The 576,716-nt window shown below is 40.2% G+C and overlaps 15 protein-coding genes and 3 long non-coding RNA genes across 30 annotated transcripts; 6 read left to right on the forward strand and 12 right to left on the reverse strand.

The window, feature by feature from the left end:
* The first annotated feature begins 4,062 nt into the window (after positions 1–4,062).
* tmco1 (transmembrane and coiled-coil domains 1) lies at positions 4,063–11,348 on the forward strand. Its single transcript, XM_088927627.1, has 7 exons — positions 4,063–4,262; positions 6,488–6,565; positions 6,783–6,842; positions 7,233–7,279; positions 8,173–8,240; positions 8,970–9,114; positions 10,180–11,348. The coding sequence occupies exons 1-7, from the start codon at positions 4,193–4,195 to the stop codon at positions 10,276–10,278; spliced, it is 567 nt and encodes a 188-aa protein (XP_088783753.1). The 5' UTR covers positions 4,063–4,192; the 3' UTR covers positions 10,279–11,348.
* Positions 11,349–13,883: 2,535 nt separating this feature from the next.
* On the forward strand, positions 13,884–30,371 carry aldh9a1a.1 (aldehyde dehydrogenase 9 family, member A1a, tandem duplicate 1). The gene is made up of 12 exons (XM_088927626.1): positions 13,884–14,010; positions 14,538–14,770; positions 15,874–16,019; positions 17,119–17,248; positions 18,189–18,323; positions 19,537–19,733; positions 20,188–20,328; positions 20,562–20,750; positions 22,050–22,137; positions 26,664–26,805; positions 27,466–27,578; positions 28,954–30,371. Exons 2-12 carry the CDS (start codon positions 14,572–14,574, stop codon positions 29,046–29,048), a joined length of 1,575 nt encoding a protein of 524 aa, XP_088783752.1. The 5' UTR covers positions 13,884–14,010; positions 14,538–14,571; the 3' UTR covers positions 29,049–30,371.
* A 185-nt stretch (positions 30,372–30,556) lies between these two features.
* LOC148823609 (uncharacterized) lies at positions 30,557–34,515 on the reverse strand. The gene is made up of 4 exons (XM_088928260.1): positions 34,436–34,515; positions 33,639–33,833; positions 32,153–32,287; positions 30,557–31,673 (listed from the first exon to the last, which is right to left on the reverse strand). The coding sequence occupies exons 2-4, from the start codon at positions 33,817–33,819 to the stop codon at positions 31,591–31,593; spliced, it is 399 nt and encodes a 132-aa protein (XP_088784386.1). The 5' UTR covers positions 33,820–33,833; positions 34,436–34,515; the 3' UTR covers positions 30,557–31,590.
* A 1,323-nt stretch (positions 34,516–35,838) lies between these two features.
* On the reverse strand, positions 35,839–38,066 carry LOC148823610 (uncharacterized). The gene is made up of 2 exons (XR_016093747.1): positions 37,953–38,066; positions 35,839–37,468 (listed from the first exon to the last, which is right to left on the reverse strand). It is a non-coding gene; the product is annotated as an uncharacterized LOC148823610 (long non-coding RNA).
* An 11,892-nt stretch (positions 38,067–49,958) lies between these two features.
* Positions 49,959–56,819, reverse strand: LOC148823611 (uncharacterized). The gene is made up of 4 exons (XR_016093796.1): positions 56,447–56,819; positions 54,908–54,944; positions 53,773–53,904; positions 49,959–51,904 (listed from the first exon to the last, which is right to left on the reverse strand). It is a non-coding gene; the product is annotated as an uncharacterized LOC148823611 (long non-coding RNA).
* An 8,027-nt stretch (positions 56,820–64,846) lies between these two features.
* On the reverse strand, positions 64,847–72,454 carry zte38 (zebrafish testis-expressed 38). Its single transcript, XM_088928225.1, has 13 exons — positions 72,448–72,454; positions 72,296–72,351; positions 71,526–71,670; positions 71,371–71,434; positions 71,248–71,284; positions 71,133–71,153; positions 70,499–70,525; positions 70,185–70,252; positions 69,951–70,099; positions 68,780–69,003; positions 66,563–66,602; positions 65,482–65,522; positions 64,847–64,900 (listed from the first exon to the last, which is right to left on the reverse strand). Exons 1-13 carry the CDS (start codon positions 72,452–72,454, stop codon positions 64,847–64,849), a joined length of 933 nt encoding a protein of 310 aa, XP_088784351.1.
* A 2,080-nt stretch (positions 72,455–74,534) lies between these two features.
* prdx1 (peroxiredoxin 1) lies at positions 74,535–81,824 on the reverse strand. Its single transcript, XM_088927628.1, has 6 exons — positions 81,739–81,824; positions 79,357–79,473; positions 77,889–78,042; positions 77,395–77,517; positions 75,722–75,852; positions 74,535–75,081 (listed from the first exon to the last, which is right to left on the reverse strand). Exons 2-6 carry the CDS (start codon positions 79,460–79,462, stop codon positions 74,996–74,998), a joined length of 600 nt encoding a protein of 199 aa, XP_088783754.1. The 5' UTR covers positions 79,463–79,473; positions 81,739–81,824; the 3' UTR covers positions 74,535–74,995.
* Positions 81,825–81,862: 38 nt separating this feature from the next.
* Positions 81,863–93,579, forward strand: akr1a1b (aldo-keto reductase family 1, member A1b (aldehyde reductase)). 3 transcript variants are annotated; one of them, XM_088927142.1, is made up of 10 exons: positions 81,890–82,032; positions 82,971–83,095; positions 84,755–84,856; positions 86,679–86,798; positions 87,379–87,530; positions 89,558–89,753; positions 90,590–90,789; positions 91,555–91,627; positions 92,022–92,108; positions 93,410–93,579. In XM_088927142.1, the coding sequence occupies exons 2-10, from the start codon at positions 82,997–82,999 to the stop codon at positions 93,473–93,475; spliced, it is 1,095 nt and encodes a 364-aa protein (XP_088783268.1). In that variant the 5' UTR covers positions 81,890–82,032; positions 82,971–82,996; the 3' UTR covers positions 93,476–93,579. The 3 variants fall into 3 exon arrangements, with proteins under 3 accessions (XP_088783269.1, XP_088783267.1, XP_088783268.1); XM_088927143.1 differs by lacking the exon at positions 82,971–83,095 and having other exon boundaries at positions 81,863–82,911; XM_088927141.1 differs by having other exon boundaries at positions 81,869–83,095.
* Positions 93,580–95,335: 1,756 nt separating this feature from the next.
* On the forward strand, positions 95,336–106,072 carry nasp (nuclear autoantigenic sperm protein (histone-binding)). The gene is made up of 15 exons (XM_088927611.1): positions 95,336–95,501; positions 96,326–96,367; positions 96,961–97,077; positions 98,880–98,960; positions 100,510–100,619; positions 101,011–101,391; positions 102,097–102,155; positions 102,317–102,393; positions 102,883–102,956; positions 103,324–103,512; positions 104,132–104,304; positions 104,400–104,459; positions 104,706–104,780; positions 105,210–105,341; positions 105,870–106,072. Exons 1-15 carry the CDS (start codon positions 95,464–95,466, stop codon positions 105,906–105,908), a joined length of 1,647 nt encoding a protein of 548 aa, XP_088783737.1. The 5' UTR covers positions 95,336–95,463; the 3' UTR covers positions 105,909–106,072.
* ccdc17 (coiled-coil domain containing 17) lies at positions 106,012–132,343 on the reverse strand. The gene is made up of 30 exons (XM_088927612.1): positions 132,122–132,343; positions 131,065–131,181; positions 129,372–129,597; positions 128,408–128,561; positions 127,937–128,065; positions 127,608–127,741; positions 127,346–127,465; positions 126,291–126,499; positions 125,686–125,771; positions 125,343–125,558; positions 124,548–124,770; positions 123,259–123,369; positions 122,196–122,338; positions 118,093–118,219; positions 117,075–117,167; positions 116,511–116,712; positions 115,832–115,935; positions 115,307–115,447; positions 114,091–114,245; positions 112,441–112,561; positions 111,847–111,963; positions 111,441–111,538; positions 110,952–111,164; positions 110,508–110,688; positions 110,069–110,251; positions 109,539–109,733; positions 108,334–108,402; positions 107,308–107,391; positions 106,762–106,902; positions 106,012–106,390 (listed from the first exon to the last, which is right to left on the reverse strand). Exons 1-30 carry the CDS (start codon positions 132,341–132,343, stop codon positions 106,283–106,285), a joined length of 4,422 nt encoding a protein of 1,473 aa, XP_088783738.1. The 3' UTR covers positions 106,012–106,282.
* A 1,942-nt stretch (positions 132,344–134,285) lies between these two features.
* On the reverse strand, positions 134,286–153,182 carry gpbp1l1 (GC-rich promoter binding protein 1-like 1). Of its 2 annotated transcripts, none has more exons than XM_088927629.1 (12): positions 152,967–153,182; positions 146,599–147,960; positions 145,736–145,850; positions 143,102–143,231; positions 141,586–141,932; positions 140,960–141,035; positions 140,382–140,578; positions 140,059–140,199; positions 138,401–138,556; positions 137,954–138,081; positions 136,500–136,602; positions 134,286–136,184 (listed from the first exon to the last, which is right to left on the reverse strand). In XM_088927629.1, exons 3-12 carry the CDS (start codon positions 145,793–145,795, stop codon positions 136,026–136,028), a joined length of 1,497 nt encoding a protein of 498 aa, XP_088783755.1. In that variant the 5' UTR covers positions 145,796–145,850; positions 146,599–147,960; positions 152,967–153,182; the 3' UTR covers positions 134,286–136,025. The 2 variants fall into 2 exon arrangements, with proteins under 2 accessions (XP_088783755.1, XP_088783756.1); XM_088927630.1 differs by having other exon boundaries at positions 134,656–134,842.
* Positions 153,183–154,103: 921 nt separating this feature from the next.
* Positions 154,104–157,934, forward strand: tmem69 (transmembrane protein 69). 2 transcript variants are annotated; one of them, XM_088927518.1, is made up of 3 exons: positions 154,110–154,200; positions 154,432–154,541; positions 155,129–157,934. In XM_088927518.1, exons 2-3 carry the CDS (start codon positions 154,497–154,499, stop codon positions 155,843–155,845), a joined length of 762 nt encoding a protein of 253 aa, XP_088783644.1. In that variant the 5' UTR covers positions 154,110–154,200; positions 154,432–154,496; the 3' UTR covers positions 155,846–157,934. The 2 variants fall into 2 exon arrangements, with proteins under 2 accessions (XP_088783643.1, XP_088783644.1); XM_088927517.1 differs by having other exon boundaries at positions 154,104–154,541.
* Positions 157,935–157,990: 56 nt separating this feature from the next.
* On the reverse strand, positions 157,991–170,135 carry ipp (intracisternal A particle-promoted polypeptide). 5 transcript variants are annotated; one of them, XM_088927511.1, is made up of 11 exons: positions 168,960–170,135; positions 167,658–168,036; positions 167,016–167,227; positions 166,238–166,457; positions 164,930–165,085; positions 164,345–164,422; positions 163,293–163,460; positions 162,016–162,153; positions 161,242–161,364; positions 160,748–160,968; positions 157,991–159,933 (listed from the first exon to the last, which is right to left on the reverse strand). In XM_088927511.1, exons 2-11 carry the CDS (start codon positions 167,956–167,958, stop codon positions 159,709–159,711), a joined length of 1,842 nt encoding a protein of 613 aa, XP_088783637.1. In that variant the 5' UTR covers positions 167,959–168,036; positions 168,960–170,135; the 3' UTR covers positions 157,991–159,708. The 5 variants fall into 5 exon arrangements, with proteins under 5 accessions (XP_088783637.1, XP_088783635.1, XP_088783639.1 ...); XM_088927509.1 differs by having other exon boundaries at positions 167,016–167,233; XM_088927513.1 differs by lacking the exon at positions 164,345–164,422.
* Positions 170,136–170,230: 95 nt separating this feature from the next.
* On the reverse strand, positions 170,231–177,813 carry LOC148823620 (riboflavin-binding protein-like). Of its 2 annotated transcripts, none has more exons than XM_088927516.1 (7): positions 177,711–177,813; positions 176,702–176,876; positions 176,032–176,128; positions 175,161–175,289; positions 173,869–173,980; positions 172,180–172,435; positions 170,231–170,429 (listed from the first exon to the last, which is right to left on the reverse strand). In XM_088927516.1, exons 2-7 carry the CDS (start codon positions 176,844–176,846, stop codon positions 170,422–170,424), a joined length of 747 nt encoding a protein of 248 aa, XP_088783642.1. In that variant the 5' UTR covers positions 176,847–176,876; positions 177,711–177,813; the 3' UTR covers positions 170,231–170,421. The 2 variants fall into 2 exon arrangements, with proteins under 2 accessions (XP_088783642.1, XP_088783641.1); XM_088927515.1 differs by having other exon boundaries at positions 172,173–172,435.
* A 2,378-nt stretch (positions 177,814–180,191) lies between these two features.
* mast2 (microtubule associated serine/threonine kinase 2) lies at positions 180,192–352,458 on the forward strand. 4 transcript variants are annotated; one of them, XM_088927342.1, is made up of 30 exons: positions 180,192–181,186; positions 215,102–215,249; positions 216,664–216,806; positions 278,249–278,280; positions 308,044–308,135; positions 316,905–316,980; positions 319,168–319,188; positions 321,234–321,312; positions 323,186–323,340; positions 331,408–331,483; positions 331,963–332,172; positions 334,604–334,705; positions 335,875–336,007; positions 336,544–336,611; positions 337,713–337,798; positions 338,385–338,593; positions 338,989–339,127; positions 339,533–339,665; positions 340,025–340,190; positions 340,624–340,725; positions 341,197–341,319; positions 341,756–341,865; positions 342,264–342,418; positions 342,883–343,196; positions 343,604–343,819; positions 344,386–344,612; positions 344,913–345,035; positions 345,412–345,548; positions 346,201–346,391; positions 346,670–352,458. In XM_088927342.1, exons 1-30 carry the CDS (start codon positions 181,100–181,102, stop codon positions 348,784–348,786), a joined length of 5,970 nt encoding a protein of 1,989 aa, XP_088783468.1. In that variant the 5' UTR covers positions 180,192–181,099; the 3' UTR covers positions 348,787–352,458. The 4 variants fall into 4 exon arrangements, with proteins under 4 accessions (XP_088783468.1, XP_088783469.1, XP_088783470.1 ...); XM_088927343.1 differs by having other exon boundaries at positions 346,204–346,391; XM_088927344.1 differs by lacking the exon at positions 319,168–319,188.
* Positions 352,459–404,031: 51,573 nt separating this feature from the next.
* LOC148823622 (phosphatidylinositol 3-kinase regulatory subunit gamma) lies at positions 404,032–424,644 on the reverse strand. Its single transcript, XM_088927145.1, has 10 exons — positions 423,942–424,644; positions 414,082–414,193; positions 410,691–410,789; positions 410,274–410,454; positions 409,917–410,042; positions 409,391–409,533; positions 408,703–408,879; positions 407,880–407,954; positions 407,219–407,389; positions 404,032–405,542 (listed from the first exon to the last, which is right to left on the reverse strand). Exons 1-10 carry the CDS (start codon positions 424,048–424,050, stop codon positions 405,344–405,346), a joined length of 1,392 nt encoding a protein of 463 aa, XP_088783271.1. The 5' UTR covers positions 424,051–424,644; the 3' UTR covers positions 404,032–405,343.
* A 60,045-nt stretch (positions 424,645–484,689) lies between these two features.
* LOC148823623 (phosphatidylinositol 3-kinase regulatory subunit alpha-like) lies at positions 484,690–494,415 on the reverse strand. Its single transcript, XM_088927229.1, has 4 exons — positions 494,397–494,415; positions 493,672–493,803; positions 488,014–488,215; positions 484,690–485,892 (listed from the first exon to the last, which is right to left on the reverse strand). Exons 1-4 carry the CDS (start codon positions 494,413–494,415, stop codon positions 485,793–485,795), a joined length of 453 nt encoding a protein of 150 aa, XP_088783355.1. The 3' UTR covers positions 484,690–485,792.
* A 64,323-nt stretch (positions 494,416–558,738) lies between these two features.
* On the reverse strand, positions 558,739–560,693 carry LOC148823624 (uncharacterized). Its single transcript, XR_016093735.1, has 2 exons — positions 559,706–560,693; positions 558,739–559,597 (listed from the first exon to the last, which is right to left on the reverse strand). It is a non-coding gene; the product is annotated as an uncharacterized LOC148823624 (long non-coding RNA).
* Positions 560,694–576,716: the final 16,023 nt, after the last annotated feature.

A 576,716-nucleotide genomic window follows, 5' to 3' on the forward strand; every position in this document is an offset into this window, starting at 1 on the left:
AAATGCAAATGTTTGCTTTTTGATGGCGGGATACTACTACATATTTGTAATTCAAAATAATTTAAATATCATAATTACATCTTAATCATAAACAGAATAAGTACTAAGCCTTCCACAAATCCATGCAAATGCTGTATATAGAAGCTTTAGCATCTAAAAAAATCACAGATTTTCTTGTTGTCTATTTACTGCAATATCTTCATATGTTTCCGTGTTTTAACATTGGGCTTTATTGAAGGAAAAATATCAGGAAAGACAAAAATGACTGATCTTTTCATGTTTGCACCAAAGTGAAAACCATTATTATGAACATAAAAACCGTTTAATTCGAAGTACTGTTGGTTTATACTCTCAGGGGTGAAATATATAATTGTTGTACAAAAATAAATGGAGTGATTTTTCACAGATGGGACACCTTTTGTTTCGCCTCTGCTGTGTAAAACTGCAGAAATTGGCCATGCTGTGAAATTGCAGCCAGGCCTTTCCTACATCTGCCCATTGCTCACTCAGACTGAACAGCTCTGGCTTGTCCTGTCGTACACTGAATCCTCAGACAGCTGAGTGTCTCAGAACAGAGATGCTGAGCCCAGAGAGTCAGAAATGGGCAGCCAGGGAAACTACCAGAACTTTCTCATCTGAATCACAACTGCAATAAAACAAAAATCACTTGAGCTGTAAGACTGCTTACTGTGAAAAGAGTTCATAAATGTTTTCTCCAATATGTGTGGGTTCTTCAGACAACAGACCTCTTTAACCCTCCCACAGTTATCTAATCTATATTTATCTTCATCATCTTTAGCATCTAGATACAAAATAAACATTTTAAGTAAATGGACTCAGATGACATTTTCCTGTTGTGAACTGACACTAAAGAATTAGATAACTAATGTTATATCATTGTGCTGTACAGCGCACAGATAAGTTATTAACAAAGGGTTTGTAAATAGTGGATATTTTTTCCAAAATTATTCACTCCAGGTTGTATCAGTACATGTTCCATTTATTGAAAACATAAGAACAACATAAAATTAGAATGCAGTACTTGTAATGCAATCACTCAAAAGCACAAAGACTGACTCTTATGTGCATTTTAAGTTACATAGAATATGAAATGGAGATTCACTGTAATAATGTCTTATGTTTGATACAGTGTTTGGTGCTCTAATGTTCCATAATGGAGTTATATGTTTGTAATACATATTTGTAATTCAAAATAATTTAAATATCATAATTACATCTTAATCATAAACAGAATAAGTACTAAGCCTTCCACAAATCCATGCAAATGCTGTATATAGAAGCTTTAGCATCTAAAAAAATCACAGATTTTCTTGTTGTCTATTTACTGCAATATCTTCAGTTTTTCCTTGGGCTCAATATCAGCGTTATCACTTTGTTGCCTGATCTTGTCAGATCTCAGAAGCCAAGCAAGACTGGATCTGGCCAGAACACTTAGCAGTGTAGGTGGACCAGGAGGTGGCACTGTGGAACATCCATTCATCCATCCATTTTCAAACTGCTTCATAGATAGATACTTTATTGATCCCGTGAGGGAATTGCAGTGCAACAGCAGCTTAACACAGACAACACAGTCACAGTGTAACAAATGATACAATAATAATAATAATACAATACAGTACAATCAGTACAGTGAGGGGTGCACTAAAAGAGTCACTCAAAGTCCAGGACACACAAAGAACAAACTAGAACAGAACAGTACACAGAAAAATCATATTGCACATATGAATATAAATATAGATGTAAATATAGATATATAATATAAATATAAATGTATTGCACGGGTCCCTGGCATATATTGCACAAAAAACGGTTGTAAACGGGAAAAGAAAAAGAACAGATGTAGCAGTAGATGTGTAGATGTGTTCAGTCCAGAAACAGGTCACTGTCAATGTTGCCTCTGCCCAGACGCAAGGTGGATGTGTTGTACAGTCTAATGGCAGAAGGCAAGAATGACCTCCTGTAGCGCTCCCTGTCGCGCCGTGGATGAATCATTCTATTGCTGAACATGCTCTTCATGTCTACAAGCCTGTCATAGAGGGAATGGGAGATGTTGTCCATGATGGCCTCTAGTTTGGACACAATTCTCCTCTCAACCACTACCTCCAAGGGGTCCCGGTCAGACCCAATGACAGAGCTTGCTCTCCTGATGAGCTTGTTCAGCCTTTTAGAATCCACTGCTCTAATCCCAGGGCCCCAGCATACCACTGCGTAGAAAATGGCGCTCGCTACCACCGACTGATAGAACGTATGAAGCATCTTACTACATACATTGAAGGACCTGAGCCTCCTCAAGAAGTAAAGTTGGCTCTGTCCCTTCTTATAGATGGCCTCGATGTTCTTAGACCATTCCAGTCTATCGTCGATGTGCACTCCCAGGTACTTGTACGAGTCCACCATCTCCACGCCACTCCCATGGATGCAGACAGGAGTAGGTCTGACCTTTTTCCTCCAATTCAGGGTCGCTGGGGAGCCGGACCCTAGCCCAGTAAGCAACGGGCACAAGGTGGGATGCAACTAGAATGGAATGCCAGGCACGCACAGATATAAATTTTCCCAGAAAAAAATATTAGGATGTTTTTGGATTCTGGGAGGAAACCAGAGCGCCCAGAGGAAATCCATGTGAAAACATACCAACTCCACGTAGAACCTCAGGGTTCAATCCCACAGCAGAGGCATCACAGCACAATTTTTTAAAACAATGCTCCAGTGTTGAAGGAGGTGTCATCATTCCAAGGAGAACTAACCTAAGGTTATGACTATTTAGTTGTTAAAGATTCCACAGCAGTTTTAGTAAACATGGGGTGATAATATTTGCACAAAATGGCCTCCCAGAAGTGTTCATTTAACTCAATTGCTGGAGTAATTTCTCCACCTAGTATGCTGCGTGTTGGATCTGTATGTGTAAGGCTGTTTGTAAATTGCTGTGAGATGCTTTGAGATCAAAAGCACAATATAAATTAAAGGAATTGGTTATTATTCACTCTGTCAAAGAATTGTTGACAGTACAGGGTGTACATTCCACAGAGAGACAACCTTGTGTTTCTTATGGCTATGTTGATGGTGCAGTGCAAGAAATCACCCACAAATGTAAAACAAACTGTGATTAGGTGGCTACTACTGGTCTTCTGTAGCTCAGCCGGCAAAACCTCTGTTGAGCAACACAGGAGACCTAGGTTTGAGACCATGCGGTGAAGGATGAACCTGGACAGGAGCAGCGAAGGCACAAGCCCAAGAACCCACATTTGTTAAAATATTATTAATAATATATACTACTGAGTAACACGCAACAATAACTTCATTTATTCTCCAAATACTCTCCTCCAGCCACCACCCTTTTCTTTTCTCCACCTAATGATATCAAACTTATAGGTTTTGTTTATGTATCATATAATATTTAATGGTGAAAAAATGTAGTTTAGCACAATATAGTTTATGTGTAGCATAGCTAAATGTCATGAGATTACCTAAAGAACTTAATTATCCATCATTGTTTAATACTGGTTAGGAGCATAGTTATCTATAGCTTTGTAAAGAAACTAGTTTAATGCTTCCACTGACTTCTTTGTGCTTGATGACATTTCCAGTGGTATAATTTTTCAAATGCCACAGGAAAGCCCAGAAGGATTTTTGGATGGTTTCTCAAATTAGAGCAGAGTTTCCCATTACTTTTCACTTTGATATCCTTCCAAGCTTTTATTTATTCGGGGCGTTTTGTATTTACTTAGTTATACACTTGCAGAGTACTCAGACGGGAAGAACGAGATATCCAAACATCGCCAGGAACTAACAGAGACATAATATGATATCCTGTAATGCTTTAAAAAAGCACCGATAAAAGCTGTAAAAATAACACAAAAAAAACAATTGTACTATAGAGTATATTTCTCTTAGATTTTACTCGATACTGTACTCAAACCCTCCTACACCTTCACCTAGCCAAAGGACCAAATGGCAAACCCCAGCTACGTGTCTAATGCTATCCCACAATACACCTCTCCCAGCCAATCTACTTTTTTACGCTTAGACTCTGTAGTAGGTTTTCAGTGCTGACGAATCAATTTCAGATCTTTCTGCTTTAATCACCTGAGGTCGAGGCGGTGATCATAAAATATATTACTGAGTACATTTGATCTAAATCAGATATAAGTATATCAATACATATCTATCAAACATGAGTACTATGTTTGCTGACACGATTTTGATCGTGTTTATATCCGTTTGTACTGCTCTGTTAGCAGAAGGTGAGTAAAAAAATCTTTTTTTTTGTACTTGGCTAATTCTTGTTCAGAAAGTCACCTTAGTTACATGTTCTCCACCTTATTTTTGTGATATGTTACTTTTGTTTCATGTCGTGTCTTTTTCTTGAATGTGTTAGTTTGAGATTATTATCGTTCTACCACCGAGATACGTTTATTTTTAGCATAAATTTAAAAACGTGTTTATATTTCGACCAGTCTGGTACTTGGAGCTTTGCGATTGGTTAAACCTATTCCCAGACTGAAGCATTAGATTGCCGATATCTTCTTAGTCTGGTGGCTGCAACAATACTTACTGTCTTCAAGGGCCTTTATTTATAGTATTTCGGTATAATATACTAGATTTTCAGTATCATTGTCGTCTGAAAATCTGGGACACGGGGACCACATCGAAAGTTCTTGTGTGCTCAGAAGAACTATTGCTGTGGAGTAGTGTGGTTTTAGAAGTGGTTTTAATGTTGGCATGTGAGAAGAGCACATCCTTGTGCAGATACAGACAAAAACATCGAAAACAGTAAATAAACTAGCGGTATCAGTCAAAAGGTCCGAACTGCTAAAACCGAAAAGAGTTGAGTATCTGAGTTGAGTACTTATGTCAAATGCATTTCACATTCATTTGCTCTTGTAATCATTCTCATCATCTCTCCGAAACCTTGCTGAGTTTAATTGAAATGGAACAACAAATCTGCCATAAAAGGAATAAAGTGGGTCAAATTCAGTTTAAAATGATAAAAATATATTAAAGGTGGAAATGAGATTTGCCTATTGCCTGAGCAATATTGTGACTATAGATAGAGAAAAGAGGGATCCAGGACAGACTTTGTGGGAGTCTCTTAACAAATAGGAGCTTGTGAAACAAATCTTTATGCCGTTTTGAAACCACGCCAGGATTTGTATCAGTATTTTATTTGGAAACTTTTTCAGAAATATTTAATGCTCCATGATCCTAAAATGCTTTTATAGCTAAATCCTTAAAAATAGCTACACACATGATTTTTATTGAAAGACATAACAATGACCCATAAACCAATCTATGCCCACAACAAAAAAAAAAGACTAATTAGTAAGCAAAGGAACAAGTAATAGGTTTATTCCGTGCTGAAAAGAGAAGAAAGAAAACACAATGTTTAGCCCGTGGAGCCTTCTTCAGGTGTGAGGAGCCATGGAGCTTGATGCAGCTACCCACCTTACTTATTAGTAGATGACTGTAGTTTTCTGTCTAAAAAACGAGCTTACATTCTTATGATTTTTTCCCCATTATCTTAGAAAGTAAGATTAAGTGGATATGGATTTGTAGAAGTTGGAGTCTGATTTATAACACCCAAAATATTGACCTATCAAGCACATAATCAGCATCAAATTATGAGTCTCCAAGCCTCTATAGCTGCATTTGTGGAAGCTGTTGCAATGTTTTAGACCTGGCCAAAAGGTCAGACCACAGACCGGTATTCTAGGATTCTAGCTAACAAAGCTATTCAGGATAACGATTGGAGGTACTGAAACATGTCCAAGTGCATTGTTGTCATTCCAGTGCTGATAGAAACTACATTACATTTAAAAACTACAAATGTCTTTTAGTAAGTGCTAACTGCCGGGGTGTCTGGACATTCTATTTCTGTGTTCTCCAAAGAAAGGCAAAGTGAGTTGCATAGGTGGGTGCCATTGGATTTATTTAGGAGTATTTGCTTAACTAAATAAGTGTTTTGCTGAAGTTTAGTTGCTACTGCAATGTTATGAACATTGTCCGAGTGTTGTGAAGTGTTATTTACAGTGAAAAAGAATTTAAATGTGAGTGGAAACATACCAAAGTACAGATAAGCGTTTGTCTTATGTTTGTGGTGTATAGCTGAAGTTAAAATCTAGAAAGCTGAGGTAATCTCATTCTTTATTGTCCATTTTTATCTTTTTATTTTTCCCACATTGACAGCAACAAAGCGGTTGTTGTGAATTGAGAAACATGTAGCGGGTCTGGTAATTCAATAATCTGTACTCTAGGTAGATTAGTTTTGAGTTAAAATAAAGGCAGGCTTGTCGTCTCCTGGAGAGTGCTATGCTGTCAGTGGTAAGGTACTAGATGCTCCATTAGGACACAATTGGGAACATTTTTTCCAGAGACACAAAGTTTTGGCTGTGGAGCCTTCTTCTGGTGTTTCACCTTTTTTATTGTTTTTTCAAAATGTTTCAGGTGTCATTTTTCTTACCATCTGCAGGCATAACATGGGTGCTGGTCTATAGGACGGACAAGTACAAGAGACTGAAGGCAGAAGTGGAAAAACAGAGTAAAAAGTGTGAGTGGTGTTCCACTAAATGTTTCTTTCCTTTTAGTTGTTCCTCTATGTTGATGAAGATGGATGCCTTTGTCTTGGGGCATGTTAGGTGCTTATTTTGGTGAACGCCACTGTGTCTTGTTTTGCACATCAGTGGGAAGTGTGCGCATTGACATGAAGTTCCATAAAGTGTATTAAACACGTTTATCAAACTTTAGTTGATCCCCTGTCGTTGCAGTGGAGAAGAAGAAGGAGACTATCACAGAGTCTGCTGGGCGACAACAGAAGAAGAAAATAGGTAAAACCAGGTCTTGTACTTCCTGACACAACTCCTAACACACAGTTGGCTGTGAGCTTTTTGTTAGCGGAAAGAAGAAGGCATTTAAGGTTGCTGCAAAAGAGTGTGGTGTTGCTAGTTTGGTGTTAATGTAAGCCTATGGAAAGTTAGTGGAATTTTGTTTCCATCTATTAAGTTTCAGCCAATAGTTTGAGAGAGGGGAATGAAGTAACAAACACAACAAACTGTAACAAAGCACAACATTAGGTACAATGATATCATGCCTTCTTGCGCTCTAGATCACACTTGTTTCACATTTCTCTGCATCAATTCTCAAGACTCCCATGTTATAACGTAGTATGTGTAATTAGTTTTCTGTAATTATTTTTTTTGTTTGGCATGTTTCTGCAGAGAGACAGGAGGAGAAACTGAAGAACAACAATAGGGACTTGTCCATGGTAAAAGCTCTTTCTGCTGATCCCATTGTTACTGAGTGGTTTCTCCAGTCTTTCCATGGATGATTCTGTATAAACCTCTGTGTTCCTCCTCAGAACATTGAGAAAATGCAGTTCAGCTTCATTTTTAAGGCCATTAACCAACTCTTTACCTAGTATCTTGGTAGAAGAATACATAGTTTTGTATTCTTCATTTTATACGCACCTGCTTTGGAATTGCCAATTGCTTCAATGTCTTGGCTCCCATCTGCAACCCCCGTGAGACCGAGGGTAGGCAAACACCATACCCACCCCTCGAGACTTCATTCATTCGACAGATTGCAGAGCTCTTCTTATTGCCAATAAGAAGAGCTGTGTGTCTCTCGCTAATATCACTGCAAGCATATCAGTGGTTTGTCCCAAAACCGATACCAACGCTATCCCTGGCCAGTAAATCTGAACCCTACCCCCCTCCGCAGCTCTCGGCCAGCTGGAGGAATCCAGACAAGAGACGATCCAGGCTAGAGTGTCCTACACCTGGGCCAGAGAATTCAAGCTGCACTCAATGGAAGAGCCTTTGTCTGTTGAGCTATTTGTTCCTGCGCTCTTTTCTGAACACATGGACTGTTTGGTGCTCCAAGTGGTAGTGTCACCTCTGGTCATCCCTATTTTGTGCTACTTGCACTAAAGAGAATTTTACACTTTAGGCTATTTTTGTAGGACTGGCAACCAAACTGCTACATTTGTCTACGTTTTCCTAAAAAAACTAAAGGGAAGCCTTAGGGCAGTGTAGTGGTAAAATATACCATGATATATTAGAAAACTATTCCTTTTCAGATGTTTTAAGATGGCTTTTGTTTCTTCTTTCCAAAAGATTGTGAATGAGTGGTGCATTAATCTTTTGTCTTCGGTTGCAGGTACGAATGAAGTCCATGTTTGCTATTGGCTTCTGCTTTACCGCTCTGATGGGCATGTTTAACTCCATGTAAGTAACACACGTTAGCCACTTTTTAAATGACTAGAGTAGATAAAATAATGAAGTTCAAGTAGGTATCTGCATCTGCATGCATCAGCTGCAAAGGAACAGATAAAGATTCATTTCATGCTGAAAGGAAAAGAAGAGAGACACGTTTCGAGGCCAAAAGACACTTGTGTGATAGGAGGGTATCCTGCTTTGTCACTTCTCATTTTCCAGGGAAGTTCCTTTCTGGGGTGATGGGAGTTCACCTGTTCCCGTTTTCTTTTTTGTAAGCGATGGCCATCTGTTGGTACCCTTGTGTATTTTATAAAGGCTGGGACAGTATATTGAGCTGCAGATGCCATGCCTGACAAAAAATTCAAAGTCAAACATGATTTATTCCCATTCGCTACCATTTTAGATGCAGTCTCGCAGCCTTGGGCTCAACCTCTTCCTCTGTCCGATATTTTTTCCAAGAAGATCTCACTTTGTCTGGATATGGATAATGGCTTTGAGATGAGTGAATCTTCTGCCATCTTGGAGTGCGGCCACCTGCTCAGCTCCACATTTCTATACATTATTGCTTTAGACAGCTGAAACCCTGTTGGTTCAAAAATAACATGTTCCATCTTTCCTCTACTTTGTATTGTCTCTGCATTTCAACCTAAAGACTGATATCGTGGTTACAGTGTTGCAGTTTTTCAGCTTCATTTACTGCTGTCACAGGTATTATTTGCTGCAATTATTTCTTTGCAGATTTGATGGGCGAGTAGTAGCCAAGTTGCCCTTTGTCCCCCTGTCCTACATCCAAGGTCTGTCTCACCGCAACCTGCTGGGTGAAGACTACACTGACTGTTCCTTCATCTTCCTGTACATTCTGTGCACCATGTCCATCAGGCAGGTAAGCACAGCAGCCAGGTGCCCCTGGAATTTCATTGTCCAGGCCTGGCTCCGGGGCTGTAGTGTCTTGAAGTCGGGTGTGGCAGATTCCAATACTGAAAGGTTTTCATTCAATCTTAAACGTTCAGTATCTGAGAGACCCAGAGTTTGTTAGGTAATCAGATATTTGGTCCCATTTCGTAACCTTTGATTTCAGAAGGGATGGAAACCAGAAAGAGCTGTGATCTTCCAGGAATTCAGATTGATATCCATTCCTTACATCGATGTTAAAACAGTCATTAATGATCATTTGCAAGTTTAGTGCAACCTTTGTCAATGGTTAATTTTTGAATGTGTCATGTCGAATATACAATAGAGGAGATTGTGGTATGGACTTGCGGGTTATACTTAAAGCAAGCGCATCATGCTTTTTGTTTTAAGTCTTCCCAGATTACAATTAAGGGATAAGGATTCCTTTATGAAACCTAGAGAAAACAAGATATCCATTTCTGATTTCTTACAGAAACACAGTTTCCAGACCCAGAAAATGCACTTATCTTGCTCAATGTTCTTAGCATTTTCCCCTTAGACAAAGGGAAATTTCCTACTTTGCTTCATAACTGTTGTGAGGAATCCATCTGCACTTGACCAAAGCCTGTGACCAGAGGGAAAGTGCTGTGCCGGGCTGATCTTTGTTTGTGAAAGGCAGGAGGACCAGCCCCTTGTACCGAAAAGGGGAAAGAGCTTTTTTTTTCCACACAGTCAGACACTGGTCTCTCAAAAGGAAATCCCGTTAATCCTGTCCCTGCTTCCTCAAGGCCTTCAAGCACTTACAAACATGCGCTAACTTAAGAGCACAGTTAAATTATTATGGAGCCTCCTTCTCTCATTCGAAATACGATTAGCTCAATGCTGCCTTGCCTGTTGAGTCTTTGTTCAAATGGCCTAGAACATGCGGACTTCATTGAGGGAAGGGTCATCTGGGGCAGCCACTCTAACTTGTATCATTTCAGCTCAAATACATCGCCCAGACCATTCGTCTTCTTTGTAGTGTCGATTTGCTGCAGGTGTCTGCTTTCTTTCACAGAACATCCAGAAGATGCTGGGTCTGGCTCCGTCAAGGGCTGCCACCAAACAGGCAGGGGGCTTCCTGGGACCCCCTCCGCAGGCGGCTAAGTTCTCTTAAACTCCCCCCTTGCTTCCAAGCCTGGCTGTGAACTGCCAGTCCAGAGAGCAGGGACTTCCATCTGAAGTGTACAACACCACGCTCTCCGGCTGGTCACCAACCCACAATTCAGTGTCTCCAGCTTTTATAAGGACGATCAGCTATTTTTTGGAATGACTTTTATCACTTTGTCAATATTTACCTCAGTGTGTTACCTGCAGAAAGTCTAAACCCTTCAGGTGTTGTTTGTATTACAAATATGAATGTTTTGTCTTTTCAATGCTAAATCTGGTGAGTTGTCAAAACTGTGTAGTATAATTCACTAACTTTTTGACATTTCTGGAGAAATGGTAGTTTTTCAGAAAGCTGAATTACTTTGATTCACACCATAGAGAAACCTACTCCAGGGTCTGTGTGACAGATGCAAAAGTGAACAGAGAAATATTTTTTACAGTTCCCACAGAGTGCAGCTTTGAGTTTTGATGATTGTTTTTTGCTTTCCTAAGTATAATTTATTAATGTCACTTCTACCATGAGAGAAGCCACTCTTAATTGTTTCATAAAGCTGGAAATTTTAGTAAAAAATGATATGCTTAGTATGTTTGTGTGTACATCCTGTGTCAAAAGTCTCATACTGTGTAGAGAGTGGTCTATATTGTTATATACTGTATGTAGAAAACAGGTTTTACATCATTTTTATTAAACTAAGATTTGTTAATTCCTAACAGTATTGGAATGTTCTGATTTGTTTTTAAATTGCTCAGTATTAAAATATTCTAAGAAATTTCATAAGATATTTTAGTTACGTAGGAAGCTTCAGGAACCACATACATTATGTAAGAAAGCCATATACACTGAAATGGGAATACGAGCCAGAACCCACCTTGTCTGGATCTGCTGGTGGTCACAGACTGAAGGGAGATTTAAACCAGCTTCCAGGAGAGCTGCTAGCTTATACATAGCAGAGAGGCAGGCTGCTGAGGGTGATGACTGGCACAACAGGCTGGGGAGAGGTGAAGATAAGACTTTTTTAGTTATTTTGGGTTCATAAGATATTCACTTAAAATGTTAATAAAGATCATTTAATTTTACTCCATCCTCCTTTGTCTCTTCTGTCAGCTCCTAATGCCAATCCCCATATATGCCAACCTAACAATTTATCCCAAACCTGCATCCGGCACAGATAAATCTGTTGACTTTTCATTCTGTGTCTGTGTACCACATTTGTTTTTAGATAGATACTTTATTGATCCCGTGAGGGAAATTGCAGTGCAACAGCAGCTTAACACAGACAACACAACCACAGTGTAACGAATGATACAATAATAATAATAATAATAATAATAATAATAATACAATACGTACAATACAATCAGTACAGTGAGGGGTGCACTAAAAGAGTTACAGTCCGGACACACAAAGAACAAACTAGAACAGAACAGTACGCAGAAAAAGTCGTATCGCACATATGAATATAAATATAGATATAGATATAAATGTATTGCACAGGTCCCTGGCATATATTGCACAAAACACAGTTGTAAATGGGAAAAGAAAAGAAAGAGAACAGATGTAGCAGTAGATGTGTAGATGCATTCAGTCCAGAAACAGGTCACTGTCGATGTTGCCTCTGCCAAGATGCAAGGTGGATGCGTTGTACAGTCTTATGGCAGAAGGCAAGAATGACCTCCTGTAGCGCTCCCTCTCGCACCGTGGATGAATCAGTTTATTGCTGAACGTGTTCTTCATTTCTGCAAGCCTGTCATAGAGGGAATGGGAGATGTTGTCCATGATGGCCTCTAGTTTGGACACAATTCTCCTCTCAACCACTACCTCCAAGGGGTCCCGGTCAGACCCAATGACAGAGCTTGCTCTCCTGATGAGCTTGTTCAGCCTTTTAGAATCCACTGCTCTAATCCCAGGGCCCCAGCATACCACTGCGTAGAAAATGGCGCTCGCTACCACCGACTGATAGAACATATGAAGCATCTTACTACATACATTAAAGGACCTGAGCCTCCTCAAGAATTAAAGTCGGCTCTGTCCCTTCTTATAGATGGCTTCGATGTTCTTAGACCATTCCAGTCTATCGTCGATGTGCACTCCCAGGTACTTGTACGAGTCCACCATCTCCACGCCACTCCCATGGATGTAGACAGGAGTAGGTTTGACTTTTTTCCTCCTGAAATCTACCACCAGTTCCTTTGTCTTTGTTACATTCAGTTCCAAGTGGTTCATGCATGGTTTCATGCGAGACATGACAGGCATGTCTCACGGATGATGTTAATGTGGTTGCATATTTCTATCAAGCAAAACCGATGTCTTTGAGTGTACAGCGTCAGAGGTTTTTAAGAGTTTTGGCTGGAATGCACCTTACAAAGGCACCCTTCTCAATCCACAACCTAAATTTAAAAACACAGATTCAACTTAGGAGGCCAACGGATCACGTGTAAACTCTTTAAGAACAGATTCACTGTGGAAGTGCTGAATTTCTACACTATTGCACACTAACACCTCTAAAATCCTGCCAGACTCCAGCACCAGGTGTGCACTCTGTAGTGTGTTTTAGTGCTATTACACACTCTTCCAATATAGCAGTTGTCCCTATCTGCCGTTAAGTAGGCCAGATGCACAGCAGGTGCATACAAGCGATACAAGTAAAACAACTCCTATGGGTTATGTTCCATTACTTAAATTACTTAAATGTTTCCCATTAGAAATCCTTCTTGTACTTGTTGGAGGATTTAACCAGGGCATCTGTAGAACACCTGGGGGAAAAATGACACTTTGAACCCAATGTCTAGCAGTGCATGTAATGAACACATACAATGGATCTACCGTTGGAAGTACTGTACTTCTGATGCATTAACTGTAGAAAAAATAAATGCTTATATATGTATTTAAATGAAAGGTCTTGGTTGTAAATAATTTCTATAGAAGTCTTTTTGCAGATGAAGCTGAAAGCCATAAGTTTACGTAGTTTTTGAACAGCGGTTCTGTGCACTCTTGTCAAGAGATATAAACTGTAGACCATAAGGTCAATAATGCGACACATTAATAAAAGCGGGTTTGTGTATTTTAAACACCCAAAAAAGATCTCGTTTCTGGCAGACGTTCAGAGACACTGACACCGACAAGTTGCCCGTAATTTAATGTAGTACAGTAAGTGCATTTGATTTGCCAATACACTAAAATAGTGGTTAAAATAAAATGCGTATTCCTGAACGCACATGTGCGGCTGATTTTAAACTTTTAGACTATTGTACATTAGTAATGACCATGCAGAAGAGATGTTGTGAAAGAACAGTTTTAAGAAATGGAATTTTATTTCGAAATAGTCCATTGAAAGTCAAACGTGGAAAACTGTGGGCGTTATCAAAACGCATACTCTGATAAGTGTGGGGAATAACGTCAAATGCATAGGTTTTTTGAAGAACGTGTAACTTTTACAATAAACTCTAAACTGGGTTTTATGTTTGCGTAAATATAATACACCGATACATCGCAGGATGTATTTAGTCGAGCGCAAACATGCTTACATTTTAATAATGCATATGAAGTGACCTGCTTTGTTTTACATTTTTCTCCCAAAGCAATAAAATTATGCAAGTCTCACTATAGAGTTCAGAGTTTCCCCACCCAATCTCTCTACTGAGCCTTATGTAAGAGAAAGAGGGAGCAAAGTGCAATTGTTTTTCCCTTATATAGACAGAAAGTACTGGGGTACTAAATTTAATCTGGAAGAACCAGAAGGTAAAAATATTTAATGCTTTACTACAGTACGTGCAATTGGAATAATCTGCAAATGAGTGTAATTTGCCTGCCGTTAGATAGCGCCACAAGTTCAACTCGTGAAGTTTCTGTACGTGTCGGAACGAAGAAATGGCTGCAGTTATGCGGATTCTGGCTTTTCGTACCATGAATTAAGTGTTATTTTGGATTTAGAAGTCATTTTATTTTGACAAATATTCTTTATCTTTTAACCTGTGCATAGAATGTGCACGCAGTGAGGTTTTATTTCCGGAACCGTCGCTTAATTTTCTACATTGCTAGTTAGAAACATAACATGGAACATTGTCGACAGTACCATGAATAATCTGTGCAGAAACGTTTTTGAGTTGCTTTTAAGTGACTGCGTACAATTATTTAGCCCTTGGGAACGGAAACGATCGACTTTTGTGTTTTTTAACATAAAACTAGAAATGCATTGCTTCATACGACTAATGCAATTGATATTTATATTTTATATTCTTATAGTACGTGTTGTGGTTTCTTTACAGGAGCTCTTTGACTTGTACTTTTACGCTACCGAAGATGATGCAACAGTGCAGTTCCACGGCCCAGGCTGGCCTTGAAATTCTCCGAACTGGGCTTCTGCCTTCTGCCGTGATCCGGAGCGCCTCAACGGGCACGCTGGAGTTGAAGGAGCCGCTAAATTTCTGGTGCGGAGGCAGAGTGAAGTCTTCAACCAAGGACGCAAAATCCAGAGAGCCGGTGTATGAGCCCGCAACTGGTAATGTGGTCTAAACCTCTGAACATTTGTGTAAATTTGAAAAAAGTTATCTCCAAATCAGCAACAAATACCACAAAACTGGTTAAGCTACAGTATGTGTAAAAATTGCAAAGTAGGTACTGCAGGTTTAGCGTTCTCATAATGAATAGTTTTCTTAATTGTAATTTATTTTCTCAAACCCAGGCATTTTAAAACGTTCTCTGAATACAACATAAGCATAGAACAGTTGTACTTTTATTACTTTTAAAGACATAGCCTGATAAGGCAGGCATAAAGCAGATTTACAATATGAATAAAAATGTCACCTTGAGAACAAACTGCGAAGGGCACCTGGGACTGTTGTTTGTTAAATTTATTATTAGAACTTTAAATGTTTTGATTTTAATGCAACCTTACTGTGTCGCACTCAGCAGTTACCAGGGAAACTTTGTGCAGTACTTGTTTTTAACTGTGGTAGAAACAAAGATAATCTTTGTTCTAGCAACTAGCACTGTCACACTCACAATAAATGAAGTATGACTTCTTCATGTTATAAAATGCAGATACCGGATATTAAACAACTACATGTGAAACTCGGGAAGTACATCAGTAAAGTGTTGTCCACTGATATCTGTCAGTATTAACAACCAGAGAACAGGTGTTCCTCCCATTTTTTCAATTAGAATTGTTTAATCAGGCAAGAGAGAACATTTAAGTATAATGAAGTATCTATGGAAGGAATTGATTTGGCTTGGTCCCAGGCTTAGTTCTGGATTCCTGATTTGGTCTCGATTCAGTGATTGCATTGTATTTTGAATGCTGTTCAAAAGCTGCTATGTTTTAATTTCTCCCGATCTAAATGGGAGAGCAAGTGCGTGATGTGACCTAATTTACATTCAGGACATGGTGGTAGCATGCAAGAGGTTCTCTGCATTTTGCATCTATAATTTCCCACGCATGTGATAGCTGATATTGTATGTGTCTTTGGTGTATTCTTTGCACAGTCTGTGCCCTGTGCAGTGTCTGTGTGCTGACAGTTGTAAATGGAGGCAGCTGGTGTTTTGTCTCCTGCAGTGAGCCCCTGTATGGATGCCTTGCTCCTGTTAATGGGGTCTTTCTTGCAGGCCGTGTGCTGTGTGAGATGGTGCCCTGTGGAGCTCAGGAGGTCGACCAGGCAGTGCAGAGTGCCCAGGCTGCCTTTCTCAAGTGGAGCAAACTGTCTGGAATGGAGAGGGGCCGGATCATGCTGGAGGCTGCCAGGATCATCAGGGTAAGAGGGGGGTGGGTGGAGTTCACTTCTGCTGAAATCAGCATGATGGCTGTCTTCCTCTTTAAGGTGGACTTATGACTATATTTGTAAATCAAGTTGTATTGTTTGCTTCTCTTCTCATATTTCACACTTGACTGCTCATTAGCTTGTCTTATTTTTTTTGCAATGGGGTGTTAAAGGGTTCAATTTGTAATGTATTAATTTTACTGCAAACTGTATTTTTAAATAGGCATTTAATTGCTAAAGTAAAGAGATGTTGTAAGGTTGCTCTTTATGTTGCCATCCGCTCAGCTCAAGGTTGGGAAGATTTTGCACAGCCCAGTCCGATTTAAGAATAAATTGTAATAGGTGGACAGGTCTTACCTCGATAAATAGGGTTGGATGGTCTTAAAACTTTTTTAACAGTTTTCCAGTGCCTTAGAACTATGATCTGAAAACATCTGAGTTCCACGCAACCTGTTTTAAATTGAGCTCCCCCCCCAAGAAATTGAATAGTCAGGGCTTCCCAACATGTGTCCATGCGTAAAGTATAAATTATATAGAAGACCAGTAATCAGACTGTGATGCACAAGGCCAGGTTACCCTGTGCAGATAGGATTGTTCGCTCACTATGAGCTTGAGGCATAGTGTCTGTATCACTGATGCAAGGGCTCAAACACAACATTCAGGTGATGCTGCTACAGCAGTGGCTTGAGAGTCTCCAGAGGTGTCCTCCCTCTTCCCCCACCCCGAAGTGATCACTAACGAGCCACTCTTCCTGATGGTGTATGACTGGCCAGAGGTGTCCTCCCCCAACCCCCCGACTGATCTCTTCTGAGCCTCTTCTTGATGGTGTATCATTTACCAGAGGTGTCTCCCCCTGGCTGAATACTAACTTGCCTCTTCCTGATGGTGTATCACTGACCAGAGATGCCCCTCTGACTGTATATTAACAAGCCTTTTCGTGATGGTGTATGACTGGTCTGACTGATCTCTAATGACATACCAGTCTCGCCTTGACTGGTCGCTAACTGGTCTCTTCCTGATGCTATATCAGTGGCCAGAGGTGCTCCCCTGGCTGACCACCCTTCCTCTTCCTCTTCCTGTTGGTGTGTCACAGGAGCGGCGAGATGAGATTGCCAAGGTGGAGGTGATCAACAATGGCAAGTCCATCACTGAGGCACGGGTGGACATCGACATTGCCTGGCAGTGCATTGAGTACTACGCTGGCATCGCGGGCACACTGGCAGGTGAAGAAAGAGTGTGGGACGTGCCTGTGGAAGTTCTGGCAGTGCAGACCAGAACAAGAGTGTTGCTTTGACAGCAGAAATTTAAAGCAAAAGGATGTGATCAGAAATGTAGTGGCTTGGGCCCAGCATGTTTTAGGAAAATCAGCAGGTCATGAAATGAGAACAAAAAAAGGTGACATATCCACATTATAGCATGAACGTCTCCTGTTTCATTCTTCTTTTGGATTTGTCACACCATCCTTTTCAACAGTAACAGTATTACCCCAGAGAATGGCAATGTATTTATTGCCTGTTGCTCCTTGTCTGTATGTCTTTGTCTGTTTTGTGTTGTGGGCTTTTTGTATCCAGTCTGCTATTTCAGCAGATATTTATAAGCATTGAGCATATGACAAATGAACTGAACAGTGTTCCCCTTGTTCAGAAAACGACTGCGGCTATTAGAAAGTCAACATTTAGTTGCTTTTTAGTTAACTGTAGTTATACCACCACCTAGTGGAAGAACTGGGTATATCTGGTGTAATGGTGTTGGAAATTTAGTTTAATAATAATAATCGCTTACACTTATATGGCGCTTTTCTGGACACTCCACTCAAAGCGCTTTACAGGTAATGCGGACTCCCCTCCACCACCACCAATGTGCAGGATCCACCTGGATGATGCGACGGCAGCCATAGTGCTCCAGAACGCTCACCACACATCAGCTATCAGTGGGGAGGAGAGCAGAGTAAGGAAGCCAATTCATAGATGGGGATTATTAGGAGGCCATGATTGGTAAGGGCCAATGGGACATTTGGCCAGGACACCGGGGTTTGGTTGTTTTGTAGCGCAGATGTGCACTCTTTCTTTTTTTTAAGAAAAAGAAAATGGGCATTTCTAATATAAGCATCTTTTGGACTTGCACGAGTTTTGAGTGACCTCGTCTCTTTCTTCTTCCTGTCAGGCCAGCACGTACAGCTGCCAGGGGGAGCCTTTGCATACACGCGCCGGGAGCCCCTGGGGGTGTGCGTGGGGATCGGTGCCTGGAACTACCCTTTCCAGATCGCAGCCTGGAAGTCGGCCCCGGCCCTGGCCTGCGGTGCGTCCTGTGCTGCAGTGCACATCCCCCCCCCCCCCCCCAGCAGGGGGCGGGTTTGGTTAATTCTCTTCTGAACGTGGTGCAGTAGACCTCTGGGTTACTACATAAAATCCTGGGCTTAACTACTACGATAACCATAGTTCTGCTGTTAAAACGTGAAGAGGTGATTTATTGAAGCAATTGAGGTTTAGCTAGAGAAACCAGTATCCACTGAGTGTCCACCCCCAGTTTATCAGCTTGTGCTCTACAGCCCCAGCTTTTCAGATAGATAAGAAGGGATTCTAAGATTGCTCCTCTTAAATACAGGCTCTTTCATATTCATGGTCATCAATTTCTGATACGTTTTGAGAAAAATTAGTGAGTATATGAGAATCCTTTAGGCCTGTAATAATTTCTAGAAGCATTGAATCGAGCATGGTTCTGTTGTAGTGTAAGAGAAAATATCCAGCCCTAGTGATCTGTGTATCCAACGTTGGCCTGGATAAGACTGAGCACAAATTCTCATTTTTAAATGTGCTTGTGTTAGCACTTGTGTCCTCTGATTTGTGTATCGCTGTTGATCCTGAAACAGTCCAGTAGGTTGACTTGGTCCGTGACTTTTGAGTACTGTAAGTGGCTGAATGAGGGCTCCTTGTTGTCTTCTCTGTTCAGCTCTGAAACGATTCACTTCTTTTTGCCTGTCAGTGTCGGGACAGATTTCAGAGCACGAGTACATTTTTTTGTTTTTGCATGGTTTTAGCACAACATCCTTTGATTTAGAATCTGCAGTTAATAATAATTGCGTACACTTACTGTATATAGTGCTTTTCTGGCCACTCCAGTCAAAGTGCTTTACAGGTAATGGGGAGTCCCCTCCACCACCACCAATGTGCAGCCCCACCTGGATGATGTGCGACAGCAGCTACAGTGCGCCATTGCAGCACACATCAGTGTCTCACGTCTCAGTGGGGAGGAGAACAGAGTGATGAAGCCAGTTCATAGATAGGGATTATTAGGAGGCCGTGATTGTTAAAGGCTAATGGGAAATTTCGCCAGGACACCGGGGTAACACCCCTACTCTTTTAGAGAAACGCCCTGGGATTTTAAATGACCACAGAGAGTCACTCAGTTTACAAACAGTAAGTCGCAGTTAAAACTCTGTGACTTACTGTTGGGGTCTTTCCTTGCTCTCCTCTGTTTTGCTGACTCACTGCGTCTCATTTTTGTCCCCCAGGCAATGCCATGGTGTTTAAGCCTTCGCCTATGACGCCCATAACTGCTGTGGTGCTGGCAGAGATTTATGCCCAAGCCGGTGTCCCCGAGGGGCTCTTCAATGTGGTCCAGGGCGGCGCCGAGACTGGAACTCTGCTCTGCCATCACCCTGGGGTGGCGAAAGTCTCCTTCACGGGCAGCGTTCCCACTGGCAAGAAAGCAAGTGTCTGGCAGAGCTCTGCTCTGGTTTTGTCTGTGGTTATATTTGCATTTGGCGCTTTAGCTGTTGGAAATTGCCTTTCTTTTACAGCTGTTGACCTCGATACAGCAGGGTGTATCCCAGAACCTCCACCTTGGCTCTTTCCACATTGTTGCAATCTGTCTGTTCTTCTGATTTATCAATGGTTTTGTGGTTTCACGCTTGTTCATGGGTGTGTTCCAGAAGTGTAGAAAGCAGCATGACAGGGGTTACTTGAGGGCAGAAGTAGGTTTTGATGCCGTATGAAATCTGTTAAACTCTCAAGATGTGAAATTGCAGAAATGTGTGGCATGTGTGTTGTTTTTTCTCTGCTGACTGCGATTGTAGCACTGAATGAACTGGTCTACCATTGAGTCATGTTTTGTGGGGTTAAAGAGTTAGTGACTCATCTCTTTTTTTTTTTTTAACTCTTAGATCATGGAGATGTCCGCCAAGGGCGTCAAGCCAGTGACTCTGGAGCTGGGAGGGAAGTCTCCTCTAATCATCTTTGAGGACTGTGACCTAGAGAATGCAATAAAGGGGGCGCTCATGGCCAACTTCCTGTCCCAGGGAGAGGTGCGTGGGTAATCCAGGAGGCTATAGGGTACTTCCTATAACATTATGTTATGCATTCCTATGCATAACTTTATTTGCAGCAAATGTGCATGAATAAACCGAAAAACGTTTGCTATTTCCAGTGGGGTTTACACAGGAACAGCTGATCAATCAATGTGCACCTGCAATCATTTTCAGGCCCAGAGTGGTGCCCATTCCCCATGTGCTTTAACTGTTTGCTGTTTGTGTTGTAGGTGTGCTGTAACGGCACCAGGGTGTTTGTGCAGAGTAAGATCCTTCCCAAGTTTCTGGAGGAGGTGGTGAAGAGAACCAAAGCCATCCAAGTTGGGGATCCCCTGCTGGACGACACCAGGATGGGGGCGCTGATCAGCCGTCCACACCTGGACAGAGTGCTGGGCTTCGTCAACCAGGCGAAGAAGGAGGTGGGGCTGGAGTCACTGTGTGTGTTTGTGTGTGTTGAGAAGACAAAGGTGTTTGTGATGCAGAAATGGGTTGCAGAGTTCCCAGGCTGCTTGACCTATAAAGGCAGAACTGGTGACTTTTTAAAAAATACATGTTTTAATTTATATAGAATTGTTTGTTTTCTAATTATCGAAAGCTACTGATGGTGCTGCAATTCTAATTCTGCCTTAAAGTTCTGCAGATGTATTATTGTTTGGATGCTGCAGATGGTGTTTTGTGAATATTTGAATGCTAAATTAACTTAGTATTCTTATAGTATTCAACCAGTATTCTTATAGTATAAGAACATTGGTTGATTTGCTGTGTCATTTAATTTCTGCAAATTGCAATGCAGTATTTGTTTATATTCAGATCATTAGAAAGTGCAACAAAAACTCTGAAGCATACAGGATTTAAGTAGATCTTGGTTCTGTCACTTTTATAATGCAAAATAATTTAAATTAGATTACATTTAAATTTAGACTTTAGAATATGTTTATCTTTACCAGAAGGGGTGTGATAACTGCACAGAAACTCTTTCCTTTCTCTAGAACTGATTTTTGTTCTTTTTTCATTTATCCTCAGACAGGTACCGTCTATTTCTAGACATAATAATGATAATACAAATGTGACAAACTATTAGTTCTAATAAATACAATGTTATATTGGTAAATATTATCCTCAGGTTTTGTTCAGACAGTGATTTCTGAAACAGCTATATTATCCCTGCGTATATCAGGTCATGCACAATACCAGTGTTACACCAGATGTTCCAGTGTAAAGTCAGACTCTTTCAAGTACCAGATATTAAGTACACAAATGTACATGTTATATATGTTTTCACTTTCCTAATGCAAAGCATTAAATGCAGTGTTGTTGTCTTAAACACTGTTATGTTTTATTTACCCTTGGTAGGAGCTTAAGAAGGTTTCAACACATTTTCTGTGATAAAAATATCTAATGCTATTTCAGATATAATATTATATTAACTGGAAGGGCAGGTAGACTCCACTTGCATAAGGGTTGAAGCATATTGGGGTTTGCCGGTGTCTTAAATAAACCCGTCACCCTGTATCTGGCAATTCAACCATGTCCTCTTGTTCTTGGTAAACTTAGATATATGAGTGTAATATTCATTTTCCATTGTACAGTTTTTTATGAAAGACCCACCTTGTAAACCCCAGAAATATCACAGAATTCTACAAGACCAGTTTTTAAGTTTTTCGACTCTTGACCTCCACCTAAGTGATGCTGATCCTGTGACTGTCCTGTGTTCCTAGGGGGCCAGAGTTCTGTGCGGGGGAGAGCCATTTGTTCCTAAGGACCCCAAACTGAAGGGAGGGTATTTCATGTCCCCCTGTGTGCTAGGTGAGTGAGCCATTATTTGGTGTGCTGGACTTGTTCTTGTCTGTTTTCACCACATTGCGCCTTGCTCTGTGCACCCATTCCCCTGTGTACTTAAGGGTTTCATTCCTCGACTCTTAACATAAGCCGGACCTGACATAAGAAGGAAAGAACTCTTTCTTAGCCGTGGAATGAATGCATATAGAGAAATACCACTCATGATATTGCAGTGATTTATTTGTCCTAGCTGTGTCAGTGAGTGAAGCAAGGAGAGCACAGGTGCAGGCTCACCAGCGTTTATTGTCCTTTAACGGTTAATAGGTGTACGTATGTGCTGATCATGGAGGGAGGTAAAGAGCAAGAGAGAGAATGGAGCAGCAGCTAGTAGTCCATTTGGCAGATAAAAGAAAAATCCGCCATTTATATAGGAGGAGAGAAATAAAATAGGGTTTACAACCCTGTAATTAGAATAATTCAACACCAAATTTAGTATACAATACAGTAAATAAAAAATAAAAACCACACATATCATTACCCTACATGGTTCTTTTTTTATTTAAACACAAAATTAAATAAACAGACGAGAATAAAAACAAAGGAACAAGTAAAGGTTTATTCCATGCTGAAAAGAGAAGAAAGAAAACGCAACGTTTCAGCTGTGGAGCCTTCTTCGGGTGTAATCAGCCGAAACACTGTTTTTTCTTCTCTTTTCAGCATGGAATAAACCAGTGGTTCTCAAACTTTTTGGACCAAGTACCACCCCTGGTCAAACCAAAGCATCCAAATACCACCTACAAGTCATCTTCTCATAGGAACCCCAGAAAATCTCAATGACCAGCATGAGCACATGCACACACACTCACATGTTCATGGGTCACTTGCATATAATAAATAAAAGTAGCACTGAGCACTTACCATTTCAGTGAGATGGGTGAGCCTGTTTAGTCGAGCAAAGCAGATGTGAATTCTTTGGTTGAGCCTTGATACAATTCACAACTTTGACAGCAGAGTCTAACAGATTTTAAATCCTCAGGCATTTTCTTGACAGCCAAGGCCTGGCGGTGGATGCGGCAGTGCATCCACTTCATATCTGGAGCAACCTCTCTAATTAGTGCAACTACACCCACTGTTATCACTCTAGCACTGTTTGTACAAACTCCGACGCATTTTTTCCAGTCGATGCCATTCTCTTTGATAAATTCATTCAGAAGCTGAAATATGTGCTCTCCTGTAGTTCTTGTTGGTAGCGGCTTACAGTTCAAAAACTCCTCTGGGACATGCCCTCAAACTCCTAGGCATCTACAGACTCATCTAATTGCAGTGAAAAGCATCTGCATGTCTGCATGGCTCTATCAGCGTACTTTTGACATCATCCGCCATATCAATAATTCTACGAGTGACTGTGTCATTCGAAAGGGGCAGCAGGTTGAGCTGTTTAGCAGCTTTTTCTCCACACATAATACGTATCAGCTCTTTTGCCAACGGTAAACAAAGTTCTTCAGAAATAGTGTGGGGTTTACCTGCTTTAGGAATCCACAAGCTTGCATTTTTCCCCAGTTCCGTTTCTGGAGTCTGTCTCAGAAGCTAAAAAGTTTTTATTTCATGCGCATGGGAGCAAAACACAGAGACGCTCAGTGTATTTTTCTCAAATTAAACTAGAGCAGTTCTTAAATATTTGTCTGTTATCTATCACACTTCCCTGTGATTACAAGATGGACTGTTCCAAAATCACATACATTCTTCTACCTCCCTATTTGCTGGAGATAACTTTTTTAAATACAATTGGCCACTTACGTTTGTAGCATTCCTATACAATGGTATAGAATTACATAGTAGCTCTTGTGTCCACTCAAGTATTAGCGCGCTGTATTGTAGTACGTATTTGACACACAAACTCATTTTATTAAAATAGAAAATATGAAAACCCATCCCAATTTTTCAGTGCACACAACAAATTTCCAGGGTCACATGGTACGCATTCCATAGTTTGAGAACCACTTTGCAGCCTATGCATGCTGACGCAGCTGCCCACCAGAAAATAAAGTGGGTGCTTCCCTGACATGAGTACAATACGGATTACTCAGAATTTCTGGTGAAAGGCGCATGATAAAATGCAGAGATTGCTTGCTCTGTGCTGTTTGTCTGCAGAAGGACATTTCTGCACTTCTTGCTCTTCAAGCCTGTTACATCAACTCTCCTTACCTATTGTGGGACCCGCGGGAGGTTTAGATAGTTGAATTTACATAACCCGGGAAGAAAGTGTCCTTCTGTAGGTGACCTGTGTCCTGTCAAAACAGTTCTGCTGTAAATGTCGTAAATCCTTTTACTTTATATGTTGGTTATGCAGTTACACTGGTGTGAAAAAGTGTTTTGCCCCCTTCCTGATTTCTTATTTTTTTGCATGTTTGTCACACTGAAATGTTTCAGATCATCAAACAAATTGAAATATTAGACAAAGATAACACAAGTAAACACAAAATGCAGTTTTTAAATGAAGGTTTTTATTATTAAGGGAAAAAAAAAATCCGAACCTACATGGCCCTGTGTGAAAAAGTGATTGCCCCCTAAACCTAATAACTGGTTGGGCCACCGTTAGCAGCAACAACTGCAATCAAGCGTTTGCAATAACTGGCAATGAGTCTTTTACAGCGCTGTGGAGGAATTTTGGCCCACTCATCTTTGCAGAATTGTTGTAATTCAGCCACATTGGAGGGTTTTCGAGCCTTAACTGCTTTTTTTAAGGTCATGCCACAACATCTCAATCGGATTCAGGTCAGGACTTTGACTAGGCCACTCCAAAGTCTTCATTTTGTTTTTCTTAAGCCATTCAGAGGTGGACTTGCTGGTGTGTTTTGGATCATTGTCCTGCTGCAGAACCCAAGTCCGCTTCAGCTTGAGGTCACAAACAAATGGCCGGACATTCTCCTTCAGGATTTTTTGGTAGACAGCAGAATTCATGGTTCCATTTACCACAGCAAGTCTTCCAGGTCCTGAAGCAGCAAAACAGCCCCAGACCATCACACTACCACCACCATATTTTACTGTTGCTATGATGTTCCTTTTCTGAAATACTGTGTTACTTTTACGCCAGATGTAATGGGACACACACCTTCCAAAAAGTTCAACTTTTGTCTCGTCAGTCCACAGAGTATTTTCCCAAAAGTCTTGGGGATCATCAAGATGTTTTCTGGCAAAACTGAGACGAGCCTTTATGTTCTTTTTGCTCAGCAGTGGTTTTCGTCTTGGAACTCTGCCATGCAGGCCATTTTTGCCCAGTCTCTTTCTTATGGTGGAGTCATGAACACTGACCTTAACTGAGGCAAGTGAAGCCTGCAGTTCTTTGGATGTTGTTGTGGGGTTTTTTGTGACCTCTTGGATGAGTCATCGCTGTGCTCTTGGGGTAATTTTGGTCAGCCGACCACTCCTGGGAAGGTTCGCCACTGTTCCATGTTTTCGCCATTTGTGGATAATGGCTCTCACTGTGGTTCGCTGGAGTCCCAAAGCTTTAGAAATGGCTTTATAACGTTTCCAGACTGATAAATCTCAATTACTCTGTTTCTCATTTGTTCCTGAATTTGTTTGGATCGCAGCATGATGTCTAGCTTTTGAGGATCTTTTGGTCTACTTCACTTTGTCAGGCAGGTCCTATTTAAGTGATTTCTTGATTGAGAACAGGTGTGGCAGTAATCAAGCCTGGGTGTGGCTAGAGAAATTGAACTCAGCTTTCCAAAGATGTGATAAACCACAGTTGATTTATGTTTTAACAGGGGGGCAATCACTTTTTCACACAGGGCCATGTAGGTTTGGATTTCTTTTCCCTTAATAATAAAAACCTTCATTTAAAAACTGCATTTTGTGTTTACTTGTGTTATCTTTGTCTAATATTTCAATTTGTTTGATGATCTGAAACATTTCAGTGTGACAAACATGCAAAAAAATAAGAAATCAGGAAGGGCAAACACTTTTTCACACCACTGTATGTAGCACCTACAGTATTGGTTTAATTTTATATAGACTGCATCAAACCACAGGAAGGACAGTCTTCTGTGGAATGTAGTTCAGACAAGAGTTTCTATCTGTCCTGTCTATATTGTTCACCCGTAAGAAGCAGAAATTAAAACAAGATCTTAACCAAGTTACTTGTTGCGAGAGCAGTTTGAGATTCATAGTCCATATGTTGTGGTTTGAAAAATGTCTACGTACCTGAACACCACTTGTTCTAGTCATATGATTTGTTCAGTCCATGTTAATTGTGCTGCAGGCAGTGTGGCTTCTCAGCGTGAAAAATAGCTCTCACTTTTCCTATAAATCTCAACCCAACTGCCAGTGATACTTCCTGTAGATGATTGTTTTTAGTTTTCTGTCAGCAAAGACTCAGAATTTCTGTCCTGTTGAGAATATAAATAACGGAGAGTAGAAAATGGTAGAAAATAAATCTTTTTTTGCACAAAGAAACTTCAAACTTGCTCTTTTGTTAGCACACCAACAATTTTTAGTTAGTTCCCTTTGCACTTGTCCCAGTGTCGATACATGCTCTCTCCTGGTCACAGATAACTGCAGGGACGACTTTACTTGTGTGAAGGAGGAGATCTTTGGGCCAGTGATGTCGGTGCTGCCCTTTGAGACTGAGGAGGAAGTCCTGCAGAGAGCCAACAACACCACCTTCGGCCTGGCCTCCGGAGTCTTCACCAGGTACCACCTTCACGTGGAGATGCCACGGGGAACCATTGTAATCCCTCCTGGGAACTAAACAGCTGAGCTTCTGCTGCCTATTCCCAAATCTCTTCTCAGTGCACGGCTCTATCATCAGTGCCTTCGTTTGTATGAATAGATCCTGTGAGAACAGCTTTGCAGTAAACTGCAAATTGATTAACTTAAGGTCAGTTTTTTTCTCCCTGATTAAGTCCAGCTTCTGTAACAGTGCTGTACGGTGTGAGCTGACCCTTACCACTGTCTGTGTAGGTCTTGGCACTGACTTTTATTTTGGTTTTGAGGTGCCTGGGCACTTGCGCATTGGTGGTGGTGTGTTATATTGCCTTTGGGTCATCACAGATTAAATCAGTTGCCTGTCTGCTTCACCTTCGTTTGACAACACAGTTTATACACTGTATCAAAATTATCCTTCTGTGCTTATCAGTGATAAGGATGGGTGGGGGATCCAAAATGAGTTAACTTTGAGCATCTCTGTCTCCTGATGGGTTGGTCATTTCAGATCAGACACATTTGTGGAAGTTTTCATTAAAATCAAAAGGGTTGAGGTAAAAAAAAATGACCTGATTTCATGTGGAATGACCTCCTGTAGAAACTGCCTGTTGCTGTTGATTCTTAAGAAACCATGTTCTTCCTCCCCAGGGATGTGACTCGAGCTCACCGTGTGGCTGCAGAGCTGCAGGCTGGGACTTGCTTCATCAACAACTACAACATCAGCCCCGTGGAGGTGCCCTTTGGGGGGTACAAGATGTCAGGTAGGCCTTTTCGAAGGAAGCCGGTACAGGCATGCATGAGGTTATGCTACTGAAAGGCCATGTTTTGTCAGAATTGAACATAGTTCAAAACACAGACAACAAAATTCATCCGGTATTTGTTTTTCTTACAAAGTTCTGAATTTTGTTCCATTGTCTTCCGTTCTTGCAAGGTAAATGTGCTTTTCGAAGACCATTGCTAATGTAATGCAGGAGCATGGGCAGTTCTTGCCTTTGCTGTGCAGTGCTACTGGCAAAAATAAGTTGCGTCACTTTGGAGGAACCAGGTTGCCGTTGACAGACGTGTCATGAATGGTGGGGAGCAAACAGCTCTTTGCCTACAGTGGGTGAATGAAGCGCGATCTATTTTAAAAATTACTTAAAGGCCTCCCCAGTACCTCAGCCGGTAAATGCTTGGAGCCATGCGCAGCTTTAGCTCCGTGACCCAGGTGTCAAGGGTTCGAGACGGGGGCATGTCATTAGCCTGTCCGGCCCACTGTGACTGGAATGCCTCAAATGGTGGCACACAGTTGGCTGAGCAGCGCAGCGGGGAGGATGGGATTAGTCGGCCATCCTCTCTAGTGCTGCGAGAGAGGGATGTGTCTCTGCTCCAGTTGGTGCAGAACTGCTGGTGAGAGGCTGCGCTGCCTGAGGCGTGTTAAAAGTTGAGTGGTTCAAAGGCAGGCAGGTCTGCACTTCCGTGTTCTCCCGTGTGCGGTCACAGGATTTGTATATTTGAGATTAAATAAAAATAACACCATTTGAGACTTCAAACAGCATTTTATTTAAGTAAGTTTTTAACTCCAGCACCTCAGGGTAAAGGCTATTCATTGTAGCATTTCCTATTTTAAAAATCAGATTGAACTGTCTTGCATTTTTTTAGCTAAAATGTAGGTAAAGAATTTCCCGCAAAAAAGCAGATTCTATTTTTTTCAATCAAAAAAACATCCTACTCTCTGCCCTGTTAAACATTGGATCTCATCCTGATAGAGCTGCAGGACATAACATAAAGGAAAAAAAGGTTTGGGCATTTATGCCAAGGAGCTTTTTAGCTTGACATTAATATGGATACCTGAATCTTGAATTAGAAGTGACAAAAAACATGGCTTGTATTTGCTGTGTCTACTTCTGTATGCACTTCTCTCATATACTTCTTTTATCAAGCCAAAAAAGAGGTTATCTTTTATGAACAATCTGAAAGGCCTAAGAGTCATGTTAAAAATGTGTGAAAACATATTTTGCCAATATTGTTTTGCCTTTGGAACTACTGTGCGTCTGGGGCAGATGCAGAGTCACAAAGTGTGAGTCATGGAAAATGGAAGAGCCATTATCTTGTATTCTTCCCCACTAACAAACTGTTTGCTCTGTCTTGACCCAGGCTTTGGCAGAGAGAACGGCCTGGTGACCATAGAATACTACTCCCAGCTGAAGACTGTCGTCGTGGAGATGGGCGACGTAGAGAGCCTGTTCTAGACCATTCTAGATCCTTCCAGTACACTGGCCTAGGAAGACGATCCTGCTGCATCATGCTCCCTAAACGCCCCACACCTGGTGGAATTCTGCTCATTTAGTTTTCAGCCCAGCTCTTGACAGAAGTGGACATGGTGTCTGACATCACCACCAAATCTAATACAAGCAGATGGTAACATCTGCCACATCTTTGAAAACAAGTAGTACTGTTCTGAATAATGGTAGCTCAGTATGTTCGCACATATCGACCAGTGACTAATTTTGGGACAGGTTTTTGTGACATGCCACCATTTTAATGCAGAGCTTGACATAGCTTTTATTTAATTTAATCTGATTTTGAAGTGACTTCTGGCACCATATCTGTACCAGGTAGGAGGTGGCTCGAAGATGGTGAGCAGAATTCTGACAGTTACTAGCACTGTTCTTCCCCATGCTCTTTAACCGTCTCTGCACACCGGTGAACAAATGTCAGTATTACAACTTAGTGTGCATCTGCTGCACAGATACATTTCTTCATCACTCACCTGTCACACGTAATCAGTCATTGAAGTGACTCGGATTATAGGGTTTATTTCCAGGTCTTCTGTACCTTTCTATATATAATTATGTCTTTGTCTACAAGAGGATCAGAAGTATTTTCTCAGTCATGTTGCCCTAAATTCTTTATTCTCCAAACTTTTGGAAAATAATGGTGCACTTATTAATACTGATATTTGTCCAGGAAAACATCTTGGTAAAACCAGATGTTGGAACACAGTTTGAATTTTTAGTTTCAAAGGTGGTTTCACTGAAACCTTAAAGGAACCATTTCAAAGACAAACTGTTTCTATATCCTTTAATCCATAGCTCAGAATTAGTGTCAAGAATGAATCTTGATTTTCTCTTGAGCTCAAGTGTCATTGTAACACTGATCAAAGGAAATATATGTTTCTACATTTTGTGAAACGAAGCTGTGAAATATGCCTTTTGAGGCTCCATTACCTTCACTACACAACTACCTGCAAGTAGTGGCACCAGCCATCTTAGTCTGCATTGCTGGAATTGTTCTTTGTCGTTTGTCACTTTTGCTGTTGGTAGGATTTTTTCTATAACAATATTTGCTTAAAACTGTCTCAAATTTTGCCAGCATACACTGAGCATGGTTTTTCATTTTTAAATCTCTCGGTCCATATACATGTTATAGTGTAGATCATTCTTTGAAGCACTAAAAATCTTTCATCAAGATGGCCTTGGTGCACAACCTATGTGGTTGCTTTTTGTAATTTCATTGTTAACCTTTCAATTGGTCCTTTTTATTAATAAATACCAAGCTGCAGTTTAAGAATTGTGTATCTACATTTTTTGTTGAGTCCTCTGTGATTAGTGTTTCCACATGGTGATGGCATTTATTGACCCACACTACTAGTAACAGTTTGACACCAAGATTTCCAGATCTTACTATGAAACAATACAGTAATGACATAACTTAAAAAATCTACAAATAACAGCACAAGTTTATTAAAAGGCACAAATCGTACAAATTCTGACTTCTAACAAAAAGTGCTTTTAAAATTAACAATATTTGTTTCTCACTAAACTCGTTTAATCAGAAATGCAGTAAATATTGTATTTGTACATTAAAGAAACTACATTTTTACAGAAAATGTGGAAGAATTAGAAAAATCTCATTGGAAAACCTTTTAAAAAATTCAAAGAATATTTCTTCCACACAGCACCCTGCACATATTTAAAGTGCAGTTAACATTGGTATTGCAGTTGAGGTAGCATTGATCTGCTTTTCAAAGGCACAAATTTCATCCAGAAATTGGTATTGATTGTCACATGTGCTCTTTACCATTTCACCTCTCAACAAAAGTGTGTACAATCTGAACTCCTCAGTGTCTAATCTTATTCAATGCTGTATTAAAGGTCTGCTGAATCCTTTTGGAGACAGTGTTCTAAGGAATCTGTCGTGTAATGTCTTTAGGTTAACACTAACACTTAAAATCTTCACAAGTTTCCGTTGACAAGGATAATTCATTAATTTTCTTGAACACATTACACACTACATGTAAGGCTCACTGGCCTGGAATAGTTTATAATTGAAAATTAATTGAACAACTATGACCCTTCTGTTTAATAGTTTCTGTTCTTGCACATTTGGTGCTCTAAGTATAATTTTCACTGTTCATTAGTACCCCAGAGCATCCTGAGTTTTTACTTCTTATTGTTGTTTGTTTTATTGTTAATATAATAGTTTTAATATTATTGTTTTTATTTATTTGGCTCCATAAATGAGACTTGCCTTCTTGTCTTAAAGGTATGCATAAAAATACTTTAAAAGGTTCTTCATTAAAACTCTGTAGAAATATTTCTTATGATTCGTTTTTGGCAAGTGTAAAAAAACAATTGTTGAGCTACCCAAATAAATACAAGTAGTGTATTGCTTTGTCACAGATACTGGCTTCACTACAGCCAACATAAAAAAAAATAGCATTCATGTTGACCTGCAAAAATAGATGTGCAGCAACAGAAATGTAGAAATATGGCTTTTCATCTCCAAGGCTTAGGGCTCATACCAAGGCCTGACAGAGCTCCGTCTTGGCAGCGGCTGTGTTTCCAGGACAGCGATCATCCCCACAGCAGGTTCTGCAAAACACGGAAGCAATTTTGATGCTTTTTATGTCTTGATGCTTCGTTGAAAACTCATATATTGGTTTGCTCCCGCTCTCAAGTAAATACCTGAATATACTGCAGTGTAATTTAAACAAATTATCGTCTCTTTTATTCTTGTAACTCTGTAAACATTTGTAATTTTAGTTGGGGGGGGGGGGGAAATGTATTTACGGGGTTGCGAGTTTAAGTGAATTAAGGTGTGACTCGCACCTGAGGAAGGCTCGACAGCCGAAATGTTATGTTTTCTTCTCTTTTCAGCATGGAATAAACCTTAAGTTGATCCTTGCACCCTACGCATGCTGACGCAGCTACCCACCTGAACTTATTTTTACATAACTAAAAATGCATTTCATATATTTTCTCATATCATTAGGATGGTACATTAGCACCTATAAACCTTCAAGAACTGAATTGTATACTTTTCTCTGAGCCGACAGGCTTTGGAAAGTTACCTGTTGAAGTGTTTTTATTTTCAGCAGGCAACTGCGGTCCGTGTTCATGCCAGCTGCCTTCCCTAATGAGGCGGCAGATGCTGGAGAAAAATGAGGCACAGGTCCGGCTGACACAGTGGACGCAATTCCTGCTCTCTGTAAAATAATCGACCTTAATGGAGATACATGGCAAAAAATGTATTTTACTACAACTTAACCCCACCACACAGAAATAAGATGGAACAAATTATGCTCAGTGTTGTATTGCAACTCACAACTGGCAACTCACTGAAGCAGGTGTGAGCCTGGTCAGTACATGGAAGACCTCCTGGGAAAAACTAAGGTTGCTGCTGGAAGAGGTGTTAGTGGGGCCAGCAGGGGGCGCTCACCCTGCGGTCTGTGTGGGTCCTAATGCCCCAGAACAGTGACGGGGACACTACACTGTAAAAAGGTGCCATCCTTTGGATGAGATGTAAAACTGAGATCCTGGCTCTCTGTGGTCATTAAAAATCCCAGAGTGTTTCCTGAAAATAGGGGTTTACCCCAGTCTCCTGGCCAAATTTCCCATTGGCCCTTACCAATCATGTCCTCCTAATAATTTCCATCTATGAACTGGCTTCATCGCTCTGTTCTCCTCCCCACTGAGAGCTGATGTGTGTTGAGTGTTCTGGTGTACTTTGCCTGCCGTCGCATCATCCAGGTGGGGCTGCACATTGGTGGTGGTGGAGGGGAGTCCCCATTACCTGTAAAGCGCTTCGAGTGGAGTGTCCAGAAAAGCGCTATATAAGTGTAAGTAATTATTATTATCATTATTAAATTATTATAGAATGCGCATCAGCTTATATACAAGTATTTGGAACTAACTGAACAAAACTGAAACAAAACGATGTTAACAATAAACTGTATTTATCCATGTGGTGTCCCCTAGGCAAACTGTTGCTCTTCGCAATCCCTGGCAAAGCAAACCGTGATGACTAACGCGGAAAGAAAGTGGTTTTTCATTTTGACGGAGTTAAACGAAACAGGCGGCAGCGCTTTCTATGGCTGTAAATTAGCCGCACATCATAGAAACATCAAAGAAAACAAATCTACATCTAAATCCAAATATTAAATTTCAATGTAACAAATATACGTTTTAAAAAAATACGTTGTATTACACATTAGATCTGATTGCTTGGTTTTATTTTTAAAAATGTACTGGAATGTTGTACAAATGTTGATACTTTGTGCAGATCTGTTGTGAGGTGGTACTGAATTAGTCATCAGTATTAAGAGATGATATGATATACTGGAATCTCTGCAGCGTTATTATCTTTCTTGGCTAACTCTTTCATCCAAACAATTATTATTTCGCTTGTACCCATTTATACAGCTGGGAATTTTGCTGAATCAAGCCTCTTATCCACACCGCTGGCTGTCAACGTTTCTCAGTTAAAATTGTTTCATCTGCCGAACGGTTATACAGTATGTGCGCCGAACACGGATGCAAGCAGAGCCGATAACTCACCCCTCTCTGTGCTCTCTGGGAACCGCTCCGAGGAAATGTCAGGCGGCTCGAAGTGCTCGGTCAGTTTCTCTATCGCATCCTTAAAAGACGGTCCTGCTTCCAGAGTCGAAAAAACGCGCTGGCCCTCAAGACCCAAGCAGTTCAGTAGGATTTCTCTCTTTATGTTATCTGGCTGGTCCATCAGTCCCGTGGCATCTATGTAAGCGATAAGTCTGTCAGACCACTGTGACCAAGGCTCCACAGGTTCTCCCGGCTCCGTCAGAAACAGTCTCGGTGGCAAAATGTTATTACCTTCCGCCATTTAATCTTCCTTCAATTATTTTAGCTTTTGCTAAAAGTTAGTCTGATTGCAGCACCGGGTCCGCGTATCGGATATACGCGACGAAGAAACGTGCGCCTCGAAGCAATGTACTGTATGTGTTTCTTGCCGTCTCCTCTCACTATTTTGCCCCCCCCCTTCTGCAAGACGTAGAAAGCACAGCCAGAGCTGTGTACAGCGTGTGATAATACCTCACGAGTGTGTGCATTTAAATTAAGCAAGGAAGATCATTCATAAAGGCCGTCTACAGCTCTCTTAGATTAAATATGTATGTATGCTGTAAGGAATTACCGGTAGCCTTGTGTATATGCACTGTATAGTTAGCGTATGTGAAAATTCAGTAAGTATATTAAAGATATTAATATATTAAGAGGATTTTAGGAATACTAAATGCATTCATTGTGTAAATTAAAAAAACGACTCAAACTTTATTACAATTAAAATGTTTACAAACGGCACACACGGTTGGCCTTTCTACCTTCACAGTCACAGCTACTCGTACCACAGCGCCTGGATGAGCGCTCTCGGATCAGCTCTGCGTGACAGCTCCGCGGGAATCTGAGTTCCGATGCTGACTAGATTGTGATTGTGGAAGGGGAGAAATAAGGTGTCAAACGGGTGTCATGGGGGAGGTGGGGCTTGGTTGAACTCTGAATTCGCCACAATTCATTGAGATATCTCTGCCTCGCTTCAAAGACGGTGATGAGTGTGACAATATTTGTTACTCGCGCTAGGTTTGATTCCACAGTGGACGTGTAGAGTTTCATTCTCAGGACAGTGAAGAATACATACATATCTGTAATTATTCTTTATTTAAAACTATTGATTCCCCCAATTGTCATATATTAGGAGGTAATAGTAATAGAAGGTTACAATGTTTATTTTTTCTTTGTGTTATGGTTTTCTGAGTTTAGCCTACTCATCTTCCCTTAGTCTCTGGGTGGAGCAGGACTGAAGACGACAGAGACCACGTGACTAACTTGTATCATGGATGAGATCAGAGCGAATTCTGGAATCAAAGGCGCCTTGGGTTTGTGGATCTAGTGAAATTAGTTAGACTTTATGACTCTTTCTATTTGTACTTCAGTAATAGGTTTTCTTTTAATACCCTTAGAGAGTTCAGTAATGAGTACTAGACTGAGCTCCAAAGTATTCAGAAAACCAGAAAGTAAATTAATTTCAGGTTTATTTAATTAAAGATTTGTGTTTCAGCTATATAAAGGGAAATGTGTGTCTGAATGGGTGGATAATGTAAAATTTCACTCAACCCGTTCGAACAGCGATGTGTTGTCACTTCCTGTTGCAGTGGTGAGGTTCCCGATTTTACTTGGCTTACCTTACACCACTGCATAGAAGAATCTTGAAGTGAGCGATTTGCTCAGAAAATAATTTCAGACATTGACCAGGGACCATTAAGAACATAAGGACCACCTGAGATTTTGCCCAGCCATTACCACCCTCCATGAGCCCCAAAACTGGAAAATGTCTTTGCCCCCCTTTGCCCCATAAACTGGCATATTACCCACCCTGCTGACAAAACATGGCACTAGCATGGGCGTTTTCTTACTCTTGGAAAACTATGTTGTCCAAGATGTTTTTTACAAATTAAATGTAAACACAGACTGTTATTTTATCATGGTATGTCTTATAACTCATGGTGGCCCATAATTATCCATATAATTAATTTTAAATGATAGCAGCCCACGATGATCACAGTGCAGATCTGCAAGAGCAGCCATGTATGTCAAATGCTCACTCTTGCTCTATTTCCAAATGTGTAGGTGTTACTCCCTCCTAGACTACCTCTTCAATGCAGAGTTAGAAAGTGCAATTGAACACTCACTAAAAGTAGACTAAGGAAAAACAATGAAACATAAAATGTTTTATTTGCATTTTAAATAGCTGCATATTTTTATTGATGTAGAAAACGTTCATTTAGTATTAAAAATTGAAATTGCACAACAGCAGCAATCCTTTAGACATTCTTTTAGTAAAAACTAATTGACAAGGGACATGGCTGTGTTTTCTTACTTAGAATGTTAATACTTTACATGTAACAGAATAATTTCCATAATTTCTTAATGGTGAACTGAGTATTTACCATTTTAGAAAATAAAAGTGCAAAAATGTTAGCATATAACCACCTGCATGACAATTCAAGTAGGTACTGTAGCTGACTGCAAAGGAACAAGTAAAGGTTAATTCATGCTGAAAAGAGAAGAAAAGAAACATAATGTTTCAGCTGTGGAGCCCGAAGACATTCTTTTGAATGTCACACCTGAAGAAGGCTCCACAGCTGAAACGTGTTTCTTTTCTTCTCTATTCAGCATAGAATAAACCTTTACTTGTTCACCTGCATAACAACGTAGGCTATATCTGATAATACTACAGTGAAACCATTATAGTGCATGATACAGAACAACATCTCCTGTTTTCATGACACATTCAGTTCGTCTCATTAGAACAATGTCAAAATCTATTAACTCTAGCAGAGCCCACAGTGCTTTTCAAAGTTCTAAATTATTGCACAACTTAACAAATCATTGTTAAATCTAAAATACTTTAACAGGGGTAGGTTTAAAACTCTAAATCAAACATTTGGAAGCTTTTGATAGACTGCAAAAAGAAAGGTTGGTCATGTCTGTCTCATATGGCAAGCATTTTATGTTTTATATTTTGTTTGTAGTTTAAAATGCTTAAATTGGGGGCAAAGGCATATTTAATTTAATTACATAAGCTAGTCATAAGCTCCCACTGCAAATAAAAGGAATTATTTGAGATACTGACTTGATTGATGCTCACTCTATTCCTTTCTGTTGAATTGTTTTGCACTTAATTTTTGGATAATTTTAATATCAGGATAATTTATTTTATTTACACAATAGCATTATGTCCTTCAGAAGAAACAGGAGAGTATTGTTATTAATAACAATAAAGTGCAATGTACACTATAATTCTTTTTTCAGTTTCGTACTCTGTGTATTTTGTACAAACTCTCTGAAATAAATATTCTTGAGAAATACTGTAAACGTCAGTTCCCTGGGTGTCTTAATCAAGTCAGCTTATCGTTCCCTGTAACTGACCTTGTAAACCTTATTTCTGAATCTGTGCATTTTCTAATAAGAAAGATAAAGATTTTGGACCCTGAGTTTATGTTATGGCTGACACAAATAGATACACATAAAATTGGTTTAAAAAACATATATGATAAGATATCATTTTATGATATCAAGTTATAATCAAAATCATTTTCTGCAGGGGCTGTGTAAGGAGTGTTAAGTGGACAGTAGTTGAAATCCTTCAATAATTTTGGAAAACAGGCTCAGTCATCAGGATTTTCTGGAAAGCAGCATAAAACGTAGCACCGAATTAAAATATATACAACTGAAGTACAGAAATAAAAAAATAAATATAATCTAGTGTGTTGTTCACAGATCAAACCAAGGACGAACAGAGCTCTGGAATTGTACTGGCTCAGTCTCTTGAATGGGAGTTGAAAGATCCTCAGTTTCTATAAAAAGGAAGAGATTAACAACATAAGATTCTCTTTTTTTTACACAGCAATAGATTTTCTATATCAACAGCTGTTGAACGCGTAGTTAAAACACAGAGTTAAGTCATATCTAGAATTCACACAGTGGCGACTGAGTGCCTCTTACAGGGGACTGTAAGGATGTTATTTTGTATTAACCCGGCACAGGGCCTGTTTCTAGCAGCTAGTGGACTTTATTAGGAAACAAGAACTAACGTATCAGGACCTGTAAAAATGTTTCAGTGCTCAGCTGAAGAATCCAGCTGTCGCCAGGGAAGCATGTGGTAACAAAACTTCTAGATTTACCATGTATGTTAATAATATCGTATCATAGAAAAGCCTATCAGCCCAGAAGAAAAATAATGAAGCTTCATTGCAAGATTGCTTGAGACTTCAGAAATCAAAGACTGAGAATACCATAGATCCCTGAATCAGAACATGAAACACAGTGATGTGTCATTACCAGCTCTTTCAGTCTGGTTTCTGGATGTGAAGAAACGACATTTAAGCTTCTCGTAGATCCCAGAGAAACAGGACATACATCTTGCGCGAGTTCCAGCGCTTGATTGCAGCCGCTCTGTTAAAGAAAACTCTTTGGTTAAAGACTACACTGTGTAGAAATTATATATATATAAATGAAAACACCAGTGAAAATTTTACTTGAAAAATCACCACAGTATATACAATAATACACAACCATGATTTAATTTACTCTGCATAAACCATCTTATATAAAGACACTGCAGCAGCACAGTAAATAGCTGGCTACTATAATAACCTGTAGGAGCATTTTCTTAACACCTCTAGAGGGAAAACAGCTTTCATTTTTTTATTACTTAAATGCGTTGTTTTTTTAATATCGTGTCATTTCTCAAAACGCAACAATCGAAACAGGATGACATAAAATGAGAAAGTTCTCTATTTTTTAAGGACATTCTATAGATTGCTTTAAACATAACTTCTCTCCATTCCAGCTGCGTTTAGGTTTTTATCGGGAATCCAATTCTAGTGATGATGGTTTCTCGCCTAATCTGAAAATTAAAAATCTAATCTGAACACGAGCTAAAGTATTAGTAGTTAATACCGTCCCATTTAAAAAAATCTGAAACCGCTTCTCGTTACTATGAAACATAACGGCCTGAAATGTTTCCTTTTGTACATTTTGCAAACAAGCTGTGTATTGGACAGCACTGTTTTGACAAACAAGGTAATGGCTATTGAAAACAAGGAAGAGTAAACAACTGCAATTCCAATTTGAAATGTTTCGATTGATTCCGTCGCACATAGCCACCTTAACCCTTTAATGGGCAAGTACCAAAAAACTTAACTGAAAAATTTTTAATTGTTTTTTTTCTAGTGCATTTTGTCTCAAATAACACAATTACATAAGTTTTTTCAAAACTGTGTGTTTATTTTCCATTTTACAAACTGTATCCCACAGGATACGGTGCCCATTTGGGGTATACAACCGAACTGTTTTTGGCAACTGCTCACATGGACAAAAGAACCATAAAACCATTAAAACTCACTCCTTTTTCTGTATCTCATTAAAAAAATATAAAATCTTACCAAACATACAATACACCCTTGTCCCCACTTGCTAACACAGAGTTAAGTCATATCTAGAATTCACGCAGTTGCAACTGAGTGCCTCTTACAGGGGACTGTAAGGATGTCTTGGTGTTTAAAAAATTACAACTGGTGTTAAAACTTAAAACTTACAAGTTACTCTAGTGTTAAAAATGTAAAATCATACAAAAACCCCAATTCATTTGGGCCCAAAATTGCAACAGTTCATTGTTTGTTTAATACCGGTACTATGGACCTGTCCTTATATTCAACAGTATTTCATCGAAGATGGAAGCTGTGGAAGCAGTTGCGTGCATTTTGTCCAGTGACAATGCAAAACCTCACATTACACTTCTCACACATGATGGAGGTCTGTCCATCAGGGCACATCCTGCATCTCCCTTTCACAGACAGGATTGGGTAGTGGCTGTTTCCATCGTAGCGCATTTCATCTATGGGCCGTGGGACCTTTGACTGCTTGACAACCCTCACTGGTGCATCATTCTCATTTCCTAGGGAAGATCGGCCTCTTTTTTGTTTTTCTGGATAGATGAGACCTTTGGCAACATCTAGCCTGAAGGCCTTCAGTTTCCTCAGCTTTACTGGACCAACTGTTGTTGCGTCACGCCGATAGAGCAACCATGCATTATTGACAGCAATGTCCATCAGTTGCCAGAATATGCAAAGGTACCACCGATGGGACTTGGCTGGAGTGCGATATAATGCAATCATCATGTCAGCCAAGTCCATACCTCCCATGTGATGGTTGTATTCTGCCACGATCTGTGGACATGGGACAGATATCTTCCCTTCTTCTTTGAGAAGCGCTTCAGTTCACCCACTGGGATCACAGAAGCACATGTGCTCACCAAGGTGACTGTTTTGCCGTCAACCCATTTGACTATTGCAAGCTGTGCATCGTTGTCAACTCGGTAGTCAAAACCACCTCTTCCTCTTTTCAGTAGTTCTCGATTATCTTCCAGTTTGCAGCCCATCAAGCGATTCTTTCCAATGGTTCCCAAACTTCTGAGGCCCATGGAATCCTTCAAATAGGTTAGCAAGCTGAGAGATGTGAAGAAGTTGTCAAAGTAGACCACACAGTCAGGGGGGTTTCTGATGGTTTTGCAAAGATGCAAAACTACATTGGCCCCTAAACCAAACTCTTTGAGTGGAATTTGTGTAGCACCATCAAATGTAGACTTCCCCGTGTAGACAAAGAAGTTATACACAAAACCAGATACCCCAGCACGCACAAAGATCCTAAAACCCCATTTCTTGGGTTTGGCAGGTAGGTACTGGCGCAGACTTCCAGCTTTTAGACCTTTGTAAGGCACCATCATTTCATCAATCGAGAACTGATTTTCACTTTCAATTTGAGTGCATTTCTTTTTCATATGGTCCATCAAAGGCCTGATTTTCACCAGCTGGTCTTTGTGGGACTCAGGGACCAGGTTATTTTGAAAGTGAATGTTTCTGGACAAACATTTGAAGCGCTTAAGTGGCATGACATCTGCTATTTTGTCATATCTTGTATCACTGGCCCAGTAATCTTCCATTGCAGGCATTTTCACTACACCCATGAACAAATTGATTCCTATGAATGCTTTGATTTCACTGATGTTGGCATTTCCATCAATCAGTTAACATGAGTACAGATTGGTCTGATCAGCAATTAGTTCAAAAATCTCATTATCAAAGAATTTGGAAAAATAGGTTAGTGGAGAAAAGATTCCATCTGGTGCCATGAAATATGTTGGTGTTGCAGCTGACTGGTGTTCAAAACCTTTTTTTCCACCTAGAAAGGAATAAAATATATAATGGTTTATTGGAAACCACTCACACTCCCCTTTTCTGCTCACTATACATTCTATAAATAACTTGTATTAACTCCATGTACACATTCTCTGTGGTCATAGCAGTCTTGGACATAAAAGATTTATGTCTGGTTTCCAGTCCACATGCATACATTCATGTACAGTAAGTGCGCGCACACACACATGCACACACAGTATATAGTATTACTTTATCAACAATATCCTATTTATTGGTTTACATCACCTAAATTTCTTAATTTGTTTGGACGGATGTCCTCCTTCTGCTGCCTCATCACTACAGCTACTGTCACTACTGCTGTCCTCACTGCTGCTGCTGCTATCTTCTTAGGCCTTCTGCATATACTTAGGCTTCATCATCTTCCTCACTTGTCCCTTGCTCCGAATCTGAAGAGCCATCAGGTGGCAAGAATACTGGCTGAATCCCTCTCCTAGGCATACTATAAAATATCTTTGTGGAAATTCCTTGAAATAGTTAGTAAATTATATTAAAGTTAATCAATAATGCACCTTTATGTGATGAAAGAATAAAAAAAATAGCATTTCAGTTGTTGTTATTTAATATCTAATACTTATGGCCTTTAAAAGAACAGGCACCCATAGTACTAGTAATGACTGTTTTACACCCCCATTTAGGCAACATATCCCAGGGGATACAGATATTTAATGTCAGATTTGGAGAACAGTATAAATATAATTCACATTTTTTTCACATTAACATGTCATATCATGCTTAAAAATGAATAGCTTATAAAAATGTGCCCCCAAAATTTGCGTTATGTATAAAATAAATACAGGTACTTACCATATGGTCAGTGACGCCTTCTCCATCTTCCATCATGACAGATTCGGAAAGGAGTGGACAAGTCTATCCCAGAATGTTCAGATGACATAACATGACCTAAGGCCTTAACACGTAACTCCCTCGTATGTTTTAATTGGATAAAAAAACACGTTCCTAGCCCCTCCCTAAAAAAAGATGTGCTATACACCCGTAAATCAGAGGCATCCTGAACACACAGACTTACCGTCGGCATCTGCCGGCCTAAATCTCGGTTCAAAAAACTTGGCCAGTCTGTCCACGGCTTCCTCAAAAGACGGTCCTGCTCCCAGAGTTGTAAAAATGCGCTGTCCCTCCAATCCCAGACAGTTAATTAGAACTGCCCGCTTAATCTCATCCGAGTGGACCGGCAGACCGGCGGAAGAAAAGTAAGTCCTGAAGCTCTTGATCCACTGCGACCATCTCACCGGAGGATCACCTGGCCCCGCCAAGAACAACGGAGGTGGCAACAGATGGATACTCTCGGCCATTTATCTTGCATGCGTGTCGTTTTACAAACTTTCAAAAAACTTTTTGCTCGAAAAAGATGGAGCAGGAAACAACGTGCAGCGAGACGCGAGATCTTTTTTTTTCTCTCCTGCCCTACTGTCTTCCTTTCAACGTGACGTTTCATACAACATTGAACTTGAGACCGCCCAGATTCTCTGAGAGATCTGACGTCACGAATCTGGGCGGTCTCGAGTTCACGTACAATTACCATGTTATCTGCTGAATTTAACTCTGATTTACTAACCATTCTCTTGACCTGATAATGACCCTTTTCGACGTTGCGTTTGAAGCCTACAATAGATGTTGTGAGCTTTCAGAAAAATTAAGGTAATACGACATTTGTAGACAATCTGTGTAAATATAAACCACAGAAATTTCTTGTATTCTAATTACATGTGTATAGATAGCAATTGCTTGGAATTTCTCTTTAAATTGGAATATCAATTGTTTAGAATTGTTTCTCTTTAATAAATTACAATACAAAATGAAACATGCATAGCAAAAACACATCTTTACAAAACACTGGGATTTTTAGAATGGAAAATCATTTAATCCTTTTACATACAAAATAAAGAACAAGGATTAACATCAGTTAGATGGCGTGTATTGCCATGTCCCTTGTGTTAGGGTTAGGCTGCAGACCTGTTCAGCAAAAGGTGTGAGGTTTACAGAAGGAACCGAAATATCAGACTCATTCACTTAACTGCGTAAACCAGAACAATTTGTCAAATCATACTTACGTACTTAGGTACAGTGGTAAGAAAAAATCATCTTTTTTATCTAGCAGTTATTTATATTCTTATTCCTGCAGTAATTGCTACTAAAATGTGATCGGATCTTCATCCTGTCATAATAATAGATAAACCTGATGTGATTAAACAAATAACACACAAACAATTGTTTCACCATTAACTGTCAATGATAGAGAAAGTATATGAACCTTTAGATTTAGTAACTGCTGGATCCTAACATAACAATATAACATTTCCTGTAGCTGACCAGTCCTGCACTTTTGGTTTGATATTTTGGTGGAAAACAGCCACAACCTGTGATGTTCCCTCTACCATGCTTCATGGCTGGGATGAGGTTTTTGTGTTAGTATGCAGAGTTCTTTTTCCTCCAACCACAATGTTGCATATTTACACCAAATAGTTCCACTTTTGTTTCATCTGGCCACAGAACAATGTTTCAGCAGTGTGTGGAGAATCCAGATAGTCTTTGACAAACCTGACATGGGCTGTAATGATTGTTTTTGGAGAACTGTGGTTTCCTTCGTGGTATCCTCCCATACTCACCACTCTTGTTCAGTGTTGTTCTTATTGTGAACTGATGAACACAGACATCAGTCAGAGCAAGAGATGCCTGCAGATCCTTAGCTGTTAGCCTTGAGTTCTTTGTCACCTTGTTGAACACTGCACAGCTGGCTCTTGCAGTGATGTTTGTTTGACAACCACTACTAGGGGGAGTAGCAATTGTACTGCATTTCTTCCATTTGTACACTGTCTGCCCAACTGTGAACTGATGGAGGCCTTAGTATTTAGAAATGCTTTTGTAATCCTTAGTAGTCTTATGAGCATTGAAAACTCTTGTTATGAGGTCCTCTGAAACCTCTTTTGATTTGGGCATGTTTTACTTTGGCAAATTTGTGAAGAGCAGACTCTGTTGTTAGCAAAACTTTGTGGGTTTTTTTTAAAGAGTAGGGCACCTCAAACTCACACCTGAATGTCATCACATTGATTGGAACTCCTGACTCCAATTACCCCCTTTAGTAGAGGTCAATATCCTAAAGGTTCACATAGAGTACTTTCTCAAGCATAGACAGTGAATGGTTAGGCAATGTGTTCAATATAGACAAGAAAAAAGTATAATTGTTTGTGTATTGTTTAATCAGATTGTGTTGATCTATTATTATGATTTTGATGAAGATTAGATAACACTATAGGAGCAATTAATGCAGAAATATATCAATTGTACATATTAATTGCAACATTTCATTGTTTTACTCTCTTCTTCAATACATACACATACAATTCTACCTTATATACCACTGGATTTAATCAAAACACAAAAACTTCAACATTTCTGTCAATGCATCATTATTGAGAAGTTTCATTCCTAATGCTGCATATGGAGTTGTTACACAGACGTTTGGTAGGAGGTCAAATTGTAACCTCATACTTCCAATATCTTATGTATAAATACCATGCTGCTGTGCACACCTTACACACATCTTTTTTAGCACCCCTCCCTCCAGACTATCCTTACTATTACAGCTGCCTCCCTTGTTCATTCCTTGCAAGTGAGGGTGGTTTTGTCAGCCTTGACCTTAGCCAGACAATTTAACACAATACACAACACTCTTAAGTACAGTATCCCTTTATATTTGTTCTCTTGTTGCTTTAATTAGAATTTGCCTAAACACTAAAATGTCAGCAAGCAACACAAACGTGCTGAAATGAGAGAACAAGAGATTCCCTTCTGTGGGAAAATCACTGTCAGAAACCACACAAAGTCTAGGATATTTTGGCAGTTACAGTTTTGATTATCTTGAAAATGGGTAATATGCTGTAAATACAAATGTACCATATCATCAAATCAACAAAAGGTGCATGTACAGTAGTTCATACTAATTGATGCAAAATTCCTGTTAAAGTAGAACCTATTTCTTTTAAATGAAAAGGATTAAGCTTAAATGACTATTATGCAGTTTTATTGTGGCATTGTGGCTAGGTGTCAATGTGTTGTCCTTAAAAGGAAAATCACATAACTCGAAATGTAACTGATTTACCTTGTTCTGTCTCTTCCCAGAAGAAGGACTCGCTGTGCACCTGTCTCAGCCCGTGGGCCTGAAATGATGACACACCTGCAATTACTTGGAGAGTCCAAGGGAATTCCCTAAAACAGGCTTGTGTAAATATCCTTACTCCCAAAGCCTGGTACATGATATTCATTCTTTTTATTTCCCGTATTTAACATACGGTATAATTAACTCATTACCAGTGTTTATCCTTTTCTGAAATAAAGAGAGAAATTCAAAGAGATACACTATCCACAAAGAAAATGCTAAATGAAACATGACACTCAATGACCAGCTAGTCTGCAACTCTAGGTTAAATGACCAAAACCAATGAACAGAAAGTCATGATGGAATTGATTACATTAATCTTTCTGGACTTCAGTATTAGAGGCACTTGGATATGTACTGTACACTTCCCCCAGAAGGCTCATAAGCCATTGCACTAATCACTGCTAGCACCTTGGTCATCCTTCATTTCCTGTTGCACTGATGGTGAAAATAAAACATTGCTGCGCCCTGTTTTGGACAACACTGCCTTAGTTCCTCTTTTTAATAAGGGAAAATGTTATTTTTAAAATGTGGTTTTTAGAGCTCAAAGCCAAAAGAAAAAAATACAGAAAACGTATTTCTGTTAGAGATCACAAATGAGCTTGATATGGTAATGTTATGCTAGGAAAGAGGATTTAAGCTAGTTTTGGCTATTAAATGTTATTAAACAACTTTTCTTAGGTGTGTACATTACTACAATCTAAATGGAATAAAAGTGCTTTTGGACATTGGACAAACAGCTCACATCTGGTTAATGATGGTGGAAAACGTTTTCTTGGGAATTTTCAGAGCAGCTCATTAGTGCTCGATTGCGTTAAGATCAGGTGAGTGAGCGGGATCTATAATGCATGGATAGCATTGGCTTCACACTCATCAAACCAATGGGCACCCAATGATTGGTGGGGGCACTGTCAACCTGGAAGACACACTTCCTGGCAGGAAAGAAATACTGCAACATGGAGTGAAATTCATCACTAAGAAGAATTAATTAGCAATCAGTATTGATCTTGCTTTCTGAGGCAGTGAGTGCACCACGAACACTGCAGATCCTGGGAACCCTTCAATGTTGGAACCACGCACTAAGGGCTATGGCGTTCTTTAGGCTGACACCACATGTGCACGCATTAATTTCTTGAGAACCTAGAACATGCTGAAGGATGATTCATCTGACTATCAGATTCCTCCAGATCGCTCCGTATTCAACTGCCCATGCTCTTTGCTCCACCGGACTCACACACGTACACTGCCAGGAGCGATGAGTGGTTTGTGCACCATACTGTGGTATCACAGTCTGTCAAAACTCCACAAAACGTTTTTGATGACATTTGCTGCTCGGGCCCCAGATTGAAAGTTGCAGTCAATTGATCTGCAGTTGCTCATCTGTTTTGTCTTGCACTTTGAACAAATGCAAGGATATCACGATCCTAGAGTATTTTTCGTCCACTGTTCATCTTTGCTGATGATGTCAGTCCCTTGGCGTTCCATGCTGACCTCCCCTTAGCAAGTTGAGCTGTCTTGGTCACTGAAGTCCTACAAAATGTACCCCAAAAACCACCCCTCTTTTAAAGTCACTAAGGTCTCCTCTTGTATCCATGTGGCCATAATTACAACAGGCTGGTTTTATTGTTATATTGGACCCTAAGGATGCCAGGATATTTTTCTCATTAATGTATGCCAGAGCCACACCTGTATGGAAGTCCTTGCTTTTAATATAATCGGTATCTCTCATTTACCAGGTGTTTTCATGTTTTTTGCCCACTACCCAGAGGTTATTTCCAACTTACTTTTTTTAGATATTGTAGTTACCATCATTATTATGCATTATATATATATTATGCTGAAAAGAACTGTCGCTCTCGTTCAACAACTAGCGAAACTAATGCTCAACAACATACACAGTACATATAATTTGGTAAAATGCAAGACTGAAAACGGGCACTGGGGCTGTACTTGAGCGATAAATGAGACATACTGTAAGACACAGTGGCTGAGATATTAAGTTAGCTACAGCTGTCATTATTTTATAATTAACAGACTGTAGCGTTTTTAACTGGGAAACAAAATCAGACTAACTAGTTGTATGACCAATAATAAACTCCTAAAATAGAAGACCGAAATATTTGTTTAAACACATTAATTATATATTATATGTCTCTATGGATTTAATTAACTGATGTTTTAAAGATCCACATGAGCCAATAAAATATTGTTTATCGCATTTAGACGCTCCTCTTTCGGCGCGATTAAACAAAAGCAGACTACACTAACATTTTCTGCAAGGGACACACGATTCAGTCGGGACGCATTATTTTCCTTCTGACATAAGAACAACAGTGCTTTTCAAAGATATGAAGTACTCAGTTAAAGTTCAGTCGTGCCACCTTTAGAAGACATGACGTTTTATCTAAGTCTTGTGTTCATACTGCATGTATAAATCTATTAAAAATCTTACCGGATCATTCCTATGGGATGTCTGCATGCTGAGCTCCACTAAAGACTCTGGCAAAGTGCTGCTACCTGCACGACAAGCGATCGCTCTTTTTTTGTCTTTGGGATTTCCCAGTTTTCGGGGAATTTCCATTAATCACAACGCGGCACAAGAAAAGCCGCTATCCTTGGTCCTCTGTCATGAAACAAGATTTTTACGAACAGGAAGTCCTCCTGAACATGTCAGTTCACACACTTCCTTGGGTCTTTTGACTTGCAGTTTGCAGTCATGTAAAATCAATTCAAAACCTGTTCATCACGTAGCAGTTTTAAAGTTGCATCCATACGGTAGAAAATGCAGTGTTTTCTATTAATGTTAATACAAAATCTTTATTTTTTCTTTTAACGTCCTACATATGACCATGTCAAAAATGCTTCATTTGTTTGACGTGAGTGGAAGTTACTCAGACTCGCAAATTCGACGTTCGAAGGAACTGCTCGCCAACTCGCTTTGCGTTGTACAGAACTCCTTTTGTAAATAAATGTATCTGAGCTACAACGAAAACAGTACCTTTGTATTTTCATACATAATTTAACTTTAGCAGAGTTTCACTTTCAAAGGCATTTTGGGTCAGTGATGTGCTTCGTTTTTACGGTCACGCGAAATGCAAGTTATTAACTGGATTTCGGGAGGGATCACACCGACAAATCAATCTCACACAGCCGTTCCTGATCAACGTCATCACGGAAATTAGTACCATCGAACAGCTCCCTTCGCTCTCGTCTCAAGCTTGTCTTCTCCCCTGCAGCTAGCTCCTATTTCACTCGTCCTGTGGCCATTACATCAGACTTATCTCACCGAATATTCCAAATATTCACAAAGCATTCAGTATTTGGATGCTAATGTCCCTATTGAACTAATACATTTGTTTCTATAAATAATAACAACATATTGTAAAGGATTAAAATCATATGTGATATGTGATTATAATAATAGAATAAAAGGAGCCTTTTGTAAGGTGGTGGTGAGGTTTTCTTTGGTGGTGGCCATCTTAATTTGCATTTAGCAAATTAAAATCAAAGCCAGCTATTCTGAGCTAGCATGAGGTTTCCGAGTCTTGCGTAAAACATCTATAATCCTACAGCTAAACGCGGAACACGTTTACTATTTTGTTTTCTTGTAATATGTTGAGCAATCTGTCCGATCAGCTGACATCTCTTGAGCAGAAAGCAGCTGTTGAGCTCCGCTCTGCTTGGAATGGACATCACCTCCCTCCGATTCGCAGAGGCTCCGAGTGGAGCGAGGACGGCCAGACAAGTCCTACCCATATATACGATCCGGAGTCACATGGTTTCTTAGGGACATTCCGTGGTGTAAATAGTTCTGGCTTGAAGCCCCGAACTGGAAAACCCCTCAAAAAAGTCCCACCTGATGAACCTGATGGGAATTTCCCAGTGCTGTGCTGTGCATGTCCTGCTCGCTTTGCGCAAAAAAACAAATGAAAAATGATCACAAAAGTAACAAACCATCTCAAAGAAATTTCTTTAAATCTATACATTTAAAATGGATATCGACACTTTGTAAGGTAAATGCATCTAAGCATTTTTTTAATTTAAACGTAGGTTAGTGACGATATATAGGGCGCGTACGTTCAGAGCGGTTTAAAGATTTCTATAAACATAAGATAATGTGCCTACAGATATATAGGCAACGGGTAATCTTATGTTATGTATAGAACAATACATGATAGAGATTTTTGTGATTTCACAGTTTAGGAAAGTTAAACCTAGACTGAAGCAATCTTGATTACTATGAAGATCTTGACCAAAAGTTCAAGTTAAACATTTCACTGGGAGATAGGTCGCTTCTTTTAAAGGGGGCATCTGTATTGATTAAAATTGTAACCTTTTCTCCAGTGACATATTTATATGTATATCGACAAACCTGACCACTTTCACTGATTTAACGCCGTGCTCTGTAAACTAATCCCTTTTCCCAGTAACTGTACTAGAATCAAGTTCCCTGAAAGCTTTGTGACCGTGCGGAATACTTGGCGAGATACGTTTGGCTTAACCGTCTCAGTTAATGGGCAGACTGAGGGAACCGAGAGGAAGCTGCAAGGCGGAGGAGGAATTATTGAGACCAACGCGAAGGAGAGGGGTTTGAGTTCGGTATATACCTTCGTAATGATGGTGTTTACATACAGCCATGCAAGACTGACTTATCCCTCCCGAACTTCAGTTAATAACATCCATTTGTGATGTTAGTACTTGGTATTTCAACACAAGCTATTTTAGGAAGCTGGGAGGAGGGAGGGCTTTGATATATTCACTTGAAAGATAGTTGTAACATATGGGGGAATCGTTAGGTCCAATTTAAATCATCTGACATCGACCAGGTTTAGTTTTTCAGTCCATCAAGGTAAGGCATCAGCAGGTGAAAAACAGAGACAAATCGGTGTGTAAACACAATAGGTAACACTTTATTAAATATATATACAACTGAGTTAAATAAAGAAAATATTCTTATCATCCAGAAAAAGCACAGCTCAAGGATGATGTATTTCTATCATATATTACAATACTATGAGCAGCTCATATTTTACTTTTATGGACAGAAATTAAAGGCTACAACAGCTCTGCTGGGGAAAAAAGCACCACTAGATTTCGATATTTTTTCTTGATATCCAAGCTCAATACGATTGTTCCAATAACAAATTGCATACTCTGTGCTCTGGAAATAGAGTTTCTTTAAACCTTATGAACATTTGTCTTTGTTTAAAATGTGGTACATCATAACCACAAATTTACTAGGAATAACAACATCCAAGAATAACGGATTATGGAGTGTTTAGTGAAAATCTGGCTTAACCCGCTTGGGTGAGGGCTGAGCACCAGGCCACAGGATGAGGAGGCTGGGACCCCCATGCTGAGTGAGGAGTGACTAAGGGGCAGCTGCAGAGGTGGAGATGGGGTGGAGGTGGGATGCAAAATACATTTTATGAGGGAGAGAAGGGGATCATACAGTATTTGTAGTAAAGGAACAAGTAATAGGTTTATTCCATGCTGAAAAAAGAAGAAAGAAAACATAACGTTTTGGCCGTGGAGCCTTCTTCAGGTGTGAGGAAGAAGGCTCCACGGCCAAAACATGTTTTCTTTCTTCTTTTTTTCAGCATGGAATAAACCTATTACTTGTTCCTTTGCAGCCTACGCGTGCTGACACAGCTACCCACCTGAACTACTACAGTATTTATAGTGTTTTAGGAGAGGAAATGACGTCAGGAGTGATTGCTAAATACTGACAGCTCAGTCTGATTGAACTTGGCTGCTGTCATCCCTCCCGAACTCCATGTAAAATTGGACCTCAGCTCAATTTGAAAAAACAAAATTGGTCCATACATTAAAAGTTACAGGTGTTGCAGGCACTTGGGTAGATTCTTGCTAACATACTGGGGGCTGATTTTCTGAGCACCAGTAGTAGTTGCACAAGTAGTTCCTAGCAGATCAGCAGATATGGTCTGCACCAGAATTGTTTGCACCTGAGAGCTGTTTATTACAAACATAATGCTGATGATGTAAACTGTGATGCATCAGTTCGTGGTCAACAACCTAACTACCTTCCTGGTTGCTGGACAAACATTTTGCACTTCAAGTTTCTTGTTCTATAATTGATGACACAATCTGTCCCTAGAATGGTCAACCACACTTGTCAAACCAACTTCTTCAGGCATTTGTTTCATTAAATTGGTTCTCACTTGTTGTTTTTGTTGAGTGCCATTGAGTCGGTGTCAACTCATGGCGACCCTATGGATATTTCCTCTCTCACTATCCATAGAGTTTTCATGGCAAGATACGGAAGTGGATTTCCAGGCCTTTCTTCCACACACGTACCTCCAACACCACTCCCCCATACTGCTGCCGCCCAGTATAGATTGTTAAAGAATCTTGCACCCGATGTGGGACACGAACCCACTACCCTGAGATTACGAGTCTCATGCACTACCAACAGAGCTAGGTGGGGCCCTTCTCCCTTACTTAAGGGCTCATTAAATCCTTAAACTGGTCCTGAAAATGCCTGAGAATAGTAAATTCAAGAAATGTGGTTGAGAAGAGTGCGATCACTTCCAGGTGGAAGAACTGTGTGTCAGTTTTGGAGCCAACAGTTACTTGTTTTTGCATCTTTTGGCCTTCAAAAGAAATCTATGGCTCTGGATGTGAGATGAAGGATTGATTGGTTTGCGAAACCTCTCTTGTTTTGTCTTCACATCGTTGCCATCTTCCTGAGGAGAGTACCGGTGGTAACAGTGGTTCAGCTTCATGTCAGTCACTCTGTCCTTCTTACTCATAGGTGGCAACGTAGAGTCCAGCGTGTGGTTGCGTTTCCTCAATCGATAGAGGGGGCTCACTTGGTCCTGTGGGAGATAAATGTTAAGCATGTTACATTAAAGTGTTAACTGCAGAAAAATATAAGTCTGATGAAAAAAAAATGTCTGCTGTGTTTTACCCTTTTGGAGTTGCACACATTCATGTTTTTCTTATCAATTAGTTTCTGTGTTGATTTTGCCATTCTGCTGCCCATGCTTTAAATCTGGATATGGCAGTAATTTTTATTTGTTTAAAGAGGAACTGCAGTCCTAATTTCTCAGGCTGGTTATTAAATCTCGGTAACAAATTAAACTTATTGACATAAATTCATTTTTTTCTAACCCAGAAATATAAAAATAGCATTGCAGGTCCTCCTTTAGTATTGCCCCCAGTGTTGAACTGACAGTGGTCCATCAGCTGGGCTCATACCAGCAGAAGGAAAGAGTTACCATGCCTCTGAAAGGCACCCCTAGCAGAACAATCTCCACAGTGCCCACAGAAGCACTGGCACCTCATGGGAAACACGGGGCAATACTGCAGCCCTGACAAGTGTCAGGTAAGTCAGACGCGTACCCTGAAGCAGTGCTCGCTCAGTTACATGTAATCACTTGGGGGAATCCCAGTCTCAATGCAGAATTGAAATATCTGGAGAAGAGTGACTCTATTGACTGAGGCTTTCAAAAACATCACTGTCCATGATTAGTGTTTAGACCTTAACTACCTCCTGGCTTTACAGTTACAGTATCACTGATCAAGGAAGCAAAACTCTCTTGAGGACAAGACTCTCCAAGCAATACAAGGCTGAAATCAACAACTGACTGATCTTTGTGAGGCGAAGCATTGTGTCATTAAATAGTAAGAGTGGAAGGGTCCCATCTCTGCTTCTTTTTTCAGTCGTGCACTAAATTATTTCCTGGGTCAGGGGACACATGTGGATCTAAAGAATTTGTGTTCCACTAACAGAAATGTGTGGGATGGTGTGAGAAGTCATGATTCTGACCAGGTCTAGTGCACTGGCTTCCTGTCAAGTTTCGTGTCAACTTCAAAATCCTCATGCTCATGCTCACCTATAAGGCTCTGCATGGCTTGGCATCTCAGTACCTGTCTGAGCTATTATTGCCCTACTCCCCACCTCGCAATCTTCTCTCCTCTAATTCTGGTCTCCTATCTGTCCCCCAAGCCCGTCTACACTCTATGGGTGAAAGGGCCTTCTCCTGTTACGCCCCAAAACTGGAACTCCCAAGGATATCAGAGAGTTCTCTAAATTCCTTCAAATCCAGACTCAAAACCTTCTTCTTTAGAAGAGCCTTTACTTAACTGGTTCTGTTCTTTACCCCTCTGCTCCTGCTGTATTTAGTACCACCTTCTACTGTCTCCTCTGTGTATTCTCACTGTGTTTTTGTCTAGTGTTTTTATTTTTATTGTTGTTGTCATTCTGTAAATGAGAGGCCACCTTTAAAGGTGTTATATAAAAGTTTTATTATAATTTTATTATTATTATGGACCAATTAGCTCTATGTTTCCCTCTTTGGAGGGAGCCCCTTTATGAGCCTGGGAAGGATACACAGCCTTTACACTGGTCTCCCAGTTAACATCCCTTTGATAAGAAGGTGGAATCAGAGGACGCTCATTAGCCTTCAGTCCCCTGGGCTATCTAAGTGATGATACCAGAATTGGTCTTTCCCAACTGGGAAAACAATTGGAAAATAAGCTGACTAGAGAGATTCATTCAAGAAACAGAATACCTTCACCATATTGATATTGCTTCAGATGACATTAAGGTTGTAGGTCACAGATGCTGGAACACCATATTAAAAAGACGCCAAAATTGGTTTGAAACATGTTTTTTTTCTTTTCAATATTCAGCTACCAACTGACAAGTTTCTGTACATCCTTAACTATAAGAGCATGTTACCTCTTTTGCGCTGATGAATATTTGTCTCCCTGCTGGCTTGCACGCTGAATAGGAAGAAGCCCAGAATTATGACAAAGAGAAGAGCAGCCAAGAGATAGTAGTGTTCATCATGGCAGGTGGCGTCATTAGCACCTACCAGGCAGAGAAGAATAACGCATATTCTTCAGTGCAATAACTGTTAATAAACCTTGACCTTTACATCAGGGATTCCCAACTTTGGGCCTCGGGGTCCAGATTCCACTAGGCTTTCTATGTCTCTTTAAATCATCAACATCTTAAGGCTGTGGAGAAAGGATTAATTGGTGTGGTTTTACCTTAACTGGATCAATTTCTCCCAGGAGAAAAGATGTTGATAATTTATGGAGAGATGGAAAACCTGCTGGATTCTGGATTCCATGGACCAGAGTTGGGAACCCCTGGAACAGGCTGTTACATTACACATCTAAGGTGGGGCTGGGCTGTCAGGTTCTGGTTCTGGATATGTGGTGTGTCTGTAGTTTTTTTTTATCAATGGAGTTGTTAAACAGCAGTTCTGGAGGAGGGCAACTTGTAATCTCACACTTCTGCTTTCGTTTGCATAAATATCTCACCTGTTGAGCACCCTTTGGGTACATCTTTTCTACCTCCCTCCCTCCTTCCACCCCATCTTCACCTTTGCAGCTGCCTACCTGGTTTATTCCTTGCAAGGAGAGTGGAAGGGTATCGGAATTGAAGTTATGGCCAGGGCTGTCATTTCCTCACTCAGACAAGTTAAAGCAAAACACTAAAATATTAAGCACATCCTCGTGTGGCGTCATAATATGATCCAGCTACTGAAATAATAATTCCTTGCTTTTACAACATGGTTTTCATCCCAAAGTGCTTTATATGTAAAAAGGGGACAGACGTCAGTCACCACTGAAATGCAGCCCCACCTGGGTGACTCACGGCGGCTACTACACAGCAGGTCTCTTCAAAGAAGAGCCCATAAGGAGCTGAGAGAAACTACTAAATTGATTATTTAAGTACCCTAAGAGATGATTCAGCCTGTAAAAGAGCTGAGACAGAAAAACTACAGACAGACCAGATCTCCAGGACCAGGATTCGACAGTCCCGATATTACAAAATAATTTAAAAATCACAAAAAGGCTATTACCTGTTGTATTTCCATTTTGCAAGTGTAAGTGAAAATTCTGAAAAAAATAAAAACATATTAGTGAACATATTACATATTAGTTTATTATTCATAAATACATAGTTTTCTAATATTATTTTTGTCATTTGTTTTGACATCAAAATACACATATTACTAAACTGACTAAACTTATGTCATGGCAAACACTAAATTTTCTTTGCCACTAGATGACAGGAAAACCTAAGTTTTCTCGATGATTCACTGAAGAAACCCACAGAACACCTCCAATCAGAATTACCCGATTTGTGTTGCTAGGGTATGTGTGCAGGTCTGGGTCCCAGGACGCCATTATTGTTTGTTATTGTCAGGCTGTACACACAATAAACTGTTTTATTGTTGTTTTGGAATTTGAGACAAATGGCGTAATATTTACACATTTATTTTAAATAACTAATATATATTTTAATATATATAATAAACAATATATTTAAATGTAATGTACTTTTAAATAAAGCGGGTAAGTATATCCCAGAAACAATTTTTGATCACATTTGACATTAGGACCTGGAGTTTCCAAGCGAGAGCTTGACCATTCTTAGTTTATTGTAAGTTTCATGACTGGTTTCGTACCAGAGGAGCAAACGTACGCGTAACAAGGCTCAGTGCAAAACTGCACGCGTGACTTTACACATGGGAATACAGTATAGTTTTACTAAAGCAAATACCATTGAGGTACACGAGCAGGTTTTAACACTGCAGGTGGAAAAGACGGACCACTGTCTCTAAATGTAGTTTATAACTTACACGTTTTGCGTAAAATAATATATAGCATATCACCTAAAGTCCCGTCTGCTGTTCCGTTTTTAATCTTTGTAAAGAGGAAATCTTTCACATAACAGTAAAACGAGATAAGGTCAATTTGACCCTTCTGAAGATGCGGCGTCGAAATAAATTGAGAGGATGAATATGCAAAATGCAATTAAAGCACAAAACCGCCCGTTTATTACCTTTATCAGGGCAAAGACTTATTTTCCGCATCGGAATGCGTGTCAGTGGATGGTAAATTGGGCTTAATAATGAGGCTCCGTTCTCAACTGTTCGCAACAGCCTGGACCTGCTCATTCCTGCTCTGAAAATTACTACGAAAGCCGGAAACTACGATTCCGAATCAACAGAACACTTTCTAACCTTTTTTAAGGAGTATAAATATCCTGATATGAAAACAATTGAATTAACAGCTGAAATAATAGAATTTACTATATAATTTACCTTATATTTATTATTTATAGCCAAGGTCCAAAATATAAAGGTAAATGTATACGTTATTTTCATTAAGAGATTCCATTGGTCCTGTATGTTGATTGGTACATTGTAATATATGTTCTCAAGGAAACAATATCTTCGATTTTTATGACGAAAGATTAAAAACTCGTAAGGTGATGCTCGGTGTTGATTGTGTTGAGCGTCTTCATAAAAAAAAATGATGTTGCTAAATGAATTAAAATGGCCGCTATCGCCCTGTTTCTGTTTAGATCCTGATTTACAGCAGATTTCAATCACCGTCTGGTAGGGCTTGAACAGAGTCCTGTAGGAGTACACTCCCCTTGGAATCCAATTTCTGTGCGCTTGTAGCAGAAGAAGAGCAGCGGGGCCGCACACGGCGCTGGAGCAGCTGGCGGTACTTGAGGATGGCGCTGGGTGTCTTTCGGACCTCTGGGAGCAGACAGCCCACGCGTGGAAGTACTCAGGAGTGCATTGGTTGAACTGAAGATTGAAGTCAAGCAAGTTACAAATGTAACTTGTCTATTTGTATACGCTGTGTTTCGTTTTCGTGTTGCTAAGACTTTAAGTGAAATGACTCGTGGACGAAAGGGTTATTTGGCCATAATACGCAAGTATGATCCATAGTCTTTAGGCGTTTCCCTCAGATTCGTTGTAGCCGTAATTTTAATATAGAAAGTCTTAAATGTTACATTACCCGTCAATAATGAATACAATTATTCAACACATTTAGAAATCCATTCTTGCGCTCTGTGACCAGTTGTGGTAAATTTCGGTAATGTTATTTAAAAAAAAACATAATTTGGAATCTGCGTAAACCCTTATAAATATGGATCATTATCAGCTGATAAAAATATATTTGCAGTCGAGTACAGATTTAAGTGCGGTACGCTAATCCTCAATTGGCAGAATACAACATCGCGGGCGATGGTGTTTTCAAGACAGCATTGGGCCAGAAATTAAATTAAAAATATATCATTGTGGATACACTTGTGAGGGGGCGGTGAATATGCAAGGGTCCTTGTTTACACACAAAATATAACAAAATTGATAACTTTTATTGGACATTTGTCATTGTCTTGGGGTTCGTTTTTAATAAAGCTGGACTGAAAGCTAGTATCTTCATGCATCATTTAACACCTTTGGTGTGGACCTAAGATCCATGTGTCCTAACTTGTGGAAGTTTGGGTTTTGAAGGTATTTCTTTTAAGAACAAGTTAAACTTATTTCCTTTTGAATTCCCCAGTCATTTCGGGACATTCCAGTTACTTATTAACACAAATAATTAAAAAATATTAACTATAGAATTCTGTATACCCTTTATATAAAACGTCTATAACAACTGTAAATACTCTAAACTATTTAAAAGTATATAGTTTACTAATGTAAGATTACACTACACTTGATCTTATATAGTCGTGTTCACCTCATGTATTATGTAAACTGTACAAGTATTCATGTAACGAAAACTGTATCAATTTAATCCGATTATAATAAAAACATACCTCAGAGTCCTTAATTTGCAGTGCAGGCATCTTATAAGTAACGTCTTTCCTCTTCGATTATCCTGACTGAATGAGCAAGTTCTGCTTCAGCCTCCTCAATTTAAAATATTAACCCCGCCTTCTGGAAAGCACCTTGACTGGCTCATATAGAATAACTGTTTTTTCTACTTTGAGGGGTCTTTAGCAATGTGGGAATTTTCTTTATCTCATCGGCGAACGGAAGCATATCAGTGCTGTACTGCTGTACATAAAAACACCAACATTTTGAGATTTTGCTCGTGATGTACGCAGTACTCCACGAGGTGGCGCACGTTACCTATTAATGTCCACTTGATCGTTGGTTCCTTCTTAATGGTGAATAATATCCAAATACATAGGCCTTTGGCTGTTTGATGTTTTTGGCACTAACTTACATAAAACACAGTGACCGTTTTAATTTAAAATCGTGGATTAACGACGATGTATTTTTTCTTCTGAAATGCATCCATTCATAATGAGGGACAGCGCTAAAAATGCCCTTTTCGAGGTATTTAATGGCGCATGAGACAGCACAGTTGGTTGATGACATTTTATTGCTTACAGTACACTTGAGTGAAAAATATACATAAAACCTAATGTTGTGTAGTTTATTTATTAGGTACCATGATATCTGTCCCCGACTAACTTTATTACTTAAGTGGTGAAGCTGTATAGAAAAAATAACATCGACAATGTGGTCATATAATTTATTCACAAAGTAAAATTGTGTTAGTCATTCATTGATATGCAGTGTTTCCTACCACGAAAATAATTTGCAAATGTAACAATACTGACTGTTCCGTTTAGACCAGGCAGTTTTATGCCGAGTTATATACACAATATTCTGATGCAGGTGTAGCTTTGGAAATACTTTGCTCGACAATTCAAAATTCCGGATGCCAGGTGGCGACAATGGTATCTCTTTACCTTTGCCAGTGGGATACAGTCCGCTTCACAGATTCACTGAAAACTAGATTCTTTATGTTAAGAATTAATCTAGCTCGACAAAGAATGAAAAGCACATTCTATATTCAATGTTCATTCATTGAAACAAGCTTACCGCCACAAATATGTATGAATTAACCATATTGATGTTAGAAACATTCTAAAGCAATATCCTTAGTAGTAACAGTAGGTCAAGTATTATAATCAATGAAGACAGAATAGGTTAACAAAATGAAATTTATTGTGGATAATAAACACTTTAAAGCACCGTTTGTCTTGTTACAGTACATTATAGTCATATCTTAAACTACTAATATAATTACAGTAGTACAATAGTTTTTCTTCTGGGTTTACTTTTTTCTCCACTCAGATGTTTCGATAGTTATATAAAATTATTTATAATATTTGCGCAGTTACGTGGATACATCTTGTTTCATCCATTAAGTTTACCGAGTTTCACTTCGGTACTATAAAAATTCCTAAGCATTATAAAAAGAAATGATGCCATCTACAAATAAATATAAATTAATATGTATACATATAACTGCATCACTCTTACAAATACATACCTTTAACTTAACAAACGTGATCCTCCGCTCATTATTGTCTTCACAGTTATACTCGTTCTAGTTTGGAGGGTTACAGTACAGTTTATATACTAGTGTCTGTTGACGTGACATGTCCTCATTGGCAGAGGGGTCACATGGGTTTGAAACAGAAACAGGAAGTAGGTTTGTTCTGCGGTATTATCGCTACTGGTGAGTCTTGACAACTTTAGACTTGTGGATGGGAGACTCTTAAACAATTTACAAGTTTTCCATTACATTGTATCAAACATCATTTATTGAAGTAATAGAACGATTCACATCAACCATTATGTAGGGACTTGCTTGTTTCAGTAATTGTATTCACGACAACTGCTGGTTTAAAAGCTTATTTTTTAACTTTTCCCACTGTTTTTAATAATCGGTGTAATGCATTTAACAAATATTACACACAACTCATTATTGTTCTGAAAATTAGCGTGTTTAGTCACACAAATTTGTTTTCGAATCTCGAGAGTTAGAACTTAAATAGTGACACACATCATACATCACGGTTGATAATGTTAAGAGTTTAATACAGTTGATATATACAGCATTTTTTCTCTTTTGTCTGTTCCGAATCTATGTTGTAATTATTTCTGGGGCATTGTGACTTATGGAAATGCTTTAGACCTCGGTTTTGGAACCTTTTTTACACGCATGTTTTAAAGGTTTTCCAGTCTCTGTGTTGTCTGAATGTGTCGTGAATCTCATTGATCACGCTGGAGCTAAACTCTCAGTTTGTGAACATAGTGGATCAGAACCAGGATCAGATCGTGAAATAGTAAAGCATACGAAAGGCAGCACGGTAGAAAATGTGTTTTCAAACGGTGAAAGACGTGTTCATGTGTAAGATGTAAGATGGACGGCCAGCTACACTGAAAGACAAACATATACAGATAGGTGTTTATTCCATAGCCATGACCGATTTATCGTGTGTAGTTAAATCTTGTTAGCATTGTTGAATGATATGTCTTGAACATGATGTTTCTTTCATAGTTACTGTATATACACCCTGTCAAGAGTTAGATCGGGTTTCTAGTGAATGAACCAGTGAAAGATAGTGATTTATTTTCTTCCTGCATTCTCTATAGACGTCTGTGGAGTTGCAGAAATAATCATTAATAATTCCCTGGACGCAAAAAGCTTTTAATCTCACATGATTCCAAAGTACTGTGTACAGAAGAGGACCCACTTAATTTACTGCCTGAATACAGCACCCACCCGGGCTGTACAAAGGTTAAACAAGAAATTGTTTAACTAGTTGAATTAGGGAGATAATATGTGCATTATTGTACATACTGAGTACAGACACATACTGTATTTTATTTTCTATATATACCAATGCATACCGGTTTAAGTACCATACCGATAACATTTAGGTCACTGTCAAAACAGATACTCTGGATTTGTTTGGTGTCCTCGTATATGGTCACAGAAATCAGTGTTCAGTAATCTTTGGATACGTATGACTGATAAATATTTGTAGTTTTACAATCAATTTCTATTAAATTTAAAGGAATTAAAGTGTAACATTTTTCAAATAAAGGGTGTGGATACTTATGTCTGCAACCATATAATTAGAAATGACAGGATGAGAGAGATTGACTGCTACCTGCATACTGAACAATGTGGAAAAGACATTTGTTAGCTCATGTTATATCTCAGTTACATGAATCTTAGTTATAAATAGTACATTTTGGACAAAATCTTAAAATCTCAAAAAGACTGCACTATAAAAGTTTTCAACAGTTTCTCTCGACAGTTTTCAACGTTTTCTGTAGCCATTTTATAATGTGTCTGATCTTTATTTTTACTACTGTGTATATGAATTATTTCACTACATTTTTTTCTTGCAGCTCACAAAAAACCTTCCTAATGCATTATACCTATAATCTCACTAAAAGTATTTGGAAAACAAGTTTCTTTTTACTCATTTGTCTGAGATTTAGTTCAGTTGGATAATTTCTTTGTCTTATGTTTGCTCTATCCTGTTATTTTACTGGATTATAACATCTTCATTTATGTTGATGTGGGATAAGAACCAAAAATCGAAGTAGTTCATACAGGCTGTTGCCCTTTGCTGTATGTGTAACACATTTTCTAATATATGCACAATTTATTTGTAACTATGTTTTTTTTAATCTTTTTTTAACAAACACAGTAGCAAAGTTTGATTGTTACACACACACATGGTGAAAATTAAGTGGTGACCTAGATTCCTGCATACAGAAGACCAAATGATCAAGCCAACCTAATTTTTTTCCCCCTCATTCTCATTGTATCGCTGTATTTAGTCAACTCCAGGGAAAATTTATAATGGTTCCAACTGTCTCTTCCTCTGTTTTCTAAAATCATCATACAAGATTTCAATGGGGTTAATGCCGGTTTAAAAACATGTTGCTTTTAGTTTTTCTTTTGGTGATCTAGCTTTAAACTGATGGTTTATCAGCTCATGGGCTATGCTGAAAAACAATGACATTTGGGAATGAAGCGATTATATCTCATTCACTTGCTTACCTCATTTTATTTTGTGCTACAGTGTGTGACCAGCTCCTTATTGTGGATTTGTCTCATCTGTTTAACTTGTGCATAAACATTTCCCACTCATCTTTCAGTTTGTTTTCATGGTTAATTTCCACTTCATGGGAAGTTTTTGCATTTTCAGCTTCTCAGAATTCTCAGTTTGCAACTTCCCACAAAACATTAGCTGGGGGAAGATGGGACTTTAATGTGAAGTGATACAGAATTAACATCAAAGGCAGGAAATACTCAGCTGTGGGATTTTAAATAATCACTGAATTTTGTTGTACTTCTTATCCCCCTCTGCTTTGTCCAGTTTTATGTTGAGGTCTTTTTCTTCCTGCGTATAACATGCTTTTTACTTACAGCTTCATACAAACTGTAATACCTTCTGAACGGTATACAGGTTTGGCATATTTTATGCCCTCATTTGACTTAAGTCTCATGGCAACATAAATAGTTTAGTGTTGCTGCCACTGCATAAAAATATTTTAATTTGTAAATGTGCAGTGTCTTTCTAATTCTTTACAGCTATGTAAGTAGCATTTTAAAAGTGGTGCGCTTTTGGTGCAGCTAGCTGACCAGGTATTCTGTTCCAATTTAAAAAAAAAGCCATAAAAATACACATGCGCACTGTACTGTATAACAGCCTTAAGAATTAGGATTTATATTAAGAGATAGTTTCAAAGATGTCTCAAAGCATTCCTTTTTCAATCGGTCAGAAAGAAAATTGCATTATCAATCCATTGAAAGTTTTTTTTACATACCGCATTGTTTTAAAAAAAGGTATGAAAATCTTTGTAATATAAGAAGTTCCTTTATATTTAGCTATGGGACTTTCCACACATCCTGTGCTTTTTGGAAATTCCCAGCCACTGCTGCCTGCAGTCATGTGTTGAATCATCACTCAGCATACAAGGGTCACAGCACACACCTACTTCACCAGCTGACTGCACCTCTTCAAGAACAGCCTTTCTCAGGCCCTCTGTGCAGGCACTTACTGAAATATCTTTCCAATGTGAAACATTTAAACTTCTCTTTATATTAGGTACGAGTGTCAGGTTTTTGTTTCTTTTGCCTTATCAGGATTTTTGGTACTCTCTTTTGGATTACTGTCATGATATTTCATGTGCTGTTCTTTGAGCCTGGGTGAAACTGTTAATTTCTGGCACGACGGTTCTTTTTTCAAAACAGCTTTGTTGCTCTGCTTTCATTATTCTTACAGTATATATTAACCAGCCTGCTGTTAAGCATCAGTATAGGATACCCTGCTGATATTAGAACTAAGTTAAACTAATAATTTTGTCAGTGTGCTTGAACAAACATGACAGTCACTGACAAAATAGATTTCCTTAAAATATCTTTATTCCATTAGCTTTCTATGAAATTAACTTAAAATACAGGTAACTGGTATAAATTTACCCCGTAAGTTTCATTGCTAGCACATTTATAATTGGAATAGCGGAGTGTAGCTAGCGCAGCCTCTACAAACAGAAGGTAGGAAAGACAGCGAAGACTGTCATGGATGATGTGAGTCACCCCCATTGCCGTGGATTTACACTATCTCTTTGCCGCTCGCTGTAGCAGTGATAGACTCTTGCTGAGGGGATGAAATGTTTCAGTCTTAGTCTGTAAGGTATCTCTTATCTCCTGAAACACTGTTGTACTGTATTCTTTGTCAGTGATGTTTGTTTTTGTTGTGTTATTGTGTTGTATTGTGTTGTGTTTGTTTTGTTGTGTTGTACGAAAATTACCTCCATGGATAATAAAGCTTGAATTGAATTTTAGATTTGCTCTTTTCAGCTCTTTTTGATTTGTTATTGCCCTGCCTTTTCTTAAATATTAGTGGTTTATAAACACAAGAGGATATGCTGTAGGGCACAATAAATGTATTTCTAATTATGTTTTAACCATTCAAAACTTATTTTTGAAATATTTATTTCAAAACAAAATATATGGAAATGTAGTCCTCTACAGAGAAGAGTATTTTGACAAATGGTTGGCCCCAAAAGACTAAACGAAAATGACATAATCTCTACAATATATGGAGCTTTTATCACTACCAGGGAAGGAGTAAGAAATTTTTGTAGCAAATGTTGTTTTCTTTTGAGGCCAAAAAAAAAAATGTTGCATTGTTTTATTTTTTTCAGTAAGGTTGTGCTAATCATGATTGTGCATAATTCAGACTGCCAATATATATAATTATTATATTAATTTTGAAGTGTATCAAGTGACAGGATTTTAGAGAACTGTTAGTCATAACTTAGTGAGCCACTTTGCTTTCATTTGTTGGCAGTAAAATTAAAACTCTGCCTTCTGGGTTGGACTGCAGCCAGGGACTTTCCAACCTGGAAGGCCCCATTCTGTAAGAGTTAGGAAATTCCCTTTTAAAAACAGTACAATCAAGAGTCCATAATCAGATAAAAAATCAGTTATTCTAACCTTCTCTAACTGAAATTTTAAAAAGTTAAGAAATTTACCAGAAGTATTAGGTAGGTTTTTATTTTCATATTTCTTTCTCATTTAAGATCAGATCATAACAAACCTTTCATGTTTTTGACTGTAATCTTGGACCTTCAAAAAACAAGCAATAGTAAATTCTGGAAGTAAGAAAACAAAATGCACTTCATTTACAAAATATCCAATTCTTTATTTAAAGTAAACAAGAACTAAATAACAACAATCATGAACAGGATATTTTTTAGACATACAGTACACATTTCAAACCATGTTTATCTTCCACTATATTAAGAAGTTATGTGTATACAACAGCTGAGTTTACATATTCTATGGCACAAAAACCTTAGTGTTACAACTCAATATTAATAAAATAAACTCACTTTTTGAATATGTAATTCAGATCATCGTCTATTCTCGTGTAGTTGTTGGTCATTTGTTGTGATTATTTTAGCCTGGTTTAAGTAAAAGTATCTGGAAAGTGAGTTATAAAATACAGCATCATATCCATTGACTGACTTCAGTGAATACTAAAACATAGCTTTGTAGGAAAAACAAATACAATCTTTAAATTCCTAAACTGACAAATGTTCATGCCTTTGTCGTCTAATTAATGACCTCCTGCTGAACAAATGTAAAAGCTCCTTCTACTCTTCTCTTTTCCTCAGCTTCTTCTTGGTCATCGCAGTTGTTGTTTTCTTCTATGTAAAAATTGTGATGGATACAGCATTTCAGATAAGTTAATCTCTTGAAGACAACATATTGACCTATGTCATAATATCAAGATATCAAATATGTCACATACCTAGTCATAAAATCCATCAAACCCTCTTTGTTCTCTTTAATAGTTACATCTGTCAAACTGAAAAGCAACTTACATTTGTGTTACTAATGAATGATTTACTAATTCCTGTCATTCTATATGGAATGTATTCAGAAAACCTTTAGACAATGTTCTCTAGATAAATTAATAACACAGTACACATAATAAAACACAATATTTATACCACATACTGTATAAAGTAACTTTTAAAAATCGGTTTAATTCACTACCATTTTCTTTAAGACAGAAAAATATGAGTTTTAAAAACTAACTATTTATTGGTTAGTGAAAGTGAAAAGTTTTTAAATTCAATTTCTTGCTGTTTTACTAAACAGTTTGAAACTTTTCATTTTCTTGATCAATTGTGTTAAAGCACATCTTCTTAGTCCTTTAATCTGTCTTGTATAGGATTTCACAGAACACCACACTGTCTTGCCTACAGTTTAAAACATACCGTACCTTTCTTACAGTCTTGCGTGGTTGTTTGAAGTCTGCAGAGTCTGTAAAATTGCAGGATTAGTCAGACTTGTAACATGTGAGTTCCGTGTGTTTTGATAAATGTATTGCATGATACTGCTGGGTATATAGTACATTACTAACAAACTGTAATTAAGTTGCACAGGGAAAAAATGTGGCTGCTCATTTTCTAAAAATAAATGTTAATGTGAAAACACCAAAACAGGTACCAAAACAATAGTTGTAATAACATAAGGTATGATTTTGTTCACCTGGACTTGTCACATGTATCTTCACTCAAGTCAGTGATCTAATTAATAATAATACTTCCATATGCTTATATAGTGCTTTTCTGGACACTCCACTCAAAGCACTTTACAGGTAATGGGGACTCCCCTCCACCACCACCAATGTGTAGCCCCACCTGGATGATGAGAAAGCAGCCATAGTGCACCAGAACGCTCACCACACATCAGCTATTAGTGGGGAGCAGAACAGAGTGATGAAGCCAATTCATAGATGGGGATTACTAGGAGGCCATGACTGGCAAGGGCAAACTGGAAATTTGGCCATGACACCAGGGTTACACCCCTACTCTTTTCTAGAAACACCCTGGGATTTTTAATAACCACAGAGTCAGGACCTCGATTTTACGTTTCATCCGAAGCATGGCGCCTTTTTTTACAGTATAGTGTCTCCTTTACTATACTGGGGCATTAAGACCAACACAGACAACAGGGTGAGTGCCCCCTTCTGGCTCACTAACACCTCTTCCAGCAGCAACCTTAGTTTTTCCCAGGAGGTCTCCCATCCAGGTACTGACCAGGCTCACACCCATGCTGAGCTTCGATGGGCTGTCAGTGGTGAGCTATGCAGTGATCTATGCCACTGATTAATCTACTAAATTTTCTCTATTCACCTCCACACTATCTGTTCAAAATAAATGCATTATAATGATAACCACCTATAATATCACTTTAAATTTTATAGAACTAAATAATCTGTGATATTGCCTAGTAAATGAGGGATCACTGCATATAATCTAAGACAGAACAGCCATGAATGCAGAATTACAGAAGCCTACCATCCTCTGTTGATTGTTCTTCTCTACACAAAGCAGTGTCCTACAATATTGAAAAAAATACATACTGTAGTTAAGACTTTCAAGAATACATTTGAGCTAATGTCCTAATAAATAAAACATTTTCATTTAAGCATTTACATATAGAAAAAAACTGATTACATTGAGTAAGTGGTGTAATTACATTGAGTAAGTTAAGTGGTGTTGTTTTGAAAACAGTATTCTAAAATTTACCTGAATGTCCCACTGTTTTTACAAAGTAAGCTACAGTAATTATGAACACTATTCATCATCAATGCAGGGTGACAAAAAGGGAAAGGAAAAAGAAAAAACAAAAATGCTGGCTAACAAACATATTTTGGTCTGTTTTTTTTTTTAAACACATCATATAGAGGCTAGGTAAAGGTTTAGTCCATGCTGAAAAGAGAAGAAAAGAAACACAAGGTTTCGACGGTAGAGCCTTCTTTGGATGAACGTTGTTTCTTTTCTTCTCTTTTCAGCATGGAATAAACCTTTACTTGTTCCTTTGCAGCCTACGTATGCTGATACAGCTACCTACACATAGAGTGTATAGTACTCTGTATATACAGTGGTGTGAAAAAGTGTTTGCCCCCTTCCTGATTTCTTATTTTTTTGCATGTTTGTCACACTGAAATGTTTCAGATCATCAAACAAATTGAAATATTAGACAAAGATAACACAAGTAAACACAAAATGCAGTTTTTAAATGAAGGTTTTTATTATTAAGGGGAAAAAAAATCCAAACCTACATGGCCCTGTGTGAAAAAGTGATTGCCCCCCCTGTTAAAACATAAATCAACTGTGGTTTATCACATCTTTGGAAAGCTGAGTTCAATTTCTCTAGTCACACCCAGGCCTGATTACTGCCACACCTGTTCTCAATCAAGAAATCACTTAAATAGGACCTGCCTGACAAAGTGTAGTAGACCAAAAGATCCTCAAAAGCTAGACATCATGCTGCGATCCAAACCAATTCAGGAACAAATGAGAAACAGAGTAATTGAGATTTATCAGTCTGGAAAAGGTTATAAAGCCATTTTTAAAGCTTTGGGACTCCAGCGAACCACAGTGAGAGCCATTATCCACAAATGGCGAAAACATGGAACAGTGGTGAACATTCCCAGGAGTGGCCGGACGACCAAAATTACCCCAAGAGCACAGCGATAACTCATCCAAGAGGTCACAAAAAACCCCACAACAACATCCAAAGAACTGCAGGCTTCACTTGCCTCAGTTAAGGTCAGTGTTCATGACTCCACCATAAGAAAGAGACTGGGCAAAAATGGCCTGCATGGCAGAGTTCCAAGACGAAAACCACTGCTGAGCAAATAGAACATAAAGGCTCGTCTCAGTTTTGCCAGAAAACATCTTGATGATCCCCAAGACTTTTGGGAAAATACTCTGTGGACTGACGAGACAAAAGTTGAACTTTTTGGAAGGTGTGTGTCCCATTACATCTGGCGTAAAAGTAACACAGCATTTCAGAAAAGGAACATCATAGCAACAGTAAAATATGGTGGTGGTAGTGTGATGGTCTGGGGCTGTTTTGCTGCTTCAGGACCTGGAAGACTTGCTGTGGTAAATGGAACCATGAATTCTGCTATCTACCAAAAAATCCTGAAGGAGAATGTCCGGCCATCTGTTCGTGACCTCAAGCTGAAGCGGACTTGGGTTCTGCAGCAGGACAATGATCCAAAACACACCAGCAAGATCACCTCTGAATGGCTTAAGAAAAACAAAATGAAGACTTTGGAGTGGCCTAGTCAAAGTCCTGACCTGAATCCGATTGAGATGTTGTGGCATGACCTTAAAAAAGCGGTTAAGGCTCGAAAACCCTCCAATGTGGCTGAATTACAACAATTCTGTAAAGATGAGTGGGCCAAAATTCCTCCACAGCGCTTGATTGCAGTTGTTGCTGCTAACGGTGGCCCAACCAGTTATTAGGTTTAGGGGGCAATCACTTTTTCACACAGGGCCATGTAGGTTTGGATTTTTTTTCCCCCTTAATAATAAAAACCTTCATTTAAAAACTGCATTTTGTGTTTACTTGTGTTATCTTATATTTCAATTTGTTTGATGATCTGAAACATTTCAGTGTGACAAAAATGCAAAAAAATAAGAAATCAGGAAGGGGGCAAACACTTTTTCACACCACTGTAACTATGTAGCGGCTAATGCCTTTCTTTTTTTTCTGATTACCTGTTCTGCTTGCCTTCTTTTCTCTGAAACTTGAATGGATTCCTCAAGGATATTCTCTCTCTGAATCTGGGCTACTTTTCCGTGCTCTGCAGCGACCCGCACCTTCAGCACATGAAATGGGGTCTGCAGTTCTCCCATTTTGAGATTGACAAATCTCCCCTCAAACCACAGACTGTCACACTCCCCTTCTTTGAAGCCAGGGGGCTGATAGTCTGCAGGAGTCACTGGTGTAGGGAACAGAACACACATAGTAAACTGCCAGAAGTTTGTCTTGACAGATAAAAACAACAGTGTTCAAACCATTGAGGTGCAGTCACCAATCTCTCCTCTCAAAGAAAAGTGATGTGAGGGACTTCCAAAACACAAACACAGGGAATCAATAAAGAATGAGATAATGAACTCAACTAAGACAACAAACGTTTGTATGTTAAATATTGTGATAGTGATCACTAGGCCATCAAAACATTGTTTCCTTTTCAATAACTCAAAAACTGCTGGTTTTTGCTGGAAATTGTTTATTGCTCCCATTATCTTGTTATGATCATCATTATAATCATCTATGTGTACGACACAAAACAGTTACATCACGGATCTCCAACTCTGTTCCTGGAGATGCTAAATTGAGTAAGTCTTATTGGTTAGCCTAAATCACCTATTTCTAAACATTTCAAATAACTAAGGTATTGATCAATTAAGCAAAAAAGGTGTTAGTTTAAGAAAAGCATTAAACATATCCGCTAATTATATCTAATTTACTTTGTTACACAAACTGCATGTTTAATAGTCTCTGATAAAATTGTTTCAAGTCCTATAGGTGATTTAAAGGTTACTTATTTAGCTGCAGGAGTGGGACCATCCAGCACTTGGGAGTGGATACTCCTGATCTCCATTACTGTATATGGCGCCCCCTTGTGTTTAAGTGCATTCACCTTCTCATCAGGAACAAGCTCTTCAGCCTGGTGAACTCCAAAATTTGACATCTAAGGTGAACAATACAGTACTCTATAGGATAGCATGTTTTCATTTCATGATTACAGAAATGCCTGAATAAAATAAGATCAAGTAGATCTGGTACCGAGTATACAATGAGTTATAACTGTATGAGGAATATCCCTTTACTCAGTTCCAATAAAAAGTTATATTTAGTAGTTATCAAATATATCTATATTACCATCGTCATAATAATATAGCTTCATTGTGAGGGATACATTGTCCGGGAGCATGTCCAGATTCTGCATGAGGAGAAACAGCTTGCGAATAAGGAGGACTGATGCTTTCTTTGTGTCTTCCATGGTTATCCGCATTTCAGTGTTCTTGTTGCTTAAAACAGAATATAACAATAATAATTATAAGTAAGAGCATTTCAGGTCACTATATGTGAAGATGCATATCATGCAACGATTACCTCAGTATGTCCATTTGTGGCCCTTCCGGTGTGTATTTTATCTTAAACTGGTAAGACTCAATAATACTCTGTAGAGAACATGAGGTAAATGAAAGAAATGTCTCTTTTAAACATTTATATAACACAAAGGGTACTTCATCACCCTCTTAGTTTTTATTATTTACAATATATATCATAGGTGATTTGCATAAATAAAGACCAATTATTTTCATGACAATGCCATAGCCAGATGTAAATTATGTGACATAATACAATATTCATCTCAATATAGTAGCACCTTGAAAATCAATGAAAATATTTTAAAGAGAGCTTACATTTGGGTCATCTGGATTTCTGTGTACCTGGGAATTAAATTAAAGACCATAATGTAAAATTGTCTAGATAATACATGGTGCTTAGTAAATAAAATCATATTCTGATAAATATCTATCCATTTCAGTTCTGCGGGGCTTATTTCTCAACAAAACAGGGGGAAACTGCATTTAATCTCCCAAAAAACGGCATTGTATAATCACTGCACTGCACGATCTGACGTATTACAGGAAGCGCCTGGTGGCATACAAGTACATTAGCATTGTCAGGGGTTTCTTCTGCCATCTGCTGACCAAAACGTGATCATGGCTATAAACAATTTTCTCTTCCCTCCCTTATCAGTATGTTTAGCTAACAGGCCCATAAAACTGCAACAATAAAGGTTTCCAGGCGGATTATTGATTAATAATTCCTTTATTTATTGTGCAGAAACTATGGTATATTCAATTATCATCCATTAGACTTAAAAAGGATTCCTTCATTCCAGTAACAGAATTCCTATACTATTTTTATTTGAATTAGAATATATCTCTGAGAATAGCCATAAAATAGTGGTTAATGGTGTATTTCTAATCGAATATCACAGCTGTTACCTAAGTTCCTAAACGTATCCTATTGGTTTTTATAAATACTTACTCCAATGAACAGGATTTGTAGCTGTGAGGGGAAAAAAGCAAAGTATTTAAAACATATCCTTCAAATTGCTTCTATAATAAACATATGTAAAACTCAAATTGTAAAGTGTACTTACATATCCTTTTTCTAGTGCATCAAAGCATCCCATTATCCTTTGAAAAACAACAATGCCGTTTCACCTCATTGTGTTTGTAAAAGATAAAGATCAGAATGAGCTATTCCATGAATGTGCACGTACCATTTAACGAGTTTACAAGCTCCAGTGGAGGTGCTATTCTCTCGTAAGACTTTAATGCACAAACCTAGGAAAAGAAACAAATCACCTTCTTCGAACTTCAATTTGAACTCGTTTAAAGTGACAACATACTAGGCAGATCTTAAAAAAAACCGTACCTTCCAGGTAACGCGATCTGTATGCGTGCTCGGGGAATATTCCGCGGAGGTAGGTGATAGACGATAAAGCCACAACCATCATTCTCTTGACAAACACCAGGGACTGCGTCTGACACTCGATTTCATTTGGAAACAGGCTCGTCCACTGAGAAAGAGCGGAATGTGGGATTGGATTTCCATTCAAGTATAAGTCAATAAAATGGAAAGATGCATAATTTCAGTCACTGGGTTTAAGCATGGCATTGGCACGCCAGCTTCAGTCCACACTGGGGCGGCACGATGGCGCAGTGGTTAGCATTGCTGGGGCCCTTGGTACAGTTCCAGCCCTGGGGTACTGTCTGTGTGGAGACTGCATGTTCCGCTCGTGTTCACGTGGGTTTCCTCCTGCCTTCTGAGGAAACTGGCCCTGGTGTGTGTGTGTGTGTGTGTGTGTGTGTGTGTGTGTGTGTGTGTGTGTGTGTCCTGCCCTGCGCCCAGTGCGTGTCGGGATAGGCCCCGGGTCCAAACAGCGACTCTGAACTGAAAGAAGCGGTTGGATGAATTTCTACTCGCCCTGTTCAAACACACACCGGCCGGAACATAACCTACATACATATGGCCACAAGATGGCGCAAACAAGCCCAGCGAAAACCGTTGGTAAGGTGTGAGTGACCTAAACGTTGAATACGCTTCTTTCACAAATATGGTAAACGAACAGCTAAAGATTTTTTTTTTATTCTCTCTAATACGGGGAAAAAGCCGGTCGCATTTTTTGTTGATAAGTTTGTTACCTCAGACGTATCCTGCTTCGTTGGTCTTAACTTCTGAGCCGTTGTCATATTACCGTCTGGAGATAAAAAAATCTTTTGTGTGCCACAAAATATATTTCTTTTTTAGAACCTGAATAATATTTTCTTATTTTAAGCCTTAGATTTTTACTTACGACTCATCAATACTTAACAAGACAAGGTTTTATAAGGAAGTCGTCTTGTTTGACTCACAACCAGCGCTGCTGTGGGGACTCGAGGGGCACGCGAGAGATAGGCGTCCTTCCCCCACAGGGCGCGAGTCGCTTCCTAGCGCGCTCTGCCACAGTTCATCTTTTACGTGAACCTCTAACTTTAACAATCAGCTTGCTCTAACGAAATATCAAAACGAATGTGCATAGTGTACACACCTCAATTCATTAATACATGTATTTTAGTATAGAGTAAACGTTTAGCAGAAGGATAGAGTATAATTATACATATGGGACAAGCTAAAGTTTTTTTCCATGATGAAAAGAGAATAGAGAAAACACAACGTTTCGCCTATGGAGCCTTCTTCGGGGGGGTGGCTTTTAATACATATATCAGTGACAGGGCAGACTACAAAGAAGTTCACTCTTCGTGAGTTTCAGACGTTATTCTTAGAGGCACTTAACTGAGCTGTAAAGACAGTGTCCTTATAAATAAGGATACTGATAATAAACTAGGTTTACTTTGACATACAAGAAACGATATTACATTTACTAAACGGTTTCATCCGTTTTGTACAATGACAGCGAGCGCACAGCAGTTGAAGACTATCGACGGCCAGGGTCCTCTCATACGTTCTGAGATAACGGGTTTACAGTAAGGTACTTGAAAACGGTAGTCCTCATCTTTCGCTACGTCAAGCCCTCCGCTCGCTCCAATCTTCAGTCTCGTAATGTTTCCCTACACCGTCCTCCCTTGCGCCCTCTGTTCTCCCACTTCCACGGGCAGCTCATTGCCCACCGATATTTTAACATCTTGATCCCTGAACACCCTTCACTGCTCGAAACTCAGTTGTTTAGACAGCACCTGTGACCTCTTAGCCCTCATTTACATCCGAGTATATGGCAGATCTCCATTTATTAATATGCTTGGTTTATAGTTATCATTGCTGCTTGGTATCCAAGCCACATACTGTTTTTACAATTGCATTGCTCTTCCAGTTTGTAAAAACCTCGCCTATCATTGCAAGTTGTATTAACATGACAGTAAGTTATCTTCACTCTTGTATGTACGGAGTCAAAATAAACATCACAGTCCATGCACAGTAGGCTTTTTTTTCCAAATTTAAAGTTATGCATTTTGGATGGCGATTACATATTTTTAGCTTAATTTATAATGCATGTCTTACTTTCAAGAGACTTTGATGCAGAAAGCATTAAATCACCTCACTCATGAAGGTTGAATGAGCAGAGGTGATGTGATGATAGAGAGAAAAACCCAGAAATGAACCCGTTTGCATGTTTAAGAAAACACCTTTGCACCATCCATATGTTGAAGAGTGTTGCTTGGGCAGACGTTCACAGGCCACAAAATCTGAATACGATGTTACACCCACACAGCTTTATCACCCCACCACCTAATTTAGTCAGCTCTCAGAAGTGTTGCTGAACAGATGTTTGGGAGGAGGTCAAATTGCAATCTCACACTTCTGCTCTCCTACATTTCAAGATTTGCATGCTGTCCATTGTTCTGCTCTCATCTTCTCTACCCCACTCTCTCCACCCCAGCAGCCACCTCCCTGGTTCATTCCTTGCAAGTGAGGGAGGTTTTGTCAGCCTTGACCTTACAGCATGGTTGTCATTTCCTCAGTCAGGCAAGTTAACTCTCAACACTAATGTTGTCAGTATACTGTGCCTTAATTCATGACACTTCATCCCTTCATTCATTCATTGCCCCATTATGTCACAATTAGAATTTATGAAAGGGTAGTGGTGGAACAATGCTAAGCAGCATGGCAGTGGAGAATAAATTGTGCCCACTCCTACATGTAAAACACCACAGAAATGCAAATATCGTAAATTCGTATGAACCTGCATGATGAACTGCCCTGAAGAAAGGCATTTGATTAGCAAGTACTGTAAACCTCCAAAAGTTGAAGCATCTAATGCATCATTAAGATTCTACTTCACCACTGAAAAAAGGAAACAATGGGATCTACAGGGACCACAGGCCCCTTTCTTCATTTAGCAGATCTAGGGAAAACGAAAACAAGTACTTTATGAAGCAAAAAAAGTTGTTCTACATTTACAGTTCTTCTTTAATACAAATATCCACTTCTCCTTACAGTGTAGTAGCTGGTGACCTTACAGGATGGCTCTAGCTTTTATGAAGGACTACATTCAGGCTCCATGACCCTACATCTCCAATACTGGGTTTCATACTGCAACCGTCTTGCAAAATCTAGAGCTCGGCAGCACTAAGCTAGCATCTTCACAAGACGGCAGAAGCAGGAGGTACTAAAAGACTTATTCAGTTACTCAAGGAGTCTTTCACAAACATCAAGAGTCATGTGGGCTTTTATGATGACAAGGACTCTTCAAGTAACATTTCGTCTCAATTTTAACAGTAATAAAATATATAACAAGTACAGGTCACTAGAACATCATTACACCATTTTTCGGAAATTCACAACTTTGATCCCCTACACAGTGTAGAAATGGTAAGGCCTAGAAAACAGCGCACAGACGAGTCCGTTTATTTTTGCTTGGCGAAGAAGTCTTTGCTCTTCTGGACATCGGGCTTGATGGTGTCACTTCCTGGTTTCCAGCCTGCGGGGCACACTAGAAACCAACAAATACGGTTAACACACTTTGACTTTTAACCACCTCACCCAACATGGTATCGTTACTTATTTAGGACGTGCCAAAAAAAATTCAACCACAACACCCTTTACTTTATTATTTCAACAACGTAAAACTGAGAACTCCAGATGGATTGCTCTTGGCAGCATTAAATAAGACTTTGAAGACTTATCAATCCAGAGCAGGTGAGCATGCTGAGGAATATAATGAATGTGGCTTTGAAGTAAACAGCTTTGATGCTGTAATAGATTTGTTTTTTAAAAGGGTTTGCATTGAACTTCTCAACCAGCACAAGTGCACACTTGGGGTACAGGCCGAGCTACAGATAATTGCCAAAATAAAGGAGTAACAGAGATACAAAGTATATTGAAAGCAGGTGCTTTCACACAGGTGTGGTTCTCAAGTTCATTAAACAATTAACTTCCCATCATGCTTCGGTTCATGTATAAAACTGCCAGGCAGAGCCAGTTGCCCATTACTTTGGCTACCACAGCTGGAAGAGTGACTTCTCAGGGACCTTGAGAAAATTGGCGATTGTACTAGATTCCACAGTCAATAGACTTAAATCATGAAGGTAACTCTGGGGGGGGAAAAAAAAAAAAAAAAAAAAAAGTCTTACCTTCTCCATGCTTGTCTGTGAACTGAAAGGCCTGCACCAGGCGCAGGGTCTCGTCTACTGACCGGCCTACAGGGAGGTCATTGATGGTGATTTGCCTCAGGATCCCCTTGTCATCAATGATGAATAAACCTCTGAAACAGAAGGTAGTATTAAAAAAAAAAGTGGGTAAAAAAAATAGCCAGAACAATGGGAAAAAAAGAATCTGTCCAAGGCCTTTCCAACTAATTTGTCAAAACCTTGTTAAGCACTTCACATGATAAAATGAGACAGGAAGGCTGCACTGATTCAGTGCACTGCTGAACTTGCACATATCCTGTTTAGTTTATTCAGGAAATTTGTCAACATATTACAGGGTTCACATGAGACACAGGAGACTATGTTTCCCCAACATTTCTTCCTACAGTTCTCTGAAATCAGACAAATACATCTTACAGTATAAGATGATCAACCTACACTGCAGGACAACCATTTCTGAGGTAAGAATCTGGTGTGGCTGCCAACATAACATGGATTTCTTAAAGGCAGCAGAGCCTTAGCTTGTCATGCAACAAGTCATTGGGAGTTATGTTCTTGGGCTCTGCTTTAGGTTTACCAGTGGCAATTCCAAACGGCGTACAACATTAATGTACCCATTAAGAAAGGAGGTCACCTAGATAAAAGTACACCTTTTCCACTACAAGCAGTGATGTATAGTTCATTGCAACTATAACCCTCTGAATGTTCAGTAGGGGAGGGGGACTTCAACCACTGACAAATTCCCCGTCATATGATCAAAACTGTTTGAGTTACAGTATTTTCTGAAAAGAATCGCAGAAGCTTCAAGCACTTCCCAGTATATTTAGGGTCTCCTCTGCTAAAGCTGGTCTACTTTGTTCAAATTCAAATCCTTTCCTCCTCATATTGCTTTTTCCCCCCCAACTTCAAGCATCTCCCTGTGGTGCACAGCTTTGTTACAGAGCAATGGTAAAGGGAATTGCACAGATTGTAGACAAAGTCTATCTTTTAGCTGGTCTTGATGGACCAATCGAACTTTCATCCATCCATCTTCTACCTGCTTCTTCCAATTCAGTGTCACAGGGGAGTGGAAGCCCGTTCTGGCAAGCAACGGGCACAGAACAGAGTACACCCTAGACAGGATGTCAGTTCATCACAGGGCAGACACATGTACACAATCCCTCACACACGCACAGCTAGGGCCAATTTTACCAGAAGCTAATCTGAACTGTTAAGAGAGACCAGAGCACCCAGAGAAAACTCACAAGAACACAGGGAGAACTTTCAAACTGCAGACTGCACCCCAGGTCTGCAACCCAACCCAGGGCACCAGCAGTGAGAGGCAGCAATGCTAACCACTGCACCATGGTGCAGCCCCTCAATCAAGCAACATATTAAGTGTCATAGCAAAGGGGCTTTAAAAAAAACAAAAATAAACCTTTGATGTTGGGAGACAACAGACCAAGGGATCTGAATCCGTGATCCAGTACAGCCAAACAGCCTATTGGCCAAAGTATGAATAATTTATGAGCCCAATTACTTTAGGAGTAGGAGTAGGAGTAATGTGCATGTCTTCCAGACCTGTTTATTCACCACTTCAAAGTACCAGTAACTAAAAGGGTGGATCAGCAGACCCCTGCAACAGAGGAAGAGACTACTCAAACCTCACTGTTACTCACCTGAAAGCAATGCCCTCGTCCTCCTTCAGCACCCCATAATCTTTGGAGATTGAGCGCAGCGTGTCAGCCACCAAGGGAATTTTCATGTGGCCAAGACCTCCCTGTTTTCGAGGTGTGTTGATCCTACATCGGGCAAAAAAAAAAAAGTTCAGATTGTCAGTTGCAACACAAAGAAATCTGTAACCAATAGCAGATCTACTTTCTGAAAGTTTTTCTCCAGTGATAGATTTTTCATTTTACTAATTGTCAGATACAACCATGGAAGATTTTAACACCTAATAAGAATAAAACCACTTCTGTGCCCAATGAGGTCTACTTCTTTAAAGTGGGTTTGGAAAGGGAACAAACTAATGTCTATAGATCCCTTTCTGCATGAAGATCCTGGCAACACCAATTTGTTGCATGGATCTGGAGTAGTAGGGTGTATCCCCGTTAGGCCAGCAAACGGGATATTCCAAGGAATGAGGCTCTGAAGGGAAGTGTCTGCAACGTACCAGGCCAGGTGACAGAAGTGAGAATCCACCGAGGCACCAATGACCTCGCAGTCGATCTTTTTGAACTCGTCGGCGCTGTCACTGAAGGCAATGATCTCGGTGGGGCACACAAAGGTGAAGTCCAGAGGGTAGAAGAAGAACACGACGTACTTCCCTGCAGACAGACGACAGTCAGTAAGTTTGGTCTCGGCTAGAGCAGCCAATTGGAGTACACAGCGGGCGATTCCCCCCCCACAAAAGACCCCAATCCAAAGAAAGGCACTCTAACACTGATGCAGACAATAGGTGTTTTTTTTGTGTATAAAGTTAATGCAGTTAACTTTCTACAATTATACAGGCTTTACACAGCATTTAAAATAGCAGAATGCTTTCAATATAAGAAAAAAAATCTGAAAAAACTGAAGCGCACACTATTGAAGAAGCTTAAATTAGCTCGACGTTTCCACATAGAATTTACAGTCTACCATTTTCTCCATGATTTATCCTTTAAATAAGCTTTTCTAAAACTGGAAAATATCTTTTAACTTACCTGCATTATAATAGGAGATGTTATACACCTTATTACAGGATTATTTAATTCAGGTCATAAAAGACTGTTGTGTCTGTCTGATTAGCTTAAATTTAGTAGCTTCTCCCAGTACCTTCTGCTTGAAGTGAACTAGATAACCTACACGGGTTCTCTCCAGGGCGAGTGCAGGACTGCACGGCCACAGGACTTTGAACTCTGGTCTATCCACCCCATGACCTTGTGCTGGTCAAAAATGGAAACCAATCTATAACCACTTAATGCCTTCCATTAATGTATTCTTTGCTGGAAAATAGAGGTGTGTGCTCTATGCTTTCCTCAAATAATAATAATAATAATAATAATAATAATAAATTCATGTTGCAAGTCAAATGAAAACTCATTCTCACTTACTATGAGAACTTGGAAAGTACCTATTTCTACAGCGGAGCACTGTACCAGACTGAGCCCTGGGGAGCACTTTGCTCAAACCTACCCTCAACTGGGACCTGAACCCATAACTTGCTAGGCCCAAGTCCAGAGCCCTGACCACTTACCCTCTTCAGAACAAAACACTTACAAAATGTAATAAAAGCATATAGGGAAAAACAATTATACAAATAGTCTATTGAGATTCACAACTCAAAAATATTTTATGACTTGTGCTCTCCCCATGCCGATAAAACATTCTAAAGAAAGCCCTGAAACCAGTCACTTTGAGCAACCACTTGTGAGTAGCTGAATTGGGGAATCTGGATTTCTCAGAGCTCTGAATGGAGATCTTGGTCACATGAGCAGCTCTGAACTTTAGCCAACTCTTAATGCTTTCTCCTCCCACTGCACTTTGGTCCACAAAAGTGCAAACAGCCTGTGGGAGCAGGCAGGCGATCTGGCCCGCTTCTGGTTGTCCATTTATCGCAGCATCCCTCCGTCCTCCGAGTCAGAACAGCTTAGGTCTCTTACCTCTGTAATCGGAGAGCTTGATATCCTTGAACTGGCCGTCAGGCATCACTGCTGTGGCCTGGAAGTCAGGGGCAGGCTTCCCAATACGAGCATTTCCAGCCGACATCTTGAGCTTAGCTAGAAGAAAGAAGAAGAAAACAGACTGGGGTGATCACAGAAAGATGCACCCATCCCGCAAGTCATTTGTGCCTAAAATAAAAGTGTCTACTGGTCCTATATACAACAGACGTTTGTATGCAGGTACTGTTGACTATTCTACCCACTGAAACTCGGAAAGGCTGGGTGCAATTTGGGTTGTGATAAGATATATTGCAACATTTGCTTTCTCCCAGTAATAAGACCTTGATAAGTTATGAATAAAAACAAATATCTAGCAAATCAGCAAAGTTAAGGCACATGCAAGTCACACAAATACATTCCTACTTCTCCTAGAATATTTACTAAAAAAAGATTTCAAATAATGGTCTTAAAAATATATTCAAGCATTTTAAAAGACAGCAAAACGTGCTGCCAACGACTGTCCATACATTCATCAAGGACATCTAGAGCATTTGCAGGCTGATCGAGATCTATTTTTATGACCCCAAAACAGTCTCCTACACCTGTTGGAGCTGCATGTTGGAAGAATCTTGTTGCTGGTACCCTCATTGGCCGTTACCTAGCAACAAACCCACTTTTAAAATTTCACTCTTACTAGCCAATAGACCCACACTCCGCATATTAAACAAGCCAACGTAACTAATTCAGGGCTTCTGTAAAAAGAAATATGGCCCATTTGTACTTTGACCACAAAATACCTGTTTAGTTAATGAATGTAGACAGATTCATATGTTCAGAACTGCTGGAAATTATCAACCAAATCAATAAATACACTGATTGCTATACAAGTGTTAAGCGACAATTTTCCTCCACGATTTTAGGAACACGTACAAATATTTAGTCTACAATATTCGGAGTAAGTCTATACTCCGAATCAAGTCGGAGGATTCTACGATAAAGTTTGACAAAATTCAACTAAATGATTGTATGCACAACTGAACATGACAAAAGGCTACGACTATCATTTAGCGCTTATTATGTTAAAAATAAATCCTGCTTTTGAACATACTGTATGTAAAACGATTTTGGTTAAATTTACGGGGAAAAACGCAATCAATGTTTGCCAAACAACATTACTATATTTAGATGCAAATCAGATTTTTGAGCTGTCCAAGCTTTTATGCAATTGAATAAATAATGACAGAGTTTAAAGATGCTTTTTATAACAGTTCTCCTGTATTTCATAGAGAGCTTAAAACTACGTGCCCACTTTCGCAACGTTTTGTTGGTCAAGGACACTGATATAAATCTGTTGAAAATGCAGTTTATACTGTAGCTTTAAAGCAAGCCTGCCAAAGTTCAAATATGAATGCCGAAGGCAACTTGCACAGTCAGCCTTCAGTGAAAGAATTTTCAGATTCCTCTTTTTGCAGAAATAACAAAATGAATGGTATTTTTTTAGTATATCAATGCACAGCTTAGGTTAAGAGGAAACTCAAGTTCTCTAACCCACGAAACTATAGTCGTACAGAGATTATATTTTGCAAGTTTAACCGCAAAATTAGAAACACGGGCAGAGGTGGAACCTGTCATTCCAGTTCAGTTTACCCGACCGCAAAGTCAGAACCAGGTGAGAGGCGATTAAATTTAGGCTTCCTGCAGATGTGTAAGAAAGCCACTGTAAAATATGACAGATACAGAGGCTTTGTATAGTTACTGTATAAACATCGACTCCCACTACAGAATAATGTGAAATACAAACGAATTTTAAGCTTTTCTTAAAATGTTATAGTTACCAAACAAAATGACGTAAAGAGCATTTCAAGAGGATGTAAACCGTCTTTAGCCTAACCGTTTTCACAGATTAACAGAAGCTTGTGGGACTCAGTTTAACAGAGTCTGACAATGAACTTGAGAAACGGACTCCGTGCTGGAGGAATGTTAAATTAGATATACCTGCAGGTTACAGCAACAACCAGCTTTAGAAGAGACAATACTGGTCCCCAGTTCTCACACTAGCGAGATGAATGAATTTGCAAAGCTTTGCTACAATCTGTATATAAATACACCGAAAAACGTCCTTTGAAATACAAACTACCAGCATCAGAAATTGTGCCAAACGCTTTAATGTTTGACCAAGCACCTGTAAACGGCTGTACTTCATTAGTCACACTAAAATGTTCAAATTAATTCAGCCGTAAATGAATTACGACAGAATATAAAAACCTCAGATGGTGGATGGATAGATACCAATTCTGGAAAAGTAATATTTTAACTAAATAAACTTCCATAACGCTTTAGAAAATAGATGCATTCATTAAATCCAAATAAGAGAGTACTCACTGTAATACAGTAACCTTTCACCAGCACGGACCTTTCCACAGAAGGAAGCAGTTGTAGAAAGAGCTTGTACCGACGTTCAAGTTTTTATACCCGCCTAGATATCGCGATGGTACAAGTAACCCGCCTCTTTCCACCGGCCTCTGACATCTCTTTTTCACAGTCTGCTTCTTTGTGTGTGGTTCTAGCATGACTTTGCAGTTTTCCAAGTTTTTACAAAGATAATAAGCACGTCGATAGGACAGATAGAGCAAAGCATTTCTTCTGGCTCTTTCTGCAAAAAACGGGAAAAAAATCGTATGTTTCTTTTTTATCAGTAAAAGTATTGCTAATACTTTTATTGACAACTTCGTATGATAGTTTCTCTGCATTGTGCATTTCTCGGGTCACTTACAGATCGCAGGCATAGATTACATAAAATACTTTACGTTTTACGTAAATTACATAAAAGACTTTACGGATATTTCCCCCCTTAGGCTATTAACGGTGCTTAACTAGTATGTGTGTGAAAGGTCAGTCAAGGGATCTTCAGTTTAAGTGTTGCAGTGTGACTGTCCACATCTAATTAGTATGGTAATAAAATTATCTAAATTTTGAATCCCGGATTTCTCATTATAATGATGAATTTAAGAACCTTGTTTTTATTCCGCGAACTCACCAGTGGAATAAACAACGTGAACACGGGTTTCTATTGGAGACTCGATTTATTCAAAGGTGTTTCATAAACAGTATTCTCTATTTTGCTGCGACTTGACGGTTAATTATTCAGTGGTAAAGTATCATAAAGTTTACTACCCATCATGGAAAACAGTTAAAAATGCGTTTAATATTTGAGTGGTAGAATTTGATGTTTAAGAAACAGCGTCGGAATGCGAAACCATATGCATGTCATAACATTTTCCTGCTTTTTTACATCTATGTGAAATAAACCAAGCGGCCAGCAAAAGTAATTTCTTTTGTCACGAAGGCTGCTTTGCCATTTTCTGTAGCTGTCGCAGCTGAATGCGAAAAAACGAGGATTTTTAGGGGTAGAAAAGAAAACAGGACGCTGACTTCAAACCCCGGAAACGGAAATATCAAACAAAAGGAGACGGTCTCTGGAAAATGTAACATATTCAAATACACTGAGTAGTGAAGAAGAGCCGCAGTTATTTAACAGACGGCACCTGCAAACTCGTGAGTGACACATTTCTTATTGGGGTTAAACTAATTGCTTTACGTCTTAACATTTGCAGCACAGCGTTTAGCGTAGAAGTAGAGAATGCATCTTGTCTCATTTTGGTGCTCTGTCCTGAAACGTGTCCAGTCTTGTGTCAAGAGACCGGTGAGTAATTATTCCCAACTACAAGTCTTCCGAAAGGTAAGTGTGCATTATCGGGGTGAATATATTAGGTATGCGATCAGAAAATAGGCAGCCAAGTTTGGAAGTAGTTAGGATGTATGTGAAACTGGGACAGTGAGAAACTATGCGAGAAACAGGTGATTCTAAAACATTTTCCTCGGCGTAAATGTTGGCATAATTATGTTGCCAAAATGACAGGGTTGCAAAGAGAATTCACATACTGTACTTGCGTGGGGTACGGTAACGGATGGCCAACATCATATTCGCAATTTAAGATATAATCGCAAAAAACGACAGTAGAATATCTTTAATATTATGCAAGTGGAAAAAACAGCACTTAAATCTGCAAAAGGCAATTCAGAAAGCAAGGAAGAAGTGCTGACGGCAGCTGTCTGTCGGCATTGTGGGTATCTGTAGGAAATCGCCTGATCTACAGCAGATTTCACTTCACTTAACCCTCTGAAGTCCGTTTCCAGCGCCGTCACATGACTGGTTTCTCCCCGTGACACAGGCTAATAATTAAAGATAGCGAAGAGCGTTGAACATTGGGTGCCGATTTAATGTGCAATACGTAATGAGAATTCTTCTACTGACTTTTTTCCGTTTCTGAACACATTTTCCTCAAACCGGTGTGGTCGACTATTTAGTTCTGTTGATGTGCCTGTTTCCCATACTAATCAATTATTACAAAATAAAATATCTTCTTACATCAGCAGGAATTAGTTGGATCGATTTAGCTAATGTCCTTATCAAACTCAACTTACCCCCAAAACAAATAATGCACTGTAAAAATGATAACTTCTAACTATAAAAATTAACAGTACAAAAGGCAGGTATCGATGAGTGGTGTAACAGGGTTTGCAATTCAAATGAGTACAAATAAATTGTGGACCTGGCAGAACAATACATGATGCAGCTATTGAAAAGAGCTGTTTTTGTGATGCAAACTGGGAACCTGTTGACAAGTAGTGAAGGATTATGGAACAAATGGTGTGGTAGTATAAGGATTGCATTTGAATATGCAGTTTTCTTTTTCCTCAGCATGGTTAATGCCTTATGAGTTTGCCACTTCTGTTTGGATTTTCGTGCACCATTTTTCTTTTTTTCTAAAATCAAAACAAATCTGATTCAACAAAAATTTCCAACCACTATTTCTGTTCTTGCCCTGCTAACTGTATGTAAAAGTAAAATTGGAAGTCCAACAAAACATCAGATAGACTGCTCATTATAAGATATTCAATCTGTTACAGACACACAATTGGGAAAAGGAGAAAACGCGAGCCATTCTTGTGTCCTGAAAGGCCTGGATATTCTGGTCTCACATTAGGACCTGCAAAGATGGCTAGAAGTTATAAATACAATCTATGATGGCAACAGGGCACTTTCCCTTTAGAGTCACATATACAGATCAATATTAAAACTTACAATTTGTTTGAACACAACTGGTAATTACAGTGGGATTCTTTGAGTTATTTAAGTCATTTTAAGTTGTTTCAGCTAGGGAATTAACTGAGAAACCTGTTATTGAATAACCTGAAAGTCATTTTAAATATCTGCCTATTGGCCTTAGCTCTTTTACTTCCAGATTTGCTGGATGATGCTTGAGGAGATGTGATAGAACAGGTTTAGGTTCTGCTGCTGTCGACAGCTGGCCACCCATATTTTTTTTTTCTCCAGGTACATCAGACAGGTGCAGGCATGAATGACTTTGCTGTTCTCAGCACGGGGCGGAAGATGCCTCTCATTGGCCTGGGAACGTGGAAGAGTGATCCTGGAAAGGTGAGACTGTGTTCACCGACATCTCTCTTACTGTCTGTACCAGGTGTTTTCGAACTTTCAAGGCTGACTGTTCCCTTTTCAGGAAATCACACTCAATAGGTACTCTGCAGTTTACATTGAACCTAGACAGAAGAGTATAATTATTATCAGGAATGTCTTTATTAAATATTTACAATCTGTATTTGAATTAGATCCCTGACACCAGGGATAGCATGTTATGAAAAGAGAGACCTACTGTAGGTGTTTGATATCCATGTGATTATGGATAGGACCTTGGTTTAGTGTCTCAAAAAAAATTTGTCTCAAATTGAAAATAGTTTTGCATATGTGGCAAGAAGCAAAGGAAAGGTTTTGAAACATCAGTTTTAAAAGCTATGAACTGTTTATCTTGGCTTTGGAAGTTAAATAACAGCCTGGTGGCAGAGCAAATTGTATTGCAAAGCTAGGTGTGTCATTTAGAAGAAATACTGTTGTGAAACTGTTTAAATGAACCTTCTCTCAGTTGTATCTGACAAAGAAGATTGGATGTTTCTGCCAATAGCTGTAAAGAATAACATATGGTAATTAAATATTGTACTGTTGTGGTGCCACAATAATACATGTCCTTCTTTAACAGTGGCATTGTTACATTATTAGGTTTAGAATTTTGTTGCTGTTCTCTTTCAAATTTTCAAACAGTGTATTTCCATGAAGAATTTTTGTTGTTCGTAATTATTCTGTTGCTTGGTGTGCTTTGCATTTGTTTGTCATTTTTGTTTTACCTTTTTTTAATTTCCGGCGAGATATGTTTATCACTGAAGACTGTCCCTTCCACTTTCATCCCAGGCTGTATAGTGGCACTGGGCCTTTTGGTTTCGTTACCAAGGAAACCAGATGAAGTGCTGGATAAGAGACAGTGCAGACAATAAACTCTCATTAAAATGGCAGATGTGGGCCACGTATCAAAGAGCTCTTTTCTGTCCTTTTTTTCCTCTTTTCTCACATGGACAAGCCCTGGTCTCTTCAGAAACTATTACACTACCACTTCACATTTTCCCTCTAATTTGACTGTGTTTTTTTTCTTTGAGCTTGCAGAGCATTCTCATATACTCTAAACAACAATTATCAGGGATATTTTTAAAATCCCTAAAAACAAACCAGAGAAAATATAGAAGAAGAGATTGGAAGTTCCTTATTTCCTTTAAGACGCAAAGCAGAGTTAACGTGCACAGAGATTTATTCAGCTCTGTACAGGGAAACAAGGAACCGTTTATATATAAACAAGGAACTCAATATATTCCACTCCCCTCTTTTATCAGATTTTTTTTTGAAGTGCAGGAAATGACAAAGCAGTCTCTGCATTGCTTTGTCATTGTGCTACAATACAAATATTTCCCTGGATTTTCAAGTAAGCATGGATTTTCTGAAAAAAAATACTAGAAATACGTAATAAGAAATATTTAGACTTCAGCCGGATCTGTCTAGTCTCGTTGAGAAAGCGCTACTGTTACTGGGAGCTCTGTACCTGTTTATTGAGACTGTGTTGGTGCTTCATGTTCACTGAACCTGGAAAACCTGTATTTCCGTCATCAACAGTTGCAATTACACCAGGAAATCGCAGGAAAGGAAAACCATTCTCTGCCAACATAGTGAGAGCCGGATGCTTTTAATGTTGTCGCTGCCAGGATAAAGAGAATGCTTTCAAAAGTATCTGACACCTGATGCAGCCACTCTACTCAGTTACTAGTTGCAAAAGCTGGAGAAAATAGGTCTTTCTCTGTATTCATTGTGCTGTTATAGCGACCTCTCTGTACCCCCTCCCATTGCTGGTTTTGTGTTGCAGGTGAAGCAGGCTGTACAGTGGGCCCTTCAGGCTGGCTATCGGCACATTGACTGTGCTGCCATCTATGGCAACGAGTCCGAGATCGGCGAGGCTCTCCAGGAAATGCTAAAACCCGACAAGGTGAACTTTAAAACCAAGTTACAAGGGGAAACCAGTAATTAACAAGAATTCGCCTCCTACCTTTGTCCCTTCTATCAGTTTGTAATTTTTGTTAGTAACATGATTTTAATGACCTCCGTTGTTTGTCTGTGTGCTTGGAACTATAGCTGAACATTTTAATGCCTTAACAGTGCAGAAATAACAGACATATTTCAGCCTCTTTTTCTTCTACGTGAGATCCAGTGGTGAACTGAAACTGGACCAGACAATCCATTCTGGTTAGCAATAGCAGTCCAAAGTGTGCATTCTATTCTATTGGCTAGTTTAGAGCTTGCATTGTATATTGGCAATTCTAGAGTGTGCATTCTACAGTATATCAGCCATTCCAGAGCCTGTATTCTGTAAAGTATATCGGCCATTCCAGAGCCTGTATTTTGTATTGGCCATTCTATAGCAGTCTGTGTTAGACATTCTATAGCGTGCATTCTGAAGTGATCCTGGGCTTTACCTACATATATTGCAAGGGGAAGGGATAGGCGATAATTCTCAAAGTGCTGTGATGATGCCGCCAAGACAGTACAGTGTATGCCTGTCTGAACAGGGCCTGCGGCGCGAGGACGTGTTTGTAACATCCAAGCTGTGGAACACATGCCACCACCCTGAGGATGTGGAGCCCGCGCTGCTGAAGACACTGCGGGACCTGCAGCTGGAGTACCTGGACCTCTACCTCATCCACTGGCCATATGCCTTCCAGTAAGCTCCAGGCAGGGGTCAGCGGACATTGTTCAGAAAGAGTGCTGTGTACAGTCTAATAGTCTGAAACTCCAGTGCAATTATGCTTAGCTCAACTGCCAGTTCCAGGCTTGAACGAACTAGCCGCAAATTCAGGTGGACTATCAGGGTGATGTACTTTTGATTCAATTTTAGCGAAAGGTTTTGAATACTAGTATCAGGCTTGCTGGCGTGCATGTTTCATGAATGAGCATGAGAAAAGTTACATCTGTGATAAGGCCATCTAACTGGTTGGTAGTAACTAAGTGGTCCAAGGATCTCATGCAGCCTGTTATTGAAGGAAGCCTGTGTATCATCTTGGACAAGGTGGCTGGAGAGCGTTGTGTAAAAAAGCATTCTCAGTTTTAAGTCTGTTGGATTCAATACCCTTCAAGGCCCTTGAAGATTTTGGATTCCAGGATCAGAAATTCCCTTGTAGGTTTTCTTAGCCTGTCTATGAAGGACATTGCTTTAAGTCCATGGAGGTATCTGGTCCCTCTTCTACGGACTGAAGAGAAGCAGTATAGTTTGTAGTTTGTGTAATGCTCCTTGTTCAGGGTCTGTTGTGTGGGTAGCAGGGCTCTTACATAAATAGGTGCATACATACCGTATAAGGCCCTGATTGATCAAGAACAAGAGCATGGAGGAAGGAGGTGAATGGAGAAACAGATGGAGTAATTCCCAGTGGCAGGCTGTGGACTTACTTGACTATTGAAGCTATGGAGTGTAGGAGCTGTTGCGTACAGTCTTCGCATTATTGCTTCTAGATGATGCACAGAGACGGCTATTTGGATCCTTAATCAAGCACCAGAGGGTTTAAAATGTTTAGTAATTGTTCCCTAGTTTGTACTAAAGCCTTTGGAAGCTATAAAAAATGAGGGAGTCCTCACTGAAGAGTGAGCTGCACATCATGTCACACAGGCGCTTGTTTGTTTGCATGTCATGTCCAGACCTGTCTGGGGCTGTCAGCTGCACGATCTGTGAGTTAGCAGGCGATGTTTGTGCGCCCTCACAGCAGGGCCCTCGTTAAGCAGTCCGTCTTGGAGTTGCTAATCAAAGGCAAATTTCTCCAAGGACCATTTATTCAAGGTGTTAAGGCTGCACAGAGCAAGGAAGGGGCATATAGCTTTTCCATTTCCCTGGGTTACAAATATTGCCTTCCCAGCAGTCAGTTCCAGGGTTTGCTCAAGGTGAAGTGTTCCCTTTCCCCTCAGGGTCTGATGAGTGCACTGAGTTGAAGGATGTATTGTACCATTGGCTGGTGCAGATATTTGATTGAGCCTGAGCGAGAAATTAAGTTTTTTCAGGTTTAAACAATCCTTGGCCCTAATTAAGATAAGATAAGATCACTTTATTAGCCATATACAATTTCTTGTATTAGGAATTTCTTTTCGCATACTCCAGCTTGCTCTCCATGAGACACACAGACAGGGAGAAAAGCTTGTTGGTGGTTTACTGATTTAGTTTGTGAAAAGGGGCATTACTTCAGTTTTAGTTTTCTGGAATAAATATAATACGAAACACAAACAACTCTATTATTAATTTTATTATTTTGGGTGGAAATTATATCAGAGCTGTGCTGGTTTTCTTTGCAAACCTGTCTTGTATAGCAAACTGGAGAGGCAGCTCTAGTCTAGAGTAGTGTGTCCTGTGAGGTTTAGAGAGATTTTTCAGCTTGCATCTGATTGAGACCTGGAAAATAGCTGATTTGAACACTTTCTGTTCACTTTAGCGGTTCAGTTAAGTCATTAATGTCTGAGATCAAGTGCAAACCTGAAACAAATGCGACACAGGAACCTCTCCTCCATCTTCGCTTGCTCACAGAGCGCCATGGCCTGACCTGGCAAGACCTGCATCTGGCCGGGCAGGGGGCTGGCCAGACCCCTGCCGCCCTCTAGGGGGGATGGAAGATAAATTCTTCTGGGGGAGCGTCTAGCTTGCTCGGCGTGTTGGAAGCGCTGAGCAGCTCCGTGTGTTAACCCCGCTTTGTCTCGGCGGTTGGTCCGCAGGCGAGGCGGGGCGACCTTCCCGAAGAAGGAGGATGGCTCGCTGCTGTATGACGACATTGACTACAAGGAAACGTGGGCGTCCATGGAGCGGCTGGTGGGCAAGGGGCTGGTGCGGGCCATCGGCCTCTCCAACTTCAACCGGCGGCAGATCGACGACGTGCTCAGCGTAGCCAGCGTCAAGCCCGCCGTGCTACAGGTGGGGTGGAGGGGAGCGCGGCGGTAAACGCACACTGTTAGCGCAGAGCAGCAGCAGTTGTGCAATAATTCACTTAATATTAAACCAAGGCAAACTTGTGAAGGCCTCATTGAGAGAAGGAGGGAGGTGTGATCCTAGTTTCAGGATAATTTTGGTTGTGGATGTCTTTCTGCAATAGGAGTTCCGAAACCCCTCTGTAAGGACACAGACGGAGAGATCAGTGTGATCTTGGCTGTTAGAGGTGAAATGAGAAACCTTGGGCTTGGAGAGATCTTTGATCCTCACAGCCCTAACATGTTCCCTGAAACGGCCTCCAGTCTCCTTCCTGTCTTACCAACGTAGATAGCTGGGCATTTCCTGCAAGAGATGCTGTTAATAAGGTTGCTGGAGGTACAAGATGTCATCTGGGTAATCTGGAATTGTCCAGAGTGGCCTTGAATGGGCGTGTTATTGGATATATATTTACAGGTGATGCAGCAAGTTCTGTTGCAGGAGAAAGTGCCAGGTGTGGATGATTGCTGAGGGTGGTCAAGGGAGCTGTGAACAAGAAGTTTACACACCTTAGGTGGTCTTTTCTCCCTCACACCTGAAAAAGGCTCCACAGCTGAAATGTGTCTCTTTTCTTTTCAGCATGGAATAAACCTGTATTTGTTCTTTTGAAAACTGGAGAGGCAGCTCGGCTATCTGTTTGTAGCTGCATGCTGACACAGTTCCCTACTCGAACAGTTGCAGATATATTTAAGCTGCCCTAGTTCACCCTGCTGTATTTACAGTAATGCTCTTTATTTTACACAGCACACACGGGTATATTCTTCTTATGTCTGTGGTGCGCACAGGTGGAGTGCCACCCCTACCTGGCGCAGTCGGAGCTCCTGGCGCACTGCCGTGCCCGGGGGCTGGTGGTGACGGCGTACAGCCCGCTGGGCTCCCCGGACCGTGCCTGGAAACACCCGGACGAGCCGGTGCTGCTGGAGGAGGCTTCCATTGCCGCGCTGGCACAGAAATACAACAAGTCCCCTGCTCAGATCATCCTCAGGTAGGTGCCGCGTCTCTTGCTGGACTTGGGCGGGAGAACAGCGGGCTTCCCCTCTCCTCTCCCCTGTCACAGGGGTCGCTGTGTTGAGTCGAGTTTCTGCAGCTGAAGCATGGGTATACACTAACCCATCGCTATACGAGTTCTCCTTTCCATGAGAAGTAGTAACTCCTCCCCGGTTCTTCATATAAATAGCAGATTTTCACTCGTCCCAAGCTGGGCTCTTGTAAAGCATTGCCGTGATTCTTGTTTTCTCCCATCTTCCAGGACGAAGAATTTACTTTTTACTTTTTTATTACCTTTTAACTTTATGGTATAATAAAGGCTCGTTTGTGTTAAGTGCATATAGTAAGGCTAGAACCTAATGTTTATGTCTTTGCTAATGACTGTAACAAAGTAACTACAAAACTGTACCATAACAGAGCAGGAACGTTATTGTTTGTGCATCAGCCAGTGCCTTTCAGTATGTTACTCGAATAATTAACCAGGAATGTTAATGTTTTCATATGGCGATACCATTCTGTGCTGTCTTAAGGTAAAGGTGTAAATGTTTTTCTCCAGAGCTCAAAAAAGTTCCTTCAGATAAGAATTATAATATAGGAATTCAATTTCCGTTATGCGATCTTTCACATTATGAGCAGTTTTAAGGAGCGAATTATAAAGAGGGATTGCTGTACGTCTCAGTTTTTTGGAGTTGGCCCACTGGAGAGAGCTTGGTGCTACCTGTAGGCTGGGTCTATTTACAGGCGTCTCTCTCCCTCTGCCTAGGTGGCAGACCCAGCGAGGTGTGGTGACCATTCCCAAAAGCGTGACTGAGTCCCGGATAAAAGAAAACATCCAGGTGAGGACTGGCTCCAAGCAATAACTGAACACTTCCCTCTCTGGGGCACCTTCTTTCTTGTTCTCAGCCTAGAGGTGCCCACACTCCAGTTCGTAGCTAGTGATCCACAGGGCAGTTGGTGCCACTTCATATCATATACCTTGTTTCAACCCAGTTCTATGTTCTGCAAACACCCAGTAATCACCAGTCTTTTATGTGGTTTCTTTATCCGTCTGATTCAAGGCAGAACTTATTTTATTTATATATTATTTACTTAATAAATAATAATCACCGAGTTGTGTTGCCACCATTCTTGAAATCATAAAACATGGTAAAAGAGTAGTGGAAATGTCATGCCTCGGATTATCCAGTGTATTCAATGGGGTGTAAAACAGGCCTCCCTGTGTGTCTGCAGGTGTTTGACTTCACTCTCGAACCAGAGGAAATGAAAAGTATAACAGCGCTGAACAGGGGTTGGCGCTACATCGTTCCCACCATTACAGTGAGTGGCCCCTCCATGGGACGTCCCGTGACAGACCCTGGCACAGTAGTAGTTCTAATGCTACAGTCTTTTGGAAACAGTCTTTTGCAAATTTACTTTGTTGTGGAAAGAGCTGCACTGCAGTGGTTTATTACAGTAAACATCATAGAGTTCTTAGCAGGACGGATAGTGTTATGTTTTGTGAACAGAGGGCATAAGAACAGGTATGTTTACCTGTACCAGTTATTTAAATGTTGTGCTTTAGAATTTATTTTCTTGTGGCTGCTGTTGCTTTGTTAGCCCATAACTAGTATTTTGTGTTGTCTTTTCACTTTTAATTGTATTTCAATCTGCATTCAATTCTCTCTCTGGAAGAAGGATAGTGGCACAGTGTCCTGACAGCACTCCAGGTTCCATTCCAGGCTGAGGTGTCTTCTTTGTGGGGTTTGTGCCATGCCCACATGGGGTTTCTCAAGGCACTCTGTGTTCCTCAGAAAGAAACTGGCTGGGTTAACGGTGTCTCTAAATTGTGCTAGTGTGTGTAAATCCTGCAGTAGAGGGGTCCTGTGCGGGGTGTAGCCCAGACCTGAGTCCTGTGTTTCCAGGTTTGTTTCTGGGTTTCTGAGATCCTCACCAGGAATAAGTGACTTTCTGATAATGGATGGATAGATGGTGTCAATGAAGGAATTCAATAAAAATACAAATAAATACTGTTACTTTTGTAACATGCATCTGTTTTTTACCTAACAATTATTCCATTTCTATGGAAACTGTAGCTCATAACAGTTATAAATTGTTTTTTTTTACATTATGCCTGTGTGTTTTACTGTATTTCTTGTACAATATGTAATCATCTTTTCCAATACAGTTCGACTCTGCTGGACACTTTCATTTCAGCTTACACTATATTGTTTAGAACTAGTCAGTCCTTACCTTTGATGTGAAATACAAGAAAAAAATATTTTTTTTCTATGAAGAGCATTAATGAAAGTGCTGCCCTCTCCTGGCTTTTATGTGTATCTGTAGGTTTGTAACTTTTTGTGTAGATTTGTATTCACTATACCTGTGATGTTTGTTTTTAACATTATTCTTTGCGATTACTTGTGTTTATGCCACATTTAGAATAATACAGTAGTTTGACTGTGTTTATGGCTGGAATTCATCAAGCGTTTGGGGAAAAACAGCCCAGTTAGCAATCATGAATTTGAGATGGAAGTTGTTCACAAAAAAGAATCGTAGCTCAACGGTGAAACTAGCAGAAGTCTTCCTGCTGTGTTGTTTAAGATGATGAAACTCACATGTGTCATGGGTTCTGCCGGCAGGTTGATGGGAAGCCGGTTCCCAGGGATGCAGGACACCCTCATTATCCTTTCAGTGACCCCTACTGACCCCTCCAGGCCGCCACCCACATCGTGCCTCTGGACTTCCTCTCCTCTGACACTCCTTCCTGCCCTGCTCCTGCCCGTCTCAGAATAAAGGCCGCTTTTATTAATGTTGTGCGTTTTGCCTCCTTCCTGCTTGTCTTTATTGTCTCAGCAGCACTCCCCTGATCACGTGGAATTTGCATGTTTAGTGGGGACAGCACATGAAATAAACATGATTGTTATACACCTTGGTATGATGCTTTTTTTCGCCACACCAAAAGTATTTTACGTGTCCTAGAATTTTGCTCTGTAAAGCAGTCGGGGTTTTTATAAGCTGCGATGTTTTGAACAAAGGAGATAGGTGCTCCTGCCCAGTCCCCAGAAACTGAGGGAAACTTAGTGGTTTGCAAAAGTCAGAACTCTTTCATGGTGGTTCTGTGCTGAGAGTGCTTCCATGACCCTGTTTACCTAATGATCAGATCTCATTCTTTACACATTTCATTTTAACAAAGTATGGAAGTGAATTTCACATTTGAGACAGGATTCTTAATTGACGGTGATGTCTTAGAGGTTCTCGGGCAAAAGAGAAGAGGATCCTCCACTTTAATCTGTTCAATTCTGTTGTTTCACTGTATATTTTTTTAGAAAACACTTTTACTCAGCTGTATAGAAAACTTGGAACCCATTGATGGTTTATTGATGTTGGCTGAGTGGTCTTAATTGCTCAATCAAGCATGGGTTCAAATCGTGCTCCCAACTTTCTGACAGTTCAGTGTGTGTTCCCATCTGTGTTTCTAAAATTCAGAACAAGATGGACCTCTTAGTATTGTTGTTGCTCTCAGCACCTGCCTTTCTTCAAGATACAGATTGGTAAAACCCTTTGATCAATTAACTAATAACTGACTAGATAAACAAATGGCCTCCTCTTGTTTGTAGCCATGCTTATGTTCTTAATTACACGACAAAATATTAAATTCCATTATGGGACTGTATGTTGATAGTCTAAGGGTGTTACTTTTGAGGTAAAAGGTTGCATCATTTCATAAAACATAACTTTTTAAATGATTCCACTGGGTGGCAAGGTAGTGTACTGGTTAGATACCTCACAGCACTGGGGCCCAGGGTTCAGTTTCTGGAGTGCTATCTGTGTGGAGTTTGCCTGTTCTACCCGTGTTTCCTCTGGGTGTTCCAGAGACATACTGGTAGGTTACTTGGCTCCCAGTGTGTTGGGGTATTTGTGTGAATATGTTGCATATGAAAGGCAGTCGGGGATTAGTAAATCATAACCCGGACTTTATATCGTTAATAGTCTAAATAGGGAGCACATTTGGATCCAGTTCAACAAAGACAGGGGAATCGTGTACTTTAGACATGTATGTTACCTGAACAGAAATCACAAGACGTTTACAAAGAGAGGATAAAACTACAATAACCACTAGAAATAAGTTATGGAAGTAAAAAAAACAAAACATTTTACTCCGGATGTACAGAGATAAACCACATTTTAAAAATCTCACCCAGCCAAGCACTTCTATAGTCTTAGATAATGCTAAAATCCGTTATGCTTAATGACTGAGTTATTTTTCTCTATATTAAATCACCAGTACCTTAATGTAGATTAATTATTTAAATTATTTAACTAAAATGTATGTCATGATTTTTCCAACCTATTTTATGCCAATTTTACGCTTCAAACGACGCGATTTTAAATAAGCGTAAGAAGGAACGAAATGAATTCATTTTCACTCGCGAGCAACACTCCACATTTCAATTCCTTGCATGTTGTGCTGCCCCTTTAATTTTTCTCCCGCGGTTTTTCCTTTTCAGCGAGCAGGTTAAAGTTCAGCGGAAGTGAGGGTTTCTGTATTTAAAGGCGCCAACCAAAAAAAAACGGAGGGACAGAGAGACAAAACTGCCATCTTTTTACAGCTAGCACTACTGTATATATTTCAGTTTGGTATTTAATATTTAAGAACAAGTACTTTTTGCGTTACATTTTTATCTGTGCAATTATGCCAGAAGAAACGCCCGTTCCTTCGACCACGGAAAGGTGAGCCCTTCTTATTTTTACCGGGAAGGCGTGCAGAGGAACAGTTTTTAGCAAAAGCCAGAAATGAAGCCCGCATTGTAGCTCTGTAGCGAAAGACGTAGTTTCTCTTTCTTTCCAGGGCTCAGTTGTTCTCATTATGGCCGTGGTCTGCTTAGCAACTAGGGGGGGGGGGATACCGTTAGAAAATGGAACTGTTTTATTTCCAAGCATGGGATTTATCAACTTAGGCTGTTTTGTAGCATTTGTTGTCTGTTGTGGTTCCGGCAGGCAGTAAGCGTACCTGTGTGTTTGTTCCCGCGAGTTTGAAGCCGCGCGGCGGCTGCTGGCGGGCGCGCGGTGGAGCTGCTGGGTAGGATCGCGCGACTGCCTGTCTCCCGCCCCGGGCTGCACAAAGCCGAATTTCCATAGGTCCTACTTTCTTAGACAACTAAGCACTTTATTTTGTCTTCCCTGGGTTTATTGCGAAGAAACGTCAGTCTCGGAAGGCTTAGTCGTCTTCGGTTTGTTTCCCATTTTCATCCCATCAGTTTGAAATAATGGATATTTGATCTGTTCATGTTTGGGCTTCTTTTGGATGCATACTGGTCGGTAACATCCCCTTACTACAAAAACTAGGGAGTTTTGTAGTAATTAGGCTTGTGTTCACTTTTAATCGGTATTTGGAAGGCCTTATGTTTTCAAGTGCAACTCCTGTGCCCTATCATTTTGCAGTCGGTTAATTAGGCTTCGTGGGTGCTTCACTTGCGTGAATTTGAAGAAGAGTCGCGAGTCTCTAACTCTGCCGGAGTGTACAGTACAGTAATCGCGTTTATTTTTTATTTTAGAATGGAGGAAGGTCCGTCTGCTTCGTCTAGCGCTCCAGACAGGTAAGACTGCGAAACCGGTGCTACAGCCCCATCAGCTTTCATGTTTCTGTATTAGCTGTGAAGTTGTCTTTGGGAGATAAGAGATGAAGAGAAAGGGGACTGTTCGTTTTTTGGGAACCTACATCTCGTTACTTTGCTTGCATTTCGGGGGCTGCCGGGGCAGACCTCTGTCCTGCAGAAACAATGAACCACGTGAAAGAAACCGGCTGAGGCGCTTTTCGTCCGCGACCGGAGTTTGTCAACAGGACTCCCCAATTATAACTCCGGCGCCTTTCCTAAACTATACGTGTGTGTGTGCGCGTACGATCTCTGATTCAGGGGATTTCCCTGAGCTGTTTAAAGAATTCATCCATCAGGAATGGCAGAAGTAGCTTGTCGGGGTCGAACAGGCTTAAAGCCGTCAAGGTAAATTAGTTTTTATAAGGGTTTGCTGAACCACTCGTGTAAGCAGCGCGTTGGATGTGCCGTACTCTATACTTCTATTTAACTCGTCAGCATGGTGGATAACAGTAGTGCGCGATTGCTGTCCCTGCTGAATAACTCTTAAGGCTTGTTGGGCAGTTCTGATCTGGCGAACCGTGTCCTTTTCACAGCCCCGGCGGTGACGTCATGGAGGAGGCCAAGAAGCTGATTGGCACGGGGAACAGGCACTTGGTGATGGGGGACGTGATGTCCGCAGTGAATGCCTTCCAGGAAGCCTGTGCCATGCTGTGAGTACCCAGGAGGATCGCCTCATGCCCACACAGCAGGGCTGTGAGACCGACCTGCATGCCTAACTGCCCCTGGGCTTGGGGGGTAGACAGGGCTGTTGGACAGCTTTATGGTCCACTGTAACTTGTTGTAATTGAACATACAATGAATGTGTTCCCTTTATAGCAGATAAACATAACATCTGCAGTTTGTGACCACTTCACTGCCGTTGGTCATTTTGTTCACTAAGGTTTCCTTCCTGACCCATTGAGCTTTGAAAATGATCTAGACCAGTGGTTCTCAAACTGTAGTGGTACGTGGAGTGCCGCCAGGTGGTACGCCAAATGACCCTGGAACTGTGTTGTGTGCGCTGAAAAATCGGGACGGGTTTTCATATTTTGTGTTTTAATGGATGTCGAATACGCAGCCTACGTACTACGATACAGTGCACGCTAATACTTCAGTGGACACAAGAGATACTCTGTAATTCTATACCACTCTATAGGAATGCGTGCTATAGATGCAAGTGACCAATTGTATTTAAAAAAAGCTACTGTATCTCCAGCAAATAGGGAGGAAGGAGAATGTGCGTGATTTTGGAACAATGCCAACGTTGTAAACACAGGAATGCATAGAAATACGTGCTACGAACGCTGGTAAGCTTGTGAGCACAGGAAAGCGTGATAGATAACAGAAAAATATTTAAGAACTGTTCTAAGTTTGAGAAAAATACACCGAGCGTCTCTGTTTCGCTCCCATGCGCATGAAATAAAAACTTAAATACCGAAATAAAAACGGAAACGCGGAAAAATGCAAACTTGCGGATTGCTAAAGCAGGTGAGCCCCACACTATTAGGTGTGGAGAAAAAGGTACAGAACAGCTCGACCTGCTGCCCCCCCCCGAAAGACACAGTCATTCATAGAATTATTGGAATGAAGTATTATATCGAAAGTGTGCTGATAGAGCGCGTTAAGATGAGCAGATGTTTTTCACTGCAATTAGATGAGTCTGTAGTCGATTTGGCCAATTTGCTCGTTTACGTTAGATACGAGTTTGAGGGTACGTTCCGTGAGGACTTTCTGTTCTGTAAACCGCTACCAACAGGAACTACAGAAGAGCACATATTTCAGCTTCTGAATGAATTTATCGAAGAGAATGGCATCGACTGGATAAAACGTGTCGGAGTTTGTACAGAGTGTGCTAGAGCAATGATAAGCCGACACAGCGGTGCAGTTGCACGAATTAGAGAGGTTGCTGCAGAAATGAATGGGCGCACTGCAACATCCACCGCGAGACCTTTGGTGTCAAGAAAATTCCTGACGATTTAAAATCTGTTAGACTCTGCTGTGAATTGTATCAAGGCTCGAAAAATTTAATTCACATCTGCTTTGCTCAACTAAACAGGCTCACCCCTCTCCCTGAAATGGTGCTTTTTTATTAATTTTATTTGTTGTTGTTACTGTTTTTTTTCTGTAAAACACTTTGAGAAGCCACCTTTAAAGGCACTACGAAGTTTATTATTATAATATTTATTATATGTTTGTGTGAGTGTGTGTGCACTCGCGCTCATGTTGGTCATTGAGAATTTCTGGGGTTCCTATGAGATGATGACTTGTAGGTGGTACTTGGATGCTTTGGTTGGATTAGGGGTGGTACTTGGTCCAAAAAGTTTGAGAACCGCTGATCTAGACCATTTTGAACCCGTTTCTTATATTGCCTGCTATGAAAGAACATTTACCCAACACAACCCTGCTGTAAGTTCTACGAAGACACCCTGCGAAGCTGTGCTTGTATATTTTTGATTTTTTTTCTCTTTTATAGAGGAAAGAAGTATGGGGACACCGCTGACGAGTGTGCAGAAGCGTTTTTCCTCTGTGGGAAGTCTTTGATAGAATTGGCCAGGTAAGCAGACTTTTTTTGCTCCCCCCCCACTGTTTGAATAACATACCAAGGGTTTCATTCCGTTTTTGGTATCTGGTGAATTAACAAGTGCTCTTAACCCTAAATCTTTGCTGCTTTCGTAATAGCGTGTACCTGCAAAATGTTTTTCACTTACTCATAAATGTGAGTTAATTAAGCGAAAGCGTCTTAATCAGAAGGGTATTTCAGCAACTGTTGAAATAACCCCAGAGCTGGTTTGACACAGATGTGGGTATTGTTGTAAAGACTGCTTTTAAAAAACCTCATTAAATGGGCTCCAGTGGGGACTTGGCCAGCTGTTCAACTTACTGTTTAACATTGATGGTCCTTTCAGCTTTATCAAGCATCACATGATGTTCCTGTTGAGATCACAATTGCTTTATAGTGGAGGTCACTACCTTTTAGAAAGGGTATGCCAGGAGGTAGCTCTTGCACTTGTTTTTATGTCTTTGTATGTCTTTAATACTTTTTTTAATGTCTGTAATGGCCTTCCATACATTTAGAATAATAAAAATAAGTGCACAATTTAATGTGCACATATAAGAATTTAGTGTGATTGTTGCCCTGGCTTTCCCTCTCCAGTCTCGGGACTGTAGCTTGATGCCTTGAGTATTCACTGTCCTTCTCCTGAAGCAGTGAGAAATGGTCTGTGTGTCAGGACATATTGAGCAAGAAGATAATTGAGTATTTTCACCACAGTGATCATCATTGAGCTCATTATTTGAAATTGATATTTTTCTGATTAATAATACAATAAAACTTTACTAAGGGTTGGACAGTGTTTCACAATGATCTTTATGAATCCCTTCTGTTTTCCAGCCATTGCAGGACTACTGTCAAGTCATCAGAAAATATTTTCTTGATGTCAATTTCTTTCCTCAATATTATAAGGCTTAGTTGCGTCTTCCCCTGTAGTTGTGCCCTGCGTGGGTTTTAGTCAGAACATCTTTTCTGGAGTTCACAGTATTTATCAAGGACAACTGATTTCTTTGTCCACACACTTATCAAATACAACACTACTTTTACATCTTTTAATGCCAGACAATATCTGTTTAACATCTTTGACCATTTCACATGTGTGTCTCTTCACCGATCTAGCAGACCAGCAAGTTTGATAGCCTCTACCTCATCCTTGAAGTGTGTGTGTCTGAAAGTCTTTGTACACTTGATGTGTGACGGACCCATGCATTGGGCAACTACAGTCAAGCATAGTTTTATCATTGTTTTGTGGCTTATTAGACTTATTGCACATGCTATTATAAGACCCCCTGGGTGCTGATAAAGGCACTTGTGCTCCAGATTGCTTTAAAGTAGGACTTGGCATTGGAACTAGTATAATGGTCATGTGATGGCTTCAGGAGGCCTCTGAACTGTAGTGCTTGGGGTGTTCAGAACAGTGATGAATGGCATGCATTGAGTCACCCGTCCTTTCCGAGCTGCTGTATTGCTTCACAGGTGGCACTAAAGCTGAGCAGTATCCATATTCCATTAGTGTGAAAGAGGCTGGACTGATGTGACTTTTGTGTTGCAGGATGGAGAATACAGTCCTGGGTAATGCCCTAGAGGGGGTCCCTGAAGAAGAGGCGGAAGAAGGGGAGAAAGCAGATGACTCAAAAGTTGAGAGTGTGGACAATGTTGATGGTGAGTGTGAGAGTGGTGCAGACGGGCCTGGTTCTGGGTCTGAAGTAATCCTTCACTGTGCGCCACCTGCCCTCCATGCAGGACTGGATCAGTGAAGGGTACTGTGGCGGCTTTTTGGATTAAAAAAAACCGACGTCCTCGTTGGCTTGAGTTCAGATGGACAACGCAGGGATCAGTTTCCCTCAACAAAACTTAACTGCGCAGGACGACATCTTCTAATGACCAGCCTTGTGCTCTTCTGTTAGTGGTGTCTCAGGGGTCCGATGTTGCAGACTTAATTCAGCTGTGACCTAAGCCAGATGTTTAAAAGATCACCGATGCCACAGACCTTGACTTGTGCAGTGGGTTGTGTAATTCCTGGTTTTGTGCTCCCTGTCTCGTGGTTGTGTAGAGAAAACGAGGGACGAGCTTCGAGAGCAGGTCTACGATGCTATGGCAGAGAAGGAAGATGCCAAAACGGAGGATGAGGAGAGCAAGAACAAGCCAGCGGATGGTGAGAAGACAGAAGGAGAAGCTGCCACTGTTTCCAAAGAGGGTCAGACTGAGAGTCCTGCCAAGGAAGTAGAAGAGGTTAAAACCAAGTCCCCTGAAAAGGGTGAGGAAGAGACCACGGCTACCCCAAAGAAGCCAGGGGAGGAAGAGCCCGAGAAGAAGGCTGAAGAGAAGACATCGGAAGCGCAGGATGGGAAGGCGGTGGAAGAAAGTGCTGGAGGGAAAAAGGAAGAGCCCTCTGAAGTGGAAGAAGCCGAGGAGGAGATGGAGGAGGGTGAAGGTAAACGGAAGGGGGGGCGCTGGTGCAGTTGGGCACAGCAGGAACCGAGCACCTGGGAGAAGAACTGGGCGGCTGGGTTAAACTGGTCCTTCCAAACTGAAACGTGAGGGATAAGGAATTGCATGGGAATGACCACTTTTTCTATCCTTTAAGAATAAACCACACTGTACACTTCTGAGGGGGTTTGTACTTTGAACATCTGTTTTCTTTTCACGTGTACACGACCCTATGCAGCAGATCTTCCTGCTTTTCAATCTTTCCATAGTAGCTTCCTAATTTTAAGAGTTGTGACCTATGTACACTTGGAGGTTAGCAACCACCATCTTCAGATGTGGTTCAGTGATTTTAAGTATAGTTTACCAACTGCAGAAGGTTTTCCAGTACAGTTTGAGTGGATGTTCATTCTAGCAAGTGTAGATTAAACGTAATGCCTTATTTAGCAGTGTAAGCACTAAAATCCACAATTTTTAAACTAGTTTATCCATTTTAAACTGGACACTTTATTTACAAATTGTCTTCATTATTTTTACACATTTGAAGTGTCAAGTCCTGATGCTTTATTTTTTGCCTTGGATATGGTGCAAGTGCCATATCCTAATATTGTTAATTGTAGAGACTTTAAGCACTCAAGTTCTCTAAAACAGTGTAGATACATTCTTTAAAACAAAGACACTAGAGAGCTGTGAAATTCCCTTGTCATTTCAGGAGGTGAGGAGGAGGAAGATAATGATGATGACGATGGAGAAGGCACAGCAGAGGATAAGGTGAGTTATCCAGTAGAATGTGCAACCGCCTACCCCGATTCATACTCCACTACTCTGGAAAGGTTTGTCTGTTTTTGAGCATCCCTCTGATCCCGACAGAAGTGGCTCTGTCTCCAAGGCTTTAAGTGAGGCTTGTCTTGTGACCCTTTCCATCCCTGCAGGACAGTGAAGAGGAGGAGGTTGGCAACCTGCAGCTGGCCTGGGAGATGTTGGAGGTTGCCAAGGTCATCTACAAAAGGTAAGTGAGGTGCAGATGAGTAACACGGGCTCACAGACTGTAGGCAACTCTTACTGTTCCAGATACTGTGATGCCGTTAATTGACTTTGATGTATAAATCACCTTTTCTGGCACCTTATTGTGGAAGGCAAAGCTTACTTTTTAGAAATTTTAGAACACAAGCATCCAATGTGTTAAAACTTCTCTATGTAGTCTGTGTTTTAAAGTATAGCATTCCTAATGTGCCTGTTGTAATGAGAAGTAGTTTGTAAATACTGTATGATGTACATTGGCCCATCATAGTTGGAAACGGTGATCATTCATCTTTTTCCTTTTTGAAAGCATGGCTTTGTTGCTTCAGTTATTGCAGGTATAAACACTTCGATATGATCTCTGATGGGTCTTCAGAGTAATCAGATTACTTGTCAACTGCAGTGGATGGCATTTAGTTTTGTTGGTTAAATTGTACATTTTGGATATGTGATGCCATATGTGTTTTTTGCTTCGCAGGAAGGATAACAAAGACGATCAGTTGATGGCAGCCCAGGCACATCTGAAGCTGGGAGAAGTTAGTGTTGAATCGGGTATGTGCTGGGGATATTGCTGGTTCATGGAGTGTTATGGGTTCAGTTAAACAGTCTGTTGGATGATGTGCAGTGATATGCTGGAAGTCTGTTGGATGCATTTAGAAACATACTGAATTGACAAAGCTGTATTCTATAAGAAAATGCGTTTTAGTACAATTCAGCTAACCTTGGTCAACCATGTGTGGATTTCTGGGAAAATTACAAAAGGAAGAAGTTTTCAGCTACTAGACTGTCTGTATTTTAGTTAACTGTTGGAGAGGATTAAGGATTAGTTTGTGTGGTGTAATGTAAACTTGTCATATCCATGTCCTCATAATTTATGAGGAGCTCTGGGTATTCAGGTAGTGATGACTTTCTTCTGCAGGGAACTATGTCCAGGCACTGGAGGACTTTCAAGAGTGCTTGTCCATCCAGCTGAAGCACCTGCCGCCCCACAGCCGTCTGCTTGCGGAGACCCACTACCAGCTGGGACTCGCCTACGGTTATACCAACCAGTACGACCTCTCCATTCAGCACTTCACCAGCTCTGTCCAGGTCATTGAGAGCCGCCTGGGTAAGTCATGTTGAACTCCTCAGGGACCCCACAAACAAGCCTTTCACTACAAACTTGGAAATGTCTAAAATCAACACTTGTGCTCTGCATCTGCACTTTGTTTTAACAGCAGAACTACAGATCAGATCATCGTTTTCAGGTTTTGTTTAAACTGTTGGAATTTCAGTTTTTTAGGGTCTTTCAGACAAAATAGCTTCATATTTATTGGTTAATTTTAACATGGTCTCAAACTTGGAAACCTCCAAAATTTTTCATTGATTCTGTAAGGGGGATTTCTTTAAAGTGGGTAATTGGGAACATGATGTTCAGCAGGAATAATATTGGGTACTGGTACTCAGCACCCTCTCCCAAGCTTTGTTCTGATCTGTGTAACTGGTTGCTATGACTGTTGTATGTATTGGAGCTAGTGCTCTTTCCTCAATATATGTAGAGGAAGAGGAGGATCCCAAGAGACCTGTTTCTGAATAGGTAGAATATCTTAGGAAGCCCTTGGTCATGACCATGATGAAAACTGAACCAATAAATAAATGGTGTAAATGAGTGACCTGAAACTCGATGTAAATGCCAAAAATAGTTTTATTGGTCTGTGCAGTTCTATTATCTGGTTTTATATGTGCAGCCATGCTTCAGGAGGCCATTGATAAGGCAGAAGGTGCGGAAAGCCCCACCGATCAGCAGAAAGAGATGGAAGAATTGAAACAGCTTCTGCCTGACATCAGGGAGAAGATAGAGGATGCCAAGGAGAGCCAGAAGACTGCTAGTGTGGCATCAGAAGCTATCCAGCAGACCCTGGTAGGTTTTGGAGTTATTTTAAAGGTTAATGTATGAGGGAGTGGGGCAGGGGCATGATGAAGAAGTTAACTTTTCTTCCTCTCCCAACACTGTAGTCTGGAAGCTCCTCATCTTCTGGATTTGTGGGAGAAAATGGAGGACCCTCTGCATCCACAGTAAGTGTCTAAAGAAATTATCCCAGTGTATGTAATGGCACTAGCCTCCAGAGCAAGATTACCTCATGTATCATGAGATCTAGTAAGGAATAAAATTGGTATCCCTGTTGAGTTTAACTTCCAAGTTCTTAAGATTTCTGTAATCGGACCCAAGAGTGGACTGTATGTTGTGTGGTATATAAAACTTGCAGGTAAATCTATACTTTTAGTTTCCTCTAAAAGTTCTGCACTGTTTCACTTTTTCAGATCCCAGTGAAACCAGCTGATGGAGCCTCTTCTTCCAAGTCTGTCACTGACATCTCCCATCTGGTCAGGAAGAAGGTTTGTGTGTAGTTCGACTGACCTGTTGCCAGCATAGTGTTGCGGTAGTGCATGATGACAAACTGCAACTGGTGAAAGAACAGACCTGGAAATTCTTCCTGTGCTCTAACTTGTTGAGTTAATGTTTTAGATTATAAAGAATCCTTTGCTGGTAGTGTTGCAGTGTGACAGTGAACGGTCTTTGGGGAATTTGGACCATGAATGTGAAGAGCAGTGTACACTGGTTATTTCTTCCAGGTGTCTATGGCTATAAATGTGAAGGTTGTGTTGTGGGATGTTAGATGCCGTGTCCAGAGTACTTTTGTTTGCCAAGGTGTGGCAAGTTGTTTTGGCTTGATTGTGGCGATGTTGGCTTTAGTCGTGCGTCTTGTCCGCCCATAGGGAAACGGGCTTAATTAAACCAATTCTGTATTGCTTTGTCCTCCACAGAGGAAACCCGAGGAGGAGAGCCCATTAAAGAACAGTGACGCTAAAAAGCCCAAACAGGAGACCGCAGTTAATGGCAGTGGAGACTGTGCCAGCAACGACAATGGAGTCGAGGAGAAAATGGAGCAGGATGAGGCGAGTGATAGGCTTGATGTACATTCTCCGTAAGGATGGGATTAGCTTGCTGTGGAACCTAAACCCTGCAGTAGGTGTGGCTCTTGAAAAGGGGGCTTTGAGGTGCCATTTCAGTGTGGAACAGGCTGTGTTGATTGGGTAGGTTATGTGAGTGTTAAAATGGGTGGCTTTGGACTTTAAATTGGAAGGTTGTGAGTTTCATTCAAGTGTATCCTCAGGGAAGTTCCTTTTACTCCAGTTGCTCCGCTCCACCCGGTTGTATAAATGGGTTACTGGCATTGCTGGGTAGCCATGGGAAGTGGCCTAACTACAAGCAGTTAAAGTATGTGATGGACCTCTAGGCTAAAGTATGGGCTTCATCTCCCAGAATTGGTAGTCATTACCTAGTGATTTTTTTTTTTAAAATAAGTATATCGCAAGGCCCTGAAGCCAGCTGGCAGAGGTTGTTGGAGCCGTCTTCCGGTCTGTGGTGTGGCTGGCCGGAACCGAATGCCAGACGGTGGGCACTGAACTTTTCTTTCCCCTCAGCCTGTGAAGCCAGCGGCCCCAGTGGAGACGTCGGCGTGATGGAGCTTCCTGAAGATGGCAGTTCTCTCTCCCCACCAGCACGTCCACTCCCTCCTCCCCACCTTACAGCTGTGTGTCTTGTAAATAAAGTATTTTCAGCCCCTTTTTTAACTTTCATTTTGTAAAACTGTAGCAAATTTCAATAAAGCGTATTTGCAAAACTACTTTTTCTTGTAACTGGTCATTACAAAAAGTCCAAGGTATTTGTGAATGGGTTTAGTATGCAGATGTGGCAATACTAGTTGGACACTAGTCCTTTATTATTTAGTCCACTTAATTGGATCAAAAATAACTTGATTTTGCAGTTTCTTGGGTCCTTATGGTATTAATGGAAACGTGGGTTCCTGGGAGGTAGAAGAAGGGCTGATGTAGGATCAGGGTTTGTCCACGGAGCTGGCTTGATCGCTGCTCTCTTCCTGCCCCATATGAAGCTGCAGTGGACCAGTTTCTTTAGATCCAGTTTTCAGAGACTGGTAAATGAGCTACAAGGCAATTGGATAGGATGTTAATATTGATCAAACTGACAATTTTATAAGTGTTCAGCCATGTACACACCCTTGCATTAGTCTGATATTCAAGTTTAAAAATGACTGGAAGTCATTTAGTCTGCCAAGCACATGTAGGTAAAGAGATGTTTTGTAAATGGTGGGGGTTGAGTTTGTTTTTTTTAGCTGTGTTTTGTAATCCAATTTTCAGAAATGCACTATGTGATAGTTGCAACTATTTGGAAAGCTACCTTCCTCTATGGAGACTGGGAGTAGAACCCTTGAAGAGAATCCTGCCAGCATTCTCTTGCTGAATGTGTGCTGCGGGCTACGTGATCAAGTCTGTGTGGCCATGTTGGCGTGCTCACCTGTTTGAATCGGGCAGACAGCTGATTGGAGAACTGATCCCCCAGGTACGCAGGAGGAATCAGCTGGGAGAGGGGTGCTTTGCTGGGCTGGGGACTATAGAAGTCTCTCTGAGCAGAGGGCAGCTGGGATAGGTTGGTGTCCTACAACAAAGGAAACCTTTTAATAAATTCTTACAGCTGTACAAAAACTTGTGTATTCAACAGGAGTAAGTAATAGTCTCTCATATGCCAGTGCAGTGTACTGTGGCTTTCCAGAGTATAGCAAATGCAGTATGTTGTACTTAACATATCAAAACCATTTTTGCAGTGAGGAGTGGTTATTGTACACGCCACTGAACTGGAACAAGTAGAAGTTAATTTACATGCTGAAAATTTTAGCTATGGACCTTGTGTGACTTTCTTTTTATTTCTCAATGTGGCATTACATTGCATTCACTTCTTTGCATGACACACTGATGCAACCTAACCAATCCTCTAAACTGGGAAGTGTGCACTGAAGTCTGCAGATCCATCCAGCAGGTTCTGAGTGGCTGTTTGCTGCTGTACCTTGTCGCCACAGAGCGCCAGCTCCTCGTCTCTCCTTCCATCTGCGATCCGCACAAACACGGAAGCCCCCCTCAGCAGCTGCACCTGGAGGGGCCACAGACAGGTGTCTCACTGGACTGACTGCAGTGCTGCTGCTATGTTGGGTGAATTGCACTGATCGTTTGCAGCACAACTCCATTCAGATGATTTTAATCCAAGATTAAACACATTTCATTAGTTTTGTCAGAGAAAACTTCAGAATATCTCATCTTCACTGTTAGAGATATATAAGGGTAGGTCTTTTTGGTGTTATATCTTCATCCATCCATTAATTTTCTAACTGCTTTTTCCAGTTAGCAGGGAAGCTGGAGCCTATTCTGACAAGCAGGATACACACTCACACCAGTGAGTAGCCAGGTATCCTACCAGTATATCCTTGGTTTGTGGAAGGAAACCCACACAAACACAGGGAGAAGATAAGATCACTTTATTAGGAATTCGTCTTTTTGCTAATCCATCTTGCTCTCCATGAGACACACAGCCAGGGAGAGAAGCTTGGGGTCAGAGCGCAGGGTTAGCCATTTATACAGTGCCCCTGGAGCAGTTGGGGTTAAGGGCATTGCTCAGGGGCCCAAAGGAGTAGGATTCCTCTGCCGGCCGCGGGATACGAACCGGCAGCCTTCCAGCCACAGGCGCAGATCCTTAGCCACAGAGCCACCACACCATACAAACCCCACTCAGATAGCAGCCGAGGAATTAAACCCAGGGCCCCAGCACTGCCAGGCAGCAATGGCATCCACTGCGCCACCATGCTGCCTGTCATAGTGAGAGGATAAAGGACAAGAACAGCCCAATATGACAAGCTGGTTTTTCAAAAAAGCTATCCAATTTATCATTCAGAGTTATGCATGAGCGAAGTCCTGTTTACCTAACAGAGCGTTCTCAAAAACCCAGAGCAGAAAGCAACAGCAGGACAATTCAAGGAAATTAAATGAAATACTCCTGATGAAAACCCAGCGTTCATCAATGGTTATATTGAAGACCAACCTGATTCTTTTGTCTCAGGTCTTCAAGGACGCTGTGGCAGTCTCCCTCAGCCAGTGCTTTGAGCACATCCTGTGAGAAAAGAAAACAAAATCCTAAATTTGCAGAAATCTCTTGAATGTGCTTTAGACATGACACGTTTTTTTAAAAAAATAGTAATGTATTATTAATCATATGAATTGTTTGAGTGGTAGGTAGGTTTTTTTTTTTAACGTTTTAACATGTAAGACACATGATTTCTGAGCTACGATCCTATTTTTTTAAAGCCACAAAGTCATCTGAGCCCTGAGTGCCTTAGCAAGAAGAGGATATTAATTTTTAAATAAGTGCCAATGAATTCATTTTCCAGGCCTCTCCTCAATAAACTCTTCGAAACCTATGAATTGCAGGGCCACACAGCCAGAATTGTATACCTGTATAGTGGCGCTAGATAGGTTACAGGCAACCTCAAACTGTCCCTGCACCCATTCAACCTAGTCAATAAACCACCCCTGTTCTAAGCTCAATAGAGTCATTGAGGGAACATTTGAAGATGAGGCTCTCTGCACTTTAAGATACAATTTTATGTTGTTGCAGCTTTAGGTTACTGAAAAGTGTCTCTTAGATTTTAGATAAAGTTTGCAGCAGCATTGCAGTCACTGGTAACTGCGGAAAGGTGCCATTGATCAGAAACTGGAGACACAATCCTATTGCACAGATCTGTGCATCTCTGAAAAAGTTGCTATAGCTGCCAACCCATAGCCTCATGCAGTGGTCCAGTGGATTCTGCTGATTCACATATTTTAACATTTATACTTTTGTCTTAGACCAATATGGTCCTAACAAGTATAAGTACAAGCGATACACTTGCCCCTTGTAGAAATCAGCTCACTTTCGCTATTTTCTCATGAGTGTTGCGTTTGCAGATGCCAAACTGTAGAGCAAGGTTTGGAAGACACTTTGATGTCAGATAGCCAGCAGGATTATTACCAGTGTACCAATCCCTGAGATACGAGAACACTGGCACTGAAACAACAGGGAGCTTGAGAACAAATGAAAAGACAGGGAATGCCACCCTGCAATTCACATTTTCTATTAAGAACATTGTCATTGTTATTGATTTGTCACATATTAAAACCACTGTACCTGTGCTATACAGAACACCACTGATTACTAATAGGCACTGAGTTAATAACCTTCTCTGTATCAGCTCTACCCAATATCCTGACCTGTGATGGGGCGCCTTGGTAGAGGGGTATCTGATAGCGGTCAGTGTTGCAGTACCCCTGGGTAAAGACAGGCAGGGCTGCCCAGGCTTGGCCTCCCAGACTGTAGGTGAGGGTCTCACTCTGGACTTTCACAGACACCTCGTGCAGGTGGATAATCACTGTCAAGTGTGGGTGGTGCCTCCGCCTGGGGAAAGACTAGAGCACAGACAGGAAGTGAGAACATGAACAGAGGCAATTACTGTATGAGCACTGGTCTCTCCTGTATCACCTCCATTATGTCAAAATAACTTTCCTCCCAACCTCCTGAACGGTAAAGGAACAAGTAACAGTTTAATCCATGCTGAAAGGAAAAAAAAATAGACACAACAATTCGGCTGTGGACCCTTCTTCAGGTGTGGAACCATTTAAATGAAGTGTGCGGCAGTAGATGACGGTTCAGTTTTTTGTTTCCTTTTACGACCTCTTCTTTTGTTTAAGTCATTGCTCTTTTTATCAACGGTTTCCCCTCCATTAATGTTAAACTGTATTACCTTAAACCCATCAAGCCACTGGGGGGCACTCTGGCCACTGTTAAAGTCCAGCTCCTGGAAAACAGCAGGTTTATCGTATTTTACCCACGATGCTCCACGGTAAAATGCGCCTGGGGGGGTGAAGGAGCAGAGCGCTAGTGTGAAGGCTGACCAGGGCAGGTTCAGCCCCCTGTCCAGTGACACCTAGGAAACAGCACAGGACACAGAGTGAGAGACTCTCACAGGACAAGTGTAGCATCACAGCCCTGAGTGAAACCCTATAGTCCTGCCTGGCTCCCACCACTCACTGCTGTGAAAAATCACTTGCACAAACAGAAATGAAAGGGATTTGGTTTTTCAGTTCTGTATTACGAATAACAGACACAATGCCCCAGGATGGTGTGTTGACGTGCTGAACAATCATCCTAATGAGACAAGGCAGGGGGACGGGGGGACTCACCTTCACCCCAAAGGAGCTGAGATACCGTGACACCAAGCTCAGGTTAAAGGGCGAGGGTTTGCTGTCTATCATGCGGCTCAGTTTCTGTCTGATCCAACCATGGATCTCTGTATCAGACTTCAGTTCTGCTCCCTGGCTCCCAGCAATGAGGAAGACAATCTCTCGGACCAGGACAACAGATCTGCGAAGGGGAAGGACAAAGGAGATCATCCGGGTAGGAATAGAGACAGGGCTGGATTAGATAAGTAGAACAGGAAACTACTTGGGAAAGGCATACTGGAAAAGTATACATACTACTGGATACTAAAGATCCATAATACCACATACAAAGTCTCTCTGCAGTGGACTCTGCACGAAGTATTATGGTACAAGGTTGAGTGTGCAAACTGAGACAGTGTTACTACTGGCACTTTTCCCCTTATCAAATAAGACGCTACGTCTCACCTGTTGCTCATGGCTGAGAGCAGGCAGGCCTCTCCCTGGCTTGGTTTGGCAGAGTGGGAATAATACCCCCCATCGGAGTACCCTGGCCGGGGCAGGAACAGCCCCAGTCTCTCCCAGTCTGCCTCAGGCACAGTACTACGCATCAGGGTTTGTCCGTTATTGTCCACGGGGGCTCTCACCAGACGCACCAGCAGAGTCGCACAGGGCACATACCTGCAAAGAGGATGTGTGCTGCATACAGGACTTTCCAGTGCACTTCATTTATTGTATTGCATGCATGCTGTATCCCAGTCACACAAACTACTATGTGTTATATTATGTATGTGCTATGTATTGTCAAGACAAAGGAGAGTACTGAGTTATACAGTGTGTAAAACACAATACGCTCCTGTGTCTCGACAATGTTTTTATATATTAAGGTAACTGGAACATTTGTGAGATAATTTATCAAATCAATCAAATAAGTCAATAATCCTCATCATACAGTACCTGCCCTGCGTACTCAGTGCGCTGGTGGACAGGGGCTTGTCGGGGTCAGGGCCATTGTGGTACAGTCTGAGCTGATGTCCCCCTTCATTTAATGAGATCTGCAGAGCAAAAGCTTTGCAAAATGTAGATCCATGTCTGGAAAGCAGAGCTCTAGTTTATGAAAATCCTGTATAATACATAATTTAATCCAGGGTTTACATACACATGCTGTAAATCTCTTATTGATTTTTTTATTGTATTCCTTATTTTCATGCTAAATAATCTCCAGCCCCGACAGCTGTCATGCATGCCATATACATGACGGATCATTGTGTCTTTTTGTTCCACCAGGCTGAACAACGCGCAAGAGTGTTCATACGGTATGTTGGGCTCTGGTTCTGTGTGTTGAAGTAAAAGTCACTATTACCTGCAGTCCTGCAGTATCCAGGTTAGGCTGAGTCTCACTGCCGGACTCCACAAAGAGACCCAGAGCAGCCCAGCCGATCAGTACCAACTTCAGGGTGAACCGGTCAATAGTATAGACCTGAGGAAACATGCACGCAAAGCCTGAGCCCACCACACCCAGAGCACTCGCCCTGAGAACTGAGCGAGCTGGTCTGTTTTCATTATTCCCAGAAAAAACTCTCCGCTTCAAAAAGACATTCAGGCATCCATCTGTACACCATCAAAAAAGGAAAGAAAATTGTGTGCCCAGCCCTGACGGACTAAACTGAAGAAGAACATGCTTCTCTTTCTTTCCTGGGAAATAAATGTCCAATTTTATGCAACATAGACCTCTCTGTTCTCTCTGTTCTTTGATCTGTTGTTCGACATTAATTTTTAGAGAGTGTCTTGAAATACATGCTTTAAAATCATGTGAATAATTACAAGGGACGATAGTCAATAAAGACTCACTCATGACTCTCTGTCAGAGAAAGCTGACAACTGCCTGCGGTCATTCTGTGGACACTGATCATCACGGGTGATCAGGTACCATGGAGGCTCTCGGTCTCGGCCCTACCTTCAGTAAGAGAGTGGCTGAGGGGGGCAGGCTGGGGCTGCGAATTTCTACCCGTTCACCGTATACCGGTTCAAAGATGTTACTGTCTAAGTCAATCCCAGTGGAGATCTCAGGCCCCACTCTGCAAAAACAAAAGACCACACAGAAAGGGACCCCTTACACCATACAGTATTTCTACAATCAGTGCTGGAGATTGTGGGAGTTAGTACTAGTCAAGTTCACAGGTGATAGCAAAATAGGAGCATCTACAAACTCTGGAGACGCAGCAAAGGAAATTCAAAATACAACCGTATTGCATGCTGTAGAAAAAACAGATATTACAATTCTGAGATGGAATAACACCAAGCCTAAAGAAGCTATTTATGAGCAATGACTTGGAGTTTATGCTGACTCATCATTTTCATCTTTTGAATACTCCGAGGAAGCCGCAAGAAGGCCAACACAATTTTAGGATACAATTAAAATGTAGAATTTAAATCAAGGGGTGTTATGTTAAAATTGTACAATACATTAGCAAATCCTCATTTAGAATATTACATCATTTTGGTCACATTGTTACAAAAGAAGATACTGCTGTTCTGGAATAGGTTCAGAGAAGATACCCGTCGTTATTGAAAATGAGATTCTGGAAACACGTAGCTGCTAGCAACCAAAGAACCAATTCAATTCAATTTAGAAACTAATCTGAAATTCTTCTTAAAATGTTGGTGCTATTATAATAATAATAATTGCTTACACTTATATAGCGCTTTTCTGGACACTCAACTCAAAGCGCTTTACAGGTAATGGGGACTCTCCTCCACCACCACCAATGTGCAGCATACATCTGGATGATGCGACGGCAGCCATAGTGCACCAGAACACTCACCACACATCAGCTCTCAGTGGGGAGGAGAGCAGACTAATGAAGCCAATTCATAGACGGGGATTATTAGGAGGCCGTGATTGGTAAGGGCCAATGGGAAATTTGGCCAGGACGCCGGCCGGGGTTACACCCCTACTCTTTTCGAGAAACACCCTGGCATTTTTAATGACCACAGAGAGTCAGGACCTCGGTTTTACGTCTCATCCGAAGGACGGGAAGATATAAAATTATAAAAAGCAGGGTGGCAGGTCAACAGATTCACAGTAGATGATGTCAGAGTAGACCTACTGTGAAAGAGAGTTGACTTTACACACTGTAATTAAGGTAAAAACACAATATTCTCATTGTTTCTGGGGACCCTTACTTCAAAACTCCCATCATAGACAGGGAATATATTATACATGTTAGCAATCTGAAGGCAGCTCGTGTCTTGCATTCTATTTTAAAAAGTATCCTATTTACAGTACTGACAGAAAAGTTTCAGATATACCGTATACAGAACAGTGTTGAATTATGCAATGTTTGAAGTTGAAATGTTTTGGATTTTAACTTTTCAGTGCCCTACAGTCAATCGTTGCGCAGTTGGATTCCTATACATCACTGTAAGAAGGTAAGTCATAGAGGATCCCAGAGGCCTGTAAAGTATAGGTCATAGAACCCAGTACTGAAATATATTAAGATGTTCACTTTGCTGCAGGAATCGCTTGAAACTGCAGGCATTTCTTCATTGTTTTTCTTGTGTTTGTGTAGAAGTCTCCCTGGCCGTGCTCTGGCAGGTGACTCACTGGTTGTAGTGGCGGTCGAAGATGCGGCCGGTCACTCTGCTGATGGTCACGCCATCAGGCAGGAAGCGAGCCCCGTCGAGGTACAGGTCCAGCCCGTCCCCAGAGAGGAAGGGCCACGCGGGAGGAAGCTCTCTCTTGCAGTGGATGTAAGCCACCTGGCGGGCAGAGCAGAGGACCCTGAACGAAAGCCTAACACAGGGCGAACTGCAGCACCTGTCACTGTGCTGTAGTCTGAGTTTTCCTTACATTGCCAGAATTTCCAAAACTGGGGAAATTGTAATAATAATAATAAAAATAACAATAATAATAATAGGAACAAGTAATAGGTTTATTTCATGCTGATAAGAGAAGAGAGAAAACACAACGTTTCAGCTGTGAAGCCTTCTTCAGGTGTGAGAAAGACAGGGCTGACAGCAAAGGCAGGGGAGGCAGGAGGGGCAGAGAGACCACTCAGGAAGTGCAAAGTGGAGACGATTGAAGAAAGGTGTGAAGTCAAAACCTGCATGAGAATAGAGAAGATTACACGAAAATGTACCTGAACTATAATAATAATAGGCCAAAAAAGGCAATAGGAACAAGGTTAATTCCATGCTGAAAGAGAAGAAAGGAAACACAACGTTTCGGCTGTGGAGCCTTCTTCAAATGTGGAATAATAAGGCCACGACTGGTAAAGACCAGGGGGAAATGTGTCCAGGACGCCGGGGTAACACTCCTACTCTTTTCCACACCCCAGAGAAACACTCTGGGATTTTTATTGAGCACAGAGTCAGGGCCTTGGTTTCATCCGAAGGATGGCGCCTTTTTCTTTCTGGTCATGTGCCGCCAGGACAAAGAAAAAAGCCTTTTCTCCCAAAACACAAAAACCTGAATGTTTTCAGGAAAAAGTATGTACTCACACCTCAGAGCAACTGAAAATTAAAAACTACATTCTGTGTTCATATTAAAAATACTTATGTAACTTGGGTGTGCTTATACATTCTGCATTTAAATACAGTATATGCCTTGTGTCCTTCTCCTGAACAAGATATACAGTAGATGGTGACACATAAAGGTTTTCTGGTGTATAAATTAGCCTCGGAAATGCTTGTGTTCAGAGCACAGTAGGAAAAGACATGTTTGTATTCCTGCTTTGCTCTCTGGAGAGGCCTTCTGGCCTGCCAGTCATTTCCAGACTCCACTGAGCTGCGCTGCAGTGTCTTGCTGAGCTGACTCTGACCTGAGGCCAGTCCTGGGGGGCAGAGAGGTGGATGGGGGACTCGGGGGGGAAGGGAGACTGGGGTCGGTCTCGGCTGTAGATGTGCAGGCGAACCGACGCATCACCATAGGGCTCAAAGGGCTTCACGAGGCGTTCTGCGGGCTGCAAAACAGAGACACCGGGGTTACAACAGAGTCTGCAGACAGGGAGAACTTAAAAAGCCCCCAGCGACAGTGCTGACACACACAGAGCATCCTCTACTGCCAAAGCAGCATCGACAGATGGCCGAAAAAAGACAAGGAAACTTTGCAGGTCAAGAGAAAGAAACATCTTCAATAATTACATGATCCAGAAAAAAGTTGGGAAGCTGGATTAATGAATTTTTAGTCCTTCCTAATTTGTACACTTTTTTCATAGTTTTCACACAAATCTAAGTGACACTTCTTGTGAAACGCTCACTATTTTTTTCCCCCAGTTATTGCTTGTTTGACCCCGGTACTGGATTAATAGTAAATTAATTCTCTGTGTTGTGCTATGAGGCTGTACCAGTGCGTTGAGGGCGAGGGCCGGGGGTGCTGGCACATGGAAGAGGGGTACCGAGTGAGTGCCAGTGTTCCAGACCTCTTTCCCTCTTCCTGGACTCCTCTGCGCTGCCAGGGAGAGAGGGAGAGAGCACCAGACACTGAGACTGGGGAGATGGGAGGAGGAGCATCGGCTGCACACACCCCCCAGAGCCGCTTATTCCTGTAAAAGCACTGAACAAGACTGGGGTCAACCAATCAATTCAATCAACAGTGAATAGCACCACTCTGAAACTTTATTAGATTCAAATATTCCTATAGAAGAACTACAAGAAAACTTACGAGTATCTTACAAGTATGAAATAATTTTTGAAGAATTTTCACATTTTATTGGTATTTATTCTTAATTCTTAATTCTCTTTCGTAGTGGTAGTATTGTTGTTGTTCATGTTGTTGTTGATTTATTTGTCTGATGATTTTACCCAATTAAATTCCATTTACACAATGTCTTCTTTCATACAGATTTATACTGAATTGATGAGACATAGATGTGCTCATTGCACTGGAAATAAAACACCTTGAGAAAGGGTACAACAGCACCTGGGATTTAAATCTGACAGGCTACCGTTATGAGTCAGGAACCCTAATCACTACTCCAGACTGGTGAGCCCGGGCCGTGAAGGTGAAGCTCAGAGCAGACTCACGCCACGCCGCAGGGCGGGTTAGCCTCAGGACTCCCCAGGCCACGATGCACTCCTCTCGCTCAGCCAGGCTCCCCGACACCCCTCCCTCCTCCTTCTCCGGGCCCCTGGGGGCCTCTCCTGTCAGGGAGCTCCCACTGGGCCAGTGGTAGAAACGCACGAACAGAACCATGTCCGCCTCAGGCCGCAGGCTGGAGAAGATAATCTGAAGATGAAAGAAGAGAGTCTTAGATGCTCGCCGGCTCAGCTGCAGTACTGTAAGTCTTGGCGTTTTTATTTTCGCTTTGAAGTTTTAATTTCTGGAACACTCTGGTTTCACTAAGCCTTTCTTGTTCTTAGATGCTGATCATCTATGGAGCACACTTCTCTGCCAGCACTGTAGAATTTATTAAACTCTAGACTGCATAGAAAAGGTTTCTATCTCCCGGCGTGAGTAAATGTTCAAAACAGTATCGATGCACAAAAGAGGATTACAAATAAAGGACATGCTTTGTCATTAAGGCAATCTACAAGGCTGAAAGGCTGTGTTTACTCTCTCCTGTGGTGAGACAGTGGTGCCACATGTACCTCCTGTTCTCCGAAGATGAAGTCCCCATGTTTGATGGAAGAGCTGACAGTGGAGGTGAAACACAGTATCCCTCTGCTCCTGCATACAATCACCTGGGCGACAGGACAGCAAACAGGACACCTTCAGAACAGTTACAAACTGCAGAAGCTGTTTAGCTCGTCTCACTCTGTCCTCACAGCATTCCAGCCCTGTGAATTTTCATCAGCATCAGACACTCATGGCAAAGGCGTACTACATTTTTCTCCTTTGTGCTTTGTCACAGTTCTGCCCTCAGTATATCAGCCACTATGTCATAGCAGAGTACTGACTGAGGGACCTCATTAACCTGCACTGTCAGCAGTGTGGATTACTGGTTAGGGCTCTGGACATATAATGGGAAAGGTTGTGGGATCAAATGCCAGGTGAGACAGTGTTGTCATGCCCTAAAGATTACTTCATTAATATTACTTCATTAAGATGGATAAACATAAGACACTTTGGATAAAAGTGTTAACTGAATAAGCAAATAATACCAACAGAATCTGGCAGGCAAGGGGCATGAGCACTAGATTCCCATTCTGTCATGAACTCCATTGCAATATATACTGTAGATACAGAATAGTTAGCTACAGGAAAACCCCGCAAAACCTGTTTTTCTAGATGTGGTTCATCATTATTCAACAATTCAACAAACACTCCTCAACAAAACAAGGATCTTGATGTACTTTTCATTCAGGTCTTAATAAATTTTAAAAATTTGGAGAACTTAGAGCTCATCATCCTTCAGAGCTACTTACTTTTATGTTAATATACAGCATGAACTTTTTGAATCACATCATCATAAGCAGGTGTGGATGAGCTATGACTGCCCAAAGCAGCTAAAGAGAAGTTGCAAACACCTTAAGAGAGTAAACGTTGAGTTTAAAAGTTTGAGTAAAAGTTTCTTCCTGGGTTACGAGATAGTTTTATGATGTGATGAAGTCTGTGTTTGAACGAATGGACTGTTTAAGGAGCAGTACTCGACTCCTCTTCACTCACCTTGCCGGTTCTCTGGCTATACCCTGTCAGTCTCAGGCTGCCGAACCCCAGAGGAGCCCCTTTCACTCTGTCCACGATGAAGCCCACCCCACCTGAGGGTCCGGGACCTGCTGGCGTCTCTGCCACACTGCAAACCAACAAACACACCGTCAGTCCTGGCAAACAGCCAACTAGACCAGCGGTTTCCTGCCTGGCCCTGCAGGAATACTGCCAGTGACAGATTTCCCATTAGGCACTGTGGGTATGGCGCCTTGGGCCTACAAACTTTTTAGGGCCTGTGAAGGAGGAAAACACTAGTGACTAACAAAAAACATGAAAAATGAACCGAAACAACATGCTTGTGATCGATTCTAGGTGCTCCAAACCAAAGTGATGGTCGCTTAACTTGCTCCATCAACCACATGGGTTAGCATTAGAAGAGTTTATAGTGCATCATGTCAATCGACGTAATTTAATTGGCGTTTACCCCTCTTTTTTGGAGTGAAAGTGCCTAGGGCCTACGAACACCGAAATCCGGCCCTGAACACTGAGCATCTGCTGGCCTGGATTCCAGCTGAGCTCAAAATCTCCACTGCTGCCTGATGACCTGACTGATCTGCCGGCTTGCACTGACCCTGATTTAACTCGTTTCTTTGATCAGTCCTGATTGTCATAAATACCCTGATTCAAAAATACAGTTTCCAACAGCTTCAGCACACAAAAAAACAAGCTTGCTGTTATTTCAGACCAAACAGCTCGACACTAGTTGATCAACTGATGATGAGCAGACACAGGTGAAAATGACATCGGACACCAAAGTGAGCTTTTTTGCATTCTGCTGTCCACTTTGTTACATTTCAGACGGCACACCTGAAAGAGGGCAATTCTGAAACTCAGAAACTGGTACAGAGCTGATCACAAATTACAAATCCCATCTGACCTTAAGAGCTGAAATCAAATTTACAATTTACAAATACGCCCCAAAGAGAAAACCGAAATCGATGAGCTTGTGATTAATAGCTCAGTTAGAGCAATAACCAGAGGACAGTGTTCCTCCAGGAGAAGGGTTGGGAAACCACTGCACTGGACGACACAATGGTATGGAAAATTCTTACGTCCTGTGACAGAGCACTGAACCTAACTAATGTTAAAGTTTTACTGGAAACAATGTGTATTTTATTGTGCATTTCCAGTCCTCACAGCAGAAACCGAAAGAGCCGCTATAGTGAATTTTTTACTCACATTTGATCGTATCGGTTAAAAATATGTTGTGTTATACATTAAGGGGGCCCCCTGGTGGCCTCAGGGTTTGCCTATTCCCAGGGCTGGCCCTGCTCACACCGGTCTAACACTGTATACTTTAGGTCAACATCTGAATAAAGAGAGAATATTTGTGATCATTATTTCCTGCTGTGTGCTCCACATGACAATGAATTCTGAAAGACTGTGTGCACCGAAGGGACGGAGGAAGTACGCTGTGCTCTCTTTTCTATCCCCTGCATGACTCTGTAGAACGGCAGTGTAAGGGAGTTAATAAGCATTACCTGAAAGAAGCAGCTGTATTCAGGCAGCCATCTTACAGCCCATGGGAGCTTGTCTCATTGAGATGAATCAAAAGAGGAAAAGCGAGCACGGAACAGAGAGCACTGAGCAGAAAATCCCAGAGATCACTTACATATGCCAAGACAGAAATGTAGACTGCGATCATTGCGTGCAATATTCAGTAGCCAGAGGTAGTAATGAAAGAGTCATACAAAAGCAACTTCAGGTCACTCTAAATAAACTGGGGTAAACCCTATCTTTTTCCAGTATCTAAGAGGTGAACAGATCAGAAAGAGCATCAATCACTGATGCTGTAGAATTCTGATCATGCTGATCAAGAGTACTGGAGGATTCACAGATAAGCTACAATGAAAATAATAATAAACTTTATTTTATATAGCGCCTTTAAAGGTGGCTTCTCAAAACGCTTTACAGGATGACAACAACAATAAATAAAAAGAACACACAAGATAAAACACAATTACAATATATAGAGGAGACCGTGGATGGTGGTACTAAGAAAAGCAGAGGGGTGAAGAATGGAACCAGTTAAGTAAAGGCTTTTCTAAAAAAGAGGGTTTTGAGTCAGGATTTGAAGGAGTTTGGAGAAGGTGACTCTGTGATATCCTTGGGACGAGAGTTCCAGAGCTTGGGGGCATAACAGGAGAAGGCCCCGTCACCCATACAATGTAGACGGGCTTGGGGGACAGTAAGGAGAGCAGAATTAGAAGAGCAAAGGTTGCGAGGTGGAGAGAAAGACGATAATAGTTCAGACAGGTACTGAGGTGCCAAGCCATGCAGAGCCTTATAGGTAAGCATGAGGATTTTAAAGTCTACACGGAATTTTACCGGAAGCCAGTGCAAGGACTCCAGGATAGGAGTAATGTGAACACTTGCACTAGACCTGGTCAGGATTCTGGCTGCTGAATTTTGGACATACCAAATTTAGATTTAGATACCCTAGCAAGAAGAGCATTACAGTAGTCAATTCGAGAGAACACAAATGTGTTGATCAGATTTTCAGCCACAGTTAATGATAGCATAGGGCGTAGTCTAGCGATATTTCTAAGGTGAAAAAAAGATGTTTTGACAGTATGCTGTCATAGACATCTTCTCAAGGCTTATCAAAATGTCACACCAACCCAGAAACCTTTTAGCGAGGTGAAATAATTAAAAATGCCTCAAAATATTTTGAAATAATCAAATTCAAGATCAAGAAAAAATCACATTCAGATTTGTGGAAAAGATTGTTTTTTTTCCCCCGTCATACTGCCATTGTGTATTTGGTAAGAGCTAAACAATCATCCTCAATACATCATTCCAAAACTGAATGACATCTGGTATTTCAGACATTCCACAATCTTAAGGCTGAATAATTAAAACTCTCTAATGCCATTACTGATCAGTTCACACAATCAGGTCCGAGGTGAGAGAGAGATTCAGATATTCTCGACTGGGCAAACCTGCTAGAGCTCTGTCAGAATATTGATTATTAAAAAAGATTGTTCTTATTTCCAGGCGTCTCACCTTAAAGGATATATCTTTATGATCACGGAGCTAAAATGACTATGAAAAAGTAATGTACTATATTCTTGATTCCACTTCAAATATTTTAGGGAAGTATAACACAAATACGTTCTGCAAATGCTTTGTCTTTTATGACATTCTGGTCTAACCTTGTACCATGTGTCACTGAGGGAATGAGATTGATGCTGCTGTTTGGTCAGGTGTTCCCAAACTAAAGTGATAGAGTCCTCAAAAATGACAGCTTGCTGCAAAAACAGTAAATTTGTGCAGTGCTGAAATGATAGATAAGATGCATTACTATACTATTACAGGATACTATTTACTGTTTATTTGTTCTCTATTTTTTACCATTTATATATTGTCCATTTACACCCTCCTTTGGGTGGTTTTGTTTCCCAGTTGAAAAGACTAAAAATCTACTAAATATGAAATAAGGTAAGCTTCTTTTTGTCTAACATCATGGTCACTGTGTTTTCCTCATTATTTCCTCAAGCACAGTTTACAGGTGAAGGGATCCTTCATCCCAGAGCCCCTTTAACTCGCTTTTCAGTCCTACAGCTAACTGTTACATGCGCATAAGGTCACATATTTATTTTCTCTTTTGTTGAAAGAGACAACATTCCTCTCAAATGAATGGGAATGCATGCAGTGTATGCATAATACAACTATAATTCCTATAGACATGGGGCATTGAATGCATTTAGCAAATTCAGGATCTTGTATAGATACAATGACTGCTGATTGCTTTTTAAACGGTGCATATGTTTGTGTAAAATTGCCACAACAAACACAAAATGCTGTAAATGTTAGGTAGGATATTAGACCTGTGTTTGTACAGGTTTTGTGTAGGTTCTAGGTGAGGACTTTTTATTGCAAAAGGTTCAAATGATCAAACACCAGACATTTCCATCTATTCTAGTGCAGTTGTTAATGCAAACATTTAATTCTGTGAAGATATACCTAAATAAACTCTTGAAGAGCTGGTTTAGGTGAAATCCTGCAATAAAATGGATTCCAAGGTCCAGCATTTGATTACCTCTGGCTCTCTTTCTCACCTCTGACTGGACCCCTCCATGGGGGGAGGAGGGTCCACATGATCTGTGGGAGGAGGGAGGGAAAGGTAGTGATTGGCCGAAGGATGAAAGGAAGTGAGGACAGTGGGCAGGCTCTCCACGTGGGCCACTGGGCGGATAGCCACCTGCAATGGAAACCAGTGAAAATATGTTTTTGTTGTTTCTTTCTTTTAATTTGTGGTTGCATTTATTTTATATTTTTTAAATTGCCAGCTGTTCAAGAACAAGTTTATTGCTGCAGTTCCTATAGGAGTTAATGCGGATCGGATCATATATTTTCTGACACACTGTAAGCCCTACACTTCCTTACAGGAGAGTTAGCATGGACAGGAGAATCCATTAGCTGAAAGCGGCTTGTCCTGGTGAGGGTTCTGGAAGAACAGGGCGTGGATGGACAGGACAGGATGCCAGTCCATTGCAAGGACACAAAGCGACAATTCTGAATAGGATATCTAACCTTGCCAACATATCTTTGGAAGGTGGGAGGACCCCGAGCAAATCTACCTGGAAGTGGGAAAACACGCAAACTCCACCCGTAAGAATCCCTGGCCCAAAACAAAATACAGAACTCAAGAGCTGTGAAGCAGCTGAACTAACTGCCACCCTCTCCATCTATTTTCATAAAAAATCAATTAGACAAAAATGGAGGCCAGATAAAAAGCACTTTGAGGAAATTAGTTAAAATAATGTGCCTTTTTCCAGATTGGTTTAAATGCTGTCAAGAAGAATTTTCCATTAAAAAGAAAGGAAAGAGTCAAGCAAAAATAAAACAGATATGACTGACTAACTTTTACATTACTTTTTAGCTGCTTTGCATGATCATGTTCCATATTATTTTAAGGAGGAACTGAGCTATGATGTTTGACAGCCAGTGTATTAATGTATTCATTCCAGCTGAACACCTAATGATGCATTGGAGCAATTAACTGTGTAGTTAGTGGCACATTGCTGATTGCACTGCCTAAAGCTCTCTGTAAAACCTGCTGGCCCATGTCTGTCCATGACCAAAGCCGCAGCCCCTGCAGTGGCTGGGTATCTGACGTACCAGAGAAGGGTACTTGTACTGGCTGGCATAACCAGGGTCAACGCTGGCCAGGGCCTGCACATCTCCATCTCGGGCATTGACCACTCTCAGGTACAGCTCCGCCCCACCTAGCTGGGAAGCAAGAGTCATGGAGTCAGGTGCGTAATAAGAATAATAATAAGAAGACGACGAAATGTTATTTTATATAGCACCTTTAAAGGTGGCTTAGATGCAAGATGACAGTACAGTAGGAGCAGAGGGGTAAAGAACAGAACCAGTTAAGTAAAGGTTCTTATAAAGAAGAAGGTTTTGAGTCTAGATTTGAAGGAGTTTAAAGAAGATGACTCTCTGATAACCTTCCAGAGCTTTGCGGAATAACAGGAGAAGGCCTTATCACCCATAGAGTGTAGACGGGCTTGGGGGACAGATAGGAGACCAGAATTAGAAGAGTGAAGGTTGCGAGGTGGGGAGTAGGACGATAATAGCTTCGACAGGTACTGAGGTGGCAAGCCATGCAGAGCCTTATAGGAGAGCATGAGGATTTTGAATTTGATACGAAACTTGACAGGAAGCCAGTGCAAGGACTCCAGGATAGGAGTAATGTGATCACTTGCACTAAACCTGGTCAGGATTCTGGCTGCCAAATAATGGACATACTGGAGTTTGATCAATGTGGATTTAGAAACCCCAGCGAGTAGAGCGTTACAGTAGTCAATACGGGAGAAGACAAATGTGTTGATCAGCTTTTCAGCCACACTTAGTGATAACATAGGGCGTAGTCTAGCGATATTTCTGAGGTGAAAGAAAGATGTTTTGACAATACGCTGCATGTGTTGGTCGAATGTCAAGCCTGAATCAAGTAGTGATTACATCGTAGTGAGAGCAGCGGAGTGAGAACATCCCTTATATCAGTTAAATCTGCAGAACTGTGCAGTTTCTCCAACTTTCTTCCACACATTTGCCTTACTTTCCAATTGCTTCCGTCTTCTCCAGGGATAAACCTTATCATAACCTGAACTTCCATATGCTTTTACTATGTTTTAGTTTACTTTACAAAGATACCATCTTGACCAATCACAGTGAACACAGGCATCTTTCATTAATAAAAATAAAAATAAAAAATAAAATAAAAATGCCATGCCTGTTGTACAAATATCAAGCTCATGTGTAACAGTTTGCATGAGGCCCTGGCTGATATGATACAATGTTTGACTCAGGCAGTCCCGGGATTATATTCCCTGCCTGCTATTCTGTTGGAGTTGTGTCCTCTCAATGTCTATGATTTGGTAAGTGAATGTGTATCATCCTACCTGGGGAACTGTGTTGAGCTGTCCGGCGCTGAGGGCTGGCAGAACCGGCAGAGCTCGGAATGGAACCTTCCAGAAGCCGCTCAGGACCCGGTTGTGCTGGTCAAACAGGTCCAGTCGGGCCCAGCCCCTCGACAAAAGCCGCTGGACCTCCTGCCCATAGGCGTTGAAGCCTCCCGCAGCTTGAAGCTCTACCACTAGATTTAAAGAGGGCGATGGGCGCACCCTGTGGGAGAGCTGGTGGTGTCATTGAAGGGCTAAACTACAGGAATGCTGACAAAACCGAGGGCATCAACCATGGTGCGGAAAATGGCAACACTTTGTTTGTTAAAGGCTGGACAGTGGCCTGTATTTGAAAGGTTGTCACATATGCTTTAAAATATTCTTCTATTTAAAAGACCTGGGGGGAAGTTTGAAATCATAAGTAAGGAGAGGACCACAGTATTATGCACCCTGGCCTTTTAAAGCTGTAGCTGCCAGTTCTCATTCTACAAACTCTAAACTCCTCAATTTGTACTGTTTGATTACAGTTTTAAAGCTAACTTATATTGACTATTACCGGGGGGGAATGAGAATGATGTCATGTGTGATGCATTATGTCCCCGTTGGGAATATAATCTTAAACTCAAAGTATCAATAAACAGTGTTTTAACTCTGGGCTGAACAAAATCAATTGCAGGCAGATTTTGTACAATTGTTGTGACAAAATCCATTGCTTCAATCTGCATGAAAACAGTGGAGTGTATGAAACTCAGTTTCAGGGTTGGTAAGAATAAGCTCTGTGAGGCAGTGTGTTACCTGGGCACAGGCTGCTTGACAGACAGGGTGGCAATGTTTCCTTGGTGCCCGCTGGTGACATAGGGCAATGCCCCTCCTGCTTCACAGTAGACCACTGGCAGGGGCGAAAGCCTGCCCATTTTCTGGCCCCCAGAGTAGAGTCCCACAACCAGGCGTGCCATCCGCAGAGTGGGCTCCAGGCCCAGGATGAAGTCATAGAAGATCACAAACCCTGCCCTGCACACAGACAGTACACCGAATCAGGTCCCGCAGCACCAAGACACAGCACAGATCTCCAGAGTGGACCGCACAAAAACACAGAAGACTTACAGCCCGACTCCATGGAAACGAGCAGGAAACTTACGCAGGGTCGTATGGTGCTGGGCCCAGGGCTTCAGGGGGGTCCAGGACATGTGTGCCTATCAGAGGGGTCTGAGGCTTCGTTGCTTCCTGAGAGACAGGCAGTGAAGGTATTATAGCAAAAGCTCCTTTTAGACACTAGTTAAGAAATGACCATGACCTCCTGTCAGGGTTTAAAAAAGATCTCTCACTTAGTTAAATTAAGTTTTCCCTTATCTTCACTACACTATACTGTGAAATGTGCTAAGCTATGCTATGTCTTAAAGCTGCTGTATTGCATTTAGTAAGCTTGCCATTTCTATAGTAGTTCAAGTAGGCAGCTGTGTCAGCATGCGTAGGCTGCAAAGGAACAAGTAAAAGGTTTATTCCATGCTGAAAAGAGAAGAAACACAAAGTTTTGGCTGTGGAGCCTTCTTTGGGTGTCACACTCTTCTCTTTCCAGCATGGAACAAAGCTTTTACTTGTTCCTTTGCCATTTCTATAGCCTGTAATCACCGCATGTGCCCAAGGTGTCAATGCTGTTGTGAAGAGTTAAGTCAGTTTATTTCCGCTCAGTTGTCTGCATGGCACTGAAACTGCCCGCTGGTGGGGGGGAAGAGAGGGGCTAACCGTGACCAGGGGTGCAAGGGGGTGCCCGAGTCTCCCAGGAGCGCACAGAGGGGGAGGCAGGAGAGGGGGCGGGGGGGGAGGGGGAGGCGGCCCTCCGCAGCGGGGGGCTCTGTCCAGGTCTCTCCGCAGACTCTCGATCTCCCGCTGCACAGCCGCCACCTGGCGCACGTGCTCTCCCTGCATCTCCAGGAGGGCCGCGCCAGCCACCTCTGAAACAAACACACACACACAGGCACGCCGTCAGAACTGGGCTGGAGCACAGCGTGCGTTCAAGCCCACTTGCTCTCGCGTTTTCAAACCGGTCTGAGGATCTCATCCACCACACTAACAGCAGCCTTCTGTGTTTGCAGAATACAAACTCCATTACTTCTCCCCTCGCTGGCTCCTCAACCCAGGAGTCTCTGTGAGACCGAATGTAAACCACATTGCTCTAGCAAGAATCACATCTCTCCAGGTCCGCTGTTGATGAGTGAGTTATTCATCAAATCTATATTCACACTTTCTTGTTAAAGGAATGTGTTTTTTCACCCTTTTTTTACAAAATGTCTAAGGCCATAATATGTTGGACATTACCCCACTCTAATACATCTGTACAAATGTACAAGCTGTGTATCGTGTCATATTTCATATATATTATCACGGTGCTGACTGTTCCTCCCAAAAACGATTAGAAATTGCTGCTGGGTGAAGACGTAATTCAGCTTCAAGGCTAAAAATTTCCTTTTACTGCCTGTTTGAATGTGTTCACATATCTGATGGAAAATTTAGGCCCTAGCAAACAAAGTTTGAAGAAAGCAGGATAAATGAGACCAAACACCATCTTTCAGACAATTACTTTATTTAAAAAAATATAGTAGCTCATAGGGTGTTCCTCTAGGCGACTTATGTACAAGTACTAAGGGGAACAAATATAAAATCAGACAAAGACGCATGTGTTCGTCCGTTGACCATTGTTTTCTGAAGGGGTAATGTGTTTCATCACCAATGATTAAAAAAATGAAATCGTGGTGGTTTAGTTCAGGGCCCGGGACCAAGTCTGAGTGAAGCAGCCCTACCCTCCTCCCCCCGTCTCTCCCGGTTCAGCTGCAGTCTCAGGATCTCCTCCTCCAGACGCTGGTTCTCGCGCTCCACAGCCAGCAGCTCAGAGTCCAGCCCCCGCGGGCGGGATTCCCCTCCTAAGGGAGACACACAGACAGGGAGGCACGCTAAGGCTCTAGGCAAGGAGCAGTCTGCCTCCCTGCGCAACTCCCAGGAGCTCACGCCAGACACACAACCTCCCACCGGAGAGTGCGAGACCAGGTCACGGGGAACACTTACTCCTCTTTTTGTGCCGGTGTTCCGCTTTGGGCCCAGCCCGTTCCAGGGTGTGTGCTTCTGCCTGCAGGTCGTGCATCTGGGCCAGAATCGCAGGATCAGCACCACCGGACTGCATATAGGCCAGCCTTAGAGCCCTACCAATCCCAGCACAAACAGAGCAGATGAGACAGCCTGATCCGGCAGGCCTTAAACACAGTTCAGCACAAAAGTGGAACACCCTGCAGTCTTCACTCATGCCTTTGCTCAGGCGTCTGTAAACTGGGTGCAGCTGAACGAAACAGGAAGTCCTCTCATTTAGTATGACAGCTCCTGGGCCAAGAATTTCTCACCTGATCTGAGTGGACAGGGGGCCGTCTCCAGATGAAATTAAATCAAAAGAGATACGCTGGTGCTGCTCCTTCTTGCCTTGTGGAATTATAGGGTTGGTGGTTTCGGCCTGGGGAGGAGCTGCTTTAGTCCTTTGTGAAAGAAATATCGGTAGAAAGTTGTGCAAATGCCTTTCCAAAGGCAAGTTTTTTAAATTGTTCCTGACCCCTTTATGGAAAACGGCTTGTACTTGTGTTTTCATCTTATTTACCTCTCCTTCTTACTGCACTAGTTCCTTTTCCTTCACAGCCTCTCACACATCCTTTTTTTCTGTTTTGTTCCACCTCTGAGATAATATTTCCTGTATGCTGGAGTTCTCACTGCTTTCCTCTCTCACATCGAGCTCTCCCGTCTCGCCTTTCTTTCCTGCATTACCCTTTACAGCCTGTCCTCTGCTCTTTGCTCTCTCCGGTTCTCCCCTGCCCCTCTCTCACCCCTGCTGGCCGTGCAGTGCCTCGATCTGCTCTCTCAGCTCGTGCAGTGCCCACTCATTCCTCTCCTCCTGGGCTCTCAGCTCTTGAAGCATGCCCTCAATGTGGCCTGCAGCACTGTCCTTGGCTGAGAGCTCAGACAGCCTTTGCTGAATCTCTGGCAGACACAAACATACAATTACTAACACACAGGAAAGCCAGAAACAAGAGGAGCTCGCTCAACGCGGCTTGTGCCCCCTGTAAAAATCCAGAGAGGCATACAGATCTCTTAAAGACGCGAGACTGTGTGTTTTAAAGGTTCAGAGATTGAATGATTGAAAGTTTTAGAAGATTTGGTTGCAAGTCCTTCACATTTACACAAACTGCAATACGTTTATGCAACAAAATAAGTATTTAAAAACAGAATTTTGTAAAGTTATTACTTGCTAACGCAGGATTAGCCTTGTTCTTAAATGCAAAAATTATTCAAAGAGGACTGTAATTCACAAGTATGTTTGCATACAAATGTATCCTTCTTTTCTGTTTAAAAGTCCTGGGGTTTATATGCATTTTGTCATATCTATCATTGAAAATGTATTTGATTTTTAGATATAATAACTGTGAAATAGAAAATTTCCAGTGACCTTAGGAATTTCCCATTGGCCCTTACCAATCATGGCCTCCTAATAATCCCCATCTATAAACCTTCATTACTCTGCTCTCCTCCCCACTAATAGCTGATATGTGGTGAGTGTTCTGACATACTATGGCTGCCATCGCATCATCCAGGTGGGGCTGCACATTGGTGGTGGTGGAGTGGAGTCCCCATTACCTGTTAAGCACTTTGAGTTGAGTGTCCAGAAAAGCACTATATAAGTGTAAGAATTATTATTATAATAATTTGTAGTGCAGCAGAACCATATAGTGTAAAGGAAAATGAAGGCTGCTCTCCTCATCATTTCTGTTATTCCTACAAGCGAACCTGTACCTTCTCTCTGCAGTTCCAGCTCACGGTTCTGGGCCTGGATATCCGCTAGGTGTCGGCCATGCGTCTCTGCCACCTCTCGTACCCGTTCCATGTGTTCCCAGTTCCTCCGTGGGCCCATGCTGGGTCCAGGCTGGGCCCATGTGTTCACATGATCTCTCTCGGCCCTCTCAGCCCAGGTGGGGAGAGTGGGCATGCTCTCCTCAAGGGACACCCTCAGCCTGTGGAACTGGAGAGTCACAAAGAAGACAACTTTCATTCATCTCACCGGGATTACAAGGGCTCCTGAAAAAAGAAATGACGGAAAGGGTGCCAGCTGCTTTCTGGAAAACCAAAGCAAAGCACTAACCCAAGCATACTGTCTGCCTGTGTTGATATCCCTGAACATCAGACTAAAGCAGTGTTTGTAAAAATCAGCATCTGTACTACTATGCTGCTTACTGACCTCATGAGTTACCACTGCCACATAATAATAATTATAATAATAATAATTGCTTACACTTATATAGCGCTTTTCTGGACACTCCACTCAAAGCGCTTTACAGGTAATGGGGACTCTCCTCTACCACCACCAAGGTGCAGCATCCACCTGGATGATGTGACGGCAGCCATAGTGCGCCAGAACGCTCACCACACATCAGCTATCAGTGGGGAGGAGAGCAGAGTAATGAAACCAATTCATAGATGGGGATTATTAGGAGGCCATGATTGGTAAGGGTCAATGGGAAATTTGGCCAGGACACCGGGGTTACACCCCTACTCTTTTCGAGAAACGCCCTGGGATTTTTAATGACCACAGAGAGTCAGGACCTCGGTTTTACACCTCATCCGAAGGACGGCACCTGTTTACAGTATAGTGTCCCCGTCACTATACTGGGGCATTAGGACCCACACAGAATGCAGGGTGAGCGCCCCCTGCTGGCCCCACTAACACCTTTTCCAGCAGCAACCTTTTTCCAGGAGGTCTCCCATCCAGGTACTGACCAGGCTCACACCTGCTTAGCTTCAGTGGGCTGCCAGCTGTGAGATGCAGGGTGATATGGCTGATGATAATAATAATAATAATAATAATAATAATAATAACAATAGTTCTAAACTGAAGTTCTGGTGGGATGAAGACAACCAAGTCACTTTCATGCTAGTTCTTCTCAATGGGATTATAACATACATTCTAATAGAAATATCTGTATCTCTTTCACAATTCCCCCTGCATCCCCATCAACACCCTACAGCAGACTCCCTAGCTCACTCCAGACAACAATGGGGCAAGAGGAAGGGGTTGGGCAGGCTACCGGCCTCAGCCTCGCTGAACACTGTACCCATATTCTTCTGTCATATTCAGTAGGATCTAACTGAACTACTGAAATCATAATTATTCCCAGTGACATTTTCTGAAACTACCTGGCAAATTCCACTCGGCATGGGGGTCCCATCCAATATCCTATGGCCAGGGAGCTGACCCTCAGCCAAGCTGGTTAGATCACATCTCACTATACCTACATATTCATTAAACGTGCTCAAATGTATCTAACTCTTTAGTATTAATCATTGCGATCTGATTTTGCAAGGGATCCCCAGTACTTTGCACATGCAGTAGACAGAGATTTTAGATGTAAAAACTCATCCATTACCCTGCGTGCACCTCTGGAATAGGAGTGTCCCACACAATGGTTTCCGGCCCGGAGAAAGAGCTTACCTCATCGGTCAGCTGCCTCAGAGCCAGGCTGTCAGACAAGCTGCCCTGGGGCTCTCTGTGTGCTGCTCTCTCCTCCCGCTGCCTCTGGCTCTCCAGCACGGTCCTCTGCTCCCTCAGCTGCAGGCAGAATTCAGCACGGCGAGCCGAGTGACGATACAGCGTGGACAAACACAGGAGACAGTGCACTGCACTCCACACACACCAGGAAGTCAACTTTCTAATAATTCATTTCTGCTAGTCTAGGCATGGGACTCCGATACACATTTTAATTAAACGAATTCTGTAAATGAACAGTGCAGGAATAATGCTACAGACAATAACCACCCACAAGAGAATTTGTTCTTGTAATGCTGCTCACTCACAAGATGAAACACATGCAATTACAAAGACACTGTTGTTTCCAGAATTTTTGAGAATATAAATATGTAGAAAACTAAAAACAAGCTTTTCGGGAAGTAACGTTTCTGCACTGTCTGAATAAAATGGAAAAAATTCCATCTGCTGACTTTTATGAAGTTGTGATATAGGAACTGTTGTGAGGTTAGGTGAGAGGCAAATCTGATTATTATATATCTCTCATGATCTCAATCTTAGCAACGCTGCCTGCCATGGCACAAGGCTTACAACTGCAGAAACCCAACAGAATGTGCTAATGGCTGTTACCAAGGAGATGACAACTCACCTGGCTTGGCTTGGTACATAGACTCCCACCCCAAAGTTGTTCAAAACAGAGTAACAAAGACGTGGAAAACTTTCACTGTCCTTTAATGTAGCTAAAAGAAATCAATGATCTAATTTTGTATAAGGAAAATGATCTTAAACAACTTTAAAGTGAAATTCACAGATCTGAAATGTAGAAGGTAAAAGTGTCTTTGCAAGTACGTGTAAAAGGAACTGGTCTCATTGATCGTGGAGATTTTGAACAGTCTCCGTACAGCCTTGGAAAGGCCGGTGAAAACAGGAAATGAGAACACTTTTCGGTTTGGTTAAGAAAAAGGGAAGCTGTGTCCAGCCCGAGACCACCTAGACACCTGTTCTACACATCCGTTAGGTTTACCCTTATGAAGTCTGGAGTCTGTGTCCTGAGGGGCTCCCTTCCTCTCCAGGAGTATCTGTTTCTCTCGTCCTTCTCCAGGGATTCCGCGTATCTGCGGTGTAAGAGAAAGGGGTCCCCGATATCGCTGCCGATGCAAAAACGTTTCCTGTGTATTTCCAGCAGGCCTGACGAACGGAAAACCATGTTGCAGTTCTGACAGCGGAACTCCCCCAGCTCGGACATTGTTCCTTATTTGAACTCCAGGCTTAAATCAAAGGGTCGTCAACGATTCTACTTGAGCATCTGGAAGTTTACAAGTCAGTGGAACTCCTCCATACCCATTGCTGAAATGAAAACGATTCAACGTCTGCTTAATAATGATTATAATTGTAATGCACAACTTATCTTCCGAGGTCAAGCTCCGGCGAAAAAAAATATGCAAAACATATTTAATACGTTAGAAGAAGTTTAAAATAAAAAATATATTATTCTAGCATTAGGTTAGTTGGCTGCAATGTGAGCTCTCAGATGAAGAAGGCGTTATCAGTCGAAAGTTCGTGCTCCTCTTTCAGCGTGGAACGTAACTGGTTTTATTATATAGTTGCGTGTAAAATAATAAATTCTGAAAATATCATTTTTATTAATTTTTAAAATTAATATTAATGTGAAAATGTCGTAAAAGATTATTTTTAATTAAGCAGAAGTACTTGTTATTGCTTCAATGTATAACCTGTTCCTTTTGCACATGCCCTTATGGTAAACGTTTATGAACACTAAATGGCCCTGGAAAGGTCGTCTTCTAATTCTCTTCTAATCGAAAACCATTTGCAACCGACAATAATATTAAACTGCGGGTTTAAAACGCATCTACATCCCGACAGAAGCTTTCATTTTATTTTTCACACAATTTCTAATCACTAACTTTGAAGAAGGCATTCAATTCGTATATATTACGCAGATCTTTCATTCTTACCATTTGCAGTGCGTAACTGAGATCACCTGAAAGCCGCAGTCCAGTCACGCAGGTGCTGCCGGCAATGTTTGCTGGTTACCGTCTCCTAGTCTCTACCCTACAGACGCTCATTTGGTCCATTTGGATAGAAGAAAGGCAGGGCGAGTATCTTGGCGTACAGCAACGCATTTATCATTGGTCTTTACTTCAATTCCAGTCATTCTATCTTAATTGCAAAAGAAAAACATCTCAATCTTTTCTTGCAGACAGCTTCAATTCACTTAGTTTCCGTACGAGTTTAGTGCTAAAATGAAAGTTAAAATCCCACGCATCCATGTAGATCACAAAAACCTGTACTTCCATGCATTAAATGGATAAATCTACCATTTTAGCAGATTACTATTAATTTTAGGCCTTTAAAAAACGAACTTTTGTACCAATAAATTAGGTATCAGCGATCGGTTATGATCGTCGTGTAGTACGACTTGCAAACCCGAGACACCCTGTGTCTACATCGATTGCAGCAGATATTTAACTCGAAGCTTTCCTGAACTGATTGGAACACTAAGGTGATGCGTGCTGTAGGAAAGCTCTTCACAACAGCAATCTATCAATTATTATTATTCGTGTGAGCTTAACATGCAGAAGTTACATAGTTATATTGTCACAGTCAGGTGCCTCAGCCAGTCGCGGCTGGCATCATCCAAATCGGTGAAGTTGCCGGGGCACCTGAAGCGAGGGCAGGAGTATAGGATGTGGTCGGCCGTCTGCTCCTTGCCATCGCCGCATTCGCAAATTGGGTCATCAGTGAGATCCCACTTGTGTAGGGTGGCCCGGAAACAGAAATCTACCCATGATCATTTCAGCAGAAACCACGGCTGATCAATTGAATAGAGAAACTGATTAGACCTTTTTAATGGTTTTCTGATCCTAAAAAATGCACTTTTCGGTTGCTTAAGAACAATAATAGACAACTTAAAAGCTCATATAGTTAAAGATCATATTTCAGATATGTTGAGTTAATAAATGTTAAATATTTTTTAAAATATAAATATAAAAAAAAACAATTAAGACCTGGACTGAGACGACCTAATTTGAATTTTAACAGACTCGGTACACTTAAACTTTCCTTTTTCACTTGAGAACTTTTGTGCGATATGATATCGCTTCCAGGGTTAGAATACAGGGACGCTCTCCCGTTTCGCTTATGAGTAAAAAGCAGAATGAGACGCGTTTGGCAAACTGATGCAAAATATTTATTCCAAGTTTTTTTCTTTTCTGATGCAGTAGTTTTTTTTCTACTTCTCATACAGATGATTCCATACATGAAACCCTTTTTTATCTTTTCAAATCTGTAAATAATGTTATCAAAATAATCTTAATCTTCGAAAACTCACAAAATTTTTTTATATTTTACAATCCACCCTGAATATCAAGGCTGCAGGAACAGAACAAAAAATGCAAAAACAAAGCCTATTTCTGTGGAAACTTTACAGCTGTACCAAAATAAAGTAAAACGTAAGGTAAGTGACAAAGCCTTTTATACCCTTCCAACAACAAAAAATAAATCTGGTTATTAGCATTATTTAAAATAATGTAGTCCCTCATTATAAATGGCTGTACAAACTGGGATGAGTGAGTCTCCACTGCAGAAATGGTTGACATCTCTGAGAATTTTAAATATCACAATTTTAAAGAAGTAACAGCTTGCACAAGTGCAAAACAAGGTGTCAGTGTAAGCCTGTAAATATAGTTGAAAGTCCTCTGTGGATGTTTACCTCCCTGATGATCTGAAATGAAAGAATCCAAAACCTTCAGAATCACCTATTAAACATTTGGCAAAATTTGATTCTCAGATTCAGTTCTACAATGGTCCTCACCATGCAATCTATTGCTAGGCTGCCACCTTGCCTTTGGTATCAAGTTGAGCTATGATCCTATTACATCAAATACATTAATTACTTTAAAGTACATTCCCCTTGTCATGTATTGCTATAGCAATATAGCAAGCATTTTAAAACTGTCAATTTCACTGGTTCCTTTCATATAATATGTATATTTGTCATCAGAAGGATGAGTATACATTTTCTCACTGGTTATTAATTCTGCCCTTTATGGTTACTTAAGCAAATAACTTGGCCTCATCCTGGCTCTCTGCTTATTTTCTAGTCTAGACCACTCTTAGCTTTACAGTCAAGGTCTGTTTAATATTTTTTTATATGTCCTCAACACATCTGGAGAACAGATTCAGGTATAATCCGATTAGTGAGAGTGAGACAAGAGTATCATGGGCCTGTGAAGAAAACAGTGAGGCACTCGCTGTTGTACTGAAAGACAGAAACGGTGTGCTGTTAGATGTGGATTAAAACGTGACAAAAATATCTGATGTGAATGACAAATCAGCATGAAGGAGTCACACATGTGACACTTGAGAAATATGGGGTCAGATTTTATCTCCCTTACAGGCTTTCAAATAGTGATTGTTTCTCTCAATAGCTGCCACACTGTACAGTACTTGCCAGATCTTTCTTTTTTTAATACTCTACCACAGACAAACATCCCAGCTGCACAAACTGAACCACCCCATTTTTAATGAGGGACTAAGAATAACATCAATATTCATTACTGATGATTGCCTCATCACACTGCTAACACTACGGATTGTTGCAAAAAGATGTGTCAAAGCCAGTTTTGTTACATCTCAGTTTGTCAGGAACTCAAGTCATTCAATTCTTTGATTTTTAATTCAATTAGTCATTCTTGTTTTTAGCAGAATCTAATGTGCATTGCCCTTCTTCTGTTTGCTTGTATTTAGGTCTGTGAAGCAGGAAAAAATGGGGCTACAAAGAGAGGTACAAAAAAAAGCTATACAAGCCAGAATGTCATCGTTCAGTGGGATATGATTGGTTTCCCTTGTGCATGGAAAAAAATTAAAACCATGTATTAAAAAAAATGAAATCTTTTAAAGCCACATTAGGTATCGTCATCATCGGAGGTCTGGCTACTGCTCGTTTCGGACTCCGAGCCCTCGTCCAGCCCCACATCCAAAGTGCTTCTCCAGGGAGCAAACTGCAGGGCCACACTGCGGGGCTTCAGTAGAACACCATTCTTCCCAAGGCCATTCTTCTTCAGCTAGAGGTCACCCAACAGAGGAAGATGTAAGGTGTAACGCAGCATTTTTCTACTATGGATTTATTATGGTTATGAACGTGATATCCCAAAATCTGTTGTGTGCTGTTAATGTACTAACAGTCAGTTACTCGTCTTTTTTCTAAAACCTGCTCACGTTAGAACCTTATATGACCTATGTTCTTCTGTTCTGAAAACCTCACCACCTCAGGATTGAAGTACACTAAAGTATCACCTTCGTTGGGCCTTAATCATTTGATTTTTCATTCATATTAAGTCTTTTTGTTTAGTTATTTTTGCAAAGAGGCTTTCACTCACCTGCTCCGTTTTAGCCTGAAATTCTTTCAGCTCATCCTCAGTTAAGGGCTGGAAGTTGTCATCATTCTCTGGGTACTCCTGCCAACCCATGGACTTCAATAACCTAACAGGAAACAGAAGGCAAAGAAGAACGTTTACTTAATCTCAGTTCTTAAATTACAAAGCTGACAACCCCCCCCCCATTTCTGGCCTAAATTGTAATGGCTTCTTAAAGCTTTTGCCTCTTCGAAATGTAAAACTTTTACACTATTTAATTTAATAACATGAATTTAATTGCATGCATAAATCCAGTACAATCGATATTGAGTCTATCTTACATATTTAATTTAAAACAATATCAGAGCCCTTACAGGTGCTATATGCACTGGAACCTATCCCAGTTTCTACAGCATTAAGTGAAGGCAGTGGATGTGACTCAAGTCTGTGTGACTTAACCCCAGATATGCTGGTCCCTATTTGTTTTGCTCAAGGGTACAAAAGTAGTGTCTGCAACAGGGGACTCCAACCCACAGGCTACCAGCTGTGTTGTCATTACTCTAACCAGTACTCCACAGCCCACACACATTTTACACCTCTCCCTCTGTACAACCATGTAAGGGATATGGGCTTAACTGGCAGAAATGTGAGGGAAGCAATATAAAGACTGTCATTATAAAAAAAATAAGAAAATCCATGTTTGCCATGAATCTAAATGTTTTAACTTCAGTTTCTACAGTATCAATCCAGGATTTGCTAAACAGCCTTTTTCCAAAGCAGCCCTAACAAGAACATTAATAAGCACAACACATTTTTTCTCCATTCTTTAACAATAATCTATTTTTGTGAAAATCCAAACATAGAACTGCTGCACTATGAGAATTACCTGGACACAGTGCAAGCAGAGCAGCCAGAAAGTCAATAGCTCATCATTTCTGACTTACTTGTTGAATGTACATTCCTTTTTTAAAAAACAAACTGGCATCAGTGACTGCAAGGTGTTTTGGCAGTTTTGTCACAAGTACAAAAACAAGCCTTGTTACAATTTAATTCCAAGTGTTTCTAGGTACTTATTTTGTGTCTTCATATCTATATATATTAGAATATCTCAATTTTTCCATTGGTTTTTCCTTTAACATGTTTCCCATTTTGTGTAAATGTTTACAATGTCTTGTTTTTTTGCCTTTTTTTAAAATTTACTCAGGAAGCTGGTGAATCGCAGACCAGAGAGTAGCCATATGAGGGGTTAAACTAGAACTGTTTTGTATGGTAAACAGTGCCGGATCTTCTTTATGAACTAATATGCAAAGTTACCTTAATAAGAGAGATCAATAACATGGGAACACTATACTACACAAACATGAAATCATACTTAAAACAAATGATAGATAACATCATGGATTGTTCTCCTACAACACAGGATAAAAGAAGCCTCATGCTTGAATGCATGTGTTTGTGAGAGAGCTACAGGATGTTACCTGTGCTCTGCTTCCAGGGAGCTGGACAGATGGTCAGTGTCCGAATCACTGAAGGATAAAGTGATGCCGTTCTCATGGCAGTGTCCCTCACTGTCCTCTTCCTTGGGTTCAGGTGTGCTACTCTCACCCTGGAAAGAAGATCAAAACTGTGGTGACCTGGAAGGGCTTTCGCCATGGATTTCAGTATGAGTTAGGTGGGACCCCAGGAAAGGATCCTGAAGTCAATATTAACAGCCTGTCCAGCATGGAACGTATCAAGGGCCTGACTATCAATTCAAGTCTTTCCTCTGCCTAATTTCAGGGTGAAAGCTAAGTCTAGTTTCACGGTTAGGATTATGGGTATGACTACAGTTAGGTTTAGAGATATGGATAAGCTTTAATTCCATATTTGGTTAGAACATAGAAACCAAGGACTTGGGGCTTTCACACAGATTCTCTGCACTTTACCTCTCCAGGGGCTCCAGGGCTGTGACAGGTGGGCAGCTCTCCATTCCTCTCGTCCTTCAACGTCCGTAGGAACTCACTCTTGCGGTCGGTACCACGGCGCATCAGCTTGAGTCGCGAAGGAGTGATGTCAATAGGTGGGGTGGTGCTCGAGGGCATCTGGGGGCAGGAGGGAGGACCCATAAACATGACTGGGCTAAGGGTGATGTTTCTAACGGCATTTTGCAACCTTTTAACCACTAAAATTGATACAGCAGGGCATATTAAAAATACTACCACAAAGGCTAACTGCTGGCAGATTGGTAAATAGTGAGGATCACAGACACATCCTACAAAAAAATTGCCATTTATATCTGATGATCCATGGTGTAACAACGGGCACCTAATGGCGTTTTTCTGGACTGAGATGGTGAACAGAATCCTTTGAGGAACGACTGCAGAAAAACCACAACTCCAGCCTGCTAGGTCATTAGGTATATACCTTTTCCTTCACTCCCGGCCAAAATGGAGGAGCGCACTGCAACATCTGTGCACCCACAGAACTCTCTAGTGTTTGGTTTATGTAAAGGCTATGCAGTTCTGCCTGGCCCTGTCACACGTGAGCTCAGAGCAGACATGGTGCCACTCCCAAGACAACAGTGAACTCAGCTACGTCAAAAGACCGGGCTCTGAGCCCGCCACAGTTGAATTCTGCACTATCTGAGTTTCAAAGGGGTGAGGGCATCTTCTGTAGCAGGCTCAGTGTCATGGACCCTCATTGCAGAAACCCGGGCTTTGAGGTCAGTTCACTTGAATTTAGATGGGACATTTGAAATGTACTGGGCAAAAAGAAAGAGCAGCAGGATGGAGGTCTGAGTACCTGGGTTAAGTGAAGCAGAACAAACAGGGAAATTAGAGAATTCGGTGAAGGTGAAGTGGTATAAGTAAAATGGGGATGGAAGAAGATAATGGTTCTCTCTTATTTGAAGCTCACTATGACAATTTAAAGAGTTTTTTAGTCACCGAGCAGGTTTATACTAATGTATATGAATGATGTACAAAAGAGTGAAACTGGCACTGTGTTGCTGGATCCTCAGTTCTGTATGATAAGGGTGCTTCTCCTCCACTGGTATTTTGCTTTGCATCAGCCACTTCTCTATGGCTCACGGCTCAGTTTTCATCTGACTGATCACATTAGCAGCAGGTCACATAGCCTCTGGTGGATGGCTTCACTTAAAAGTTTAAAATAAACGCAGTAATCCCACAGTTTCAGTCCAGTGAGGTATCAAAATCGAATCACTACTCCGCAGATTTCAATGAAACAGTCACAAGTCAAACATCAAACACAAAAGGATCAATCTTGAGAGAAGGATCAAATACTGTTATCCTAGATTAAGAACTTTTCAGATAAAAGTAACTAGCTGCAGCTACTGCAAAATTTAAAAGGATCTGAAAGATTAAAATGCTGAGAATTCAATAGTCTTTGCAGGTACCATCTAGCACCACAGGTCTGGCTATACTCTTCCAACACACCAGTCCAGCAATGACACAAAAAAATGGCTCAGGGAGTAAAAAGAAGGTCTTAAACACCATCAGATATCATTCCAAAACGGGAATACCATGCTCTTCTCCTGTTCCCCCTTATTCCTTTACAATTCCTCCCTTGGCTGATACTGCCCTACCTCCTTGGGGGCTGGGTGAGGGGTGCTGCTGACCGGAGTCATGGGTTTGGTTACAGAGACAGGACTGGTGAAGGCAGAGTCCCGGCCGGGGAAATGTGAACCCGGCTTAGTTTCCCTTCCGTTGGGTTTCCATGGACCTGTCTGTGACAAAAGGAGAGGAAAAAGAGGAAATCAACTGACACATAGCAACCAGGATCGCGTGCTGCGAGTCTCTTGGTGGTCTTGAGCAACAGCGGATTTCAATGTATGACTTCCTGGCTTATTTCTGATACAGAGACATTTAGGAAAAACAAACAGGGGTTTCAAGCAGAAAAGGCTTTTACCTTAGCAGGGGCTGCAGCTGGCTTGGGTACCAGGTTCTTGTAAACGCTGGGTCCAGTGATGGGAACTTTGTTGCCATTGGCAGGGAGGGGTCCTGTGGTTGCAAACCCTGCAGAGAAAGCAGCGCAGGGGTCTTCTTTCGAAACCTTCTTGATGACCAGCATCTTGGAAACTGTCTGCTTGGCACTAGGGGGGTTCTCTGGAAAGAGCAAAACAGACACTGGACATTCACTCCATATACAAGACTCAACTGGCACAAGCATCATGGTACTGGTTGGTATAGTACTAGTTGGTACTATAACTGATGCGGTAGCATTAAATTTTCATAGTCAATGACATATAAATCAACTCATGGCTCAAGCACACTGGTTCATCAACTACAATTGTATGACGTACAGCAGGCTGGAAGTTGCAGGCTCAAATCCCAGCTATGTCACTTCCTAACAGAACAGTGGTTTAGCAGAAATACAAGTGATCAATGATAAGCTGGTTTAATCTTGGTTTAACAAGGGGATTATACATAACTATATTATAATAAATAGCTTTATTTCTGCAAGTATAGGAGCAACTCAGCACTCACCCCATACTCCTGCTGGAGCTCCCATTGCCCGCATCTGGCTTGCTGACTTTCCAGTTGCTTCTGGGTTAAGAGAGGGCTGTTAAAGATAAATTACAGAAATGAGCAAAAATAAACATTAAAGAAACAATGTCAAATTGTTTTTTGAAAGAAACTTTCTTCCTGCGCATCACAACACATTTTTGGCATACTGACACTTTCTGTTAGTTGTGTGGCTTGTGGCACCTAGTGGTCATACACAGAACTGCATCCATTCAGACATCATGAACACAGCAGTACCACACTAGTCTAAAGGGCCTGAGTCCCCAGTCCGGGTTGGAAAGGTCTACTGTGTCTACACAGCAACTGCACAAGAAGAGCTGGGAGAAACTAGCCCAATTAAGCCAGTAAGCAGTTGTTTCAGCTGAAATGAAAACCTGTAGACCTGCAGGTTCCCTAGAACCAGGACTGGGGAGCCCTGGCCTAAAGGTTTGGTTTGCTAGGAAAGAGATAAAACTCAAATCACTCAATAGGTCAAAGACTTGCACCATCGTCCGCCATGTCCTCCCTCTTCTACAGCACAAGCGTCATTAAAAGCCCAGCCACTCTCCTCACACAAGAACGAATTCGGAATGAAGGACGGCACTCACAAAATCTTCTTCCACAAACTTCAGCTTCTCCTCCTTGCTGTCCTTGCGCTCGTCCCGGGCGTCGGCAGGGATCTTGTCCTGGAAGGCAGGGCCCTTGCGGGGGTGGAAGTTGCCATTGCGCTGCCGGTGGCCCCCTGCCCTGTCCCGATCGCCCCCCCGTTTCTGGTGGCGGTTGTGATGGTGCTGGTGGGGGTGAGACGTCACGACCTCCTGCCCTCTCGGCGTGCCATGCCAGCTGGATGCCTCCTTCCAGCCCTGTCCGCCGACCAGCCCACCGTGGCCGCCCTTCGACACGCCCAAGTCCACGGAATCATGACGGAGCAGAGATGGCTGCTGCCAGCCGTCGCCTTAGACAGACGTGAAGGAATGACATTTCAAGACATGGGTTCGAGTGGGGAGCTGCGTCAGTGAGTATAGGCTAGTAAGGAACAAGTAAAGGTTTATTCCAGGCTGCAAAGTAGACAACCATTTTGGCTGTTAAGCCCTCTGTAGGGATAGTTTTTCTTGAGGCAGGGGCAGTGTTAGGTTTGTGCCACACAAAGTTGGCCCAAAAAACTCTATCTTGGTTCCATCTGACCACAAAACGCTTTCTGAAATTTTAGATTTTAGATTACTCTCATGTTGTCTGGCAAACTCCAGATGGGCTTTGACAGGGTTCTTAGTTGACTGATGCACCTTTACCCCACTCTCAGCCACTGAACTCTGTAGGTCTTTCAAAGTGAGTGTTGGCCTCTCGGTGACTCCAGACAAGAAGGAGGTTTGTGAGGGAATTCTGAGTTCTGAGAAACGGTCTTTTCTAGGCATTGTCTGGGTGGTATGATGCAGCTTCCACTTATTAATTATTGAGCCAACAGTGCTCACTTTGATTTTTTGTATCCTAATTTCCTAACCTATGTATTTTTATCACTATTTCTAGAATGCTCTTTTTAGTTTTTGTACCTTCCCTCCAGATTCACTGCCTCAATGATCCCTAAACAGACTGGGGTTTTTATCTGGTAAATGTGACAGCCACTTCAATGGTACACAGGCAGAGGCCAATGGTAAGATTATTATATCCTCGTTAGGGCAATTTCTTTCACCTGTGTAAACTTAGAGCTGCCAGAGCATAGGGGTCAGAATACTTATGCAAGCAGTATACTTCTGTATAAGGTATCTGCTGACTAAAAAACTAAATTTTGTCCTTAAAGATTTTCCATTTGAGCATGTGAGTTTGTAATAAAAATACTGATTGGAAAAAGATATGCAACTATCATTTTCAATCCAGCAACATTTGAAAACTTTTTAAGGGCCTGAACACTTTGGCAAGACATTGTATTTAATAATTTCACCCCGCCCCCAAATAGTGAAGTGTTGTTACGTTTTGAGAAACAACAGGCAGAAGAACACACACTGTAACTGTGGGTCAGGAAATCGAGGAATCTAACTCCAGACAGATGACAGTTCAGTGTGGGGAGTCGGTCCCCAACACGCTGTCACGGCTGGTGAAGGGGGAGCGGGCCGAGCAGCAGAGCTGTACCTGCAGGGGCCCGAAGGGGCCCATTGTTGAAGAAGCCATCGGAGGAGTTGTGACGGCGGCGGCTCACTGCCGGCCTCCCATCTCCACGGGGAAAGTGCTCTCCATGTTTCTCAAAGGTGGCTGAAGGGTACTGCAAGGGCGACGGAAGAATATGGGAGAGGGAATGAGATCCTCCAACATGTGACAGGCTGCTAAACACTTGTTCCCAGCTAGGACTCAAACTCTCAGCCCTCCTGCACTCTGAGCAGACACTACAAGCCTGCTACAGGGGAAATCAGCCAATATTTTATAGTCATAGTCTGTAGAAATGTACATTACGCAATTAGAGGATATTGATCTGCTAACTAACTGATCAACCTTAACTGTAACTGTTGCTCATGCAATAAGAGAAACAAAGCTTAGTAGCTTAATAGCTTAGTTTCAGACTGAAAATAAATGGCATTTTCCTGATATCTGTATTTGTTCCAGTTTTAAGTGGTAAGATTTTTTTATGCTCATTGCATATTTTCATATCAATCCACAAAAATGACTTCCTATAGCAGAAGTGTCGAAACCACCCTCCTGAGCGGAGACAGTGTTAAGATCATGAAAACACACTGTTGCAGATACCAAGCACCAACAAATGACACACTTTGACTACACAGCATTTTAATTCCACAGCTTAAGCATGGAAAACAACTAAGTGAAAAGAAAAATAACCTTACATAGTGAGTTGTTAATTATATTACTTCAAAAGTGTTCAGTTTGATACTTTTTTCATTTGCATTAAGCAGCTATACAAAATATACCACTAATGTCACAAATGCTACCGATTATTTAGCAGCTTAAAATTTGCCATTCGATAAGAGTGCCTGTGCTTTATATTCCAACAGTTTCAAATCTTGTTACAAGACACAGGAGATGGGAATATTCAGAATATCATTTTGCTACAATACTTGATTCTCAAGAGCACTATACTATTTCTCCTAGCCTGCAATATTGTGAAAGGAACAATGAACATAGGCAACTGCTGCCTTTGAAGACTCCAATTTAATTTATTTTACATTTCAGTACTACAAAGCGCACCTGGGGTCAGTGAAACGGATGCACTACTGGCTGTCCCATTCATGTTCATTTGAAGATTCAGAGCAACAGATCTCATATCTCACTTCTGGGCTTTAAGATTTTAGAGTAGAGGTTTCTAATCCTGGTACTGGAGGGTCTGGCTCTCTTTAAAACTGCTGCACCTGACGAGCTGTTACATTCACTCAGTTAAGCTAGCAACCATGTGTTTTAACTTGCCAAGAACTGTTGGAATGAAACCCTGCAACACACCAGTCCTCCAGAACCAAAACTGCCAAGTTTAACATGAATTAATGATTATCCACTGCGAGGTTAACCTAACTTGGAATAAGAACTGTGATTAAAACAAAGCTGTTAAATAAAGACCTAACTTATTCCTGCTATTTCTAGGATAGAATCCGGAACAGTTCACTGTAAACAGGCATTGAGTGAGGGCAGACCATCTGCCTGTTTGGCAGTCACCTGAAATGCCCCTACTTAGAGCACAAGCCCTGCAGCACTGAGTGTAAATAATTTAGGTATATAGCAGGGGTGCTAAGTCTACTCTTAACTGACCACATGAGAGAAGGCAGAAGTTTGTTTTTCTGCCATACTTCATGTTCTTCTTGGTTTTAAGATACACAAAGGGAAGTTTATTTTCTGGAAGTTTAAAAACTGTGAGAAAAACAAAGAACCAACTTGAAAACTGGCGATGTACAAGACAAAACAACTAAATATGCAGTTATAAAAAAGTGCACCTCCTTCATGCGAGACATTAGTAATATAAAATAAGACAGAAAAAACTGCCTTTCTCTATATGATCTTAAAGATTGTACCATCGTTTATGTAATTTAGCATATTTGTTTGTTTAGCATCCTTGCCATTTTAATCGATATGTGACATATTAAACCATGTTTAAAGGTGAGAATAAATGGATATCACCTCCAATTACAATTTAAGGATCCTGAGAGAAACATTTAATTGCAGGGTGACATTCCCTGTCTTTTCATTCGTTCTCAATCACCATTAAGATGTGTGCTTCCCACACCTTCACTCATAGCTTCAAACCCTGCAAGCGCACACGGGACAGAAGGAGGAAGTGTAGACAGACTCCTCATACCTGCCCACCTTCAACACATCATAAGCAACACGGCCCTGGCCATGGGGGAGAAACAGATCCCTTACCACTGCACCGTCAGCCTTTAAGTGCCTGCGAAGCTACAGGCGTTGCTCTGTTGCCAGGATCTGAAAGAAGCCTAATTGGCTAAGCCCACTCTAACTTTAGCAGTGCTCAGCCATTTTCACACAACCGCCTGGAGAATCAAAGTCACAGTCGGATAGTAACATGACCCAGACTCAGCATCACAACCTGGATCATCAAGCTCCACCTGCTTTCCAGAACCTGCACTGGCCGACCAAACGAGAGCCCCAAATCAGGCATTCTTTGCCTATAACAAAAACTTTTCCATTGCAGGAATCCCTAGTTTCACCTCATTGCTGCAAGCAGGTTCTCACTAACTCAAGCGTCCAGCAGCGTTCTAACTGCCAGGTGGCTAAGTCCAAGGTCATCGCAGTGTAGTGTGCGCTTCTCACCTTGGCGGGCTGAGGCGTAGAGAAGTTAAGCCAGGCAGGAACAAAGTCATGCTGCGCCATTTAGGTCCAGTGTCTCCAGTCAGTGGAACGAGGCATCAAACCTCATGGCCAGGATCTGAACGGAGGGAGTGGGATGGAGTGGGATAGAGAGGGAAAAACACAATGTCATTGTGCTGCGGGAAGGATGGGAGGCATCCTGGGGTTCTTTCAAGATCCAAATCCAGTCATATACTGTCCCAGGCAACTATGGGTCCTGGATTTGCATCCATTCACAATAAAAGCCACAGGTTCCTCCCCACATGACTGGATCTGATCATATGTAAAACATTTCAGACACAAAAGACATCACTTCCTTAAGGAAATTAAGACTACATGCTGGAATACAAATGCTAGGAGTTACAAATGTTAGTATCCAATAGTAACTATTATTATTCCTGTTTGAATTCAAATATTTTTAAGCTTTAAGCTTTTATGTGTATTGTTGTAGATCGCAGAATAGACAGTTTTAGCAGAGGGGCGTTTTTAGCAGACAAAACAACGTGCACCAATTTTGCAGCTGATGAATCTTAATCATATCAGAGTTAGCAGCAGAAGTGGGTCAGTATTAAATGCCACAAATTTACATTTTGCAGATTGGCTCCCCATGGGAATGGCAGTAAACAGATTTAGAGAGTGAACTGGGGGAGGGTTAGACTACGAGACAGATCAGAAAAGAAGACGAAATAAATGTCATGCCGGTGGAACAAATTCTTGGTAGGGTCTATGCTGGTGGGAGTTTTGTATCAACAAGTTACCAGCTATGAAACAAGTACATAAGAGGTTAAAAATAATGTAATAAATGATAGGAGAAATTCCTTACTTACCCAGAGTCGTGGGCTCTGAAGTCCAGCACCCCTCTCTCCCTTCGTCTCAATGTTGTACAGAAGGAGAACTCCTGGGCTTTGTATATCAAAGAGATCTGGTCCAGTTGCAACAGTGTGCACTGCAGCCTCAGGACAACACAGCCCTTTGGTGGTGCAGGTAATGTCTTCCAGGATGATGTACTTTGGTAATGATGCACAAAAGACTGTATATTTGGGATCACGCTGTCAGTTTAATTTCTAGCATCAATCCCCTTGTGGTGTCGACGGTCTCAGGGGGTAAAGAACTATGCTGATCTTTAACGAGGATCCAGATGAGTTATGATGCACCGCTGCTCTACTAGGATGATGTCAGTTTTTGTTAAACAATTTTAAGAAAAACATCCAAGGTGATCTGCCCAGGTGTTGATGAGAAGTAGATTTCCCAGGCAAACCTACCAAGATGAACCCCTGCAAGAACCTAGTTTACGAAGCGGTCTGAACTGCTTAAGGGTATTGTACCCAGTTAGTAATGTAGAATAAACCGTTCTAATATTGTAGCCAGTGTATGGTAGAGGATTAGCTCTCAGGGTAGCCTCTCTTCAACCTGAAGCACTGGAAGCAGCACTGTGTGCCAGCTCTAACACTGTACTACTCCCTTACCAACTCATCTTACTCTCTGCCAACACACATGCACAGAAAAAATATGGGGAAACAAAGAACTGCGGTACAGAAAATCCTAAAAATCGCTGTTCACCTCATTAAACTAGCTTTGCAGTCACTACAGGGAGAAAAGGGGGAGCTACTTTCATATTCACATTACAATACTTGAACTGACTTGTAATTACAGCTGGTTCATTTTCGCTTTCCACTCAATGAGAATGACTATTTCAAAAGGAAAAAAAGTAATCTTTCTTAACACATTCTAACAGCAATGGGGTTGCGAAGTGATTTTTATGGCTAAGCTTTCAACAGTTCGCAAATTATATACACTCCTCAAAGTGGAGTCTGGTCACAGAAAACTATAAGGCCACTATTTTCAGGCAAACAAAGAGGCTCCCATTTGTTTTCAGAAGCGGCAAAACACCAAGTTGCAAGCAGATTTTCCAGTGCATTAAAAAATACAGGGTTCTTCACTTTCCACTGAAAGGGCAAGATAAGCATTAAATAAGGAAGATACGAACATCTATAAGAACTCTTTACACCTGCTTAAAGATTAGTTTAAGGGCAGAAAGGTAATGTGTACAATGTCTTTTTTAAATGTTGTTTAATGCAGACTATAGACCACTATGTAACAGCTCAAAATTCAGCTGGGGTATCTTCTTCTGTCTCTATTAACTTCTTGTCTGGTAGTGCTGTCCTCGCGCTGGCTTCTCCCAAAGCAATCTATGGAAATAAAAACAGAAAGAGGTTGAAACAAATCAGGCCCTAATTCCCTAAGATCAGCCTGTGCACGACACAGAACTAGAGATCTAATGCTAGCTGTAGCCTAGATCTTTTGGGTCATGAGGCCATGCCTGTCTTTCCTTAGCACTGGATACGATACTCTTGCTCTTCTATCGGCTTCTTAGGAAATGTGGAAACAATCCAACTGGCTTCCCTGGGTTCTGCCTGATAAAGGGATTTGAAACAGACAGAGCTACTCTCTCCATGAAAGTCAAAGTTTCAAAGGCCATTCAATTCAGTTCCTTAAATTTCTAGCAACTTAGTCAACTTAAAAATTGTGCAATAAGCCGGGTTACTATATTGATCATTAGACAAGCCCTCCAGCATGACTAACAGCCCAGGGCCATTTTCTGACAAGGTGGCCACAGTAATGCAAGTCTAGCCATTACGTACAGTCTTGGCTCTTGACAAAGGATGGGGAAGAACTGCTGTAATGGGGAAGTTTGGAGAGGACCAGTGATGCAAAATTGTACCCGAATTTCCCAGTAGGTCACCAAAAAGCACCTTGGTAGCTCACAGCAGCAGGAAACCCCCAAAATGTCATTCAGTTGTAGCACGCCAACATTACACACCTTACATCAAGGTTCTGCAACCCTGCTGCTCTCAAAGAATTCCAGCATGGAAAGCCAAGGAAAAAAAATAATTTTCCTTTTAAATACATCACTGCATGCAGTATTTTCCAGAAAACAACCTACGCACTTGTTTGATTTGTGTTAGGTATTCTACATGGTGTGAACCACAATGTCATGACAGGACTATGAATCCAGCCTGCACTGTGCTTCTTGCACACACAAATAATCAATGACAGCCACAAATGTGAAGTGGACAGAAGGACCAGAGCTGTCTACTAAGATGTACTTTCACAGCTTTGTAACAGACATCACCCTGGGAACAGGCTGTTATTTGAATGCTTTATTTTTACATTTTCAAAGACAACACTTAATACTAATGCTGTGCACAATTTGTGCTCTTATCCACGAATTTCTCTCTGTACTGCATCCCACTCTGCAGGAAACTAACCAGGCATTGTACATCCGCTTTAGCTTATCACATGCTTGTACTTAATCTTGTCTTTTTCTTTGGAATCACAGCAAGATTCAAAATAATTTACAATAGTCGTCACACCAACAGAGACGTTATTTCTTTGGACATTAAAACTTCTATCTGGAATTAAAAGTTAAGAGGAAAACCTCTATACTTCACTAAATTTCGCTTTGTCCAATAATAATTGGTATGGTTTGATATAAAAGCATAAATGTGCTCTCCAGGAGACTTAAAGAATGTAATAGTGAACAACTTCATATAAAGCAAGTGCTAAAGGTGTGTAAGGAGTCACACAAACTCTTCACATTACTCTCTGCATCTTACAAGCCACTTTAGCAAAGAATACTGCTTTGGCTTTCACAGTTTACCTACCAAAAGGTCTAAATAGTAACTTATTTATAAAGATCTTTCCAAACCCAAGTATACTGTATATAGTGATAAATAAAGATAAAGACAAAAAATACAATAAATAGTAAAAGAAAAACGAGAACATACAGGATCAACCATAGGCCGTAGTAAAAAGGTGAGTTTTAAGTTTAGATTTGAAGAGTAAAATAATTAGTCTTTCGAAAAGTTGGAGGATGGCCACTCTTTAACAAAGGACCAGTGACAGGAAAGCATTGTCACCAAACGTCCAATATTTAGTCATAAATACAGTGAGCAAAGGACCAGGTTCAGCTGAACAGAAGGGAGTGTAAACATGAAGGAGTTCAGAGATGTATGATAGGGCCAGATTTTTTAAATCTTAAAAGTCAGAAACAAAATCTTACATTGAACATATGCTGTGATATGCTGCCAAGATCTGGTGTGGGTTACAAGTTAGAAGTCTACCTGCAGAGTTCTGGATATATTGCAACTTACCGAGAAGAATTTTAAGGGTCCCATTGAGCAAAAAGGTGCAGAAATAAAGCCTTGATGTTATACTGAGTGCTTGATTCATGTATAAGACATTGATAAAAACTGCCTGATGAGGGCAATATTTCTAAGGTAAAAAAAGGAAGCCTTAATCAAATTTTTCACATGAGGCTCAAAGACAGGAGAGGATCAAGTGTGATTTCCCAGATTCCCGACTACGGCTGACATCTGAATGGGGAAGCCATCCAAGATTACTGCCAAGCTCTCCAGCTTTTTCAGCTGAAATTTGCTGGTCATCAGTAAAATGTCTGTTTCAATTCAGATTAAGGAAAATGGACTGCTGGTCATACTTTTACAGTTGCATACTTATCTATTATCACTATCCAATCAATTTAAACTATTTCCAATACACTCAGTTTGCTTTGATCTTGCAACTTCTTATAACTGGGTGTTTTGTACCTTTGTGATCCCAAATCTACATGTATTAAAATCACACCTAAAGGATTGACCCCTTTAGGAAAGATGTCCATTTGCATTTAGATAAATATGTTGTATTTAACCATCCTCTTCAAACTCTCGCAGTGAAAGTGAAAAAATAATATTTGTTTGCCTGTTAACACATACATTTACAAAATCTACTACAATACAAGAACAAGGCACAGTTTAAAAAAAGATAATAGTATAGGGTATAACCAATAAGTAACGCGATATTCAGTGATAATACCCTTAACTTTGTTTTGCAAATCCAAGACAATACTGATTAGTACACCACCTTATAAATGGGTAGTCTGACTATCTTTCCTTTATTTTGGAAACAAAGGTGCTTTGTGATTAGAAATAATACATCAGACAGCCTCCAAGAGGTGATTCCCAGTAAGCATGATAACCACAGAACTGAGACACTACTAAATGACATCTTCTGCTTCCACTGTGTTTAAAGAAAGTCATTTCCAAAAAGTGCATGAGGTCTTGGGCTCTGTAGCTAGCTAGTTAGATAACTACACAGCTGTGAGGCTGTTACATAATAGGGACTTTTGCAATGTGATAAAACATGCATGGAAAAATGGAACAGGTGTATAAAGTTAAGAAACAAAGAAGAAAAAATGATTATAATTATTAAAATTCCTGTTCCAACACTTCAGACTATATCACTAAGCTTCTCCTACATAGTCTCTGTAGGGCACGTCTGTGAATGCAGTGACATCTGATATTTCTCCAGAGCCCTCCTTTTAATTTTGAAGTGGCCACAAGTGATTAAAAAAGGCACTATAAAGCCCATAAAAGCAGAGCCACGTAATGAAGAATCGTTACTCTTATGCTACTTATATCTACTGCCCTGATGGAATTAACAACAGAGATTAGAAAAACTAACGGTTATTTTCTGGGATTCTAAAACTAACCTTTAAGAAAATAAGACTCAAAAACCAAAAACGTGAAGAAGCAGTACATTTACAAACAATTGGTGGAAGTCAAAATTAGATTCATTTTATTGTCATAGTTCTTTTGGATGCGGGTTGGACTCATTGACGCGCTGCACTGTTTTACTCACACTTCACTTTTGTGCGAGAAATTTGGCTAGGTCCTCATCACTGTAAATGAAAATGTGCTCTCAACTGATGTATGCGTTTCAATAAAGGACTGCAATTGAACAAAAACGTTTTATTCAATACAGAGCGAAAAGTGGTATGTCATTTCCTTAAAACAACACAATTAAACACAAACAAGAAAGTAGACTCCAATCGAAAGCTAATTTCACATTTTTTATAATATAAACACGTGTGATGGAGCCTTTGTGTACCAATCCAATTGGGGTTTTAGAAGTTTCGGTTTTGGGAGTAATTCCTCTGTCTCGCTGAATTATGTAACAGCTTAATTTTCTTTACTTGCAAAATGTTATTCTGGTATCCATGCATGGGCAGTGAAGCACATTTTGGAGACATGTTTTCATATTCAGACGTGGTTAGAGCAAACTGAATCGCGTTAGGTACCGAACGTAAAAAGAAAGTTTAAAAGGCTAAAATTCGTAGTCACCAGTGACAAGACGATGATTTACCTTCTGCATCTGCCATCTAACACCTCCCCAGACACTTCCCGAAGTTAAAGAACATGCTTAAGTTTGCACGCTAAAACATGCAGGCCTCCACACAAGATAGATCTGCTTATTTTAAGACACTAGTATAGCAAAAACGTCATTGGATTCTCCAAAATTACATGGAACGATGAAAAACCCCCATTCAATTTATCTGAACCTCGTGTGAGCACAAAAATATAAGTAACGATAAAGTAATTTCCCTAAATATACATTATTGCATATAAAAGGGTACCAGATTAATTAATTATTTTTTTCAGACGAATAATAGTTTCAACAGGTCGCTACCACAAATGATCAATCCATACGAAAAACGATTTGTTTAAAAAACGATGCTGATCAACATTACTTACGCGATATCCAGCTAGACATGACCACAACGTGTCGTAATGGAAAAAAAATCTAAATACATAAATTGCCTATTAAATATACAATGCGTGAAATTACTAGCAAGACATGTTTTAGATTACCATGAACACTATTTTGCGTTTGCCTATCGAAATTCGATTATAAAGTGTTTTACAACTGATATATTTATAATCCTTGCGATGTACAAAAAAGTAACCATCAATAGCGAATAATAATACTAATGCATAACGTCTACAGAACGCTTAGGCATGTAAATGCGTACAAAACTGGTTTATACCACTGAAAACGAAAGTTATATTGCGAGGGTCAAGTCATAAGGCCATTCAAAGTGTTTGTGCTTCAAAAGAAATACACCCGCCCCCATCACATACAACGCATACCTGCCATCTTTTTTTAAGACATGCATTTTTTTCCCTCAAACACTAATGTAGTGCTTAATTCCCGGGTAGGCGTGATAAACACATTGCACTCTACCGAATATCAAAGTAAAGTCGAGGTAAACAGATCTCTTCTGGTGATAGAACAACATACACGGCTCCAAAATGGCTGCCCTACCCACAGTGGAATAAATATCTTGATACACACATACCTCTGAATTATAGTTGGAGCGGTGGCTTTCTGCAAAAACCTTAACGTATTCCGATTCGTGAAAGCAGTAGGCTTCGTATCCCTTTTGCGAGTTAATATCCCTTAATCTCCGGTGCCTGTCTGAAGGTACAGGTATTATTTGTTTGGGTTTTGTGACCGTGCTCGCTATGACTCTCTCCCAATCCGTCTATCTGTCCTGTTCCTGACTGCTGCTCTCAGGCGCGCTAATCAATCCCGGAGCTCTTGGCTGGAGGCGTCACAGCAACAAACCCCCGCTGGAATCACGACCTACACCACAAAAAAGTTTTCTTATTTCATTTGCTAAAGTTAATCTTCCTGAGTGCCACTTTAAACAGAAATAAAAGTAATAACACAATGAACGGCACTTTAAATGTGTAATCACGAGAAAGCTCAAAAACCTATCGTATGTGTAAAGTAGTATTTTTCTTGTCATCATTACAGTTCCCTCCCTCCTTCCCCGCGATATTAATCTTTAAGAAGCAGAAACAAAGTGGGAAAAAGATCTTTATCAGCGAGAATTGAAGTATGAAAAAGAGCACAGCACAAAAAAGTCCGAAACACGCTGCACTTATTCAATGACAGTAAATACATCAGACAAATTCGCAATACAACACAAAATTTATTAACATGATTTGTTTCACCGGTACCATTACCAACAAGGGCTAAAGATTAATTAAAATCCATCAAACGTACAGCGTGAATTGCAACATTTTTGTACCATGTAAGGCTTTGCTTTCTTTTTATCTGTAAGCTGTAGCTAATAAAATGTGTTATGAATATCCATAATTAGAAATATCCTTATCTACACAATGAGACAAGACGAAGTAGTATGTATGTGGGTTCGGATAGGCTTTTTTTGTGTGGTATGATTTTAACGAATAATAAAAAATGTTAGGCCTATATTTATTTTAATTATCTTGCAAACGTCGGAATTTGTTAACTTTAGGATGTTCAGCCTACAAATCATTATAAAAACACAAATGAACAAAGTTCATACTAGCTCATGAACTGTTCGTTCAAGTTCAATGCAGTTCTAACTACAGTTCTTGAGGGAATGAATGAAGTTCAATGAAAGGTATTTTAGTGGGAACTTCGTTTCCTACCAACGTATCCAGTCGAACATCGTAAACGCTTGCACACAATCACCTTTTCGAGAAAACCGTTTAAGTGTGACCTTTCTAATTTATATTTTTTTAAGTCTTTGAAAACAACAGGTATTGTTCTCGATTCTTTAATTGAAACTAACGACAAAGAAGAAGAAGCCTTTAATAAAGACCCTGAATAGAAAGTAGATTGCATTTTAAAGTAATTACTTAACACGAATGAAAATACAAGTATTGGACTACACAAATTATAATTAAACAATATTCTCTTTTCGTTGAGCCGGTGCAGAGCGATGTTACCTAAAGCCTAACAAGCAAAAAATATTTTTTTTTGTTTTATAGTCTCTGGGTGCGCTACGAGGACGGTGTACATTAAACGGTAGCTTTATTTAATCTCACATTTCAAAATGTTCTCCTGTTTAATAAAAAGATGCTTCACGACTGCTTGCAGGGTAAGTATGTATAAAAGTAATTCGATATGACATCGAGGCTGACTTGATTTTTAAATTGTTTTGGAAAATCTTTTAAAATCACCATATAATTGGGTTTTATGCTCTCAGAAAAAAAATCGTAAGAAAAAGTGAGGAATGTTTCCAAAGTTCTATGGTAAATATGTCTTTAGCGTCGCATAAAAATAATCTTTATTTTTTTATTAGCAGAAGCATTTTTCGGTTCTTTCCATACATCATTAATGTAATTACATAATTTTTAATTTACAAAAACATCAATGACCGTGTGCATCAGTCCCTGCATGATTTACAAGGACAAGTTGTCAGGCACTGCAGTTTTTGTCTTCCCCTGTTTTGTAGCAGTCCTAACACAGAATGGCTCTATATGTAGTTCAAGTAGGTAGCTGCCTCAGCATGTGTAGGCTGCAAAGGAACAAGTAAAGGTTGATTCCATGCTGAAAAGAGAAGAAAGGAAACGCAACGTTTCAGCTTTGGAGCCTTCTTCGGGTGTGCCGAAACGTTGTGTGTGTATATGTGTAATTAAGTGCCTTGACACTGGTGCTGAATTGTGGTATGTGGTTTTGTTCTAGGCGCCCCGAGTGTCCAGTCTGTTGCAGGTGGAGCCTAGAATATCACCGTGTGCAATCAAGGCCTCTCCTCTCCCCCTGCCACCCTCGGCCAGCTCCTCACCCTGGCTCCCCAGGCAGTCCGCGGCCTGCATGCTGAGAGCCCAGCTCCTGCACCTCTCGCCTCAGAACCCCCAGCATAAACGCAGACGGACTGAAGAACCCCAGGAGCGAGAGCTGGACCTGCTGCGCTATGACATGAAGGATCTCGCGAAGGGGCCCAGGCCAGCACTGTACCTTGGCTTTGCTGGGCTGATCCCCTTTGTCTCCGCTCCGCTGCTCATGGCTGTCACTGAACTCTACTACCCAGAAATTGCCTACGCGCAGGTGGCCTATGGAGCTTCCATCGTGTCTTTCCTGGGTGGTGCCCGGTGGGGGTTTGCCCTTCCCGAGGGCAGTCCTGCCAAGCCAGACTGGCTGAACCTGGCCAACAGTGTGGTACCTTCTCTGCTGGCCTGGGTGGCACTGCTTTTCAGAGACAACATTACTCAGGCCGCACTGATGGTAATCATGGGCCTGGGCATCTCCCTGCACTATGACCTAGCCCTCCTGCCAGGGTACCCAAGTTGGTTCAAGGCCCTGCGGACTGTCCTCACACTGGTGGCCACTTTCTCCCTGGTGGCCACTCTGATATTGAAAAACGTCTACCCAGAAAAGATACTGAGCTTGGAGAAGAAGTGATGGACGTTGAGGTTAAAAAAAGAAGAGTCTGAACCTTATGGTAAAAACAATGTAAAGACTTATAGTATGGTTTCAAAGATATATTTGTTTTTTGATGAAGGGGGTGATAGATTTGTTTTGCGGGGGAAAAATAATAATCGGGGAGAAGTACACCTTTCTGTTCTTATGGTCTTACCTGAGTTGTATTTGTGAAACAGATGATGACTAGCAAGGCATAACTTGAGCATGGATCAATTATGTTGTTTTCATTTTAAGACCAAGGAAGTGGATATCATTCAGAAGAGAGACCAGGGAGTGCTCACATAACTCTTGTGTTAGTTAGCATGAGCATCTTCGCTTCCTACCCTGCAGGGACAATAGCTAACAATAATTGCATTACTTGGAGTGCAGCAATCCTTGCGGGACCCCAAGCCAGTTCAGAAATAAGGATTTAATCTGCTTTAAATGGATCCAGCATCAATTAGCCGATATCAGGGGTGGAAGTAAAGACTGCTACTAAATGGAATACTCAGTGGAAATCTTTTGGAATCCTATGTGACATTGCTTAGTGGTACACGTGCGAGAAGTGCAGCGTGAAAGATGGATTATTTAATAAAGTTACTTAACCTCCAAAACCTCAAAACCCTGGTTGCCAACTACTGTTGTCTTGTCATCTCAGCACTCTCTCTTTCAGACATCCTTGTCCACCCTCACCTCTCAGTGGTGGAAAGAATTGCCCATGAAAATCAGAATTGCTCGGTCCCTGACCTTTCAGTGCTTACTATACATGAGATCTGTACCTGTGTGCACAGCACCTGCGATCTCTCAGTTACTGAAGATATCGCACACTATATTGCATTAATGTTTTAAATTCTCAAACTGATATTGTAACCTGCTTATTCACTAAAACATGGAATACATACCTACAGGGTGTTAATAATATGCAATGTTTCCTAACAAATGTAATTGTGTGCAGTAGCAAGGTCTTTTCATTTGCACAGAGATCACATCCTTCCAGTTGATCTAATTGTCCTGTTCTAATTACTGTAGAATAAGCCTGTCTGCTGACAACTACTTCAGGTTATTTCATTTTAGTTTTGAATTTTAAATAATTTTAAATGCTCATTTCATGGGAGCCACTTACAGTCATCAGCATATTGTGCACTGCACAAGTATGAAAATGAAAAGTGCTACTGCAGGAAATGTTACATTTGCCTTTGCAACACAGCCTTTCACCAATTAAACCTTATCCCTACTGTCAAGCATGTTGGTGGAACTGTCCTTGTATGGGGCTGTTTTTCTTACTCTGGCCCTGGGCAACTTGACATCATTCAGGGAATCATGAATTCTGAGAAATATCAAGGAATTCTTGAGAAGAATGCCAGGCCACCAGTTGAAAAACTCAAGCTGGGCACAAAGTGGATGTTTCAACAAGACAACGATCCTGAACATTCAAGTCCACTAAAGAGTGGCTTAGGAAGAAGAGGTTCCATGTCCGTGAATGGCCAAGCCAAAGCCCTGACCTGAATCCTATTAAAATGGTGTGGCAGGACCCGAAGAGAGCTGTTCATGCAAGACATCCTTCAAACCTCACAGAACTGGCAGAGTTTTGTAAAAAATCCCTCCAGCAAGATGTCAGAGACTGATAATTGGTTATAGGACGCCACTGTGTAAAGTTATTTTTGCTAAAGGAGGTGCCACAAGTTGTTGACTGAAAACATTTGCACATAAGGATATCTGGTAATTTGTTAAATATCATAGCCTAATAATCTATGAGTTAAAATCCCTTTTTATGTGTGGGAAGTCTTTATTTAGGATATTCATTCTATATATTCATTAAGAGTTCAGGTTCTTATAATATCTCTATAATATCTAAAATAATGACCAACTTGAAGGGTTCACAAACTTTCAAACATGACTGTATGGTCTGTAGGAGAGAAAGAAACATACAGATGCATTGAAGTAGTACAGGTAGGGAGCTGCTTCAGCATTCGTAGACTGCAAAGGAAAAAGCTGTGGAGCCTTCTTCAGGTGAACGTTTCTCCTCAGTAGAAATGTTGTTTCTTTTCTTCTCTTTTCAGCACAGAATAAACCTTTACCTGTTCCTGTAGATGTGTTGCTGCTTAAGTATTGCACCACAAGCACAGAATTCCTTATACAAGATAATACTTTAAAGCAGTCCAGCATTACTTTAATTTGACAGTTTTCGATTACAGGCGTTTTGTAGCCTACACAAAACTTAAAAGGAGTATCTGAAGATGTTATCTTGCACAGGGTGAATAATGACAATATTATTATGTGTACAACACTTTAGCTTCCTTATTAAAAATCTATCAGTGACTCTGGAGCCTTTAAATAATTTAGCCAATGACAATGACTAATAAAAGTGCCGTCACAGACTTTTGGAAGGACACCAGAATTGAAAACCCTAGTGTTCACAGTAACAGCTGCAGACACTGAACTAGATATTGATCTTTCACATACTGTCATGGAGAATTTAACAGCATGCAGCTCCTGGTCAAAATTTACTCACTGCAAAAAATTGAAGTGCACATCTAGTAAGAGCAAACAGTTTTACAAAAGATAAATTACACTTTTTCCCACTTACTTTTTATAAAGCAGAGTCAATCTTGAGTCAGCAAAGGTTGTACATAAGAATGCTTCTACATTTAGAAACAGTGACCATTCAGAAGTCCTGAAGGGCAATTTTTCTCTATGCCAGTTACAGTACATCTCTTCTATATCCTGGTATCATTCTTTCTGTATTGAAGTTACTGAATTTTAAAGTTGAAAAAAATAATTCTAAGCAAATTAATTATTGAAAATGGGTTGTGAAAACTATCAAAGCATTTTGTTTCAAATATAGTCCATTCAAAATCTGAGAAATATGCTGAAATGAAAAAGTTATTTTTTCTTATACAGTATATCAATATTGTTTATAGCATGATTGGCTTCTTTATATTCATATAATTACTTTCAGGAAATTAGGTGTACATTCTTCTTTGGAGTAAAAAGCTTTCACAGTTGCCCAACTATGTACGTAATGGAAAAAAAGCTGAAATATGTCATTTCCATGTCCTTGGCACTAGGATGTGAAAAATGTGTTGATGGAGGGGTTTTTTTCCAGGAAACAAGCAGCGACTCCACAGTTAAAGTGCCTTCTCCTCTAGACCTCGAGTTATTCTTCTTTGTTAATTTTCCTAAAGTGCTGGCATGTGGGGTACAAGCAAATAAAATCCCCACTGCGTAGTGCTTAGCTTGTTCATTTACAGAGAATAACCTGTAACAGCACCTCCAGCTCACCTTCTAAACACTTTTTGTAGGAAATGGAAGGTTACTTCCAGACCCTGAATGTTGTATCTCAGGTTCCATGAGAAAATAATGTTTTTTTTTTCCTCCCCGATGACTTTAAACTTTTAAATTCAGAAACTTGAGGGACCCTTTAAAGTAGAAGTTTGTTAACACTTATTTGCTATTGAATGAAAAATAACCAACAGCTGTGCGCTGGAGAAAAGACTTCATCAGAGGGTCTTTCACCTCATAATAAAAGCACTTTGAAGGCTTTAGCAATGTTGGTGCTGGAGAAAGACCCAGACTGCTTTTTCTCTCTGCGTGACTTTTAGAATCTCTGTATTTTTACCTAATACAGGGTCAGATCTGTTAAAAAGATAAAAAATGATACAAACTAAATAACTCTCATCCAAAAACAGTGAAGGCCAGTTCCAAGCCAGTCCCGATGATCAAGATGTTGTGCACAGTGCTTGTGTGATATAAAACCACTATGATCCACTCCAGAGGTGGCATCTGAAGAGCTTCAGTGTGCTGTTGCTGGTTTGGCCCCGTGAGGAGTGGGAGGCACAGCACAGATGCAGGTGTCGGTGTGCTCAGAGCACAGCCACTCCTCCATCGCAGCGGCTGGTGATCATGTTGCCGATCTCGGTCCAGGTATCCAGGTGGGGGTCGTAGATCTCAACGGAGTCCACCGTCACGGGTGCGGAGAAGTCGCGGCTGGACGCCCGTCCCCCTACAGCATAGAGAAGCCCATTGACCGCCGCCACCGAAACTCCTGCCCGCGCCATGGCCATGGGGGCAACTTCCACCCACTTCTCCTGGACAAGAGAGAGGCAGAGGGAGTGAAGGAGTAAAAACACGAGGGAGGCAGAGAGATGGGCAGTGAGACACAGGGCTGGTACTTAATTAATGTAATGTAATGGCCCAATGACTTAATTTTCAGAAGGTCCACCTGCAGGATCACTTCCATGCAACATCTAACGCTGCAATCAAAACTAAGCATCACGTGAGACACATAAGCACAATTAAAGTCACGGTTTCTATCTACAGTGGTTACTCTTCACCACTTAGCTGCATGACTGGAATGTGCACACCAACGTGGATCATATTCCCCTGCACGATGTCAAATAAAGGCCCTTTCTCATCGCAGTTCCCATCAACAGACTCCCAGTTCTGTCTCTCATTTGGCGATAGTGAAGTATATTACCCAAAAACCCCTGTGACCACGACTTTCAAACATAATTAGTATAAACACGTTCTCAAATAATGCCACAGCCAAAACTCTTGAAACCAAACTTTTTCCTCTTTATCCCATACAATATTTATCTGGACTGGAGTTACTAGTGTTGTGAAATGTATGTACACCGTATATAAGTAACAGAATCGATTGCTGTAGAAAGAGACTGAAGAGAGGAAGAGAGCTTGTGTGTTTCTCTGTATGTTGCAAGGTTCATCAAGTCCAGATCTGTGAATGTGAATGCAATCAAAGTAAGATAACCATAAAATGGCCAGCAGTTTTGGCTCTTGCACAAAACAAGCATCTCTTCAAAGAAAATGAGAATAATTAAGGTGTTTTGCACCTGGTTATGGGACTCTAAATAGTAGTGATCCAATTATTCCACCGTAACCCACCTCCTCAGGGCAGTATTTCTCCACTGTCTCCAGCGAACCCAAGGCCTCATTCCACCCCCCGACTGCGTAGATACAGTTGTTGAGGCAGGCTACACCCACATATGCCCGGCGCATGACCATGACGGGCAGAGCACTCCAGCGCTTGGCAATGGGATCGTACATCTCCGCCGAGCGTAGCTCTATCCCCTCATCACTGATACCTCCAATCACATAGATGAACCCTGCAACACACAGAAACACACAAGCTCAGACAGTCTCTTCCTACAGCAATCGATTCTGTTACAACCCATAAAATCTGAAACAAAACACTTCTGCTATATTGACATGCTACAGAATTATATACAGTAGTTTGAGTGTAGTTCCATACTGAAGACAGCTTTATATATCAGGTGTTGTTTTGTCATGTATTTATTCCTCAAAATTTGTCATTTATTATTCTTCATACTTAATCAAAGCACATTGTAATATATCCCCTGTGAAACTCAGCTCCTTACCTTGCATCTCACAACAACCAAAGTAATATCGAGGAACTGGCATGCTGCCTACAATTTCCCATTTGTTTTCCGCTGGGTCATACCGCTCCATGGTTTTCCCAATCTCTGACCCGATCCATCCCCCTGTGAAGATGCACTCAAATCAGAAGAACGTGTGCTAAAATCGACAGCCCGAATTCAACTGTGCACAGTTTAGCCCAGCCTTTCCCCAAAGTTGCCTGTTTAGTTAATGCCATTTTTTTTCCTGTTTCAAAATGTCAACTTATATAAATGTTAAATCCATAATGAAGATCTACGTAATGCCGGTTTGGAAGTCCTGACTAAGCTCTACTCACCATTAACCCAATGTAGTTTTTAATAGTAAAGTGGCTTGAATAAGCCTACTAAAACTGTAAGAACCCTGCATCGATACTGAAGAAAAAAAGAGCAAGGGGACCAGCAGGTGTTGGTTGTGGGAGAGTCTTCTGTTAAGAGACCACCCATCTAGGGGGAGTCATGAAGTCACCCCTGGAGCAGCGCTGTATCTTCCCACAAAACCAAGGTATGAACAAATCAGTTTATAAAAGAGAATGCTTCTTTTAACAGTGGGAATGTTTATCGGCGCTTCTTCAATCACCCCTCAATTCAAGCCCTGGACTAAACATCTAATACCTTAACTCCTATGGGACTGTGGCCCTCAAGGACCGCAGCACTGAGAAACTGTAAAGAAAATGAGGATCTGTAGCTACACACATACTCAGTGCTTGCTCATGAGATACACATTCACCGCATTACCTAATGCATAAAGAGCTCCATGGCAGGGACAAACACCCACTCCACAGCGTGGGAAGTTCAGAGAAGCCACAGCAGCCCACTGCTTCGTCACTGGGTCATATCTCTCAGCACAGTCAAATATCATAGAGTCCTTTTCCCCTGTAAAATCCAATTCACACACCACGTCACAAACGACACGTCACAAACTGGATGAACCTGAAAATATTAATAATAATTCCTTACACTTATATAGTGCTTTTCTGGACACTCCACTCAAAGCACTTTACAGGTAATGGGGACTCCCCTCCACCACCACTAGTGTAAAGACCCAGCCTGGATGATGTGACGGCAGCCATAGTGCACCAGTACACTCTCTATACATCAGCTGTCAGTGGGGAGGAGAACAGAGTGATGAAGCCAGTTTGTAGATGGGGACTATTAGGAGGCCATGATTGGTAAAAACCAGGGGTAAATTGGCCAGGACGCCGGGGTTATACCCCTACTCTTTTCGAGAAGCGCCCTGGAATTTTTAATGACCACAGAGAGTCAGGACCTCGGTTTTACATCTCATCCAAAGGACGGCGCCTTTTTATAATATAGTGTCCCCATCACTGCGCTGAGGCATTACAACCCACGCAGTCCGCAGGGTGAGCGCCACTAACACCTCTTCTATCAGCAAACTTAGCTTTCCCAGGAGGTTTCACATCCAGGTACTGGCTGGGCTCAGTCCTGCTTAACTACAGAGGGTTGCCAGAAAGGAACTATTAAGGTTTACAGGTGGAAATATAGCACTGTAGCCTTGGAACTCTTGATTTAAAAGGCAGAATCTCTGGAGTTTGACGCATCTGTGATAGCCGTCCTGAAACGTGCTTCCTCACTCTGAACTGCATGAGTTTGATTTTGCCATGTCAGTCATCTGCTTTTTCCATTTTCAGAAAAAAAAGATGTTAATATAATGTGGTGTAAAAACCCATGAGAAAAACTACCAAGGTAATTTTTTTTACTTACGTTGCATGCGTACCGTAGCTTTAAAATGACTTTAAATTCCTCTCACTTCACTCCACTGACCTGTTACACTGTAATTTACCACAATCAAAGGAAGTACCACACCACTGTTATGAACACTTAATGTTAAAGCTCGGCAGAACCAGTGAAATCTTTCTTATATCATGGTATATTAGACTTAAATTGTCAAGGAAGCCAATAATAATTGCCAAAGTAACTTTATACTTTCCCCACTTTCATACGTGAGGCTGTATGAATAAGGTCCACTAGTCTGCTGGCTCCAGGACACCCACCTCCAACCACATAGATCATGCCCTCCAGCACCGCAACGCCCAGCCCGCTGCGCGCCTGGTGCAGGGAGGACACCGTGGTCCAGTACTGGCTGAAGGAGTCGAAGCGCTCCACGCAGCTCAGTGCCCGGCTGTCACTCCACCGGCCACCCTGCAGGCGCGTGTATCCCCCTGAGGTGCAACAACACTGGGGTTAGACAGACTCCTTCACCCGGGGGCCCGATCTCATCCCACCTCTGCTCATGTACCTCTCCAGGCTGAGGGAGGCTAGAAGAGTAGAGTAGAGTTTATTGTCCTATGCACAAGTGCAATGAAATGCTTATTAGCACAAATGCTCCTAAACAAAGACATCAAGGAAACACGAAAAACACAGAACAGCGGCAGCAACAACTACGAGTTAAATAACATACATCTTAGAGAAAAAAAAACATCAGTGTGAGCCAGTGGTAGGGGTTGAGTTCGGTAATCTGAGGGAAGAAGCTGTCTCTGAGTGTAGACGTTCATGCCTTTATGCTCCTGTAACGCTTAAAAGTGGGAAGAGGGGAGAAAAGTGAGGAACCAGGATGACTGGTGTCCTTAACGATACTTCCAGCCTTCCTGAGGCAGCGAGTAGTAAAAATGTCTGAAATAGAGGGGAGCTGTACTCCAATGATGGACTGGGCTGACCTGACCCCTCCCCCATAACGCCTTCCCGTGTAACTCCTTCTGGTCAGACAATGAGCTGCTGCCAGACTACACTGCAATACCACATGTTAGCACACTCTCAATAGCACACCTGTAAAATGTGGTATGGACAGTTGAAGGCAGTCCAAATGTTTTTAATTGACTGAGGAATTAAAGGTGTTGTTGTGCCTTCTTTGTAGTTAGCGTCATTAGCGATGAAGGTAACCAGGAACTTGGAGCTGCTAAAAATCTCAACAGCCACCCCATTGATGTGAATAGGGGTGTGGTCCCCACCCTGCTTTCTAAAATCAATGACCAGCTCTTTGGTTTTACTGACACTGAGGGAGAAGTTATTGTCAAGGCACCATTCCACCAGGTTCCCGACCTCATACCTATAGGCTGTCTCATCAATACTGGTGATTCGGCCAATGATGGTAGTGTCATCAGCATATTTGAAGATGGAATCGGAGCTGGAGAAGTTGGAGAATTCAAAGAAAATAATGTCACTGCAGTATAAGAAGAGGTCATGAAGGATCAGCAGGTGGCACTCCTTTCCTCTCAGCCAAACTCACTGCCTGATTTTAACAGTGAGTACTGTTAAAAGGTGCTGTCCTTTGGGTGAAACCCTACACACACAGCTATATACCCCAGTGATACATATCACAGTCATTGTTTTGGGAATCAAAGATATGAAGTTGTTAAATGCCCCCAATGCCAGAAACAGGCCCGTGCCTATTGCACTTCACTAAATGGCTACTGTTCCAGGTAAAACTATATGTGCCTTTCTGAAAGAAAAAACAAGACTTTTCATAATTCAATTCAATGATTACCTTTTAAAACATAATTACATAAACATGCGCTTGAGGCCCTCATCAAAGGATCAAAATAACAGTCACATTTCCTTTATACCCCCTTTAACATGAGGTAGACAATCAGGGTGTGCTCTATATGGTGAAAGTGAAATCAGTGTTATTTACCTATAGCATAAAGATACTTCCTTGCCTTTCTTCGTGGACGCGTCTTTGCTGGCTGCAGTAAACTGAACATCTTGTTCTCCTTGGGAGACTTGCTCACTTCAGTGTATTCTCTCAGCAAGGTCTGCAGTGCCACCCGCAGGCTAAAGTCAGAAATGCCTTTTGGAAAAAAATACATGAAGAAACAGACAAAACGAGAGTATTATGTTGTGTCTAAGGAAAACACATGTATTCAAACTCATATTGTTCATTAATAATCTATACTATAAAACAATAAGTGATGGCTGGATGTGATCTTCAGATCAAATAGCAAATGTGCTGGATAAGCAGACCTTGTTTGTAGCTTTCTTAACTTACAATAATAATAATAATAATAATTGCTTACACTTATATAGCGCTTTTCTGGACACTCCACTCAAAGCGCTTTACAGGTAATGGGGACTCTCCTCCACCACCAATGTGCAGCCCCACCTGGATGATGCGACGGCAGCCGTAGTGCACCAGAACGCTCACACACATCAGCTATCAGTGGGGAGGATAGCAGAGTAATGAAGCCACTTCAAAGATGGGGATTATTAGGAGGCTATGATTTGTAAGAGCCAATGGGAAATTTGGCCAGGACACCGGGGTTACACCTCTACTCTTTTCGAGAAACGCCCTGGGATTTTTAATGACCACAGAGAGTCAGGACCTCGCTTTTACATCTCATCCGAAGGACGGCACCTGTTTACAGTATAGGGTCCCCGTCGCTATACTGGGGCATTAGGACCCACATAGACCGCAGGGTGAGCACCCCCTGCTGGCCCCACTAACACCTCTTCCAGCAGCAACCTTAGTTTTTCCCAGGAGGTCTCCCATCCAGGTACTGACCAGGTTCACACCTGCTGAGCTTCAGTGGGTTGCCAGTTGTGAGTTGCAGGGTGATACGGCTGCTGGCCATATCAAGGAAAACACATGTATTCAAACTCATATTGTTCATTTATAATCTATACTATAAAACATTAAGTGATGCCTGGATGTGATCTTCCGATCAAATAGCAAATGTGCTGGATAGGCAGAATGGCTTCCTCTTGTTTGTAGCTTTCTTAACTTCCTCAAGAATTATGACTCTTACTTCACTGGTACGACATGAATCCATTTTCTTCTTTCTATTGTAGCCTGAATACGTATAGGCTAGGGTAAGTTGAAGGCTCAGTGTGCTGTGGTTTCTTTCTGGTTGCACATCCTGCACAAATAGGATGAGTGACAGAAAATACCGGCTCCGAGCTCCTGGAGAGTGGGGACCTACAGCTGTCGTTCCAGATGCCCTACCCTCGATGTACTTGAAGAGCCGCTGCGGAGAGAGAAGGGGGAAGCGCACGGGGTCTAGGACCTCCACCACGTGTTTCTTCCTCTTGGGCACGTCCTTCAGCACCCAGCCCATGGCGGCGGTGAACACCTGGTACTCGTCTTCGATCCGCAGCTCCTCGCTGCGCAGCAGCTTCACCAGCTGGTCCTTCGAGAGGCCGGCGAACTCGTCCGCCACGCACACCTGACACAGGGCACACATGGGCACACAGAGCCATGGAGGGTAAATACTGCGTACAGTTGCGCTGCTCGCAGTAATGTGCTTCAGGAAACATCACAGATACCATTTACAGGTAGTGATCCTTCATGTCAAGAATAAATCAACATTCACATTTTATACATTCAACTGTTTTGATTGTAACATATTTACACAGTATCAAAAGATACGTTATCCTTTCAGCTGAATTGTAATGCCCAGTTACACCCTTAACTACAGTAAAACCTATCTTAATCAGATCATTTCCTTCAGCTCTTACAATTTCATTTTTGTTCCTACAAAACTTATAAATGTAAAATACCAGGCAAAAAAAATCAAGGATGTTTGATCAGTTAAATATTAATAAGCTCTAGTTCTCCACATCTGGACTTTGTTATTCCTGCTATAATGGAAGCTGAAACAAGGAATTAGATCACAGCACTGGCAGCAAATGTCTGATGCTAAACATTTCAACATATTTCCTTTCAACATCCGTTCACATATTGCCTTCTGTGCAGCGCTCTCTAGGTAGTAATGTGCCCTCACCTCCAGGAAGTGAACGTAAATGTAGTTCTCCGTGAACTCCAGCATCTCAAGACAGGCTATCTGCTCCAGGAACTGGTAAATTCCCACGCAGTTGGACGGATCCATCTGCGCCTTGAGAAACTCACAGCAAATACTGACCACCTCACTGAGCTGGAGCATATCTGCGGCAACGATTAACTCCTGGACATTGTCCACATTGACGTTGATCATACCTGCACCTCGGACACACAGAGTGAGACACATCAGAGCTGAGGTCGACACCTGCCTTGAATCAATCGTCAAAATCAGCAGTAGAGAATGTATTAACTAATGTTTAGCCAATTCATTGACTATAACATTGTGTGCAGATTAATGTGTACAAACATAGCTGTGTACATTGACTAGATAGTCGATCAATGATCAAAATGCTTACACATTCATCTTCTAATTTCTCAGTGTGGAACATTTAGCAACATTTTTGAACCAAAGATCTGAAAGAATTTCTGAAGCCTGTCATTTCCAGTTAAACACCAATCGCTTGAGTTAATTCCTTACCTAGTTACATTTCTTCTCAAATGAACACAGAGCACCTATTTAAAGCAGAGACGGAACAAGCAGTTGAAACAAATTCACATACAGTACATCTCAGTGCTGGCAGCCTACCTGTATATATGAACTCCAGCAGTATTTCAAACGCGTCAGCCTCCACGCCGAGAATCTGCACGAAGTCTCGGTTGGCCTCCCGCATGCCCCCCGCGAACAGTGCAGAGAAGTAGGGGCTGCTGGCTGCCAGGACGAGCCTGTGCACGCTAAAGCCTCGGCCCCCCACCTGCAGCTGCACGTCACAGAAATCCTTCCTCAGCCGCATCTTGTTCATCTGGGCCAGGAGGAGCCGTGCGTACCTGTCCGAGGAGTACTGGCCCTGCTCGGGGGACGTACTCTTCGGCTGGGCCACAGAGGCCATGGCTGCTTTTCCGAGAGTCCCGACGCCGTGGCAACGGAGAAATCACTGCCTCCGCACCCCACACATCTCCCTTCCAGACTGGAACACAAATGAGAAGAAGAGAGGATACGCAGAACATTAAGTTATATTTTCTTCATTTCAGTTTTTGCTCACATTCCAATAAGGAGGCTATATATTATGAGCTTATAATAATTTTGGCTTTCAAATTTACACTTGCAGTATTTGTGTGAGTCAGCAAGAGCACAAGGGACAACGCTCAAGAATGGAAATGAAGAAAAACTGCAATTATTTTATATATGTAATAAAATGGTATATTCATTCTTATATATAATTAAAGAGTGAAAATAGCAAACTCATCCATGACCTACTATAACATATACGCTCTTGAATTTATACAGGGTTGTGCTGTGTCCTACTGAAGACACATAAATCAACATATTGCTTAATTTAAACAGTTAAGCTGCTGCAACAGCAAAGACCAAGAGACCTCCTGTATTTACTCTGAGAGGATGCTACGTAAATACACTCGAGCGGTGTTTTGAGAACAGCGGAACAAATAAAAATCCAACAACAGCAATGACTAATAATAATGTAACTCTTGTACAAACGATTGGAAATCTGCAAAAGGTCTCGTTAATCTAGCACAAAACTTGTCTAATGTCCGAAGACGGCAAATTTGTCAAAAAATGAATGGTTTGTTCTTATTTTCAGAATTATTCAAGTCTAAACAAAATACTTATTTTTGGAAACATTAAAAGCTATAATGTAGTCACTTTTATATATTTGTGAGTCGTTCTGCGCCTCTTAAAAGGCTTATTCCATCAAGGACAGCATTTGTTATTCTTCCTAATCTAGCAGTGAAGGTGCGTATACTTATCATCTCAGTATCGCCATCACATAAGCAAAAATAAATATTCCAACGACCACTACGTAGACGCATGTTGAAATTTAGAGTGGCAAAACAGTAACTGCCGATTGCACAATCAGCTGAGTATACTCACCTGCATCAACAGCTCGGCAAATATCACATAGTCAGTCAAAATGTGTACACACATCAACTTCCGCCTGTCAATCCGTTCACTCGTCCAGCAACTAGTCTTGACTATCTAACCTTGAGCAGGAATAGACCAGAGTAAACGTCCTCCGTCCATGTCTAACATCCACCTTTCCGTCCATTTTCAATTATCGTTTAGCCTAAGTCCATTATACCGCCGCTACTCGCTGGGCCTTAACCTAATTTAGAAAAGCCAATTAATTACCCTACACAGCATTCTTTGTACTGCGAGGGAATCCTAAAAAAAACCAGATTCGCCCATTAGGTTAGGTTTTTCATAAACTCCCAAGACGGCCATATTAACTACTGACTTTGATGAAGCCCGTTGCATTAACTTTGTCAAGACCTTTCAAGACTTCATAATGCCTGGGTTTAGACACTAAAGAGGTTAAGTAGTTCTTTAAATTAGTGCGAAATACAATACAAACTATTTACAATGTTTTTTTTATAAACTGTACCACAATATAGAACTTGTATTTTTCTGTAGACCATCACTGCTTGATACATTTGCACTGATAAACAAATTTGACCAGTTATCTTTTACCATTGTACCATTGCCTGTCTACTTTGTAATAACATTACAAAATGAATCTCCAAGAAACAAGGTCTATGAAATACAATTCATTGACTGGTATCAGATAACCAATTACATAGCTATTCAGTTTTTTTATGCAAACACTACTATGAAACAACAAAGGGAGATTTTTGTGGGAAGTGATCTTAATGCTGATAGATTTACAAGAACATTTGTTCTGAAGCATCATTCAGGGTTTATTTCTATATTTGTAGATAATACATTACCTGTTTTATTCATTTTTTATTTTTCTATTTTACCATAGCCTAGTTCTGGATATCGGTGAGCCTTAAAGAGGGGTGACATTCCCAGTGATCCCTTCCTGACAGGATCCCTAGATTGTTCCACCCAGAAAGTAACCTGGCATGTCAGCTCCCACTCACACTGTCTTTAACTGTCACCTCTTGTTTTCTTGCTTTGGAAGAATAAAGTTTCACCCGTGGTTATTCTAACAGTGGGTTTGTAGTTGTTTGCCCTTTAGAACATAACAGAACAGTATTTAATCATTAATTTCAGTGTTATGTATTGTTTGTGAAAGAGATCAAGAGGATTACAATTGTTCACAATGATAAGGCAGGGAAAGATAGGGAAGGCAAAAGAACAAGGTAAAGCTCAAAACAGTGAATGTATCAAATGACAAGGACTGGATTTCAATACACCGATTTTACTTTTATTAAGCTGTACATATATGCTTTGTTTGGTATATTGTGCACTTGAACACTCTGTAAATATCTGCTGCAATGTGGCTTTGTTCTCTTTTGCAGAAGGCTTGATGTGAGAAGTGCAAGTCCATCCCATGATGCAAAAGTAGGATCTCTTCATTCCTTTTTAAGGACTACTGACCTACAAAATAAAATAGGACATGTGAATTAAATGGTCCAGTAAGAGAGGAACCCTCAGCTTGGTTTTGGGTTTGGGTTTCTCTTTCAGTCTCAGTTCCACTGAGATATTGGTAGACAGTCTGTATTTCATCTAGGACCTTTCAGTGCAAAAAAAGGATGTCAACACGGGAAATTCTGAACCTAAAATTAAAAGAGGTTGTATAAACAGCATTACTAGAAATCTTTGTAACTTGTTTTTGTTGGTGGGCTTGCGAATGGGAAAAAAATAATTTAAAAATTAAGTTGCCAAAAAAGCATTACATCTAAGACCTTTTGATTCCTTCGCGTTTTTACTTTTCCACTTAATATTTTTCTTTTCCTGAAAAGTTTCAGAAAAGACAGAGGATAGTGGGAACTCGATTTTAAGGCCATTCTGAAAGCACAGTATTAAGGTATAACGAAGAAAAACAAATTCCATTTAGGGGAAATAAATAACTGAAATAGCTTTGAAATAAATAGCTGAAATAGCTTGGCTATATAGTGTGGATTGTCCAGCCCTCCTTGTAATACCAATATTAAAATTAACTCATATGTAACCAGTCATCTTCAATATCACACTCCAAGTTAACTGGCTTCCATGTGTGTTTAATTGTATTCCTGTGTTAAATCATTAAATCCTAAATTCAGTAGTTCCTGTAGGTTCCCTCTGCTGTGCAATGCATTGCAAAGCAAAGGCTCAACCATGAGCATCAAGGATCTTTTAGAAGAACTCCGGAAGAAAACTGTGAAAAGGTACAGGTCAGGGGGTTGAGTATAAAAAAAAATTAAAGGTCTGGAATAACCCCTGGAGCACAGTCAAGATGATTATTAAGAAATGAAATGTTTATGGCACCACCAAGACTCTGGCTATATCAGGCCAACACTTAAAACTGGATTACCAAGCAAAAGAGAGACTGATCAGAGAGGCCACCAAGAGACCGATGGCAACTTTGAAAGAGCTATGGGCTTTTATGACAATTGCTGGTCAAAGTGTGCAAATGACAACAATATCTCAGTCATTCCACAGATCCGGACTCTATGGCTGGGTGGCAGTAACACTGGGAGTAAGTCTTACACAAGAAAGCCCAGCTTGAATCATGTTTGAAGTAAGCAGCAGATTTTGTGGGCACATGGCAAAAAGTTGGCTCTAACAAAATGTGAAAATCTTAAAATTTGAAGATGACTGTTTTTCAATGTTCTCCAAGGAACCTGACAGAGCATGAACAGTTCTGTAAAGAAGAATGGTCAAGCACCATTCAAATCATGACAAATCTACATGTTTAAGTTGGTACAGACTGATCTCAACAGACCCAAAGCTGTAATTGCTTCTAAAGGTGCTTCCACCAAGTATGAACTCAGGGGCTGGGGGACTTATCCAATTATGATATTTTACTTTTGAGGAGAGAACGTTGTTAAAATACAAAAGTATGGAATATTTTGCGTGGATAAGATGACAAAATCCACATTTAGATGCATGAAACTCTGAGGCACTGACACAACCAGATGTCAAAGAATGAAAGGGGTGTAGACTTTCCACAGGCAGCAGGGTGTACTCGAGAGCTCCAGTGGAATGAAAAGCAGTGATGAAGGCTGGATTACAGCAGCTCATATGTTTTCTTCACATCATTATTTTTCCTTTGGCCAACTGCAAACCAATTTCATTTGAACAGACAGAAGCCCTGGCACTAGCTGAAGACTGGATCCGTGGTTTAAACCCTAAACTCACTCCTTGCCTTCTGGCTCTGCTTCCGGAGCCTCCAGTCTCCTGAGGGCTTGCTGGCAGGACGTCTCCTGGCTGGAGGCTGAGCTGCTGGAGCTGGAGCTGGAGCTGGAGCTGGAGCTGGAGCTGGAGCTGGAGTCCTTGTACAGGATGTACTGCAGCACCATCTCATCTCTGCCATCCATCCTCAGGCAGCGGCAGTCCGAGTCGGAGACCATGAACGTCTGGCCCCACATGCTCTGGCACAGGTCTGTCCCATTGGAGTACATCTGGCCAGAAAGAGATGCACATTGAAAAACCAAACTGGTCAGCCTCTGCTGCCTCTACTAGTACCCTGCAAGCACAGACTCAACTAGTTTAAGCGTATTGAAACTTTGTGCTATATTCTGAAAACTAGTTGTACTGTTTTAAATTTTAAATACTTAATCTATGGCTCATTATCTTGCATGCAAATTTAATTTTATTGGACATCTGGCATTATCTGAAGCTGTTGTTCTCCACTTTTGTATTATATGCATTATGTCCTATATTTGACCACTCTGAGATGGTGCACAAAAGATAATTGAATTAATAAATAAAAATTGAATTAGCAGATTTAACATAAATTGACAGTTGTATTGAACTGTCTAGCAGCTATCTCATTATTCTGTACTGGTGCCCTGTCCAAGCTGTATTTTTCCTTGTGCTTGCCATTGTCATCCTTATGACTTGCAGAACAAAATGCAAAACAGTTGAAAGCACGAGAAAAGAAAGGTACAATGTAAAAGGCCGTATTTACAGAGTGGAGTCCAGTGGCATAAGCTGATCCAAAAACAGAGAAATCAGGAGATACTCATGTGTCACGTTGACTGTTGAATTAGTAAACAGAAGTCTGGCTGTTTCTACAGATGGATGCTCACAACTGAGTCCAAAAGGGCAATGTGTCTGCCAATAACTCCTTTTTCTATGCCAATGAATGGTGGACATTTTAGTGCAGTGTTAATTTAGCTACAGCACCATGGGGAAAATGATTTGATTTTTATGGGTGTTTAAAGAGATTTAAAAATAAACCTGCTCCAATCATCTTCTTTTTCAGCACAGATGAGCATATCACTGCCAGCTGTACAATTCCTATATTCTATGAGATTCATGCCGGAATACATGCCAGTACTATCAAAAACTCCAGTAACTTCGAGTCATTAAATATGTTCCAGCCTCTTTTATTATCCTAATTCTTAGCTAATCCTATATATATGTCCTTTGAACTTTGCAAGAAGCTCCCCTTTCCACATTCTTAGTCACACATGTCAAGGGCAGCATACATTTTTAATCCATTTAGCCTTTTTATCTGTCTATTACCAAAAAGCTGCTTTTCCAGGTGAGCATCACAGAAAGCTGGAGCCTATCCCAGACATACAGGACAGAGGTGGGATTGAGACCATAAAACTACTCTCCCCCACAGGTTCATTGCAGGATCACAGAGGAAGTGACAATTGAGACTAGCCAGTGAAGTCGTGTAGGAGCTACGTGGAAACATGAATACCAGGAAAAAACCCATGCAAACAGAGAGAGAACATGCAAATTCCACACAAACAGTTGTCTGAAATTAAACTTATGACCCCGGAGCAGTATGGTAGCAGTGATAGAATCAAACTCTGTCCTGCATCTCTATATCATAATGCGGAACATTATGACTGGTGAAGTGGGAAAGACAAATGCATACTTTGTTGAATGGCACACAGTCTCCACCGCAGTGGTTGTTGCCATTATCGTCCCATTTGAAGTCAGTGATCCAGTTCTTTGCACACGTCAGGTCATTTTTGCATGCATCAAACCTAGATGTCACAGGAGAAACAAAATATCTGGCTGCATAAAGTAGTGTTATGACTCTACATAATTAAAGGATGTTTTTTAATCACCATTTTAAATTAAAATCTCATTTTATGTTGATGTTATGTTGATCTTCCTTCTGTTTCCTCCAATGGTTAACAAGTGGAGAGATGAGTAGTAGAAGTATTAGTATTAGTCATACTTATAATAATAATAATAATAATAATAATAATAATAATAATAATAATACTTCCTAACACTTATATAGCACTTTCTCTACACTCCACTATAAGCTCTTTACTGGAAATGGAGACCCCCTTCCACCACCACCAATGTTAAAATAAGGACACGTACAGTATAGGATGGACTGCAAGACAACAAAAGCCCAGTTCTTCACCTTAAATACAACAAAACTGAGTGAGGTTATTACTGAAGTGAAAGGAGTGTGGTTTGTTTTTTTTCTTTGAGGGGGTTCTGATTAAAAGTGGCCCTAGGGCGGTGAGACAACATTTTAGCTGCAGTGTAATGGAGTAGCAATGCAATGGAACATACCCTCCAGTGACTATAGGTCTGGTGCATATGGTCTATACTGTATATCTATGATCTATGGCGCTGGAGAAGTGTGTGAAAGGATACACAGAGTACAGAAGAGGAGTTTATTGTCACATGTACATGTACTGTACATTGGAATTCTTATTTGCGCTGATCTGTCAGGACATGCACAATACAACGGATAACTCCACACAATGTAGACATAATAAAAATAATAAATAATAATAACAGGAACAATATATATGTTGCGGGACTATGAATATGCAGCAGTGAGAACAAAAATCATGGTAGACTATGCAAAAAGTGCATAGTGCAGATGTGCTGAAGTCTGAAGTATGTTGAGGATGCGTACTGCAGTAGGGTAGAAGCTGTTCTTAAGTCGAGGTAAGTCAGTGCTTTAATACTGTGGTATCGCTTGCCAGAGCGCAGGGGGGAGAACAGTTTGTGGCCGGGATGGTCAGAACCCTGGGAATTATTAGAGACTAAAGACTGAGAATAAAGACTATCCTGTCAACTAAAAATAATTAGGAGCAAAACAGACAGCACTTTTTGGTACAGGTATATGTTCGTTAATAATTTATAAACTAGCAAGTTTAGAAAAAGAAAGAAATGCAAGTCAGGTCTGGTGCTTACCAGTTGTTGCAGAAGCTGACACATAGTGGCACGTGCAGGAGGCCAGCAGTGTAGTTGGGGTTCATCCAGTTAACTGCACTGGGGGAGCATTGGTAGAAACACTCCACCTTCTTCATGAACGCCTCACACCTTAAACGCAACACAAACAGATGGTGCAGTTAAATAGTAGGTCTACTCAGACAAAAATATTATGAAAACTGTGGACTGTGGAGCCAAGAAAATACCATATACAAATGGAGCCATGTGAAACATGTTATTTTGGACTTGGACTCTTAGAGGAAAAAGGATGCTTTTCCATGACGCTATGGGAGAAAAATGAGTTTTCTTTTAATTCAAAAAATGATAACACTTATGGCCCCTGATGTGTGCTTAGATCATCTATAAAAGGCTTTCTTTAGGCATATCGTAAGAACATTTACAAATGAGAGGAGGCCATTCAGCCCAATGAACCCCTTTGGTAGTTAGTAGCTTATTCACCCAAGAGACTTATCCAGCTTTTTTTTTATTGGAAGCTCTTAATGACTTCAATAACACAGCTGGGTAGCTAGTACCAGACTCCTATGACCCTTTGCGTAAAGGCGTGCCCATTGTCAGTTTGAAATGCACTTTACATAGTTTGCAATTGTGTCATGCATCATGCTTTGCAAATGCCCCTTCTAAAAATGTTGCCTGGCTCCTGTGTCTCTGAACAGCTTAATATACTGTTGAAGTACAGGAAATAGAGACAGTGGTTAATGATTCTTTAGCTGGTGAAAAGCACAAAAAATGTTTAAAGTAATCGAAAAGACATTAGAGCTTTGTATACAGGAAGTAGGAATATGGGAGTAGGATAATAGAAGTGATTTCCCTCACATTGGAATTGGACTCTTACCCTGTGCTGAGTTTCTGACACAGGTCCCATTGGGTGTTGTCCACCTTTTTCACAGGGGAGATGAGCTGCTCAGTGAAGTTGCTGTAGCAGCAGGAAGCTGTGGGAGAGAGACAAGGGCAAGAAGAGCCAGCCTTTCAGAATATTTCCAAACTCTCATCCTGGGGACCCACTAATGATCTAGTTATTTATTTACAAAAAAAATCACAGGTTTTAGTTAATCGTGGGAATAATTCATCCTCCTGTGGAATGAAAATTGCAAACGTCTGGGCTGTTTCCACAATCTGCTTGATGGGGCGTAGAGATGTGTGAGACAAAAGCGTGAAGGAGGCACTGCCCTGGTCTGCTTTCTGTTTGAAGTGGTTGGGAAGAGTTCCTCCATGTCTTCTCCACTTTCCAGGGAAGGTCCACCATATCTCATCCTCTCACATCTTTTTTCATTTTCCAAGGGGGCCAAATTGGAGGGGTAGCACAGAGCTTTCCTCCCTTTTGTTTGCTTTAGGATAAAATGGCTGGAATTCTACAATTTAGGCAGCTGAACACACACCGCCGGTGGGTGGACTTTATCAAAGATATACTGTAGTACCATAATAACAAATGAAGCTGTGTTTCCATTTGAAGGGCTATGATACAATCATGGTTTCGAAATAACATTAGGATTTCCCATACTCACAGTTGGAGTACACTGTGCACTCCTTCATGCTGTGCTCTTCACTGGGGGCTTTCTTGTGGTCCCGGCCTTGAAGGCACTTGTGTTCCGTACACAGTACTGTGGCCACCAGGACCAGTATCCCCACTGCTGTCAGATACACTTTCATCCTTGGCACCGTACCTGCAACACTCAAAGTCTGACAGGAACACAGTCAGACAAACAGACCTCAGAAAAGGGGTATGAAGGGATTTGCCCACAAAACACTCTTTTTTAATCTATGTAGTATTTGGTATCAACAGTGCTGTACAATTAATATCAACATATTTAGTATCAAGAGTGCTGTACAATTGTTGAAAGAGCCCTTCTATTCATCCATTTTCTATACAGTGCAGGGTGGCGCGGGGCACAGGAGCATAAGCTGGCAAGCAATGGGCACAAGGTAGGGCACGCTCTGGACAGGATGCCAGTCCATTACATGGCACACACAGATGCAGACACACCAACACTCACACCAGGGCCACTTTTACTGAAGCCAACTAACCAACCAGGATGTCTTTAGACTGTGAAACTAGAACACCCAGGGGAAACTCAAGTAAACATGGAGAGGACGTACAAACTCCACACAGATAGCACCCCAGGAACTGAACCCAGAGCCCCAGCGCTAAGAGACAGCAATGCTAACAACTGCCCTTGTAAGAAACCGTCATTGATAAAGACTTTTATGAGGGTTAAACATCTGTATTGGTTATCTGTATGATTTATCCATCTATTTAAAGATACATTTACTGCACACGTTAGGTTTAACGGAGACAAGATTTCTTCGAAGTCTGTTTCCAATCCATGAGCAACAGGCAAGTAACATTGGAAGAAAAACAAACTTAGAAAGGGCCTTTTAAAAAACTGAAATGATTTAAGATTTGAGATTTGGGATACACGTCTCTCTTTGTCCTTACAAATGAACACAAACTCTTTGATGCTGAGATTATTTTGTATGTAACTACAATACAAATTAAGTTAAAAGTGCGCCTACCTGGGCTCCCCTGGCTTTTCCAAGTGACAAAGTGTATGAACGACACAGCAGTTTGCTGCACAGTTCTTTATACAGCGCAGTTTTGCGTAATGCTGTGCTGGCCAGCATAGGGTTATGGGGTTTGTTTGTTAGTAGACAGATAACCTTCTTGCACTTTTGGCCACTCAGCTGTCCAGGCTTCTTTATCTCACAATGAAATGTTGCTGTGTTTGATTCAGGTAATTGGGTGGTCTCATCGCTGCTTTTCTGTACTGCACTCTGTAGTATAATTTATTGGATTTGTTTAAACATAGAAAATCTGAAGGAGGCCGCTTAACTGGAATGAAATATTGCGAGACCTTGTATAATATTTGAGTGTTCCTTGTTAAACACAAGCACAATTGTGTTTTATGGCATCTGTCATGTATTTTCTATAAAATGTGTCTCCAATATTTATTTGACAATTTAGTTATCAAGAATACAATGTGGGCTAAAGTTGGGGGCATAGACTTCTGATTAGGACTATGGCTGCTCCCTCTCAGTCTTTGTGTTGTTTTTTAGTAAGCTGTGTTCAAGGTCAAGCACTATACACAGTTTAACTTAATTTTCTCTTTATTCAGACTGATTGAAGATGTGTGTATAGTAATATAGACGTGCACGCAGTGGCTCAGCGGAGCCGACTGGAGACTGAGGGCCTGGCTCTGCTATCATCTCCAGTCTGGAATGTCACAGTGAAGGTTGCAGTGTTCTGTTCTCACTAAACCAATAGGAATGACCCTGGCTACTGGAAAGCAGCCAGTGCCCATGGCATGGGCCAGCACTTGCTATCACAAAAAAAACAACGAAACGTTCCAATGTCCAGCTTTCTACTCTGTGTCCCTCTTACAGCTTTCTGTCTGTCCCATTCAGCTCCAAATACGTTTGCTACCTCACCCCACTCCACAATGAGATCCTCTCTCTTATCTTGCCTTAACACATTCTTCTTGCACAACTAGCAGCCCTAAACATTTGAAGATAGTCTTTGGACCTTCTTTTTTTTTAACCCACCTCCGCCCCCCCAACTTTGGAGGACTTCTTTATTTTAAGTATTATTTTTTTCACTCTCTAATTTTTGTTCTTATTAGACAATAACAAAAAAAATCTTACATTCACAAAAAAAAATCAGAAACTTCCTTCTAATATTTTTAACATCCAGTGCCATTCAAGTATATCTCTAATGGGCCCCAAACATTCCTATACTCATTAAGTTTAAGTCCCCTGTAAATTATATGAAATCTTTTCAAATTTAACTTGTGATACAGCCTCTTTAATCCATTCTTTGTACGAAGGTCCTGTACTGTCCACCCGTTTTCGCAATATTATTTTTTTAGCAATAATAGAGAGGGTCAAAAAAGTATTTTTATATTGAATTGCTACTTTAACCTTTGATAAATCATCAAGGATATACATAACGGGAGTAAGTGGAATTGAGATATTAAGGTACCTGAGAGATTTCCCCACTGTGGAGGTCCAGAATGACTGTATGTGCTGACAATACCATAATAAGTGCAATAGTCCTATCCTTTATGTGTGTTACATTTTGAAAACATTCCTGTGTTATGCCACTTCATCTTTTTCAATTTTTCTGGGGTATAATAGAATCTGTTTAAAATTTGGTACTGACCTTGTTTTGACTTTCTTAATAAACCTTAATAAATTCCGATCATCTCTCTGTCTCTGTCCATCCTTCACAAAGGCATGCACTTAAAGTCCCATGTAACATAAGCTTTTCTTTTAGTATCAGATTCTTAGAAATCCCCTTTCACCCTAGTCCCAGTTTTTCTCCACTCTCTTGTGATGAAACATATACAACAGCCCCGGTCTCTCTCACACTTCAGTATGTTAAGAAATTAGTAGTGCGCAGTGTTTGTATGAAAGGCAAAGGCTAAGAAGATCTTGGGGTAACTATAGAGGCCTCCAGTAAAACATCTGTATTCACATTTCCATTGCAGCCTGTAATGAGAGAATGACCTTTCTCGTTATATTATTCATAAACTAAGTACTAGTATTAAGGAAAGGTTCGAAATGAGAGGTAATTTCGCCTGCCATGCATATGTGGTTGATAGTAGTTTATCGCCAAAGTTCAGGCAAAAAGTATTTTCGTTTTTTCAATTACCTTCAAAATGTTCCTATTTTCCTGAAACCAACAGATGGAATATTTTAGACACTGATTGTATAGAAGACATCTATCATAGAGTGTACAGCATTAGAAAATAGTGTCCAACTGTGCTGAGTAACAAATATATCCTTAAGCCACACGGTGGCAGCGAGGTGCAGAACATAAAATTTACTCCGATTTTCTTTTTTTGGCCACATTGCCATATTGTCGACGTAACACGCCGTACAGAAATATGGTCACCGGCGCCTCACAAAAACGCTCACACTTCAATGGGTGGCGGTATTCCGTACACCAATATGGTGCCCCCCTACGGCGAATTTTCAGGAAACGGACAGAGGGTTTCCTTTCGTCTGTCGTAGTGGATGTTGTTGGGTGTTTCTGCAGTTCTTCAAAATTCAATTCCAGCTGCCTCGCTCAGCGGTCAGTAGCACCACTCGAGTAAATGACAAAGGACACACGCATGATATTTACACGTGGATAGCTCCGGAGGTCGAGGAAAGCAGAACTGCTGATATGTGCTTTCGTACAGTTGCACACCTGCCTAAAGACGTGTAACGAAATGTGACTGGTTAATATTGTGAAGACCTGCAGTCGCGCGGCGAAAAAGACAGGATATATAAAATGAACAGCGCTTCTCTCCGGTTAAAGAAGCGAACCAAGGAAAGAGGAATTTCTGGAGCAAATCCCGGACTTGCTTTCCCTGGCGGCGGCTGGGCAGCACAAAGATCTGCAGATGTCATGAACTGAGAAGAAAACGAATGAAATTAACCGGCTACCCGAAACGGTCTGGCACCCCAAAACATTAATGGGCTGTGTTGCGACATAACCCAATGTCTCCCTTTAAAGAATAAAGGTTGTTTTAGTTATGAATTTGAGAACGGAGAGCTACAGTTGGATCTGGATTAAATTTTAGGAAAAAGCTTCAACTACTATTGTACTTCCAACTAGCTAGTGGAAAGGATGGTTAAACTTAGTTTAAAATTTAACTGGCGAAAGAAGAAAAATCGTTACTAATTGTCAAACGCTATATTTTTCAACTTTTCTCATAAGTTCGAATCGTCAACAGAATGATTTTTGGCAAAATCTGGACGAAGACTAACATCTAAAAGATGGAGCCCGGCTATTTTATGGTTTCATTTGCTCAGATAATCTGAATTTCTCGTTTCCCTCTGGGGGTAATGGACACTTTCTTCTCTTCTTCCATGAAGTATTTATTTTTCGTTCATTGTTTAGTTTTTCTGTCGATCGAGAAATGAAGAAGGCAGAAAATAAAAACAAAAGAAAATTGTGCAATTCGGAGAAGGATCAGCCGGTGAGCGGGACAGACGGGAAGGATGCGGTGAGTCGACTATCTTTATTCGCAAATTTAGGCCATCTCAAAACACATTTTAGGTGATGATGAGAAGCCCATATGTGTGCGTGTTTACAAACCAAATGTAATAAATAAAAATTAACTATTGAATGTGGATTATTTACTGAGAGGTAGTAATCTATGAATTACGTGAACCGTGGCAGAGCCCTACCATGTGCAGTAAGCATTGTCACGGAACTCGTCATGAATTTAAAGGTAAAATAAACCAGGTGCTTGGCAAAGGCTGCTTTTGTATCAGGTATAGTTAGTAACTTTTTACCTGGTTTTAAGTTGGAATATCGTTTAATACACGTGACTTCCTTTCGATTAACGTTTTTTTATGTTTTTGTAACTAATGGGAAGCGGTCGTCGAAGAGACACGTAATTCATAGTATCTATTTTATTTTAAAATAAAAACAAAGGACGACTACTTTGTTGGATGGTGTTACACGTGCTTACACTTTTGAAGACAATGTTATGTACCCGCTTTCTAAGTAGAGGCAAAGAAAGCGACGTTCATACCCACAACCGCGCTCCCCCTTACCAGTGAGCAGTGATGCCACTATGAAGGTACTGTAGGGTGAGTTGTAGGTACTTCAATAGTTTTTTTTTAACTCGGGTAGCTTCTGGTTTGCTGTGTCCATTAAGAATGAATCATCCTCACGGGAAATCATCCACGACTACATTCGTCTTCTGATCGTCTCGGTTTCCAGACAAAAAAGCTGTCGTTTAAATATCAAATGTCTTTTAAACGTTTAACCTCAACTGAAATAGTCTTATGGTTGTAAATACAAACAGCGTCTCATATCAATATAAAATTAGGTTTATCCTTAAATTAAAGGTAGCAACTTTTGGGATGCGGTGTGAAGGCTTTTTCAAATCACTCTAGAATCGTTGTACTTTCGCTGCTTCATCAAGTCTTCTATCTCTCCGGTTTGGAGGGTTTTATCTCGTTAACCGTTGGGAAGACTGACAGGGAAGGACGTTTTTTTTGCATTGTTTCTTTTCAAACCTTAGAAATTTTATACTTCTTAAATGCGCCAAAAACGGCTCTTGTTGCGTAGCAGTTTGGTCTTTTGGTCCAGCTCCGACTGGTGTATAGCTTGCCACTTAATTCGGAATATAAACAGTACTCAGTGAGACAAGTGGAGTTAACGTTATTATATACAGTATATCGTTTTTCTGCTTCATCAATGTAATTAGTCCAAGACAATCCGCCATCTGTAAAAATGTAAGTGGGTCACTCTGCTATGGCCAGGTAGTGAAAACATTTACCCCTCTGCTCATGCAAATCTTATCTGGTTTTAATATTTGATTCCAAAAACAAATCTGGGTTCTTTAACTTCATGTTCTGGAGGGCAGTGAGAACAAATTAACAGAAATGAGCACTGCAACAGTCTACTCTTTAAAGCTCATTTTGAATATTGAAATACAAAGCCTTCAACTCAACTTCCATTATAATTGAATAATAAATTGTATAATGTGGAAATATCAGTAACTGCCCTTACCTAGTCTTCATTTTGCAGATATTTTCATATAATTCAAAGCACTGTCTAAAGATTCTGAATAAACATACTGTATAAGACTGCACTGACAATGGCCATCCAGGTGTTTATTCTATAGCCTAGTAGCTACACCATGACAAATGTGAATGCAAAGGGCTCCAATCAAATTTACCTTTTTGTAAGTCAAGCTTTTGGTTATTTCCATCTGATTTCTCTATTAGTTATCTATTAATCTCTAATGTGTTTTCTCTGATTGGATTACCTGGAACCCACACAAACCAGACTAATCTCTGAGGGAGGCACTCTGTATCCCATGCGGTCTGGAGTAGGTGGGATTAGACTGAAACAGCTGTCTCTTGCTTAGAGTTCTCACTAGGCCTGGGGCTATGGTTTGATTCCAGCTGAGTTCTCTTTTACCTCCCAAATCATAGGAACTAATCATTTGCTTAATCAGCCCCATTTTATTCTGGATTTTTTGTGGTTGGAGCTAGAGGTTTCGATCAATTAAGACATTTCTAACATTTTAGAATTTCCACCCATTAAAGATGTTCACTTTCCACTTGTGAATCTGAGGATTTGTTTGAAATGAAAAGCAGGAAATACTCTTGCCCTGATGTCCAAGTTTTGAGAGTCCTTCAGCTTGTTGGGGAGTAGAGATGGCCTTACTAGGGATAGTAGTAAATAGTAAGGGATAGTAGTATCATCAGTGTTTGATGATAGTGGCTTCCGATCTCTGTTTTAAAGACTTGTGTTCACCTGCGGTTTGCAGTTCAAGCTGGTGACAAATAAATACAGGTGCTGTTGTAGTGTGGAGTAGTGGTTAGGCTCTGGGCTTGTATCTGGAAATTTGTAGTCTCATATCCGAGGTGTGGCACTGCTGTTCGTGCCTCAGGCAAGGTACGTTGGTACTCTTGATTGCTTCAGTAAAGTGCTCATTTGTATATATGGGTGCAAACATTAGTCACTTTTGATCAAAGCTTCAGCCAAAATTTAATTATGATTAATAATATAATAGTTTCATACATGGTCCAGGCTTATATCTGTATGTAATGTAAATTATAATGTCAAATAAAAAGTGAACGTGTATTAAGAGTTTTCAATAAGACTGACATGAATCTGGCTTCACATGCTGAGAACAATGCAAACTTGTGATGAATGCAAGTATAGACATCGGACTAGGGAGAGCTGAGGAGTTGTAGAGGCTTGTATTTAGTAGTCTTGTTTTGTGCAGCTGGGCTGCAGTCCAGCTTGGGCTGGTGATCTCAGCCTTCTGTCCATGATGCAGCAATTTGCATCGCAGAACCACCCTAAAATTCTGTGCTTATGGGTGTCTTCTGAAGCCAGTGCATCAGAGTCGGGGAAATGCAGAATGCTGTTTATTGCTTTCAACATTTAATGAAGGCTGCCGCGTTAGAGCTGTTCAGCTTTCCTGTGTCTAGTAGATTAGGATGCATGTGAAATGGCTTTGGCTGGGTGAGCTGTTTGTTTTTGTTGAATTCACTAATTATGTCTTCCATTGGATTTGCTGGTCTTGTTTTCTTTTTTTGTCATTGCTGCTGCCTAGTGTGGCTTTCTAAAAAGGTTTCCACAAGGCCTACAGCTCCTTGTTGCAGTGACAGAACAGTCCTGCTCTTAAACTTGAAGTGTCAATTATGTTTTTGAGCTTGGCTGGTAAACAGTCATATATTCACCAAGTGTAAGGGACCTTCCTTATAGGCGTTCAAAAACAGAACATCAGGACTGAAGAATTCAGTTGACTTGTGATCGTGGCGTCCAGATTTCTCTATTTGCTATTTCTGTAGTGTATAGAACTGATGCTTTAGTAAATGGTCAGAAATTGTCTTTTCACAAGCATGTTTTACATTTTATGTCAGAACCCTGTTATTCATTGGAAACAACAGAGTTACACTACCCTGAAGGAGGCAACTCACTGCGAGTACATTTCTTCTACAGAAGGTTTGGTGTGGTGAAAGACAGACACACTTTGTTTGATGTTTTGTTTAACTTTACTTACGTCCTTAGTTTCTGGTGAAACATTTCTAAAGACAGCTGAGATAGTTTTCCTCCTGAGGTGTCACTTTCAGCCCACGTTAAGGGATGAGTGATCTCCCAACGTGGAGTCGTGTTTCTTCAGGCCAGAGTGGGGAGCTGCACTGGGGACAAGGCTGCTCTTTTATTTCACAAGAACATGTTGGGTGTTCTGTTTGCCCATTGTGAGTGTGAGTCCTGTAAAACTGCACCAGATCCTCCAGTGATGAACAACCTGCCAGGCCCATCAACATGAACAACAAGGCGTCTTGCTAGACAGGTTTGCTATTCAGATGTATAGAGCCTTGCGCCACTCTAACACTAACAATGATGTCAGGGAATATATGATGACAGGCAGGTGCATAGCCTGTATGGTAAAAAAAAATAGGCCATGGTTTGTTTTGTAGGTTACAAAAAAAGAACAGCTTATCCTCTATTTAGATTGTGTAAATGTAAATTCCTACAGTGCCTCAGGCATGTCACTGTTTGATGAAAGACCTGTCTTGTGTATTGTGATTTTTTTATTTCAAGAGGTGTTTGAACAACGAGCATGACTCACCACTATAGTGTGATGAATCTGGCTCTTGGTGAAACGTATATTGACTGGATATCAGTGACAATATCAAGCAAAAGTGAAACAGACTACGAGTGATACAAGGAACTTTATACAGCATAGTATAAAGTTCAGTAATAGACTGCCAGATAGCTTGAAGCAGAAACTCAAAAATTTGGCCCTCTACTGATGTCTTTTTTATATGCTGATGCCTTTGGAAAGTGATTATCAGCAGCTTGAGATTCTAATTGTTTTGGGTTTAAGTGCTGGTGAAAATCCTGAGTTGACAAAGTGACACATTTTAGTACTGCAATGCAAATCTTATTTTATTATTTCTGGCTGTTTTCTGAAATACCTAACAAAAAGAGAGAGAGAAGATCGTGCTGTGAATCATATTTTATCTAAAGATAAAAGGCATGAATATTGGCAATTTGAAAATTACTGGATTGGTATAAAATCAATTATTTTCTCCCAGATGGCATTTTATTATCTAGTTGGCAGATAGATGGGGAAAATATCAGAGCTAAGGGGTCTGGGTTCTGGATCAAATGCAAAAGATGGCGGATTAGTGGGAATGTGACGATAGTCATCATTTTGGACAAGGCTTTCCATAAAAACATCGTAATGTAAGAAAACTGTTACTTCAGTTAATCTTAGACTGAATTTTTCCAAGAATCTCTGCTTACAAAATGTAACCATGAGCTTCTGAGTCTCATGAGTATAATCGATGGAATGGTCATGTGATAAACCTTTTTATTATTATTTTGCAATTACAGTTTCTCAGTTTCTTAACCCATGTTTGAGCAAAAGTCTGTATGCTTCATTCAATACACAGTACATAAGTACAGTATAGAGGAAAAGCCTGAAATCCAGTTAACTTTAGGTGAATATGAACAAATCTAGAAAACGAAGGTGTAGGAACATTACAATGAGCACACGTAGTAAACAGTAAGATTTAATAGGTTGTTAATTTGTAACTTATTAAAGTTTAATAACAGTCTGGATTAGGACAAACATTTGTGAGATAATAGTTAAGAGTAGAAGCAACTGTTGCAGTAGGATAAATACTGTATTTACTGCAAGCATGTCCAAGCTAAGTATTTTTTCAGGACAAGTTTACATGAGGTCTACTTCTGAAATAAATTTAGGCCAGGATAATTATACATTTCTTAACCAGAAATATAAACTGTGTGGCTACGCTGCGAATTAAGATTTCCTGCTGATGAAGAGCTGTGTCAACAGAATCCGCCCCTGCACACCAGCTTAAAGCATCTGAAAGAACCCGATCTTTTTAGTCTTGAACAGAGAAGACTACAAGGGGACCTGATGTAAGTGTTTTAAACTTACATTTCTGTTAAAAAAACCCCAGTAAAACACAAACGAGAGGACACCACAGGGAAGTGCATTTAGAATCGCGAACAGGTGGCTCTTGTTTACTCAGTGGGATTGTGGGAGTATGGAACAAACTACCCAGTCATGTGCTACAAACCAATATGTTGGCCTCATTCAAGGAACGTCTGGGTTGGATCCCTGGATCAATTTTTTACTTACTCTGAAATGGACTAGATGGGCCTGTTTGGCCTTATCTTGTTTCGAATCTCTTGTTATATTCTCATTCTTGATCAGGAAAAGCAGGCCGGTGTTTTTTTTTTGCCAACTGGGACTGAGTGGTTGAGTTTCCAGTGAGTACTGCATTTGTTTCAATCTGGACTCAAGTGGTATTCTTCCTATGTTACTTCCCCAGTTTGGGATCCTGAACGCTGATCAGCAACACCACAGTCTCATTGCTCTCTGGCACACCTAATGGTTGGCCATTAAGGTGCAAGTTGAGGGTACCTCCTGCTCAGCCATTGGACTTCTGCTAATGGCAACTTTAAAACAGCACCTGAACTCCAGGCACACACTTTTACTGGTTGAATCACACAGGATCCCCCCTACTATGTTTTATTTACAGTAAAACCACAAACTGTTGTAATATTATGGGGTATGTGTTCTTTCATCTGAAATGAACTGACATGAATTATTTGGTCAGGTTAATAACTCGAGATAGCCATGCATTCCCATAGTCTTTTACCGTGTTGATGGCGTGGACCTAGGCAGAGAACACACATTTGAGAGATTGCTGTCCCATCTGGCACATTGCTCTCTCTGATGTGGCTCTTTGAGATTCTGCAGCATGCTGTGGTTCACTGTGACAGGCTGATGAAACCACAGCAGGCCAGAGTACACCACAGTCTGAACTTGTGGTTTAATGCGGTTGCCTAAGGTTTAATGGGCTGCAATAGGTATAATTGATACTCAGGCACACCTACACATGCTGTACACGTTCTCATATAGTCTGACACCAAAACCGATTTCTTTTTACCAAAGTCCTGTTATTTTTGATAAAGAGATCTTTTCAGGGGGCCATGATATTACAGACACCTGAGTCCCGTGGTCCTGTTAATGTTAACTATGTGCCCTTTAGTGTTAAGAAATGGCTCTTTTTCTTGCTCTTCCCTTATTTGCAGCCTTTGACTAAAAAAGCAAACGTGCCGTATACAATGGGAAATCCACCCCAGTTGGCAGAGAACACAGTATAGTTTCATTTAAATAAGATGATTTAAATGTAACGGCAAAAGACAAGTTTCTCAAGGGTACAGTAAGAATGACATAAAAACAGATCAGCATAGGGGACCTGACTTTCTCCAAGTCACTTGTTCACTTTTTACAAACACTTAAAGCTCTTACTGCAATGCCATGAAAGATCTCTGAAGGACTCTCCCACCTTTCTTCTTCTCAGAGTCACAGTCAAAGAAAATGACAGGGGGTATGGATAACAGAGGGTGTTCACGTAGGTTGATTTTGCATAGCATGTTTATGATAGTTCTAAAACAATCTGGCTAAATGAAAGGTTGAGATATAATTTGGAAGTTTCAGTAAGTTTGTTCAAACACTTAAAAGCCACAGTCAAGAAGCTTAGAAGCACTTGAGTCTCCAAACTGTGTCACCATTGAGTATTGACCTTGTGATAAAGCATAAAAACACAGTGAAAAGAGCACTGTTTCTCAAATGCTACCCTTATCGTATATGAACTTAAAGAGTTGGCTGAGTAATTCTGTACTATGATTAACCATCTACTGCATAGGAGAAATTGCTTTGCTGTTGCATAGTGCAGGTGACTTATATTGGCTCTTAAAATGCACATTTATTTCTACATACTTGAATTTTAATAAGGTCAATGTGTTTGGAATGATCTATCCACCCATTTTCCAACCGCTTCATCCAATATAGGGTCACTGGGGAGACAGTCTATCCTGGCAAGCAATGGGCACAAGGCAGGATACATCCTGGATGGGATGCCAGTCCATTGCAGTACTTGGAATAAAAAATAATAGGAAAGTCCAGCTGCTGCATTTTATACCTTTACGTCAGGCCACAAACAGACAGTGAAATGATCCTTTATTGAATTGTTCGTCAGAGGGGTTATTAAGATGGCATGTGCAGTATTTTCATCGACTTGCTCTGGCAAGCACTTCTAAGGTTGTCACTTCTGCATTCTTTCCCAGAACCTTTGTAATGTATTATTTTGTGAATATGCATGTTCAGATGTCAGTCAGAACCAAAAACATCTTATTTTCTTCAAAGCTGAGAGGGCATATATTTTGACATGTGTGAAAACTCCTTGTAAAACAACCTGAAACAATCCTAAGAGGTCCTTGTAGAGCAGAAGGATGCGACAGGGTAGTCATGGTGATTCTCGGCCTGTCAGGCTTTAAAGGACTGGTGCGTTCAGCTCAGTGGAGGTGAAAGGTTTCCTGTGCAGGGTAGAGTGCAGTGATGGTGATTCATAGGTTCTCTTTGCTGATTTGCAAATGTCTTCATTTGCTGCAATGAAGACCTTTTTCTCTTGACAAGCAGGCATATCGGTTCCTTTCTGAGATTCTCTCTCCTGATTGTCAGCAGGCTTCACGTTCGGAAGGTTAAATCACTCCTTCACCTGTGCCCAATTCAACTGATAAGGTCACGCAAGTGTGACAGCTAAGAAGTCAAATCATCAAAAACATTTAATTGAGGTTCAAAATCCCTATGCTAATGAGTGATAATTGTCCTTTGATATTTGGTACATGTAACCATCATGGTGAACTGGACAACTGCGTGTATATTTATAAATAATCGTGCCAGGCATTACTGGTGTAAGTTTAATAAATCAGAAGGAAAGGAATATGCTTAATAAAAACAGAAAACATAAATTTGCATTGCACATGCAGATGCAACGTTTAAATGTTAATGGATGTTTTGCCCATTATGCCTTCTGGCATGTAGAGGCAGCAACACACTGTTGCTGTTTCTGTAACATTTAATTTTTTACAGGACAGGGTTGTTAGCCTTCTGCCCAACCTCCAACATGGAGGACCTGGCGCCCGATTTGCGACACAAACTCACTCCCCTGAGATAGAGTCCCTATCCCCTGAAAGGGGCCCCTTTAAATGTTCATGCAACATTTACAATGTAATCTTAATAATCATAAATATATATACACTAGTAATTATATTTAAAGATTACACACAGTGCACAGTGGTTAGCGTTTTTGTCTCACAGCACCGAGGCCATGGGCTCAGATCTAAACCTGGGCTGCTGTCTGCGTGGAGTTTGTATGTTCTCCCTGTGTTTGTGTGGGTTTCCTCCTGGTGCTCTGGTTTCCTCCCACAGTCCAAAGACTGGTAGGTTGACTAGCTTCTCGGGGAACTGGCCCTGGTGTTTAGGTCTGTGTTTGTGGTTGCCCTGTGATGGACAGGGTGTATCCTTGTGCCCGCAGCTTGCTGGGATAGGCTTCAGCTCTCCTGCAACCCTGCATTGGATAAAGTAAATGGAAGGATGAATTACATCTTTAATATAATATAATGAAGCTAGGGTTTATAGATCTAGTCTAGTTTTATCATTCTGCTGGTGTGTTTAGTAAGTTTCCACTTCTGGCACTGCTGTGTTGGGAAGGGCAGTGCCGAATGTGGCGTGTAGCAGCCTGTCCAAGCCCATGGAAGAAAGGGCCCATGCCTTGTGTTCGGCTTCACCAGCAGCACATAGTTCATGTGTGATGTGGCTGAGATTCGTTGAGTTTTCCTGCCCTCTGTATCACATCAAGCAACTTCTGTATGATTAAAATGTATTTTTTTTGCGTTATTCAGTTTAAATAGAACCTTGTTTTATGCTGCTTTCTTACACTTGAAGGTCTTTGATGCCCAGGGTTATAATTGTGAAATTGTTCCCATATTAGGATATAAATATTGATGTACTGTATATATTGTGAAAGTGAGTAATCGTGTGTAGATCCATCCTGCCCATAAGCACAGATAGGCAAGGCTATGTTATCGGTCAGGGGTGATTAAGCTGTTCGTCCTTGTCATCACTTATAGTCAGTGTTGATATTCTGATTAAAGCAGGCAGGAGAAAATAGAAACCATGACCTGTTGTCTCTGGCTGCTAATCTGATTTTAAACTGGCACTGTGTGGTGACTTTACTTCCTTCCTCTTCAGCCACGCTTGCCATTGCAAGGGCATGTAGACAGCTCCCCAGACAGCTCTCATCTGAAGGCTCCTGGGAGCAAGGGGCTGAGCCTGAAGCAGAACCCTACAGTCAAGACTGACTTTCTTGGCTTTTCATGTTTTTTTTTAGTCAAGCAGGAAGTAGAAAAAAAAGCTTTTGCTTGTTGTGTCTTTCTGTGCTGTGTGCTGTCCTTCACATTCATTGATTTTATTCTAAAGCTGTTAAGACAGGCAGACAAGGGCAGCCTCAAGGCTGCAGAGGAAGTGAAATGTTTTCAGAAGCAGATTTTCCTGAGATCCTGATGACTCTCGCGTGTAGCTCTTCATGCTTCTGTATTCTCACCAAGGGCCGGACTGGGAGTGTTCAGTGTTCTGATTGATTTCAGTGGTTTTTAGAGGTGGTCTGGGAGTGTTCAGTGTTCTGACTGATTTCAGTGGCGTTAAGGGCCTGACTGGGGGTGTTCGAACTCAGTACAGAAAAGAGACTCTCTCTTTATTTTACATAAGAAATGCTTGACTGTATTTACTCAGTGTCTTCATCTTTGTTTCTATGCATCCCCAATAAATGACTATTATATTACTTGGAAAAGCAAGCATCACAGGTTTTATTTATTATAGTTATGTTTTATTTATTAGGACGGGCTATGTTTTTGGTGTGTCGCTACACCGATGTTAAACAGAGTGGTAAAAATGACATGTACTTGGCCTTTTATGGCTATTAACCTTTGGGCTTCTGCCATGTTGAAGAGCTGAAAAACAAAAACATCCTGCTTCCCTTGACAGAGGGCAGTCCCAGTATGGTGACTTCTTTCCATCTAATTGGTGCTCAAGGCACGGGGTAGTTCTGAGATCCAGCCCTGCGACACGAACCACTTCTGACTTGGCACCTCATGAATCAGCACATCGAGACTGCTGAAAGTTAATTTGCTTTTCAAAGCCATTTTCTTGTTCTCGTGAAGTAGCTCTGCTCTGTGCGTGTGATGTTAGTGATAGAAAAGGGGTGTATCTTTGTTTTTGAAAGGATAAAAACTGTTCAGATCACATTCTCCTCTCTCCTTTACTCCTGCTGTATTACTATGTCTAAACAAGATGTGTAAAAATGCTGTGTTTAAAGAATATCCCTTCTTCAGGGACTGCCTTGTGCTTTTTAATATAGAAACAACAGTCCAAAAGGAAAAAACATTGTTTGTTTCACCTGTGTTTGCTTGCTTTGATGGTAGTGTGCTCTATTAGCATGGGATGCATGTCTATATGATTGTACCTATTCTTGTATAGACACTGTATGTATAATCGTCATCATCCTGTTTCAGTGAAAGTGTGCTTGTGCAGGAATGTTCACTCGGACACGCACGTCGAGGGCTGTGCTGGCAGTGAAGGGGAGAGAGGGGGAGGGAGCAGGGGTCCCGCTAGGCCCTGCAGAAGGGAAGCCCTCCTGTGTGGCAGGGCTGGAGAGCCCCCCAGTGCCCAGCCTTGCCACCCCACCGCCGCCACCGCCTTCTGCTTTGTTCCCTGGCCCGAGCGAGGAGCCGAGACTGCACTCCGGAGATGAAAACAGGGCTGCCTTTTTTTTTGTGAACAGTGAATCGGGGGAGGGGGGGGGAGAGCCGATTCATGAGATAACAGATTGCGGATCGGATGGAGCTTCGGGGGCAGGAATCCGGGCATGTCCCTTTCGATCCTGATCATTCCTACTGCTTCCTTTCGGGCTTCCAGCGGGAGGCTCGGCTTTCTGATTGAGTTAAAGTCTGTGTCCGTCACGGCTGCTCTCTGAGCCGGGAGCCTCTGCGTGCCTGTGCAGTGTTCACAGACCCTCTCTTCTCACGAGTTCACATAGGCTGAACAAAACATCGCAGAAGGGCTTCACCAGACAGGGAAGATTAGATTGTCCTCTCAGCGCAAAAGCCCTGTGTCATCTGTTAAATCATTTTCGATGCAGAATAGCTACAGAACAGTTCTTTACTTTATACCTCCCTCTTCCCACATTTGCTGTTCAATTCAATTCAGTTTTGTTTGTATAGCGCCTTTTACAATGGACGTTGTCACAAAGCAGCTTTACAGATTTCCGGGCCTGAACCCCCATTTAGCAAGCCGAAGGTGACAGTGGCAAGGAAAAAGTCCCTCAGGTTAAAGTAGGAAGAAACCTTGAGAGGCACCAAGGCTTCAAGGCTTTTGCTTTTGTTCATCTAATTACTGCTTAACTGGAGAAAAAAACAGTGGTTTGAGACAGTTTATAATGCACCCTGTCTCTTTAAAGGAATAGACAGTGATTGAAGACATCCAGCATCCATGTTCAGTGCTCAGATACCTTCCATATACAGTAAATAGCATCTTTTGAACGATTTAGCCACACACAAAGGAACAATGAAGCAGTATGTGCAGTAAGCCACCAGCTATGTTTGTGTTACAGCCTTGACGTCGTTGCTGTGATGTTAATGTGTTGCTGGCAATGAACACAGTGGGGAGGGTCAGTTTTGAATGGAAAATGGTCTTTCTTTGCTGCATGTAAATTGGGGGGTAATTTGATGCATTGAAATTACAATGCCAGCGTGCCAGAAATGAGAAGTATGCGTTCTGTTGGTAGCTGATTAGCTGTTAGTTAAATGTTTCCATGCGTCTCTGTAATTGTAGAGACTCCTTACAGCTGAGCCTCTGTCTTGCACTAGATTTGGCAATTAATCTTAAAGCACATTGCGGATGCAGGGATTAGCTCTGGTGTCTGAGGGCCTTGCGTTTGCTTGATGGAATTACCTTTTGCCCTGATTGCTTCTTTAACAGCCTTTTAATCAACTGGCAAATCTTGCTGCTGTTTTTCACCCTTCTGCAAAATCTTCATTCTTCTTTGACCATATGTATATGACTGGGTCTATTTATTTATACAGGTATGCATATAATAAGAGTCCAAGAATAAGAGTCTGGTGCCTTGATTCGACTATTAAAAATGTAGAGAATGTGCGGTCTTTTAGATCTGTGCTTGCTCTTTGTTTTCAAATTGTAATTTGTGTTCTGCATGATTTAAGGAATTACTTTTTCTCCACACCAGTTAATCCCCTTTAAATTAAACATGTCTTAGATGCGGCATAAAGGAGGAAACCAGTGTTCGATACAGTAAACAGGCCTTTTAGCATTGATTTGTGTGACCAGTATCCTAGCAAACGTTATGTACATGTCTTTATGGGGATGCTGTTCTTTGTCATTGGGCAAGGAGTTTAGCTCGCGAATTGTCTTTTTATGCCTTGGAAATATTTAGAAACCTCATCAGTGGTGCCTTGGTTAGAACTGCTGCCTGGCAGTGCCTGGGCTCAAGGCTCAATTCTGGACCTGGGGTGCTATCTGTGTGGAGTTTGTATGTTTTCACCATGTTTGTGTGGGATTCCTGCGGGCGCTGTGTTTTCCTTCTGCAGCCTGAAAGCACAGGACTAGGTTAATTAAGACAGCTGCCATATCACCCTGCAACTCACAACTGGCAACCCACTGAAGCTCAGCAGGTGTGAGCCTGGCCAGTATCTGGATGGGTGACCTGGGAAAAACTGAGGTTGCTGCTGGAATAGGTGTTAGTGGAGCTAGCAGGGGGCTCTCACCCTGCGGTCTATGTGGGTCCTGATGCCCCAGTATAGTGATGGTGACACTATACTGTAAAAAGCGCTGTCCTTCGGATGAGATGTAAAACCGAGGTCCTGACTCTCTGTGGCCATTAAAAATCCCAGGATATTTCTCGAAAAGAATAGGGGTGTTAATCCAGTGTCCTGGGTAAATTTCCCATTGGCCCTTATCATGGCTTCCTAATAATCCCCATCTATGAATTGGCTTCATTACTCTGTTCTCCTCCCCACTGAGAGCTGATGTGTGGCGAGTGCACTACGTCTGCTGTTGCATCGTGCCTGTGGCTGAAAGGTTGCCGGTTCAAATTCCGTGGCCGGAAGAGGAATCCTTCTCCGTTGGGCCCCTGAGCAAGGCCCTTAACCCCAACTGCTCTAGGGGCGCTGTACAATGGCTGACCCTACGCTCTGACCCCAAGCTTCTCTCCCTGTCTGTGTGTCTGTGTCTTATGGAGAGCAAGCTGGGGTATGTGAAAAGTCAAATTCCTAATGCAAGAAATTGTATATGGCTTATAAGTGTAAACAATTATTATTATTAATTGCCTTCTGGGAAAATTGGTCTGGGTGGCACATGTCTGTATTTTTGCCTGTATACCTAACCTAGAATGGACTGGCGTCCCATACCTTCCAGGGACAGGTTCTGGCTCCCCTGTAAATCTGATTTAGATGAAGCAGTTAGAAAATGGATGGATGGATTCTGACTTCTTTCACATGCTAATCCTCTCCCTTTTGTCTCCTGCTCCCAAGTTTGTCATCTTACTGCTGGATGTTTATTTTATTGGCTTATTTCTTTCTTTCTTTATACCCCAAATTATGAGCATGCAGGAAATCCCTTAAAGCAGCTCGGTAATACTTTTGCTGTACCTGCAAATATACAGTACTTGTTGTGCTTTTCCCCTTCAGTTGTTTTTGGCATTTGAATGTTAAATGCAGGCAAAGTTTCCATTTCATGCAAAGCGTGAGAGTTATAACAAATAATATTGCTTGTTCTTGTTAAATTGATTCCTCGTAAAACAATGGCACCTGGAGCCTTAATATGGAAACTAGCAAGCATGGTTTTGATCTGGGGAGATCATTCTGGCTGGCTGGCCAGAATGACCTTGCTCATAATAACACACATGCTACACCTTCCAAATGATATCTGCTCCCCCTCTGCAGCTGGCCTGACTGGCAGTGGACAGATGTTTCCATATTCTGGGCTGTCTGTCTCTATGGCTTCACTGCGGGGCTGCATGTCTCTGGTGTGGGCCAGAGAACAGAGGAACAGCTTGGTGTTTTATAAGTCACGCTTGTAATGTCAGTGCCATGTGGAACTGTAAAGATGTCACAGTGGAACATGCCAAAAGCAAAGCAAGACTGCACACGCACATACAGAATGCAAAGCCAAGTGAGTCTGCCATTTATTTATACCACTGTGTAGGATTTAGAAGAAATTAGAAATTGGCTGGAGGCAATTGAACTCTGTTGTTTTCTGAGGTTTTGCTGGTTGCTGTTGAATCCTTATTGGACGTACTGGAGAGACTGCTGTTTAATTGGACCCTGCACAGTATACAAACCAAAAGCAAAGGGAGCCTGATCTATTTCGCAATTGTACTGTTTAGACAAGGCAGAAGAGAGATAGATGGATGGGAAAAATGTTCCAGTGTGTAATATCATTCTATGAAGAGGAGAGTATTGTTTCAGGGAAACATTCATGTTTTCGACATTCGTGATTTAGAGAGTGAGGATTTTGGAAAGTTCTGCTTCTGGGGACTGTCAGCTCTTGCAGACGTTTTTTGGAAGCAGGGAGGAATGTGCTTCTATTCTTACAGCTGCAAGACTCGGTTTTGCAACTGTATTGATTTAGATTCTGCAGCATTGCGTCTCAGTGACGCTCCTGGCTGAGATGTATGAAAGCAGGCAGGGGCAGCTTTGCAGAAATGTGCTGGTGCTGATATTTGAGATGGCAGTGCGAGCAGAGATGCTTACAAATGAAATTTACCCATGCAGGCTTTGTTCTTATTAAACATGCGTCAATCACTGTGTAATTACTTACTTTTTAATAATTACTTTTTTCTGAGATTGTTTTTAATGCAATTTCTTAATCTTTGAAAAATCTGTTATGTTATAGCTTTGGGCCTCCTGCTTTTTTTGTCTTCAGAACTCGAAACAAGTAAACAGATCAAACTCCAGAATTGCCTTTGCTTTATATATTTTGCATACCTTTCCCTTTGCTCACTTACAGTCCTTGTAAGCCTTGGAGAGCACTAATGCCTCCATCACTCACCTTCCTGCACATCTTGATCTTTGACCTACTCAAAGATTCCAGGTGTGCAAGCAGTTTATTCCTCTGAGCGCTGCTGCAGTCAACACTGTTAAGTTGTGTTGTCTACGATGATGTTACTGTTACTAATCAAATAAGTGGGGATTTGCCATTGGCATAAATTTGCCTCCTGTAGAGATATGAATGCCAAGGTAAATTGTAATGCCATGGTTATTGCATTGTTTGCATACTGTACTGTATGTATGAGCAAGTAGAGGATGATTCTGACTTTTAGCTATATAGATATTTTCATTGTTTTAAACCTTTTATGTTGTTTTGCAGCCTCTTGAATTTCTTTTTCCAGGCTGGAGCCATTAATTGGATCGTCTCCTCTCTGATTCAGATAGAAGTCTGTGGAGGAAGTGGTCTTACTGAACAGGAATGTGTTTGTCATAGCTCATATAAACCAAGCTGCTAGGCTGGGAGAAAGGGTTATATCAATAAATACAACTGAAAATGCAGAGAAGGAGCAGTGATGTAACGTGTATGGTTTATTAACTGCATTCCGTCTTCTGTGCACTGCTTGACAGGCTCCACACAGGAGATATTGCTATTCTGCATTCTTGGTGTACTCTGTGTTGAGTTTCTTGGCTACCTGCGATAAACTCTACAGTACAAAAGAAGCTAGATAAAAACAGCAATTTATTTTACCTTTACTACTGTTAATTTAACATCTGTTAAATTGAGACAAATATAAATAATTGGCAGTTTTCTTATGAATCAGTTGTAAAGATGCAGGGAAAAGTCTGGCCTGAAAAGGTTTGGACAGAAAATGAAACAGTGTGATTTCAGTCGGTACAAAATACTCTATTTTATAGCATACTTACACTAAATACACAAATGTATATTAATAGACAAACCCTTGCTGAAATTCAGCTGATACCCGAAAATGTGGAAATGTTCAGTATTAAGTCATTTGATTTTAGGGAAAAGAATAAAAAGATGCAGTTGAGGCAAACAGAGTTTTTGTTGATAAATGCACCCAAGTATCTGGAGTCTAACAAAGCTTCTCGTGTTGTTTTTAAACTAAACCAGATCTCAGTAAGTCAGCAACAAATGCTGCAGGCTGCCTATCTAGTTCTCATTCATGGAGTTTTTTTTAATGCTCTAATGTAGCGCAGTGTAATCTTATCTGCTGAGAATGAGAACGTAAGCAAACACACAATAAATCCCAACTTTGATAGCTTGCTTTGCCTCTCCTTACTGCAGTGTAATTTGTGTTAGCCCCTGAAGTGCGGCAGATTAATGATATCTCTGGGTCTAAATGCTGGACCCCAGCCCTGGTGCTGTAAGAGAGAATTGATTACTCTGCATCCTGTCTGCACTGTTCCGTGCCAAAAAGAGCCCACAGATTCCCTTTTTCTAACTCGTATGCTGCTGTATGCACACAGCAAAACTCTGGGGTTCCCTTATAGAGGAGAACCAAAGAGTCCTGGTTCTTCTTTTCTCTTGTTCTGCTTTTTGTTGTTTTCCATGGTAAACATCTGAATCAGAATTTGTATTTTGCAAGGATGCAGGAGCATTAGAATCATGGTCCTTCTCAAAAATAAAAGGCAGCATCTGTGTTTGTGTAGCTGTGGTCTCCATTGTGGAGGGAAATCAAAACCTTCTTTGATTCTTAATTTTGATGATTGAATTCATGCTGGTCTGAGATCATCCTCTTTATACAGAGCCTCAGAAGGAACTGCAACAATATTCCAAGTTTTTATCCTGAAAATGAGAAGGTACACTGACATTGTAGCAGGTGCACTGACATTTAACAGACATGACATTCTGTAGGTGAATTCATTATGTCTTGTTCAAACAGTGCAAGTGCTGTGATAGTACAGGTTAATACCATGTGTGGCCATCAGTGGAAGCCTTTCAAGCTTCTGTCTGCGACACATGCTTTGCACCAGGCTGCAGATAATGTCTTGTGAGGTGTCATGACTCCCAGATGGTGGCCTGGCATTGATGGCTGTAACATCTTGCTGGTTAGAATTTGCTGGCCAAGAATGCCCCAGGTAATGGGTTACATGGTGTGGGCTTAGTCTGGACTCTAACATGCCAGTGGTACAGAGGCATTGTTCTCTTCATAAGCAGGACATATTGGTTCCTTCCTGTTTTTTTTCTTCCTTGATATTCTCAAGGGTTGACATTCAACGGGTTGAATCACCTCATGACCTATAAGCCAATTACCTCTGTGATTTAGTGCTTTTGCACTTGAGTGTATCACACTTAGTCATAAAAGATCAATTAATCAGCATAAAAAATCATTTTATCAGTATCCAAAAATCCATGCATGATGTATTCCTCAAAACATAGTATACCTACTGTAAGTGGTGTGATAGGTTTCTCTTGAAGCTGACCCTAATGGGTTTGAATATTAATTCGGTCTCACAGTATAACAAAAAGGCTGACACAGTGGTTAGCATTGCTGCCTCGCAGCACTGTGTCCCTGTGTTCACTTCTGGACATGGGGTGGTATCTGTGTGGAGTTGTATGTCCCAGTGCTCTTGTTTTCTGCCACAGTCCAAAGACATACTGGTATCATCTGGGACAGTGACCCTTGGTGTGAGTGTGTTTGTCAGCTCTGTGATGGACTGGTGTCCCTTTCAGGGTGTACCCTGCCTTGTGGCTGTCACTTGTTGGGATAGGCTCTAGCTCCCCCGCGACCCTGAATTAGATGAAGACTGAGCACACTGTAAGTTTTAATAAGGGGGAACTTTGTTGTATATGCAAGAGCCGGAAGTTATAAGACTTCTCTGTCAACCAAGAGTGATAGGGAAAGATCTCCTGTAATTAATATTCATACCCAGAATTCATTGTAACTACATGTTGTTAAAGAGTCCTGATAATTCTTGTGGATGGTGCTTGTAAGATATTTTTCTCTTTCTCTCTATTTCTTCTTATCTTAATTACTTATGTTCATATCATCGCAAGACAAATAACTTCCTGGGTAAATAATGTGCCTGCAGTTGATGTGGTTTTAGCTAGAGTGACCAAATTCAAGTATCGGTTATGGAGAACTATAGTCCTGTCAATCTGAAGGAACAGGTTTGCACAGTGCTCTTGTCAACAAGACAGAAAGTCTGCAAGAGCTGAAACAGAGCTGTGAGAGAATCGGGTACATTCAAATCGCTGTGTGTCTGCAGCTTTGTTTTAATTGGGTGATGGACACTTCATGACTATTGCTGTAATCGTGCTGTAAAGAAAAAAAATCTAATTTTATGGCGCACACTTTTTAATTAGAACCTCATGGGGGAAATTCAAAAGAACACCAAGCAAGACAGATTCCTGATTACTGGAGGAGCTCTTTAATCAGTCTCGGTGTTTGGTTCCATACAGTCCTAGATAGACCCCTAATGATTGGCCCAGGGGGAAACTGGTACATTACATTTGCCTGTCCCATTATCTCAGCAAGACCAAGGTTCATGGGTTGCTGTTCATCTCACAGCACCGCGTCTGCCACAGCCCAGCAGCAGATTTTATTTGAAGAGCATCATTAAGTGAACATCAGAATTTTAAAATGATGTTACTGTGCAATAACATGTTTTTTTTTCACAGAAAGTGTGGCTGTCTTTCTTTTTGTGGCGTGTGGTGTACGGATCTATAAAGAGAAAGGAAACAAGACTTCCTCTTCCCTTACTCTTCGTTGTTCCTTCTCCTCCTCCCTGGACTACTAGCCCCCCTCTCTCACTAAACAAGCATTCCGTCTCTTCACAGTGATCTGTTCCAAGTCCAGGCTTTTTAACCACCTCCTATTCCTTTACAGATGTCATCGTTCTATTATCTTTGCTGACCGCCCTGTCTTTCTAACACCCAAAGTTGTGTTCCTTTACTCTTCCCCAGTTTGTAGACTGGAGATAAAGAGCTGAGACACCTGAGTCACTAATTCTGAGACACATTGTAGACATTGGGATGCTTGCGTGCAACATGGTATGCACTGATCTTAATACCTGAAATATTAAATAGGCATGCTTTTCTCTTAACTAGGCCGTTGGTGTTCTTCTGTTAAGCGGTGCAGTCTTTGAACTGCAGGACTACTCAATAGAAAGACAAGGATGGAATAGAACTGGTTTGATGCTGCTGGGTGCCCTCAGCCCTATGCCCAGGCAGACGGAATGGGGGGGATTCTACAGCCACAGGCCAAGGATCTGTGCCATATGCTTTAGTGACTGAGAAGCGCCATTGTTTCTTCATCATAAAGCACAGCTACCATTGTATTTTCACCACTGCCATGGTATTGTTTATGTTACAAAAGAAAAATGGTAAAAAAAAGCATGTCTAGAAAGATGTTCAGAAAGAGGCAACTGGCAACTTGACAAATATGTTAACCAGCAGATCTTGGTAGGATGGAAGTGTCTCTTTTCTGCAATTTGTGGTAAATTGCATGAGCTGAGTAAGCCACCTGGTTGTCATTTGGAAAGTGGCCCCAGCAATTCCTGTTGATTTTAGTTATTTCAAAGCCTAGTGTTGCTCAGGTTTCTCTCTCAGAGCTTTCTGTTACTCTTGAGTTAAGACTGAAACCCTGTCGCCAGGGCGGGTACTGTGAAGTTCGGCGCGTCTTTTACTCGAGTAGTCATGCATTACGGCAGGGAAGTGAATTGCAGTGACTTAAGAAACTGACCTTTTAAGTTCCCAGCAGCTGCTGTGGATTAAAGAAATATGTTAGTGTTTTTTTTTGTTGTTGTGTTCAGATATCACACTGTGTATTGCCTCTTTGTTGCCTTTGTTGTCTTTGATTAGCTCTTGCATTGCCTGCGTGTGATGACAACATTGCATGGCTGCTTCTTTTCTGCACGGTTGATGTAGAGAGTGAGGACTAGACAATCACTTAGAAATCAATGTTTGCTCTGCGTCAGTGCTCCTTGTTCTTTTCTGCTGGTCTTGCATATTTGGGGTCGGCCCCCTTTCCCTGCATTTTTTGTGGCAATCATTTTTCTTTATATACTCAGCCCAGTTTGGAATTGCTAGTTGTTCATCGGCTTGGCACACTGATGTGACCCTCATATCAGTGTGGGAGGGACGGGGACAGTGTGCTCTTTCCTCTTCATTGCGCACTGCTTAGCCCTCCTCCCTTCATCACATAGACCTCTGTCTCTTGGGCAGGGCTAGTGTTACGAAGCAAACTGATGGTGGCTCTTGCTGACAATGCAAAGGAAGGCACAGGGGATGCTTGTGCATGGAGGGCCGATGATTTTCTTACCATGTTAGACCCGGCCAACTGTGGGCACTGATTTGGAGAGTGGTCTGGAGTTCAAGTTTCAAAGAGGATCACTGAGTATCTCTGCAAAAAGGTAGAGAATAGTGAGTGTCCACACTATTAAGTGTAGTGTTTGATTAACTCAGTGCAAGTCAGATTATACCCTCTATTCCCAAATTGGCAGTCCGGTACCCTAAAATTGCATTACCACCTGGGGCGTTCTAGTCATAGTAGGCTAGTAACATTGTCATAGCCACTCTTTTTCTTTAACATCATGCTCTTCAAACATCCTCTCTTTCTCTTCTGAACACTTTTATGACTTCATGGTCTCTGTTGTTTCATCTGGGCCTTCCGGTTTGATTCGGCAATGATTTCTCATGAGAGGTTTGTGCGGCCCGTGCGTCGTTGAGCTCTGTCGCAGTGCCTTGCAGCTGGATGAGTAAAGATGCCTTACATTCACTGACCTATGCTCTCTTGACAGACTGCATGTGCTTTGGGGAAAAAAGCATCTGCCAGATGAATACATGTAAATGAATGTGCAGCCACACCTCCTTCCAGATTGCAAAATAGTACTTGGAATCATTTCCAAGTCTAATGTTTCTCTAAAGATGGTTTTAAATGCTAATGTGCTCATTGTTTCCTTTAGCTGCCTCTACTGTGGAATTTATTGCTCTTCATCTAGGTGCCTATCCATGGGCTGACCAGATGGGAGTGACTGAAAAGCTTGTAGAGGTTGGGGAAATGGAGTAGTGGTGCAGAATTCAGCAGTAAGGTTTGAGATCAGAGAAGACAGTCATGTGAAGTATAAGATTAAGATCACTTTATTAGTCATATACAATTTCTTGCATTAGGACTTTGTCTTTTCGCATACCCCAGCTTGCTCTCCATGAGACACACAACTGGGGAGAGAAGCTTGGGGTCAGAGCACAGGGTCAGCCATTGTACAGCGCCCCTGGAGCAGTTGGGGTTAAGGGCCTTGCTCAGGGGCCCAACGGATTAGGATTTCTCTGCCGGCCACGGGATTTGAACCGGCAACCTTCCAGCCAGAGGCACAGATCCTTAGCCACAGAGCCACTACTCCGCCCTTTTGAATTTTGGATGCATTTTGGGTAGGGCCTCCCTTTACAGCTGAAAGTGACGCCTAAAGAATGTACAACTGAAGAAAACTTTAGTGCTCCCTTTATTTTAGAATATGAACATAAGGCCTGCTGCTCAATTCAGATGGAGGAAAAAATGAATATTGAGTTGCCAAGTCATCTGGACCTCTTATTGATAGGTATTTTAAAATATGAACCATATTTTCTCACACTGTCATTTTTCCACTTCAGTTTTTCTTGCTTTGAACGATTAGACTGTGAACATCAAATTTGTTTAGAAATAATTCTTTCTTTGATTTTTCCCAAGACATATGACCCATCCAGAATCTGGCATAATGTAAAGTCAGTTCTGAGTTTCTCAAAGGCAAAGTGGTAAAAAAGAAAACATGAGACGCAGTCTCACAGCTTAGTGTATATCCTTTCCTGAACGTTATTACCAGTGACAAGGAAGCACTGTATTGCATTCCTGCAGTATCTGAAGCTGTCTAGGATCATGACCAGTGAGTGAGATTTGTCATGCCTTTAGTCTCCTCTTGGACCAAAGGGGAAATGGAACAAGGCTTAGAAGACGTGACTCTGAGGTGATGCATCACATGTAATGATGATCCTTGAGATGGCTTATTACAGCCCAGTGAGCATCTGTAAAACACTGCTTGTAGATTTAGTTTAAAGCTTGTAGATTAGTAGGCTGCGTAGGCTGCTCCAGTCAGCATAAATAGTGATTGTTTTCTGTTCGATAAGGAGCCAACCCGTAGGACAGTAAGCCTTGATGGTGCAAGTGAGAGGTGTTCTTGGAGCAGAGGAGGCCTTCTTGTAATTAATCCGTTAGTCAACGTGGACAGTGATGAAGTGCTGTTGGCTCAAGGCTGCCTCTGAACTTTGTTTCTATTAGCATTTAAAAGGGCAATGCTGTCAGCTATTATAGGAAGCGGAGGTAGTGTAGAACATGTAATAGGATCAGGCTTGAATTTTTATAATATGGTTTATTTCCTTGCATTTTCAAAAGGGCATTCCTGTCCAGCAGTTATTACCTTAACCCTTGATGCTCCCACTTGGAGGAACATACTGAAATGGTGCCAAACCTTTGTTTTATTGTAACAGGCGGAGCGGTGGCTCTGTGGCTAAGGATCTGTGCCTGTGACTGGAAGGTTGCCAGTTCAAATCCCGCGGCCGGCAGAGGAATCCTACTCCGTTGGGCCCCTGAGCAAGGCCCTTAACCCCAACTGCTCCAGGGGCGCCGTACAATGGCTGACCCTGCGCTCTGACCCCAGGCTTCTCTCCCTGTCTGTGTGTCTGTGTCTCATGGAGAAAAGCTGGGGTATGTGAAAAGATGAATTCCTAATGCAAGAAATTGTATAGGGCTAATAAAGAAACATTATCATTATCATTATCAGGCCTATTCTGAATTTCTCCTGCCCCTTTTCTTTATTTTCTTCCCCTGTGTATTTCTTATTTTGAGCCAAGTGAAGCCTTCCTACATTTGCAAAAATAAACCGGAAAACTAAAGCAGCCTTCAGTAAGCACAACTTGGACGTGAAATGGAAGACAGCTTTAGTGTTGTGTTGTTGGTGCACATAATTGCATATAATCCTGTCAGCCCCCTCCCCCCCCCCCCCCAACTCCCTTTGGGGAAAAAAGAGCCTCAGCCAAGAATCAGACACTGTAATTGACAATTCTCACTTTAATGGCAAATAAAGACAAATTATAGCTCAATGATGTACACAGCGCAGGGACCTCCTGCTGAATATTCATTTTTAAATTTCTCATTTGGGTTTGATTCCAGAGATGCCGGTGTCTTCAGTGTGTGCTGGGCCGCAAAATGCTGTGAACGCTACTTCAGTCTATTCAATTCAGAAAAAAATAAAGATGTATTTCCACGAAAACAATTACATTTTTAGATTCCTTTTTTATCTTTTCCTTCAGTGCAAAAGATGAAAGTTTGGGTGAATTGCGTTCTGGGTCACGTTATGTTTCTTGCAGATGTGGGAGAAGGCTAACAGGTGATGTGGATGCTGAAGGCTGAAATGCTATAGCTTCCTGGCCTGCGCCTTCAGGAGTGAATTGGCACTCCTGCTGTGATCAGCTAGAGGCTGCGGCAGGAATGCGCCGACTGCAGACCCCTTGTGATATCACTGGTGCTCTGCAGGAGGTCATTAACATCCCTGCCTCCCTGAATTACAGCCCAGCACAAGCAGCTTTTAATTATTCTGCTGTCACATATAGTGCATGTACCCATGATGGATTGCTAAAAAAACTGCTAACTACAAGGCAAATAAAAGAGCTGGAGTGAGAAAGTCTGCAGAAAAGCCAAACGTCAATGTTGATTTGAGTAGAAATGAGTTCCCTGTCCCTGTGAGATGCCACTGTAATGGAGATCTTAGGTATCTGCGAATGACCTTGGTTTTATCACTGCTCTAAACTTGGTATTGCCCCCTTGCTGTTTTTTAATAGTTGCCATACTTTACAAAAATCATCATAAAATATTTTAAATCATTTAATTTTTTAAAAAGATATTTTTGGGTATTGGGAGCGAAAACAAAATGCCACTTCAAGCTATGTTCATTGGCTTAGCAGGCTTTTTGGGTTCTCTATAAGAAGGGATTAAATAATGCAAAATAATTCTAGTGGGATGAATTCCATTTGAATTAATCCTTAAATAATCAAAACTTTAGGGATGGGGGTTAAACTAAACCTCCTTAACTATTCAGCATCTATTCCCCAGGAGACTGCTCATTCATTAATATACATGCAGACCTGAAGAAAAAAATCACTCAAGTGAAAAGGATAATCTCCATTAAAATACCTGAAATGAATATAATTTGTCTCAATGTTGCTGCTCTGCTGTGTTGGTCTTGGGCAGCCTCCGGTTTTGATGTTGGAGAAGGAGCAGGAAGTGTGTGTGTGTGCGCGCGAGTGTGTGTGTGTGAGTGTGTGCGGGATAGAGGACCTCAATTCACCATTTAACATTTTTACATCAGAAGCATGGGGATATGTTTTGAGGTACAGTACCAGGTCTGTAATAGACCTAAATGCTAAAGCCATTCTTCCTCAAGTGCAAATTGCATTGCCTGTGACCGGTTCAGTGAGGAATTTCTTTTCCCTTAAAGGGAAAGAAGTGTGAACCCCGCACCAAGGACTGAGTGGAGAGGAAGCTTCATTCTTGAGCAGTGAGTCAAAGGCTCGTTACACGGCCCTCGGGGAAAAGAGCGATCCAGGCCTCGGCATGTGATTGGCTCCATTCTCCTGCCTCTCTGCTGTGAGAAATAACAGGTTGGATAAGAGCAGTTTGCCGGCTTGACTTGACTTGGCTTGGGCTCCGGGAAAATAGTGGTTTGCTCCTTCGTTGGCACAGAACCAAGCCTGCAACATTGTTCAAGAAGTCAGTGACTCATAGGCCTTTACTGCACCTCTGTATTTCCTGTGTACCGCTGTGAAAACGCCAAGCACATTGAAAACTTTGAAATACGAGGAAAAATCTTTAGCCGTTGCTTTTAGGTTACAGAAATCCCCGGAGACCCTACCAGACGAATAGCTTTTATGATGCAAAACCTTGGATTTGTGATTTTTTTCTTTCCGGCTTGCTTAATCACTTTACCTGACTTTGCATCAGCTGGCTTAACAGTACTTTGCCTCCCTTTCTTAGCATGGCATTGAACTTGCCCTTAAACCACAGCACAATGCTTTTGGTGTCACAGCCATAAGGATGAATGGATGATGAAGAACAGCTGATTGTAAGCTACAGAAATCTGACAAGTCTGAAAAATAACTAGTGCTTATTGTAGTTCTTCTTGATGAGTGTCTTCTTACGTAGATTTCTTGTTAATTAGCACTTCCAGAGATGGTTTCTTTTGTGATATAATCTTGGGAAGTGTCTGGTTCCAAGAGTAACAGCCTGCCCTCATGCACTTGGAAAGTGAACAGACAACTTCCTCCCAATGGGTACTGCGATTTGAAAGAGGATCGTTCTGTTGTGAACACAAAATTAACGACTACAGCAACAAAAGCTTCTTGATGTAATAGAAGTTCATTAAGTTCATAAAGTTTATTGATGTCATAGAAATGCTTAGTAAATAGACAAAGAGCTGAGTCAGACAAGCTGTGGATACAACCTAGTTTTCTTACAGAATGGCCCCTCTAATCTAATCTGGGTTTCCATGTATGCAGGGTCCCTACAGTTGACCCTAGAAAAAAGTGCTGTACCCTATCCCCCCCCTCCAGCAAATTCTCTTTATTTGATTATCTGATGTTTTTATACAAAGCAACACCCATTTTTGTGCCTATGGATACAGCTGGATATGTTAGCAATGAAATGGAAGAGTGAACCCCATTGCTCAAAGGTACAACAGCAGCAACCTTGACGAACGCTCTGACCCAAAACCTTCCATGTATGAGTCCAGAACTGGGACCTCTCTACCGCACTGCTGCCTGTCTGGGTTTTAGTTTTTCAAGATCATTTTCCTGTATTTTATTGTGCTTCAGTTCTGGTCTAGGCTATGCCCCTCAAATTACAGTACGGGTGACTGTAGCGGAAACCAGGCTGCATACTTGTCCCTGTACTGACAGGGGGTGACTATTAATCTACATTTATACATCTAAAGCTGGCCTTTAGTGCGGTTGCTATGGAAACTGAAAAGTTCAAAACACTTTATCTACACAGGAAATATCATAACCCACAAATCTGGACACAAAGGTCACCGACTGTACTGGGAAGCCTTGTGTGTGTAGGGGGCTGGGATTGTCTGTATAACTTTTACACTGCATTGAAAAATTAATTCATTTGAATGCCATTGATGGGGAGAGACTTTAGTTTTGTGCATTCATTTCGATTAACCTGTTTTTTGTGGGATTTTAAAACTACTTAAGGAGTGTGGGCTTTGTTTCCGAATGGAAAACCTGTATATTTTACGTGTAAGTACACTGAGAATTGTAGGGCCACTACACTGTGGTGGAATCTTTCTCTGGCTGTTTGTATTCTGTGTACAGTCATTCCAGAGTCATACTGCAGTCTTTATCTCAGTGTGTCACAGGAGGCTCTTCAATTAAGAAGAAGGCAGCGTGCCAGTTGTTGAGAGTGTAGTCGTCTGTAAAATGTAAGAGGACATGCTGAATAGATTGCTTTGTGAAGTTTATTCCGCCTATCCTTTCTGAAACTTTACCTTTGACCTTTGTTCTAACTTTGTGCTTTTCACCTATGAAGTATAAACAAAGGCTTCTGCACAGCAATCTAGTAACTGTGGTGTTTACAGATAAGGAAGAGTGTTGTGTGAGCTGTGTTTGTTGTTAAAAAAAAAAGACCCATGCGTTTTGAATTGCATACTGTAACACATACAGTGAAACTGCTAAGCAAAGGTACAAGATTATTTTTCAGTGCCAGTTAAGATAGTACATATTATGCGAGACAGTAAAAAAAGGGGGCCTGTCTGTTACTGCAGTGCAGTAGTTATCCCTTTATTAAGCGTAGTTCGAACTATAAAGGATTGGTTTTCTCACCTTATTGTCTAGAGTGGATAGTCTGTAGCCTTAGGTTAGAATGCAATACTTTGCTTTAACTGCAGAGTGTCGTATATAATAAACAGAAATTATATATGTGTAATGTACATGATCCAGGAATTGTGCTTTTCAAGATGTAACGTGGGTTAGAGCATTGTTTTTGAACTGCAGTTTCTGGCATGATTTTGTGAACTCGCAGCCCTTTGTGATGATCCCAGTGGAGTATCCCACGCTGTAGTCTTTGCTCTGGCTGTATCATGTTGTCACATATATTGGAAAATAATTAGGTCACCCAGAGATTTTTTGACATCACTAAGGAATGTTCTTGAAATGTCAGGTGTGACAGCAGCATCGGCAATGTGACACAGTTCTGGAGACAATGAGGTACATTTCTGGGTTATGTATGACTTTTCCGATAGCAGAGTTGCTGAAGTGAGTGACGGTTTAATAATCAAATTATGAGTTTAATTACGCACTTGCTAACTGCTTAATGGAGTCAGTTTAAGTCAAACACTGGGATGGGTGTACCATGCAATGCAGTGTGACTGCAGAGAGTAACTGCAGCTCTACTGTTCAACGTAGCCCTTCAAGCTTTTAATTGCCGTTGACATGTGAATAAATGTACAATGAACAAAGTACATTTGGAGATCAATTGAGTAATTCTAAAGGTGGATTGGAGAGATGGTGCTTCTTCTACAGGATGTTGATCTCCATTGTTAGTTAAAGACAGAGGGAGAAGGTTCAGTGTAAGACCTGGCCAGATGTCCTGGTTATAAAAAGGGCAGTTTAGCAGCCAGGCAGCAGGGTTTAGGCAATGGACTGAGAGCAGAATGTGTAAATACTGGACAACCTTAGCATATCGGTTGAAAAAAGGCTTATGTACTCTGTACGTGGAGCAGAGTCATGATGCTGCAGTGTAATTGGTATGTATGAAGTGTAAATCTGTCTGGGCAGAATTCCCCTGGGGTTACCCGACTAGAAAAGCAATTCAGTTTTAATTTCTCTGACAAACGTGACAAATTGCTAATGTGTACATTACATTAGGCAAGCTCTCTTCACCATATATTGTAAATCAAATGTTGTGTAAATAACGCAGTAGAGCAGTGAAAAAAAAAACATGTTGGGAGACTATTTTACTTTATGCTATGCCAGTAATTTTGGAGAGAGATACCCTGGGCCATTAAAGATCCAGTTCTTTCTGCTGCTCTTGCAATATAAACATGCAGAGTATATGTTAATGGACTGGCTAAAATAGATGACAGATTGAAATCAGTTCACTAGTCTGATTTATGTGTGTACTACATTGTATTTACATTGACTTACATTGCCTTTCCTGCATTCAGCAAAAACTGAGGTGTGGGCAAGGAGCCAAGGAGATTGGAAAGATACAGCATGAAGGCGTCTAGTGATGGTCACCTTAAATACACACATTATGTGCTTGGAATAACAATGAGAGAATGTGCTACTAGATACCTGCAGTGGAGATGACTGACTCCAGCAGCCTGGCCATGTTTAAGAATATACCCATATTATATACAGCAGGAATTAGATTTATGTAATGAGCTGGTTCTTCTCTCTAGCACCAGAGGTGTAAGGATTTTTGCACTGAACTGAAGATTAGTACCAAACTATGGGATTGTAAGTAGTCCAGGGTTAATGTGAATTGGAGCTTGTGAAATCAATAATATCTTGTGTCTGAATATAAAGACAAGCTCCTTTCAAGATAGCATGTCTTGTATCTCAGTGTTTTGCCAGCTTTACATGCCTCCTTATGTTCTTGTGTATAGATGAGGAGATGCATGTGGAGCAGCTCCTGGCTTGGTGAACTCATCCCGGAACTGAGTTCCCACCACTCCTCTCCCTCATGACTCTAACCTGGGGACCTGAAAAGACATGAGGGTGCCTACTCAGCATATGACAGTGATTTGCCTTGTGTATTTTTACTTTTGTTTTCCAGAGACAGTTGTCATCATGAGTATCAAGAATTCTGGTGGAAAAAATCATTTTCCTTTTTTTTTTTGTCTTCGACATGATTTTTCATCACCCACAGAATGTGTAGTTCTTGTGTCACAGAAGGTAAAATGTGCTGAAGGAGGCCATGGAAGGTCCGTACCAAATATAAGAAAAAAACATCTGATTACATCTGAAGTGATGTAATGGATAATCACCACATGTCCCTATCTGCTGTCTGTGTCTTTATTTCCTCCCAGAAAGCATTTCTGTGTTTTCCCTCCCTCACTAATTGCAATGACTGATAAATGACACCAGCACTTGTGTCCTACAGTACTAGTCATGTGTTTGTTCTTCATCTGGTTTCCAGATTGTATGCATACGTTCCCATTCAGTGACAGACAGGCAAGCATGGGTTTGTCCTTGCATTGTAGGCTTCATCAGAAGTGTTTTACTTTGTTCGTTTATAAGGACAGGTGCTGCTCTTGCTGATAACAGTTCATGGTCACACATTTCAGGGCAGCCCTGAATCTCTCTGTTTTATGGCAAAAGGGGGAAACGGAAGCAAACACTGAAATCTGGAGGGGGCCAGCTGTGAGCCACTGCTTGGGGTATCTTGGTCAGAGTTGGCTGACCCGTTCCCAGACCTGGTCCTGAAGACCCACACGTCTGCTGAGAATAATCACCTTAATTGAAACCTTCCTTGAACTAACAGGTCTGCCACTTTTTTGCTCCTCAGCAATTTGGAATGCCATGTTATTTATGAAAAGCAATAGTTGAAAAGCAACCTCCAAGATGAAAACAATCCAACAGTTCAAATTACTCCCGTTGTCAAGTCGGTTAACTTCGAAACTTAAAAGTTTGGCTGAATGAAGAACCCGCAGGTGTGTGGGTCGCCAGAACCAGAATCGGGAACCACGTTGTGATTCGAACCAGCATTGCCTGGGCTCCATGGGCCCAGTTTGCACACCAGACCAGGTGCGTTTCTTGGCTGATCCATTTGACATCCCTCCTTTATTTTGCTCTGTGAGGATGTGATTATACAGTTCTGGATGACAAGAATGAATCGCAGCTGGAGATCGGCATCTTGGAGTGGCTGGCTCTCTATTGATCAAGGCAGCTTGCTGTTGCAGAAGGAGCACTGTGAATGCGAGTGGTGGTGTTATCGATAGAAGAGCAGGATGATGGCGTTCCCAAGGGTGGCAGTGATTAATCTTTAATCACTCAGGACAGCTCTCCCCTCATTAACCCAGAGACACGTGGTGTGGTTGGGATTAGGATCTCAGGGTCGGCTCTGTCCCTGGCTGCATCCACTAGCGCAAGCCGATGAGGTGATCTTTCAGTAATGCTTGGGCAGAGCCAGTAATACCTCTGCAGTCTGGGGTTTATTGTGTACGCCAAGACTGCGAGGCTTAGCTGTACTGGACTAAAAAAGCTACTTTTATTTTCCTAACAATGGGCTAAATCAAGGTCCTGTAAAATCCCACTTTGAGCCGGAAATACCCTGTTCACATAAAGTAAAGTACTGTACTGTACTGCTGTGCTCGGCTAGGATTCTAGCAGTGATCTGTTAAACCATATCTTTAGACTGTGTAACACCCATCAACTGCTGGCAGATTAACTGCCCTAGGAATTGACAGTCTAGCGAACACACTGTAAATGGAGTACTTTTTTAATACACTTGTTAACGCAATAAGCATCCACAGGTCTTCCTCTGCATTGCCGACTCGTTTCGATCTTGTATAACAGGACTGTCTTTAAGTTTTATGGTTTATTTGTTAGAGTTAATACAGTAACATATCCTCTAATTATGGAGCAGGTGCACTTCAGACTTCTGCTAATTAATCTAACTGCTGACTAATCGTCATCTTTGCCCCCATAAAACCGTGCCTTCAGCAGCCTGAATGCATTGTCAACTGTGCTCACAGTGGTGGCAGCCCTTATTTAGGCTGTGTTTAGTTGGTGTGGAGTACAGTGCTTTGCTTTGATCTCTAGCCAGGGCAGTGGTAGTCTTGTGGCCCAAGCAGTTAAAATTGAACTGAAAATTCTTCCCCCCCGCCCTTGTAATGTAAGAAAATCCGTGCAGCCAAATGAGCGCAATGCGAAAACGGAGCCCAAAGGCTTTAGCGGTAATTTCTTTCAGTGTGTCCGTAATTGAACACGCTGGCCGGCATTAACGATACATGGCCAGTTTGCTACTCTGCAGCTCCCAGTGTGGTTCTCCGCTGTTGTTGTTTTAGTTAGTTTTATCAGATGATTTTTATTGAGGTGGTGAGAAAGGAATGGAAGCCACGTTCCTTGGGGACCATTTACTCTCCAGTAAATTCCTGGAGTGAGCGAGAGCACTGTTATCAGATTTTGTAGTCCCTTAGAGAATGGTGCTGTGCTGTGCTGCTGGGTTCGACATGTCTGCACAGAGGGTAGGCCAAGCTGTGTGTTTTCCTTGCACTGCCTAGACCTGTGATTTGTAGCTACACACATCTGTGTAGGCAAATGTATTCAAATGTATGCACAAATGTGAAATATCCAGGGCCTAATATACAGGAGTGTGCATCTCTGAAAACCTGAAATGGATCACACCGATATGCAGTGGGAGTCTTGTGTGGCTACTTGCAGTGAAAGCTGCGTTTCTGACGTGTGGGAAACAAGCTTACTGGAATAAAGCTGATTAACCAACCCTTGAACCTGACTCCTTAAGCTGTGATTCCTCTGTCCTGCAATTCATCTGTGTCTGGGTTGAGTTCATGCACAGTGCTGGGCTTGTCAGGGCTTCTGCTGCACAAGGGTTTGGAATGTGCGTGTATTAAACCAGAAGAGCACCTCTGGTGTGTGGTCTGAATGAACCAGGTAATGAAGAACAGACACTTTTAATGCATTTTCTTTTTCCATTCCTTTTTGAAATGGGTGTTTGTATGGAAATACCAGTTTAACTTGCCTTCATGTAGCAGGGCATTTCCCACAGCAGTGTGGTTAACATTGCCTTTCCCAGTGGTCTGTAAAATTCCATTCGTGCAAGAAGGTATCCGAACTACAGGGCGGAGATGTGGCAAAAGAATGGACGTGTCTGGTTTCAAATGAATTAAATGCTTCCAAATTCTGCACCACTCTGTAAAGTTCTGTGGGGATTTACTAACCATAACTGTAGCACACGTCTTTAAGGAATTGTGCTGTTATGAATGGTTTTTGCTGCCAAAGACAATTATGGGCAGAAATTATACTGTAATAAACAGAGAGGCAGTGAAGGTTTAGTAAAAGACTTTCTGCTTGAATCGTGAGTGCACAGCAGAATAGCTTCACCATCTTTTCATTCCAGACAACAACAGGGTAGTCTAACTGTCTTGTGAGTAATTCTAAGCTTTAGTTTCCTTGGGGTTTTAAGGTTAGAGCTTACATTTTTCATCCGACTTTTGTTAAATTCATATTTTAGTTTGAATATTTGTACTTTGACATGATATTAGTACAAGACAAAGCTGTTGGCATTGTGCATCTTAGACTAGTTAATTAATCTAACATCTATACGGATGAATGAGCCTAGGGTTATCATTGACAAATATTTTTTAAAGTATAGTTTTTTTTTTACTCAGGTGAGAATTGCCAATTATTTTGTATTGTATACTGTGGTGGGGTGCTGTCACGGGTATGTTTTTATACTCAGGTCTCAGGGAAACAGACAGTCCTATGCAGCAGTAAGGTAAAAAACACTGCTCTTTATTTTACATTGCTCCAAAACACAAACAAATCCAAGCCCCAGCTTGAACTCCAGCTAGACCTCTTCTTCTGTCCCCCATAAGTAGTTGAGTAGTTAAGCTACTTGCTGTCTCCAAGAATTTCTCGATTCCAAAAGTTCATCCAAAGAGAACTCACAGCATTTTCAAGAACTCGAACTGGTCTGAGCTCCATGGGTCCTGTGATCAGTCGGATGATACTTCCCATGTCCTTCAGATGCAGCACATCCCAGAGTATCTGAAGTCTTCCATAGGCATCATATGTAAGCCGTTAACCTTGAAAACCTCTATTTCCATTCACCTGACCAATTATCTTCCACCACCAGGTTCAGACAAGAACCTCCCTCTTACAGTCCCTTTCCGTTTTTGAATCTTCACATGCTTTCTTGGAGCCGCAGTGGAGAGCATCAAACATGTGGACGTTTTCCTTAGACGCTCACACCTCTTGGGTCATTCTCATTCACAAGCTCCACAGCGCCTGGCAGGGGGGCTAGTGCTGAATGGTGGAGTGATGTCCTTTACTGATGTTGCATAAGTCTGCAGCAGCAAGGCAGGGTTCGGGCATCATTATTGCACTAAGGAACCTCTGACCAAATAACCACAACGCTACCCAGATAGCACTCAGCTGGTTGTCAGAATACACCGTGACATGACCCAGGCTCAAACTGGTGACATCTAGTTCTCTTGAGTGCTCTTGAGTCAGTGGCATTCCAGGCTGAGCTGCCCATGAGCCTCCAGTGTTAATGCCACTAAAGGGACAACCTTGTATCGGATACATGGGGGTCATGCTTGCATCTGTAAATGGGTATGGATGTATGTGTTGTACTAAGATACGGTCATTTGTACTGTAATGGTGACCATATAAAATGAGGGGAGGTTCTCTTTTCAGGTTAAGAAATCTTCACTGGGGCTAATTATGTGACTCTTCTGATCCTTCATTGTCCTGCAGAAGGAATTTTCGGCGCCCCCTCCCCTGCTGTTCCGGAAGCTCAGCAATCCTGACCTGTCGCCCTCCACTGGCAAGTCCAAGCTGCAGCGGCAGTTCAGTCAGGACGACAGCCGGGCACGCCGGAGCAGCCTGGCCAGCGGACTGACCGGTGAGACACAGAGGAGCTCAGCCTTGTGGAAGAGAACGATGGAGCTGGTTAGGCAGAGACAGGAACAGGGTCCCGATTGGCTTCATACCCAGTTGCTGTATGTCAGCCCCTTCAGGTTCCTCTGCCTCCAGATCACTGAGAGGCCGAGCTGGTCAGAGAACACTGCTGCCATCCTCACTAAAGCCCACCAGCGCCTTCACTTCCTGAGACAGTTAAGGAAGTGGGGGATGAGCAAGACAACACTCACCAATTTTTACCGTAATACGATTGATTGGTGGTATTACGGTGTGGTATGGTGGAGCCACAGTACAGGACAGAAAAGCCATACAGAGGTTTGTGAGGTCCGCGCAGAAAATCACTGGGACCGAGCTATCCTCCATTGACCAGATATGTCTCAACCGCTGCCACAGCCAGGCTTGAGCTATACTTCGGGACCCAATTCACCCTGGCCACGATCTGTTTTCACCCCTGGGTTCTGATAGGAGGTATTGCAGTTTTAGAACACTGACGAATAGATTCAAAAACAGTTTCTTCCCCCAAGCAGTCCGCATCATAAACAGCTCAAATTAGCACCTGCACATATTAGCACCTGCACTTTAAGGTACTGCACTTTTTGCACTATGTCCTGTCTTGGCTGTATTCTAACGTCTATTGTCTAAATTTATTGTCCATGTCTGTTTGTCATTTGAGCCTATTTTTTTTTCTCTACTGTTACTGGGTACAGCTGAACGAGTAAGCATTCCAATACACTTGTTGTATATGGCAAATAAAGAAATCTTGAATCAGTTGTTGTGCTTTAATATCCCGTTGGATTTGGAGCTGGTCACTGGCACACTCCGGGGGTTTGTGACCTCTCAGTCTGGCTGTGGATGCCAGTTAAGTGTTAATAGCTCATGCTGAGTGTTAATGTCCATATTTCACATGCCTCGGCTTATGAGAATTCCTGGGCATGCAAGCCCATCAGCTGAACGTCGGCTCCCCCTGTCTGTCATCAGCACAGTAAATCACAGCCCTGGAAGGCTATCTTATTCACACAAGTTTCTGCTTGCAGCCAAGGCTGAGATGAACTCTTTGCTTTGCCTTTGTGTGCTCCTGCGATCTCTGCAGTGCTACTTTAGCTACTAAAATGTTCTTTGGTATCTAGCCAAGTAATTTGTATAATGCAGAACCCTTTCTATATTAAAATGTACAGGATAACATCTGGCATAATGTACAGGCACCAGGATAACACAGTGGGGTGAACACAGATTTCTGTGTGGTAGCTTGGCCTTGGGTAGGTTTGATGGCACACAGTTGTGTAGAAGGACTATTTGAATACTAATAGAGGATATTGGAGAATTACCCTGTTGTTTTGCTGTGTGGTTATAACAGAGCTCTGTGGAATTGTAGCTGATTGCCTCTCTCTCTGCTACAGGAAAGCAGCTTCTGCCCCTGTCCAGTAGCATGCACAGCGGCGTCAGCCAGTTGACATGGCAACAGTCCGGAGAGTCGAACAACCTGGTGAGGATGAGGAACCAGTCGCTGGGGCAGTCAGCGCCCTCTCTTACTGCCGGGCTGGTGAGTACACCCCTTCTCACACTTCCATATTCGCAGACGGGATCGCCACCGCGCTTGCCGAGAGCCTGCAAAGTAGGCCAATCCAGTCAGGGATCTCGCATTTAGCCTATTATGAATAGCTTGATTGTCTCCATTACGTTTTCATCAAGGCTGCATAGGAAGGGACTTCATGTCATGCCAGCGGTATATGCAGGAATTAACGGGAATTGGCCCTCTCTGGTTTTGTGGAGAAAGTCGGGCCCAGACTTCAGCCCCTGCTTGTTGTGACGTAAAAGCGGACTTGCAGAAAGCGTTACTAGATGATAGATACTTTATTGATCCCGTGAGGGAAATTGCAGTGCAACAGCAGCTTAACACAGACAACACAGCAACAGTGTAACGAATGATACAATAAATAATACAATACATACAATACAGTCAGTACAGTGAGAAGTGCACTAAGAAGAGTTACTCACAGTCCAGAACACACAAAGAACAGAACAGAACAGTACACAAAAAAGTCATATTGCAAAGTGGTGGCAAACTAGTGGCAGAGCGTTAGGTGAAAGCGTTACTGGTCTTCGTTCTCATGGCTCTGTGGCTCTGAGGCGGCGTGTGACCCTCAGCTGTGTTGATGGATAAGGATTGGTCCTTTCTACGGTGGCGTCTACCGGCTTCCTTTCCCCTGCGTCTTCTCGTTTAATATTGCATGCTCAGTAATTCTTCCTGCTGAGTCATGAGCAGTGGATCAAGGGGTCTTTCATCCCTGCTTTGTGGGAAGTGTAGTGCTGACATGATTAACTGGGTTTCACGTGAGTGTCTGATCTAATTAGCTGTGCCTTTGGTTATGCCGCACCAGGGCGGTCTGTTCTCCTGGGCTGCCTTCTCACAGTGTGTGGCAATAAGAGGACTCAATGGGCTTTCTCTTCTTTTTAATGAGAAAAGAGAAAAGAACTGTTTCCAGGGGTCTCTGTCAGCCTTACAGTACAGGTTCTCAATACGTATTCAGGATTTTAGTTGTGTCTAAACAGAGCAAACGTTATGTTCTTGGTGAGCAGGACTGTCTAGTTCAGCCCTGTACAGTGTAATCAGGTGTCTCTAGCCCTGGTCCCGATGGGCAAGATTCCAAGAGGTGATTTTTATAGGTGGCTTATAAATCATTATTTTATAAAGTCCTGGAGCAGTGTAATTAGGATCATTTAAATAGGGTATAGGGAGCATGGTGGCACAGTGGTTAGCATTGCTGCCTCACAGCACTGGGGGCACTGGGTTCAACTATGGACCTGGCATACTATCTGTCCAGAGTTTGTTTGCTGGAGTGGGTTTCCTACTAGTCACATTGAGAGGACGTGTGCTACTGGTGAAATACTTGACTCGTTTTTGTAATAGGTAGAATGTCAGTTGCATCCTAATAAAATGAACAGTTACTGTGAAATATGAGAATGTGGAATGTAAATATAAGATATGAATTATCAGAAAATATCACATAATAATTATTAATTTATTCTGGATATAATTACATAAGTGTTCCTTCTGTTTACCTAATGGAAACTTCATTCATGGTCAGTCATGTTGGGCTTAGCTGTTACTAGCTGTATTACACAGTATTACCAGTGGCAGATACTGCTAGTAATGGCAATACTGTACTATAAATGTGAATATTGATACGAAACTAGTTACTGTATTCATTAAAATAAACCTAAATACTACTACATTGCTGTTCTTCAGTGTAACAGTATTAGTAATGCCCTTTACCATTTCTTCTAAGCACTATAATGCAGAAAAGGTCATCTTTATTTGAAGCCAAGCATTTTTTACAGATTGCAAGCCTGCTTGACTCTTGTTTTCGTCTCACCTCTATGGAAATAAGCTGTCAAGACCCATTTGTGAGCAATACCTCCATCTTGTGTCTCTGTCTGGTGTTGCACAGGGCTAAGAAGCTCCAACAATAAAGCAAGCAGAATACTGTGAGAGAATGGAAAAGTAGAGATAATTATAGTTTGAGCAAAATATATGATAAGATCACTTTATTAGCCATATACAATTTCTTGTATTAGGAATTTGTCTTCTCCCATACCCCAGCTTGCTCTGACACACAGGCACACAGACGGGGAGAGAGAAGCTTGGGGTCAGAGCGCAGGGTCAGCCATTTATACGACCCCCCTGGAGCAGCTGGGGTTAAGGGCCTTACTCAGGGGCCCAGTGGAGTAGGATTCCTCTGCCGGCCACAGGATTTGAACCGGCAACCTTCCAGCCACAGGCGCAGATCCTTAGCCACAGTGCCACCGCTCTGCCAAATATAGTTTGCTGTATTTCCAAATGTCTTTTAGAAGATCTGTGTATTGCCTAGTCCATCTCATAACTTGAAAACTGTAACTGAACATTGTCAAGGATGGTCAAAATAAAATCTAGTGCAGAGTCTTAAATCAGCCTGCACGATCTCATTTTAATTTTGATTAAGATGTTTTCAGAGATTATTGAACAAACATGCTGCTGCTTTGAAAGAGCACGGAGTCATTCCTAAGCCCTGTGATGAAACAAATAAATGCAGAGTCATGGAAAAAAACTTCCACTCTCTTCGCAAACATAATAGGGTGAATATTTCATTTTTCCGGTGTGTGTTGTTGGCCTGGATCTCTCCTGTGTATCTGCTGTCACTGACAGGTGACTGTGACCCAGTTAGTTCACAGTGACTTTGTGTTAGTGCTGCAAATCTGTCAGGAAATCTGAGCTTATTTATTGATGACACACACACAGCAGCAGGGCACAGTTTATAGGTCTTCTGCTACAGATGTCAGTGATGTTAACATTCGAGTGACAAAGTGGAAAAAAGCTAACAAAATGTTAGGATATATAGGCAAAAGTGCAGAACTGAAGGCGGTGAATTGTTGAGGTTTTCAACAGAGAAGTCACCTCAGCCAAGTTCTTTTGAATAAACAGTCAAACATGAACCAGAGGAAACTATGTGAAAGTGCATTTAAAACTGAGAAAAGCAATCACATCTTTACACAAAGGGTTGTGGAAGTATGGAACAAGCTGTACTGTGCTGAAGTTGGTACCCTGGGTTTAATTTATGAAACAGCTGGGTGAGATCCTCAGATCAGTTAGTTTACTAACTCCCTCCTCTTGTTTGTATGCATTCTTGTATTCTTGTGGCAAAGAGTCCTGGCAGTGTGGAATGAAGATAAATATAAAAGAAGTATATGCTGTACGTCTTCCTCTGAATGCCCCAGTTTGAACTCATTAGGAGCTACTCATCTAGTATGAGCACTGCAGCCCAACCTGCAGAGCACAGTCTCCGTGTGTCTTCAGAGACATGTTCTCTGCCAAGCACGTTAAAGCACTGCTCTCTGAAGATACGATGAGCTTTCTGCCCACTGTAATTTTCAAAATGTGTGAGAAGACTGCTGTATTTAGGAAGGAAAAATGCTTCTAGGAAGTAGTAGTATAGGAATCATTTTTTAAAACCATGGTAGACACTATTGGTTTGAGCACTGTAAAAAATATGTAGTTGATTATCTCTTGAGCATGATGCCAGTTCTGTGTCATGTTCCTCCTACCTGCTTAGCTACGAAAGAGGACCATGGTAGGCGTTTATCTGCTGGAAACATCTAGCCCTTCTGGTTTCACTGGTACTGGGAGCATAAGTGGCTACAATACACCCAGTCTTCCAGCTCTGGTGAAGATTTATTCTTTTCCTAATGACTATGCTGATTAATCTGTTGCGTTGTAGCCCCACCTATTGGTGTCGGGTATGTAGTGCACCCTGATGCGTGAAGATTATGTAGAGGAATTAAATGTCCACCAGAGGGCAGCATTGTTTTCGGATAGGACCGTTAAGTTTTTTTCATAAACATTTGCACAGAATTAAAAATATTACTATATTGAAGAAATTTTACAGACTGCAGAAATTTTATCAGAAAAATACACATCTAAATAAGTATCTGTCATACTACAAATTGGAAAGGAGTATCTGGAGTTAACGTTAATATTTGGAATTCTGCATTACAAGGTGATATTCACTTATACAACATGAAAACCATTATACATTGTTGAACTGTAGTGCTATTCAACTTAATTACTTAAAATTATTTACTTGACTGGGCTGTAGTTGATTATCTCTTACTGCTCATACTTACTGAATGACCAGTCTTAATCCTAAACATTTTTTTTCTGTTAATTTTTTCATCAGATCTAAGTTATTTTGCCTGACTCTTGTGAATGAGCCTGTTTCTGCTTCAGGGACTGTCAAGGAACCAGGGAATACAGAAAATTGCTGACACATCAAATCCCATCTTATTTTATCTTCATGGCTTCAGGCTATGTAGGGGAGAAGAGTCAACTGGATTTACCAGTTCTTGAATAGACTGAATGAAGCAGCTGTTAAAGTCATTGGCTACACATGGATATCCGAAGACTCAAAACACTGAAATTATTTCAGTGCTTGTTTATTATTTCTAATGACTCTCATGGAGTGTAATGTGCCTTAGATAGTTTTAGAAAAAAAATTAAATGGTGAAAATTGTATTTTTGACATTTAAGAAGGATTTTTGTTTGTATTGTATGGTAATGGTATTGTTACTTGCTTTTCTTTAGATAAACATTGTTTATGAAAACACAAAAGTAAAAGCAGTTTGTACCTGTGATTACACACTAACTGCTTCAGTAAGGCTTTGTTTATTGTCACTGTTATCTGTTACAGAGTCAGTTTTTAGATGCTGGAGACTGAATTATTCTTTTTGTGGCTGAACATGTAGTCTGGAGAGGTTACAGCAGGGAGTTGCATGAGTGTGTGATCTGTAAAGAAACCTCTACTTGATCCTTTGAAAATATAGTCTTTTTGATTTGAAGAGCAGAAGAGCACTTATTCCTTCCTGATATGTATGTCTGAAAGTCAGTGTGGGATTTGGATGAATGGTATTGTTGTAACCTTTTTCTTTGAATGAAGCAAAGAGTGGGGATGTGGGAATTAATCCATGGCAGGATGAGGAGAAGTGCTTCACATACAGTATTTCAAGTTTTGGTGGATTCATTTTGAGGACTGTTGTGTTTCATTTCTTCACTCCAGTTATTCACTGCTTCAGATAAGCAGTGTTTCTTCATATATGCAGAAATGTTTGATTTAGGAATTGTAGAGTGGGAGGTATATTTTTGGTTGTTGTGCTTGTATTTTTTATTCTTCTTAATGTGTAGCCCTGTGTAGCTGGATTTTTTTTATTGTGATCTTGTTTCAGATGAATGTTTTTAAAGGGGTTGAAACAGTTTCCTATCAATTTAAATTAAAAGTCATTTAGGATGCTGCTCTTTAGTAGTAGGTGAATCAAAGACGATACCCTGGATAGTTAATTCACGTGGGCAGCAGGTTTTATATGAGACACGAATAGTACCAGTATGCGATGGTGTAAAATTAAGTGTTATGGCAAGTGTTCAGATTCTCTTATCTCAAAGCAGCAAGCAGCTATATTTTGCAATATGTAGCAACCCACACAGTAACAGTATGCAGTGTTTTCCAGTATTTCTTATTATTTATAATAAGTGGTGGCATTTATAATAAGTGGGCGAAGCGGTGGCACTGTGGCTAAGGATCTGCGCCTGTGGCTGGAAGGTTGCCGGTTCAAATCCCACGGCCGGCAACTCCGTTCGACCCCTGAGCAAGGCCCTTAACCCCAACTGCTTCAAGGGCGCCATATAAATGGCTGATCCTGCGCTCTGACCCCAAGCTTCTCTCCCTGTCTGTGTGTCTCATGGAGAGCAAGCTGGGGTATGCGAGAAGACAAATTCCTAATGCAAGAAATTGTAAATGGCTAATAAAGTGATCTTATCTTATCTAATATACAGTGGTGTGAAAAAGTGTTTGCCCCCTTCCTGATTTCTTATTTTTTTGCATGTTTGTCACACTGAAATGTTTCAGATCATTAAACAAATTGAAATATTAGACAAAGATAACACAAGTAAACACAAAACGCAGTTTTTAAATGAAGGTTTTTATTATTAAGGGAAAAAAAAATCCAAACCTACATGGCCCTGTGTGAAAAAGTGATTGCCCCCTAAACCTAATAACTGGTTGGGCCACCCTTAGCAGCAACAACTGCAATCAAGCGTTTGCGATAACTGCCAATGAGTCTTTAACAGCGCTGTGGAGGAATTTTGGCCCACTCATCTTTGCAGAATTGTTGTAATTCAGCCACATTGGAGGGTTTTTGAGCCTTAACCGCTTTTTTAAGGTCATGCCACAACATCTCAATCGGATTCAGGTCAGGACTTTGACTAGGCCACTCCAAAGTCTTCATTTTGTTTTTCTTAAGCCATTCAGAGGTGGACTTGCTGGTGTGTTTTGGATCATTGTTCTGCTGCAGAACCCAAGTGCGCTTCAGCTTGAGGTCACGAACAGATGGCCGGACATTCTCCTTCAGGATTTTTTGGTAGACAGCAGAATTCATGGTTCCATTTACCACAGCAAGTCTTCCAGGTCCTGAAGCAGCAAAACAGCCCCAGACCATCACACTACCACCACCATATTTTACTGTTGGTATGATGTTCCTTTTCTGAAATGCTGTGTTACTTTTACGCCAGATGTAATGGGACACACACCTTCCAAAAAGTTCAACTTTTGTCTCGTCAGTCCACAAAGTATTTTCTCAAAAGTCTTGGGGATCATCAAGATGTTTTCTAGCAAAACTGAGACGAGCCTTTATGTTCTTTTTGGTCAGCAGTGGTTTTCGTCTTGGAACTCTGCCATGCAGGCCATTTTTGCCCAGTCTCTTTCTTATGGTGGAGTCATGAACACTGACCTTAACTGAGGCAAGTAAAGCCTGCAGTTCTTTGGATGTTGTTGTGGGTTTTTTTCTGACCTCTTGAATGAGTCGTTGCTGCGCTCTTGGGGTAATTTTGGTCGGCCGGCCACTCCTGGGAAGGTTCACCACTGTTCCATGTTTTCGCCATTTGTGGATAATGGCTCTCACTGTGGTTCGCTGGAGTCCCAAAGCTTTAGAAATGGCTTTATAACGTTTTACAGACTGATAAATCTCAATTACTCTGTTTCTCATTTGTTCCTGAATTTGTTTGGATCGCAGCATGATGTCTAGCTTTTGAGGATCTTTTGGTCTACTTCACTTTGTCAGGCAGGTCCTATTTAAGTGATTTCTTGATTGAGAACAGGTGTGGCAGTAATCAGGCCTGGGTGTGGCTAGAGAAATTGAACTCAGCTTTCCAAAGATGTGATAAACCACAGTTGATTTATGTTTTAACAGGTTGGGCAATCACTTTTTCACACAGGGCCATGTAGGTTTGGATTTTTTTTTTCCCTTAATAATAAAAACCTTCATTTAAAAACTGCATTTTGTGTTTACTTGTGTTATCTTTGTCTAATATTTCAATTTGTTTGATGATCTGAAATATTTCAGTGTGACAAACATGCAAAAAAATAAGAAATCAGGAAGGGGGCAAACACTTTTTCACACCACTGTACATCTAATCACTAAGAATGAATCTAGATTAAGAGGGATAGCCGAGATTCAGAGGTAGTGAGAGTGTCTGTTGCAGACTGAAACAGATAAATAGCTTTTTATCCCACAAGATGTCAGAGCAGGAAGGCATGGATCCGCTTCTGATCACCCCCGATGGGGGGTTCTTAAAAGGATGCGTTTGAATTGCCTTTTGCTCCTTAGTATTATTACACATCGGAAGTTTTTTCTCGTTTGCCTTTGGAAACAACACAGGTTTCTGGTATGCAAAGGTCCCAGTCAGCTGTGTAATAAACTTACTGATTTCAACAGCGTGTCACTACAGCAACCAACTTTGCATTATGCAGATGTGCTAAAACAATAAAAATTGAAAACAAAAAGGATGCATTACTGGAAAAACATCAATGTATTGTTCTCCCACCCACAAATGGACCTGGTTTAACTGTATTGCTGTATTGTGATTTACCAATAGCCGTGATTGAATTCTGATGCACATCACCTACTGAAGTGGTGATGGGGAGCCGCTGGGATGAGGGAGGGCAGCTGTCTAGACTGGGTCCTTCAGGCAGTGCAAGGGCCGTGTGTGCCGTGAGGGTGCTGGGGAGCCGGGGCGGATTGAGAGGAAAGCTGCGCTAATTAGCGCTGACTTCCCCCTCTTGTGCCGTCACAAGAAAATAAATCCCCCTTCCCTCTCTGTCTTCGTCTCTCGGTTCCAAAGGCCTGAAGAAACATTTTAGCTGTTACTGTACTGTAGCTGTTTAGCTGTGCTGTCACTCCATGTCAGTGTGCTTTCTCTTCATCATCTTGTAGTCCCAGCATTTTGAAGATTTCCAATTAATACCGATTCCACAGTAGGAGACAAGCACAGCGAAACATGTTGTAGAAATTGAATTTTTAAAATCTGCTTGTTGCCAGACTGAAGTTCTTTTTTTGTTTGCTTTGTCCACGTCCATCATCTTATGGGGGACAAACAAAAAACAAGCAGGGTGTTGTTAAAGGCAGAATTTGCCTTGGCTTGCTGTGCGAGCTTCCATGACAGAATTTAAAAAGGGTTTAAGTGTAATATCAGCAAAAAACTAAACCCTGTGAAAGCATGCAGATTCTTTATTTTGACAGGAGTTGTTTGTCCTGACTCTCAGATGAGAATTATACTCATGACAGGCAGGATGAGTGTTCTGGAATGTGAATTTTAAGATGACACTGAGAATCTGCGTTGAAGGCTAGCAGATGCTTTGGAGTCAGGGAATAGAATCAAATGGTTAAAGTCTCACACATAGTTTTTTTTCTAGGGGCTGTACTCACTGGCTCCCCCCGCAGGAGCTCTTGATGTGCTACTGTCCACACAACTTTCCGAAGGAGAGCAGCTTGTGTTGCTAGGCGATTTGCCTGCCGAAGGAACTGGGTCACATGATGCTTTTGTTGACAAGACTGTCCAGTAGACAACATAATTGATCCATTTTATTGTGAAAAAGTTTGAACTAAGGTGAAACTTAGATTTTTAACTACATTGTAAAAAAAAATAAAACATTGCCAGGAGTTGTAATTCCTGAATGAGAATGAGGTACCCTCCGTAGGACGTGGGGCGCCCTACATTGAAATCTGGAGCGTAATTTACTTCATGCCATTCTAACATTGTAGGGCAGCTTCAGGGGTGTTTAACCCTGAAAAAAACAGATGATCAGGGTCTACGTTACGAGCAACTCTCCTCATGAATGAAGAATTAACCCATTCTTATCTCTTTTCATATCTTTAGAACCACTTTACTGACATGGAAATATTAATAATATTAACTTAAATATGTATTTTGAGAAATATGGTAAAAATAAATCCATTTAAATGATTGTAAGTGAGGATCAGTTATTTGTGAATGACAGTGACACAGCCATGTACTTCAGTGCCACAGCAAAGTTCTAAAACATCTTCAGACAATTATTCCTGGGGGAATTCCTCAAGATTGTGTTTTTCTGTTTTTCAAAGCATTTGCAGGGCTTTACTAAGCTCACTGTGCAAGTGATCACTAATAGGATCATTTGTTCAGATGAAAATTTAATTCTTATTTTAGAAGATAATTGGAAAACAAATTGAAATGCACATAATTTAGTTAGAGGAATTAAGAATAAAATAGTTTTTTTTACTCAGCATTTTTTTATTAATAAACTATTAAAATAGTTTCTTAATATATTAATTAAAATAGTAATAAACTTTTTTATTAGTTTATTTAGAGAATTCAGACAGACAGCATAGCAGATTTTGCACAGGGGAAAAGTTACACAATAAACCATCACATTTACAACAGCCTGCTCCACACTGGATTATTTTTTTCCAATGTAGGCGGCAGTGTTTGTTGATCTCAAGATTATATTAATATTGCCAAAACAACATTAAACAAATACAAAAGCAGAAAAGACTGCTGGTTTGGAATAGAAACTGTTGTTAAATTCTAGGCTTTTTTATAATGTATTATTAAATCACAGGGTTTTTAACTCATCATTTAAAGACACCCCAAACCTTTCACAACAGACACGTTTCATCCTTCCTGTTGTTATTCTTAATAATATAAAAAACGTGCCTCTTTTTTCACTGTGTGGAGGCGCTAATTTTCTCTTTGTGCAGCATCAGCTCAGCAAGCAGATGCCTTTATTTCCCATCATTTCCAAGATTTGCATTTTTCTTATCCTTTGATTGAATTTTTTTTCTACATATTTCACCACTCATTTAAGATGGTTTAATATGGAGCTCTGGAAAGGTCAAGCATTTTTAAAGTAACTGTGCCGGTTTATCTTCATTTATTTATGCATTTAGTTCTTGTTTGCTGCACAGATAGCTTTCAAAGGCATAATTATTATACCACTAATGTATTCATGCCTGGGCCTTTGTTGCGTTGTCCTTTAAGTGGGACAGCAAATAGTACAGCTGTCTGTAAAGGGCAGTGGCGAGTAATTATAGCCCTACTGTTTGGGGCTTGACAATGGGCCCTTGGATAGCTCTGTCTGGGGCTGCTTTTCCAGGAGCGAAACTCCTGTGAAGTCCATGTAGATGAATAAAATATACATAATGGGAAGTTGGCAGTGTGCACCTGAACTGGAATCTGTTGCTCATCAATATTGAATGATCGTATACCCTTGTTCCCTTTACTGCTAATTTTTTCATAATTCCTGGGAAATCGCTGGAATCAAACAAAAGCTCTTTTTCCAGTCTGGGCAGCTGTGAGTTTGGGCCTGTGTTGTCAAGGCCTCAGTTCAACAGGATAGTTCAGCCAAGGGCCTGGGACGTTCCAGGAGTGACAGGGGTTGCTGTGTGGCTGAGAGAGCCCTGCCTTATACTGACTTGACCCGTCCACTCTCTGCGACGCTCAGCCAATGGTGAGCCAATCCTGGTCATTTTAGACTTTAGACTCAAACCCACGATCACAGAGCTCAGCCCACCTTCAGTGGTTTTGCTACTCAGGAGCCACTCAGGTTAGTATGGTTTTTGGAGGACATTTTCATATTCTTAGGTTTATTGTGGTATATTCACACTGTTAAGTAACAGTGGTCACGTGTGGATTAACTGAGACACTTAGGCAAATCAGTGATAAATAATGGGATTTCACTAGATAAAATACATAATACAACATTTTTGCAAGTGTTGTTTTCACGGACAAAGGAAAGATGCGACAGGCACATGTGACCACGAAGCAAGAGCCAAGGTTAAAGATGCTGACAGCAGTTGTAAACTGTGATGGCAGGCGATGACAATGTCAATATCTCCTCTAACATTGTTAAAGGACACTGGTTGCCTTAGGTTTTAATGGAAGGAGTGCGACCAAGATACCATTATTAAGATGTCAAAGTCAGTTCAAATAACTTTTGTATGCAGGAAATCACAAAATTGTTCATTGGACTAGTGCGACTAAGTTATATGGTCTGATGAATCCAATTTTGACATTTATTGATTTGGATGATGCTGTTATTTTTTCAGAAAGGAAAGGTTGAACTATAGCCTGGTGAGATGCATGAAGATGGATCTGAGAATATTTAGGGATGTCTCTTGGCATTCAGTCTCAGGCAAATTGCATGATTAGAAGTGCTAGCCCAGGAATGGTACAATACCATGCGATTCATTTTGGAAATTGCTTATTTGGAAAAAGGATTTCTATTTTAGAATGACTGTGATCCCAGTATAAACTGCAAAATACCACAGTTCAATGGTTATCTTGTGAAATGACCCTTATATTCCACCACTCGATAACCTCATTTTGCATGATGCTGAATGTATAATATACACTCATATTAATGTCTCTTTACATCTATGTACAAATGAATGTTTTCATTATACCATCTGTATTGAGTATACAGTTTATGTATAATTATGTTTTCATTATTGTGACAGAACATTTTTCAGTTTTAAAGGCATTTGCAGTTTCTTGTAGGAGAAGAATTCTTGGAATCTTGTTTTTGTCAGAACAGCACAAAATGGAAAACAGTTATTTAGACAACTTTGTATGTAATACTCATTCTGAAATATTAATGCGTGCATTATAAATAATTTCTTAAATTGCATGGCTCCAAGGCCCTTGCTGACACAACTGAATGATGGGAAAAGAAAAGAATTCCAGGTTAATGGCCTGAAGAGCCAGGTATTGTGTTTAGCTCACTAACTGACCCTGTGTTGTAGGAAGGCACATAGTAAGTCATTAGATGTGTTCTGGGGATCACTGGTCTCTCTCCCAGCTTTGCCATGAAGCAGGTGATATGTGAATAAATTAAGGAAGTGACATTGTTCTTCCAGGAGAGAAAAGACATTATTACTTTAAACTAGACCTCCTGTTTGCTGTAATCTCTTCTATCCCAGTCTCCTCCATTCATTATTCATATGAAAGCAAATGCACAAGCCTGCCTGCTCTGAGCAAATGATAAATCTCTGAAGAAAGATGCACTTTCCCATGATACCACACCGTTTGGTCTATTAGAATCTGTACTTTCTTGTATTTGCATGCATGCCTCTTGTATGTGCTTTTTCTGATGCAACGCTTCGATGAACAGGGAGTTTTAAGCTTTGAGTTTATGATGTGAAGGAAGTAGTAGTCTGCAGTCCATGGTGTCAGACTTCTTAATTGTATATTCCACTGGAGCAATTGGCACAGCTGCGGTTATGTAAAACTGTTGTGGCAACAGAATACAGAAAAAAACTTTGCAAACTTGGAAATGCATAATGTAGAAGATGCAAATAAGGCTGCATATTTAATAGCTTTAACATGAACATCGTGTTCTATATTTTAAAAAAGCACAGAGATCATTTGTAATGTTGGCTTAGTATAATTGCCTGGTTAATCTCAAACAGGCCCAAAACCGCTTTCAACTTGGTTTGTGCAAAGAGATTTTAATCTGTCCTACACATTGAGTGTTTTTTTATTTTTTCTCATGCAGATTTAATACTAGCAACTTCAGAATAATTTTAAATACCATCTGGTAACCATCATAAATGTGTGCAGTCACTTATGAAGAATGTTAACATGCGGCTCTGAATGAAGCATCTGTGAGGATTTTTAATATTTTCTATAGTCAGAACAGAACATAAATTTCTAAATTCTGTTCCTGCTCATCTCTAACCACCTGCTCTGTATTGTTTTAATGAATTTTGAGATTATGCTTCTTGCTACAGAAGGGCAACACCCTTACAGTTTTTGGATCTTCATCTCTGCCACATCCTGTAAGTGGTGTTGTAATGCAAAGACATAAAAAACTTTATCTGGGCACCTATTGTTAGGCATATTAGAATTTCCTGATCAAAAAGATGAATTGTTTAATATATTTATGAAGGAGGTGGTTTGAATACAAAGGACAGTGAATTATGTCAATCTGTTGACTTTGAAGTTGAGGTTTTTGCTTTGAATGTTTAAATTGCAAATATTACACTTCAAACACCAGAAGGCACCAGTGTCCTAGTGTTGGTGGTGAAATAAAATCATGTGAAACGTGAAGATGTCAACAGATGAACTAGCCAGCGGATATCAGTGGTAGCTGCTTTATTACCCAGAGGTGCTGTGGTGACACAGCCCCTTGAACTGAATGGAACAGTATGCAGAAAGTGCCTCACGTAGCTGTCTGGAAAACACAGGTTATTCACAGTTTTACCCTGCGATTTTAAACTCCTGCAGGAACTTTTCAGATAGGGTTTTTGTGATAGTGGACCATGGATTTGAGATGTTGAATTGAAAACATTGTGTTTCCTTGTTAAGATTTTCTTAATTCAATGTTTAATGAAGTATTGTGGTAATGAACGGTTTTGGTTTTTGATAAATATTGATGGTATCTTGTGTCTCTTTACTATTTGTGAGACAATTCCTACTACTACAGGGGAGTCATGTATAGCATAAAACCTGAAATTAGGCCCTGACATAGACTTATCAGTTAAAAGGATACATGTGGGATTTTCTGGCTGTTATGTTTTTCTTAAATTATTATCTAAAGAATGTGACCTTCTTATTACTGTGTACTGTGGTACTGTTAGACAGTATCAGGTGAGTTTTCCTCTGTAGAGGCACCTTGTCAATAAGGTGCAAGGTGCAGGGACAGCTCTTTAGATTCATCCTTGTCACTTCCAACAGGCAATTGAAACGAGTGACCAGCTCTTCTAAAACAAAGTTCATGATGGCTCATCCAGGATTTTTAGTGGTTTGAAGAAGTCTAAGATGTAAAGAAATGGCTTGATGAAATCCCTGGTACAATAGAATGATGTTGGAACACAGAGTGGTCTCCTTTCATTTGATGTCTTTCTGATAAAGAGCCATTTTCTTTTAAAAAATGTGAGTAATACTTCAAGAAACTTAAATTTTAACAGTTACATCTGGGCAGCATTGAACTGTTTGTTGCCAGAATTCTGATTTCTTTAATATTCCACAGGCTGTCTTCAGTTACAGTGTCTGATGTGAGGGCATAGCATTCTTATATGCCAGGCAGCGCATATGTACTTCTTGGCTTATTAACATTAGGCTCTCACAGCAGAAGCTGTCAGCCGTCTTCTTAAATTGTGTTGAGAAGCAAAGTATTTTAAAACATTTTTTTCATTTACTTGTTTTTTCTCCTTTTGATGAGTCACTGAAGGGAAACTGCCAAATGCAGATAGACCATCAGTCACCTCTGCACCCCCCCCCCCCCTCAGGACAGCATTCTCATCTCATTAATATGCTACGGATGAACTGGTGTGATCCCTGGCACAGCTTAGTGAACAAAGAAAAAGAAAAGACAAAGATGTTACTCTAACTTCAGTTTTCCTGAGAAAAGATTAAAGAGGAGAAATATCGGATGCGCGTGTACACAGGGCATTGTTTTTTTGTATTGCTTTCATGATTATTTGAGGTGAAAATAAAAAACTACTCAGCTGTAAGGAGCTGAGGTAAAACCCCCTTTTTAGTTCTTAATATGCCAGGGCATCTGGCTGTTTATCTTATTCTGTGTTAAACCTTTGCTTCATCTGTTGCCCTTCTGTGGTTAATTCCTACAAGCACACCTGAACGATTGGCCTGTCCCTCCATTTCCCCTACTGTGCTATGCTGAGAAATTTGTGTCTATGGTAATGTACGTTGAATTGTCAGGTAGTAGTAGTTTTAAATTTACTTACTGCTATAAGGCGGAAGAAGAGGATATTTCTGTAAGGTCTTGGTGGAGATTGCTAAGGGGAACCAATGAAACTGCCAGTATGAATTTAGCCAGTGACCAAAGGTAGAGTTTTAAAGTTGCAACTCCTCCTGCGAACCCCACTCACCCCATGTGGAATCTCAGATGGCTGCGTTTTTGGGTACCAATTAGGACTCAGTTGGAAAATGATGTGCATTTACTCAAGATTCCTGCACTGATACCAAATTTATTTTTCAGAGCCTCAGGCATCTTCATTTTTTTACATAATTGCCTAATGCGGTCTACGTAGTTGTTTTATAAATGGGGATTACAGAGGGCATATAAAGAGATGCTAATGGGAGAGTTTTCTGGTTGTACTCCATGATGCTTAAACCATGTGTCCTTTTTTCCTTACCCTTTATTTGTTTCTCTACTCACCCGGTTATGAAATTGTTCATTGTGTGTGTTTTTTCACGTCTCAGCTCACGGCTACAAACCCTGCGACCGCACACGGGATAGAGCACCTGATCTGCCTCCTGCATGCAACTGGCATCCATTTTCCATTCTGGTAGCTGGGAATTTTAACTCGTGACAGACACTGGACTCCCCGTTTGTGTTGCAGGAGTAATGATTTATGCGTGTTTCTGTTGAATGCTCACTTCTGTCCTGGACTAGACAGACGTCATCATTGCTTTCTCAATCTAATCTGCCTGCCCTCTGGGTTGCCTTTAAGAATCCTATCATCAATTGCGCCTCTTTCTTCTGATCCTTCACCAGCAACCTTCTTACCTTTGCTAGGTTATGTCTGAGATTCAGTTCCACTAGCAACGAGAGTCACTTCATGATTTAATACACAGCTTCACTTGTGGGACTGAGACTGTAATTTAAAATTTTGATTTGATTTAGGGAAAAGGGTTTCACACAAAGTATACAGTATGTAATGGCTTGTTTCCTTCTAGTTACGGTGTCTCACTGGGCGAAGCTTGTTTCATTTAATTTTTTTGTTCTTTGAATCTCGATAACTCGTTAGAAGTCTTTTGTTCCCAGAATGAGCAATGGGCCTTGCTGCTCGCCAGGGCTGAGTTTTAAACTGCCTTCAGGGAAGGACTCTTTTAAGTGATGGGGGAGTCATAATTCCTAGGCCATAATTTATGGCCCCGGTCTTTTAAACCCATCTGTGTTGCAGGCATGGAACCTGGTGGAGGGTTGAATCAGAAGCAGGAGTGAGCTGTGGGGGGTCGTGTGGCTCTGTGAGGGGCCGGCAGTAGCATGGAGTAACCAGGAGAGAGTGTTCATCACCACTGTACGAGCACCCTTCCCTCTGCTTTTCCACTTTTCATCTGGGACACTGGCAACACTGCCTCTCCCTTAGTTTTACTAAAACATGTTTTTGTTGTTTTTCTGCTAATTCACTGTTTTACAGCTCCGACTAAAGGGGCTGCCAGACATTTCTTCTTCAACGACAACTTGCTCAGCACAGTTAGGCTCGTGGTAGTGGGTGTGCTGCCTAGCGGAGAAACTAATAATAATTGCATTTGTTAAGTGCTTTTCATCCCAAAGGATCCCAAAGTGCTTCTTCAAAAACAGGAGGGAACCCACAGCTACCACCACTGAAATGTAACACCCACCTGGATTGTGTAGCAGCAGCCCCGCCACACAGTGGATCCGGTGGAGGAGTGAGAAACTGCTTCACCAGTTGATGTATGTTCATGTTCTACCAAGTCACTGTGGTCACTTGGGATCTTTAATGCCCCAATACTCAGTAGTCAAGACCTCAGTTTAATGTCCCAGAACGACAGTACCTCTTACAGCGTAGTGTCCCTGGAGACTGCAGTTTACATGACTCTAATCTTCATATAAGAAGACAAGTTGCACAAAAATAAAATTTTACTTTTCTTTTTATGTATGATTCCAGCTCATTGATTGTTGTGGACACAAGTGCAGGTGCACCTCAAGGTTGCTGATTTAAGAATGTAAGAACAGGAGAAAGGTCAGACAAGAGGCCTTTCACCCCATCTAGCCTGTTTGCTAAGGGAGTTGTTAATTGATCCAAGGATCTCTTGAAAGAAACCAGGGCCTTTCAAGGGTCTTTTCCAACATGGCTGTGTTACTTGTTCCATACTCCCACAACCCTTTCGGTAAAGAACTGTCTCCTGTTGTCTGTTGTAAATGTGCTTCCACACAGTTTTCATTTGTGCCTTCAAGATTGTGTCACTGTTTGTTCTGACAGTCCATGCGGTTGCTCTCTCAATGCCTTTGAGGATTTTAAATACTTGCATTAGGTCCCTCTGTGGTCTTCTCTGTTTTGAAGATGAGGAAGGTTCAGTTCCCTCAGCCCTTTAGTGCAGTCCTTCCATTAATCTGGAATCTATCTAATTGCTCTTCTCAGAATTAATTGCATTGCAGCAATATTTTCACAATATCATGGCGACCATAATTTTACACACTATCCCAGGTATGATCTTACTACTTACTACTTGCATTATATAGTTTTTAATATAAAATCGCTTAATTTAAATTATGCACTTTTAATGATATATCCTTGCAGTTTATTTTCCTTTCTAATTGCTTCCCCACATTAAGATAAGATAAGATCACTTTATTAGCCATATACAATTTCTTGCTTTAGGAATTTGTCTTTTCGCATACCCCAGCTTGCTCTCCATGAGACACACAGACACACAAACAGAGAGAAGCTTGGGGTCAGAGCGCAGGGTCAGCCATTGTACAGCACCCCTGGAGCAGTTGGGGTTAAGGGCCTTGCTGAGGAGCCCAATGGAGTAGGATTCCTCTGCTGGCCGCGGGATTTGAACCGGCAACCTTCCAGCCACAGTCGCAGATCCTTAACCACAGAGCCACTGCTCCGCCCCGTTGTCTAGAAGATGTATATGGAGTGTCAGCAGAAATACTTAAGTCCTTTTCATGCACAAATTTTAGGTTCTGTTTTCTTATTTAATTTGTTTGGGGATTTGCACTCATCTGAGAGCAACAAATACTTTTTTATGGGGCCTTAAAGAGTGAACAGTGCTTACAGTATGTGTCTGTTCCCAGGTTCTGACCTTAGCATGGGGGTGATCCAAGCAGACTGTGCTGTGTCAGGGTGCGTTACTGCATGTTTAATTCCTTTACTGCAGCTGGTGCGGTTTCACAAGGCCAAGAGTGGGAGCTATGAACTTGTTTTGTCTTAATAAGCAGAAAAAGTGACTGGACATGTGGGAAAATAACATGGCTGAATGTCATCAGAAAGCCACAGACAACCGACTCCCCCTGTTTTGCAGTCACCACCCCATTTGGAAACCGCACTTGTTAAAGCGTGCCTTGAAAAATTGCCTTTTTGCGTTCTGTCTAACGAATATGCAGGCGGTAGCGACTTACTGGGAAGACCGAGCATGGATTCCTCTCTAATTGGAGGTGAACAGCTCAGGAATATGGTATATCGGATCTCATTTTCAACACATAAGATAAGGACCAGAGAGACTTATGGTTTCCTTGGCAACAATCAGGAAAATGATTACAGTGTTTTCTTTTTTATTGAAGCTATCTGCTCAAAACTTGATTGGTACTGCTTTTGTCTATATTCAGAAAGGCTTTTTTGGGAATGAAGGTGGAATGTTAGCTTGGCTAATTACAAAGGCTGGTTTAATTTTTTAATTGATTTTTCATAATGCCATAATGTGGATGACCAAAAAGACTGAAGGGAGAGCCCAACCTTGTTTATTTTATTTGTTATTATTAGGGTTGATCCAATCCTCCAGGACTAAAAAAAATTAAAAACCCATTATGGTTTATTCTTTTGACGTTTCAAGATGATTTGTGCCATGAAAGCTGACATTAGTCAGTTTTATTATTTTTGTTTTGTTTATAACTTTTGATTAAAGCCCAGTATATTAATTTTGCAAACATTGGGAATAGTAAAAAAGTTTAATATGAGAAAAAAGCAAAGGGAATAAAGTTCCTTTCCTTTTAAATAATTAGAAAAGAAGCCCTTTGTGCCTGTGAAGGCTGAGCTCTAGGCAGTGGTGCTGAAGTTTAATATTGGACAAAGGAATAGAGTAAACAACAGCAATTTCCTTTTTGCTTTACTGCTCATTAAAGTTTACATGTAATTTTTTTTCTTTTGTTTTTCAAATTTTTTGTTATGAAAAGAAAACCGTATAGTTCAAATGCTGAGCAATCTGGGAGGAAATTAATTTTGGTTATGGCTGACTTCCTTCAATGCTTTTCTTCAATATCGCTAGCAATATATTACATTTCAGGAGTGCAGGCTTTATCTGCATTCTCCTAAGAGAGAGGACAGCACCTGACAGAAAAACATGTTCTTGTAGACACAGTTTTTAATGCTGAAATGACAGACACAGGCTGTGTAATGTAATAGTTTTGCCTTGGAAAAGTTTGGGATTGGAATTCCCTCTTGGGAGCTGTTTGGTATCCGCTGACAGTACCACAACGGCACATTTTCAGCATCAGTTCTTGCCACAGCTTGGCTGTTGTCCCGAATGAGAAAAAAAAACCCTGAAAAGTTTACTTGATCTTGTACAGTCGGTAGTTTGACAACTGCAGTTAATAGCTGTTCCCCTTTTGCGACATCGTAACCTTTCCTCAGAATGTCCTCTGCTTCCAGCCCTTCGATTACAGATTCTCAGAGGCATTGATTATCCACAATCCTGTCAGCCGTAGATTGACTCCTTTATTTCACTAGGAGAACGATGTGAAATGATGGATTAGCGTGCAGAATGACCTGTACCCAGGCAGTCATGAATTGTTTAAAATCTATTTTCCAGTCCTTAATTAGGTTTGGCACCCTTTATACTCTCACACTATGTTATTGATCATTTCTATCTTCTGTCTTTTTGCACTTTAACCTCAGTTCTGAAACTTTGGTACAGTGTAGTGGCTCTAAGGTATTGAAGTGACCCCTTGATGCATGTTAGGACTGAGTCCCAGGTAGCTGTCACTGCACCAGGCTACCAGGAAGGCTTTCCAGTGAGCTGAGCCGGGCGCTCTGGAGCTCTCACTGGAAACAGGCTGCCCAGCTGACAGGGATCTCGGCTGTTAATGTGCTTCTATAGTCATGGTGAGAATAAAAAATCAAACTGTTAACATTAACTGCAAGTTGTTATGGCATTAGTTTGAACTGACAGAGGTTTTTAATTAGCACATTGAGAAAAGGTGACATCCTTTCCCCATTTCAGTCTGGCTGCCTCTGCTTGTGTGTGATGTTTCCTTTTGTCATGGCACTGTATGCCTCTGCCCTTTGTGAATTCTTTTATTAGAAGCTTACGATTTCATATGCTTCTCAAAGTTTGGAATCCAAGCTAATTGGTATGCATACACAGCACCAGTAACTGGTTTTTGCTGTGAAATTATTTTAATATATATTTGTTCTAGCCTTCAGTGAAGACTGACATATCTTTGAAGAAATTGAACAATTGTCGAAGAATGTATTGTATAATGACTATCAGCCTACAGCTTTTGCTATACTTAAATAAAACATTTCTTGAAGCAGTGAAACAATTTCTTGACACTATATGTGCAGTGCTTTATGTAATACACCATAATAGTGCTCTGACAAAGACAGGCTTGTATTTTGAATGGCTAGGCAGCTCTCTGCTTTAAAGTATTTCATTAATATTAGGACGAACTAGAACCTGCTTATGATTCTATACCTGTTAACAAACCTACTTTAAAAAACATACTTTTCTGAATAATAACACCAGTGGAAATCGTATTCCACGTTTTAATTACAGAGCAGTGGTTTTATTATCTTTTTTAAATAAAAATGAAACAAAAAGCCAGTTCTTTGTCCAGAAACATTCATAAGTAAAATCCAGAGTAAGCTGGCAGGATGAAAGAAATTATCTGTGGTCTCTCACTGCATTTTATATACTGTGTTTTATAATAATGGACGAGCATTAAGCATGGATAAACCCTGATTAATGTGATCACGTGCTTTTTGTATTTAAAATAAATGGACTTTAATTAAGAGAGAGCCTTGCTTTCCAATTCCTAATGGAATGATGGCATTCTGGTTGTGATTTATTCATTTATTGGCAGAGATAGCAGTTTTGTCGAAGTAGTGTCCACTATCCATCCTCCTTGCCAAAAGGATGATGTCATTTAATAGCTCCACGCTTTTTGCTCCTAAAGACCCACAGGTCTCAGTTTTAGTCACTTCTAATCTCCGGTAAAGGCATCCCTTGCCCTTCACTGCCTTTAGAGATCCTGCTGTGGACAGATGGAAGAATTTGAGTTTTGTGGGATTTGTGACACTTTTTTGGGATCATTACATGGATTTATGGGTCATATTTAGGTTATTCATCTTAAAATTTGTTTGCAACCTACAGTAAATGGAAAAAAAAATCAGCAGCATCGCTTTCATTTAGAAATCCAATGAGTTCATATGGAGATGAGAGTGGATTTGTATGATGAAGAGGCTTGTTAGACTACCCTTTTAACAGCTTATTGTGATACATTTACCATAGGACATTCTTAGGTTGTACTGTGGCTTCACCTAAAGGCTATTCACTCATTTCATCATTTTTTTCTGTGATTACTTTGTGTTTTAAGATGTGGACTTTGTGTCTGAGTATGTTGATTGATTGGTCTATGGAAATGTTTCCAGATGCTGTATGTGCCAGAACACTAACCAATATTGGTATTATCATTACTTTTTATTGAGCTTGCTTTATTCTGATACCCCAATAAAAGGATTTCCTTCAGTGGTGTTATTGCAAGTGTTCAATGATGATTTTTGACTCTTTAATCTCCTCATGTTCTTCATTACCACAGGACCAGGCTCACATACCAAGATTAAGTCCTATTTATGTAGACTGTGACGATGGGAAATATTGACACAAGAGAAGCAAGGCTTAATCTGTTTATTGTAACAGATTATTGTATCTTTTGTTATTACTGTTATAAACAACAGTGACCTTCTTCTTCAAACTTCATCCTAGTCTTTAAGATCAGGTCACTTTAATCTGCATCAGGTCCCCAGAACCGAACTACGTAATATGGGTGACCGTCTGTCTGTGTTCCCTGCTTGTGGAATAATCTCCTCAGTCATCTCAGACAAACCGTTTCAACTGAGACCTATAAAAGAGATCTTAAAACCCTTCTCTTCTCTTACACGCTTATCAACTTCCAGTACTATAAACTAATTTGGTATTTTTTTCCTTCATAGTTATTAGGTCCCGTAACTTCTCTTTTTTAGCCTCTTCTTTTATGTGAAGCACATTGAGATTCGTAATGAAATGTACGATGTAAAGCAAATGTATTGACTGTATATTTCATCCTTTGCACGATTGTGCAGTGATATCAGCTCTCTGTAAGAACACCAGCAGCAGGTGTGCTGGTGCCCAGAAACACTTGGTCTCTGCCTGTGTGCTGGTGTCCTTCACTGTAGCTGAGATATGAATTTGGTTGTCCTTCCCCTCAGCGTGTTTCCTGCCTCATTGTTTGAGTAATCAGGCAATTAGGAATATTGTGGCATTAATCTTCAGTGTCTGTCTTTGAGCTTGCCTGGAGACACGGCACAGTAAATTAGGGCATAATGGGTGTGTGAATGCATGCATGTCATATGCTTCTGGATGTATCTGTGTCCGTGTGGCTTGTACAATAGTAATATTGTATTATACGCCTCAATTGCAAATTAAACCCTAGCAGCAAATTGTGGTGTATCATTTATTTTCCTATAATGTCTTACTCTTTACTGTGTGAACCTATTAACACACTGATGATTTGTGACGTCTGGTATGTGTCGTGCTGCAGAGGAAGGAGAAGAGATGAAGGCATGAGGGGGAACGCAGATGTCTGATGCTTTACTGCTTAAATAGAAACAGCACTCCTCTTCTAGTTCAGAATCCAGGCTTAGCTGGGGAACAGCTACAATAAAATGGAATCTATCAACTACATTTTTCCTTATTTTATATATAGGTGGTAAATTGTAGACATTGGTAGAGAAACAAAGAATGCAAGCAGGAGAAACCTCTTTGTTTCTGACCACTTAATACTGACATCTGCAGCAATGTGTCCATCAAAGGGATAACCTTGAAGATATTGTCAATAGTGAGTCACTCAATACAAGGGATTGTGAAGGTAAAAGGACAATGACCACCTCTTAGTAACAAAATCCCACCGATCTAACTGTGCTTAAAAGCTGTCGAGTTGGATAGTTAATACACTGAACATAACGTATCAGATCTCCTAGCCATATTTCCAGTCCCAATGCACTTAATAACTTGTATTCTTTTGTCCGTTTCTTAGCAGCCATTTAGCATCTGAATCTTGCGTGATGTTCATCTGAAATTAACTACAAGGTTGCCAGAAAACGACAAAACAAATTGGCTCAATGCAGCTACTTAACATTGTTCCTAACAATAAAAAAGCAAACTGCACCTGCCAGTTTAGATGAAAAAAAGCTTCTATAAGACAAATTGAATGTTTTATTTGTACCCCTTAAAGAAGAAACCCAATTATGCTTCATTGAATTAGATTAAATGAGACTGAATATATAAATGTACTGTTTTCTTTCTCATAACATTTTTTGAACTTAGGCAATAGCTTTTTAAAAGCAGCAACCTCATCACAGGGCAGGATCAAAGTGCTGGCACCAATGAAGGCACACTTAATTGAGCAGAGAGCAGGACTGACTGACAGCGGGCATAGGAGAAAAATGGCCTGACTGCATGAGAGGGGTAGAGGTTATGCTGTTTGCAGTGTGGGCCTCTGGCTGTCAGTTTCAAATGATTTGCAGGAGAGCAGTCTGTAGGATTAAGGGGCAGTGCACTCACTTGCTGAAGCCAGTGTTGCCCCAACAGTAAGTATGAGGTAATCTGATTAGGCCTCACCTGAAAACCCACTGTAATTAAAAAGAAAAAAATGAATTGACTTCTCTTTTACCCTTCAGTCCTCTGTGCTTATTGATGGTATAGAGGAAATTACTATATCCCTAATAGTATACATTGTCGCTAAACAGTACCGAAAGACTGTGATTGATTAAATGTAGATATTAATCTATTTAACCTGTGTTTTTATGTTGATGCCAGTGAAAACCGTTTATTGTCTCACAGTATTCCTACAGATTCCCTGAATCCAGACCATAGTATATTACCCTGGCACTGACTTTATTTCCAGGGATCCAATTTACTGGACCAGGATTTGTTCTGTGTCCAAACTTAAGATCGGAACAGATGTGGAAACGTAGAGAGCCGACAGCCTTTACAGTGCAGAGTGTGAGGTCAGCATACAAGTTATTTTGGGCTGTTAAGAGTAATGGCAATTATAACCAAGGGCTGCTCATGTATCAGTGGAGATGCAGTTGATTTGTGTCAGTTAGTTCTAATTACCTTGAAGAGCTTGGGTAAAGCACAAAGCCTTTTAACCATTTTGCACTTGAACTACAATTAATGTCCCTTGCATATCTTTCCAGTAAAAACCTTTAACAGACCCATTAGAGGTTTTTACAGACGTAGGAGGCCCCACATCTGATGAACTGTATAAGAAGCTGAATATCGTTGAAAACCTAATGTAATTATCATGCAGAGTTTCGACAACCACATGTTTTTTTCCTCTGAAAAATACTTTAATGGAGAGTCAATTAAAGGGCCTCAGCGTGACTCTCCGGGACCACAGCTGGCTGCCTTGGGTTCACCTCATCTGCTCAATGGTTTGCACTGGAGGTTTGGGAGGAGTAACTCAAGTTTATTGTCCTGGGGCAACAATAAACACTTTTTATTCAATCCTCTTATAATATGAGGCATAAAATTACATATATCAGTATCTCTAAGCCCCTTCATTTACTAATAAAAAGCGCACTCTTCTCCTGTGCCTGCTGGACTTGTGACCCACATAATTGAATCTCAGCAAGGGGCAATTATTGCATTTTGGCAGGCCCAACTAAATTTCTGTGCTGTTTGGAGGGACTGGTTCTATGTGATTATGAGTTCAGAGAGTTTGACTCATTCTGTGGCACAGTTTTGGAGCCTGACCTACTTATTGTGTGAAGTTGAATTGATCATTCAGTTTTAGATGAAGAACAGGACTGTTATTATATAGGAGTTATTGGGGTACTTGATATTGTAACTTCTATATAATTCCTGTATTTTTTGTCCACCTTTTTTTCAGAGGTGCTTCTATGCTTAATTTAATATTATGGCTTTTAAAAGAAAGAAGTAGTGCTTTGTATTGTTGTAGTCATTCTACAAATATCGTATGCAAACACTTCGATGTTAAAATTCAAGTTGGAGTTGGTGTTTATCCCTTCTGAGTGGAAGTCCAAATGTATTCAGTCAGAAATCTTTCAAACAGTTTTGTAACATTAAGGATGTAATAGGAGAGAATTTGAAAATCAATGACGAAACATGCTAGGTGTTTTGTTCTTTTTTTATGTTTTCTCTTAGTGCCCAGATAACTGCAGTAGGAGCTGCTTGGATGTTTTCTGCAAAATGCTGAATTGTAAAACAGTGGATCCTGAATCATTTCTAAGCCGACTCCTGAGGCGGGTCCTTGGCTGGTTGACCTCTGCAGTGTGTTTGACTGTTTCTGTAGTATTGGTAACACCCAATATCGGTCCTGTGTTTACTCTGCCTCACCACAGCTGACTTCAAGCAGGTTTTCACTTATAGCCTTGACTCAAACGATTTCTGAGCAAAAAAGGACAACATACAGCTTCACTTGATGTAACAGGGCAGGATGGACTCCTGGAAAAGGGAGCTGTAGGGCAGGGCAGGGGCAGCACACAGAAGCCCGCAGGACAGGTAGCTGCTGACTCCTCTGCCCTGCCTGCCCACATATCCCCTGTCCTCCAGTCCTTTCAGGAGAAGGGGCTGCAGTTTCTGTGCAAGCCAAACGGCGAAGATGTGCAGCTGTGGCAGATTACCTGGAGGATTCTTGATGTTGTCTGTATGTGACAACTGGGACCTGCCTGCAAACACACCTCTAGTTCCTCTTCCTTTCAGACACCGCGAAGGCGGCTGTGAAGTTACGCTATCTGGTGTATGTTCACAGCTTCTGTATAAAAAGGGGTGTACTGTGGCAGTCTGCAAAAATCATTTATCCTTCTCTTGCTCCCACCCATTTGCCTGTCTGCACATACAGTAATGCCCTGTAATGGGATTCTTTGAATCTGTGCTGTGCAGTGATTACAGAACCTCTGCTTTGAGGGACGGTTTTATTAAAAATCGATTCTAATTCATTCCGTTTGGTTACACTCTGGTTCAATTACAGCCCATGGCAGACTGTATGCTTAGGTTTGAGGCATAGATTAGATACTATACCTTAGAGGCAGAGTGCAGCACACTTAATGCTTTCCGTAATACACAGTAATTGGGAATGGGGCATGGTGAGGTTTTCTTCTTTTGTTACAATGGTGCGAAGCTCGTGCTCAGCGCTTCTTTATCAGTGTGCGTGTTACTGCTCAGAATACCCAGACAAGAGCGTCAGCTAATAGCCCATCTGCTTTCTCACCCTGGCAGAGTTTCATCACCGAAATCCCAGAGTGTTCAGTCTCTGATAGCTTCGCTGGGAGAAATCACCTTCTTCGCTTGAGCAAAAGATAACACTATTTACTTTCTAGTCAGAAAACATTTTGTTTGATTTGGAGGATCTTTGAGCCTGTGTAAGGCAATATTCACAGAAGCTGGGCCTCTGCTTTACAGTAAAACGGGTACTGTCGTTCTGTGTCCTGAAGACTGTGTGACAGTTTCAGTGCTGATTTGTACTATGGGTCTCAATCCTTATTTTACCCGACCCCTATACAGTGCCTGTCTTAGTTTTACATTGTACTGCACAATGCAGGGCTTAGGTAGGTCTCAGCATTGTCTTGTACTGTACAGCAGATGAAATTGACTTCAGTCTTTGCTGATGGGTTGGTGCTGATGTGAAGCAACTGTTCGGTGCTGGCCTTTATTGAGGTTAATGATGCTCACTTGGTCTTGCGGCAGTCTTCGGTTACAACTGTGACCTGATTGCAAGGACTGCTTGGTTGCCAGCTTTGCGTGATGTGGAAATATCATACAGTATCACTGTTTCGCTCTGTTTCGTCATCTCTTACATTTTTCTACTCCCTTTCTTTCCCCTAATCTTTCTGATAGATGTCAGCTTGTTTCTCAGTTGAGTATTGTGTATTTGTTCATGAAGGACTTCCACTGCGCCTGTTAACCAGATATTTACGTTGTGCATTTTCAGAAGAGAGCCTAGGACTAGGGTAGGATAAAAAAGGCATTTTTTTTCCATAATCTGGATGTGCCATGGAAAACTCCCTTTACTGTTTGTTTTACCAGGCTTTCCATGTTTAATTGTAAAGATTATGAAAACTGTAATGATGTTTAGATTTTTGTTCTCTCTTCAGTCTCAAACAATTAATATACAGTCTCACATATATTCTCTGTTCTGTTTTAAAGAACATCCTCCATATGTCCTAAGTGAGCTGGGAAAATGTACTCATACAGACTGATCCATAATGGAAAGCTCAGAACCACCTTGTTCCTTTAATGTGACCTTAACTGCCGTGCCACTGCACAATGAGTCTCATTTGTTTATCGAAATGACGACCTTATCTCCTTTTTGTAACGTGAAGGCCAAACCGAAAAATTTGTTGTTATATCTCTTCCAAGATCTGTGGAAGGTAACTCAGCCTTCCAAACCACTTCGTTGATTCCATCTGTGTTTGATAACCATTAAGCAATATCACTTTCACAAAACAATTACAGTGGGAGAAAAACAGGCCCTGTTTTTAAAAGGGGCCCCTGCTGAGTTACTTTTTACCCCTCCTCCTGTTGTTGGAGTCTGCAATGACAAATTGCACTGCAGATGAGTTGAAAACTATTGCCCACCGCTGTGAATATTAGATACCAGGGCACATTTTACAGCATGTCTAGGATTGAATATGTCTGTGTTTGTGTGTCTGCAGTCTGCAGAAATATTTATATTGCGAATTATGGAGCTGTGAACGTTGAAAGAGAATACCCAGTTCCAAGTTCATGGTGTCAGGGCAAGTACATTAAACATTGTGAATATTTCCTCTGAGGAGGCAGTTCAGTTTAAGTGCCTGCCGGCTGTGGCTCATTACTTGTTACTGTGCTTGTTTTACTGGAATAATGTAATGTTGCCTTTGGCTGGGCACAGGGTGTCTAAAGGGAGAAGGAACATACATGTGAGCTGTTGATACTGTACATAAATCTTGCTGTCCAACTCTTTTCTTCCCCCATTCATTTTAATCATACTTCTGGGAGACTCTTATCACTGCACACCACCAGTAAATTTAAGGTGTTCGCTGTACATGCAGCCTGGTTCAGTAATACGGATAAACTAGTTTCTCTCGCCATTGTAAAAATCAACCACAAATTGTAGCTTTACAAACCTGCATGGCCTGTTATTTCATTAGCATCTCATCTGTGTTCCCAGTCCTACAGGGCTGTGTGTACTGTGGCTAGGGCAGGCGGTAAATCTAGTGCTCTAGTTAAGTGCTCTGGCTAAGCAGTGTCATAAAATGTTTACTGCTCTAGTATTCCAGAATGAATAATGTTAGCAAAGTAGTAGTCCTCTATATTTAGGAGACTCTTATATAAATTATGCACTAAGCCCAGACAGTTAATCTACAAAATGAAAGCTTTTTTTTTTTGTTTTTGCGAAGTGCCTTGAAATGTGTTTGTTCCTATCTGTCCATGTGCAAGAGGCTATTTTGTCCTTCCTAACCTTACTGTGTGTCTGCATGTGTCCGTTTTCAGGCTTTTTTAAGGTTGAATATTTATATTCTTTCAGGTATGCATGCTTATGTAGTGCTGTGTAACAATGCATAAAGTTGGGATAACTTAGCATTTATCTGAGAACACAAAGTTTTGTTGAACTCTTAAATCTTTTATAAAAAAGTAAGCTCTTTTAGGATTAATGTCCTCTGTTAAAAATGCTTGAACATATTGAACTACAGTACTTACATATTAACATTGCCTGTATAAAAAAATGTTTTGTATGAGCCAGTATGACAGTCTGTTAGATAGGCTGGTTGTTGTTGATCTCATTGACCATAGTTTGTCTAACTGAATGACATTTAAAAAAGAATTCCATACAGAGAGACCCTTTCAGAGCAGTGCGCAAACTTCTTAAAATGTGTTTAGCAAATGCAGACATTATAGAATTGATCTTAGGCCTAACATCTATGTTTTTACTAGTCTAAATGGTGATATACTGTAATTCTGCTCCAATGCACTTTTGTTTCAAAATTAAATGATTTTATATTCTCAAATTTGCATGTAATTTTTTAATAAACCATGTGGGTTTAGAATCATTGTTGGAGAAGCAGGGTGCACACACACCTGTCTGTAAATTGGAAGCTATATTTTTTCTGTTATGTTCAGCATACTAAAGTTTATCAGCTTATTCACATTGTGTCCAAGTAGATAATAAACTGCTATCAACATGCAGTTATATGGACTGTTGTGCAAGTTCAAGTTGTTTACCATTGGATGATAAAGCTTGGTCAATGAATCAGCAGGCTTGTACTGTAGGACTAGACTGAATTAGTTTGCTAGTGAGTCCCAGTTGCCAGACAGGTCCCAGGTGTCCTTAACATGAAACTCAATTGCAACAGGCTTCAGCTGGTGACGGATCAGGGACAAATCACACCAGCAAATTCTGTAAGCTAAAAATAAGAGCTAAAAGTACAAACCCAAATTGAAATAAATATACTCATTACAGCTAGGTTTTTCATGTCTTTCAATAAAACAATTAATTTAAAGACTTAATATTTAAAGACTTTAGCAGAGACTTTACATTTATAAATATGGTATTCAGTATAATTCCATAAAGCCTCAATTGCAGCTTTATCTTTAACATATGCTGGTCCTGGAGGGCCTGTGTGTCTGTGGGTTTTCTAACACCATCACCTAAACCGTTAAAACCATAACGAGCTGATTCAGGTCTTTATGAGCCCAGCTAGACTAAGATACCTGTAGAGAGACTTAACACGTCTACAAATGTAACCCCTTATTCAGTGTAAATGAGACCTTGGTACTCCTTCCAGACAAAAACTGCCAGTGTATGGTTTGCCATTACTGTGCATTGTGACCTTTAGCCACAGTTCCTGTTTATTTCCATCAGAAATTCTTGTTTGATTATTGTTGTGCTTCCTAAAGCATGTTTGACCTCCAGCCCTTGCCTCTGAACAGATATATCCCTGCACCCTTGGCGATGTGTTCTGGGCCTGGGTCACTGGACTAGACTATTTCTCCCGTCACACTCGGGCTTGTTGTGACCCACGTGGCTACTGCGAGCCTGTCATGTCCAGATTGGATCCTTTCAGTCCACTGCAGGGCTCCTTGTAACTGTAAAGCCAGTTAATTAGTGCAATTAAAATTAGCTTGTAATAACATTCTGCCTTGAAATGACATGGAAAATCCTTGTTAATACGAATGACTGGTTTGGGGAAAAGGCTCTTGATAAACCTCTTTATCTTTTTTTTTTGCTATGGTTGTTGGGTGGGGAATATTAATGAATAAAATAATAAGCCAAAATTAGCTTTTTAATTAATATTTCTTTGGCTGGTAGCAGTGGAAAATGAGTGCCTGGGGTCTCCCTGGCAGTGTGTTGCAGTGTTTATATAGTGTATAATTTCATACTATGGATAATAATCTTTTGGTGTGTGTTTACAACAGGCCTCCAAAGACAGGCTTGTCTCACTAAAGCCACATTATTAAGCTTGTTTATCCTCAGAGGGACAGTGAACACAGACAGAAAAGTGCTCTTTTTCTTTGAAACCAATGTGTTCACTTTGTCATCTTGTGACCCATCCTTCTGCTGTTAACGTCTTTCATTGGATGATTTTTTTTCTATTACCATATTTTTCCCAGCAATTCCTAACTGAATCATTAGACTACATTATTGGAATGCAGAAAATGAAATGAGCGTTATCATTCAACATAAACTTGAGTTCTTTTGATTGTAAGTGTAAGAAAACAAGGATTATAAAGCTGAGATCCAGGGCTGAGTAAGGTAACCAGCTGTCTTTGATCATGTGGTGACTTTAATTTCTGAGTTTTGTTTCATTCTGTTGTCACGTCATGATTAACTAGTTTCTCCACTTTCCAATTCCATAAACAGGCACGTTGAAAGTCACCAATTGTGCCAGAAAGCGGAACGTGGAGTAATTAGAAATAGAGTGTGAAGCCCACAAACCCTGCTCATAAACAGAAAACCAGGAAGGGAGACAAAATAAAGCTGATTTATTTCAATACTGTTGGCTTTTATTTTGCTCTTGCTTTGTTGATCCAATGAGAAAATCTATAAGGAGGATTCGCTTCACTTGTTTGAACAGAAGGCCTATGAAAATTTGCTGGCAGGAGTGAGTCATTCAGCCGTTCTTGCTCTTTTGGTAGCTAAGTGAACCTAAAATTTCCTAAAGATGGGGTGTGGTGACCAACATTGCACCCAGTATTCTTAATGAGGGCTTAGGAGTGCATTTGAAACCTCCTTTGATTTGAATTCCACAATTTCTGCTGAATATTGCCCAATTAAAGCTGATGCCCCTTAAGAAGGTGTTTTCTGTTCATTAACGAGTTTTCAATCTATGTGAATACATTAACTTGGAATCCTATATTTCTTAATTTGTGAATTGACATTTTATGAGTGACCTTATCAAAAGCTTTCTGGGTGTCTAACTTATATATTTTGTCATATGTTTTAGTGTTAATTGTTACTGTTCCTGACAATAAACAAGCTTAATAATGTGGCTTACAGAGACAAGCCCGTTTGTTATAAAAAGACACCAAAAAATGATTATGGAGTGATAGTTCAAAGAATTCTCTCCACTTACTTAAAAATACCTTGCTTTTCTAAATACATGTCCATCTCTTCAAGAGTCATAAATTCATCACAAAATCACTTACTTTTTTAATATGTATTTTTCTGCTTTAGCTCTCAATATGATTTCCATTATGTTATCATTGACGAAAGTAAGACCGATCAGTCTACAGTTGTCCTCATTTTTATGATTGAACTTTTTAGGAAACCAGAGCTTTTGTATGAAAGAGAAATACAATACGCAAATCAATGGCATGGGGTTTTTAACTAATACTGTCACTGAAGCACTGCTATCTGCAGTTCTGCCGGCAACCGAAAGCGTGTTTCTGTACAGCGTTGAGTGCAGGATTCTCGTTATGTAAAGCGAATGTACAAGGAGAGCGGAGCGGCTCTAGGGAAAAGGGGTGGGGTGGGAGCTAAGCTGTCTCCTCCATTCATACTATGCAAATGCCCCGCCGCCTTCCCTGTGTGTGGTTGGCTGGCCGTGTGCCTGAGCTGCTGTTTCAGCTTCTGAAAAGCTGTGCTGACAGAAGAGGGGGAGAGCAGTGCCGTTTGTCGGAGTCAAGCAGAGGGGAGGAGGCGTGCAAGGTAAACTGAGAGACAGAAACATAAAGAGAGGTGTGTGTGTGCACGTTTGGAAGGAGCTAGGGCGTGCTGCCTGGAAACGTGATGCACTCTGCCGTGTGAGAGGATATAGATTCGGTACCTGTTCTGCCCGGCAGATGTCAACCAAGGAAGCAAGGGAGTTAATGAGAGAGAGAGAGGAGCTTCTTTCTGTCTTTGTTTGTATGTGGGGGGCCGCACCTCTTTCGCTGCGATCACAATAACACAACGGCAGATGTGCTGCTCGTTAGCGGACATCACCTAAAGCAAGGAAAGGTACTCCATCCGGAAAGCTGCTCCTTCTCCTCTCGCTCCCGGGAAACGCCGCGTACACTCTGCTGCGCCCAAAGTTTAAATAGCCAGCAGAAGAGGGAGCAGCAGGAATATCGGCCGGAACAGAGGATTGTTTCTGTGCAACAGCTGCTACCCACGGCACCTGTCAGGAGGAGCGTGCTGCCTCAAGACGCTCTCTTTTCCGGAAGGAAATCATGACTTTTCATTCTCTCCCCGCTTCCTCGCGTTGCGCCAGTAGAACGGAATCCTGCTGCTCTAGTGGCGTGTTCTTGTTTAGGGTGTCTGCTGGCTTCCTGTGAGCTGCAGCTGTGACCATCCCATTAGACTGGGTAGGCATTGACTCCTTTTTCTCCCCCTTCTTTCTGACAGCTAACATGCTTTAAGAAAGCGCGCCAAAGCAGAAAAAAACAAACGGACAAACAAAACAGCAGCTGTTCCTTTTCTTCTGGACTTTTTGGCCCCTCTGTGCTGTGGGCTTTTGCTTCCTCCTATCAGTCCTGAATGCAGAATTCACTTCACCAGGAGTCTCGGCTTCTCCAGCCTGAGCATCTGTTGTGTTTTGACTTAAGAATATTGTAATGGTTCTTAGTTGTGCACGTGGAGTAACACTTTTCAATTCAATTTTTCAACTGTAGTTTTTTTTTAGATTTTTTGGGGGCTTCAACATCACTGTTAAAATACCAGTTCAACACTTACCATCCGGAAAGTACATTGTGCTTATGTTTTCCAAAAAGGTGCAATTCATAACAGTGCAAATGTTTCTGAATTATGTAATGTGTGGACATAATACGAAAGGAAACTGAAGGGGGCACTAAATATTGATAAAGAAGCATCTACCGGCTCCTGCCATCTCCACAGATTGAAGCCCTGGAGCCCAGCCTGACCCCCCTGTCCAGAGAGAGTGTGCCCCTGGCTCCAGGCCACTGAGGGGACGGCTGTGCTCCTGACATGCCTGCTGCTGCAGCTCCAGCTCCACACATCTCGCCTGCAAGGGACAACTGCTCAGCCAGGCCTGCTGTTGCCTTGTGTCACCCAGTCGCGTGTTCCTGCACACGGGACAAGAAGACGCAGAGGGGGCAGGACTCGTGTCCCTGCGGCACTTCTAACACTGCTGACTGTAAGCGCTCCTTAACTTTAAACTCAAATTCTTGTATATAGCTGCCATATACCATCGGCTCAGTGCACGCAACGAGCTGCTCTTCCATGTGACGGAGTTTGCGTTGGCATTTGTACCTTCACACATCTGGCGCTGAAGGCAGAGATCTGCGAGAGAAACTTTTAGAGACCTCTCTGTGAAGTGAATGAAAATATTAGAGACCCCTCTGTGAAGACCTGGTGTGGAGAAATGATTGGAAGATGCTTATCTTAAGGAACTGCTTCACTTCAATAAAGACCGAACATCCCGAAACAAAAGAAGACTGAAGGATTCAATGAAAGTCCCTCCTCTATAGAGTATAATGCATTAAAGCAGATCTCAATTTTTTATGATAAAAATGAATACTAGGATGACAAAGAAGAGAAATATGCAGACAAGACCCGTGTGGAGTAGTTAAATAGTGTCTGTGCCCTGTCTGTATTAAATTCAATTAGCATCACTGTTGTTGGCCCGAGTCTGGTGAGATCCACTTTCAGATTTACCGAACAGTCCTTTGTTTTGAGCCCCTTCCAGGGCTGAGCTATCTGCCTGCCCCTGGTGCAAGTGCACTGCTGCCCAGCTCATGGCTCAGCTTGCCCTTCACCCACCCATGCCTCTTAGCACTTGGAGCTGACGGGTGCCCGCTGACCCCCCGGGGTGGAGATCGTGCCGGTGAAACAGGGATTCTTTTCCAGGCAGGAGCCGGCCGCCACGAGTCGGGCAGCATGGACGACTCCAGCATTCTGAGACGAAGGGGGCTGCAGGTGAGGGGCGAGAGGGCGTTGGGGAAAGCGCAGGAGGGGCTGGGGACGTCTGAGGGCCTGAGAAATGTCTCATTAGATAAAGAGGCGTTCTCACATCCGTGTTCTCCTCGAGACGCTGGGCGAGTTCTTTCAGCAAACAGCTCAGGGGTCGAGGGTGTGGTGGAGTTGACATCTTCAAAAGGACACATGATATTGAAATGTTTATTACCTCCTTTTATGATCTTTGTTTTGTGATTTAAGGGTATCTCCTAACCAAAGACCACAATCGTACAAAAGTACTTGTGCTCAGCTGTGTCTGTTAACAGTGTCACTGTGGGTGACCACAAGGTGCTCTCATCCCAGAGTCTCCTTAGTTTTGATATTGAAACTAATGTCACTGACCCTTTCTGCTTTATTTAATCTCTCTGCATGTCGTCTTTTAAAACGATTATGAAATGAAATTTGTTGATTGGATTTATAGGTAGTTCCAAGCCGACAAAGATAGACGGGATGTTTTTTAGTGCAGTATTTGTTTCCCTGTAAAAACTCAAACGTTACTGCACACATCCTCATTCCTGACCCCCAACTCTACAACACAGCTGGTATTCAACACTGCCAGAGTCAGGGATTTTTATATCCTCATGAAGGATTTTGAAATGGATGGATCAGTGGCCTTGTTTCTACTTCTGACTCCAGTGATGAGCAGCATGAGGTTAGCTTTCACCAGTCCCCCTCCTTGTGTTGCTTATATCGCACTGACTTACTCGAGATCACAGCTTAGGACATCTTAGTAGTATCCTCCCAGTCCATCACCCATCAAGTCCACTCATAAGGCTGCATAAGCCTGTTTAGTTTATCTTGGAGTGCAGAGTTATGACTGAAGTACTTTTTTTTTTAAGTAGACAACCCTACACAATGAAGTTCAAGGGAGGTGTGCTACATGGGTGTCCACTGTTTCATAGAATTTCTATATCAAACTACCTTTGGGTATATTTTTGTGGTGAATTCTAAATGTTTTGACCATTTGTAGTCAAACACAGTTGGTTTTTTGGCCAGTTTACAAATGGGCCATTAAGAACTGTGAGAATGATTAGATGTCGGAGGACGTGTTCAGCAGTGCTGAAGAGGTGAGTGCGGGTGTGTCTTTGGAGAAGTCGGCGCAGGGAGAGAGGGAGCAAGGCTCCCGGTCACAGAGAAGCAAGCACACAGGGAGAATGGTGTTGAGAGCAGCAGAAAGTATTGTTTGTGAGCAGTGAGCTGTGCCGGGTTTTTGTTTCTCTTAATCCTCTGGAGTGCCATGTTGCCTGAGGTGGTGTGCGCTGCTGGGCTGGGTACAGACTGCACCGAGCGAGCTGTACAGTTTCCTGTCGCTTCCTCGCTCCAAAAACTGTTTCCTGTCGCTTCCTCGCTCCCTGTGTCTGCCCTCACGCAATTTGCAGTTGGCCACTTCCATTCACTGCTGATTATAGCCTCTGGCCAAAAGAGGCTCCAGGCTGGGTTTAGTCACGGCCACAAGTACTGTGAGTGTCAAAAGGTTCTGTAATTAAAAGAGGGGGAAACCATCCATCTTTCCTAGTTGCACATTATGAAAAAACAAATATTAAGATAAGGCATGCTTTTATTGCTGGATCTGTTGTTGCACTGACTTATATTTAATCTTGGGGTGTGATAAGTTAATCAATAGCCCAATTCATCAGCTGAAGGTTTATATTAGCTTAACTTAATGTTCCACTGGTTAAATGCCATCTAGCTAATTGTGCAACAAATGTGAGACAGGCTAACATATTGGCACACTGGGAGATTTGCTGCAGAGCATCTTCAGCTGATGAACGCTGTCAACATCTCAGTATCGCTTACCAGTCCATAAAGACAGCCTATGAGCAGAGGTGTATACCTTCTAGTGAAAAGGCTTCTTTCCTTCTGTATTTCAGGGGCAGAAACAAAAATTGATTGTGCCAAGGTAGAAATGCTGGGCACCTTCTCTCTGTTTAACACTGGTGACGGTCGAATAGTTTTCTGAAACAAATACATTAAGTATGTGTGACACAGTCTTGCAATGACTTGTGAGTCATTTTTCACAATTTAGACTGTGCCTTTTTGTTTGCACCTTGTTTATTCTATATAATGGTGAGGATGTCGAGAGGTTTACAAGAAGGTAATAAATCGGTCGAGACGCTCTCGCCGGAGGCCACCGCGGCCGGGGGAGACGCTCTCGCCGGGGGCCACCGCGGCCGGGGGAGACGCTCTCGCCGGGGGGCTCTGCGGCCGGGGGAGACGCTCTCGCCGGAGGGCACCGCGGCCAGGGGGAAACGCTCTCGCCGGGGGGCTCCGCGGCCAGGGGGAGACACTCTCGCCGGAGGGCACTGCGGCCGATAGAGACGCTCTCGCAGGAAACACTCCCATGCGGCACTGAGGATGCCCATATGTGGATGGGTCAGAGTGTCAGTGAAGTGTCTTGATGTAGGAGAGCGCTGACTGTGAAACGGCACAGAAATTGCGTTCGTTTCCAGTTAATCATACTCCTGCTGTGCAGGACTGGGGATTATTCCAAAAATGTATTTAAAACCGCAGTGATTGTTTCTAACAATAGCAATTCTGTCCATGGCAGCTGGCAGCTGAACATGCACGGTTCATTCAAGCAAACGCTGACACAGTGCAGTCAAGTCCCACTATAAATGATACATTTGCTTCATTTTATATTGAATTAATTCATAACCAGTTCACAAACCATTTATATATTGCTTGTTTTTTTTTTAATGAAGATATCCTAATGTAGGTAATCTGTAAACACAGAGGATATAGTTTTTTTCTTTAGAGAAATACTGAAATACTGCACCTGGGGAAAAATGCAGTGCACAAGCATATCAATGTGGATTTTTATATTCAGTATGTGGATTTTTATATTTTATAAGCAGTAGCATAACATTATACTTTGCTACTGCTTTGAAGTAACTAGTCTACAAAAAATGCAGAATTTAGAAGACATGTGAAGATCTGTAAGCATGTTTTTTTTTTCCACAGATCTTTTTGAAATACCTGCATGCTATAACACTAGAATTTGAAAGTGGTCATTACATACTGCAGATCTGTCACAACACATTGTTCAGTGTGTGCTCACTTAGAGAGTAGGAGATAGGGCAGACCTCTCGTCCTCTTATCTTTTTTTAACATTGGCTCCTTAGGTATTGCAGTTCTGATTGTCAGGGATTTATACCAACACGCCAGAGCACCTCTCCTGCTGTCCCCTTCTCTTATCTCTGGCCACAGAGTATTCGTCTTGGCCTCAGGCCCAGGGAGTTTGAGGAAAAGAAAGTGTGGAGGTTTTGTGATTCAATTTAGGTGTCCTCACGGTCTTCACAAAGACCTAGCCTACACCTTTTGTAGCCTCGGTCGCCCAAGGATCCTGCTGATCCGTCATCAAGCACAAGATACCAGACCAGTATCAGAGCCTGACATAGTAAAAAAAAAAAAGACTCATATGATCCCTGAATCTTCTTTAAATTTGTGGGTCTAAGGCTCTTGTTTATTTGCGTTGTTGAGCCTTTTTTTTGTTAACTCAAAGGTCTTCAGCACCAATGGAGATTACCAGGGCTGGTGGCAGTAGCCGTCTCCATGAACTTCATCAAGTAGTATTGCGAGTGAAAACGTACTAAAACGAGAGCGAATGCACACATGAAGCAGGCACTGAGCTTCAATAGGTGCGTTACATTTGTGTTTCAGTAACCTGCTCCTCAAATTCACAGAACAATTGTATTTAACAAGAAGATTCATATTAAAATGAAAATAAGACTGCCCTTTCTTCACACACTGAAATCTTGCTTCCTCCCTTTCCTTTGTTCAGTCTTTCAGAGACGTTCCCTTGGAGGCTCAAATCTGTTCATCTCATTCTTTTAAAGAGCTGCTGTGCTTGAGTGAGTTTGGACCTGAGGTGAGAGGAGTGGGGGGTAGATTGTACTTGCAGGGAGGCTGTAAGTGAGAGTGAAAAGAGTGTACAGTTTCCATCTGATCCCTGAAGGCAATGGTTTAAAAGCTAATCACTGCTTATAGGAAAGCTTTTAGTCATGCACAATTGCAAGTTATTAACTTGTGTAGATGTGAAAGCATAATTCCTTGTAATGTGTTAATTGCCGGTTTTCAGTACTTCAAACATGTTTCAGCATTTGCAGTTGCTAAGTTGTTACCAAAAGACACTTGAGAAAATAAATCATTTATTTTTTTCGATCATCTTTCTGCATATTACGTAAGTGCTCATAATATGTATTTTATTCAAGAACACATTTCCCATTCATTCATTTCTGACTAAAAATAATTAGCCTCCTTGTAAATGGGCTGCAGATGATGAAGGTTCCTCCTGTGGGGAAATAATACCCAGCTGAGATGCACACTCATCTTGTCAAATTCCTATAGCCAGAAGGTCCGTACAGTATAAATGAGGTCTTTGGCTTTTTGCTTATCCATTATGTTATTGCAGTGAGCTGGATCCTTTCCTGGAGGAATATGGAAGGGGAGAGGCTGGGTTGGACCATGGTATCATTTCAAATAGCCAGTCAGGTCTAGTCTGAGGCACCTGGGGGATCATGCAGACTCCTCAGAGACAGATCCTCGCTAGACTTCTCTTTGGCAATTAAACAGCAAACGCTGCAATAAAATAAGTGCTTAATTCTTTGTGAAATGTCTCAATTTTAATCTGCTTATTTTTTAAAGGATTCAAAATGATTAATTATTCAAGGATTTTCAGGAGCGCATTTGCATCTCAGATCATGTAGGCCACTTAATTTAGGAAACAGTTCCATATCACACAGCCCTAGTTTTTAAGGCCAAGCAACCCTTAGACTTAGGCTGTGGGGTTGCATTTTATAATAATAATAATTGCTTACACTTATATAGCGCTTTTCTGGACACTTCACTCAAAGCGCTTTACAGGTAATGGGGACTCTCCTCCACCACCATCAGTGTGCAGCACCACCTGGATGATGCGACAGCAGCTATAGTTTGCCAGAATGCTCCCCACACATCAGCTATCAGTGAGGAGCAGAACAGAGTGATGAAGCGGGTTCATACTGTAGATGGGGATTATTAGGAGGCCATGATTGGTAAAGGCCAATGGGTAATTTGGCCAGGACACCGGGGTTACACCCCTACTGTTTTCGAGAAACACCCTGGGATTTTTAATGACCCCAGAGAGTCAGTACCTCAGTTTTATGTCTCATCCAAAGGACGGCGCCTTTTTTTACAGTATAGTGTCCCCGTCACTATACTGGAGCATTAGGACCCACACAGACCACAGGGTGAGCACCCCCTTCTGTCCCCACTAACACCTCTTCCAGCAGCAACCTTAGATTTCCCAGGAGGTCTCACATCCTGGTACTGGCCAGGCTCACACCTGCTTAGCTGCAGTGGGTTGCCAGTTGGGAGTTGCAGGGTGATATGGCTGCTTTATGAATAATTATATAATAATAATCATTTACTCTGAAATGAAAGCTGGTAAGGGACATTCCTTCTCTGGAAGGTAAGACTGACCATAGAAGGTGATTTGTTTTTAGGTGGGTGTGGACAGGAAATAGCTCCCTGGCTTAGACTGGAGTCCTAACAATTCTGAGGTGTAAGGTGTAGAGGTTATTCCAAATTTGGTACTGGCTGACTGATGCATAGGAAGATTAATTAAGAAAAATTAGTATCACAGCCTATTCTTGTTTTTCTTTTCTGAGACAATTGTATTTCATTCCATAATTTCTGGAAGACTTTTTATAGTTGTACAAAAATTTAAATACAGAATGGCAGATTTTAATTTCCAGGAAGATACAAGACAAGGAAAACCAAAAAACATTTAAGGCTAAGTGATAGCTATAATTGACCCTGTTGAGCATGTTACTATTTGTTGGCTGCTGTGCCCCAGACAGGGGGTTTAGAGAGAGGGGCTCTCGCAGTTGCAGACTCTGAGCTTCTTCCTATGCAGACAGTATTCATGATGACCTCTGCTTAATAAGACTCCATGGATTCACAGTCAGTTAAATCTGTGAAATCCACTCTTAACACCAAAAAAGCCTATTTAGTACCACAGCTAAATTTCAACTCAGCTCTATCTTTTGTCTTTCCCTGAACTGTATAGCCATGCTCATTTGTTTTGATGTAAGCCCATTGATTGGTACATTTCCCTGAATGAATAAAGGGCTTAAGAGTAACGTGACATTGCAGAGCCCTGCAGAAGCGCAGTGCGTGTTGTGCTGTTTTGCATCGCTCTGTCGTGTTTAACGGTCTTCCTCATTAACCAGCACTGAGCTCCCTCTCATGCCGGATGCAGCAGCTGCCATTGCGTGGATCCTGATAACTGTACCACTGAGTTTCACAGAAATCAATAGCCATAGAAGAATGGGCAGGCAAATAACTCATTAGCAGAACAAAGACAAACAGCTACTCGAAATAAAAAACCAAGGTGATAGATTTTATTTTTCTTCCTCTTGTGTTAATATGTGAGAATTAAGGGAAAAGACGTAGCGTCTGCTGTCAGAAGGAATGTATCCACCCACCTCCTCTCCTTGTGATGATCTTAGCGGATTGGATCAGTGCTCATGTACAGTATTTCAAGATATACAGGAGAGTTTTAGGGTCCAAGGTATGAGCCGTTTAAGCAGGCTGCTCTTGCCACTAGTCAAGGGTGTCTGCTGTTCTTGTGGATATGTATTGCTGTAATCCCACCTGAGACGTGTACAGTATTCTTTATTTGGTGATGATGAGAATGCAGTTGAGTACTTAGACAAACAGCATGCCACTTTCTGTCACCATTCAACTGAAATTAATTTTTTTAAAATAAAATTGAAGTGTGCAACTAGACAGTATGCATTTCTGACTCAAAGAAAGTCATATAGCCTGTATAGATGAGCCTCAGTCCGGTGTGTAAGCTAATGTGCCCTTGGGTATTTTCACCTGTCAGAAATCAAACCCTTTAACACTGAACTGTTCTGTTTCACCTGTTTTTCACATTTGGTGGATTTTTGCTATAATCTGAAACAACCCAATACCCAGTGGATGGAGTGAAGCACCATGAAGTTGAATGTTGAAGTGTGAACTATGGCACCTGACGTTCAATGAGATTTAAACCTCAGGTCCACCCAGAAACCACTCTGTACGGAAGCTACAGTATGACTCAAGCATGAATCCTTGAACTGGGTCTATTCAAGACGCCCCGTATTTTCTTTATGGCTGCCTGGTTTGTGACGAATTTTTAAGTCGCGGGTTTGATTAATACAATTTCAGGCAGCTTCTTTTGTGGATTAAAGGAAATCTGTGATTCAGTTCGTAATCGAATCACAGGGCGGAGCGGTGGCTCTGTGGCTAAGGATCTGCGCCTGTGGCTGGAAGGTTGCCGGTTCAAATCCCGCGGTCGGCAGAGGAATCCTGCTCCATTGGGCCCCTGAGCAAGGCCCTTAACCCCAACTGCTCCAGGGGCGCCGTACGATGGCTGACCCTGCGCTCTGACCCCAAGCTTCTCTCCCTGTCTGTGTATCTGTGTCTCATGGAGAAAAGCTGGGGTATGCAAAAAGACGAATTCCTAATGCAAGAAATTGTATAGGGCTAATAAAGAAACATTATTATTATTATCAAGTTGTGATGTTTAAAGCCAAGTCCACTTTGATAATTTAAACAGTACAGTCAACAGAGTCCTTCATCTTATGCATTTAAAATTCTTTCTCATTCAAGTTCTGTTTGCAAAAAAAACATCAGTATTGTAGTAATTTCCTTTGTACAATCAGACAGTATCATTTTAAGTGAGAGCAAACAGTGCTTTTAATGCTGAGTATTTTGGCTTTCACAGACCATTAAATTGCAGGTTACTTGCTAAAAACTTTTGTTGCAGTAAATTTCTGTTTTTAAATGAAAGTAGAGGACGCATGTTCTGAAAGTATATTTCTCTCAGACCTTTCTCATCAGTTTTATGATTTTTTTTTTTAGGCACTTAGGTGCATAGGATGCTGGAAAATGAAGATCTTTATGTGAATGCAATTGGGAATGTGAGAAGTCTTATTATCTCCTTTATAAAGTGTAGGCTTTTCTATAACTTAGATATTTTGGGTAATTACCCATGATCCATTTGCATCACCTTGACGGATTTCTGCCATTGTGGGCTGAGGATGGAGAGGGTGGCTGGTGAATTCAGTCAAGCAGGAGCAGAGCTGGACTGATGGAACATGTGGGTTTTCAGAAGGAATGATGCCATCCTCTACCTCTAAATGCCAACATCAGTGTTTTAAGGAATAAAACTTCCATGCTGTTCTTTAAAATGTTATTATATCTGAAAAACTAGCGGGGGAAAATGCCATTGTTGAAAAGGATAGAAAAAAAAGTCACCTGAGCCCTGTACGGAAAAATAAACAGATTGTCTGAATTCAGTTTTGTCATGTTTTTTTATCAACCTGCATGTATTCAGTGTTTAGCAATTCTCTTTTAGAGTGGAATAAATTTAAGATACTATTGACATGTTTGATCTGGTTTCAGGGAACAGCAGATAAATACAGTAATGCCACTGTACTTCATAGGGAAAAAATGAGACAATGTGGTAGCCAATGCCATGTTGTGCCAAAGGGACTTTCTGTATGTACTGTATGAGTTGAATAATGAACGACTGGAAAGGGGGAAGTCATAGAAAGAAACTAGCAGGGAGCTTCGAGGCTCAATGCTGAGTGAGAGGAATTGCAATGAGAGTAGTAGAGTAGTTTATTGCCATGTGTGCCTGTACATTGGAATTCTAACTCGCGCTGATCTCTCGGGACATACACAGTACAAAAGACAGCACCATGCAATGTAGACGACAAGATCAATAAATATGTTGTGGAAAAAGAAATAAATATGTAGTAGTGAGACCACAAGAAAAACAAAAATGGTAGACTATGAAAAGTGTGTCGTGCAGATGTGTATTCAGGCACCAAAGTTAGCTGTTGAGGATGCGCACTGCAGTAGGGTAGAATCTGTTGAGTCCAGTGGTCCTTGCCTTAACAGTGCGGTACCGCTTGCCAGTGGGTAGAGGGGAGAACAGCTTGTGGCCGAAATGGTTGGGATCCTGAATGCTGGATTGGGCTTTATTACGACAGCGAATGGTGTGGATCTCACCGATTGATGGCAAATCACAACCTATAATCATCTGTGCCTTTGTAAAAATGACTTTCACCACCCCTTCCTGCAATCACAGTAACACCAGGCCTCCTCATTTTCCATTTCTGTTTGTTGCTGTAGAATGTCTGATAGTAGTGACCTTTTATAGCAGTAGTTTAATCTGATGATCCTGAAAAAAGGCATGCCTGCCTGTGGAATGAGACACAGCTGTAGAGAAGCTCAGCAGTGTCTTAGTTTTTGATAAAAAAAAAGAAAAACTAACTATGCTTGTGTAGTACATTTGCAGATCTAACATGATTTTACCTACACTGTGCACTTCTTTTGTTTTGGTGGGTTTGTCTAACCTACCCCTTCTCTCTGTGTTTAATCATAGTTTCCTTGATGTTTCACTTTGACTCATTACAACCTTGCATTGTCCAAGCTGTTCCACAGAGCTGTCTCTGGAGAGTTCTTGAGGTTTGGGTCTTGTTTCAGTCTGTTGTTCAGTAATGAAGATAAAAGAAACATTTGACAGTAGTCTGGACCTTATTTGCAAGCAATCCTTACATAGCAGGGGTACCAGGATACAACATTCCTGGATGTTTTTATCCACAGGGATGTGGGAATGTAGAACTAGCTACCCAGCCGTGTTGTTGTAGCCAATACCATGGTTTCTTTCAAGAAACAGCTCGAGATTCTTGGATCAATCAACTACCAAACAGATTAGATGGACCATGTGGCTTCCTCTCATTTCTAACCTTCTTACCTTCTTATTTATTCTATTTTTCTTTAAATATAGCATGCAATTACTTCTAAACCAGTACAGGATGTTTTTCATTACGAACTCCTTGGAGTTATCCTTGGAGCACTTTTAAAGAAGATACTGATCTTTTGTTACTGAGCCAAAAAAATAAGACAGTTCTGGCTCTGAGTGCCGCCACCTGTTGTGTGCAGTGTTATCTGGGGCTGGGGCTCTGGGAAGGGGAGGCAGGAGCCCCTCTCCTGTCAAGATGCTGCTCACACACGGGTTCTGTACCCTTCCTCTTTCAGCTCGCTCCGAGACCAACCCCCACCCCACCCCATCCCCTTCCTCTCCCCTGTCCGCTCCATCGCACCCACCTCTCAACTGCCTGGCTCCAGCCTCCCATGCTGAGCCTGTTCCTGCCTCCCTGCCAGCTCTCTGGATAAGTGAATTAGCAGTGGGAGATGAGATCAGCCCCGTCTCCTTGGTGAGCAGATGGAGCACCACGTGAACATGAGCTCATCCCCAAGCCGCAGACCGGTGGAGGAGAGGGGAGGAGACGGGCTGGAGGTTTTCAGAGGGGCTGAAACTAGGTTGGGGAAAACTTTCTCGAGTATCTAGGCTCCCACAGATCTATAAAAATATCTTGGAAATTGGTCGACTTGTCTAAATGCTTTTAGCTGTTGTAGATTTCAAGATTCCTAGATCCAGAAAGAAACTGCTAACAGCGTAGCGAACACGTCTTTATGAAAGTTGAAGGATCTGCTTGTAGAAAGTTTCCTCATTCGGAATCTGACTTCCGTCAGGCCTCAGGTACTGCAGACTTGTGTTTGTTAGGGTCTGAAGAAATAGGTACATCACAAGAATGTGAATCTTTATAAAACCCGCTGCTCCTCTGGCAACAGAATTGACCCCTTCAGCTCCCAGCAGATCTGCTGTTACAGGCTGTCTGTCTGTAGCTGGCAGCACAGGGGCAGGGCTGGTAGGGAGAGCTGTGCTGTGTCGAGCAGGATGGCTCTGGTGAACACGACTGGACTGGGGCCACAGTTGTTGGCTGCTGCTGTGGAGTGTGCGGACATCTGCTCTGTATTGCAAAAACCTCTTAACACAAAATGGAGAAAAATTTGCACAATAATTTATCTTGTAATCACTTTACCTTAAGTTCTTGTCTGATTTCTGATTTTTGCATCCAGGCAGCTACATTTTAGACACTTGGATATTTCCAAAAAACACACAAACAGTGCCAATCATATTTGTACTCCTTTATTGAGTAGCTTGATTGAATGTGAGATAAAGAGATTCCTCATTTTGTTACACCTGCAGTGAGGGACTCTAAAATGTCTATACCAACACCCAAAAGATTTTCTGTCAGTAGTGGTGTATTGTTCTCTTTTGCTTTAATACCTTATAGAGTCATCTTTTTTTAATCGTGACGACAAAATATTCAGGCAAAGAACAGGTTCTTAAAGTGCTTCTCAGATTTCCCGAGTGGAAGTGTGATGGGGGAGGGGGAGTGTTTAAGTGTAACACAATGTCCCTTCTATGGTCACTCCAGTGTGATTTGACAGTAATAGTCCACACTTCCTGACAGTATGAGATGCCTTACCAAAGCCTGTTAAAGACTGTCAAAGATATAATGGTGACACTTACGATCATGCTTTATAATCCATATATTATGATATCTCTCCCCAGTTCCGTGTATAGTTATTCCTCACAACATATAATGAGTTTTCTTGCAGAGGCGTAAGATAATTCACAGGTATTCAGACTCCAGCAGGGTGTGTGTGTGGCGAGGGGGAGGCACTGTGTCTTGTGTTGTTGCTTTTTTTCCTTATTTGTGTTCCCCCTCCTCTCCCTCTTTCACTTTGATACCCAAAGGCATGAAAACCTATTTACAAGTGGGAGGCAGCAAGAGCTGATTAAGGCTGTGATAGACAGGAGTATGGCTGCTGTAATTGAGTGAGCACAGGACGGTGCTGGAAGTGAGAAGTGCGAGAATTGAAGTTGTTCTTGTGTGTCAGACTCTGCTGCTGACAAGCGACACCCACCCTGCTGGGGGAGGCTGGGAAGAAGGATATGGGGGGGGGTTGCAACAGAGAAGTGGGCTTTTGTCGATTTTGTCTCCCATTACATCAAGTCTGACTTCAGTAACCATCTGAAAAGCAAACAGTAAGCTTTTACACACTGTTCCTGGCCAGGCTTCTCCTGTCTGCAGTTTCTGTGAATGTTAAATATTTTAGAATTGACATGTCCCAATGGTTTGTCTAAAGCAGGCTAATTTTTCACCTATTTTGTATGTGCTGGTGCTCCTTCACAATGTTTCCAAACTCCTCTGAAGGCAGTGTAATAATCTATTTTGTGGTTTTGTTTTTATGGACCTAGGTATGGGGTAGTCCTCTAGGCTAAGCCCAGTTCTTCCCCACCAGCACAAGTTCAGCCGGGGCTTGGCTCACTATGAGCCTGGCTGATCTCATCATTCCAGCTGTGCAGCATCTGTCTTGGTAGTTCAAGCTGGTCAGCAGATGAGCACCAGTGCAGAGTGCAGTACATATATACTGTAAACAGCCAGCACATCCCTACCCGTTTGCGTAGAGCTGTTCCAGTCTGTATCAAACCTGTCTTTCACCACTGTGAAGATGGGTCGTGCAGTTCTTTAAATGTGTAAAGCTGTCTTCAGAAGCAGATTTTTTCACGTTCGCTTTGGTGTGCTGGTTTTAAGCTCCGTAACATTCCAGTACTGCACATCATATGTTAGGGGACTGAGCCTTTTCATCAGTAGCCCCTTATCTTGGAATAAACTCTCCCTGACTGTAAAACACACTCTCTACTGATGTTTTTAAAGCTTGCAGCAAACTGTGCTTGTTGTAGATGGCCTTCAATTCTCAATTTCTTTTAATTTCACATTTTTACGATATTTGTATTATTCTTTGTTCTTGTTTTTCTATGTTTAATTTATGTAAAGTGCCTTGAGAATGCTCTGGACTGAAAGGCACTACATAAGATTAAAAATTGATTGATTGGATTGATTAATTGGTGTGCTATCTGCTGTCAAAGTCCTCAGGTCACCTATTTGTAATTCAGAATGACAGCCTATTTTCTCTTCTCTCTCTCTTTCTCTTGTAGCTGCTCAGTTCAGTACATTTCTAAGCTCCTGGTGTTAAATGCAAATGTATTCCGAAGCTAGATTAAAAAACTACTGCTGTATTTTGTGATGCGTCTTAAGAAGATTCTGCCTGTAGTTAATCAGAATGAGCTTTTTTGTTTTGCATCTAATGAAAGTTCAAGGAAAGTTGGTGGTGAAAGTTCAATCAATCAATCAAGGTTTATTTATCAAATGCACAACAATACAGCATACAGTGGTGGTTGTCAGCAATGAAATGCTTTTTCTGCAAGCTCGCAAGGAGAGATAGGACAGAAGTTGATAGAATGAAGGTTACAGAGTAAAATACAATAAATTATACAATTTACATGATTTATGCAATGAATAACAAGGAGATATCGTAGGGATAGGAGGTGTCAGGGAAAGAAAAAAAACACAAGTGCACCTTATCAGTTTCAAGTGGACTGACTATTTATCAGCATTTGTTTGGGTAATTGCTGATGACTGCCGGGGTTTGCTGTTTAGCAGTCTTATTGCCTGAGGGAAAAAGCTGTTTTGAAATCTGTTGGTCTTTGTCTGTATGCTTCGGTATCGTTTTCCAGACGGTAGTAGAGAAAACAGATTATGGTTGGGGTGACTGGGATCCTTGAAAATAGACCTGGCCTTCTTGAGGCCTCTAACAGAGTAGATATCCTCTGTGTTCGGCAGCACGCAGCCCGTGCTGTGCTGTGCTGAATTCAGCACCCTCTGCAGTGCTTTGCGCTCCAGGACGGAGCAGCTCCCATACCAGGCAGTGATGCAGCCAGTCAGGATACTCTCAGTAGCGCACCTGTAGTTAGCCACAATATGTGACGCCATGCCGACCTTCTTTAGTCTGTGATGAAAGGATAGGCGCTGCTGTGCTGTCTTGGCTGCGCCGCTGGTGTGGTGGGACCAGGTTAGGTCTTCTGTAATGTTAACACCTACAGTAGGAGTTTAAAACTGCTCTCTGATGTTTTCTGTAGTCCACGATCAACTCCTTGGTTTTACTGGTGTTCAGAGAGAGGTTGTTGTCCTGGAACCATGCAGCCAGGGTTTCAACCTCCTCCCTGTACTCAGTCTTGTCGAGATTCGGGATCAGTATGCAGTCTCGTCGCTGTTCATGATCAGTTGAGTGAGTGTGTTTGATTTGTCCTTATATCAGTGGGATAAAGAGACAGTCTGTCTCCTGAAGTTCATGCCTGGGTGCAGCCACACCACAGGTGTTCACTTTAAGGCAGTAAACTTGTTCAAACATGAAAAAGGGGTAACGACAATATTAAACATATTTAAACATGCCTATTCTGTTGTATTTGGACTAATGTTTTTAACTACATTAGTACGGATTCAGAGGGGTTTATAACCCTTTTAAATGTCCGTCATAGTACTTCAACTCTGTCAAAATTCAACAGGAAGGATTTCCTTTCCTTTTATCAGTGCTTTCAAAATCATTCCCGTGCTGTAGGAAAGCAGGTTCTTTTCAGTTTCCCATTGCTCCTGCAAATGTTTACACCCTTGTCCTTAATTTAGTAGTTTCTTGGGGTGAAGAGCATGTCCTATTAAAGATTCTGTTTAAAAACATCCAGTATTTTGGGGGAAAAAAATCTAGCCAATTCCTGAAAGCTAGCTCCATTGTCTGGATGTAGCAATGCCATTGAAGCATGCTGATTTAATTTAAATGTGCAAATTTTAATTAAGATTATTTTTTATGGAGGGTGGGTTTAAACAGTAAACTAAAGGTAATTCTGGTGTGAATAAATAGACTGATCACTGCACATTTATTAGTAGCATCTCCACACGGAAGAGACATAATGCAGCATTAATGCAAGCGCTCCCCTCTTATCTTAATCGTACAATAGCTCAGTAATTAGCACTGCATTTTAAGTGCCAGGGTGCATAAATAACACGCTCTGAAAATTGGAGAGCTTTACTGCACTACACAGCTAACATTTCTGTCATCTGTGGATGAAATTGTAATTTAGTGACTAGGCATGGTTAAACTGAAAAAAGATAGCTGGGTGTAAAGTATGAAAATGGGAAAACCAAACTGTCTACTTATTCAAGCTGCCTTATGGATGCAGCTAAGGTTTTCAATTCTGGCTGATGGAGGATCCTATGTTGCTACACTAAGGAACTCTCTAAGGGGATCTGTTCACCATGTGAAATGGCTAACGCTTCTTTGAGATCTGCATGCTATGCTGTTGATTTTGGGGTAGCAACATGAAAATAAATCCCACCAGTCTCTGCCACCTTCTTCGTTTCTCTTTCTCTCTGCCTCCCTTTTCAGCTTTTTTCTCAACAGCCCTCTCTCTACCCCTCCTCCTCGCTCTGTCCCTCTCTCACTGGGCTGCAGTTCCAGTTTGTAACCCTCATCAGCACAAACCCAGCAAATTGGTCCCAGAAGGATTTGCAGTCGAGTGGCCTGCATTTCCAGGCCGGTGTGTTAGAGTAATACAGGCCATCACAGTGTATGGGAGTCATACATCTGCCATTATCATTTTCCTACCTTGTTGTTTTGTTCCTTCTTCTACAGATGAAATTGTATCCTCTATGTGTCTGTTGTTGATGTTTTAGTTTTAATAACCTAGATTGCTTCTGGTGTCGGGAGGCATCAGTGAGAGCTTTGATCTAAAGGAGTTCAGCCTAAGTTCACACACACTATGAAGGAATGCGTCTGTATATTAAATGTGTTTTTTGTTCAGTTTATTATTCAGCTTCCTCTAGCTGTAGTTGTGCTGGAAATTAACGAAATTTTTAGCCTTTAGCTTTTTTTTTCAGCATGGTGATATTTTTTTAATAAAGAAACTTGGTTTTCTACAGAGGCACAAGTTTGCCATATGATAGATGACCCTCTTCAGCTCAGCCCCCAGTGCTCAGTCTTCTTGTTTTGTGATGCAGTGTGCCTCGGTGGTATTTAATTGAAAGGTGTCACCTAGGCCACTGCTGTAATACATGCCTAGCCACACGAGGCTTGTTGATCCTGAGTTTGCCATGAATAAAATGTATTATGCTGTGCTGAGCAAGCAGGTGACTGGGAGCTGGTGTTGTGCAGAGTCTGGCACCAGGCTTTCAGTGGTGGTAGACTGAAAGCCTTTCCAATATAGCCACAAGGAGGCAAAGCCCAAATATGATTAAAAATAATTATTTAGTTTGCTTACTAGTCACTGGTACTGTAACAGTTCAGGCTGGTGAGTGCAGATTCTTGTTTCTCTTGTGCTGTACTGCATTTTGTATTCAAGCTCATTTTGCTTAGGGGTCATTAAGAGCCACATCTGCCTGTGTTGATCGTCCCAGGGCTCTGCAAGAGTGAATTGCTGAAGCCAGCAAAGATCAGCCCTCTCCTGTGATGGACAGCCCACGGTTGGCTTTATCAGAGTTACACCTGGCCAACAGATTAAATATTCATTACTAATGATGAAGGTCATGTGTGAAAGAACACTCAGCTTGTGCTTTGAGCTTCACATTGAGGCACCTTTCCAGGTTTCTCTGCCCAACCTGCTTGCAGAGAGTAAGAAGTAAGCTGAAGTAAGTTAGAAAGAAAGGTGAGATGCTATGAGAAATCATTTGAAATGAACATTTCATCAGGTGGAACTTCAGTGCACAAAAATGGTTAGTCCACGTCACCTTATTTTTATCTAGGCTGAAAGTATTGGGTATTGGGTTCAAATTTGGAGCTGAGCAATGCTGTTGTACTCTTGCAATGCTCTTAAGCAAAGCACTTAACTGAGATTGCTCCAGTCAAATTCTCAGCTGTATAAATGTGGAGATATATAAGCTGCATTGAGTAAAAGCATCAGCCAAGAAACGTAGTAATAATAATAATAATATTAATATTAATACCTTTCCATCAAGGATGCTACAATTCGGTGTAGTGACAGATAACCCAGGAGAGCATATCTGCACCACTAAACTGCACAGGGGTCAAGCTGAGGGTGGTTACGCGTTACTGGCAGGTCGAAGTCATTCCCCCAGCTGTGAGCCAGCAGAGTGGAGCTCAGCACAGAGCCAAACTGGTCTGAGCCCTCAGTTCTCCTCCTGTAGGCTGGGCCTTTCTTCTGCTACATCTCTTCTGTTTGCATTTACCAGAGAATATTACAAATAAACACAAATTAGGATTAAGAGTAGTCAGAATGACTGTCAACAGTGTCTTGTTTTCAAGGTTTTTAGGCTCATTCATCCCATTTTGTGTCATACCTTTTTTAAAAGAATTTAAATTGGTTTACACTGAATTTTAGGATGTTACCTGTTGTGAAGGCAGACTTATTATACCATGTTGTTTCTTTCAGACTGGAATTTGTCTTATCAGGGTCGACTTACCTAGTTGTTGTTTTTTTAACCTCACTTTCTGATAAGAGTCTAAATTGATTATTCTTGGCATGTTTCTTCAAAAGGCTCTTCCAGGAAGCCTCACTTGGGCATTTGGATGAGTTATAAACCTGTTTCTTAGGAGAATCATTCGTCTTTATCCGACAAATTGGATAAGAGAAGTGAGTTCTAAAATAGTTTCGGCAGCACCTCAAAGGCCCGAGAGCGTGGATTTACATCATACCGTGTGGGAGTATGCTTGATGAAGGCTTTTTCTCATGTAAAGGTAGGCAGTCAAAGACTTTACCCTGGAAGTCTTTTGAAAACATAAAGATACTGCTGTACTCCCATTAGTGAAGTCTAAAAAAATCTATTCCTGAGACACGGGATTCTCACTCCATTTACTCTTCAGTCCAGATCTTTGGTTTTGTGGCTTCCATTCATGTAGGCTGTTTACTGTATTCCAGTAATTAATATCTTATTTCTTCTATTTTAAGTAACTGGCCTATTAATTCTAACCTTAATTGGGTCTTCTATGCATTGCCATGATCAGAAATGATGAAATGCTGGCAATATTCACTTTGTGTCTCCTAGGTTTTCTTGTAATGTATTTGATTGCATTCATGTGTCAATGAGAGAAATATTTATATATAAATATAAAGAAAAGGGATGGGCTCCTAAGACGAGGTCTTTGCTTTGCAGGTTAAATCTAGCACAGTGGTGAGGAGGCAGATGAGAGATTTAGAGACCTGGCCAGGAGCCATTTCAGGCAGCTTTTGCCTTGTGTATCCCACTGGCAGCAAACTGAAAATTAACTGGGGGTTGACCTAGCTGTGCAGACAAAATCATTTCTCTAATACCCAACAAAATCCGTTTCCTTATTAGAAAAGACAAGTAAGTTGTTCATGAATGTGGACAGATGATGTAAAAACACGCAGACCAGGCTCTGTGCAAGGGGAAAATCTGACATACTGTATTAAGAAAATTGTCTTAAGTTCTTGAGGCATTGTTCTGACATTTGATTGAATGTTTTTGCACTTTATTTCTGCATGCTTTAGTGATCTTTTGGTGGTGTTGGTTGCTTATCAGTGTTCGTGCCTTTTTTCTCTCCTCTGGGTGCTACATAATTGGAAATGTACCACCTCATTATTCTTAAGTTTAAATGAGTGGGATCTTGTGTCCATTAAGATAAGCCCATGCAAGCTGTCCTACATTAACAACACTAAGCACTTTCATGTTAGTATTAACCATTTTGTCTTCAAATTACTTGACCACTCTGTTTCTCTGCTGAGTTTCAAAATTAAAACTCAGTTGCGTTTTAATTTAAGATGCGTAAGTGAAAAGCTGTTCTGATGACAAATCAATTTCCAGCTCACTAAACAGTTCAATACACAATTAAACTGTTGTTTAATTACACAGTGTACTGTAAGCACATTTCTCTTGTTTAATGTAAATAAGGGCCACAGCATTACAGCTTGACAAAATACGTCTTGTGAATGAACTCTAATGACAAAATTCACATATGGCTGACTGCTGGCAGATTTCACTCTTACAGTAGGTTACTTGGTGCAGGATTTTGTATTATGAGTGACATAATGAATACTATAAATAGAATAGTAGCTTCAATTAAAAAACCACTTATCCTTGGTAGCATCAATAGGTTGAATTTATAATCAAGTCATTGTGAGTAAAAAAGTTTAATCATCTCTGGCAACAAGTAATGTCTTTAATCTTGTACAATAGCTGGATATTTCTTGCACAGTGAATGAGAATTGAGAAAACATTTAATACTGAAGGCGCAGAAAAGATAAGGTTTTTCATTCGGTGTGATTGCTTTGTTATTTGTTCTAAAAAAACAGGAAAAGGCATAATTTTCCATTGTAGAGGAGGATATGGAGTGTTAACTGTGAATTGGTGCTGTTTGTGTATGAGGTGTGCGAATGTTTGTCCATGTGCAAATTAAATGATGTTGATTGAAGCAATCCTTGCTGTCATTAGAAAAATCTGCTTATTTACCACAGTTCGTCCCCTGATAGATGGGATTCGGTGTTCGTAGTTTAGCTAAACTGCCAGTTATAATAAACTCCGTGATGAAACCATTTTCCATGTGTCCATCCCCGTTTGTTTTCTGTTAGTATAGTGGAGGTCTGCTGCTGTCACTGGGTTTTTCAGTCGCCCGTAATTCCCAGTAGAGATGAGATGTCATGCAGCCCAGGTTTGGGTGCCAGGGCAGTGTTAAGGCTGTATGACCTTAATTTTCCCATTGGCCCTTACCAATCATGACCTCTAATAATCCCCCTCTTTGAATTGGCTTCATTACTCTGTTCTCCTCCCCACTGATAGCTGATGTGTGGTGAGCGTTCTGGCGCACTATGGCTGCCGTCGCATCATCCAGGTGGGGCTGCACATTGGTGGTGGTGGAGGGGAGTCCCCATTACCTGTAAAGCGCTTTGAGTGGAGTGTCCAGAAAAGCGTATATAAGTGTAAGCAATTATTATAATAATAATAATAATTATTATTATTATTATGACTGAAGGTTGTGAGCCCTCTGTTTTAGTCTGGCTGCGTGTCTGCTTCCCTAGCCCAGGGCTAATCTGGTAGCTGTTATCCACGTTTCATTGTGAAGTGAGCCCTCCACTTCGATCACGATTCTTCATTCAAGCTGATGCAGATGTTTTTTTGTTAAGATTGGGCAGTTATTTTTTCTTCTTAATATTCTTCAAGTTTGGAATTGCCTTATCTTAATCATCTTGGCTTACCGCCATAACCCCTGTGTCCTGTGACTCATCCAGTGTTGAGAGCTGCACACTACCCAGCAGCGGAGTGAGCATGTGCTGGAATGGTGACATCTTTCTCACATCCATCGCTGATGTCGTTCCAGGCTTCCCTGGCAGTCAAGCTGAGGATACCCCGACTGAGTGAAGCTTATCTGTACTTTGGCTAGTTACGCTCTGCTCAGCCTCTTGAGGGGCACCAGCCTGAGCTGGCAAATGACACAATCCAGGCAGTAGCTGGGGACATACACAGTAGCCCAGGCCTCACCCATACCCCTGGCCAGTGCCTTTTCTGCTTGCTGTTCTATTGCTTTGTTCACCTTGGCAGGCAGTGAGAAAGGGGTCATATCAGTGTAGCACGAAGTTGGAGCTTGCGTTAGTCAGGACTCCATGTTTCCAATCCATGCTGTCGCGCCCTCAGCCTTAACACGATGGAGACTGATGCTCTTGAGAAGCTGGAGAAGTGACATTGCTCAGTTTACAGAGGCCCTTCAATCCATCTCTCCTGTTCAGAGCCAGCTGATCGAAGGCTGAGAGTATTGGCTTCAACAACATGGCCAAATAGCTCGTTTCAGATACCCTTTGTGTAATGAGCTCCTGTCCTCAGTTTTAAATGTACGTAGCCAGTGTTACACCAGGAAAGAGCTCACTCAGTTCCCCTTTCTCTGAAAGGTTTTGATTTGTAACATATATCTACTGCAGTGCAAACCAGCAGTACATTATATCGCTATTACTGTGAAGTGGCCTGATATAAAGTTACTGTTTTGTGTAAACCACTGTGGCAATACCACTTCCTTGCAGATGCTGCTTATAGGCTTCTTACTGAATTGTGATGTTAGTACCACACTGTGTTGCTTGTGGTGTCCAACCTAGGAAGAAGTGATGTTTCAGAATTGACTTGTGTGCCCTTGCACAGCATTGTCAGCAGGATGCTGTGAAAATTCAGACTAGATATTCCTGTTTGCTTCATATTTTAAGGGCTCTACTGTTGCTTATAGTGTAAATCATGGTATATTTGATAAGGAAATGTTCAGATGCATTCCCAAACTCTGCTTTTAACACTGATTTTTGGGGTGCAGTATGATTAGGAAAAACAGTGGCATCTGGCTACATCCACAGTTCTACTGTGTGGAGAAGCTTGACAGTAGGGACTGCATCTCCTCTTATTACAGTAGGTTCATTCTCTCACTCCAGACAGATTCATATTTTCCATTTAGCCCTACCTGTTTGCCTGATGATCCTGGTTCAAATAACTCCTGACTCAATTTAATGGGGACTGGTGCAGGATTTTTTTTTCTTTGTTCATCTCTCTAATTAAATTTCCCTGCACTTTGGCTGCCTGTCAGGCTGGATAGACTTAAAAATTATTGATGTTTTCCATCGAGGAAATTGCTTTTGTGCTGGTCCTGTCCAAAGTGTCACTCGGGCTAATTTCATTCCTTTCGGTTTCAAATTAATTTATGGAGGTTTTGCAAGATTCTGCAGCCCGTTATTCCTCCCCAGAGGTTGACCACGTGTGCTTGCAAACGTCAAAACTGAGTCTAACCTGGAAGGATGGGGGTCTGTTTGAAACTCCAGGCCTCTTCTGTAATGCAGTCAGCTGACCACAGGAACATTTTTTTGGGTTTCTGGTGCTGTGCTGGCGGGCTGGTTTATCTCATTCCTGCGACAGGGAGGTTGGACCAGTGGTTGAGGAGCTCACAGCAGTCCTTATTATGACTCATGGGAAGCACAGATTGACTTACAGTTTCTATGATGCAGCAGGGCCGTAATGCATAATGTTTAAAACATGTCCTCCAAAAAAGATCCCCAGTCTCAGTTTTCCCGAAAAAATTAATTAATTATCCAACCTGAAATACAACATAGGGAAATAAAAGATACCAAAATGTGATGTATTTAAAACTCATGGATGCTCAATTAAAAGCTGCCAGCAGCTATATCACTCTAACTCACTACTGGCAACCCACTGAAGCTCAGCAGGAGTGAGCCTGGTCAGTACCTGGATGTGAGACCTCCTGGGAAAGCTAAGGTTGCTGCTGGAAAAGGTGTCAGTGGGACCAGTAGGAGGCACTCACCCTGTGGTCTGTGTGGGTCCTAATGCCCCAGTGTACTGATGGGGACACTATACCATCAGAAGCCACCATCCTTCAGTTGAGACATAAAACTGAGGTCCTGACTATCCGTGCTCATTAAAAATCCCAGGGCATTTCACCAAAAAAGTAGGGGTGTTACTCTGGTGTCCTGGCCAAATTTCCACCAGCCTTTACCTGTGTAACTGATGTGTGGTGAGAGGACTGTGGCACTTCTAGGTGGAGCTACGCATTGGTGGTAATGGAGAGGAGTCAATGGATGATGATAATAATAATATAGAAAATCATTATAACAGAGAACTCATTTAGCATATTCAAGGCATGTTTTGGATTGTGGTCAGCTCTTTTTTCTTAACAATTGCCCTTCCTTTTCTGAATGCTTACTTGGCTGTGTGCTTTGTGGCTATAGTCCGTGTGCTATCAGCACCACAGTCTGTCCTGAATTCAGTCTTTTTTTCACAGTGAGGATAAGTTTATCACATTTTGGAGTTTTGGAAATATAATAACCTTACTTGAGTCTCATCTCCGGAACGAATTATTACCGACAGGCATATCCGTGTTAAATATGTTCCCTTCTAATTAAAAAAGTACTTTTGCAAATTGGGCACTTCATTTTTTGCACATTGTTATAGTTAACTATTCGTTTGCACTTGAAGACAAGTTACATACCACTTAAAATAGAGTTGGAATCACGGCCATTAATACAAGCCCCAGCCTAGAGTGTTTTTTTTTAGATATTCTGTTTAAAATGGATGGTGCAGTTAAATGCTCCACAAATGGACGATGAGAAATGACTCAAAGTGTGTCTTGAAGAATCGGACATCATATCAAACTGCCTATTAAAATCTGTAACCGGAGAAAACTCATTTTTCATAAGGCATCTCAGGAGGCTGTCAAGTGGATAGCCAAACTAGGCATGTCATTAGAAGCCTTTCCTGTTATATGATAGAAAGAAGAACAGATATCTAGAGGTTTAATGCAGATGTTTTAAAGTATTTGAAAGGCTTTGCAGTATAACAGACAGAACTACATCATTCACTTAGATTCTTCCCTTGTTATATGAGGTGTTTTGTTCCTGGCAGTGGCTGGTTTTTCCTTTTCAAGATCTGATTTGGGCGAAGAAGAGTAAAACATAAAGCTAACATCCCCTTATCATACAGTATGTTAATGTATGTACTCTTTCTGAGTTCCTCTATTCTCAAGAATTACCCTGCCACATTGACTAGAAATAGTGTTTTCTCTTCAGGTTATAGTTATCCTTAGTCTTCCTCAATAGGAAGACTTTGTTGAGTTGTATCTTCATTGTCTTTGACAAACAGGTTTTTTTGTATTTTAAACCCAAGCTTCTTGAAGAGCAGGGAAGTGATGACAGAACTCTGAACTCTCCTTTTCGTTCCCCGCTGTGGAGTCACTAAGTTCTTCAGGCTACGATGCTTATGAGCAAGTGGTTCACAAGGGAGTGATTACCCAACAGATAGAAGCCATTTGATGTGGTTTCAGATCCCTGTTGTGTTTCCAGAATGTGATGTGCAGGCATACTGGTGACCCTACTCCTCCTATCCTGCTCTTGCACAGCTCTCTAGGTTATCATGTGAGACGGAGACCCGCTTAATCTTTAACAGTGAAATCTGGGATCAATAAAATCCTTGACTGTATTGATCTTGTTGGAAGCTTGGTTGCTATAATAAAATGGAATACCTGTTCCCAGACTTTATTTTTTCATCAATAACATGATCTCACTTGAGATAGTGAGAGTAAAGCTCTGAATACATGGTCATCTAGGTGTCCAAGTATGTGTGATCTAGCAATGAAGGAGTCATGATAGAAACAGTTAGACACGCTGCCCTTAGTCTCACTCAAAGTATTAAGACAATAAAATCTAGCTGCGTGTGAGAGATGTGAGAGATCAGAAGTCCTGCTCTAACAAATGAGAACCCATTCCTGGAGCAGAATATTGTGTTTTATCCCCAACACTAAAACAGAGCACCTAAAAATCCGCCAGTATTGTTTAAATAGTATGAAGTATACTAGCAGAAAATCTGTGCTGCACAGTGGGTACTTCTGCTAGATTCTTTAAGAAGCCTGTTGGTCTTCATAAAGGATGTTTGACTTCTTTTACTCATTAGCTTCCTCAGCTGGACTCACATGGTCAGTGAAAAGCAGTCCTGTTCTAAAAAATTAGACTAAAAAGAGAGGAGAAAACTGGACCACAGTTTTCTCCTTGCTGACATTTTCTCCCTTGATTTGTGTCTGACTGCTTATTAAAACCACATGAGAGCAGGCAGCAGTCTTTCCATTGTGAAACAGCCTGGCTTGTTTCTGTCATATTAATGACCAGAGTGACGTACTGTTACAGGAGCGATAAAGTTCACGGAGGCTGTGGTTGATGAGGATTCCCCTCGGTCTATTGGAGCTGGTAGACAATGATGTGGGACAAAGACAGCCTCTCGCATTGGCTTTTGAACCTGTTTGATATTCTTTTGTCTTTCTCTCAAACTCCCTTACAGAGGCCAGCAGCAGTCTTACCTTTGTTAACACAGTGCTTTAGCAGTTTCAAAGACCAAAATGCGCACTCTCCATATTTTTTACGATGAAAGCTGTTGCTGTAGACCTGCTATGTTGGGGTCAGGCGAGCAACATATAGTTTTCCTATGATGTGTTCAGAATGCTCAGTCCTACAGTTTTTATATAACATAAAAATAAAGGGAATGTTCTGGTCTGTTTCTCTTTGATATTGAAGTAGACGGAGAATAGCTTGTTATATCCCAGATTGAATTTGATGACTATGGAGGAAAACAGACCACATAATTCTCTCCAAGATCCGGCAGTTTCCAGACTACAGATGTGCAGTATGCAGGCTCTTTGTTCATTCAGCTGTGCTGTGTTCATGGCATTGGCCCAGATCCAAATGTAATAAAAAGCTGCTCCCTCCCAGCTCTTGAGTCCTGGGTTTATTTCCAGCCTTGTGTGTGGAGTTTGCACACTCTCTCTGTGTTCTTGTGGGTTGTTGCATCTAGGAAAGGTTCCGGCTTACTGCGAGTCTGAATGGGAATAAGCAGTTTACTGTGGCTGGGTGAAATCCGGTAATTTAATCTGTGACCACATGTCAGCCATCACTTGAGTGAAACAACCCCCTAGTCGGCCAGAGACAAAAGCCAATTAAGGATTATTAGTAAATATTAGCGAAGACCATATGGCTGTGCTGGGAGGTAACAATAGTGTGTGCAGCACAAACTTGTGTGATGCAGATTAAGTGCCAGCAATTATATGAATTCTTTTTTTTGTATTTGATATTGACTATACCACTGAAATTATGACTCATTGTTAAGGAATTGTAAAGAATGTTACGTTTTATAAATTGAAACTCTAAATCCAAAGGTCATAGTGGTCTGCGTTTCAGTTACAGAGCTGATCCCTTTACTGTAATTGGTCCTGTGCTGCTATCTGGTGGCACAATGATAAAACCACATCTCTGTCTTGACCTGATCTGAAATAAATCGTGAACATAAAAATTACAGTGAAGACCAGGCCCCCTTGCTCAAAAAGAGGATGAAAGAGGTCTTTTTTCCCCATATGATTTCTGTTAACAAATTTATTTATAGAATGACATTGCAATACTGTATGATCTGTTGGCTCTTGAATTTCACTATACAGTATCTTGACACTACACAGGTGTAGATAAACATTTCCTGTTTTCTGTCCTAAATGAACACCCTTTTAATTTTTACCCTGTGTCCTTGTTACATTACAGTGCCTGAAATAGCCTCCTGAAGCAAACCGCTCAATACCACTTACAATTTTATACACTTGAATCCTCAGTCTCCTTTGTCCTAGACTGAAGAGATTTAGCTCCTTTATCAATTCTCCCATCAGAATGTTCCCTGGAACCAGAATTCATTCTTGTTGCTCTTCTTTATAATGACATTCTTTTTGTGCTACGGTGACTCAAATGGTCAGTCACTTTTTTTCTTAGTATATTGTGAATCTGTAGTATGACTTCCCTTCATTTAAGTTCTAGACATTTTTGCTCTGTATCCAAGCCTTATGGTTTCTTTTTACCCCCACAGGTCTCTTAAAGGGGACATAAAAGACAGAATCTGTTTCATACATTATTCTTGTAACCCAAAATCACTCGTGTTACAGTTGGTTTATTGTAGGTTCTTACTATAAAGAAGTGTTATTGCACAGGATTCGGAACCCAGATGAGAAAATAACCATTGTTTGTTGTGCCGAAACTAGTCTGCAACTCCTGCACTTTACCTTGATAAGAGCTGCCCTGCCACCTAGTGCCTCTTTGTGTCATTGCAGCATTTTTCCCAAGACGACTGGCTAAAGTCATGAATGATCCTTTTCTTATTCTTTTGAAATGACTGAGAAAAAAAGTTTTTTATATGGAAGTAATATATACTAACATATTATGATCATGTGCTCTCAAATCCATACTGCTGTTTAACTTTTAAGAGTAAAATGCATTTTGCTGCCATCAGAGGCCTGAAGGTAAAACCTCCTTTGTCTGAAATTTCCAGACTGTAAAGTTTCTGTGGAGGAGGCATCTGCTATTCCAGTGTTTCAACTCAGTGTCTGGCCTTGTGTTAAGGGAGCACTTGTGTGTTGTCTTCTTGCTTCTAAATCGCCTTCAGGCCAGGGAAAATGTGGCTTAGTTTTTATGTAATGGTAAAAATATAAACTGATATCTTTCTCATCTTTTCTGTTTCAGAAGGAGCTGAGCCTTCCCAGAAGGGGCAGTTTGTAAGTACCCTTATTTCTTATTTTGACATTTTTTTTTGGTTAAACAATCTGACAGAAAATGTTTTCGTCCTCATATAACGAACCTACAGATGATTAAGAGGCCCTTACATGTGGAGAGAGAGCATTTTAATTTTCATAGTGGGATACATTAATTCTGCCAGTTAAGTCTTTAAAAACTCAATTCTTCCTTTTTAAAAATCCATTTGATACCCAAAATAAATTATACAGGTTTTTCTACAGCATTATATACAGTAAATTAATTCTGTATAAGGAAATAAAGCTGGGTTGGTGGTATAGTTTTAATTCTTAAGGTTTAAAGTTACACGTGTGATAGAATGTGTTGATAACAATTGTTTTGGTATATACAGTAGGTGCAGACATTAATTCATAAGGTTCAGCACCGTATCATTATTCATCCATATATCTCTGGCTCCAGATGTCCATTTGACCACACCTAAAGCAGACAGAACTGGGATTATTCTGCATCATCACTGCCTGCTCACATTCTGCTGTACAGATGCAGAGTAAAGGGTTTAAGTGGAATGAATTGTAAGATGAACTGTGGGGGGCTGAATCATTTGTACACTTATAGGTCACTTGTGTGTCAGAAAGCAGACAATATGTCTTGCGAGATGAGACCTGTACACTAGTGAGTAAACATGATGCAATACTTTACTTGAAAGGTTTGATCTTTAGGTTTACATTAATACCCTGTATGCTAAGGTCCTGTTTTTAGGAAGACAGGGATAAACTGCAGAATTTGACCAAGGCTGACTGGATTCAAGTTCGTTCCCCTTTTGAAAGACAGTAATGAATTAATAATCATTGCTATAGCACTTTTCTGGACACTCCACTCAAAGCACTTTACTCCCCTCCACGGCGCCTTTTTACAGTATAGTGTCCCTGTCACTATACTGGGGCATTAGGACCCACACAGACCACAGGGTTAGCATCTCCTGCTGGCCCCACTAACACCTCTTCCAGCAGCAACCTCAGTTTTTCCCAGGAGGTCTCCCATCCAGGTACTGACCAGGCTCACACCTGCTGAGCTTCAGTGGGCTGCCAGTTGTGAGTTGCAGGGTGATATGGCTGCTGGCCAGAACTTCTGCCCTAAGGAGGTATTGAACTCGGTTCTCCTAAATAGCGCTCCTATTGACAAACCCACTGTGCTCCCAGGCCGCTCAATTATATTCTATTGAGAAGGGAGATTGTGTGCAGTCTGTGCCTGTGGCTCCTGCACTCTTGTCTGTGTAGGGTTCCAGCAGCAGGACACTCGATGACCTTAATGGTCATTCCTTTGCTCCTATTAGCGGTTGGGCCGCTACTGGGCTATTACTCTGCGGTCAGTCTTTGACCCCTGTGGGGGAGCAGCCATTGCACATCCAGGAAACTCAATACCCTGCTTTTGCAAGGGAGATCCCTCGGAGGGAGTACTCCTTATTTTTAGAACACCTGATAACCACTGTAGTGGCTAAGCAATTCACAGACAGTGCAGTGTCTGAGGACAACTTCTGCCTTTTGATGGGGGGAGGAAAGGTCAGCCTGGGTGTAGGGTCACTGGTGAGGCAAATGGAGTGCTTATATTGTCCATATTATATTATATTGAAGAGGTGTGGGAAGAGGACATAGCATGAAAAATAGCTGAATGTAAGTAGCATATTCACAGATAATTCAAGGTAAGGGACTGTATCCGATTTTCATTTTCCTTTCAGACTTAAGAAGCCCAATGGTTGACACTGAACTGACATTGTATAACACACACAATAATGTCAGGGAACAGGCAATTTGAATGTGAATGTTGCAAGTAAGTAGATTGTAGTGCAATAATAAAAGTATTTATATTTGAATTGCAATAACTTCAAAAAAAAATTCAAAAGAGTTGACAGTGTGTTTCCAAGGTTACGTTGCTCGTTTATAAAATAATTAGTGCTTTTTAAATACAGGTTCACTGATATATTGGCAGGTTGTTGGCCAGTCCCCAGTAAAGCTGTAGCCAATAATGTGTAGCGATAATTTTGCTGATTGTCACATTAAATGTTGTGGTGCCTTGACCGTGAGACATACAAGTATTTGCTGTAGTATGCAGCATTCAATCGCCATCTGTTTGAAATATGTCTCAAAAGAGTTTGAGTTTTTGTTTATTTAGTTTAAACTGTCTGAAAATAACAGGACAGAACTGCTGCTGCCTTTTGGCAATACAGTCTTTCTAAAAGAAGCTCATGTAAAGGGAACCACTTTACAAGCTCTGTCCCTTCAGAAGCATGATGGTACATTAACAGGAGCAGTTCATCATGAGTGCAGAACTGCAGGCTGCTCGCGCCCTTAATCCGAGCCATTGTCAGCGCTTGCTGTAATTAACGTGTCGCCAGATATAGACATGGGCTTGTGGGGAAGAACGGGGAACAGTGTTCCTCCTATTCCTGGAACAGAGGGGAATGACTGTGCCACAGTGCTCTGGCTGCGAGGCCTGGGCAAACCAGGCGACAGCTGCACCTCGGTGGGCGTCTGTGCTTTCTGTCCGCGCTGTGGGCTTGAAAAGGGCAGGGGGGCTTTACAGTCTGCCTTAGTGTCGGTGTCCCGTGATTACACTCCGTCTCTTCTGCTGCTGTCTCTCAGAGCCAGAGAGCTAATGCACTTTTACCATGTAGCCTGTGCTGTCCGCACTGGATTTCCTTCCACGGGTATTGGGAACAAGTGGGTATTGGGGTGGGTAGTTGGAAGTTGCCTGCCTTGCACTACGGGGCAGTGGATCGTAGTTTGTTTTGTCACCTCCGTTATTGGCATTGGTAAGCTCCAGTCGCACTCTATCACTCTTGGCATACGCGTGACAAGTGGGACTGTACTACAGTTTGAGCGCTGTCTCCGAAAGGCAGGGCTGACCATGGACTGCGGCCTTTGACTTCTGGAAGGACATAGAGCCAGCGTGGAGAGGGATCGGCTTGCTACGTTTCCACTCTGTTAGTGCCGTCCTTCCTGCTGCCTCGGTTGTGCTGCTAACTCGGGTCGAACTTTCATGCTGCAAGTCTTCAGGCGGTTCCAGGGTTCAAGTTGTGTCTGTGTTCTGTCGGGGTTCACTGTGGAATCTTGTTTGAATCATGAAAGATTGAAATCGGATATCCTGTCTGTTGTGCTTTTTTTTTTAAAAGGACAAACACGCTATACTTCTTAAGAGTAGTTATGAGTTTTTCCATCTGAGTGCATATTGCTCCAGAAGTTCTGTTGACTGAGTCTAATGTAATTTAAACTAGTTTTTTTTTTTACTGGTGGAAAGCAGTGTGCTGTTTTGTGTGTCGCAGGCATCACAGCTTAGGGTTTGAGCTATTGTGCCAGGTCTGCCCACTGTTGCCAAGTGCAGGAGGGGTGAGACTGGCACAAGGGGGAACTGGGCTCCCTGCCACCATGGGGCATGCTAAGGAAGTGAGCCTGGCCAGGGGCTGTCTGTAGTAAAGCAGGCATGCAGGATCACTAGCGGCATACTGTACAGCGGTGAGAACAACATCATCCTGCTCACGCAGGAACAGGGATGTTGTTTACCCTCAGGTACAATCTAGCAGGTGTTTACTATACAGATATTATTTGTTCTGGAATTCCCTGCCTCTCTTCGGGACTCACACTGATGTTAAGACCTTTTGAGCTTGTTGGTATTCCAGTTATTTGTGTGTTTAAGCTAGGCTGAAATCCATCTTTTGCTTGTGATTCTGCCCTGGTGTTCATTTGGGTCTGTGAGCTCTGTAGAGCTGTGAGCTTCGGTTGTGTTAGCTGGACTGCAGTCAGAGCGACTTGGATTTCTTCAGGACAGCGTCTGCTGGAGCTCTGAGTCTGGACTCTGGAGATCTCGTCCCTTTCACTCCTGGCAGGAAAGGAAGTACCTTGTGCTGGAGCCATGAAGAAGAGAAAGGAACGACCAGGTGCCCCTAGCCTGCGCATCCAGTAAGGACTGTTTACTCATTCATGAGTAAACTTCTGCTTTGCCATTCATTCCACTCTGGAGCTACAGTAGCCCTGCTTATAATGTCACTGCATGTACATTGTGAAGTACAGACAACAGCCATACATGGGACAGACTTCTAGGAGCTTGTGGTTTAAGACGTTCTTGTTTTGTTGTCAACATGTTTCATTTTTTGTAAATTCATAGAACTCTGTGCCTAATCGCTTTCTGAGGAAAAACATAAATTGTTAATGTCAACCAAGGGGCTTGTCTGGGGTCTTATGGCTGAAGTTTATAAACATGACCATCACAGACATTCTTTTTGGCAGAGAGTAAATGACCAGGTTTGTGAAGGGTGTGTTTCTGGGGTGTGCGCAGGAGTGGGTGCTGGATGGTACACTGTCTGTGTTTTGACTGGACGTTGTGGTTTTCTGTCAGCACAGCAGGTCAGAGGAGGGGATGGGCAGAATGACTGACACAGGCCAGCTTTCTTTGGATTTGTCTGCACCTGGTGCTATTAGACTGCCCTAGCAGGTGCCGTCCTCTCTCTTTCTCAGAAAAAAATAATCTAGCAACCTTTTAAAGAGAGGTACTGTACATACATTGTGTACAATGGTTTACTGCGTGCATTGCCTCCTGTGGAATTGTTTACGATGCAGAATGGACATTCCAGAGAGCTCTTGCCAGATCTATGATGTAAAAGCAGGCTGAGAGTTCATCTGGCTAGTGCTATTATAGTGGTCTTATCTAGGAAAGTTGTTATGCCTCTTGTTTTCTGCTTGTTATGTCTGCTCAGGATTTCCAGCAGGATAGTTTTGGACAATGTCCTGTAGCCTCGCATCTTACAGTTGCTTGTTTATTCACTCCAGTGGGCTGTGTAAGGTGAAATTCAAAACTGTCATCACACAATTAGAAGCCTGAAAGAAGTGTAAATTTAGTTAAATTTCTATTCTTTTGTGGAAGTTCTTTATGCACATAGTGTATGTGAATTCTGAATGCTTGACCACTGGGGATTTCTCCTGTTGGAGTTTATCGCATGGTGTGAGACAGTGGAGTCATCGTGAAAGCTGGCTCAGGTGTGCTGAGGGAAGGTGTGTATCTGATGTGCAGCAGGCAGGCACTAGCTGGGCAGTGTTTGAGTATTCTGGGGTGTCCCCTGCGTACCGTGATGCTTAAGTGCAAGCGTGGGGATCTGATAAACACTGCTCGTGCATCTGCTGTACCACCACCCCAGCTCTTTAAAATTTCATTCCAGCCAGAGATGGGTTTGAGGTTCGGGACTTCTCAGTGGGAGGGCGATGTCTCCACTGAGCTCAGACGTTTCACGGCTCTTTGATGTGTGGAGGCTTCTGAGCTGTACCCCGACAGAGCTGCAGTCCTGATGAAACAGGACCAGCCTCTCCCTGTCACATGCTGCTCTCTGCTGTTTGTTTTAGTGTGTCAGTAAACAGCTCTTTAAAGTGGATTTTTTTTCAGACTGATTACTTATTAAGGAGTAATTTAAATAGATCTTATGTAATGAATGTACACAGCCAGTGGCAGTTTGTGAAGGGAGACTGAAACTGTTCTAAGGTTTTTTTTTATTCTTCTTCTCTTTAAAGACATCTTAAAAATGCAGATAACCATTAAAACAACGACAGAAAATCTGAAAATGCCTTAATGAGGTTACATTCCCTTTCATTTCCCATTCTGAAACAACCCTGAATAATGTAGCCCAATCGCTTTTGAGTTGTCAAACTTTTAACAGACAGTACAGTATTTTTTAACAAGTTGATTTCTTTACTGTTTTTGTGTGTGGTGTTTTCCTGAATTTATGCTACAGTGGTAAAGGCGATTTATGTATAAGTGTGGCGATTCAGTTCAGTTCACAAATTAGTGCAGTTATCAACAAATGAGGCTGCCTTGCGTGTGATGTGATTAAGATGTGTTTAAAGGGCTGAATGGTTGGTTACTCAGTTAAATTAGCACCAGCCCTCCCTCCAAATCAACCTCTGGAGGCTGTATAAGGTCACCCACCTTGTGATTTTGTGAAGGATGGTTTAATTTTCTTACTGTTACGATTAAAGAACAAAGGAGTCATGGGAGAAACAAGTGTTGATAACGCACAGAAAAGGTTTAGAAAGGTTTGTTGTACACACAGAGTAATTAAAATAAATAATATAGTGGTGTAGGCTAATATTTAAAACAAATTCACTACTGTATGTCAGTTTAAAGATAAAAGATTAGTGAGAACTGACTACAGATGCACTCCAGGGAAATGCAGCCTAACTACAAAAGTGATTGACTAGAGTAAAATTAGAGTACTATTTATAAATGTGGAGGATTTCAGGGAATATTTCATATCAGGACAGAATGTGCTGCCTCCAGGTTCTTCCTGTTCAGTAGATGTGCTTTTATACCAGTGTGTTCCTTACTTCCAGAACCACTTTGAAATTTCTTTCTGCTTATAGCAATCTTGGAAAGCCGGCATATACCAGCAGCCATATCACCCTGCAACTCACAACTGGTAACCCACTGATGCTAAGCAGGTGTGAGCCTGGTCAGTACCTGGATGGGAGACCTCCTGGGAAAAACTAAGGTTGCTGCTGGAAGAGGTGTTAGTGGGGCCAGCAGGGGGCGCTCACCCTGCGGTCCGTGTGGGTCCTAATGCCCCAGTATAGTGATGGGGACACTATACTGTAAATAGGCGCCGTCCTTCGGATGAGACGTAAAACCAAGGTCCTGACTCTCTGTGGTCATTAAAAATCCCAGGGCGTTTCTCGAAATGAGTAGGGGTGTAACCCCGGCGTCCCATTGGCCTTTACCAATCATGGCCTCCTAATAATCCCCATCTATGAATTGGCTTCATCACTTTGCTCTCCTCCCCACTAATAGCTGATGTGTGGTGAGGGTTCTGGCGCACTATGGCTGCCGTCGCATCATCCAGGTGGATGCTGCACATTGGTGGTGGTGGAGGGGAGTCCCCATTACCTGTAAAGCGCTTTGAGTGGAGTGTCCAGAAAAGCGCTATATAAGTGTAAGTGTATTATTATTATTATTATTATATAGGCTACTGAACCTATTTTAACAAAGGAGGTTTCATTAAGTCTTGGTACATTTTTACAGCAAAGTCCAGCAGGATTCTAGGTTTGTCATCAACATTCCTCTTTGTCTGGAGAGACAGTCCAGATTACTGGAATCATGGCGCTCAAGAGACATCAAATGGACTGACAGGATGGACTGTATGCTGCTTTTGCAGGACTTGATTAAGTACTTAAGATGCATTGCCATGCATATACAGTATTAATGGATTAGTGCACTAGGACTGTCAGTCCAACAGACTGTATGGTTAAGAAATCAAGAAGGCAGGAGGTAGAAAATTCTACAAATTTTACTGTGCCCAGCCAGTCACGTAGTTCCACTTTATTCAAAACAGGGGCATAGTGCATGCATGCCAAAACTACCACAGAGGACCTTTTTACTTTATGTGCAAGTTTGTTTTACTCCTTAATGGATGGGAAAGTCTAGTTTCAATAAGTTTGTGTACCAGGTACAGTTCATGAGGTTCTTGCCCTTTTCTCTTTATCGCTCTGAATGTAGTTACAGGCCAGGGGTGTTGGTCATGTTTATAAGCTGGTTGTTTGTCTTTCATTGACTGAAGAGACAGCCCGTTGTCCTTTCCTTGTGGAAGTTATTAACATCACTTTATTAACCCTTTACGATTTCTCGCATTAGGAATTATCTTTTCACATACCCCAGCTTGCTCTCCATGAGACACACAGACACACAGATAAGGGGAGAGCCTGGGGTTAGAGCGCAGGGTCTGCCATTGTGCGGTGCATCGTACTGATGGGGATTTAAGGCGAAATGATTTATTTATTTTAAACGGTGCTGCATGCCTAGATATACTGCAGCACCGAGAGGTAACAAGTGGGGGGGAAAGACATTTCATAATGATAGTGCTGACAGCATGACTAAGAGGGATTAGAGAGACACGTGTGGTTTTATGTGAGGAGAAAATGGCAGCTCTGATCCGGTTCCTTTTACTCCCAACTCCGCCCTGCGTTCCCGTTTAGAATCTGGCCGGCCTCACAGTTCCGGTGTCATGGCAACAGCCTTCTGCAGCAACTGCTTTCGCCCTCTTCCTTGGCCCAGAGCCCTCAGCAGCTCCCAATTCCTGGTGGCCTGGAGGGGCCTATTTCTGCCCCTCCCCTGGACTCCTGCCCCAGTCCCTTCACCCTCTTCTCTGGCGGCAGCCCCTTCCACTGGAGGTAAGGACCCAGGATGGCCTGCTTCTGTGTGAACTAACTGCAGCGTTTCCAAAAGCCTCCATGCATGTTTGTATGATACCGAATGAGCAATTAGAGCATGCAGAAGGCTTTTGCCTTCTCATTTTATATTCAGAAGGAGGTTTATTGCAGGGTTTAACACTTAAGTAGATGTATATATCAGAGGGTTTCAGAGTGGCACAGCAAGTAAAACTGTTGAATAGAAATGAATTTCTTCCTGGGGTTTGTTTAAAACCTGATTGAAGTGACCCTTCCCAGTTTTTCCAACACTTACTGAAGTGGAGTCCTCCTAGCTGAGACTGGAAAATTGTTTTTTTTTTTTTATTTGGGGTGTTTAAACAGGTGTTTTGTATTGGAAAGGCACTGTTGTTTTGGCATATACTGTACATTTTTTTAATGCGGTGCACTCGGTAGTCTTGCTCAGCCTGTGTAAATACGCAGTCAGATCCCTCCCTGGAAGACAAAGCCGTCCGTGAACCACAGTTCGCGCATTTCCAGCCGCGTGTGACCTGCGGCTGGAAACCCAGGGCTCCCCCTGAACCACCTTGTGGCCGAGAGAATCTCGGACAGCTCTGGACACACGGGCTTTTCCCTCCTGTCTAACTCTGTTTCGTGAGAAGTGGCTCGATTCTGAGCGGGTGGTAAGAAGCTGAGACCCAGTCTTTCTCGTCCTTACCCAGGCGCCTCACTCTGTTAAACCCCTGAGGAGAGGTGGGGGTCTGACCTTTCTAGGTGGAGAGAGGCAATGGCAGGGGTGAGGGGGGGGATAGCCTGGGCCACAGAGGCACCACAATAACCCTCAGGCCTCCGTATTGTACTCACTTGGACCTGTCTGAGGCGACACCGAGAAACACTGCAGACCACCCTTGCCGCTCTCTGTGCGTTGCGTGCAATGTGGGTGTTCAGAGCCTTAATGCGGCGAGGGACTTTGCAGTGTGTACTTTCTTTTTAAGCTCAGATTAATATTTAATGCCCATACCGAGGCACCCCCTCCCCTTGTTCCATGCCAGCCAGCCGAGGAGCCCCTGCGGCGAATTTTCCCACCGTGTCTTATCTTCTGTGCAGCCTGGCCCTCGACATGGGTAAGCAAATCAAAGGAGCCGTGGGGAACCCAGCTACGTGCAGTACTTTATCGCCCTGAGCGTTCCCTTGCGTCCTCTGCATAATTTAATAGAACTAACGGTAAACTCTGAAACAGTTTTAAAATATCAAGGGGCATTTTATTAGGCGTATTTTTGTGTATCAAGCTGAGTCTTTGCAGGTTCCTGCGTCTTTCATTGATGCAGAGACTGTCAGTTCAACCAGTGGGTGAGAAGGATCAATTAAGAGGACTCTTTCAGTCCTCCAGCACTCCCCCTTGTGGGCATATCATGCATATCATGAAAAGACCATGAATCAAATTGTTGTTTATTTACTGGACCGATTAATAATAATAATAAATAATAATAATAATAATTGCTTACACTTATATAGTGTTTTTCTGGACACTCCACTCAAAGCGCTTTACAGGTAATGGGGACTCCCCTCCACCACCACCAATGTGCAGCATCCACCTGGATGATGCGACGGCAGCCATAGTGCACCAAAATGCTCCCCACACATCAGCCATCAGTGGGGAGGAGAGCAGAGTAATGAAGCCAATTTAAGATGGGGATTATTTGGAGGCCATGATTGGTAAGGGTCAATGGGAAATTTGGCCAGGACACCCCTACTCTTTTTGAGAAACGCCCTGGGATTTTTAATGACCACAGAGAGTCAGGACCTCGGTTTTACGTCTCATCCGAAGGACGGCGCCTGTTTACAGCATAGTGTCCCCATCACTATACTGGGGCATTAGGACCCACATGGACTGCAGGGTGAGCGCCCCCTGCTGGCCCCACTAACACCTCTTCCAGCAGCAACCTTAGTTTTTCCCAGGATGTCTCCCATCTCCTGGGATTAAGGTAAAGATGAATGTTTAAGGAAAGGAATATGAACTTTTTTTAAAGGGAAATGTGTTTTATGCTTAAAAGTACACTGTCTTAAAGTTCACACAGGACATTCTATTGGCAATTTGTAGTCATTTTAAGAGGATATTATTAAAAATACTTGATAAAGGGAGCTTTAGACTAGATGTCAGCCATTGTAATCAGACTACTTGTTATTTTATGCTTTTTGTGAGATTAAATTTCTGATTATGGTCATTGAAAGTGGAAAGTTCGTACTGTACTAATACATTTCTGGTAATTTGATCTAGATTTAATCTAGACCATTAAAAATAAAAATTAATGTACTTACTGCGGTTTTTCTTGCAAGAGACTCTGACCACTTGTAGAACAGCTGACTAATGCTCAGTATTACCCTAGATTCTGCACAATGAATGTTCTGAATGTATCGCTTGCAGTATTAGACAAACAGAAACAGTAATACTCTGCAGGTTCAGCACACAGTCTTTCTGTGAGGTCATTGCTGGAGCAGGGATTTGGATATGAATAACATAGTGCTGCTTTCTTCATAGGGCTAATCTGCTGAATGATGGCTGAGCTGCAGTTAGCCCTTAGGTGATACTTTAGAGTCTCATCTGAGGCACATCTCTTTCTCTGTCTCCTTCTCCCTGTGTTCTGCGTCTCACAGAGCAAACAGCAGAGTTGAAACAAGTTACACTAATCCCCGAGATAGATGAGCTTTAGGTGATTTTATAGCTTCATCAATTGAGCATGGTTCCGTCTAATACGTTGTAGTGCAGACTTGAGGCCTTGTACCTGTGTTTCTGTATCGCCGTACCACAGGGCTGCTGTAGCCTGATGGATGGTACCAGTGGGGTGCACATCGAGTCTCCCCCAGGTGGTCATACATGGACATTACTCTTTCAAATCTGAACTCTCTCTAGTGACACACACTGCAGCCTTAAGGTCAAGATGCAGTCTTGCTTTCCTCAAGTAGACAGATGTGAGGATTAAATAAGAAAAAAATACTGGTATGAGAAAGATGCTTTATGTATTCCTATATCTGGTTCTTGTTCTGTAGTTGTGGTTAATGTTTTCACAAGTTCCTGCCACATTTTTTCCTTGGTGTGCTTAACAAATTAACCCAAATTTGGAGGAGAAGGGCTTTTTTCCAGGGATTTATTGCTAAGGGCTGCACCCTCTATTTATTTGAATTCAGTCTCGTTTTTTGTGCCGTGTGATATTGCGTTTTCCCATTTATTTTGTGTGCCTCTCTTCAGAAATCAAAGTAGCTCTTTTCATCTTGACTCTGAACGGTGCAGTGGGGCTTTGAAGTTCAGAGAAAATGACAGAGGACTTATTGCTAGACGCATTTACTCCTGGGGTTGGGGCACATTTCTGAGTGAAGTGTTTTTTCTCCCTTTTCGAAATCGTTTATTGAGAACATCTTCTGTGTGATGCTGGAATTTCTGTTTGTTCTGAAAACGTTGATCAGCACCAGTGTATGAAATATTTACAGTGCCATCTGTATGATAGAGACTTGAGCTGTTCCATTCCCAGTGTTTTCTTAGTTGTAACATAAATTATAAATTAAAATACATACATTAAGGAACAGAGTATAAAGAAGAAAGACATTATTAATGTATGGGAAGGAGATTACTCATTCCTGAAATTTAAGAAAAGCAGAGCTGAAATCCCTTGCAAGGGTGAAGCTGGATCTCTGTATGATTTCTGATATTGATCCCACTGATATTGATCAATGAGTCTGCATCCATAATCTGGGGGTGAAACTGAATATTCAGCCAAACATGTACAGTATGAGTAATTGATTGAGAGGAATGGCAGTCATCCATGTAAGTGATTTATTTACAAGTTTGTGTATAGAGAGTTCCTGCCACAGTAGATATTGTGTATGAGGCTATGGACTTAATTTGTATGGGTTTTCCCACCATGCAGCACTGACTTATGTGTACCAAAGCTTTTTGACGAAAGGATAAAAAGTCCATTGAGAGGATTCTTCTCAGTGTTCTGTTGCGTTTGCTGTTGGTAATACATACAGTAGATGTCATAAACACAGGTTAACTCCAGCAGGGAGAGAATTTGTCAGTGTAGCAGAGGAGTTGTCCAAATTCCTCCATGGTGCACTGAGTCTTTTCTTTAATACTGCAACACGTGCCTCTTTGGTTAACTTTATTTCACTTAATGAATGTGGTGAAACTGTTTAATGTGAGTGTTTATTTAGTCTTTCTTTAGATCTAGGATTCTTTCTTTGAAAGGATCAAGCAAGCTCATAATTCCACTAAGTGTCTAGTTTTGTTAAGGTTCCTCAGAAATAACTATGTCCCTGCAATTCCTTTTAATATGTTTTTTTTAACACCCCAAATCAGGAATGTTTTGTTGTGGAAGACATTCTCCAACTTCATTTGTAGAAATAATGCCACCATGTTTATGAAATAAAATAAAATTTAATTCTTGCCAACATTGTAACTGTAGGATATAGTGCACATCAACAGTGATAAATCCCAGTGTCTGTATGTGTATAAATGTGCAGCTTGGTTTTACTTCCACTTGTGTGCAAGCCAAGTGATTTAGTTACTTTCAGACACAGTCAGAGGTTGCCATGCATGTCCACTGCACTAGGACCCAATAAGTCTCCCGAGAGCTTGATCAAGATGTAGGAACTGTCACTTAAGTGCTTCTCTGTCTAACTCTGTCTGCTATTGTGATGCCACCTTATTCGCTTCAGCCTTGATTCTTCCCAGTCAACCTAATTTATATTTCTGCTGTGGTAGGAGAGCATGTGCTTCTATTGGGGATCAGATGGCCACTGGAGTGTCTGCGGAGGTCGTTTCCTACTTTCTTAATACCTGAAAGTCAATTGACTCGTTAAAGAAGAGTCCTTGGCTTGTACAAGAAATGCATAAATATTCATAGATGAAAACCTCTAGACAAGGATACCCTACCCGCGTGTGACAGAAACATGTCATGTATGCTTGAGTGCATCAATCTGTCAATCCATCATCCTATTCATTGTCAGAAACCTGCTCATTCCTGAAGCCTGTATTGGAAGAAAAGAGCACAGGGATGGATTATACTTTGGATGGGTCACCCTAGAGGCCACACACACATCAAGAACGCAGGTGCAATCTGGAGACCCAAATGGACTTAGAAAGGATATAGAGTAGATGTGGAAAAAATGCCAAAGAAAACCCTCAATAATCACTCAATGAACTGTATGTTTTTAGAACTAGAGGAGGATTATGTAGAAATCAGGTGATCTAATAGCTCCTCCTCTACTTTTCTAAGAACTGATCCGTGGGCTCCTTTAGTTGAGTGCTCACTTCAGATCAAAATGTCCTTGTGCAAATCTGTATCTTTTCAGTATTAATAAGTCCAAAATGTCCATTAGGCCAATATTACATACTTTCTTTCTTTTAGAAAAGACTGTTACAGCTCTAGACCTTTATTGTTGAAATTATAATGCTTATGTTTTTTTTTCATTCAGTGTAACATGGATATTTGCTGACACCAGCAGCCTTTGCAGTGACCTCTGTTTGTACAAACATTCCAGTCCCTGGGAGACACTTCCTCAGTGGTACCACAGTTCCGCAGACAGGATCAGAGGAGTGAGACACTTTCCCTTTCTCACCCACTGGATGCCCAGTAAACAAGTCTCGAATCAGGGTATCCTCATTTATACAGCTAGATTGTTTTCCTTGGTTTGCCGTTGGAATGGGCTTGTTTGCTGTTTCTAAGATGGGATGGAGTTACAGTAATGCTTTGTCTTCCCTTTCTGACCTTAACCCCCCACTGGGAATAGCAGCTATTAGAGGTCTGTTTAAGTAAACCTCTGAGCGGCGTAGTGTTACTTAATGTGGCTCCCTTGTGGTGTCTGAATAATATCTGGGTTTCGCATTCTCTTGACAAGAGTGGACCTTTACATCTTGCGAAGCTTCACCCTGACGGTTACACTGTAGAAGATGCTGTTCAAAGGGGGTCTGCAAGTGGTCAGTTTCCGTGGTCTGGTTACCCTGCGAAACTGCACTGCTTCTGATGGTTGCGTTCCGTACCAAGATAGCGTTTTTTACGCATTGCACTGGTCGCGTCTCTGAAGCGCATTCTTTTCTGCTGCCTGTTGTTCAAGTCACACGAGGTCCTGAACTTTGACATTTCTTTCTTTCCCATCAACAATATAGCACAGATATCAGTCTAACTGTATGCCCATAGCATGTGCTTAAAACCTCCGTGTTATACCGGTTAATTCATGCATTTATATTTTAGTTTCATTATTTTACAGTCAAATAGTTTAACTAAATACAATATGCGCACTGTCCACTGATGGCATTCCAGCCCATTTCTTTTTTTGTGAAAATTGTATAGCTCTTTGTACGTCTCCCCCATTTTGTCTTTGAAATGATTTGTAAACTTTTCACTGGAAACACACAGGACCTGTAATCACCTCTAACCCTAAGGACAGCATCTGTCAATCTAGGGAACAGGAGTAGAATAGACTGGAAGGATCAGTGTATACTCCACAGTAGTCTAATAGCCCGATATTACCATACAGTGTGCTCTTATTTCTGAGGCTTTACTTTCAGAGAAAATCTGCAGCTTTAAATGTGCTTTGCTGATGTCTGAGGAAGTTGTTATGGTGTGTGTGTGTGTAGAGGGGGGTGGGGGAGAGAGAGAGAGAGTGGGAGAGTTGAGTGAGTGAATGCACAGAGAGGCGGCTCAAATACCGCGAGCATCACCTTGCTGAGAACATCTCGCCGCCGGCCCGCCTGCTCCACGGGGAATCCAGCCGCCGCTCCGCTGCTGCTGCTGCTCTCGACTGTACCTCGTTTGTGCTGCATGTGTACAGCCATGACAGCTCCCTGGGATCATGTCTGACTCGTTCTGGACAGTGCTCTCCAATTTCTCCCTGCCTGACACCAGCATGCTGCGCCGGTCCAAAAGGTACATCCGTGAGAAAAAGGGGAGCAGAGGCTCAGCTCTGTGCCTCCGGACAGCTCAAAGTCTCTCTGTCTTACCCCGTCTTACTCGGTCTCTCTGCTGTAGTTTGCTTTTCGACTGAAGGTCAGGCAGTGCCCGTGGGGGTTGAGGTAGCTTGTTGAGCTTGAAAGGAATAGCAGCTTGCTGTGTTGCTGTTTCGCGTGAAGCGTGAGAGTGGTGCCCAGAGGCTGCCGGGGTCTGTCCTCCGATTTCCTGGGCTTCAGCAGTAACGTCTCCTGATCGCCAGCTGATCCGATAGAGCTCTCTCTCGCTGAAAGGAAAGGTGGCTTTTAGACAGGAGAAGAAAGCCGGGCTGATCAGTGTCAAGCAGCATCCTGCTGAATTCCTTAAATAAAGGTTAGAATGGGCTACTGCAAGCAGGGCTCAGCTGCAGCAAAGTTATAATTCAGCCATCGTATCCGGCTGGGGATTATTATGCTTGATAGGAGATAACCAGGGCAGGCTGCAGCCAATGCAGTTCACTAACGACTTTAACGATAATAGGCAGGAGCAATTACTACTTGGTATTGCTGTATATATTGGCGGGGGGGGGGGGTGTGTTTTGTGTTTGGCATCAAGAGCTGGTGATACAGTAGCTGTTTCAATGTGGTTTCATCCTGAATATCTCACATCACTCCTGTCAGTTCACGTCAGGAAAGATGTCTTATGTGGGAATTAATGATGCTTTGAAATACGTCCTCATAAGGTGGAGTGTGTTGTTTAGGTTTGCTGCTACTAAGGGGGGGGAGGAGAAGGTTGGAGAAGATCTAGTAGTATATAGAAATACTCTGGAGAGATGTTTTTTTTTTTTATTTGAAGAGAACACTATTCATCACTGTCGCTCTTTGCACTTTCTTCATTGCTACCGTGCCATCTGCTGTAGATTTCGCTCTTTTTTTTCCTCATTCATAAAAATGTGTGGCACAGTGGGCAAGCAATAACACTGCCCTGATGAAGTGCGTCACTGCCACTGCCAACAGCTCCTCTGTTGCAGCTTAATGCCAGGAGATTTATTTTCACAGTATTTCAGGCTGCCAGAAAGTTCTGTGATTTCTTATTTACAAAAAAAGCTGTCATTCCCAGACACCTGTTTCTGATGCTTTTCATAGACGCAGTTTAGCTGATGAATCCCTGAGAACAAAAAACATTTCAGTGTTCCTCAGAGGTGCAGGGCACATCTTGACAGAATTACTGACAAATGTGAACTAAAATGAAACGTGCAACCCCCTGTTTTTAAAACTTAAAAAAGAAGGCACTTTTATTTTTAAATAAAAGGGCTGTTTGAGTCACAGACGAGTTACTCTGCTTTGTTGTTGAAGCCGATATCCTGGATTATTTCAAGAAATAACTAGATGAGATCCTTAGATCAATTACCTGTAGCTGCTAGCAAATGAAAGAACTAGATGTACCAAATGGATTCCTTTCATTTGTAACCTTTTAATCTTAATATATTGCAGGTGTCTGGGTGCAGTATAAATCCACAATATAATGGTGATGGGTGGGGCTATTAATTTATACACAATATACACACCTCTTGTTGTATTATGAGTATCAGTGTGCAGCATAAATCTGCACTATAATAAGAAGAGTAGACCTACATTCATAGAGATGTTAAAAAAATTAGGAACCTGATACTGGATAGATTTGGAAATTCAAAATGCTGCTGATGATCTCCACGGGTTTGGACAGTTTGACTGCTAACAGCTGCAAAGTGTTAACTCCCTATACACCTATACGCAATTTCACTCTTTGGTCTCTTTTAGAGTTACTGGTATGAGGCTTCGACCAATGGAGTACCTTCTGTTGTCTGTTCAATTTGACTTTCCCAGGTCTTATCTCTTCTTGTCAGTTAGTCAACACTTTCAAATCTCATCTTAAAATCCACTTGTATACTCAAGCTTTTAATTCAGTTGCACCTCGATGTGATGTATCATGAAAGGGACTGTTTAAATAAAGATTATCATCATCCTTAGGATAGGGTAGAGTATTTCATAAGTAAAATGCTAAGCAGTTAAATACATTGGGTTGTTTTATGGAAGAACAGGCAATCACTGTATGCTGTAGAGCTTAAGGTAAAAATAACAGCCTGCATGCTGCACAATTAACAATATTACCTGCTGCAGTATGTGGTTTGAAAATGTTCATACAGTATGTCAAAAACTAGAAGCTGTCATGAATGCAAACTGTGAATATGTTTTTCCCAATGGTTAATTTAGAATAGACACAGTGTATTAAACATATCTTAAACATATGCAGTTAATTAAACAGCTGCATTCACTGTAAACATACAGTCAGAGGACAACTTAGTTATTCAGCATTTTAAAGACAATTATAGTGTATAAATGTGAAAACTGAGATGAAACCTTGCATGGTTCTTAAGACAAAGAGTAACAAGTGCGTTCTTCACATCACCACAAATCCATATTATTCTAATAATTATTTATTGTGGTTTATAAAAACAGATGGGTGGCATGGTGGCCCTGGGTTCAATTCTGGGCCTGGGTTGCTATCTGTGTGGAGTATATACTGTATGTTCTCCGTGTTGGCATGGGTTTCCTCTGGGTGCTCTGGTTAATTGTTTTCTGGGACGATTGATTCTGGTGTATGTTAGTGTGTGCGTGTCTGTGTATCCACCCTGCTCTGGACTGGTGTGCTGTCCAGGGTGTACCCTGCCTTGCGCCCGTTGCTTGCCAGGAGAGACTCCCACAACATTAATTGAATGAAGTGTTGAGAAAATGGATGAATATTAACAAATCACATGAAACCATCGACAGGCTGAAATAACCAAACCTTTTGTGTCCTGAAGATAAAAAGACTACGAAGGTCCTGATAAAGTAATCAAAATCTTCAAAGGAATCGATCAAAGTCAAAGGCTTGAGTTTTTCAGTAACGTTTCATCGTGAAAGAGGTCATCTCCTACAACACAGTCTTCCCCAGTCACCATACTGCCGAATCATTTTTTTAATTGTGTGGTTCACAGGTCCATCCAAAGTTTTTTTTACAGGTTCTGATATTTGACAGGATCAGACTGCGAGGCGATAAAAGGTTAAAACCCGAAGTGATGAAATGGAGTGTGGATATATAGATCAGTTACTACAAGCAGACTCTTGTTCAGGAACAGCTCAAGCAGGTCATATCCTTCAGCTAATTATAAACTAAAAAAAATATAAGCAGTCATAAACTCAAAATACCTAGTGTTTTTTGAAGTAAAGAGACTTCATTTATTATCAAAAACTCCTACATTGTAAAAAAAGCAGTTGGAGTGGATTGGAATAGCTTGAAACTGAAGTGTTTGATCTCTCCAGGTGATGTTGGTTTCATTGTCGCTTTCTAATTTTTTCATTCATCTGCTAACGTTTGAAGGTGAATGTGGGAATTGGTAAGATCAATTAAAAGAACTGTCTGAGCCATTCATCCATTATGTAGCCTGCTCTGTCATGGTTCATACACTGTTTGTAGTGCTTTATTAGGAGCCTGCAGATGTCTATCCAGAGATGATGGCTCGTCTTGCTGTCAGGAAAGCCAGTTGTATTTCTGACTTAACTTACTTATGAACATTGTTTATACTTTGTCATTCCTTAAATTCAATTTTTTACCATAACTTTTGGAAACACGGACAGTTACGACCGCAGTCTGAACCGCAAAAAATACTGTGAATTTTTTACTTGAGTTGTGAAATGGAATATGGAGAATGCTGAACTGTTGTGTTTTTTTTAACTTTTTTACTGTAATCATAGAGCAGAATGGCAGAAGAAGAGCAGAACAGTACAGATTGTTGAAGACTTTTGCAATGCAGTATATCTATTTCTGTAATGCATCCCTCAGTTGTGTGAACTTGAGGATCTAATCTCCCCCCTCCCATCTAGCGTTCAGCCCCTGTACCCCCGCGACTGCCACCTGCGCCCCACTCTGTTGCTTTCCCTGTCGTGCTTGTCTCAGGGCCTTTATTAGTTTTGTTATTGCTCTGTGCAGTGCGTGTCGCTTCTTTGTGATCTAAATTACACAGGAAGCCAGCTCTGTGTCAGTCTCTGCTGTGTTTGGAGGTGTCGTGCCTAGCCTCTAATTTAGAGAACAAAGGGAGAGGCTTTTGTGTGCAAATCTCTGCTTGTTTACTTCCACAGCAGCTTGAAAGTTCAGTTTAACCCGTAGGGTCCCAGGAGTCTGTGCAGCATTTTATAGCTCTGCTTGTGCTGCCAAGAGAGCTGAGCCGGCCCCTTGGCATCTGCTGTTTCCAGGTACTGGACCTGTCTTTGCCCAGGAGAGACGGTCTCTGATGAAATGCTACCACTATAACGCACACATTTGCGCAGGTACGGCAAAATCGAGCACTGTAACAACGGGTTGGTTGAAGATAATGAAGGTTTTAAAAACTTGCCATTTGTTTATCATACTAAGATAGTTGGTCTTTTTGTTTAAAGATTTAGTCAAAATATTTAGGTCTTACTGTAAGTTAATTCTGTGTGTTACCTTGTTTTCTTTTTACACGTATGAATGATGAAAAAGACTTACAGGTTTTTATGTTGACACATCATTTACATCTTCTAGACAGAGTGGGGAAGCAATTAAAAGGGCAAACAAAACATTATGATATATAGTTAAAAGCATAGAATTAAATCTAGGGAGACTGTTATTTGAAATTGTATAATGCACCAGTAAGGTTCTCTGCAGTCCATCCAGGGAAGAGCAATAACATACATACTAGGGCTTAAGGGAATGTCCCACCCTAATATTTTTAGCCTTGAACAGAGAAGACTACATGGGAAGTTATTTACAAGTGTTTAAAATCCTCCAAGGTGTTGACAATATCCACATGGTAGACTTCTTCAATATTAACATTGGCGAACACTAAACCCATGGAATCAAGTGGAAACTACCCGGGAATGCACTTATAACCAAGAAAAGGGCATTCTTTACTCTAAGGGCAGTGGGAGAATGGAACAAGCTACCGAACCATATTGTTAAATCTAATTCCCTGGCTTGTTTCAGGAAACAGCTGGATGAGAATATTTGAACCAATTAACTAATGCCAAAGACGCTAAATGGGTCAAACTTGTTTGCAACCTTTCTTATATTCTAATGAACACAATTTAGATCTCCATGGAAGGAGTTCAGGGGTTTCAGAATCAGAGCCAACAGTGTAAGAGTATAATGTCAAAGTTCCCACTGAGCCTTTATCAAAATGTTAGTCTTTTAAAAATGGAAGTCCAGCCTGATATATAATACAAGGGTGATGTGAGTTGGTCTCTATTGTTGTTGTGAGTCCTCTTTTCACAGGCAGATAAAGTCTGAATTATTAATGGTCCTCTCATTGGGTTGGAACTCTGTGTCATTGTGAACACGCCACCTGTCACAGGCAGTCAGGATTAAGGCTCGGAAAGTGGGTTCAGAAATTAAGAGGTCCTTATAACATTAATAGTTAATGCATTGCTTTTTATAGCTGCCACAGTGATAAAAGTAACAACTGGTTACGTGTCTTGTTTAACTGCCCTGGTGTTACTGTCAAGGTACACTTGCAGATTTTTCATTAAAAAAATCCTGTTCATAAGTCAGTGTGTTATTGGCTCATAAGCCCATGGGCATCAGTAACTCCCCACCTTTTTAATATAAGTGTCTTTCTTAAATCCTCTCTGAATGAAGTGGGCTTAAAATGTGGATTTTGGGTCTTTTTATATATTTTTTATTGTAGCAGTAAAAAAGAAGTAGGAAATGTGAAAGTAGGGATTGTGCCAAGGTACTTGTCTTCTGCACCCTTACATTTGACGCACATCTATGTTTTAGGAAATAAAAACAAAAAGTGAAGGTGGAAGATTGTTTTAAAATGTCATCTAAGTATGTGAAAGAGCTGTCCTTTATTATTTTGCAGGTTACAAAAGGGTAGAGGGTTTATGTTTTGGCATCCAAGGATCTCACCCGTTATGTCTTGGAAGAAGCTAGGATATCCACTTACTTACTAGAATACTGATAACCATGGTTTTACAGTACTGCTCCGTTGGCACTCTGCTAATTCTGCCTCTCCAACCTCATTGTGTACTCTTTGTATCTCCTTACAAAAAACATATATCAAAACCTGTTTCTATTGCTGCTGTTGTTTGTTCAAAGAAATCAAAGTAGCTAAGCAACCTTTTCTAGATACTTGAATGTAATCTAGAATCCCAGTGCTATACAGGTGATCCTCTAGTTTAATTCCAAACATCTTTTCCATAACCATGCGTGTAATGGAGGTAAGACATATTGGTCTATAATCACTTGGTTCAGTTTTGTTGTACTTATTATGTACGGTGACTACGTTAGCAATTTTCCAGTCACTTGGTATTACCCCTAGCTTGACTGATTCCTGGAATTGTTATGTTAATGGCCTATGAATAACAACTCCTCTTTCCTTAAGTACAGTTCGTAGAATACTGTCAAGTTCTGGAGATTTGCTTACTTGTTCTTTACTTTCTATTTTGAAGAGCTTCTTGTGAGCTGAAAAAAACGTGGGTAAGGGGCCCATATTATAGCACATGAAACTACTATGGCTGCTTAAGATGGGCAGCCAAAGAAAGGTTCTCAAGTATTGTAAATGGATTGGTAGAAAAAACAAGGAGGTGGGAAATATGCACTGGAACTACTGTACAGGTGTTTGATCAGCGTGCACTTCAGCAGTTAAATTGTGGTATTTGGAGTTTTAAAGGTTTTCTGTCTGATTCTTTATACCTGAGGTTCAAAGATCTGATGGATTGTTATTTTCAATAACAATCATTACCAAGTAAGTATTGCAGTTAGTAAAGACAGAATTAGAGGGATCTTCTGGTACACTGACTTCACTTTCTTGCTCCATTATCACAAAAAGACGTGAAGAAAGCATTATGAAAAACTAAATTTGAACACATCACAGCCAATCACTAAAAAACCTCTTTACGATCAATACTCTGATTGTGTGTAGGTGACACCTCTGCCTCTTTAAGCAGGGATTGCGGGGGTTAGTCAAGATTTGATCGTTTTCCACATTACACACAGATTATATCAGTCATGAAACAGCTGCGCCGCACATCTAATGAGAGAAGAGAAACTAAATGGATATCAAAATTAAATTAGAAGAGAAGGTCCCACAAATTGCAGTGGACATGCATGACATGTTTTCCTGTAGCAGGAAAACAAGCATCCTGTATTTGCGTCCTAATTCACTTGAATTTAAAAAAAAATCAGCAGCTCCCCTGGAGTGACAGATCGATACCTGCTAACAGGCACATTAGCATTTGTACAAGACAGAAATCAACAGTGACAGTGGCTGTGCTCGAGCATTCTCAGCTTGTTCTGAATTGCATATGGACTCCAGTAAGAACAATGGAAGGCTTCTAACAGAGAGCACATTAATCACCTTTGAATGTTGCTGGCATAACAGTGCCAATAAGTCTGTGTTTGAGAACTGGAAAGGTTAAGGTTGGCCATTTTTGTTCTGCACTGAAAGTGTACTGATAAAGATACTTTTCCCTGTTGCTGTAGATGGAGAAAATACAATTCATTGGATAAATAGTGTTCTGAATTGGGTAGTAGGAGCCCTGTCTGCACCTATTCTGCGTTTGACTGTGATCTCTGTTTGACAGTGAGCTGCCCATCTGTCTCTGCACATTTTTAGCTGCATAATCATTAAAGAAGACATCCAAATTCTTGTCGTTGGACATTGCTTTAGTGCAGAACAGTCAGTTTGCGTTTTTATGGTGAGGTCCATTTCAAAGTTTAGAGATGTCTCTGGCCAAACAAGAGATTTATGGTTTTTTACTCAATGTTTTGTAGTTATAAATAGCTCAGTATCTCACAGGCTATGAGCCACATTTATTGGCTAGAACAGAAATTTAAACTTGCCAATCTTAAAACTCTCACACAAAAACATAACATATTCTCAAAGCCAGAACCTTGAGATCGTAAGTCGGTCTTCAAAAGCAAGATAGTCGTATTCCTTCTTCTCTGTGGCTTTAAAGCAGTCACTCTGCATCTTTTTCTCACTTAACAGATCAGAGAGTTGCCATCTTTATAGTCTGTGATATTTCCTTCATAGTGAAAACTTGGGAAGTCTGTGGTTTCACGGATTTGTAAAAATGCCCCCAAAACATTAAAAGAAAAGCGCCCTCGACATAAAAGGCATCTCCTGCACTTCACAACAGGGAGTTTCAGAGTGAAATCGACTGAATCTTTTGCCTTTAAAAATTCATTTTTTCTGCTGACGTTTTTAAGCGCTGCTGCCTCGAAGCTGTTTTCTTTTCCATTCCTTCAGGATGCAATTCTCTCCTTAGGTGAATCCGCGTGCTTCGCCTGCACTCATCTTAATAACTTAATTACGGGCTCTTAGATTGATCTTCCCAGGCTGTCAGATTTGGAATTGTGACTTAAGGGTTGTCTGGCAGTCGTTAAGACAGTATTAACAATATGTAATAGTTCAGTGCTATTCTAGTATGTGTTTGTCTCTGGGGTAAAAAGGTAGGGAGAGGGTTATGTGAACCAACGAGTACCCATTTTTATGAAATATGTATTGCAGGGCTTGTATGCTATTTAAACAGTTTTCTCCAAGGAGCCAGAAGATGAAAGATTGATTTTTTTTTCTTTCATTGAGCACAGCAGTCTTATTGACAGCGAGCTGTTCAGAGTTTTCTAATGCAGATTGTTGAACGAGGGATGATAAATGCTTAGGATTGATCTCAGCTTATATTATAATAGAACTGTCTTGGAGATTATCAGAAATTGTTCTCTAGAATTGCACATTTTGAAGTCCCTGTAATGTGTTTTATTAATAAAATTTATTACTATTTTCAGTGTTTTTAAGGCAGTTAGGAGCACAACCACTGAATGCGAAGATCTTAAGTACCATTTGAAAAAAAAATAGGTCACTGATTCTTTTTGTGTGTGCAAAAACAGCAGTGCTAATAGCAGGAGTAAACTGTGAGGCCCACTGTTTTAATGGCATCTGATAACGTATCCAGATTGTGACAGGTTTTGAAGAGCTGTTCAAAGCTTTGTCTCATCTAATGTTCTCTCAAGAAGGAAACATACAGAACTGTATAGCTAGGTGTCAGCATACATAAATGTCAATCAAGAGGCCAGCAAGGTGCTAGGTTACAGGAATTAATTTATTAAATGGCTCGTGTTTTGTGTTACATGTCCTTTTTCTTTCAGGAAAATATTGATATATTATGGGTTTTTTTTAACGAAACCAAGGCTTGATCCATGACTGTTTGATACTTGTGTATACCCTTTTCCTTCATTTTCATTTTTTATTTTATACTCAGCCACTTTGGAATCGCCATTTCTTTCTGTGTGAGTCCACTCCCAGCAGCTTCTCCTGGACTGCATGGGGAGACGAAGGATAGGCAGATGTGCTGTTCCTAGCCACAGGGCCGGCCTTAGGCCAATTGAACCAATTGATTTGACCCAATGGGGCCCCGCGCCCACAGGAGCCCCGCACTAGGGTTGCCACCTCCAGCTTTGAAAAATAAGGAATGCACTACAGAAGAGGTTGGGGGAGGGGGAGGGGGGCAGCAGAGAGCAAAAAGTATAATTATGTAACCAAAAGCAGAAGTTCAGTGATCTACCATTTTTAAAACAACGTAATAGCATATATTCCTGATACCTAATTTGAAATAATCTTAAATCTAGAAGGCTCCACCAAAATGGTCCAAATTGGGCCCCGCAATTGCTAAAGCCGGCCCTGCCTAGCCAACAGCCATTCATCTAACAGTCATCTTTTAATACTGCAAACTATACCAAAATGTAACATTTCCTAAACAGCCATCCTCATCTCACCCTGTTCCACTCTGTAAGGATTTGGGATACTGTAATAGGTTTGATATTGAAATGCTGAGCTTCAAAAGGTAATTTTGTTCTTTTTTGTTCTTAATTAGTTCTGTTGACAATCCAACGCATTACTTACACCCCATTCCACCTGACATACTGGCCTCAGCAGGAAACTGGAGCTTTGATCTCAGTGAGATATACATGCAGGCATTAGTAATCAGTGCCCCTGTATGATTAAAAGCTTTATTTTGTGGTTTATCCTACCTATTCTCTGGGCAGAGAAGTACAAGCATTGTATTGTACAAGTATTGCAAAGCATAAGAATGGAAGTATAACTGTATGTGCCCTATTGCAGTTTTCTTAGTACTTTGGCAAAATCCATTTAAAAGCATTTATCAATGCAAACGCACTGATCTGATAATTGATTAAAATTGAGAAAGAACAGCTCGGGTCTGAATAACTAAATAAAATAGTAGAAATGGTTTCCACTTTCCTTCAAATTACTGTATGTTGTAGGCTCTTTAAGGGAATAAATCCAACCTATTGCTTTTGTCAAAATCATCAGTTGCACTGGAGTATAAAGAGCTTTTACCAGCCCCAAAAGAACAGAAAAATCTTAGGTTCATGACTTTTGCTTGCTTTTGGCCACTTAGTGTGCTACAGCTACAGTTGAAAAACACAAGACTAAATGTATGAAATTCATAGGAATTGTAGTTTGACTGTAGGCTACTGTGTAACTCTAAGTCTTTAAGGATTGAAGTTCATTTCTTTCCTCTGAGTTTTTTTCTGAGCCTTGGAGCCTCTTTCTGTGACTTTTATAGTGTGTCAAAGTTAACTGTGATGTTTGTCTTCACTAACTCATTGAGATTAAAAAGCTGTTTTGTAATTTGTGAGCTAAAGTGGTTTTCCACTATCCTGTGGCCTGTGCTTTCAGGATAGGCTTTGGAATTCTGCAAGCCATACCAGGAATAAGCAGCTTTCTCATAGTAAATGGATGTTCTTCTTATTCTTAATCTATTAACTAAGCTCTATGTGCATGTGTGTTTGCTGTGTTAGATAGCAGCTCTGAACCAAACTCATTAATCTGCAAGAGAGCAGCATAGGACCACAGACTTATTTCTCTTTTACAGATGCTTCCTGCAGCTCTCAGGCGACCCAGTTCCTCCATCTATCTAGAACAAAAAAAAACAAAAGCTAATTAATCCTGTGTTCTGTGGCATCAGACACTGCAAAACAAATGCCTCTCTCAATTACTGTAATTAAGGCATAACTTTCATATCACAGTGACGATTCCACACAGCTGCTCTTATCATTAATATGCAAAATTTCCAGGCTTTTGTTTTGCATGGGGTATTGTTATTTTTTTAAAGATGTGTTGGCAGAGGTTTGTACGGCGCAGTGTGCACTGTGTTTTGTCCTAGCCTGTGCGAGGGATGGCACAGTTGTCACCATCCTCCTGTTGTTCATGATTCAGTCTTCCTTTCTGACGCTTTTGCATTTACAGTATGCTACTTATCTTCTGTAGACCAGTTGCTTCCCTGAGGAGCCTATTGCTTGAATGACCCTTCAGTCCCCTTTCCCTGTGACTGCACATTTCATCCAGTTCATAAATATTCCATATCCTCCTTGTAAATATATATTCTCTGTTTAATCTGCTAGTCCATTCATTTTTTTTCTTTGAGTTAGCTACCCATCTCACCTGTCTCCTGTTCTCTTCCTGCACTTCTTCTGCCTTTTTACTTTTCTTTCCTAAGGGGCAGAAACCTTCTTATAGATCTGTATGGCTTTTTGATTTGTGCTTTTCATTCATAAGTGAACATTCTGTGGCATAAAATAAAAAATCAACAAGAACAAAATATATATGCGTAGATACAGTATATGCATAGGGTACAATAATTATGTGCCTTTCTGTATGCATTAAGCTGTTATTTTAAAACATTAAAATAAATGTAGTGTTTGTCTAAGAACCAAAATAGTACCATAATGTTGTTTTTATAGTTAGTTTTTATATTTGTTACAATACTCAAGTTATGAAACTATGAAACTTGTTTTTGTGGACTGTCTTCTAATTCTGCTTTTAATTGCGCGGGAAATTCATTTATTAGAAAATAGTTTCACGGCTGTGAAATCATACTTAATATTTGCATTTTGAGGATATTGGAGACCACTGGTGTGTGTATTAGATTTTAAAACGATTACAAACTATGTTGTTTATGGTAATTTGCAGTTAGTATTACATGTTTCATTTACACGTCAGTCCTGCTGAGGACAGGATGGTGGGATAATGTTAAAATGATCTTGGCTGTCTTCTGTCAAATAATACTGTGTTTGCAGTGCTGTGTATCAAACTTTGTACTTTCTCCAAACCCAATAGTCTGCAGTATACATTATATAGTTAAAGTCAAATAACTGACACGTTGGCTTTTGAGTATGCTATTTAGTTTTCTGTCTGTTCATGTTGCCTAACAAGGGAAGATACAAGCCAGTACTGCTTGTGTCCTTCTGGTTGAGTGGTGTCTAGGTGTCCACTCACATTTCTCTGCCTTGACACACAGCCTGAAGTCCATACTATGTGACCTTTTTGCTTCTTCTATTTGCGTGATTCTGTGCTCATCAATAAACAGAAATAACTTTGACATTTTTCATGGCAGGCAAAGCGAGGAATGTCAATCGCAGGCACTAAGGTTGTCAGTTCATCTTGCAGATACTGTGTGTACAACAATAAAGTCTTTACTTGACAAGGTTGTTTGGTTACATTTCAGTGTCAATACCAAATTATTACCTTGGAACCCAAAGACTGTTGTCTTACACATCCAAGATCACAGATACTTGCCTAGTATCAATGATTTTGTCTCACGGTTTTGTATTTTAAGTAGAGTTAGATTCAGCTGCTTGAACTGAAGGGTATGTTTCCCTGCAAATTGTTCACCCTGATGTTCATTGCAGCTCTGCATTCTAATGGAGTCTGTTTGATGTATTCTAGTACTCTTGATGGTTTGGTCATATCTGTCCCACAGTCAGTCTGTTTCCACATCAGATTTTTCTTGAATTGTTCCTTCAGCACCCAGCCCATTCTCCCTCACTTCAAAACATCGTGACATTTCTTCCTGGAGCCTCAACCATTCCAATACATTCAGGGTCACAACTCGATGTCTAAAAACTCTAGAATGTGAGCTAAATTTTTTGGAAAAAAATCCCTTTGGCATTGATTTATTTTTTATCTTTATACTAAAAGATAAAAAATAAATTCCAGAGGAATTCCAGAGGTTTAAAAGATTCCACAGGAAGCTAGGCATAGTTGCAGACTTTGCTTCAGTACTGAAGTACTGTACATGTGTTTATGCTCAGTACACAATACATGTGTTCGTGCATATTTATCGCTTTCCTTTCCTGAGTACAAGTGCTTTAATTATATCGTATTGTTACGCTGGCAGACTGGGCTTAACTGTGCTTCAGCAGGTAGTACTCCTTGCAAATAGTACACTAATCCCTTTTGAAAAGCTGATTATGAAGCAGTCTTGTTGAGCATGGTGGCTACCCAAGTGTCAGGCTTTGCCATGTAATGAGAACTGGAGCATACTTTGTCCTCCTTACATTTCCCCGATGAACCATGTTGCAGATGGATCATGTTTTGCAAAGGCTTTGAATGGTCATTTGATGGAATTGCTTAAGCGTAATGAGTTGTAAATTTCATTTGCTGCTAATAATGTTCTTGATTCTCTTTCTGTAAGTCAGCGTGTACAGGAGATAGTGATGTTTTGGATACTGTAGTGATTATCAGTCTTTTTTTTAAGATGTTTTGTGAGATTTGATGCCTGTGTCTATTTTTTTTTAAATGAAGGACAATATTGCCGGGCTGTTTCTCAGCAGATTGTTAGATGTCTTCCTCTCTTAGCTATTGAAGTGAACTTGAGTTCTAACCTGATCTCTCACTAGCTGGACCTTATCTGAAGTAGAATTTCAAATTATACTCTGTGTGCAGTTGTATTTTGATGATGTGGTCCATCAACTGCTGTCAGCTAAGACAGCTCAACCGTACTTGTATTATGTGTAACCTCAACTCTATTTGAACCCAAGCTGTCAGGCATGATAGGTTTTAAACCCTGTTATTAAACCCTAACATAATGGAAGCAAGGACTATTGTAGCTTGCCTGCACACATGGAAACAAGTTATGAGACCGATTCCTCCGAAAGTAGCAGCTGTGTTGGTTTCAATTTACTTCCATCACCTGCTTCCTGAATCTCCTACGTCAGGATTCAGAGAATCGGCAAATATTGTGGTTAGCTGTGACCTGATATGATATGTTGAATGTGATTTAAAATGGGGGCAATTATAGTATTCAGCAGCAGGAGACGAGATATATCCTAGAAAACATGACAGTCATCATAATTATGATGATATCTACAGTATATAATCTAATTTTTTTTTAGATAAATCAGAAAAATGCCTGGATGCCAAAATACATTATATCCAGTGAGACTCCTGATGCCTGTGGGGTTTTGTCCTTATACCCTCTTAGTCCATTATCTGTACTAATGTATGCATGGACACACTGAAAACCATGCTACTTTTAATGAAATTCTAATCCATGCCCCAGAGGTTAAACATCAGGGCTTGTTTGGAGAAGGAAGTGGAGGTCATTCTTCACCAGCATAGTGTGCAGTCTTTCCCTCTGGAGTTGGTAATGATGCTTTACTGGGCTCGGGGGCACGTTTTTTTAAAGGTTTACTATTGTGACACTTTTCCACTTCTGCCGTGTTTTTCTATAATGCAATTAGCATACATTAAGAGTGCTTTCACGGTGCTTCTAAGAATTGTCACACTCCTGGCTGTGATTGAAGGGCCTCTCCGTAACATGCAGTTCTTTGTCTTTCCACGCAGCTGTCGGACCAGCAACAGGAAGAGCCTGATTGTGACCTCCAGCACCTCGCCCACTCTGCCCAGACCACACTCTCCTCTGCATGGACACACAGGTAACCCGCTGGCCACGTGCCTCCAGGAGATTGATCCAAGTTAACGCTCTCCAAACTGAGGGCAGGTGGAAGCACAAAGCTTTGCAGAGATATTCCATTGCGTGAGGTCCACAAAAGAGCCTGGAAAGACCAATAAGGATGTCATGCAACAGATCAGGGAGGTCTCCCTCCTTGATCAGTTTTGCACTGTTTAATTTGTTGTGGAGTTGTTGCCCTGCAATATTTTGGAAAGCAATGTTTGAAAACCCTTGATAAAGGCAGTAAATAGTTATACATCTTTCAAGCAATGAACTTGAGGCGTACCCGTTGTTCTTCCCTTAACATACCAAATTTAAAAAATATTCTGCTGTTGACCACACTTTTATTCTTTGTATCTTTTTATATGGAAAGAATGGAAATAGAAAACAAATGCATTTTGATCCATCAGCTGGAACATACTGTGGAAACTGTGCTGCTATATGGATCATTGACTTGCTTTTAGCCAACATCCAGGAAAAAGTAGTTTTCCATAAGAGAACAGAAAGGGCAAGTGACATGCTCTGTTCAATCTGGAATGGAAATGAAGACCCACAGACAAGCTGGCTCTCCAGTACCAGGATTGAATAGCACTGGGCTAGTGGAACAATCTTGATCCCTTCCTCTGGACCTGTGAGGAGGCGTTCACTGGTCTCATGGACTCCAGCAACAAGGACTTACCTACTTTATAACCCAAAACAGGAATAATTTCAGTTTGACTTCACACAGCCAAATACTGTCCACTGCTGCTGCTCATTGTTAATCAAGACTGATTGTTTCAGACAAATGATCTACCTTTTCATTACCAGGAGAATTTTAATTTATTTCCTTTCAGATATAATCCATTTCAAAAGCAAACATGTTGAAGGAAGGTGGCAGGGTTAAATGTAAACTAATAGAATGACTCTATTAGTCTATTTCCGTCCTAGAGTACACCTATGCAATGTCAAGTCTGTATGGCAGTTTCTTTTTAAAAATAGGGAATAAATTGGGAAGCAAAAAGTCTTAACACAATTTAGAGAAGTGGGAATAGCTGAGAGATCTCCTACTGTGTTTTTAGCATCTAAAAAAATCTTCCTTTTCCTATAAAATCGGGCGGTGGATCTGTGGCTAAGGATCTGCGCCTGTGGCTGGAAGGTTGCCGGTTCAAATCCTGCGGCCGGCAGAGGAATCCTACTTCATTGGGCTCCTGAGCAAGGCCCTTAACCCCAACTGCTCCAGGGATGCTGTACAATGGCTGACCCTGTGATCTGACCCCAAGCTTCTCTGTCTGTGTGTCTGATGGAGAGCAAGTTGGGGTATGCGAAAAGACAAATTCCTAATGCAAGAAATTGTATATGGCTAATAAAGTGATCTTATCTCTTATCGTATCTTATCTCTGAAATCCTATCTGTGGTAACACTTTTTGTGAGCAGATTTAGATGTCATGAGGAAAAGGAAATTGACTTGCAGAGTCCAGCACTGGACTGAATGAGACAAAGTTGATTTGTGCCAGAGAAAGATGAGGATGGGGTGCAGTGTGTAAGGACCTTATGCAGGAAGTCACTGTTCTCTTCAGTTCAGAACACATCAGTCTCTCTGCTGGTGCAATTACAAGATTCTCCTGCAGGCAGGATTCATTCCCTACCAACTGCGCAGAATACCAAAGGCAGAGTAAGCAGGAGGAGTTGAACGCCTGTAGGTGATTGCAGTGGAAATTAGGAATAGGCTGATGAAATGGCTCTGTTTTGTGGCAGGGGGTTCTGGTCATGCGTTCACTGCAGGGTGCTGTCCTGCTCACTCTGTCAGGCCGGTCTGGTTATGAAAGACTGCATTTCTGCCGGCTGGGGCAGAGAAATAATCGAACCTGACAGGTTGATAATGCATCTGACAGCTTGCAGCACCACATGACACGCAAGAACCCTCTCCTGCCTCACGTAAGAAATTTGGAGAAGGAACTGAGAGCCCCGCTGTCTCTTCATCTTCCTTATTCTGGACCTCCTTTGTTCACAAAAGCATTACAATAATTCTTGCCCTCAAGAACTTGTGACTGTTTTCACAGTCAAACAAGCCTCGTTTGCAGTCTGGCTGGAAGGCTGTCCTGCTTCTTTTGCGCATGTGAATGCCACTGAGCCGGCTGAGGCTGCTTCTTTCAAAGGAGACCTGCTGAGAGACGAACCTCTGAGTTTGGAAGCACTATAAACTGTTCCTGGAGAAAGCAGTGCAGGGAAGCATCTGGATTGCAGGTTGCACAGGGGTTGCTATCGGTTGGGGGGTACTGTGATAATCAGAATTATATACACAGCCCTTAATCTGATGATGGCATTTTAATTCATTGTGTATCTTGCTGGTAACTGAACAGCTCCTGAATGAAAATTGCTGCTTGCACATACAGTATTTGTTTTTTGTTGGTGTTTAATAATAAATACAGACAGATTTTGCACTGTGGAGACTCGTGTTTGTCTAACTGACAGTGTTCTTTCTATTTATTTTTGAAGAGCATCTGAAATGTCGGTTCTCTAGAATGGAGAATAGGAGGGTGGGGTTACGAAATTACTGATTACTGCGACTCCATTGTAAAGACCAGCTCTGTTTACTGCAATGCCAAGGATCCAGCCATTGATGGGGTCAAGCTAGTTCTCCAGATTCTCAGATAAAAGACTTTTTATTCATGTGAAGTGCATTGAGACACAATCGCCATCTAAATAGCCTGGTTTGGCTCTTCTGCTCCAGCTGAAGTGCCTGAAAAGAGAGCTAAACACAGGACCCGCAGCCTCTTTATCATGGAAGCACAAGATTCTTTTAAAGTGCAGTGGATTCTGGAATCATAAGAGCCTCTGGAACCTTTCACGCTCCCTCTGCAGACACGACAGACACTAACCGAGACCACTGAATAAACAAACAGCACGCTCAGATGAACAGCAAGGAAGACAGATTAGCAACAGGCTCTGGTTTTATTGAGTTGACCCCTCAGTCGGTTTTCATTCCGGTAATGCTGTCCTATAGTTTCCAAAATAAATATTGTTTTATTCATGGGTTATTGTAAAAAGAAATGGAGTATTGAATACTTGATATATGTTTTAATGTATGTATATCCAGTTCTGTGCAAATCATCAGGCTGTTTTTTGCATGAATATAACATCTTTAGATGTTTACATGATGCCTGCTGAATTATACTTGAAACACAATACAGTTTATATATGTTCACATGTAGTTTTTTTGGCCAGTACAGCAACACTGCCTAATTTATGTCAAACAAGAGGTGAGGAGTAAAACACAAGACTGGAAACCTGCTGTGAATGATAATTTAGTCACTCATTCACTCTGAAGACCTGACTGTTGACTTCCCTGACTGAGCCCTGTGCTCTGAGCTTAGCAGACAAAAGAGGGTATTGACTTCAAACAGCTAACACACACTGTGGTTGAATGACATTTGTTTATGTAGACTAGGCCTCTGTAAAAATCAGGTTTGCGCCTGCATGTAGGAAGATAACAGGGCCCCAGAGACCTAGGAATGCTTTACAAATGTCTCTGTCACTCTAACAGCTCTGGTTACTTGTTTCATTCAATACCTATCTCCGTGTGTTTGTTTAATTTTGGTTTCTGAACACCACACAGAGACAGCACAAAGCCCATTCAATATGGACTAGTAAGCAGAAATGTCATAACGCCTCCTAGCCAAAAATGGCCTGTCACTCGGATCTATTTTTGACCTGTCCTCCCTTGTGTTCACAGTGTTTATGGATCTGAGGTTTATAATTTATTTCCACTTCATGCAATTGCTGTAGGACGGGTTACAGAGCTGGAATTAACTCTGAATAGTGTCCTTGTCAGCTGAAATGTACAGTGCAGTGAAGAGAAATAGGCTGTACATTCTCTGCCTTTTCCCTTGTCTAATTAGAACAGTAGAATGTACAAAGCAAATTTCTTCTTTTCTCCAATAAGAGGAATAATCTGTGACATCTCCCTCCCACCTATAAAGCCGTTGCCTGTTTCATTTTTTGACAGTTTTCCTTGATCTGCCTTGTTAATCGCTCGGGTCTTTCTGTACATGTGGATGAGAAGGTCTGCTGAACGCACGTCACATTTTAAGTGCCTCACGTTCCTCTCCGAGAGGAGTGCTCTTTAGCTGCAGATCTCATTATCCTGGTACCAGGAAAAGACTGACTGATGCAAAAAGCCTTCTCATAAAAAAGAAAAATAAATGCACGTTCTTGAATTTTCCTGTTTTTTCACCATAGGGGGAGAATCGCAGCCAAAAGCTGTGTGTTCTGCTGCTGGATTCCAGCACGGCTCTGATATACTACTACACCAACTGGTGATACCGCTAATGCTTATGCTGTGGCCACCTGCTACCTGAACTGGGATGAATTAGATACCTCTATCGATTGCTTTCCTGCTTACATCGTGCTTACAGCTCTTCCTCAGGAGATTAAAGGAGCAAATTGGATTTATTTACTAGACTATATTGTAAGTAGGCCCCCTCGTAAACACTGATAGTGTGTTTAAGGACAGGAAAAGTGGCAACAGAGATCCAAGTTTGAAGCTGCCCCTGGTGGTTTCCCTTGCTAAATCAGTATATCAGGTGCAGGAGAGGATGTGAGGGGCTCCTGCCGAAGAGATTGACTTGATTGTAATGATTGGCAGAAGGTGCACAACTAGATGTTATTAGTTCCGCCAGTCAATTTTTCAACATTGAAAAATCAGAGGACTTTCATAAATATCAAGTACTTCTTCTGGGTTGAAGATGTTAAGTTGAAGTAAGAACTGGGGCATTTAATATTGCATCTAATGCAAATATAAATTTAATATTGCAAATAATGCAAATATAAAATGCACAAAAGAGAAGAGCACAATAATAAAAGCAAAGCAGAGGGCATTGACCTGCATGTGGCACATTCTTGGTACACAATAGGGAACCACAGTTAGCGAATGTTGGCTCCCTTTTCTGTGTTTCTGCATTCAGTGCAGAAACTGCTGGTGAAGATGAATCCCATTGGTGCACTGCCATTCAGCTCAGTTATCCAGTCCTTTCCTGCATGCTGTCGGTCTCCTGTTTCAATCCATCACCTTTATCAGCTGCTTCACAGTGCAGTCTGACAGCTGTTCTGTACTTCTGGCTTATTACCGTTATCTGTGCTACCTGGTAATGTAAGGCACACTCCCACCCCTCAAAAATTTATACATTCATTGTTTGCTATTGCAATTACTGAATTGTGACCAACAATGGCACTTTAATGAACCTGGGCAATTTAAGATTAATTGAATGACTAACCCATTTTCTGTTCCAGAGATACAGTATTGCTGCATTCACAAGAGGCCTGTTTCAGTCTTTATCTGCTTCTGTGCTGAGAGGCTTCCATCTTGCAGTACTACCACATTGTTTGTGTGGAGAGGAATTTATTAATGGATACCTCAAGCATGCACTTCTGAATACTGACAGATGAATTCAGCCCCATTCCCTTCAGCAGTCAATTATAGCTTCAGCTTTTGTTTCAAAGCAAGTCCATATATGCTACTGTTGTTCACTGTCAGACTCCCAGTACCAAGGCAATAATATATCCATGATCTATACATCAGTTTTCCTGCATATCTTCAGTGTGCAATGTTCTATGTCACATTTCAATCTAAAAGGGCAGATATAAGTAGAGATTCTGCTCCCCAACTAGTATTCTGAGTCTCAAATAAAGCATGTTGTCATAGTACAATTCCGATCAGAAGAACAGTTTCTTTTTTGTTCTCTCTTGAAACTATACTGCCTACCTTTCTTGAGTCACTGCAATTACAGCATTTACCCATGAGGTGGCACTGCAAGATGGGAGAAAGTCCCATGTAGCTAGAGCGGCTCACGTTTTGCCATTACTTCTTTGTTGGCAATTTAGGCTTCAATTTCTGCAAAGGTGGACAAATAAAAGGAGGAAAGAATGTAAAAAGAGATCAGGTTTTAGCAGGTCGTTCCCCAGCCTTCTGTAGCCTCGTTACAATGATTACTTGAATACGTTTCAAACAGTAGCCTGGTGTGCTCTTATAAAATTGTATCATAAATAATTTTCATAATTTGATGAGGATTATTTTTTAATACCTTAACTAAATTGAAGTTTGGAAATAATTAAAACGGGAGTCGGTAATCCAGGGTTTTTTAATCCAGCGCCGTGCTATTTGTGCTGGCGTTCGACAAGGGTCTGCAATTAAATTTCAGTCAGGAATTCATTCTCGCTGGTTATTAATGTATTCACTGAAAGAAGGTCAGGCTGATATTTACAAAGATGGGATGCTCTGGCTCGGCATTTCCATTTTGCAAATTGGATAAGCGGCACAGCTGGCGCAGTGGGGTTTTAGCAAGCGCTCGGAGGACACGCGCTGCCCTGCCTGTCCTCGTGTCCCGAGGCCCAGGGCCCACTTGTTAAGAGAAGGTCACTGCCTGTAGCGCGCAAGGGGCTGTTTATTTCGTTTCCCACTATTCTCACTTACAGCCAGTCGGATGCCATTAAGCAACGTGTTGCTTCGTTTCCTCTCCGTGTGCAGAGCATGGTAATGAGCTCAATTGCTCGGCAGGATCACACTGCAGGTCCTGTCGGTTTGTGCGTTAATATCCAATAGATCGGGCTGAAATCTCCATCTGCTCTGACCTGATCAGGCTCTGCAGAAGGAATGACCTTTCAGTTATTGTATATATTGCCGTAAGGTGCTAAAGATAGCTGGGGAAAGGATATGTGGCTGCGCATTGTTAGACCCACGTTAAAGAAAATAAAGGAACAGGAAGTGTTGAAGATGACCTAATCAAAAGCTCCTAGTTGGTGTTTTTAATACTTTTCCTCTGGCTAGTTTTGAACTGCTGGGGTGTAGATACAGCTAGGTACAATGTTTGCCTTAATCTGTCTTAGCACTACTGAAGGTATTTAATAAGAGGAAAGTCACTTTATTGCCGTGATTTTTACCATTGGGTTTAGTCTTCTGGTTACCTCTGAGAATTGTGATTACTGCTCCTTATGCAGTGCGTTCCTCAGTCTTTGTGTGACTGTGTGCACTTCATGTGCACATCTACATCATTTCATCACAGGCCTTCTGAGAATGACTCCTCAGCTTTTCTTTTTTTTCTTGACAGAGAATGTGCGTGTATTCCAGCTGCACAGTGTTGGTTATACCTAAGAGAATTAATCCTTTCCTTTCTGACAGGGGATTACAATATTTTTTATATTCAAGAATTTGTGAGTCTTTGGGACTACATCTTAAATACATACTGTGTAACTTACTCCTTGGGCCGTCCTCATACTAATGGTCAAAAGCCTTTAGAAGATTAATGGAAATTGATTTTAGTAGTTTAAGCTCTCACACTGATCCCAGTACCTCAGCACTCCTGAGTAGACCAGTCCTTGCTGGAGAAAAGCTCTCATCCAGATCATTTACAAAGGTAGATACGCATGTATTAAATATGAAGTGAGTGGCCTTGATAATTTAAGTACGTAAAACAGCTATATATATATAGTGGTAAGAAGGATTAACTACACATCCAGAATCATCAGTTCCCTGAATATTTTGTATCATTATAGTAGTACTAAACTTTTTATATTTAGTAAATGGCCAGTATGAAAACTGTTTTTTTATAGTTCAAGTAGGTAGTCACGTCAGCATTTGTAGGCTGCAAAGGAACAAGTTAAAGGTTTATTCCATGTTGAAAAGAGAAGAAAGGAAACGAGACGTTTTGGCTGTGGAACCCTACACACCGAAGAAGGCTTCACAGCTGAAACATTGTTTCCTTTCTTCTCTTTTCAGCATGGAATAAACCTTTAACTTTGTTTTATATTCTTGCAGCATTCTGCTTTCCTGGAGCAGTAGTTTTTTAAAAAATATTTCTAGCTTCTCAATTGCAATACTTTACCTTCTAACAAAAAAGGTGGGGCTCAGTGCATCCATGTTTGTTGGCACATTTTGTACATCTGATGCCACAGCGATGTCACTTTTCTGAGAGGTAGCACTGCAGTTCTGCTCTGGGTAAAGATCTCTTCTGAAGCAAAGCTCCCAGATTTGACATGTGCTCACCCTCCTCTGAATAACAGGATATGTTTGAGGCACCGCTTAACTCTGGTAACCTGCAACGTCTTTCTGGTCCATCACTCACGGAGAGCCATTCTCTTGTCAGAGACACTACATATTTTTACTGCTGGATTTTTAGAAATGTTTTTATTTCATTGTTTTTTGCAATGTTCATAGTGTTTTTCCTGGCAGTTGTGTAGTATCAGTTTAACTCAGGCTTATCATCTAAGGTATATATGGGAATATTTATTTTTGATTCATTCTCTTCAGTGTTATTTTTGTATATTGCATCTCTAGCCAATAAATAATATGACTAGGAATTGGTAAGAGCTTTACTTGGTGCTTCAAGAAGCATCTGGAAAAAGCATTGTTGTACTAAATGATTCTTTGTCAGATGTTTTTTATCAGGAGTGTAGAATCCAGATATTTGTAATTTGAAAATTACGATATTATTATAAAATTTATGTTTACAACCTTGGACCTTTTTTGAGACCAAACTCATCTTCATCAGCCTTTTAGGTTGCCATAGAAACAGTGGTTTAGCGATCAGTGGAGTGTTGTTCCGGTTCTTTCAAAATCATCCTTTGCTTCCAAAGTAAATGGTTACATCCATTTCTTTCAACCCCCCTGCGAAAAGAAAAGAGAGTTTGTCTTTTTTGAGGTTCAAAAGTGATCAAAAATGAGGAAGGCTCCACGCTCTTGAGCTCTCTTCACAGTACTGTCTGTGTCTCTGTGTCTTAGGGAGCAGCCCCCTGGACAGCCCCCGGAATTTCTCCCCCAACACTGCGGCACACTTCTCCTTCGTCCCAGCGCGTAGGTGAGTGTAACGCACTGCGCCTTCATCCAGCATGCGTCAGATCACAGACTTTATAGAACAGGCCACCCCTTTGCTTTTCTTCTTTCCACTTCAAAAGGTGAGATGTTCATTCCTTGTGCACACAAACCTCTTTCCCATTGTTATATTAAAACCAAACCCCTGCTTTCCGGCACTTGAAGCAGTTTAGGTACCACTCCTAATTAATGAGCAGCTAATGTTTGAAGGAGCTAAAACCTCAATAGAAGACCTCTGGCTTACCAGTATCAGTCTGGCTGCTTTTACAGTATGTGGGCTGTGAATACTTCCATGTAGCTAACAGAAATGCTAGGTGAGATAGTAATAAAAAGCTAAGGCATCAAAGGAGTTCCCGACATGAAATGATGTGGGCAGGAACTCACAACTGGCAACCCACTGAAGCTCAGCAGGTGTGAGCCTGGTCAGTACCTGGATGGGAGACCTCTTGGGAAAAACTAAGGTTGCTGCTGGAAGAGGTGTTAGTGGGACCAGCAGGGGGCGCTCACCCTGTGGTCCATGTGGGTCCTAATGCTCCACTATAGTGACGGGGACACTATGCTGTAAACAGGCACTGTCCTTCAGATGAGACGTAAAACCGAGGCCCTGACTTTCTGTGGTCATTAAAAATCCCAGGGCATTTCTCGAAAAGAGTAGGGGTGTAACCCCGGCGTCCTGGCCAAAATTCCCATTGGCCTTTACCAGTCATGGCCTCCTAATAATCCCCATCTATGAATTGGCTTCATTACTCTGCTCTCCTCCCCACTGAAAGCTGATGTGTGGTGAGCGTTCTGGCGCATTATGGCTGCCATTGCATCATCCAGGTGGATGCTGCACATTGGTGGAGGGGAGTCCCCATTACCTGTAAAGCGCTTTGAGTGGAGTGTCCAGAAAAGCGCTATATAAGTGTAAGCAATTATTATTATTATTATTATTATTAATCTGGCCATTGAGGATTTGTTTTTGAAAGAGTGGCTCCATCTGCTGGTACAATTAAAAACACAGCTGTCCCAAGCTGTCACTAAAAGTCTTAATATTTCTAATAAAAAAAAATCTTTTATTTCCAAGAATTTAGTATTTATTTTGACTTTTTGTTTAGCTTTCTATAAAAAATGTTAAAGTGAATACAATATTTACACAATACAATTTACGAAACAGAAGATTTTATACTACTGAAAAGTCATTTGTAATTTCACAGTGGTGTTTGTAAAGGAAGCAGCAGTGCTTCCCTCTAGTTTTAATTTGCTCTTTTTGCTGTGCATGTGGCCCATGCCCTCTATAAACACAACAATATTGTTTATTTATTGTTCAGCAAGCAGTGGAGGTCAAGTCAGCATAAAGGAAATTAAATCAGCCAGCACAATCTAATGGTTCTCATTTGTCAGCATTCATTCCTTGTGCTCTGATTCCGTACAGGACCATGTTGTTGCACTGCATGTTATTGAATACCAAAAGCAAACATCTGTGAATTTCCACAATAAAAATACGTGGTGAATAACTAATGCCAGTAATCTGAATTTGTCCTCTCTGCCCTTCCACACAGTATATACAGAACAACAAAGTCTCAGCTTGTGTGGATATTTGTTATTTATACAAATCTGCTTAACAATTTAAGAGTTTTTGTTTTATATGTTCTTTTTCAATTAGTGCTAAATTATATTAAAGAAGAGTCCTAACTCTAAATATGTAGTAACCTTTCAGGTTCCAGCAGTTTAATTCTATGGGATTAAGACCAGATGTATTGAAATTATTTTGCGACATTCATATTTTTTTTCTTGAAGACTTAATTCTAAAACAAAAAAATAATACATCATAAAAAAAAGAAAGGTTACAAACACACATTCTGGCCCATCCAAACTGTTTGGGTGCAAGGATGCAAGAGCATCAGCTTCAACAATATGGCTGGGTAGCTTGTTGCATACTCCTACCACCCTTTGGGTAAAGAGGTGCCTTCTGTCATTGGTTTTAAATGTTTTTCGGTGAAGTTTTCACCTGTGTCCTCTGGTTTGAGTTTCAGTGTTCAATCGGATCATGAGATCATTAGTGAGATCTTGGTAGATCATTAGATAAGTGTGTAGTTGTGCATGTCCTGGGTGTGGTTTCTGTTCTGCACAGTTTTGTGAGCTTGTGGGATTGTAGTCATGTTTCACTAACGCTGTCCTTTCTCCAACACAGTCACGGGCACAGGGCTGACAGGTAATCCTCAGGATCCCTCCCCTCTCTCCACCTGCCTTGCGCTCTCCTGCATGGCTGGCCTTCTTGTCTGTGTGCTGTCCTCTCTGCCACTACACCCGGGGTTTTCAAGCCACTCACAGCCAGGACCTTATTAACTGCCTTTAATAGATTTAATAAACAAGCCTCAATAAGACAAAACACCAAAGAAAATTTCTGACATTTGTAGAAAACAATCATGTACATGTCCTACATTTCCTCACATCTTTGTAATGCTAAGGTAATGTGGTACAGAGCAACACACTGTGAATTATACCTGTTTCTTGTAAATGCAGAAAATAGTGAGCTGCAGATGTACTGAGGGCTGGCTACTGTGGGGAATTAAATATTAGAAACTCTGTGTCCTTCATCTTAAATGTCTTCTCAAACACTTCCCATTGGAGCCTTTCAGCCAGTTCTAAGGTTCTCCTCCTAACATCACATTAATGAAAATATAGTTTAGAAAATGAAAGAACCTCTTTTTGAGATGTTTTTTCCTACTTTTTTAAGCGATTTCCTGCAGTAGCTCCATTTCTAAAGAAATTCATTATGGCCGCACAACTTTTTGCTATTGGCATGTTCAGAAATGTCATATGTAAGAATTTAATATTATTTAATATATTCAATATAGACTTTTTTCAGGATTTTGATTTTTAGAATTCTCAGTATCGTCAGAATGGGTCTATAGGTCCTGTAACTTCCAGCTGTTTGATGTATTACCTCTTTTTCCTTTGAGTGTGAAGGTGTGTCTTAGCAGTATCTAGTCAGCATGGTCTGAAATATGGGATAGAATTATTCTCAGCATGCTGCGTAAAACAGCTGTTTTAATGTGTCTCATGCTTTACTGGGCTTTTTGTTGCCAGCAGTTTGGGATATTACCTCTTGGATGGTTTCAAGCTGTCTTTACAATGAATGCTGAGTCTGAATGTCTAAATGTGTTTGCATGCACTGTATTCGTGTTCTGTGTGGTTGGTGTGTGGCAAGTTCTTGCATGAATTCATTCAGTTATTTTTGCTTATGTCTTATGCCCATTTTTGAAATAAGCATTCAAATTGTCCAGATTGTGTGTCTTATAATGTACACAATTAGTAAATTAGATATATCACATACTTTTTCACTGTCTTTTAAAGCTAGAGAAGCCACTTAGGTCTAAATCAGTTTAAACTTTGACAAAAGTTAATTATAGAAGAAATTCACATAATTTCACATTTTGTGAAATGTGAAATTTACAGAATTTCACATTTGCCAGCAGCCATATCGCCCTGCAACTCACAACTGGCAAACCACTGCAGTTCTGCAGGTGTGAGACTGGTCAGTACCTGGATGGGAGACCTCCTGGGAAAAACTCAGGTTGCTGCACGAAGAGGTGTTAGAGGGACCAGTAAGGGGTGTTCACCCTGTGGACCACGTGGGTCCTAATGCCCCAGTATAGTGATGTAGACACTATGCTGTAAAAAGCTGCCATTGAGATGAGACGTAAATCCGAGGTTCTGACTCCATGGGGTCATTAAAAATCCCATGGTGTTTCTCAAATAGAGTAGGGTTGTTACCCTGGCATCCTGGCCAAATTTCCCCCTGGCCTTTACCAATGGCCTCCTAATAGTCTCCATCTATGAATTGGCTTAATCACACTGTTCTCCTCCCTACTGATAGCTGATGTGTAGGGAGTGCACTGGTGCACTTTGGCTGCTGTTGCATCATCCAGGTGGGGCTGCACATTGGTGGTGGTGGGGGGGAGTCCCCATTACCTGTAAAGCGCTTTAACTGGAGTGTTAAAGTATAAGGAATTATTATTATAATGCCCACCTTGTTGAACCTGAACACAGAGCAATACAAGATAAACAGCTGTTGAAAATGTACTGTCCCATAATACCCCTGGTTCCTTTCTGTGTTAACCTTAACTTGTGATCTGATGTCTGTGCCTTTTTCTGTTAGTGTGTGCTGCACTGTCTTGAGTGTCTGGGAGTGTGTGTCCCTCATTGTTCGGTACCTCTCTGACCGCACTGCCCTCCTCCTTCCTGCTTTCCTAGGACGGATGGCCGCCGCTGGTCCCTCGCATCGCTGCCCTCCTCGGGCTATGGCACCAATACACCCAGCTCCACTGTGTCGGTGAGTCTGACCCTCAGCACAGCACCTCGTGTCCCTGTCCCTGTCCTCCCTCCACGTCCCAGCGCTGATGTCCTGCAGTCTAACTTAAAGCAAAGGACAGTGGTTCTCAACAGGCCTGTGTCAAATCTCTGAGAGCTACGGTTTTATTTTAACAGTGAGCGTCTCTCGCCAATGTTAGCATATTCTCTAGTTACAGAGTGACACATACACTTAATAGTCTCATTCCAAAGTGAAGGGCTTCAAAATACTTGACACCAACCCAAAATATTAATTCCTTCTGATAAATGTCTGGTGACAAATGGAGGGCAGCTAATTATAACTGCTATTATCTAGCAGGCAGTAGTCATTTGTACAAGCAGCCACAGTAAGCAGAAATAAATCTCCGTAACTACATCTGAGCTTGATTACTAATTTTGTCTGTCCCGAAAAGCAATATATCACAGTAAACATTACGTAACATAATTCATGTTTCTGGTCTGCACCCAGACTAGTTCTAATTTGATTGGTACTAGGAGTAAATAAGGTAGTTTCTCTGAATTTCAACAACAAAAACATAAAGGACTGGACAATAGTGAAATAGTGGAAAAACAAATGTGATTGCAGTGGGAGTGGAAAAGGTAGTGCTTATGGACCTAGCATAAGGAGTTTTATGTAGAAAAAATTTTAAATAATTTGCCAGTCAGGGTTTAAATAATTTGTCAGTGAGGAGGCACCTAAGCCTCTATGTACAGTGTTTGGTGAAATACTTAGGAATGAAACAGTGATGGGTACAATTGAATTTGGCACTTAAAAAAAACTAGAATCCAAACCAGTAGAGTTATTAGAAGGAAAGCAGAAAGCAAAAGATAACAGCTTATTTCCAACACTTAAGTATGTTTTACTTCATGAGTCTTTGGGATATTGAGGTCCAAACAGTTACATTGCATTACTTAACAAATATGGGTAAAAGCAATAGTATTATATATTTGTAATTTGAATGTGGTTAATTTTAAGAAATTATTTTTGAGTTGATACCATAGGAACCAGTCCATGATGTTAAACTATCAAAACGGGCTGGGCCTCAGCTGCAAAAAGGTTGGGAATTTACAATAAGGTTGGCTTTAGTTTAAGCTTTGCACCCTAAAGAACCTGGAGAACACATTCCAGTTTCAGACATCACAGCACACAAGCGCTGTTTATTCTGACTGGAGGAACAAACCTATGGTACATTAGGTCCCATGATATCTTGCAAATTTCTTTGGGGGAACTTCACATTCCCCCTTCACATTTCTTAGGGCAAAGCATCACAGTGGTGGCAGAGACCAACAAGGCCTTGCATTCAGAAGCTGATTAGAGCATTATGTATTTTGTTCTGGTAAATTCAAAGGTTTGATTCTTTTCAATTATTTATGTACCAAATTAGTTGAATTTATCATTTCACCCTGTAACTCCCAAAAGCAATAGAGATAACAAGCCTTCTTTTATCACGATCGGATTCGATCCTTAACCAAGCACTTTTCTGTTTCCATGTTTGCAAGGATAATCTTTATGGTGACAATTACAATTCTCTCCCCAAGACATTTAACCCCCGGCTGATTGTATAAAGTGACGTTTAGATTGAAAAAAGCTGAAACATACATATCTGAGCAAAACCGCATTGCTTCTCCTTGCTGTTAGGATTTGGTGTGTATTAGGGCCTTCTCAGGTCCCTGCCATAGCAGACGCAGAGCTGAGGTTTAGCTGAGCCACGAGTGGAGTGAGAGGGGATAGCCTCGGCTCTTTGCCCCCTGGGTTAGGGAGCAGCTCTGCCCGCGTAGCCTGAGCCCGCGAGCCGCCCCTTCTCAGCGCTTCCAGCCTTCTTCCTTTGTAATCCCTCCCTCTCTGCTTCTCACAGTCATCATGTTCATCCCAGGAGAAGCTGCACCAGCTGCCCTTCCAGCCCACGGCCGACGAGCTGCACTTCCTCACCAAGCACTTCAGCTCAGAGAGCATCACAGACGAGGAGGGCCGCCGTTCCCCCGCCCTGCGCCCGCGCTCCCGCAGCCTCAGGTCAGTGGTGCAGCCTCCTTAACTCTGCGCTTCCCTCGGCCAGGTCTCTGCATCTCCCGCCGCCTCCCGCAGGCTCTGCGGACAGAGGGCCTGAACTGCCTACACATGCCAATAAATCTTTCTGGTGACAATCCCTGTGCCTTCCAGGTGACTGGATTTTCGGATCATTTTAATTGACTCAGACAAAGTCTTCAATTCAATCTATTTTTATATAGCGCCTTTCACAACAAGGTTTGCTCACGGCACTTAACAAAGCTGTGTGACAATACATGACGTTACGATACAGAAAGAGAAAAGGCCAGAAGACGGTGGAGGAGAGGAACCAAAACCTCCTCAGCAAGGAGAAAAAAAACCCTCTAGGGGTCCAAGGTCAACTGGCTGCCCAACTCCTCTGGGCATGCTAACATTATGCAATTCAGAAAAAAGTACTAAATGAGGAGTATTAGGTCTTCCATCATGTCCTTCTGTGTGCCAGTACTCATCCAGATTTCTGTAGACCAGCAAATCCTCCTAAATGATAGCTGTATCCACGATGTCCCTCTTGGATCCATGGCAGTGATGCAGCATCCAACTCAGATGCCCAGCTTGGGCACCATCTGGACATGTGGGGAGGAGAATAGGATAGTTTGGTCAGAACGGATGTATCTACCTGGAAGGTTATCACATAGTGAAAACGGTTAGTTAAATAGGGGGTAAACCACTTAAGGATGGGTCCACATAGACCAACCTCAGACTCAAGCCTGTGTAACAAAACAGAGTGGACAACCGTGTCAAAGGCAGCACTAAGATCTAGAAGCACAAGCACTGTTGCATTCCCCGTGTCAGTTGCTAACAGAATATCATTTACAACTCTTGTTAATGCAGTTTCAGTGCTGTAGCCTTGACAGAAACCAGATTGGAATTTCTCAAGTATATTATTTGAATCCAGAAGTTGGGCCGCAGCTATCCTCTCAAGAATTTTAGATAGAAATGGGACATTTGAGACAGGTCTGTAATTATTAAAAACTTGTTGATCCAAATTTGGTTTCTTAAGTAGCAGTCTAACAACCGCTATGTTAAATTGGTCAGGTACAATGCCTGATGCAAGGGACGTGTTCATCATACTAATTATAAATCCCGCCAGTACTTAGAGGGAATCTTTAACTAGTTGGGTGGGGATGGGATCTAGTGGACAGGTGGTTGATTTTGTCTTAATTGATTTCTTCAGTTCTTGTTCATTAACTAATTGAAAAACACTGAAAAGGTTTTTGTACCAGAATTGTTTGCAGCCTGATTGATTGTGTTTGAAGTCCGAGGATATTAATTTTATTGTTAAAGAAGTCCATGAAAATATCACTGCTAAAGTTGGATAGCTGGTACTGTTGGATTGCCCTAAATAGGTAGCGAGGGTTATTTTTATTGCTTTCTATAAGTTCAGAGTAGTAAGCAGAACAAGCTATATATTGCGGCTTTCTTACATTGTTGCAGGCTATCAGTCCATGCCGACTGGAATGCTTGCAAACCAGTAGAACTCCATTTGCTCTCTAGTTTGCGGCACTCCTGTTTAAGAGATCATGTGTGTTACGTCCCAGTGTGTGGTCCATGTGTGTTTTGTTGCTATGTTCTGCACTTCCTGACCTTGATTGTTCTCCCTCCCCCATTGGTCCATCATTACACCATTGTTTCTGTATTACATCATCATCAATCAGCTTCTCGGCCAATCAGAACTCAGCTTATTTAGTATATAACTTAGAGGTTATCTGAATGAAGGGGCCTTTGGTTTGACTTCAGTCCCGCTCGGCTCAGCTTCGGTTTTGTTTCGCTTTGGGTTTTGCTTCAGCTTAGCTTCTTCGTTTTCATTTGTTTCGCTTTGTGTGTGTATTCGTATAGCTTCGGCTTTGTTGGTTTGTTGGTTTATGTTCGTCTCCTCGTACTTTCGTTTGTGTGTTTATCTTTATTTAGCCATTACCTTGCCCAGACGTATTGTATCAACCTCTGTGTTCTTTTGTACAGTTACTTGTGTCTACTCTCCTTTTTCCCTTATTGGTATTCGTAGTTGACTTGTGTATTTGTGTGAACTATTGTGTATAGGGTCAGTTTAGGTTGTTGGGTACAATTTGCACACATAGTTGATTTTTGTATTAGTAACACTAGTTTAGTATGGGTGAGTGCCTTTTGTCTTGTATGGTTTTGGGTAGTCAGTGAAGGTTAACTACGGCGTATGAAGACGCCGAAGACAGAGTGTTTCGGGTTTTCTTTTGTAGTTAGGTCAGCTTTCCCTCACTTTCTTAGCCAGCTCAATTTTGTTTGTTATTTTCTTTTCTTTGTCTTTGGCACCGCTCTGGTTCCCTTACCATGTGTGTTATTGTGTCCTATTACGTACCAGTCACTTATTCACCTTAAAATAATCACTTTTGCACCAACTTGTTATCACGCTTCCTACGTCCCTCACCAGAACCCACCTACATCCAAAAACTATCTTAAATGTTACACCCCTTTACCCCTAGACACTTGGGGTCGTAACAATGCGTGATCATTAAACCATGGAGAGTGTCTGGTGCTTTTGACTACCTTAGTCTTTAACAGGACTATTTCATTGAGGGCCTGTCTCACCACTGTGTTATAGTTATGTGTGATTTCATCAGCATTAGTATTGGAGATGAAGTTAGCATTAATCATCATGTTCATAAATTTTAAAGAAGTACCCCTATTTATGTGCCGTGTCGTAATAATCTTCTCCTTGGAAACTACAGGGGGTAGCTGAATCTCAAAAGTAATTAAAAAGTGGTCAGGGAAAGAGTTATCCATGGGATGGACTAATATATGATAAATATCAGCTCCATGTGTGATAATTAAGTCTAGTGTATGATTGTACACGTGTGTTGGTCCTGTTATATGTTGACTACAACCTAAGGAGTTAAGGAGGGACAGGAATTCTTCCAACATCAAGCTTGTGTTTGATTCAGTGGTATTTAACAGTGTACAAATAATGGGGCCTACACCCCAGGTTGAAATTTGCAGTCAATTAGTCTGCAGTTGCTCATCTGTTTCTGAACAAATGCAAAAGTATCACAGTCGTGCGGTGTGTTCTTCCACTCACTCTTGCCCTTTGCTGATGATGTTTTTCCTTGGAATTCCATGCTGACCTCACCTCACCTTAACAGGTTGGGCAGTCTTGGTCATTGAAGCTCCTACAAAATGTACACCAACAATCACTCCTCTTTCAAAGTCACAGGTCTCCTCTTGCATCCACACAGCCGTAATTACAGACAACCGGGCCTGTCCAACATTTTTATACATGACTCAAGGGTGCTAGGATATTATGTGCTTTTTTTAACACATAAGCCACACCAGGGTAGAAGCCCTTATTTTCAAGATACAGTACTTAGAGTCCCTCATTTATCTAAACGTTTTCCATTTTTTTCTCCACTACCTGTACATCTTTATGTAAAGAATTCATATGCAGTGTTGGGAATAACAATGGAAGCTGACACGTTGCATAGATAATACAAATTACAGCAACTGAATATGCACAATTCATTATGAAAGACAATAGGTGAAGACATATGATCACAACTTTATTAAGCAGCAAAGACCATTAGTTAGGGCTTTGGGCTGCACACTAGAGGGTTGTGGCTAGGTGTTTCACCTGAATTTGTCCAGTTAATGTCCTACTGTATAAATGGGCCTCATCATTGTAAATTTAATATTTAATTCCTTTTAGCATTTTCAAAAATTCCTTTATCCTCAATTTCTTCCTGTAGAAGACACATAACAGCTTTCACAGCACACATGAAAAACTGAGTTGAACACCTAAAAGGATTTAGATTGATCTACAAACAAGCTTGTTTCTACCAAAAGAGAATTTATAAATGAAAACTGCTCACTATTAGAGACAGTCAAGCCTTCCTCTAGTGAATGAAAACTTCTCACCTCTAGGCTGTGAACCAGATCTATAAATATTATATGAGTGTGGTGTGAAGTCATTACCAGCTTACAGTGCACAGCAAATTATTCATTGTTACATGTTCAGAATAATTAATCTCTCCTCATAAAGGAAAATCACAGGGGAGAAAGCCCAGGCAAACTAATTAGAGCCATGAAAAATAAAGAAATCTGATCGTAATTTTAAAGCCAAGTTGTCAAAAGAACAATGCTGTAGCCTGTCTGAGCCCAGGTTCGTCAGTTAGCCCAGGTTAGATCCACCTTATTACACAGGAGACCTCCATTGGGGCATAAGAAAGATTACACATGAGAGGAGGGAATTTGGCCCATCTAAGTGGGCCAAGGATTTAATCTATCCTTGTCTTGCAAGAAGCCAGGATACTGGCTTTAACAATATAGCTGGGTGGGTTCTTTTAAGATAAGATCACTTTATTGGCCATATACAATTTCTTGCATTAGGAATTTGTCTTTTCACATACCCCAGCTTGTTCTCCATGAGACACACAGGCGGGGAGAGAGAAGCTTGGGGTCAGAGTGCAGGGTCAGCCATTTATACGGCACCTCTAGAGCAGTTGGGGTTAAGGGCCTTGCTCAGGGGTCCAATGGAGTAGGACTCCTCTGCTGGCCATGGGATTTGAACCGGCAGCCTTCAAGCCACAGGCACAGATCCTTAACCACAGTGCCACCACTCCCACAAATCTTTGTGTAAAGTGATACAGTACCAACCCAGACCCCCAGATCTGACTCTGTACAGTCTAGAGGAAACCATCATACAGATTGATAACAATTAATCCAGTCCATAGATACAAGCTGCTGTTAGCTCATTGGATAGAAAACACCTCTACAGGAGTCAGGTGGCACTGGAGGCTGAGCATGTCATTCTTCAAAGATCTGGTACCTGAATTCAGAATTATCACAGATCACAAGAGTAGTTGTGTAGACCTACCTTAAATTCTCACAGATAAAACCCATTGCTAACCTTTTCAGTTTGATTCAGGACAGCATAGGAGTCTGGGCTTTTGTTCCAGAAGCATGTTTCGTTGTGTGTTCACGAACCTACCAAGCAAGCATTAAAAGTGTAAAATCCTGATGTTTTAGGAGAAAGCCAACTACAGGGTCAGGATCTTTCAGTCACAAAGACTAGTCCTCCCATGCAGTCTGCCTTTTCATGATTTTGTATTGTTTTGAACCTTCATCTTGGAAACCAAATATTTTGCACATTAAAGTCTCAGCGGCAGAGCTCAAATTGCACTCGCACTTGTTAAATGACATTCTCCAGGTGCTAACGACTTCTGCTCTTAACTGTGACACGGATGCACAGGAGTCTGTTGTAGGACCTCATTCTCCCCGGACACAAATCCAGACTGAGTTTCCTGTGAAGTGAGTGATAAATTTCTTCTTTGTTTTTCCCAAGTCAGTGATCTCAGGGCTTTGTGAGGTAACTCATCAGCTGGTATTGGGGGTCTTGGTGAATCAATTATCCATGTAATTACTCGGCTGATTGTGCAAGGGAAGACTGTGAGCCAGTGTGCTTATGACACCCTACCTTGCTTCACCCGTCTGTCATGGTCAATTAGGTATTTAATTTCCCCAGTTGTGTTTGCAATGCTGGCAGAGCTGTCTCAGTGTAAAGGATCGCTCTATTATTTACAGCTACGATAATTTTTTGTTTTCTGATTTAGTTTTTTTTTTTAGAATCAGTTGCCATTGCATTTGGAAAATGTATTCTTAAAAATATTATTGTGCTTGTATCACAGCACAGTAAAAGTCCAAGATAAAATCTAACATCTCAAAATGTTTAGAAAAGGTCTCAGAATCTTTATAAATCCACATATAAAATAATGTGGTTCAGGTGTGTAGCTGCATCAGCATGCATAGGCTGCAAAGGAACAAGTAATAGGTTTATTCCATGCTGAAGAAAACACAACGTTTTGGCCATGGAGCCTTCTTCAAGTGTGAGTTTTATACCTTTTAGTTTTTTATAACTTCTTCAGGTATAAAATAATGTGTGTTAGTATACAGATCCATGCACACATATATACACACTATAAGTACTGCAGGTTGATAGAAGTACATAATGTATGATATTCAAGCAGGTAGCCGTTCAAGTAGGTAGTTGCATCAGCATGCATAAGCTGCAAAAGAACAAGTAAAGGTTTATTCCATGCTGAAAAGAAGAGAGACAACATCTCTCTTTTCTTTTCAGCATGGAATAAATCTTTATTTGTTCCTAATGTAGAATATACAGTATTCACTTGGGAAAGAAAAATGATGTACAGTACATGTGCATAGCATAAATGTTAGGTTGTTCCATGGGTAGTCAGACTCCTTTCTCAAAATACTGGGGCGTTGGGACTGCTTGATTGACCTCCTTAACGCCAGTACCAGCTCATTGTAGGGTGATGGGAGCCTTTTTCAGTGAGGAACAGTGGGGCTAAGCAGGGAATGCTAATGGAATAGGATCCCTGATGCAAAGATAACTACTTCTACGCTGAAAACTCCAGAGAGTGAGGATAAACTAGGAAATTCACAGTCGCACCACTCTGGCGGTTAATAACTGTAGACATGAGCCAGGAGGTAGTTAAACAGACATTGTTGACATATCCACTGCAAAAGCCCTTTTCCTCTTTCTCGTTAAGTGCGTAAATACAAATGTACATAAACAGCCTGGACATCTTTATTTTTTATACACCAGATACCAAGACAAAGAGCTGAAGGTCTTTTTCAAGGTCAATTTTGAAACAATAGTGTTTTGCATTAGGGATACAGTATCTAGTTGCATCTGTGAAGCAGTGTATTAATGAACAGGACCTCACTTTATAGTCATTTTTTTATGTTTTTTATAAATTCCATCAAAGACTTGTAAGCTTACTGCCCTCTATTATAAGTTTAATAAATTACAGTTTTATTTTTAACTAAAATTAATGCACAATCAATCTTCTTCATATTTGACAATTATAAAAGCAGCTTTGGGCAACAAATCAATCTAAGTCAAAACTGACCTTTTTAAGAAATTAGTTTTTAAATTTTTTTGTAGAATAAAAAAGCCAGGTCTAGGAATAACTATTTAGTACAGAGTTTTAATTACTGGATTTTTCCTTGTGGCAAGTTTGTGTCAATCTGGATGAGATTTGGCAAACTTGTGGAGGGCAGGGGGCCACAGTTTGTATGAATAAGGTTATAAACGGCACCTGTGTGCAGCAATCTGCCTGTGCCCAATCAATTAAGCAAGTAATTGGTTTCCTGAGCTACTTGCGATGACCTAACGCATTACCTCATTCGGCTGTCATATGCAGCACAGCCTGCGGTGACTCACACAGACACATCTGTCACTGGTGTGGAATAGCTGATGAAACTCCATCGACCAGCCGCTGAATACCTGCTCACTTCTACTGCAATGACAAAACACTGTGCTGCTTGTGGTTCATCATTAGGAAAGCACCTATCATACTTCTAACATCATATGCAGTTTTGATCACCTTCTCTAAGACAATGCATTCTTTTTCTCTTTGGGTAATTCCTCTTATTTGGAGATGTGATTTAACTCATAATAGGCATACAGTATCACTGGCAAGTCAGGGACAACTGCTACATACTTTACATGTCAGTATATTTTTAGTGACTTTGTTAGATTTAGAAATGGACTATTCGGTTGTGTGCCTCTATTAGAGGGTTGATAGTGCATTCAGTGTTGATAGATATCTAGACCTGGTACAGTACCTTAACTTAAAGTCATGCTGAGATTCCTTCAGTGTTAGTTTTGTCTTTAAATGAAGTAACATCCAGTTGCACCCAAACCTGTCGATTTGCATGGGTGAATTTGCCTGTCCGGCTGTCCTGTCTATCTCCTGTGAAGCATTTTATTCAAATTGGAATGACGAAATAAAGACGAAATTGAAAGACGGCACTGTGACTATGAGTTGACTGTATCTTATGATACACAATAGTATCACTGAATCAAACCTATCCAGATGGGCAACAAGCAACATTCTGCCATGTAGCTTGAAAAAACGCAATCCCTCCGTCTGTTTGCCTGCGGTGGCTGTGGTTTTCTGCTGTTTCGATACATACAAATGTTGTTGCTTCATTGGAGTGTACTGCAGTGATCTCTTGAATTTTGAGTCTGTCTCGTGTCTGTTGCAGTCCCGGCCGGTCACCTATCTCCTTTGACCATGAGATCGTGATGATGAACCATGTGTACAAGGAGCGCTTCCCCAAGGTGAGTGACATCAGCCCAGAAGAGGAGTGAGCTCACCTGAGTGACAGGGTCTCAGGAAGTGCCTTCTTAGGGCTTTTCAGTGTGAAACCACTAAGTCTAGTTTAAACAGTGATTGGTAAGATGATACTTCATATTCTAGTTGCTTTATCCAGGTCGCTATACATTACGCCGTTGATTATCATTTTTCTTTCACTGTATAAAAATATATTAATAATCAGGTGGCATAGGGATTAGAATGTTTCTATTCAAAGGTGTAAGGATGCAGAAATATATTTTAACTCTAGATCGTTTTCCTGGATGTGACATCTCTGCTTGCACATGTACACTCACCCAGCCCTTTTGGTCGAGGGCAATTCCTTATGATTTGTGCCTAATATTGCTTCTGTAAGCCTATGTTTTCTGCCTGTGTGCGTCTTACATGTGTGTGGAGTTTGAGGGGCCAGTGATGGCGCTCTGAATGCCGATTTTGCCACCCAAAGGCCACAGCCCAGATGGAGGAGCGTCTGGCAGAGTTCATCGCCTCCAACGCCCCCGAGAAAGTCATGCCTCTGGCTGATGGGGTCCTGAGCTTCATCCACCACCAGCTGATCGAGCTGTCCCGGGACTGTTTGGACAAATCGCGCGAGGGCCTCATCACCTCCCGTTACTTCTACGAGCTGCAGGAGAACCTTGAGAAGCTGCTCCAGGACGTAAGTGTGTGGATGAGTGTTTCATGCTAGAAACGAAAGGAGGTTTCCTGTGTGCAGCCTTTTATTAGGTTCTATAAAGCTGCAGGTTTCTGCAACTATGAAGCAGAAAACCAAACTCAAGGTAAGGTGACAGAGATGAAACATCCAACACCTGATTCCAACTTATCTACAAAAGGTTGTAACTTGCTAGACCTGTAGTGGCTCAACCTCCTCACTTGCAGGACATTTTTCCACAGTACCATCTTTCTGTCCTGTAGTTGATCATTGTCTCCTGCTGAATTAATTCAGGCTTCAACACCTAAACCCTTGCACTTCAGAAAATGGGAAAGTTCTCACTACAAAAAGAGAAAACATATTTGGTATTAAATTGATATGGATACCTACTTCTTATTCCACATTCTCCATAAAAGATTTGTTTTAACAGCACACTGTTGTATAATCAGCATTTCGATCCACAAGAGATCTTCATTAGGAACAAAGTTATGTTGATCACTGATACCTTGGGTCAAATTGGAAAAATTTTTCTTAGAAATTGACTAAACAGCAAAATATATTGGCATTGCCAAAATGATTAGTTCTTTATTTTATTAAACATACTGTAGGTTCATGTCATTTGCTGAATAGGTTTTCATTGCTGAATGTAGGTTCTGTATTGCAAATACCAGAGTAGTGTATTATAAATCTATGTTTTTGTCAGCTGTAGAACATGGTGTCAGGATTTTCACTTCTTAGGATTCTGAAGAGCCTGATGTCTGGAACTGATTTTTTTGTTATTGTTGTTTTCAAGTCAAGGTGATGTACTGTGTGTAAACATCGTGGTGCTGGGCTTATACAGAAGCACAGGGGCAGATTCCTTTAGACTTGTCACAAATCTATTAGTCACAACTCCAGCTCTGTGTGTCTCTGTTAGCTCAATTACAGTGCCTAGGGGCTCATATCCAAGCTATTGCTCCCATTGGTCCCCTCCGATATCCCTGGAGGGGGGAGGATCGTGATTTTAATTTCACGCCCCAGCACTCACAGTTAGTGACGGATGCGTCTTTCAGACAACTACCGTAGGTGGAGGGGTCTGGAGCATGGGCGGGTGGGCGCGTGCGCGTGCAAAGAGGGGGGTTCTTTAAGTGATCCCACCTCTGGCTCCAGTTGGTATGTCTACGAATGCAGCACTAGGCTTGTGTCAGTCCAAAACTAGAGCTGGAGCATCTGGAAAGCAGTCCCGCAGTTGCAATACAGGAGCAAGAATGATATCACTAGGGGCTTTCTAATTGGAGTGATCGTGTTAGGGTGTACAGTAGCACAAGGTTCCATTGGCTTACTTGGCGCGAAAAGCGTAGGATGCTGTAGGACCAAGGGGCAGTCCGAGGTAAACAGAACAGCATTTAAGATGTCCAGGGTCTCGTGGCAACGGAGACTGGAGGAGGAAGAGATTTTGCATCACATTCTGGAGCATCGGAGGTGGAGGACGGTTACGAGTGAGGCTTTGGCAGTTGAGTTCGTTTTGCATTTTTTTTTAAATTATCAGATACATTTCTGCATTGCTTCCAAACTGGGATACTATAATTTGTGCATAAACGTGAACACATACATTTTTAAATTGCGAGTTGTCTAGTTCAAGTGGACATAAAGTAATATAGTGGTTTGTAGTTTGTGTATTTGTGTGTATTATCTACATACATGTCCAAGCTGGTAACATTTACACTGAGGTTTACCTTGTGGTCCTCATGTGCCATTGTTTATCTCACTATGTGAGAAGCACACACTCTTAGCTGTTTTGTTCTCTGGCTGTGTAAATATCTGAACCTTTGCTAGCGGAGGTGACTGATATGCTGATTCTGAATGGTTTCACCTCCTGCGGTATTGTTATTAAGAATCATTGGAGCCTATCTGCGCCTGCCAGTGCAGTGAGCAGGCTGTGTTAGCGACCTGCCGTGGGATATCTTAATATTCATGACTCGTCTCGCAAACATCCCCAAGGATAGCCGGCAGGGAATAGAAGGGATATTCAGAATTTTTTTAACACCTGGTCAAAGAGGAGGAAATGACTAATTAGCAGATCACATGATTAAAAAATGTCAGCCACTGCCCGTTGCTTACTTAGGCTTAACTTTTTCTCCTCAAATCATTATCAGGGAGTCTGTCTAATCCTCAGTCATCTTCGTTCAGGACCAGATGGAGATTAAAGTCTCCTTTTTGCAAATGTTCCACAAATTTTATTACCATTGCACATTTTTCCACAATATTGACTTCAATAACCGATTCTAACTCATACTGTAGGTATTTTTTATATTGCTTGTTTACTCAATGTCAGTTGAATATTTTTTCAGTGCCTCATTCCATGTTTGCTTCTACCTTCCTAAATCCTAATAGGTGGTCGACGGTATTGCTCATAGTCAGGTTGTCGTTGCTCTGGTAACAGTGCATATACTTGCAGGCTCACGAGAGGTCAGAGAGCGCGGAGGTGGCCTTCGTCACTCAGCTGGTGAAGAAACTGATGATCATCATCGCCAGGCCGGCGCGCCTGTTGGAGTGTTTGGTAAGAGTCGGCCTGGGGTGGCTCATCTCTGTCTTCCACCTTGACCTACATTCACCATGTTGAGAGAACCACCTGGTCAAGGATTCTAACCTCTAGTAATATTCAGCAATGAGGACACGTCCTTAATAGTTCCATCAGTTTTTCATTTGTGTTTTGTTTCACATTGTATTGTATTTAATGTCAAACTCTTCTTACTGGAAAATCTGCCAAGTATGTAAGATAGACTTCTCATAGTCATCTTTAGGTTTCTAGCTGGAGTGACTTGTTCCTCACTGTTTTGCCAGTTGTTTTCTCAATCATTTCATGAAAATCCATCCTGTCTTCGGTTGAATGTCTCCACGTCACTGTTTATTTTTTCCATTTTGCCAGTTTATTTGTATCCATCCAACACGAGAGCCCCCCCTGTTTCACTTGTTCCTCTCTTCATTGTCCCAGAGTGGCTCCTTAATCAGACCAGCTCTCTGAAACTATCAGCCTGTCTGGAAGCGCGGGGGGCCGTGTGCTTTATTATTCCCTTTAAAGCCATTGCCCCCTGCCTTCAGGCACTTGATATTCAGTCTGTCGCTCTGCAGAGGATGCGCTGGGCATTGTTGGGGCATGCTTACATTTGTAATGTTGACTAATCGTGTGCAGCTGACACTGTGACATCCTAGAGAATGGTTTTAGTTACAGCAGTAAAGAAACGCTGCAAAGGCAACTGAGCTACTAAAAGAATAAGCTTTTCAAGTGATGAGGTCTTTTGTTTTGTGCAAGTTGGAAAAAAAAGGCATGCGTGACTGAGACATCTCATTTATCATGCAACCTGTCCAAGTCTAGAATAAAGCTTTAAGACCGAGGGATATAATATTGTATAAGTCAAGGTGGTTGCTTAGTCTTAATGAGATTCTTGGACAAAGAGTGTTTTATGATGGGAAGAATGTATGAGATTTTAAAGATCCCTCTTGTCACACATTTTTACTGCAAAAAAATATGTGTATGGATATCGACCTAGAACAATATTGAAAATAGAATAGCGATATAAGCAGCTGTGATGCTGTCCGTGCTTGGCTGTAGTTTAGGTGGCCTGCTGCTGGTGGTTTGTGGTTTAAGGCAACAAAGGGCTCTTGCTGCTTGTACAGTAGGTGGGGTTGCAGTTCTGACTCTGCTCTTTCTCTCTCTCCCTCATGAAGGAGTTCGACCCTGAGGAGTTTTACCACTTGCTGGAAGCAGCGGAGGGCCATGCTAAGGAGGGCCAGGGCATCAAGTCCGACATTCCCCGCTACATCATCAGCCAGCTGGGTCTCACTAGGGATCCCCTGGAGGGTGAGTGCACTTCCATCGGGAAAATGAAACTGCACTGGATGTCAGCCAAGAACAGGACAATGCATAGGTGTAGGGGTCCAGATGAAGGTGCTGCCTTCTCCTTTTTGTGATTGGTTTCTGGTGTTGTACACACCTGCTATCCCTGCACTAGCACTGCTGAGTTTTATTCTGACAAGGCTGATCCAGAGAAAACAGGGGCATGACTGGAGAACAGTGAGTGCTTTGGAAGTTCAATAGACCTTAAGCTCCCATCTCACTACCATCATGTTGGCTTCATATTTCATATAGTGAAGTGAAAACCATTGCTTTTCTATGAATGGGTGATTAGGAACAGTTTCTGCCACCCTTACTGTGGCTGGTTACAGTTGTGCACACCATTGCTGCAAGTGGCCTTTGTTGCAGAAGGGAAAGTTTGGTGTTTTATCAGCTTTCTGTCCTCTGTCAATCCAGTTCTTTCTATAGCTGTGATTATGCACTGCACTCAAGGCATTTCTCACAGAGTGTAACCATGCGACTCCTCTTGTAACTCATTGTAGAAATGGCCCAGCTGAGCAGCTATGACAGTGGCAATCCAGACACCCCTGAGACGGATGACTCTGTAGAGGTGAGTTCAGTGAAGACCGTGTACGTTCAGGAGCAAACATTCTCAGAACTCTGCTATGTTTTAAAAAAATAAAGTCAATATTTGCTTAGCAATAGGTGGTACCTTACAGGTTGAACAGTATCAGAAACAGGGCCAATGCCTTACATGGGGGGGGACCAGGACTGATGATATTTTTAGTTCTGAAATTGGACTTGTTAAGGCTGGTGTTTCCCTGGGCCCCTTAGTTTTCAGCATTTAAATGTTCCCACTTGGTCAGCTATTAAGATAACGTAGTCTAAAATATCATTTCTGCACTGATGATAGTCAAATCTATGTCCATACCAAACCTGACACTGATGTGGCTGTCCCTGCTCTCTCTAATTGTATCTCTGACATAAAAACATGGATGACTCAAAATGTCCTTCATCTAAATTGAGACTAGACTGAAGTCTTGCTTCTCAGCACACTCCATCAACTACGTAAAGCAAATGCTGTAGGCCTATCTGTGGATTGCACTGTACTTGAGTTTCAAAATTGAAGAACTTGGGGGATGGTATTTGATTCAGAGTTGATATTTGACCCACAAGTGCAACATACAGTATTGTCAAAACTGCCGTCCTACGTCCTATGTTTTCACTAACTGTTTTGGAAAAGCTGGTCAACACTTCAGTCTTTTCTCCAATTGATTACTGTAACGCCATACTCGCTGGGGTATCTAAATCCACATTGAACAAACTACAGTAATCCTGGCCAGGTCTAGTGCAAGTGATCACATTACTCATCTCCTGGAGTCCTTGTACTGGATTCCTGTCCGGTTTCGTGTTGACTTCAAAATCCTCATGCTCTGTATGGCTTGGCACCTCAGCACCTGCCTGAGTTATTATCGTCCTCTTTCCCTAAAGGTATCAGAGACTCACCTTCAATGAGCTCTTTCAAATCTTGACTCAAAATCTTATTTTTTAGAAGGGCTTTTATTCAACTGGTTCTGTGACTACCCATTTGATTTCCTACTGTATTCCTTACCCCCATCTACTATCTCCTGTCAAAGTGTATTTCTTGTTGTTGTTCTGTAAAGCACTTTGAGGGGCTACATAAAAATAGTTTATTTATAATTATTTACAGAGCCGCGGGGCCACGGTCCAGGTCAAGAAAACACCGCGTGAGGAGGACTTTGAGAACATCAAGCTGATCAGCAATGGAGCTTATGGGTAGGTCTGAACTCTGATCCATCACACCACATTTTTTTTAAACCTGGAAAAAAGACTGATGTAATGTAATGGTTACATGTCCCAAATGCCTAAAGTGACATTCTTAAATGTTTTTGTGCAGACTTAGCACAGTGAAACTGACTCAGAGTGACGCAGCAACTTGGGAAAGTAAAGCAGCAGAAGGGGAAAACACTTTTTTTGCATTAAAGAGGATTTATTTTGTCTTTTCTGAGAGCACATGAGCTGAACAGACTTTTCAAATCTGCTTTGAAAACCCTTTTCAAAACAATCACAAAGAGACAGCGTTACAAATGTTCCCATTTCACATCTTAATAACCTGTGACTGGGACCTTCTGTTGCAGTTTTACTCCTGTGTAAGAAACGTCCACTCCAGCTTTCAGCTAATCTTCTCTCAGCCAACCAGTGAAAATCCTTACTGAACAAAAACACACAGAAAAGTGTAATAATCCGGTTAGATTCTTTATGCGCCTGTAAAATGATGAACAGTGCCGTATGAGGTGTCTAGCACTGTGGAGTGTGGGAGCGCATCACTCTGACCATGCCCCGTGTCTTTCCTCCTGTGCAGTGCTGTTTACCTGGTCCGGCACAAGGAAACCCGGCAGCGCTTCGCCATGAAGAAGATCAACAAGCAGAACCTGATCTTGCGCAATCAGATCCAACAGGCCTTTGTGGAGAGAGACATCTTGACCTTTGCTGAGAACCCCTTTGTGGTCAGCATGTTCTGCTCTTTTGAAACCAAGCGCCATCTCTGCATGGTCATGGAATATGTGGAAGGTACTAAACCGCTGGCTTACAAGGCACTCAGCAAACCATTTCTACTTAAATTAAATCCATAAAACCATTCTTTTCTGAGTGCATCTGTTCTGTAAACTTGCTTTTTTCTTTGTGCATTTGGCAAATTCATTGGGGCTGATAAAATAATTTTCATTGATTTGTTTATCTGGAGTAAATGCTTGTAGTGGAGTGGTTAAAATAAACCCATGACGAAGCCGTTGAGAAGGGAGTTTGGCTTTATTCTAACTAGGCTGCAAGGGAGCGAGAATATAAGAAGTAGTGATAGACACATGGGGAAAGGTACAGTAGAAGTTTGCTGCTTGGTTTTATTTTGTGTTTGTTGGCATTGGAAACGGGATGAGGCTCATGGAGCTGTGCTTTGTACTCTCCTCCAGGGGGAGATTGCGCCACGCTGCTGAAGAACATTGGTGCCCTGCCAGTAGACATGGCACGGATGTATTTTGCAGAGACGGTGCTGGCGCTGGAATACCTGCACAACTACGGCATCGTTCACCGCGACCTCAAACCTGACAAGTGAGGTTCCAAGCTCTCTAGCCAATCAGACGAGGTGGCCAAAAACGATACCGTGTTTGTTGTAATTTCTACACAATGAGAGGCTGCAGTGGACATGATATCGACATTTGTGTGGAATGCAGTTAGGCTGGTGGCATTGGTTTAGTGAGGTTATATTATTTAGTTTTGTTATTCTTTGTTTGCTTTTTAAATTGTGCTTTATTTGAATTAAGTTCTGCATATCCACACACATTTAATTGAAAAGGGTGAATATGGTATGGCATTTTTAACACAGGTGCTAATGTGATCCTGACAGTGCTTATTGTTCAAACAGGTTTTATGCAGTAGGGGGTAGACCTTGTATTTCTTTGGCATTGAATGTTCTGTTCCCATGCTTACTGGGCTTCTGTTCTCTTCTGACTGCAGTCTATTGATCACATCCATGGGACATATCAAACTGACAGATTTTGGGCTCTCCAAGATTGGCCTCATGAGTCTCACCACCAACTTGTATGAGGGGCACATCGAGAAGGATGCCAGGGAGTTCCTGGACAAACAGGTATAGCTGTCAAGATACTAAATGAACACACTGTTGTGATCTCTGAATACATTTTCCTTCTGCACTTGGTATGTTTGTACCAGTACTGATGTCACAGATGGCCATTTAATTATTCTTACTGTATTATAAAAGTAATTGGCATTATAGAAGTAATTGTACATTGATACAAAGTGGATAAAAAGTAACTGAACATATTTACCATTTGAAAAGTAACTGCTTTCTGATGTACTACAGACAAAATCTTGGATATCTGGGACATTAGAGTGAAACAGGTGTATAACGTTGTTCTAACACATATGTGTAAGTCACTTTATGAATATATAAATTGAGTCCAACCGCTGTGTGTTGTTGATTGACAGGTGTGCGGCACACCAGAATACATTGCTCCAGAGGTCATTCTGCGACAGGGCTATGGCAAACCAGTGGACTGGTGGGCAATGGGTGTGATTCTGTATGAATTCCTGGTGGGCTGTGCGCCCTTTTTTGGAGACACACCGGAGGAGCTGTTTGGTCAGGTTATCAGCGGTGAGTGCCTGACACATCCCAGACACATCCCAAGACAAGTTGTTGTTAAAGTGAGAAAGTTAGCTTCTTTTCTTTCTCTGCTCTGAACTAATTTTACATTTAAAAAATACATTGATTTTTCTTGTCCATTTACATTGTCTCCTATAAGATTTGCCTGCTTTAAACTTTTACAATGATTTTCAGCAAGCAGTAGTGCTCTGCACCACAACAGTTACAGTGTTTCACTACAGCATCTCTTACAAAACATGTCTGGTTTGTGAGATGTGCGTTAAAATTTTGCAAATTATTTTTTTAAGTCCAGTTGTGAAGCAATGCTGTAATCTCCCTCACAGGGATCAGTGATTGCTGTACGTTTTACTGCAGTAGCCTGTGATCACCCCTTGTTTTGGGGTCCTGTATTGGACCCTCCCTTTCACTGTCCTCTGCTCCCCAGATGAGATCATCTGGCCAGAGGAAGATGAAGCCTTGCCACCAGATGCTCAGGATCTCATCTCCAAACTGCTGCGCCAGAACCCCCTGGAGAGGCTGGGCACAGGTACGGTCCTGCTCTTCTGCCCTCGGCAGCCCACACTTACCTGAAGGCCAGTTACACTTCTTCATCTCTGCTGAATTAAAGGTGCAGCGGTGTCGTTGAGTCTGAAGGGCTTTCTTTTGTCTTGCTCACCTCCTGTCACCTGAAGTTCTTTTGTCCGCTGATATGTTTTGGATAGTGTATAAATCTTTTAGGTCAGCTTTAAATGTTTTATTTCTCCCTGGACTGTGTATTGCATCAGGTTAGCATATTAATTCATTTATTTAAGAGAGGAATGGCCAGTTGTATCCTTAAGAGCTATAGATGGTTTGACAGTGATGTAGAAGAACTGCTGGATTGTGGCTCTCTCCAGGACTAGGGTTGGCCATTCCAGACTTTATTTGAAAACCTGGTTTGTGCCAAAACTGAGCAGCAAAGTGAATTGGATGGTCCCATTGGCCTGTGTTGGTAAACTGTTTCTGTTTGTGTATCTAGGGAGTGCCTTTGAGGTGAAACAGCACCGGTTCTTCACAGACTTGGACTGGAACAGCCTGCTGAGGCAGAAGGCTGAGTTCATCCCACAGCTGGAGTCTGAGGATGACACCAGCTATTTTGACAGTGAGTCTCATTGTAATACCTAGTCTGACTCAGCTCCACCCTGTCTGATCTCTTCTGGAATCGGTGACTATTCTACGCACTGCCTGAACTATGCAGCATACTCTCCCTGTTCTAGATCCTGTCTTACCTGTACGTGAATTACTGGTACACACAGCCTAATCTGAACAGACAGGAGTCATTCACTGTACTAAACATGGCCTTATATGCAAAGCATTCACTACACGTACTGTAACTGTACTACAATGCAAAGTCCTTCTTTGTAATACATGCAGTCAGACCAGCTTGATAAATCTGTTGCACTATATGCTGCTTAATTTTGCCTCTTCTGACCAGATACTATTTGGTGGGAGAATGTCATCAATTGTTTTCCTGGTATTGCTTTTCATGTTGACTATACACCAGTTTTTCTCTTCCATCTCAATCTCGCCCTCCCTAGCGCGTTCCGACAGGTACCACCACGTGGACTCAGAGGAGGAGGAGGACACCAACGACGACGAGCACGTGGAGATCCGCCAGTTCTCCTCCTGCTCCCCGCGCTTCAGCAAGGTGAGGCCGAGACCAGAGAAGAGCTTTGTGCTGCTCGCCTGCCAGGCACCTCACTGGGAATGTCTGAGGAGCTCAGATCACAGCACTTCTCTGTGTACGCAGCAGAACAGCAAGGCTCCTTAGACTACAACGTCAAAACTTTCTGCACTTCTGCATCCCTACTATACTATACTTTTTACGCCACTATCAAGTAGACTTTCAACGACAAGAAAAACATGAAATTCAAGGCTGTTTTATACATACCAAATTAGAATTGTTTTTGGTCCGTTGCTCATCAGCACAGCGGTGTTCTTCAGTGTTTTTGTGCGTCTTTGCTTTGCGTGCAGGTGCACAGTGTTGTAAACACTGTTTCTGCTGGTTACATCACTGTGGCGCTGGGGCTGTGCTGTCTCTCGCAGGTGTACAGCAGCATGGAGCGCCTCTCCCTGCACGAGGAGAAGAAGACCCCTCCGCCGACAAAGCGCAGTCTAAGCGAGGAAGGGGGGGACAGGTTGGACAGTCTGAGTGGGCTGAAATCCCGGGATCGCAGCTGGATGGTGGGATCCCCTGAAATGTACGGCAGTGAACACCTTTATTTATCCCTGTATTTATTTGTTTATCCCTTCACCCAGTCTTTTTCCATTTTCAAAATAAGAAACAAAGTTTATTTAAGCATTTTCTATGCTTATTCTACATTGTTTTCTGTAAAATCAACATCTGGCAAAATTCCTAAGGGATTCCTTTCAACATAGAATAAATGTTTTTGTAACCAAATTGTGAAATAGTCAACAAAATATTTTGTTTGTGAACAATTAACACCGTATATCATATAAAGTCAATGAAAAAGTTAAAAGCAAATACTTTAAGTATAGATCTTGTTTTACTGTGGGAGATTAAGGCATTAGCAAGGGATAAATGGACAAAAATAATGAAACAATTTGGGTTATGTATACCTTTAGCCTTGTTAACAAAAGAATTTCTGTGTTATTATTGCCTAATTTTGGGTGGAGATCTGAAGTGCAGGTTTTTGTGCTGCAGCCTCAGGAAGCGCCTGTCGGTGTCGGAGTCCTCTCACACCGAGAGCGACTCCAGCCCCCCGCTTACCGTGCGCCGCCGCTGCTGCTCCGCCATCATCGAGATGCCCCGCTTCGCTATCTCCGCGGAGGAGGAGGGAGGCATCGGCAGGAAGGGCCCTGCGCCGGCCCCTCCCGCCCAAAGCCGAGCCCCCTCCCGAGGAGACGAGCTGCCCCTGTCCATCCCTGAGCAGCCGCTGGAGAGAGAGCTGCGCCTGGACGAGTCGCCCACCACCCCTGGCTCCACTGCCAGCCAGCAGAGCCGAGCCACGCTGACCCGTGAGTATCGCCGCCCTGCAGGCTGATGGTTCTGCTGAAAGTGCTTTTCAGAGCAAAACCCTCATTGTTATTATCACAAAACACAAATTGCTGGATAGCAATGCAGTCCTGAAGCGACTTTTCTCAATTTACGAACTTATTAATTATGCGACTTAATTTTGACCTCATGTTCAGTTTTGAACTTTTGAAATGTGCCACGTATAAAGTAAGATTTTAGGATCTGTAGGCTTGATTTCTGAAGATGCTTTGTCTTTGCTTGTTGGCATGACTGCAGGGATACTTACCATCCTCCATTCAAATAAAAACCTGAATTAAACACTATGTAATGCACAAAACAATCCGAATGAATCTCTGCCCTGAAATGCAGCAGTGTGATCTGTACTGCCCTGTGCTCTCCTTCACTGCAGCCGGCAGCTCGGGCGATGTGTCAGAGCGCTCTCTGCGGTGTAACAGCGCTGAGGGCCCAGACTCCACCACTCCGAAGGCTATAAGTGACCTGGCAGCCCGCCGCGCGCGACACCGGCTCCTCTCAGGAGATGCGGTGGAAAAACACACCTCCCGGCCTGTCAACAAGGTCATCAAGTCCGCCTCCGCCACCACACTCTCGCTCCTGATCCCCTCAGGTCAGTGTCAACCACGGCCCTGCTCTGTAGCCAATAAAGTTCTTACTGTTCAAGACTGCAGCTGCACCTATTTGTTGATTCCTGTGGCTGCTAATAAATCTCACTTGATTTGTATGATTTACCCAACATCGCCAATCTGACATTCTTCACTTGAAAATCCTTCTTTGACCCAAGTGCTCTTCTGAGACAGAGGGTATAATTATTGCACAGGTTCAGTCAGCCAGAACACCTGAAGGGTGATGCTTTTTCCCTCTGTGAGATAGTTACAACTTTTACAAGTTCTGTTTTTGAGGTTGCCTGTGTTTAGCAAGAGAGTGTTCCACATTCCTTCTAAATTAATGTTATCCACTCTTGCATTTCCAAACTTAGCAATTGAGGTTTTTCAGTTACCAAACGATGGAGGTTACAAACCACACTCAGTGGGCTTATTGGCCTCCTCTTCGTTTGTAATCTTTGTTATGCTCTTGTGTTCTTAAAGAACAGGAGTGAATGTTGCTCCTCAGGGACACAATCAACCTTCATTTTCCTGTCTCAAGCCTGGTGTTCTTATCCTGTCTGCCCTACAGACCACCATGGCAGCTCCCCCCTGGCCAGCCCCATGTCTCCCCACTCCCTCTCCTCCAACCCCTCATCCCGGGACTCCTCTCCCAGCCGAGATCTCTCCCCGGCCATCTCCAGCGTAAAGCCCGCCATTGTCATCCACCGTGCTGGCAAGAAGTATGGCTTCACCCTGCGCGCCATCCGGGTCTACATGGGAGACACTGACATCTACACTGTCCACCACATGGTCTGGGTGAGTGTGCATTCATTATGGCAGCTGTATTAACACTCTCTGTTTTAAAAACCGAGATTCTCAGATGAAGAAATCCTGTTTTTAGCTTAGATGCTCATGAATCTGTGGTGTGCTTTTTAAAAATGAAGAACCAGTGATTAATGAACAGAGACAAAATTGAATCAATAGATGCAGAGATACAACTAAGTGACTTTTTGTTGTTCTGTCTTCTGCTGTTTGCTTTTCATTTTCCTCTCTCTCCTTCCTTATCACCGGGACTGCCTATGCTTCCTTCCTTGCCCTCCTTCCTCGGATGGACAGCATGTGGAGGAAGGGGGTCCAGCGCACGTGGCCGGGCTGAGAGAGGGTGACCTGATCACTCATGTCAACGGAGAGCCGGTCCATGGTCTGGTGCACACAGAGGTGGTGGAGCTCATCCTCAAGGTAGCGACCAGACCCTCCTCCCTTTAGTCATTTAGTCAAAGCATCATGGTCCGGTGTTTCAACAAATTGTGAAAAGACAGTAAAATGCTAGGGAAAGTGGTTAAAAAAGTACATTTAAATCAAAACAATACGAAAAAATATTCTTTATTCCTTCTAAATGTGTCATGTAAACCATAAACACAATGGCTTCAAGAAATATTTGTTCCTTTGGCTAACAGTGATCTGCCAAATGTTCTTTCATACACTTTTGGGGACACTTCAAACTCAAGAACCGTTGGATTTTCTTCCCACCTTCCAGTTTAATGAAAGCATGCTGAAGTGATTTTGGTCCTCCTTAATGTGTTATTGAGCATTATTGACTCTGCATGTCTCCCAGAGTGGTGCCAAGGTGTCCATCTCGGCAACCCCATTTGAAAACACCTCCATTAAGGTTGGACCGGCTCGCAAATCCAGCTACAAGTCCAAGATGGCTCGCCGAAACAAAAAGACCAAGACAAAAGAAGGCCAGGAGAGGTGAGGCTTTGCATTAACATTAAAATGCTTTCCATATACAGGTACCTGCTCATTTACCTTTCATCACCTCCTATTAAACCTATCTACGTTTATCAGGGACACAAGAATTTGAACAGCTCCATTTTCTCTCTGCCGCATCTGCTTAGTTGGTTGATCCGTAAGGCAGCTTATTTGTGTCGTCTTTTCACATGAAATGCATTCCCATTGTGTCTGAATTTTGGTCCATGATGTGTAAACAAGGCTGTGCTGTTTTGTGTTTGCGTAGGCATCAAGAATGCAAAAAAGGATTATTTAGGTTGTGTTTTCTGGGAGAAGGCTCAAATGACACTGACTGAGGTGACATTGCTTTCATTAATCAGCACTGGGTGGTAGGAAATGAAAGAAACTACCTGACAGGAGAGAAAAGGAGGTTTATAAGGATTCATTAGATTTATCTAACAAAGCTACTTGAAAACTAAGGACATTTGAAGTTTTGAATTTGACATTTTCAATTGATTACATATTTGGCACAGCCAGATAGCTGCTATTGTGTAAAATCAATGCATTAGTCTCTCCCATGCGTTCATCTTGAACTTCTCTTCTATCCAGTTTGATTAATTGTTCTGTTCTGCTCAGTTTACACTCTTTCTACCACCTGTATGCTTGTGTACAGCAGTAAAAAGAGAAGCTCCTTGTTCCGGAAGATTACGAAGCAAGCCTCCCTCCTGCACACCAGCCGCAGCCTGTCCTCCTTGAACCGCTCGCTGTCCTCTGGGGAGAGCGTACCGGGGTCACCCACCCACAACCTGTCCCCTCGCTCGCCCACACAGGGGTACCGCTCCACTCCGGACTCCACACACTCTGGTGAGGGCTGCCCTGCTAATGTTCAGCACTGTGTCACTGTCTGTGTGTTCGAGAATTGCTGTGTTAGTGTTGGAATGACTTACTGTATATGAGGGCTTGTATGCCTGTGGAGTCTTAGTTTCACACATCTTGTGTGGTTTTTTGTTGAACAGTAATTTAAGAAGAAATTTAAAGATTTCTATTTTCATAGAAAATTGAAGCACACAGGAACAGGAGTATGTTGTGCTGATAACTGTTATAATTTCTCATATCCTTTTTTGCATTTTGTTTTTGCCCAGTTGGTGGAAATTCCTCCCAGAGCAGCTCTCCCAGTTCCAGTGTCCCTAATTCTCCAGCTAGCTCAGGACACATCCGGCCCAGCTCTCTGCACGGCCTGGCGCCCAAACTCCAGCGGCAGTACCGCTCTCCACGCCGCAAGTCTGCTGGGAACATCCCTCTCTCTCCGCTAGCCCGAACGCCCTCCCCGACCCCTCAGTCCACCTCCCCACAGCGCTCCCCCTCCCCCCTGCCAAGCCACTCCCTGGGCAGCTCCGGTGTCACTCAGTCTTTCCCCGTCAAACTCCATTCCTCCCCGCCTCTGGTGAGGCAGATCTCGCGGCCCAAGAGTGCTGAGCCGCCGCGCTCACCCCTGCTGAAGCGCGTCCAGTCTGCCGAAAAGCTGGCTGCCTCCCTTTCCTCTTCCTCCTGCTCCCCTTCCCCTGCTACCTCTGCTGACAAAAAGCTGTCTGCTTCCTCCCGCAAACACAGCCTTGACATCTCACATGCAGAGTTCAAGAAGGAGATGATGCAGAGGGACCCCAGCCTCCAGAGTCTGCAGGAGTCAGCTGGTGAGATCCTCCTGGGCGGACGAGCATCTCCCGCAGAGAAGGGAACCCTGCAGAAACACTCCCCCCGCAAGCTGAGCCGCCAGGAGACCCCTGAGGGAGGAGGGGCAGGCATCGGGCTCAGCCCAGGGAAAAGCAAACTAAAGGACAAGCTCTCGGCTATCCGGCAGGACCGTGCAGAGAGGCGGGAATCTCTCCAGAAACAGGACGCCATCCATGAGGTGGACTCCTCAGAAGACGAGACAGACGAAGGCTCAGAGGACAGCCAGGATGGCAGGAGGCTGGGCCACTGGGGGGACACTGGGCGCACGAGGTCTGCCAACGATGAAGACCCCTTTCTGCCACCCGAGACTGCTCATCGGACAGCAACCTCCACACATAGAGGCAGCACAACCACAGGCCCCTCCCTCTCATCCTCACCCCCTGCACAAACACTGCAGACTCAGCGAGCAACTCCTCAGGCTGGCAGAGCAGACCATACATCTGCTGATTTCAAAGCGCCAGAGCAGAAAGTATCCCAGACCAAAGTGCACCTTTCAGAGGGTGCAGAAGATAGTAGTAAGCCAGAAAGAGTTGATGCCTCAAAAAAAGCAGGGACGTTACCTGAAAGCATTGTCAGTTCTATGCCAACTCAGCTCCACCAAGGCATCCAAAACAATCTGTCTGGGATTTTCTCGACTCCTGGTAGCGCATTTACATCTGTCGGCAAGGATTCCTACCAAACGTCAACCCTAGCCAGCAACACACCAGCAGCACCTGGTCTGGTGGCAAAAGACTTGAAGACTGCTCCGAAACCACTCCTGGACACCAGGGAGAAGACCAGCACTGTGGTAAAGAGTGAAGAGAAGCCCTTCAAGGCTGGTCGTACCCCTGAGTCAAAACCAAGCACTCCGCAAGCAGACAGTAGGGATACCCCTGGCCAGATTGTAGGGACCAGCAAAGAGAAGAAGGAGGCAGATAACAGGAGACAGGCTCTCAGTGCTGCAGCGGCCGCCTCTCCCTCTGAGACCGGTACCGACATGGTGCCACAGCTCATGTCCCAGTTCGCCACTGTGGCTAAAAGTGTGTTGGGTCCCGTGAAACTGAGCATTCCTGGGGCGAAGGAAGCTTTTGAAAAAGCCAAAGAGCTGAGGTCAGAGGATAGTCTACATCCAAAGAGCAAGGATGAGGGCAAAGCCAGACAAGAGCAGGAAAGGCCTGACACATTTAAAACACCTGCTTTACCTGGGCCAGCTGGGCCCTCTCTGCAGCCTACCCCTCAGCCCCCTCGGCTCTCCACGTCCCCCCCCAGACATCCGTCTCCGAAAGCTGAACCTGCTCCACAGAAGCCTTCTGACCTCCCGGGGGACAGACGGAAAAATGCGTCTGTCAAAGACTGTGCCCAGGGCTCCGCTGGTAAAACAGCAGGGGGCTTCCCCTGCCAGCAGGACGGCGCCAGCGGCCAGCACAGAGACAGCCTCCAACAGCCAGCCAGACCACCGCAGACAGCAGAGCAGAAGAAGAAGCCAGACTCCCAGGTCCCTCAGAGAGCAGCAGCAGCACCTCAAGACAAAACTTACAGGAAAACGTAGCAGTGCCACTACAATCCACGAAATAAAAAAAAACTGTTGTGTTGAAATAATCGAAATTCAATAAAGTACTGCATGTTGGAAAAAAGAACAATTATTAAGGAAACTTTATGATACACTAAATCTGAGAAACAGAGAATCGGCTATAAAAACCTTTGTTCAACATTGTGCTGTACATTTTCATACACAGGTTCCACCTCAGTTCTATATTGTAGTATTTTTTATTTCAAAATCGGAGCGAATGTCCTTGTGGAGTCAGAATTTCTTTCAGTAACTGGCGGGGCTAGAAATAAACTGTATATTTAGTGGTCTGTGCAGAGTGGGTTTCACACACAGATGATCTGCCTGATTTTGCCATTACTCTTCGCTTTGAAGACATGCTCTGAGCTCGCATCTGTTTTCTAGGTGTGAGAACAGGTTGTGCCTTAATGAATACAATGTTTCATATTCATCAGCATGTTTATTCAAGAGAGACTTCTGGATAAATGGATGTATTTCAGCAATAAAAGTAGCGTATGCTTAGCAATTTGTATAAAATACATTAAGTATATAAAACGCCTATATCACCACTATCCATGTAGCACCTAGAAACCAAATCCAGTTTTCACATTTCAGTTCTGTTGTAAATTTCTTCAAAGAAATCATTAGATTTCACTGTAGTTCTCTATTGAATCTTCAATAGCCATTTCAACACATTGCATCAAAAGATGTCTCAATTGCAATTCATTCATTTCGACTTGCTGTTAATGTTTTGTCTTGCAATGTAGTAGGAAAACTGATATTCTAACGCTTTCCATGGTTTACCTACTCCTACAGCAGGTTCTGCACCTTTAGGAAAAGCTGTATTCTGAATGTTTCTGTACAAAGATGGAGTCAGAGATTGCTGCTGCCTCCATTTCTCATGCAAACAGCTGCATGTGTGCACTGTTTACTCGTGTTTGAACTGTGAAACTTGTTGCAGTGCAGGAGAGTGTTAGCTGAAGATTAGACTGCTAATAAGCCGATGAGATTCTCATGCATTCACCAATATGCTTATTCTTTACGAAAATATTTGTAAATGCTTAAGGAAATACATTACAAAGGGCTTAGTGAGTTTTGTTCCATTAATCAGTTTCCGTGCACCAGACATTTGAAATGTTAATACCGTATTTGTAAAAAAATCTAAAACATAAAAAAATGTATTTTTTTGGAAATACTTTGCCAAAAAAAAAGAAAAATGTTGTTTGGAAAACACAAGCCACTAGGTACTCGTTAACAGTTTGTTTCTCATTTACAGGTTTCTCAGATTTGATTCGTCCCCAGATCATTCCATCCCAATTTTGCTTCCCTGAAAACATTAAAAACTAGTGAATGATCTGATTGGTTCATTTCAGACCCGTCTTTTAATGGAGTCCTGGTCTGACTCAGCTTGACTGAGTCTGGACTTTCATTACAGTCTCAAATGCCCCCTTCTGTGTAATTGTCATCTGGTTACTGGAAGTTCTGTTGTATATCAGGCAGCTAGACAGTGGTTTCCTGTTGCAGAGAGACTGGGATTCTGTGGACTATGACACTGCTGTTAGTTTACAGAACCAAGCAGTGACTCTCACCTGGGTGTTGCCTGGCTGGTAATGGCAATGATGTTCAAGAAAGAGAAAAGAGGAACAAAAGAAATTAATTAGGCGGAGGCATCAAATTCATAACAATAACATGCAGACAGGGATATAACATTAAAAGTACAGTTGTCTTTATTTCTAGCCCTGCTTTTTGCTACTTTTTATCCAGTCGTGTTTTAGATTTTATTTTTACTTTCATTTGTTTTTCCAGTCAGGACCAACTTGCTGTGTACTTCTCTGTGGTTCTTTTTGTACGGCTGGCAAACATCACTTTATCCCTGAGACACTAGCTATGAGTGTGTGCATGTGTGTGTAAATCTGTGTCCACTGTGCGTTCTCTACCCTGCTGTCTAAGACCGACATTGTGAACAGTGATTGCCTCACGGGCAGCTGGCTGATTCAGGGCGCTCTTGTCACTTTGCTTGCAAGTAGCTGCTGAAAGCTGTGGGAAGGGTTTTGGACTCCCAAGTGTACAGTAGTAGGGGCTGTACTTCATACTGTTAGTCATCAAAAAAGAATCAACATAGAAAATGAGGCCAGTCCAGCCTTTAGATTTATAAGGTAATGTGATTAATAATTCAGATTCCCAGTTTAAATTTAAATTTCTCCAGATTAATTCTAGCTTCTGGAAGGTTGGATCAAAGACATGGATCCGTGGAGGGTTTTCCTGAATGGTGACTCAGGAAGTGTTTTATTCTTGAACAGCTGCTTGCCTGTAAGGTTTTTGCACTATGTGATAAAATCCCTCACTGGTCATCCGGTGAGCCTGTGCAGTAGTCAAGTTGGGGGGAGGGCGTACTTTCACTGGGTGTGAGGCTTTTTGTTTTGTTTTTTTCTGTGTTGGAAGGAGAAAACAACTTGTGAAAAGGGGGGAACAGTAAATGCGGACATTAAATGAGTTATTAATAATACACCATGACTCTCTTCAGAGTTGTTGTTTGAGAGTTCTGACTTTGTAGGCTTGGTTTGTTGTTAAGATGGCCACATGGCTCCAAAGAGTTTGATCTTATTATGAATTTTGAACATGCAGCACCGAATTCACAACAGAACAATTCCCCGTAGGCCCTTCAGATATGGTGTTATTTGAACATGCACTGGATCTGTTTATCACATTCTTTGTACGAGAGTGACATGGATTACTGCTTGTATGTTGTATGTTTGACCCAGCAAAAAGCAACATGAAAATCTTATCTTCATATCAGAAAATCCTTAGCCCATGCTTAAAACATGTAGTTTATAGAATTAAAAAATATTCTAAATGTTTCATGGTTTTTTTCCTGGGGCTTTGCCAGTTCCATAAAAACAGCAAACTAGGAATAAGGAGAGGAAATGTTATACTTTAATGAAGAGACCTAAATGACACTAAGATTCTTATGTTTAAACTGAAATATTCTGTTTTAAAAATTGGAATCAAATCTCTTGAGTTTCAACAGGTACATCAATAAATAAAAATGTTTTTTCTTTTCCCTGGGGGTATTTTAGGAATTTAATTTTAAAGGCATTGTGAAATGAACAGTCTTGGAATTGAAGCAGACTCATCTCACAGATGGGAGGAGTCTGTTTGGGTAGTATGAATTTGTCCTGCATAAATGGCAAATGATATGCACTGAAAGAGTTCCTACCCGTTGTAAGCTTTAATCAGCTTTAAACACCAAAATCATGCCAGTTGCTAATATAAATTCCTATTCCTGTTGGCGGATGACAAGAGGGCAATCAGATAGGAAGTAAAAATGAACAAATTGTAATACAACAGCAAAATTGTAAATAAACAGCACACTTGCAGGGGTGATCGGTAGCTATTTCAGTAGTTTGCACAAGAAGCACATGCACTTGCTGTACGAAGGGATGTAGACACCCTCTGACTTTTAGGAACAGGTTTTCACTGGTGAGCCCAGGGGATTTCTTTCTTTTCTCCAGTCGGTACAAAAAAACTGTAAACTTGGTTAAAGCAAATTTTCTGCACACGTCTTTAGGCCTTTTACCACAGCGTTAGATTTAACCTGCCGTGGAAATGCAGGAGAAAGATTTCTTTCTGCTGCAAATGTTTCTAAATATGTCCCACTTTTTTATTTAGCAAAAATAGGCAAACTAATTCTCCATAATTTGTGCATTTCTTGTATCTCTACCCTGGCAAAGCAGAAAAAGCATATGGGCTTCTCGGAGTCAGTTGCGTGGGTGACAGGAGAATATGAAAGGTACTCCATACAGAAACACATCCCCCCTCCCTCCCCCAGCAAATCAAAAGTGTGCCAATAGGGCTGGACAGGAGCATCCTGGGAACAAGCTCCTTTAAGAAACAAAACGCAGCCTTTTCAAACCTTTCCACTTGCTGTAGGTAGACAACATGAATTGTTCTGTATATAATGTGAATTGTATATACATAGTTTAGCTTTCTAGTAGTGATATCTGTGTTGCATCAAGGTATAATATGGTTCAGATATTAAATTAGATTGCCCAGCAGAGAGGAAATGGGATTGACCCAGTTTTCTCATGAATTCTTCACAGTGGCCATTAAATTTTGTCATCACTCTAAAAGGTTAAAACACTGGGCTGTGCTAGACATTATTATGAGCTACCGTTTCCCTCCGAGTTTAAAAAGCAAAGAAATCCCATGTTGCTTTTAAATGTAATTGTTGAGGCTTCTCCATGAATCTTAAATGAAGTAGCATGAAGTCTCCAAGATGAAACACTGGCACAAATCTGCTATGAAGAATAATTCACCTCTCTGCCTTTGGCATTGAATATACAAAAGGCCTTCAACATTGCTAATAGCCGCCAGTAGCTATGGGGGCTGTTGCCTTCTTCAGTGAGCTCACTCGACTCCCATTGAAGATCCTCTTGCTCTTCTGACACCGACTAAAGAACTAATGTACTAAAGGTTTTTAAAGCCACAGGGATTTCTCCAGAGCTATAACGAGCCAATTGGGGTGGCCTGAAGCCATGTACAAAGGTGGATATCTAATGCAAATCTGTGGGGGATTGCCAGCGACCCTAAAAAAACACTTATAATGTGCAAACATTTACAAGCTGTGTATCATAAATTGGGGTCTGCATCACTTTAAGAATGAGGAATGTCAGAAATGAACAAGACATCAGATTGTTGATATTTTTATTTGTATTCCTTTTTGGTAATAGTAAATTCCATGCTCAGTTTCCAGTGCAGACAACAGAGTTTTTAATTTTGGTCTTGGCGAATCCCCATTGTTTGTGATCTCCATGCTTGTATTTGGAGCAACAATCTTTCTGCTTCTTGCTCTGGTGACAGCAAATTGGGTTTATGTGCTGCTGAAAGCCTTCATCCTAGCTGAACAAGATACTGCCAGCCTGAATTAATGGCATAAAGCCTCAAAATCATCAAATTTGTTTTCTGTGGCCCAGTTCAGCTCGGCAGACTGGGTAAACTGGTGACAAGGGGGCGACCTTGTTCGGAAGCAAATTTCTAGCAGTTGCAGCCCCAGGTAGCTTTTAAATTGAGCAATCAATTTTGCTTGAACATCAAAACCGAAATGCATCTGGAGAGTCGGTCCTTTTTACCTTCTCATTACAGGAAACAGACTGTCATTTTCAGGTAAATTCACAGCTGGTGAAAGGTGAGGAAAGTGAGGACTTCACTCCTGGACAGGTACTGGGACCTGAACACAGGATCGAACAGCTCTAGACTTCTGTGTCTACTAGTCTCCCTCAATCTCTGTATTTCAGTAAAGTAGAGAAACCTAGAAACTGTGGTTGTGCTGGAGGAGGAGAGCTGCCAGGGTCTCTCCCTCTCCTCTTCATGTTTACTGTGCAAGTGCTTGGTCCATTTTTTTACACCAGAGACTGCACATTCCTAGACGATGTTTGCGTGTTTTTAAATCAGTGTATCAGAAAGTGAAAATTACAACAAGATATTTATTGTATATATATATATGCCGTATACTGTATGTATAATCTTAGCAGTGTTGGGTGTCCCTATATAGAAACCAGTGCCATAGAGATGTCAGGCAATAAGAAAGAGCAGTGTGAATGTATGTGGAGGAAGTGTGGGCAGTTGAAAATGGGTTTTATTGTAGGGTTGTTGTTTTCTTGAAAGGGGTTAGTGGGGTACGGGGTGGCTCTATGGTTGTATGATGGGATGAGGTGGGGAGGGTGGGGGGTTGTAAAATAAATTGATAAAACCGGTGCAATATCTTTTTATTTTTTATTGTTGTAAATGCATGTTGATGTTTAGCCTTCCTTATAAATAAAGTTTTTTTAATGTAAAAAAGAAAAATGCCTGTTGATCGTGCTTACGTCTGTCCGCCACTTCATTTCCTTTGTGGGGTGGTCCTGTCAAATATGGGAGTTGTCTCATTTTCTTCATAGTGCTACTGCATACAGTAGATACAATTGCTTCTGCATGACCATATTTCTTCAGGTACTGTAAGGGCCACAGACTAAGCTGCCAGAACGTGTCAGAACGCGACAAGATTCTGTGATTTATTACCACTTGGTCGAAGCTGCTATGTGAACGTATGTGTTTCTGGGATCTGAGATAATGAGTGCTTCATTAACGTTTTAAGAAATGCACATGTGGTCGGATGCATGCATTGTTTCGAAAGGCTGGACCCATACTGTGCATTGAGTTGATATCCCCCATGCCAAAACAGTTGATTGGCAAGAACATAATCAGTATGAATAGCTTGCCTGCTTGAGGCGGATTAGTCTTTAAGCATGTGTCTTATCCATAGGAGCAGGTACAATAGGTCTTTAATTTTCTGTTGTTTACTCTGAGCCTACTTGATACATGAGTGGAAGTAGCTTTCTTGATAATGGCTACCACCTGTCTAAGCTTTGGATCCAGATTTATTCAATGTGGTGGTTTACATTTTATCATCTGGGAGCAAAGATTACTCAACAGGGAAATCTCACTGCAGCTGCACAGGCAACAACTGGCCCCCTCTTCTGAGATTGCAGGCTGTGGTAGCAAATGCAAGACACTCTCAAAGGCATTTAGCCTAGTGAGTGATTAAACCCTGCAGTGTAGTGTCTTAGAGCATGAGCTGGAAAAGATAGGTATTTATGACAAGCAATTTCTTCGCAAAACCAAATCGGGAATTATAAGGATTCAGGGAATCCTAGCCGCTGAACAGTAGTATGAAGTTGAATGACAATCAAAACACAAGAGACAAAGAGGAGGGTGGCAGGGTTGGGTTCTAGCCTGATCAACTTACAGTTCACCCTTGTTGTCTGAGCAGAAGAAAATGGGTAGAAAACTGATCCAACTGTCTGAATACTGAGGTCTTGTCACTGCACAGAAACTAGATGGTGCATGATAAACACATCTGTTTAAGAACTGGGGATAGCAGAGTGCATCCAGAATAGGCAGGCACTTGTTCTCCATCTCCCAAGCTCCAGGATCATATTCTGGCAATTGCCCCAAGGGAGTCAGCGAGCGCTCTCTTGTGCCCTGATGGTAAAGTCTGTGTGATGAATTGCTTGTGTCGCAGCTTTCTGCTGCTTTCTGACAGTTCTCTACATTATCGGGCAAAGTCATTTTATTCCAGAGCAGGGAGTGCCACCATATTAACATTAGGGCGCTGTGCAGAAAACAAGATTTCTGACAGGTGACAGAGGACTTAATGGGTGGACTGGGGTAAATGGTTTTGGAAGGAGTGGGACGCATTTCTCCTTTGCAGCTGCATGCTGGAAAAGGCAATTTTTTCCCACCCCCCGGCTGCTTTTAACCAAGATGGAGAGAAGGAGTGAATGCTCCTGCTGCTATAAACGGAAAATGGGATTTCATCAATAACATCTAGCTGTTAGATCCCTTCCAAGACCTCCCTTGACATCTTTCATTCCATAGCAGGCAATAAAGCACATGGTAGTGTAGCAAGGTAACAAGGTGTCAGTAAGAGAATTATATAAAATTGAATTGCTATTTAGAGGAGAAGGAAAGAAATGAACTCCACACACATACTGTAGCAGGAGTGTGCTTGTGTGGATGTCAGAGCTACCCAGCAGAGAGAGTTAAGTCTGCAAGGGTAAAATGCTTAAGCGATACAGTATCTTGATGCCTTGTTTGTAAATCACTTGCACACTTGGATGGTGACAGGAATTGAAAGCAACAGAATTCCTGTAAGCAAAATGTGTAACGAGAGCTTAGTTACTTATTGCACTTTATGGCACTAAGTGATTGTTACACTTCTCAACCACAAGCCTGTCATTGTTTCTTGCTAGGTGCCATACTGTAGTATTAATGTCATCTGTGGTGCCCCTGATATCAAACCAGGCCAGCTGCAAGCAGTAATTGGGTGAGGTCAGGGCTGAGACTGACCCTGATGGGATAATTGCATAGGTTGCTGGATGTTCAAATCAGAAGCTAAGTTGTGATGGTTCTTATTATCCTTGCATTGTGAAATGCATCAATATCGAGCAGGTTTTTAAAGTAGGAAATGTCACGCTGAGGATGTTACAAGGAAGGGGTTTTGTATGGTTATGTTCTGGAGCAGATGGAGTGTTATTGTGGATGTGGGGGGAAAAATGACAATGTTCACTGTCTGACCTTAGCAGCCACTGTAGAACCTCTGATGGTGTTTTTGGGCTGCAGACAAATGGTTCTCCGTCTCCTTTGTGCAGCTCCCTGATATTTACACATTGTAGGTTTATGACGGGCAGCAGGGAGGGGTTAATGAAGATGGATGAGCTGGGAGGGAGCCTGCGCTGTTTCCCTTGTTGTCCCACGGTGGTGATTGCAGGCGGGTTTCCATCACTGTCCCTGTGATGGATTGGGACATCAGTGGGGATGAAGGAGCCTGTCCATAAAGAAACACACCAGCCCTGGGGTGGAACACGGAACAGCCTCCTTTTCCAGGCATTTCCGCTCTTCCCACATCGTCCCACTGTACACAGGCCTTGCTGAATTGTGCTAACTCCTTGCAAACTCCGTTCCAGCTTCCCACTAAGAGGGGCGGTGGGCTGTCATCTGATCTCCAAGCATGGGCAGGTGTTTATCAGAGCAGGCTGCCTGCCCTTTAATAAGGATACTGGCCACTCTTCTGTAATCTCACCCTATCGGTGATAGCTGATAAGTAAAACTAATCATTGACATTTAGATCAATAGTTTTCTACTTGTATAATTAAAAATACTATCGAAATCTGATTTTAAAAAGACGGCATTCCTATGTGATGTGCAGCTGTTCGTCGCGTTAAAGCGCGGAGTAATTTCGCGACTCTGTAGTAGTGAAAATCTTACTTTTCTGCAGGTTGTGAGTAATTAGAATCCAAAGGCATTCCAACACAGCGGAGGCTCGACGTGAGGTTTATTTCCGCGCTGAAATGGCCGATAATCTCTTTGTCTAATTATATATATACACATCTCTTCTACTTTTTCTCTTTTTTGTAGTTTAAGAGTATTGCATACGTCCTATTTAAATTGCCTTTATTGCTTCCTGGATTTCAGTTTAAAGGAGCTTTCAGAGCCTGAAAGTGTATTTATCCCTGTTTATGACAACATCTAAAGCCAAAATGTTTTATAAGGCGAATATGGTTGAAAACAAAATAAAAATCAAAATATTTACATAAATTAATAGTTCAAATAGAGAAAGTGTGTATATAAGGTGTTACGAAATGCTGCGCTAAAAACTTTAAACAGCGGTGATTTAAAGTGGCCACTAGAGGTCAATATTTGTTAACAATTCCCTCCCGCTATATACACTATAGTACAGTACTGCACTATTTTGCTTAGTCTAACGTTTAAAAAGCTAAGGTGCCGAGGCCTATTGGCCTATTGGGAAAATGCAGGAAGTCCTTTTCCGCACAACTTTAACAGAGGAACACGTCCTCCAAACTTTAACAATTTCAGAATTGTAGAAGGCGAACCTGTCCGTTCTTATGGTTGTGGTTTGGGGACAGAGAGATGCTTTTTTCTTTATATTGAAGCCTGGCAGATTTATAATAATAATTATTATTGCTTACACTTATATAGCACTTTTCTGGACACTCCACTCAAAGCGCTTTACAGGTAATGGGGTCTCCCCTCCACCACCACCAATGTGCAGCATCCATCTGGATGATGCAACAGCAGCCATAGTGCACCAGAACACTCACCCCACATCAGCTATTAGTGATGAGGAGAGCAGGGAGGAGAGCAGAGAGTAATGAAGCCAATTCATAGATGGGGATTATTAGAAGGCCATGATTGGTAAGGGCCAATGGGAAATTTGGCCAGGACACAGGGGTTACACCCCTACTCTTTTCGAGGAACACCCTGGGATTTTTAATGACCACAGAGAGTCAGGACCTCGGTTTTACATGTCATCCAAAGGACGGCACCTGTTTACAGTATAGTGTCCCAATCACTATACTGGGGCATCAGGACCCACGTGGACCACAGGGTGAGCACCCCCTGCTGGCCCCACTAACACCTCTTCCAGCAGCAACCTTAGTTTTTCCCAGGAGGTCTCCCATCCAGGTACTGACCAGGCTCACACCTGCTTAGCTGTAGTGGGTTGCCATTTGTGAGTTGCAGGGTGATATGGCTGCTGGTGCAGAGTTCAATGGCCTGTCAGAAAACGTCGTGGCACTGTTCTCTCGTAAGGAGTTAGTCCCACTGAAGCTGACCTTCACTTATAATCGTGACATTACACCAGTTTACCCTTGATATGTGTGTGCTTGCTTCAGTACTAGATACTACTGTACTACTGTATATGTATTGCATGTCTAGGTGTATTGTGGAGGGATTGCCATCTGCACAGTTGAATTTTTCTTTTCTTACCTTGCCTTTGAACTCATGTTTTGAAATTCGTTTTTATTAAACTGGCTTAAAGTTAGTTAATTTTACACGGGTCAGACAGAATCCTGCTTTCCAGTGAGTTTACCGCCGTTACTGTGCTGTGCAGAACCTATTTTCGCACGAAGCAGTCTGCAAAAGGGAACGTTTTTGATATAGTGCAACAAATAAGCTAAATAATCATAATTTATTACTGTTTATTTCCCTATGCAGCTTCACTCTTAAATTATGTAAATTAATTATTTCCTGAAATATTGTATGTCCTGAGCTCTGTTGGTGATGGTTGTTTTTGTTATATTGTTGCGTTGGTATCTGCCGCACAACAGATTTCCTCCAGGAGATAGGGGAAATAAAGCTAAGGGAAAATAAAGCTTTGAATGATTTACTGTTTTTTAAATATAATTTGGTTATGTAGTTAAATATAAACACGTGTGCGATTATCTAGAGCTACTATTGTCTTTATACTGGGTCTTTCACAAACGTCTGTATTTCTAAAAGCAGGATCAAGTACAGGTCACGCAGCGCTGGAAAGAGATTTAAGGACACAGTAAACTACATGAATCGGAGTCAATGCTTAATAATTCAGTTTCCAGTTTAAAAAAAAACTATAGCTTCTCTTTGAGTACCATGAATAATATGAGTGATCCCATTTACCGGACGTACAAATTAAAAACGTCAAATCTGGATTCCTCACCATATGGAAAGTACTTCGTGGGAGCAATTCATTAAAACGCCTACTTGGGACAGTACTGTGACTGCGCAATAGCAGTTTACGTGTGCTGCACAACTGGAAGCACATTTCAAGATGCTTGTGGGAAGTACAGTAGCAACCCTCAGCCGTATAGCCAAGGATGCAATGAAAATCAATCTTATCGAATCTCATGTGCAATAATTTCGACACATCTTGAATTTACTAGATTCTTACAAACGTCTGTCAGCTCCAGCTCTAGGGTTTCTCCAAACATGCTCGGCTGATTAGATCTGTTTGATTTTGTGGGTAACCTGCCTGGCTTTACTCCGTGTTAAAGCAATCCAAAACCCTGCATAGACACTATGTTAGTGCTTGTAGTTTTTGAGCTCGTTTGCTTTTTGTTCAAAACCTGATCCTACAAGTTGCCATCTAGTGGACAATCAAATTATAACAGGAGCAGGCCTGTCGCTGCTCGCTTTTTCCCTGTTCCCAATGTGATTCATGTTGGTTTACTAGGATATAGTATTACATTGAAACGTAAGAACATTTCTGATCAGTCAGGATAGTGATTAATTTTCAGAGGTTTTTCTTTTATGCCCTTGTGTTTTGTCTACTGACGAGGTTTAAAATAACATTTTCAATTATCATCACCCTTTTAATTTCCCTTCAAGCAATTTCTTCTCCGGTAGTTTTCACAACGACTGATGGAGTTAAATCGGTTCTCATGCGTAATGCAACTTCTTTATTCTAGATATTTATATTTTTTAAACAACCCATGACGGCAAAGCTAACAGGAATTTCCCCCCGGTGTAGTATCTGAAATGTCTGCACACCCTCTGTAAACAAGTAAATTAAACATTGATCTCTAATTATAAAAATATCTAAAATCTGCAAAAGGCTCAAGCAAATGTAACGTTCTAGATAATATATTTTTTGAGGCTCTTAACCTGGAATAGCGTTGGGACTTCAGTTCACAAGAAAAAAATATTTTTGCTCCAGTACAAATTGTGCCTCTTGTGTTCAGTTTCCAAATGAATACCTTCTAAAATTCCCTATTACACAACGTCATAGTGAGAAAAATAATTTCACTATCTCTAAGTTATTTTTAAATGCATCTTTGATTTTTAATATCCTGCTATTATTTGCATTTATTTATTATTTATTATTAACCTGGGAACAGGTTTTATTTTGGAGGATAAAACTTTCACTTTCTCCCTCTGCTTTGCCGAGAAAACTGCTGCCGTGAGATATGGGGTGTGACTCCCGGTGAATCTACTGATCCCCTTACAAAAGAATGGAGGTTCTTTTCTTGTCAGGCCTTTTTTTCACGGCTGCAGGAAGCAGAAGTCACGTCCAGTTTGATCAACTGAGTAGCACAGTCAAGTCCCTGTACTGTGTCCAGTATCTCACTGTAAGCGAAGAATTTCACACCAATGCGGCGCACGTTGACGGAAGACACCGATTGGTGACATCGACAAGGAAATGTATAGTGTGTACAATATACATCGAGATGCCTAATGTGTACCTGCGCGTTACAGGTCCCCAGAAATGCGTTTCCATAAGAGCTTCAATTTAAAGTGCACACCAGATCACCGGCTGTTCTTAAGTTCGTTGGCAGTGACGGCCTCCTGTAAGGGACAAGGACTGACACCAATGCGATGCAAATAAATACGGGAAGAACAACAGAAATAAAAAGCTTATAAACGCCGAGACACTTCCAGACTCCGGGATTATGCTATCAGAGTTTTTATGCGCGGCAAATGATTTTGAATCATAGCCAAACATCAGAGACATAGTAGCGGATTAGTACAATAAAAATAATTTATTCTTTTCCCCTTCAGTTTATAGAAAATAGGCATCAAATTAGCAGTGGATTGAAAGGCTTCTAGATTTCCACTGAAATACCCAGCAGGCTTAAAAGCCTTACGCTAAATATGACAAAAATCTGTGTATAAAGTTATTGAGTTTCAGTAGCTAGCATAGTCTCAGCACCTGGCCTGATTTTAATTTTAAAAAGGGCTAAAGAACCCTCCACAGGCATGAGAGGTGTGGGAAATTGTTAGAAGCACCACAGAGGCCAGAAAAGTGACACTAGACTGCTTGATCCATTCTTGGGGAAGCTGAGCATGAATATAAACCAGTAGCTTTGAAAAGATGTCTCCAAGGGGAGATAAAGTGATTAAAAAGTAATAATAAAGATTCTCAGATTTTCCTCTTTAAAGAACCTTTCTGTGTTTGTCAGCTTATACAAATTTTAGTTTATTTCTGACAGATAACACAGAATATTTCATGTCATTCTTTCTGTGAAGCTGCCATGGGATTTCGGCAATTTCTTTTTTTTTAAAAATAGAAAAATTAAAGCTTCTTCTGGAGAAGATCTGATGAACTGCAATGAGCCCATGTTGTAATGAGTACATGTGCATTTTATGTCTTCCAAGATGCTATCCTGTTGCATATACTGTACAATGAAGTATCATTAGAATGGACTGGTATGTTAAGCCAGATGTCTCCATTTGTGGGCCTAGAGATCCCCTATCCAATAGGTTCTATAAGTCACCATTAAATGGCCGATTTCTAAAGACTTCAACAGTTTCATTGTGAGCAATTAAGCAGGTGGTTCAAACAATTGATCATTTAGTACCAAAATACAGTATGAGCATGATTCTTTTTTAATATATCTATACCTCACAGGTAATCCTAATTTTCCAAAAATGATCTTAGGGTTTAGGGCTACCTTGACAGATGCTCTTTGGGACCAGGGTAGTAGATATTAACTTGGCATGGAAGATATATGATTGATGCTTCAAAGTGTTGATTTTTTATGTATTCTACTTGTATTTCAGACAACACAAACTGGACCACATAGTGACACAGTGGTTAGCATGGCTGCTTTGGAACACTATGGCCCTGGGTTCAATTCCAGACCTGTGGTGCTCCCTGCTGGGAGTTTGTACTGTATGCTCTCCCTGTGTTTGTGTGGGTTTCCTCTGGGTTAATATTCAAACATTAGAAAATGGTTGAATGGAAAACACGAGCAACAAGACTTTCAATATTGTCATGATACATGCAGGGTACTGAAATGTATAAAATAATCCTGTATTACATCCATCTCAGTAGGTATCAGCCAAGTCTTTACATAAAATTAGGTTATATAGTAGATCACACTGCATGATTATACTGCATATAGACATAGCAATGTAAATTAATTGTTGTTGAAACGATATTTGACTTCACTGGAAAACTGTAATCCATTATTAAGGAAGCAATTATTATTGGTTAACAGACCTTGAATAAATATTGTCCTTTCAGAATAGCAAACTTAAACATTTCAAGAAACAAAATGGGGTAAGCCTGGTGTTTATTTCACACATTTTTTGTGGATCAGTTTTTGTTTCAAAAAAAGAATAAATAAGAAAAAAATGTACAAAATTGCCCTCCCCATCAGTGATATCCCCTGAGTTTCCTGCCAAAGGACCCCCTAAAATAAGATTATGCAGCTATTAAAGAAATATTGTAAAATGAAATTTCATGGATTGGGCATTCTAAGCCCCATTGAACTGACCTTGGTGCCATGGATCCGAGCAGTAGAGAGCTCCATAGAAATAATGTCAAAATATGACACCAACATCCTTTTAGTCACAGTAAGACCAGTCAGCTACATTTGTTTCTGCTGCTGTAAGTGGTGAAGACTGGAGATGATATTTAGCAAGATACTGTAGCTAGTGGAGAAAATGAATATCCTTGTTGAGCATAATGGACAAAAAAAAAAGAGGAAACCTAATTCCTAAACTTAAGTTTCTAAAAATGTAAAACATAAATATGGACATTCCCAAACCATGTTAAAATAGGTTTGCATTCTACCCCCCTGGTCTGAAAGAGGATTAATGACAAATGTCATTTGAAGAGGTTAAGCACAATTTATAAAGAAAAGTTAAGTAGATTTTTCAATGATAAGCATTTATGGATTGTTCCAAGAAATTGCTTCCTCCGTAACATTCAAACTCCTATTCTAAATTGTGAGAGCTACTACAGGTTTATGTGGAGTCTCTCATAGGAAAACATAACACAAACAGAGGAAGTCAATTCCTTTGTATTGCCTCTGAAATGTAAATAAAAAAGGAAGAGGAGCCTGGAAGCTTGTATTGAGATTGCAGGTCCTGGAATGAGTGAAGACAATCCTCATTGAGAATCTCTGCTAGAATGTGAGTCCGTTTTATTCCTCCAAAAGTGAAGAAAAAAACAGGAACTACTCATAAAGAGTTTTGATTATAGGAAACAGAAGGATGTGTTTGCCATGTTGACACTATATACAAAATGCCCATTCATAATTGAATGCAAATTGCAATCTAGAATAGGATAACAAAAGGATTAAAATTTAGTAAAGTGAAGTCTGTTGCAGGTCTCTTAATCCAAAATGGGAATTTAATATTCAGTTGCTTGCCTTTCCACAAAAACTCAGAAATTCAAGAATGAAACCTATTCTAAGACCAAAAACAAATAATAGAAATAAAGAAATAATTCAAGGGCGGAAGCATTTCTATCACAGAGACATGAGCCTATCCACTGATATCATCACCTATTTCAGCAATGGAAAAATTATTAAAACATTTCTACTGTAGGTATGCAAATAAACTGAGTTTATTAAGAGATCACCATTAGACTGTAGACTGCAAGGCCACAAAGTGCTGCATGTGCCCTTATCTTCAACTGTTTTCAGGGTCAGACAATTTCACATTGTTCTAAAACACTGGACGTAAGGATGGTAAAGGTACTGTATGCTGGTGAATCTATTAAGAAAGTGTGGGTGTTTATAAGCACCAGATATAAAGGTTCATCATTACATGATTTTATTTAACCAGGAACAGGATATAATTGAGAACAATTATTAACTTTTGCACAGTCCAGAATTAGTTGCTAATATGTTTTCTGCTATGATAACAATAGAATAATCAATATTTAGGTACTTTGGTTTAATTATAAGGATGTAAATCTACAGCATAATATACAAAATGTAAACTAGAAAGCCTGGCAGTCATGAGACCAAACTAAATTAAGGGTAATATTTGAACCCTGTGTGTTGACAGGTCCTGGGAGACTGGTGTTCTGTGTTGTTGTAAGGAAATTTCTAGCCATTAAATCGGATCCTGGAGTTTATTGGTTCCACGATGTAGCTGCACCTGCTGCTATACAAGCTGATTTCCTCTGCATCTTATTGTTTTGTCGTAATTTCAAGTAGATTAATTAGTAAAATTAAATTTTGAGAATAACACACAGTGGATTAATACACGATTAAATGAAGATATTTATATTCCTGGTTATTAGAGAAAAATTACACTATAACGATCCTTTAATTGCACTGTAAGTTTCCAAACAATTGCTCTCTAATTATAATGCAGTACATGCCATGTAACTGAAGGAATTAGCTATAAGTTCTAGAATTAGAACTCTCAGGCCTATTTATGTCTGAACTAATCAAAAATATGTACGATAGTTAGACGGCTCTTTTCTTCTTGCCCATATCTTAGAGGAGCAGACATCGTTATAAGCCTGTGGAAACTTGGAATGTTGAAGCAAATTAAGATAGAGAGTTAATTAATGATTGCCCCACTTTTCCTATAATCCTGGACATACATGATTATATCAAACGCATAAGTCAAAATATGAGGAAAATTGAAAGTGACACTCAGATGTTGAGAGTATGGCTCTCTCATTTAGGCAGGGGTGCACTTCCCACTGGGGAAAAAGTAAAAAGACGACGTGAAATTAATCTATTAATTATTCATCTTTAATATATATATTTATTCTGGGACAGAGTGCATCAAATATTTAAGACATCTTCGTTTTATTAAATATAACATCATTATTATCATTGCTTGGTAGACCTTCCTCACTCATTCACTGCAAAGTGAATGATTAAAGCTTGAGCTGCAAGAAATGTATAGTAATTACATCTATTGTTCCACATGCGATCAATCAAATCTGATTATTCACACTGCTGTCATACAGAGTGATCCAGATGTAGATCAAGAAATGTTGTGTTATTCACAAAATTCAATTCAAAATTCAATATTGCACTTATCTTTCTTGTTGAGAAGCAGGCTGCAGGAAGTATTGTAAAATTAACTTCTTTAAAAATGAAATTCATGCAGTTGTGCTGTCTTTCAGGGCAAGTATTGGATCTCAGGGACCTGGAGTTTCTGACAATCTATCAAAGACAGAAGTGAACTATTAAACAAGTATCTTGGCAATAGCATTTAAAATGTTCTCGTTCTTCATAAAACATTAGAGTAAGAGTTGAAAAAATGAAGCAATGTAACCGCTTTCATAAACTGAAAGAAACATGAAAAGCGAATGTCACAATGGTTTATTTATCATTATAAGGTTGAAACCTCACTATTAGTATTTTTAAATTCTATTTCAGCTTCAGTCCTTGGACATTTCTTTTTCCTGGATGCAGACAGAAGGTCTAAAGTAGATTTTCAGTTTCAGAACCTCACATGCAATTTGTGATCTTTTTTTCACTTTCTTTTTTGTAGATCTAGACCAAACATAGACTTAGGGATGTATAAACTGAGCCTGGTGTAGGCTGTAGCGATTTTCTTATTTTTTTACTGTTATTTTCATGGACTAATAGGGGAATATGAAAAAAATGATCTATGAATTTAATACTTCTTGTTTTATTCTATATTGTTTCATCCTTGAAAAACCACATGGCATGCATTCACATTTAGTATTCAACCATTCATACAGAAGTTTTGCAAAAATAATTCACCCTATTTCAGAAACAGCTTTGCTCATGATCAATTGTGAACAAGGGAGCACTGAGTATTACTCTAGGATTTCACAAGGTCTGGAAACAGTCAGGAGTTTCTTCTGCTTTGGTGGGGCACAGACACTTTGGAATCTAAAGGTCATCTGTCTTGCAGATGGATTTTGGTTTCCTTGTTCCTGGTAAAGTGAGAGGAAACACAATCATCACTCCTTTGTCAAGTGACACAGGGCAGAGACCACAGGCCCCCATGTCTTCCTTCCCAAGTCCAGCTTATCAGCTTAACGCGGTGTATCACCGTTCACCACGTAGGGCTCGCAGGCTCAGGCACGGCTGACTGACCTTTGGGGTCAAGCACAATGCAGATGCTAACCTGCTGAACCTCCTGAGACACCGGAGAAGAGCAGCAGGGATGATCCTGCATAAAGCGACATCATAGGGAGGGTCATGTGAGTGGGGTCTGATTTAAACATCCCAGAGTTAATACGGTGTTAAGACACTGAGGCTTTGGTCACACAGTCCTGTCGCCTTGGCCTGGAAACACTTCTTTGAGATGCTGAGAGATTCACATCTCTTCTAGGTGGAAGAACAAAATGGAAAGATTCTGACAAAAAACCTTGAAGGTCAGATATTTGCAGCCAGAGAAATACAGCACAGAAAACAAGCTGGTTTCCTATAAAGAACCATTGAACTGGCTGCCTATATTGAAATGTGCATAGTACAGAATTATGTCTTGACCTAGAGGTTATTCTAAATAGTATACTGTAATAGACTCACATTTTATTTCCCATTGCTTACATTTTATAGTTAATATATTCAACAGTCTCATTCTTTGTTCCTCTTGCAAAGACACTGAAGCTCATGTGTTCTTAGATTGGCGTGCCATGGCAATGTGCTGGCCTTTTTTGGTTCATAAAATTTTATAAGAGAAAAGTGAACCAGCACTTCACAGCAGCACTGAAGCAGAATCACAACCGGCAACATTATCCAAGGACAAGACAAGGTTTGGAACATGGAATTGTCTCAGATGAACACAGGCACGAGAGAGGTATGATAAAGGTTTGGTCCTTTGGCACCAACAAGTTGCATTAAACCAAAGTATGGGTTGTAAAGAGAAGAAAGTAATGCAAAAGTGCAGGGGACACCGTGCAGAAATGAGAAAATTGCTTGTCTTTTCACTTCAAAGACCTTGAGAAACAAAATGTAATGTTCTCCTTTGCTATAAATGAAAAGACCAGTTGCCATTCCTACCTGTGATGTGGTACCAAACCTTCAAACTCACCCAGAACAAACTGTCAGCTCTAAGAATACAATCCATCTGACCATTTAGGAGACTGAGCAAGCAATGTGAAATAGACCACTGGTGCTGTGTTCTGGTATTTAAGTAAAATCAGAGGTGCTGCTATTAAAACAGATGAAGAAATTTCATTTAATCATACTACTTGAGTGAGAAACAGGAGGCTACAAGTGATAGTTATGTGTCAAATATACAACTCATTTGCCTATAATGCTGTATATTAAGATCCTCTTATGGCCCAAGATGAGATTCTGAAGACTGGTGCTTTTAAAGATTAAGAATTGTTACTTATGTATAACTTTAAGTATCAGTTTTTAATTGCTTTCTACAATACATCATCATAACCTATAGATTTTTTTAGTTTCTTGAATCAAGTTTGTGATTGCTGACTCGGGTGTTGCTGATAGCTTGATGTGTTGACAAAAAAAAATCTGTTTACACAACTGAACAAAATCAGAAGTCTTCAGAAGACTTTGAGGTTGGCGGCAGGGCAGTGAGCGGTAGATGCCCTCTTCTTTCAGGGGGAGCGTCTTAGACCTGGGTTTTCCTGTGGAATATTACATGCCGCGCCTGACAAGTGTAGTGCCTCTCCTCACCCATCGCCTCCAGAGACGGGAAATGCTGGCCCGCATGAGTGCATGAGTCAGTTAGACCTCAGCACAGACAGTAAGTGCTCTGTGTCAGTGCCCAGGCTGGCAGCCCACTCCAAAGTGACATCACTTCAACTGTTTCTCCATTTTATCAGAAATTTATTATTAGCCCCAACAGCTTTTTTTTTATTTTAATAGAGGACACAACGATTTTCTTTTTTTAAAGCCAGTGGTTCTTTACAGAGAACAGGAAAGTCATTATACAGAGAGTCTCGCATTTTTCAGTTTTTTTTTGGCCAAAAAAGGTCATTTACAATTTGGTGTTTCTTGGATCAGCTGAACCTTTTTTAGTTAGATCATAAAGACACTGGCGTATCTGTCTTGGTGCTTGCTTGCCACTTCACATCTCCTCAGTCAGGAAAAAACACAAAAAAACGCTTAACAAGATCTTTTTCAGTATCTGACATTCCCAGACTTGACTGGATTTGAAAATGGCATCTTTTAAAATATTCTTTTTTATTTCATTGTAGGGCCTTTATTATCATGATCACGGGCAGAGAGAAAGACACCCAGCTGCCAGAGAAACATTAAAAACAACAACAAAATTTTAAACATTAACACAGCATAATACATTTTTATGATAAATGATTTAGTAGTATATCAATGCTCTGTTTGATACTGCAGTGAAGTAGAAATATATCTTTATCTTTTTTTAACTGAGCATACCATTATACAGACTGTCAATGGAGCTGTGCCATCTCTCAAATGGTTGAAAAAAACTCTACAGCTTGTATAAAAGATTTCATATCACGGTATGCACAGCAAAATATGCGCATATATGTAGTTGTGATTGCATGTGTATGTGTGCATGCATATACAAAAATGTAAAAAACCCATGTTTCACTTTTTTCTTTTAAAGACTCCAGCTTTTTAGATATGTATAAAAAGCTTTTAGTGAAAGGCACTAAAATATTTTAAAAAATTCGCATCTAACAAACACTGTGTTAAAATATAACATATATATGTCAATTTGTAACTCATCATGATGGAGTGATGCAGGCTGATTAGTTTAAAGAGTTTCCCTATCTTTTTTTTGTTAATGAATTTCACACGTTATTTCAGCTCTACATTAATGAGGTCCATTTCAAACATCAGCCATACATTATACATTAGTTTCACTGAATTATCTGACAATGAAACGAAACTTGGGCACATTGTAGCAATCAGGTTCAATGTTTTTTTTCTTGGGAGTGCGAAAAATCTTTAAAGTGCAGTGGGAAACCCCAAAACATCCTAGAATCAGTACGCAATGATTAATTACGATCTTGATCAAATCTTTAAGTAAAAACCTTGAAATAACGTGATTATACTGTATTATTCCAGATTATTGGCAATACAGGATGTTAGATAGGGTGAATAAAGAATTAATAATAAATATAATCTTTATAATACTTTATAATTTATAAATATATTTATAATTGTTCTAATAATAAGGAGTAAGAATAACTTACCTGGGTTGAGAAAGGTGTTTTTTTAATTGTACACCTTATCAAATTGAGTTCTTAACCACCAATAATATGATTGTACTGTAGGTTAATGGTGAATGTGGACATGGTGGAACCACCTGCTTTCAGGTTATGTAATACTGATTTGTACAAAACTGACTTTCTATCTATCCTCCAATTTTTTTTACATTTTAAAGTTTGAAAATAGACACTTTATGAACTCCAAAGATCTAAAAACCTCTGTGGTTCAAACTCCTGTCAGTTTTTAATGTTGACAGCCTCCTGTTGACCACAAAAATCGACCATCCACAGCATAACCAACAGTAGATTAAAAAAAAGTTATGAGATATGAGGGTTATCAGATCCTCACTTGGCATTGTTAATGAGCTAGCGACAAACTGCTTTGGTCTCGGAGGGGATAATTAAAATGATGAAGTAAGATAGAGGGTGTTGCCATGGTGAAGGTACAGAACACAAGCCATAGCGCTTAAGATAAAACACAGTGAAAGAGCCACGTGCCTTTGAAAAGGTTTTTTTTCTTTTTTTGAATGAGATGGTCTATTGTTAACTTACCTTAGGCATAGCTCCTCAGTGCTTCATAACTGACACTTATAATCTAGTTTGCTTCAGAGCTCTTTCATGTGAACACATGCTGCTTTTGAGAAGGAGAAGGTTTTGATTGAACTGTTCAACAATCTGCTGTTCCTTATGTACAGTGATGGGTAAAATTTAAAGGGAACTGACTTTTCCACCTGATGTACAGTATCTTGCTTGGTGTGCACATCAGGAGGGGTATATAGGAAATACCAATGCACAGGTTCAGAGGGGATACCTTTGAGATACCAAGACATTAATGAATACACCAATCCTCTTGTAGTTACTGGGTAGCACTTATATCCTACAATGAGGTGCACCGCTTTCCTAGAAGAGAAAAATTATGACAACACCAGTTCATATTCTTCAAAACAAAGCCCACAGCCTTTTATCCCATTTTAAAATAATCACATGGAACTTAGTACACCTAGCATTTGATTATGATATTCTGTTGAAGGGAAATGTGCTGCAAACTTTCAAGGGATATACTGAAGACAATGCTGAGCACAATCAAAAGAACTGGTAACAAAGTTAAAAAATAGGAACAGTCTTTTCACATCACAACTGATTGACCTCTTTGTATTTGTTTAATCTATGTATTGATCTCTGTGTGATCCCAGTCCTTTCGGTAACCCCAGGCATTGGAGTTCTTCTTAGATCGAAATATATGCTCCCTGAGCACAGCCAATGGCTCCTTGAATGTAGAAGTGATTGGAGATGGCAAATCTCACCAACCATCCTGATTTGATGTAATATTGTTAAACAGAATTTAGACTGTCAATTACTGGCCTGGCACTAGATGTGAGTGTGTGTCTGCCCTGAAATGGATTGGTGTCCTGTCCAGGGTGTACCCTGCCTTGTGCCCGTTGCTTGCTGGGATAGGCTCCGTCTACCCCGTGACCCTGTTTAGGAAAAGCGGTTAGAAAATGGATGGATGGAATTACTCTCCTACAGATTGCCTAGGGGGACATGGTGAAAAAATAAAAATAGAAGTAGTATTTGGTGGCTGCAACCTAATTATTTAGTGTCCACAACATATATTTTGTGTTCACAAGATACTGTTTCTATTTTTGGTTTCTTTGAGGGGTTCTGTAATGTCCAACAATTTGTGAGATTATAGCAATAGGTCAGATGTCTGACGTTTTACAGTGTGTATAATAATATAATATATTATAATATATGCATACTGCACAAACTGTACAATGCATTATAGTGCACTGAATTTGATTTGTACTATAAATTGCATTCTTTATTTGAAAAAAGATCTCACTTTTACACAACTTCATGGTCCAAATGTTTGTCAATGCTTGTTTTCAACTGCTTGAAAATCAAGATTTAAAGCACTGCATTCAGAATGAGAACTGGTTTTGGCAAGGGCTATCATTAAGATTAACATTCCACCATAGACATTAAACACTTAATTGGTCAACGATTAAAAGCCAGACTAACATGACTAACATAACATATGTTGTAGATGGTTGTCATTGAAGGGCACATCTCAGAGTGGAGATTTTAAACAAAAGTGTTTCCCACCTCTGGTCTGGGCATTGCTGAGTACATACAGGGTGTGCAGGGCAGTGTTAAGGTACCTTTCAGCAGCAAATTGTTCAGCCTGGCTTTATGACCTATATTATTGCCATGTTTTATAGTGCTTTTCAATCAACACCCTGAACTAATTATTCAGCAGCAATTACAGACACAATAACTTTTCTTTTAAACGAAAACACATGCACTCCACCAAGGAAAAAATAATTGAATTTCACAAATGCAATCATAGAATAGCACAATAATAACCCCTCTTCACACAAACACAAGTGTTCAAGCACTTCCAAGTTTCTGTTAAATGAACACCAACACAGGCAGATCCTTATTTTTTGTATTAATGAAGTAGTCTCTGTTTCCAAATCAGTCATTTAGCAAAAGACGCAAATTCTGCAAAAGCCTGAACAATTAGTGGTAATTTTACTGCCTGTATTTCAGTGCATTAAATCCTGATTGGAAAAGAGAAAAAATGTGCACATAAATCTTTGAGAAACCACATTATACATAATTAAATTTACATCTATGTTTTCCCATTTTATGAATTTCACAAGGTATAAAGTCCATGTAGCAGACAGAGGTGTTTTTTTCCAGTTGTTTATGTGTTTATTCCTGGTGTTGACAGTCCTGTACTCTTATATGCTAGCTCATCTCCTCTTTGTAACTGAAAACTTTATCTCTGCCAACAGTGCACGGAGAGGCCACATTAAACTGCTGTAATGCAGCAATGTTCAAATTTATTGTAATAGCCACCTTTTTAATGTGATTATATTTCTTAGAAGGTATTTTGCCTTTATTCTCTCTATAAAAGATTAATCATATTTAAAATATGTTGAAACAGCGCTTTTTTCCACATAGATCTAATTCTAATTAGCAGTAAGCCACTCAATGAATTGGAAACCCTGTAATGAAGTTTTACGTGCTTGTCTGGCATAGCATAATTTATGACTGTATCAGTAGTGAAATTCACTGTGGATTAAAGCCCTGTGTCCAGAGAGGGACTGAAGTAGGCTTTTATGTGTAGAATATCTTTTCAGTATATATATTTTAAAAATTTGAATGGTCAGTCATTTTAATATATTCAATCAGTTTTGGAATCAGCAGTGGTTTTAAGACTTGCTTTCCCTTGTGTAGGACATAATCCCATTCTGTGAAATGTAAAGTGAAATAAAGTGAAACCGTTTTATGAATTTCACAATTTACAAAATCCATGTATCGGACAGAGGTGTTTTTTTCCAGTTGTTTGTGTGTTTATTCCTGGTGTTGACAATCCTCTGGTCATCTTCACTTTGTAACTGAAAACTTTATCTCTGTCAACATGGAGTGGCTACGTTAAACTGATGCAATGTATTTAAAACTTACCAGTACGTGCATTTAGGGGTTAAATAGTTTTACAGTTGTTTTTCGAGTTTTTATTTCAGACCACACCTTATGTGGAAATACTGTGTTGTTTTAATGAATAGGGATATATTCCTTATTATTTATGGTATTATTTTTTTTTTCTTTCAGCTTCATTGACTGTATACTGTACGTGATTCCCTGACTACCTTTAAATATGGGGAATTGGACCTCTTTATGCTGTAAGAGTGAAGACTTCTGAGGGTGTGACTAAACTACAGTCAAGGTGTGGTCACAGAAGTCCTAAAAATAGAGGCCAGATGATGAAATGGTACAAAATGTGTCTTTACATAATCTTCACATATGAGAAAGACATTCACCATAATAAATGGGAAGAAATAACTTTCTAACAGTATAAACAACAGGCCTGCAAATACCAAGACTGTGCAAGGACACGCAGACAAAGACACACCACAAAGACCTAGAGAAGAGTAATCTGCTACACCATGAATGTCAGGTTCAATACAATAAACTCCACCCCCGGCTCCTCTTGATGGACAGGAAGCCTCTATTTACTGCAGGGGTAAGACAGGCCCGGTAACCTGACACTAAATGGTGGAACAAACAGACAACACTGTGGATCTAAGACAGGTGACTCAAAAGATGCAATAACCATGTAACCAAAGAAATGTAAAGGAAGGACATTATTTTTCAAGAATGAAAATTAACCTATGATGGTTTATGAAAGACCTCAACAGAGGTCATGCAACAAGAGTGTGCACTGGCACTTCCTTACAGAGGGATTTCATTGAGGCCCTCAAACATCTACAGTCATTGAGACTTTAGTCTGCCTCCAGTCTATGCTAAAGATTGGCAAGTGTGACATGGACTAGAAGGCCTACCTGAAAATGGCTATGAACTTATAAACAATAATTATATGACAACAGAAGATAGACAGGACTGTTTTAATCAGAGGTAGTGTGGACATGAGGTCTAATGGCTACAATATGCAAATATAACAGCCTCAATTGACTAAATTGGTTGTGTGAAGGGCTGTACCACCAGATTATTGTTTTAAACATGCAATTTGCATAAAGCTGTGTGCCATTTTGTTTTTTTTCTAATACGTTTTTTCTCGCGAGTATGAATTAAAAAAAAGGGTTTCTTGGTCATTTCCTTGAAGAGAGGTGAGGCGGGGCTCCCTCAGTCCTGTTGGGGAAGTTCATGGAAAGGTTTCGGATACCCTGAGATGATGTGCACTGCTGCGGCAAGCAACCAAACACCCAAGTGAATATTTAACTCGACTCCTTTGCGTCAGTCGTGAAGGGCAGTGTTCTCGGCGTGCAGCGGTATCCTTTCCCTCCAGCGTGATGCTGAGCTGTGGAATTCCCCACCACTTTCAGTTTGTTCGCGGTAGGCAACAAAATAAAATCTGGGCATGGCAGCAAAGCTCCCTCCTCTGTTTGCACAGACAGCGTGGCTGCTTAGAGCCTTCAGCAGCCTACAACTCGGCACACACTCCTGTTTCCCCCTGCTAGAACTGGTTAGGAACCAGTTTCAGCTGGTGCCTGTAGTGTTGTCCCTATTGACTCATCACTGGACAGCACGCAGCCAGACCAGTGGCATTTCTAGTCAGCAGATTCTGACTGTCTTGCAGCCGCAATTTGGCAAATGCACCTCATGCTGTCACAGGCAGCAGCTAGCCCCATTTCAGAGCGTTTATGGTTTTAAAGTCTGTCACAGCAACTGTGAGAAAGCATGGCTTTGCTCCCCATGATTGTATTATCAGCAGTAAAACTGTAAGTAAAGGAAAACTGACCCACTGCTATTGAAATAAAATAGAGTCAGTTGAATTTTGCTGTAGCATTTTGTGACAAAAGTAATAATGCATGTGAGCTCACAATATTCAGTGTACAAACAGATGTGCTCGCTTCTCAGACAACTCTGTCCTCTGTTGCCAGTGATGTAGAGTTTTTACTGTAGCTTGGTGCCCTGGTGCAGAAGTACAGTGCTTTTCCAGCCCTGAGGAGAGTGCTCTTCAGGGGCTTGTTTGGAACTGTAGGTTATTATTGTGAACTGGAGTCAGTTCTTTATACATGCTCTCGTAATCCTAATATAAAGTAGTGTTAGTGTTAATATTTCTTTCTAAAAGTATTTCACCCTCGTTTTCCAGTTTTCATATTCTGCTGTGGGCTTACAAAGGCCACGTTCCTCCATTTGTTATAACAATTCTAACCTAACCTTTAGTTTTGAGGAAATGACACACAAAAACCTCTGGAAGGTACCGAAAAAAAAGTTTCCGTTCGATTTCTTTATACTAGGGGGCTGACAAACCCCTAACACAATATAAAGATTTTGTGAATGTGACCCATAACATCTTAACAAATGGACCTGAAAAACAGAGCATTTTAGCTAACCCATGGAGGAAGCCTCATAGAACATTTACAAATGAGAGGAGGCTGTTCAACCCATCTATCCCATCTGGAACTTGACCTGTGGTGAATAAGAGTTAGTTCAGAAGCTGTTTTACAGAAAAAACTTAAACAAATCAAGAACTTTTTACTTGTGACTGGACCCTTCACTGTCTAACACAGCGACATCTGTACTTTCTAGCAATGTGTTCGATAGGAGCTTTGTAGCAAGAACTTACAGACATTAGCACATAAGTTGCTTGCTGAAGGTTTTTTTTTTTGCTTTGAGGATGCAGGGTTTTTAAAAAATATTTATTTATTTCTTTGAAACAAAATATGTTTCATATTTTATGAGAAGCTTCTCCCAGACAGACAACACTGAAGGGCTGCCTGTGCTCACCCTGCCAAGTTTTGAAGCACTTTAGTCTGGAGGCGAGGAAGCAAGTGGATGAGAGACGGGAACATAGCCCGAGTTCTTCTGTTATTTTTTATTTTTTATTTTTTACAACTTTCATTTTTCCCCTTATAAATCTTTAATGTCCCCACAGAGGCTGCTGTGAGACAGACATGCAGGAGCTGTGGAAAACTAATGAGAGAGACCAAGTCTGGTGAAGCCTGCTCTGTGCGCTGTTGAAGAGCCTCTCCAGTAGGGGGCACTGGTGAGTGACACCCTGTGTGACACCTTTTCCCAAATTCCTTATTCTGACACGGCTATGGAACTGAAATTTAGATATCAGAAATTTTGTTATCAATTAGTTACAGCAGCCCTGATAAGTTTTCTTTACTTTTCCAAAACTCTGGGAAGAGCAACGTCTAGTCCTGAGAGACTATTTTTTTCTTTTCTTGACAAATAGTTTTTTTAAGCTGCTGTTTTTCCCCTCTGTAGAAGAGGACACTTCGAAACACTCTTTATTAAAGGCTTTATATCTTTATATCAAAGGTCTCATAGCAGCCTCTCCATTTCCATCAACAGAAAAAAAAGAAATGTATTTGTTTACTCTATATCACAGTTTTCCTGTTTATTTTTGTGCCCCATCTAATTATGCCTTTACACTTTTTGTGAACCCCTAAGTGCAATTTTCAATTATTCACAAATATACTGTACAAATGAATCTCTCAATGCCCTTCTGGAATGTGGAAAGTAGTAAACTCTTTGGTCATGATTTTATGGATGAGACATAAAACTGAGGTCCTGACTCTGTGGTCATTAGAAATTGCAGGGTGTTTCACAAAAAAGTAGGGGTGTTAACCCCAGTGTCCCAGCCAGTTTTTTTCCTGGCCTTTACTAATCATGGCCTCCTAACAATACCCATCTATGAACTAACTTCATCACTCTGTTCTCCCCACTGAGAGCTGATGTGTGGTGAGCGTTCTGGTGCACTATGGCTGCCGTTGCATCATCCAGGTGGATGCTGCATATTGGTGGTGGTGGAGGGGAGTCCCCATTACCTGTAAAGCACTTTGAGTGGAGTGTCCAGAAAAGCGCTATATTAGTGTAAGGATTATTTATTATTTTAATGTATGATTCATCACTTCTCCTCTCCTACTGCTCTGCCCTGTTTATTGTCTGCATGGAGAGTGACAGTGGAAGTGCCAAGCCTTTTCCTATCCCCTTCCCTCCCAGAATCGTCCCCTCTGACCCCTTTCAGCCCACCCTGATGGCCCTCCAAATGCTGGGCCAACGTCTTCTGCAAAATAGCTGCCTCATCTCCTGCTGCAAAGAGTTCAAATAGAAGAGTCTGGTCTGCTCAGGGGTGGGATGTGTAGGAACGTGGGGGTTTCTTGTCATGCGCTGGACTCGGCTCAGCCTTGAGATGGTCGGGGAAGGGGAGGGGGGATGTTGGGACTGTCTTGGATTTCATTCTCACTGCTGACACTGACCTGATCAACAACCATAATGGGAGGGCAGCTTTGGCCAGTGTACTGCTTCTCACAGTGGCTGGAGTATTTTTCTGCTTACCGATGCTTGTGTGAAGAAGTAGCATGCATGAGCAATGAAGTCTTTTATTAGAAAGGACTTAGAATTATAAATTCATCAAGGAGATCCATTTAATTAAAAAGCAATACAGCCTAATTTTTAATACTTTACCTCCTGCTTCTTTATGTTTGTCCTGGATTTCTGTGTTTCCTTGTAACTTTAGTTCCTGTTTTTTCTGTTCTGTATAAAATCGTATGATGCCTAGGAATTAATTGACAGGATGTAGACCTTCTTTTAACATAGCAACTAGCAGCTGATTGGCTAGCCATCGCACAGCTTTAGCTATTCCATTGGCTGGCAGCACTTGTGCTAGAAAAAGAGCTGTCAGGGAAGGGAGATCACGACAGAGGGGGGAGTCATGTGAAGAAAGAGAGAATGGCAGAAAATTCAAACTTGAGGGGCGGGGGGCAACAAGCACTCCTGTAAGAGCTGGTACAAACAAAAAAGCATGGAAAAGTAGAAAGAACAGCCAAGGCCAGCAGAGCTATTCTATAATTTTTTCTTAGGGTGTTTATAGAGGTCAAAGCCTGAAGGGAGCTTTAAGCCGAGTAGTAGGAATGTCAATATATCAAAGTGTGTCTCTGTCTTCACTCTCTGGATCTGTCTGCTATTGATCAGATAGTGTTTGCCGTTATGCTTGTGTGGGGAAATAAGAAAAACAGTTTTGCGCAGTAATTGATGCGGATTTTAAAACTTTAAGACAATTTTTTAAAGTTTCTGCCTTTCCCTTGTGTGCTGTATTCACAAGTACACAATATGGGTTCTCCACTATTCTTGAACTTTGTGAGGGCTGATGCTCTTAGACTAAACTTATGCATTTTTTATGTAACCAGCATATTATACATTAAAAATGGATTTTCAGTAACTTATTCTTTTTGAATGATGTAGACAGTAATACTCTGTTTTCATGGGGGAGAGCCATACCTGTTTGCCGCATTGTTTGAACTCCAGAGGTTCTTGACTTCGCCCAGCTTTTGAACACCATGTGGTCCTGTTACAGAGATTTCAGTTGGTGGTTTGATTTTTATTGTACAAAACATTAAACAATACTTTCATCAGCAAAGGGATTTTGTTTTTTCAAAAAAATCCTTAAGATGTTGCCAAAGCAAATTCTCAGTTTCCCTTATGTTATCCAACAGAAATAAGAAATAGTTTCCGATTGTGATCTAATAACATAGGATGAGAAAATGTAAATGAGAAATTTCGCAGAACTGAAACAGCAGTATGGCATTATGCAGACTCAAGTTCGGGATTGTAAAAAGGTTTGCTTAAACAACACTCTGGTAGATGTATGTTCTCTCTAAGTAAATTTAATTTCTTATCCTCAAGTTGCTGGCCTTTCTATGTGATCTTTGAGCCTTCTGTCACCCATGTCCTTTTTTAAGAGTGTAATCCTGTCATTTACATATTGACTTTTCTTAAACAATGACAAAAAGATTTTCTTTTTAGCAAACGCGTGTCATTTTTCTTCTCCCAAACCACATGCCATGAATACTTTCACATTTGAAAAGCAGACCAAAAAGACATTAAATTGTACTATAAGCTTACTTAGTAGAAAATCTGTGGAGAAGTCAATTGGCTACTAGAGACAGATCAGGGCACCCATATTTACCTTGGTGTAGTTTTGGTGGAGCAGGGGGAGTCATTCTACCCTAAAGCCATTTCCTCTCCCTGCCCCTCCTAGTAGAGTGTGCCCAATTGTGCTGACAGTGAGAGAGCTAATCCCTGGCCTGGATTTGAAGGGATCTTCCCAGGAACATCCCCATCCAATGGCCTCTAATCCCATCTAAACACAGCCCAGCCTTAATGTGATAGGGCACCTGCTGTTTTCTTATCAGCCAATCAGAATGCGGGGCTGTCGACACTATGGGTGCTAGGACAGGGATCAGTCTGAAATGTAAGACGGTTTTATTTCAGGTCACTCTTCTAATTGCCAGTTCTCATTAAGTGTTCCATAGCTTGAACAGGAAGTTAGGTGAAGTTGTCAGCCCTGACTGTGTCTCTCTCTGTCTCTCTTGTTAGTCTTAGAATTTCACCCTCTTTGCAATGTTGCCATCGTCACTGTCTGCGATACAAGCATTGGAGGAAAGACTAAACCCGGTGTAGCCCATTGGGCCTGTAGAGCTAGCAGACTTACCTTCGCTGGTCCTAAGATAATACAACACTTAGGAAGAAATTACTTAAACACTACAGGTTAGCTCAAACGAAGGAAGGTTTTTCAAACTTGTGCATTGCACAGAATTTTACTGTTTGATAAACAACAGTCAGGACTGTGAAAAGGTAGCTGTTTTTAATTCAGAGATTTATTTCAAAATTACTATTTTGGAACAAAATAGGGAAACAAAAATAAACCTAAATATATAATACAAGTGGTATACATTTTTTCTTATGGTGTGGCTTTGTATTTAAAAATATTAGTATGCTTTCCAAATATGTTCACAATGAAAAACATGCCTTTTTAAAAATGTTTCAATATGAACAGATAAAATACATAAGGAGGTTTAAAGAAACTTTAATTCTTTTAACAGAGTGTGGACTGACAAAGGAGCATGTCTCTAGTCATTCACAAATGAGTCTTTCATTGTGTTATGTTGCATAGTGGCACAGAGATGGCTTCACGCTTTTGAAAACTGAGCTGCCGGGAAAGAGAGACAGTTTAAAAAGAACAGAGGTCCTTGTGAAGTCCAGGAGCTCTGACTGGCTTCAATGCATACGAGGATAGAAAGGGGTGGGAAAGGGCAACTTGGCATCTATTTGAGAGGAAAAGACATTTTTCTTCCTAAACCTGGAGCAAAGCTGCTTTCTAGAAATGAGAAAGACACAAGATGGCAGGTATTTAAGTGATTTAATGCAAGTATATACACACGTATGTCTCCTGCTTCACCAGACCACTATGCGACAATTCTTTGATCTCAAAATACGGCTGCTGTATTAAGGTGGGTTAATGCTGTGGTTGAGGTGGTGGTTAAGAATGTTTTTATGTGGGAGTGTTAAAAAACATTTTGACTCTAAAAGTCACTATTTCACTTTAGAAGTTCCAACTGCAAGTTGACTCATTTATTCATAACTGTTTTCATTATTGTGTCTTATTCATATTTTTTGTCATCTTAACAACTGACTTCCAGTCTGATTACTTAATTCTTTGATGTCCCTAAAAGGGAGGCACTATTCCTGCTCACTGCTGCAAAGACTCCTTTTTTCTCTGAATTAGAGGCCTTGATGTCAAAACAGTAAAACCTGGCTTGTCTATAAAACCCCCAAAACATCAACATTTTGTCAAGGAATAAAAATAGGGAGTTGAATTTAATCCTTTCTTTCCATTTGACATTGCAGTCACCATTTAGATGTATTTCTTAAGATCTTGTATTATTTGTAGCTAATGGAAACATATATCAAATTGTGGTCAATTGCAGTTATAAGCCGCTTGTTCAAAAACATGCTTCTTTAAAGACATGGTTTACAGCACATTAGTGAGCATTCTGTCTCGATCTCTGTGAAGTAGCACAAACCAGAGTCTCCCAGAGCCCTGCTAAGTAGATCTTCAGGTAAAAGCAGAAAGTAACTTTGTGTGTGAGTGGACTCTGTGGTGCACTAGATATTGTTTGCATGAAAAGAAAATCTTGAATATCCAATGTTGCACTTGACCTAGTTATTAAGCCTGGCATTTCCTTCTGTTATATTATTATTTTCAACAATCTATCCCCCTAGTTGGCACTGTTATGTTGACTCACATCCTGGAAATGTGTAGATATTGTGAGTGATGACAGGTGCACTGCAGAAATCACTGCATGTCCTAGTCAGAACTGTTACTTATTATGAAATAATTACCACTGTGTGAAGATCTGGGCTCATTTAGGCTCTGTATTGTCAATGCAGTTTTCAAAACAGGCCTATGTCAGAATTTGGTGAATTAACAAAAGAACCACAGCAAGAGTTGTTACAGTTCTCACAATGTTTAAGGTTTTCTTTAAGTATTTTCAATGAAGAATGCTCACTGGATTGCTGTGACAGCAGTAAACTGATCAGAAATGGTTTTACAAGCTGTTACTTCATATGTTTGCAAGGGCAGGATATCACATTCGAAGTACATTAGAAGCTATAGCTGCTGGGCATACTGTACCTTCACTGGAAACTTTTATCTGACTGTAGGATGTTACAAGCAAAGAGACAACCTGTAATAACCACTATAATGATACTTAAGGCTAGACCAAATTATAACAGTCTTATAGCTGTTTTATTTATAAAATGTATAGTTTATTTTATAGTGAAGTAACTATATAAAGCAAAAGTGACCATTATTGATTAAATACTTTATACTGTACTTTTTCAATGTCAATGTTTTCAAAGATTTAGCAAAATAATCTTATCATAGGGTTTTTGCTGTGGAAAGGTGTGACCGAAGGGCAAAGTAGTTTCTTGGTGAAAGACAATGCCCGGTCTCCAACCACTTTCCTCCTCAGTTACAGTAGGTGTAAAATGTCAGACTGTCAATAGGACTGTCCTTCTCAGCCTCACCATCTAGGCAAAAACAACTGGGTTCATCTATAGGGAATCTGACTATCTTGTCCATATGGTCAGGCTGTTGTTCTTCAGGCCAAGTTAAAGTCAAAACATATTGTTAAACTTCACTACTTTTAATACAAAGGCATTACTTACTGGAGTATTATCTGTGTTTCTTGAAATAATTTAAAAGAGAAGTGTGAAGTGCACACTTCACAACATAAATGACCAATGCATACATTTTCCATATGTTTTGTGTAGGCCAACCTTGTGTTCACTACACCTCACAAATAATCCATTAAAGTCTCAAAGAAATCCAGGCCTCTTTTGCTCCCCGTGATGAGCAATTCTTAAAATGTAGGGTTGTGGTTTTCTCCCTTAGTATTTATTTTTTTAGTTGTGTTTTTAGCAATTTCTTGCGTCAAATACCTTGCAAGGGAAGGTCTGCTTAAAGAGAAGGCCTTAAAATAGATTTGTACCTTGAAGGACATATGTTTCCTTTCACTGATGAGGGATAGTTTCCATGCCTTCTCCCGGTGAAGTCAGAAATGTTTTGGCACTTGTGTGCTTGATTAGAAAATGGAAGAACTAGATAGAATTAGAGTTATGAATTAAGTCTCTCCTAGGCCAGAGTTGTCATGCTGGGGGAGTTGGGTACTCAAGTAAGCCAGAGTCACTGAGTATTTATAAAAAGCCTGTACTAGTAGGGTGTTGATTACAATGACTGCACTGTGAATCAGGAGTTGAGACATACCTAGCATGCATTTTCTTTCTTATTCTAGAGTTGCTGTTTTATTCTAAATTAGGTTTAAAGTGCCTTTCCTATAATTCAGATAACACTTAGTGGATATGGTGCCTGCAATAAAGTTTGCACTCACTATATGCTGTAAGATATTAAAAATAGAACCAATACTATTGGCCTCAATTATTCTTTGTGTGCTTTTAGTGCCTCTCAGTAATAATTTAATACCCCTGTTTTGGGGAAACAGTAATGTGTACTAAGGCTGTGAAAAGACAAGAATCTAATATGAAATGTTACTGTTTCAATCAAAAGAGCCTTTTTACTGCTTCCAAATAACAGGCAGTCATATTGGGTCAGATTTTAATCCTTTTAGATATGCTCTTCTTCCTTTTCCCAAACACTCAAATACTGTGAACCACAATTCTGTTTCCAGAAAACTAAGGCAATTCCAAGGAAATGATTCTAAGCAAGTGATGCCTAAGAAAATACATATAGATATATGTAAATATATAATGTAAATATCTCAAAGAGGCTGGTTTAGTCTCCATCACCATGACTCCCACTCCCTGCTTTCACACTTATGCTGTCAGAAGTAATTCTCCCCATCCAAAAACATGACAATTTTTCTATAATTCTATCAGCCTAACTTTGTAAAGCATAATTTTCAGTACCTGATTTAAGAATTCCACTTACGGTTTCCATTCTACACTTCATTTACCATTATTTATTTCTCTGACTCATGAAAAATTGAAGCTTATGTTGAATGGGTCAAGTTAGTGGTGCTGAAAATCTTAAAGCAACAGTGGATTACAGGATTCTGAAAGTTCTGTGCAAGTTGCCTCCACAAGGGGAGGTGAGTATCATATAGTTTCCCTTTTCCATGAGGATTACACACCTCCAAATGTTTCTGTGTGCACTATGTATCGATCAGTTCTAATTAAGGACCAGAGAACAGAAATATCTTTATCAAGTGCAGGTAATATTACAGAAAGAGAAGGAAAGTATAAAGTTGCGTAAATGTAGAAACATGATTGACATTACACACAGAATGAACAGGGAGATTTTTTTATGATCATAGGAGCATTATGTGCTGAGTTATAATGGAAAGCTTAGATTTGACAATTTCAGGGGGTTTTCCATGTCTAATTCTGCACTTATATTAGCTTTGCTTCCTGGATATATTCACTCTTTACAAGTTGCTGCCCTGCTGTACAATGGTAGTGCTTTGGCATAGGTAGTTTTCACTTGTGGTCCCAGAGGGGATCTTACAAACAAGGGCTTTGCCTACATAAACACATGTGAAGTATTCTGACTGAATCTCTGATTAAATAATGCCATGTATGTCCCATCGGGGGCTGGAAAAATATGGCTCTTCACTCACAGTGCACAAACAGACTGCTGCTGTGAGAGCAGTACCTGACATAAGCTTGGGAAATTAAGGGTATTAAATTGAGGGTAAATTTCAGAAGTACTATTTATGGAACCATCTATATCTTTGCTATTTTTACAGACATTACGCACCCATTAACTAGTTGATCTTTAACAATTTTCCCCACTTTTCCTGCAATTACCTAAAACAGACAGTGTATTATATTTCAAGTTCCCTCCCCTAGATAATAATAATTGCATAAGAAAATCTGATGATGAGAACAGGCTATTCAGCTCAACAGAGTGAATCACACAGCATCAGAACCAGATTTGACTGTTCCCAGAAAACTCCATCTTGTGCCCTGGCAATGCATCCTGTGTGTTCATAACTCACTTCAATAAAACCTGTATAAAAAAGTGCTTTTGATATTGGTGTGAAACCAGATACTGTATATCTGCCCTTTGGCTTACATGGGACTCAATGCCTAAAGGACTGAGTTCTCTGGCCATGCAGAAGCATTGACACTGCTTACCTTGACGACGTCAACATCCATAGTCATGCTTGGGAAGACCATCTCAAAGTTTAGGAGATAACTGTCAATGTCCTAAGGGAGGCTGGATTGAGCACATGAAATGTCAGTTAGGGTTAAGTGAGGCCAATTATTTGGGCAGGGACAAATTAGGACACAAAAAGGTTACAGCCAACAGAGACTGGGCTACTCTTATTAAAGTACGAGCTTTTCTATGTCTCGCGTGCTACTCCAGGAAATTCATCCGAGATGTTGCCATCCGTTCCGGCTCCCTACACGGCTTGGCGAAAGAGTCACGTTACAATCGAGTCAGCTGGGCTTATATGACAGAGCAGGCCTTCTGGAAGCTAAAAGAAGCTCTGTTTCCTCACCAAGCCTGAGATTGCTTGGACTTTGAAGCCCCAATGATTGTGCAGGCTGATGCATCCTATGCAGGACTATGAGATAAAGGGTGATAAGGAATGAAGAGCACCCCATCATTTAAATCAATTGTGAATTAACCCCTGCCATTACACAACATTCTGCTCTAGAGAAAGAATTTTTGTAAATTAAATGGGCCTTGGAGTACTATGATATGGGGAGATGCTTTGCTCTCTTGACAGAACACACACCTTGACCTGTAGGCTGCAGAATAAAGACTGCAGAACAAGAGTGAACTGGTGAAGCTCTAGTCTTCAGCAGTTCCAGTTTCAGGTGGCCCATCAAGCAGGTACTCAGCAGATCCAAGGGAATGCAGCTGGTCTGTCTCTGATGTTCGGTATGCACTCCTGTGCTATGTCAGGGATAAGCTCCATCTGAGTGGGGAGAATGTGATGCAGCGAGAGGTTATGTCCTCAAGGGGTGTTACGTGCTCTCTCAAAGGACTCTTTGAAAACTCTCTTAAAGGACTCTTTTTAGAAAAAAAGCATTTTTCTAAACTTTTCCCTTACCTCAGATGGCAGATCAGACACAGCTCTCAAGTGACTGGATGCCTGCAATCACTGGATCAGGGATCAGCTGTGCTCCCTGCTCCAGCCTGTAAATAGAGCTCTGAAAAAGGAAGGGAGAGAGACATATGGCAGAAGAAGCTGAAAAAAAGCAACATACAATCTTCATACCAGCCTCTGCTATCACACAGCTATCATAAAGGCTGATTAACCACTAAGCTAGCCTTAGGGCTAAAGACTTTAGAATCCTTGAGACTGGAGATAGGTTGAGGTGCTGTCATGCCAGCTATGCTATCACTGTACAGGTGCTGACTGTAGGGCTGAACTCTATTACAGTCAAAGAGCTGAAGATTTCTGCCACTCAGATTTCATGCCTTCGGGTTGAAGGCAAACGCCTCTGCTAACTGCTTTGACATGTCTACTGCTTTGCCAGACAGAGAGCTGGTGATGTAAATAGTTCTATTGAAAGAAAAGACAGTTTGACTTCATAGTTGCAGTAGGGCACATCCTTGGTCATGGACCTTCCTAAACCAAGTGCTCCTGCTTGTGAGCTGCCCCACGGGGCATCACAGTATCCTTAGTGTTTTTTGAGCATTTTGACAATTATAAGTATTAATTAAAAATTTAGTTTTTAAAGGTAACAATCACTTTACTCTATGACATTATTCAGTATATGTCCTCCTAGTGTCTTCTTATCATATAAACAAGAAGTTGATTAAGTTTTCTGTGACATTGTTTGAGTCTAAATATAAAACTCTTAAATGTTTTCAGTTTTACTTTATTGAAAGGCATCTTTATATAGAACTGGTGCTTCTTTTCATGCAACTTCTTCAAGAAATAGACTTATTAAAATAATTGTAAATCTTTAATTTGATTAGCTTGTGTTCACATTCAATTTTCAGTCCTCTTCTCCCTCTGCCCCACCTCTGTTGTTCCTGACTGCTTTCCCAGAAGGTTCTTTCCATTGCTCGAATTAATTAATTCCATTCACTTCTCCTACTCTTCCCTCAATTCCTGCTTTCTCCTGCCTCCTGTCTCAGCTGCTGTATTAGAGCCAGATGTCAGCAGTTCATGTCTCGTTCCGGGGGCACGTTACCACACAGCAGCTGCTCTTACACACATTGGTGGGTCCAAAACCAACATCCGCTCCACAGGTTTTTATATTTTCTTTATCCCTGTTCCCTCCCTTTCCTGAAGCTCATGGGTACACCATTCATTTCTGAGAGGAAGCCTTAGATCTCAAGCTTGCAGGCTGCTGCTGTTCCCTCCCATTGGCTGAGGAGAACTGTTTCCATCGTAAGACTTTCGACGTCTCCATGACGCCGCCCAGCATCGGAATGAATCCAGGTGTGATGAGGGGGGCTGGTCTGCAGGAGACCTGGGATTAGATTGTGCAGAAGAGTAAACCTACTGTAAAATGGGGCAGTGAAACAGAGTGTGTGGTTATTGCATAAGCACAATCAAAAACAAAAACCCATGGAAAAATTCGTTAGCTTTATGTTTTCCTTTATGAGGTACGGAAAATACCAGAGCAAAAGTAGGTTAAACCCCTCTGACTGAATTAAGATTTGAAAAAAAAACAGTTTCACTTTTGTGTGCAGGGTAGGGATATGAATGCAGCACAAAATGTCTGCTGTTTTTAGCTAGTACTGAAAATTGCAAATTTTTTTCAAACGCTGAATATGATAAAGTGAAAAGTTATCTTCAGTTTGTTTCTTTTCTTGTTTCTGTGTATCAATCCACTCAAATGCATCAGATAGTGAAGTTCAAAGGCACGAGCTTGCAAAATGTTTGTGTGCCTGCAAAACACTGTTTGATCCCCACAGTGTGTGAGCCCCTGGAGTATACAGCAAAGTCATCTTCATGTGTTGTTTGTTTCACTCAAGGATGAATACAGTCAGAGAGGAAGGAGTACCCAAACTGTCTATAGAGACTAGATGTCTGTAGCTGTTGGATAGCTGTCAGTTTGATCAACAACATGTGCCTAAATAAGGTAGTATTGCATGAATGTGGAAGAACTGTTTAGCAAAGAATGTAGAGAACTGAAATAAAATCAACATTTAAACAAGATCAAAAGTAGCCTGCTTTAGATTCAGAAAAAAAAAGAAAAAGAAAACTTGCCAAGTTTATTTTCGCAGGGCTTCTGAATGAAAGTGTTTTTTGTTCACTGGATTTGGCCAGTTAGCGCTGGGCAGTGCCAGAGTTAGGCTCAGTTTCACCTCTTTGGAGATTTTCGCTGGAGTGTGGTTTCGTGGCTGATCATGGTAGAGCAGGATGAAAAGTTTTTAATGCTGAAAATTGCAGCTCCCTTTTGTCTAATGACGTTCATACGCTGATGTACCTCTCCTGGGCTTGCCTAGAGCAACAGCTGCTTCCTGTTATACACACACATTCACAGCATAAATCACAGAAGAAGGCGGTTTTCTTGCATGCAGTTTGATGTGCACAGTACATGACATTTCCAAGCTTTTCTCCCTCCCACCTACCTTCTGTTATTTCCTAAGCCAGAGCTATTCACATTTCATTATTGCAACATTTGCATGTGATTGGAATGTCTTGAAAATATATCCCTCAGCTAGTTAGTTTCTGCAGCAGCTATTGCTGGGTTTCCTATCAGTAAACCTCACTTAAACAGATATTCCAGGGGTAGATGTTTTGACTTGACAATGTTAGAGATATTATGATACAGCTGATTTAGAATAAATGGGAATTCTGACATTTCAAAAGCGGTTAACTCTAGCAAAGCATTAGTAAATGCTTCTCTTACTATCAGATGTCACATGTGCATGAAGTACAATAAGCCCTTCTGTGCAGGTTCATGAAGGCATTGGCTTTAGAAGCCAGAGAGATCCCACTGCAGCCGCAACTAAATACATAGGCCCAAGGTTATTTTAAGTAGGGAGCTGCGTCAGCATGTGTAGGCTGCAAAGGAACAGGTAAGGGTTTATTCCATACTCGAAGGAAAAGAAAAGAGACACAATATTTCGGCTGTGGAGCCTTCTTCAGCTGTCGACACCTGAAGAAGGCTCCATAGCCAAAACATTGTGTCTTTTTTTTTTTCTTCGAACATGGAATAAACCTTTACCTGTTCTTAATATTATTTTGTACAGTAGGAAGACTGGGAAAAACAATATCAATAAATTAACTTTTTGAAAAATTATGTTTTCTTTCTTCATGTGACCAGATTCATTTTATATTCTTAAAGACAATTCTGTGGCAGCAATGGTTCTCATACAGCTTTTCTTTCTGAGGGGAGATTTTTGTTCTGTTTCTCATGACAATACAAAGCCTGAATGCATTAATCTGCAGCAATAGATCCATTACTACTGGATTCCAATTTAATTCCTTGGCAGATGTGACAGTTTGTTGCTGTGTGTAATAACATACTGTGGGATCATCCTGGTGAATTGTGCAACACAAAGATATTGATTTGTTTTTGTAAGTTTCCCTTCAATTGCTGTAAGTGCTGCCAGTCACTGTCCTGCCAGTCACTCTATATCACAGTCTATGGATTTGAAAGTGGGTGTTCCTTGTTTCTAGATCTTTCCAGGTCTTTGCTACAATCAGCTCCTTAATTATTGGGTTGATTCTATTGCCAATCAATTATATTGGATTAGGACAGTATAGCTTGTTCTAGAAATTACTAGGTATGCCTCAAATAGAGGTCATACATGATTTTTTAATTTTTTTTTTGCTGTTTATAGACAGCAAGCATTACTGGTAGGATACTGGTAGTCAGGATATATTTTTACACACGGTGAATTATTTGCTTTTTAATGATTGGTTATTTGTTGTAGCTGTGTCTTACTCTTAACTGTTTGGGCTGGACACGGCTGTGCTTGTTAAAAGGCATGTGTTAGCTTAACTAAACATGGCGGCATACTGTGCGTTAGCCAGGGACTGGAGTGGCTTACAGATACTAATTTTGATTTTATTTCTTTTCAAGTGTGGGAGTTACCAAACATGAAGAAAACCAGAGAAAGTCAGTGTGAATTGCTTTGGAATATCATCAGAAGCACATCTCTTGCCCAGACCCTTTTCTGCATGGATACAATATCTGCAGGCATTCTAGGTCTCTTTGAAGCACCGTCCTCCCATGGAGAGCCGGGAGAAGTTGTTAAATTGGTCCATTTAAGCCAATAATGAGCTGCTTTAGGTCGTTAAGAGTCGAGTTGAAAACCTGCAAATGCTGTGTCCCTTCAGGACCTGGATTAGACATCCCTGCTCTTAGTGGTCTACAAAGGGAAGATGGTACATGAAAAATGGAAGATTTTTCTCCCTATGATTAGCTTTTTTAAAAGATCTTGAAAATATGTCCATGTGACCTAGTAATTTAATCAATTACGTTATTTGAGAACTCAAGTTGGAACAATAATGGATTGCCACTGTGGCTGTTCAGAAAATTATTTTGACATCTCTGCTTTACACAGGGCCAAGGGTAGCAGCAAGCTTGTTAATAAAACATGTTTTGATTGGAATATCTTCATAAAGAAGCAAAAAGAAGCCAGCTCTTACATTGAAAAATTGTGTGTGCTTTACAGAAACACAGCTGTGTGTTTTGGAAAGGAAAATCATCGTACCAAAATCATCTCTTTAGGTTTCCACAAAACTCATGAATTGCAGATTCCTTTTCTTCCAAAATGTTAGTTTGATGTGGATGCAGATAACCCAAAAGCCTGAATCTGGGGTGCCTGACCAGGTTTTGAAGGTCCACTGTGTCTGGATGGTTTTCATTCCAACTCACTTCTTAACTGTCTATTTACACTATTTATTGATTCAGTTGGGACAGTTTTCCAACTATTTCCAGTTTTAAGGATGCTCAGGCCTAGTGCTGTGAGTGGATTCCCTAAATCCCCAGGTCTCACATTTACTTGTGTTGTGTGGGTGTTCTTATTCTGGAATAACATGCATAGAGGCTGATCTGTGGGAATCTCTCTAATGGACATTGTGCAGGATGGTGAAAGGAGAGAGAGCTCAGGTACTGAACAGGAAATAAAAATAGCTATGATTTCATACAAATGAGTTCAGCATGATATACATGCACTTCAGCTGCTTTATTTTAAGTTTCTCCTTTTTTTTTGCTCTACGCAGCTTGCCGTGGTAAGGTTGTAATTTAATGTGGAAGACTTATTATCGTGTGGTAAATTTTCACAAGGCAGTGCCCAGGGTTGGCAAGCAGGGCAGCTGCAAGCTCATTATTACTTTATTATTCTCTCTGTCTGGCTTTAATTTATTCCTCTGTGCCTGCGGCTGTTGCAGCCGGCGCATCCCCTCCCTCTGCGTAGGGGTTGCATGGACTTCAGGGGTCTAATTAAAGCCGTAGTGGAAAAAAAAACTTGCTGCTGAACTCTGATTAAAGTTACCCTGAAACTTCCTATTCATACAGGCCAAATTAGTTACATTATACTTTAACAGAACCTTCGTTTGTAAAGCTCAAGGTCACACAGACGATGATAATGACTAGGGGGAAAACTAAAGCATGCACTGTATTAATTATTTCCCCTCATACTTAGAAAAATGAGATTTTTGTCTGCTAGCTAGGGGGAAATAAAACAATAACAATGCGATTTTATTTGGGAGTGCTTTCCAACAAGCTCGAAAAGCTCATACATGCGCTCTTGTAACGTTCTCCTTTCAGTGATAAGAGAATGCCACTATCCATTTTAAGTACGTGATGTTCTGTCTGAGTTACCGAAGACTTAGAACAGTATGAGCAGGTGAAATAAGTGTTTTGCCCTGTTGGTGCTGTCTATGTAGACAAACAAAATGCCCTCCCCTATGTGTGAGATGGGGAGATTGGGTACACAAGCAGTCTAAACTAGCACCTTGCCCTTGTTGACTCTCTGGGTGTGTCTGTTATGGAAGTCCCAGAAGCAGAAAGGTTCCATGCTTTGTTTATACTTTTTAATTTAACATCGTGACAAGAAAAGGGCCCATTGTGGTCCAGACGTAAAGCAACTGTGGTCGTGTCGTTTTTTATCTTGCGTTGGGATGGTTTATGGAGGTGGAGGGTGGGGAAGACAGATGAAGGGAAAGAACAAATTGCTGTTTGTGTAGAAAAAACCCCATCCAGTTAGAAACACAGCTTGTTTTTTGAAAATAGGATCTGACAGATGGGATCAAAAGTCTCGCTTCCCTGGTAAAAGGAGATAATAATACCAACCATCATACCTGGTTGTATGATGCATAGAGCACCGGGGATTAATATTAATATATACCCACGAGGGCTGTAATATTACATGCGTATTCTTAAACTGATCCTACATGTACACACTTAGTTGGCTTCACTTGTTTCCGCAACGTCTTTGAAATCCTGCCTTTTGAGATTTCCTATAAGCAGGACCAGCATAGAGGGTTGCTCTGTATTTAAATATCTTGTGGGCTCTTCATTTGCTGAAACAGCAGGAGCTGCTGTGTGTTATTTATATTTTTTAATCCAATGCAAAGTACTACTATCAGCCATATATATTCTGCTTAAGATAAAAAAATAAACCTGTTTAATGCTTTAATACAGGGATTATTGTTAAATAGCTGGGGAAAAAGCATTCAGAACACTTCAAGCAGTCTGGAATCGTATAATAGACTTTCCTTCCATGTCAACATTGCTTTTAAAAGGTGGAAGAAAAACTGGGGTTTTCACATGATACTCTACAACATGAGTAGTATGTTCTTATAACTAAGAAACAAACAAAACAAGGATTCATTTCAGAAAACCAGTGGAACTGTATAGTTGTAACTGTATATATGGTTATCAATTGCAGACACAACACAAGTGATACAAGGGAATTTTAGCTTTCTGTCAAGACATCAGGACATAAGGTTGAGATGTATTGGAGAGTTAAACTACCACTGATACTGTATACTAATGCTACTAGTGCCATTCACAACACTACTATGATAATAAAGAGGAGGGAGAGCTGATTGAGCCTGTCAGTGTGCTCGCAGCAGCAGAATGCATCATGCAGCATGTGTCTGAAGTCAGTGAGCAGGGTGTGCGGTTAATAAACCCATAGAGATGGCAGTAAGCACGCCAGACCCAGGAGAGGCTGTGGCCACTGCCAGCAGTTTAAATCCATTAACAGCCATTGCTGAGCAGCGCTGTGGGCATAGCACAAGGGCGGGGGAGCTGCACAGCGGATGACTAGAGAACTGCGAACATAGGCTCTGAATATTCATCAGAGATAAACAGCCCCTTTCACCAGAAGAGTCTAATCACTGTAAAATGCCCATTTCAGTCCTCCAGCCTGCTTTAATTCAGTTTGATGTAGATAAACTGTTTTTTTTTTGAATATACAGTATATACACACATATATGTAATTTGAATCCCATTTGTGTGTGATGTGTTCCCACTTCAAATGTAATTTCATGCAACTAATGCTTTTCTCTCATTGTGAACCCCCTGTGAGTCAGTAGGTGCCGATTAACTGTTTTGACCAGTTCTACACACCCTTTGAGAAATTCAGGCATAGTTTACTTTTTTCCATGTGTGGTGATATTCTTTGGATTTTATTGAACATTCTTACAAGTACTCATAATATGGATTTATGCAAATGGTTACAGTTTATGAAGTTGTTGAGTAAATTTAAAATTAGACAGCAACCAGGGCAGAAAAACACTAATTCATTCTTTTTTCATGTTTTATAAAAGCTAGCATAGTTATTTGTTTTTCAGTTGCTTTTAAAGGCATACCTTCAAGCTTGTGAGTAAAGTTTAATTAATCCTTCTGGTTACAGTGGGATCTTGGGTACAAATCTCCTCATCTTCATAAAAAGGACTGCAATATCTCTGGTAAATTGGCCAGTTGATATTGGGAGCATGATGACTAATTCTCCCTCATTCCTGATCCCAACAAAGGAGGCACCGGATTTTGGGAGATGTATTTAAATGAGCATTGGGCTTCCTGTGAAGATTTAGTGCCGAAAATTTCTTTCATCAAGCTGCAGCATATTCATTTGAGCCCCCTTTCCTCTTTTTCTATGGTTTGAAATAAAGGAAACATTCCTTGATGTGGGTTTCAGGAGGCAGCGAGATACCGTACCATTTATATTTTACATACAGAACCAAGGGCTCAATAGCTCTTAAAAGAAAAAAAAGTTAAACAGTTCAGGAAGCTCCAGAGAATAATAAAATATAAGCCTAATCCCTTACTCTAGAATTTTAAGGTATTCACCGTCCTTTAAAAATAATGAAAACAACTTTGATTTGCTGATCAAAGGCCAGCCCAGAACTTCAGTTCTAAGAGAGTCCTATTGAAAATGCAATGGAACCCCAGGATTCTCTTTTTTCATTTTGGTTTTCTTTTGAAACAGCCAGACTCTGTTTCCTTTATAGCTGGTATGGGGAATTCAGATTTTGAGAAATGAACTGTGGGAATTTTGATAGCATATTAAATATATTCAACATATGGAGCGTTGCATTTTCCAATATAAATATTGTATAGATATATAAGGTATAGTGTCTATCTCATCTTTCACTTCAAATGCTGTGAGTAAGTTGGGTAAGTTAAATCGATACCCAAATGGACAAATATTTTTTTTGAACCTAGCTGTTTACAGGTAAGCAAAACAACCAAAACTGCTTTTTTGTGGTATCCAGTTTTGTGTCTGTTAGGACCACTTGCCAGAAAGACCCTTGGCATTTCTTACTGTTGGAACAAGTAATAGGCGTATTCCATGCTGAAAAGAGAAGAAAACACAACGTTTCGCCCGTGGAGCCTTCTTCAGGTGTGAGCAAACAACTCAGGTGTGAGTTTTTTTTAATATGATTCTCAATGGAGTTAGCACACCTGAAGAAAGCTCCACGGGCGAAACGTTGTGTTTTCTCTCTTCTCTTTTTAGAATGGAACCTATTACTTGTTCCTTTGAAGCCTACGCATGCTGACGCAGCTACCCACCTGAATTTCTTAATATTTATCCCTCTCTGCTTCATCTGGTACAGCCCACTTAAAGGGTTGCAGTGGAGTGGGACTTGTTGGATGCTGTGCTAAGGAAAGACTGGTGAACACTGTGTGGATATGAAAAACATGAAAAAAGAACAGAAAGCGGCACCCCACACATGATGTAGGTGACATCAATGAAGAACCCTGTAAATAGACTCACTGTAGATCCAATGGAAACAGCTCTATAAGTGGCAGTTGTGAAGACTGCAGCATATGATTATGTAGGCAGAGAGCCTCATGATCTCCTGGATGATAGCAACTCATAATTTCTTTTATATTTTCATTTCAAATTATAAATTTGAAAAATGGAGGGTAGGATACAGTTCCAAACTCACTCATAGCCAATCAAATATAACTTGTCTAACCTGCCATGTGTTAACAGTTTTTTTAATATGGATTCTCAATGGAGTTAGCAGCCATGGTAATGTGCCATGTAGCACTGCTACCTCACAGCTCCTGGGTTCTGGTTTTACTTCTGGGCTTGGACCCCCTCAGTGTGGAGTTTGCATGACTTTGTGTCTGTGCTTGCTCGATTTTTTCCAGATTTTTTTAAAATCAAAATATACTTTATTTCCAAAAGCAACATCTCACAATAGAAACATTCTCACAATTAGTAAACATCAGTAAACATTCTAGCAAGATATGAACTTAACATGCAATAAAAACTTTCCAAACGGGGGTGATTGTCCATTATCAATCTGTGCAAGTGGAGGATGGGGCCGGATTTGCGCAATTAAATAGTCCCTCCAAGCCCAACCACTTGCTTCTGTCCATTAGTCCCTGTACAGGGCCCAAAGTCCTCCCCAGCGACAAATTTAAAATGTGTTAATTACAATTTTAGTAAGCAATGCATTTGAATGGATAAAGTAGGATTTCAGAGTAGGCCATGTGTGTGCTGAAATCTTCCATGACTTATAGATCATTCACAAATGAAACAAAAAAGTATCTTGCTTTGTATATTAAGGTTTTGCATATTGGCTAGTTAAGGGGTAGATGTTGCAATTGTGGCCATAAATATTGGCAGTTATTTACTGGTTTAATTACCTAAAACACGTTTCTTGTTAACCTATCCAACAATTACATAATTTACGTATTACATGTAATATAGGAGTGTACTCTAGCAGCAGTGTTTGAAATAGAGGGTGCCTGCACTGAGGTTGAAAACACCCACCTAAGTGTGAAGAGCTAAATGCAGAAGAGATGTTATTCCTCAGAGCCCCTATTCTGGTACCTGAGGTTTAATGAATAATAAAAGTACATTTCAGGAATGACTTCAGGTACAAAAGGAACTCCAATTATCCATTCCAATTCAGGGGCTGACAGTCACTCATTAAGCACTTTCACATTGTGACTCCCCAAAGCCATGTCTTAATTACAACAATTTCCATGTGTATAACCAGCCCCAGTTGGAATCTCCCACAGAACATCTTTGCACTGGTATGTTGGGTTCTGTCAGAGCCTCCTAATGAGTTTAGCATTGTATCTGTCTGTCATATTTAAGGGATGCAGATTAGTAGGTATGGAACAATGGGAAGCTTCATTTATCATTGGAATAATGAGGTGTCAATTTGAAGATGCTTATATTGCCAGAGATGAATATGTGCTTCTAATTTACATTGCTTTTGACTCTCTACAAGCTAACAATTACTCCAATTAATTTTGTTCACCATTTTTCTGCTGCATTTGGTTGTAGATTTATTTCCATCGTTAGTTCTTTAGCCACAAGCTCATTGGAATCCCTGTTGGGAAGCTCAGGCCTTATACACTGTCATCAGCAGGTAAACTGTGATGACTGTAGTTTGGTAAACAAAAATTCTCACTCATTGCGCATTATATTGAATACTAAAATCTCCAATCCTCTTGACAAGTTTGGTTTTGGTGAAGCTCTGCACTCTGTCCAGCATGTCGAATTTAGAAAAGGAATCTTGCCAAATCATGGTTTCCCAGATCAGCCTCTTATGAGCCAGTCTCTGCTGGTTTTCATTCCTGCTGAGCTCTTAGTTGGACTATTTTAAGAAATCACATCTCTCCCCTGCAACAAACTTGAATTTTCAAATTATGTCAGTTTTACAGGTAAATTAAAGTCACTTCAAATTAAAGCCTTCCAAAAGAATTCAACATGTCAGAAGCTGGAAATTCTTAGTTAAAATCAATTAAATACTCAAGAGCCAGGAGGAAAGAACAACCTGTACAGCAGGGGGTAACGAGTACTGTCCTAATTAAAACATGTGCCATTGATTCAAAAACTGAACAACGGCAACGGCAAACTTTTTGTGGTAAATTTTCCTTCAGTGGTCATCATACTCCTGAATCAGAGCTTGTGCCGTCAACAGTTTTTTAAGTTGTTCCTAATCAAACCAAACATCTTGGGTCTGCTAGCCTTCTTTAGCAGCCCATATGAATAAATTAACAGAAGGCAGCAGTATAGCGGACAGTGGGGCCTCTGGACAGGACAATCGAAAGGAACAGTTAAAATGTCAGGTAAAGTGCTTGCTCCAGTAAATACCCTGCTCTCTAAAAGGGTCTCCAGGTTCGATTTGTTGTGGACAAAGAAAAGGACAACACTGACTGCACTGGTTTCTAAACTTATTTCAGAATGTATTATTAAAAAAAAAGGTGGACTGGATTACTAATTTGAGAGACATTCATATAAAATTAATGTTATGCTACACAGAATTGAAGCACCTAGGTGGGGAGTTGCTCATTAATAGAAAACAAAGGCTCTCATGGCATCAAGTGGTCGTCTCTTTCCTTATGCGCAAGACTTTAAGATCGGTCTGTTCAAGATTGGTTTTCCAATTAAAAAAAAGAAAATTCCTCAGTACCCTTTTCTTGCTCAATAGTGTTTGGTACTCTTACTCCATGGATTTTGTAAAAAAGTCTTCTGATTTTCCACTATACTCAATTAAAATAAACTTTTAAAATGAAAATTTCAGTCTCGTGTTATTTTTTCTGCTATTTCAATTTTTCTCTTTTCAACAATAGAACCGAGTTTTAAAATTTATTCGTGGTGTAAATTTCCAGTAGTGCCTGTCCTGTGTTTAATTACAGCATTTAATAGTAGAATCTAATAATCTGTATGTACTACATAGGCATAGTTCAATTGATTACAGATTATACTTCAGTTGAATGTATGCACCTATGGGTGGATAACAGAATATAAAAACGTGGCCTTACTTTTCCAAAATCCTACAAAGAAACCCCTTAAAGATGTGTTTGGTCATTAAGAATTTAAAGACATGATGAACCAAGATTCTCTAGAAGAAGGCAGAGCTCTATAGAGTTGTTTCTAAGAAAACCATGTCTTATGAAATGAACATACAATAGTTTAATTGGACAGTGCCTAGGTGTTAAGTTAGAAACTGCAGAAACCTCAAATTAAATGGCAAGAACCTATTTTTATTCTGTACCTTACCTTTTAATAAAGACTGGTTTAGTTCACTTGAAGTCTTAACTGGAAACCGTTTCCAGTTCTTACTTGATTGACATTTAACATCTTGTGTAAGACATCACTCTGAAAGTGAGCTAGCATACTGTAGTTCTCTATTGCAGGCTTCATTATAGTATAAATTCAGGAAACCTTTTATTATTGCTATCTGAAATGATAATGACCTGTTTTAACCTACATATGAATAAATGGGTATCTGGTAAATACTCATTTATGCATCTTTTATCGCACTGTAGGGCAAAAAGACTCCAGAGACACCCCTTATAGTGAGGGCAGGACATCTTAACACCTCATTCCCCCCTCCTGTTGCTGTTCTTCAATTGATCATCTTGTAAGATATGCTTTATCAGGGGACAAGTTATGAGAAATTCTGAATGCTACAGTTGTAGGAAATAAGATTTGAACATTTTGGCATTCTTAGAACGCAGAACCTGCTTTAGGGTGCAGAAATTGATTTCATGCTGGGGATCTATTTTGCAAGAAGTTCTACCTGTGATCAGGTGGAGTGCCAGTCCAATCGGTGAGATTGTAGCTTGAACACCTGAAACTCATTGAGAACAGGGCTGATCTCAAATAAAAAAAAAAAATCAGCTTTGCCGAAAGCAAATAAAAATAGTCCTCAAATGTAGAACTGAAATGATGAACAGCTTGACTGGTGCCAAGCCAGCAGGTACAGGTATCGCCAGGACCAGGACTGAGAACCAGTGGTCAGGGTAAACGAAGGCTGTCCAGTTTAATGGCCGCTCTCAGCTCTTCAGGTTATGCTGCTCAGAATCAACCGAGAAATAATGCTGACATTCTGGTCCTCTAGAATCTGTGTTAGACAGCCCTCATTCAGACAGTTCTGGGGATTATGCCAGAAACTTACATGATCTTTAACAGGGAACCATGACTGGTAGAGAAATAATTGAGCCCAAGCCTGTTCTTCTATCACATCCTTATACAGAAAGGAAGGCGATGCCAAGATAGGTTTGAACAAAATATTTTTCTTTATTCTGCAAGAGATGAGTATTTGTGGAGTTTTGAGAATGTTATACATGAGTTCATCCCATAACAAATGGAGATTCCTACAACCAATACAAACTATTGCAGCAGATACAAGAAAAAACTGTACTGTGATGAAAAATGTAACTGAATGATTCCTATAAGCCCGATGTAAGTATTCTTTTAATACTGAGAAAGAGGCTTTTTTAAAAATAAAAAGGTGAGCTTGAAAGCGTAAGCTTTAATTGTGAAGCCAAGAAGTACAGAAGATGACATTTCTAAGCTGCTTCCTGTGAGAGGTAAGGGAACAAACTGCAGGAAATATCCAACTAATTTATCTATCCAAGATGGAAGCACATTTTGTATAAGACTATGAACATTAGGTTTCTTGTTCCAACTATGTGTTTACAGATAGGCAGGAAGAGTCGAACTGTTCTTATTGCTTACATTGTTCCTAAAATAATTCATTAATTGGATCAAATGCAGCACAAGAACTGTTGAACATAAAATGTTTCTGGAAAATATCCTAAAATAAAGTGCTACAATGCAACAGAAAAAAGCTATGGGTGTTTTAATGCTTATTTACCAATTTTACATACATTTAACACACCCACATTTTTTACAAAGAATATTAAAAGCGTAAAGTTCTTTCTGTATGAATTCCTGTGAATTCACAATATACTTCAGTTCTTTTAACATTGCTTATCTGGATGAAAAAATCATGGTGTCTATTGCACTACTCATTAGCCTCTTTCTCAGTATATATGCTTTATCTTTTTATTTTTTTAAAACCACTACAGTTGTACAGGGCTCTAACTTTGTTGCAGAAAGCAGTGACTTGTTTTGTTAGCTATATTAAATTCAGTTTGAATACACCATTAACAGACAAAGAACAGTATTTTTTACACAAAAAACAACAGTCAAGAGTACCAAAGATGCATGCTGGGTTTTTGTATTAAATGTCAAAAGGGGAAAAAAGCAAATAAGTGAGCCTGATTTTCTTTCATTAAAGACGCAGTATTCCTTTTTAAATGGGGCCTTGTTCTGCGGAGATGTATTGGGAACACAAATTGATGGTGAAAAATTCAATGTATTGAACTACAAATAAAACTTTTCAGGACTGTGTAAGCAAAACTTCAAAAATTATCACCAAACATTTTCTGCAAAAAAGGGTCAGTGAATAGTTCAGGAGCAGTGCTCTAACTTTTAGTTTTTATTTTAAAGAGAATTTTATTACAAAGTGAATGTAAATGTAAGTTGGTTAATCCACCCAATAGTGTACAATCTAAATAATGCACCATATTTACTAACTTTTTCAGGTGGCAAAAAAGCATTTATCCAGTAATTAAGCCATTTTCTCCCTTAAACCACTAGCAATGATCTTTTGACCCTGAATTATAAAAGACAAAAGGATATTGCATTTTTTAATCTGTAGTGATATAACCAACAACCCACAGATCAGTACAAATCATACCGCTTTCTGCCCTGCAGAGAACGAGTTTGTTAAAGACTAACCAAAATACTCAGCGAACAAGTACTATAGGCATTTTAAATGGGTGGGAAAAAAGAGCACATTTTGCTCCAGCTAGAGTAGTGTGCAAATACTGACTAAACTCAGACAAAACAATGCATATATAATTAAAATAATGAAAATAAATACCTCTGGGCTCTTCGGATGAACAAGAACTTAAAGTTTTGCTGAAACCATCTAGCGGTGACAGCGATAGCTTGAAATATGTCTTATGAGAGGGAACGGTTTGAAGTCTCAGATTTTCCCTCAGTGATCCAAAACAAGAGGTTTGCAAGCAGTCTGCACTTATGGGGAGAAAAGTAAAAAAAAACAAAAACATAGGTTTTACAAAACATATATGCAGCTCCCACAATGACTTGAGTTTTACTTTGAGCTTTGCGTTTACTGCAAGTACAGCAGAACATCGCAATTAAAAAAAAAATGGACACTGGTTAGGACCTGCACAGGTACCAGTGATAAAAGTTTGAAAACATACAACTCATCAGCCTTCGTTTTTAACTCGGAGAAACTGATGTAGAAACCTCAAAGAAATTCACTCTTACTGATCTAAAGCAGAGAAATAAATGGTGCAAGGGTTCTCAGTGGCCTACCTTAACCCCCTACAGATATCACTCAATTTGGGTTGATGTGATAACCCAGCTGTATGACAGCTGCTTTAGAATTTTAATAAACATTTTGAACAACAAATGTGCAGAACACCAGCCTTTTTTAACGTGAGTAATCTTTCAATAGCATCCCTTTGCAATGATTTTAAAATCTAACATTTAATAACTTAAATCTTTGGTCTCCAAGAAAAGAAAAAAAGTGTGAAATCCTTCAGTTAGTACCCAGACACAACAACCCTATATCCTGCAGCAACCAACATTAAAATATGTCTAAAGAGAACTGAAAACTGTGCTCGGGAGAATTGGCCTTAGCACTATGTTTGTGTGTAACTTCAGACTATCACCGCCAACAGAAATTAATTTCAACAACTGTGGACATTTGAAGGCTTCCAAAATCCAACCCCCTTCTTCTGAAATTGTAAAATGCAAAGTTTCATTTCCAAGAAAAAATCCATAATTTTTTTAGACCAATGGCATTGCATTTTGCACCACTGAAACAAGAAGGGATTTATAAATGGATACAAAGACATTCAACAGCAAGCAATGCAATAGCTCACGTTAATAGAAACAAGACCATTTAGAAGCCCATTAAATATCTGAAGTAACAGGAGGGTGAAAAAAGTTTCATTGAGACAAGCTTTACAACTCTGCAGTTTGAGGAAGTGCCTGTCTGGCTGTCCCCCAGCTGGCTGGCCAGTGTGCTGGATCATGACTGGGATACAGGCAGGATCAATGTGAACAGGGCTAGGCAGTTCAGTCTTATAAACCAGAGCCGGTTTTGCTTTACAGAACAAGAAGAACCAGGACAGGCGTCTCTGAACACACTGCCGTACACAACTGCAGTCCTGGCATACAAACAGCTGTGATCATCTGAGCCCCCGAGAAGAGATCAGAATTCTTTACAGGGATAAAAAAGGGGAGGAATCAAATTGATTGATGATTTGTGGAAATGTTCTGAGTCAGCAGTGATTTTCTTGCTGTAGGGAAATTTTAAAGAACACTACTACAAATCTCGCAACAGCTTCTTACAAGACTCCCATAACAAACTCTTGTTTTGCAAAACACCGAGGCATAAGATGATTAAGAATTTGCAAAACTTTGCTTCTTGCAACATTCAGAGAAATTGCATTCTGAACATGAATTATTCCCGGGATGCTGCTTACTTAAAGATGTCATGGTCTGATAGCTTGTAACAATACCCCTGTTCACACCTGCCTCTACATTGAAAAAATTTCAACATTCCAGCGGCAACTGTAGCTCCCAAAAGCCAGACATTTGCTTATAAAGGTAAACGGACCTTAAAAACCACACAACTAAGTCCAATGCACATCCTAACAAATTCAACTTATTTCTTAAAAAATAAGTGGTGTCACTGTCCTTCTATAATAAAGAAGATAACTTTGCATTATTGATATTTGAAGACTGCTTAAATTGGACACATTTTTAAAAATAATTACTCTACAGAAATTGCGCCAGATCTTCTGACCAACAATTCCTCCCCAATTGTCCGGAGACTTGAGAAGCCTGAGCTCAGCACTCCATTTGTATTTTTTCAATGCCACAAGAGCAGGTGAAAAAAAACTTAGCGTATCACAGATAACAGCAAGTTGTTCAGTGTTGCCCTTCCAGAACACTTCCCTTCAGCAAATACTTTGTCTGCTGGACTAAAAGTGTTGACAAGCTAGACATTCTTTATGGATTCAATAAGAAAAAGTCTGGTACTTATTTCTAAGGTTGCAACCCCCTGAAAAACATTTCCTGTGAGAGACTACTACTTTTTAAAGAAGTTAATTCTGACAAAAACAAAGCTGCAGAAATGTTGCAATATTCCTCACCATTGTTTTTAAAAATTCCCATACTGGCAACGTTTATACTGTTTTAGCAGAGAGGACCTTAAATCACAGCCATGGCTGACTTTGTAACCAGTCTGCAAAAGGAGCAATTGGATTTGTTTTCCAGGGTACTGTTCCATTCAGGTCAAAATGCAAAATATACAAGGAGGCACCATGCAACCTATGTCTGTATCTATGGATGAAAATTTTGGCAGAGAAACAGTTAAAAACATGCGTAACTTAATTGTTGATAGGTTTCTCTAGCTGGTGCCTGTTAAGAATGCTGTATTTCTCAGAATTGTCTCTATTGTGATTTAGGTGTAGCAATGGGTTGTGAAACTCCCCACTTTCCTTTAGGTCCTTACAAATTGGGGAGAAAATCTTTTATCAGTACAGATTAATGGTCTATGTTAAAAATAAACCTTTTCCCTTAAGTCACTTCCCTCAGAAACATCAAGTAAACATTTTCAAGGTACAGCAGGAATAAAAAGTATGTCCTCTGTAACATACCACTAATGACAGTGTTATTACACCACTTCCCTACAATAGTAAGGACAAAAAATGCACAAATGGAAGGGAAGCACGTGCCTTGGTCACTGGTTGTTTCCAGATTCCGATGCCTTAAGTGCTTACTGTAGAATCGGGCTATTGTTCTAGAGTTCCACTGCTCACTTCCGCAAACAACAATTGCCAAGTAATGGCGTGATAAGAACATAAGCAAGCATCTGAAAAAGAATGCTTGTGATTTCAGGAAGTGAAGTCTTTATGAACAGCCATTGTGCCTGTAATGAATGCAATATTTTTATTTTATTAATGCAACATAAAATAAAATACAGGCAGCCAATGTTAAAATTCTTAACAAATGCTTCCAACTGGTTATAAAGTCAAGCACCATCAATGACCAATCCAAAAATGTTTCTCCCAGGGTAAGTTGTGCATTTGGTTGCTTTTCCGTTATCTGTGCAACTGAGCAGGTGATACTGACTTTCGAGGAGACTTAAATCCCACCAATAAACACTGGATTGCACTTCCTTCAGTTTTGATTTTCTAAAGCATTTTTTTTTAACTCAGAAACCATTGTACCTGCTTCACTTATACCTTAAAATTCAAGCTTATCTTAAAGGTTCCTTAAAGAACATAGCATACAAAATGTCATGGTTTTGCTTAACAGACACGAGCATATATATGTATTTTTAAACCAAACACAAAAAAAGTGTTCCAGGTTTTAATTTTCTCGTTTTCTTTTGGTGTAAAGATGTGCAGCTGCAGAGATTTTTCCTTTTTAATAAGTGCTTCAAACCGAGAAGAATTGCGGTGGGTACAATTTGGTTAAGAATAAACTTAAAGAGCTTCAGTGTTGTACAAGCACTAGCCAAAACTGTTTTATGTGTGGTACAAAACAAAGCATCTTTGCGTTTATTTTGCCTTTATTCATTCAGATCATATTTAAGTGGAGTTTCTCCAAGGCTAACTTTGGTCTCTGTTTCTACTTGACTGAAGTGTTTTCTTTTCGTAGGAAAACTAGCCAGTTCCGAAAGTCCAGCCAAACTAAAAACCCACAGAACAAAAAAGTAAATAAAAGCCCTCCTTTTGATCATGTCCTGTCCAATTCAGTATAAAATGCAAGGTCTTTAAGACTACAGAACCTTTTCTCCCCACCCGACTTGTTCAGCAGCAGTGTCTCTGATGAATACATCCAGAAAAGTTCCTGTGGATTGTATGCTACATTTTTTTCGTTTCGCTCACAACATGGAGAAAAACTTCCATTCCTTTTTCTCCTTTCATGGAGTTGATCCAAGGAGGGAACAGAAACAACCAAAAAACAAAAAAAGAAAAGGCGAGAAATAAAGGGTGTAAAAAGTCACAGCTGGAGTTTAGGTAGCACCAGGTCACCTGAACTCGGGTCGAGACGAGCCTGCCTCTTGTTTCTTATGTCTCTTTTTCGGTTTCACATTCACAAACGTTAAAACTTCCTTGTGCAAATCAAGCAGTCTTTAGAAAGAATGCCCTCGAATTGTTCTAGTAAAAAATATATATAACTCCAAGGTGGCCGACGCGCGTGTTGCAGCAAGTGTTTGTTTGAATCAGCCGCCCCTCCAGGGTTCATCTGCGGAGAGAGGGCATCTGTGCGTAGACCGGGTACGCCAGTCGCACGTTGAGCAAGTCGTTGTGCTGGACCAGCGAGGTCTGGTGGTAGTGCAGTACGAGGTCTTTCAGAGTGCTATAAAGGTTGTAGGGCTCAGCAAAGCCGTAGCCGCGTGGGGTGCTGTATATCACACAGTGTTTCACCTCTCCATCCACCCTGCGAATGCAAAGCAAGAAAAGAGCAGGTTACCAGAGCACAAGCCACAAAGTGCAAACAAACGCCTTTTCATCAAGCACAAAAACAAAACTCATTCCGCTATGTGCAGGCCTTAACATTTGGCCATGGCTGCAGGCGCTACATTCAGCACAAGAGATGAAAACGGAGGGGTGGGGGAAAATAAACAGCATTCCTAGTGAGACTGGCACCATCGCTGTGTGACACTTCACAGTGCGTTTAAAAACCAAAGCCGTTTGGTTAAATGATAGTGTGGAGAATCAAACTTTAAGTAGGTTGGAGGATTGCACAAGAGACTGGTTCACAAGCATTTTCATCAAAAACCTTTTGTGTAGATGTTAGCGAGTTCTTAGGTTAAAACATTTGTGTTCCGTGCCTGTTCTTGCAAATCCTGTAATTACTAGTGGGTGGGGGGGGGGTTGGGGGTTGGGGGAGTTCCATCTTGTTGGGTAGTGCATGACGTAGCTGCCTCCTTTTAAAAAAAAAAAACGGCACGGTTCCCCTAGAGGCAGTGCCAGCAAAATGTTTTCAAACTCAAGCTTTATATACATTTATGCAGCAACAATGACAGTCACGCACAGCAACTACATGGCTTGCAATTCAAAGCCCCACATTAAGTACAAAACAAAGTGGACATGATACTGAATACAACAATTAAGGTGCAAATGCTCGCAAATGTTAGTGTGCGGACATCTGTGCACAGAGAACCATGTATTTTATGCCTTCATGTCTTGCCAGACATACTCCTTGCAGGCCAGCCAGTGACCTCTGAATGCTAAGAAGGGTGTCGGGACAGAGCTGAGGGGGGGGGCGGTCACTGAACCGGTGTTTCTGCGAGACACTGGAGAATGGAGCTTGGGAGAGACAATTGCCTATTTTAAATTTTTTTTTTTGTTGAAAGTCCTCACACTGCAAGGCCTGCTGAGACCTGGTCAGGAGCCAGGTATTGGGACAATGGGTCTCCAATCTGGAGCGTAGTTGTGCCAGCGTCTCTTAAAATGGCCATGGCACAGAGCTCAGCACAATGGGCAAAACAAAGGAGGATTAAAATAGTGGGACGTGGGAAATTCAAGAAAAAAATATTTTAATAGCGTCTGGTTCAAACGGAAAGTGACAAACGTGGTCTTTAGATGTTCTCCCCATCACCCTACTGCATTGCGCTAGGGGATTCTGCATTGCAGACAAAGGAACTAAATCTCATGGGAAGACAAAACTCCTAATGAGGACTTGCAGTACTGAGCTGTAAAAAAAAAAAGAGCAGGATAAAAATTTACAGCAGAATTATAAAAGATCACCTGCGCTTGCACCACAAAGCAGTCTTGGCAATGCTCTAAATGCCAGGTTTGTGCATCTTTAGACACTTAATAAATTATGACAGGCAAGCTAACTGAAATTTAATCCTGCATGGATGAAATCTGTAAGGCAGTTAGGAGGTAGTCTTCTATACAAAACCCTAACACTGCTAAACAGCTGTCAAATGGAGGTTTTTTACACTGCAATGAGGGTAAGCAATGGCAAACTGCACAGACAGCAGCGAGGAAAAGCATCCCGGCTTAACTGTGTGGCAGTGCCAAGCACACAGGGCGCCCTGCAGCATGGCTTTCCCCATGTATGTGCATGCGGTGATGCCAGTCTTTGAAAACTGGTCTGCTACTTACACCACAGAGCAGGCGTAGCAGCCCTTCTTGCTGCTCTCCCGGATTAGGAACGCGCCGTCAGGTTTTCCCAGAAGCAGATCCTCGGCTTGGGTCCGGTTAAGATCCCCCACAAACCAGCTCTTCTCGTCGTAGTGCGGCAGGTTCTCGTCCTCCTCGTTTACGAAGTAGGTGCTGCCAAAAAGATTGAGGATTTCAAAAACACTTCCATGGTTTCACCTATTAACTCAAGCTTCCGAGACCACCCAATGGAGGTCTCCTGGACGTCGGGGTACGGCACTGACAAAAGCTTCAAACACAACAGACATGCAAGTCAAGTTTTTTTAAATCGGAGCTCTGGTAATACTGCATTAGTAAAATGGACTTCAATTGGTAGATTTTGACTAACTTTAGTTGTGCCTTCCAGGAGATCACAGTGCTGTGGCAGTGGGCTCAGTGCTGGCACACTCTGCCGTCCTCACAGCTAGCACTTCATTACAACCCACAGCTTTTAAATTGCCATCACTTACTTGCCAGCACTAAATTTTAAAATAGTCTGTAAAAGGGGGAATAAAAATCCGTTTTCTTTTGGCATGGATTACAACTACTATATTTAGCAACAGAAAAACATTAAATTTAACTGATTAACACGGGGGTAAAATAAAACCGTGCATAATGTACTTACTCATCAAGATTTTCGTTTTTGATTCCGAGCCAGTCGTTAATTCGTTTCTGACGCACGCCTTTGTGATTAAGCCAGCTGCAGGGAGGAGAGGGAGGTATTAGAACACATTCAGAATGGCACCCTCTGCCAAGGAACACTGACACGGACTACAACAAAAAAAAAATCCAGAGAGCAGAAACTAGCCCTGAATTCTAAAGAGCTTCATTTAAAAAAATACACTAGTCAGATGGGATGCAGTGCTAAATTTCCTAAAGGTAATTCAAATCACGTTATTGGCCTACACCTGTAATGAGTTTCGATTTACTTGAACGCAACAGGTTTACCCAACTTTTTTCCCTTCTATATGACCTTTAGGACACAGCATTACAATGAAGAGTAATATAACTGCAAGGCCTCGGCAGAGCTTGTTGCAAAGCTGGGATTCCTGAAGTAGATCAGCTGTGCACTATGCATAAAGTATGGTAAAAAAAATTGTTTCATTAACCCCCCCTTTCGAACTGTCCAAAACATATTATAATTGAATCCAAATGGCCCTTTTAACATCCCACTTGGCTAGTGTTGAGCTGCTTTAAATCAAAAGAAACTGTCAGAGTGAAATAACTTCAGTTTCACTGCAGATTCCAACAGAATCGGGCACTTCTTCCATATTCTGACGTTTCCTGCATACAAAGGTAGATTCTTGTTCGCTTTTACACTATTAAAAAAACAGTCCAAATTTGGAGAAAGTACATTTTAGCATTTGCACTGCAAATCATGTGCTATTCAGATGAGATATGTAAGCTTTAAATGGTGATAAAAAAGGTAAGCCACACAGAACACTCACACAAGATACTGATCCCTGATCTTGCGGAGCTGGATAAGGTCAGGCTTCAGGCTGTTCATCTTTTTGTCCGTCTCCCGGTTGTCCAGCGCCTGCTTCTTCAGGTCCTGCTCCAGGCGGATCTTGCTGTCATGAATTTCGCCAAGGCGGGACTTCAGTTTCTCATAATTCATCATGATTCTGCCAAAGAGAGGGCTCATCAACTCTTTCAACTGATTCATCGTGAAACGGTTAAGCATGTTGTGCACAACATGGGGAAAATTCTTAAGGTTCAACATTTGCTGCCATTTTTGTTTCTGCAATACAGGAAATACTAAATTTTAGTTTGTATTACTTTTTCAAAACACTAATTCAAATAGTCTTCAGCAATATCCCTGCAATGTCATATGCATTCGACAACTCGGGCCCAAGTGCAGTGCCTGATGCCTTCTGTTTACTTTATAACCCAGGGTTTCACAGCCCCTGAGAAATGAGAGAAAAAAATGCTTCTCCATAACCTACTATGCACTCCTGCACAGAAAAAAAAATCTAAAACTGGTTTTAAGCAGCAGCCAATATTATAAAGTAAATGCTGTAAAAAAAACCTCCACCAGGCCACAGTAATATAGGAGATACACTGGTGACAGTTATGAATTTTCATGGTGGGGAACTGTGCATTTCTCCGAACTAAGGCGAGTGTGACTGGGCTTACCTCTCTATCTCCTTGTCGTTGCCTTCCCTTCGGAAGCGCTCGATGTACTCTTTGCTGTAGCGCTCCTGTGTGTGACACTGCTCCTCGAAGATCTTAATTGTTTCATTGAAAGCCTCGATGGCTGTCCTCTTCATTTGGATTTCCTGGAGGGAGAAGAACCATCTACTGTAAAAACAACCAATTCAAAAGGCCTTTATTGCAACTTTTATTGGCTTCCCTATGAAATCTGTACAATGGATATAAGTAACTCTGGGAAAACCTCAGTGGCACCCAAATATGAAGGACAGTGGTTGTGAGGAAGAGATGTTCACAGGGAGATGACAAAGTGACAGGCAATGGACTGTAAGTTAATCATAATGAGCAAAATAAACTTTCATGTAGTGGTGCTTGCTGACAGGGTGTTAAGCTTAGCACTTGTTACTGGAGGTTTTCTGGGGAACAAATAAAGGGGAGCTTTGTTTTAAGATGTAAAAATAGATCTCCAAGGGCTGTGCAAGACATGGTACCATGCACTTTGACCCCATACCTGTGAAGTCCTTGTGTACTCTTCATATAGCCGGTCATATTCCTTGCTCTTTTCCTGATACTGATTATGATATTCCTGGAGTTTCTTTCCAACTGCATCTATATTATCTTCTTTTACCAGCTGATCCTGCAGAGAGCAAAGGCAACCATCAGTGTTTCAAGGAAACCATCCTTCATTCTGATCATGTAAGAAAAGAAATGCTTATTCGAGTCCTTCTTCAACTGCAAATTTGCCACTTGTTCCAGTTTTTTTGTAAAAAATGCTGCAATTATTTCTTTGGGCTACACATTACTTTATTGAACACAGTGATCTTGCCATTTCCACAGGAAAGTAACTGGAGGAGGAGAAGCCTCATACCTGCTGGAATCGGGAGATGGGGTACATGAGCTTGACATCCAGTTTGGGGTTGTACTGTGCCAGGGATTCATGACGGTAATGGCTAATCAGCTCCACGACCGAACTGAAGGTCAGAGGATCGGAGAAGCCATACTTGCCATCTCGGTGGTAGATCTTTATCAGCTTATTATTGCCTCCTTTCCTGTAACACAGTCATGGCCAGTGTCAAATAAGCCCATGCCTAGAAATGCAGGTCAGCATTTTCATTGGAAAGCTTCAAAGGCTCCAAGGCAACATGTCAATAGCACAATCAAGTTAACCTTTCAAACTGTCCATACAATACTGCTCTTAATTAAAAAAAAATATCTTAACCATTTACCATGTACAGTTTTTATTTATAACATTGCCCCCTAAAAAATGTTTCGGTGTTTTCTATACCTCAGAGTTAAAGTGTAATCTCCCTGCATCTTCGTGGAAGCATCTCGGACCAGGAATGTCCCATCTGGCATATCCCGTAGCTTATCGTTGACCTCTTCCCTGTGGAAGAGAGAGAACAGTTAACCCGCATATCTGCCAGCACACCATCCCACAGCTGGTTTAGTGCCCAGACAGTGCTCAAAGGACCTGCAAAGTTATGAAACATTTCATTTTGCCTACCCTGCTGTGTGCTCTTGGTTCAGATACGCCAAATTACTCCAACACTTAACTGCACCACATTTTCCAGAAATACTAGTGGTTCGGAAAAAGAAATGGAATATCTCTACACAATTTTCCTGTCAGTTTCACCGTTAGTTGTTTGTTCAAGTGAAGCGTACTTGTGTTCCGAAGCTGACGATACATCTGTTCACAATGGGGTAGCGATTCATCGCGCCAAGCTGCAGAAATAACTGGTGTTCACCACTAACAAATAACTACATTTACTAATGCCTTCCATCTCCAAGCATACAGCTGATGCTGGCAACAATTCTAGGTTAGTTTATGGAAAAATCACCCCATGTAATTGAGCAAGAAGTAAATTTTCCCAAAAAGACGGGTGTTAGGAAGCCATTAGAACTTGAGCCCAAGTGTGGAAACTGTCTGCTGGAAGAGCGGCTCAAACTCTCCGCTGCCTCTCCTCTTCGTCACATCTGCACCTCTGGGAACAGCCCTGGCAAGCCCAGCCTTGCCGAAACAGCAACCCAGTGCTCTGACGTTCGCAATCAGGCGGTTAGGATTAGCAGAAGCAGCTGTATGGGTGCAGCGGTATAGACGCCCCCAGGCAGCAGTCATGAGATTGTTTCACTACGTCACTGGCTCTGGGCCATATCGAAAACCTCAAGGGGGGAATCCCACAGCTTACCGCGGACCTGAAGGCGAAAAGGGCCCATGGTGGAAATTCATTCTAAAGAGAGGCCAGAACACCCCCTTCCTACTGGCACACAGTGACAGAGCAGACTGAGGAAATGCACACCAGGGCAGGTTCACAGCCTTGGGAGAGTCTGCTATTGATTGAACAATTCAATATTACTAATTTTACATAAAACAAGAGACTTGACTGATGGATCTCTCTCTTCATACTGTTTGCAATTTCCTGTAGTCAGTGATGGAAATACAATGAAGGATTTTGAGAAACTTCAGAAACAAGTCAAGAACACACAGGGATAGTTGGGGTATACTACAGCTCAGGATCAAAGGAAGTTTTCAACAACAAATTGCGCAATTGTGTCTCAAGTGCTAAAATGCTGCTTGTCTGCTTTACTTCATAATAGTTCAGAAATGCCATTTCTTCAAAGCTGGTGCTAAAGCAATGCTAATGATCAACATGCCCTGTGTGGTGGCGATTGTCTCCCATCAACAAGACTGGCTTGTAGACCCAGTAAGACAGGGTGCATGTCGTCATTACTAAAGGAAAAAGACTCAATCATGGAAAGGTGGACTTCTTCCAAGTACAACCCATCAATTCCACAACGGATTAGAAATAAGGTTCAGCTGTAAAGTTTACACTAAAAAACATGGGTAAATTTAACTAATTACTCAACCATTTCATAGAGAATGCAACATGTATCACCATCCTTTTTTTGGATTTACTGGTTACCTCATGAAAATAACCTCAGAGTCCAACAACTTTCTACACATGCACGTTTTTCCGAGATGCTGTGGAAAATCTAGAAACACAAAACAAATATAAAAGATGTGGGCTTATTCCACAGTTAAATGGTTTCCCCCTCAAGCTGTCTGGCCAAATAGGCATGGCTGCTGTACTTTGTTTTTTTACAGAGTCTGCCCCCAGTATCCCTCTGAGCTACTCCGAACATGGCATGGGGACCGTTCCAAAACGGCCACCCAAACCATCAGAGACGGGAAGAAAATACAGAAGCCAAGAGAATTCAATCTGTTCTCCTTTTGATACTGTGCCGATAACACCTTACAGTCATCCCACACTTGTCAGAAAATCACAATGGAGAAATACTGAATGCTGCGCACAGCCATTTTATGTGATGAAATGATACCCACACACAGGGACACGTGTTGTATTCCTTGCTTGCGTAACTTTTTCAGGCTCACAATACTCCAAAAAAAAACCTCTTTCTATCAACTAAATACAGGACAATAAGTTCCAAGAATAAAAAATATTCAAAATGATATTCCCCATCTAAATCTTAGACCTGCAAAAAAATCAATAGGAGTAAATAATTAGAAATGCCTGGTGAAAAATAATATTCACAGATGGTTTAAATAGACTTATCCCTTCTGAAATATTTTATATAATATAATACCAATGGCTTTAACTTCACATGATTAAATGCTAAATCACCTTCCAGCCACAGCTAACTGGTCTCCCTGTAACGTACTTTCCCCTCCAATAGTGAAGGCCAGCCTCTGTCTGCACTGTACTGTACTGCAGCTCTCGCCGTGATGAACTCCGGACACTGAACATCCTAGATCCTGTCTCCCGCCTGCAAGCTGCTTGCTTTCACCAGACATCAGGTCACACTCTCAGACAGACGCTTCTGAGCCCAGAAAAAAAGGCTGCGAGATTATGAACGCTTCAACCTGGGCTTGTGTTCGACGAGAACTTTATAAACCCTCACACAGGGGTCACAACCCCAGACCACAGATTCACCACTATTAGCTTTTTACTTGGTGCTGGACATTCCCCCCCCAAGTCTTTTAACATATGTCAGCATTAGCTGGCCTTAGCTGTACTCACTGTATACCACGTCTACATCAAATAGGACTAAAGCCAGTCACTAAGCAGTGCTTTAATCTGTTAAATCTGAGAGTTTTATGCGCTTGTCTAGAAAATAGTCTTCGGGGGGGGGGGGGGGGGGGGGGGGGGTGCCCTCTCCCCCCTCTTCCATTAATCTAAATCAGCTGCCAGACATGGATTCCTTAAAAAAAGGTCACTGGTTAACAGACTACAGAAAACAGCTAGCCACAGCACTATCAATTCATATATCTGTGAAGACAATACACACCCGGGCGGGAGGAGATTTCTAAAGGATCACACTAGCACTGCTACTCCAGTCAGCTGGTTCACTTTCATCATCCCACTCAAGTTCACTCCTGACTCACTCACTGACATTGTTAAAGAACTCAACTGGACTTGCATCGTAAGAACTACATGGCATTTGAGTGGGTTTGACAATCTGCAAGAATCTCTGGCGGACGGGAGGCGTTAACTGTAAGACGACGACCGCATGTAACGGACTTCTATACCATAACATTAACCAGGCGCCTCTGGTTTTCAGTTCTCTGACATGCCTGACTTCTTTTTGATCTTTAGCAGCCCACATTATAGTATGTCATGTACCGTGAAGTGGAACAAATGACAGGTCCTCTCCCATACCTTGAGATATCTCCCCAGTACCATTCGGCCTCCTGCAGCGACATACTGGTTGCATCCTTGATGCCATTGGTGTTGGCTGGAGTCATCGGTTTGGGCGGCTTGGGAGGAAGAGCTGGTAGAAAGACAAGAGCAGGACATGAGGAAAGGGCTTGTAACACCACTGCAGAGCACAAGGGATGACAGACACCTGAGGCCTGGCAGGTTTCCCCACATCAACTCCTAGAATGTGGGAATTATATTACAGGACACAGAGAGTTCCCAGAAAGAGGCAGGCCAAGGCTCCGGAATTTATAACATTTAAAATAATGTACAAGCTTTTTAACAAACCCCTTAAGTTAAACTAAAAAATCCTCGTTGAGTCAAACTCAAAAGAAGGTGTTCAAGATAAAAAAGGTAAAATAAAGTGAAATAAAAGGCTGCAGTCTTGGACTCATTGCACTAGACAGGACAATCCTCTTCAGCTTTGAACCATGTGGAAGACTAAATCCATACTGCACAAACTCCAAAGACCCGCTCAGGCTACGAGGGGCTGGTGAAACCACTGGGGAAGAATGAAAATCAAGACTTCACCCCATGGCTCTAGAGAACTGCATCATAATATAGGTGGGTAGCTGCGTCAGCATGCGTAGGCTGCAAAGGAACAAGTAATAGGTTTATTCCATGCTGAAAAAAAGAAGAAAGAGAACACAACGTTTTGGCCGTGGAGCCTTCTTGAAGGCTTCTTGACACACCTGAAGAAGGCTCCACAGCCGAAACGTTGTGTTCTCTTTCTTCTTTTTTTCAGCATGGAATAAACCTATTACTTGTTCCTTTGCATCATAATATGGTATGTTAATCACACTACAACCCCATGTGCCTGAGACCAGAGGGCATTATAACAGGGGTTTTACATGCATAGTTAATGCATTGTTTCTATACTTTGACTTATTTTATTTTACATAGAACAGTAAAATAAATTACATTTTGTCCAAATATGTGAAAAATGTGTATATAACCTTACCCCTTAAGAATTCTATATTATACAGGAAGTTCCACATAGAGCAAAATGTCATTTTACGTATTCTACACTTGAAGCTGACATTTCAAACAGACCACCATGACACACCTGGGGCAAATGGACAATTTTTTAAGTGTAGGTGTGACGTATTGTGCGTGTTGTGGAGGGGTCACATCAGTCGACAGAGTGCAACAATCACTTGCACATTCACACACCAACTGATGACCCGCTCTGCTTAACAGGTTGTTTCCATTTAAACTGGCAAAAAAACCAGAAGAAAACTCTCATCTAAATGAACAAAGCATCGGATCAGGGAAGTACAGCATATAGATGCAGATATTTGCTCACAAGGCCTCTAGAAGATAGGGACTGGGTTTTGAAAATTTGCTAATAGGGAAATTGTACCCTAAAATATTACATAACTGCCTACTTACTCACCAACGATTCAAATGGGGGAGAGGTACATCTGAAATATTAAGATTACAATAAAGGTTAAATTTCAAGCCACATGCCACACTTTCTGGACTTATGGAAATCAAAAGGAATGAGGATTTCAATAGCACTATTTCACAACCTTACACCCTGCTCAGAAAGTCCAGAAAGTTAAGGAGGGTGTTTAGGATGCTTGTCCAGGTGCCGGCTTTGTGGAAAAACTCTGCAAGCTGACAGTAGCTCCTGTATTCAGCTCAGAAACCACAAGCCTCCTCCTTCGCCAAGCCAAACTAACCTGCCCCTGACCTAGACACACTTAGGATAACACCAGCCAATGTCGGGGCTCGCTTTTCCACAGAGAGCTACGCTTTGCAGGTTAGCATTTTCTATTTCACTCTGCAGCAGCCAAGGAATTTAGGGCCCTGGAGAACGTCTGTAACCCATGGAAAAGCAATGCACAATGCAAAGTCCTTGGTAACTGCGATAAATACCAAAACTTGAGATGAACCATGTCTGGACTCACTCACAGAACATCCTTAGGCATATTATAGGGTACACAATTCAGTGTGTGCTTTTAGCAAACTGGATCATTTAAATCATTCCAGCCTGGAAACTTCAACAGTGGAAAATCGACTTTAAACTCGGTAACGTACAGATAAAGCTAGCATCAACATTTGCTGGATGAGAATGGTTTTTGTAAGTGTACGTTTAAAGGCCAGTGTGGTGCACATCAAGTGGTATATTGCAACCTAGAACATGTATACAGTTTTACCCTGAAACTCTACAGCAAGGCAGTGGAGGCCAATGGCAGTTTAATAGCAATTCTATTTTGTTAAAATATTGATAAACTGCCATTGGCCTGCTGTAGAGTAAACTAGTTAATAGCAATTCTATTTCTGTTAAAATACTGATAACCAGTTTATTTTGTATTTTAGTTACAAAGCTGCTGTGCTGGGAAACTAAGTATCCAATGCAGCTGCATTATGAGAGATAATTGTAGCAGTTTTATATGACAGCAGTCACTAGTAAATTTACAGTATGTCAGATTATAACAAGTGCCGGGGAGTTCGGATGCTCTTAAACCTAAACTTTACACAAACATCCTCATCAAATATGAATAAATGCAGCTTTAAAGGCAAAATGAAAAGGCTCAGTACTGAACACGTATGCCATTCTGATCCACATACGTGTTGTACAAACCCCACAAACTGGACTGCATGCTGAACACTTACATCACGACAGCTGGTGGGAAATTCCACAGATGTTCTGTAGAATGCCTTCCAGAATCCCGTCTGCCTGACCTGCCCAGGAAATCCCCACGCAGGTCAGGACTTGCCAGGACACATTCAGCGAGCAGCTGATGACGGAAACTGCAGAAGCCGAGCAGACGTGTGGGCCGGCGGGTGCCGCCATTAAAATCCCCTACAGCACTGTACAATCGATACTCGGCTTGGTTTTGGCGAAAAAAAAACTTGTTTTAAAAGGGCATGAACTACAGCTGAGCGGATCAGCCCATATGTCCGATTACTGTAAATACCTCTACTGGAGCAATGTGAGCATCTTTTCCTTCAAGGCCATGTACGGTAAGTGGTATAGGCAGCCTCTACAATGCTGCATTGAAGGTAAATGCCCCCTGATTAAACCTGCACTGGTCTTAAATTAGGCTGACTAATGCAGCACCGCATTAACATCTTTAAAACCTAAGAACGATTTTCAGGTCTCAACACACACGATCTTTGGCACCAAGGTAAAAAAAAAATCCAGCCACTTTAGGGAAACGTGTGTGCTGGATTTCATATAACCACAATGAACCATTCAGGACTCAGGAAAGCTCCATAATTCGTATTTCAAACAAGCCAAAGGCAGGTGCAGTAGTACCTTGGAAAAAAAAAAGAAAAACCCTTGAATTCCTTTCCAACAGTTTCCTAATGTCAGCTCTTTCTGCGTTTATTTCCCTTTTCGTCCCTTCCCCCTACAGCGGTACTATTTTAAAACCTCGAAGAGTGCTTTTCATTCAGCAGAGAACATGTGCCTAGACAGCTGAAACATTGCACCTTCCTTTCAGGGGACTGTTCAAAGCTGTGCAGAACAACTAAGACATGCAGGGGAAAAAGCTACAATACAGGTTTTGTCACCACGCTGTATTTTACTCAATATGACTATTGCTATAGATTTTTTTTTTGCTAAATCTAGTTAAATTTTAACTATGCATGAAAAATCCTTAGTTCTGCATGCACTGCATATTGAAAATGAAGCCTTCAGACTGAAACCAGCAGTTCTATTAAGTCAAACATAACTGAAAACTGATTCATCAAACATACGGGCAATCTTTTAAAAGATCATTTCTGCTCACCATGGGATGACACAATAGTGCAGGAAGAGAAGTCATACAAACACACCACAACAATGGCCCCGGGTCTAATTTGTAGGGTTTTACTTTGTGAAAGTCTTTTCTAACCATCGTGAAAACCAAACAATTAAATACATCTTACAGAGCACTTTTTCCTCTCAGATTTTTAATCTGCGCATTTAACACTGCAATACCACACCTTCAATGTTGGACTGCCTTGAGGAGAAACTGACCACAAGTCAAAGGAAAAGTAGCGAGTAGAGAGAGAGATCTACTAAAAAATTGCTCGGGATTGGAGACGGGTAAAAAGGCAGTTTTGAGAGCTGCCAGTCTCTGCATCCTTCAACAGCCAGGAAAGCAAATATGATTTTAATGTGCGATAATGTTCAATAAAATAAAGCCTTGTGATCCCCTAACTGACAACCAGAGGAGAGAGAGCAACAGGCACCAAGATGTTCCATGAACCCCAGTGAAGACGTGCTCTCACAGTCTGCTGAGATGGCACATGCTGAAGCTATCCTCATCCAGCGGTCGGGCTCCAGCTGTGGCTGGGCTGTCGACACAATTGGTCACCTGGTACTTCAGTTCGGCTGCAGGCCAGGGCAACTGCTACCGTGCACAGGACAGCAGGACTATTAACGGAAAATATATGGCATTTTCCATTAGTTGTTGGAATTTCTCATCTTCTAGGATGGCATAAGGACTTAACCCGTCTTATAATATTGCAAGTAAATTAAGGAACAACTGATGTAAAATGTGCATGTTTCACAAGTGACGTAAAGAAATTTCTATACAATTCAGTTAAGAGATTCATAATATAAATATACATATACATTTGCCAAGTGCAAATAGGAGTACCTGCTGAGTTTTCAAAGACATCTTAAAGGGGAGCCACTCATCCCCATTCCAGAGTGCACAAAAAACCATGGCACATACAATGACAAATTAAATCACTACGCTCAAATTAGCCTTGGGAAAAAAAAAAGGACAGCACACACTAAGCATAGACTTAAGGAAAAGAATTCATGAGTAGGCACGATATCTCCCCTGGTAAGAAGCAACAAAAAAGGTTCATTCCATAGCAGCAGAGATATAAGGGCATTGCTTAATGAATGGTTCAGCATACTCTGCTGCAGACAGATGTTAGAGGCCACAGAAAATTAAATATTGTGGAATGAAGCTGCATTAAACCACAATGTACTGTAAAGCATGCAGGCTCCTTTTAGGCTCCATTTAGAAAAAACTCCAAATGCACAGTAGAAACCACTGCATCTCCCACTTCCATTCTTTAAATTCCACTATGAAGAGTTTTTGTTTCACGGTTAATGGAAACTCCAATTGAAGGTCATCAAAAATAAACCTACACTTGCAGGTGAAGATGATAACATTTATAACAAAAGCATGCCGAGTAATAGCATCGCCTAATGTAAAACCCTTCAGCTGCAGTCAGCCTATGATCAAAATCAATTTCCCCTACCAGGATGTTCTTCAGTCAAACTAGAACTCGGAAAGAATGCAAAGTTACGTTTTCAACACTCAATTCAAGTGTAAAATGATTCAAATTCACTCCATTACAGAGAAATGCCTGACATCCAGGAATTACTGTACCTGGCTAGGACAAGAAACGCACAGACAGGTGATTCTTGGCATTCTGTATTAAAACCCACCATGATTCTGGTTGGAGCAATAAGGAAACAGGGCTCCTGTTGCACATGCGACGATCGGCCCCAGAAGAGGAGAAAGCAAACTCCACCCTCATTCCTTACCAGTGTCAGGTGTGGCCTCGGTGATCTGCCTGGTATACATTACAATCCCTGCCTGGCTTTCCACATGGGCAAGCGCTGGGCCAGAGCGCCTGCACTTCTGCTTGCTGGCTGCCTGCAAAATGCCTGGCAGTAACCTCGGCCCTCTCTCCTCCCTTCCCTCGTAGACTGGGGAAAAAAAAAATCCCTGAACCTAAAATCAGACAGCTCTGGCAGAACTAATCTCTGAACGGAGACAAAAATCCAACCAATGGCAGGAAAGCGCAAGGGGTCTGCACACTGCGTGCAGAGACAGGATGGGGAGATGATCAAGTGTGTGCATGGTGGTGGGGGGTTATGACGAATAGGTGGAGCTCAACAGAACAAACGATTAACACCGTCTACAGGAGGGGATGATGAAAAGAAAGGCCAGAAAGGGTCTCAATCTCACACTGGTGCACGAGCTTCACAGGACTGACATACACAAGTGGTTGATTACATGTATCCGCAAAAAAGATCCAACTCTCCTGTGTGTACAACTACGTACAGACTAAGAAAAGGATCTTTCAAAATTTCATAAAACAAAACCCCACTAAGAAGAAACAAGGACCAAGTTAAACAGCTCTGTATCAAGCTAAAATCAAGGCTGAGGAGTATCTCATTCTTCAAAGAAGAATTACGCAAAACATTTTTAAGAACAAAAGGCACACATTTCTGCATTTCGCCAATTTGTTTAACAACACCAGGCAGAATGACAGGGTACAGGCAGTAGGGCTTAAAACAAAAGGCTAACGTCATCCAAGAGTTTACTGTGGGACTGAAAACAAAACATCTTCATATAAACTACACCAGCCTCGTTCTTTGTTCCTGCAGAATTGAATAAGACAATGTGAACGGTACTATCGAATCTCCCTTCTATGTGTGAAGTACCTGTACAATCCTATGCAAAATTCAGATGTTGCCTAGTCTGGGACTGACTTGCATTTCATTCCCAGAACATTAAAGTAAAACAAATATTGCAAATATTTGGGCAAAAAATGTTGCCCTTCCCACCCACACTCTCCTTTTCCTTTTTTTACCAGGTTGTCACACCTCCACCCAATCCCACACAATCCACTTCAGGAACCTACAAATAGTAAGCTATTTTATTACTCATCCTGAGAAAGTCTCCCCTGAGGCTCAAGTACACCTGTGCTAATCCCTGACACTTACAGCATGGCAGAACAAAGAAACCACTGCATGGCTCAGCTCTTCCAATTTTTTGGAGTATCGGGGCACCTCTGCTTGAAGTGGACAGGAGCCGGTGGCAGTGGCCGGCTGATTATCCATTCCTATCTCATACCCATCCCTTGAACTCCTAACGGGTGCCAAGTCCCTTTCAGATTTCAATTTCACTGCAATAAATATTCTAATGAACATCTGCAGAACCTCATTTCTCTCACGCTCCCTCGCGCTCCTGCTGCAGAGGAGCTATAACCTCAACCTTTCTAGAAAGCCACAGAATTCCTGGAGACAAATACAAGGAAGAAAGGAAAAATACAACAAAACCCCTGAAAGCCACTCAGCCCTCCAATTGCCCATCGGAAATGTGAGATAAAGCAACCAGCTCTGTATCAGCTCATAGATTTGCATCGGAAAGGGCACGTATTTTGAGGTTTCTCATTTAACTCATTGCTCTAAAGGCAGAAGCTCCTCAAACATCAAAACACTAATGCGTGGCTTGCTCAAACACAAAAGATCAATTCAATTTTCATCTTTGGAGTTCAGCACAAACGCATTTGCAAAATTTCAACAAATGGTCAAAATGAATGTCTCCAAGAAGGACAAAGTCAAAATTAAAGGCAAATGTGGACTATAATGCAATCCGTGGCATAAAATAATGTCAACTTTACTTTAAAGTTAGCATCAGAATAAATGTGTAAATTTAGTTTGATCCAGGACGCTTTAGTAGTGACAATGCCGCAACAGATGATGGGAGTTTTAATATCTTCGAGACCTCACAATAGACGGTTTCTGCAAACTCATGCTGGGTGAGACAAAAAGAAAAAAGTTTAGATTTTGAGCAAAGACACTTCACCGTCCATACTTTTCTTTCCTTCTCTGGAAAGCCCTTTTCTTGACCTGTTTCCTAGAAAGTATTGCCTACAGAATTTCACTGTACCTTGTAACGAAGTTAGAAATTAAAAGTTAAGCCTGGCCTCTTCATGCATTTTGAATGCACAATGGTACTTCACATATGGTAAAGAGGGCTTTCCATGGCCAACAGCAGAATTTCTAGAAGCTTCTTTTACAAATGAGAAAAGCATCTCATTCCATTTGTATAGACTGTGGCACCTAAACCTATATAACAACTACACAAATATATATTTCTTGAAACATTTGGTTCTGGGTAAACTACAGCAATATTTCAATGTAATGTGCAATCCGAAGAAATATGATAATAGCAATTAGCATCCTCAGTTCTTAAGATGCAAAGTTACGACACTAGAGGAACAGAATCTCTCGCATCAAATCTTACCGATCAAATTCTTCTAGAAATGTTCAGGTCTGCATAACGGTGCGTAACAAAGCAACTCATGATTTACGGCATGTAGTCGCTGTAGGATTTACACTTCAGCTGCAGCACGACCGAGACTTAATGAATCCCAGACTACAACAGTTCAGCGCCCAGAAATTCATCGACGTTGCGTTCTTGTGCCCCCCAGAAAAACGAGTCTCACAAATACAGCACTGTCATGATATTTTCTTTTTTTGCGTGAAATATGAAGAGTGCAAACGACACGTCTGATAGACGCCTGAGTTGGCTTGACAGATCTGTGTAGTTTGTAATATAAAGGCGTTAAGAACTTTATTTTGATATATAAACATTTCAAATAAACATGCAAAAGAATTCCAAGATGGAAAGACGAGGGCAGAGGGGTGAAGACCTTCACTTTGGCAAGAATCCATTCCAGAGCTCCGGTACAGTACATAGAGAGTAAAAAAGAAAACAAAGCCTGCGCTAAAGAGTGGGAACACAATTCAACAGCGCCTCCATCTATACATGCCTCCGCACCACCAATTAAACAGGAAGAAAGGTAAAGGGACAAAACTTTGACACTCATCTTTTCAAAAGCAATTAACACAGTAACGACGCTACAGTGCCAATAATCGCAATGGCAGCGGTCCTACGGTATTGAACGGCGTTTTAAGAATGTAATTTATGTCTTTACAAACATAAAGCATACTCAGCGGCTCACTGCCTTGTAACACATTTCAATTCAAATCAATCCATCCCCTCCCCCAACCATCACAGATATGCAGCTGAATGTCGTTTAGGTATTCAGGTGATCAAATAAAATGTGACCTGATTGTGGGAAGGCAAACAATACTCACAGATACAGTACGCGCTCTTTTATTCCATCATTACAGAGTGCAAAAACGACAAAGAAGGAACAATGCATTACTATAACCACACACACACACAGTAATGCAATTCTAATTGTATCGCAATTTAACAGACTATAACATCAGAATGTTTTTTTTTCAAACTAACCAGCTCTGTAAGTAATCCTTTTTTCAGCCACAAATGCGAACTCATCACGGAAATTATAAACCTGCTGCTTTGAAGACCCTAGAAATTACAGTTCGTGAGTTAAATACACAATTACTCTTCGTAACCCTAACGCAATAAAGTGTATCCAGTCGTATTTTGTCCCAAAAGGTGCACTTTCATTTTTTAAAAGCGACTGGTAACAAAAAATGAGTTTCTAAAAATGGATGCTCTACAATACAGATGCAGAACCCCCTCCACCCCCATTTTTTCCTAAGTGAAAAAAGAAAACATTAACCTGGTTTAATCATTTTAAACAAGGTTTCAGGAGGCAACTGAAGAGAAAACTACATAAAAGGGTAAAACTGAAATCAAGGACACTAATTTGCAAGACAAAAGAATATCAAGACCATGGCGACAACTAATAATACAGTTTTAATTACAGAAAAGGATTTTAGAGAGAAAAGGGCATACTGACATTATACTGCTCTCGTTTTTTTTCTCCGACTTCCCTCCAAATGTAAGAAGTCTATACTAACTATGCATAGCTTGAGTAGGCAGGTTCTTCCCAGGAGCTCTGACGCGCAATTTAGGCGCTACATTTTTTAATTAAAAAATACCCTCGAAAAAGTAATTTATTGTAGCAGGCCACTTTCCTGCTCATATGGTGTTTTTACAAATGTCATTTCAGCCATTATAACACTACCAGACAGTTGCTCCTGCTATTTCATTTCTTCCTGAAAATCAGTTGTATTAAGATCTTGCACGGCGATTTCAGATTACAAAAAAACAGCCGAAAAAACGTACCTGGTGGTTGATCCATTTCGATGTAAAAGATTAATTCCGTTGAATACGGCATCATCACTTCTCTCCAGTCATTGTCTTCTTTCTCTGCATTCCAAACTGTGTTATACATGGTCTGATTTCACTGTCTCGCAATCTCTCAAATTAGTTAAACAAAAGAAAAAAAATGTAGATGTACAGAAGGAGAGAAGGGCAAACAAAAAAAAATAATGTACAAAATACTTGAGTATTTAATACGACATGCGACCAGCTAGCTGAACTTTAACAGTCTCCGAGCTCTGAAAACCTGCTTCAGAATAAATAAAGTTTTCTCGGGGGGAAAGGGGGGTTTATCTGTGGTAACTGGACTGTGTGAGTCTGGGAGGGGGGTCTCCAAAAGCACCAGGCTTTAAAGTTTTTCTCGTCTGGGCATATACAAAAAATTAACAGTCAGACAGAACAGAAAGTAGAAGCCAGCTCTACCATCCACTCCGCTCTCCTGATCCCCAGCTGTAGTCTTCATTTTAAGAGCTCCAGGGCCCGGCGAGCAACCTTTCACATCATCTCGGCTCAACCACTTCACGCACCAAAGACGAGGCACGGGGGGAGGCAGGATCCTCTCGACATAAAAGATTTATATACTCAGCCGCACTGAACGCCAGAGCGAAAGACTTTTCTCAAACGCCGCGTTTTGCATCGATCAGTAACAACCTCTGCGTCCGTCTCCTACAGCAGATGACAGCTGATTTTTATTCATGTACATATTTTAAAAAATGAGTGACATCATTCACTTCTACCTCCCCCCCCCCCCCCGCCTCGGCTCCAGGATACAGAGTGGTAGGTCCCGGTGCTGATTGCTTGCCAGGGCGAGATCTGTGCTGCACGCAGGCAGGCTGTGGACTGCGAGCCAATCAGAGAGGCCTGTTACTTTAGCTCTGTTGCCAAAGTCGGAGTTTGCGTCTTTGTCTTCCCATTTTTTGAGCGAAACAGGGAGAAGAGATGGCATGGAACATGGTATCCTTCCTCACGGCCAATCAACAGGCTAGAAAAACGGAAGCCAATACGTGATTGGCCGAAACAGTTACTATGAGGGACAAAGAGAAACGAACCGTTTGAGGGAAAAGGGAGTTCAGTGACAGCAGGCCGCTGTTTTCTCCTTCGTACTTCGTGGTCATTAAATAGAGCCTGTGATTTTTAAAGACGTTGTATTTTTTTGAGTGACTTAGTACAGCTACACGTGTGAATGTTTTCTTTTTAATTGCCAAATCCTCACAAACTTTTAAGTGCACAAGGCAAAACAGAGGTTACCTTCTCAAAAGACGTTCATGACAGTATAAGTATAAATATGAGTCTTGCAAAATTTGGGAGATAGCCCCACGGTAGTACGTTTTAAGTTTTTAAGTTCGCACTATGAATAATTCAGTGTTAACTTTAATAAATTATTAGATTTTATGACTACTATTAAAGACTACTACAGCTATTACTGGCTGTTGTTACATCTTACAAGTTTGATCATCACTCATAAATGAGATTTTTCTCAATTGAATTTAAAAGAAACAGAGCAATAGAGCTGTATGGAAATGAGTTGTGATGTCACAGACAAAACAATTGCAACATAAATCACAGCACTATTCACAGCATGCAGGGGATGAAAAACACCAGGGTCTGTTGATGTTTATGTGCTACAGGGCCTAACATAGACAGCCAGTCAGATGGCTGACTACATCATTTGCACCACAAGTGGAATTTACTGTAGGAAATTGGGGTAGTCTTGACTATTTTTGGTAGGACGATACTTATATCATCACATCATCTGAGATAGGGTAGCTGTGTAATGTTTATTTACTTTTTATTAATGATACTTCTGTTTCTCAGAGCCTTTGTCACTGTTGCATATTCTTCCTGTAATCTGCATAATTTACAGTAAAATATGCAAACACATAAACATTTGTTTTCTGATAATAGCACATTCATTTAGAGTGGATTGAAGGTGGCCTACTTCAGAAAACAATGGCTGTCTGGTGGGCTACAAGTCTGCTGTCCTTCCTGCCTGTCAGAATAGGAACATCCCCTTGTCCATATGAGCCATAGGTTTCAAAGAATGAATCTGCTTAAATACCACATGGAGAAAGACTCCCAGATGGCATGTGCATAACACACATGCACCCTCTGTCAAACCTGGTTAATTGCCACTTGCTGTAACACAGTGCCCCACAGACAGATGGATCCATAACAATGACCAGGAACTAATTGGATGTGAGCATTACCCAGAGAAGCTAAGGAAAAAAATAATCAGTGTGGTCCTATAAATTGGGACAGGGCCTGTGCATGCAAATGTTGAAAAATGCAAGTATTAAAATATGGGGTGGTTGGTTCAGCAGGAAACTTCAACCATATTCTGACATAAATGCATGTATCACATGTTTCACAGGACTTCTGTGGGCTGCAAACAACAGTTTAGCACCAAAGAAGGTGGAAAAGATTCACCTCAAGGCTTTGTGTATCCACGTAACAGGTCTCCCGGTCAGTTTAACCACAGATCAAGGTTAAGACAGTCTTTAGGTCTGCCCGCTGTGGCAAGGTCTGGAGGTCATCACCTTTGTTGCCACTGCACAAGCCTTGTTGAACACATGTTTAAGACCAAACACTGTAGACTTCAATCACAGGAATGCTTCGCAGTGACCAATGTGTCAATGTAGGAGTTTAATGGGACACTCTTTATGTAAATGACCAGGACTGTTAAATGTTAATCCAACATAGATGCAATTAAAAGAAAATGAAGACAAAAGAAATAAAAAAGAAGCCTGCAGTTCTGCACACTGTACAGGTAAACTATGGCTTACTACAGTATGTTGCATTTTTCTCAAAATATTTCAAAAGTGCATGTATATCTTGAATCTTCCTTTTGCTGTGTACAGGGAGACTAACTGCCTCCATTAATCTTATTGGACCCTATTGACGTTGTATACTCAGTCATAATTTACAAAACACTGTAAAAACTGTCAGTTGTGACCCAACATCAATAATTAGGAAAGGAATGTTATTACAAGTTTTCTCCATTCTTCACACATTTTCAATACTGGACCTGGATATGACGTATTTAATCAATAATATAGTAGGTATTAGTTGTTGCTACAGGTGTCCAGTCACTTATATTACTCAGGTCTGCTCTAAAGACTATTTTTACATCTTTCAACAAGGAGAACAGTGAATAGCAGAGGAAAAGTGCTTAACAAGATAAATTGTGCCAGAACAAAATGCACATTGAGCCAATTACATCTGCATGAATTTGCAGATTTTTATAGTTGGGTTTCATTTTTACATCATCCCCTCCTGGTTGGTAAAAACAAAAACATTCACTGATACAGAATTCAACTGAAGGCTGTCTATGAGATGCCCTTGTAAATGCCACAACTTTAACATCTCAGATGCACACTGTTCATTGTGTTTAAGAGACTTTCCCACATGTAAATTGTGCTGCATTTGTGCTTATGCCCAAGGGGCAGGCATGACTAACTGATGAAGAGATTCTAGTCTGCCTGGCTACAAGACCAAGCTAACCGATGCCTGCATAACAGAAAATGCGAGAAGGAGACCAAGTTTTAAAGATACAATATCGAGTTTGCTGTTGCGTATTTTAAGATAGTCAACACCAAGCATAGCCTGTTGCTATGTGTTGTACAGTTCACAGTCAAGCCCTACGTGTTGACAGCCGATTTGCAGCATGACATATTTTGAAATGAGTTATTTATGGGCTGATTATCTCTGGCCTTCAGCCTTTTAGCATTTTGGCTGTGACTGAAATAAGTGCAGTGAAAAATACATTTAAACTGTAACACCAGAGAGGCAGCTCCAGAGGCTCAACTCTATCAGAGCTGAACCTTATAATGTGAAAACTCTATTATAGGACAAACGGGCATTGCTGTTTAAGCAAAATATGTTATACATCTCTTAAGGAACAATACTAAAACAGAACAAAAGACTCTCTAAAAACCAGAAAACACGCTTTTTCATAGCTGTTTTTTCTTACTATTTAAAAAGTAAAGCCAAAAATCAAAACAAACTAACTCATAAGAATTTGAAGCAATTACAAGATTTCCCAAAATCACATTTAGCTAATTTTTTAAACCATTTTTGCAAAATAGTATTTTCTATATTAAACACTTAGGGAACCATTTTTTCTGCTCCTCTCCACTGCCCTCCAGATCCCAACATTTGTGACTAAGCGGATCGTGGCATCTGCTGCAGAATGGCTATCTTTGTAGTTCAGGTTTTGCGGAGAACAACACAAATATGTCCTCCTTATAAGTATGACATTACGAAACTGCCTGAATAAGCTAACCAGTCTGCCTTGCTGGCCTGCAGAATGTGCCTCAGTGTCCCAACCACATGACTGGACATCTGGAGAGGCCAGATTTCCCACACTGTAGAACCCATATGGTGCTAAAATTCCTTTTAAATCTACTCCTGAAACACTGTAACCACAAATTCAGAAAAGCAAAGATGCTGCCTTGTCACAGAGTTTGCATGTCAAATCTTTGTCCCTCGTCCTGTGTCCTGTTTTGCACTTGTCTACACAAGGCTCTGCCTGTTGCATGCCATGTTCATCAGTAGCATGTCAATGTAATCCCGGTTTCCCTTTACTGCAACCTCAAAATAGACCACTTTTTGAAAACCACGTGATAATTTGTAGTGAAAGTACTGCAGTGTACGGTAGGTCTGTGCTCGTAAAAGACGCCTCTGCATTTCATTTGCCCAGATGCCGGCATTAAGTCATACAAGCATGCAGGTGTTACATATTGTACAAGTTCTTGTGATATGAAAACTTAACATTCCCATTAAATTGCGCATTAAACTGTTTAATGAGATTGTACTGTAGGTGGGTACAAGTAACAGAAAGTTACAGAAATTCAGAAAATATTTCTTCCCTAATTCTTATTATATAGAGGTTAGCTGATGAATTCCTAGATGCATGACGCTGAGACAGCCGACAGCCCATCTAATTTAGCATTCTTAACACTGGGAACATGCACTGAAAAGGAGTCTTTCCTCGATAATCACCAATAGTGTGATCAACACCTTAAGAATGGTAATATCTTTATTATCGATACAAATCATAGTCTGGATAAGATACAGTGTTCTGTCATGTGAAAATGCACCCCCACAAATGGTATAACTGTCTTAATTTTACCATTGTAAAATACCTCTACAACAGCAATATAAATTTCAGCCTTTTTATATGACCACACATACTGTAGTTTCCCAAGATGTACAAGACTAATTGATTTGGATATAGTTACATTTAAGACTACTATATTGTGTGCCTAGTGTTTTGTCTTGCCTCTATTTTAACACTACCTATCCTGTTAGGGCTCTGTGTGTAAACTCATTTTGACGTATAATAAAGCAGTCTGTAGTTCTAATATTGTCCGATACTGCCCCCCTTTAAAAACATCAAAGTATTAATATCTCTTCGAGACTGAATATTAACCCCCCCCCAACTCTATTCATCAGCCAATGAGATGAGCAGCAAGAGGGCTGAGGAAGCCAGCATCCTCTCTTTCGCTCCCTATTTCTCTCTGGGGTAGCAGACATGCACTACTCCTATCCGCTCAGCCAGCAGGGTGATGTCATCCTTCACTGCAACGTGAGCTTCCCTCTTGGACTGATGCAATACTCCAGTGACAGTCTGTAATGAGCCAGCAACAGCCTCTCTCTCCTTCTCTTTCTCTGTGTCTGTTTTCCCATTTCTATTTCGTATCCTCTTTTCTTTTTTTAATAACCTTGTTTCTTGTCCAGCCTCTCCCTTTCTTCATCCTTTGATCTCATTTCTCTGTATTTTTTGTCCTTCTTAAACTCTTTCCTTGTCTATGCTTTTCTCCTTCTCCTTGGCCTCCGTTCATGCATCTCTTCCTGTCTCTTGCCAACAATCTCAAGCATTTTTCATTAACAGTACAATTGGATTTGAAGACAAAGCCTGGTTTGATTAACCCTTCTCTCACTGCATTGCAAGAGGCTGGTGGCTCTGTAGAATGGGAAATCACAAAAGCTTTAATCAATGAAATCCAGCCTGTGTTCAGATCAATGCTGTACAGATTACAGCAGTGGTTTCCATTCCTGAGGAGGACCACTATGTCTTCAGGTTTTTGTTCCAGCTGAATTCTTGATCACAGACTAAATAATTGCAGCTTTTCTATTTGGGCACATTTGCAACTTGCTTTCATCTCCTAAAGGGTCAAATGTAATTTTTTAATTGGATCAACCTTGTACCAGTTTCTGAGTTTCAGGACTACCCTCATTCAGATGTGCTGTTGTAAAGAAAAAATGCTCATTGTGGGAGTGTCCCATACAATCTCATTCTCACTTGTGTCTGCTCATCATCAATTGCTCAAAAAGTAAGAGCTGTTTAGTCAGAAAAATAACAGGAAGCAATTTAAAGAGAGACAGCATGTATTTCTGACTCTCAGGACTAACTGAATAACTAATAAAAGTATAAACAGGCAAGCAGATACATTAAATCATCAATTAGCACTGAAGATGTAGGGCTCTTGATGTAGGAATAAAACAGCAGACAGCATTGCTCCAGAACCAGTGCTGGAAATCACTACAGTACAGTATATATTATCCCATATGTAGCAGTGTTTGATATCTAATGTTTGATGCAAATTCTGTTCATTAGCAAAGCAGAAAACCTAGAAACCAAGAATAAAGACAATGCCCTGCCTTATTAAAATGATCAACTAAGTACAATTATCCAGTTTCACATAAATATTAACCTCCTGCATAAAGCTACTCTATTTTGTGGTTGATATTTTGTGTCAGTTACTGTATGTTTGTATGCCAATGCTAGTCATTTTAATAGTGCTGGGCTCGAGCAAATAATGAACAGTCTATTTCAGTATGTCACCGTCTCACTCATTCCTCTCCAACAATACTGCAAAGACAATGTAAGTGGCCCTGCTTGGTGGCTCACCTTTAGGCGTAAACTCTATCTTTAGGCGTAAATTTACGCTGAGAGCTATATATCCCACTGTTAATAATGGATGAGCAGCCTTTGCTAAATCAACTCTTTCCCGTTGTTATGAAATTAATTTATACAAACAGTTAAACTTATTACTTCTATCATGCTCTCAACACCTGAGCTCTCTGGTTCAGTCAGTATGAGGCTATAGTCTAAAGACTCAAGTGTGTGTTTGGGAAGGTGCTGGTATAGTATGGGAAGCTGCAGCTCCATACTAGTGTATTGAGTGGGAAGGTAAGAGAAAGGGATAAGCTGAACAGCTGCAAAGGGGCTGGGCTGTTGCAAGGAGTACCTGCTGTTCAGACCCTGCCTACACTTGTCATTTTACCCCCTGAATTTGGATGGTAGTCTGGATGGTAGTCTCCTCTGCATTTGGTGAAACAGGATAGTTTACTACCATTTCTGCATAGAAATGAAATGCTTTTCTGAAAAAAAGAAGAACTTGGTCTATTTAACTAGCCCGCAGCTATATCATCCTGCAGCTCCCAACTGGCAGCCCACTGAAGCTCAGCAGGTGTGAGCCAGGCCAGTACCTGGATGGAAGACCTCCTGGGAAAAACTAAGGTTGCTGCTGGAAGAGGTGTTAGTGGAATCAGTAGGAGGCACTCACCCTGCGGTCTGTGTGGGTTCTAATGCTGCACTATAGTGATAGGGTCGCTATACTGTAAAAAAGAAAAGGTGCCGTCTTTCGGATGAGATGTAAAACCAAGGGCCTGGCTTTCAGTCGTCATTAAAAATCTAAAAAAAAAAGAATTCTCAAAAAGAATAGGTGTTACCCTGGCATCCTGGCCAAATTTCCCATTGGTCTTTACCAATCATGGCCTCCTAATAATCCCCATCTATGAATTGGCTTCATCACTCTGTTCTCCTCCCCAGTGATAGCTGGTGTGTGGTGAGCGTTCTGGCGTACTATGGCTGCCGTTGCATCATCCAGGTGGGGCTGCATATTGGTGGTGGTGGAGGGGAGTCCCCATTAACTGTAAAGCATTTTGAGTGTAGTGTCCAGAAACGCACTATATAAGTGTAAGCAATTATTATAATTATTATTTGGAAGATGAGTGATTAGGATTTTAAAATCTGAAGATTTCCATTTCGTGAAATGGTTTCCAGTCTACTTGCATAATCTATCCATATTTGCATCAGTACTTTACCAATTTAATAAGGTTTAACGGAACAGCCTTTGATTTAAATTCTATACTTTTAACTATATGTCCTAAATGTCTTCCTTAGCGTCTCCATTTTGTCTAGAAAATGAAAATAGTGTATCAATATAGAAAACCAAGTATTTTTCATATACTGTCCAGCTTCTACAAGTTCAGTGTTTTCTATCTCATATCTATAGTTTGTATTTCTGCTACATGCAATTTCTTTTGACAAACTCAGATGGATTTTTTTTTTCTCTTTTAAAAGAGAAAGAAAACATTGAAACACTGCAGCAGTAAAGGAAGCTGGTCTCCATGAGACCTAATTTTATTGCTCAGAATTTTGCCAGTGCTCAGATCTGTGGCTGGAATGATGAGTTGTTACATGTCACATGACATTTTTCCAACTTCATTAGTTTTCTCACGCTCCAGCCAGGATATGTGGAGAAACTTATTTTACAATTCAAAGCATCCTCCTCCAACACAGGCGTGCGCACACATACACACACTCTCTCTCTTCTTAATCTACGAGACAATCTCTTGTTTGACAAGTTTATTATCTTAATTTGCATGTTTCCCTGCATCATTTGTATGGGATGCAAATGAGTTTGCAACTATGAGTATAGGTATTGGGGAAAAAAGGAGGAAAAACAGTAAAATCCTCTTAACTCAAGCCCTCTATGTTGTTATACATTCACACAGAGGGATTTAATTTACAGATGTATCGACTGTGAAAGCTGGGCGGGCGTCACATCTGTTTATCATTACGAAAAATGACAAAGACCCTCTCTGATGAGTATCAAGAACTTTGATAACAGCAACACTGTTCATTAAGTAAAGTTCCTTTTGTAATTCCCAGTGATAAACAGAAATAAAGACAAAACTGAAAAGCCTGTATTTGGCTTGTATACGCGAGAACTCCACAGGCAATGGAATGTTTTTGATCACATTCCAGTAACTCCAAGCTTAGAATGAAAAGTCAGAAATTATACATACTTTAATATTCACTACATTTGCTATTTCCCACCTCAGGATTTTACAGCTTCAATAGTATATGCGAGCGAATGACTTCTTTTAGTTTAAAAACCATTTGAAAATGGTCTCAAATCTAAATGCACTTGTGTCTCATAGCATGAGATGAGCCTGTTTAGATGTCATCACTCCCTAGGTCTCTCAAGAGTCCTCAAACCCAAGGCAAAGAGCTGACCTTTTGGCAGAGGGCTTTAGTTTGTTTGTTTGTCTGGACTATGTGGGTCTGGTGCTTGGAAGTCCCTGAGATGGCAGTTCAAATCTAGGATTCCAAGCACACACACTATACATGCAGCACTTTATCTTTATTATATGTAAATACTTCCAGTGTCATTAAATTAACCAAAAAAGTGTTGCATTCTGTATATGTATCCTACCTACAGTCATACACACAATGAATTGTATTGGCTGATAACAACAAATAAAACCCTGTGCAGATACATTGCTGCCTACACATCACAAGTGCAGCTCTGTGGAGGAAATGAAGTTCTGAAACTGCATATTGCTTGGTATTCAACACTTCTAGGAGTTTACATTTTTGTGCAAACTCAGTTTCCAAAGAGTCAATAAAGGAGTAAGAGAGTAAGGTTTCCCCCTAGTGGAGTGAAAGCCTAGTGGTGGACAGTCCATGGGGTTTACAAAATTAGTTGGCCTATCCAAGACACTGTGTATCATGATAACTGTACAACAAGCAATAATGGATATTGGCCAAATACAAAAATGGAACCATGGGTAATATACACTTCATGCAGCTTTGAACCACGTTATTCCATTCTTTCAAGGTTTTATATATGTCATGGCTGTATTGAGCTTATTTGGTGCCTTCTTCTTGTTGTCCATTGTCATGTAAGGATCAAGGTCTCATTAGTATGCAAGTCAGGGGTTTCTGCTCCACAGGGCACAGTTCTCACATCATTTTGTAAATATATTATTATTCACTGTATTCATTCCAAAGCAACTTTTTATAATCAATATGCTGACAAAGGGTTGTGAAATATGGAATATACATTTTCACATTTCCAGTTCATTTCTTTTAAGCATTATCTTTAATCTTCTGAATTCAGAAATACATTTGGTAAAATGCTTTATAACAAATGCTTGGACTCCTGGAAAGAAATGATTTGTGTTTCAGGTAAGCAGTATTTGTTGGGGACTTTGCTTTGTTAAATTGACCATCCTTAACACAGATAATATGTATGCAGCTTGTCTCAAATAACAACACAGAGAATACAGTACCATCTCTCACATGTGTGTATGGTACAGTACAATACTGAGCACAGTACAAGCACAGTATTACTCTGTTTCATTGCAGGACTTATTCAAAAGGATGATATGTACACCAATGGCCCAGACATGTAGAAAGCACAGTAAAACAATGCAGCGATTCTGCTATCTAGATGTTGTTATTCATAATGTAACAGGGTACTGTAGGTTTACCCTGTTTTATTAAATGAAAAGGCATAATCTATATTCCAGCTTTTCTTATATCTGCAGAGAAATACTGTACACAACTGAGATAAGAAGATAGTGTACTAGCAACCCAAATAATAACATTTCAAGAAATCAGGGATTCTCTTGCAAAGGACAGTGCAGGACTTCTTTTGAATGTCTCAGGACAAATATTTAACGCACGGATTCAGTAAATGTACATTTAAATAAATACCAAACACAATGGGAGAACCAGGTTTTCCTCCATGTCATTTCACTGGATACAGCGATGACTGTGTCACTTATTATGGCTATGTCAAGGTATTTCATTTTGACATTATAGGACTTTCTCCTAAAAATGGTACAAAACACTGTGTTTTTCAAAGATAATATTAAAATTTCTAAGGTTCTATTCCAAGTCCCTACCCATTCCCAGTAAAATCTCTGATTACAGCCTTTCAATTTATCTCTTTAGCTGTGATTTTCAGAGATTCATTGCTCTTAAAATCATGATGCATACAGCTAAACTTGACTTGTGTGTGGGTTAAAAGAGAATGGGCCCCCCACTCTAGCCTCTGTTGTCATTCCTAGTTTTACCAGTGAGCACGGAGAGGTCTGAAGGCAGGGGCATGAGTCACATGATGCCAGAAAAGCCAAGCTCTGACATCATGCCTTGTTATCTAGTCCTGAGGAAAATACATAATAGAGCCATTATTATCAAGAGACTGAAAACATTGAAATAAAAATAATAATCTATTGGAAAGCTCAATGATATCCCATGAGGAGTGTCTGGAAGATCTGATTAAAACATCATTGTCTTTCTGAATAACTGCATTTAGGGAGATATAAGTGATGCAGTGTGATTCCGATATCCCAAGTGTAAGACACTAGATCCTAGGGTGGATGTCAGTGCTGTACTATTCTGTACTGATGGACTCTACCTGTGATGGCAATATGATTAAACTGTATGTGATAGATAATCTTAATAATAAATGTGGTTGGGATTGGTTACTTTTGGTCATGAACATATCAAGAATCCTGATGGACAGTGTGATCTAACTGTCTTAAGCTATTCTGGCACTTTTTTTCTAAAAATCAAGCTTTGAAGAAAACATAAGAAGATTCAGAAAAGTTTACGCACAGTTATGCAATTTGTACCAGACTACTGTGCACTAGAAACAAAACAATCAAAAGGCCTTGAAACTACAGTTTATATGCTGAAAAAAACAAATTATGTGGTAAACCTCAGAACTGACAAATACACCGCATCTTTTATCCCTCAGCTAACGAACCTTAAGTATGCAAATATAGATTGATTGCTTTCAACTGGCAGTTTCTGCTATCAGGTTGATCTTTGTGCCACAGGACCTGCAGGGCAGGTACCTAGAGCTGCAACCATAATGGCACTCATTTGATTGTCTGAATAAATGCAACACAGATAAAGCACATACGGCTGTGCAGATGCCTAGGAACCAGTGTTTAGCCAAACAACGGCTGGAGAGACCTGTTGACAGGAGGCATTCAGCACCCGTGCTCTGCTATTGAGGCAGTTTGTGGAGACAGGTGAATCAACAGGGATTCCCTAAAACAGGCAGATCCTGTTCAAACATTTGTCAAGTGATCTCACATGAGGAGCTGTGTGTGCAATGTCAAAGAACTTATTGTACCTGGTTACAAAAGTATGCAGAATTGCTGACAAAAACATAATTGCCATTGGCAGTCATTCTTTATTCTACATGAGACAGACCATGTCCTGGTAAAGAAGGGGATGATGGGAGATGATCTTTCTTCTTCTTGCTTCTTGCTGCTGCAAGAGACAAACGTATTCCTTGCATTTTTATAGCACTTTGCATCCCAAAGGATCTCAGAGCACTCGGCATATAGGAAGGGTCCCACTTCATCCACCATTGAAGTAGAGAAGTGATTGCTTTAGCATTTGAATTAAGGTGGAACATTAAGTAGGCCAGACTGCAATTTAGCCAAGACTTTGGGGTTAACACCCCTGATTTTTTTAAAGTGTCAGTTTTCAAAGTTTTAACATTTCATTTGATGGATGGCATTTCCTACAGCACAAATGTTCCTGGTCACCATACTCTGCATCCACCATTTCCCATCCCTGACCACTGACCAGTCCAGCCTTCCTTCATTTCTGAGGCCTGAAGAGAAGAGGCTACTAGGTAGTAATGTTGCTGCTCAAACATAACGATACAATTTCTGATTGGCCTGTCAAAAAAAAAAGAATCGCTACCAACCATATATTTAATTAAAATGTATGAACAAAACCCCTAAACATTAACATGTGAAACAGACACTTTAACTATAGCCAGAAACCTTTATTCTTTGATTTTTAATGATCTATCCCAGTCCCGGAGCACAACCCCGTACCTGCTCTGGTGCCCTGGTGCCTTGTGTTCCATTCTGAGAAGGCAGGTGAGTATCGGTGTGTTTTAAGTCTCAGCACGGTGGATCTGTAACCTAACCTGCAGAGAACAATCTGGCCACTGTACTGGCTGGAAACACTAGACAGCAGACACAGTTTGGGCTCCTAGGTCTTCTTCCAGAGTTAAAAAAATCTTGCTTTTTCAAAGTCCCTTCCCATTCCTGGTAAACATAATAGACATATATTTCATTGGTTCAATAATTTCTTTACCATACAAATACAAAATAAATACATACTAAAAGTATGAAGAATGCATAGTAAAACCAATATGACTGTACCAATATTCTGTGGCAGTGTTTTAGAAAGTTGAATGCTACATGGCCTTTTTATTTATAGTCCAACAAGAGGGACATGAAGACTGTTATTCATCCAGGTGGCAATAAGGAATAGCCTTCCTGTTTGTTAATGGTTGTGAGATGAAATCAGCAATCTGTTAGAGAGTCTACCTTTCCTATCATAGTCACCTGTACTGATTTCTAATCTGAGCTTCCACAAGCAGAATTCCCCAAAGGAACCCAAACTCCTGGTCAGTCTCAAACATGAGAACCATTCTGATGTTATATAAGGTGGCACATGTTGCTATAATTTGTTTAATCTGCGCAGATGTGTATCCTCTGATGACCTATCAGAGGCGGTGAGTCAGAGGAGCCACAGGCAAAGAGCAGGATGGCCAAAGAGTCCCACGGGCACAGTGTGCAGGCTGCCCATCTCCAAATCAGGCACCTCGACCTTTTAACTGCGGGGGAAATTAAAGCATGCAGACTGAACTGAGGGAAAAGTGCATTGACTAATTTAGCATCTAAACATTCTTCTGGCCAGCCTGCTATTTAAAAAAAATATATTTCATATAAGGCCTGCTAACGAGAAGAAAGCTGTTGTAATCTCTAATAATAAGCAACAAATCTGTTAACTTTTCTTGTCTAATGCCAGCCTTAGCCGTGACAGACTTGAAGTTCCTTCCATGTATTCTTAACCTTTTTTACCTAAACTAACAGGCTTGAATTCAAATTATTGTTAAATTTGAGAGTCACATTGGCTTGAATGCATTCTAATCCATAATATTTTGATTATAGTGGATTCCAGGACTGAAGTAGTTAAGATGTTTTTTTAAAAATGTTGTTTTTATCATTTCCTAGAAACTGGCAAAGGTTCCAGGTCTTCCACAAGGCCACATGATAAGTCTCACACTGATTGTTCAGTGCTCAGACTGGCACCGCTTGGATGCCAGAATTTTTCTGCACAACAAGTTCAGCTCTATTAAAACAGAGTGTGATTCCTTGTGATCTCTAGAAAGAAAAACATACATTCAAAGAATTGCTGGAAATATCTATGCAATGGTTAATTTAACTTTAACCACTGTTACATTCTGCTCCTAATTTTGATTTAAATACAACCAAATTAAATATTATTATAAAAAGCGGAGAGAAAAAAAATTAAATACAAAATGCCCAGAAAATCTAATTAGGAGCTTATAGGATACAACAATAACACTGTACTTAAATTATCAAAATTCTGATTGTTCAATGTATGTTCAACTGATTGCTTATATAATTCCAGTTTTCAAAAAAGCTCTTGTTTCGCAGTATTTCCAGAAGTGTCCTGATAATGTCACAGAACCGGCATGCTTAAAATGCCGAACAGTGTTGGTGGGTTGCAGCCAAGTAGGTAATGAATTATTACATCATCGGGGCCTGTAACAACTGATACCAATTCTACTGACCTATTTGATCTCTGCATTGTTAACTGAGCATTAGATCATTAGAGGATATTTAATTATTCAAGGTGGTTCAAAAGTCAATTACCTTGCCCAGTTTGTGTGTGATGAGGCAGACGCATGCACAGCAGAGTGCATGAAACTCGAGAACCCCAAGATGCCCAGAGGTCATGAAAAACACCCTTAAGTTGGGGGAGGGACTGAGAAGGCAACTGAGAAAACTCCTCAGTACTAAAACTGTACGGAACCTATCTTTGCAGCAGAGGAAACAAAAACAGTAGTGTGCTAGCAAAAATAAATTTGTCTTCTTCTCTTAACATCAAGGCATTCTACCAAAGTGCTTTGTTGTCATACCTGGCAATAATGCCCTTATAACAGTCTAAGGGGGGGCTTTTTTCAAAACTAGCCTTCAAAGTACATGTTGTAAAATCTCTTTTGACTGATAAGATCAGGAGTTAAATGTGCACAGTTGACTGTCATCTGATGGAATCATACCTGTCTAGAATAAGCTGGGTGAGGAAAATAATCTGTGTGGGTGAAGGACGCAGTGTAGAGGCTCCTGGTAAGAAGTGGAGAAGTGGCAAGATTGAGGTACAGGTGCAAGTGTCTTTTGATTTCCTACATGATCTTTTTGTAAGACTCTGCCTGCCACCTCTGGGAGGTGAGCTGGTTGATGAAGCAGGACCAAGAGGAAGCTGGAGCACAGCGCGGGCAGGGGAAGCCGTTTCCAGGCCTCCTGTCTCCAGGGGGTTTGTTAGAGGATTCCTCCAGGCAATTAGCCAAGGAAGCGCTGGCCCTGCAGACTTATCTACACCAGCTCCCTACCCTGCAGGCCCTCCATCAACCCATACCACAGTCACCAGGGGAAAAATACACTTGGACCCTAACAAATCACAGAATGGGTTTACTCAATAGGGATTCAAATGGAGCAGTTATTTAATAATGGATAAGAGCACATCTTAATAAACTTGTCTGTCTCACACAACTACCCCTACCCTCCTGGAAGCTACCCCTTGCCTGCTCGCACATTTACAGATTTACAGATAAATTCTGTATATACTGTCTATGAGAATTAATTAGCAAGGCCAAACTAACATGCTGTTTACATTTTATAATTCAACAGAAACATATCATCACTGTCACTTTCTTTTTTTTCCAGCAAAGGCTGTACTGCGGAGGATTTAGCTGTATATATTTTTTGCAAGTAATGGATTCTGGAAACAAAAAATTGAAAACCTGACCTGTTGCGCAATCCTGGCTAAGAGGTGAACATGTTTTCTACCACATATATCTGATACAGTATATAGATATAATCTATATATCTAGATATAATCCTTGACACCATCTAATCTCACAGACAAGTATGACATTTGAACAAAGTACAAAATGAATAGTGTGGACCTTTTAAAAACCTGAATGATATACTGTATAGCATGTGTAGGCTGCAAAGACAAGAAAAGAAACAACGTTTCGCCTGTGGAGCCTTCTCCAGGTGTTTTTTTCTTCTCTTTTCAGCATGGAATAAACCTTTATTCCAAGACTTCATTCAATTTGAGCCTGTAACAGTGATGTAGCCCTCTGGAGCTTGAAAGATGTTGCAAATCTGATTTGTCTTTTGTTCACTCAGTTGTGTGCTCTGCAGCTTCTAAGGGCTCAGAGATGTCTGAAAGATAGCAGATTGAATCTTGGCTGCACATGCCACATTGATGCCATGACACAGTTACAGTACATACTGTAAATGCATATATAATATACATAGAGAGAAATTATATTTTCATATGTTTTTTATTATACGTAAGTGTGTTGGGAATACAGGAGTGTCTCTTTTTCATCACTAGAAACCAAGCAAATTTGAATTTGAGTAAGAGAGTGAGAGAGATGGGGAGGTTTGTCTGAGGCAGAAAAGAAAAGCAGTACAGGGAGAAAATACAGAAGGCTGAGTTCTAGAAGCGGATTGAGAGACAAATAGAGAGAGAGCTTTCGGGAGTGGTTAGAGGAGATTTGGTGCTATAGCCTCCAGATTTAGGCAGCCCTGATTGGATTAATAAAGCCAGATCTCTTTAAATTAATCTGGCTTTATAAAGAAGCTGATATGCTGTCCCAGCTGCCAGAAGAGATGAGTCACTCAAGTGTGGGCATGTCAAACAGAGCTGCATCTCTACACAGCCCATTAATGATTATTTATTTATAATTATTATTAAAACATTGTGAGGCTTGTTCAATCATGGTAAGAAGCTTGCCCGAGTAACATGGAAATTGGAAATGTAATACAGTAAAACATGTGAGGGTAGGTCACATTGTTTCTGTTAATTGATTAGTCAGTATACTGTACATATACATATACTGATGCTGTTAAGGTTTACATGATGGATACAGTCTGACAGCCTGGGCTGGACAATCCAGTCCCTAGTTCTCAGCTTGCCTTTTCTCTTTAACCGTTTTGTTAAGAAACTGCAGTCACCATTCCCGCTTTATACCCAAATTGATATTGATACAGTATTCAGAACCAGTTGGTTACTTTACTTCTGTGCCTTTGAGTCTTAGCATCTTAGGGCGTAAGGGTCTCAGAGGACTTTCCTGTAATCGGGCTGATTATATCAGTTGTATACTCTTATAATAGAATGCTTACAGTTAAAAAGTAAAATGCATGTCTGACTTAAGAGAGAAATAGGAGGATATTTTGACTAAGGATCACTGGCATGGTTGAAGGACAGGTTCACTGCTGATACCAGCAACTAGGGCCTGCTGTATCACTGTACCTCCACTATCTGTAGTCTTGGAGCACCTTCTTCATTTTTTGTTACATTGCAGATTGCCTTGTGGACTTCAACCATTTGATAAAATGAGTTGCTTATTACTCTTAAGGCTAGACTTGCTTCAGTTTTTCCAGGATTCAGTCAAATCTGCACTGGCCAGTGCTCCAAACTGAAAGCTTTACTTTTTTTGTTAGTATAAAACAATGACATTTCTTTTGTTTTGACATAGTCATAGACATATCTCTGTTACTAGTAACCCATTGTAATATATAGAGCCCAGTTTAAAGAGGAACTAGAGTGCTATTTGTACATTATGGGGTTAATCCCTTTTTGTCTTTTTGAACTCACATATGTATTTCAAGTGATACCTAAATGTTGAGTTTTTGGCTGTTCAGAACATAGTGGTTGCACACAAAACAGAGGATCATATCAGTAGAAAGTCAAACTGTTTCCTTTTCCAAGGGATATTGAACTAACTGAGATGGTTAATAAACATGGGCACTGATGTTGGTACCATTGACAAGTTCCTGACAAGATTCAGCATCATGTACAATCAAATAAGCACAGGATGTGCAGCAGACATTTCACCCCAGAAATGTTCAAACATGATCTGCATGCCGAGTTAACAAGTAAGTAGTATTTGTAGGCAAAACTGTCTCAGAGTCGATATCTTGAATTCAAATCAATAGCAATAATTCAAATCAGCTGTTCAGATGGCAACACTTTGCCAAACTTAGATAAAGTATCTAAAAACAATGGGCCCTATCACCCAAAGTTTTGTAGCCTCGTTCTGAATTGTAGCAAATGACAGCAATATGGCGCTACGCACACATTGAAACCTTGTCTCTTTTGTCATGTAAATTGGAGGTTGTACACATTAACATGTACTTAGTAGCTTCATTTTAGTTTTAAATGCACTAGTTTATTTTAACTTTGTTAGAGGACCATGTTTCCCATTCGCTTACAGCATCTAGTGAGCAAAAAGGGCAGCTTTTACAGCATAATTTGTGCAAACTCTTGCTTTCGTCTGTGGCGAGACCAGTGGTTTTTGGTCTGCCAGTGACAACATGGCAACCATATGGTAGTTTCACAATGTTCACAAAGATTTTGTACTTAACTTGAAATTTGTAAAATTTTGTGATACTGTGAATTAATAAATTTTGTTACAGAGATTTAATACCCAGTCTGAGAAATTGGGACTTCCCCTTTAAGTGACATGAGCAGACCTAAAAACAGTGGAATTGTTCAGTTTTTTTCACAACACTTGCATACCATAGTATAAATAACAGCCTTCTGCAGGAGCATCCTCATCTGGCCCTGCCTGATGCTTTGTTTTTCTATGCTTAGTGTAGTGTCAGATAATCAAGGCTTCCCAAATTTAATATAGCATTAATTTAGTCTTTCCCTACTCAGAGTATTCTCTAAATACCACCATACAACATTTGTGTAACATTACGTTTTCTAAAAAAATATTTTCTTTCAAAAATGGAAATGTATCCAGTTCATTTTTTTCCAATAGGGGAAACAATCCAAAATAGCTCAGCTGTCCAGTGACCCCATGGCCTTGAATCCTCTCCCTGTTAGGGCCTGTTCTGTGCCCTCTCTCGCTGGACCCAGGAAGAGCCTTTCATGTTGCACGCCTGGCCTTTCTCTTCCTCTCTGTGAGCACCGCTGGTAAATGAGCTGTGAGATTAATCTGCAGTCAGGGCTGGGACAGGCAGTGAAATGTAATATGAAGAGTCCGGCCTGGCACTGCTGCCTCTGTCAGGTGACTGCCTGATTTCAGCATAAAGACACAGAAGGAAGGACTCATCTTTTCTGCTTTTCTTTAACGTGGGACACAAGACATAGTAATTGTATGTAAATTTTGAATTTGCTCTGTCTTAAATTTAGTATACTTCATCAAAACATAAACCATTTGTCTATATAAAAGCAAAAGTGATACTGAAGGTTTGACCACACAATGGAGGCTTGATCCCCTGTTCTAAATGTTTAATACAGAAAATCAAGTCAGGATATTGCCTTTCCTCTATGCAGTATACTGATAAGTGGTGGCCAAAACAAGCAATTATTTACCCACTCGTGTCTTTACTGTTCTTCATATTCTTCAGAAACATATTTTATTAAGTTTTTTCTTTATCATAATCTCCAAATGTTGTAAACTGTTTATACATCTTTTGGTATTGTTTATTCATGGAGAACACTGTCCACAAATGAAAAAATCTTATCCCCTGGGCTTTGTGAATCGTAAAATGGAGCATAAAATTTGCAGTCTTTTTTCTTACTAAATATGCTCCGTCTTTGGTTATGCACTGTGACATCTTTTAAAGCAGTTGCTACCCGGTGGAAATTATTCTGCCTTCTGTCCTGTGCAGGGACCCCCTGCCTGGTGCATCTGGCTTTTGGAAATTGTGCATTGTCATCAAAAGCCAACACAGTCTCCTGTTGGGAGAGAGGAAACTCACAGGGGGTTGCAATTGAGCAAATAAGGTCTTAGGAGTTGACTCCCAATTTCCTGTTCTAATCCGATGGTCAGACTGTATGTCCCTGGTTTAGCAGGAGAGACAGGGGGATGTTTAGTGCACTGGCCTTATGTAGTGCTTTTGCTTTCCATATTCATGTTGTGCACCACTAGTGATGTAATACAAATCTGCCTGCCAAAACCAAGCCTTCCTCACAGAGCTGGGGTCAGCGCTGAGAGATTTGTCTCCTTTGAACAAGAAAAAAGCTCAAGAGAACTTTCTCAGGTCTCATTAATATAAAAGAAAACTAAACAAAGGACAGATCCAATGTCTGATGGGGTGTTTTTGCACATCTGAAAGTAACTCTCACAAAGAAACATCTGCCTGCTACACTGCTCACTTCATTACATTGAATCCCATCCATAATATTCATTTTTCACAACAGGTATTATTTCACCTCCTACAAACAGACACAATAGTTTTGCATATTTTAGGATACTGAAAAAAAACATTTCTGTTGCTCTTGTACTTGGCTGTTTTTTCTTTCTGAATGAAGGAATCATTTTTTGTCCCTTGAAATATCTTTCTTTTTTGCTCCATTCCTTTTATTTGAGAGCTCAGAAACTCAAGTAGTCCAAGCATGGGTCCAGTCAAAATGCTGGTGTGGAGACAGAGCTTAGCTGATAAGAAAAGTTCCCTTTTCACCTTTGTTTTGGGGTATGAGTCTCTGAGACACATGTTCTGTGTTGTAAATGGGTGTCAATAGGACAATGCTTCTCTGCTCCTCAGCTCCTAAAGGCTGTGTAGACCCAGGGACTGTGTCTGAGTTTAGCTCCAACCTTCTGCAAACTGACCCCTGACAGCAGAAGTCAGTTCAGAATTATGTTTAACGAAAGAGAGTGGACATGAAGACACAGCTGCTGCTTTCTTTGAAGAGCTGTTTCTAAACCACTATGAAGAAGAAAATGCTTTTTTTAATATATAAAAGAATATTAAATTCCCACCAAGAATAAAACTCCCATTCTTACCAAGAATACAACTTAAAATGAATTTGTTTGAAATGCTACTGCTGCAGCAATAGATCAAAAATCACAATGGCAATTAAGGCTTAATAATAATTTAGTAGTTTCTTTCAGTTAGCTTTGTTTTCATGATGGTAAGCTGAACCCTACCATAACAGAGTTTTGCTTTAGAAGTGCTATTGTGAGGACAAGTGTCATTGGGTGCAGTGAGTCTTTTATAAGAAGCACATAATTATTTCAGTCCTCTCTGGCTGTGTAAATCTTGGCACACAATAATCCATGTCGTGTCACTATTGACTATAACAGTTTTATGGAGAATGGGCTGCTTATTTAATGTAGGACTCAGACTTCTAGAGAAGAAAGCACACTAAAGAGAAGGATTAATTATTTTTCTCAGAGACTAAGGTCTAAAAATTACCTTTGGCATGAAATCAGGTCCACATTATTGGATGCAGCATGAAATGGAGCTTGTACAGTATCTCCAAATTCCTGGGACCAAGAGCACTTACAAGTCTCCTCCCTAGTGCCATGTCCTAACTCATACACCCCTTGACATTCTCGACAGACACCCACTTAAGATACTGGTGGACCTCCTCCTCTAGCCCCAACCTCAATCTTGAACCAGACTCTACTTAAATTAACTGTGACAAGCCAACCTAACCAGCTGTGAGCTGCTTTTGTGAGCTGACATCACCACCCAGCTCCTTTCACTTGTAACCTGAGCCAGGTTTGAACTTCAGCCAGCACAGAGGTAAATAGTTGGTGTGTGAGTCTGTCATAGGCCTTCTAAGAGGAATATATTGAAGGCAGGTGCACAGTGGGGCTGTTTACAGACAGCATGAAACAAGTCTTAATAAAAAGGTTGTAGGGACTACCATCACCCACAATTGGCATGCAAAACCTTTCACCCTCTCCAAGAGGCATGGCAGTTTGAAAGAGTGTTTTGAATTGGCATTTGCCATGCTGCTGGAGGCTGGAAGAGCAGAGTCACAGCAGGGTACCCTGGGAGTGTGTCAGCCTGGCTGAGTCACTCTCCAGAGTGTGATTAGCGGTCAGTATTTTTGGAAAAGGCTTAGAAGCAGTAAACTTTGCTTTGAACTAGAAATAGCAAGGTCTGGGAACTTAGCATTTCAAGGAAGGAAGAAAAGGCAGAGAAGAAAAAACGAATCCAAAACAATGGAAATTTCTGACCAGGCTATCATTATGTCTTTTGGCTTCTTCCAGCAGAAGCCAGAAAGAGAGGGCCATCTCTCACCCCTGTTAAACTATTGAAGTGCATGTTCCACGAAAGGCAAATCACTGTTTTGGAAAGACAACCAAATGTCCTTGAAAAAGTAGTCCCAGACTTTTATGTCCCATTCCACATGTGCACCACCTTAACCACCTTTGTGGATATGTTGCACTATCAATACTGCCTTCAAGAGCAAAAGTGAATGCTTTGTCCTTTTGTCTCTCTGCATGCCTGCATCCTGAGTAGTCAGTAAGGCTACAGTATTCCTATCCTTTGCATGTCACATCGAGATAGAGTTAAGAGTTAAAGCAAGTCCATTATTTGCTAAGATATGCAAAGCGAAAAGCTTATGTGAAGCCACATGAAAAGCAATATTCAAAATGCTATGAAAAAAGAAGCCCTCTAAATTCTCACACACAAAATTCACAGTAACAATTGAAGTACTGTGTGACTTCAGTGATGGCTTGCCTTTAATGTTTAACCCACCTGTTTCAATGATCTCTAATTATTGTGGCCAGGAAAGGCCACAAATTGTTATTACATTGAGGGCAGATATATTGTTATGTCATTTTTCTAAACAAACAGAAAATATAGTATTAGATGCCTTTCTCAGGACTGAAAAACCGCTAGTGTATGTTTTTTATATATAATTTGTTATATGATTTTAAAATAGCTTTACAATACCTTTATGCACTGCATTGATGTTTCATCATGTTTAACTGAAGTAATCTTAAACAATGTACCATTTCCAGAGACATCTTATTTAGGGAATATACCAGTTTAAATAGCAACAATTCTTTGATTAGTAAACTATTCCTGAGTATGAGCTACTGTACATGATATAAAAACTAAATAATACAGTTTTTATATATATAGAAGTTTTACTTTTTTTACTTTTTTTTCTGTCTTTACATTATACAAAACTTAAAGAACCATGTCTCAGTGAAAAAGCCATCGAATGCTTCTGTACACTAAACAAACCTCTTAATGGAGCACATATAAACACATAATAAAACTCTTCTATGTAATTCAACAGACAGATCCAAACACCTTCATATGCTGTGTACATTACTGTATGTCTTTCACAATCGATTAACACGACTAAGGAATAATGTGACGATTAAAACAGGAAAGCAAAGAAGACAAATACAACCCACAATTTTAAATGTCTATATTAATTTTAACTAACTACAATAAAATAAATCAGAAGAGCAAGCAAAAGAAAAATATTATTTTAAAGTTAAATTATTTAAAATTCCCAACACATCCTAAGTCTCTGCTAAACCTAGGCAGAGAATTCAGAGTCTGAGTGCACAGAGAATGCCCTATCACCTTGAAAACTCAGCCTGGAATTAATGACACATTCCAATAGAACATAGGTTACTTGTGATAAGGGAGATAAATATACTGTATATTCTGCTTTCCAAATGGCTGTGCATCAACAAACTACTCAAAGCCTCCACTTGTATTTTCTAATGGCATAAAAACTTTGACAATTATTAATACAGGTTAGTATGAAAGAGAAAAAACACGTTCATTATTTAGCAATCTTTAATTCACACTTAAAGAATCACACTTATCTCCATAAACTCAATTACAAAAACTAAACCATGCATGGGCAGCCAATCAGAATTGCAGCAGCTAATCCATCACATTGACCAATCAAATCTTATTGATGCATTGTCAGGTGTTCTTCATAATTAACATCATTTGTGTCTCTCTACATATCCCTAAAGGCTTTGTACTACAAAACACAGATCTATCAGGAATGTCAGCTTAAAGTAGAATGGATAAAACTTTACTAGAAGATCACCCCAGAAATGTGTGTAGAAAGATACAAAATGGCTTTAGCACAGCAGTGTAAGAGATGACCATACTCATGGAAAGAAAGGAAAAGGAAAGGATGAACAATGTAGTGGGATGAAAAATGGTTCAGCACCACTATTAATTATTAAAAAAGGAGCACTACCTGTGACATAGATAAAGGATAAAGGTTTTCCACATGCTGCCATTAAACCACTGCTATAACTATATTAGGCTTATCACTTGGACACACTGCACAATTTCCTCAACAATAACACCATTATTTATAGGGAAAAGGAAAGGGACACTGTTACTCAGCCCACGATTTATACTTAACGCAGAGTGACCTTCACCCCTAACCTTCTAGGTGATCTCTCTTGCTACATAATTGATGTCTGGTACTGTTTCCCGAACAATAGCTGAGACTCCAAATGGCCCCTTAGCAATGTGACGTGGGTCTTTTTCTAGGGCAATTCTGACTTACTGAGGCCTTAGTTCAGAACTGGAGAGGTATACAAATTGATTTTGAAATTGACTTTTCCGGGCTCACTGCTCAATGTCTTTTTTTTTGTCTTGCACTTCTGCACAACAAATGAACACTTACCTACACGCTAGATCAACACAGACCTTTGTTAAGAGGGCTGAGCTGATGTGCGCTAGTGGTTCCATTTTCTGCAGCAATCTGGTGTGCTGGCGGCTGATTAGACCAGTGCAGGGCACAGCGCCCAGCTGATGCAGTTTGTCAGGGGTTGTCGGTCAGGGCTGTTGATTAAAGTTCGTCTTGCAACAAAAGCAATTTTTTGCTTTTGCATTTTCCAAAGGGGCTGCAGTTTCCTGTTGTCTCTTACAAATGGAAGTCATGTCAATGAAGTGGCTTGCTTAGTTTCACTGTAACCCTGGTAATCCTCCTCCTCCTATTCCTTGCTTTGCTTCACTTCACTTCCCACTTAAGGTGTAATGACAAGATAACAAATACTAGTCACTAAGAATTGTATGTGCTTGCTCATTTACTCTATGACTTTGAAACATTTAATTCATAGCTTCCATTGCATGAACCCCCTTCCTGCCACCCTCCAACTCTCTTTTGAAGAACACTACAGTCTTTTGCATTTTTAAAGAAGACATATCTCATTATTTTGATAAATTGTTTTTCCTTGTCAAACCAAACCAACAACCTTTTAACAGCTTTCTTATGTTATTCTATATTCATGCAAAGTCCCATCTTAACTGACACTGGTCCAGAAAAAAAGATTCACTTTATGCACCAGCTGAGCCACATTGCTGTACTGGAAAGAAGTTGAAAGCATCCGGGATTTAAGCTGTACCTTTAAGATCTCATGGATTTACAAAATCCAGTTTTCCTGTGGAAGATTTCTGAAGCAAACCCGGGGTGCACTCCGACATTTAACCTGGCAAATCTCCCCAGCTCGTGTTCTAGCTGATATGTGAGCTTTAGCAGTTTGATGGACAGAGCCATTTTCTCCATAATAGCCATAGTAATCCCTCCAATCAAACACACGCACAAGCTCACAATAGAGATACAGGGTCAATAATGTAAATCCCTGGGCTGGCTTCACGGACACTGCAAACATTTAAGTGCTTTTTCATTACCAGGATATGTGGCTTGATTCGATTAAACCCGCACAATTGTGGCTCAAACCAGAGCAATCCAGATCAAAACGAAAGGAGAAAACCAGCTTCAGCAGAAACGTTTAAGAAACTGACACAGGCAGTGATGCTACAACTTACTCTCCCTCAATACATGATGATCTTAATAATGACAATTAAAATAAAATAAGCCAATATAAAAATAAAACCTGTTCAGTTCTAACTCTCACTTTACTGACAGAGGAAGAAAGCCGTGTATTTCTCTCAATATAGTGACTCATTAAATCCTATTAAATGGCACAGAGAAACTGCCAAGGCAGTTTAGTCACCCTTTACATCCGGAGTGTCACAGAAGGCTTTATGCTAGGACACATACAGTATGGTCAAAATCTTACCATCAAATACATTTCACTGCTGTGACCCTTCCACCTATTTTTAGACAGGTTTTGAAACACATTACATCCTTATGCCATGAAGCTCTATGTTCTGATTTACACAGAAATACTGTTAATTTTAGTTTTTAGTCTTGTAAATGTTTTTTTTTTCCTACAGTTACCATGTGTTAATGGTGATTAATTATACAAGCAGATACCTTGATTTGTAAAACAGACTGTTTAGCATGTGAACATGATCAATAATGCCATTAAACAATTAATCTGGCATGGCTCAGTTTGCACAAAATTCTATGCAGAGGCCTTCACAGCATCTAGCAATCCCTTAAGATGGTCTGTAGGAAAAAAAAAATAGTTTTCCCTAGAAGATGTATTGTTTGTAATATCTTTTTCAGGGTACAGCAATCTCATTGACAGAACACAATTTAAATTTATTAATTTGAATTTGGACCAACGAAGGAAGGGTTTTTTCAGGTATTCCAATTAACCAAACCTTCAATGACACCTTTAGCCTTCTCATGTTTCCAGTGGAATTACGGATTGCTTTATCAACCGGGTGTAAACAGGGCTTTCACTACAGCAGAAAATCTGCCCTCTAGTCTGAGCTGAGCTAGTCTGACCCCTGAGACAGACACATCAAAGCACGCCTGACCTCTGACCCCCTCAGGCAATCGCAGAGTAACAGTGGCGTCTCCTCTGATGATGAAAAACTGATCTTTCATTTTATTCCCCGTGCTCAGCCTGAAAGATACATTAAAGTGTAGATTTTTTGCCTGTTCAGGCCTCATCCAAAAAATCATTCATTTTCATTTTGTTGTCTTTACTCTTTTCTGGGTGTAATATATAACTGCCCTGCGGCATCAAGCAATCACTACAGATCAGCACAATAACGATTAAAAGAAGCCGTAGACAGCCCAAAAGCTGTAATAAAGCATGTGGAGAGATAGCTGAGGAAATGGACTTATATATTCATCCTATACTGTATGTGTAAAGAGTTAAAAAAGGCTTATTAAAATTACGTTATCATAATTTATTAATTTAAATGTCATATAAATTATATTTTATATAATTATATTCACCTTATATTATATGTCTGAACATATTACAATTATATTTTAATATTCTTATTTTCTTTTTTGCTTACTCGGATAACACATTGTGGCAAATTCATTCTCAGCAATACTCAAGCAGTCAGACCAACCAACCAATAAACACACAGACAGACAAGTAAATAGTAATCTCAGTGAATATCAAAGTGAATGGCAGAATTCTGGAAAAAAGGTTTATGGAAAAGGAAAATATATCAGTAAAAAAAAAAGATTAGAGTCCTGATTTTGTTTTTTCCTTGATGAAAGGAGGCAGACAATGTTTCTCCAGGCTTGTCAACTCTTTGTCACAGCCCGCACTCTCCCTCGCAAATGCCGTTGCATTCCCAAACCCACTGTTCACAATCTCATTCCTAATTGAACACCATCACATTCCCACATGCACCAGATTCCACAAATTCTCACTCCGGACCAATTATCAAACCACGTCCCTTTCCCTTCAGTATTTAAAGTTCCCTCACACACCCTCCCATGCTCACTATTGAGAAGCCTCCTGTAGAATTCTCTTGTGTGTGGTTTTAAGCCTTTTGATTGCTCTCCTGGTACTGAATCCTTGCTCCTGCCTTTTGGATTTTGTTTTTGGATTGTCTTTTGGATTTCCTTGGTAACTGGGCTCATTACCTCCCTAATTGACCAAGCCCCTGGATTATGTTTTTGGATTGTCCTGTGCTACTCTGCATTCTGTGGGATTCATGGTTATGCATAAGGATCCTCCTATTCTACCAATTGGTTTCCTGACACTCTTAAACCAACTCTCTTAGGCATACCAAGTGCACAGCATTGAAGAGTATGGAATGTTATGCTGTCACTCATGAAAGTGGACTTTGGAAATGGAATAGTCATAGGCTCCAACTTCTTAATTTCTGCTGTGGGGAAAAAAATGTGATGAAACTCCTTAAGTAATTTTTTCTAAAAATCAAACACTGAGAAGTGTCTCAGACAAGGGGTTAATAAAATTGAAGATGTAGGAAAAGAATATTCTGAAAAATAGGAACACTGGCATTGAGTTCTGAGAAGGACAAAGCTACTTTGCTATGTACTGTACTACCTGACAATTTGTGTTAATTCCACCTAAATTTATACTGAACATAAACTGTAACAAAGTGCTGTATATAGCAGTAGTTTCTTCTGGTTGATCACGAGAAGAAGCACAGGTAAAAAAATTACTAAGAGTAGATGGTTTGACTATGACAAATTACTCAAGAGGGCCAGCACACATGTCTCTATTGCCTGAGCCTTGTGTGCACTGCAGTGCTGCTGTGTGTCATAATGGTAGGCTGATGCAGCATTTATCAGAAGTAGCTGTCTTTATATATTCCTTTCTGGTCACACTTAACTGCCAACCTCCAAGAGAAAGTGGCAAGGTTATGAAAGCCTTTAAGATTCATTTTGCAGCTTCTCCTGCACTCCTCTAGCCCACTGATTTGTGGGCTGCTAATTTGTTTTCACTGTTAAGGAGAGAAGATAACACTGTCAGAGCATGATTACCTTGTAAGTCAAAGGTCACAATTATCACAGAGTGGCTTTCTAGGTATACCCCAAGGTCATGTCTGGTCGACACAAAATGCAAGTGCCTCAGAAAGGTTATTAACCTGAGCTCTCATTAGAATGACCATGTGTCATGTCCGTTAGCTGGGATAACAAACTGGAGGCTCCCAGATAACATTAAAGGCTGCAGAGCTGTTTAAACCTCATGTTCGAGATTCATTATCCTGTCCATTCAGTCTTAACATATCGAGGTCTTTTTTCCAATCTTCATCAGTCAGGTACACCATCAGTCAGTCTGGAAAAAGGCTGCTCAATCTGGAAAATGAGATGGAATCAACTGCAGCAGAGTCCTAATGGAAAACTACACCTTTGTTTCACGTTCTCCTCTGTCCATGACTGGGTTTTCCAATACAGTTTAACCAGTCATTTTTCCATTAAGCAGCCCCTGTTTCATAGCAAAAGACTTCTTGATTGCTTTTTAAAGCATGGTTAGCATATCCCCTCACCATGCACACTCTAGAAACATTACCTTGCTAGAATATTGCCTTTTTCATTTTTCTAAGAAAAATGACAATAATCACACACACAATGACAAATTCCCTAACACTCAATAAGTAAAAAAAAATTAAAATAAAGACAAGGAGAAAGAAAACAAAGATTAAAAATTGTACATGTGGCCAGTAGCATAAAAGGAGATGGTAATGGAAAAACATAAATGTTTGCTGATGAACCATTTCAGACTTTGCTCAACATCAAGCAAACTGAAAAAAATATAACTGGGGCAAAAGGACGTCAGGTATTGCAGATGTAAGGATTACTGTAAGTATGAAACACTTCTCTATGCTGCAGAAAATCAGAGCCCAAGACAACATTTCAACAGAACAAGGACCCTAACTCCAGCGTCTTTGGCAAACCAAACAGGTTAGTACAGTTTGCTTCTACCCTTAAGCATCCCAAGCTGGGAATCCCTGGGAATCCCTTGACTAAATATCTTCCCTTAAGATCTCCCTTTAAGCTATACAGTTGAGCTGAGCTGTCCATTGTACAGAGGCTGCATTTTGGTACATTACGTCAGTCTGGGTGCTTTTATAAACCATCTACTGCTGTTTAAATGTGATCTTTAAATGCAGAGAGGACATGATGAGGGAGATTACTGGTTGGCGATACCCTGTAGCCGTACTCTGAATATACCCTGTATATTTTCAGTTGTTATCGTATGGATCTTCTTAATCGTTTTTCACCATGCATTTTCTACAAGTAAGGTCCTGCTCTCACAGTGATGTGCTATACTGCACTGACCACCTGCATTGGTATGGGAACTTAGGTTTTTTTAAGGACACTGACATAAAGACATTCAGCTGTGATTTCAGTAGGCAGTAAATTCATTAGCAGCATTAACCTCCGACCTTTCTGTGACGCAGACTAAAGGACACCATTATTCCCCTGGAGGGTCACCCTTCCCTGCCCATTAGTTTTTCTCCCTTAAAATGGGGCACAGCAGAGCTATGAGCAATTAACCCAAAGGAAAGGCATATTAATCTAACACAAGCAACAAAAAATTTGCACAGACTATCCAGAAAAATGACAAATGGCGCACATCATCTACCCCAAATCTATTTTACTATATTACGGTGTATGTTTCAAGACATGCCAGGTAATCTGAAAAAGATTATACCAGACTGGAAAAAATATACTATATTAAGCAAAATGTACACCTAATATACCTAATTAGCATTGATGGCAAACAGAATCATGGGTAATTTCTCCTATTTTGTTGGAACGTTTGTACACAGTTTTGAAGTTGTTTTATTTGATGTTTTTTCTAATTGTCTCCCATATGGTTTACAGTGAGCTGTTTGGCAGGGAGGTTCATCTGAGTTCACAGAGTGAACTGTGTAGTTCTGAGCAGTAAGGCTCTAGCAGATTCAAGAGCGAGATGCAGAGTAGGACAGGCTGAAATGTGCTTTTAAATTAAACAGCCATTTAGAAACCCTCCACTTACTGTGGCACTTTCTCAGAAAAAGCTGTCTTTACCAAAAAAGGTTAGTGCTTTAAAAAGACAATAGATATTTTTTCTCTTTCTCCTCAAGTGATCACGGCAGGATACAAAAGACCTTACATAAATGCAAAAAAAATGCTTTTATTTTACTCCTTTCTGTGTCACAGAATAAGTAGCGTATGAATCAATCATGATAGATTGATTACAGTACCATCCATTTTGCAATAAAACATCAATTACCTGATACATATACATATTTTATTTTGGTAATTATGCATTCTGTCTCATGGCTACTATGCTGAAAGTATCAATACACTACAAAAATGCCAAAAAAATGAACTTTAAGGGGAAAATTGACATCTACTATTATAAAATACCAGAGAGGACTTTTAAAGATCTTCGGGACAGATTCGTAAGGGGCTTTGAATATACAGTGGCTATAAAAAGTCTACACACCATTATTGAAATTGCAGGTTTTAGTGATGTCAGAAATAAAGATAAATCATGCCAGACATTTTTCCATCTTTAATGTGACCTTGCAACCAACAAAATTCAAGAGAAAAACAAATAGATAATTATTAGGAAAAATAATTGAAATTAAAAAACCTACAACACCCTGGTTGCATAAGTGTGCACACTCTTTTATTATGGGGGCTTTAGCTTTGTCCAGAGTTAACTAATCACATTCAAAATCATGTCCAAAGGTAAGTAGCATACACCTGCCATCAATGAAAGTGATTTTGATTAACCCCAAATAAAAATCAGCTGTTCCTGTAGGATTTCCTTGAAACTTTCATGGTTGCATCCTACTGGAATAGCCATGGTCTGCAAGGAGCTGACAAAACATCTACGGGATCTTATTGTTGAAAGGTACCAATCAGGAGATGGGTATAAAAGAATATCAAAGGCATTTGATGTACCATTTAGCACTGTGAAGACTATCATCAATATGTGGAGAAAATGTGGCACCACGGGGACATTGACAAGATCAGGACAACCCTCCAAAGCTGATGACAGGACAAGGAGAAAACTTATTAGGGAGGCTAACAGAGGCCTGGAGCAACATTAAAGGAGCTGCAGGAATTTCTGGCAGATATCTGTTTTTCTCCTTGCGTGTGACAACAATCTCCCATATTCTGCACACGTCTGGGCTATGGGGTAGAGTGGCAAGACGGAAGCCATTTCTCACAAAAAAGAACATCAAACCCATCTAAATTTTGCAAAAAAAAATACATTAAATTACCCTAAAACATGTGGGAAAATGTCTGATGGTCTGATGATACAAAGGGTGACCTTTTTGGCCTTAATTCTAGAAGATATGTTTGGTGCAAAGACAAAACAGCTCATCATCAAAAGAACACCATACCTACTGTGAAGTATGGTGGTGGAAGCATCTGCTTCTCTTCAGCTGGGACAGGGGCTCTAGTCAAGATAGATGGGATTATGACTAGCTCCAAATATCAAGATATTTTGGCACAAAACCTGCTGGCCTCTGTCTGAAAGCTGAAGATGAAGAGGAATTTCACCTTCCAACATGATAACAACCCAAAGCACACATCCAACTCAACCAAGGAATGGCTTCAGAAAAGAAAGATCAAAGTCTTGGAATGGCCCAGTCAGAGCCCAGACCTCAATCCCATAGAAAATGTGGAATGACCTAAAAAAGGGCTGTGTACAGGAGATCCCCTGGCAATATGAAGGAGCTTGAACTTTTTTGCAAGGAAGAGTGGGATAAAATTGCAAAGTCCAGGTGTGCAAAGTTGATAGAGACTTATTCACAAAGAATTACTGCTGTAATAAATACAAAAGGTGCTTCCACAAAGTATTAGTTGGGGGGGTGCACACTTATGCAACCAGGGTGTTGTAGGTTTTTTAATTTCAGTTATTTTTCCTAATAATTATCTGTTTGTTTTTCTCTTGAATTTTGTTGGTTGCAAGGTCACATTAAAGATGGAAAAATGTCTGACATGATTTGACTTGATTTCTGGCTTTACATCACTAAAACCTGCAATTTCAATAAGGGTGTGTAGACTTTTTATATCCACTGTATGGTAGTTACTAACATATTAGTTGTCTTGGTAGACACAACTTTTTTTGTATACTTCCATTTGCTTACAAAATCTCATATTCAGGGGATGAAAATAATTTCTAAATCTATATATAAATGCATGCCTCCACCTTAGTGCTTCAGTCTTACTTGCAGCACACAATGAGTATCACACTGTTATTCAGGCAGGCGCCTTCTCTCCTTCACTAATAATACTGTCAACATTAATGGCATTACATTGCCATTAACATCATCACAACTGATCTTAAGATGGTAAAATATATACCAGAACCTCAGATCTTCTATTCTATTACTTTAACAAAGACATGCTATAGAGATGCATCTAGAACACCTCCAAAACCATAAACTGAACTTCAAGATCATATCCGAAAACTCAAAACTGCTCTACTTTTATTTAGCTCAGACATACATTCCGGGACATTCTAATGACAAAGGCCAATGTTGTGGGTGGGGGAGGGGACATTAAAAAAAATTCTGTTTGTGATGATGCCATCTTTTAGAAGTAAATAACAGACTGGGGAGTTTTGAATTCAGCTTTGAAAGAACAATAAACATAAAACATGCTCTTTTTTCTTCTTTTTGGTTCAGCTCCTGTAATGGAGACACTTTGACTCCCTGAACTTTAATATGTATAATTTGGTAACCCGATAGTGTGCTTAAGAATACTCTCTACTCTGGTGCAATAGTTACTAGCCAGTACAGAACCTCTGGATATATCTAGGAGATGCCACTGTTATTTACCCTGTATTATCTTCTAGAGTCTAGAAGATGTTGTGTGGTATAACTGAAGGGCACCCCCAGTCCTCCTCCTGGTATTGGATAATAGACATATTTTATGGTGAACTGGCTCTTTTAATTGCTTTAAAAGAATGCCACTATTCTCTAATGCTAGTCTCCTGTTACTTACTAAATACAACTGGCTTTTGTCAGAAGACTTTTATTACCTAGCCGAAGCTAGGAGAGAGACAAACCAACTCTTTCTGCTTTGTAAACTCCTCACTCATTTTAGCCCAATGACTGACAATTTGACACTGCCCCATGAGCTCTGACTTCTGGTCTGCTTCATGCTAAGTGCTCTACACTTTAGTTCTACCGTCTAGAACTAAACTAAAAGCCATTAGAGTTTGTAAATGTAAGGGAAGGCATGACGTACCAGAGTGGACAAAAGTGGCACTCATATTACAAATATTACAAAATACAGTTGATAAAATTGCAATTACAGCAATTTTATAGACGGTTCCAAAATTTCAAATTAAGAAAAGTTGAGAAAATCCTTTAGGAAAAAGGAGATAAATATATATTAAGTACTGTTTATATATACAGTATTTAACTAAAGACAAATTATGATGCAAATAATGACAAATCCCCAAAAGTGAGTTAATTTGACAGTTATATCGAACTACGGGTTATCATGCAAAATTAAATAACAAGCCAGAACCCATCAAGCATTTTATTGTGTGGAAACAGACACAGGTTTCCGTTGAGCAAAACTACACAGGGTGAGTGCATGCTAAAATGGGTCACCCTCTTTGGAAAGACGAGGATAAGAGGAAAGTCCTGGACTGTCAAAATTTAAAAGGCCCCTAGCATTCAAAGAGCCCAAGCCAGCCATGAGTAAAAGGCAGTGAATTTGACTTATCTTGAAGCAAACAGCACAGTGGGTTTTCAGTCCCCCTCCCTAGCTTAGGAGGACCTTCCTGTGCTGCTGAGTGTAACCACAAAGTGTAATTAGGGACCAGAATAGCGTGAGACACTGGCAGGGAATGCACGCAACAGGAACCCTAGCCTGATGTGCAGCCGCTCCAGACATGCAAACCAGCCGTGCGGCTCTAAGCCCAGGATTCCAGAGTCATGAACCACAGCATGTTATGTCAGGGCCCTAGAGCTGTCAGGCACAGACACAGAGGCCATTGGTTTAGCTCAGAAGGAATAAGTTTGGATGTCTGATTGTGCATCCCTTGGTTCTTCGGGAAACCCAGCTGAACAACTCCTGATGGTGCAAACACAACACCCTCGAATGTGTGCTGGGAACTTCTAAAGGCATGAGTGCAAAAGAGAATTGTTTGAAAGTAGGTAGAGAAATGATTTTCAGACTAGAAGCAGTGAGCAAAATTTTGCTTAAGAGATTTGAACAATTCATTTTAGAAATACTTTTGAATACTCTCTCTATATACATGTTAAAGAGAACCTTTAAACCTTTAAGTGCATTAAAAATTAGATCTGGATTACATTCCAGGTGCAACCTCAATGTCTGATGTTCAATAAAGGATCAGAGTAGTGCCCAGGAGTTGCTGATTTCTGTTTATTTTTTGGCATCACAAAATCATTAACTGTAAGCAGGTTGAGCTTTGCCATGCCAACATGTAGAACTCAGCCAAAATATTTAGGCTGCACATGCAATATTATGACCTGCATGTCTGGAGGCACTAACCAATCTATACTTACCAGACTGTGACAACAGTTTTGACAGCTTTGCTGAGGGTGTGAAAAACAAAATATTAGCTGCATATACCTGACCCCTCCATGAACCTGTAACAAGACTTCTCCAGCCACCCTCGGGGGCTTTGCTAACAATGTGAGACATGCTGTGTCAGTATGACTTTTAAGAAATGGAAATTTTGCCATTTCTGGAAAAGATCGGGTAAGTAAAGTGAAAAGGCATGCATTTTTTAACATAATCTCTGCCTTGGGTTACTTAAGCATGCAAGGCACTTCATAAAGCATTTGTGCTTGAGTGAATTGCCCTGAACAATAACATGGGACTGTAATGTTGTATCTCTTTTTGACTTCAGAATTTTAACTGCTATGAAAGAGTTGAATTTCCTTTATAATGTGAAGAAGCATTGCAATATACATGTCTGAATGGGCAAATCACCCTGACAGTACTAAACTCAGCATCTTAGAAACAGAGGGCTATTTCTCTGTACTGTGTTCACAAGCATGCTAAAAGTTATTCCAATATCAACTAATAATTTGATCCATTTTTACTAACTAGCCTTGGGCAGAAACCTTTCAAACCAACTGTGAAAGATTTTACCATGTCAATCATGCAGACCCCAGTACAAAAATGCAATTCTTTCCTTACAGTGTCCCAATTTTTACTTAAATCTAAGCTATCACACATCTCCCTATTAAGATGCATTTCAATTGTATTTACTATATAAAATGTACATCTACATTAAATACACACAATAATATTATATTATCACAATGTTAATGCCTGACCAGTAATTTGATTTTTAGCAAACTAGAATTAGGAAAGGATGAGGTTTCAGTATCTTATTAATTTCTTTCATCATTGTGACATACCTTGCCACAGAGGAGGTGGCCAGCTTCATTAGTAATGTGATCCCAATAGATTAAATATTATCATTAAACATCAGTAAATTATTCTAAGTGCTTGCAAGACCTTGTGGTTCAAATTGCATGTGCTACTTTACAGTAGTTGTAAAAAAGTAGACTTTCTCATTATCAGGTCAATCTTGTTTAGTTAAGTTAATATGAATTAATGTTATTTTTACCTCAACTGCAGTTGAATTCCTTATCGTGGGTCCTTAATTTCCTATGTGTATTCTGAGAGGGACCTACACTATAACTACAGTAGACAAATTTGTTGCTCAATGATTCATACACAGAGACAATCTCTCTCATAACAAAAGACAGGAATTGCATTCAGGAAAAACCTTTTCCACGGCATTGCAACACTATCTTGAGGATAATTTTTAATCATGCATGCAAATTACAATAGCACTACATGTTTCATGTAAAGCGCATGACATACGCTTAAATTAACGACCAGCTAACAAGGCACTTCACATTTCATTTTACTTCATGTCTCATTGCAAAATTCCTCATTTAGCAAATAAAAGTGCGCAAAAGAAGTGAGGTGTCCTTCCCTTGACACAAAAAGGTTTTATATATATATACTTTATGCACTGCTAAATGATATTCCTCTCTAAACTGATGAGGAGATCATTACAGTAAAAAAAACCCAGAAAAACAGGCAAGAGGATCAATTAAGGACTTGTCCTCTAGTGATCTTTGAAGCACACACTTTTACTGCTGTGGTTTTCAGCAAACACAAACCTTTTAATCCGTGAATTTTTCAGTGTGAAAACAGGAGCATCTGGTATGTTTAGTGGTGTTATGCAGACCTAAGTGCAGTCTCTGATTTCTGCTGATACAAATATGCTTCTGTCTGTGTTCCTGACTGTCCAGGACTTCTTTAAAGAACTTACAAAAGGATTCATCACACCTGCAACTCTTATCAAATAAAATGCGGGTATTTATATATACACACTCTTCTAATTGCATTCTGAATTATTCACAGACTTAGTCCTACCTTACAGGTTTTTTAAATTAGTTCCAAAGACCCTCCCCTGTCTCTTGATTCCACCCCAGTGATTACAGTTAAAGCTGGGATCCTGGGGACAGTAGACCTTTACTCTAAACAATGGTGCAGTCAAATTACACACCTTCCTACTGGTTGTTTTGTTAAATAATGACACCTACAAACTTTAATGGTAAGCAAAGCAGGGCTGTAGTTGTGGGCTGTATTTAGACCACTTCTGTCCTGTTCAAGTACATAACATAGTATGTCAAAGTACAACTAATAAAGTATGTTAAATATATTGGAGAGAACATGTCAAAACTGCATGTTCTATAGAAATCAATTAAAGAACAAGCTATTTAAGTAGCAGGTCCCAGGTGTTGCCTACGTTTTGTATGGGTTTGGATTCATCAACTTTCTCAATCCTTGTGGGACGAGGACATTTTCCATATATTCACAGCTAAAATTCCTTCTGCTTTCTTTTGCTTGAAAACAATTTGGTAGATAATTCAAGTTTTCCTGAAGTACTACAGCACAAAGAGAATATAATAAGAAATATAAAAATAACAAAACAACTCAGGTTTCTGCAACACATTTCATTGAGAATTTCTCTCTTACAGCTTTGTTTTTTTTTACTTTATCTATTTAATTTGACAACCGTTTTATGCTCTGAAAACCAATGCAAAAACAGCACATGACCTATGCAACTGCCTTTCTGGGTACTTTTATTTTCTGACAGCACCATCGAGGAATATAAACTAAGAAAGACAGGATTGGTTCTGTCAGTACAATAAACATGAGGCACTTGCAAAATCCTGTCAAGTAAAGCCGATACCATTAGTGGCCTTTGTATTGGGCAGTACGTAGAGATAAGAACAGCTAACTTGTGTTCATCTACTGCTCTTTTACACCGTTTTGGTTTTCTGGGACTGTCTTGTGTTTTGGGAGAGAATCTTCTCGTCCCATTTGACAAATCTTCTTCTGAACCAGGACAACTATGGACCTGCACTGCACTGAAGAACAGAGCAGGCTCAGTCACTGATACTGAATGTGCTTTGAACATACATGGTTGTAACTGCTTACTCTTTATGGCAGACACATAAATCAGTTAATGAAACATCTTCACTAAGAAAAGAATGTTAAAGTATGGAAGGGCAGAGAGAGGAAATCTTGGCAGAGTCTGTTTATTCTTTTCTCCTTGACATACAGTAATCAACCAGTATAAGTACTGTATACAGTATATGTAAGAATGCACATATTTAAAAAATGATATCCAGAATAAATGTATCTTCCTTTCACAGTGGTTAGACGATAAGTTCAGATGATGCAATTAGTACTGTAATCACATTAGCCTGTGCAATACTAGAGAGTATGAAATAAGCAAGATGCTTGTGGAAGTGGAAAATAATAAATCAGAATACGAATTTAAAAACCTTACAGCAGGAAGCTCCTGGTATTCTACTGAAGTCAATGCAGTCAATTTTTTTATGCTTTTGATTGCTGTGACGACTTTGTTCTCCCTTTGCAGCACCATGTATTTTACCTGTACAGCAGGGTTGTCTATACATCTCCTTCAGAGGTCAGATGGTACCTTGGGCCACTATTGCTTATAAAGCCTAAGATTGGTGCTGGTGCCCCAGGAATGCTAAGCCTAAGACTCTCCCACAGTCTGCTCTTTCAAGCCTGCAGCAAGCTACTGCTCGGCCTCACCAAGCTCAGAGACTCCACTGCCATGTCTTGTAATGGACCACATATTGTACTGATGTCCACACCCCACTGAGTACAGCCTAAGCAATTGACAGGGAACCCTGAATTACAGTGGACCTTGGCTGTCACAGTAATTTGCCGATTTTGTCAGAAGGAGAACAGAGTACAGTTCTGCAGGGAGGAGTAACTGCAGGGAGGAGGTGTGGTGGAAGCCAGTGGTCTCAAACTGCTAACATTTGGGTAAACAGATGTTAACAAATGCACAAACCTGTGAATTCCAGGAACAGCTGTTGGTGTTTTATGGTCAAAACAGGAAAGCAGGTCTGTCTTTTAGTTCACATCTCTCTTTTTCTGTAAGGCTAACAGTCACCAGCAGAACATTAAAAATCCACAAAGCCAGTCTAGTTGTCAAGTCAAACATGAATAGTACCAATCTCCGAAAGCGAGGCCAATCAAATGCAACTTTGTTAATTCTACAAAAGCAGTCTGGTTCTAATTACAAGAACAAGCTTGGCTTTTATTCGGTATATTAACAAGGCTTTAATAAAAATAGACACTTCACTTTCATCTTTAACATTATTAAATGGAAGCTCTCAGTGCCAGAGGGTTCAAAACAGCAAGCTTCAATCCAACATCAGGAGACAGCTAGAAAGACGTCATCTTATAATTTAATTCCTGTAACCATAGTGGCAGTAAATTAGTAATTATTTGCTGGAAAACTAATGCTTATTAAGAAACAGCCTTTATAGCCTGAAGGCTGTTTGGGAATCCCATAATGATTTAATCTTCTAATAAAATGTATTGTACTGTAGATATCATGTATTATGAGGCATAGTCCATTGGTAGAATGTCTTGTCTTTTATTAAATGTTCCTAATATAATTTTGCCAACACAAAATCTGCATTAGAGTGAGCCATGCATTTCATCATAGTTTTATCAACCATAAATACAGTACATCATACACTGTTTAATCAGCCTGTTTTTTTTAGGCATGTACTGTATACTGTACATGTCCATAATTTCACAATTGACTATTCTTTCCTTGTTCAAATACTGGTAGACTGGTATCTGTTTGCCATCTTTTGCACTATTGTAAATGTAGGTGTGAAAGGTATCTCCAGTAGAACAATGTCTGTCAGTCATGTAATAACTAAACCTCCCTACACTGTTTTCAGCATATAAAAAGAAATTGAGTTCCACTGACAAGCAATCAGCTTATCAATTTAAGAATTGAAAGGGAGTATTACAATGACCTATGTGCTAACCAACTGAACTGTTAGCACATATTTAGCATGTTTCAGAGAGAAAACAAAATCCTTCCCACAAAAATGTACAGTAAATAGATAAACAGTGCACAAATGTTATTTAAATGTTATCTAAGGATCTGCGCCTGTGGCTGGAAGGTTGCCGGTTCAAATCCCGAGGCCAGCAGAGGACTCCTACTCTGTTGGGCCCCTGATTTTGATTTCGATTAAAACTTTATTTTCTTTTCACAAAAAAATACATGGAATCACAAAATAAAGCTTTTCATTAATATACATACTTAAAACAGTACATATGATCACATCTCATTAAGTTTTGACACAGTAACAGTTACATAGCAATAATTTCCCTTGTTCCTGTGCAAATCCCATTCTTTACTTTAACATGATAATGTTTTTCACAGCTTCTTGAGATACTGTCCTATGCCCTCTATTTCCCACAGATTTTCTGCTTCCTCCCTCCCTTCTCTCCACAGATCTCTGAGGTAATAGTTCTCTCGGGTGATGAACAGGGCCAGGCTACCTGCTGCCTTGACTGGGACCTCAATGCCTTTGAACACCCCCATGTTCCTCACTCTCCACTGAGCAAGGCCCTTAACCCCAGCTGCTCCAGGGTGCCGTATAAATGGCTGACCCTGAGCTCTGACTCCAAGCTTCTCTCCCTGTCTGTGTGTCTCATGGAGAGCAAGTTGGGGTATGCGAAAAGACAAATTCCTAATGCAAGAAATTGTATATAGCTAATAAAGTGATCTTATCTTATCTAATTCAACAATGTTGTGCCTGTTGCCTTAAAAATGCCTGTTTGTGCAAGATGTAAATTCAGTGTGCCTACTCTTTACCACACTTCAGCTGAACACAGCATGGCACATGGGCTACTGACCACACTTAGCCCTTTTGGGATTTTATAGTAACATATCCCTGCTGCAGAAGAGTCATTCAAAGTGTGTCACTGATATGAAAACATCTTCAATAACTGTGTACAAAATATACACTAAGAAACAGTAATTTCAGTCGGAAAAGCTTTTGTCATTTAATAAAAATGTAACATCAAAACATTAGGTAATTAGTCACTTATTACAAAGCAGTGTGATGCCCTCATAAACTAATTTAGCAGTTTATGATCAGTCCTAGGTTAGATTCCTAAAAAAGACATGACAATCAGGACAAATTGAGAGAGATAAATATATATGTAAATGTATCTTTATATGTAAGTATATGTAAATAGTTTATGATATGTCTTTGTTTTAAATGTCTGTAATACAGTGTCTGTAGATTTTATTTTACTTTTATTTTTTGTTTTGTTCCATGTTTATTTTATTATTTTTATTTGCTTTGGCAACACTGATTGAACCCATCGGTCATGCTAATAAAGCACCTTGAATTGAATTGAATTAAAGAAATTAACTATGGATTTTAATGATCTACAACACAATCTTTGCCATGCTGTGTGATAAAGATACAACATCTGTCTTTGTTCTAAACATTTACATTACACCCATTCTCAAGTAGCTCAGAACTGAGCATTTTTTGTTTTTTAATACAATTGTACATTAGATGACTGACAAAAAATACTTATTGAGCAGTTCAGAATACGCTTAGCATAGCGATTGAATTATATGGCTAAGCAGCCCCAGGAAGAATGAAAAGAAAAGGACGTCTTTAATTGTATTAAATAGAAGCCCAAGAAGACTGCAGGGTTTTAATAAAGCAGTTTACGATCTCACGTCAGAAGGTAATTGGTAACGCTTGGGCGGACATGGTTGGTTATGAAAGAGACTATATGGTCTTTGTTTAGCCTCTGATGAGCTATCATTGTGTATGTTTGTTCCATGAAAACAATGGCAGCACTTTCTCAAGGTTCTGTGGGGCCAGTGACCCATTTCCAAGATAGCCCTGGCATTGCAACAATAGTATTTGCAGACCTTGCACCTCCAAGAGACATGCAAGAGACATGCAAAAAAGCCAAGATAAGATTGGTGTCTTCGCAATCTAGTTCCCTCCTCTAAACTGTGAGATAATCCAATGTTAGCCATTCTGAAAGAAGGCAAAGATTAGACTGATATCACCATAGAGGGGCAGCTTTGCCACTACTGTAGCTATTGGTTTCCTCTCACAGTCAAAAGACATACTGATAGGGTAATTGGCTTCTGGGAAAACTGGCCCTGGTGTGAGTATGTGCATCTGTGTCTGTGTGTGCCCTGCGATGGACTGGTGTCCTGTCCAGGCTGTATCCCACCTTGTGCCTGCTGCTTGCCAGGATAGACTCCAGCTCCCCCACCACCCAGAATTACATGAAGTGGTTAGAAAATGGATAGATGGATGATAACATCAGGCAAAGACCACAAACTATAATTGGGCTGTACAAAACTCTTCTGTAATAAATTTGGTGCTTACCCAAAGGTGATCAGACCCTTTCTTGTCCCTAATAAAAGATATTTAATATAAATTTCCAGATGGTCTTTACCATGCTGAGCAACAGTTTCTTAATATATTCTTTCCAACAGCAAACCTGCTATTTCAGAAGCTATTAAAGGTTGGAAATAGGGGAGTTATCTTCTGAGCCTCTTTACTAAGGAATTCATTTCCTTACCCTTACTTGTCCTCCAACAACAGGGAATTCAATACTAGGCTTCTTTTTCATTTGTCTGAGTTATAAAATGCCTCTATAGATCCCTGTTCACCTTATAATTAAAATTTGTCAGGTGTTGTGTCGGAAATGGAGCCAAATACAGTTCCTAAGTGATAACACGCAGTGCATTATAATCAGACCATAACTGAAGAGGGATGAGAAACAAGACAAACTTCACAGGGGTCACTGCTTCTCCAGAACAGACTCTTTTAAGTAACGTAATAAAAACTCATTGGCAGGGAATCCCCTAACCTAATAATCTAAGATGTACTGGAAACATGATCGGATTACGAATAAAGTACTGAGCGCTAAGTCGTGCATCAAATCCCTGCGTTGATTTACTAATTTAATTAAAGGGCCATGCAGCACAGTGAATTCCATTGTGGGAGTCAGTAGGTGAAATGAACTCGACACATATTCATTTTCTTTGTTTAACACGTGTTTCGGAGGATAGAGTTGGTATCAGAAAGTGACTTTGCCTCATCACAAGGTTTTCATTTTCATACCTTTTTAAATGAACTTACTAAGCAACAGCACAAAACGTAAGTTTCCCAGAAACTGCCTGAATAGCTAAAAATATCAATGATCACAATGATAAGAAGAATAATTGCTCATTCACTCAACATTTAAAAATAGTCTCAAACCCACACAGTGTAACCCACTCACCTCTGCAGGCACTCATTCAAATCTACCGACAGGCCTATTTCCTTTCTCTAGTGTACATGGTGATCTCCACATGAATACTGATTGTACCAAATTGAAATCAAGATTGTATTCTGTGTCTGTGTAAATCAACCCACTGCAAAGAGACACATTCAAATACGCATTCCTATGAAGTGGGACCAGTTGTGCACTAAATCCTGAGAAGATGCTTTCATGTGTTTTAGGAAGAAAAAACAACCAGAAATGCTTGAAAATTATACATTGGGCATTGTGACAAAGCGCTCTCTAATAAGAGCTGAAGTATGAGAAAGCAGAGAAACATAACTGAGCAGAAATCTTTTGTTTTCTCTTGCCTTTTGTCAACACTAAAGTAAACATAACGTTTTACCTTCAAAATGTAAAATTCAAAATAAAAAATATATTAGTTATTTTTCTTTTTTCAGGAATAAAGCGATACAGTACTTAGGATCTCCTCTCCTAAGTCTTAAATAAAACCAGGGTAGTATACTGTATGCCTTCATTCTGTTTCTAATTAGTTTCTAAATGCTTTGTATTGTAAAATCCTGGGTTCGTTATAGGGTTTCAGGCATTCATGTGAAGGAAAACAGAGCTTTCACTGGCCGATTATCAAACTTTATTGATAAAAACAAAAACAAACTAGCCGACCAAGCAAGAAGAAGAAAAAGAATAACAGACACAGCGCGAGCCTACATTCTCTCCTCAACCGTCCACACCACACTTTTCCCTGGGTCAGAGATTAAATAAAACTTCACTCGCACCAAACAAATTACCACACACTGAACACTGAACATGTTAACCCAAATATGTCTCACATTATCAAGTTACACATACAGTACATACATTTCTGGAAGAGAACAATGATGAGCTCCTTTGGGAATAATTCTCATTGTCCGTGTTACTCAGGAAGCGAAATGTTCATTTAAAGTCAAGGAGGCATACCCTACATCAGTGGTTCTCAAACTATGGTACGCATACCACTTGTGGTACGTGGAGCGCTGCCAGGTGGTAAGCCATATGGAACTTTGTTTTGTGCACTGAAAAATCGGGACAGGATTTCATATTTTCTATTTTAATAGAAAATTTCGAATATGCAGCCTACATACAGTACTATGATACAGCGCTAGCTAATACTTGAGAGGACACAAGAGCTACTATGTAATTCTATAGGAATGTGTGCTATGAATGTAAGTGACCAATTGTATTTAAAAAACATATCTCCGGCAACCAGGGAGGTAAGAGAATATGCGTGATTTTGGAACACCGCCAATATTGTAAGCACAGCAAAGCATCGAAATGCGTGCTACGAACTTAAGTGACCAATTGTATTTAAAAAGAGTTATCTCCAGCAAATAGGGAAGTAGGAGAATGTGCATGATTTTAGAACAATGCCAATGTTGTAAACACAGGAATGCATAGAAATGCATGCTACGAACGCTGGCAATCTTGTAAGCACAGGAAACCGTGATAACAGAAAAATATTTAAGAACTGTTCTAGGTTAATTTGAGAAAAATACACCGAGTGTCTCTGTGTTTCGCTTGAAATAAAAACTTCTTTTAACTTCCGAGACTGACTCCTGAAATGGAAACAGGGAAAAATGCAAGCTTGCAGATTGCTAAAGCAGGTAAGCCCCACACTATTTTTGAAGAACCTTATTTACCATTGGCAAAAGAGCTGACACGTATTATGTGTGGAGAAAAAGCTGCTTAACAGCTCGACCTGCTGCCCCCTCTGAAAGACACAGTCACTCATAAAATTATTGATATGGCGGATGATATCAAAAGTACGCTGATAGAGCGCGTTAAGATGAGCAGATGCTTTTCACTGCAATTAGATGAGTCTGTACATGTCGTCAATTTGGCCAATTTGCTCGTTTACATTCGATACGAGTTTGAGGGTACGTCCCATGAGTACTTTCTGTTCTGTAAGCCGCTACCAACAGGAACTACAGGAGAGCACATATTTCAGCTTCTGCATGAATTTATCGAAAACAATGGCATCGACTGGATAAAATGCGCCGGAGTTTGTACAGACAGTGCTAGAGCAATGACAAGCCGACACAGCAGTGTAGTTGCACGAATTAGAGAGGTTGCTGCAAAAATGAATGGACACACTGCAACATCCACCGCGATCGATACCTTTGCCATCAAGAAAATGCCTGAAATCTGTTTGACTGTTGTGAATTGTATCAAGGCAAGAAAAATGAATTCACATCTGCTTTGCTCGACTAAACAGGCTCACCCCTCTCACTGAAATGGTGCTTTTTATTGTTTATTTTTAGTTGTTGTTGTTCCTGTTTTTTTTTCTGTAAAGCACTTTGAGAAGCCACCTTTAAAGGCGTTATATCAAATAAAGTTTATGATTATAATATTTATTATATGTGCATGTGAGTGTGTGCACGCACGTGCGCTCATGTTGGTCATTGAGAATTTCTGGTGTTCTTATGAGAAGATGACTTGTAGGTAGTACTTGGATGCTTTGGTTTGATCAGGGGTGGTACTTGGTCCAAAAAGTTTGAGAACCACTTCCCTAAAGGATGCATTTCAGTAAAGTAATTTCACATCAAAGACAAGGCATTGGCTTGACGATGAACTTCTAAAGCATTTCCATATGCCCTTTGCTGCCATATCATAAGTTGATCTTGAGAAAAATCATGTTTTGTGTTGTATATGGAAACATGCTGTTAATAATGCTCCATAAAGAAAATATTTCCTAAGAAAGAGAATATTCTTGTTAATGAAGGCTAGACAAACATTTTCAGATGGATCTTGTTTCAACCCTAAGTCTTTCTTCAAAAGGAGTTGCAACATTTCTGAATACCATAATCTACAGGGAAATTAACACTTACAGTATGAGTGAGTTCTTGTCCAGAACATGAATATACTACTGGACCTACAAGAAATTTAGTCACTAACTGATATCACTGGATGATTAGTCAGAAAAAGGCTCTTATCAGAGGATAGTATATATCTTAGTTAGTAGAAGGTCATACAAGCCAGCAGCCATATCACCCTGCAACTCACAACTGGCAACCCACTGAAGCTCAGTAGGTGTGAGCCTGGTCAGTACCTGGATGGGAGACCTCCTGGGAAAAACTAAGGTTGCTGCTGGAAGAGGTGTTAGTGAGGCCAGCAGGGGGTGCTCACCCTGTGGTCCAGGTGGGTCCTAATGCCCCAGTATAGTGACGGGGACACTATACTGTAAATAAGTGCTGTCCTTCGGATGAGATGTAAAACCGAGGTCCTGACTCTCTGTGGTCATTAAAAATCCCAGGGTGTTTCTTGAAAAGAGTAGGGGTGTAACCCCGGCATCCTGGCCAAACTTCCCATGCCTCCTAATAACCCCCCTCTATGAATTGGCTACATTACTTTGTTCTCCTCCCCCTCCCACTCCAATGGCAGGCGGAGCGACGTGCCAGTTGGAGTATTTCTCGGTCGCAGTTAATGGCAACGTCAGCTCAAAGATTTGGTTCAAACCACCAAATGGAGACTGGTGTGCCGACAAGCAGACCCTGCTGATGCAGGATTAACGCTAGGAAAGAGAGAGAGTAGAAGGTCACACAACATAGCTTTATGCATACAGCTATGCAACAGTGTACTCCTTACTTAACCTGTAGGTAGAAAGTTAAAGCATATCTCCTGATAACCCTTTTAGTATTACACCAAGGGTCCATAGGTGTTTAGGAAACCAGCAAGAGAAAGTTTCTTCCTGAAACATGGACACATGGATTTGAGAAATAAAGTGTTAATGGTTATGTGGGGTGAGGCGTATGAGCGTAATTTATTAAAGCAAAAGGTAGTGCTTTTGTCTACAAAATGCATTTTCCTATTTATTTTTTGATAATTAAGCATGTGAAAGCATATGCAATATTTGTTTATTGCATTAGGTGACGTTATTGCACTCCTAGTGGATTTGAGAGGTCACTGAACTCCCTGATTGGGCAGAAGTGGAATATGCTAACTAAGCTTAATCTCTGTCTAAAAGAAGAAAATGAGAAAGTGATTTATAGGCAAGGGTACAGCAGTGAAATTTCCATTTCTGATTTCTTTAACAGGTCTTCCCCCGAATGCTTTTGAGTTATTTATGCTTTTAGCAATAACAAGTAATGCAGCAGGGAGGCACATTGGTGCAGTGGTTAGCATTGCTGCCTTGTAGCGCTGGAGTCCTGGAGTTCAATTCTTGGGGTGCTATCTATTTCCTCCAGTTTCGTCCCACAGTCCAAAGGCATACTGGTAGGTTAATTGGCTTTCTGGGGAAACTGGCCCCGGTGAGAGAGTGTGGCTGTTTGTGTAAGCCCTGTGTAGGGTGTACCCTACCTTGTGTCCATTGTGATTAGAAAATGGATGGATGGAAGAAGACAGCAGACAATTACACAGCCATTGCTGTGAAACTGCCCAGCCATTGCTGTGAAAGCACACTCTCTGAGATCCTTCAAGAAACAACCGGTTGAGATCTTTGGATCAATAAGGTTCTAGGAACAAATAAGCAAGATGGTATAAAAGTCTCCTCTCTTTTGTAAGCTTTATTATTTTCTAATTTCATATAAAATAATACAGAGAGACTAGCAGATAAACTACAACAACCTCCTCTGCTAAAGAGCCATATACAACAGGTCTATTGTTTTACATCCCATCTGAAGACTGGAACGCAAGGAGGCCAAGTATTTTCCCTGCGATGACACTTCTTTGCACTGTGCACGGAAAGAACCACTTGAAACCAGCAGCTCTGAATTCTCAGAGCAGACAGGTCTGTGTTTTTTTTTTTAAAGTAGCCTTTGTACTGTTCTGTAGGAGAGCTGGGAAAAAATCTCTGGCTTTACCTCAGAACCCAAACCTTTTTCCCTGAAGCTCTAACCCCACTATGCTCTGACCACAAACTGTCCTGGTGGGAAGACTCTCCTCCACATTCCAGGAGGCCTGACCTCAACCAACTCTAATGACAGCAATCAAGGGCCTCCCTGGCACCAGACTCCCCTGTAGCGATTCATGGACTGCCTGCTTTGACGGAAAATCTTATTAAGGTTGGTTTCCCACTGGAGACCCATATAAAGCATAGGTGCATAAAGACAGGTTGAAAAGTCTCTAGGGCAAAATAAAATGCAATGAAATGTGGCTCACAGTAGCAGTATATCAAGGGGAACAGGACATCCTGTGGACTGTTGCGACAAAGAATACCCTGCCATGCTATGATTATAGGACTCAGTCTGATCATAAAATTTCCCCGTATGACCAAAGGTGAAAGGAATACAAATGCAAAGAGAGCAATTATTCCAACTTTCATTCCAGCTTTGCAACTTTGAAATGATTTCATCTCTAAAGACAGAATGACCTTGACCTCAAACCGCTGACAATGTAAGTAGCCCTTGTGTGAGCTCCTGTTTATGCCTGCGCCTGACACAGTGAGACTGATAATTTGAGATTTCCTGAGGGAATACAAATGCATTTTCTAACTAAATTCTTAAGGTTTTGAAGTATCCCTTGTATAAAATGACAGATTACATCTTAGAGCAATTTTACAACAAGATCAAACTTTTTTCCTCTTGTTTTTTAGACTACAATGTTGCTATATAACCCAAGGGCATATTATTCCAAGTGGTCTTCCCCAGAAACAGTCCAGAAATGGGTTTCAAGGGAACTACTAAAACCAAATGTTTTCTGGAAGCTGCACAACTCTGTTTGGCTGCTTGGAGTGATGCTTCACTGCATTTGGAAATACCAACAGCTATAGTATCTTTTCTATTATCATGCTTTTTGCAATCACAGCTACTACAGCAAGGGGATCATGCAGGCTTTATGTTCAGTTTAATAACAAATAATGTTAAGAAAACAGCAACTAATAATTACATGTATGAATAAAGAAAAATTATCATTGTAATCCTTAAGGCTTAACGTGATGAGGAGTGAAAGGACAATCTTCAAGTCGGGGGGAAATCTTATATCACAGGGATGCAAAGACTGACAATGAGGTCGGGAATGCATAATACCATCTTTCAAAATTTCTGCAGTGTGGGTATGGGTGATGAAGAAGCTCTTACCTCCAGCATTACCATGCTGAAATGCATTTGATTTACTACAGTATGTAATTAATTTTACTTTCCAGGCCATGGTAGTGTTAATTGAAATTCAATGTTTATATGCGTAACAATCGCTAACCACAAACCAGGCAGACCTTAAACACTCATCGAGAACCACAAATTCAAGTCATCCCCATTCCCATTTCCACAAAAATGATTCTCGGAAATTTGCCCTCATCACTAATTACATCAGGTTCTTAGATTACAATAAAATGACTAAAGAAATCTAGTATTTCTAATTAGATTTCTGTTTAATTTCTATAAGGGATGAATGCCAATTCCTCTGCAAGACAATATAGTTTCTAGATCTTCATGCATGCAGCAATCTAAAGCCTTTTGGGTTTTAAATTATTACTTTTCAAATGTTTTTATTTACCAAACCAAATTTGCTAATGGCAATCTGTGCCAGAATATCATGAAAGTGATTGAAACTTTTCCTCTCTTTTTTATAATGATACCATCATTATAAGCTCCATTTGGGGCAACTTGTCATTCTCTTTTTCTTCAGTCTAGAGCCCCAGGAGTAATCTATTTCACTGAAAATGAGAGTCAATTATCCAGTTCCTGGCTTGTAAATTAACCACTTTTACAACAAAGATAAGAGGAAGGCCTCTTCTCTGGGATTAAAGAGCCCACAGGCGATTGTCTCCTACTCTATCCCTCTAATCTCCACCTCCCTTCTTCATGGCAATATCTCATGTTACCGGGACACGGGCGACATACTCTGAAAACTCCAGCATAGCCCTCCCCCAGGGACGACATGGAGCCCTTGCTCCTTGTGGATTAATTACTTCATTTCATCTTCTTCCCTGCTCTGTCAGAGCTGAGCACTGTGCTGCTAGAGGCAGTTCTCAGAGCCTCCAGCTGAACAAGACGATGAGCATCACACACATCTGCCAAAGGAGCCCGGCGGCACTTCATTTACTTGAAGAGTGTTACCTCTTAGCTAAAGGCAGGGATTTTCTCTGCTTCTCAACATTTTATCATAGGGGAAACTAAGTTGGCCTTGCGCAAAATGTGCGGACGCCTGTTAGATGTTTCTCCTTTTTAGAAAAGCGGGCAATGGTTATGTTTTTTAATCTCAACAGTCCAACGAAATGCATTGAAATGATGCCTATGTATTAAAACAGTCTTCCAGCTCTGATTACATGCTTGCTCCACAACTTGAAGTTATATCTGGTGTATGGATGCATGGATTGGTCTGTAAGCATTAACACTAGACCTATATTAGTTCCCTTTCTGGGCTTGATCCACAATTTCTACATGTGACATTTCTTGTTATGTGAGACTTTAATTTGTTTAATTAATTGCCGCGGATTCTCTTTCAACCCAGTTCATGCTGAGAAGGTCAAGGTCATCCAGTGAGCGTCTCCCAGCTGTAGCCCTTATCTCTACAGATTATGTTAATACAAAAACCGAGGAATATAAGTACGAGACGACAGGAGGAGTACAGGCAGCTCTGTTATCGCTTTCCATTTTTTACAACATATAACATGAAAGTAATTTCAAACATGTCACATTATGCACTTTCAAAAGGAAGGAGACCACTGTGTTGGGATGTTTTAAATTGTTCAAATCCGAGCCCATTGAGCTAAACTATTGGACTAACTTAAAATAAAAAAAAATGAAGCTGGGAAAAAGATACAAGTATACTGTAATTTCAAATCCAAATTGACATATGAAGGTCATATATACAGTATAAGGAACATAAGTTGCTTTAAAATACTATGGCACAGTACTATCATTTCAACTAATCTAAAACATCATTAAAGTGTATTTTTTAAGGCTTTAATAAAAATGTTTAAGGGCAAGAGTTGTCAGTCAAATTGCCTGGTGGTTAGTGATAAGTAATATATTTTTAAAATCTTTTCTACGATCAACCATACTGTTATTATCTAGAAACCACCCAAGCTCACCTTTGTAATAATGGTAGAAATTAGTCATGGGCTGTGTGAAGTACAGTGTTTAATGCATCCTATGATACTTGCTTAGCATTCACATCACAATTGTACATGTCCCTTTATAATAAATGAAATTTTGACATAAAATGATTGATTTCTGTGGTAATCAAATTGCACACAGACCTATACTCAGTGTTTACAGATCCTGTCTAGTCCATAGATATTTAATTTCACTTTGACCTGCAATACAGGTATGCACATGCTTTTAATGCATTGGGAGAGGCTGCTCCCTTTTTGATACTATAAGAAACTAAATGATTGCTACTAAACTCTAGTATGCATTGTTGAATGCTTAACAGAAGACCTGTATTTTCAATGAACATACAAATTTTAATTGTTCGGCACTACAATATTATAAGAAGCTTCCCTAAATAATTCACAAGCAGTCAATGCATGACAAAAGAAGTACTGTGAGCGATATAAAGGTTATAAAATTATTATAAGGTTATTAATGACAGCAATAGGTTATAGAAAAAGGATATGAGGACATGGCAGTAATATAAACAAGGCATGATGAAGCTTTCTTTCATAGTGATTACAATGAAAAGGGATGACGGGACTTTATAAACTAAAATTATATTGGCATTGGATTTGTATCACATTATATTTTTTCCCAAGCTGTTGAAACACATAGCTTATTTTTTGTCCTTCTTTTTGTACAATCAAACATCCCCCTCACAAAGGTCTATTAAATATAGCTGGGATTACTGATGCTCCTCTCTGCTGGACCTTCAAAGCCTGAGTGTGTCCTCTCTGCTCGCCAGGGAGCTTTTCAAGTTTGTTTGAACTGAGCTCTTCAAGGGAAAGAAAGAGACCGGAGTGAGCTCATAGCTCCTCGCTTCATCAGGACTTGGGATTCAATTAATCTAATCCATTGGCACAGGGTCCCGGTCAGCACTGAGAGAGGTGAGGGAAGGGGGTTTGTTTTAAAGGTGTATTCCTCCTGCAAGGGGATCCTGAATTTGTTTTTCTCCTCGGAAGCTCTCTTGTTCAACACCTCTAAGAGCTCTCCGAGATGAAACACACAAAGACAGGCCTATGGGGCTTCATGGCTCATCTTTCTGAGACAGACTACACTTTCATACAATGAAGTGATTCTCCGGAACTATCCCTCTAAACTGATCCATTTTTAATACATTTGAATAGAACAATTTCCTAAACTGGAAATAAAGAAACCTATACTACACATTCAGCCATGCACATGCCTTCCCTACAAACTAATTTTACACTAAAGCCTTTAATAATGACAGCAAAGACAGCCCTTAAAAATGTTGCCCCTGTCAGTTTTTTATGTACTACATTGTTAAAATATTTTTTTAGCATTTAATATCACCTGACTAGCCTTTCTTTTGCATTTTGTGCACTTACCATTTAAACAGAATGTTTAAATGGGCTTTGTTTTCCTAAATAGTATGGGGTCTCAAATATTTTAGGATTTTATTTTTTTTTGTCAATCTGCAAAGATTCTCAGTTTTAGGCCCAAGAATTGAGAGCTCTGGATTTCACACTTCCATGTTTTATTACAAATATAAATGGCCCTGAAAGTCAAAAGCCACCATGAAAGTGAAACACTACTCTAAATAATAATAATAATTGCTTACACTTATATAGCACTTTTCTGGACACTCCACTCAAAGCGCTTTAAAGGTAATGGGGACTCCCCTCCACCACCACCAATGTGCAGCATCCACCTGGCTGATGCGACAGCAGCCATAGTGCGCCAGAACACTCACCACACATCAGCTATTAGTGGGGAGGAGAGCAGAGTAATGAAGCCAATTCATAGATGGGGATTATTAGGAGGCCATGATTGGTAGGGGCCAATGGGAAATTTGGCCAGTTACATCCCTACTCTTTTCGAGAAACGCCCTGGGATTTTTAATGACCACAGAGAGTCAGGACCTCAGTTTTACATCTCATCCGAAGGACGGTGCATGTTTACGGTATAGTGTCCCCTTCATTATACTGGGGCATTAGGACCCACATGGACCACAGGGTGAGCACCCCCTGCTGGCCTCACTAACACCTCTTCCAGCAGCAACCTTAGTTTTTCCCAAGAGGTCTCCCATCCAGGTACTGACCAGGCTCACACCCACTTAGCTTCAGTGGGTTGCCAGTTGTGAGTTGCAGAGTGACATGGCTGCTGGTAGAGGTACTGTAAGGTATGGTTCCTTTTCACAGGAAGACTGCCTGGATTTTGTCTCAGCTTTAGGCCATACTTTAGCTAAGCGTTAGTGTTAGTGAAGCAACACATCCAGGCAAGGAGAAGGGATGTGTGTCCACAGCTTCCTGTCTACAGTGACTGTCATAAAAGGGTTATCTGTGAGGAAATGTGCTTGAGTGAAGGCTGCTGGAGTGTAAATGACCCACCACTGATTCACTGTAGCCTGTCTTTAATGTTATCTTTCTGTGGCCGTCTTCCAGAATTCTGTGCAATTGACATTCATCGTGAGATACACAATTGCTAGTACGTTCCAACCGTAGAGTGTGTGTATGTGCGTGAGGGGCATAGGACAAATGAATGTTTGGCAATTTTAACAGTTACATCATTTGGACCATCACAGTACAGACCTGCAACGAGCTGTCATGATAGCAGAAATCAATCGGTTCACTGATTGGGCAATCAAGGAGTTCACAGAGCATGCTACTTGGGAGAAAGATAAGCACCCTGTAGAGAGCCAAATAATTTTATGGAATATGAGGAGGTCAATATGAGAAACTGTTTGCAAAACAATGCAAAAAAAATATAAGATATGGCTAACAACAGTTCAGAGGAATAGAGAAAGGGCCATACGACAGTAACGTCATTACTCAGTGTCACTGGGTTGCATACCTGGAGTTTGTGAATCAACATAAACCACAGGCCCCTGGATATTGACCAAAGGTGATGTGCTTCATTTAGCAATCGTAGAGCATGTGCATAAAGGTGAAAGATTCTCTGAAGTATTTTTAAGGAATTAACATTGTTTGGGTGGCATTATTTGGAAGGAGGTGTGTTGGCCATAAGTAGGTGGCTTGTTGTTGTCTATGCTAATGTTTCTACACAGCAAAATGTTGACATCAAGAGACCTATGCTTTACCCACTGTTACAGCAACACCAACATTAAACTAATCCCTTCATCTTTCCACATCATAATGCAATGATCACTGAAGACAATCTGCTTCAATCTGGGATCAACCTCGTGCGCTGTCCAAATGTATTGTCAGATCTGATCCCAGTCGAGCACCAATGGGTTGACTTGGTTAGCCATCAGCCACAGCTATCAGGCAGAAACTACAGAAATACCAGGAACTGAGATCAATTGATTGGTGGTTTCTTTCAAGAAGGGGCTGGATGAGATCTTTTGATCTATTAGCCTCTAGCGGTCATAGGAGGACAGAATGGCCTCTTCCCATTTGTAACCTTTCTTAGTTTCTTATGTGTTTATGGATGCCTGACATGAAGCCACACCATTGTTCTCTTGTTGAACAGTTGTTTATAACAATTTTATGTGACAGCCAAAACTTACAGAATAAACCTAACCTTATCCGGATTTATGTTTATTTTGAATCTGAGGTTGTGTATATTTATCTAGTGATTGAGAAGCTGTCCTCGTGATCTCTTGTACACAAAAATGAAACACCAAGTTATTAGCAATAGCTGCATCATGACAACAGTCTGGATTGTTAGTCAGCTGGTCTACAATGACTTGTTTGAGTTAAATATTTATTTAAAATATTAGTCTGGAGAGAGCCTGAGACCTGTTTAACTGGCCAAGTGTAACACTAAAGATTAAGTTATGAGATGTTTAGTTAGGATAAACCTTTTATAAACATGTCATTATTCTTTTTCAACAGGACCTTTCAATAGAAAATATTTTTTGCAATACAGTATGTTTGAAACATACGGTTTCAAAACATTTTTTAATCTATTTTTAATAATAAATTCACATACCTTTTAGACATACATACACTAGATAACTTCAAGATTCCATTAATTTGTGCATATTTTAGAATGGTATTTTATTCTGCATACACACCACACAAATATATATATATGTAGTCATTAAGTATACATATATATATGTAGTCTTTTTTGCATTTCTCAACTTACATTTTTCAATTGTTTCCTGAGGGTCTAGGAATTACTGATGTAACTTTCTTTTCCACAGTAGGTTTGTTCATTGGACCTTTAGAAGGTTTGTATTCTTCTAAAATCAGTGTTTTCAAGCTGCTAAAATTTAGCAAGCAAGAAACGGTATGAGTGATGAAGTAAAGTACAATGAGACAAACTGTGGATAAACAGGACCTGACTGACTGAAAGTGTCTGATTTCAGATCTGGGTCTCTTCGCATTTAAGCTGAAAGGGTCTAATCTCTGCCCCACATTTCATGCCAACAAAATATTGCTAGCACGTACGCTGGGAAGACTGCAGCTTATGTAACATATGTTAAACTGACATCATTTGTACATGTAATATAACTAAAGAGGTTACTGAAGAGTGCAACAAAGATGGTCTTATCAGAACTGGTGACCCATGTAAACTGCTTAAGATTAGAGACGTCACATTAATTAGAGACTGCAAATTGCTAAAGGAAGACAGGCTCCACTTTTATAAATGATTAAAAAGATTAACATCTGCTTGCTTTGTACATGTGCGGACAGGCATTAGCAAGCTCTTAACTTGCCCCTGACAAGTGCTGCAAGGGATACATTTTCAGAGAGAGAGAACTACCTGCAGGATCCTTGCAAAAGCTTTCTTCAGGGTAGCAGAAACAATTATTTAAAAGCACAATCCAATCCTCAGATCTTCTCAGACGCTTTGCTTTTACCAATGCCTCAATATCTGCTCTGCTAACATAGTTATAATCAATATTACCCTATGCCAAAACCTACTGTAACTATCAGCAACTTAACAAAAAGACACATAACTTGACATTTTAAGCAGCTGTATGGTAGAGTTTGTACTTCTTTTTTATTGAATAGGCTTCCCAGTACAAAGGTTAAGTATCTAAACCATCCCAAAAATCTATATTTGCAATTTAAGAGGCCTTGGTCTAAATTAAGAACATTGGCCTGTGAAGTTTATTAGAGAAAATACAAATTCCTCTAATGAATCTTGCCTGTCTTACATTATTGAATCTCGAAGTAGGCTACACCACTAGTAATGATGAAACCACAAATTCTTTTAAACCCAAGCTATAAACACAATTATTCTTTTTGAACCAATTTTGTACAAAAAGGACATTTTCTTTTGTGTTACTGATTCTAACTAGAATTTAACTTTGTGTTAATATGTTTGAAGGACTCCTGGATGCACACCAAAATAATAAACCTGTATTATTAAGCACAGACGTTTAATTTAGAGAAAAAGTTTACTGTTAATGTAATTTAACTGAAGAAAAAAAGGAGCTATCTTGAGAAGGGAAAGACTTGAGTGTCAGTCCCTTCAGTCTCAGAGCTCTGATGCAAGACAGCTGATAGGTTCACAGAGATCACTCCAGAGACTTTTCAAGCTAAGAATCCTGCTGTAACAGAAGCATATACTACTATCCTGTGTTACAGTTGTATCCTGGTGAACTGCAGCATTGTTTTAATGAGTAATGTTTGTGTACACAGAAAGCCCAGTGACTCTTATCTAGTTATAATAAAGCATAGGAAGGGTTTGTTAAAACTGGGTGTGCATGCCACAAAAGTACAGGGAAAACACTGTAAAAGTGTGTTTCTCATACACTATGATAATTTTTTAAAAGGAATAGCAGAGGAAAAATGGAAATATTGAAGGGGTTCTCTGGGATATAGATTGAAGAAAACAGCAGTGTGACAGCTTTCCATTTACACCTGTTTTGGCTTTGCATTCTAGGGAAGAGAAGCACTGCTGCCCAGGTGAATTTTTCACGGTCTGTTTCAAACACTAGTGGAGCCATAGACAAGACGCTGAGTCTCCACAGACAAACACTCAGGTACAAACATGTAATTAGATCACAGAGGCCTTAACAGAGACTCCCTGTGCAGTCCTGTCTGTCTTACTGCTAGACATCTCCATCAGTTTGCTCATCTCTTAGCTCTTATCACTGGTGATGGCTCCAGTTGATCCCTTGTTACTGAAAGTAGCCCAAGATGCAGCACACAAAGAGGGTTAAGACTGCTCTTGGTGACCTCCTGACCCCAGGACATTAATCTTTGCCTCCTACAGCCTTAGAAAATGCTTGAGCTACTTGATATATAAATTTACAGCTGGCGTTGGATCTACATACAGTAGTTCCACTTCTATAAAATAAATGGAGGGATTATTAAATAATTTTCCCCAGGGACAGATTAATTAAAAAATCAACCAGAATCAACTTTGATTATATCATTCTGGATTGTGACTGTGTTCATTTTTTCACCTATCCAGCCATGTTGTTGTAGTGAACTTACTGAGAATCTTTAATAAACAGCAAGATCTGAATATGGGATTGCATTAGATACTAATGTCAAACCTGATAAAGCAATTTTTCTTAAATAATTGGTTCTCACCCTAAAAATTTGCTTGGTTTCACAGAGCCTTTTGTTTATTTTAATCAGAAACATTTTACGATTATAATTCCACTACAAAAATGCAGGCCTCTCAGTCCTTAGACACACAGTGGGTATTGCGTTACATCTTAATTCCTATTCAGCCTCTAACAGCACTGTCACTCCTGATCTCCACCTCAGCTAGACCTGGTGACCAGCCATCAGGCAAGGGGCTAAGGATTGCATTTTCATTGTCCATTAATGACAAACCCCATGTACTTCACGGCTCTTTGACAGCAATCCCCTCCCCATCACATAGAGAATCCTCCAGATCACGTTTCTGTCTTCTCATTTAGCAGAATAAATGACAGTAATGCTCCTTTTGTTAGCGTCATCAACACACTGACACACCTGTTGCTTTTGGGTTATTTTACTTCTCAGTGTACCCCCTTTCAAACTTGTTTCACATTGAGCAACTGTCCTAAAAATGTATTGTGTCTGACACACAGTCACAGTACATAATACACCATATCTTAACTTTTCAGATAAACTATAACAACACCTTAATGTTAATCAAGAAGTTAACAGAGCAATGTTAAGTAAAATGTTAAATATAACTGAATATGTAATATCACAATCTAAAATCTTACTTATTTTTATTCTTCATGTTTTGGGGCACAACATCCTTTAATCCTACAGTATATTCATCATCAAAAACTAGAACTTATGATTCCTTCAATCACAAATGATTTCAATTAAAATATTACTGGCAAAATATGTAACTGAATATCCACCACTGTCCATAAAAAAACAATGAAACACAATTAGACCTGTGTCCTGAAACCAAACACAATGCCCAGTGGGTCATGCTGAATCACGAGCCATGTTATTTCGTGACTTTCACATCTAGAAATGGGTGGGATTTTAATGTAAAAAAAAGGCTGTAGGAAGAAGGTAGCGTCCAATGTAGGCGTGAGTAAAAAGCTCAAAGTGCTGAGTCACCTTGAGAGAGCCACAATAAAAAAATCAAAGCTGGTACAGTAGTGGAACAATTGGGGAAAACTGTTCCTTTGACTTTTGAATGATTAAATCAGGAGAGTGGTGTTTTGCATATGAGAAACAAAGCACAGACCACAAATTTCAAAGCAAGGCGCAACATTTTTTCAATGGGCACTGTTTTTATTTATTTAATTGTCTCTCAAAGCTCAAATCTCGCTGATGTGAACAGAGAGACTGTAGCTCAGTTGAGGACCTTGCAATACCACTTGTCAATTGAGATGCAAAGCACTCCAGGATGAAAGACATTGCATGAGATAATAAAGCAGAGCCCCCAGTAAATTAAGACAGCTTAAAATAGCACCAGGAGAAAAGGATGGCATCATTCCATTTGCATAAAGTGCTTCTCTTAAAGTTACATTATTTTTTTATAAATGCTAATGGCTTTGAGCCATGATAAATCCATCAGACTCTGACAGACTCAGTCATCTGAGGAGAAAAGAAATTCAAACATGACCCCATAAGATCTCTTTTAATGCAATGTTTTACCAACACAACTTCCTAACTTGGATTATTTTAAATGTAAAATAAATGGCCGGAGGCATTTTTTTAATAAATGTGAAAGGACGTGGGGTTGTATGTATGTCTCCAGAGGTAAAAAAAGAAACAATTGGAAACAAGGAAATGGAAATAAAGGAATTTTTAGCTTTCCATCATTTTTGCTGCCTGTGATTTATTTGCTTGAGACAAAAAAATCTCTAAATCCTCTGTTTTCCCTAAAGGTACTGTTCTAATGAGATACTAATGTATCGCTACTCATAGCTGGCACTCAGCAAGCCTAATCATCATAACCAAAATGTTAATAGACTCCTTCACAGATCAACCAAAAATACTAGTCTTTTCTTCAGTATTCACTGCGCTTTACAGTTTCCACCACAGACTTTACAAAACAAAAGAAATAAAAAACGGAGATCTAAACCTACAACTAAAATATTGAGCCCAATGTTTTCTTCACAAAAACGCTATGTAAAGAGATACATTTCCACTGGGGATTAATACCATTAGAAGGGCTGCCTATCAGCGGTTGCTGACTCATTAAAACATTGGTGTAGCAGATTAATTAAAATGAAGGGTGAAGAGACAACAACCCAGGGAGAGGTAAAGAAGAATGGAGCATTTCTGTGCTGCTCAAAAGAGCGAGGTACCCATCGTACAGAAGCACTGCTCTTTATGCCATTGACAGCCCCACGTACTCCTTAATGCCTTCACTCAATGTGAATGACACTGTCTACAAGCAACATTAATCTAGTTTCATTCATTCCCTTTTTTTCCTTTACAGCCCTTTTGCTTCCCAAGCAAGATGACCACTAAACATAACAAAAGTGGATCCCCCCCCCCCCAAATGTTGCCCTCTCCCACTTTTGTGAAGGCTCATGGTGCAACCCTTAAAAACATTAAAACTGTGAAACTTCCCTGGCTGTCTTTCAGATTCAGAATGAAAAAAATTCCAGCTCTCAAGTGATTCGATTGCAGGTGCAGTAATTTATTCTGAAGTTATGTGGTCTTGTCTTGACTTCATGGATTGCTCTGCTCATTTCCAGTTCAAGTGTTCATCACTGCTGTTATAACATTTGATTAAATGTACTGGCCAGTTTCCAGCCAGCCATTGGCACACACCACTGTACCCCCAGATTTTCTGCTGCTCACCCACTGCCACATGTCCTGCCTCTCACAGGAACGACACACTGTTTACAAATTCAGTTCTTTTGACTCATCCCTCCCACTGCCCTACTTCTTCAGTGACTTCCACAGGCCTTCACTTAACTCCCACTGGGTGATACTTTGCAAATCTATCTCATTGCCCAGGTGTGGACTACACCTGATACCTGTCATTTGGGATAGCTTAAGAAATCTGTCGAATACTCTATATACCCTTAATGAAAATCTTTCTGATTATTTCTGCATGTTGGAAAATGTCTGCAGTAAAGTGGATTTTGCTGTATCATTACAGATATCAAGTCACTTACAGTCAGAATTATATTACAGTACATTAGCCTAAAAAATTGATTTAGGGATTTTGTATTAGCATGTTTTTTAGTTCATAAAGGACAATGTATAGAACCTATTTATTTTTCTAGAGAGAAATGTCAGCTAAATAAACTATAAACTAAAACTAAGGACTTCTTTGCTCAATAATATTTATTAAACTATAAAATAGACCTATTACAAACTCTTACTGCCAATGAGTCTTACAGGGAAGCAAGAACTCATTATCTCAGAGCTCTGCCAAGACCCTGCAGAGACTTACAAATGAATACTGTCCTTGAATAAAGAAGAGTTTTCACTATACTCTTAAGCCTCAGTAAGTTATACTAATTATTCCTTACTGCAGCTGATGTCTGGCAGTATAAGGTACTGGCTTGATTATCATAGAATAAACATCCTGAATTTTCAAACCTGTCCAGGGGGTTTATAGAAGAGACGTGAGAGTTTGTCTGCGAATAGTTTATCTAAATTTAGCAACTGATGACTTCACCTTTCCAAACCCAGGAGACTAAGACCAAGAAAGATACATTAATACCTTATTTCCTTCTCATATGACTAATAACTCCAGTTACCAACACCCAGTGCACATCACAGGTTATGTACCAACCGCTACTTCCATTTACAGAAGCAGGCAACAGAAGTATTGTGGGACCTCTCTCAGCAGTATGAATGCAACCTGAACTAATACTATTTTTTAACCTCAACCAGAAACAACATAATATCACTTATTTTTTAATACTCAGATAAATACACAACAAACTGTGAAAGACCAATGTCGAAATTAAAAAAGACCAAAGCAGTGACAAAGAAAAGAATTCTGATCTGACTTTCTTCCTTGACCTGTTTTACATTAATCTGATGCTCAGCAGAATACATCAACTGACAACATGAATGGAAATGTACACTGTGCCTTCTTGAGTCAAGCTAGTATCTTCTGCAAAGAATCAGCAAACGGCTCACCAACCTTGATAAAGACCCTCCCATGGAGAGAGAAGAGGAAACCTCAATGTGTCCTACCTGGTGCTGCCTGCATTTCTGCCAGTCCCCCAGCCATGATGAGGGCCTCAACGATCTTCACATGGTGCTCCGGGTTCACGCCAGCACTGCAATGCACATAGAGCGAAACATTCAGGCACAGGTCTCTGAAAAGCGCTGAGACTTGGAGCCAGACATAATAGCTATAGAGGACTCAGCAAAACTGGAATATGAAATTTAGAGTTTGGGGTTTGAGTCTATCCCAGGAGTCTGAAGTGTTCTCCCCGCTGCATCTCCAGATCTACCCAAGTCCACATACATAGGCTTTCTTTGGGTTTTCTGGTTTCCTCCCATTTTTTAGAGAAATGCTGCCAGGGTAAGTTGGTGTTTCTAAATCAGGTGTCTCCAACCCTGGGCAGTGAGAGCCCCAGTCCAGTAGGTACTACAGGTAGCCTTTAAATGATGACCATTTTCTAATGGCCTGGAACACTTTAACTAGGATCAATTTATTTAAGTAATTATGGGGATCAAAAATCAGAAGAGCCTTCAGCCCTCAAGGACTAATGTAATCTTTTTTGAAACATTAATGTCTTGATTGGTCAATTGCTTAAACAAGTGTTCCTAATCTTTAAATAACAGGTGACACCCCTGTGTCTGTGTCCTGCAATGGACTGGCACCCTTCCCAAAGTATCCACCTTGTACTCTATGTTTCCCAGAAAAGCTTCAAGTTGCCACAACACTTATCCAGGCATATGATAATGGATGGGAATAGATAGAATTTATGCTATGATTGAAAACATTTTCGCGTTGAGGAAGAACTACTTAAAATAAAGATGACGTACAGGTCATATTGCTGTGAAGTTGCAATGTTTTAGTTTCACATGCTTTGGTTTCACTTTACCAGTAGCTATTTGTTTTGAGTTTCTTTCCCTTGTCATGTAGTCTTTGAGCCATGTGAGTCTTAGAAAACACCTTTGCTGATTCATTGTTTGAGGTAAATATATGTATACATATAATCTTTCCTGGTTCCACCTAGATCCACATTAATGGAATACTAACAAAAAACAGAGAGAAAATTTCCCAGTCTAAAGCTGTCAGCACAGCAATGTGCACTAAAGTGACAACCATCAGCTGACTCCTATTTAAATGTTGTCTAAAGGCACCTCAAGGAGAAAGAAATTACAAAACACAAAGGCCTGATCCTTGATTCTATTTCACAGAACGACACAATTACTCTACATCCTACACTATCACCTATAATCCCCATCTGCCCAAAGAAAAAAGAATAAAGTAGAATCTCATTGGACTGAAGTAGGTTATTAGGAGGTTTTCTAAAATTGACCCATTCATAAATACAATGTTTTGCATTTAGATTCTCTTAGTTTGGGTCTACGTACCTGGATGGCATATTTTTAAGCAAATTTTGTACGTGCATATTTGGTGACAATTATTTTTCTCATTGACCTCAGGACAAAGTACATATCTTCTAAAACCTCTGAAACTGAGTTTATAACCTCAGAAAACAAGCCTCTTCAGATCCATACAAGGCAGCTTGGTGTGGAGTAGCACTGGAATTGCCAACACCGATTCTTACACACCTTTGCCAGAAAACAATTAGCGCATTCTTACACGTTAGCCTTCATTTTGTCTAGTACAATGCCAAAACTGAACCATGGTTGATCCATGGTGGCTGTACATATTTTGAATTAGTTACTATGTGATGGTAAGACCAAAGATGAGGAGGTTAGATCTGCAGCCTTACAGCTGTATGATAAAGCAACATTGCCAGCTAAGGTAGTGGGGAGGCAGATATGGACAAATACAGTATCTTTTAATCCATCAGTTTTCAGCTGATTCATAGCAGGTTGCAGTGTTCCCAACAGGGACAATCAGATGACCCATTAATGATGTGCAATACCTAATAAATCTTGTGCTCAGCATTTTCACTAGGGCTCCTGACAAGCAATCCTATTTTAGAAAGAACATGTGATGTTTCACTGAGTGCTGGTGGGCAATTGTGACCCAGAAATGAAAAAGAATTGACTTTATAATCTCTTGATTCTCGTCTCCTGAGGCAGAACTATTTAATTGTGAAACATGGATGTTAGTCTGGCAAAATTCCAATACTGAAATACTCACAACCATCTATCTGTTTAAAAATGTAAAAAGTACACAACACATTCAGTTAACCAGACATCATTGAATACCATCTGAAGCAGGAAAACAAGAGAACAAAAACATTCCTTACCTAGAGAGGGAGTGTTTGAAGAGAGCCTCACTGAAGGACTGGGCCAGCAGCCTGGGTGTTGGCTGGCTTTGTCCCCCACACTGGGCCACACGGTACAGGTGTCTAGTTAGATGCAGTAGGAGAAGATGGTTGGGCTGAGGGATGGTAGGAGACTCAAGGATTTTCTTGAGTTGTTGTCCACACTCCTCTACATTTGGAGTCTCTGAAAAAAGACAAAGAAATTTACATTTTAGTTTACCTTTTTATCCTGTGAAATGGACAAAATGTGTTTTTATCTCAGTAGAATTGATAATGTCTGACAAAGCAAAGTTTTTTTAGTTTTGTGTTTTACCAGTACAGAAAGAGACTGGCAAAAACTGAAGACATCAGCAAGGCACCCAATACTACGTGGTTTTGCTGTGCAGTATTGAGTTTCACCTTGACTTATTCTGACAAGACCAGTTTTTGATTTTTTTTTCCTTAAAACTACTTTCAAGGATACTTGAACTTACCAGTACAAAAACTACTAAAGGTGTCAGTGTGGAGTGCCTTTTGGCACTTTTATCCAGTGGTTTATTGTCTGTACTCTGGGTTATGTCATTAGTTTACTGTTACTGGGATTTATCTAGGGGTATTACAAAAATAGATCAAGCATTGCAGGCTGGTTCAGAAAAATTCTGCAAGTATATCTTCAACTTGCCACACAACAGCAACCCTACTGTATGTCTGGCCTGAGACCTGAGAGTTTGCTGTCATTAAAAGCTGCCTGATTCCTCCCTACAAAGCCTTAACTGAGCTTTCAGCTCTGTGTGTTTGTAGTGTGAATAAAAGAGGATGGCCTAACAGTGTCTCTTTAGGAGTGAACATGTATGGCTCATTATCTCTGCTGCATTTGTATGAGATGTTTTGGCAGAAGCAGACATTAAAAGAAAAAAAAAGCCAAAAAACAGTCCTGGGTACAGTTGGGTACAGAGTGACATACACCTATCCCAAACCTGGTTATGATTTTATCTGGACAACAGACCTTCAAAGAAGGGCATCCAGTTAACCTTTAGTTAACAAGGGGTTAACACCAAATCTACTATGCTGTATGACAAATGAAAAGTGGAATATAATCTAGACAACCACACACTAAAGCAGAAACAGGTCTACTAGTCTTACAGTCCCTCTTTTAATTTTTTTTGTTTTGTCTGTGAGTGTGTAAGCTTCCCACAGCACGTCTGTCATTAAACGACACTGTTACTGTACATACAGTCCAGCTTCACTGTGGGTTTGGCCAGCACCCAGAAGATGTGCAGGGGAGTTTGCCAGCTGAAACTAAACGGTGACCACTCTTGTGTATTTCAGTGAAACTGCCCCATCAGCACAATGTGATCATGTGCAAACAAATCCTTGGGGATGGCGAGTGGAAAACCCAAACTCAAAGCTCAATTTAGGGAACCCATCTCCGCAAACAAGTGCAGGCTGCTTCTCGGAAAGTTTCAACCCTGGGACACGGACAAGTGAAAAATATGTTTTGTTGTTTGCCTTTGTTACAGTTCCCAATGTAAAAAATAATGTGAAAAAATAAGTACCAAGCAGCAATTTTTATAATAATAATTAACTTTATTGTATATAGCACCTCTAAAGGTGGGTTCTCAAAGCGCTTTACAGAATAACAACAGCAACAACAACAATAAAAAATACACAAGAAAAACACGATGAGAATACACAGAGGAGACAGTAGAAGGTGGTACTAAATAAAGTTGGGTAAAGAACAGAACCAGTTAAGTAAAGGCTCTTCTAAAGAAAAAGGTTCTGAGTCTGGATTTGGAGGAGTTTAGAGAACTCTCTGATATCCTTGGGGAGAGAGTTGCAGAGCTTAGGGGCATAACAGGAGAAGGCCCTGTCACCCATAGAGTGTAGGCGGGCTTGGGGGACAGATATGAGACCAGAATTAGAGAAGCAAAGGTTGCGAGGTGGGGAGTAGGGTGGTAATAGCTCAGACAGGTACTGAGGTGCCAAGCCATGCAGAGCCTTATAGGTGAGCATGAGGATTTTGAAGTCAACATGAAACTTGACAGGAAGCCAGTGCAAGGACTCCAGTATAGGAGTAATGTGATCACTTGCACTAGACCTGGTCAGGATTCTGGCTGCCGACTTTTGGACATACTGGAGTTTGTTCGAATGTGGATTTAGATACCCAAGCAAGTAGAGCATTACAGTTATTCTTTCTTCTAGATTAGCACTTTTATCAGACCTTTAATATAAGCCTGGACAACAGTTAGTGCAAGGTTATGAACACTATCTGAGTCAACCTCATAAAAGAGGTCAAACCTTTTACAGTTGTGCGGGAAATGCTGACACATCTGTAATGTTTAGGGAATAAATGTTTAGGGAATATATTTGAAATAAGTAAAACGGTACAAAAACATGTTGCAATATAAGGATTTAAATCTTGTTTGTAACAGGTCTTAGAAATCCTTTGCACAAGAACTGCAATCTGATTACAAAGATACTACACATATTAAGGAGCTGTGTTTTTAAAGGGTTCTTCTGTGTTGTCATTAATGATGTCAATATTAGTGTCTTCTCAACCAATGTTCTTATGCATGGCAAAACAAATACTTAATTTGTATGAGTACTGCACTTCTAGTAATGATTATACACAATGTACTTATTTCCATTGTTTTTAACTGTTTGCTGTTTCTTTAGTGTTTAATAGGTTTAATTCGTTCCTTGGGGCATTTTTCTTTTTGTATTCCACTGTGCAATTTGCTTTAATGGGAACCCACAAGCTGGTCAACACTTCAGTAAAAATTCTGCCCGAGAGGGACTAGTCTGTTAAAGTGTGGTGCAGCAGAAATGTCAAAATGTTGATGAGTGATTAGTTATCGTAATCAAATAGCAGCAACATGGCAGGATGTAAGGCATGGAAAATGACTCTGCAGATAGCCATCCCCTGGTTCGCTATAGCAGGACCTGTGCAATTATGGGTTATTGACTGTGGTATCATGGTTTACCAAATGCTGCAATTATGGTGAATGTCAGAGCAAATATATATATATAAACTGCAGGCCAGGACAGCATTAGGTGGTGGGAGTAGCATATGCCTATTTCTTTTGTACTTCCTTAATGAATTACTACTGTGGTTCCAGCAATTAAGGAGAGCTTTTTTACTGGAATGCTTACATAAGATAAGCGTTTCCAGACCAGGGGTCTACAGCAACCCAATAGCTAGCTGGCAATTTGATGGACTGCTGGCCAAGTATGCTGCCTGTTGTGATCAGGGTCAGCATAATGACCTTCATCTTACTCCCACTGCCTTTGGTCAGAGTTAAAACATCCTCCCTGCCCCCCCACCCTTTGCCCCCTACCAGTGCTTTCCCAGCCTGTATTGATGAAGTTTGACCTTTATTGAATAGGGCAGCACATTGAACTTTACTACCCCAGCTGCCACTCTAAGCACCCTTCTCCCAGCAGTAGTCAGCCAGAAAGCATTCCTGGAATTTTCCCTGAGCTGCCCAGCTTGCCAGATGGGCCATTGTGAATCCTCTATGCTTATATCAGATAATGCCTGAGGCTCACCAAAATTCTTCAAAGAGGAACCACATTCTGAAGAATAGAAAAATAAGGCAGTATCACAGAGATTCTTACAACTAATAAGGGGCCAATACTGTGAGGATCTACAGTAATCTAGGAACATATTGAGTACAAATAAAGAGAAAATTGGACAATGCATTTGTTCTGGATGTTAAAAGCAAATTAAACATGATCCATAATAAGGCCCTAAAAATACACACTTCAAGAGGAAAGATAAATGCCACAGTTGGAAATGTGTGTTAAATGGCATCATGCCAACTGTCTAGAGATTTCACTGTAAGCCTGTTGACAACACTAAACCCTTTAAATGCACTCAATACTTAATGGATATGGCTTGTCTGAATTTTTTAAATACTTAAAAAAACTGATTATTTCACAAGCAGTTACTGTATCTCAAAAAGAATTTCTTCATATTTATCTAGTCTTTACTGTGATACAACATTGTGATCTGTAATAAGAAACTAGAATTACCTTGCCTTTAAAAAACTAAATCTCAGCTAAATTCAAATAAATCTTAAATAACAAGGTTCTCAACACACAAATTCTCTGCACGGCACATAGTCTGTAATATAGATAATGCATTCAAGTAGAGAAGGACAGTTCAGCTATCAGAACCCCTATTGCATGCAGGCACGTGCAGAAGGACCTAGTTTGTAAGTCGCTCTCATGAAAGCCAAAGGAAAACTAGAAACTCATTCAGTATAGAAGTTTCAGGAATGGCCTCACCGACTAACTCCCTGCCTTGCAGGTGGCAGTTGCTTTCACACTGAAAGATGACCACAGTTCCAAGTACAAGACAGTTCCTGCCAGCAAGGAAATATATAATAGCTGCTCTTTAACAAGACCGAGATGTCATGGCAAAGACATCTACAAGACAGGATTCAGAACACAATATTAAATTGGATGGAATCCAGAACAAACCGAAGTAAATGTTTTTTTGTGCCTGTGAAATATAAAGGGCTGTTAAAAAAGATAACAGTGATGCAAAGGGCAAAGAAATTAAGTCATTCTTTGGGAAAGCGGAATGTGATATTTTGGAATCTTATGATTCTGTAGATAATCTACCATGAAGTGCCAGTCAGAACCAGGAAAGTAATTGGATTAAGATATTATGTAATACAGTAGGTGAATATTCATATGACAAGTTCATCTCATGTTCTTTCAAAACAGTTCTGCCACTTTTATGCCAAAGCATAAAGCTGACAGCACTATCACTGTGTCATAAGCCAACATAGATTCCAGTGCATTAAAAGGGGAAAGGTTACCCTATTAAAACTGCTTTACTGAGTCAGATTGAAAGGTTATTTTCCTAGCGACTGGAAAATGTTTCCTTCTCCTTGGGTAGCCAAGCTTTTCGTAGCTACATTTATCAATTTCTTGGTTCACACTTGCAGACATTTGCTGCAATATATCATGGTAAAAACAGAGTAAATTGTACAGTGTTCTCATGGAATAAGGATGGTATAGCATAAAATGTATAGTAGTGCAAAATATAAACCACTGTACAGCATGATAAATGCATAGTATAAGCAAAGTAAACCTGGGCAAAACACAAAGATGCCATGAAGATTTACTCAAACTAAAATGTATAAGGGCAGATTTTTAATTTGATAGAATTTGTTTCACATACAGTATTGTTCCGTTCATGCAGCCAGTGATGACAGGATCTCTATAATATATAAGGGAAGATCATAAATCTCATCGGAGCTTAACAAAGAAGGATAAACATTTAGGTGAGGTAGGTCACGATGGATGCTAAAGGTGAAAAAAATATCAAGCATCATTACCACATTACAAATTTTAAATTGAGAACACAGAAAAAAGAAAAAAAAGAGAAAAGGTGAAAAACAGTGAATTTGTTTATGGTACCTCGTGACAGCTGACTTTGTTATCGTCCACTTCAGTCTACCACCGCAAGGGAAATTAGTTATTGAAAAATATAGAACACGATTGATTCAGTATATGCAACATGGATCAAGGAAGTGTCTGCAACTGCAAATTATCTATTGTGTTTTCATTCTTTATATGGTACTGTACAACACTTTCAAAGCATCCTCACATACTGTATCACTCATTTTGCTCTCATTACAGCCTTACCTTGGGCAGTGTAAACTAACTCGCTGTATATCCCAGCTGGAATGATGGGGGAAGGCAAGTCCTGTAGATAGCTCTTCAGTGCCTCTGCTAAGACTGGGAGCTCATACTGATCCAGCTCTACTGAGGAGGGGTCTGGAAAATAGCAACATTAGACCTTTGTCATTAGACCTTTGCCAACTTTAAGAGCAGGTCACAGCCCTTTAAAAACAGTTGCATGCTATAGTTTAGGCCAGAAACTTTCAGAGATGGTTAAAAGATGGTTAAAATTTGGTTCACATACAGTAGGCTGCAAAGAAAGTAAAGTATAATAGATGCTGATAAGCAATCCTGAAGTTCAAGAACACATACTGTATTAATGCAATTTGCAACATTTAATGTACTGGCCTTATTATTCCAAAAGCATAACATGCAAAGAACTTTATTTTTCAATAAAAATAAACATAGTTCATGGTTCTGAGTCATCTGACTGAAGGCAAAAGAGGAACCATATCATGTGAACTGGAAAATGATTTTTTGCTGTAAATAAAGCTTGTGTGCCCATAACACAAATCTGTAGACACAACAAGCACCTGGCATGTACAGTAACTGATAAGCAAAGCTGAGAACCGCTGGGGTTACAGTAAAAAAACAGTGAAAGAAAAACAGTTTCCAGTGAGTGCCCATTCATGGCCAGTAAGACCTCTTCCCTTCCTCTCTAGAGCTCGCTGCTCTTTTTCATCAGCCACCTTCTCCACTTCTCCTCATGTCTGACCCAGTGCGGGATGTTGTTAATGACATTGATTCACTCCTGATTAATTGTTTAATAAACTTTCCCCTCGTCAAGTGCTGAGAGATCAAAAGCTCATTAAGCTCTGGTTACGACCTTATCCCTGTCCAATACAATTACTCACTGGGTGAGATGCAGAGTTGCTGCAGCTGTACATACAGTAGGCTCTGCTGAGCACTGTTCTCCCTATTGCAGGTGTATCAGACAATGGAATGTGCTGACACTACAAACAAAGGCAATGATTGAGCTTCAGATTCAGATACTTCAGCAAACCACCTAATGGGACTTATGATAGGTGTATCAATGATGTATACACACCATAGCTTCTATCTACATTTTTTATCATTAAGAATCAATAAGATGATAAATGAGATCCAAAATTGATAACAGCTCGTTTCTTAGGCATCTCTTCATTTATACCCCACTGTTAAACTGTACACTAAAGCACAAAACATGCAATATGCATCAACAGCGACTGACAAATGTTTTGGTCCAACCTTAATCTTATCGATAGGCTTCAGAGTCAAGTAGTATGCAATCTGCCACAAAAAACTGCCTTTCTGCCTTACTGTGTTCCTTATTGCTTCTTGTAATTGCAAATGACAACAGATGGATTTTTCAGACATCTTTATTGACGTTTAATGGCAAATTTATTCCTGCAAAAATATTTTTCATTAATTAACAATTTATTATTAATATTATATTCATGCTTCATTTGATTACATTTAACTTTTCTAAATGATAGGTTATTGAAGTGTGCTTATAACATGAATGACTTATTTGATCAAACACATAATGTGTCTTACAATGGAATTAATCAATGGATGCTTAAAGCAAAGGGGTTTGGTAAGCATGTTCAAGGCCATTAAGATGTTTGCAGATTTGAAGGGAGAATGTCAAGATCTGTTCTTTTTCAAAGTGATGGACAAGACGGTCAGTCCAAATTTAGTGGGATCCCTTGTCTAGTCTTATTGAATACAGCATGGCCAATGACCAACAGCTGTTTAATCTTTCAAAAGGATTAGAGAAGGCTGCTAATCCATTGCCCCAAGGGTACACAGGTCAGCCAAAGAGCAATCAGAGCAGGCCCGGCTGGCTTTAGGGTCAGGTGAATCCATTGGCCAGAGCCTTCAGTGTGACCCTCCAGTCAGCAGAGTTTTGTGTGCAGATGAAAAAACGTCTTTGTTCAATAACCTCAGTCTTCACCACATAGTCTGGAGCGAGCTTCACAATTATTGAATACATTTCTACACCATACCACCCTCACCTCTATTTCTCCACATATCAGTCTCAGTTTTTTCTCCCTATGTCTCCTCTGCATGCATCAGCCCACTTGTTAAATGCACTCTTATTCTACACTTGCATTTACGTATCTGTCTTTCCCATTTTCCACCTATTGTATCTGCTCTTTTGATCAGTGTACTGTATGTATATATTATATTATATTCTACTTATTCAAACTGGATTCTAATCACCATCAAAATGTATCCATCTGCTGCAGTTTTTCTAGTTATCTGGTGATCAATCTCTCCTGCCCCTTCAATCCATACATTTCAAGTATCTCCCCTGTGCTGTGTATTGATAGTTGTCTTTCAGAATAACCCCTTTGTCTTTACAGTTCTCCAGGCTGCCAATCTGGCTACAAACCCAGTCATCTGGCTTTTATTTAATCTATTTATATGGCTGTCAATTTAATTCACTGTCAATTTATACAGCAACCTGTCCGCATACTGTATTGATCCTTCTGAGTTTATCTATTTATCTACAAAGCAATGGGCCCATTTAAAACACAGGCATGATTAGCTTTGCAGTCGCCCTTGCCTATCCCACAGATTTATCTTTCAACAGCAACACACTTCACTGTGGACCTACTTTGAAAGATGCCTCTAATGTTTTATATCATTTGACTGCAGATTGCAAAGTCACGAGGTGAGATCTCTTCTAGAGATTAAGAAATGCTCTGTTTCATGCAAATGACCTTAAGGGATCAGTCAGCTTTGAAGTAAAGGACCTTGTGTCTGTTAGTCTTAAATTCAATTAAAGGAAGAGCAGATGAATTGCCCTGCTTACTCCCAAGCATTCGTAGATATTAAGCATATTGCTGATTTAAAAACTCTACTCCCCATTGTTCATGTTTCCAGCATTTTACAGCTGTCTTGTACTTTGCTATAACTGTAGTAGGCATTTCTTGATTTCTGATTTAAAATTCCCAAGAACTTTCTCTTTAAAACAATACTAAAAACTATGCATTCTTACGCATTCATACTTTAGTAAAAGGCAATTTTCTGCTTTGGGAATGCTAAAAAGGCATTTGGCATGTTAAGGAAATGGAATGGACTTTCTGTGTCAATACTGACCTTGAGGTGCCGGTATCACTACATTCTGTCTTTGCTATTCCCTAGCTGAACTGCATTCTGGGCAGATTTGCTCAAACAACCTCTCCACGGACCCTGCCTCCCCTTCTCCTCTGTCACTACTGGCAGCCTAAAGCCTTATATTCAGATTCAAACTAAAAACCTAATGGCTGTGGTCCCGGCCAAAGGAAAAAAACAGAGATAAATGAGACAAACTAAAAATGAATAATTCAGTTGGATTATTTTCCTAGACCAAATCCTGGGGTTTCTCATCATCCAAATGGCAGGCTACCATCTGAGAGGCAGCCGTCATTAATCTTATTTTATTTACAGTACCAAAACTTAAGCCTCTCCTTACAAACCTGATCCATTTTTCTTTGCCCTTTTTTTCTGGTGTTTTTTAGTCTGGCATCACTTACCCAAAACACTTGGAGTTCAAAGAATACCATCATCAGAGCCTTAGAAAACTGCCATGCAGGAACGGAAAAGCCAGGAAATGGAAACAGTGGAGAGGAACCACATGAACTTAAGTTTAAAACAAAAACCTTGAAAGTCAGACATAGCAATTGTCCACAATAAGCCTAGAGATACCTGCCTAAAAATCTTACATTTAAATTTCAGACAGGAATAACAGGCTTCTTCAAAAAGACTTAAGAAGTACAGTACCATTAACAGAAAGATGGTAATATGATTTATTACAAGATGCACTGATACACTGCTAATGTACAGTAAGCAAAGAAAAACCTACATTTTACATAGTAAAAATTGCTTTTCTGAAATACCTCAAAAATAAAAAATGCTCAGTTTCTTTACTACTTTATGGGCCTTTCTATAAAAGCACACCAGTCATATTGCTTTTGAGTGTAAAATTTCCTTCTCTTTTGAATTTATAAAGAAAAATCATAAGATTTTGGCTGTTAAGGATTATCACACCTGAAGAGGGAAACTTCTCACACCCGAAGAAGGCCTAACAGCCAAAACGTTGTCTTTTCCTTCTTTCTACTTTTCAGTGTGGAATTAACTTCTACTTGTTCCTTGAGAGCCATGTTTACATTGGTCTTTGCTAGATATCTTTCCAGTTTGTTACGAATATTAAAATCAAGTGCCACAAGTTGACTATTCTCATGCAAAACTCTTCAGACACTCTAACATAACTCATTGCCATTGCCACTCATTAAACTCACCCCTTTTTCCTAGTCTTTAGGTGGGGTTACGTTGTGTATACAGTAATTACTGCTGTAGGTGTCACTCATTCCATCAGCATGTACCGTACATTCCAAAGACAGGAAATGTCAAGCCGCATAGCCTACCAAATGGCAATTTTTCATAGAAGACAGAAAGTGGTGCAATTTGCTATTTTTCCACATGCAGAATGTGGTTTCCATGATGTTCACAATGTGGAACCCAGCCATATTAAAATGAGCAGCTTTGAAATAGGACCACTATGTATGCATGTGATCAAACACCAAAGACAACGCAGAGCATACATAGCAGTATCTGGCAAGAAAAATCTGGTAGCACAGGCCTGTGGACACAGATAGTCACATTCCTTAATTTTTTAAACATAATACACTTAGAACTGAGTAGATAAAACTCTATACAGATACTTTTGGTGGGTTTATTGAATATTGAGTTAATGACATTAAAACTGCATATGAAAGTTGTAAAATTGGTGATCCAAATAAAATTAAACTGAACAATATAGTCATACTGTCCTAATACACCTTAACACCAATTAATACCTTTATGACTCTTGTGTTTATGCAGTTCTACAGCTGCACATTCAAACCACAGTATAATGTATCTTCTCTTGGGAACAGCACTAATAACACTGTGGCTTTCACTACACAAGAGCTTTAATCAAATTTATAAAAGCATTGTGAAATTGTATCTGTTTTTTACTTTTAGAAAAAAAGAACGAGTTTATTTTTCATAGATTTAAAATTAAAGTAATTCCAATTTAATTGATATATGAAAAGGAGACATCACACAGATAAAAATAAAATGCAATACATTTAATGGGCAACATCTGGAGGAGAAGATTCTTTAATTTCACTTGTTTAGTATTGTGAAAAAAATCAAAATAGTTGCTACAAAAGAGCTCTAAGAAACAGGTCAGAGAGACATATGATTATTTTTATGACCCTCCTTTTCTTATCATCTTTTATTCCGTTTATTGAATTAATTAATCTTTGACTAAAATTTTCCATACTAAACTTTAAGAGAATTACACTAGATAAATCAATAGATAAAAGGACTTTACTGCCCATTGTTTTATGTCTCAGCTGAGACTTCATAGGAGCTAGTGTTCCTAGGTTGGTATAATCTGCTTCAAATAATAAATCCAGAGCTGAATGGTTCAAGGAAAACTAGGAAGGCTCTTTATTTATGACAAGGTAAACATCTTTAACATCACTCTGCTCAGGCTAAATGCTGTGGCTGAACACTCAATGCTAAACCAGAAGAGGGAGTGTGATCCAAGAAAGGGAACCTGGCAGCATGCACCCTTATGTACAGAATGGCTGAACCAATCAGCTGCGGTTTTTATTTGGCGCCATTTCTTGACCATAAAAGGAAATTACCCTTTAGTGTTAGTAATGCTTTGTAAGTCAAATATCCAACACACTGTATAGCCTTTCAATTTCAATAATCTTTATAGTGCGTCCAAGGTATGCTTTGGTGCCTGCTACTGCCGAATTAACCTATTTAATAATAAATCCGCTGTGCATAAACCACTGAAGACCTGGCTCTTACACATTTGCAAGTTTAAGTTGTTCATATAATATCTGAGCAGGTTGGAGAGGTTTAAATAAGATGGCAAAAGGGAAATTAAAATTGCTCAACCCTGAAAGTTTAACCTCTCTCCATTACACAATACAATTATATTCAGGAATTTTTCTCCTCATAATAATTCTAAAATGAAGCCAGCTTATAATACGTTTATAAGATAAATTACAAATATGTGTATTTCTGGTTGCCAGTAAAAAGGACATTGCTAAGTGGGAATAAGTTCAGAGAAGAACTAGGTTTATTCCTTGAGAGATGATGACCAGCGAACTTGATACCAGTTTTTAAAACCCAGGGCATTTAATAAAGTGAACTCTGTGGTCTTCTTCAGGATTAGCAGCAGAATAGGAGCCACCAAACATAAGTGGAAATTAAAGAGGAAAACACATTCCTGAAATGAGAAAGGATGCTACTCATTCATTCAAAGGTTTGTGGGAATCTGGAATGAGCTACCCAGCTATGTTTCTGCAACTGATAACCTGAGATCCTTCAGGAAAAAGCTTGAGGATATTCTGAAAACAATTAGCTTCTAGCAACCACATTAACTGGATGGATGAATGGCCTCTTCTCTTTTGAATCCTTTCTCATGTCTTTGCTAATAACTGAATTAGTAATTATACTCTCTTTAACAGTAATGGTAGACAAACACCTGGAAATAGCTAGAACTGTGAATAAAATTCAGTGGAAAAGTCACTGTCCCAGTATGCTCTCCTTTGTCTCAAAATGATTTGCCAGTCTTTGTTAAACCTGTAAATATCTGATCACTTTTAAACAACACATGAAATTATTTTTGCTATATACAGTATCTACCCAATTTATATGTTTTGTCTCTCTGGCAACAATTGATGTTCCCAGTCAGAAGAGAATGAGAAATGTAGACATGCTCCTCCAAGCCATGCCAAGCCACTCATCATTTGACACAGCAAACTGCACACCTCTCACTGACATCACCTGGCAAGGAGTGACAGGAGTCAATATTTTGCCTGAAATCTGAGAGAGCCTTGACTGACCTGCCTTAAAATGTACCCCACAACTGAACTATGCCACTTGAAAAATCCCAGTTGCAGCCAGCTAATGACATGATTTAGGCCAGAATGTGTGACATCTACTGTAGATCAAGCATCTGCACTTACAGGTTGAACCACTCAGGGGCCCCAACTTTGTCATCTTTTATTCCATCCATCTGACTCAACCTGTGTCAAGAAGAGACTGTACTGGGGGGTGTGTGTATGTCACACTTTCCTTGAGTTGTCAGGACAGAGTTTTACAAGAAGGGATGCTGTATGGTTTTAACCCATCTGTGACAACAAAGCACTGCTCGTTGGATCCTCTGGTTCAGTCTGTGTGGGTGCTGAAACAAGACTGCAGCTGGAGTTATTTCAGTACCACTTGCCTGGACAGGCAGGGTTCCGAGAGACTGAATTCTAGAAGACTCAGATTACACCACCCTTCCTCAGCGCACACACACCAGCACAAGTTTCACTATTATAAATCAGGCTTGTTGTCAAGTACTTCAAAGCCAGGGGCACAAGCTACAGTATAGGAGCATGTCTCTGTAATCACAACAATTGTTTCTAGGTTTTTATAAGGGTAGGCATGTACCAGACAGTAGACAGAGTCAATAATAGAGAGCAACAAGACTTGGGAAAAGTGGCATTCGCAGAATGCAGACGATAGTGTATTCCACAAAAGTTTCTAGTTGGAGGGTCATAAGAAGTATTTATATGTGCCTGGCCATCCTATGACTAGCAATCTGTGAAAATGTAACAAACTAAGTAACCTACATTAATAATGTCATTTTGTCTGGGGTACTGCATAGTTTTCCACAGCTAAATCTATGCAATCTCTTTTTTTGTACATCTTCTCTTCTAACATGCTGTAGTGTTTGTTCATACACAACGTAAGTTATTTTAATATGGATTAGTGAAATACTTTTTTTATTTTACAAAAAATTGTTGAGGTATGATTCTAAAGATTGGTTGAAACTTCAAATTAATTTACTACAGAATGTAGTCATTTTTGCTTACAATATGCATAATTGAAATATACAGAGTTCTTTAATGGACCTGTTTTAATTTATAGAGGGTGAATATGAGAATACTAGGCCGAAGATAAATGGTGGTAGAAAGGAGAGGTTCTCAGTAAACCGTTGAGGGCAGAATTTTGAAAGATTACTAAGATTCCGGTGAGATTCTGATAATAAGGATAATGGAAGAGCACTCAACCACACATTCCATTGGTTGATACCAAAAAAAAATGAACGTTGACTGCCAACTTCATGAATTCCAGCCAGAAGGTGATATCATGGCTTTATACAGTTCTTCTATACCTTCAACATTGAATTCCTGAAACTGTTAATTACCATGCTGGATATTTAAAATTTGAGGTCTGAGTTCTGAAATGAGATTGTGATTTTTTAACAATTGAGCTTTGTCTTGGACCTTGTAATTCCCAAGGAATATCTACACGTTTGCAAGAGATCTATGTACATTGAATAAATTACATATTTTCTACTCTTTAAATGAATTCATACATTACGGTTCATTAATGCTCATACTTTAAAACTGCATTTTTTTAGATATGCATCAGTACTTCCAGTCTGGTTCTCACTTCCAGTAAAACAAGATGATTATAGTCAATGAAGAAAATATATCTTCAGTTTACAGGCTGCATTGCTCAGAAACCACAAAGACCTTCAGAGCTCCAATATCTTCTGTCTCCACCCTGGCCTCTCTGGAACTCCCTGACCCTCACACTACCAGCAAAGCAGGAAATCACTTCACTCTGGCTCGTCTCCTCACAGACGCCAGCCCCAAGTGGTCAGTTGCGTGTCCATAGAACATAACAAAAAATAAAAAAGAACACAGACAGCACTGTCTTGGGAATCTCCTCATATTCTGCCTTCTGACATTTAAAGTAGCTATTTACAGAACCAACAACTAGTACTATTACAAGGTGGTTTACACCCTACATATTATGGATGAGCAACTCAAAAGAAAAAAAAACTTCCTTAAGCGAAAGTTTGTCAAAGGGCAACCATGCCTGGTACCAGTTTTTAAGTGTGGAGTAAAGTATTTTTAATGAAGACCGAAGCTAAGCAAAGCCGGGGGGGGGAAACAATGGAATCAGAGAGCAATAAGAGTTGCCATCTGTCTGTGAGGTGTGAAATGATGAGCACCTATAACAGCACTGACTTCATGACAAACATGAACGGCAGAGAGAAAAGAGAGAGAGAAAATATCGGGCTCCTTGGTGTCTGAAATGTGATTCATCAGCTTCTCTCATCACCACCAAATAGAACAGGATTAGCAACAGGGAGCCACTTGGCTGTGCTGGGTGAAGAAGACGTATAAATGTAGAGGTACAATTTTTAATTTACCCTAATCATGTTACAAGAAGATGGGCATTTGGAATTAGACCTCAGTCCATGTCATGTAACTGAAGAGAAACCTTTTGGAGAATGACACCAATTTGTTTTTCTTTTGTTGATGAAAATGGACTTGTGCAATATGCTACATAAAGGGAACAGGCTCTGTTCAGTATACAGTATATATATATTTTTAATTGTGTGCATGCATTTTTACAAAATGATTTGTATAAAGTACTTCTAATAATATTTGGCTGTTGTAAAATTTGTAAACTGTGCATGTAGAATGAGTTGATATGCATACAGTACAAACAGAACTACTGTATATGGAACACATCCTTTTGAACTTTGATACTAGGCACTGAACAGCTTCATGCAATTAGCTTTCATGTCCTTGTCTGCATGCAAAACAACATGAACACAGAAGGTGGCCACATTGAGCCAATACAGAGCTCCTGGTCTGTGCTGTCCTTGTCAATGTCATTACATTCCCTAAGGTCACATTTGTATGAATACTAAATTTCAATAGTTCGCAGAAGACTATTGTTTAAGCAGACCAACAAACTACTGTAAGTAACCTACACAAATATGCATATACAGTACATATACATGTACTTCACAGAACACCTTCTAAACTTGTTGCTAAGCAATAAGTTATAAGTTTATTATAAACAACCGTTTACAGAGGCTGCCAGAATTATTCTTCATAAGCCAATTTCAAATGGGCATGAAAGGGAGGAAAATCATGAATGCATTGTGAGTCAGAGAAGGATAATTTTCATACTGACAGAAATACATAACACTAACAAAAAAGGAGTTGGAGCAAAACAAAGGAGAGACACCACACATTCCTGATGCACATTTACAGTCTCTCACATTGGAATCTGAAATTACATTAACTTCAAGACAAATGCTTCTGTCTATTAATCGCACTGCTCAGTGAATTACAGTAATAAAAATTAGCTTTGGCAGCAAAAGTGCATTTTCCCCAGCTGACTGTAAAATCTATAGCTCTAATAGGTTATTGACTATTGCATATGTGATGACATCACCTGTAGCCAATCAGCACAGATCATTTAGAGCCGAAGTGAGCAGCATGCTTTTTTTTTTTGCTGAATGCAGCACTATTGTCAAGAAGGAAGGAAAAATATAACAACAGACCATAAAAAATAAATAACCCCAAAGATGACAGCAAGATGCTGTGTGGAGACAGCAGAGGTGAGGCATTTTGTGCTGCTTTCAGAAGGACACAGGCAGGAATTTAGCCAGTCCAGGTCCTCATCAAACCTCCAAGAGGCTGCAATTCACTGTTCCCTCAGGTGTTATTGTTCACGTAATCATTATACGGTCACATTTCTTTTATTTTTCAAATGTCTTTGAAAGACATCTGAAGAGATAACAGCTAAAAGTAAGATAACACAGAACTGTATGATGATATACAGACCTACAAAGGGCAAAACCTTTAAAAGCTATTTTTTGGTTATGGTATTCTGAAATGTGTTTCCTTGTTATAACGTAATATAAATTTTATAGCCCTTGTAGCTTAACATAGTATGGATTTACAGAGTATTGTCATCATAATGTCTCAAGAGCTATATAAAACTCCACTGCACACATAATGTAATAATTATTCCTTGCATTTTAAAGTATTTTTTATCTAAATTGATTTAAAGGTATTTTACTGTATATATAGTAGGGGGACACACTTTATCCACCACTGGGTGAAGCAAAGTAACCATTATGCAAGCAGGTCCATTTCTCAGGTGGAGATGAGAGAAATTGTTTTGCCAATTGAATACATTTTAAAAAGGGCCGATTATACAAACCCAGAGCAGAAGCAAGGCACTGTGTTTAACACCCATTCTCTCACAGATAGTGCCATGGGATCTTTAATGATCAGGACCTCGGTTTAATGTTCTATCATAATGATGGCGCCTCCTACAGTACAGTGTACTTGGACATCATACTGGGGCATTGGTTGTGAAACCATGGTCAAAAGAGAAGAGTGTCACCTATTGGCCAATCAACACTACTGACTGCAGCAACTGGATTTTTCTTGGAAGTCTCCTATTCTAACACTGTCTAGGCCCAGCTTTGCATAAAATCTGAGATCTGATGTGATCTACGCCTAAGTAATACTGCTGTGACTTATAGGTGGCTGAGAGGAGATCAATTATTTATATTACATTTTCATAGACTTTTCATAGACTCCCTTTGGTCCTTATGTCACCTCTGTAATGTGCAGGATTGTTTCTTTTTTTGTGATAATATTTAATTTGCACGTTGTTTCTAGGCTGAGCAACTGAGGGACAAGACATAAACTTGTCTGTTTGCTTTCTGAATATTTTAAATGTGAAGAAACAAAGACTTGTATAATATGAGCAATCACAGAATGTGGGAAAATCACCAGAACCACAGGATTAAGTTGGAGGATTTTAAAGTTATCCTTCAATCTCTCATTTTTCTGCCAGTCAAATAGTCTTGTGCTATGATTTATGTATTGTACAAGGTACATATAAGGATTCACAAATACACTTTTCTGTGTAGGGTTGTTCTAAGGTACAGTATACTAACATAAAACATAGCAAAAAAAGATGCAAGGTGAGAGAGAGAGTTTCTGCTTTCCCACAGATATACTGTAAACGTACATTTGTAACACAAGGATATTGAATTGTGTGTTTTCCTACACAGTCTATTTATGTGACTGTTTGTATATGTATGTCATTGCTCAATCAGGACTTGTGATAACCTGAGACGTATTCATAGCTTTTTGATGATGTGCTCCACTGCCTCTCCTAATGGGACTGTCATTTACTTGTTTAAGAGCTTCAGTTCTGGGCCATAGCTATCTTATCAGATTCCGATGGAATGGAACAGTTCAATTACTGTCATCAAGCCACTTGAAAAGTTCCTGCGCAAATATGGATTGTGATAGAGCTGGGGGATAGGGGGAGGTGGCACAATTTCAATCTTCCTTATTGTAACCAAGGATGGGTGGAACGGTAGATGCAAGAGCTGAGCAGAGAGCAGAGGGCATCCCACAACCCCCTAATGCTGTTGCACCTGGTCTGTGGTGATTTTGCTTATGAATTGACTTCATTACATTGCCAGTGTCTTATTATCTCTGCTTGCTGTACTTTCTTGGACACTGCTGGATGAGGGTGAAGTGTGTTTGCTGAATAACAAGTGCACATTTGTATCACATTCAATCTGCCTCAGTGGCCTCCGATATTGATTGAAATTCCTGTTATAGATCTATGTATGTAAACCACTGGGTAAAGCACTGATAAATGTGTACATTCTAGAAAGAATGGATCTGTCTTGTAGACTGCTGTCTGATGATGACTCATAGCCCTCTGAATACCACTGCAAATACCACCTCCCCTCACGGTCAGCGAAACCTGAAGCAGTGCGTTTGTGTAACTCCACCATGCTGCAGTTAAACAAATATGGAAAAAATATGAACATATCCATCAATTCAATGTCTTTTTTAACTGAAATTTAAATGTGTAAAAATGCTATGATTTGCAGAGATCGTGGTGTCAACTATAATTCTGGTTACAAATCTATAAATCTCACAACTAAGTCTGCAAACTGCTGAACCAGAGCACTCCCTGGTGGTGTTTACAAGCATGTCACCTGAAGAAGTTAAATTGGTTTCCCAGCTTTTATAAGATGTGACCTACAGCAAATCCACATCTTTGGCATCTTACGTAGCTAAAAGCAGTTCGGGAGAGTTTATCCAGGGCATCATTAAAATTAAACTTAACAGAGATCATACAAAATAACACTACAAATTGCACCTTGAAAACTTTAAGTTTATTTCTTATACCCACCGAATTATACATGACCGGACTTTACCATGGCAACTCCTCTACTCCTTTGTGAGTGAACTAGACATGGAGACAAGCTCCTCAGATGTGCATGCTTGCCTTTCGTCATTTGACAAACTCTGAAGGTCCACAGCCCCTGACAGGAGAGGTAGCACTGACTGGAGGAGCAGCGCACCTCTTGCTGATGTCACTGCAAGTCTGCTGGTGCACAGTTACTGTTACTGCTCAGTTCCAGGAGTTGGCTCAGTAAGCTGAGCCAGCCACTGGGTGCTCATGCAATTTTACGATACCCCTTGAGGATCACACTTGCTGTAGCTAATGAAAAGATCCATACCTAAACTGGCGACGTGAGGACTATAATGCTTGACCTGTGCTCTGAGAGAATGACTTAACTGGTTGTGCCAATCATCTTTTACATTTTCATCTTTTTCATATCATTCTGCACGTTCGCCTAAAAGTATTATAGTTTATTGCAACAGACAATACAGTATATACTGTATACTTGGATACATACAAATATGTCTATATTGACATTAAATATTCATACAATATTACTGAAATAAGTTAGACAATCTGTTTTGGGAATGTTTAATTTTATAAGTCAGGGAAAACTGCAGATGTGTTTCCTTAGCCTTACTTACAGGCTTCAGAAATTTAAGCTACCTAAACTATATTTGAGATGTTATTCCCAGTAATTAACAATCTTTGCTAAAATTTAAATTAAAACATGTATCAAACAATACAACAGTCATTAGTTTTTGGCATTATAACATACATAAAATAATCTGTTTTTGTGGGGTTTTTTACGTACTAAAAAGAAATTAGGACCTGAAATAAATCCAGATTTTCCCACACCTGCAAATGCAAATACCAGACAAAAGGTTTTCACTGCAAAAAATAACATTACCTTTGTAAAACAAACAGTTATCATCAATTATTTGGTTTGGGATTTTCAACTGGCAGGTGGGTTGAAGTTGTGATTTAGGCCTTGTCTACTCAATGAGAAATATCAGGATATTGGTTTCCAGTATTGCAGTATTTGTAATTGAAACTAACCTGTCTCCAGTGCCTGTTTGAGCTCCGGGTGTCTAGGAGGGCTGAGAGGGGCTCTGTAGAGGGGCTCGCTTTCCCACCCTAAAAATAAAAAACAAAAAACAATCAATAACATTTCCTGGATATCTGCAGCCCCATCCACTTCCTTCAGCTGCTTATTCATTACACAGCTTTGCAATATGGACACTGCAGAAACTCATCAGATTCAAAGATTGGCAGGAAAATGGTTTGGTTTTAATTCTTTCCTCATTATTATTCTGAACAGATTTCTGAAAAGAAAGGTTTTGAGTCTAGAGTCTCAAAACCTTTTTTTGGGTTAGGGGTTAGTCTATTTGAGGATAGACTCAAAACCTAGAGTCTATCCTTAAAAGTCTATTTAGAGTCTATCCTTAAAAGTCCATTTGAGGATAGACTCAAAACCTAGAGTCTATCCTTAGAATAGAATTCCAGAGCTTCGGAATTCTATCCTGTCACACATAGAATGTAAATGAGTTTGGGGGACATACTGCATAGATGACCAGAGTCAAATGAACAAAGGTTGTGAAGTGGGGAATAGACAGATAATAAGTCAGATAGGTACACAGATGCCAAGCCAAGTGTAGAGCCTTATAGGTGAGCATGAGGATTTTGAAATCAACTCAAATCCTGAAAGGAAGCAAGCATAAGGACTTGAAGACAAGGTAATGTGATCACTTGCTCGCATCCTGGTCAGGATTTTGTCTGCCGAATTCTGAACATATTGGAGTTTATTCAGTATGGATTTAGATACCCCAATGAGAAGGGTATTGCAGTCACTGTAATATTTGTGTGCGTCAGCAGTGAAACTGCATGTGGATTGGTGGAGGGCTGAGCAGAAATAACGGTTGCTCAGGGTCACAGGTCATATTGAATGCAGGAGCTAACGGGTTCGGAGTTACAGGTTAAATAATAAAGAGTTTGTTCGAGTGTCACATCGTCGTTCGGTGTTGTTACTTTCTACACTATACGTGTACGAGAAACAAGACAGTCACCAATTCCAGAAAAGACAAATATGTTAACAGCTTTTCTACTACAGTCAGGACAACATACGACCTAGTCTGGCAATATTTCTGAGATGGAAGAATGATGTTTTTCAAATATTCCACACATGTGGGTCAAAAGTCAAGCCAGGATCAAATATCATCCATAAATTCTTTAATTGTGATTGAAATTCAAGCACAGTGCCATTCACAGATAGGATTACTGCACTGGCTTTACGTAGGTGCTGGGAGGAGCCGAGAAGCATGACCTCAGTATTGTTGCAGTTTTGTAGTTTAAGTGACACAGTCTCTTAGAAAGAACAGTAAAATGTCATGTTTAAGTGTCAAAAGCAACACTTAGGTCTAGGAGAATTAGGATAGGTATAGAACCAGAATCAGCTGTCATAAGAAGATCGTTACTAACTTTAACAAGGGTAGTTTCTGTGCTGTGTAATTGTCCGATACCACATTAAGGTTTAAAGAGGTTATTTGCAATGAGGTGAAAGTTAAATTGCATTGCAATAGCTTGTTCTAAAATAAGTTATATATAGGAAGAAAATTGTTAAGGTTTTCCAGAGTCATGTTTGGTTTTTTTAGGCAGAGGTGCAACTGAAGCTGCTTTAAAGGCCATTGATACGACTCATTTACTAAGGCAATGCAGTGTCAAGTAGAAAAAGACAAGAAAAAGGAGAACCAGTAAATACAGGCATGCAGGGAGGAGGTGTAGTAATGGCAAGCATGACGAAGAGAATGTGCCGGATATTGTCAATTGTGGTTGTAAAAAATCTAAAAAAATAGTTGCACAGTTAGTATGAGGCAGGTAATGTAGCAATTCTGTGGAATGTTTTGATTATTTAATGATAACACAATTGGAATCAGGTCACAGCTGAAATAAACTGATCTTAATGTAGGGTTTGGTCTGTCTGACTATGTAAATGGATTTTAATGCGTCACTGGCAACCCACTGAAGCTCAGCAGGTGTGAGCCTGGTCAGTACCTGGATGGGAGACCTCCTGGGAAAAACTAAGGTTGCTGGTGGAAGAGGTGTTAGTGGGGCCAGCAGGGGGTCTCACCCTGTGGTCCATGTGGGTCCTAATGCCCCAGTATAGTGACGGGGACACTATACTGTAAACAGGCGCCGTCCTTCGGATTAGACATAAAACCGAGTACCTGACATTCTGTGGTCATTAAAAATCCCAGGGCGTTTCTCGAAAAGAGTAGGGGTGTAACCCTGGCATCCTGGCCAAATTTCCCATTGGCCCTTATCAATTATGGCCTCCTAATAATCCCCATCTATGAATTGGCTTCATTACTCTGCTCTCCTCCCCACTGATAGCTGATGCGTGGTGAGCGTTCTGGCACACTATGGTTGCCGTCGCATCATCCAGGTGGATGCTGCACATTGGTGGTGGTGGAGGGGATCCCCATTACCTGTAAAGCTCTTTGAGTGGAGTGTCCAGAAAAGGGCTATATAAGTGTAAGCAATTATTATTATTATTACTTATTGCGGTAAATAAAGCTTGGGAGAAAAAGTTACTCCCTACCCTGTCTCTCCAAAGCCTCAGTGAGTCTCATCACCACTGTGGAAGCCTGATCTGGAAGCGGCAATGGTTCTGCAACATCACTCTGCCCCAAGCAGCCTGTCAAAAGAGGATCACAGGGAGAAAACACAGAGCTTAGGAATACCGCTCTTACACTAATCTGCCTGATTAACAGTGTAGTGCCCAAAGTCCTCCAGGGGAGCAAAGCTGTGGGTCTGAATCATGACACATGCTGAAAATCCAGCCCTGGAATGTTGAATCTGTATATAACCCTTAAGAAAGCATCAGCTATATGTTTTTCACAGAGACAAGAGAAGAATAACACTATTTTAGTCTAGTACAACTAAAACTTTCTATTCCATACTGCTTGTGTTTATAAATCCTTTCAGAGCATGTACTTTTTAAACAATGTGTTAAGGTGTTAATTTTTAACAAATCAAAAAACAATAAGATTAATCGTTGGATATTATCGTTCTAATTCAGGTAAACACTTAGCAAAAGCCAGTGCTGAGTGTATCAGTAATGAGGTGGAAGTGCTCTCAAAAGGACCCACTGTGTAATACAGTGTACAGGGGTAAGTTAATGGCTATATGACTGGATTCACAATCACTAGCTCCCTTTGCAGTGTTCCTGTCTTAAAGACAGCAGTGTAAACAGGAATGACTTGTTGTAAAGCTTCTAGACATTTACTGGAACACTATTTGTAAGACCCATTTCTTCTAAAAGAATCAATTCTCCAGTATCTTTACCCTTTAGTGTTTTGTTTTAAATACTTGGAGTTGAAACCTGAGGATTAAAAATTATGCTATTCAAATCTGATTTACAAATACACTGATACAGTATCATTCTAACGTGCTGTTTTATGTACAGTATATCGAATAACTCTTGCATTAAGGTCTGTCCAGTCATCTCATTTATTGCAGCTCTCATAGAAAGTGCCCTGCCATTTACATTGGTGAAATGGGAAGAATACTGACCAGCCTTTTCAGAGTCATCCATGTCAAGTCAGAGAGGATCAAAGATCTTTTCAAGCTGATGGTTCCTCATTTTACCTGCCCCAGCCATGTCCTTGCACATGGATCAAAAGACTCCTATTCCAGAAAGGCATCAGAAGCTAAATGTATCCTTTAACTAGGTTCACACCTTCCCCATGTCCTCAATTATCAACTAATTTGTTTGTAAAGTAAAATTGTTTCTTCATTCATTCACAGATTTTGGCTTCCACACATCCCCTATAATTTGTCTCTTTCGCCCCTTTCATATGTCACCTTACCCATTCTCACATTCACTTTCTTTTGTTTTCCTTATCCACATATTCCTGATCTCTCCCTCATTCACCCACATACTATAATACAAGAAAGTCCCACATTTGAAAAACTGTGTTTATTCTTCTTTTTTTTAGGTTTCAGCATGGAAATAACATCTGCTTGGGACTAGAATAAATCTGCAGAAGATACAGACATTGAAAATGTCTTCTGATTCCTTATGGTTATTTAATTTATTGGCATGCCATTGAACTGTGGCTGAACCACAGTGTGCATGGGACTCATGGAAACAACCAAAAAACTAAAATGGAGAGTACAGTGCATTGAAATTGTTGGTAAAGTTTTATTTACTAATATTAGTTACAAAATGATAAAATAGGTGTTGATGTACTGTACATTCCAAACTGTAAATCCAAGGGTAAATCATTCCATTCTCAGAAGTAGTATTGTAACAGAGGATGATCTCTGTAAGGGAAATTTTCAAGGCTAGGCTATTTATTTGCATTATGTTATCATTAAACATGTGCAAACCCTACAGAAAAGAAAGTCAGAAAGCAATGGTCATCTTGGCACCATTTTAATCGTGTTTCAATGAATTATACATACAGCTATTTCTAATTAAGGGAAATTGATTACTCACAGTTGGTCCCATACTGGTGTAGTAATAATGATATTCGTATGCACTTCCTTGTAATTTGCAATTGAAAGCCTAAATCAATTTATCTGCTTAACAGTGTGGTGGAGACAATAAATGTGTATGCTTGGACATACTTATGTATACTATGAGACATTAAAAATGAAACAAATGCTGTTGGTTCTAACTAAAATGTGTTGCTTTTTTATATTCAGTATACAGTATAGTGTGCAGTATATTAAAATACTTAATGCTTTTATTCTAGCTGAAAATATGTATGAGGGACCCAATAACAAACTGCAAGTCACCGAATATGTTAATAGCATCAAATAAATACTAAATACATCATCATCATGGAAAAGCCTGACATCTCTCAGACTTTAACTGATGCGTTGTTAAAGTAAATGCTGGTTTTGATGCAGGTACCACTTAGACCTCAAGATCCACTGAACAGCATTGTAAGAGTACACGTGTAATGGACGCACATTGGTATTCAAAAACATACTGCACATTTAATTGCAAATCCCATCCTTTCTGGTTTCTACAGAAGAGAGAATAGGTTATGAATGTGCAAACAGACAAGAGAAGGAAAAGAATTTTAATTTGCCTGCTAGTTCCCTTTGTTGTCACCCAACTTGTGTGTTCTACTTTTTTTTCACTTGAGTGACATTAATACCACTGCACAGAAAGAAAGCACTGACTGAGTAGACTCCCAGAGCCACTCTAAATGAGCAGCCATCAATTTGCTAGAGAAAATATAAAAAAGGGAAACAACAAAGGGTGATAACGAGCTTCAAACTTGGGTGTCAAACTAGAACATTCTAGAAGGAAGATGTGTTATTCTGCAGGCGAATGCAAGGCCTTGTACATTGTACATAACAGGCATCAGGTGCATAGCAACTCAGGTAATTTAATTTGGTGCAATTCAGTTAACGTTGCTGAATGCCAACACAATTCCTTTCAGCAAAGGATTTTATTCTGTAAAAAAATTAAATCAAGTGAAGGAAGGTGTGGCTGCTCTGGTGGTATATTTACTCCAATTCCTTGTACATTCAAGGTAAAAGACCTGTCAATTATTACATAAACATCCACTTTTTGAAGGCATATATAGGCATGAAGCACTTTAACTGAGGCAATACCCAAAAGCACATGCTTCTCCGAACCTTAAAGAGAAGAGTGAAAACTTTAGAGAGCTACATGCTCCTGCTGTTAATAAACTTAGTATGAATGTACCTGTTCACCTATGGTAAATAAAACACTCCATTCAAATGTTGTCATTTTCGTTTTTATTGTATGCATCAGTGCAGGATATCTGCTTCAATACCCCCACCACTTTATGAGGAGGCTTGAGTCATTCAGATTTGATCCCTCTTCTATTAGGAAGACAGAAACCAATTTCTCAGGCTTTTATTTGGCTCTACCCAGGTCCTCGCGGCACTGCTTGCTAGAACTTGGGAACATTCTTCCACGCATGATGATGGCATATTATTGGGGAGATCAGCATTTTACCAGAAAGCTATTTAGTTAGGGGGACTCTAGGGCTAGTTATCAGGAGGGAGCAGAATGGTTTGCATTACAAACACTTACTCACATACAATATGCTCTTTTAATTCACCAGCATAGCCTGAAAATTATTTATTGATCAGGGGTTCTAAAAGGCCATGACTTTATGAAGTGCACATTTTACCCTTTCAATTTTCCCATCGTGTTCTTAAATACCATATGAACTGCTTTCGTGGGTAATTATGAGCGTGCGTTTTAGAAGTGAGCACATGTGAGTGTGTTTCTGTGGCACGTGTCTTTCTGCATCGTAAACGGAGACAGAATATCTCTCATCATAATAAATCTTAAGTTACTAAAAAAGTATCTGTCATTTAAATAATATCAATTATATCTTAGATAACCCCTATCCTTTAAGTTTAAGGCCTTCCTTTAATTAGTGATTGATTAATTTTGACTAATTAAGCCAAGGCTAGGTTCTCTATTTGTTAATAGAGTACCATGGTTAGAATGTAAAACAAACGCCCTGTTGCTCTTCAGGATAAGGGTTACAGGGTTCTACTCTATATACTGTAAATCTACCAGAATATTTTACAAAATCAACAGCTGCTCATTAGGAGAATATGTTTTATCGTAACACCGTGCATGAGCCTATCATATTCACCCGCACTTGTAAATTGAATTATGTTGTTTAATTCTTGGGTAAAATATTCTGATTAACAAAATAATTTATTAAGAATGTGAATGATTTTGACTCATTATGCTGCAACGAATTATTTGCATGACTGTAAAACTATTGAGAGATGCAGTATCTCAGAATCTCACAAGGAGGAGCTCTTAGTCTCTTTTGTGGCTTTTGTAAGCTTTGAGGCTGTCAAGGAACAGCAATGCACATTTCTTTGATCAGGACAGCAGGAGAGAACGGTCTTTACATTTCAGATTTCAATATTATAAATCAATTTTTTTAACTAAGAGCTTTAATAGGAAGTTAACATGTAGAAATAATCGTCCCCCTGTTTAAACTGCTACTTATTAATTACACAACTCTCGTCTGATTGACAGTTATTTCCTTCTCACTACAGTACTTATAGGTGTTTACCTCGCACAATAATATATTTCCCAAAACTAAAAAAAAAACATGGGTTAACAGCAAAAATAATTTCTATTTCATGTGAATCACTGTCATTGTGAACAGTACTATTTCAAGACTACAAGAAGTCCCCACCTAAAACCTTGTAGTTGTAAATAGGAATAGAATAACCACACCTGTGATAGTAAGCATTCCAGCCAGAATCAGAATATAATAGAATACAGAAAGTAAAACAATAACAAAAAAGCCTTTCTTAATGAAAAGATTTTAGAGTTGACATAGCTTACAGTCTGAAATCCCTTCTTTCCTTTGGGATGGTGTTCCAGTACTTAGGTACGGAATCAGCTGAGAGAAGATTGCATGGAGGGCAGCAACCAAATACTGGCTAAGTACTGAGCGTTGTTGAGAGTATAACGTAAACAGAAGAATTTTTAACTCAACTTGAAACCTAGAAGAAAGCCATAGCAAAGACCCCAAGACAGGAGTGATGTGATTTGCAGTTTTAGAGAGTACTGAATGGATTACAATAACCAATCCTTGAGAAAAACATTGCAGGAATCAGATTTTCTACAAACACAGAGAACATTACGTTCATCCTGGCAATATTTCAGATGGAAAAATTAGGTCTGCAATATTTTGTACATGCGGTTCAAAAGTCAATCCAGGATCAAAGATCACCCTTTGTTTTAGGCTTTTAGAAGGACTACAACAGAGAAAATATCTGCAACTGTTTCAGCCTACGTTTCACTCCCTGAGCTCCCAGGCTCAGTTCGATATATCACAATATATAACAATATATCAGTTTGATATGGGACGAGTGTGGCGCAGCACCGAAACAGAAGGTCAGTCTCCCTTCATCCCGCCTGCTTTTTGCCTGACACTGCTAATTAATAGTGCACACTTGCTTCAGTGAAGGCCTCAACTCTAATTTGATTAAACTAAATGTTCATTTTTTAATTTTTCCTTACCGTCCTTCCTGTCAATAAGTACTCTTTAACCCATGACCCCATCTGGAGGAGATAAACGACACCAGCGGTCACTCATTCCTCACAACCTTTAACATATTCACACCGCAAGGGAAAGCAACTCTCTGATGGCTGAGAAGGAGATTCTTTCCCTTCCTCTCTCCACTTCACTCTGGTCTCTCTGAAATCAAATCTGACTTATTTTATTGCCTCCAACTGCAGACTGTTCCCTCACCGGGTAGCTCTGCTCCCCTGCTGAGAGGTAGTATTAATCTAACAAGCAACAGAACACGGCAGGACTCTCCTGCCTCCAAAGTCCTGCTCCCCCAAGCACTGTACAGTATGTGAAAGATTTATTTCTGCAAGGTAGGGCAGTTTCTGCACAAGCAACATTGTATTTAATATGTAAAAATATTACTTTTACTCTTACAAATGATTTACTACAGTAATGCAGAAGGATGAGACAACTAAGACACAATGTGGATGCTGAGTCTTTAGAGTGTTTCAAAAGGAATGTCAGTAGTTAAAGCAATTGCATGCAAAACAATAGTGCAAAAGTATATCTTCAAACTAATTAATCTGGCAAGTGGCATCTTGATTTCAAATCAATTATTAAACTGTATTTAGAATTTGAATCCAAGATTGGAACAGAAAATCTTATACAACTCTTTTCATTCCTTTTCTTTTATCTATGCACAGATGTGCTTTATTTCTCTAAAGATTTGTGGGGCGTAGGTCTTAAAATGTTGGCTGTATAATGTTAGTGGTGAGGTTCATAATAATCAATGCTGACTCCAAAATGTAGTATTTATGGCCACCTACACAGCAGTACCACAGCCATCAGAATATCACTTATTACACAGACCAGAGGGAACCATAAATGGTTTATTTTTTGCTGTAACAGTGTCAAATGAGAGAAAGAATTTGATTTCTTCAGAAAACACCTTCTTCCAGTATCCATGAGAAGTCTATGATGATGTATAAAGAGTATTTGACTTTGCATTTAAGATTTTGCAAAAATTGCCATTGATAACTGGCCAATGACTTTGAGTTGTGACTTTACCGTTGTAGGAGCTCCTGTATTGGAGTTGATGACAGATGCTTTCAGCCAGTCAGTTGTGCTGCTGTTGTCTAGTCAGGGTAAACAGATGGACCAAAAATGCCAAAGCAGCCTCACCTTGAAACATGCCTGTCTGCAACATTGCTGGAGCTCATCTCTTCCCTATTCCCCTGAATTGTTGCGTCATCCCAGCATGATGAAAACTGGCAAATCTGTGTGTCTAGTCTGTGTGCTTGCATAGCCTCACAGACACACGTTTCCTATCATCCCTGCCATAAAATGTGTTGTTGCACTTTTTGCCATTTCATTCTCAGCCGGTAACAAAAAGTGCCAAAATGGGTCATGAACTCTAATTTTTTCTGCAGGTCACATGTCACTGCATCTCACAATATTCTACTCAAATAGGTTTCGTGTTGCACAATAGAAAATTAAGCATGAAAATATGTGTGGCATTACTGAAGTGTTTCAGTATGTTCAGTGTCAGTCTTGGCCAGCCCGTCAAGCTCAGCACTCAGTGGGGTTGCAGCAGCTAGGAGAGAACTCTCGCCCATCCTGGCATCACAGACCTTTCTCCCCTCGCCAGCTGGCTTCCCGCATCTGTCAAAGGTCGTTTCTGGGTCTGCTGCATACTTGCAGAGCAGCCTATGGCTGAACTCTAACACTATAGTCTGCTAAAACAAAAAAGGATAAAAAATAAGCTTGAGCAATTAATGAACCGAATTAGTGAATTCCATGGAGCACAATAGCAACTATGTCTCTGCCCTTTAGTCCAGGAGAATAAAAACCTTCCTACAGTAGATACCAATCATAAGAGTAAGAATGTTTCATCGTGAAAAAACACCCCGCATCAGTCTCTGCACTGATTTCCTCATCAGGGTCTGTGAAGAAGAGGACCAGAAAGAGCAGGTCAAGAGGGAGATGCCAAGTACAGCTTGATAAAGAGGTCTTCCTCTTTGTCGGGACTTCCCAAAATGCAGCCAAAATGCAGGGACTGGCACTCAACAGTCCCTGCTGTTTCTCTGCTGTTCTCCTCCAGCCAATAGGGAGGAGGATTGCATGGGCGGAGAAGACAAGATGCCAGCTTTAGCCTAAGTAAACATGCCTCTCCAATTAAAACAAGGAGCGGCTTTCTGTGCCCACACTGTCCTCTGTGTTGCATTAAACAGCCATCTTGACCATTTTATGGGACTACTTTTTAACTGCGGACAGGCGGCTCTTCAGTTTCGCAACGCAATCTCCATCTCACTGTCCTCCAAAGCAAATCTAAAGAAAGAAGCTACAATTGTGAGATCTAAACTATCGGCTTGTTCACATCAGGCTCCATGTGCTTTAAAATACTCTTTCCTTGTTCATAGAATGATTTAAACACTTACATTGTAATTCCTAGTTTCTATTGTTCATGCACAAAAAAGACCAAGCTGAAGTATTCTTTATACTATACGTAAACTATGGGCACATAAAATACAGAAATTCTTGTTAGCAGAGCTGCTGAGTTAAGAAACTGGTTTGACAAACGTATAGGAAATCAGTTTCTTCTTGTAAGATGTTATTTCGGGCGTTGCCGTTTGTGTCTGAAATTATGGACAGCCCTGGTGTTTTACTGTCTTACTGCTCATTTTCACTCTATCTACAAAAACTTAGTAGATGTCTCTCATTGCCAGAATGAAACAAGAATAGCACAAAATGCACTGAATGCAATGCATTCAGAATAGCAAATTTTTTTACTTATAATTGACAAATCTTTAATTAAAAGGGGGAGATGAAAGCAGTCTGTAACTATTTGTGGCTGCTAAAACATTCAGAAGCATTACGAAAAACCAAAATGTAGGGCAGCACCCACAGCTCTATAAATAATGTATGACTTGTTAAGAAGCCTTTGCAGTCTTCTTTATGGCTTATATAATAACAGGCTGCAGCATTATACACAGGTAGTCTTAACTCAAATGTCATTTGTGTTGACCGGTTCAATGGTATGCCAGGAACTACAATAATGGTCAATTCTATTTGTGTTTTGTGAACCATGAAGTCTCCTTTATACTTCATACTTCACTACAGAGCATTTTTGACACTATACAAACACAAAGACAAACAAGCATCTGATCTCCCTTCAGACTCTTCAGTATCATTTATTTATTAACATTCTAAAATATATAGGCCAAAGTTTGAGAAATTCAGAAAAATCCCCAGTATAACTGAACTGCTAATCAGTCTTCATGTACTCAACATGTACTGAGCGTTCGGACCCTTGTTCACACAGAACAGTAGCTGCAACACAATTTCTATAATTCTTGTGAAAAAAAAATCTGTGACCAGAACACCATTAAACCCTATAATTATTTGGAAGAGTTGTTTCCCAGTGTGTAAGTGCCATTAGCAGTGTGTTTTACAATTTCAAGAAAATTTGGCATAAATTATACTCACCTCAGAGCAGAGAACATCGATAAATTAGAACGCTGTTGGTTCTAAATAAAGATCAAAACCCCATTAAACATCCTTGTTCTGTATAATTTTAGCCTCCAGCTATGTCCTGTTGTTTTTTTATTTTGCAATGTTATTATTATTCTATCCAGGTGGCTATGGCACTGAAGTTGTGTGAAGCTGGAGTGCCACAAAGAGGCATTACTTCATGAGAATGCTCGAGGCTTGGACAGCGTGACACAGACATTGACTGATTGCTGCTGGCATACATTAAGCTAGGATGACCTAACTGCTCTTCATTTTGCATTGAATTTGAACTGACACTCAGTCCCCCAGTCGTATGTCCCTGTGGTTCTCAGATGCACATCTTTAAAGATTGCATTCATTGATTATTTTAACTTATTATTGGCAGTATCTTGTGAATACACGCATGGCTTACTCATCAATATTTCAGTCATGTTTTGTTTTTCTTTAACATAAAAACCATTGTATACATGATTGCTGCTTTCAGTTTAAATACAAATATTAAAATGGAAAAAACTCCAGTTTTCAAAGCTGTCTTGTTTGTGCAATGGATATTAACAGGGCAAAAAAAATACTACCTTGAATTTTGAATTTTGAATTTTTACGATATGTAGGGCTTGAGATAGACTGTCAGTCCAGACGGTGTATAATCTGGTTTTGGACCTTATGAATCTCTTTGACTTGCTACTCATCATGAAAAGCTGCTACATAATTTTAAAACTCTCAGGGGTAAGCAGGTTCCCATAGGGATTTATACAGTATACTGGCAAATGCCAGTTCTGAAGGCAAGCGCATTACCTTGTTTCTAAAATGTCCAGACACACAGAGAAAGAAACGCTGCTGATTTACATGTACTACTGGAGGGACTCCCCATTACAATATTAAAAATATTGATTGATCTGTCAACTGATGGGAGTGTAAGTATATGGGGTTACCCTTTAATGGCTCTTTTCCATTAGCTGCATGCATCTTATTGGTCCATACTACAGACAGTACTGTATATACAGTATGACTTTGAGTAAGCCTTGCAATGCACATACAGAGTAAGATTAATCACAAAGACAGAGCAGAATCCAGATTTACTTTAGACTAAATAAAAATGAAAGGACAAAATGCTTGTTTGAAATGTAATGCTTAAGACTGAAAGAAATATAAAGGTAAAGATCCATTCTTATCTAATAAGCACGACAGACACAAACTGATCTTTTTCTAAGCTAACCTGTTAAACAGCAAGTTCGGGGCACAGCAGTGTATCAAGGCTTATCTAACCAAAGCTATTTAAGAAGCTGCCTTCCTCTATTTTATTTAAGATCTTTTATTGCATGCAGTGAACCTAAACTAGACGTGTGACTGTCAAGGGGAAGGGCATGCACAGCAGTGAGCAGTCAGGTGCTTTAAACAATGATGAAAACAATGAACACTGATACTACTCTCACACAGCCGCACTGTGATGAAAGTCTAGAGGTTATTCCAGATGTGGACAATCAGCCTCAGGCTCTGCTTCATTGACTTTCCTTTTCAGGCCGAGTAAGTGACACTGGGGACAAGGACTCCGGTTTGCCTTTGTAACTGTAGAATTGCTCTTTCAGCAATTGAAGATGTTAAATAGGATGAAGGGAGTGAGATCAAATCTTTTTTTCGTATTTCCTGACCTACTTTTCTGTAAGACTAAAACTGTTCCTGATTCCTGATTATGCAGCTTGTGCTAATTGGATCACCATCAGAATTGTGATTTTTTTTATTACAGATGATCACATACTGTATACACATACAGTAGGTGGTCAGTAATCAAAAGATAATTATAATTCACCTTTTCACCAAAACCTTATCTTTTGGAGGATATCCTAAATAGCCTGCAGGTCTGCACTCTGGACACAATGCAATCAAATCAATACTGCTTCCTTAAGCCAATAGCTGTATTTGTCTGCTGACTGCCTAAGGACAACGCCAAGCAGATCTAACCACAGTATGTACAATGAAAACTGAAAATCAATTGTGATTAAATAAATAGGTCACCAAATCAGCCTTTTAACTGAGGTTAAATCAGGACTCTGGCCTGAAGTCAAACAGAATACAAAAAATACATAATTTATCACTAGACAGGGGAACCAAGTCAAATAGAAAATGAAGCTTACATTATATCAGAATGGAAGCATTCTAACATTCAGAATGTCACTTAATGGATTAATTTGAAACTGCTCAGTTAAAGTAGATTACACATTTCCAGTTTTAAAAGATGTAGTGATAGATTCTTGCAGGTTACAAGAAATGTCCCCAAAAGATGTGGGTCATTGTTTCATTTGTGCGTTTTGAGCACAGACAACTGTGGTGGATGCAATGTGTAGGGCCACTGAGAAAATAGTCAAAATGTCAGAAACAGCTAGCGGCTTCTTTCGGACAAATCCAAAATAAGAAGAGTGTAGCACATTTACAAACTTATAATAAGCATCCTTCAAACAAGTGGGATTTAAAGACTTTATTACAGTCCTTGAATACCACTGGTATGAATATCAGTCTTCTGTATGACAAACTCACTTGTTTGCCAAGCTAGCAGATAGTTTTGCGTCTTCTCTGTGTTTTCAATTAAAACTAATTATGTGTTTTCTTATTAAGACATTATGATTAATATAATTGTATGAATGTACTGTAAGCGCATGAAGAAAAACACATCCCAGGCTCACACTACCAAGCGCAACACAATATTAAGACATAAGGAACAGTAACAGACCGGTAAAATTAAAGGATAAAACACGGAGTGATCTTAAGTCAGTGGATTTCATTGTCAAAGCCATGAACACAATAATACAAATAAAACATTCCTTTCTTTATATTTATCATGTTTTAATGTTCATTTATTAAACATATTTTGTTCTCTTTTGTGCTATACTACTGTACATTTTAACATTTTCAAATTGTACTCACCTAATAAAATAGATTCAATAGATAAAATCAGAAACAGAATTCTTGCACTTCAATACATTCCTTCACTCTAAAGCCTGTTCTTTTACATGGGATGCAAGCTTTGCTGCTCTGCTCATCAAAACATGTCCTTTCCTCAGCTCTGAGGTAATGAATAAATCACATCAGGAAAATATTATAAGGCTCAGACAGACCTGAAATGAGAGTATTGTTTTATCTCTGCATTCAGTCCATGCTTTGGGGAAAAAGGTATTGAATATCAAGACTTACATTCAACTCAATAAAGATGTGCATACCTGAATCAGGTGCCCAGCCTAGTAAGAAAACAGACGAACTTGAACCTGAGCAGCAAGCCAGCAATAATTTTTCCATTTTGTGCTGCAAGATCTTACAATATCCCCTTCAGGGATATCTGAAGCTGGACTCATTTAATTACTTCTGGGAGGCACACTATTACACACAGTACAGCCAAGCAGTTCTTTCAATTGGAAGGAAATAAGAGTTTCTGGATGCACAGAGCCCTTCCAGGAACAGATCTGGGTTCTATCCCAGATTACGGATATGTACCATTAAATCTTGTGGTGCATAAGTATGTGGTATGTGTGCCCGTGTGAATGCATGACTGTGTGTATACAGTATCTGTTGATCAAGGTCACAAGCACTCTGCTCCTAAGCAACTTCTCTATGTCAAATCCAACCTCAGCCATTCTAAGCCCTGGGCTCCAAAGGCCCCAAGGTAATAAAGACAGAGTCCCCAAATATGAATATGAAAATTAAGAGGTATGAGACTGAGGGCACTGGGAACGCCTTTCAATCTGACAGACAAGAGATTATGCAAATCCATTGGTTCTTTCATGGCAGAAAGACTCCAGCACTTAGCACGGATCTAACCAGATTCCCCAGAGCATACCCTAGTACTTCCATGCAGTGTTCCTATCTTTGTCTCTCCTGTCAAAATGCTTAGCCATGGGGAAAGCATAGGACCATATTATTTACAAAAAAACAACTCAGTATTGGTTAGGTGTTAGTATATTTGGATAACCTCTAATGAAACAACCATGTTTTTATTAATTTTTATTATTTTATTAAAGGCGTTTGCATCTGCCTTATACCTTATTTTTAGCCAGAGCATGCCATCTAGGAGGGCATCTAGGAGACAGTGCCCTGTTTGCCTTGTGAACAAACATTTGGGTTATTTGTAAAAAAACATTTCTGTAGACAACAATCCCTGAAATATAAAATGCAGCATCTCTCTAAAAAAGTACAACCTTGTACTCCAAAGGGTTGGAGAGTGTGATTTCCAGGTGGCAGTTCCTAAGAAAAGAAAAAAGTGACCTAATAATAAGATACACTGTCTGTAGAGAACATGTGATTTCACCCTGACGAGAAGAGGGGACTTAATCATTTTTAAAGGTTTTCAGGCAAGGCAATGGCCTGGAAAATTGTGGTAGAACTGACATCACTTTTAAGGTAGGTTTTTTTCAAGTATGTCTCAGAGGGAGCACACACCATATGTAGCAAACCTCCACTACAGCCTGATATCTTTCAGCTCCACAGTCCAACCACCCAAAACTTTAGTGTATAACTTAGAACCCTTTTTCAGATATTTGGAAAGACAGGGACAAAGAGATTGCACTTCAGGTCTAGTGAGAAATAGATACACACTATTTTGTGTACTTCTTATCCACTTCTGAGCAGCTGTTTATAGACAATGGTGAATGGCATGCAAATTGGCCTAGAGTATTTTCTTTTATCTTTCTGTCATTAAATAAATGCATTTGGAAGAACATTCGCAGGTAAAGGCACATCCACACACAAATCATTTTTTTTTGTTTTAAAGTTGAAGTAGTTTTGTCTACACAAAGGGGCAAGTTTGAAAACTTAGAAAATTTCTTTGTACAACTCTATTTGAGACATGATGGTAATCGTAAGCACCATCAAACCTCACACGTGTTTCTGCCTGGCTTCTTTGACAACACATTCATTGTTGATGTCAGACTTCTTGGGGCCAGATCTAATTATTCCTCTGATCTAGGTTTCTCAATGTATTTCCATATCCCCCACAGGATAGCCATAGTCTTTGTATTTCAAGCGTCTCATTAATTAATTAAAATGAATTTTGGTGGTTGGGATATTACTAACACACTTACCTTATTGCAGGCTGATAATAAACCCTCTTTTGCAGAGCTACTTCTGCAGAACGTACTCAAACAAAAGTAAGAGTTGCATTGTACTCTTGGCAAGATTTGCACATTACCATGTCAATTTTTTTTTAAATATAACATATATTTAAAAAATAACACTTAATAACTAGGACAGCATGGTAGTGCAGTGGTTGGCATTACTGCCTCTCAACTCTGGGGTCCTGGGTTCAGTTCTCAACCTAGGGTTCTATTAGCTTGGAGTTTGTATGTTCTCCCCATGTTCATATGGGTTTCTTCTGGGTTCTCCGGTTTCTTCACTCTGACAGATCCTCCTTAACAGGTAGATTAAGAGTGGAACCACTCTGATGTAATGATGCCTTTCCAACCTGTTGTTAGTTCAAATTAAGGTGTGTCTAGTTCTCCCTTTAAACAAACAGTAACAGTGGAAATCTCAGTTGGTCGAACCCACTTGGCCAGTCCACCAAATACTAGCTTCTTTCTTAAAAATTGGCTTGCAATGCTAAAATCAAGGCTATTACTCAGAAAACGTAGACATACTGTAACCTAACCTGTACAGTATGTTTTAAATCCTTTCCACAGTGTCACAGTTGATCTCACCCTGAAATGTCACATTTTACTGTCAGGGACACTTGTGAGGGTCTGAGTAGATAACCCTTTTCTACTCTGCCTGTCTTTTGTAGAAATTGGTGTCTACTTGTTTAGTCTATTCCTTAATTTCCTGACGAGAATGCAGCATTTGAATGTCTCATCATCGCCCTCCAGCTCCATCCTCTTTTCCCAAATCAAATTTGGCTGCCCTGTTACACACCCACAGTCCAAAGACATTCTGGTAGGTTAATTCGCTTCTGGGAAAACTGGTCCTGGTGTGACTGTGTGTGTGTCTGCCCTGCGTGGACTGGTGTCCTGTCCATTGTGCACCTCGCCTTACACATATCGATTGCCAAGATACTGGCAAGCGGTTAGAAAATGAATGGATGGATGTCCATAACCAAAATTACTAATCATATTATTTTTGACAAGACATAAGAATAAGGATACCACAGCACATAAAACGTAATGGTATTTTGTATATTGAAATGGTACAGAAATCTATTCATTCTAACAAATTGAACTGCTGTGAACATTATAGAATGTCCATGTAGGCATCTAAAAAGTATTTTATATTCAGTCATATTCAGTCTTTAGTTATATTCATATTTAATTTTCACAAATATTCAGTCAAGTAGCCAAAGGCTGATGTTTTTCCCTCTGTAGGACTCATCGGTGTGATAAAGCTGTATCTTGACTGGTGACACTGGCTTATGGTCATTATGAGAATCACTCCTCAAAGAAAGAAGAAAGCAGAAAAATCACTATGATCCATGAGAAAAATGCAAATTAACTTGCGATGGTCATAATACATACATAGTATAATGTATTGTATGTATCTGGCATGCACTATATGTAAAATACATGTACAACAATTCTATTTCGCATGTGAAACTCTAAACATCTATGATGAACCATCCATTAAGTCTTCATACCTCAGCTTTATAGCCACGGTTAAAATTCTAGATTACATTTATAATATATACATATATATATTAAAATTCAAGAATTCTAGATTAAAATTCAAGATTAAATGATTAACTCAGGCGAGCCCAACATACAGCAGGATCTCCATCTCCTTCAATACTCCAATAGCCACGGAATGGTGCAGCAGTTTGGACCATGGCGTTAATCACAGTGATTCACGTGGCCGAGGCTGACAGAGCAATATCAACTATAAAAACTTGCTGCTGTTCTTGAATTGAGAGACTGAATGCCGAGCCGAGAGCTAAAGCACAGCAATCGGAGATCAACTGGCCAATCAAATTAGCAAATAGTCAAGGAATGATCCTGCATTGAGTCAGATCACACAATTAAAATGTGACATTTTTTCTTAATTCAAGTGGTGTTAAATATGAATATCAGCGTTTCTCCACAATGTTAAGTGACCGTAACACAGTTGTAAAGTAGTTTCTAGACCTATAAGTTTCTGAATGACAAATATTGAAGACAACTTGCCTTTCTAAAGCAAAGCTCAAGAGTGCACAAAGAATGTAATTCACATTCATCTGCTGCAGTAGTGGAACACAATTTGTAACTGTCTCTCAGAAAGCAGCTGTAATACTCATATGAGCAATCATTTCTACCCCCACAAACTCCTTGCATGCTCCCCTCTGACACATTGTGTCAGGACAGTGAATTTATACTGTTTACATAACAGGATATACACCTGCATCACCCGGGAAGACATTCTGGGTGATTTCTGGAGCACAACCAATATATCTGAGATGGATACTTTGATCAAAAAAGGAGCAAGGTAGCAACAGACAGCAACTGAAAAAGTAATAGGTTTATTCCATACTGAAAAGAGGATAAAGAAAACACGTTTCAGCCGCGGACCCTTCTTCAGGTGTGAGAAAAACAGGGCAGTAAGCAAAGGTAATGTAGTGGGAGAACAAAAGCTGGGAGAGAGGAGGGGCGAGGGGCAGGAGCAGGGAACAGAAAAAGAGGTCAACCAGGAGGTGTGAAGTCAGGATAGGTGAAGAGAGGTGTGAAATGAAACCTACAATGAATAGAAAGAATTTAGAAGAAAAATAGTCTGTCGTTAAGAGAAGGGGGAAGGTGTGATACTAGCTGAAGAATAATTTTGGTTTCTGTAGTCTTTATGATGTATGAGTTCGGAAAACCGTCTTTGAGAAACAGAGACAGAGAGATTAGAGTGGTCGTGGCCATCAGAGGTGAAATGAGAAACAATGGGCTTGGAGAGATCTTTAATCTTCACAGCCCTAACAGGTTCTCTAAAGCGGTCTCCGAGTCTCCTTCCTGTTTCTGCAATGCAGACAGCAACTGTTTGCTACTAAGTCTGATCCATTTTTTGTTAGTCCTGAAGAAAGATAAAAAAGATATTAACTAAAATGACTGCAAAAAATATGACAAGTTAAAAAATAAACTTTTAAGATTTAAGATTCAATAAAATTGAAAGCAGCTTCAGAGAATTTCTCGGCAAAATTGCCAAATAAAAAAGTAGTCGAGGTTTACTAACATCAAATACAGTGTAAGCATACTGTAGCCAATTTTTTATTGTATTAAGAGGACATAGTGCATCCATTTCTACTTTTTTCATTTTTTTTTACCTCTGGGTTTGGACTTAATAAAAACTGACATTAATTAAATGAAGTGGTGTTTACACTTTGAGTTACAGTGGGTTGTCTGCATGCTAACCCTAATCAGAATCAATAAGACAATTTATTTTAAAACCCCTCAAGAGAAGGAATCTAATTACCATACAATCATATCTAACACAGAAGAGAATGATTTGAAACTCATTACAAAAAGACTTCTCTCTACTAATTGAATAGCAGCAATAATAGAATGGGCTGGAAGCCCAAGTGACAGAGTTATACTGACTGTCAATTAGGACAGTTCATTGAGTTTTTCAGAACCAATACCTAATATGCTTGTTTGTTTTGTGCAAGGATTATAAAATGATTATAAATTTTAGGTATTATAAAATATTATTATTTTACATAGTGATAGTTGAGAAAGGAAAATCTGAAATCACTGTGAATTACTGTACATATTCCCCTCTCTTAATAAGAGGAACTTCTCTTCAACAAACTTAATATGGTTCCTGCGGTGAGAAGTAGCGTGGTAACAAATAAGGATTGAAAACTTGCTTCAGATTGTGGACTGGCTGGAAACTTAAAAATGAATTGAATGATTGCTCACTATTTTTGATGAGCAATTCAAGATGCTAAAGAAATATAACTCACCTCATAAGTTTAGAAAAATCAAACAACTTTGATTATTATATCAAGACTAGAGTGAACAGTTCTAAACCTTTTGGTTCTGTTATACATGATTCGCACAACTTGTGAAAACATTTTTAATTTTCTGCTTTTTCTTTTTCACTTTTCACTATGTAACACAAAAACTTTTAATTGGAGATTTCTACTGTCTAAAACATTTAGAATGTTGACGGGGCATGATAGCATGTAATGTACAGTATAAGGATGGCACTGTGAAAAATGCCTTTGGTTCTACCAAAGAATTAGTTATCTTATAACATCCAGACTCTGGTGATGGAGAAGTGCGTTTTCCTACTCATCTGCACAGATTAGTTTTAAGTGTGAAGAAACAGTTATTTAATTTGCTTTGGGAGTGACCATTGCACTATAAGCTCTGGGTCCTGTACTCACTATGTGCAGACACTGTTCACATTATCTACAGTAGGTCAGAAACATCTGTCCAAAACCGACTTTCTGCAGAGTCTGCTCTCTCAGGCCATTATCCTCTGCATGCAGCTATACTGTAGGTGTCAGATGCATTGTATAAAAGATCAGACAGACAAAAATACAATTCATCCCTTTAAGAGATAAGTGTACTTTTGAACTTGGGAACTAACAGGAATCTGTAAACAATGAATACATTTAAAGCTAACTGTTTAAGCATCACAAGCATTTTTGTTACCACAAGACTGATCATAAATAAGAAAAGCAAGCTCATTAAATCACATGCTTATAATGTACAGTACATAATGTACATAATTCATGGTTTAAAACATACATATAAAATATCCAAAATGCAAGTAACGAGTAGTGTACAACGAAATACTTTAAACAGGTCTTTAGGAATTATTTATTATCCCCACTCTTTTGTTATGGGCTGATTACAAGTGGGGCAACTGGGGTGTGGCAAGATAAATCATAGCTGGGGAGCCAATAAATTCTGTGGTGTGGTGTTTTGGGACTGCAGTACTGGCAGCAGCTTGACAAAGGTGAACTAATCTAACACCAGGGGCAGCCCCTTGAGGGGCAGCCTGGTCAACCGTCACCATGATCTACAAGAATACCTTGAATTTAGTGAGCCTCACGGAGCTTGCTTTGGCTCCTCAGAAGTAATGCAAAAGCAGATACTTGTTGGTTTAAATTAAGAACTTTCTTAAAGTCATCAATGTAGCTTTGTACTTTCAAAATTTATAAGTACAATTTCCTTAAAATTCAGGGCTAAGCTGAATTTGGTTTTCAATAGCAGTACTGACCAGGCCCAGCTTTGTGAGCAGATCAGGCTATAAGATGGTAATGCACCATCAGGTTTTAATGATCCTTTAATGAAGCATCACTGTGATGGTCATGGCTATACTTGCCTATCTGAATCGAAATACACTTTGATGATGGAATTGCAACAGTCTTTATGTAAAGGGGCATGAAATATTTTTTAAGAGGTGTAAATCTGCTATAAGGTGCTTCAGTGCAAAACAATATGACAAAGGAAAAGAATGATGTCAGTTGCTAAGTGTGCCTCTAGCAAATTCAGCCCACTGGCAATTGAAAAAAGAAAGCATCGACACATTTGGAAACCATTCAGCACAAGGCTGTGTAGGTGCTTGTTTATGTCTCCTTCCCAAGCAGATGAGGATGGGAGTGGGGTTATTTTCTAAACTAGCATTCCAAATACTGATTCCAATACCATGTGGCAAAAGGCAGCTGTTGTTTGTGGAGGAGTTGGGCTGTCAGCACAAGTTTTGCGAATGGGGTGTGTAATGTAAGTGTTTGTTAAAGGATGGGTGTATGGAAGGGTGGCCCTGTTGAAAGTTCTGTTTTCTTGATATATATTACAAAATTTGCTTTCTGTTACATAGTTTCATAATGATTCCCAAGACCAACCCGAAATGCTCCAGAAATTCAAGCAGTAGAGTTGTTATGTGAAGTTAAAAAAAGCATTAAACCTGTAAAACCCAAACATAAATATTCTTCCCCCTTTGGATTAAGTACACTTTAAAAAAATGTGATATTGTTACATACAATATTGTATGTGCAATGCAGGGTTCCCAGGGTCAAACACCCAGACTGGAAAACAAAACCTGTTTAAAACATTGCTATCCATAAGCTTGCGCTTAAGCAAACTGCCTTTAAAGAAACTTTTCCAAGTAGCATAAATATTAGTATTGGTATTAGTATTAGTATAAAGTTAGTAAAATAGCCAAAAGTGGGATGCAAACAAATTGGAAAATTACCTTTCATACAAAAAATTAAATAACAGATGGGCAAGAAAATCCATTTCCAATTCTGTCTGGTTAGGATCAATAGCATTTTTGTCTCCTTGAAAACACTTTAGCACTCTGGATTCTGGACACTCTGGATGAAACTGAGTCATCATATATCACATGGATAAAATGATTTTGTCTTCGCCAAAGTTCTGTTGGATTCAAATCCCTGTATAATTTGGAAATGCGGTTTAGAGGATTGAAGCCACCAGCTTCAGCTAAAGAATGTGTGATTACGATCAGCAGAACAACTCAGAAAACAAACTGCTGTCTTTAAATGCACTGGAAAGAGGAGGAGACAGTTTGAAAAAAGGTCACAATAACTTGAGAAAGTAACTGGTTCTCTCTCTTTGATTAAGGTAGGTATTAAAACAGAAGAATTTAAGAAAGGTCATAAATTACAGGAGGCCATTCAACTGATCTTGCTTATTAAACTTCTAATCACCTTTGGTTCAAGGATCTCATCCAAAGTTTTGCACATACTGTACAGGCTAGGACTGCAGTGCCATCTTACACTACTGTTACACTCAAATCTGTAAGCACCTCACCCAAGAAGAAGCAGACACTGTGGAAATACGGAAAGCTAGAAATCTTATGTTTATGTCTTTCGCTTCAGTCTGGCAAGAGAGATGGCTCATGCAAAATGAAGCAACTGTAAAAATGTAACAGGTGCCGTCTGCATTCTACGCTACTTGACCATAAATATTTGGCAAACTGACTGTGGCAGAAAACAGTGAAGCCCATTCGCAAAGGACTTTTGTATCTGGTGTGTGGAGCAAGACCAAGAAACTCTTGGACTCTGCAGGAAATTCCAAATGTATCCTCATGGATGTCAGGGGAAAATTAGGGTAAAACATTGCTGTTATTATAATTGGTTCAACTATTGTTTTTATAATATGGTCATGAACTCAACTCAACTCAACTTTTTTTGTCATTATACTTACGCGGGTGCATTGTATAGTGAAAAGTGTTTCTCAATAGTCTTTCAGGTGCAGTATATAAATAGAACAGAAGACAAGACAAAAGACAGTAATACAATAACAATAACAGTGTAAACAACAGTATGGTGCCAGTGCAAAATCATCAAAAACTGTGCAAATATGCAGAGAAAAGTATACAAACAGGACAAAAACAGTGCAAAAGTAATTCGGGGAACAGTGCAAAAATAATACGGTGATTGATAAATAGTAGAACTTTGTACAGTTTTAAGTACAATTTCAGCTTACATTCAGTAGTTGTGTATGTAGTGGTGTTGGAGTACAGTCATTTAATATAGTACATTTAGTACAGTCATAATCAATATAATTACTTGTTTTTACTGTTACGCCCTCACATTACGAGAGTTCCAAAAATGCCCAATATAAAAGAAACACCAGTTTATCACAGGGACACCCTCACCAATGCTGGTCCCTACTTAATTGTAATGAAGTATCTCACTCAAGGTACAACAACAGTGTCTGCAGCAAGGACTTCAATTCACAAAACAATCAGTTACAAGTCCAGAAGTGTACACACTACTCTAAGCCATTCCCTATTATTGCCTATTCCCTATTATGCCCAATAAACACTACATAATAGCAAAACCTTCTATTGGCACATACAATGTTCTAATAACTGAGGACAGTAAACTGTATTTCCCAACCAACAAAAAGCTTTGCACCATCAGTGACAAAGAGATTTAATGATACTTGGCTATACAAACACAACAATATCAGAATATAGCAGCAGTAAAGTCTGAAACAAAATGTAGATTGCGTCCTCAGCAGACATGCAAATCTTGTAGTCATCATGTTGTACAGCACAAAGAGAGAAAGACGTGGATGAGGTGATCAGCTGCTCCTTGTGGGGATGTATAACAAGGGGAGAAAAAAAGTGTGTGTATAAGGGGGGTGACATTTTCAATTCAGTAATGAATTCAGCTACATATGCCTCACCAGCAGCTTGGATTTCAGCCCAGTGATATGTGCTTCGATAAATAGAAAACAAACAGTCTTACAAGAGTCAAACAAATGTTCACCAGTCACTTCCATTCTAAAAACCTCACATTTCTATCATGCTCATTTTATGCCCATTTAAAAAATTTAGAATTATTATCTTTTCTCTCCCCGTGAAATCACAAACTCAACACCACATACCTGAGAGTGCACTCATGCATTCAACCCACCTTCAGCCCAATGTCAAAGCTTTTCATAATCTGATAGACTGTAATCTCCATAGTACCTCACGTAAGCGTTAACACCAATTTGAGGGTTGTTGCATCACTAAGTGATGTCGTTTCAAACATGAGGAAATGCTGCTGCACAGTCAGGCAAAGACAACCATGGATTTGCCATTTTCCATGGATTTGCATTGAAAGAACAGGACATCATAACCTGTGGAGATCTGATTTGCTGTACAACAGTGCTCCTGGTCTGCAACCAAAGGTGTAAAACCCACAGAGGAGCAAAGATACCATAGGGAGCAGGTAGATGCTGGAAAGGAATCACTATCACTCTTCTCACTGAGTCCAGTGGCTTTCTGGACTCTGAGAATTAAAAAGAAGATTCAGCTGATGTATTTAGGAGTGCAATGTGCAATTCAGAAGGAAACACTGACAAATGGCATTTTAATGGAAATTAATTTTAATTAAGCACAATATTTTTCTTCTATAAATCTTCTATAAAGGAGCTCTGGTGTCATTTTCAGGTGCCGAAAGGTAAACATGAGATACTGTGTAGCACCATATTAAGCCAAATGCATCCCTGAGCTGCACTTGTCATCTTTTAACATAATATCAGACATAAATCCTGGTGGCGTTAGATGTTATTACATGTAATCCTCATTGCTTAGAGGAAGATTTTCAAAAAGGAATGAGGTGTAGGTAGTGGGAGGGGTGCTCACTGGCAATTAAATGAAGGCTCATTAACAGATGCTAAAACTAATGCCATATGTGTAATAAGCATATCAAAGATGAGCACAGCTCAAGAGAACATTTTTGCCTGTTTACTGCTATAAAAAGCAAAGGTCTTACTATATAAAAGTATATACTGTATATATACTATAAAACATCTATAGCTAATGTGCCAAAAACTCTGGGAAAGGAGGCAAAGGTTTATTTTTTAACTTTTCAAGTTAAAAATATCTTCAGCTAGATATCCATATTTTTTAATTTTACAGTTAAAGAAGCAGATTCTTCATTTAGGCAGAAAGTACTGTAAATCCCTTTCTTACAGCACAGATACTGCAGTATCATCTTCTGCAGAAAGGGGAGCTGATTACTTACAGTAGGGGTATTTTAGAAATGCATTTTTTTGGAATGCAAAGTGGTAATTGCATAAAATAAGCTTATGCTTTCAAAAACACAACTCAGAAACAGCTTATTTTCTTTACACTCATTCACTGACTTCAGCTTTTTGGCTTTGAACTGTCTGGAGCTCCCCAGACATTGAGAAAGGCCACAAGAAAGGTTAAACTAAACTATTCACAGATATCTTTAATATGCTTTCTGTTACAGTATGTGTTGCCTGTTGTATAGCTTATTGATATACACGAATGCATACAGTTATACACTGTTATACAGTACATGTATACATACAATAATCCGTTCATGACATTGCTTTTATTTTCTTAACCATTTAACAGCTTTTGCCAACAATGAGACTGTATTAGCTTCCTCCCTAATCCTCAGTCCTGTAGGGAGTGTCAAAGTACTGACTTGCACATGACAGATTTCACAAAGCCCTTTTAATGCGGTGCTTATGTGTCACGCTTCACAAGAGAATAAACCCTGCTCACTACCGACTACCGATGAGCATACATTCACAACAAACAAATGGTTTTAATTGTTGTACATAGTCTCCAAAGCCATAAGAAACCACAGAAGAAATAAGATAAAACTGTAGTAAATGTCAAAAACATATACAAGTAACTCACAATAATAAACTTGCACAAGTGATAACAAATTACATATCAGAGGTCAAACGTTCCCTTGTTTTCTAAAGTTGATAAAATTCATCAACCTAGGTTTCTAGCATCTTTTGAGCTCCCAGTAAAGTTTCATATTTTGAGATAAATAAAAACATTAGGCATTGGAGTTCAAATAAATCTTAAGAAAATAGAATGAGATCAGGAAAATTGCTGAATTGCTTTTGGAGCACTGCTTGGACAGCACCATAGTTGTGTACAATTCTAACACCATTGTATAATTGTCGGTTGTGTCCTACCTACAGTGTGTCTTTGGTCTTCTGGTAAAAACTGCTTAGTGATTCAATGCCATATTGGCTCTCTTAGAGCTACAGTCACCCTTCCTGTATGCCCTGATATAGAGCTAATAATTTATTCAGTGTCACTGTTGTTTCTGAATTCATCATCAGTTAGCTCTGAGCAGTGCTCACAGATGAATGCAAAAGAGTTACTGCTCTGTCTCCACCTAGGCAATTAGTAGCAGCCTGATGCTCAGCAGTTTCACATACGCCATAAAAGCCCTGAACAGATCTGAGCAAAGAATGGAGGATCATGGAGGATGGAGGAAAATTACACTCTTTACCAGTGTAATTTTTAATTAAAAGTACTTCAAAATGGTTTCACAGATTTTGCATGCTGGAGTGAAATTTCTCAGCATACCTGTTATGTTTATACAGTGGTCCACAAATTAATTTCTCAATAGCTTTAGCTGACTTTCCTCTCTACATAAAAACTTTACATTGCACTCAGCACTGAGAGCAATTTAACACTGAACAGGGGCTCTTTAAAGACAGCGGAATAAATTATTATATTAACAGCGGATGTAGTTATTTCTGTTAATCTTCCTCCGGATGGCCTGACAAGAGGACCGTGGTTAGCTTCGGGGCAGATTTACAGAAAGCTGTGAGCCAATAAAAATAGTTTCCTGGACTTTTAGTGTGGCAATTAGAGCTATACATGAGTGTACTGACACACCTTCTGCTGCACAGAGTGTAGTGACAAAAGATTAGAAAAGAATCACACAGGCATACAAAAATACATATTTTTCCAATCATTTTCGAATAATCATCATCTCAGCTGGTGACAAATTAGCAACTCCAGCAATAATATACTGTACATTATACTTTAATTTTAAATGGTCTAAAGGTCTCATAAATGCATATATGTTAAAATGATTATTTATGGTACAGTATATACAGTACAGTATGCAATAGTGCTCTTCAAATAATGAAACCGAGTTCCCTGTAGACTAATCTGTAGAGTTATTATTTTTAACTTTATGTAGACCATATTATTTATTAAATTCAATAATTATGTTACAACTAAGGACTGAGAATACCTCTTCATTTATTGCTTTTTGCTCATGCTCAATGGATTGCGACTACTGGAACATTTAAGTTATTAGGATGCATGTGCAGACTGATGGATCACTGTGCACGAGTAAAGAAATCATGGCACCACAATTTATTTACACCAACGGGAACCCAATAACATTTGTCAACAAGAACCAGGAAGGTAAGAAAATTAACTCAGAATCGGAGATAACCATCTAAAACATCAGCGAACGGCTCACTCAGGTTCTTATTTTTACAATGATGAGGACAACCTGAATGAACTAAAACATCCACTTATGAATAATGAATCTACAGACATATGACTTATTTCTTAAAGATTGTACAAAGAAAACAAATACTGAAGTGTCTCATTTTCTCTTGTTCATGACATTCATCATAAAATATCAATCAAAAAACAAAACTGAAAATCCTATTCTGAATTTAAGTTCTGTGCTTGTCTTTGATTTAATCAAAATGCAAGGTAAACTTCCTTTTGAAGGAAAAGATTAACACAAAGCAATTAAAGTAAATTAATTTCAATACAAAAGAATATGGTTGTGAGTCTCTTCAAATATACTGTACAGTACTGCATATGCAGCAGTTCTTTTGACATATTTATTGTTTTTATGAATAACAATATACATTCTAATGTGTTAATGTGACATAATTATTTATTAATTTATTTGTCTTGGATTTTATATCAATACTGTATAAAATATTCTCTCTCTAGTAGTCTCAATGCTATACAGGCCTGCCTGGGTATATGAGTGACTAAAGGCTGAATGTTAAGTTAGCTGGGAAGATACTTAGAAGGATTCTGGCAGCAAGCTTATGGCAAGAAATCTATCCTTTCACCTCATGGGACAAGACAGCTCCAAGGCTATGAATATACAGTAGAAATTAACAGATATCTAGAAGACAAGGAATTTGTTATCACAATGTTAAGATGCTTCAATCACTATGTGTGGCTTGGATATGTGAATTAATAAAATTCTACAAGGAACTCTTGCCATAGCAGATACCTTTTGCAGAGTAATAAAACCCATTTTCTGATTTATATCTAGCCTGATTAGGATAGGGGGAGGAAGTCAGAGGTTGAAATAGTGCCCCCTCTTGACAGAAAAGTGCATCTTCTGTAATGTAATAATAGATAAAAGAAAAAAACACTCAAGAGATGTGCTTTCATTTTTGTAAAATTTGACCCCGTCTTCCCTTACTTTAATTGAACAGTATAGCGGTGAACCCAATAGTTTCACCACTAGAAATGTACTGAACTCAATTATTTAAAAAAAATTGCCATGGTAGTGATGTCTAAGATTCTCCTAGAGTTCACAGAAGTACAGTACAATTCCCGACAAAGATCTGCCCTGCCAGTGTTCCACACACTTTTGCTCTTCAGCACTTTAGATATTTTGATTTCTTACTGGATCGGTATTGTGCATTACTGACACTACATACTGCATTAGATTATCTGACACCTGCTTTCTCACAGAAAAAAAAGCAAAAGCTTTAGGTACACCCCTACTACAGTGAATGTGAGGTCTCTTGCAGGAAAATTGTTAAAAGCACATCACTCTCAGATGCTGTGCCTTTCATGAGGACATTAATTGCAGAACAACAAAACAGCTGTTTTCAGCTGCAAAAAGAGAGCTAGGAAATATCTAGGAAGCAAAAATCATAGCATGTTGGTGGCAACGGGTTCATGAATATTATATTCAAATTATTGCATTGGATCTTTAATGACTCAGTTCACTGACGCAACATGGGCTCATAATCAACAGGGGAACATTAACAAAGGGGTGGTAGGTACTTGTGCCGATTTTCCATGACCTGCCAACAGTGGAGAAAGACAGTACTGCATACCATCTTTTTGGATGTTTTTGTGGCTTTAATAATTCATAATCTTGGTCAAATGATTAACGTGTACTCTTGCTCTCACTGGAGTCTCTCTGGATCATAAATTGCAGTTGACCAATACCAAAGAGAGTGTTATTTTACAGATGAGACAGTAAGGATTACCACTAATGTGATAAATATGACTACAGGAAGAGAGACATATAATTAACAAAGGCTGACTGAGATAAATCAAAGACAAAAAACGAAGACAACTCATTATTTAGTCAGCATCTAAGATGTAAAAGTGGATGAAATGATAAATTTTGTGCTTAGTGTTCTGTTACATCCAAAGGACCTATTTTTATATACAGTATGGAGTGCCTTATGTGTTCTGAGGTTTGGTAGACTAACTTATATGTACCGTATAGATAGTTTCCAACTTTACTTTTGGCTCAACAGAAGATAACTCACGGTAGAGTAAGCTGTTTTTTCACTCAGCTCATTGAAGGAACAGATCCGCACTCCTTGCTCGGCTGATGAAGCATTTGTCACCTTCACAGTAGTAATGGAAAAGACATTAACTCAGAAGTCATAACAGGGCACGCAACCTTTTTAACACATATACTGTAGCACTTGCCTTGGACAGAAGATCCTGCACAGCTCATCTAGGGAAAAAAATCATCCTTCCCTGAAAATTCAGTTAAAAAAATAACAGCATGGTATAGGAATAAGAAGGCCAGGTGAGCAGAGTGATATGTGGCTAAAAATAATCAAAGATTTCAAGGTCATTTTTTAATATGAAACAGATCTGTTTTCAATGTGCATATAGTGAGCTGACTAATGCTGCAGAGAATATCATGTACTTAAAGAAAGAGACTAAAGAGGATTATAGAGCATTAATGGTATCAGTAAAGAAAGATTAGTACTGCATACTGTACAGTATATGTACTAAAACATGTACTGCATATATGTATGTGTTTGCATGCGCCCAAAGAACCTGAAATACACCACGTTGCTTAAATATGATAAAAACTGGAAGACAGATGGAAGGTGACAGGCAAAGGAAAATTAAGATACTGTATTAAGTGGTTAATATCATCAATACATAAGACCTGAAATGAATACAAATGATCACAATGCTAGTTAAAAAAGAAAGAAATACTCTTCAAAATGCCTTCCCATCTTTTGTGTCACATATACTATACATCACTTCATTGACAGCTGCTCATCCTGGCACTTGGCAGTATCATAGCATAAATCAAAATAACCTAATCAGAAAAGATGTTCGAAAAAAAAAGTCTAGAGACCGTGAAGGTCATGGAGCATCTTGGACATTCCCACAATGGAATTCTGCTCATGGGTATTCTGTCCTTTGTGAATTGTGAGATTCTTACAAAAGTGTTGTACAATTTATAAAGCAACTGTAGAAAAAGCAACTGTAGAAATGTTATCTAATATTTACAGAAAACTTCTGAGAAATAAATACTTTAGAAAAGTAATTAGTAGTTCTTTCAGTTTCCTTTATAGACAGTGACACAGTCTTGTGATGTCAATACAGTATATACAGTACCATTTACTTAAGGGCCTCATAACAAAATTGGATGTGGGGGAGGGAAGCTGCAGAAATGAAAAAAACCCTGTTGATTTCTCAATTACAGAGACTGCCAATTAAAAGCACTGCACAGATAATCTCCAATGATTTTACAAGGTAAATAAATAATATTTATATCAAGCCTTTAGATGTGCTTATTATTTCCTTTGTAAATAACCACTAAATAAACCAACAATGTACAGGAAAATCAAGCATTTCATTACCATGTATTCAAGCTTCCGTTAGAACAGTCATCTATTCAAAAACATAAAAATAGTGGACCTTTCCTCACTTTCACAATTCTTGATGAAATGAATAACTGCTAATTACTGAAAAGTAAATGGAGTGGGAATTCATAGCAGAAAGTATCACAGCAAACCACTGAAACAGCTGGAGCCATTGAAAAGATAAGTCTTGGTTGAATATGGTCTACAAGATGATATTTTCAAAAGATCAGAAATTAATTTGAGAGATTTAGGACCTATACACAAGATTATCATTCATGACCAAAATATCTGCACCAAAGTTTTATTGACGGCACCTTTTTACAGTATAGTGTCCCTGTCACTATACTGGGGCATTAGGACCCACACAGACCACAGAGTGAGCACCCCCTGCTGGCCCCACTAACACCTCTTCCAGCAGCAACCTTAGGTTTTCCCAGGAGGTCTCACATCCAGGTACTGACCAGACTCACACCTGCTTAGCTCCGACTAAACCTGCAGGGTGAATGTTCCTCTTCAAAACCACAGCAATCATATAATTACATACCAGATGGAAACACACATCCTCTTGGGAAATGGACTCATATATAAATACTAACAAAGACTTCTTTTTATCAATTATATTATTTGATCAAACTATTTTTAACACTGCCTTTTAGGCAATTTGCCCATTTATAATAATTCTCCTACAGTATATAACTCCTAATAAAGTATTTACAAGCACTGAATAAGGCTTTGTAAGTTAATTATTACTATTATCCCCATGTGTACTGTATTATCATAAAGAATGTTGTCTCCTATTCTGAATTCTGGTCATTACCAAGAGATTTGTAAACTGGTTTACAAAGCTTTCCCTAGTGTTTATAAATTGCATATTTGTAGCTCAACACTTTCCACTAAGTGGGTAACAACTGCCTAATAGATGTTGCTCAACATTTTATTGTTTTAATATATTGCATTTTCATCACTGGTTGTTCCTTGCTGAGATTTGCTCTGGTTTCACATTGCTGTGTAGTCCCCTTTGGAGCTGAATGCACCATACTCTGTTAAATTGCATCAGCAATGAAAAATGCATAGGTTTAAATACTGTGCTACGTAAATTATATATGCTTCATTCTTTGATTAAAAACCTAAAGAAACTGCAGACATTAGTGCCTATATCCATAGATTCATGATTCATGTTTTTTTTAATCAAAGCCAACTTCCCTTGTCTCACACACTCACACACTCACACATACAAAAGATCCTAGCAGAGATCCCATCATTGGCAGTCTTTGTTGTCTGATCTTTATCCTCATCGCTAGAAATATATTTCAGGATGTGCCAAGCTAAGCCGATGACTGCTTTGTCCTCAGACTATTAATCAGGAGCTTAAAACGATAACAGATATCATCACATGTATTGGACAGAGAGCTAAGCAGGTGAAAGATACTGATGACAGCTTTTGGTTGTATGCTTCTATTGGTTCATCTCCAGATAGCACAGAGGCATGGTAGACAAGACTATAGCCTGATTGAAGTGACAGTCTCTCTCAGCTATGATATATGGGCACCAATCACTACTCGTCTCATTTTCACTTAAAAAGAGAGTCTAGAAAAAGACTGCTTTGGAACCATATTGTTCTAAATACAGCCACTGAAAAGAGAAATTGCTTCCCAGATAAAGTTATTAGAGGCACGGGTATCAGAATTGCTTCTTACCCAGTGGCTGATATTGAAATGTATTCTCTCGAAGTGCCACTTACACCTTACTCTGTGCACTTTACACATTATTTACATTTTAACTATTAATAACAATTATTCCATATTAATTCAATCTAAAATCTATATATATACAGCTTTCAATTTGTACATAATTAGTGTGAAAGCAATTCACTTTAAATGTGCAGGATATACAACAATTGAAATAACAATTTGGTGTTTGATAGAATATCAAAGGAAGATTACCTACAGTAGGAAAGGGGCTAGTGTAATAAAATAAAAAGAGAAGGTGTGTGTCACCAAATGATTCATGAGTTCAGTAATGCACTCTGCCAGAACTTTGGACTGAGGCCTCTCCAAAACACCACTACTGTACAGTATATAAACTCTAGCTGTCTTAAGAGAGCCTCAGTAACATCATAGCACATGTTTTTCAGGATTCTTTTGGAACTTCAGACCCACTTGTAGGAGACAGTGACTATAATTTGGTAAATAATTTAATATACAGCACCCTGCCATATGAGCATTATAGAATTTCCCACAACAATTTCATTTCCGTACTCAAAATATCAGTCCTTTAAGTGATAACACACTCTGCTTGATGCACAAGCCTAGACTACTAGAATTTTCATATTGGCCCATTCTGGGCTTGCTGGCATGTCAAATGTGTGTATTATTTATCTGATATACTGTACCAATCCACCTAGTTTTTGTATGGCATTACTATGTGTCATATTTCAGAATACAGACATAGTTACATTTTTACTACTATACTGTAAAGGTTCTTAAACAATATGTTGTGTCCCCCTGGCACTGGACTGTCCCATGACCTCGACCCTTTCAACCTCACCAGGCTAGCTCTTTCCATTTCTTCTCCTTTAAAATAGAAGAGGAAGGCTCCATTTTTCCTCTTTGTCCCTGTGTCTGTCTTGTAGATGCTCTACATCTCTATCTCTCTCTGAGGTCTTTCGATTTTCTCTTTCCTGTGATCAGTGCACCCCTTTGCAAATAATAGGGCAATAAGCCTGTGTCTTTCCACACTTACCAAACTGGGAGACACTGGAGTCATCCACAATATTATCATTCTAATGTATCAATCAACAGACTACACTTTGCAGAACTAGAGAATGTCCCCATTAATTGGCCACAAGTATTACATGATTGAGAAACAGATCTTACGTTTCTTGTCCTATGCTTTTGCAAGGTAATGAAAAACTTAGGGTGTATCTCACATTTTCCTCACCCCTTGCAACTGATTTCATCCACAAACTCCGTAACACTTTGAGCTATGTGCTTGGAATTCTTGGTTGAGAAGACCCAAGCTGGAATGTGGAAGAGGGATAATGGGTTCTGAGGGTGTTGCCTGGTCCTCTGGAGAGAACCCAAGAAGGCTGACCACTGCTGCAGGCTTGCTTCCATGTCAGAGCATGGTAAACCTCATGAAAACCACAGCTTGTGAACTTGCAGGCAACTGAAAATTCACTGCCTCCCCCTCCAGTCCTACACATACCCTCAGCCACAGTGTATTTAGAACTTTCATCTTTTCCGCACTACAAAAGCAAAAGTGGTTACATTTCAGAAGTCTGGGAGATTGACCTCATTAACTGGTTGTGAAGATGTTTTCTTTTCTTTCACATTAGCTTTTACTCTCTTTAAAATGTTACTAGAATACAAAGGGGCACTTCTTCAACAATTATATGATATGAATGGCATTATCTCCATTTATCACCATTTAACATAGCTAAATACTTTCTGGCCTGACCCTGCTAACTGGTATCTGCAGACATTCTACAGTAATTTTAATTAAAACAGAGTGCGTTTTCAAAAACAAAAGCAATAACACTTCTGCTTACGCGTCATCATAAGGCAAAGAACACTGTTTTCAAAGCTATCATGAACAAAATGAAAATATAGTAAGTGAAAAATAAGACTGCATTCAGAATAAATTGATATTTTTCTTACATTATCCAACAAAAATACTGTTTAGTGCAAAATTTGAATTCAAAATCTACAGTATATGAAAATAAATAAGTCCATATGAAGGCAAAATCAAGCTTCCATCATTTCAATATGCTATGCAGTTTTGTTTTTATTTTATTTTTCTGTTTTTGAGAATGTTACTTATAAAAAGTGGCTCAACAAAAACTAAAAAAAAGATGCTTCTTTTTTTGTGTTTTTTGTGTTTCTTTCACACAAACAAGGCTAAAATGATCTTTGAGGCTCCAGTTGACTTTAAAGAAGGTTTGAAAAAAAAATCCATCATTGAATTAGATAACTTTTTTAAATTTTCATCTGCAATCTCAACTGGCTGGGGAGAATCACACAACTGCCAAAGGAAAGTTCATCCATCTTTCTGCTTTCTACAATTTATTTCCCCTTCCAGATGAAACTAGTGGCATATAGTACAAAGCAAGTTTTGTTTGAAAACTCCCAATATCTCGCCAAGAACTATCCAGAAATGCAGCGAGGGAAGAAACATTATGCGAATAACCATTTTCAAGACCCACACCACTGAGAGCCAAACATGAGGCACAGTTCAGGAACAGTTCAGACCAGGCCCAAGAACATAGCTAATAAAAAACACTCTGCTTTTTTTACGCAGCTTAATGAGTGGAAAAAATGAGAAAAGCTGCAAGGGAGTGGTGGCTAATTGTGCTGGAAAAGCACCGTCCCAGGAAGCCATGTGTAAAAATGTTCCGGCCAGCTCTTTCCCAGAAGTCTTTTTTCTTTGCAATAAACATGACTTATCTTTCCATGCTTTCTTTTTCATATTTAATTATAGGTTGTGAAAAAAATGCCGTCCAAATGACCAGCACAACAATGCTCCCTCACAGCCCCTTTTCCAACAAAGCTGTGTTTCTCAATATTTCTGCACACTAATTGCACGTTACTGCTTTTGCTTTATTTTCTTGTTACTCACATTTTTATTGTTATACAGCAGTAGGCAAGTTTAGGCTCCAGGGCATGATCACAAACCACATTACTTACAGGTGGTAGTCAGCGGTATAATAGTTTCTGAATGGAGTTAGTATTTGAAATACAGCAATATTAGGGTTAGGATCACAAAAAAACATCATGTACTTTTCAGCATAAAGTGAATTATGAGTATATTCTAAACACAAAAAATTATAAAGAAATAATATGATATTGGGAAAAAACATGGAGCATTTTTCTATTTTATTTTTGCTATAGGATGCTCTTGTGTTGTGGATGCCCATTTACAGCATTAGAATTGTCTAGTTGTAGATTGTGTGTAGAGCATGTGGTTTCATTTTTTTGGCCCATAGATGATACTAGTATTGGGGAATCTACTTTCTAAAAGTCGTTTTACAGTTATACACTACTCAAACATACGTGTTACAGTTAGATTTAATTACTTTTGATTGCTTTTAAAAGGCCGAGTTCTGTTTCTCATCCTGTGCCGTGCAGCATACAATAAAGCTGAATTTGCGTGTGCATTAACCAAGTATTAATTGAGTGGTCAGACACAAACAAAACACAATTAACATATTCAACATAAATTACTACTTTTCTGATGTTGAACAACTGGATTTGACTTTGGCAGGCAAAGTTTACATTTAACAGAAGTGTTTTTTTGTCTTCTCTGTGTTACACTGGAGGTCAAATTACTCATGGTAAATCCATCTATTAAATATACCCATTATGGCAGACACTTTTACTCAACATGATGTAGGATGTTTGCCCAGCACGTGACATGTGCTTGTGACACACACACCAGCACATTAAATGCTTTGTGACTGATGATTATCATGACAGGAAACTGACAAGAATGACTGTGTAGTAACTAAAGGTACTTCGTTTCGTAAAGTTCATGTGCAAAATGTAATTGGTTACAGCATTTCATTACTTGTATGAAAAAGGAACTGTTCAATCTACATGCTACAAAACTATCTGAATCCGATTACAGTAAGCAGTTACCTGTAACCCATTGCCCCTCAACACTGAATGATACATTGCTCTTCAAAACAAAAGTCCTGAAAGGATCAGTAGAGAATCCTGACTACAACAGCGGAGGATCTCTCTAGAACTGGAGGGCCAATGGGTCTGTGGGTTTTCCAGAACTCTTAAAGCAGCAGCAATAGAGGAGCTGGAAGAAGCTGTTAAATTGGTCCAGTTAAGCCAATAACCAGCTGGGTTTGCTCATTAAGAGTGGAGTTGGAATAAAAATCTGCAGACACACCTGCCCTTCAGGATTGCCCTCTCCTGCGCTTTGGAGAAGAGGCTCAGCGGTACTGAGTTGCAGGGTAATAACCTTTTCTTTTTGGACGTGATCCAAAATGCGCTGGCCTGAGGTTCCAATGTTTTAGCAATGGGACCATTAATCCATACAAGGACCCAGCCCACCTCAGACAGCTTCATGTCACTGTGCACCTGTGGGATGGGTACAAATAGCAGAAGCATAAACTGTAAAAGCAAAGGACACAAGAGGGCAAAAAATAAGCCCCAGAAAAAGATGAAAAAAATGACGTTTTAAATCAAATGTGCCTTGAATAAAAAATGTCTACTGTTGCAAATCCCTGACCTTCAGGAAATGTTACTGGCTTTGCAGGGGAAGTGTCTCCTACCATAATGGATTACCTATCAGTTTATTTATGTTTTTCCTGACAAATCCAACTGAGTTAGCAGAACTGTCAGTGTAGCACAAGCAGTTTGATTATACTGAAATAAAACAAGGTTCTAAATTATGTGTAATGCAATATATGATATGAATGTAAAGCAGTATATGTAAAGCAATATACTGTAGTCTCAAGGAATTTGGTGCAGCTTACAATAGAATTACTCCAACACAGATCCTCCTGCACTGAATGCACCACAAGCAACTTGTCTTGTACAGCAAAGAATACAAAAAACAGCTCCCGGTCTCTTCGTGTATCAAAAAGCAATGACCTTTACATTTTTTTTAATAACATCAAATACATCCAGATGAGTTCAGTGCACAAATGGAATGGAAGCTTAGTTTCATATAATCCACTGATTTTACATTCTGCTATAACTTCAGGCAACCCATGAAAATTTAATTTAATTCCAATTGACATTACTTTGTTAATCCTTTCAAGATTATGCTGTTGTAAAGATAACATACGTGTTGTGATCATTCAAAAATAGACACATACAGTATACAGTATACAACTTAGAAGAAAAGAATGGGTGCCTGCAGAATTACACAAATAAGAAAATACTTCTGGCTGTGTGATAAATTACTCCAGGAGCTGGATGCACAAGCATATGTTTTATCACTTACAAAAAGTATAGCATATGTGCTTACTAGCCAGAAGATTAAAGGTTAAAATAATTCTTAAAGTGGAGGGCAAAATCTTGGCAGTCTAGCAAACTACTGTTTGAGGTAAACTAAGATTTTGTGCACTTTGAAGATCACTGTTTTCTTCTAGTGTTCTGTCTTCTAACAAATTTTATTTTCCCAGAGATTACTGACATCTCCTCTGGGATGTACTGTTTGTTTCATAAGAATCTTCAACAAACAAACTAGCTTTGCAGCCTCCAGACTGAGGAGTTTAATGTTATGGGTAACAAAAAGAAGATAATTACTTTTTATTTTTTACATAATAGATATATTGTATATATATTATGGCATTGGAAACAGTCCTGTTTAACAGTCTTTTTATTCTTCTTCATGTATAGTTAACACAACATTCTTTTCATATGTCCCATAATTGATCATTTTCTTCACTGTCTTTGACACTATAACTCTAGATCATGAAGATAATAAAATAATACAGCGTACATAATGTGCATTTACTGAATTTCATTCAATGTTTGTTTATGGTCACAAAACTTTTGAACTAAAATTAATTTAAAAAATATGAAAAAAATATGCAGCCAATCCAATACATTGTATTTCTGAAATATCAAGGTATTACTAAGCCTTTCAATGTCTGCATTGCTTTCAATGGTTCCAACACCGATAATGGAAAATACATTTTGTCAAAGGAGAAAGAAATTATAATCTACACCACATGTGTGTCTGTGTGCTCTACCACACAAGCAAGAGTTAAAATAACAGTACTGAAAAAAAAATTTCCTTGACATGAATAAATTGCAAAAAATTACAAAAAATGCATTTAATTAATCTCTACTTTTTAGAGGATGAATCCTTGAAGTAACAAGATACTCTTCCCATCTTGCAACACGGAATTTGAAACATAAACTACATCAAGCTGTCTACCTCCCTCTAGCTACACCCACTGACACTTTTACAAGCTTGTCTGCTGTGGTAAAGATTTATTCTTCCAGTCTTCAGGAACAAACAGAAGCTCTTTTCTACTCTCCCAGACTGACAGTTGGCACCCATCATCCCCAACTGTTTCGCCTGGCTCTTCCTCACACAGTGCACAGCATGCCAAGACTCCTCCACAAACTCTCCTCGAACAATGTTCCTATTCAGGATCACAACCCAACACCCTAGAGTCGGCACGGTCAAGCTATATATCAGAGAACTTGGGGCAGACCCACAGAAGAAAGCACACACAGCCTTTCTGCAAGGAATGTTGACTAGCTTCCAACAGATACTGTACGAATTTTATGACCCCTGTCTCTCTCTCTCTCAGCTAAGGAGGGCATTTATAATAAAAAGCAGAAAATAACTAAGATTCCGTGCGCTTGGAGGGTCAGCGATTTCAACAGGTTTTCATTGTTTTTTGTGTGTTTCTGTCATCAACTGTTCTTTAAAGGTCACACAGAGACGGCACTGAAATTAAAATTCAGACTGGGTTCTCCATTGCAAAGTTATTGTCCATTTCAAAACACCTGCTTAATATGCCAAATCGGCATCAACTGTATGGCCTTCAGTCATGCCTACTGGTATACATCAAATTGTACAAAAGCAAATTCATATAGACTGACTTGGGTGTCAGGCTTATACACACTACAAATTCCCTGTGGAAATATCTACAAGGGCTTGTGAGAACATTGTCTGCCAGTGCTGTATGCCTGTGTTAGTGTTTGTGGGGAGAAAAACCAGCAAAAACAAAAGAGGGAGCAAAGTTATTTTCGTTTCTGAAAATTGATTTGAAATTCCAATGGTAAAAAGATTGTGTAAGATCAAAAACCAAATTTTATGTATAACAGCAAATTCAATTATATGTAGTGATCAATGCATACAAATACATACACCCATAGACATAAAATTCAATACAAATTGATAATGTTGAATTGTCAGAAGAGAATGGCATATGGGAATTCACCACTGCCTAAAGAGGTGCTGTGTGGTTTGGAGCTAGGGGGATTTTTGAGAGATGAGGTTCAAATCGTTTCAGAGAATTAGCTGCGCATGTTACAAATAGTACAAACAGCTATTGTATAGCCTACCATTTGCAACAGACATACTCATACAAATGCATTGGTGATGTAATGACTCCTTTAGAAAACTATAGAAAAATATTGTTTTCTGCATTAAATAGGATACGAACAATGGTCTCTAACATTGGGGACATTGATCCAGCTGTGAAGACCAAGACAGAATTCTTTTAGTGTTATACAGTATTTGATTTAATGTTTAATATTTGTCACTTCTTGTAAAATCTGAATTACTGTATAGACTCTGCAACAGCAAATTCTTACAATATTAAAAGAATGGTATAGGACAGAAAATTAAGTGTTGAAGCTTAATGTTTCTGTCTTTTAATTCATTTATTTAATCGCGTATGTATGAAAGCCCGTTTCCGCCAGCGAGTAAAAAAACACGCGCTATGGTAACTCAGAATTCCGACTTAGAATCTCAGAATTCCGACTTAAAAACTCACATTTGCGACTTCTAAATAGCCCATATTTCATTGTCCTTTTGTTATTGTAACGGATTTGGGTTCTAAGGCTTGTGCCCCTCGCTGCTCCCACCCTAGTTCGTGCCTCGCTGCATTGGCTCGAACCCAGGTCTTGCCAGCTGAGCTAAAGAAGACCTTCTTTTTTAAGTAAAAAAGGACATACAATGGAAATATGTATAAAGTATAAGTTTCAGCTTTTATAATTGTGAATTCCTCTGGATGTGAAGTGTCTGTTTCTGTATCTTATTTCATATTCTGTCTCCGTTTTTGTATTTCTGGTGTTTAAAAACGTTTTAAAAAAGCCCACCGTCCACTATTCCATCCGGGTACTATGGAAGCCTCACTGGCGGAAATGGGATTCCATAAAAATTAGTGTAATTAATTTAATTTTTATCAGGGCAATGTATAAGACAAGTTTTCAGGTCTATAGATCCTATGATCCTGTACGATTCATGAATATAGTGTAACGGAACGGCCGACATACAGGTTGTACGATCTGATTGCAGTGTGGTGACAGCACCGCCCTCCCCTGCGCATAACAGGGATGCTGGCCGCCGGGGCTAAAGAAAGTGTTCCTTAGCTCAGCTGGCAAGACCTGGGTTCGAGCCAATGCAGTGAGGCACGAACTAGGGTGGGGGCGGCGAGGACACAAGCCCTGGAACCCGAATCTCTTACAATAACAAAAGGACAGACAATGAAATGTGGGCTATTTCGAAGTCGCAAATGTGAGATATAAAGTCGGAATTCTGAGTTTTTAAGTCGCAATTCTGAGATATCAGGTCGCAATTGCGAGATATAAAGTCGGAATTCTGAGATACTAAGTCGCAATTGCGAGATACCATAGCGCGTTTTTTTTACTCCCTGGCGGAAACGGGCTTCCATAAAATATGCTATGGTATGACAGGAAACAAAAACATGTTTTATTTTAGAGTAACTAGCAATTTGCCCTTCAATCTTTGTCCTTTAATTTCCAGCTTGTGAATAACTCCCCAGAACATTTCAAAGCATATTTTGTAAAAGCCATGTGCACAAAACACATTTTAATTTAAAGTGTAACCCAAGGACAGGTTACTTGATCTTTACAGTAAAGGAAAAATATTCTATTGTATTGGGTTTGACATTGTGTATAACCCAATTAAGAATCCAGGAAATCTATCATGAAGCTAAATAACACATTATACATGCATGACCAAGAACTGCATAAAGAAGCAGAAAAAGAGGTTTACTTTCTAAGTAGACATAAAACAATTGGAAGGGATACTGAAAGCACATTCTAACTGGCTTTTAAAAGGCCAGTTCTGAGCTTCTTTTCTTAAATCCAAGAACAGAAAGATTTATAGGAGAAATTTCCCCGACTGAGCCTAGTATTCATCATCCAGAAATAAGTAAGAGGTCACAGGCAACTATAAAGCTTCCAAGCCTTTGCAACTCAAGAATGTACAGTTTCAGACATGTACGTTCTTAAAAACATCATGATTTTAATAGGATTATATTCAGCATTTATACAGATAATCATTTACTATACAGTAAATGCTAATAACAGTAGTAATTAGGATAAACTACAGGCTATCAAAGAAACAAATACATATATGACATTAATTTATCATTCTATTTAAATCGAAAATAACTGACATGCATTATTCAATTTTTATCTGAAACAAGCAAGTGAACAATATTTTTGTCATGCTGTCTGCAGTGTGTCACATGTAAAACTGTGTGGAACATGTAAAAGCTCTTTTATTGAGGCACTACAGAGTATAGACTCAATAAAGCAAGACTCTGACTCTCCACACAAAGGGGAAAAGACCCAGGGCCCCTCCTCCAAATGCAGGTATCTTGATAAAGAAGTACTGGACACAATTACACAAAATAGACAGACAGGGGGAAGGGAGACTGATAGGGGAACAAGACAAAATGTGCATCTTGAACAGAATCAGCCTTTATGACACAAAAATAACCCCAGCATTAATAAAAATAATAATAAACTTTATTTTATATAGCGCCTTTAAAGGTGGCTTCGCAAAGTACTTTACAGGATGACAACAACAATAAATAAGAAGAATACACAAGATAAAACACAATTACAATATATAGAGGAGACCGTGGATGGTGGTACTAAGAAAAGCAGAGGGGTGAAAAATGGAACCAGTTAAGTAAAGGCTTTTCTGAAGAAGAGGGTTTTGAGTCTGGATTTGAAGGAGTTTAGAGAAGGTGACTCTCTGATATCCTTGGGGAGAGAATTCCAGAGCTTAGGGGCATAACAGGAGAAGGCCCCGTCACCCATACAATGTAGACGGGCTTGGGGGACAGTAAGGAGAGCAGAATTAGAAGAGCAAAGGTTGCGAGGTGGGGAGTAAGGCGATAATAGTTCAAACAGTTACTGAGGTGCCAAGCCATGCAGAGCCTTATACAGTAGGTGAGCATGAGGATTTTAAAGTCTACACGGAATTTGACCGGAAGCCAGTGCAAGGACTCCAGGATAGGAGTAATGTGAACACTTGCACTAGACCTGGTCAGGATTCTGGCTGCTGAATTTTGGACATACTGCAGTTTGTTCAGAGTACATTTAGATACCCCGGCGAGAAGAGCATTACAGTAGTCAATTCGAGAGAACACAAATGTGTTGATCAGCTTTTCAGCCACAGTTAGTGATAGCATAGGGCGTAGTCAAGCGATATTTCTGAGGTGAAAAAAAGATGTTTTGAAAGTATGCTGTACATGTGGGTCGAAATATTCCCACAGGACTCTGTTTACATAGACAGTTCACCTTAATAATGTTTACATACAGTTAACAATGGGTGCATTGATCCACCTTTTCCTGAAGTGTCCCAATTTAAACCACAATAATCAAAAAGTACAATGTCTTAGATTTACAAGTAAAGAATTTTTTACTTTGCCTGACAAAGGGTTTAACATGAAGTAGTTCAAGTAGGTAGCTGCGTCAGCATGCATAGGCCGCGAAGGAACAAGTAAAGGTTTATTCCATGCTTTATTCCAAGGTTGATTCCATTCCATGTGTCACCTGAAGAAGGCTCCACAGCCAAAATGTTGTGTTTCTTTTCAGCATGGAATAAACCTTTACTTGTTCCTTTAAAGGCTTTAACATTGCTATCATTCATAGACTTGCAGCCTGCCATGATTTGATGCCAGATCTTTCCTTCAAACATTCTTGTATGATTTAATTCAACATGGAGATTTCAACCAAAATGGTCTGGCAAAAAATTGTATAAATGGAAAAACTTTTCTACAAAGACCACGTTTATGAACTCATATGTGCTGTACAAGTTGACGTAATTCCCACTAATTTTAGATCGGTAGTTTGGTCACATTCTAATAACGACGAAATAAGCTAATAGTGTACTTAATACTCTGGAGTTAACTCACCTGGCTGAGGAAAGGACAGTGCTGTCACAACCCCCCTCACTTATGGGGACTGAACCAAGGAGAAGCCACAAGGGTGCAGCTGGGGTGGAGGGAGATGCACACCAAGTTTAGGCAGCGAGTATTTATTTGTAAGGGTGCGGAGAAGCAACATTAGAATTCAACCTCTAACCCAAACATCTGTTAAATAACAGATTTGCATGAGGCTATCAGCATACAGTTGATTTACTGATTCAGCTTCATTGCTAACGTGGTATGTTTAATAGTTCTGTTAAGGTAAGAAAGTTACCAGACACAAAAAATCTCATATGAGTTATTTTGTGCAAATGTTAATTAATTAACACAAATTACAGTTATTTTCTACAGTACATTTCATTTACATACTGTATACAGTACAATAGCTTGTTACTGTACATTAGCTTGATTTTGTGTGCACAAATCCACAATACTCAATTAAAAAATAGTTTAATACTGTAATTTATACTTTATATTTAGGAATTAACTTGTATTATTCTATCTTGTTCATATGTGCAGCATAGTAGGAAAACAATATTACAATTTGTATGATGTAATCCTGTACAGTTTATAGTCATTTGTATATTACATTCATACTAACTTTGTTTTTTCACGAAAAAATTCTGATTACAGTTCATGTAATGTTGTTTAACAAGAAATTGCTCTGTAAACAACCACAATACACTAATGTCAATTTATATTTCTTGTCAAACAAAACACATTGCAATGATTTTGATTCCATCAAATTATAACTCTTAATGTATACAGCATGTAACTGTGAATAACACAATGTGGGCATTACACTATAACATCACTCAATTACAGTAAATGACCAATGTTTTCTTTGTACATAACCTCCCCATAGAACTATCAAGAGACACGGACTATTAAAACTCCAAATACAGGTGAACTGCAACCAAATTAGCCTCTTCTCTGTTCACATGATGCTGTTGGGAGAAATGTGTTTGATCAGTACTTCCACCTGTTAAAGCATCTCATTGATGTTCACATACTGCTAATCTAAAACATGGACATCAGCCTGGATAACAATAACCCCCTCTCCTGGGGTCACATGGTGTCACTGGGGAATATGGCTACCAGCAAGATGAACACCTCTCTCGACTAAAGTTCACATTGTGCTAAAAGGGATCAGTGACATGAATTGCTTGTTGTGCTAAAACAAATCTTGTTTGTCCACAAAATACCTTTGACAGATGTGTGTATTTTCTTGTAATATTTTTCCAATTCTTTTACTGCTTAATTTGTGTGATAGAATTTCTTGTCATATTGTACTCTAGGTTTTCTGATTGTGCCATAAATGGCTAAAAGTTTTCCTTTTCAAATTAATATTTTACCCTTGTATTAGATGTACGAAATTGAGTGCTTGAATTATTATATTGTGGCTTTTTCTTGTTTATTAATATAAGAATGCTTTAATCTAGATATTTTTTTCTGTAGTTCTAATTTTTATCCTTCATAATTCTCATCTTTAATGAAGTCGGCTGTACTTGTATTTTTCATTTGGAATGTTTTCTTGAAATAAATAAAAAACCTTTTATACTACCTAATTCAATATATACTGTATACAGTATAAATGCAAATTATGTGGCTAGATTTACATTAGACATTTGTCTAATGGCTTTCATTTGACAACAAATAGTAATTTGTATTGTGCGTTCTATCCATTCTGAAGTGACAATTTCATTTTTTATGTTAAAAAATAAAAAAATGTTATTATGCTAAACCTTCCATCATATTCTAAAATGTTGCTATATACTGTACTGTAGTACAAATAACAATCTGTGCATAAGGAGTCATTAGGTGTGTCAGATGTTTAAATACTTTAAATGTTTTTATATTCATGTTCTTGATCTTTTAAAACTTGACATGAATGAATCCTACATATGCATATCTATTTTTTTTTTGTTTCTATAGCAATATTCCAGAATATGATGGAAACTAAAATGTAATTGGTTTGTAGCAACAGTATTGTTTTCTGCAGCAACACGCAAAAAGTAACAATGTTATAGATGCCAGGTTTTCACAAAAATGAGGCTGTATCTGATAGGGAGACATTTGTAGGTCAGAAAATACATTTAGAAAAATGGAGTATGATCATCCACACAGAACATTCCAAAAGTCTCTTACATCTTGAAATGTAAGAATTTAATGCAACAACAAAAAAATAAAATCTTTCCTTTATTTTCTAATCACATCCCCAGTACTGTACCTTAGTAACACATTAGTTTTCCATTTGAATTATGTTATTTTTCATTAACATAAACTCTATTTTTAGTTGCAACAGCTCATGCATGTCCTGTGTCTGCTGCTGGATAATTTATTTTTCTGTTGTTTACTGCCAAGAAACTTCTAAGTTACTCTCTCAGCAACTCAGTAAGCTCAAATTTAAATATGGACAATTTGGCAGCCCAATATATGACCCATGGTATCTGCATCAAGAGCTGCACACAGTTACACTTAGACTGATAATTTGAAGCACTGGGCATTTGTGCACAAAGAACACAATGAAAGTACTGTGAAAAACTGAATTAGCAAGATAATCTATAAAGTTGTTGAAGTGTGTTATCCTAATTCGTACACTATTATGAAACATGAAAGCTATAGTATACTGTATATGGCTGAAACAGAGGAGTGTTCACAGTTAGCTGATTTTTGATTAAGAGATCCAACGGGACATACTGTACACTACCACCCATAATATTATGTTTTTTCAAAATCATAATCTGATACCACAGCTTTATGGATGTGACTTCATATTTGTAAGTTTTCCTGTGGTTTTGTTAAGTTTTATTACACTGCACTTCTACCATACTCAGATGGGACCGTGCACACAGAGTACAAAAGAATGTTGAAACAGACTGATTCCCAGAGGTATTCTGTTGTTTCCTTAAATCCAGTGCTCATTGAAATTACAGATTCACAACTAAATCCAACTAAATCTACTACTGCATGATGGCATTAGTAACTCTTAAGCAATAAATGGAAATATCTTTTAGCCTAATCCAATTCTTCAAGGTTAAATATGTGAAATCATCCAACCACATTTCCAGCCACAGCACAGTAATGGATTTCTGAGCCAGCAAATGTTCTGCCAGATAGCAGTCTGAACCACCCTTAACATTAAGCATAAATGGAGCATAGCAGTAATGGTACATACAGATGTCAATTATTATGCCCTAGCAAATATCATTTTGAAAACCTAGTTTTCATAAACAAAACAGGCAGTATTTACAATTCATGTACAGAATTTCTTTTTTTCTGTGTTTAATAGAACTCATTTATGTTATAAATTGATGCTCGGTACTTATGAATTAAACAATATTATGGTTAAGAATTTGAAATCAATCACAGTTATGACTGGCTGTGGTTTAATTTTTCTAATAAACTGTTTGTTTAGCTACAATATGTAAGTGTAGACTAATGTATAATTCTGGTACAATTCAGTTGGTGGAGAAGATTCAATGAAGATTGAATAAATAATGTAACAATATTATGAAATCAGTAAATATTTTATAGTGGAAAATGTTTCCAGGTATAGGGAATTCAAATTTCGTTACCACTAAAAGTAATGACAAATGACACAAGATGTGTTTATAAGATGACCTTATAAACACAAGGCTATTACTTGCTTCTGTCCACAATAAAGACCAAATGTTCTTTGGTAGTGTTATGTTCCGTTTAAAGGCTCCTCCCTCTTAACAGCACTAGCAAATACTGGCAGATAAAAGAGGCTCTGTTGAATATTACTGTAAGTAATTTTGTAAAAGTCTTTTTCTGAAAAAGGAGATCTACCGTATATGCTAGTCCTATATGTTGATGATTTAGTTTTCATTAATCACGTTTGGATATTAAACTGCCAGTTGTAACTATAACAAGGTCTATAAATACTTTATTAAAAAAAGAAACATGCAGAAGGAACACGTTCTAAAATAACAAGAAGCCAGATTTATCTTCCCCATATAGTGGTTGAGGCTGACCATACCTATCAAGGGATAGGCATCCCAGTACTCGGGAGCCACAGGTACTGTTGCAATCAGTTATTATTAACACAAATGGTCGAAACTGAAAGCTTTTCCAAAGTCTTACTTGTTTTCTTAATACCTCAGTACCTTCTCTCCAGAATCAGAACTGACTTCATCAGTGTTAGAACATGTCATGCTGTTTTACTCCCGAATGGCTTAAATGAGCATAGGTGGACTGTAGAATTAAGAAACTGCTGCCCGAAGTTATGTTCTTAGCAAACTAAAGCTTTCTCAAATGATGGTGCACATCTGTCTAAGCAATGCTGGGCACTGGGCAAGGTTGACTTTGGCCCGGGTATTCTTGGTTGGCTGTAGAACCAAGAACAACAGTTGACTGTAGAAGAGTCCTGTTGGGTTGTCTGTGACCTTGCAGTATTATCTGTGTGGGCTGAATCAGTTCTCCATAGACAGCTTAACTTTATTGCTGGCACTGTGGTCTCGCAATGTGAAAAACCAATCAAGATGCTGACAGTGCACGCACACAAGCAGAGGACATTTCTGTAGCAGTGAGATGTGCTATGCAATAAACAATTGGGAATTCCAAAACTGAATGGAAGCTTGATTCTAAATTCTAAAAGAAAATGTATTGGGCGGGGCAGCTACATGTATGATGTAACTCTGACTTTTTCAAACAAGAGGCATGAAAATGCAAGCATGGGAGAAAAAGATAAAGGTAGTCTGATGCTAGTGCTATAACAGTTGAAATGTGATAATAAACAATAAAAGAAGAATCTATGCCTGCACAAATTGATTTGAAATACAGTCATACTGTATACACTTTGCTCTAGTGGATAAAAAATAGTTGGCTATATTATCCAACATGAATTTTGTACAACTGTACCATTTTCGTGTGGTAGGGGTCGTCAGTTGTGGTAGGCTCTGGTACTGGTACCCAACAGTATCCCCTAATTTGCTCATTCCCACTACGCTCTCAATCAATTATTTTCTGAATTATTTAAATAACTGTTATTTCCATATCCTTAGCTGACTATGAGGCACTTCCAGAACCAACACTAAAAGCCCAAATCTGCAATTCTTTGGATAATACAATGCTTATTTATATGCAAACAAACATGGAACATATGAAAAACAAACACTTAAAAATCCAAATATAATGGCTCTAATTCAATCACACATACAGTTGGCATTCAAAATTGAAAGCTTTGTAACCAAGGAAGAATCTCATCAAGGCATTGCAGCTTTAATTTGTAGTATTATGTTACCCCTGAGGAGAAATATTTCATAAGAAGCCTGATACTCTCCAGCCAAAGCTTAAAGACATTTTGCATGTCTTGAGACAGTATCACCAGTCGTAATGCTATCATCTGGATGGCTCTTGCCTGACAAAACTTTCATTTTAAACCCAACATGATACTTATATGATGCTACTGTATACATATCAGATTTTTATGAGAAGGAGTCAGTATATAGTGCTGATCAGTAGTCTTGCATAAGAGCTCAATGCTGCATTCGAAAATCATTATATAAGATAGTGCAGCCTCACTAATGTTGCCTGCAGACCTTAGAGCATTAACACAGGCTTGCATGCACTTTGCAAAGATAATCAGAGTACTTATCCCATGAGATGGGAAAAGAATATAAGTTTAAAAATATCCACTTTCTAACTGACTGAGCCATAAGAATGAAGGAAAGGTTACAAAAGAGATAAGACCATTCAGTCTATCTGGCCCATTTGGTAGCAGGTGGCTAATTGATCCAATGATCCAAGATTCTCTTCAGGACCCGGTTTCTGAAGGAAGTCAGGGTATCAGCTTTGACAATATGGCTGGGTAGCTTATTCTATATTCCCTTAACTCTTTGAATAAAGAAGTCCCTCCTATTCTCAGTTTTAAATATATTAGTTTCCACTTACTGTATGCCTGGTTTGTGTTTCACTGTTTTTTTTCACTTTAGAAATTTAGAATTTTGTTCATATAGATAACAGACTATGCTCTAGCATGCTTAGATCATTGACCCTGCTTATTTGATATTAAATTGACCAGTCTTTGCACGTCACTGTACTGAGCGCTTTTGCTGTTTTTAAACTTTTGGAGTGAAGTTTCAGCCAGAACCCAAAGAGTCACAGGTTAGTAATAAGTGAAAAACTGCCTGTCCAAAATGTAAAGCAAGACAGCATGGCCAGAAAATTACAAATCACAAGAAGCAACGCCTAAAGATCTTAACAGCCATCTCGGGAGAAATGTCAACACAGTCTGTTCCAGTTCGCAATTCAACACCAGCTGATCGATCCATTTCAGAGTCCACCACGCCTTGCTAAATGCAGCTAGATCTCTGCAACAGAAAGCCAGAGTTCACTTCCCCTTGAACAGAAAATATAATTAATGTTTTTTTTTCTCATACAGTATTTAGTTACTATGTTTATGAGCTAATTTTTCTCTTTCTTTTCTTAGTACACCCTATGTGTATACATATGCTTAGCATATATATTATTGCAGCTCAACTGTGAAGATGTCTTATTTATACACATTCTCAGAACAGCACTAGATACAGAACAGTATGTATCTTAAAATAAACATATTGGCAAAATTCTCCCAAAACAAATATGGTAGGGGAACAGAAATTCTGATATTTTTAGATTTAGGATACCACCATGACTCCGATGACTGAATTAAAATTCTAAGAAAATGTATTTATTTTTACTGTTAAGCTAGTAATAGAAAAGGAAGTAATTCTAAAAACACAGTCTTAAACTTAATATCAGGTTGAAATATTTATGTTCCTTGGGTTAAGAAGATGCAGTGATGACTACTGTAAGTATCACCCTGACAGATGTACAAAAACATCTATTTAAGTTCTCTATCAATACAATTTAAGGAAATAACCTTTTGCTTGCAAAGGAACTTACAGCACAAAATCTTTTTAAAGAGACGCACAAATATATTATTTAATGGAGGGATTCACTACAGCTACTACTGTAATCTATGAAATAGGGGATTAAAGTATAATTATTCCAATTTAACTTTTGTAAATAGTAACCTCACTCTATTTCTTAAGCACTGGCAAAATAAAAATACATCATAAATAATACATCTCACTGGAATATATTATTGCAACAACATCAAGGTTACAGTAATTTAGCTCTGTAAACAAACGCTTTATAGTATTCGAATAAAATCTTCTCTCACTTATGACTGTATGCAGAGAGGGTTGGGGATCCAGTTTCCCAGATGGAGGATTGTGGGTTAAAACCCCAGACGGGCTAAACAGTCACAGCAAACCCACCTGTTTCTATGGAAAAAAAAACTTTTTTAATTTGCTTTGGACAAAACCACCAACCACATAAGTCAATATAAAGAAGACAGCAAAATTAAACCCATATAAAACACCATAACTCACTTCCTGTCTGCGTAGCCCCAGGTGTCTGTGATCCACCTGGCGTTGGAGGCACAGGCCTGGGCCTCGGTTTTGGAGCCGGCACTCCCACCCGCACTGGTCCCACGTACTCCACGAACGTCCCAGGGAAATCCCCCTTCTCTTTCGTTCTTTCGTTTATCCCATTCAGCCACCCATTGGGGCTTCTCTCATCCCCCTCTTGGTATTCAGGTGTCAACAGGGCCGTTTTGTAAACTGCGAGAATGTCGCCAGGTAGCAGAGAAATATCATCCCCTCGCTCCTTCTTGTACTCGAACAGTGCACGATAATGGAAAACTTCGGACCCCATTGTTCAAGGATCTCCTCAGAGTCCAAAATCCTTGGAAGTTAAAGTCTTCCTTCTGCAGCTGACCAAGCTACTGTATTTACAATGTAAAGTATCCCATAGATGGCCCTACAAAGCTGCCTGCACACAGTTGACAAGTTGAGGCACTGTATGGGAGTCCACAACCATACCATATGCTGCAGTTGATTTTGATATTTTCCTGTTTCGGCCAGGCTGCAGATATTGTTATCTTAAGCTCAGATTTGTGCAGTTTTAGGAGTACATATGTAATCGATTGCTTCCATCGCAAATGACTGAAGCAGGCAAGCATTAACAATAGTTAAGCAAAGGGCTGTATGTTCCACTTCAAAAATAGGAATGTGTTAAAAATGCAATGGAAATCTGACAAAGAGATAAAAGGAGAGTGGTATCACTTCACAGGCAGAGTGACCTACAGTCAGCCATCAAATGTCACTTGATTCTGCAGAGGTGGCAGTGTTCCACAGCTGATAATGAAACATTTCCATAAAGACTCCTCACGGTTTTGTCACAGGTGTTGCCATTTAAAGCACATTACTGGTTACTAACATAAATCCACTTCAAACAATAAAATACTAGTGTTCCACTTTCTTACAGTCCATAAGCTCTTGTCTCTCAACAGTATCCACAATATTGCCACCAGGACACCTGAAAATTGCATCATCATCATCATTATTGTTGTTGGTGTTATTATTAGAATTGATACTGTTGTTCTTAATACAGGAACTAATATTACAGGATTTAGAATGTCATTTAAGTGAGCCGAAATTTATACACATTTATAAATACATTTTTGTGGATTCCTTTAATAATGCAGATATCACACATTTGTTAAATGCAAAGAATAAACTGAAAATCTAGTTAAAGTTTCCTTGCTTATTTATTAATCATCTTTATGGTTAGGGAACAGTCATCAAGCGTACGCCGTTAATACGCAGTAAGTACACTGAATTCAAATCCTTTTGAAAAAAAAATACTTTATACCGTCCGAGTTCTTAATGACACATGGCATAGGAATACACAAATCATTAGGCGTCTGATTGGGCAAATAACACTAGCTAACTTCTGTGGCATGCTGCAACTCCAGGGAGACAAAAAGAAATGATAAACTTACCACTTTCTGAAGCGACAAGCTGCCTCTATCTATAGCCACGTCTGCAATGCATCAGAGCAACCCATGCACGAGACAGCTTGTAACCTGTAATAGATGTTATTGTTAGGTAAGTTGACAGCGTTGAAATGGACGTCTTTAGGGTCTCGCTACTAAGTGCCGCTCAGCTAGACCTGAGAGACCTAACGCCGCTGTACTGTACAGCATTTATACGATGATGTCAGAAACCACACCCCCGACGTTCATATGTTAATCTAGCAGCAGAAACATCATCGTACTGCAGCGGCTGCAAGCGAGACGAGAAGACGGCGTCAGTTAGACACCGTTTGTTTTGCTGTTAAGAATCATAGTAAGCATACTACGCATTTCATTTAACAGTACAGTACTTCTACAGCTTACATTCCTTCCCTCTGGAAAAATGCATGCAGTAAATAATATGATAAAGGTGCACAGCACGAAAACATTTTATATGGTTTCTATACTTCTTCAAACATGTTAAGACATCAAACATCTTATTCTGTAAAGTGGATCACAAGTTAACATTACAGATCAGGTGTGTGCTATGCAGTATGCACAATGTAAATCTGAATAAATGTATTTTCTAAAAGTAAATTGTGGGAATGACGAATGATAACAATAACATACTGTATATATGTTCAAACAAGAGGATGCAAGTTTATCTAATTAATTCGAGGATTTCAGCCATTTCCAGCCATTTTATAAAGTTTTTCAGACTCACCATCAGGGTCTGCAACATTGCTGGGTTGTTGGTTTCAGACGTCTCGCAACACTTTATGCAAATAGATGTGTTCTGTTCTCAGTGTCACATTCACTTTCAGTGCAACAATCCTATTCAGCAATTTAGAAATGAAGTGTTAAAATGTTAATGTTAACTTAAGTTCTAAAGTGAATAGCAACAACCCCCACCCCCAAGAGGAATAATCTCACTGTGTTTGGAGGCGAGAATCAGGCAGAGCTTTCTTTTCAATAATTAAAATAATTTACCATTCTTGTGTGTACAGTTTGTGTCTCAGAGATAGAGAAAACATGTTCTTAAAAAAAAACATGCAATTTTACCTCAAGTGGAATGTCATCTTTGAATGCATTCCTAAGTAAGTTGCCATTGAGTTGCATTTCTTTTATATGTGTGGGCTTTTAGTACAGAAATTAATTCATATGCATACCATTGAAACATTAATGTCATGTGTAGAAATTTCAGTAAATTACCAGTGTACTGTATATTTGTAACTTTTTAAAAAAACAATCTCATTCAGCTTTAATTGGACCGACATTAAATCTGGTAAGAAACTTTTTATGTTCTATTTAATAAAATCTATAGATAAATACAGAATATATTAACTTATTGCCATATGTTACCGGTACATGTACTGGTACAATGGAATTCTTACTTACAGAAAGTCTCTTGATTGTTAAAAAAAAGTGTAAAACACAAAGTGCAGACAGTGCATGAAGACAATATACAAACAGTAGTAAACAAGTAAACAGTTTGACTGTAAACAATACAGACATGTAAACAACAACTGCAGATGTGCAATAAATAAAATTATAATGAGGTACTGTAGATGGTGTAGGTGTGGTCCGAGGGGCATGGCCAAATCTGTTTGCCAATCGCACTGCTTGTGGGTAGAAGCTATTGAAAAATCTGGTGGTAAGTGTCCATATGCTGTTGTATTTCTTGCCTGAGGGCAGCGGGGTGAAGAGCTCAGGTAACTGTCCTCTGTGATATATGTATGTATATGTATGTATACAGTATGTATCTAGAGTCATTTGATCTAGAAAACTGCCTAAATAATGTCCCTCTCATCTGATGAATTATTATTCATGGAAACACTGAGCTGTTTCAATAGATGGGATTAGGCAAATGAAGAGAGGTAAACTCTGTATAATATCTGGTAAGATATTTTCATAGATGTTGGAGTGCAACCATGACTACTGTCTATGCATTGGCCACTTTGAGGTGTAGTCCACACCAATTACCAAAGAAGACATTAATTTAATTTTGCCAATCTGTCTTAGTCTTAGAAGGATAACACCAATGATAATGTTAATGGCTACACATTCAATGAAACAGGTCAAAATGAAGGTCATGCAACAGAGGCTGGAGTTCAAATGTGTAATTCATTTAGAGCAGTGTCTGGTAAAACCAGCCAGACCATTAAGTGCTTATGCAACTTCACAGTGGCAGAGATCAATACCCTAAACTGAAAAAAAGTTAAGCTCTAATCAGTAGAAACTAACCCTAAATGCTGTCCCAGCTGAATCTCTAGATGATTTCAGGTGTTAGGCCTGAGATGTGCTATATTTTAGTGATGTACAGAAAATAAGTGAAAAATTATTTAAATCCCAGCCTCATAATTACATAAGGGAAAAAAACAACTAATCTACTTAATAACATAACTTAATAAACTAATCTTTCTAATCATACTGCTTGGAAATTACTCAAAAGAAAAAAAAGGACTAAAACTAAATCTGAAATATATCTTTATACTGTCTGTGAAATGAAAGATTCTGGGAAATGCTTGTCTTCAGCATGGGTACAGGATAGCCCATGATAACCCAAACAACATTTTCTCATATTGCTGGCTGAGCCAAAGTAAATTTCTATTTTATGGAAGAAAGGAAAACTGGCTAAATGCCATTCTATGACCCATCTTCTCCTTATTAAGTAATCTTCCTGAACTGAGACACAAAATATTGTGATATACTTGAAAGATAATATGTAAAATGCAATATGATATTGGCAGAGACCACAGGCAAAAACAGGCTAAAACAGAACATAAATACAATTATATTATCCTGAGTTTAAAATAAATAAATGTTTTTCTTATTTTGATGATGAAGTATCATTTGCAAAATATAAATTGGAAGTGGACACAAAGCTGAAAATACATGGTAGCAAACTAACATTAAAAATGTGTCTAATATCCAATACCATCTTTTTTTTATTCTTTTGTGTAGTTCCACACTGCAAGCAAAGCAACACTGCTGTCCAATTAATTGTCTCAAGCTTTGTGACGAAACAGATCTTATCGACCATAAAGGGAGCTGATAGCTGGCACTTAGTATGCAGCTGCCTACATATCTAAAACCGCTCAGATTGCTGATGGCAACTTGGCAGACATCCTGAAAAACAGCACTATCGAAGTGCACGAGTGCTGTAAATTCAAAGAAAGAGTTCAGCTGCCAGAGTGTGGCGAGTATCTAAATTAAAAGTTTGTGTGGAATTTTTCTTGTGTTCTGCAGAACTCATGAACTATATTCAGAAATATGGCTACGATGTAATTGTTAAAGTTGATCAATGTCTGCTGATATTTATTTGCCCCTGCGAGAGTAATGTATGCAGATTAAAGAAACATGGTAAAAATATAATATGTTCTAATGCTTTGGAAAGGAAAATTTGCTGTTAGAATTTAGGACCTTAAACAAGACCCCTTCAAATCCTCTCTTTATGACATTACAGTATATGAGTGCAGAATGCAGCATAACCGCAGGCTGGAGTAAATGTTAGTACAGTACATTATTATTGGTCCATTTTTCAAACAGGCACACCACATGGTGTGTAATATATTTGCTATTTCTTAAATTTAGAATTCTGAGATAGCACTGAAATTGAAATATAAGAAGACATTAATATGTATGCCTTCATACTGTTACATCCACACAGTGTGATGTTCTACCACCTGCATTTCCCTCTCATTGTGTGCAGCACTGCTATCTCAGGTCACAGTTTACTGCACTGATTAAACCCTTCTGTGTGGCCCTGTGAGTCAGCTCTTCTGGGGCTTATGTAAGTGTTTAGCTGATCATTTCCTCCTTGTGTAAATAAAAAAAATCTGTCAGCCTGAATTAAAAGATACGGAAACTTTTCCATTCTGAAGCTAATAAAGAAATGCAATACACATCCTACTGCATACTGTAGGATGGGCCATCCTTTCAAATCTGAGATGGAACAAATCCCACATTCTGTGAGAGAGCATCAAAGCATGAGCTCTTATGCCCCAGTTAGCTTCACATGCCATCAGAGATATTTAAAAACACATCTATTTTTCACTTTGTTCTTCATAATCAGCCCAGCATTGTGGCAAAACACAAACATGACCGGGACTGCACCAGTGAATTCTGTTTTAGCCAATATTTTATTCTACAAATTGAAGTCAGACCTCAAAAGCATACGTGTGTCACAATTGCTGTTCATACAGTATTTATCATATAGTCTGCCTCTCTGATATATCAGCAATAAAGGGTGACTCAGAAATCTGCAGTACAGGAGCTTGTACTATTCCTTCTTCATCATTTTGAAACCATTTGTCCTGATTGTTATAGAATCTCTAAATATAGGAGCTTCTCCTCTTTACAATGAATAGAGTTTATGTACCAGACTCCCAGGTAATGTTGCAGGATCCTTTAAGAAAGAACCTAATGAAATCCAATCTAATGAAATCCACAGTACATGCAGCACAATACAGTATCTACAGTACATGCTTTTGCAAGGGCATTTTTAAGTAAATTACCCGAGGGAGCATTTAAAACTTTACAGCAGTATTTTGTGAAGCTGTCCTTGAATCAGCCAACACTTGAATGTTTTACAATTTGCATTGAACTTACATTTGCATACAAAAGAAGCACATGCCATACATTTTTTTAAAAATGTTGAAATAAATTAGCAGGTCTTTTGTATAGAAAATTTAGACTGTCAGGAGGCTGCAAAAGATACTTTTGATAAAAACTGTACACAAATTCTGGTAATAAGCCATAATGTGTTCTCAACACAAAAATAATATCAATAAAAATACCAAAGCATTATTATCCTCCTTATTTTCTGCATTCATAAACATTTCCTCCACTGAGACATTATTCTTCAGCATTATCCTAGAGTTTGACTTAATAAATTAAGTACCCCCTTTTAGCTTGGTCATTGTGCATACTACGAACTAGCAGCACTGAACCAAGTTTTCTGAGATTTGATGAATGCAGAAACTGAAGTGAAATGACAGCATATTTTGGGGCCAGGTTTTTCAATAAACCGAGATCCAATTCTAATAAAATCCTTGTGACACTGGAATAACTCATGAGCAATCACAAGCTGGGCCTATCCACATAGACAGGAAGGAGGGGGTCGTACATTTGAAATGATGGTAAAATAACAAGCAATAGCTGACAAAGGGTCACACAGTGCCTGCAGCCTAACTCATAAAGAGTTGATACAAAATAAAGATTATAGGAACCCATGAATTTAATGGAAAGCAAAGGGAACAGGCTGCCAAAGTTGCATGCCCCTCGGCTGTATCTATTAGACAGCACAGTTTGTGTTTCATAGTGATGTCAGCATCCAGTTAGCAACTACTGAGTAGAGAGGGAGCCAAGCCAGAATCAATAACTCACTGTGGAATGAATTTTCATGGGAAACTGGCTGAAAGCATCCCCTAGGCCCTGCAATTGAAGAACACTGACAATTGGAAAATTGGAACCTGGAAACATAAAATGTCTGGTTTTTAGAAGGGTTAATGTACAGTAGAATTCCATCTTATGGAAGTTGTAGACCAAGACTGTAAAGCACACCCCTTGTTCATTCAACCCCTAGTTCTTATGGGTAAATAACAACTAAATTTGTATAGGCTGCAAACAGTTAATAGCAGGATATGGATGGAAACGTCTTTACAAAGCAGACATTGAAAACCGTATCACCAGAAGTCCCAGGATTCAGTACTGCATACAGTTTTTGTTTTGAAAAATGGTTACCAAATTTAAATTTTACAAGTTACTCTGTGAAGCTCTATTTTCATTCTACCGCATGTATCAATTAAATTAGCATCCTTTTCAAGGGCTAATTCAGAATTTCACTGCATTAGTTAGTAGACACTGGAAATTCTGAAACTTCGATAGCAGATGACTGGGTAGTATTATATTCGGTTTGGCAACCCTTGAAAGCTGAACCTTTCTCATATACATTTTATATAGAAAACTACCTGACATTTTGATTTTGATTTATTTTGATATGAATAGTCATAGGAACCATTGTGAAAATGACACAGAAAATTAAGATAGGACACTTTAAAAATCCAAGAGATGTTTAAAAAACACTAGTCACGAACAGAAAAATTTCTGAAAGTTGATTGAGAAAGGGGATACTACTGATAACCTGATCCTCCCTAGAAGTGTGATCATGTTCCAGGATGTCTGGTATGAAAGCAAATAATTTAAAGTACAATGATCACCATTCCAAATTCCACACATTACTGGCTCTAGGGATCACACATGATACACAATACACCTACTGTACAGTATGTGCGCATTGGAAGACTTCGCCTCACTTTACTTCATGCTGTGTGATGTAGTCTGAAGGGAAATCACTTGCACTCCATAGAAGTGAATACAGTAACAGTCACGATCACTAAACAGGTTCCTCAGCTGATAGTAAAGGGGGGTCGCACAGAACATACTCTGTGCAACACCAAAACCCCTTTCTCATTCCATCATGTTTCCCATGTGATGAATAAACCTAATCATGCCCCGTAACCTTTGCATCTGAAAATTAGTCAAAAGATGATATGGTATAAAAGCTGCATGATTACAGTACAAAACTGTATACAGTATGTTTGTATATTTGTATGTACAAGCCCTGCTACTAGTGATGCTTCGAGACAAAAACAAGACAAAGCTGTGATCACTGGGCAAAACCTAAGAATTCAGTACACTGCAAATAATATGGTCAGAACTGGACTGTAGTGTGCATCAGTAGCAGAAAATCTATTATAGCAAATTAACCTTGATTTCATTTTTGTGGGTGGTCCTTTGTAAACTGCATATATCATTGGCATAAGCTTCACTTAAATTCCCCTCAGATTACAGGCTTTAGCTCCATTAGATAAATTGCCCATAATATTCTAAACCTGTAGTAATCTAGGGATAATCAAATCAGAACTAGTAATTATCCCATTTTATCAGCCTCTGTTAATGTTCTTTCAGCTGATGGTTCACAGGTTCAATTCCTGATTGCAGATTCCAGATGTGTAAAGATCCTTTCCAGAGAAGAAATACCCTACCAGTCACCTCATATGCTACCCAGCAGTAGGCTTTTATGTTGGAGAAAAAGTTTAATCACTAGAATTTCCACTGTCAACCATTCAATCCATGTAGCCTGTTTGGTACTTAGTGCTGTAGCTAATTGATCCAGCTGTTTCTTGAAGGAAGCCAGTGTATCAGCTTGAACAACATGGATGGGCAGCCTGTTCCACACTCCCACACTCCCAGTCCTGTTCTCCTGTTCTGTTTTAAATGCTCTTCCGGACAGTTTTCGCACGTGTCCTCTGTTTCTTGATTCGGTGTTCATTGGATTTGTTTGCTAAGGATACAGGAACTACAGTCCAACTAGATCACAGCAAACCATTCATAACACCAGTTGATTTCCTCTGCCTCTGTCATGCATTGATATTTTAATTTTCATAGGATAAGGCTGATTGGTATATATGGTATGTAGCAAGTTTATTTACAGTATGAACCAAATGTGATTTTTTTTCTGGATTATACTGTGAAATTTTGTACATTTGAAAATGTACTGTTTCATGTAACTAACATTTACGATGTTGATTTTTCTTTTTGGTTGTAGCAGAGAACACAAAGTAGCATGATAATGAAGAAATTAAGAGGTTTATTGTTAAAGTAAAATCCATTATCACATAAACTCCCTTGACCTTCTCCCTGACAAGTCCTTAAAGTGTGCACTATGCTGGTATCATAAAATGAGTAATGAAATCTTGGGTTTGCATCTAGGCAACAGTATTATTACATTTAATACAAAGTCTTATTTGCAGCTGACTCATTTTCTCCTAGCAGCCGGAAATACAGATTCTGTATGTTCCTGATACCAGCTGTCAGATTTCCTCTGGCATATGCCGATTTCACACAGCAGTTTCTAGTGATTGGAGTTTTGAACCACATGCACCAATTTCTTCCTGTTGTAAAGACATCAAGAATTTTTTAATCAATATTTAATATCACAATGTCCAGCCAATTGGTGAAATAATTTGTGTGCATTACAAACTTTATAAGAAACCACATATTGTGTTACTCAGTTTGCAGGTCTGTGTCTATATACAACACCATGGAAGGGGTCAATGGAACTTTCAGTCTCTAGTGGGGAATTACAAACTTCAATACTTAATACAGAGCAGCTGTGAGTGTTTCTCTGCCCTTGGGGCGTAATGTACTGTATGCATCCAGAGAACATAAGAAAAAGATATCATACAGGCAAACTTTTTTCAATCTTGCCCTGTGCTTACACTATTTTTTCCTTCTGATGTATGTGGTTTCCTTCTGTTGAAATCCCAAGTTTTGATGATATGTATTGGAAAGAAATAAGTGATTATGTGGAACATTCCAAAAATTAAAACTACATGCCTAATGTTGTACTGGAATTATCAGCAAAAGTGAAATATTAATTTGAGCACATTCTGTCTTTTTTTCTGTTATTCCATCAAACTCTCATCAGAAGATCACTTTTCTATGGGAAAGTTATGGCACTCAATAGCCTATCTACAAAGCACAGGGCTTAAGGCAGGGCTGAGAGCACACAAGCGCCATCCCCATGGATGGGATATCAGTTCATTGTCAAACCACAGAGAAGGTTCAAATGGTTCTCGCCAGTTTTTGGGAGGTGAAGAATGTGGAACACCCAAGCAAAGACAGGGAAAACACAAACTCCATTCAGATACATTAGCTGTCTGAAGCCAGAATTCTAAGGCTGTAAGGCACCATAGTGGCTTCCATGCCACAGTGTTGTCCTACTCTGCTACAGTATTAATTCTATAAAAGTCCAGACAACACTTTCTTGTGAGCTATCTGGAGACCTGACATACTTCATTCAAATACTATGCCATTTCTGGGAACACTGCGGGACACCTGGGAGTTACTGTACTGTACATGGACCTCTGTTACTGTACATGTGCTGTCATCAGTACAGCATGCTTCAAGCTCCATCAGATGTTTAGATCACTGACAAGCATGAGGGAGGGGGGAGGGAAAGAGGTGGCATATCAAAAATCTGATATTGCATTATGTCACATGAGAAAATTGGAATGGAAGCAAATGAAGAATACCATTTGTCTTCTGAAGTCAATGAGTGCTTACACAACAATTACTTGACTGTATCATAGTCAGTCATGAACAATCAATTAATCAAAATGATGTCAAAAACATTTAAACAATATCCAAAGTCCATATACTTTATATATGCCTAAATAGAGTGATATACTTTATATAACCTTCAGTATAAATTAAAGTAGATGTAGATGTGTCTTACATTTACTTTTCTACAATGTTAGATGTTTTTGACATCAAGGTTTTTCACCTTGCTGAAGCTTAAATAAGACGTTTCTGTCTGTGCTGTCATGCCTAGTTCTTATCACAAGTTTTTCATTTATGTCATAATGTCAATACCTTCTGAATTTTTTCAAAAACATATTTGGATTACACAATACATTTTGACCCATGGACAAGGAAATGTTATCTAATTGCAACACTGATGAATTTTTTCATGTCCTTTTAGAAGCTGCCCTAGCTGGAACAGGTAGTTATACAGAATATACAAAATGGATTAGTTTATACGAAGAAAAAAACAGTTTCAATAACCTATGAAGGCTGATGAACTGAAAACTTCTGATTTACCTAAAGTAGCAAATTGTATGTAGCACAGCTGATGATCTTAACCCACTGCACACTTAAAAAATTTTCTATTTCTTCATTTCTAGCCTTCATACAACAGATCTGACGCCTTTGATTTTTTAACCGATTTGCCTTCCTCTGGGCTTGTTGTTGATCTCCTTCATTTGTAATCATTGCAGGTAACTTTCCCTTTAATTTCTGCCTCTTCGCGTTCTGCAGTGATGTCAAGTGACTCAAGCCTGAGCTCCAGCTAGGCCAGCTGAGGCAGATGTGAATAAAAGAAGTTGATATGAAGCAGATGTCTTACTATCAGAGAAGCAAAATCCTTTTCTTCAGAGGCCTTTATTGAGAATTACCTTCAGCATTTGTCTTCAGCACAGAGAAGGGGCTGAGGCAAAGACTACATTCAAACACTGATAATGCTAGCTTGTTCTGGCATCTGTGAGGATGTCACAGTTAATAAGAAGCTCTAAATTGATTTAAGTGAAGGTCTGTTCATATTGAAGAGCACAAATTAAATTACCCTTTCTGTTTTCACTTTTCTGACAAATGAAGGACTAAAACCAAAAAGAGAGTAAAATGCAAAGGAGACATGCTAAGACCACTCACATACTTTACAAGCCTGTTGTTAACCATGCATTTGGAATGTTAATCTAACAACCAACCCCATTTGGTTGTTAACAACTCACCTCTAGCAGATTGTTCATTTGTTCTTTGGTGTGTTGTCAACAAATTGTCCTTTAATAGGTTGCCACTGTAACGACGTCTTTGATGGTAGGCTGAAAACTACAGCTTCCTTCTTACTTCCATGAAGTGGTCAAGTCAATCTCTAGGTTTAAATCAAACTGCGAATGCATTTTACATACCGAACATCCCTCCCCACTGATAGCTGATGTGTGGTGAGCGTTCTGGCACACTATGGCTGCCATCGCATCATCCAGGTGGATGCTGCACATTGGTGGTGGTGGAGGGGAGTCCCCATTACCTGTAAAGCGCTTTGAGTGGAGTGTCCAGAAAAGCGCTATATAAGTGTAAGCAATAATAATAGTAATAATAATAACATACCACAAATAAGCAATAATACAGGTAGGGAGCTGCTTCACCAGGTGTAAGCTACAAAGGAACAAGTAAAGGCTCATTCCATGCTGAAAGGTAAGAAAAAGAAACACAATGTTTCAGCTGTGAAGCCTTCTTCAGGTGTGAGGGAGAGAGGGAAATCGGCAGATAATAAAACATGGGAATGGTGATGATATTACACTTCAAATTAACCCAGTTGGGTTCCCCAATATCTTTGGTCCATTGATAGCTACCCTACCAGCCATGACTGGGCTGGAATCAACATGATTAAATTGGGTTGATATTGTAATTGCTTGTCTAAACACATTACTTATGTTAAGAAAAAGTCGGATGAAGGACATAACAGTTAACCTGGGACAGCAAGATCTAATGTTGTTTAGTAGGAACATTCTGAAATACTTAATATTAGCACATCTGATGACTGCCATTTGGGAAGTAATGCAATGCATACTTCTTTCCTACGATCTCCCACATTTTGATTTTTTAATGAAACCTTTGAAAGATGAAGTTAGAATTCCAGTTATTTTCTTAATTGCATTAAATTAAATTTAATGCATGCAAACACACATTAAGACAAGACAAGACCAGTGGTGTTGATTAGTTTCTGACTGTATATGTACAGTAATATTCACAATTACATGATACAGATTTTTTTTCTTCTTTCAATGCTTTCCTTAGTCTTTGAAGTTAATCAAAAGCAAACTTCCATGCTTTCTCAGTATTCCATGATCTTATGTTGGAATATCTGAAATAAACATTACTTTTTAAAAGTAATAAGAACAGCTTCTTCCCTATGGCACTGCACATCCTTAACTACTAACTGTGCTATCCCTCAGAATTCAACACAACTCTGCATTATGCACTTTAGAACTGGCTATTATGTATTTATTGATCTGTTTTGTTTATTGTCTCTTAATACTGTATTGTAATGTACTATCTACATTGTGTGCTGTTGTCTGTTGTACTGTGTGTCCCGAGAGAACAGAGTAAATAAGTATCCCAATGTACACATAAACATGGCAAATAAACCCCACTGTCTGTAACTGGAGGTACCTGAGTTCTTTGTTCCCTGGCACAGCTTTGATAAAAAGAGTAATAATTCAGGCACACAGGGTTAAACTATTATTTATTAATAATTACAATGCACACATTAGACAGTGCACAACAAACGTTTAACATACAAGTTACATGATTTATAAACTGGGTGTTTATAAATCATCAACTTCATCAAAGCTTCAACGCATGCTGTTTTGCACAAAATTGCCAACAAAAAAAAAGGCAACACAGATCTGTCAGTTTCACGTGTGCCATCATCTGATAAGCCTTTAAAATAGGATCTAAAAACAGCTTCCACAGTTGTATAATTTTCATTAAGTCCCATGCTAAACTGGGTGTCCCAGAGGCCTATGTCCTGACCAAGCAAAAAATCAACCCACAAGTATTTAATTCTTATATAACACCTACATAGGCCGACGAGCGCGCTAAATCTACCTTCTAAACTAAACAGACTACGACCTACATTTAAATCTCTCTCTATATAAATCTGGATACTACAAAGTCAATGAGAAACTTATTTCCCTGTTCTAAAAATGCACACTTTAACCAAGAAAAGCCATTTTTAACCAAGGGATGCTGTATACAGGAAATCAGAGTTTCCTAAAAACAACAGAATAGCAAGCCTTCTTAACAAGGTTCAAATACCTTGAATCTATTAATTAACGGATGATTTGGACCTCTTGTCTTCTGTCTTCCTCTCTCCTCTCTCTCGTCTCTCCTCTTCTCTCTTGTACCTGCCTTTTTATGCTGTGTTCCTGGACTATTGATGAAACTCTCAATGATTTACCAAGAACTTAAGTTAAAACAACCTTATAAATGTTTTGATCAGTCAATCTCAAGACATCTCACCAACATCACCTTGCTTTGAAGCTCCCGAGAACTAGAAATGTTGACATAGCCAGGTGTTCACCATTGCCCCTTAGATTATGACACTTCAAGAGGCACCCTCTAATCAAAAACTGTAACAATACAAAGGAAGGTCGCTTTTTACAGTTGTCCAGGATAGAACATGCAAATTTAAGCACCGCATAGAACCCAGATCCCAAAAACAGCGCTACACTCAAATCCTATGTTCTTGGAATGTTTAAAACACAGGGCACCTTACCAATCCATTCTTTTATGTGGTACTACAAAGATATAGAAGAAAAAAACAGAAGGTATACCTGAAAATCAAGTTTGAGCTGATAAAAACAGCTCTAAATTTATAGGAACTGAAAACTTTTGAAAATCTGTTAAGTTGAATATTTGTAAGCAAGGACATCGAAAACCTGAATATAAAAATTAATGCAAAATGTAGATTTAACCAGGTAGAATACAGGACCCTTAGCATTGTGACCAAAGGAGTTAACGATGCATCTAATAATCTTGCTATCATCACTAAAAGCCTGAAACATGCTATCTATTTTAAGGGTGGTATTATTGCATGTTGTTGCTAGGAAACTATGCGAGTTCTGTGAGAAAAACAAAAGGTTCCAAGCTTGTCAATGTGATTCAATCACACTCATGCCACACACCATGAGATCCCTCTAATCTTGAAATAAACTTCAGTGATACCAAAATATACTCTTTGAATATTGACAGGATGGTCTAACTTTCAATCTGTATTAAAGTCTAGCATCAAACAGGAAATAGATGCAGTCATTCTTAAAACTCAATCACCTAAGCATGAACATTCTTTGAAAAATTGTCATATGAGCTCCGGACAAACATACAGTAACAAGGATAACATTTGATTGTAATTTTCTTTGTATTTTAAAAACCTTTTTAAACAAATTGTGTTTATGAGGCAATGCTTACTAAGAGCCCAAATTCACGTGGATACTCATTAAATGGCTCTTCTGTATTATTCAATACACCCACACATACCCAAGGACAAACCACAGATTTTGTTTCCTTTTTCAAAGTCACACATGCCTAGAATATGTGCTCTTCTCCATTGCATGTGTTACAGTATGTGTGACTGATGAATGGTAGATCATGCCACATGTGGTCTGCTTGGAGCCCAGGGCCCACACTTTGAGGAGAAGCAACCAATCAAACAGAACACACATGTCTGTGGGGTGGGGGAATGGCCTAAGTCATTCTAGAATAGCAGAACAGATGTTTAGTGATTATTTCAATCTTATGCATTTTTAATGTAAACCCTATCACTTACTGAGCACAACCAAAACTCACCTCACAATAGTAAAAATTGTTTACATTCCATAAGCAGTACATGCTTTGCTCTTTAACAAGTCACTACTGATTCTGAGGAGCACTTGGGAAAAACTCATGAAGTGCTGAGGGAACATGCAGACTCCACACACAGTACTTACCACCATGCTACCCTAAAGCAGGGGCGGACAACTCCATTACTCATGGGCTGCATTTGTTTCTGATTTGCATTTGTGGCTCAATTCAACTAAGATCAAAACAAATATAAAACGTGCAGGAATATTTGAGAAATTGAGTTGCCTACCTCTGCCTTAGAGTACGGGTTTCATAGTTCCAAGAGGGACTAATGTCTTCTGTTTTTTGTTCCATCCATCCAACTTCCAGTTACATAGTGACTCTAATTATTGAATTAGCTGCATACTGCAATTACAATACTTTTAACCAGGCTCCAGGGCAATTTATACTGTAGGTAACAGTGCCTTTAATAAAGTGAATGTCTTGTGTAATAAATTGTAAAGTGCTAAAGGAAAATTTAATAAACACATTTAATTGAGAAAATAATTTTGTTAATTATTTCACTGACTTCCTAGATTAAAACTAAAACTAGAAGACACAAGGCCTTCCAGGAAATGAGTTTGAGTCTGCTTTCCTACAATAATGTTTGAGGGGTATGTACTGTATTGCAGAGTGAAATTCACTCTGTATTGAAGCCAAAAGAAATACAGTACTGTATGAATTTTATGTGGGATGATAGCCTACATATTTTATCTGAACAATATCCTTAAATACTCATAATTTAGCATCTAGTGGCCAGTATCAAAGAAAGATTCAATATTGTTGACAAAGATACTGTAACTTAAACTACATTTATTCCTTTTGACATTCTAGTTTGTTCTTTGTGTGTCCGGACTGTGAGTAACTCTTTTAGTGCACCCCTCACTGTACTGATTGTATTGTATGTATTGTACTATTATTATTATTGTATCATTCGTCACACTGTGGCTGTGTTGTCTGTGTAAAGCTGCTGTTGCACTGCAATTTCCCTCACGGGATCAATAAAGTATCTATCTATCTATTCTTTAGTTTTATTCATATATACTGTATTTACTGAGCATTGACATACATTTATCCTTCTATTTATTTGTTTATGTTTTTTTTTAAATAAAGCAAACATATTTTGGAAACTGATTAAGTATTTTGGGCATCTTTTGGATTAGTTTAGTATTAATTAATGATAGAGAAGATTGGGCACAGGTGATGAGGTGATTTCACATATTGTAGTTCAAGCATGACAAAAATCAAACAAGGAAAACAAAAAAAGGAACAATTACACACCTCTTATCGAGAGCACAATGGCTTCATGCTATTGCTATGTTGGAGGCTGGACTAAGTCATGTCAGGTGGACTTATCTGGAATCATGTCTTCTTTAGCGATTAACCAAGGTCTTGTGTTGACCACTCTGATGGACATCACATAGGGAGGGGTGTGGTCTGTAACCACATGTAGTAATAAATTGCAACCAGACTGCATAGTGCTACACTGATCAAGTCCTGGGATCTCACTTGCTGCCCTTCCTGCAGGCCCATCCTGT

The sequence above is a fragment of the Atractosteus spatula genome, chromosome 11, assembly GCF_055471065.1.
Source record: "Atractosteus spatula isolate fAtrSpa1 chromosome 11, fAtrSpa1.hap1, whole genome shotgun sequence".
Taxonomy (NCBI): Eukaryota; Metazoa; Chordata; class Actinopteri; order Semionotiformes; family Lepisosteidae; genus Atractosteus; species Atractosteus spatula.

Coding starts and splice junctions, on each gene's coding strand:
- tmco1 (XM_088927627.1), top strand. CDS start 4,193: ATGAGTACTATGTTTGCTGACACGATTTTGATCGTGTTTATATCCGTT. Junction 4,263..6,487: donor TACTGCTCTGTTAGCAGAAG/GTGAGTAAAAAA, acceptor TACCATCTGCAG/GCATAACATGGGTGCTGGTC. Junction 8,241..8,969: donor ATGGGCATGTTTAACTCCAT/GTAAGTAACACA, acceptor ATTTCTTTGCAG/ATTTGATGGGCGAGTAGTAG.
- aldh9a1a.1 (XM_088927626.1), top strand. CDS start 14,572: ATGATGCAACAGTGCAGTTCCACGGCCCAGGCTGGCCTTGAAATTCTC. Junction 20,751..22,049: donor TCAACCAGGCGAAGAAGGAG/GTGGGGCTGGAG, acceptor CTGTGTTCCTAG/GGGGCCAGAGTTCTGTGCGG. Junction 22,138..26,663: donor CATGTCCCCCTGTGTGCTAG/GTGAGTGAGCCA, acceptor TCCTGGTCACAG/ATAACTGCAGGGACGACTTT.
- LOC148823609 (XM_088928260.1), bottom strand. CDS start 33,819: ATGGACCAGCCAGATAACATAAAGAGAGAAATCCTACTGAACTGCTTG. Junction 32,288..33,638: donor CCCAGAGAGCACAGAGAGGG/GTGAGTTATCGG, acceptor ATTATTTTACAG/AGAGCAGGAATTGCGTCCAC. Junction 31,674..32,152: donor AAATAAAAACACTTCAACAG/GTAACTTTCCAA, acceptor CGTGTTTTGCAG/AACCTGCTGTGGGGATGATC.
- zte38 (XM_088928225.1), bottom strand. Junction 70,526..71,132: donor TACAAATCCTGTTCATTGGA/GTAAGTATTTAT, acceptor TTTAATTCCCAG/GTACACAGAAATCCAGATGA. Junction 64,901..65,481: donor CACGCAAGACTGTAAGAAAG/GTACGGTATGTT, acceptor ATTTTTACATAG/AAGAAAACAACAACTGCGAT.
- prdx1 (XM_088927628.1), bottom strand. CDS start 79,462: ATGTCGGCTGGAAATGCTCGTATTGGGAAGCCTGCCCCTGACTTCCAG. Junction 78,043..79,356: donor CAAGCTCTCCGATTACAGAG/GTAAGAGACCTA, acceptor GTCTGTCTGCAG/GGAAGTACGTCGTGTTCTTC. Junction 75,853..77,394: donor GACGAGGGCATTGCTTTCAG/GTGAGTAACAGT, acceptor CTTCTGTTTCAG/AGGTTTATTCATCATTGATG.
- akr1a1b (XM_088927141.1), top strand. CDS start 82,997: ATGCATCTTGTCTCATTTTGGTGCTCTGTCCTGAAACGTGTCCAGTCT. Junction 84,857..86,678: donor GGAAGAGTGATCCTGGAAAG/GTGAGACTGTGT, acceptor TTTGTGTTGCAG/GTGAAGCAGGCTGTACAGTG. Junction 92,109..93,409: donor ACATCGTTCCCACCATTACA/GTGAGTGGCCCC, acceptor TTCTGCCGGCAG/GTTGATGGGAAGCCGGTTCC.
- nasp (XM_088927611.1), top strand. CDS start 95,464: ATGCCAGAAGAAACGCCCGTTCCTTCGACCACGGAAAG. Junction 103,513..104,131: donor GGTCATTGAGAGCCGCCTGG/GTAAGTCATGTT, acceptor TTATATGTGCAG/CCATGCTTCAGGAGGCCATT. Junction 105,342..105,869: donor AGAAAATGGAGCAGGATGAG/GCGAGTGATAGG, acceptor CTTTCCCCTCAG/CCTGTGAAGCCAGCGGCCCC.
- ccdc17 (XM_088927612.1), bottom strand. CDS start 132,343: ATGTCCGAGCTGGGGGAGTTCCGCTGTCAGAACTGCAACATGGTTTTC. Junction 125,559..125,685: donor CCAGCACCATACGACCCTGC/GTAAGTTTCCTG, acceptor GTCTGTGTGCAG/GGCAGGGTTTGTGATCTTCT. Junction 115,448..115,831: donor CCCTCGCCCTCAACGCACTG/GTACAGCCTCAT, acceptor TCTGTTTTGCAG/CCCGCAGAACGCCTCGTGAA.
- gpbp1l1 (XM_088927629.1), bottom strand. CDS start 145,795: ATGGCGCAGCATGACTTTGTTCCTGCCTGGCTTAACTTCTCTACGCCT. Junction 140,579..140,959: donor AGCTCCAGCAGGAGTATGGG/GTGAGTGCTGAG, acceptor TGCTCTTTCCAG/AGAACCCCCCTAGTGCCAAG. Junction 138,082..138,400: donor GCCCTGGAGCCCCTGGAGAG/GTAAAGTGCAGA, acceptor TCTTCTTTCCAG/GGTGAGAGTAGCACACCTGA.
- tmem69 (XM_088927517.1), top strand. CDS start 154,497: ATGTTCTCCTGTTTAATAAAAAGATGCTTCACGACTGCTTGCAGG. Junction 154,542..155,128: donor GCTTCACGACTGCTTGCAGG/GTAAGTATGTAT, acceptor GTTTTGTTCTAG/GCGCCCCGAGTGTCCAGTCT.
- ipp (XM_088927509.1), bottom strand. CDS start 167,958: ATGGCCTCTGTGGCCCAGCCGAAGAGTACGTCCCCCGAGCAGGGCCAG. Junction 166,458..167,015: donor TTTACGTTCACTTCCTGGAG/GTGAGGGCACAT, acceptor GCCCTGTGTCAG/GTGTGCGTGGCGGACGAGTT. Junction 164,423..164,929: donor GAAGTATCTTTATGCTATAG/GTAAATAACACT, acceptor CAACTTCTCCAG/CTCCGATTCCATCTTCAAAT.
- LOC148823620 (XM_088927515.1), bottom strand. CDS start 176,846: ATGAAAGTGTATCTGACAGCAGTGGGGATACTGGTCCTGGTGGCCACA. Junction 175,290..176,031: donor TGTCAGAAACTCAGCACAGG/GTAAGAGTCCAA, acceptor GTTGCGTTTAAG/GTGTGAGGCGTTCATGAAGA. Junction 170,430..172,172: donor GCAGAGCCAGAAGGCAAGGA/GTGAGTTTAGGG, acceptor TTTATTTTGTAG/GTCAGTAGTCCTTAAAAAGG.
- mast2 (XM_088927342.1), top strand. CDS start 181,100: ATGAAGAAGGCAGAAAATAAAAACAAAAGAAAATTGTGCAATTCGGAG. Junction 308,136..316,904: donor TCCTCTGCATGGACACACAG/GTAACCCGCTGG, acceptor TCTGTGTCTTAG/GGAGCAGCCCCCTGGACAGC. Junction 339,666..340,024: donor GGGAGTTCCTGGACAAACAG/GTATAGCTGTCA, acceptor GTTGATTGACAG/GTGTGCGGCACACCAGAATA.
- LOC148823622 (XM_088927145.1), bottom strand. CDS start 424,050: ATGTATAACACAGTTTGGAATGCAGAGAAAGAAGACAATGACTGGAGA. Junction 409,534..409,916: donor AGTACACAAGGACTTCACAG/GTATGGGGTCAA, acceptor TTCTCCCTCCAG/GAAATCCAAATGAAGAGGAC. Junction 405,543..407,218: donor TGCTACGCCTGCTCTGTGGT/GTAAGTAGCAGA, acceptor TTGCATTCGCAG/GGTGGATGGAGAGGTGAAAC.
- LOC148823623 (XM_088927229.1), bottom strand. Junction 488,216..493,671: donor GTTAGTTTACACTGCCCAAG/GTAAGGCTGTAA, acceptor GTCTTTTTTCAG/AGACTCCAAATGTAGAGGAG. Junction 485,893..488,013: donor TTCAAACACTCCCTCTCTAG/GTAAGGAATGTT, acceptor TGTGCATTGCAG/TGCTGGCGTGAACCCGGAGC.